The sequence below is a fragment of the Myotis yumanensis genome, unplaced genomic scaffold (genome assembly GCF_028538775.1).
Source record: "Myotis yumanensis isolate MYYU_CA2020_CCGP unplaced genomic scaffold, mMyoYum1.0.hap1 SCAF_4, whole genome shotgun sequence".
Classification (NCBI taxonomy): Eukaryota; Metazoa; Chordata; class Mammalia; order Chiroptera; family Vespertilionidae; genus Myotis; species Myotis yumanensis.
The window spans coordinates 89,439,236-90,013,242 of record NW_027223755.1 but is presented as its reverse complement, the minus strand read 5'-3'; the positions used below and the strand labels follow the sequence as shown (position 1 = coordinate 90,013,242).

The following is a 574,007-nucleotide window of genomic DNA, read 5'->3' as shown; positions in this document are numbered from 1 at the left end:
GCCTGGAAACAGGTAGTAGGGCCTCATAGAGACTGTCTTCTCTAGCCAGCCTGAAATGCTGCCTGTCTCCTTCCAGGATTTGTCCTCCTCATGGACACATGCGTGAGCAGCTGTTGGACGCCTGCCTTCTAGCTGAGAAATGTTGTCGAGGAGGTTTCCATCACACTAGCGCTATCACACAAATTCACATGGAAAAGCAACCCACTATGCATGAGATTCATTTATTCATGCCCTATACCAGCGTTTCTCAGAATCCGGTCTGAAAACCTCCTGCGTGGAAGTCCCTGGGGATAGAGACAGAGAAGCCGCCTTTTTAACAAGCTCCCCAAATAATCAGCACGCCTGCTAATACTTGCGAACAGCTACTCTCCATGTGCCTAATGCAACAGAATATATTCAGTTCTTTCTATTGTTAAGATGATGATGTCTTAAGTAGGGAGATAGTTCTTAAATGAATATCACTGATTACAAAAAGGGCTTTAGAGCAGGACAGATCTGGTGTTAAATCTTACTCTTTTCCTGAGCCTCAACTTGCTCACCTGTGAAATGGGGATTCTGTATTTACCACCCACGGCTGTTTTGAGAATCAGAGCCTGGCATGTGACAAGTGCTCAATAAATGTTAGTTATTATTGTTACTGTATAAACCTGTAGTGGTTTTTAAAAACCCTTTAAACGGGGGAAATTATAGCATCTACTATCTAGGGCAGGGGTTGGCAAACTTTTTCTGTAAAGGGCTAGGTAGTAGATATTTGAGGTTTTGTAGGCCACACGATCTATGTTGCAGCTACTACATTCTGCTGTTATAGTGCAAAAACAACCATAAATAACATGTAAATGAATGAGCATGGCCAGTGTTCCAGTCAGACTTTACCTACAAAATCATGCCAGGGACTGGATTTGGCTTATAGGTATTGTGAAGATAAATGAGATATGGTTTAGAATAAGCCTAGCACAGTGGCTGGCACAGAGCACTCATTACAAGAAAGGATTCTAATTAATTTATATCTGATTTTGAGATCTAGGCTTCACTCCATTCTCCAGGGGAAGGAAAATATCCCTGATGGAGTCTTTTCAATAGAGGCATCATCCTCATCCTCTGCCCAAAGTCAAAGCTAAATGTTCATCTCAGCACCTGGAGCCTGGCAGTGCCATCACCTCTACCCTCCCCCAAGCACGGAGGTAAAATGCCAGCCCATGGGGTGTGATTAATTCTCTTGTCACACACTTTGCTTCAGGATGTTTTGTCATTTTCAGCATCTGTCCCATGGAAATCAGGCTGCCCCATCTGAACCGTGATGTGAGAAACCCATTTATATCTGCAGGGTCATTAACCATGAGCTTTTGCATCCTCAAATACCTTTATCCCTCGCCTGGAGGCTGTATAATGTGGTTAAGAGAAAGAGAGAGAAAGAGACAGAAGGAGAGACAGACCTAGGTTTGGATTCTGTCTCTGCAATGTTCTAGTTGTGCAGTGTTGGTCAAGTCACTTTCCTTCTCTAAGCTTCAGATTCATCATTTATAAACTAGGGATTAAATGGGAAAATATATATAAAGCCTCAGCACAGTGTAACGCACAAGAGCTATTGAACTCCATTTTGCAAATAAGAAAGTGATGCTAAGTGATAAAAGAGGCTCATTCAAGGTCATATAACCAGTGATTGGCCTCGGATCAAGGATCTCCGACTGGCCCTCAGCTGGTTGTCACCATGCCCCATTCCCTGGCCACCTCCTGGGATGGGACTCCTGCTGCTTCAAGCAGGGCTGTGCTTCATGTGACTAAAGCTCTTGAAGAATGTGACATCACTCTGAGGTAGCATGTGAGCCTGTGACCATTCATCACTGCAGGGCTAAGTAGTGCTCTCCCAAAATTCATATCCACCCAGAACCTCAGACCTTATTTGTAATAGGGTGTTTGCAGAGGCAATTTAGATAAAGATTGGCCTGGCTACCGTGGCTCAGTTGGTTGAGTGTCGTCTTGTTTCTCTCTCTCTCTCTCTCCCTTCCTCTCTCTCTAAAAATTAATAAAAACATTTTTTTAAAAAAGATAAAGATCAGCCCTAGCCAGTTTGGCTCAGTGGATAGAGCGTCGGCCTGTGGACTGAAGGGTCCCGGGTTCGATTCTGGTCAAGGGCACATGCCCGGGTTGCAGGCTCGATCCCCAGTAGGGGGCGTTCAGGAGGCAGCCAATCAATGATTCTCTCTCATCATTGATGTTTCTATCTCTCTCTCCCTCTCCCTTCCTCTCTGAAATCAATAAAAGTATTAGAAAAAAAGATAAAGATCAAAACAAGATCATAGTGGACTATGGTGGGCCCTAAATCCAATGAGGTGGAAAAGGGCAGAGAAGGACACATAGAGCTACAGGGATGAAGGCCATGTGAAAACAAAGGCAGAGGTTGGAGCAATGCTGCCACAAGCCAAGGGTTGCAGGAGCCAGAAGGATCTGGAAGAGGTAAGAAAGAATCCTCCCCTAGAGCCTTTGGAGAGAGTGTGGCCCTGCAGACACCCGATTTGGGACTTTGGCATCCAGAACTGTGAAGGAAGACCTTCCCGTTGTTTTAGCCACCCAGTTTGTGGTGAATTGTTCTGGCAGCCCTAGGACTTGTAAGATGTGAATAATTAGGGTATTGGACTTAGAACACCTGTCTGGGCAAAAGACAGAGATGATGAGTCAAGGAGTGTGCATTGTGGAGACACACATGTGCTCAGCTTTGAGCTTTTGTTTCCTTAATTTGTAAAAAAGAGAACATCCCAATCCTGCTGGCTTGTGGGGAGGATAAAGAGATGGCATGGCAGAGTGGGCCCAGTGGTGATAACCAAAATGATTGTAACCATGCATTGAGCATGGCATGCCTCGGTTAATTCAGTTCTCACAACTGCCCTGGCTGGCTGGGTCTCTTAGTATCCTCATGTTACAAAGGAGGAAACTGAGTCATGAGAGGTTAATTAAGACCACACAGCTAGTGAGAAGCAGAGCTGAGACTCAAACCCAGGCCAGAACATCCCCTGCCTCCCATCCCTAAATCACCACCACCCTATATCGTCCTGTGCTCAAAGTTGGTGCTCCTTGAAGCTGGTCCTCTAGCCTAGTTGGAACCCAGGACACAGTAATGCTCAATTCATAATAATATTTTAATCTTGTTTTTTCTCCTATCCTCCTTCCTCAAGCCAGGCCTTTTGGTTGGTGGAGAGGTGGATTGAAGGGTATGGCAATTTACCAAAAATCTGACATCTAGTGAAGAACTCTGGGTCAGGAGATTCCCACAGATGACAAAGCAGTTGTGCAGGCTTTTGGGAGTGGGGCCTCTTCTGAGATCCAAGCAGGCAGGAACTAACTTAGGGAGGTCTGTAATCACAGTCCCTGGGCAGGTGTACTGGGTCAGGGCTCCAGGCTATAGAAGGGAGACAGGTAGAGAGGAGGCAGCTTTCCAAACCACAGGCTGGGATGTAAGGAAAAAGACAAATGCAGGGTAGCAGCACTGAGGGGCCAGGTGTGGAAGGAGTTAGCCGATGTAGGTGATGTGATGTTGGCCTTAGAGTGGAACAAGAACATCCCCTCCCCTGGGTCTCTTTCTCTACCTAGGAAAGGCCTTAGACTATTGCATCCTTTGCAGGATTCCCTCTGGAAATGTGGGCTAAAGGAATCTCTTAGATGCACGCAGAGATTTAGTTTTGAGAATGCTCATCACAGGCCTGTTTATAGTGGGGAAACATAGAAAACAACCTAACTTTCTGGGGGTTGGTGAAGTGATTCATGATACAGCCACAAATAGAAAACTACACAGCCTTTCACACTGCTGCTGGGGAAGAACATCTGAGGACGTGCAAAAATGCTCATGATATGTTATTAAGTAAAAAAGAGCAGGTAGGAAAATGTGAGACCCTAACTTTATACAGTATGACAAAAACCAGACCTATAAAATAGTGAATGTACCTATATATATAAAAGCCAAGCGATCAGAACGACCATAACAACCGGTCACTATGGTGCACACTGTGGCCGGCCAACCGGCCCAATCAGGGGCAGAGCCAGCCGGCCAACCTCCACAGCACGAATTCATGCACCGGGCCTCTAGTATGTATATAATCCTATATAATAAAGAGCTAATATGCTAATTAGACCAGACGACAGACCGACCTTCCAGAACCACCTTCCAGAACCACCTTCCGCAACCAGGGGGTGGGGGGCGGGGCCGCAGGGCTGTGAGGCAGCCAGGGCTGTGAAGGCCTACCCTTGCACAGATTTTGGGCATCGGGCCTCTAGTTGTATATATGTGTGTATGTGTATATATACGTATATATGTAGTGTCTTTCTCTATATAAATGATAATGTATATGTGGTAATATATATGGTTATATATGTTTTAAGTATGTTTTTAATATATAGCAATATATACACTGAGTGGCCAGATTATTATGACTGGCCAGATTATTATGACCACCCCATCAGTACTTTGTTGGGCCACCTTTTGCCTTCAATACTGCGGCGATTCTTCTTGGCATTGACTCCACGAAATGTTGAAAGGTGATGCGAGGGATCTGACACCATGCCTGATGAATAGTACTGTCCAGTTCTGTGAGATTTGATGGTTGTGGAACCAGCTGCCTGATGGCTCTTTTAACTTTGTCCCACAAATGCTCAATTGGATTGAGATCTGGTGATTGTGGGGGCCACCTAAGCAAGGTAAAGTCTCCCTCATGTTCTTGAAACCACTCCTGTACAATACGAGCACCGTGGCATGGCGCATTGTCTTGTTGGAAGAAGCCATCTCCATTGGGATACGCCATCAACATGATAGGATGAACTTGATCAGCAATGATACTTAGGTATGTTGTGCTATTCAGACGTTTATAATGGTCTGGCCCTCTAGAAACTTCAGCGTGAAATTATAGCTAATTTGCCTACAAACGTCACGTGGTCATAATAATCTGGTCACTCAATGTATAACTAACTATAAATATAAGACCAGATGACTTTCCATCAAAATGTGGATAGTGGGTCTCTCTGGGCATTGTGGTAGTGGATGACTTTTTACCTTGTTATTTTTGCCTGTCTGTATTATCTGAATTTTCTACAATAAACTTGTATTATTTTATATTACTCTTGCTTACATTACTTAGTATTCCTGTAAGGTGATAATTAATGGTATTATTATAAAATAATTATTATAAAACTTTCTTCTGTTTAAAGTTGAACTTGGTCTTGGTGGCTGGGACCTGGCAAAGTGGCCATGGTTTGGGGGAGCAGAGACTCAGGAGCCGGGAACAGCCAGGGACTGTCAAGGCCACAGACACAATTGTGAGCAGGTTTTGGTGAGCCCACCTGAGCCTCATGTGCCATCCTAACAGCGTTCCCACTGAAAAATGTGTTTTCCAGTTTCCAAAGGGCCTTCTGGAAAACACACACGCGCAGTAAAAGCTGATATCCGCGTGCCTTTGCCGTGTGTGAAGGTCGTTGGGTCGAGTCTGGTCCCCGAAATGAGGGAATCCTTGCAAACCAGTGTACACTTGGGGCCTTGACCCCTGCGTTTCATGTCTCCTACACAGGTCAGCTGGACATCATCTCCATGGCAGAGACAACCATGATGCCAGAGGAGATCGAGCTGGAAATGGCGAAAATCCAGCGTCTCCGGGAAGTTTTGGTCCGACGGGAGTCAGAGCTCAGGTTTATGTGAGTGTCTGGGGAAGCAGCCGAGAAAAAAAGGGGGGTTCAGGGGGAGGATACCTGAGAAGCTAACATTTACTGTTTGTTACTGCATGCCAGGCACTGCAATAAAGGCATTAGGTACATTACAAAAAAAAAAAAATCTCATTTGATTCTCACTACTGCCTAGAGAAGTAGGTATCATAATCTGGTGTTTTAAACAAGACCCTGAAGTTGGATTGAATTCAGGACAGTCTGACTCCAAAGCCTAAGCTCTTTCTATGTTACCATTGTGAGGAGACGTGGAAGGAGACAGACGGGGGTGGGGAGAGGAAGGGGTGGGGGTGTGGTGGGGACCAGAGGTGGTGCCCTGTGCTGGGGTTGTTAAGAGCACGCACTTTGGGTTCAGATAGGCCTGAGATTTTTAAAAACAATGCTGGGTGAGATTGGGCAGGTTATTTAGCCTCTCTTCATTTGTAAATTGGGGGGAAATAATAATACCTCTCTCCTGGGATCTTAGCAGCCTTAGAGTCACATAATTTGAAAATCTGTTGTCTATAGAGCACAGCATTCCTGAAGAATTACAGGTAGTCTTTTGAAAAAACTATAATTTTAAAAATTGAACTCTGAAGAGAAACAGTGAGAGTTTAAAAGCAAAACAAAACCAAAACAGACCGTTTAAGAGAAAAATTTCCTACACTGCCTGTCAGCTCCCAACACAAACTCCACTCAAAGAAGCAGCAACATGACACATTCCAGGCATGTGCTAAGCTCCTCTCACCCATTCTGTCACCTGTTTCTCTCAATGCCATGAGGCCGGTTATGGCTTTATCCCATTTTGTGGATGAGGAGACTGAGGCTCAGGCAAGTTAACTTGCTCGGGGCCTCCCAGCTAGTAAACGGGGGAGTTAGGATTGAGACCCAGCTCTTCCTGCTTTCAAAACCCATATTCTCACACTTACATTTTATGCCCTTCTCTCTCACCCCATGAAATGGATCACAGTATTAATAGTGGCCATTTATGTAGCTCTCTGTATGGGCCAGACCCTGTGCTAAATGCACATGCACGATTCCTTCTCCTGGGAGCCCTTAGAGCAGTGGTTCTCAACCTTCCTAATGCCACGACCCTTTAATACAGTTCCTCATGTTGTGGTGACCCCCAACCATAAAATTATTTTCGTTGCTACTTCATAACTGTAATTTTGCTACTGTTATGAATTGTAATGTAAATATCTGATATGTATTTTCATTGTTACAAATTGAACATAATTAAAGCATAGTGATCAATCACAAAAACAATATGTAATTATATATGTGTTTTCCGATGGTTTTAGGCGACCCCTGTGAAAGGGTCATTTGACCCCCAAAGGGGTTGTGACCCACAGGTTGAGAACCGCTGCCTTAGAGGAAGGTTCTAGAACATCTCCCACTTTACAGATAAGAAACATCCTCTCTTTCATCTGGTAATATGACAAACTAATACATGGGTATTTGGAAGCAATCCCTTCCTCCCCATGGTTTTTTCCTCCCTAAAAGAATTTGGAGTATTGTCTATGTGGGAGAAGTATCAACTTAGACCACACGTTCTATTAGGTCAGGTGGTTCCAACAACTGAGGTTGCCAAGATTGGGCATGATGACTTTGCAATGCCTGGGGGTTAGCAAGTGGACATGAGTGACAGGAAGTTCTGCTTCTGAGTTTGGCGTGTAGGGGAAACCACTGAACTAAAAATACAGATTAGGGGCTCACCTGGATATTGGCAGTTACTGAATTCAAGTAATAGGTACAGTCACCCTACATAAAAGACAGTGACAATCCAAGTATAGGATCTGGGGAATGCTAAAATCTCCATGCTGCTCCTCCTTATGGATGAAGTTGGGTTAGGGGGGAAAGCCAGATCTCAAAGTTTTTGTGAAAAAATGTGGAATAACTGAGAGTTCCATGGCAACAAAAAGGTTTGGGATTATCATTGTCTATAAATAATACATATCATATACCACATACCATAGAAGTGACCTATGTTAATAGTATTGGCTTTTATTAATTAATTCTGGTGGATATTTTTATGACTACTATTTCATTTATTAATATATAAACAGTCAGGATGTACTAACTCCCTCTTACAGATAATGATGACATTAGTACCTGGGTCTTGCTTTTGCGTCTGTTTTCTTTTTTTCCGTTTCCAATTTTTACTTCTTATGTTCTCAAAGAGCATAACATTTCTAAAACTATAATTAAACTACTGTTCTTATCTATAGATTGTTTCTAACATAAAAAAACACATCACTGGCATTTACAATACCCTCCCTGTGCTTTAAAAGGAAGGAAGACAGAGAACATGAATTTTGCTTTAAGGTACAGAAACCTGCAGGGGCTCAAGAGGGGCCAGAGGTTGCTTTTGCTGCTGCAAGGAACAAAGGCTGTCTCTTTGCATTCACTGACCTCTGCATCGTGTGCGTGTGTGTATGCACACGGGCGTGCATGCATTATTCCCAGCATCTGGCACATGCCTGGCACATAGCAAGTGCACAGAGACAGCCATAGGTAACCTGTAAGCTCGAGCTCTGGGCCAGCACTGCACTAAGCTCTTGACTTACGACCTCGCTGAATTTCCCCATCGTGACTCTGAGTCTAATCACTTAGGGATAAATGTCAACAGTAGACACTTGAATAAATCAAATTATCTAAAGGTTCAGGAGGATGTCAGTGTAGTCAGGATATAGAGCGTGGCTTAGACATTCTCCAGGGGAGGGGCCAGCTTCCAGGCCCCTGGAGTCTCCCTAGCAGCCTGCAGACAACAGTGGATGATAATGACAGCCCCCCACACACCCCTCAGGTCTAGCCTGGTACAGAATGTAGCCTTGCCTGGGGGTGCACTCACCTCATCAATCTCAGAGGTGCACGATGGATTCTAGGATGGCCAGGGTAGAGATCACAGCCTATTCAGACCTGGGCAAAAGCCTCATCTATCATCCTTGGCCTCCCGGGCTCACAGGCTGTGCATGGGCCATTCTTGAATTCAGTTTCCTGGCTGTTTCTCAGATCTAGGCCCTCACATTCACTGTAGGTCTAATCATGTAGATGGGTCCTATTCTTGTTTCCATTTTAGAGAAGAGGGATTAGAGGTTAAAAATTTGCCTAAGATTGCATTAGCTAATAAGTAGCCAAGCTAGGATGCAGTCTGACTCCAGAGTATTTATTAAATGAGGGAATGCAGGGTGGAAGGAAGAAAGGAGGGAGGAAAAGAGGGAGGGAGGGAGGGAGGGAAGGAGGGAGGGAGGGAGGGAGGGAGGGAGGAAGGAAGGAAGGAAGGAAGGAAGGAAGGAAGGAAGGGAGTTCTGAATATATCTACCAAGATAATTCCTTAAAGAGCATAAGCTCCATGAGGGCATGGATCTTATCCACCTTCCACATGTATATCTTCCCAGCATCTTGAACAGTACCTGGCACTTATTAAACAATTAATATTTGTTGAATGTGCAATAAATTTTTCTTTCATACTCCATTCTTACCCCAACAACTTCCCTTTACACACAGGCATGCGCGCGCGCACACACACACACACACACACACACACACATACATGACTCTTGGCTTAGAGTAAGAGGGGAAATAGAATTTCAGACCGTACTAAGCATTTACTGGCTCAAGTGAGGAAGCTCTGAGTGACAGGAATGTGACAGCCCTTGGCTAAAGCAGGCCCAGTGACTGTAGCTGTAATAACAGGGATGAATTGGCTTTGTCACACCTGCTCGGAAGTAATCAAGTTAATACCCATCACCGTATTTCATGGTTGAGAGTGTCTTCGCACTTTCATGGTCTCCTGCTTTGTCGACTCCTTTAAGAACAGATCTAATTGCCGAAACCGGTTTGGCTCAGTGGATAGAGCGTCGGCCTGTGGACTGAAAGGTCCCAGGTTCGATTCCGGTCAAGGGCATGTACCTGGGTTGCGGGCACATCCCCAGTGGGAGATGTGCAGGAGGCAGCTGATCGATGTTTCTCTCTCATCGATGTTTCTAACTCTCTATCTCTCTCCTTTCCTCTCTGTAAAAAATCAATAAAATATATTAAAAAAAAAAAAAAAAGAACAGATCTAATGGCTGCTGCCCCAACACACCCAACGTTTAACATTATTCTTCATGGGTTTCCCTTTTCTTGCCTTGCCCTTTCCCCTGGGACTCACAGCCTCTGATGGTTCTCTGTGTCCTCTCGCCAGAATTGTGGGGAAGTAGAAGAGGGGGATTTACTCATTTCCAGGGAGCTAGGGTGAACTCATGAGAAGTGGACTTAGGGGTCATCCTGGCTCTCCCACGCCCTGGGTCTGGACCTTGGGCACATGACAGAGTGCTAAGAACTGCTGTTTATCAAGGGCACTGATATACCACACACATGCTACATGCATTATGTGCGTTAGCTCACTTATTTTAGTTTATTGCATCGTCACAAGAACCTGAGGGGGTGGGGTTCTATTCCTTCTACTTTATGGATGAGGAAGCTGAGATTAGAGAGGTAAAATAGCTGGTCTGAGGAACTGGGATTTGAGTTCCAGGTATCTGTCCCAGAGGCAGAACCCTTTGCCCTAGTTTATTATCTTTATCCCCAACACAAGGACCCCTTTTCTGTTTGTCCAGCTCCCCTAGAATGCAAAAGCAAACTCCTGCTTGGGTGCCCACAATCCCACACAGTCCCACGATTTGTCGTATTCCAGCATCTGGAATTAGGTGTAGTGTAGAGGAATCTCCTGAGTCTGGCTTTGGGCTTCTCCATACCCTTTCCCTGGAGATCAATGACTTGTTTGGAGCCTAAAATGATGAGATCCAACTTGGAAAGTTACAGTTTGCTGTAGTGTCCTATTCCTATGGGATTCTTAGGGACCGCAATAGTCAACATTTATTGAGCCCTTGCTACAGGCCCAACCCTGTGCTAAGCCCTTCCCACACATTATTACATAACCTACGGAAAGTGCTTACTAATGGGAGGACGAATCAGGAGCACCTCCAGCACACCTGCTTGCCCTGGGTAAGGCCCATGAAGTCAGGTTCAGAGAAGGGTTATGCGTGACCACGGTGGGTCCATGTACCGCACACACAGTGCATCTTCTGTCATTGTCTTCCCTTCGCTTGTCCTCTGGTTTCCAAGTTGCTAAGTGGCATTTAGAAGTGTCCCTCTTGAAGTGTGGCAATTTTATGAGCTTCATTTGAACGAGTCAATAAACCCCTCAGTATCTCTGTAATAGGCACCAAATGTCCAGGAGATAAAGCTTGACGCCTGCTTTGTTCCATCCTTGACACCCCCTCGCCCCCCACGCCCACTCCTGGTCCCTCCTGCTCCTGCCCCATCTCTGTGCCTTTCACCATCCTGTCCTTTGGAGGCTGTCAACAACCTCAGACTCATTTTCTCACCCCAGTTCCAGCTCTGAATCACACCATTAGCTTTTCATCACTCCTCCTGCGGTTGCCCGCCTCAGCTCTCTGCGTCCTCTGTACCTCCTGCTCCTGCTGTTTATCTGGGATTCTGATAATTAGGTATCTTCGGCCTCTGAACGGCGGTGGGTGGCGGTTATCTTCATTTTATACCCGCTTGCCAGATTTTCATAAAAGGGAGAGTGTGCGCTGCCTCTCCGCTTGCTGTGGGCAGGGGTGGCTTTTAATCGGCGAGAGTCAGAACTGCAGCAGGCAGGGGAGACGGGCAGGCAAAGGACAGATTTCAGGAGCACAGCCCTGAGTTCCAATATCTCCAGAGCCTGGGCTGGGACCCCAGTGAATTCATTTTATTAAAAAGTACCAAGTGTGGTGAAGCGGTCAGGCCCTAGAACTGGCAGAGATTTAGGATGGGGTAGTAGAAAGTGCCTGAGTTGTAAATGGCAGCTTTTCAAATACTTGCTATGCTGATCAGCGTCCTAAGTGTCTTACATGCATTGAATCATTTAATACTCAGCCCAACCCTCTAGGCAGACTACCCACCCTCATTTTATAGATGAGGAACCCAGGGCACAGAGAAGTCAAGGAATCTGCTCAGGGCTGCACAGGTTCCATTAAATGGCAGACAGTGCTATAACCCAGATGTTCTGGATCCAGAGTCCATGACCTCAACCAGCATGCTACAGGGTCTCTCAGCTGGTTTTGAATATCAGTTTTACTTCTTACCAACTCTGTGGCCTGGAGCAAATCCTTTGCCCTGTTCCAGTCTCAGTTTTACCCCTCCATACAATGGAACAATAATGTTTCTCTGGCAGCGTCATAGCTAGGGATGAAAAGAGAGGGCACAAGAAAGTGGGTGGCCGATTCTAGGAAGTAAGCAAATCAAAATTCCCTTCCCTCTTTTAACTGTTAAAGCTGTGCTCTGAGGGAGAGTAGGGGACCAGGGAGGCTTAGTCATCTCCAGAGGAATCGCTCTTCTGCTGAGAAGCTGGGGAATGGCTCTCAACCATCAAGTCCAATTCTGCCCTGCAGCCCTGACTTTATTATTATTTAAAAAATTATATACGCCTGCTATTTTCTTTTCCCTTTAATGATCTGATAATTCTGAAGTCTGTTAGGAAAAGCTTCAAGCCAGGGGCAAAATGAAGCATGTGCGTTCATGGGACTTGACACATCTCAGCCACATTCAGGAGGTCTGCGTCACACCAGTTGTACTCTGGGTTTTAAATAGCATCTCCTAAGAACAGGTCATTGTTGCCAGAACCACTTTACTTAAGGGGGGGGCGGCAGGGGCGCGGGAAGAGATGCCTTTAATTGTAGAAAATCTAAAAGGAAATTTGTCTTGAACAAAATATACAAAAATATTTGAGGAGTTGGGGAGGAAAGGGAGGGAGGAGGCCTCTGGGAAAGAGGGAAGGGATGGAGAGACTAGAGAGAAGAGAGAGGATGGATAATGTTCCAGGTTAGACCTCTGAATGGAAGGACCCTCCTGAATTTCTTTTTTTTCCCCAATCCTCACCCAAGAGTATATTTTTTAAAATACCTTTTTTATTGATTTCAGAGAGAGGAAGGGAAAGGGAGAGGGAGATAGAAACATTGATGATGAGAGAGAACCATTAATGGCTGCCTCCTGCACGCCCCACCCTGAGGATCGAGCCCACATTCTGGGCATGTGCTCTGACTGGGAATCAAACTGTGACCTCCTGGTTTATGGGTCGAAGTTCAACCACTGAGCAAGGAGGATATGTTTTTTTAATTGATTTTAGAGAGAAAGGGAGAGAGTGGGGAGAGAAACATTGATGTGAGAGAGAAACATCGGTCAGTTGCCCTCCGTATGAACCCTCTTTAATTTCTACACATACTGGGAGGTAGGGATGAGGTGGGGGTCTGGGCTGATCAAATGGAGAAAGACATGTCTCCACTGGACAAGCTTCTGCTGTTACGAGTTGCCTTTTGAAGTCAGAACAAACTCCAGGAAAGGAAATTATTCTTTCTGGGAGCTCTGTCTTACCATAAATGTTTACATTCTCTTGGCTCCAAGGATCTCCTCTGAGACTCCTGGATTATGGTGAGCTGGGAGGGAAACCACCATATTAGCTCTATGTGATGGCTAATATTGTGTCAACTTGACTGGGTAAAGGTCAAAATATGTAAAACTAACAAATTGTGCAGGCATTCATATAGGGATGGTTAACTTTACAAATAAAAAGCATTAGCACAAATTCAGAGTAGGTCTTACCTCTGGGGGAATGAGAAAAATACAAGGGAATAGGGCATACCAGGGTTTCTAATGGGCATATACAGGTTATTACTTAAGGAGGATGATGGGAACATAACTGCTTATTGTTCCATAAACTGTATATGGAACAATACTTTATATATGTACTTTATGCACATATATATACAGTATATATACTGTATATATGTACTTTATGCACATGCTTTAAACATATACACACATACACAAATATACATATACAGGTTGGGCAAAAATAGGCTTACATGGAAAATAATACAAAAAATTAATAAAGAATAACACAAGAATAAACTGTGTTTCTTGTACTTATAACTGTAAACCTACTTTTGCCCACCCCTGTATTTTTTCCAGTGTTTTTGTTGTGGTAAAATACAGCCAACATAAAATGTAGCATCGGAACCAGTTTTAAGTGTATAGCTCATTGGTATTAAGAACATTCATAGTGTTGTGCACCCATCCAGAATAATCTGCCACCGCAAGTTCCTTCATTTAATCGCAGCTGCAAAGTCACTTTTGCATGAATACAGTAACATATTCACAGGTTCCAGGGACTAGGACACAGATAACTTTGAGAGGCGTTGTTCAACTGACCACAGTCACAGAGATGGCCACTGCAAGGCTGAGCAGCACACTGTAGAGAACACACATTGCTTCATCTTACAGTGAGTTGTCATCATTCTTTGAAATCTCCCAAAGAAAAAGTAGAGGTGGGGGGAGGAAGAAAGAAGAGAGAAGGGGAGGGAAGGGAAAGGAAGGGAAGGGAAGGGAAGGGAAGGGAAGGGAAGGGAAGGGAAGGGAAGGGAAGGGAAGGGAAGGGAAGGGAAAATCTCAATAATGCATGTACAGTGGCTTGACTGCTTATTTCTGGACAATGCTGATTTGACTGGCAGCAGAGGTTGAGAAGTGCTTGTCCATATCACTTGATGGTCTCAATTGAGGGCTCAGCTTTTTGTTCTGTGCTTAGTCCAGAATCAGATAATGCCTGGCTGGGCCTCATTTCCACATTTCTTTTCAGATAAGAACCGGCTCTGTCTTAATATTTCTGGGACAGGATGTTCAAAGAGACATGGGAGGAGGGGAAAGATATGAATAATTTAGCAGAGATGCCATGGTATTTTGGGTCTACGTAAGCATGCTGGCCCCTGACACTCATTAAGACAATATCCTGATTCACATCTTTCACTTTATTTAGTTGGCTGCTCCTCATTGAGTGATCGGTTACATAGATCTTTTCTCCTGGAATTCTGGCCCACTCTTGGTCCTCTGTCTTCAGTTCTCTAACATCCTCAGGGGTTTTGAATCTGATAAGGTCAATCTAAGACACTCCTGGTTGAGTTCCACAAAGGAAGGGCCACCTGTTTGTTCATTACTAGATGTGCTGGTCTTTGACAGGGTTGCTTTCTGATAAAAAGAGAAACCTGCATGTGCTCCAGATTAGATTACACTTACATTTGAATTCTAGCTCTGCCATTTACTAGTACAGCAGGCTGTGCAATCTCAGACAAATACCTTCACCTCTCTGAGCTTCAGTTGCCTCATCTGTCAAATGGGAAATGCATCCAATATTTCAACGGCTGGGTATGAGGAATAAAAGTGATCATGTATATTAAGCACCTGTCCAGTTCCTGCCATAATGTAAGTGTTCATTAAATGTAATTTCCTTCAGGAAGAAATTGAGTTTGGAAATTAACAAATGCATTGGTAAGAGCAGACATTGTGCCCAGGCTCTTGATTTTTGGTAGTAGGTTATTTATTTTTGAAGAGTGGGCACAAGAGAAGGGAGGAGATTGGAGGGTGGAGTAAAGATCTCTTCCATGACAAGGATGTAAGACTGGGGAGGAAAAGGTTCAAAGGGCACCTGAGAGCTCTCTTGAAACATCTAAAGGATTGTCAAGTGGAAGAAGGAGTTTGTTCTTTTTATGTGGAACTAGAACCAATACACAGATACCACAGTGAATCAGATCCCTATCTCAGCATGAGAGAGGCCTTCCCCAATACGTAGAGCTATGAAAAGTTGAAATCTTGGGATGTAATGAATTTTCATACCTGTGAATATTCAAGCATTTATTTATTCCTTCATTCATTCAACAAGCATCTATGGTAGAATTACCATAGATGTGCCAGCTCCATGGAATGTAGCAATGAACAGTACAGAGGAGGGCTCTGCCCCATTGCAGTCCAGGTGAGGAGACAAAAGCTGGATGGCTCCTGTGTGATTGATGGAAGCTTTAGATGGGTGGTGAGGCAAGAGAGCCAGGTGCTGAGATACTATGGCCAATTCCTAAGGTTATCATCATTAGTATCTAACATTTCTTGAACACTTGCATGTGCCAGGTACAATGATTAATTAAAAGAAGTTTTTATTGATTTTAGAGAGAGGAAGGGAGAGGGAGTGAGTGATAGAAATATCAGTGACGAAAGAGAATCATTGATCAGCTGCCTCCAGCACACTCCACACTGGGGATTGGGTCTGCAACCTGGGTATGTGCCCTGATGGGGAATCGAACTGGGACCTCCTGGTTCATGGGTCGATGCTCAACCACTGAGCCACACTGACTAGGTCAATGCTCATTTTTTATATGAATCTCCTGATTTCAACTTCATAGCAACCTGATGAGGCAGACACTATTGTGAGCCACATTTGACAGATGAGGAAATTGAGTTTTACAGATGAGAGTCTTGCCCAAGATTACTCAGCTAAGAACTAGTAGATCTGGGATTCTAGCTTCAGCAGCTGACCCCAGGGCCTGGCTCTGGTACGTCCATCCAGTGCCAATCATTACTTCCCTACCCACTGCCCCTCCTTAGAGGTAGGGGTTCCTACCTCTCTCATGCTCTTCCTCCAGGCCAGAGCTGATTGGTCTAGATTGGTTCAGTCTGGGCCAATCAGAGTCTGTCCTCTGGGTTATAGAGAGACTGGGCCAGTTAGGTGATGGGAGGTTTGCAAACCATGAGCGGAGAAAGCTGTCTTTGGAGGGAAGAAATAGCACAACTGCATCTGAGTATAAGATCTTCTCCAGACCCTTGGAGAGATGCCTCCCACCCTGGGGAAGGCACTGGGTGGGGAAATCCAAAATCCACCACGAAGATGTCTGTGAATTTCCACTAGGTTCATTCTCAGGTCTTCTCCGCTCCTGCGCTTGGTTTCCTGGATTCTGTACCCCACTCCATGTGGGTATGAAACTCATATGCTTCACCAGTTTCCATAACAACAGAACAAAGTAAAGCCCAATACTAGTCCCACAGGTCATTTGAGGAGTCATGGATCTAAGGATCACAGAAAGGGTTCGCATTGAGCTCTTCACAGCAAACCATTTTAAAGTCCACATTTGACATTCATGGCTAACGAGGTCCTTTTTACAACTCTGTACCAAGACAGCTCCTTTTTTCTTTGCCTTTTTCCACATACAAGGGCCAGTCTCGCCATCTTTCCTGCTTTCTCCTTTATGTCAGTCAGTTATGTTACTTCATTCCAAGTAAGACAGATTCCTCTCCCTGTCTCATGCAGAGCAGTTTCGCCCACTTCTAGGAAGCCATGGCACCAAAACATTCTTGAGCTCTCAGGAACACTCCCCCCGGTGTTTGTCAAAGTATGATTCCAAGCAAAAACCATTTCTTCCCCAAGATAAATTTGGGTACCAGCTGTTAAGGTAATAACATTTACTTCCGTGTTCTTACACCTTTACTAAACTATCTTTTCATTAAGTGAGCTTGAGTAGATTTCTCTTCCTTTTAGTTTGTGCTGGGATGTTTTATCAAAAACTTAGCTAGGCTGAGAACTCTCTTTCCCAGAATCCCTATCCCTGCCTGGTCCAGGTTAAAGGTGGGCGATCTGGGAGGCAGAAGGGAAGCAGTAGTGTTTGCTCTTTAAGGGCCCCTGGTTAGATTGGAGGTAACCAGACCAAGAGGACCTCAGAGGTTCCAGCTTGTCCCCACTCTCTTCCAGCTCCCATCCGGCTTGTCTTCCTAACCACCAGGTCTGATGACCAACAGCCACCCCATATCTTCTAGAGACGGTTGGCAGACTAGGCACAGCCTCCCGTAGACCCGTCTACCTCCTCGCCCTCTGTAGCCTCACCTCTGTAGCTGCAAGGCCTGACTTGTCAGGGCATCTGGTTGATGCCTCCTCTGCTCCTCCCACGATTGTGGAAGTCTAATTCCTTGCCCCCATAACTCATGGTTCTGCCACCTTGATAGAGAGAGCCCTGGCTGACAGCAGCCAGAAACTGGAGGCAGTGAAACATCCACTTTTCACTAGGCTGCCAGTTCCCCCAAGACCACTGGTTCTTAATTTTGACTCTCCTGGAGTCAAGCAATCACACTGAAATCACCTTCAAAAGAAAAACACTGATGCCTGGGTCTTACTCCCCGAGTCTTATTTAATTGTTCTAGGGTGTGGCCTCGCCATTGGGAGTTTTTAAAACAGTTGGGGTGATCCTCCCAACCCCCACTGCATAGACATCCCCTAACCTCTTCTCTGGGCGAAGTAGAAGAATCCTGGTGTCCATCAGCTGCTTACAAATGACTCATCTTATTTTCTTAACATTTTTTTCCTCGATGAAAATTGGCTTCAGACTAAAAGTATAAAAGCTGCCCTATGTTAGCCTGACTCCTTGCACAGCAATAGGTGCCTCTCCCTCCATTAGCTTAGGATTATGATCAGAATCAGAATGAAGTGTATGTCTGTGGTCTCCTGTGGTGCATAAGAATTCCGATGCCATCTGTTGTCTTCATGATCACATCCGTCCTCGAAATCCATTGAAAAAGCCTTTAGTTGAACCTGATGGTATATTTACCAATAAAATTATGATAAGCTTTCAGAAAGCCTATAAACAGAATTGGAATTTATTCAGCAATGATTGCTTTCAATTCACTCCATTTCAACCTCTAAAAAACAACAAACAGTCTCCTTTTTAATCTTTACTTTTTAAAGCAATCAAGTGGGGAAGCCAAGAGTTGGGAGACATGGAATTTCTGAGCTTCTTCACTGAGGGGTTTTGGGATTAGAGTGTAATAATAAAGGTGGTTTCTAGAGCAGGATGTGCATAAATGTACTCCCGGCCCTATAACTGAATGACTGTGTAAACTCTAAGTCTCAGGTCCCTCATCTGTGCAACTGCTGTACTAACAGTTTATACTTTATAGAGTTGGAGTGAAGATTAAATGAAATAACACAGGAAAATAACTTAGTATAGAGCTTAGCCCTTTATAAGTTCCCCCTACATATTAGCTGTGAGAATTCTTGGGTTCTGCAACCTATGAAAGAGTTTTGAAGCTAGAGTTTGAGCCAAGACAAAAATTGTTCATTTACGGAATGAGATCTTGATTTCACTTTGAAAGCAACACTTTAGAAAATGCCTGAATAAACTGACATTTTGGTTTGGCATGAGGTTTCTCCAAATGAAGTTTGGTGAGTTGTTCCAAATCATGAAAAGGGAACTCTGGTTGTGGGTTCGATCCCTAATCAGGGCACATACAAGAATCAATCAATGAATGCATGCATAAATGGAACAACAAGCCTTCTCTCTCTCTCTCTCTCTCTCTCTCTCTCTCTCTCTCTCTCCTCCCTCCCTCTCAAATCAATCAACCAATAAAATAAAAAAGAAAAGGGAACTCTGCACTCTCCTTCCACTTTGAACATGTGATTATCTACTAGTCCATGTCTGCAAGTGCTCACGCTGCCTCTTAGGGCCACCATAACTGTCCTTGAGCGGTTCTGGGGGGAACTCCATCTGCTCCTAGAACAGCTTAGAGTAGGTCTGCTTCAGTCCCTGCGAGCTCTGGTGATTAAATTCAGGGAGCCTTGCCCAGGGCATCATTATCTGCCTGGAGGAATCAGCCCTCTGACCATCTGTTGTCTGTCATCACTCTGTTTGCTTTTCCTTTTGGTCACAAGGGCCATCTTGAGGAACTTTCAGTTCCTCTCTGCTTGCTGCCCTGACATAGTTAACCAGAAACACTGTCGAGGGATTCATGTTTCGGTTGAAAGAGGATTAGACTTGGAGATGGGACCTGGTTGATATCTTGGCTGTGTGACCTTATGAGATTCAGTTGGTCCTGTTTTTCCTGAACTGGGGTGCACACTGGGATGATTTTAGGCAGTATTTGGGAAAACATTAATTAACTAATTTTCATGTCTTCTAAGGAAAAATACTGGTTTTCCATTTATGATGCTGTAAAAAGTTTTATATTAAAAATGTATATGAAAAGTGAGTCAATGAAAAGAAAAATAGTGAATAAGTAATAGTGGAGAGGGCATAAGATCTGGCAGATATTTCCATATGCAAATGACTAGTGATGGGGAAACACTTACTTAGCCACAATGAGCAAGGGGCAGGTGACTGTCACCTCTGGTGGGTGGTGGGAGGTAGTCAGCACAGCCAGAGGCAGCACAAACAGTGATCCAGGTTCAGGGCTTTGCCTATTTAAGAGTTGGTGTCCCGGCCAAGGTGCTTGCCAGCTGGGTGATCTTGGGCAAATTGCTTAACTTCTCTGAAACTCTTTAGTGTTTTCTGACACCACCATCAGATGACAAAACTAAAACAATGTAGTAACAAGTTTGATGTCCTTTATCCCAGGGAAAACAATCCATGGATTGGGGTAGGACAGTGTTTCACAATTAGTGGAGCACTCTTTCTCCGGGGCCTCGGGCAAGAGTGAGTTTACAGAGTGTTAGAAGAGGCAACATGGAAACAGGCCATGATAGGCTAGGAGGTTGGGGATCTCCTTCTAAGACTAGCAGATCCTATTTTCTCGGACGAACTAAGCTAGCCAAAGCTGAGTTAAGGATTGTGATTGGTGTACGTTAGGTTTTCTCGACAGGTGTTTCCTGTAAGTACAGCTGACAGGTTTAGATCCATGACGTGGGCCAGGTCACTGGGGTAGCCCCCATTTGGTGTGTTCCAATACACAAATGAACTTTATCACTCCTTCTGACACCAAACGTGGTTTTCTTCTGACACTAAATAAGTGTTGCTTTTCCACACCAATGCTCTGATTCATGACACCAACTGGATATCCAATAGTTCAATTCAGTTCTGACACTCTCTACTTGGAGTTAGGGTCTGATCTTGCAAGTTTCAGGGCTCGCTCCCACAAAACTGCCTTCAATTCAGATGCCAATTTCAAGTTCTGGGCCACCCACACTTCTGTCTAGCCAACTACAAATTCATGGGTTTCCATAATTTTAGTTTTTGTTCAGTAGAAAAGCTAGCCCTATGGTTTTATTGCCCTTGGGGCTGTTAACCAGTTTTCTAGCTAACCTGCCCTATAGATTGTAGAATTAAGTGAGATAGTACTAGGCCCAGTGCTCAAATGAATGCTTTTGTTGGTATCAGCATGGGAGAGAGAGATGGATGCGGGGGCAGGGAGGGAAGGTTTGGGAGAGGAGACATCCCACTGGCAGGAACTCAGCAGGTAGTGGAGAATGGAAGGCACAGAAGGGCCCAAATGCTGAGAGAGCTCAGAATAGAAACTGTATTGAGAGTAGCATGCCAAGCAGGTTCACTTGAATTACAATGTTTAATTGGATTTCTCTGGGGGGTGACTCACTGCCTTTGATTGATACTATTGCCCTGTGACTCACTGCCTTTGATTGATACTATTGCCCTTGTGGGGCCTCTATCATAGGATTTGAAAATTTTCCACATGCACTTGTAGTCATGAGGCCTTGTTTCAATAAAAACCCAGGACTGTGTGTACTCCTCCTTGCCCGCCTGCCAGCTTGTCTTCCGTTCTTCATCACTTGCTTACTGCCATGTGTCAGGCATGGATGACAGCTCGAACCACAGAGGGAAGAGTCAAAGTCCCTTAAAGGGTACACAGTCTATTTAGGGAGAGACACAAGTGCCTAGATGATTACCAGGAGGCTGAGCTGTGGTATGGCCCCGGGGGCTGAGGCAGCATGAAGGCAGAGGAGCTGATCCAGGCTGGGAGCAGCAGGAAGGCTCCGGAGTGGGTGCTGAGGCTGTCTTGAAAGATGCATAGGAGACAGAGATGTTCTGGGGTGGGAAAGGGAGTTGAAGGAAGCCAAGGCTTGAAGGATGCATATCAGGATTCACACAAGCATGCAGATGGGCTGCTAGCTCAAAGGTGAGGTCTGTGGCTAGAGATGAGGCCGACGAGACCAGGGCAAGGAGGGGCTTCTGTTGGGGCTGTAGTGACCCAAGACTGGCTGTGTTTGCCTCTGAGGAAAGGGTAGGAAGTAGGCTCTGTGATCCATCTCCAGCATAGTCAACTTCGAATGGAAACGGTTACTGAATTTCCCCAGGGCAAGCAGAATGTAGGGAGGAGGGAAGAGGATATAAGAACAAAGAACTGTGGGTGTGAGCCAGCATCATGGTGGAAACCCCCAAGGTGCCGGTCTCAACTAGACAGGAGGAGGTGGAGGCAACTAGAAAAGGCCTCAGCCCATTGGCCAATAGGAGACAATAAGACCTAGGTGACCTATGAGGAAACAGGTGATCCCATCGTACTCAGCCAATGAGGAACCGGAGGAGTGACGGGGTAAATAGGCTGTGCTCAGGGGCACAAATTAAAAGTCTTGTTTTCGCCATACTTCTGTCTCCGAATCTGTTATTTGAATTCGGACAGGTGGATATTTCTCACAAAAGGGGTGGCCCATGGTAATTTAAAACAAAAAACTTTAGCCCTAACTGGTTTGGCTCAGTGGATAGAGCATCAGCCTGCAGACTGAAGGGTCCCAGGTTCAATTCCGGTCAAGGGCATGTAACTTGATTGCGGACACATCCCCAGTAGGATGTGCAGGAGGCAGCTGATTGATGTTTCTCTTTCATTGATGTTTCTAACTCTCTATCCCTCTCCCTTCCTCTCAGTAAAAAAATCAATAAAATATATTAAAAACAAGACAAAAAATTTAAAAAATTATCCAGGTAATACATGCATATTATAAAAAAATTTTAAACACAGAGAGCAAATGAAGGAAATAAAAATTTCTTCACAATAATCACTGTAACATTTTGAATGGAGTCTTGCTATCTTTTTTTTCTATGTATATGTACTTTGCAAAATTGGATCAATATTTCTTAACCAGTTTTAAAAAATATCAATAACATCTCTTCTGCATATCATTTTAATGTGAAATTCCATTATGCATACATACCATAATTTATTTAAGCAATCCCCTTCTATTGTTGAACATTATGGTCGCTTCCAGCTTTTTGCTATTGCAAGCTCGGCTATATTGCACACAATCATAGCTAAATCTTTATGGTACCCTAATTATCTCCTTAGGATGAGATCCTAGAAATGGGAATCACTAAAGAGTTTAAATGTTTTCAAACCCCTCGACATATGTTTCCAAATTGTCTCCAATTTTCTACTCCCATCACTTCACTGGCCATTTTTGTTAATTCTCCTTGGGGCTTTTCATTGCTGTTTTCTCAAACCCCCACATCTCTAAAAACTCATCGACAGAGGGCTCTCCAGTGGAAATGGAGAGGAATAAGGTAGGAGATTGGCCATTATTCTAACCACTCTGGCCTGTAGACTTCCCTCCTCCCCAAGCACAAAATAGGCCTCCTGGGCTAATGCCATTTTAGAAAAGGAGGCTGATTTTTAAAGTCTGGCCTCCCTTTTGGCCTCCCTCACCTGATAGGATTGCCAGAGAAAACAAAGGACACCCAGTTAGATCTGAATTTCAGGTAAACAGTGGATCATTTTTCAGTATAAGTATGTTCCAAATATTGCATGGGGGCCTCCTTATACTAAAAATGACTTGATATTTATCTGAAATCCAAATCTAACTGGGCACCCTGTGTTATGATTTGCCAAATCTGGCGACCCTAGCACCTTAGTGTCTTACCTCACCAAGTCTGTGTTGGCTGTATTTTCTCAATTTTATGTTACTCTCAATTATATTTTCTACATTTCTCAACTATCTTTTGAGAAAATATTGAAAGTTGGGAAATTATGTATGTAACCAATGCACTTTATTGGACATTCATTTTGTTTCCCCTCCCATCCCCTCTTCTGCCTTTCTCTCCCCTCTCCCGCCCTTTCATCCCCCTCCCTGTCTTCCCCCTCTCCCTCCTCCTCTTTCACTCCCACCTTTCCCTCTTCCTTTTTCTTTCTCCCAGGGGTCCCCTCTCTCTCACCTGTTTAGAGCCTAATCTTTGCCCACATCTTTAATTCTTTTCAGGTCACTCAGCCCAGGGCCTCAGGGCTAGGATTAGGGAAACCCAGGGCCAGAACCTCTCTCTCCTTCAGAGCTTGCTGAGCCATCCAATGGGATAACTTATATGTCTCAGTGTAGGCACCATCTTGGCAAGCGATTGGGGGATAAAAGTAGAAACTAAGAAATGAAGTCACAAAATTTAATATCTCCTTCAGTGAAGCGAAGGGTATGAAGGACAAATGCTGTTGTGGAAACTCCAGATTGCATCAGCAGGTGTCTGCAGGAAATCTGTTGGCCAACTTTATATGCAGTGGGCACAGTCCAACTCCCAGCTGGAACCCAGAGAAGAAGGTGGGAGTGGGCTCTGGACCTCCGGTCAAAGCTGCAGGGCATTGAGAGCCCTGCCGTCTCGGCCATGTGGCCTTGGTAGCTGGCCTCGAATCCTGGTGTCTCTTGGAAGTGAAAATTGAGTCAGGAAGCCCGACACACATTAGGCTCTCAATAAGTGTTTTCTGGATCATTGATTTATTGGATGAGTCAGCAAATCAATGAATCAAAGATTAATATTCCCCTCTCTGGGCATTCATTTCTTCATCCTTGGAAGATGAGAGTTCTTCCACCTCTAGCAATTTCGTTAGTCTCTAATTGCTTTCCATGGTTCTCTCTGAAGGTCAGGACCCCACAAAATTTTTCTATAAAAGGCTGGCTAGTAACAAGTTTAGATTTTGCAGGCCATACGGTCTATGTCACAATTGCTCAATTCTGCTGTCGTAGCGCAAAAGCAGCCAAAGATAAAACGTAAATGAGTGGGCATGGCTGTGTTAAAAAAAAAAAACCACACCATTATTTATAGACACTGAACTTTGAATTTCATATAATTTTAATGTATCCCGAAATGTCATTTTTCTTTTAATTCCCCTACCCCAAACCACTTAAAAATGCAAAAACCAGTCTTACCTCGTGGATTGTATAACAAAGCAGGCACCAGATTTGGGCCATGGGCCATAATTTTATCAGTCCTGCTGAAAATTCATGAGCAAGCCCGTCTTCCAGGAAGTGCAGTGAGCTCTTGAAACAGAAATTCAGAATGAGGAAGCTCTTTCTTTCTCCTTGGTGCACACATAATGATCACTATGTCTGCCAAATTGGCTTTCATAGACACATGGTGTCGTGCTCTCACTCTAGAACCTAAGAGGGCTTCCATGTTAAGTTCTTCAGAACCCAGACTTGTACGTCATCAACACGTCCTATTTGGCTGGTCTCTTCTCTGTCAAACACCCGGGATACCACACCCCTTTCTACAGTTGGTGTTTGACTCAACTTCCCCCTCTACTTGAGTGTGAGGTACCCTTTTCCCTGACCATCCAGATTGTGCCCCTCCTGTAAATGGCACCCAGAGCTGAGAAGCTTTCCCCCAAATTACTCTGATTTCCATCGTCCCTGAACTCCAACTACCACGTGGGACTCATATTCCCAGTTGAGAGATCAGACTGCCAGGATTCAAGTTCCTATCACTCTGTGACCTGAGCAAGTTCCTAACACCATCTGAGGGATCTATAATGATAAAAGCATAATATGCTAATTAGACCGGATGTCCTTCTGGACGAAGCCAGGGCTGCAAGGGAAGCCCAGGTCCCAGGTGCCTGCTGGTGGCCAGAGGGAAGCCGGTGCCGGCAACTAGGGGAAGGAAGGCCTACTCTTGCACGAATTTTGTGCATCAGGCCTCTAATAATAATAATAATAATAATAATAATACCCACCTCACAGGTTTGCTTTGAGAGTTAATTGAGATGATTTGTGTAAAATGCTTGGCCCAGAGCCAGGCACTAATAGTATAAAAACAATAAATGCCAGCTATGATTATACTTCAGTATTGTTTGACTTTTTTACAGGGAGGTCATATTTATATAATCTATATTATAAAAACCCAGTGGCCCTAACGCCCATAAGACCAAAGACTGGCGCAGGTGGGCAGGGCTGCAAGTGCGGCAAGGCGTGCATGGGTGGGCGGAGCTTCGCGATTTCGTGTACTGGGCTTCTAGTAGTTATATAATTTTGAAAAGACTAAAAGTACGCTTTTAGTCTTATTTATTTTGTTAATCCTCACCTGAGGATATTTTTTCCATTGATTTTTTTAGAGAGAGTGGAAGGGAAGGGGAGAGCCAGAGAGAGAGAAATATCGATATGAGAGAGACACATCAATTGGTTTGCCTCCCGCACCTGACTGGGGCCAGGGATGGAGCCTGCAACCGAGGTATGTGCCTTTGATGGGAATCAAACCCTAGACCCTTCAGTCTGAGGGCTGATTCTCTAACCACTGATCAAAACCAGCTAGGGTCCTTTTAAGTTTAAAACAACCCTAAACAATATTTTGTTGGTAATTTTTCAGGTGAAATTGTAATTGACATGTCACATACACACAGGAAAAGGCAGAAACCCCAAGTGCTCAGCTTGATGAGTTTTTCATTGTTAGTAATTTTCTTTCTAGGATGAATCAAAACAGAGTCAGTATAGAAAACCCCTGGCGGAGAGGAATAATCTGTGCTTGAGGGAGGTGACATGCTTTGGGGAACAGTGTCACATCCAGGAATGGGGGTCTGCTTACAACCAAGGGAGAAGCCGGTTAACGCACAGACCATAATCACGCCACAGGGAGAAGCAGGCAGCATGGTCTCCAGCGACGCATCACAAAGGCGTCCCTTTCAGGGATGAGTCACCTGAGCTCAGGGTCCCCAGCATCATGCTGAGAGATGGCTGAGCTCACGGGCTCCCTGGAGCTGTCTCAACACTTACTCTCCCTCAGGAAGAGCGTTTAAGCTCATTAATCCAAGGACACTAAACAAATGTACACACTCATCATCTCAGTGCCATTAGGGTTCAGGAAATTGAAATAGCACATGAGACTAATCCTTTGACGTAGGAATGTTGGCTAATATTTTTCAGGAGTGTCTGCCAGCTGACAGCTCAGTGACTCACCTCCTTACCCAGGGCGGAGGGGTGGACAGAAGTAGCCTTTCCTATGTACCTACTATGTATGTACCAAGCTCAGGACTGCCTGCTCCCCACACATAAGCTTATGCCATTTTCATATAACCCCAAGGCAAAGGTATTATTCCTACCCACAGTGAGACCTAGAGCAGTGTAGGGCTTGCCCAAGTTGTACAGCCAATTCACGGTGGAACTGAGATCGCATTTGACTGGCTCTAAAGCATTTTAAAAATTCCTCTACCGAACAGGGCTCCAGAGATCATTGAAACCCCTCATTTTATACATGAGGAAGCAGAGGTCTGGGGAGGGGAATAGCTTGCTCAAAGTTATTGTGGTATAATAAGAAATATATTTGCTCTTTGCCCCCAGTTCCTGGCAAAAAGCTCCTGAAACTCTTGTAATTTCCTGAGTGATAAGGGCGCTCGGAACATCTTTTATTCTACTTGTTCTCTGACTCCTGCTCCTGACACAAGAGCTTCTAAGACCCTGGGAATTTCCAGAGTGGCCAGAGTGTCTTCTTGTGTGCTAATGAGATGGATGGGGCCCCAGACAGGTTCAGGATGGGGTCTGGTCACCAGAAAGACCAAGACATAATTAGAAGCTTGGAACTTCCAGCCTTATCCCCCATTCTTGGTGAGGGAAGAGGGGCTAGAGATTGAGTTAACAGTCATCATGCCTATGTGATGTAACCTCATAAAAATGCCTAAAATGCAATGTTTGGAAAGTGTCCACATTGGTGAACACGTGGATGTGTTGGGAAGGTTTTGGGAGAGGACATGGGGCCCCACACCCCATACCCCTCCCCCATACCTTGCCCTATGTTCCTTTCCATGGGGCTGTTCATCTGTATCCTTTGTAATCCTATATAATAAAAGGCTAATATGCAAATTGTCCCCACTGGCGGGAGTTTGACCGACCAGGAGTTAGACATGCGCTGACCACCAGGGGGTGGCGCAGAACATGGCGGGCGTTGGTGACATGGTGCTGGAAGTGGATGGCAGTAGAGGTGCTGCTGGCCCTGATGGGCCCCTAGGAGAGCGGGACTGTGGCAGGATGGTGGAGCAGGTGAGCGGGCAGTGCCAGGCCAAGGCGGGTGCGAAGGGAGGCCCTAGCTGGCAGCAGCAGCAGCAGACAGCCGGGGGAAGGGAGGCCCCGGCCTGCAGCCAGCAGCCAGCAACCGCTAGGGACCCTACCTACGTACAAATTTTGTGCACTGGGCCTCTAGTATCCTTTATAATAAATGAGAAGCCTAGTGCACAGATTCGTGCACCAGTGGGGTCCCTTGGCCTGGCCTGCGGGGATTGGGCCAAAACAGGCTCTCCGACATCCTCATTGCAAGGGGGCACAGGCTAGCCCGAGGGACCCCACCAGTGCATGACTGGGGCTGGGGAGGGACTGCGGGAGGGCTCCAGGCCATGTCCAGCCCGTCTCGCCCAGTCCCCATCGGCCAGACCCCAGCAGTAAGCTAACCTACCAGTCAGAGTGTCTGCCCCCTGGTGGTCAGTGCACATCATAGTGACTGGTTAAAAGATCAAATGAACAGTTGGACACTTAGCATATTAGGCCTTTATTATGTAGGATTAGTAAATGCAGGTAAATGTTTTCCTAAGTTTTGTGAGCAGTTCTAGCAAATTATAGAACCTGAAGAGGGGTTCCTGGAAACACCAGTTCATAGTGAGTTGGTCAGAAGTATTGGTGGCCTGGACTTTTGATTGGCATCTGAAGTAGGCCTGAGCCCTTAACCTGTGGGGTCTGTGCTAACTCTGGGCAGTGAGTATCAGAATTGAGTTAGATTGTAGACACCCAGTGGGTGTCTACTGAGAACTGGAGAATTGCTTGGTGTGGAAAAACTCACAATTTGGTGTCAGATGTGCAGAGTGTATAGAAAATCAGAGTTTTTCTTTTAGTCATAGAGGAGGTTTGTGGTAGGACTTGGACTCAGATCCAGGCTTCCCATCACAGACCAATGCTCCATCTCTGTGACCAGGCATTTCTTCTTCCCAGCCATCCCAAGATGTCCACCGCATCCACAAATGATAAAGGAAGGATCCAAATAAATGTTAAAAAGTCAATCCTTTCCCCTGTCAGTCTGCTTCAGCTTTTACTTCATGGTCTCTGCTGGTTTCCACTAGGCTTCCAACTAGGTCATTTTCTTTCTTTTGTTTTTTATTAATCCTCACCTGAGGATATATTTTATTCATTGTTTTTATTAGAGAGTGGAAGGAAGGGAGTGGAGGGGAGAGAGAGAGAGAGAGAGAGAAACATTAATTGGTACCTCCCATATGTGCCAGGAATTAAACCCTCAACATTTTGGTGTATGGGATGATGCCCCAACCACCCGAGCGACCTGGCCAGGGCAGGAAGTGGGGCCTTTGAGAGGTGATAAGTTACAAGGGCAAAGCCCTCGTGAATGAGATTAGTGCCCTTTTAGGAGAGACGAGCGATCTCGTTCTCCAGCATGTGAGGATATAGCAAGAAGGTGGTGATCTGCACATCAGGAAGAGAGTCCTCACCAGGAACCAAATCAACTAACACCTTTATCTTGAACTTCCCAGCCCTTCAGATCTGAGATATCAATGACTGTTGTTTAGCCACCCAACCTATGGTATTTTGTTGTAGCAGCCTGAACAGATTGAGATAACTGGCTTCCATCAAGGGATGGAGACACTGCCTCCTAAACAAGTCAGGGCTCTCGGAAGAGGAAGGTCAGTTATGTGGGCAACCAACCATGTCAGCGGCAACTCATACAGCCAAGTGGGGGGAGACACTATGGGGAAGTGATCAAGAGCACAAACTTGGGCTAAATCCCAACATCCACTTACCGGTGTGGGATTTGGGGCACATTGCTTAACTTTTATTTTATCTTCTATAAAATGGAAATAAAAAACAATACCTCTTTCACAGGACTGCCATGAAGATTTAGATGAGTTTATGCATGGAAAGTGCTGAGGACAAATGACCAGCGCATAGTACATGCTCAATAAACGTTGACTTTTTATTTCCTTTGGTGGTGAAACCCATCCCTCCATCTTCCAGAAAATGACCTGATTTTTCATTAGTGGAATGCTCTGATAGACAGCTTGGAGAGTGTGTGTGTGTGTGTGTGTGTGTGTGTGTGTGTGTGTGTGTGTGTTGGGGGGAGTGGGGGGAGGACATGCTCCTTTCCTGCGGAAATTCAGGAGCAACTAATCTTTGCTTTTGCCAACTGGAGTTTATAAGTCGAAGACCAAAGCTGACCTTCCTCAAAGCTGACTATGAGGCCTTTGGAAGAGGAAGAGAGAGAAAGAAAAGAGATGGGAAACTGGCAGCAAGAGGGAGAGTTGAGGAAAACCACAGTGCTGTCTAGCAGGGATTTTTTATGGAGTTCTCAGCATGACTCCCTGTGAGAACGCCAGAACTCCATTTCACTTGTTAATGTGTGCTGGATTTGGATGTGTTTGGGAGGATTCAAACTCATGCTGAGTGCAGTTTAGAGATGGACTAAGGCCACCCAAGGCACATGCCTGCTACACCTGGGCTACAGGCATGAAAATAATGGGTGTGAAATACACCAAAATACTTGGAGTGAACAGTGACCTCTGGGTGCACGTGGGTCAAGGTTAGGCATAATTTTAGGTTCCTTCTTCATACTTGTTTTTTTCCCCAAAAATTTCTACAGTGATCAGGGATCTGTTCTATGATCAGATAGGAATGTTATTTTAAAACTTTCATAGAGAAAAAGAATCAATCAATGTTTTGTGTGTTTTTTTTAAGGTCGAGCCTGTTAGCTCCCTTTGTCAAATAAACTGCTTGTGCAGCAGCATTTTCTCTTTTTTTCTCCCTGTTTCTTTCTTTCTAATAACTAATGATAATAACAGTTACCAAGCATTTTACTATGTATGTCCCAGGCACGTGCTCAATGCTTGATGTGCATATAATCCTAGGGAGAAGTACTATTAAAATTTCTATTTTAAATAAGAGGAAAGAAACTCAGAGACGCTAAATCACTGATACATGCCTCCCCCGCCCCCGCCCCGAGCTGTTTGGTGTCAGTACTCTTGTTGCCTCTAACCACTGCCTGTCTTTCTTTAGTTCCTTTCGCCATCTTCCCTTCTCTGATCTCTGAGAAATGATTGATCAGGACCTGTGTCAATTCCATGGTGCAACCCTAGATTTCTCAACTTCAGCATGATTAACACTTTGGCTCAGATAATTCTCTATTGAGGGGGGCTGTCCTGCCCATTGCAGGGTGCTGAGCAGCATCCTGGGACTCTACCCACTAGATGCCAGTAGCACTCCCCCCCACACACATACCCAGTTATAACAACCAAATATGTCTCCAGATATTGTCAGATGTCCCTGGGGACCAAAATTGTCCCCATTAAGAACCACTGATGTAACCTGATATGCATAGTTGCTGTGAAAAAGGGCCCGGGAGCTCCACTAGTTGCACACTCGCCAATAGGAACCAATGGGAACAGTTTGTACCCTTCTGGCAATTCCCCAAGATCATTCGAGGCAGCTGCCACCTGCCAGGACATTCCAGGAGAGGGCCTGACAAATGGTTGGAGTGCCTCTGGCAACAGGAGACACGGGCTAACGTGAGATGGTCTTGCCTCTTGTCCTGAAAGCTGGGATGCTGGGATTAAAAAGGGGAACATGGGCAATGCTTGACCAGCATAGGGCAGAGGCCCTGAGCTGGTCTGTGGATGACACTGTGGAGGCAACAGACCAGTTCTTGGCCAAGATGCTGCGGAAGGAGGCGGATCAGTGGACTCAGATTAATTTCTCCTCCTGGCCCCACCCTCATATGCTGTGTGGGCACAGTTGAGCCCTTTGAGAATATTAATACTTCGCTCTGTCTCTTCCTGGGACGGTAGGATGCTATGTCCAAACTGCCCACTCCATCCCCTCTCTTGCTTTATTCTTCATAGCATTTGTTTTTGTTTACCCACTGTCTCCTCTGCCTAAATTTCAGCTCATGAGGGCAGTAGAAACTATTGCATCCCTGGAGCCTATGACAGTGGCAGACATAGTAAATGCTCAATAAAAACTTGCAGAATAAAGGCATATACCCCCCCCACACACACACCTCCTTCAAGGGGAGGCGGTTTGATAATATGTATCAATGGCCCCAAACATGCCAAGCCTTTTGTACTCAGTCGTTCCAATTCAGAGATTCTATAGCCCCCATCACACATGCACCAAATAATCCAACCTGAAGAAGACGCCTATGTGGATCCATGTTCATCTTACAGTGACTAAAATAGCATAAATAACCGGAAAAACCCACCTAAGTAATTAAGATACAGGCATAATGAAAACAGTCCTGATAAATCTACTCGGTGAAATTCCAGGCAGCCATTACAAATATTGTTTACCATAAGATGAGTTAAGATTGTCACACACACACACACACACACACACACACACACACTACATAATGCAAATTGTCCATGCAACCTGATTACTGAGACTATGGGAGTGAACATCCTTTCAAACGGTTGGTAGACAGTTTGAAAATTGCTATTAAAATGCACATGTTCATGATATTTGACTCAGCAATTACATTTCTAGGAGTTTATTTTTTTAGGAATTTATCCTAGAAATGTATCAGGAAACCACCCAGATGTCTATGAATATGGGAAGAGTTAAATAAATCACTGTATAGCAACACAATGGAATAGTATACAGCCATTACAAGTGAGAAGATTTGCATGTACTGATGTGAAAAGATGCCCAAGACATATCATTAAATTTTAGAACATTGCAACATGTGTTTGTACGTATCAGTATGCTATATGATAGTATAAGCATAAACATTTTTTTTTAATCTGGAGGAATATATACAAAATTGTTGAAAATAGTTACCTCTAAAGGATAGAGTGAGATTTTCTCTGTCTATGCTGTGAATTTCTGTAATGTTTAAACATTTTAACAACAAGATGATAAAAGAATACACTGAACCTGCCACATGAGCTTGCTCGTACAAGCAAACAAAAGCTGGGCACATGAAGACTGAGAGGAACACTATCAAGGTGTCATTCATAGTAACTGATCATCTCTAAATAGTGAGATATCGGGCAACCTTTATTTTTCTTCTTTTGGGGGAAAACTTCTACAAAGAGCATGTGTGGCCTTTATAAAGGCCACCCCTTCCCACAAGTTCTCTTTGTTGAAATTGAGGAGGCGCCCGAGGTGTAGAATGCTTTTCAATGAAACCTGCTGACGGCGGTGTCCTGTTTCCCCAGGATGGATGACATTCAGCTGTGCAACGATATCATGGACCTGAAGCAGGAGCTGCAGAACTTGGTCGCCATCCCAGGTAACCATCTAGGACTCCAGCTGCTCAGAGTCCCTAGCCTGCCCCATCTGTACTCCCTCGGGCTGGAAGACGGTGTTCATCTGGTCTCCAACACGACCACATTCTTGCAGTGCAGTGCTCCCTGATCCTGTGATTCAAACACAACTCTGTCAGGCAGGTCCAGTTCAAGTCCTAATCCTGGCCACGGCCTTGACCTTCGGCAAGTCACTTTACCTCTCTGAGGCTCAATTTCTCCTCCTCTGAAAAAGGGGTGGTCATAGTAATAGTAGTACCTAACGCATTGGGTATAAATCTCATTGTGATACATGAAACAATGCAAGCCATGTGCTTAGCTTGATACTTGGTCCAAAGTAAGAGTCCAGTGAGTTTTAGCAATTATCACTGTTATTATCCGGCTTGGGAACAGGTAGAGTATGGTGGTTACAAGCTGACTTTGGAGTCACACCTAGATCTATCACTTATTAATGACATGACCTTGGGCAAGTTAAGTTACTTCACTAAAACTCAATTTCTTCATCTGTAAACTGGGACAGTAGTGGTATTTACCTCATAGTGTTGTGGAATTGACGAAGGAAAAAAAACATAAAGTGCTTAGCACAGTTCCCATCCTATAGTAAATGCTTAATAAATTATTGCCATTATTATTATTATTATTATTATATTAACCAAACACATTTTTTTTTTCAAACACATTTCTATCTGTCCTTCAGGTCACAACTAATTTGGCCCCTTCTCCCAAGAAAGCCTTTCCTGCCGTCCAGGATGGGCTAGGTGCCCTCCAGGGGGTTACTCTCACCAAAGTCCTTACCAAATAATTTCCTGTTGACTCATATATGTCCCCCTGTAAACTCCATACACCTTGAGGGCAGGAATCAGGGCCTGGTAGGTACTAAGAGGAAGGTTTTATTGAAGGAACAAACACAAGTCTGTCTCATGAACCTTGCCTTGGTTTTGGCAAGGACCAGCATCCCCCACTGTCGTTGACTCGAATGTTTTTGCCATTCTGTCTGTTCACGAAGTACCTATGTCTCAAGAGGCTGCATTGCTGCCAGGTGCTAGGCATGCAGTGATGAGCAATGATGTTCTACTTCAAGGAGCTCACAAGTTAGTACAAGAGGCATCCTGACATCCAGTGGATACCTATTATCGAGCTAGAAATGCAGCACAACTCACTTTAGAACAGGGCATTGCTCTAAATGCCTCAGCACGAGGGACATTTGGGGCTGGGTAAGTCTCTGCTGGGACAGCGGGCTGTCCTATGTGTTGTAGAATTTAGCAGCATCCCTGGCCTCTGCCTACTGCACATCAGTAGCATTCCCTTCCCTCCCAGTTGCGACAACCCCAAATGTTTCTAGATGTGGTATGGGAGGGAGGGAGGGTAGGAGGGTTGGGAAAATTGACCCTTGCCTAAGAACCACTACTTTAGAGTACAGTGATCTGGGTTTGAATCCAGGATTACCAGCTAGATGATCTTCATGGAGCAACTTAATTTTTCTGAGCCTTAAATTCCTTATTTGTAAAATAAGACCAATAAGGCCACCCTCACATTGTTGCTGTGACTGTGCCATGACGTAACACGGGATCACAAATGCAAAGGTAGGAGCACTCAACACACTCTTGTTCTGACGGTAGTGTCTGCAATCATAGCAGAACTTTCAGATGCCATCCTAGAATGAGCATGCGCTAGGTGCCAGGCCCTGTGCAGGCAGGCCCTGGGAACAGCGAGTGAACAGTCCTAACGGAAAGGGGGGTGACAGCTAATGAGTACGGAGGTATTTTTTGCAGGTGATTAAAATGTTCTAACATTAATTGTGATGATGGTTGCATAACTGAATAGTACTTTGAAAGGATGAATTGTATGGTATGTGACTTATATCTCAATAAAACTATCACCACAAAAAGTAAAAGGTCAAACATAAAACAGTAAAAGAATGAGGGGGGGGGATATAGCCAAATCCAGACATGACCCACTTGAAATTCCGATTCGATTCGTATGGGGCTCTAGCATTGATCATTTTTTAAATCCTTCTCATGATTGTGATAAGCAGCCAGGGTTGAGAGCTACCAGGTCAGTTCAACTTTCTCATTTTATAGCGCCCCCCCCCCCCCCGCCCCCACACAACCATCACCCACCAATAGTATGGCCGAAAGGTACAAAACCCATCCAATTGATGTAAGCACAAAACAAAAACAGGCCATTACTGGAAGGACTGTGGAGACTCCTGGAGCCCCAGGGCACTGTAGTCGGTTTCCTTGAGCTGCCCTAGCCAATTGCCACAAACTTGGTGGCTCCAAACAACAGAAATTAATTCTTTCACAGTCTGGAGGCCAGGAGTGTCGGCCTCTAGAGGAGAATCCTTCCTTGCCTCTCCCAGCTTCTGGGGCTCCTGTCAACCCTTGGGCCCCTTGGCTTGTAGATGTCTCACTCCAGTCTCTGCCTCTGTCGTCACAGTCTTCTCTTTGTATGTCTCTGTGTCATCTCTTCTTACGAGGACATCAGTCATTGGGTTAAGGGCCCACCTTAATAAGTATGACCTCATCTTAACTAAGGACATCTACAAAGATCCTATTTCCAAATTAGGGTAGACATGAAACTTGAGGTAGGGGGTAATATTGCCCATCCTCACAAGGGTTTGGAACCAGAACAGGAAAGCTGTTGGAATGTTCTTTGGATTTCATATTCATTCTCTCTCTCCCTCTCTCTCTCTCTCTCTCTCTCTCTCTCTCTCTCTCTCAGGCATGATCCATTTTTTTGCTCTACCATAAGAGCCAAGTAAGTCCACTTCATCTCTTCTCTAGGACCTTCCCACACAAGATCCCAATTCTCAGGGTCTCTGTGTCCTAAGTTTTAACTTCCCAGGAGACTCTAATGTGCCTAACATAGGTTGGCATCTCCCTCTTGGGGGAAGAATTCCCAAAGCCACTTCTGGCTCAGCAGGACATGTGGGAGCCACCAAGGCAAAGGAGACATGAGTGTGTGGCCACCCAGTCAGCCAAGGCCACCTCGGTCCATTTGGGACTGTGGCAGCCTCTAGAGCACGCGTGGAAATGGGTGGAGCAGGGGCGGTGTCTTTGGTTGGCACAGTCACTGGGATGCATGACTATCCAGGACCAGGACTGGGGTGAGCAGAACAAGGTATTCAGCTGGAGCACAAAAAGTTCAGTAATCAGGATAAATACTATTTTAATGCAATATTAAAAATATCAAAATTCATGCAAAAACTACACAGTGAAGCAAATACCAAAAGTTCAAATAAAGATGAAACCAGTACTGATACTCAGTGGGTAGAGGCCAGGGATGCTAAAACTTGCAGCCTGGGGGCAGTTCCATATGAACAATGTTCCTCCCCAAATGCCATGGACTGTCTTGCTGAGAAGCATAGGTCGCACAAGGTCATAGGGCCAGTTAATAACAGAGCCCAGGTCTCTAACGCCAGTCCCATTGATGCCCCTGGAAACTACATTGTCCCAATTGCCTTTGTGTGGAAATTCAGATACTAACGTTTTCTTACCTCTCCTGCATTTCTACTCACCTCTCTCACCTTCTCTCTGACTCCTTGTTAAGAGTCTTCTGTGTATTCCCTGGATCAGTGTCAGATTTCTAGATGGATTTAGCTGACTTTAGGGGGGAAATGATGCTTCAGGCAACACATCAATAAAAATATTAAGGAGAGAGAGCACCGAATGGCCAAGAAAATCATGTTTCACCAGCCAAGGTGAGAAAATAATGTATCAGCTCCTCAACAGGAAAAACACACACCTGGGACCTTCCCTGCCTTGAGGGTTTCTCAAGGACAAGACAAAATTGCTCCTCCCATCACCACTGCTGCCTTAGAACTGGCTGCAGAGGGCATGTCACCTTCCCCTTGGACATAGAAATAGTACCTCCCTCATCTGGTTATTGGAAAGGTTTAAACTACTGGTTCTCAACCAGGAGCAATTTTGTCCCCCCAAATTGGACAATCAGCTGACATTTTTGGTTGTCACAACTGGGGGAGGAAGTGCTTCTGGCATGAATGGGAGGAGGCCAGGGATGCTGCTGAATATCCTACAATGCACAGGACAGCCCCCATAATAAAGAATTATCCAGCACAAATATCAATAGTGTCAAGGTTGAGAAAGCTAGATTAAATGAAAACAAAGACCTCATGAGAATCCTATATAATAAAAGTCTAATATGCTAAGTGTCCAGTCGTCCAGTCATCTGTTCAACCAATCAAAGCGTAATATGTTAATGATATGGTAAGGCTGCTCAACCGCTTGCCAGTGACATGCACTGACCACCAGGGGGCAGATGCTCCTACAGGTTAGCTTGCTGCTGGAGTCTGGCCAATCAGGACTGAGTGAGATGGGCCAGACATGCCCTGGAGCCCTCCTGTGGTCCCTCCCCAGCTGGCCAACCTCCTGTGTCCCTCCTTAGCCCAATCATGCTCCAATGGAGTCCCTTGGCCTGGCCTGCGCCCTCTCTCAATCCAGGACCCCTCAGGGGATGTCTGAGAGCTGGTTTCAGCCTGATCCCATCAATGCAGGAGCTGCCCTCTGGTGGTCAGTGCGCTCCCACAGGGGGAGCTCTGCTCAGCCAGATGCCGGGCTCATGGCTGGTGAGTGCAGCAGACTCTACGGCAGTCGGACATCCCCCGAGGGCTCCTGGACTGTGAGAGGGCGCAGGCCAGGCTGAGGGACGCCCCCTTCCCGCCCCCTCCCCCACCCCCGAGTGTACGAATTTTGTGCACCAGGCCTCTAGTATAAATATAATAGCTTTCAATTATTAAGCACTTACCATTTGCACATTTATGCTGTATGATTTTCTTTTCCTTCATTAGTATTTGTTTCTTTTGTACTTGGTTCGGTAAATAGTTAACCTAGGGCATTTAATCATTTGTACCCAGAATCACACAGCTGGGAGGGGTAGGAGGTTGGGCATCAAGCCAGGACTGTCTTGTTCGACAGGGAGGGCTTACAGTTGTGATAGGAGCCACAGGCCAGGGAAACTGGCTAGGAGGCCACAGCATACATGGTCCAGGGAGAGGTGATGGTGGCCTGGGCTAACGAGGTGCTGGTGGAGATGAAATGCATGTTAGAGGGTCACATGGGTCAGCACATTGAGATGTTAAGAATCAGTTGTGCGATGCCAGCAAGCAGTGGGCAAAGTTGGTAAGCTGGTGGTTCTTATTGGCAAGTAGGTAGTTGGGTGATGTTGGCAAGAGGTCACATCACCAATCAAGTGATAGTGTCTGCAGATAAGTGGGTGGGGCCTCTGGGCAAGTAGGTGATGCCAGTGAGCAGATGGATGGGGCCTGGAGGCAGGTGCGAGGAAGCAAGTGGGTGATGCCTGCAGACAGGTGGGGGATACCGGCAGAAAAGGTATGTGTCACACAAGCAGGTGAACTGCATTGGCCAGTGGTACGGAGACTTGGATAAGTCACTGGTTTGTAAGCTGGCACAGACCACTTTGAGTAGGTGGCTTTTTCTGTGAGTTGCATGAGTGGAGGGCTGCAGCTGAGTACCTGGGAGTCTGGGGATGCCTGAACTGGAAAGAGATAGAAAACAGGGTGACTAATTTGGGGAGGGAGGTTCTCATTTCCTTGGGGACCTGCAAGTCATTACGAACCTCCTGAGAGCTGAGTGATCAGGGTACTCTGGTGAGTCTGTGGGCACTGTATGAACTTACCTGCTGAGGCTGAAAGGCACTCTGCCATGCTGACAAGCCCATAGGACCCACTATGGGAAGAGTGATGCCACCATTGTCAATGTAGCGATGACCAGGAATCCGGGGGTTGCTAGAAATTTTTCCCCCTTCCTCACTTCCCTTCTGGTTAACGGAAGAGGTTGATTTTGTCTCTTATCCAAATATTATATTTTCTTCACCTCTGATTCGGTCTCTAAACCTAGAGGAAATTGTCAATGCCAGTCCTAGGCAGGCAGACGGGTGAGCTGCCCATTTATTTTATCTTCTGAAGGGGTCTGAGCAGAGAGAGCTGATGCCCTCCTAGTTTTCTCAGTCCTCATTTCCAGTCCTGGTTCTTTTGTTTTCTCGTCAGCATTCCAGCCCTGGGTAGTTGGGATAGGACTCATGCCATCTGCATGGAATCTCACAGATTGGATGTCCTTGCTATGGAGTATTTCCCTCCCAGCACCCCACTGAGCCCTTCTCACCCTCTGCCTTCTTCAGCAGGACCCCCTTGCTGCTTCACCACTTACGGAGCGCTCACCACATCTGAGCTCTGTGCTAAGCCATTTACTAACGTCACTGCGTTTAAGCCCCACTGGTTGTATTTTACAGAGGAAGAAACTGAAGCTCAAAGGGATTAAGTTGCTTCTCCAAGTTCACCCAACTAGTGAAATGGTAGATCCAGGATTCCAACCTTGGCCCCTCAGATGCAAGTGTTTTCACCAGTTTCACTCAATTGTTTCTTTGCTGATGTTTTCTTCTTCCCAGAAAAAGAAAAAACCAAGCTGCAGAAGCAGAGAGAGGACGAGCTAATCCAGAAGATCCACCGACTGGTGCAGAAGAGAGACTTCCTGGTGGATGATGCAGAGGTCGAGCGGTTAAGGTGAGTAGGCAGCATGTCCCCAGGGACCAGCTGTTGGCGCACAGCCCTCAGCTTCCTTCCAAACCCATTGTCTGCTCCTGGGACTCACAGCCCTGCCCAACAGGCATGGCCTCGCCAAAGGGTCCCCTATCACTGGATCCAAATGAACCCCAGCCTTCTGGCTTGAGAACCCATTTCACATTCAAGAGAAACTCAAATCCAGCTCCAGCGTCTTGCAAAGGCCTGTGGGTCTTACTTAACTGAATGTCATTCAAGGAAGTGAGCAGGGAGAAATTACATCACATAACATGCAGGTGTGCTTCCTACACATTTTCTCTTCACTGACCTTTCTCTGAACTCATCAAGGCAACTTCTAGAAACTTCTGTTGGTTTCTACAGAAACTCTGCCCCTGTACTGACTTGCTTCCTTGCCTGCCCTGTCCACTTCCCAGCCTTGTTCTTTCCTTTCCCCTCATTGGTGGTTCCGATGCACCTCCTATTTGCAGATGGACCCATCACCTGGATCTGGACAACCAGGGGCCTGGAGCCACGGTGCACCTGGAAGCTCTGGAGGAGGCTGGGCTCAGGAAACATGAATGTTGATTCTTGAATATTTTTGTCCTGGAGCAAAGCCTTTGGAGCCCTTCCCAAGGAGAGGGGCTCATAGGGCCTCTTTGAACTCAGAGGGCAACTTCCTCTTTATTCTCTGTGTCCTCTTGGGTCATCCAAGGCCCCTCGGATGCGCCTTGCCTAGCTCAGCCAGGCATGGCCCACTGTCTTTGCTCCTGGTGACTGTAGGAAGAGGTGAGGTGACCTGCCATGTATCTTGTGGAAGCACAGGTGTCTAGGGTGACTTAAAGGTACAGGGTCAGGAGAGGTGTTGCCCAGCTCACTGGACTCTGGAAGGGAGACTGGGTTCTGTAATGTCCTTGCCTCTACCCTGGAGTCTCATCTATGCTTCAGGTAGGCATTTACTCCATCGTTATGTGTCTGCTTCAGAGCAGGTTCATCAAGCACAACATACAAATACCATACACACATAACACAGAAAACATATGCATACCACACATACATAACACACAACACACAACTACCACCCACACATAACACAAAACATACACATATCACCCATATATGACACACAACAATATACATGTACCACCCATCCATAACATACAACAACATACATGCATCATCCACAAAGCCCATTATATGGCCCCACACATGTAACCTCTTGCCTCATTTCCTCAGCTCCTTGATGCTTTCCTTGCTTACTCTACTTTCCTCTTGTCTTTACACATCTGTCTTCACAGGGAACAAGAAGAAGACAAAGAAATGGCTGATTTCCTGAGAATCAAGTTAAAACCTCTAGACAAAGTAACTAAATCTCCAGCCAGTGAGTGCATACATTATTTCTTCTCCTCCCATCCAAGAGGTCATGGTTCGATTCTCAGTCAGGGCACATACCCGGGTTGCAGACTCGATCCCCAGTAGGGGGTATGCAGGAGGCAACTGATTGATGCTTCTCTCTCATCATTGATATTTCTATCTCTCTCTCCCTCTCCCTTCCTCTCTGAAATCAATGAATAAATAAAGTAAAATAAAATAGAATGACAAAAAATGTAAAATCAATGAATTGAGCCACGATGAGAGGAGTCCATAGAATCAACAAAGAGAAAAGAGAATGCCTGTTCTCCCAAGAACTAGAAATAACAGACTATATAAAAGACATAATAAGTATATTTAAAATTATTAAAGAGATAAGAGAAGGACTACAACACAAATGATAGAACAAGATGCTATTAAAAAAGAAAAGGTAGATTTGCAAACACTTGGCTTTCTAAAAAAATATTGTTACAGTACTGAAGTAAAAACTCAATGGATTAGATACAGAGATACAGTTGATGGGAGGATTCATAAATTAGAAGATAGAGCTGAGAAAATTACCCAGAATGCAGCACAGAGATAAAAAGATGAAAACTATGAAAGAGAAGTAATGAAACATGGAAGATAGAATAAGAAGGCCCAACTTACATTTCATAGACGTTCCAAAAGAAGAGCTAACAGAGACTGAGTGGTAGAAGTATCTGAACAATGAAGGAAACATGAGCTCTCAGACTAGAGTGTCTTGAACAAAATTCTCATTTAGTCATTCACCGACTACTTCTTGAATGCCAGGCCCTGTGATAAGTTTGGCAGATACAATGGCAGGGAGAACTGAATAGGATAAGGTTTATAAACTGTGACCAGAAGCTGAGGACCGAAAGCCAGTGGGAATAGTCAGTATGACCATATAAAATGCATGCCAGTTCTCCACATCACCTGAGTTGAAGCAAGGTCTGGCTGGGGGTTGGGATGGGACTGGGGCTGCAGATGGTCAGGGCTCTCCTTACCTCACTTCTCTCTCTCTCCCTTCTTCCCTCTCTTTCTCTGTGCTCCTACCTTGCTGCAGGCTCCCGAGCCGAGAAGAAAGCAGAGCCCCCGCCTAGCAAGCCCACAGTGGCCAAGACCGGGCTGGCACTCATCAAGGATTGCTGTGGGGCCACCCAGTGCAATATCATGTAGCCCCCATGCGGGGTGCCCCCGGGGCCACAGGGACTCCCCCTCCTATTCACTTGTCTTCATAGCCCCCATTTCACCGGGGCCCAAGAGCTCTCAAAGGCGGAAGGGGTTGAAGGCAAGCCAGTGACTGCCGTTGGGGCTGTGGGCGCAGTGGGCGGGCCCAGCCGCCCTGTACAGAGTGTAGCAATAGGGAGTCCCTCACCGTCGCATGGCCCTCCCCAGAGCATGCCGAACCCAGGAGTCTGTCTCACTGTTTATCCAAACCACCAGGAAAGGTCCTTCCTCAAAAAAGTGTATCTCCACTTCTATCTAGCTGTACCTAACCCACCATGCAAATGACTTGGGAGAGGGGCATGATCCCCAGGTGTGTATAGTTGCAACTTTTCAACAATCTAGCACCATGTTGGACACATCCCCCACCGACCCTCCTAGCTCTGCTGTCAGGCCTGCCCCAGGGGCACAGCTCCAGTCTGTCCTTTTCCAGGGCCTGTGTCCTGGAGGGCTCCACACAGCCTACACACCTTGGAGACAGAGGGCCCATCTGTAAAAGTGAGCTTGTGTGTGGTGTCGTGGTCACGTCTCCCGCTTCCTCCCCTCCCATGCCTGGGCACGGGTCACACCAGGACACTGTCCATTCGCTCTTGGTTCTTCCTTCCCTTGCAATGGCTGCCCAGGTATGTGGAGTAGAGGGGATGGGGCCTGGGCTGGAACACACCCAGTTCTTGGAAGAGGTAACAAAACGCCAGAGGCTCCAACACCAAGGCAAGGGAGACAAGCAGGGGACCCCCAAGCAGATGCTGACCCAGGCGCTCTTCCCTACCCCAGGGGCCACAGGAAGGAGTGCCAGAGGACCCCACTCACCAGCCCAACACACAGACCTCTCTAAACTACAGTGGCAGGCGGGAGAGGCGGCCTGACCCAACCGTGTCCCATCATTTGGTGGTGTACTTTAACCAGCCTAGCAAGTCCACCTGTGTAACTTGATGTACATAAGCTACAGCCAGCTCGGCACAGCCCATGTGACCTCTGTACGTGTGTGTTGTGACCGGCCTCAGTAGTTAGCATAACTCAAGATTTGCTGATGTGCAATCATCCATTGAAGAAAATAAAAGTGGAAACCACGTACACAGCACTTTCAAAGTTTTTACTTTTTTCTTGACTATGGAAATAATCCATGTACATAGTAAGTCACTTTAAAAGTATAGAAAGTAGAAAGAATGCTTTGGGTTCCTTTTTTAGCTCCCATAATTCCTCCAACTAGAGACTACTCTGACATTTTGGGATATTTCCTTTCAGTTTTATTAATGCACTAAAAAAATGATTGGCATCCTATGTACCATTTCATAACAAGTTTTCTCTTCTCGTTTAGTATTATATCACTATCATTCTCCCACATCATTAAAAGTTCTTTGTAAGCATTAAATACTCTTCATAAAATATTTACAATGGTTTCTTAGTAATCTTCTGAATATACCATAATTTATCTAATTATTTACTCACTATTAGACATTTAGGCTATTTCTGGTTTTCAGTATTATCTACACGAATAAAAGGGAAACATGCTAATTGACCATCCCTCTGCTATGCCCACCAGCCAATCAGGGAAAGTATGCAAATTAACCCAACAAAGATGGGGGCAGCCATGGAGGTGGAGGCTTGGGTTGCCCCCGGCAATGGAGGAAGCCAAGCTTCCCGCCCACCCTGGCAGCCGCTCAAGGAGGGGCTGGGGGCCTGGGTCGGTGGAGGGCATGGCCAGCCTGAAAATGGCCCTCAGCCCCTTACCCAGGCTGGCCACGCCCCCATAGAGTAAGAGTCCCCGCTAAGGGGCCTGGCCAGCATGCAAACAGCCCTCAGCCCCTCACCCAGGCTGGCCAGGCACCCCAGCGGGACCCCCCACCATGAAGGGGCTGTGGCCAGCCTGAAAATGGCCCTCAGCCCCTTACCCAGGCTGGCCACACCCGCATGGAGTAAGAGTCCCCACTGGGGGACCTGGCCAGCCTGCAAACACCCTCAGCCCCTCACCCAGGCTAGCCAGGCACCCCAGCGGGGACCCCCACCCTGAAGGGGGTATGGCCAGCCTGAAAACAGCCATCAGCCCCTCATCCAGGCTGTCCAGGCACCCCAGTGGGAACTGCTACCCTGGAGAGGGTGTGGCCAGCTTGAAAACAGCCCTCAGACCCTCACCCAGGCTGGCCACGGCCCCCCACAGGGACCCTCACCCCATGGGGGCAAGGCCAGCCTGCAAACCACCACAGGCCCCTCGCCTAGGCTGCCCCACTCCCCAAGGGAACCCCCACCCTGATCCAGGACACCCTTCAGGGCAAACCAGCCGGCCCCCACCTGTTCACCAGGCCTCTATACTAATAAAAGGGTAATATGCTAATTAGACTGGGAGACCTTCTGGACGTTCTTCTGGACAAAGCCATGGTGGCGGGGCCGAGGTAGAGGCAGTTAGAGGCCAAGAGGGGAGGGCAGTTGTGGGTGATCAGGCCGGTGGGGGGGGGGGGGGGGCATTGGAAGTGATCAGGCTGGTGGGGGGCGGGCCAGTTGGGGGCGAGCAGGCCATCAGTGGGGGTCAGTTGGGAGTGATCAAGACTGTGGGGGGGCAGTTTGGAGTGAGCAGGCCAGCAGGGGCAGTTGGGGGAGAGCAGGCTGGCATGCAGAGTGGTTAGGGGCAATCAGGCAGGCAGGCAGATGAGCGGTTAGGAGCCAGCAGTCCCGGATTGCGAGAGGGATGTCCAACTGCCGGTTTAGGCCCAATCCCTGTAAACCGGCAGTAGGACATCCTTCCAGGGGTCCCAGATTGGAGAGGGTGCAGGATGGGCTGAGGGACACTCCCCTCGCGTGCACAAATTTCGTGCACTAGTAAATAATATTATGATAAACATTCTGGAATAAAGCTTCATCTGAATTTCTGATTTTTCCTTAAGATAATCTCCTAGAAGTGAAGTTCTTAGGCTACTAATGGATTGCATTTAAAGAAATATATTTGTAAATTAAAGGTAGATCTGAACCACTGATCCCACTGGAATTATAAGTGTTTTGCACTGAGTTAGAAAGTTCAAACTCAGCTGAAACAAAGGGACAAGACTTCTTTAGCACGTCATTAGTATCTGGGATTAGCCAGATAAACAAAATAAAACAAAACAAAAACTCCTTTCATCTATAACATGTCTTATTAGGTAAGGCAAGCTGCAGAAGAGCAAATAAAGAAACACAGCAATCAGAGATATATGAGTAACCAGTCTATTAAAGAATATTGTTGGTTTTTTTCTGAGCAAAAAAAAAAAAGTAAATCTGGCCCTAGTTGGTGTGGCTCCGTGGTTAGAGCTTCGGCCCATGCACAGAAGGGTTGTGCAGATATCTGGGTTGTAGGTTCAATCCTGACTCTGGTCAGGGTTCGAGCAGGAGGCAACCAATCGATGTGTCTCTCTCACATGGATGTTTCTCTCTTCTCTCTCTCTCTCTCTCTCTCTCTCTCTCTCTCTCTCTCTCTCTCTCTCTCTCTCTCTCGGTCTCTCTCTCTCTCACCCCCCTTCAATGGAAAAAATATCTTCGGGTGAGGATTAATAACAACAGCAACAAGGTAAATCTGAATGTCAAGTCACAGCAGCTTGGAGTTGACACAAATCTCTCTAACTGAGGAACCAGAGTCTTGGGCCGATGGCCCCACCCAGTGGGCAGCAAGCCCCTCCCACTCTGTCTTAGATGTGTTTCTGCCTCAGGTCCCAGCTCTGACGTGCACTCACTTCCTGCATCCTGAAGCTGAAGAGACACCACCACCACTAGTGTCTCCACACTGGCCCTGGGGAACACTGTCCTCCTTCACTGCCATGAAGCCAGACTTAGTGCTTCCTAGGGCTGCCATAACATGTTACCTCATCCAGGGTGTCTTTGAACAACGGAAACGTATGCTCGGTTCTGGAGGCCAGAGGTGTAAAATCAAGGTGTCAGCAGGGCCACGCTCCCTCTGAGGCTCTAGGGGAAAGTCCTTCCTGGCCTCTGCCAGCTCCTGGTGGCTCCTGGCATTCCTTGGCTTCATCACTCCAATCTCTACCTCCGTCTTCACATGGCCTTTGCCTCTGTATGTGTGTCTGTGTCCTCTCCTATTTTTATAAGGACACCAGTCATTGGGTTTAGGTCCCACCCTAAATCCAGGATTATCTCATCTTGATCCTTAATTACTTCTGCAAAGACCCTATTTCCAATAAGGTCACATTCTGAGACAGCAAGTAGACATGAATTTTAGGGGGACGCTATTCAACCTACTACACAGATGCTCCTCACTCTTGCAATAAAAACGTGGGCTGCTAAGGGCCCACCACTCTCCCTTGCCTGTGGAGAATGTGGGTCTGGAAGGCCTGACCTCAGACCAATTAAAGATAGTCACCAATTTAACAAGCCAAAGGAGATCGAAACCCTCATAAAAATCCTGCCTTGGTACATCTGCAGAACCCTGGGGTAGACCTAACTTATGTTCCTGCTATTCCTATTGATTTTTTTAAAAAAAACAAAAAAACCCCACCATTTATTTAGGCTTTTACAGAAGAGCAGAAGGAAGTAATAATTTAAGATGCTCCCAGATCACTGCCTGCAAAGCTGGGAAACCTTGCAGACCTCCGGACCCTCACACCCAGACTCACTCCTTCTGGAAGTCAAGGGATTGGGGAGGAGTGGGAAAATAATAGCAGGAGAAACATGTGTTGAGAGCTTATTGCTATGCACTGAACCATGTATCCACATTTTCTCATCTCCTCACCTTAACCCACAGGGAAGACCCTATTATTACTTCCACTTTGCAGATGAGGAAGGTATCCAAGGTCCCATTGGTAGTTAGTGGTGGGATCGCCATTCAGCATCCACCTCCTGTAACCTCAACAGTCCTTTCTTTTCCCATCAGCATTTAAACAAATCTGTTCCATTAAAAAACAAACAACCCTCCATTCCAGCATCCCTAGCAGCCACCACCTTCTCTTCTCTATATTTTCACGGCCTATTTGAGACTTGTTCATCATCTTACTCCATTTTTCTCATCTCTGCTCCCTCTTTAGCCTATTTTAATCTGGTTTCTGTCACTCTCTTGTCACTGACCCCCTTGTCATAGATGTAACCATTTGGTTATATAGAGGAGGAAAAAAATCTTTCTCCTTATCCATCTTAGGTTCTCCAGATGGGACTCTGTAAATGGAGCTGACCAAAGACAGACAAACAAGAGTTAAACAAAGAGAAATTGTTGACTCAGGCATGCACAGACACATGCGAGAAGCACCCAGCAATGTGTAACCCAAAGAACTTGGGCTTCTCTACCATCTGAGGCTAAAACAAAGGAAAGGGGGCCCTGGAGACGTAGCTCAGTGGTTGAGTGTCGAACCAGGAGGTTACAGTTCGATTTCCGGTCAGGGCATATGCCCAGGTTGGGGGCTCAATCCAGGGGCATGCAGGAGGGAGCCAATCAATGATTCTCTCTCATCATTGATGTTTCTATCTGTCTTTCCCTCTCCCTTCTTCTCTGAAATCAATTTTTAAAATATTTTAAAAATAATAATAAAGGAAAGGGTTTCTGGGGATTCTGGTGGGGAAAGATGGGGGAAGGCGGTGGGTGGGGGAGAGAGACAAGTAATGCATAGGTGACTGGGAAAAGTATGGTAGACAAGGGTTGTTTAGTAAGGTTTGTTTGTGCAGATTTAAGTCCTACCTTCTCCATTGATAAGAGTCCTCTTCCTGGTATGGGAAAGGGAGACACCTTTTACAAGTGGGAATTTAAACTTCGTTTATAAATGGAATTTTCCTTTATAAAACCCCTGTTTTTAGAGTTTCTGTGCATCAGCTGCTTCTCAATGGCCTTTAGCTCAAAACAATGCCAAACAGATACCTTTTGGGGTGACAGAATCTGGCACCCCTCATTTACATCCAGCTGACGCATGTCAGCCCTCATGCTGCCCAGCTCTCTGTGCCATGTTGCCACACACGCTCGACGTCTGAGGTGCTCACACTCTAGGTGCACCTCCCACCACTCAGAAAGACATTTATCCAGTCCTTTTTCTCTCTTCCTGATCTCAGGGCCTGGCTCTCAGCATCCTGCTCACCCCGCTCTGCTGGTCTGAGATGCCCACCTGCACTCTGACTGCTCCTGGATTCTCTCTCTGGCTTAGACCTTTCTCCTACACTCGCACCCTTGTCTCCAACTGCTCCCTGTGGATCTCCCTTTGGATCCAGAGCAGGCACCTCAAATGTGACATGTCCTAAAACATGGGTCAGCAAACCAGCCCACCACCTTTTTTTGAGAAATATTTATCAGAACATGACCAAGTGCATTTTTGTATGTATTGTCTCTAGCTGCCTTTGTGCTACAACAGCAGAGTTGAAGAGTTGTGGCAGGGACCATGTGGCTTGCAAATCCTAAAATATTTACTCTCTGGCCCTTTAAGAACAAGTTGGCCGACCCTTGTCCTAAGTTTCCCCTGTGATTTCATCTCAGGAAAATGTGCCACCCAATTGCCCAAGATTATCCTAGGACTTGTCCTTGACTCTTATAATCCTCTTCACAGCCACACAACTGCCAGATCTTTAGCGCCTACCTCCTAAATTTCTCTAGGATATGTCTACACCACCATATCCTCAGTGTAGTCTCCATCTTTTGCTTGGTCAGCGCAGTAGCTTAACTGTCAGTGATCCCTCTAAGCATTGGTCATTTTCCGCATAGCAGCCAGGTGATTTCCTGAATTATGCAAACCCATGTCATTCCCCCCTTTAAAACCATTCCCAAAGCCATTAGGATGAAATCCTTGTACTTTCATGTGGCTTAAAGGCCCTCTCGATCTGGCCCCTTCCTACATCCCTCTCCTCATCCCACCTGCTCACCTGGGTCCGCCTTTGTGCTGTGGCTCAAAGAGGATTCTTTGGATTCTTTGTTCTTCTTGCCATGTTCTCCAATGGCCTCTCTCTCTTGGACTCGTACATGTTACTTCCTGTGCCAAGAACTCAGATTCCCGGCCAGCTCTTTCTCTTCACCTGTGTGCCACTCTGAAGCCAAAATGACCTTCCTAAAGTGCAGCTCTAACCAGGTGTGTTGCTTCTCAGTTTGAAACTGTACCTTCAAGGGAACAAAATAGGTAGAGGCAGCTGGGGAGGAAGAAGAAACACTGAGCAGTGTCAAGGATGGTGTGTTCTGGAGCATCCAACTTGACCTAGAGGTCATGTGACTGTAAGAACTTTACGAAAAGGGCCCACAAGACTTTGCAGTAGGATGGGGTTGGCGAGAGCAGTTTCAGCGAGGTGCAGGCATGGGAGCTAGATGCACCAGGCAGGGGAGGGCTTCCTCACCCACAGTTCCATTGGAGAGAGGGTGGGATTATCACCCCCATTTGGCAGATAGGGAAACTGAGGCTCAGAGAGGGGAAGTGATTAGCCCAAGGTCACACAGCATGTAAGTGTTAGAGCCAGGACTTGAGTGTGAGAACAAGGTGAGAGCTAGACCCAGGGCGTTTATTTCCTATTTCTAATTCCAGCAGTATCAGCACCCCTTCCCTTTGAGCTGTACTCAATTAGAGGTGATTCATGGCCATTCCTGCAGCAGCTGAGCCCCTTATAAACCTTAACTGGCTGGACAGCCCTGAGCTGTGGGAGCTCACAGCTCAGATCCTCTGTAGCTTGAGAAGAAGCAGTTACAACCCGCCCAATCCACCAGCCACCACTTACATGCCTGTCACCAGCAGGACAGCTGGGTGGGCAGCAGAGGCTGAGGCAAAGCACTCAAGAAAGCTGGCTTGCCTGGCCAGCGTGGCTCAGTGGTTGAGTGCCGACCTATGAACCAGGAGGTCACGGTTCAATTTCCAGTCAGGGCACAAGCATCAGGTTGTGGGCTCAATCCCCAGTGGAGGGTGTGCAGGAGGCAGCCAATCAATGATTCTCCCATCATTGATGTTTCTCTCTCTCCCTCTCCCTTCCTCTCTGAAATCCATAAAAATATGTTTAAGAAAGAAAGCTGGCTTGAGGAACAAACTTCAGGTCATTTTCCCATTCATTTATGAATTAATTCCACTATAGGCATTAGGTACTTAGGGAACACAGATGAACACAGGGAACACAGGCAGACAGGGATGGTCTTGCCTTTGTGCAATTATGTTCTGGTGAGAGACAAGGACGTCAAAGTGGAGGGCAAGGGGAGGCCTCCTCACCAGTGTTCAGTCTGAACAGAGCCCACTGCCCGGCAGGATTAGTACAGGGGAAACAACTGAGAAAGGACAAGGGCTGGGGCGTGGAGTCAGTGGAACCCCTCCCTGTGTAAACCCAGACCTGTAAATTGGGGAGAACAATGGAGGATTAAAGGAGACAACGTGTGGGAAGGGTGTAGAACAAGACGTGCAGTAAAGTTGATTATTATTGGTTAAATCTAAAGGTAGGAAGCTGTGGAATCAGAAGGCTGCCTATTCGCTGAGGGCCTAGTAGGGCCTGGGGCGGGGCGGGGGACAGGAGGACAGGATGACAGGACCTTCCCAGGCCCTGCCCTCAGGCAGGTGACAGTGAGCGGGCACGTGAACATGCTGCAGTGTGACAACGTGTGATCCCCCCATTCCAAGTGCTTCCTCAAGATGTCTGCACCTTCCCACATCACACCTGACCCTGACTGCTACCAGTTCTCCACACCCCTCGCCTCTTCCCACAGCCATCCCCTCCCTCGACTCCTGCTAAGCCCCATGTGGAACTCAGCCCTCTTCTCCGTTCACCACAGAAGCCAAGCTGCACAAAGCCTTGGGACACACAGCCGCCCTTCCAGAAGGTTTATGGAGGTGGGAGGGGTTATGCCACAGCCACAGCCACACACACCAAGGCAGCTTGACTATTCAATTCCCCGTTTCCACCAGCTCTGCCAGCAGTCGCCATGTGGCTCACCCTGTCCCCAGGCCTCACTAGCAGTTTCCCTCCTGCTTTGTTGGAACGATTGGGCTCCCTCCAGTCTTTGTCCAACCTCTACTCCAGGTCCCCATCACAAGTCCAGAGAAGCCTCCGCCGTGTTGCCAGCTCAGGGCTCACCTCCACCCACAAGATTTATTTCTGCACTGACATGATAGCTGCAGTTTGTTGTTCCTCCTCCCACAGAAAGAGCAGCACTTGGGTTTTAATGAGTAAGTGTAGTAAACCCAGAGGCTGCAAGAATGTGGGAGGGGCAGTGAACGGAGTCTGGGGTTCAGGGAGATGCAGCAGGGAGAGGAGTTGGGGAAGGTGAGGCTGCGGGTGGCGTGAGGGAAGGGGCCACCCTGCCTTGAGGGGCTCTCTGTGTCCCCCACTGTCCCTCATGCAGAGCTAGAGCTCTCTGCATTAGAATTCTCTTGGTTGTAAGTGACTGAAACTCTAGCCAAACAGACAAAAAATAAGGGCATTTCCTGGCTCCTGGGTTGGGATATCTGGGATCTAGGGTATCAAACAATGTCATCTGGACTCGCTGTTTTCCCACCTTTCCATTCCACCTCCTGTGCTGGCTTCTTGAGGCAGACTCTTTGTAGGGCCCATGGCAATGGCTCCTGGCTTCTGGCCTCCCCGGCCTCCTAGAGTAACACCCCAATGAATTCAACAAAAATCCTAGCCTGGAATCTCTCGAGCCTGGCTTGGGTCATGTTAAAAGGTAAACTGAGGCATACTGAGAATGTTAAGAGTTTGAGCAGAATTCACTTCAGATCTGGCAGCATCCAATGTAGCAGACAGAAAGGAGCTCGGAAGAGCTGCGCAGAATGGAAGACTTTTATAGGCAGAAGGGAGCAGGAATGAGGAAGTTATACTCAGCAAAAAAAGTGAGCTGGTTATTGCCAGGTCACGCTCCTTATGGGGATGGCAGGGGTTATCAGGCAGATTGCCTAACTAGGGCTGATCGGTGACTCCTGATGGACTGCCTTAAGGTTCCATTTCTGGGAGAGGAGAAACTGTAGTTAAGTCTCAGTTTGGTGACATGGCGCTTAGCATAAGCGATTCCATGTTGAGCTTGTTGTCATGTTTTAAACAGTCTCATGCCCATTCGAGAATCACCTGCTGGCCCAGAGGGGTGTGGTTCTCTGCTTAGCCAAGTTGGGGTCCAAAGGCGGACCCTGGAGCCAGGGGGAAGGAGGAGAGAGGTGTCAGCCCAGTTGTGCCAGAAGAAAAGAGAATGGATGCTGGGAAGCAAAAAACAAGGGTTCACTGCCTTTTAGAGGATAAGAAACTGTGTTTTAGAGAAGGGCAGGGATTGCTAAGGTCATCAGCTCACCAAAACCAGGACAGAACTCAGACCCTGGTCTGATTGAATGCCCTGTGCCGCCTCCTTTCTCCATCATCAGGACTAGGCCCACAGGCAGCCACCATGAAGGAAACTGAGCTGGTGCTGGGACTGCCAGTCCCCTGTGGGTCTCTTGCATGGTCTTGACTTGCTTCAACCAAGAGCTGTTTGTTCAGATTCAAATAGCAACTATTTACCCACAGGAGCACAATCTGCAGATCTGAAAGGGAGAATCCTGAGGAAGCACCTCTGTGGCTATAGGTGCTGCTAGAAACGTGGCTCTGGGACAGCCAGCTCCCACCTTGACTGCCCATGTGCAGGCCTCGATCTCCAGGGAGCCCGGGAGCCTGCAGCCCACTCCCACCCTGACTGCCCACTTGCAGGCCTCGATCTTCGGGGAGCCCTGGAGCCTGCACAGCAATATAAGATGATTTTGATCTTAGACAAAGAATTCCTTTAAGTCCTTTTACTCAGATTGCTGGCATTTTGCTGCATCTACTTTCTCACTCACTGTCTTTCTCTCTGGAAGACCTCAGGTGTAGACATAATGTCGCCTTACCCTTAAATCCTCCAACGTGTATTAAAGAACACAGGTGTTCTCTGTCATGTTACAGTGACTCAGTACTACTTCCTAGTATTTACGTTTTATCAGTTTTCCCAATAATTTGCATTATGGCAACTGTCCTCCTCCTCCCCTATTGGGATCTGGTCCAGGGACAAGCATTGCTTTTCATTGCCACTTCTCTAATCTCCTTCAGTCGTTTCTGTCTTTCATGACCCTGACGATTTTGAAAAGCCCAGGCCAGTGGTTTCAGTGGATAGCCTGCATTTTAAACGTTTCCCTGGTGATGAGGCGCCCTCTGTGATTTGAGGACCATGACCCCCGAGGGGTCTTCCTGTCTGAGCCCCAGGATGGCACAGCTGGGCCCACATCTTATTCACTGGGGTCCCCACATCTGGCTCAGTGCCTGGGCTTGGGAGCTGTGTAGACCAGGGCCTCCAGCCACTCGGTGACTTGGCAATGGCTCAGCTTCTCCAGCCTCATTTTCCCCCGTCTGTAACCCAGTGTGAGGGTGGAGGGTGGAGGGTGGCGTGGTCTGGCCTGACTTTAAAGGCCCTTTCAGCTTTGAAGCTTGGTTGTGGGCCTTCCAAAGGTGTAGCTCAGGACCCCTTTCCTCCCATGCTAGAAGCTGGATGGGATGTCGGGGGCCTCCTGTCAAGGCTCAGGGATTGTCTAAGAGGTGGGGCCTGTTTCTTATTTCTAACGAGTGGAAGTTGGTGAAGATGATGGGAGGTCACTTCCTTGATCAGGTTCCATTCTATAAGGCTCCTTCTCAGCAGACTGGAGAGAGGCTCCCCTCGCTGGCTTGATGAACTAAGCTGCTACTGGAGGCAGCCCCTGTGGCAGGGAACTGTGGGTGGCCTATAGGATTGGCAGGTGGCTTCTAGCTGACAGCCAACAAAACCTGGGGCCCTCAGTCAGGAGAGAGGAGATGGGGGAGGGTCAGCAGGGGTCAGGCCCTGCATCTGGAAGGCTTTCAGGCAGAGGTGGGAGAGATGGTGTTAGCATCTTCCCTGCCAGCCTGGGTCACCCCGACCACTGCAGTGCTCCTGGCTGGCTCACTGCTGTGGCACCAGTTACTTAGCTCCCACTTGCAGCTGTTTCTTCCCCTTTCCCTCCTCTGTGCCCTAATCCCCGTTTCTAAGTCCCTCCTTCCCAGAAAATGTGACTTCTTCTCTTCATCTTGCTGAGGGAAGTTCTGGCCTCGACCTTGGACTTGAGATCTCATCCCACCTACCTGAAGAGGGAGGGGTTCTCTCTTCTGTTCCAAAATTTGCCCAATTCGTCCCAAAGGCAACTAGGTTTCTTCATATTCCAACCTAAGCTGTTACCCAGGGCTGCTGACCTCTCAAGGAAAGACTAGAACTCCCCCGGGAAAGAGACTCGACACTTGGCCCTGAAAGTATTAATTCAGACAAGCAAATTGGATCTGTCTTCTCTGCATCTCTCCCCATAGTCGAGTTAGAGGAGGTTGTTGCTGTAATCACATTAGCAACTGGGAGATGGGCCAGCTATTGTACTAGCCTGACGGAAAGCAATGTGGGCGAGTGCAAGGTCAAGCAAGGCAGTGGTGAGGACCACGCTGACTGCTGGTTTATGGGGCAGTGACTCGGGGTTCCTGCTCCTCCACCAGCCCCAGAGCCAATCTGCAGAGCAAGTGGAGGCTACAGCAGGTCACTGGTGTGGGAGGAAGCAGGGATGCTTCTGAGCCGTGACTCAGGCTTTGCCCACTGAGGCAGCCAGAAACCAGACAAGACAAATCAACGCCCGCTGCTCCTTGTGATGGAGACAGATGGGGTGGACCGCACATCTGGAGTTGGGTCCTAGAGGATCACATCTCTGCATGGACAGGTCTGCGCTCTCTCAGCCAGCCATCTTCTAAGCTACCTTCTCCACACCAGATGGGAAATGCACAAAGGTAAATGCAAGGCCCTGTTTGAAACCCTTAACTAGACCTACAAAACCTCTCTGCCCTGCTCTTTAGGGGCATGGTGGCAACTCGTTTTTCTGCAAAACTTTGCTACCGTGAGAGATGTTTTGAAAGGATTGCCAAAGGTTTTCAAGAGCTTTTTAATGCTGAACTTCTAAAAAATTCCACTTTGTCAAGAGGCAATTTACCCAAACATTCAAGTCTCTTCTAGGTCCTTTCAGATTCGTACAAGGGGGTGGTTGTCTCAGGGAAGGGCTTCACAATGGAATCTATGAAATGTGTTTTCCAAATGGGCTTATTAAAAAAGCATGTCTGGCAGGGACCAAGACCGAGGCAGCCTGCAAAATGGATTTCTTTCACAGGGAGAGTGAGTCTAGGAATTATCCATTTTATAACTGGAGCGTTCTGTGCTTATTCTATTTTCTCCACACATTATAACCTGGAACTAGATTACAAACCTCGGAGAGTCCTGACCACAAAGGGCCCATAACCCCAGTCACCTGCCAGGGCGGGGTGCCAAATTAAAAGGGCCTCCAGAGTGTCAGATCAATTTGTCTCCACCGCCGATTTTCAGAAAGTGTGGGAAGTTGGGGGAACTCAAAATAAAAAGATGACAGAACTGGACTGGTTTATACTCCCTCCCCTCAAACACTCACTTGGAACACTCACATCGGATGCTTGCTTGTAAAGTTTATTGACAACTGTTTGGTCCCAACACACAAAACAGCACTTGAACCACAAAAAGTGTTCAAACAAAATAGACAGTTAAGAAAAACATCTCTCCCCCAAGCCCAATCCAAAACAAACAGTGCAAGACGGGGAAGGGGGTTGTGGTGGTAACTTTTGTCTTTTTTTAAAGAGAAATCTAATCCGGTATATCTTTCCACCAAGAAATCAAGAATTTCATTGTCTTAATTCTTATATATCATTTTGTTACATCATTTAATTAAGCTTCTGGGCAAAAAAAATAGATAGTAATTGGACTGGCCATTGTGGAATACATTAGGAACACAATGAACTTCGCTGTATTGTCCTATCTTCACACAGCGATTGTTAGTCATACACGTGGCCCAGGCTGACTGGCGACTCCAGCAAATGGTGCGACCACACTCACATGACTGCATACGACGTCAGTCTCTTCTTTGTTGCCCAAAGAAGTTGCTCTTTGAGACTGTTCCTTGTGACTTGTAATAGTACCTTATGTTTTTTTTTAAGTCCACAGTTCTTTACATGAGAGCAAAACTAAAGTCCAAGTGTGCAAACTCAGCCTTATGAAATCTCAGGATAAGGCAACTGATGTTCTCAACACTAACTCTATCCCATTGTTTAAAAGCTTCTTTTAAAAAACTGCACATTTGCATTGTACTTCCTGTCCCACTACGTCTGTGGAGGAAAAGCCCCCAGCGGGATCGCAGGGTGCCATCACGCTCAGAGGCTTTTCCAGTGTAGTTCCATCTTGATTGGGGCTACGTCTTGAGATCTGGGAATCATTGGCTTCATAGAAAAGATTTGGGGAACAAACATCTATCTTGTAAAAATCTCTCTATAGCCCTTATTTTGTGGCATTTTATTAAAATGCTGGCTATAAAATCAGAGCCCATTTTCTGGCTTTCCAGAAATTACAAAATATAAGCATTTCCCCCAAAGGAACCATCTAACTAGTGGAAGACCTTTTGTCAACAGGTTCTTTCTGCTCTATGAATGAACCCACCTTTTGCCCAACAAATACAACCCATTGTAAATGTCAGGTTTCTCTAGGAGGGGCGAGAGGCCACCTGTCACCGGATGCCTCAGCCACCTCGGGCGAAGGTCATTCAACAGGGCAGTGCTCCCTCACAGGTTGGCTTTTCCCAAATACCAACACCAGATACTAAAAAAAACCTGCACATGCTTCCAACAGTGAGAAGTAACCGAGTTAAAGTAGACACTATTAAGACACACAAACACATACACATACACATAGAGCTTCCCGGCTACCAAAACCAGCTTTAAAAGGACAAAAACCAAGTTAAGTTGATCACCTTGGCCTTTATATGTTTAGATATAACTTCTGTGTGTTCCTGGTGGAAAGAGTATCCGTACCGCCCCAGAGGAAGCACCTCCCCCTCAGCTGGTTTGTACTTTATGCACAGCATACCCGAGAAGGAGGCACTCTTCCCAACACTGCCTCTTGACACACAATCATGTGTGGACTTCTAACACCGACTTCAAATTCACGACACCAAGACCCTCTCCTTCTCCTTTACCTAATGTATATCAAACTGGAACTTAACATAAAAGGGAAGCTTAAATCATCAACTTTCTAGAAGCTCCTAAATGGAACCCCACAGTGGAAACATTTAAAAAATTCTGTGATGAAGCCGCATTTGTCAACTACAGACATAGTTAAATAAAAAACAAGGCACTCTTACAAGTCACGTGGAAGCCAGGAACCTTCATATCCAACCTGCAAAGACATTCTTACTTCTGGCCCACCCTCCTTCAGTGTGTGAACACGCAGGCCACTGAACAGGCTTTGCTTCAAGACACATCATGCATATGATTAATACCATCTGAAAACATCAGTAAGCAAAGGCTTAGAGACTATATTATGCTACATGGAGGATGATACCACTGATGGGGCTTACTGGAAGTAAAACTACTTCCTTCTAGCCAAGCTCTTACTGCTTTCTTCTTATGGAACACCATTATATTTCATAATAATTAAGAAAAAATTGGTAAAATATATTAAGAATTCTTTAACAAATGCCAGGAATTTTGTTTTCAAATCATTGGGGCGGGGGGGGGGGGGGGGGGGGTGTAGAAAAACTTTAGCTCCCAGCTGTGTTCAATGGAAAAAAACCGAAACGTAAGGAATACAGCTAAGGATGGAGGAGGTGGCTTCTAGGGGGTTTTCATTAAAACAGCAAGGGCTGTGTCTTCCGAATCCACTCTGTGTGCAGAATCAGACAGTGTTCCCGTCCTACTTCTACGTTCAGAATGAGTCAAAGCTTGGTTACAGGTGCAAAGGAAAAGTTGGCTGCCAGTTTTACTCTATTTTTGGGCTGCTTTTTGGCTGGGCTTTCCACAGGGCCCTTGCTGAGCTGGGACTCTGGGGTGTCCGAGGGGGGGCAGGGAGGCGCCGGGACAGCGTCTGAGACACAAGAGGAGCTGGAGTCGGAGGTCAGCTTTTTGTTATTTACTGGTTCAGTGTTCTCTTCTTGGTTTAAAATCATAACTTCTGTAAACACAGAGAAGCAAACAGATTTAGTTCTAGGACCTGCAAGAAGTATTGGTTTTTAGTTTCTCTCTCATATTTTCACAAAAAATATTTAAAAAATAACCCCCCAAATGTCACACCCATGCCACCATTTACATATCAGCTGTGTGGCCAATATTATGTGTCACAGTCAAATATTTATAAACTGCACCTCAGCTATCCCCTGGATTACAAAGTTTTAGAATTCTTCACTTTTGCCTTCAAATCAATAAGCAATGATGTAAAAAACATTGTTTTCTACTTTGGCTTCTCTGCCCATTCACTCTCTCTGTCAGGGAGTTAAGGACCCAGGAGGGCCCTGGCAGAGGACTGGCCCTGACAGAGGACCTTACTCTGCAGGCCAAAGGAGGTGGGGGGGTGAGGGGTATGGCACGGAGTCATAACTGCCCTGGAAAATCCAGGAAGTCACACCCAGCAGTGCTCCTGAGATGCTGCTGTGCATACAGAGCCATGCTGCCTGGAGGAGATGCACTGGTATACCTCAACTCCCACTGCTGTGCAAGGGCTCTCACTGAAGGCACACAGAAGGTGAGAGTGACAGAGGGACGCACAGCCCAGCTCCCTTCTCGGGCTGGCTTTCACTGAGAACAGCAGACAGAACTGCTCACACCATTCAAAGTAGTTCTCTCTCTTGTAACGTGTGATGGCTGCTGCATCTAGTGGTGCACGTATGCTACAGGCACCCAGGCTACCACCCCAACAAAGAGCTTGTGTCAGTCTCCCACCAGCTCTATTCATGCTCTCCAGGGAACATGCCCTGCTTTTACCACAGGCTCGATCAGTCTCAGAAGCCGAGCGTATGGTTCCCGGATGAACAGCTCAGTTCTCTCACTGCTCTAGAATGCTGCTAGAGAAGACTAAGGGTGTGAGATCGGCCAGGTGGCCAGGAATGGTCCCTGTGGCCAGGAAAACAGCTCAGCAGCAGGGTGGAGAAGAGCTGCTCACACGGGAGGGACGACAAGACAAGGAAGTTCCTCGTTTGAGCGGAAGGGCCATCCTCTCAGGTCAGATGATGCAGCAGAAAGACAGGCGGCCTTGGGTTCAAATCCTAACTCTGCCACTTCCTAGTCAGGCAGCCTGGAGCCAGATTCATCTCCAGTCACCACACAAGCTCTACCTGCCACCTAAATGTGCTGAGTCTGTCAGCCCCAGCGCAGTGTCAGGCACGCAGGGGGAGCGGGGCAGCACGGGCTGGAGCCAGTGCGCAACCCCGTCAGCGTTCTCTTCCTTCTCAGACACCGTGCAGGGTCTGCAGTCAGGCAGATGCCCATCCCTGCCCTCTCACCCCTCAGAAAGCCCCACACCCCCTGGAGCCATCATGGTGACCCCGCCAGAGGGACGGCATGTTTGGTGATGAGCGTGCCTCCTCTGTGGCCCAGCTGTACCATCCCTCAAGTCGCACCATCACTCCCTTGCTTGCTCCCTAAGCCACCTCAGGCTTGGGAGGAACCCTGACAGGAAAAGAGGGTCCTGAATAATCAGCACAGGTATTTTGTGCCTGAAAAGATATAGTTTCTCCCACCTCCATCAAACACTTACTATATTGGCATGCGATTTTATCTTTTAAGCCCACAACACAGTATATCCTACCAGAAGGTTCTTGAGGGTGTTCCTCAAACTGAATGAGATCAGCAGACTGAAGGATGACAGGATCTGGCCTCAGCTGAGGGGACGGCAGGCAGGAGGGCACGGGCGCGCACAGTAGGTCCACGGGGGAGGCACTGGTCAGGCGGAGAAGCTCCTGCTCCGTCGGACTGGGCCCTGGACAGGAGAGGTAGGTATGGCTCATCAGGACAGTCCACACAAGTCTGCCTGAGGCTTTGTTTCAAAGCCTTAAACAGGAAAAGTGGCAGGAAGTACCCAATAACTCAAGGTTTAAAAAAAGGCCATTAACAGAAAGATGGGGGTGTGTCTTTGGTAAGTGAAGAGCCACAAGCCAAGATCTCCCCCGAGACCCCATCTGAGAAAAAGGGCCCCACAGTAAGCTCCCAGAGGAGGGAAATAAAAACCCACAGAAGGGGTGTATAGTAGTTAAAGGAGCAAAGCTCAGCATTTACAAGACTTGGGTCCAAGTACTGTCACTTCCTAGCTGAGTGATTTTGGGTAAGCTACTTCACCTCCGGGAATTTTGGTACGTAGGTAACAACTGCTGAAGGTTGTGGCAGCTGGGAGAGATGGGTTACATTAAGGTGCTTTATAAAATGTAAAGTGTTACATAACTGAGTAATAAACACAGAACACAGTAACACTTATGACTGTCAGAGTCCAATGAAGACAAAATTCTCATACATAACAATGGATTCAAAAGTCTTTCAATAAAGTTAAAATTCAATTCAAGCGAGCTGATTTACATCTACAGAGAGTTCTACGTAAAATCTAAGTGACTCAATGTTGTTTTGAGTAACATGAATGAATTACCATCAGTCTTTCCCAGGGATGTCCTGCGATGAGGACTCTCCCTGACCCAACTTGAGACTCCTCTTAGCCCTCTCCTCCGCTAGACCCTGACCTTGGCCTCCCATGTCTGTCCTGTCCTTGCTGCGTCTCAGCAAAAATCCTGGGAAGTCAGTTTACCGAGAATCCCGAGCCATGCAATCTGATCAAGTTCCTCACCCTCCACCAGCACCCACTCCACACTGCCAGGTCTAAGTCCTTGGCCTGCCTTTAGCAAGGATCCTCTTAGGTCTGTTAGGCTAGAATCCCCCTACCCCTCATGTCTCCCCTTGGTGATTTTCCATCCACCGATGCCCTTGACTACAAACCCCACTTGTCCTTGTTGTATTCAGAGTTGAGCCTGATCTTGCAGCAGAGCTGACCCTATTTGCAATGGTGAAATACTGTTTTAAAAAGAGTGTCAGAATAATTTTTTCCTTTAACACCTGAATTGGGTTGACATGTTAACATTTGGAGGGGGAGCGGGGTGCTAGCATCCCTTAAGAACATTAACCAGTGAACCATAAAATACTATCAAATGTAGGCCGTTTTTTTTCTCTGTTATTAACCAAATACTTTGAAAAATGTGTGGATATTTAACTTTAATTCATGAAAATGGCACACTGAGTCCCTCCTACCCCATCCCCACTCCAAGCCATTTCTGCTAGAATTCACCAGCTTTGCCTTGTCTGTCCTTTCTTACCATCACCACCTGCTCCAAGTTTGAGTTCCATGGCTGTGCAAGACTTGGGCACCTCCAGGATACGCTCAGTAGCCGAGGGCCAGTTTGAATTCAAATGACCTAGAGGACAAAGAGCACCTGTCAGAGGGAGAAGTCAGTGAGAGAACCGGGATTTCTGCAGGGGCAGGGATGGGCGCTTACTTACTTTTCATGTCATTTTTTAACACTACAATTCTCTTATGACCATGTCCTTTTATCCAGACCACCTGCACACAAGACATACTCCTGGTTAAGCAATGGAAAAGGAGGAGAGATAAACCCTAAACTTCAGCAAGAATGTGACCTGTGTCTGCCTTAAACATACTAGAATTTAAAACTGAATTAATGCCAAGAAAAAAATTTCTATACTCTTCTAAATCAATAGAGGCTGGCAAAAACATGTCCCTTATAAAAAGCTATGCAGTCTAAAAATTGTGAGACTCAGCTTTAAAAATATTCCTTATGGCTTTTAAAAAGATCATCTTCTAAACACCAGTTCTGGTCTATAAATGGAAGATCGTTCCCACGTGAGAGCCCTTACTATTTTTTCCAGAAACTAAACACACCCAGAAGAATTCATGGAGATCTCCCAGATCCCTCAAACTAAACTCATTATCCTAATCCTAAACAAAGCCCTCCACCTAAGGCTGCTGCTCTCTGCCTCTTTGGCCCAGCCCTGGGCTCCTGGAGCACTCCCACAGGCAGCTGTCATCTCGGCCCTGACCTCAGCTCCCACGTTCCCTAACTACGTGCTCTCTTATTTTCACTCAGGCTCAATCCCTTCACAACTCGCACCCTGACCTGGGCAATGGCCAGAGTCCTGGCCACGCTCCCTGTTCCCTCCTGTTTCTCTCAACTGTACTATGCACAGAGGTGACTGTGCTATTTTTCACATGGAAACCTGAAGGCCTCTCCTTGCTCTTGAGTGCTGCTCCTTATCCAGAGGAGCAAAGCCCCCATAACAGAGCTCGTACTTCGCTGTCAGGCATCTGCTTACGCATCCCCTCTACCTAGACTGCCCTCTCCCCTCTTTGCCACGTGGTCAACACATCCTTCACAACTTGGCTCTGGTGTCCGCCGGGCCTGCCCATGGCCCTCCACCGTGTGCCCACTGGTGGCTGCACTGATGGGGACTTATCAACTGCTGGGGTGTCCTGACTCTCCAAGACCCGACACCTTCCTGAGGGCAGGGTCTAGGACCTCCTCATCGGGCATATGGAAATTTAATAAAGCTTTACAGAATGAAGGAGAAACACTAAAAGCATTCATCTTATACAAACTGTATGTTATGCAAGGATCTGTTCAAAACGCCTGCCATTTCCTTATTCTGCTCAGGAGAGTAAGGCTGTGGCTCTCCAGGAAGACTCTCCAAGAAGCTCAGAAAACACCCACCTGTGGGATTGCTCCCAAGAGTTCCTCTACGCTACTGAAGCCGTAAGCCTTGGGTTGCACTGTTTCTCCGACATACTTGGAATAGGCCACGGAAAACTCATGAAGGAAAAGCTGCTGGTAGTGGTAAGTACGAAGTAAAGACCGCACATTCTTGGCAAACAAATACAGACTTGTGAGCTTCACACACTCCTCTGTCTTATCATTAGTGAAAACCTGGTCCAAGAGAAAGACGCAGCATTAGACACTCCAGAGAGGCTGCCCCCACCCCCAGAAGTGAGGGCCTCCAGCTGAGAGTGACATGGTGTCAAGTCAACCTAAAAATGGAGCCAAAGAGGAGGAGGGATTCATTCAAGGATCTCCTCCCAGAGAAAGCTGGAGCCTTGAGCAAACCCGAGGTCTATTTGCAAGTCCAAAAGGGCAGGGGTCTGGAGAAGCAATGTGTCAGAAAGGAAGGAAAGTGGCAAACCTGGGGTCTCAAACAAAAAGGTTGGCATGAAGGTGGAAGGCAACCCCTTAGGCAGAGAGAGCTGTATCAGGCCTGGGGGCTGAGGCCACTAAAGCTCATCTCCCAAAGTGGTGTTCCAAAGAACTCGGTGGTGCAGGATGAGGATGTCGGCATTCTTCTAAAAAACAAAACCAACAAGGGAAAAATGGCCCAAAGCTCTTCTGTTTTCAAGTAAATTAAGCAAATTTCTTTACCATAAACCTTTTCAGAATCTTCAATGTGCACTGAGATTCTGCAGGAGAAGGGACATTTGCCAACCTCAGCTAGCCATGGAAAGCCTTTTGTCTTGAACATCCATTTACATTGCCCAGAACTGGTGTTCAAATAACAGGTGATTAACAAGAGTTCAGAAAATGTTGAATTTGATTTTGTGACAGAAAGGCTGAGCTAGACAGTAGCTAAAGTGGTAGTTTTTATTCAGGCACTACTGCCATAGGGGAAGAGAAACAGCCTTAGTAGAACTGGACTCACTTCTGGATACAGCTGACGCTTAAACAACACAGGTTTGAACTGCACGGGTCCACTTACATGCAATTATTTTTCACTGTATACCTGTACTGTTTTTGATCTGTGGTTGGGAGTCCACTGATGCAGAGGGCCAAGGGGATGCACTGATCTATGCCACTTTATATAGGAGACATCTGTGGATTTGGGAATCCGAGGGAGTCTGGGAACCAATCCCCTGTGGATACCGGGGACAATGGAAGTCTTTGGGGAGTCAAACATTATACATGATGTTCGACTATGTGGGGGTGATGCCCCAGTTCTCCATGTTGTTTAAGGGTCAACTATATAAGAAAGAAAAATGGGGATTTATAGCCAAGGGAGGAGGGAGGCTGTTGGTGAATGGAAAATTCCTAACTGACATCCAAGGTTAAGGTCTAGTCTAAAACAGCAGTCACCAACTGGTGGTCCGCAGACCACTGTTAGTCCATGAGGTCCGAAAGGTTGGTGACCGCTGGTCTAGAAGGCTGCTCAGGGGAGCCTGAAGGAAGTTTGGCCAAGGAGAAATTTTCTGTCAATATCTTTAATTTTTTAATTATTGATCACATGGTTATATGAGAACAATGGTGTGTTACTTTTGGATTTTATTGGTTAATATCCTATTTAGACTCACTTTCTTTTGAGTGACCACATTAGGCTTTTGGTATTCAAGTTTGGTATTTTGGCTTCATAAAATGAAATTGGGAGCTCTGCAACAAGTGGCCTAGAATACTTTTTAAGAAGTTCATTCTTTGAGGGTTAAAACCCAATTGTTAACCCATCTGGTCCTGGTGCCTTTTTCAGTGGCAAAATTTCAATGATATTTAAAGTCTCTTTTGTGGCTAATAGTCTAATTTTTAATTTCCAGTCAATTTTGATAAATTTTTCTAGGACCTTATTCTCTAACAATTCTTCTAATCTTGGAAGTGCCATTCTTGAAAGGGTGCCTTGGGTGACCAGCCAGTCAATCTCCCTTTCTGACCTGTATCTGACTGGTAAGTCACCTGAAGTCACCATGTAATCGCTCTAATTCAGAGAGAGGTACAGTAGCAAAATCCAGCCCAGGGGTCCTCAAACTTTTTAAACAGAGGGCCAGTTCACTGTCCCTCAGACTATAGTTTAAAAAAAACTATGAACAAATTCCTATGCACATTGCACATATCTTATTTTGAAGTAAAAAAACAAATGTTTTCGGCGGGCCGCATGTGGCCCGCGGGCCATAGTTTGAGGACCCCTGATCCAGCCTAATGCAGGACAAAAGTTCCCCAGTTCAAGAATCAGGAGGCCAGGGCTTTTGGCCTGGCTTGACACTCATTTGGGTAGGTTGCCTCTGTTTGTTCAACTATAAAATGACCACTTGGTCCCTTTTCAGCTCTAAACCCTCTAATCTAGAACACTAGGTAATCCAGAAATATCCAACTCAACAGTTTCATTACAATGGCCCTAAAGAACCATTAGCACTCATACCTCAACTAAGTAAGGCAGACTTTTCAGAAGTTCGGTCAGGGTCATGAACCCATATTCGAGGGGGTTGAGAAGAGTGCTGTGAGTAGCTTCATAATGTCTCTTGAGCTCATCAACCGAAAGAAAGGTGGCTCCTTCCCAGGACATCAACAATACCAGCAGCTGGGCAGTGAGAGAGCGCAGGGACTTGCGGTTGACCAGCTGGATCTGTTTGCCAGATTCCGTATCAGTAACCTGGGGAAAACAAGAATTTAAACTTATCCAAACTCAGCTAGTTTCATTTGGCTAATGGGACCCATAAGGAAAAGTCTCTAAATCTTTCTCTTAAATTGCAGTAAAGACTGGGTTTGTTTTCAGCTTCTTTAGGACACTAGACCAACGCTTCTAGTGAAATTATTCTCTCCCTTCCTCCTTGTCCATAACCAGAAACTTCCATCAATATCACCCCCTCTTAGGACATTCTTTCTACTGCCCCCTAAGGGAAGGGGACAAGACTGGCCAGCTGGCATCCACTGGTCCAGCTTGTGAATTAAGTGTTGCTGTGCTGGGATGGAGGTGGTTAGACTGCAGGCGACACTCCACAGTGCTGCTCTGCAGACACCACTCACCCCACATATGTGTCCCAGGGGCTAGACTGGGAGGTGATAGAAGGCTTATTCGGACTACCAGGTCCACTCTAACTAAAAGGCCAGCTGCATTATTCCAGTCCATTGTTACTTGCCAAAAAGTTGGCATTTTCAGGACTGACTACATGTCTAGGTCTCCATTCTTTCAGATTCTCAAGAAGGTAAAGGATTTCAGTTTTTAAGCACATTGGGAGGGAAACCTTGCAAAAAAGACACAAATTACCATATGGGGACCAAGAAACATGTGAAGAAATAAGCATTTAGTGACTGAGAGCCACGGGTCCTGGGAAGGGGTGAACAAGTCTGTGAATTGAGTCTTCAATGAAATTAAAATAGGCAGAGCTTCAGTATACACACTGCTTAGGCATTGGCAGGCAAACCAATATTTACTACTACAGCTGTTTTCCCATTTTTTTCTGACTTTCCAGCTGATTTTTAGAGGGGGGGGGGGGGAGGGGGAGAGAAACGTTGATGTGAAAGAGACACGAGCCCCGACTGGGGCTGGGGCTGGAACCCAAAACCTAGGCATGTGCCCTTGACCAGGAATCAAACATGTGACCCTTCCGTGTGTGGGCCGACCCTCTAACCACTGAAACACACCTGCCAGGGCCTCGCTGGGGTTTGGATCCTCAGAGGCAGAGAGAGGTGGGTGGCACTTGATGAGACATCCCAATACCAGTGTGTCTATGTTTCTAATGTTCACCTTGGCCAAGGCTGGTGGGTAGACACCCCACTCCATTTATCAAGATTTTGAATTTGAGATTTACACTACACATTTCCTCTGCAGGTGTGAGGGTTAATTAATCATATCACATGACCAGGGGAGTTCAAGTAATCTCTTAGATGCCCAGACCATTACTACTACTCCAGCCTTTCAAGGGAAAAAACAAACCTGCTCCTTTGATGCTACTTAGATACATCCCTTGACTTGCAGCCCTGGCTACACATTAGAATCACCCAGGCAGCTTATAAAAAATGCCAATGCTAAGAGCACACTCGGGCTAATTACATAAGAATCTCAGAGGCAGCGGTGAAATCCGGGCATTGGCATTTCCCAGAAGCTCCCCAGGGAATTGAGTGGAGCTAGGGTAGCCTTTCCCATCTGTCCCCGCCTCCACAGCCTAGCTTCCCAGTCATTCACCTTTATTCGTCAGTCTGTGGTCACCACTGCTGTCGTCCTGGGTGACTGAGCATCCCGGGAGCCTGTCCCACACCATGGCCTTTCAGTGCCTCTAATTTCTCATCTCCAATGACATCCTTCTACTTGATTCTACTCCAGACACCCATCCCCAGGGTCACACTTGGGATACTGTCAGTGCCCACTTCCAAAGTAATTCATTCAAACCTCCCATGCATCCTACATGCAAATGGGAGCCTAGAGCAGATGCTGGGTGGGAGAAGACAAAGAGATTCTCATCCTTCTGCAACTTCACCAGCAATGACTCCTGTTTTCGCCCCTCTTTCATCCATCTTGGCATTGATGGGCCACTAGTTAGCAGTCTGTCAATACTCTAAATTCCTCTGTCCATGCCTTTCTGTTGTACCCATCTGGCAAAGTCTCACCTTGAGCCCAACTATCTGCTGTCCTGGAGCTGCACTGAGCAGCCCAGCCACAATTTTCACAGACTTCCAGGGAGTTCTCCATGCTCCCAGCACCCGTTTGATTTCCTGGTCACTCTTCCACTTACCGCCATGACAATTTCAGACCTTCTCCATGCTCTCCCCTCTCTAAGCAGTTGCCCTCACCTTCTACTTGACAGAAAAATAGCTCTTGGAAGATAACCCCCTTCTTTTCCTGGTGACAAACATCAAGTTTACCTATATCTGCATCCACCCTACCTCGCTTTCCTCTTATCAAAATAAAAATATATCTTGGCCGTCTCTCCTTCCACTGAATGACAACTCTCACAACTCCTGCCTCCTCATCCATCACCCTTTCTCGCCTTTGTCTATTTATCTTCTCTCTCAAGTAGACCCTCTCAGAAGCTCTCGAACATGCTCACTTAGCTAGGTCCGTGGGTCACATTAGCCCCTGTGTCCCTTGACCTCTCAGTAGCATGCGATGCCACAGGCCATTCCTCCTCCTTGGCCTTCAATGTTCCCTACTCCTAGCGCTCTTCCCACTCTCCCGCAGCTATGTCTGTCTTCAGGGAAGGTTTTCCCTCCTCTACCCAAGAACATAAACAGATTCCTTCCAGACCTGTGACTGGGGCTGCCACCACTTGGTGTGTTTTCCTTTCTATTTCTTCCTCCCTATAGGGAGTTTTCTTGGTTCTGGGGTGGATGCAGCTTGAAAACTAGGGCTGGGAGGCTCAGTTCAGTGCGGGGCAGGGAAGAGGAGGAAGGTACTCTCTCCAATCCAGCATTACCAACAACAAAGATAATTCTCAGATAGCTTGCTCCTACACCTAGTCCTTAAGTGAGTCAGAATTTGGAAGGAGAAGAGATTTGTGATTACAGTCTCCCCCAAACAGAGATGAAGATCTGTTTAGACTGATCCAACTTCAGGCCAGCAGTACTGAGACTGCCACAACTGGGAATAAACACCCTGCAATAAAACAGTGACCTCATCAGTTCAAGACAACATCACTTTGACAAGGCCACTTATAAACACACAAAGGCAAGTCCAAAACTCTAAACTGCCAAACCTAAGTCATCTTCTATTACCTCACAAGGTATTAATGACATACAGAGTAAGCTGTGAAGCACTAAGTAGTGCAACATGTACCTACAGAAATGCTAACGCACAGGTGAATGCCCCAAGGAAGATTATGCCACAAGTGTTATCCCATGAAAAAATCCGTTACCTTCACAACATGGCAGAGCTTCTGTGTTAAAGCTGAAACTGAGCTGACATCATAGTCTTGGAGACGAAACGTGTAACCAAAAGTCTTAGCGTATTCTGTGAGCAGATCTGACATCATAAGGCAGTTATCTTTTTGGGACCGAAGGAGTTTAACAAACTGGGCAGCTAGAGCTTTGAATCGTTCTACCTCCGTCAAAGTGAGGATTTTTTCTTCTCCACATTCCAAAACCTTGGAAAACACACAGGAGGAGGAAAGGAACACCAAAAAAGTTACGATTATTCATGGAATTAAATAGCCTGAAAATTTGTTAATAACTAAAAAGCACTTTGGTGTTCTATAATAAATATAGTTTTAGTTTTGCAAGATTAAAAAGTTCTGAAACTTGGTTGCACAACAATGTAAATATATTTAACACTAAACGTCTGGTGCATGAAATGTGTGCACTGGGTGTGTGTGTGTGTGTGTGTGTGTGTGTGTCCCTCAGCCTGGCCTGCACCCTCTCGCAGTCCCGGAGCCCTCGAGCCCTCAAGCCCTCGAGCCCTCAAGGGATGTCTGACTGATGGCTAAGGTGGCAGTCAGACATCCTTAGCGCTACCGCCACCGCTGTTGCGCTCGCCAGCCGTGACCCCAGCTTCTGGCTGAGTGGCACTCCCCCTGTGGGAGTGTACTGACCACCAGGGGGCAGCTCCTGCATTGAGCATCTGCCCCCTGGTGGTCAGTGTGCGTCATAACGACTGGTTGTTCTGCCTTTTAGTCGATTTGCATATTAGTCTTTTATTATAAAGGATAACTGAACTGTACATTTAAAAATAGTTAAGTAGTTATAGGTAATGTGTATCTTTACCACAAAATTTTTTAAAATGTAAGATGCACTTTGAGGGTCGAAAATGGTAATGTTAATAAAAGTCAACAAAAGTCTGGTTTAAGTTACCAATGACTAACCAGCTAAGCATTTGTATTGCTTTATGTACTCATCCCCATAAGAGATTTGAAAAGTCTGGAGCTAATGAAAGTATATCCAACTTAAAAATTTAAAAGTAGTTAATCCTTTTTTCACTAAGCCTAACCCTTTTTTCAATAATTACCCTAACACAAGTTTGAGGAATAATTTACTTCTATATTTAAGGAAGAACCCACAAACTAAATACTAATGAGCCAACAATATAGTTTCTCTGATAGAAATATTTCAAGTTTTGATTCTATTTTATAGCTCCCTATTTCTCTGGGGGCGGGGGCGGGGAGAACTTCTCACTTACTTGTAGAATATTGGGTATGGCTTCAAAAAGTTCAAGTAGTTTGGTAAACCCATAGTATGCGAGTTTGCACTGCCGGCCAAAGTGGTGATGGTAAGAGGGGATGAACTTATTAAAGGGCATCCGGAAATGGGGCTGGTGCCTCAGCAAATCAACCACATCCTGGGAGAACTGTTTTGTCCTTTCTATTTCATCCTGGGTACGTTCTTTAAAACAAACAAACAAACACAAGTCACAACCTTCTTCTACCCATTTGTGCTTAATATTATTAGTCCTATGCACAGATTACATTTATCTTTGCCTTCTAACACACACAACCTAAAACAGACACTCCTCTCTCTTTGCAGATGGTTTTTAAACTCATTCAAGCACAAAACACCAGGAAGTCAGGCTATTTTGTGTACAATGAAATACACATACACACAGATACACATCCATGTAGCTTCATCTTATAAACTAGAAATAATTTCTCTAGCCACCCTCCCCTGTCTCCCACCAACCCCATACTGAGCATGACACACTTGAAAAGGTAACCTAGGAAAGACTGGCATTACTTGCCATAGCTGTGAAGTGCAATGATTTCATGGATACAGTGCTGTGTAGGAGCCCAGGTTAAGAAAAACACTGATGAATAATAGTGGGAGAACATGACCATATGCAGATTTCTCTCTCTTATCTCTCAGACCTCAACAGTAAAACAAAACACTGATGTGAGTTTTCTTTCCTTTTCAAGCGTGCATAGTGAAGTAGCTCAGAGTTAAAGAGACAGGTGGATTCTAAAACACTAGCTTGCTTTTCTTCTCAACAAGTGGTCCCACCTACTCTGAAGAGCCTTGGATCCACTGCATAACCGCCGCTTTCACACAGTACTTTCCATGGAATCTTGGGAACCATGGACAAGCGGGAGAAAGATGCATCTCTTCCATGATGCCATGTTAAAACAACCATTTAGATAGATCTCTTTCTTCTAGTCAACATACCTCTTTTGGGGATACAAATCACCATTTCATTATCTTGTTGGGACAGGCAGATGGTTGTGTCTGGAATCTCCGATACGATATCAATCAACTCACAGACCCCATATTCGGTGACTTCCCAGTCCTTTGAGAAACACCTAGATTTTAACCATGGGAATAGGTAAACAATTACAAATATGGCTTGACAGAATAACTTTTATAAGTTTTCCAAAAGAATGCTTCAAAAAAGTGTTTTAAAATATTTGCTTTCATTTTTTAAAAATTCTCATCAACTCACCAATGATAAGCCTGAGAGAATTCTCTCACAACAACCTGTTTGCTGGCCTGGGATTTGAGAAGTTTTAGTAAATCCTGAGTAAAGCGCTTCACCTGGGCCCTGTGTGTAAGGGTCAACAAACGTTTGGAGCCCATTCCGAGAATCTGCAAATCAAAACCTGGATTACTTATACTTATAAAACCTTGGCAGATACTGACTTTCTTAATTCTGGCTTTTCTCCCTGTTACTGCCTCAGAGGACAACTCCCTTTATGCATGAGATCTTCATTTGGAAACACAGGTAGAGCAACAAACTGTGAACCAAAATGAACAACTGCTCCGGGCCTAGGACCTTTTCTTTGGCCCTGCACACTCTTCAAAATAGTCATGAGTACTGAAACAAAAAGCATGGTATCAGTCTGGGTGAATAATTTTGTCTCTAAAGGACAGCTAAAGCTTTTTAGGCCATTTTATTATTATAATACTATAAATGAACAGGCAAGGACTTTTTTAGGAATCAATGGTAGGCTCCAGGTAGTAACTGTCTTCAACTCATTTATAAGAAAGGTAAGCCCATGTTCATAGCAGTTCCCATGTAACAGTGAACACTTTTGGAGAGATATGTGCTAGCGGGAAGGCCAGTCCATAGAAATTAGAAGGAAAATAACCCTCAGTGCTCTAAGGACTTTAAATTGGAAGCTTGTAGCTTTCTAAAAACTTAAGCCACCCTGTGTATGTTTTCTGCACTCTAAAGAAAGCTTATACAAGATGTTTTGCTCTGGACTGACTTCTGAGGAATTAATCAGGATACCAGCTATACTGGTTCTTTGGCTGAGGTAGCCAAAGTCATGGAGGAATATCCCCATCTTTAACCAATAATCCCTTAGCATTCCTTACCTGCAACACATGAGGCACTGCTTCTAATAATTCAATCAGCTTGGAATATCCATAGTCTGACACCCGGCATTGCTTTGCAAAATGGTGGTGATAGGATGGGATGAAATTACTAATTCGCATGATACAGGATGGTTGGCTCTTCAGTAAGTCAATCACTTCTCTACTGAACTGGATCAGCTGGGGGTTACCTACAGGACTTTTAGACCGCAGAAGCCAAGGGTCTAGATAGTGGGGAGAAAAAAAGAACATACATTAAGACATGAAGCATGACTTCATCGGCTGGAAGAGGAAGGTAACTAACCTTGGATTCCCTTGCTTGAGCTCAGTCATGACCAAGCAAATGAGACCTACTAGCTGCTTGCTTTACCTCACAGTTTCTACACCCAAGTCCCAAATAATTAACAGGCTAGCCCCACTTATTTATGGGCTGGCAAAGGCTTTCCCACTACTTCTCGAAGTCAAGTTGCCAAAGCAGAGAATAGTTCACCAGTGTTAACTAAAAGCATAAGTGAAAATACAAAAGAAGTTTCCAGTTTATAAGGTGGTTGTATTTCAAAGATCCAATTGTAATTTGGTCACATGGAACATACTTTCCCACAGGAACACAGTTATAAATGGTCATCAAGCAGGTAGCCCAGAAGAGCCTAATCTATCTACACTAATAAAAGAGAAACATGGTAATTAGCGTACGACCGCTATCCTTTTCATTGGCTAATCAGTGAGTATATGCAAATTAACTGTCAGCAAAGATGGCGGCCAGCAGCCAGGCAGCTGGAAGCGAACATGAGGCTTGCTTGATGCAGACTCCAACGTTCCCCACCTCACTTGCCGGCCTCTCAGCTGCAAGTCTAAGCAACTATGTACTATGTTGCAAATAAGAAGCTAAACAAAACTCCAGAAACCAGCCGGACTGAAAGCCAGCCGGACCAAAAACATTGTATCGATGTTTTCAGCAGCGAGGCCTCAGAGCTAAAGCTGGCCCAGAATAAAAAAAAAAAACAACAAGAAAACAAGGAGCGGTTGGAAGCTTTAGTCACTCGCCAGCCGGAAAACAGCCCTCAGCCCTTCATCCAGACTGGCCAGGCACCCCAGTGGGGACCCCCACCCAGATCCAGGACACCCTTCAGGGCAAACCAGCCGGCCCCCACCCATGCACCAGACCTCTATTCTATATAGTAAAAGGGTAATATGCCTCCCGGCACTGGGATCAGCGGAGCAGTGAGGCTCCCGGCACCAGGATCAGCGTGACAGGGGGCAGCGCCCAAACCCCCTGATCGCCCTGCAGCTCTGTGTGTGACAGGGGGCGGGGCCACAACCTCCCTATCTGCCCTGCTCTGTTCGTGACAGGGGAAGGCACCCCAACCCCCTGATCAGCCCTGCTCTGTGCCTGATAGGGGGGAGCTCCCCCATCCCCTGATGGCCCTGCGGCTCTGTGTGTGACAGGGGGCGGGGCCACAACCCCCTGATCAGCCCTGCTCTGTGTGTGACAGGGTGCGGCGCCCGCCCCCCCCCCCCCCCACGGGCCCCGCTCTGTGTGTGACAGGGTAGAGCCATAACCTCTCCATCGGCCCTGCCCCGAGTGTGACAGTGGTGGCGCCCCAACCCCCTGATTGGCCCTGTTCTGTGGGTGATAGAGGGTGGCCCCCCAACCCCCCTCCACGGGCCTTGCTCTGTGTGTGACAGGGTAGAGCCATAACCTCCCCATTGGCCCTGCCCTGAATGTGACAGGGTGCAGCGCCCCAACCCCCTGATCTGCCCTGCTCTGTGTGTGACGGGGGCGGTGCCCCAGCTCCCCTATCGGCCCTACTCTGTGAGTGACAGGGGGGAGCTCCCCAACCCTGATTGACCCTGCTCTGTGTGTGACAGGGTATGGAGCCCCAACCCCCCTGATGGGCCCTGCTCTGTGAGTGACAGGGGACAGCGCCCCAACCCCCTGATTGGCCCTGCTCCGTGAGTGACAGGGGACAGCGCCCCAACCCCCTGATCGGCCCTGCTCTGTGCGCGACAGGGGGTGGCGCCGCAACCTCCCCATCGACCCTGCCTTGAGTGTGACAGGGGGCGGTGCCCCAACCCCCCAATCGGCCCTACCCTGAGCGTGACTGAGGGTGGCATCTCAACCTCCCGATCCGCCCTGCTCTGTGCATGACGGGGCAGCATCCCAACTCCCCAATCGGCCCTGCTCTGAGCCTGACCAGGGGCTGCACTTAGGGATTGGGCCTGCCCTCTGCCACCCGGGAGCAGGCCTAAGCCAGCAGGTCGTTATCTCCCGAGGGGTCCCAGACTGCAAGAGGGCACAGGCCGGGCTGGAGGACCCCCCTCCCCCTGCCCCCCGAGTGCACAGATTTTTGTGCACCGGGCCTCTAGTCTACACTAATAAAAGAGAAACATGCAAATTGGTGTCACTCCGCTACCCTTCCCATTGGCTAATAAGGGCGATATGCAAATTAACTGCCAGCCAAGATGGCAGCAGGCAGCTGAGAACAGGATGCTTGGTTGACCCAGCGATAGAGGAAACCAAGGTTCCTGCCTGTGGCTGCGGGACTCTGAGCTCCTGAAGCAACAGCTCCAAAAGATACAATGTTTCAATTATAGAAGCTAAAAGATGGCGGTTAATTTGCATACTCAGGCTCCAAGCGGTAGAGGGAAGCCAAACAGCCCTGAAGCCGCAGAGCAGAGAGGCCTCACTGCCCGGGGATCAGCAGAGCCGGGAGGCCTCCCGGGCCGGGATCAGCGGAGCCGAGAGGCCTCAGGGCCCCGGAATCAGCGGAGCCGTGAGGCCTCAGGGCCCCGGAATCAGTGGAGCTGAGAGGCCTCAGGGCCCTGGGATCAGAGGAGCCAAGAGGCCTCCCGGCCCGGGATCAGTGGAGCCGAGATGCCTCTCGGCCCCTGGATCAGCGGAGCCGAGAGGCCTCCCGGCTTGGGATCAGCGGAGCCTAATGGAAGCCCTGTGTGTTTATGCACCCTGGGGGTGCAGAGGTCCTGTCCTAGGCAGAGGCCTATGGCGAAATTTCCGGCTCTGAGAAGCAGCGTGGGGGCTGGAAGGCGGCTCCTCTGACCTCAGTGCTGGAGAAGACCATTAAGCAGAAAACTAAAGAAACTGATTTTACATCATTTCCCAGGTGGAGAACAGTTGGCATGTAAGCCCCTGACCAGTGCCCAGCCTCTCCTCTGTCAGTCTATCTCACTCTTAGGTACCATGTTCTTTGTTCTGTCTTAACTGCAACTCATTTTTAAACTAGATTGCTTTTAAAAGAAGACTAAATAAAGTTTCCCTTAAGTTATTTAGGTGGTGGTGGGGCTGCTGGGGGCCTGAGAGAAGACACAAACACGCAGCGGGGGGCCTGTACCCAGCAGCCCCAAGGCCCACCACCTTGGTGCTGGGGCTGCTGGGGCCCTGATCAAAGACCCGCAGCCCCCAGCCCCACCATCAAGGTGCTGGGGCTGCTGGGGGTATCAGAGACACAAACCCGCAGGCCCGGCACCCAGCAGACCCAAGGCCTTCGTGGCAGCACTAAGGAGCAGCAAGCCGAGCGGTAGGAAGCAGCAAGCAGGTGGGCAGTAACGAGGGAGGGGTCCCGGACTGCAAGAGGGCACATGCTGGGCCCCCACCCATCCCCAGTGCATGGATTTCATGCACCGGGCCTCTAGTATATATATAAAAGCCCAGCAACCGAACGGAGGAACGACCAAAATGACCGGTCAACCAGTCGCTATGGCGCACACTGACCACTGGGGGCAGGTGCTCAACACAGGAGCTGTCCCTGGTGGTGGGTTTGCTCCCACAGTCGGAGTGCCTCTCGGCTGACCGGGATATGCAGCGCTCCCAGAGCAGGAGCAGCCACTCAGAGGGCGGATCCACAGCTGCTCAGATGACTGGGATGAGCGGCTGCTCCCGCAATGGGCTGATCCCCACAGGCCACACCCCCCCACCAGTGCACTAATCTGTGCACCGAGCCTCTAGTTAATGCATAAAGAGGCTGAGAATATTGCCTAAGAAACCATGGAAAGCAAGAATGTAAAACTAGCATGACTGGTTTTTGCACTTATTTTGAATGTTTGTGTAATTGAGAAGTTTTAACAGTATAACATATGGAACCCAGAGTGGTCTAGGACTGAGGTGAAAGGCAGGAGGTGGGTAAGAAGCTTTGGTATAGAGCTCCCTGGTTACCCATACCTTTCTTCATAAGGGCAGGGGGAGGTCAGGGGAGAAAAGGAGGAAGTACTGAGGGCCACAGAGAAGGAAGTAGAGGTATAAAGGCAACAACTTAGTGTTCACAGGTAGCAGGATTAGACACCTGCAACTCAGGGAATGTCTAGAACTCAGGAACACACCCAAATCTAGGTCCAAATGCCCTGGTCCTTTAAAGTTAAATCTGTTTTCACATTTATCAAAGTCAGAAATGTCAAGCTAAATTAATTTCAAAGGTAAATCTGCATTCAGAGATATTTCCTTCAAATACTTGAAATTATTTTTAAAAGGACAAGTCAATTGACAAGTTGAAAAGCTTCCCCAAATTAGGTAGGTAAGTAGATTTGTTACTGTGGAATTTGGGTTTTAAATTTTTAACATAATTTATGCTGGTACTTTCAAAAAATTTAGTTCTGCCAAACCTTTGCACTTTACTAGTAGAGAGCCCTTTTATGAAAGATCAAAGGAGATACCCGGGGTCCTTTATATTTGTTTAAGATAAAAGCCAATAGTCTTCTCTCGCCACAGATGGGGCTCAGAGGACCAAACACCAGACACCTACCTGTGTTTGGAGGAGGGGGCTTGTTGTGAATCCATTTCACTACCTTGATGCCATTCTGTGCAGTGGCAATGTTTACACCTGGAACACAGGTGATGAGGTGTTCTAAGGGAACAGCCCCTCGGTTTTCTGGCAATACTTCTAGTTCACCAAACTCTGCAGCATAACAATCTGGAAAGCTGAAAAAAAGGGCCAATTAATATCATGGAAAAGTAAAGCACCCGCTAAACAGAAGACTTTATTTTAATGTATCCATTAATAATTTAAATGCCCACAATCTGGGTTTGGAGTTAAAATTAAGGTCACTGGGAGTCAATCACGGTGGAACTGACCTCTTTGATGCATTCTGATGGTAATAGAAATTCCTGAACAGTTTTCCAGCAGAGGGGGTTACAAATAAGGCAACTGGATTCCAAGTCAGTTATTCATTTGCTTTAATGTACTACAGGCCTTAAGGCAACTTAGTCCTGTGCTGACCTGTGTTGTTCACCAGATGACCAATGGTGTGGTTAAATGAACTTATGAAGAATACTTTTACCTCTCAAATTTTGAAATCTGTAACTGTTTGAGCTTAATGTGTACCCTCATAGCACTTGTGCATACTTCTATTATAGCACTTATAATCATCTCTTCTCTGTAGAAAGGAAACTGCCCTACTCATGTTTCCAAAATTCAGCACAAACATTTTCTTTTGAAATACTGAGTGAATGGACCCATTTCAGATATATTTTAACTGACTACGAGGCTAAGGACACTTTCTTGGGGAGAGGTGTGGACAGAGAGAGAGAGATTTTCTATAAAGAGAACTAAGGTATCCTGTCACAATGGTTTTGACATGTTTGTTCACCTTAATAAAGGCACAGTGCCCTCATGTGTCTGCAGAAGACTATGAACCTGGGGCCCAAACATCTTCAAAGAGAGAATCACAAAAGGAATCTGGTAACAGTCTGGATCAAATTCGTGTTCACTGCAGAAAACAAAACAGTAGCAAGGTAATTGTAAGAGATATTCCATGACCTTATACAAAAGGATTATTTCTGAAGGAAAATGGATGTTATACCTGAAATCCTTATTGGAACAATGCTGTCTGCAGACAGGCTCATGATATTCTAACTCTTCAAATATAATTGGACTGCCATTTGTTGAGGAGCCATCATGGGACTGGGAAGACCCCAAGGGACTCTGTCGAGCTTGACTGCTGGGTAAGAGACACACCAGTCTTCCATTCCCATGTTCACGGATGGCGACTGTGTCTGTTAATTTATATAAATCTGACACATTCAACTTGTGTCCAAACCTAAAAGCAAGGAAAAAGAGATGCTGGCTTAGAATGTCTTTCACTGATTATACAAAACACCTGTCCTGTTTACGTAAAGGGCTACAACCAAGAATAGTGCCTGTCTCTTCAAAAGTAAAACTGGAATAATTCTACTATAAATTCATTCCCTATTGAACCAGTGATGCTTGCACTCCTTTGAGTCATCTCAGCTCACTGCTCAGTATGATTATATCATTTGGTGGCTAGCCCCCAACCCTCATGCAGTTTCTGTAAATGCCTCACCTAATTTTCTGAAATGGAAAGCTATCTGATACGACCTCTTTCAACTTGGCTCCCCTTCACTTCAAATCCCTCTATATTACCCCTCAACATCTTTGCTCTGCTCCCCCAGAAGACGTATACGCCTTTCCAGCTACCACCTTGCCTTACCTATGCCTCAACCTAATGACTCATACTTCCTCTAAGATTGGACCCCTCAACTCCTCCCCCTGACATGTGTCTTTCATACTTGGAGCTTAAATGCACAGACTCTGAATCAGGGCAGGTAGATTTGAGCTCATATCCTGACTCAAGCTGTATGACCATAGTCAAGTTACACAACCACTCTGGACCCCCGTTTTCCCATATGTAAAATAAGTGACAATACCTACCTCACAGTATTGATATGAGGATAAAATGTGATTCTGTATGAGAGCTTGGCACATAGTAAGTGTTCATTAAATGAGAGCTGCTCCAATGGTTTCTTCCCAGTTCCCTACACAGATGCTCATATTTCTCCTCTACCAAAGCCAGTCTCGTATCTTCATCCCCTCACTCCTATTGTTCTGCTCCTGTAGAAGCACATTCTCCTGCTCTCACTCTATCTCACACGCTCTTGTCTTCCCAATAATGAAGACAGCTGGCCTCTCTGGATTTGCTTCTCTTGTTTCACCATCCAGTCTGCCAACTGTTCTCTCCAGGATTTTATCCACAGGATGCTTCAGAGATGTCTCTCACGCCACCAGTGGACTCCTTCTCTTCCCCAAACCTCACACAACTGCCTCAGTGCCCTCAATGTTGCAGGCCACCCCTACCTCCTGGTAACACTCTCACCTTTGAGCTCTCCCCCACTTCCTGTCCTTAGTGGCATTTCTCCCAGTTCTGCCCTTCTGTTTCTCCTCCCTCTTCTCTAGTTTTATATGCTCCCATGTCTTTCATGATCATCTTTAGGCAAATATTTGTCCTTTCTGGAAGACGACTTCTTTCCCAAGGGATCCTCCAAATGTGCAGAGGATGAATCGAACTCTTGACCAGATATTCCAATAGCTCCCTAAAACTTGTATGTCCAAAACCAAGATAAAAAACTTGTACCTCTTGAACATGTTTTATTTCCCTATTTCTAGTTTAACTATGCAACCATCCTCCCAGCTATCCAGTACAGAAAAGCCTCTGAATCAAATTGACCTCTACTTTTTACCTTGCCTGCTATTTAAAACTAGTTACCAAGTCCTGTCTTACTGACAATTGAAACTACTGTGCTATCTGGTTCCTTCTGTTCCAACAGCATCTGCTCAGAACAGGGACTGCTGCAGCACTCTCCCCTCTTCGTCTCCACCCCTCTCCTGTTCATTTCATCTTAGACATGACTGTCACCAGAAGAGTCTGCCTGGAGTATGGTTCCTGCCACCACACGTCTCCCCTCACCTCACTCCTCCAGTACTCCAGGGTTCCCATTATCCACATAAACGGTCAAGCTCCTGTTCTTTCCATCCTCTGTATCCTCAAAACATTTTCCTTTTAATGTCAGTTTTTTTGTTCTATGTAATAATGTGTTTTTCCTTTCCTTCCAGACATAAGCTCCTCAAGGACCAAGGCTCTGTCTACCCAGCTCAGCACTGTCCACAGAGCCTCAGCCTTTCACTCTACTGATATTTGTTGAGCATCTATTATGTGCTGGGTATCAAAGATACCTTGTTGGGTCAGATTTTGCCCTTGTCGTCCTGGAGCTTACAGTCTAGAAGATGCTCAAAATTGTTCACTCAATAAATAATAAAACTGGCCAGTTAAAAAAAAAAAAAAGAAAGTACTGTTTTGGGCAATGAGATTAAATTTGCTAAAAGTAAAAAAAATTTTAAAGATGCATGTTAAGCCCTGGTCGGGTGGCTCAACTAATTGGGGTGTCAGCCTGTATACCAAAAGGTTGTGGGTTCAATTCCCGGTCAGGGCACATACCTACGTTGCAGGTTCAACTCCCTAGTCAGGAGTGTACCAGAGGCAACCTATCAATGTTTCTCTCCTACATCTATGATGTCTGTCTCTGTTTCTCTCTTAAAAAACCCCCACAAAAACAATAAAAACATATCCTCTAGCACAGCCAGTGTGGCTCAGTGTTTGAGCATCAACCTATGAACCAGGAGGTCAGGGTTTGATTCCCAGTCAGGGCACATGCCCGGATTGTGGGCTCGATCCCCAGTGTGGGTTGTGCAGGAAGCAGCCAATCAATGATTCTCTCTCATCACTGATGTTTCTATGCCCCTCTCCCTCACCCTTCCTTTATGAAATCAATAAAAATATATTTTTAAAAAACAACAAAAGAAAACATATCCTCCAGTGAGGATAAAAAAAAAAAAGTATGCTAAAATCAAGAGAGAAGGCAGGGGAGGGTGAGTGGGAAGAGATCAACCAATGAACTTGTATGCATATATGCATAACTCATGGACATAGACAAATGGATGGTGAGGGCCTGGGGGTGGGGAGAGGATGGGAGCAGGCTGGAAGAGGTTTATGGAGGGGGGGGAAAGGAGGACCTATGTAATACTGTCAACAATAAAGATTTTTTAAAAAATCAAAATGTAAATTTGAACATCACTCTCTTTGTCTCATTTCCTCCATCAGGCTGCAAGTTCCTTAAGAGTTTTATCCCAATCACCAATCAATATTGGAATTTTGGAAGTCATGAATCAGTATGGATTAGATCAATGAAGAAATAAGCCTAACTTACTTTTTTTCATAGATATCTGTAAATTTTAAAAGAGGCAGACAACAGGCAGGAGCGTCCTGAAGAATAGACATGGTTTCTCCACTGTAAGACAAAATCTTAATCATTAGAGAATAAATGCTGTTGGAAATCAACAGATGATTTCTAAGTTGTACTTTAAAATTGATTAACATAATGTATATACAAAATAAATTTATCAGTTTCTGGTATGTCAGAGTTTATTTTCCAGAAAAATCTGAGGAAAGGACTTTAGGGACAAGGCAATTAAAAAATATTAAGTCACACTGGGATTTTCCTCTGACTCAAGCATAAAGCTTTCTACCTGTGTATCAGAAAGACCCTGACTCAGTAAGACAAGCATCTTGTTAATTCAGAGCAAAAGGCAGAATAGCTTGATCTCCTGCTACACTGTGGTTCATATGTTAGAGATATGGGAGTAGAATTCCTGTAGTTAAAGATACAATTAAATATGATATCATTTCTAATATGGTTTTAAAAAACAAAAAGGCACCAAAAATGCTCAAAGGGAAAACAAAAGCCAAACTGTTAAGAGTGAATGGCTTTGAGCCATAGGATTATGGATGACTCCCCATCCCCCGCCCCCGTCCCCCCCTTTGCTTCTTCTGTTTCTGAACTTTCCAAATTTTCTTCCATGAGTATTATTTTTATTCTTGGGAGAGAGAGGGGAAAGAGAAACAATTTACAATAATAAAATGTACATCATAGAAAAGATCTTTGAGACTCCAAACAGATATTCAGGAGTGAGTCCTGTTTTACTATACTCCAAACAGTGAGAGCCAAAGAAGAATCAAAGCTTATTCTCAATAAAACCATCACCAGATTCCTAAGATTAATATAGTAGTAATGAGAATTACAGGGCTGGGTGTCTATTTAACATTATGGATATATCTGCAGTTGAGAGCTTGTAGATCTACCCTCTACAGATTAATCCACCTTCTACTAAGATTTGAAAAATAATATTTCACTTTCCAGGCTCATAAACTTTTATTGTCAAGGTCTACTATTTTTAGAAGCTGTCTGGATATGTGGCATATCATTTCACTTTTAAGTGCCTGCCAAATTTAGGTGTGCTTCACTTTTGGTTAATGACTTGAACAAGAGTCAAATTATTCTATTTAGCTTATTTCTAATTTACCTTTTCTAATTTCTAGTTTACTTCTAACTCTATCAATTTAGAATAAGCATTACTGCATAGGTAATTACCACAACAGTTTGGGATTGCGCTAAAATCTATTTTTATTATTTATAAAATTATTTCAGGGCCAAAATGTTATTTCCTGAAATAAATGGCTTGTTTGGGTTTTTACCTCAGTAAAGAGAGTGATTTATTAGCAGCTCCTGTGGCAAGTGAGACCAGGATCTTCTTACTGCCAATTTTGTATCTGTGGAGGGTATTCACCGCACTGATTGCTTCTTGTAAGTTTTCCATTTGAACAACAGCCCTGAGCTGATAATCTGTGTGGGGGCTGAGCTCCACACTCTTCACCTACAGCAGTGAGAAAGAAAACAGATGCTATGTCTTCTAATTTAAACATCGAAGGTGAATCATTAAGGGACACATTTGTGGACTTCAGTGAAGTGAGGAAACTTGTCTATATTCTGCACTTCAGCCAACTAGAACCTAAGTGACCCAAGGTAGGTGACCTTCAGGGACGTGACACTGGTCTGACCTGCCTGTGTGCTCTGGCACGCACAGCTCTGTGATGCAAGCTCAGAGGCCAACACAAGCAGGGGGTGTTTAGGAGTCTTCTCTCGACCCTGCAAAAAACCTGGGACATAGCCATTTTAAGAACCAGGAAAGGTGTGTAATTTTAGCACACTCCACCTAAAAACTGAATTAGATACAGTAAAATATTACCAAAAAACAGCCAACATTATTTAAGAATCCTATTTCTAGATTTTAGCAGCCAGAGGCAACTAAAACCCATCAATGTTTTATTTCCTAAAGTGCCATTTTAAATCCCTGCCCATGACCACAAATGCTTCTCTGCTAGGCTTCTTGCTCTCTGGGGCTGGGTCCTAAAAACTGGATGGATGGCACCACTAAGAGCAGACCAAAGGAAGGAGCTCGAGCTCGTTCGGTAACACATATCCTGGCTATGGTTATGAGTGTTGAATTAAGTTATCTCAATTTGAAATGTCAGCAAAGGGTAAGACAAAGGCAAGAACAAGAGTGAGAGATTACCTTGCCATGCCTAGAAAATGCTTCCTGTATGAGCTGCTGTAGCTCCTTCCGGGATACTCTGTAGTCTATGTTACTGATCTGGATATCAGCACCATTTGCAAATGGGTCTGGGCAGTCGGCACCAATGCTTGAATTTGCAACACTGAAAGCAAGAGGGGACATTCTGTTTAAAAGTGTTGGAGACATACTCCTGCTTACGACAGATAGTGAGATTATTTTTTTAAGATGGCATTCTATTTAGTTTATATAATTTAGGCTTTCTTTGAAACTATATATAGACAGAGCTTGCCACAATGCAATTTGGTTTTCAAATGTGTTTTTGTCTTCCACATATATTGTCAAAAGTACTACCTGTTGACCCCATATTAATAACCAGTGAATTATTTAATATAAAATATTCTTTCATTGGATAATTCAAAGCTAAAGGCAGAAATTACAGGCAGACCTAATGAATTAATTTTCCACTTTGACCATTTATTCTTAGGAAATTAGCTTTAGCTTGTGATAACCAATATAAGTCCTTTAACCACCCCTAGCTTTGAAAAAGCTAGATATTCTTACTCATATGTTCCATTCCTTCCCCATGTAAGAAAAAGAAGTTTTGTGTACATTTTAAAATGTAATTATAGCCCTAACTGGTTTGGCTCAGTGGATAGAGCGTCAGCCTGCGGACTCAAGGGTTCCAGGTTCGATTCCGGTCAAGGGCATGTACCTTGGTTGCGGGCACATCCCCAGTGGGGAGTGTGCAGGAGGCAGCTGATCGATGTTTCTCTCTCATAGATGTTTCTAACTCTCTATCCCTCTCCCTTCCTCTCTGTAAAAAAATCAATAAAATATATTAAAATGTAATGTTACAGGTCCAACATTGCCTTTGTAGTGAGTCTTCACCAACTCAGCAGAACACCTACAATGCTAGAAGGAGTTCATGGGATGCCACATGGCCTTATGGCTCCTTCCGTCTTCCAAGCTTCCAGAATTACTCAGTGCGAGTGTTTAGAAAGCTTAGATAAGGTAAGTGTTATACAGATCCTTACAGTGGTTTACAGAGGCCCTTACTTCCTGCAATTATCCTATGAATAAGAATAACCAATATATGTCTAGTTTGGGCCTTTTCCTCAACATGATGAGGCGATAAGGAAATGGCAAGGACATCCTCACGTGTCTCCCTCCCATCGCTGGCCAGGAACTCCAGGACAAGCTTCTTTCTCTGACTTCTGCTTACTGATGCCCACGTGGAGAAGGGAAAGATGGTGAGAAGCACTGCCCCAAATGTTAGCTAAAATTACCTGGGGCAAGGGGGCTGACAGAAGAGGGATGAGACTTCTCTTTTACTTTATGTGCTTCTGTGTTGCTTGAATTCTTTTAAACAAACATATCTTCTATTGCACATAACCACTCCTTGGATCAAGAAGCTGGACTTACCGAGAAGACCAAGATGGAGATGTGAGCAGAGAACTGATTTGCCTGGATGCAATCAACTTGCTAAAAGCAGACGGGTAACTCACTTGGAACAAAGTCTCCTCTTTGTTTTTTTTCTCTACAGGAGAACTGGTAACACTTCGGGCACTGAGGTTCTCTTTTCTAATGAAGGGAAAAATCAGAGGTTATTTGTTTTCCCTCACTTTGGAGAAGCAACTATGAGAAAAGAGTAATTCAACCTACTTCGGATTGGTTTTGTAAACGGATTCTGCCAACCCGGAGTTTTTTAGTGTGGGTGCTACGACACTCGAGTTTCTGTGAGGAGGTGCCACCAGCCTCAGGTTACCCTGCTGGGATTCACTGTTTCTAGTACCAGTTTTTGACTCCAGACGGCACAGCTCCTTAAAAGAGACAAGTACAGAGGAATTAAAAATTTAAGTACCCAAGGTGTGTCAAACCCTGTACAGAAATCATGTCACTTTGAGTTATCATCAAAATGGAAATAAAAAAAGGACAGAACAAAAGCAAGCGGGCCTATAAAACACAGAGACAAAGAAACCAAACCTACTGTAAACTTCAGAAAGCAAGAGGTACTATAATTACCTGTAAACTTTTCACATTTGTGTTTTTTGCAGCAGATCCAGAATTTGCCTGCGACCCTTTTCCAGGCATGGCTTTGGCACTGGAAGATTGCTCATTTGCATCTTTGATGAGGCACAATTTTGGAATCTTAAGTTTTTTTGGAGACTTCACTTTATCAGGAATTGCATTTGAACTGTTTGTTTCACAGAGTTCTTTATTTTTGGGAGTAAATGACACGATGATCCTATTCCCAAAGACATCTTCATTTTCCATTCGCTTCTGAGCCCGTTCTGCACTATCCTGGTTTATGAAGCGGAGGATTGCACTGCAGCCCGTGATGCTCAGCACTTTCCCACCACAGTTGTCGGACAGGCGTCTGAGCCTGTTGCTGACGCTCTTGCCATCTTTATTTGCTGGTAGGTTATAAACATAGAGCAGAGTGTGGCACTGCTGACACAGAGGAGAAGTGTTACAACAGGTTAACTCAAGGGCACACATTTAATTACAAAATAAGAACAACAAATGATCTCCAACAAGCTTGAGACCTTGAAGGGGAGGTAAATAATGATTTAGATGGGAGAAGGTGAACTTATTTAGATTAAAAAACATAGAAAAAGAGAACTGTATCTGAAGCTATCACTCTAGTGAATGAGACTGACGATTCAATTTCTGAATAATGTTTTGTTTTGTTTTTTAACCCTTAGGAATAAGGATCTCTATAGTGAGCAATCTTTCACCTAAAATACATCTGACTTCAAAGTCTTCCAGATTAGAAAAGTGAGTGCAAACAGAAGCAGAAGGGTGAAAAATGGAGCTATAGCCAAATGGCTAAAAGCATAATGAATAACAACAAAAATTAATTAGGAGGGTGGCTCAAAGACTGAAGTAGGGTCAGACTCTGGTATCCCCAATTGGGTTATCCTTAGCATGTGTTTAACCTTGGCTTGTTCTGGGTGTCAGGGAATACAGGGAGACTAGCAGCTCAAGTGCTTGGATCAGGGGCCCTGGGGTCGTCTCTGCTCTTCTGTGATCAAGCTGTGTGACCTCCAATGAATTGCCTACTTTTTCTAAGTGCTGACTTTCTCCTCCCTGATTTAAGGACATTGGATGAGATCATCTCTAAGGTACTTCTGTAACTCTCAAGTTATCTAATTACATTAAAACTGCACTTAATGTATAGGATTGCCTGCTCTTCTGCTTCATCTACACCAGTGATGGCGAACCTTTTGAGCTCGGCCTGTCAGCATTTTGAAAAACCCTAACTTAACTCTTGTGCCGTGTTACATATAGAAATTTTTTGATATCTGCAACCATAGTAAAACAAAGATGTGTATTTCTGATATTTATTTTATATATTTAAATGCCATTTAACAAAGAAAAATCAACCAAAAAAATGAGTTCGCGTGTCAGAGGTGTCAAAGGTTCGCCATCACTGATCTACACTATAGCTCCTCTCCATCGTTACTATTTCTTTAAGAGTTACATAAATAATCTCCAAGCAACTTATTAATGTTGTTCAGCATTGCAGTAAACATTCCTGTCCCGAATCAAGATTATCAGAAATGCTCACCTTGCTGGAAAAAACTCACCTTCTCCTATCATGTGGCTTAACAGGCAATAGGTGTAGCAATAACCATTCCTACCTTCCTGTGCACATGCATGACATGGAGTGCAACTACAGAAAACAGGCTCAGAGGCCTGCTGAGGATTACATTTTAAATGCCTGAAAACTTTACAATTCCTCTGTTTGACTCCAAACACACCAGTTGGTACAAACCATCACCATATTCTTTACCCAAAACACTTGAAAGCAAAAGGAATAATAACTCTTATTCCATTATTTCTATCCCTCTGACACAAAGCATTGTTAGCTATGGAGACACTGGCCAGTGGCTATTGGTAAGGTAAATCTAAGTCAATTTTAAAATAAAAACAACACTCATACATATCAAGTCTCTGTATATTTGTAAGAGAAGAATTGAAGATTTCTAACCCTTATTTCAAAATCTGGCTAAACCTCCTATAATGAAGAGTTTCCTCTAGGCTTGTAGACCCCCTTGCTCAGGGCTTCTTCAACCTCCCTAATCTAGTGCTGGAATATAGCAAAGAGAAGGCAAACTCACTTACTGGCATTTTTAGTGGTGACCTGGGGGGCAAGTCGGAAATGAATTCTTCAAATCTAATCAATTCATTAGCATGATGCAGCAGTGCTTCTGAGGCCTGGTTTTTATGGATCAAAATTATGTGAAAACCATGTCTGTGTCTCAGGTCACTAAGTTCCAAGGCAAAATTGACATCAGCTGAAAGGTAAGATACAGCCCAATCCCATCCCCAAACATTAGAAACACTTGAGAAAGACAGACTCCCCCCCCTCCCTTTTTAATGTCTGCCATGAAGTAACTGCTTGAGCTAAAGCCGACCCCTCCCCCTCCCTTTTTAGAATAGGAAGACATTTGATATCAGAAGAATTAGCATGGTAAAACAATTTTACCACATACTTATACTGAATCCCAAGACACGTGTTACTTCTAGTCATAACAGGCAGCAAATATTAATATTTGGGGGAGTGTCAACTTTGGACATTACTCATCTTAGATTTTTAAGATTAGCAGCATTGGCCCAGGGTTAAAAACAACATGAGTTTTCTTTTTAAGAAAAAATTACGTTTTCTTTAATAAACTTGGCCCCACAAGAATCCTTACTCAAGTTCCAAGGAGAAAATACAGAATTCCATGTAGACCCATTTTTATTTCCCAGACAGTTCCCAGACATAAGCATAAATATGTCCTATGTACTTCAGCCTCTTTCAGACACATTTTAACATGTTCTGGCTCCTATGGTAATTCCCACATAGTGCATTTAGCTAAAATGAGCAGATGTTTCCACACTTACTCGACACAAGAACCACAGTAGCTGGAGCAGTGTGGGTATTTGCAAACCTTCGGAGACTCTGGCGGAGTTTATCATCAGCGGCATTCTTCGCAGTAGCATTGATGTGGGCAACAGTTACCTGCATTAATTTATAATAAGGACAAATGAGAAAAGGCTGAGGTGAGAAAATCACTACACATCTTAACAGACTGTCTTTGAGGAAATAAAATCTTTCATTATTATTATTATTGCAACTTGAAATGGGGAAAAATTGCAACCAGATGTCAATAATTTCAAATTTGGTTTTCCATAAGAATTGCCTGCTTCCATTATTACCCCCCCCCCCGCCCCCTCTAATCTGCTTTTGCACTTCATCCATGCCCCTATCAGAAATTAGGCAGAGAAAAGGAAGTGAAATTTGAAGTAGTTGCATGAACTCTCACGAAGAGCTTTTACCAACAATTTGGGAATAGCAGAGATTTGATATATGATTAAAATAATATTTGGGGCTGGTGTCATTTGTTTATGCTATATACACTACGCTTTCAGGATCTGGGGTCAGGTAGTGAACAGGAGAGGCATCTAGCCTGTAGGGAGCTAAACTGTGTTTATTCCTATTAAAATTATCAGGCTTGCTCTGGCTGGTGTGGCTCAGTGGCCTGCACACTGAAGGGTCAAAGGTTCAATTCCCAGTCATGGGCACGCATCTGGGTTGCAGGTTTGATTCCTCAGTCCTGGCTGGGATGCATGCGGGAGGCAACCGATCGATGTGTCCGTCACATAGATCTTTCTCTTTCTCATTCCCCTCTCTCCACTCTCTCCAGAAATCAATTGAAAAATATCCTTGGGTGAGTATTAACAACAACAAAAAATTATCAGGTCATAAATAACAGTCTTCAAAGCAAGGAAAGTTTTGAGAGGTGCCACAACTACATGCAAAACACAATAAATTAGTTTTTATAAAGAACATAAGTATATAATTTTAGACACCAATATGGGATATCAATGGAATTATTTGTCTAAGAGTCAAAAGAACTTGGTTCTAATTCCAATTTAAGAGAACAGACTTTGGGCTCAATCTGGATTTAAATCTTAGTTATCTACTTACTGGCCATGTGATCTTAAAAAAGTTGCTTAAGTCCAGCCAGTATGGCTCAGTGATTGAGCATCAACCCACAAACCAAGTGGTCACTGGTTTGACTCCCAGTCAAGGGCACATATCCGGGATGTGGGCTCAATCCCCATTAGGGGGCACACAGGAGGCAGTTGAATGATGTTTCTCTCTTATCGATGTTTCTATCTCTTTATCCTCCCTTCCTCTCTCTTGATTTTAAAATCAATTTTTTAAAAAAGTTGCTTAGCCCTAACCGGTTTGGCTCAGTGGACAGAGCGTCAGCCTGTGGACTGAAAGGTCCCAGGTTCGATTCCGGTCAAGGGCATGTACCTTGGGTGCGGGCACGAGGCGGTTGATCAATGTTTCTCATCAATGTTTCTAACTCTCTATCCCTCTCCCTTCCTCTCTGTAAAAAAATCAATAAAATATATTTAAAAAAAAAAAAAAAGTTGCTTAAGCCCTGGCCAGATGGCTCAGTTGGCTGGAGCATCATCCCCATACACCAAGGTCATGAGTTCGATCCCAGGTCGGACACATAAAAGAATCAACCAATCAAAGGTATGTACCTTGGTTGAGGGCTCGATCCCCAGTAGGGGGCGTGCAGGAGACAGCTGATCAATGTTTCTCTCATCCATTTTTTCTAACTCTGTATTCCTTTCCCTTCTCTGTAAAAATCAATAAAACTTATTTTAAAAAGAAAAAAAAAAAAAAAAAAAAGAATCAACCAATTATTGCATAAATAAGTGGAACAACAAAGTGATGCCCTAACCGGTTTGGCTCAGTGGATAGAGCGTCAGCCTGCAGACTGAGGGGTCCCGGGTTTGATTCTGGTCAAGGACAAGTACCTTGGTTGCAGGCACATCCCCAGTAGGGGCGTGCAGGAGGCAGCTGATTGATGTTTCTCTCTCATCGATGTTTCTAACTCTCTATCCCTTTCCCTTCCTCTCTGTAAAAATCAATAAAATATATTTTAAAAAAAGATGTTTCTCTTTCTCTTTCTGCCCTCCCCCGCCCTCTCCCGACTCTCTCTCAAATGAATTAAAAAAAAATTTTAAGTTGCTTAACCACTTTGGGGGTCTCAATTTCATTTGTAAATTTCAAATAATAAATCCTATGAGCCTTGTTCACAGAGCAATTATGAAAATCAAAGGAAACCATTATACAGGTATATCACTAGTCACATATGAGTAGCATTACTGAAAGATTAGACACAATTAGATGATTCCTATTACAGCAGGCCCTCAAATAACATCATTTCGTTCAATGTCATTTTGTTATAACACTGGTGAAATGCTATAGGACAGTGGTTCTCAATCTTCCTAATGCCACGACCCTTTAATACAGTTCCTCATGTTGTGGTGACCCCCAATTTCATTGTTACAAATTGAACATAATTAAAGCATAGTGATGAATCACAAAAACAATATGTAATTATATATATGTTTTCCCATGGTATTAGGCGACCCCTATGAAAGGGTCGTTCGACCCCCAAAGGGGTCGCGACCCACAGGTTGAGAACCGCTGCTATAGGAACTTAACTCTTGTTTATATCAATTAGCCTATGTGGCAAAACTGGTTTCATTATATGTCATTTCATTTGAAGTTGTAGAACCTATTGACAATGTTAAGTGAGGATTTACTGTACTTTAGAAATAATCTTTTGCTAATTTCCTTTATTTCCAAATGCATATTATTAAACCAATTTTGAATTGTAATTCTTTGAAAGAAAATCACATGTACCTATTCTTCTACCATAATAGATTAAAACTGTTTTATTTTTTTACCTGGCAATTATTCAGCTCTTGAATAACTTCTTTGTTTTCTTTACTGATGTCACAAACACAGATGAATTCTGCTTCTCTATGGCCTTTAAAAAACTTCTCACGGATTCTATGTACAACAGCAGAGGCTGAGCGGCCAGAGGGAACTGAGCAGTTTTCAATATCCCAAAAAACTCCAATGGGGGGTAAGTTTTCCAGCAGCTGTCCGGCTAGTGCAACTTCTGGTGAGCCTTAAGAAATGTTAACACTTTCAATTATACATAATGAAAAAGAAATGGCAAATTGAAATAAAATAGCTACCTATCATTCTTAGTGGCAGAAAATCGAAATAATTGATGGATATTAATTTTAAGGATACCAACTTCACTGGTTGATCTAATAAAACAAAAAAAACCCAAGCTGTCATAGTACCTCTAGCAATTATTCCTATTTTTCAGAAGAGAACAAACTAAAAAAGGTTAATTTACTTTAAGCCCACAATAATCCATCACAAAGCCTGAGCCATCCTCATGCTGACCACTTATGCATCTCTCAATACTAACACATAGGTGAATGGATGCTGCAGTCCTGGGACCTGATTTCCATGCTCTGCCCCATTGGAAAGAACAATGAAGAGGTAACAAAAGTTCTTACTGTCGATTTTAAATGATTTTTAGTGCATTAACATCTGATTTAATATTTTTTAAATGTTTTTAAAAAATAAAATATTACATTAGTTACTTTTGGGGAAAATGCTCTTAGGTTTTCAAATGTCATTTTTCACCAGTCATTACCAAACCTTTCTAAAGACTTACAGCTTCTAGAGAGTATACAATTAATAAGTGTGATTATTAACCTAAGTTGACACCATGTCCCATCCAGTACTTGTTTCTCCTAATGTACTCCCCATTTTTCTACACACAGCTTCTGATTTCAATTAGCCCCAGCCCAATATAAAGGGCAAATGAGCCCAGCTGGCATGGCTCAGTGGTTGAGCATCCTTGACCTGTAAACCAGGAGGTCACAGTTCGATTCCTGGTTAGGGCACATGCCTGGGTTGCAGGCTCAATCCCACTGTGGGGCGTGCAGGAGGCAGCTGATCAATGATTCTCTCTCAACGTTGCTGTTTCTCTCTCCCCCTATCCCTTCCTCTTTGAAATCAATAACAATATATTTTTAAAAATATAAATAAAGGGCAAATAACATACTGATCTATAAAAATAAAAATATTTTTACCAAGAGATGGAAATGGAGACTCACATACACAGTAGCTTTAGAACCACAAGGACTCTTTTACAGGCAATGCACAGTTAGGATATGATATTGAAAACTATTTAAATATGCACATTTTATACCATACTGTCATTTACCAAATTTCGAAGCAGCTTTGTCTAGACTGGTCGCCAATAACAATGTGGTCTCCTTCCCTTTGGTTCCACAGCCATTACACAGAGGAACAGTAACAGGTGCAGTTTGAGTATTTGGAGGTGGTATATTTGGCCAGACTTTAGCAGCAGCAATTATACTATTTCTTGCCGGCTGTTTTAAAAATTTTTTTTAAAAAGGTTTCAGATATATCATTTCAGAATTATATACAACAACTGAAAACACATTCCAAGTGTTTCTCCTTTCCAGATGCTAACCTCTAATAAAATACCTTTTCAAATCATCTTTCCTAGACTATTAGTTATCAATTCATAAACTCACTCAAAGAAGTGACTTGAAATGATCAGGAGAGATAGTCACATGATCAGATCTTTACATTCTGGGGCATGTGTCTGCTGCAATGGAGACCTCAGACACACTTTACATAAAGGGAATTAAAGTGTTCACTTAAACACAAGTGGGATTGAGGCCAAGTTTCAAGTTCCTCAAATTACTACAAAAGGTCAACATGCAATTACCTACATTACATGAATGGGTTCGTGTACAAGGTGTTATAAGAAATCACAATCGTGCTGTAGCCTTTAAAGACAAAATAGTACACGAGGCTTTGCTGAACTAGGTTTACATGTACGAAACAGATTTATTTCAAGAGGCCCTAACAGGGTAAACTATATAAATAATTACTCTCTACCTATCTGAATGGTCCCTCCCATTTTACCCATAGCTTTGGGACCAGCAGAAGTTATGCTCATGGGAAGAAAGCGACATCATGGAAGAATCTTCAACCCCATGCAAAATAAAGGCTTTTCAAGATATATCCACTTAAAAAATGTCATTCCTCAAACCTCAGCTGCCCCCAGCATATCAAATAAAAAGATACAAACCTTGTTTAGACAGTCTTCGCAGTAAAGGGAGCCCTTTAAACACACCGGAGGGACCACATTTAGGTGCAAAGAGCTGGTGCACAAGTGAGGTGTTAGCTCCGACTGTGAAATGTGCTCTTCCAAATGCCCTGGAGCCCCACTTGTGAAATCAGAACAGGGGAAATAGCCAGCAGAGGTGCAGCCCTGGAGAGCCGGGAACTGATGTAGCTTGTGCACGTTACCATGGCATGACTGGAAATGGAGCTTTCCACAACAGGGCAGGTGTTGGCAGGAAGAGAGGTTACTTTCTGGACACGTGCTGGGAAAGTCACTTGCAATGCCGGCCATACTGTTCCTAGCTAAGGCATTCTGGAGTGAAGGTGAAGACTGAAAAGCAAGTCCTGACCCTACCTGGCATGTGATTGTCCTGGTGCTCTGTGAGTCTAACACTGTGCCCGTGTGAATCAAGCTACCAGTACCTCCGCTACCGCCACCGCCACCGCCACCACCAAAATGCATTGGTGAAGTGGAGGGTTCATTAGTGCAATGAGCACAGCAGCTTACTTTGGGGACAGTTGGAAGCTGTATTTTAGTTTGCTGAAGAGAATGAGTATCTGGAAGTGGAACTGCTGGAAAAAGTTTAGAGCCAGTATGAAGGGGAGATGGTACATCCTTTAATTCCACAGCAACTTTCTTGTTCTCCATGTAATCTTTCTGAGAAAAAAAAAAAAAAATCAGAACACCTGTTAATTTTTTGAGGTCAGAGATTTTTGGTTACATCCTATTGCATTTAACAATGGAAACGATTCAATCCTGTTTATACCACTCAATCATGAACAAACAAAATGAAATACCAGCTAAAACCAGTGGCATTCTTCAGAGAGGCCTGCAGGAGGTGAACATGGAAAGACAACGAAAGGTAAGACTATGTTCTTCCAGAATTTTAAGAGACTAGGGGAGGGGTCTTTGGTAAGCCGGGTTAACCATCTATGTCCCAGTTACCTCCTTTTGATAACTTCCCCTTGTCTCACGGCATCTTCTGAAGACAAAATAGGTGGTATGGAAACAACACAGTCACAGCAGCATTCAATAAAGATGGCTTAAAAGCAAAGTGCTTTGCAGTAAAATCATAAGGGGTTTTAGTAAGGTTCTTCAGAGAAGATTCCAAACACTATGGATGAGCTCAGCCATCTCCCCAGGTGACCCATCTGTGGAAAAGTCTATAAACGTGCTGCTGATGACATTTAGCAAACCCTAGAATATCATGGCCTAAATCCCTAATGCCAACAATTATTCTGCAGCCAGTGAAAAAAATTAGGATAATTAGAAAACTGGGAAGAAATACAAGAGAAATAGTTTGTCACATTCCTCCAACATAGACACAGGAGGCCAGTAAATTTATAAAGGTTGTGGTATGGCATTAGTGTCAGAGGCCTTGGTTTGCATGTGATACTCAGCAGTTTTATGACCTTGAGTAAGTTACTTAAGCTCTCTACACTTCCATTTCCTCATCTTTCAATTGGGAACAACCGGATGCACTTCTGACAACTGTTAGAAGGATAAAATAAGATCATGCACATAAACCTCTCAGCAGAGTTCCTGGACCCTGAAAAGGAGATCTAACTAATCAAGAGCCTTTATAGACTGACTGCAGGCTCTACCAAGATGAAAAAGATGCCCTCGTATAGTGATTGAGACATACTCATCCCTGGGAGCATAGAAGGGTCCATCTGACTTCCATGATTTCACTCCTTTTGCTGTGATTCTATATTCATTCAGGAGAAATTTGGATTTTCAGTTAGATTTTTCCTAAAAGGGAGGTAATAGCAATGGGATGACCATCCAACAAGCACTATATTCTGCCTTTTTGGTAATTACAGTTCAGGCTGGAAATGAATACGCTGCCATTCTGATTTATACAAATTTGGCTCTTATGGCAAGGTTATTGTGAGTTGGTCCCCTTGAACACACTCAATTCTGAATGCCACTGACAAAAATCAAGTGTCTGCATCTGGCCCTAGCTAGTTTGGCTCAGTGGATAGAGCATCAGCCTGCAGACTGAAGAGTCTCGGGTTTGATTCCAGTCAAGGGCACATGCCCAGGTTTCGGGCTCAATCCCCAGTAGGGGGCATGCAGGAGGCAGCCAATCAATGATTCTCTTTCACCATTGATGTTTCTCTCTCTCCCTCTCTCGTCCTCTCTAAAATCAATTAAAAAAATATGTATTTTTAAAAAAAATTTCAGAAGGCTAAAGTAAAATAAAATCTATTTTATATTTTCTCCAATTGTATTCTACAATGTGGATTTATCTTTGAAATCCATGACTTTAATGAGAAACAAATCTTCCCAAAATGTTAACATTAAATATTTAAAGCATCTACTGTTATTTAAGAGTGGACATACAGGAGTTAAAAAATTATGCTCGTTGAGTCAGGAATTATAATAATGTTCTACAAGAAGTAATATAAGCAAGATACCAGGAAAACTCAGCACAGACCCCAGGGAGAGCAACTGCCCCAGAACAAATGGAGCTCCCATCTATTTGCATTAGGAATTTGCTATGTCCTTAGTCTTGCACATAGTTACCGTTTGGGGACTAAGTCGCAACATCTGCTCAGGACGAGAAAAGCAATTAGAGAATTTCCAAAGCCATGGCTTAGCACCATTATCTTGTTGAAGCCATCCGAGTGTTCTACTACAGGAGTTCTCAGTTCCGTTTCCTTCCATCATATAGCCACATAAAGTTGTTCAACATTCTTTCACCTTTCTTTTCTTTCATTCTTCCACCCTGTTGAGAATGAGATTTCAATGTTATTTATATGCATAAGTACAAATTTTACTATTAAAATGTGAGACTGCAACTATATTAATGGTGCAATGGCTCCCAACAAGTAAGACCTTAAGGAGCAAAAGTAGAATGGCTTTCAAAGCATATTACAGGTTACTAAAATTTGGTAAACTTGGTTGACTGTTTATGCTTAAATTCTGACTGCATCCACCCGTTTTTAAAAAAAATCAGCCTCTTCCATTTCTCATGTTCTATAATTCTTCCAATAAAAATGAACTCCAGATGAGCCCTATTTCTTTTCTATAAACAGCCATGCTTGAGAGAAGTAACCAAATCTTGGACACCTGCATATCACGAGTGAAACCTCTCCTCTTCACTTAGCTGGAGACAACCTCCTCTAGCCCTGAGTAGACGTTTTCTATAGTTTTTCTTAATTCTTCTCAACTGTCTTTCCCTAAAGGCTCTTCTTATGAGAGTCAAAAAATTAACAGCAGAGAGCATGTAATTTTTAGTAAAAGAATAACTATATGTCCTCATTACCAGTTACGTAAGATTCTGAAATTGATTTAATAACAACTTATCCCACTGGTCTTTGATATTAGTATGGAAGGTCCATATTATGTGACCTCTGTGGACTTTTGATTTTTTTTAATCCTCCCCAGAAGATATGGTGGGGTTTTTTAAAAAACTGATTTTGAGCAAAAGAGAGAGAGAGAGAGAGAACTACAGATATGAGAAACATCAATCAGTTGCCTCCTCTAAGTGCCCAGACCAGGGATCAAACCTGAAACCTAGGTATGTACCGTGACTAGGAACTGAACCAACAACCTTTTGGTATACAGGACAATTCTTCAACCAATTGAGCCATCCGACCAAGACTTTGAATTTGATTCTGCTATAAAACAAATCAAACCAATTTCTTAGTTTGTGCAACCTGGTATACCAACAAAAATCTAACAGAGAAATCTCAAGTCACAGACATGCTGTATCTACTCCAGTGCAACAACACTTAAACAGTACAATAAAAGCAGATCAAATCAATAATAGCCATTGGGCATGGAGGCAGCCAGCCAATGGTAAGGACAACTGAATCTCATTTCCAAGTCCCCACCATCATACCCCAACAATCACCTACTCTTACCTACAGTGGCCACTTTAAGGTTATTAATTTATCTTCCAGAAATTTAACCTGGGACTATAGAAAAGAATTCCTTTTAGCTATCTCTCTGATAAGATCCTCGTTTCAAGCAGTTTTAACATCAACATAGTAGGGTGAGGGGAGAGATGATGATACAAGTGCCATATTTAAGGTACAGGAGGGCTGATCACATAAAGCAGGGGTAGACAAACTATGACCTGCCAGCCAAAACCAGCCCACTGCTTTTATTTAAATGGCCTTTGAACTAAGAATGTATTTTACATTTTTAAATTCTTAGGAAAAAAATCAAAATGTTTTATGACACAAAATTTTATGAAATTCAAATTTCAGTGTCTGTAAACAGTTTTATCGAGACATGGCCACACTCATTTAAGAACTGTCTATGGCTGATTTTTGCACTATAATTGCAGAATTAAGTATTTGCAACAGAGACTATATTGCCTACAAAGCCTAAAATATTTACTATTTAGCCCTTATGTTGAAGCTACAAAACTTCATTAAATTTTGGGTTCTTCCTCGGTTCAGTGTGGCTAATTTCTTCCCTGTACACCTCACAGCACTACTGAGGGTGAAAAATATTAGATAAAGGAGCCTACCATTTGTTTTCAACACTTCATCACCTGTGTCAAGCACAGGGCTGGCTACTTAGTATATACTAAATAAATATTTTTACTTTACCTAGCTGTTTATAATTAGGAGTTAATTTGGAGACAGAGATGAAGTTAACTACCACAATATTAGTACATTATGCTACTTGTTTTTCCTCTTAAATACAGGTTTAATACCTCCCACAATCTCCTCTAAATCATAAAGAATTTGTGATATTCAGGATATACACAACTTCAATGTGTTCTCACAAACCTCTTCAAGGCCAATCCTGAAAGTGAGCTGACAGGTAGAGTACAATATAGTTTACTAAGCATTTTTATTTAACATTATTTCTTCATTCAGCAAATATGTACTTATTACCTACTCTGTAGCAGGCTTATGATTGCCACAGGGATACAATGATTAAGCCACATCTTACAGAGGAGAAAACAGAACTTCAATGAAGTTTTGTAACTTGCGCAAGATCACACTATTAGAAAGGGAGTAAACCAGGCTTGTCCACCTCTTTCTACCACACCAAGGTGCCCTCTGTATTGCTCAACACAGCAACAGAAAGTACACACATATTAGCTTGTTAGTGGCCTGCACCTGGAAATTTTCCCAAATATTCCTGGGAATGCCACTAAGTAACTTAGGTAGCCAAAGCAAAGTTTTCTTTGATTTTCATTTAAGTCTCACTTCTGCCATTACCTCTCAGAATATCTGAGCAATTCAGATAGTGTTTGAGAGCACAGGTTCTGAAGTCAGACTGTCTGCATATTAATCCCCAATTCTTTGGCTTCCTCTCTGTGTAGCTCACAATCTCTCCAAACCTCAGATCCCATCTGGAAAATGGGCTGATAATAGTGGCACTCTCATAGGGCTATTGTTTGGATTAAATGAGACAGTCGAGTAGAAAATTTAGCAGTGACCTTAACACCCAATCTAATCCTTAACCCCCCCATACACCCTCCCCAACCCCATTACTTTTTTCAATAGCTCTTCTATCTAAAATTGTCTTATTTGCTTTCTTTATTTTCTGTCTCTCCCACTTGAATATAAACTCCGTGACAGTAGGGATCATGTTTCCTTACTTATTTTTGTATCTCCTCAATCTAACACATATCCGTAATAGCTGAGTGAATGAAGAGTTCGATAAACGCCTAGGAAGACCGTTAGGTTTCAATCCTTCTGTATGCAAAAACAGAGTATTACCGCTCAGAGATGTTAGGAAGTTCAAAAGACATAAAGGTAACTGGAGAGCTCTTAGTAATACCAGCAAGGTGCTTGGGGAACTCTAAAAGGTGTTATCAAGGTGTCGCGTTACAACCAGTAGTGGGAGTGGCTCAAGCCCTAAGAAAACTCAACTACTATCCTTCAAACCAGAGGCTGCACCCTAGAGAGTGTTGAAAACTGAGGAGGATGCAAAACGCTCAGGAGGGTTGCAAAAGCACCCGTCCCATCTTCCTCTCTTAACCTTCCCACGGAGCAAACCCCTCTGGAAAGGTTGCTCTCCACACCTGGAGGGCACCATTGGGAGCAGGGAGACAGGTGCGGGCGGGGAGCCAACTCCCCCCCCCCCCCCCCCCACCGCCAAAGGGCAGCAGCGGCGCAGCAATGGCTGTCGTGAACGGACACGAAAGGGAGGCAACCCGAACCTTTAGTGGGGGCCTGAGTGGTGGGTCCCAGTCCTTCCCCTCGACTAGCCAACCTCCCGCACCTCCGCCAGTAATAGGCAGGGGAAAGGGGGTACACCGTCTTTCCTCCAGCCTGGTGGCCCCAGAGAAGTGGGCCCATCGAGGACTGGTTCCCAACGCTCCCAGCACACTCACCTCTACAGCCAGCTCCACCTTCGCTCACATTCCGACCCCGCCGCCTTCCCCCCGCCCCGCCAGGCCCTTTGTTTTGATTCCCGACTCCGCAGCTCCCGCCGCCGCCGCCAAGCGCGCCCTTCACTTCCGCTTCCGCACCGCACCGCCCCGGTCGTAAAACGACGCCCTTTTCTTCCCCCTCGCCCCGCCCCTTCCTCCACCCCTCCCCCACCGTCGTGTCCTCTCCGCGCAGGGCGTGCTGGGAATCTGGGGGGGGCGGGGCCTCGCGGCCCTGCAGCCTCGTCAGGCTCAGTCCCCTCCCGATAAACCCTTAAATAGGGACCTTCCCGGGGGGCGGCACCGGCTTTTTTTGACGAAAACCCCCAATTTAAGGAGGCCTTCCCCCTGGTCTATCGTTGCAGAGTGGAAAGAAACCGAAGAGCGGGGAATTAGGGAGCTTGTGAAGTGGAACCGGGGGAAAAAAATCAGCCAACCACAGGATTTGGTACAAGTCAGTTCTTTCGGTCTTTTGAGGAAAGGCGATTTAAATCGGATTTCGATGAAAAGCCTGAACGTTTTGGCTCACTTCTCTTTTCTCTCTCTCTCTCCCCCACCCCATCTTGTCACGTGATGATTCTGCTTTGGGAAAAAATTTAAATAACGCATATTTTCCACAGCAAGCTTAATCTAGTGCAACCTAGTGGCGAGTGAAAAAAAAACAAAAACCACCCCACAAGAACTGCCAACCGAGCTAACCGCCGGTCCTTCTGGCCGGCCGGCGTCTCGCTGGCAAGAAAACGTGTGTCCGGGACTAGCCCGGGTGTTGTCACCGACAGCGAAGAGGTCCTCGTGACTTAGGAAAACGTGGTTTTTAAAAGCCCTGGTCCGCAGCTCATTATAAACGAACACAACTTTCCCAGTAAGCAGGCTGGGCGAACAAAAAGTAGACCTCGTGGTTGCAAAAGCCTTGCGAGGCCCCTTGCGGCTTGTATGTTACGTGGATGGCTAAGTCGTGTCTGGGTTTGTTTTCTCCCCCTTCGCCTCACCATCTACTTTTACCTGAGATTTAAAAAGAAAAGTGTTGTTGTTGTTTTTTTAATTCAATAAGCACAATTGTCCTTGGCAAAGCTGCCAGCTGCTCACTATATCCTGTTGCAAATTAGAAAAACAAAGCGCATCGCTATAGCTAAATCGAGACAGAGTTTAGGATGTGCTAGCTGGAGACTATGGAAAGGTTGGGAGAGTTTATTTCTAAAGTTTGCCAAGATAACATTGACTTTGCAGAAGAATCAATAACTAGAAATGGCCGAAAGAGACCTTACACACACACACACACACACACACACACCGTCCCCCCAGAGTCTGAAGTGTGAGGCAGTTTCACTAGGCAATTCCGATAGGCGGGGTGCATTTCAGGGGCAGCAATACGTCCCTGTAGACATCCTGGTAGACGTGACTGTGGAGGGCAAGATCAAACAGGGAGCTGAAGAATCCTGTGCTTGAATTTCATTTTCCAGGAGGAAGATGACAAGTACACACGCCTCGTCAGCCTGCTTAGGTTAGATCTGCATTGTGTCTGTGTGGGGAATATTTTCCAAATGGGAGTTAGATGGGAAAGCAACTCCGTTTCTAGCGTTTGTGTGTGTGTGTGTGTGTGTGTGTGTGTGTGTGTTGTTGTTGTTGTTTTTGTTTTTGTTTTCAGAGTACCACATATGCTTCTCTTTAGGGGTGTTTTCCTTTTCAATTCTAGCTGAGTATCTCTGAACACGGACCATATTAACTAAAAATATAAAAAGGCGAACAAAGTAATGGTGGATTTTTAAAAATTCTTCTTTTTAAGAAAAGTTTTTAGCCACAAAACATAATAAAGAGCAGACACGTTTTGTTTGACTCTGACATTCTTTCAAGGCCAGAATTGTGCCTGGTCTCAACAGGTCAAGTGCAGGAAATAAAAATGAACAAAGTGGAAAGCTAATGAAAAGTCTGAATTACAAATAATTCTTAAAGAAATGCAATTTTGTTGTTTTCTGTAGAATACTAACCTATGCAGAGTACGCCAGCCCTTGGAAGCAGATCATTTTGAATCAAAATACAATTTGATATTTGTGAAAGAGTGCTTTAACATGTTCCTTAAGACATATTTTCTTAAATTTAGCCTCTGTTAGCCTTATTTCTATTCCTTTGCTGGATGAACTCTTTTTTCAGAGAGAAAAAGTAACTTTCAGTTTTTTCCTTGTCCAAATTGTATGAAACAAGGATGAAGATTGATTTTTGTGCTATTTAAGCTCCTAGATTCAGTTCAGCTCCTAGATCAGTGGTTCTCAACCTTCTTAATGCTGCTACCCTTTAATACAGTTCCTCATGTTGTGGTGACCCCCAATTACGTTGTTACAGATTGAACATAATTAAAGCATAGTGATTAATCACAAAAACAATATGTAATTATATATGTGTTTTCCGATGGTCTTAAGCGACCCCTGTGAAAGGGTCGTTTGACCCCCAAAGGAGTCGCGACCCACAGGTTGAGAACCACTGTCCTAGATTAACCTGGCTGCCACAAAAGTAGTTTCTCCTCCAGCAACTTTTCTTCTATGTTAGGTTAAGTTTAGGGTTTTGAAATAATCCTATATAATAAAAGTGTAGTATGCAAAGTGTCCCTTCAACTGAGAGTTGTCCGGGAGTTGGACCAGGGGGTGGGCCAGCTGGGGGAAGGGAGGTAGTACCCCGCAGGCAGCCGGCAGCCGCTAGGGACCCTACCAGTGCATGAATTTTGTGCACTGGACCTCTAGTAAATGATAATGGAAGGACTTCAGAGAAACTGAGTTCTCCACTCATTCATATCTAAATACTACAAGGAAAAGAAATTTAATAAAGAGAGGATATGCTTTATAGTACACCAAAATTTTCCTTTCGTTTTTAAGGTTTTACCAAGTGATATTTACCTAAACTCCTGTTCCTGAAGAGGAGTTTAATAATGATAATCATTTCAATGTCCCTCCCTTTTTTTGATGGAAAATGAAGGAAATTGAAAGCCAACTAGTTGACATTACTTGATCAGTGCCATTTAGTCAGGACTGAAATGATACTTTATCAATTTGTACTTCAGTTCATTTGTAAACTGGGGTGACTGTTCCCTGCCCAGAAACCTCACACAATGGTGAGGGGCAATAAAATTTTGGAGTGAAAGGAAGCATAAGAGCAAAAGTGTCAAAAGGATGCAAACATTTATTAGCATTTGGGACCAGAATTAAAGTTCTCCCCCTGCTCCCCTCCACCCCCCCCAAGAAATTTTGGTACTTTCCTTAACTCTGGTGATGTAGGTGGTGGTTCCCTTTTGTGTCTCTGAGCTTCTCCAGGGACTAGTGAGGAATCAAAACAAAGTAGAATTAGAGAAAGGCAAGGAGGCAGAAGGGGTTCGAAGAATGTGCTTGGAACCCTCAAAGCAATTCAGATCTCTTTGCCTCTAGCATAGTGCTGAAGAACACGAGTGTAGACCCAGCTTTAGAGCCTGACTTCTTCTTCCTTTTTTTAAAAAAAATATATTTTATTGATTTTTTACAGAGAGGAAGGGAGAGGGATAGAGAGTTAGAAACATCGATCAGCTGCCTCCTGCACACTCCCCACTGGGGATGTGCCCGCAACCAAGGCACATGTCCCCGACCGGAATCGAACCCGGGACCCTTGAGTCTGCAGGCCGACGCTCTATCCAGCTAGCCAAACCGGCCAGGGCTAGAGCCTGATTTCTTACTAATTGTGAGACCTCGGGCAACACATTTAACTTCCTGCACCTTAGTTTTCTCATCTTTAAATGAAGACAAGAAAAGTGCTTTCCTGGCCTCAGCTCCGGTGTCCTCAAATTCCTCCCCAAGGAATTTCCTCTATCACGTGACCTTGCTCTATGCTTAGCACTTCCTAGAATCTGAAATTATTTAACTTTTCCTGTTTGCTGTTTAATGTGTTTCTTTCTTAGTAGTATACACTCTTTGAGGCTAGGCATCTTGTCTGCGCTATAAGCGTGAGTGCTCAATAAACAATTACTGGCGAACAATTAGGATTGCTGTGAGAATTAAATGAGGAAACCTAAGTCAAGTTAGCATTGTACGGGACACAACCACTTTTCTAACAAATCATGATCACTTAACAAATACATAGATTGTACTTAACTACGTGTTAGGCACTGGTTTTACAAACGGCAAGTTACTCATTCCGCCTCCGCTTAATCCTCTGAGGTAGAATCCTATCATGAACATTTTATACATGAGGAATCTAAGTCACAGAGAGTAACTTGCCCAAGATCACTCAACTAGTAAGGATTCAAAACCGGGCATGAAATCAAACTCTTACGCACTACGTTGTGCTACCTTGGAAGAAGGTAGTTATGTGGACATTTTTATTTGGGGCATAAAGGAATGGGGAAAACGCAGAGCATTGCTTAGCCTAAGCTGGTCTGAATCTTTGTCTTTCCTCTGATTGGGGGAAAATGCAATCGGTGTCAAGGGGAGGGAGACGCATGTTCTTGACGTGCGTTGGCCCACAAGTCGGAGCCCGTTCTGGGGTGTCCGGGCAGCGGCCAGCATCCTCCAAGGCGGGCCAGGTCCCCGCCTGGCAGCCTGAGCCTCACAAGCCCCCTCCCGCCGCAGGGCCGCCGCCGCGTGGCCACGCCGCGCCCGGACCCTGGGAAAAAAGTTTCCAAACGCCGCTGCTCGGCGCTGATTGGCCGAGGCGGACGCGGTCTCGTGGCGCAGCAGCCAATGGATGACGCGGGCCGCGAGCGCAAGGGCGGGGGCCCGGGCCCGAGGTCCCGGCCGCACTACCCTCAGCAGCCGCCGCTGTTTCTGCCGCCTCCGCTGTTGCAGCCGCCGCCCGTCCTCGCCGCCTTAGCTCGGGTAAGTGCGGAGCTGCAGCCGCCGCCGGGGCTGAGGGCGGCTTGGGGACCGCCTCCGCCGCTGGGAAACTCTTCTGCCCCGCCCCGCCGCCAGGTGCGCTCCGGGACCCCCGGCCGCCGCGGTGCCGGGACCCTGGGGCTCCCCTCGCTTGCGCGTCGCTTCCTGGCCGCCCGGACTCTGGCGGTCCCGGGCACTGGGCTCGGAATTCCCGCTTCCCTGGAACCTCCCTTGCTAACTTTGTGCCTTCCTACTCTCGTGTCCTCTCCCCGGCTCCTCGCCTTCGCCAACTTTCTTTTTCTTGCTGCCCTCCTCTCCCCCCTTGACTTCCTTGGTCCTTCCGCGTCCCCAGCCCTCGCAGCTCTGCTCCTCGGCTCTCCTGGTCCCTCCCACCCCGAACCCCCCTCCTGGACTCCCCAGTCTCCTTTCTCGCCGTGAGTTCTGCCCCTCCTCAGTCCCCACCACCCCTTTTTTCCTTCGGCTGTCCCCCCTCACCCCTCATTTCTCCTAGCTCTCCTGCTCGCCTACTTCCCCACCCTCATCGCAGGCCCCTTTCCGAAAAACCTCCTTCCTCCACCTCCCTCCTCCCTTCGGGAACGCGTTTGGAAGCGTCTCCTTTCCTCCGCGTTTCTCAGGTCTCTGCTGCAGGACGGTTCAGATTTCCTCCGACAGCACTTTGGGGACGGATTGGATAAAGGATGAAAACGCTTCTTCCACAGCTTGAATGCGGCGGCTGGGCTTACCGACCTCTGCGAGGTCCTGGGAAACCCCGTCACCCCCGGGACACCGCTTTTTGGGGAAGCTGCTTTATCTTCTCCCGTCTTCTCAGGTTCTCTGCCTCCAGAGGGTCTGAACTTCCCTGACTTCTTTGTTCGGGGTTTGTACTAGCTTGTGCCTTTTCTACTTGCAGCCCGAGGCCCCTTTTAACTTCCTTTATGAAGAAATGGCCTTTGCAGCGTGCGCTGGGCAGATACTTGTTTTCTGTGCTGGTTTTGTGTGTGTGTTAGAGGATAGGATGGCGTTTTAGGACATGGGTAAGGTGCTTTGAAGAGGGATTGAATCCCAGTGACTCCCAGAGACACTTGGTACCTGACACCACCCAAACACACACACCGGTATTCAATCCGTTTTGAAGCTTAAATCTTTCCTCTTAGTGTATCTTTTATGTAGGGTTAGATCCAGATGATATATGTCCTTGAAGTCTCAGGGGCCTCTGGTTGGTAGATTTTATCCCATTTTGGATAAGTGTCTTCTTTTGCCTTTGAACATGCGAACCAGAGAAATCACACTACCTTTCCCTACAGTTTTCTAACATGAGCGCACCTGTGTATGGAAAGTTGGTGTCAGCTACTGGTACTGTGTTTGCATCCAGTACCGAGGTAGATGTTTTGTATCTGCCTCTCCCAGCTGCGCCTGAACACTTAGTAGGTGTTCAGAAATGTTTGAAAAGGGATGGAGGAGGGGGAACCACAGTAGGAAAAACTCTTTCCCTGGCATTTTGGTTCAGTAGAAAAAACTTATCCTGGAACAATAGCTATTCTAGTTTTTTGTTCAGGTTAAAATTTCAAAAGCAAAATATGCTTACTGTGAAAGTCAATGTATATAGTGTTATGTCAGGTGTAAGTTCTCATCTCAGTGCCTGCTTTACCCACATTGTGGTACATCCTTCTAGACCAGTGGTTCTCAACCTTCCTAATGCCGTGACCCTTTAATACAGTTCCTCAAGTTGTGGTGACCCCCAATTTCATTGTTACAAATTGAACATAATTAAAGCATAGTGGTTAATCACAAAAACAATATGTAATTATGTATGTGTTTTTCCGATGGTCTTAGGCGACCCCTGTGAAAGGGCCGTGCGACCCCTGTGAAAGGGCCGTTCGACCCCCAAAGGGGTCGCGACCCACAGGTTGAGAACCTCTGTTCTAGACCCTTTGCATACAAAGAAGAAAGGGAGATAGATTTGTAAACAAAAATGGCGTCGTTTCTTAATATGTCATGAACTTTCTTCCATTTTAGTACATACAATTCTTTTTTTTAAACAATTTTACTTTATTATTACTTTTATGTAGTTTTATTGACTTCAGAAAGGAAGGGAGAGAGAGAGAACTAGAAACATTAATGATGAGAATCATTGATTGGCTGCCTCCTGCAGGCCCCCCACCGGGGATCAAGCCTGCAACCCAGGCATGTGCCCTTGACCAGAATTGAACCCGGGACCCTTCAGTCCACTGGCCCACGCTCTATCCACTGAGCCAAACCAGCTAGGGCAGTACATGTAATTCTTAACAACTTCATAGTTTTCCAATTAGTCCTCTGTTGACAGTTACATTTCTCCAGTTTCCACATCAGTGAATTGATGGTGTACAGCCTTGCGTATTTGTCCTTGCGTGCCTATTTTTTCGGTAGATCATTATAGACATTGAAAAACAGAAGCCAGACTTGCTGACTCTTGACTGATCTTGTCCCAGTGACATCACTTCTGCGAAGTGCAAAGCCTACTTCATAACGTAGAAGCTGTTGGAGCACATGCTGGCATTTGGCAACTTCTTTCTCTCCCTTCCTTTCCCTTCAGCTCTTCCATTTGTTTTGATTGGGAAGGATTGGGGTTGGGGTGGAGAAGGGCGGTGAGTTAATTCCTGATGGTTTATAGGTGTGTATTGCTTCTGACCAGCATGCCCTGGCTTTCTTCACTCAGAGGGAAGCCAAGAGAGATTGCTTTGTTGTGTTTTTCTGGTTTTGAAATCAAAGGCATGTGTCTCAAGTGTGTTTTCAGACTTCTCTGTTAACTTTAATCATGGAAAACACACCAAAAAACTTGGTGAAACGCATTTTTGTAGGAGTGATAGTTTTAAGTTACATAAAATAGATACTTTTTGAACCACTTGTTCCAGTTTGTTCTTCTGTGCCTGCTGTAGAATATAGAGTTGAGGCGCCCATTAGATTTGTCCCTGATGGTGGGACACGATGACATGATGGTGTATTGAAAACACAAGTTAGGAGACTAAATGCCTGTAGCACAGATGAAATATAGGCATGAAGTATCCGTTTTTAAGATTGTGGGTACAAAGGTGTGTATATCATTACCAAGAGTTAACACCTGCCTGTCACAGTGCCTTTTAAAAGACCGTGTGGGCCAAATGAAAATGAGTGAATTTGACCTCTAATCAGTCTGTTTGCAATCCCAGGGAGACCTTGAACTTGAATTTAAAGACAACCCCCCCCAACCCCCCTTGGGTCTGGTTTACAATGTTTCTGCTCCAGCTTCTAAAAAACCAGTTAGATGGTAGGAGGTAAGCCTGGAGTGCCAATGATCATCTTTGTATTGCAAGAGAGGAGACAGCCTGAAAATGAAGCCAAAACATAGGAAAGCAGGACCAAGAGGTAGAGGGATTGGGTCCTGATGATATTGTTTGAGCGCCTGGATCCAGCTGTACCTGATTTACTGTTATGAGAGAAAATCAACTCCCTTTCTTGGTTGTACCAGTTAGGGTTGGATTTCTGTCACAAGAGAGTGCTACTTAATATATAAAAAAGTGATAAGTGATTGTCTTGCTTACTCCTACAGCTGAATGGCCTTAAAGTGACAAAGTTGTTTATAAATGCCCAGCACACAGCAAATAGAAGGTGATATTAAAATTCAGTAGATAATGCTGGAGGAAGGGAACCTTTGCAAGTCATCTTACCTGCTTTCTGTGGCAGAGAATAACATTAGAACTTTGATACATTTTCACATGGCAAAGAAAACATTTTTATAAGATTGCTGTTTCAGTGCTCGCTTCCTCAGCACATATACTAAAATTGGAATGATACAGAGAAGATTAACCCTGCGCAAAGATGGCACGCAAATTCGTGAAGCGTTCCATATTAAAAAAATAAAATAAAAAGATTGCTGTTTCAAAACAAAGCCTTACTTCTTCCCTCTTAGCCTGTAGTATATTTTTTTCTCTTCCCTGAGGATTGTTTTTGAAGTGCAGAGGTTTTTGGTTGAAATGCAGGCTTGTGGTTTTTGCCTTTAGTTGAAGGAATCAGAGATTTAGAGAAGGGAGTGCAAGCTGTGACCTAAGCTCAGGTCTCTGCTTAGTTTCTCCCCAGTATCTGAAGTCCAAAACCAGATCCTTCCCATCAGCATGGTTGTATGTAGAGCCCCTCTCACAGTGGAAGCGCCTCCTAAAACATCACAAATTAATTTCATCGGGATTAAGTTTAAGCCTCACTGGCTGTGATAACAGTACTTTAAGGAGCCCTTTTCTAAGCCTCGTCTGTCATAAGAGTGTAGGATGAAGGTTATTAAATTCCAATAACTATATCAGATACTCCTTATCATGTAAACCTTGAGGAGGGGGTAGTTTCAAACATGGCATCCTATCCTCCAACCCCTTCCCATCAAGGAGATGCCACTCAGGTGCTGAGGGAGAGGTGTTCCCCATCCCGATAAGCATTTTAGGGATTTACTGATATAAATGATAAACTAGCATTCAGAGGGTCTCTTGCTTCTTGCCTTTTCTTATCCTCATAATCCCCATCAGCTAGTGGCCAATCTCTATCTTCTCCTATGTATGTTCATTCCATAAGCATTTATTGAATGCCTGTAGGCATTGGGGATATAAAAGATGGAGAAGGTCCCTGTGTTCAACATCTGACATCCCAGTGAGGGGTAATAAACAAAAACAAAACTCACAAAGTGATAACACAAAGTTGGGTTAGTATGATACTGAAGGGCTGGAGGGGGTATTTGGTAGTATTCAAATAAGGTCTATCTGGGGAAGACTATTTATTTATTTATTTTTTAAAAAATATATATTTTATTGATTTTTTACAGAGGAAGGAGAGGGATAGAGAGTTAGAAACATCGATGAGAGAGAAACATCGGTCAGCTGCCTCCTGCACACCCCCTACTGGGGATGTGCCCACAACCAAGGTACATGCCCTTGGTCAGAATCGAACCTGGGACCTTTCACTCCGCAGGCCGACGCTATGTCCACTGAGCAAAACCAGTTAGGGCTGGGGAAGACATTTTAGCTGAGATCTGAATGGCAAGAAGGAAACCTGCTGAGAAAAGATCTGAAGGAAAAGCATTCCAGGCAAAGCGAACAAGTGCTAAGGCCCTGAGGTAGGGCAAGCTTGGTGTGTTCAAGCAACAGAAAGAAGGCAGTGTAGCTGGTGCATAAGCAAGAGGGGTGGACGGGTGGGAAATGCTTAGAGAACTAGGCAGGGACTAAATATGTTGAACCTTGGACATGATCCTTTTGCAAACAGCAGGAAAAGTTAGTATACATTCGTTGTTCCTAGTTCCTTACATTCTCACCCTATTTTACGCAGACTTCCTCCCATGCTTTGCACTTGTCCTTATTAAGATCATCAATGGCCACACAGTGCTCAGTTACAGTTGCATGGGCTCTGTGCTCTGGACACTATAGACATTGGTTTGGTGACTGCATATTAGCTGTGTTCTGGGTTTATTAGAGCTTATGGGTTGAGCAGGGAGCACCATACCTAGGTTCACCCTTTCCTGTTGCCATAACAGTAAATCAGGTACAGCTGGATCCAGGCGCTCAAACAATATCATCAGGACCCAATCCCTCTACTTCTTGGTCCTGCTTTCCTATGTTTTGGCCTCATTCTCAGGCTGTCTCCTCTCTTGCAATAGAAAGATGATCATTGGCACTCCGGGCTTACCTCCTACCATCTAACAAACCCTAGTGAAAAAAGAGAGTTCATTTCTCCAACACCCCACCCCCGAACTTTATGGTTATACTAGTAATTGACATATAAAATTGTGTAAGTTTAAGGTGTACCACATGATGGCTTTATGCATGTATATATTGCAAAGTGATTATCACAATAAGGTTAGTTAACACTTCCAGAGATTTTGTTTCTTGATAGCTCTGCAAAAGGTGTGGGTCTGGACACTTACTGGTTTAGCTTGAGTTAGGCCCACCCTTATTATTGGCTTAGCTTGGGTTCAGTCCAACCATGACTTATTCAGCTTGGATAAGGCTGATCCCTGTTATGGCTCAGCGTTGGGTAGGCCCCACCCCTAAGCCAGTTACTGATGCTGGAGGCATGAGTAGTTATGTGCCTTCTCCCAGGTGCAGAAGATGATGTCAAGTTCATCTGAACCACATGGAATGAGTGTAGAGTTAGTTTCTCCAAGGGAATATTGGGATGCTGTTACAGGAAGATGAAATGCTGGACTGGAAAAAATCAACAAATTAACAGCTTTCTACTCCATTTGGCCTCACTGCTTAGATCAAGTTTTCAGAGAAATTGTTCTCAGAAGGGTGTAGGTTGGAGGTCTCATGGCATACTTTCTCTGAATTAGGAAAGAAGGGAAATTAGGAGGGCAAGAAGATGTGCAGTTACTAGCAAGTATAGAGTTATCAATAAGTGCTGTGCTCACATAGAGGTATTGTTCAAATTCTGCCAGAGATCCAGGAATTGGTGATGGTAACTGTGTCAACACTGACATATTTAGCCAAATTATTTGTACTTTTAGCCCAAAATACAGCTTGTTGGTTATGCCTTGCAGAGTGAGGGGTTGCGTTCATTCCTTTGTCCCCAAGGACACACACTGCAGACTGTGAGCTCCTTTGAAGGAAGGAAGGGACCTTGGAGGCATCTAATTTGGGTTTCCAACGACCTTTTGACAAGCTCAGAGCCTTTAATAAATTCAGAAAATAAGCTCAATCAGCAGGGAGTCTATAAACTGACAACTGTTAATAGAACGTTTCCTAACCTCTGCTCTGGATATCCCAAAATCCTCAGAGCCAAAGCCGCCACCCCCCACTCCCCTCTAGCTGTGGTCTACTTTGTCTCCTTTTCTTCTCACACCCAGTTCTCCAAAACCCCATGGACTTCCTCTTCCTCACCTCCCACGGACTCCTCTATTTCTCCTCCCTCCTCCATTGTGTTGAAATATTCTTGCTCACATTACCAGTGACCAACATTTTGCTAAGTCTGTTGGATATTTTCCAATCCTTATCTTACCATCTTCTCTGTTGCATCATGGATACTGTGGAATGCACACCCCCCCTCCCACCCCCCCCATCCCCCGCCACCCCACTTCCCCTTGACAACCATCTACTCCAAGACAGCTCTCTGTTTCTCCTCTGTCTCCTCCGATTACTGTTTCTTTCCTTGCCCCCCTTTTCAAACATTGGCATTCCTCAGAGTTCCATAAATAGCCCTGATTTAGATTCTCCAGTGGTTCCGTCACAAGAAAAAGGAAAGAACCAGCTACAAACTCATAACTCTTAAATTTGTATCATTAGCCCAGAATTTATCTCCGAGTTTAAGATTCAGTGTTGCATGTAGATGTGTCGTGGGCATGTCAAACTAATAATATCCCAAACTGGGTTCATTATCCCCTGCCCTTAAGATTTTTCCTTCTGATATTCTGCGTCTGTGGTGATGGGGGTAGTGGTGGCACCCAGTTGCCTATGCGAGAACCCCAGGAGGTGTCCTCACCTCCATATTTTTCTTATTTCTCCTCTTCCCAATTTGTTAATCAGCAAATCCTGATGGTTTTATCTGTCCATGGAATGAAACCTGCAGGTGGGCTATATTTTGAGTTTAGTTTTAGTGATTTGGCAATGTTTTATCATTTAATCCATTGTAAAGTTCGGGAATCCCCCTCCCCCGCCCCCTTAATAAAGATCAGCTGTTTAACAAGGGTAATAATTTTAAAACTTTCTCTCCTAGACACCATGCCACAAGAAGAGTGACTTCTTCTTTCATTTTCACAATGGAGGACTCTGGGAAGACTTTCAGCTCTGAGGAAGAAGCAGCTAACTATTGGAAAGATCTGGCTATGACCTACAAACAAAGGTCGGTTCTCCAGAGTTCACCCTGCTTTTTCTTCCCAAAATGATGGCAGCAGTCATTTTGGGGGGCATATTATCTGATAAGCACTGTGAAGGCTTAGCATACATTATCTCAGTTACTAGTAAATCTCAAAACTACCCCATGGAAAAAAACAACAACAAACATGATCTTCCCATTTTACAGATGAGGAAACTGAGTCTTAATGAAGGCAAATAACTTGCCAGGTCGCACAGCAGAGATAGAATTTGAACTCCAAAGCCTGTGGTCCTAAGTAAACTGCTACTTCCCATCTTACTTTTCTGGCAGGGTTTTATCAATTCCTAGATGCCATATCCGGTCAGTGCTTCAGGTGGGGGGAAAGAACTCCCTGAACCTAGCAAAATGGGTTGTTGCCATTTTAAAAACCTGAAACCAGTGTTTCAGTGCCCATATCTGGGAGGTTTGTGCGTGCGTGTGTGTGTGTGTGTGTGTGTGTGTGTGTGTGTGTTACATGCCATTGAGTTGGTTCCAACTCCTGGCAACTCTGTAAATGAGTGATGTCCACAACGTCTTGTCTTCAGCAGCCCTACTCAGCTCTTGTAGACTCAAGCTTATGGCTTCTTTTATGGAGTCAATCCATCTCGTATTTGTCTTCTGTTTTTCTCAGCATTATTGTCTTTTCCAAAGAATCCTGTTTCTCATGATGTGTCCAGAGTAGCTTCAGTTTTGTCATTTTTGCCTCCAGTGATGTTTCAGGCTTAATTTGCTCTGGGACCAACTTGTTTGTCTTTCTGGTGGTCCAGAGTATTTGTAGAGTTCTTCTCCAACATATTTCATGAATCAATTTTTTTACTGTCGGTCTCCTTCACTGTAGTGTTCACATCTGTGCATAGTAATTGGGGATACGAAGGTGTGGATGAACTTAGCCTTGGTCTCTACTGACATCTTTGCTTTGGTGATCTTTCCTAAGTCTTTTGAGGCTCAGCCTTCTCTTGATTTCTTGGCTGCAGTCTCCATTTGAATTGACTAGACCAAGATAAGCAAAAATCTTTAACAAATTTGATGTCTTCATTGTCTATGTTAAAGTTGTATGTTTTCTTCTGTAGGCATGATTTTTATCTTCTTTATGGATACATTATAATGGTGTGATAAATGACATTTGTATTATGACCAATTTCCACTTATAAATAAATCTGCAGAGGATTCACAATTGAAATTATGTTTACTACGTGTTGGGCTCAAAAATATATGTTGGATGAATGAGTGAAGAGTGAATTGGTTAAGAAATGGCTTTGGCATCAGGCATGCCTGGATTCAGGTCTAAGCTCTATTTCTGGCTTCTTATGTGACCTTGAGACAAATCACTCATCTTGTCTAAACCTCATCTTTTCATCTGTAAAATGAGGAAAATGATAGTTTCTGCCTTAAAAGGTGGTTGAATAAAGAGCTGACCCATGTATAAGACTTGGCAACATGTAAGTGCTCAGTATATTATCATCTGACATCTGGGAATTCTGCTGTAGGGCAGAGAACACACAAGAGGAGCTCCGAGAATTCCAGGAGGGAAGCCGAGAATATGAAGCTGAATTGGAGACACAGCTACAACAAATTGAAACCAGGAACAGGGACCTCCTGTCAGAAAATAACCGCCTTCGCATGGAGCTAGAAACCATCAAGGTGAGGGGGTGAGAGGAAATGCTTCCTGGGTGGCGAGTGTGCCTGGGAAAGAGAGCCCTGCAGAGCAAGGGCCGTGGCCCTGGGCACACTCCCACTTCCAGGCCTGCTGAATGGATGTGGTGGTTGAACACTTTATGTTCCAGGAGCTCTGTGAGAAGCAAGTCACACACATGTCCCCAGGGCCATTCTTTGATTGTCTGTAATAATCTCATAAGGCATATGAAAAGTAGATAGTTTTAGAGTATTGAGGGTTGCTAGACTTGCTGATCATCTATAATAATAAAAGTGTAACATGCTAATTAGACCAGACAGCTGAACGACCTTCAGGATGTCATTCCAGATGTCCTTCCGGATAAAGCCGTGGTGATAGGGGCCAAGGCAGAGGCAGTTAGGGGCAATCAGGCAGGCAGGCAGGCAAGCGGTTAGGAGCCAGTGGTCCCACATTGCAAGAGGGATGTCCGACTGCCGGTTTAGGCCTGATCGGGCCTAAACCGGCAGTCGGACATCCCCTGAGGGGTCCTGGTTTGCGAGAGGGTACAGGCCGGGCTGAGGGACACCCTCCCCCCCGCCATGCACGAATTTCGTGCACCAGGCCTCTGTCTATATATATAAAAAAGTAATATGCAAAGTGTCCCCTCGGGAGTTCGACCGGGAGACCGAGAGTTCAATTGCTCGCTATGATGTGCACTGACCACCAGGGGGCGGTGGGGAATGAAGGAAGGCCCTGGCCGGCAGCCAGAAGGAAGGCCCGGATCTGCCCTGATCGCCGGCCAGGCCTAGGGACCCTACCTGTGCACAAATTTCGTGCACTGGGCCTCTAGTTGTATTATAAGGTCCAGGGTTGTGCTTTCCAGTATGGTAGCCCCTAGGCATAAGTGGCTATTGACATTTACATTAATTAAAATAAAATCAATAAAAATTTAATTCCTCAGTTACACTAGCTACATTTCAAGTGCTCAGTAGGCACATGTCTCTAGTGGGTCTGATGATTGGACAGAGGGGTTGTACAATGTTTCCATCATCACAGACTTTCTGTTTGGACAGTGCCCGTCTAGAGCAGGTTCCCAGACCTGGGCACTGTTGACCTTGGAAGCCAGATAATTCTTTGTTGTGAGGGCTAAGTTTTGCATTATAGGATGTTTATCAGAATCTGGTCTCCAACCACTAGATGCTAGTAGCACTCCCTCCACCAGGTGTGGAGGCCAAAAATATCTCCAGACCTTGCTAAGTATCTGGAGAAACACTGTTCTGAAGGGTAACGACTGCCTTCTGGACATTCTATAGGGCTTAACATGTGATCACTAAGGGATAACACTGTGCCCTGGAGACTGGTTCTCCACCCTCACTGCCAGGCAGATCACCTGGCCAGCTTGGTAAACATTAGACAGGCCCGAACCTACCCCTGCCCTGAGATTCCTGTTCTCAATAAGTCTGGGTGGGGCCCTGGCATGTCTGCTTATCTTTTTATTTATTTTTTCTTAATAAAACTCCCCATGTAAATTTTGATGAGCTGCTGTGGGAACGAGCCAAGGTCCTGCAGTGATAGGTGTGATGGAGGGAGACGTGTTACTCACCCTCTGGAAGCTTCTTGGGGAAGACAAACCTAACACCAGGAAGCACCTAAGGAAAAGATGCTTAGTTACCGTACATAGTATGAGCATGAAATCCTCCTGAGCGAGAAAGATCTGCATGGGTTGGAGATAGCTTCGTGGAGGCCACCTGGGAGGGACTTGAGCTAGTGTTTGAAGATGGTGTGTGTGTGTGTGTGTGTGTATGCGCGCGCGCACGGGCTTGGTGCCCACAGGTTGATAAAGAGTTCATCTGGCCCTAGCTGACTTGACTCAGTGGATAGAGCGTCAGCCTGCGGACTGAAGGGCCCCAGGTTTGATTCCGGTCAGGGGCACATGCCTGGGTTGCAGGCTTGATCCCCATTTGGGGGCGTGCAGGAGGCAGTTGATCAATGGTTCTCTCTCATCATTGATGTTTCTGTCCCTCCTTCTCCCTTTCTCTCTGAAATCAATAAAGAAATATATATTTTAAAAAAACAAGAGTTCATCTGGACCTGCCACAGACACAGACAAGAATTAGTGTCAAGTGGACGTTGGGAGTCCTGGCTTTATTAGTACATGGGAAAAAGTGAGACCAAAAAATGGATTGGGTCCCTGGCTAGTGTTGCTCAGTGATTAGAATGTCGGCCTGTGCACCAAAGGATTAAGAGTTCGAATTCTGGTCAAGAGTACATGCCAGGATTGCAGGTTCCATCCCCGGCACTGGTTGGGGCATATGCGGGAGGCAACCAATCCATGTGTCTCATATCCGTGTTTCTCTCTCTCCTCCTTCCTCTCTTCCTGCCTCCCCTCCCCTTTCCCTGTCTCTCTCTCTCTCCCTCTCTCTTTAAAACAATTAATGGAAAAAAATATTCTTGGTGAGGATTAACAACAATAACAAAATGAATTGGGGATTTGAGAGATGGGGAGGGACAGAGGGAAGACCCCAAAGACCTTGGAAGCTGAGCAGTGAGTTCAAGCTTTTATGCTGTAGACCACAGAGCCCAAAGTGGCCATTTGCAGATCAGTCTGGCCCATTGATGCTGTTTGTTAGCCTTTAGTGGTTTTCATTCAACATTTTATCATGAAGGTTTTGAAGCACACAGCAGGTTGAAAAAGTTTTCCAGTAAACACCTGTATATCCACCACCCAAGCTCTACCAGTAACCTTTGTCATACTTTACATATCCATCCATCAGTCTGTCTTATGTTTTGATGCATTTCAGAGTGAATTGCAAACATCTATACTATATACTTCCCTTTAAATACTTAAGCATGCTAATAGGAACAAGAATTCAGTGTTTGTTCACAGTTTATTCTTTTGATAGTAAAAGTTATATCTTTAATATCAACATTCAAAGTTATGAGGCTATAAAAACCTGGAATTCCGATTTCCTTTGAGCATTGGCAGATCTGGCTACACCAGGCCTACATTCTTTCACGCCAGCAAAAAGCCGAGTAGTGGTTGCTTAGAGCAAGCATTCTCCAGTTCACCCCAGTCCCCACTGCTGCCCCCACCACCACCTCCGACTGAGGGATAAGTGCCACTTTCTTTATTCCTACACCTGGCCCACTTCACTCATTTTATTAACAGCTTGGCCCCTGCACCGAGGAAACAGTCCTTAAATTGAAGGGGATTCTTGGAATAGAAAACTATGGAAGGAAGATCAGTGATATGGCTGATATTTTGGAGGGGGAAGGAGGCCCTCCATGGATGCTGAATAAATATCAAGTTATTACTAAGTAATTAACGGCTTCAGAGCTGAGCCCTTGTACCTGCAGACCACCAATATAAGCACACAACAGATCTGTGAGACTCAGTGTATAGAGCAGGGGAAGAAATAGAAATACCTTGGAATAAAGTGTCACCAGCCCATATTTGTCACCTAAGAGGAATGTAGTCAACTGAATCAGACTTCTTGACAACTGGCTCATTCATCACAAGTTGAATAAAAAAGCCTGTAAAGGATCAAACAGAGCATCTATTGATGCCTCCATCAGCTGACAGCTCATTATAATTAGCCCCAAATGAAAGCGCAACATTTCAGCAATAGTTTTTCATGTCCACGAGTTCAAAGGACTTCTTTTGAATCTCTGTGCTGGTGGAGAAGCTCATTAACTGCATCCTCTGAATTTGAATTTAGGTTAATAACCTAGGATCCTGCACTCTCTTATTTTATCTAGAGGTGCACCCACCGAAAGGGTGTGAGGCCATCAGAGCCACGCCTGAGAATTTGCTGTGCACAGGGTCTGGTCTGCCCCTGCTTGCCTCAGTGGAGACACTTTCTCTGCTCACGGCCAGGAAACGGAGTATCAGAGGGGACCCAGCAGGCTGAGCATGTGAAAGGCCCTCCCTGTCCTCCCCCTGTAAATAATCTGCTTGTTCTGTGGGCGTTCCTCTTCACAGAGGCTCTCCACGCCTCCTGGCCTAGGCACCATTACGTCATTCTAGCAACAGCTTTGTTTACTGGGCTGGGTGTAAAGAAAAGAAAGGAGTTGCCTATTTTTAGTGTTTGGTTTTTTTTTCTTTAACTTTCTAAGCCTTGGGCCTTTCATGTGGGAAGTGAGTGTTTTCTTTCGTGTGTGGATGAAGGAAAGGTAGCAAGAGTGTTTGGTAAAGAGGAAGGGAGGGTGGGAGAGAAAAGAAGGAAAGAAAGAGGGAGAGAGATTAATACCTGTACCACCTGAATTGAGATGGTGAGGGCAGTTTGGCATAGTTCAGTGGTTCTCAACCTTGGCTGCCCATTAGAATTACCTGGGACTCTTTTTAAAATCCTGATTTCTGGGCCTCATCCTCCGGAAATTCTGTTTCTTTGTTATGGGGTGGGGCCCAGAAATCAGGATTTTAAAAAGATTCCCAGGTGATTCTAATGGGCAGCCAAGGTTGAGAACCACTGACAGTTGTTTTAAGAGCACGGACCCAGGTGGCCAAGGTTGGATCTTGGCTCCATCATTTGTTACCAGTTGACTTTGGGCTAATTCTGTAACTGAGCCTCAGTCTCCACATCTCGGAAATGGCATTACATGAGGCAATGTAATTGGTCTACTGAGCCAGAGGCTGCCACAGAGTAAATGATAAATGTTAGCTTCTACAGTTGGGCAACAATAGATCATTGAGAAGTCATCTGGGCTATTCCTTGCCTTGGAAAGCACTAAGCTTCCTCCCATATTTCATAACAGGTTTTTTCTCCTCTCTTTGTTCCTTTCCTCCCTCCCTTCCTTCCTTCCCTGCTTTCCTTCCTTCCTTCTTTCCCTCTCCCACAGGTCCAGAAGTTTCTTCTCACTCCCCCATGCTGCAGGGGAAGTGTCCTGGATCACAAAGTCAGAATATTTGTCAAACTGAGTACATGATGTCCTGCTCTCATTGTGTGGCACATGCTACCAAAGTCATTGTGATCCCTGATGTTCTCTTTGTGATCTAGGAATCACGTGACATGGATTCATATTGTCCTTGCAGAATAGGTGTGGGAGGTTTATGTGGCTTTCTATGTCTGTGGACACTTTGAGCAAAATGATTGCTTCTTTCTTTTTTTCAAAATATTTTTATTGATTTCAGAGAGGAAGGAAGAGGGGGGAGAGAGAGAAACATCAATGATGAGAGAGAATCATTGATTGGCTGCCTCCGACACATTCCCCTACTAGGGATCGAGCCCACAACATGGGCATGTGTCCTTGACCGCAATAGAACCCAGTTCACAGGCTGACGCTCTGTCCACTGAGCCAAGCCAATTAGGGCTGATTACTTCTTGATACCCAGAGGCTGTAAGGATCAGGTTTGGGAGAGGGCAAGGTACCAGATGCTCAGGGCCTGGGAAGCAGGAAGCACTCGGGACAGGACAGCCCCCTGTTCTAGCTCTCTTCTGTCACTTGCTTAGCAATCCACATCTGGGGAAAGGGCCTATGGACTGCAGTGAGGCTTGTCCCTGGCTGTGGCGGGAGGGTGGGAGAGGAAGGCTGACGCTTCTTCAGTGAGTGTGGTGGGAGGATAGTCCCATGAAGATCCTGTAGTAATGGAGAGAGAAACCCCCTAAAGAAATCAGGGTCCTGGCAGGTTGTGGAGAGTGGGAGGAATGGATGCTCAGTGACTGAAAACATGTATCTGCCCTGCTGGTGTGGCTCAGTGGTTGAGCATCAACCTGTGAACCAGGAGGTCACTGTTTGATCTCCTATCAGGGCATATGCCTTCCCAGGTTGTGAGCTCGATCCCTGGTGTGGGACATGCAGGAGTTGACTAGTCAGTGATTCTCTCTCATCATTGATGTTTCTATCCCTGTCCCTTCCCCTCTCTGAAATCAATAAAAACATTTAAAACACACATATATATGTATGTACTACCAGTACAAGAGGAGCGCATGCATTCCAGGATTAGCCTTCAGTATTTTAAGGAGGTGACAGGGAAGGGGGAGATAAACAGAGCTTATTAGAAGTCTTAAATCATTCATTCAGTGTTGATTTTGTTATTCAGGAAAAGTTTGAGACGCAGCATTCTGAAGGCTACCGGCAGATCTCCGCCTTAGAGGATGACCTAGCCCAGACAAAGGCAATTAAAGATCAGCTGCAGAAATATATCCGAGAGCTGGAACAAGCAAATGATGACCTGGAGAGAGCGAAACGGTACGTCAGGAAGAAAACAGGTCTTGGAGTCTTTTGTCTCTGCTTTTTGCCACCAGCACCTGGGGCCCAGGCACTGCGTTGAGTATAGAGAGTTCAGCAGTGAGTGAAACCAAGCCAGCGTCCTTACGATCTTACAGTCTCCTAGGCAGATAAGCACAACTTAATTCCAGTAGTAAGTCCAGGGTGCCATGGGGCAAGTGACAGGATATCTTAATTTGGCCGTCGGTGAGATAATGTCTGGCAAGGCTTCCCAGAGGAAGTGCCATGGAGGTGAAGAATGAGGGGTGGATAGGCATCTTCCAGGGGAAGAGTGGGAGATGGGAATGTTTCAGGCAGAAGGACAAGCTTGTAAATAAATGAGGCCCTACAGCAGTGGTTCTCAACCTGTGAGTCGCGACCCCTTTGTTGGTCGAATGACCCTTTCACAGGGGTCGCCTAAGACCATCCTGCATATCAGATATTTACATTATGATTTATAACAGTAGCAACATTACAGTTATGAAGTAGCAATGAAAATAATTTTATGGTTGGGGGTCACAACATGAGGAACTGTTTTAAAGGGCCAGAAGGTTGAGAACCACTGCCCTATAGTAAGAAGGAAAGATGTTCAAAGAACAGTATTTCTTAAACCGATAGTCTATTGTTAACAGAATACTAACAGTAGTAACTAACATTAATTGAATAACTACACTGAGCCAGGTGCTATTTTTTTAAGAAAGCACTTTTTAAAAAAAATTTTAGGTAAAAATTACAGACGATGACATGCACAGATCTTAAGTGCACAGTTCCAGCAGTTTGGACAAATGCATATGTTCACGTAGCCCACCTGCTGTGAAGACACGGAGCCCTTGCATTGTCCCCACAGTTTCTTGCATTATGTTTTGGTGGTTTCTTTAGGGCTCAGGATATACATGCTTAACTTTTCAGTCTACTTAGTTGATATTGTACCACTTCAGGTAAAATGTAACAACCTCACACCTTATAATTTCATTTACCTTCCTCAAACTTTATGCTGCAATTGTATTAGCTATTGCTACATTTACAGATGCTAAGGATTCCACAACACACTATTGGAATTTTTGCTTTAAAAAACCTAGTGTATTTTAAAGACATTAAAGAGGGTAAAAAGATAGCCTTTTATATTTATCTCCATACTTACCATTTCTGGTTTATTCCTTCCTGGGTATCTGGGTTTCCCATAGTATCATTTCCCTTCAGCTTGGAGAACTTCTCTTAGGATTCTTGTAGTGCATGTCTGCTGATGATGAATTCTCCTAATTTGGGTTTATCTGAAAATATCTTTCATTTGCCTTTTTTAAAAAAAATTTAAATTCTTTTAAATGGACTTTTTTTTTTTAAGCAGTATTAGGTTTATGGCAATATTGAGAGAAAAGTACAGAGAGTTTCCGTACATCCCCTGTTCATACATGTACAACCTTCCCAACTATGGATATCCCCCACCAGAATGGTACACTTGTTACAATCAGTGAACCTACATTGACACATTATCAACCAAAGTCCATACTTTACCTTAGGGTTCCCTCTTGGTGTTGTATATTCTCTGGGTTTGGACAAATGTATTATGACATATGGCCATCATTGTGGTATTGTACTGAGTAGGTTCACTGCCCTAAAAATCCACTGTGCTCTGTTTATTCATCCCTCTCTCCTCCTAACCCCTCTTAACCACTGATCTTTTTACTGTCTCCATAGTTTTGACTTTTCCAGAATGTGATATAGTTGAAATTAAAGAGGATGTAGCCTTTTTGTATTTGCTTCTTTCATTTAGTAACATGCCTCATAGGTTCTTCCATGCCTTTTCATAGCTAATTTCTCTTTAGCACTAATAATATTCCATTGTCTAGATGTGCATCACAGTGTTTTTATCCACTCACAGATTTTCTAATTATAAACACGTAAATTAAGCAGAGGAGTGAGGTTCTAAGTAACTCTAGAGGAAGTGTACATCTTTAGCTCAAGTACACATCATTCATGTTACTCTTCATGGCTAGTCCTGCATGGCTTTGCTCCAGGTCTCTTTGCCCATTATATGTGCTCATGAATATATATATATATATATATATATATATATACACACACACACACACACACACACTTGCTTTTGTTGGAGGATTCATCCAACAAAAAATTCCAGCCCTACCTGGTTTGGCTCAGTGGATAGAGTGTCGGGTTGGACTGAAGCGTCCCCCATTCAGTTCCGGTCAAGGGCACCCCAGTAGGAGGCGTGAAGGAGGCAGTCGATCAGTGATTCTCTCATCATTGATGTTTCTATCTCTCTCTCCCTCTCCCTTTCTCTCTGAAATCAACAAAAATATATTAAAAAAAAGTTCCATCTGATAGCAGTTCCACAGGACATTTTGTGAAAGAACATAATTATACTTCAAGGTACCAGCCCTAAAATGTTACGCCATGGCTGTACAAACCCTAATTTTTCCTCAGTTATCTGCTAATTAAACACACGAAAAGAAAATGCCTTGAACTATATGCAAAGACAAAGCATTCCTATACTAATTAATCAATCATTCTTGGTTTATTGACCACTAAAGGAAACTTCAATCTGGCATATATCAGATTACTCTAATGACTGACGGTGAACAGATTAGATGATTCAAGCCTTAAAATAGATTTTAATGATTAATGCTCTTCCACATTTTCTTTCATTTTGGATCAACAATGACATGTTCATTCAGAAAATAAATCTATAAACACCAGCATAAATATAGCAAAGCAGAAGTACATTTCTTAGTGTTAATTTTATTTCAGATGTTTTAGCCTTTTAGGACACACTTATTTTTTAAAAATTTAAAATTTTCAATTACAGTCAACAATATTATATTAGTTTTGGGTGTACAGCATGGCGATTAGACATTTAGCTAATGAAGTGATCCCCCTGATAAGTCTAGTACCCATCTATCTGACACCATTACATGGTTCTTAAATATTGACTATATTCCTTATGCTGTGCTCTATATCCCTGTGACTGTTTTATAACTGGTAATTTGTATTTCTTAATCCCTTCTTTTTCACTCAACTCTCTGAATACCCCTCCCATGTGGCAACCACTGGCTCTCTTTATCTTCTTTATCCATTCATATATTTAAAAAGATATATTTTTATTGATTTCAAAGAGGGAGGGAGAGGGAGAGAGAGAGAGAGAGAAACATCAATGATGAGAGAGTATCATAGATTGACTGCCTCCTACACAACCCCTACTGGGGATCGAGTTGCAGTCCGGGCATGTGCCCTGACCAAGAATCGAACTGTGAGCTCCTGGTTCATAAGTTGATGCTCAACCACCGAGCCACACTGGCCAGGCTATCCTTTCATCTTTTGATGGACACTTAGGTTGCTTTCATATCTTGGCTATTGTAAGTAATGCCGCAGTGAACATAGGAGTGCATGTATCTTTTTGAAGTAGTGTTTTGGCTTTCTTTCTATAAATACCCACAAGTGAAATTACTGGGTTCTATGGTGGTTTTATTTTTAATTTTTTGAGGCACCGCCATATTGGTTTCCATTGTGGTTGCAACATTTTACAATCCCACCAACAGTGCAGGAGGGTTCCCTTTTCTCCACAGGCTTGCCAACACTTGTTGATTTAGTGATGATAGCCATCTGACAGGTGGCAGGTGATATTTCATTGTGGTTTTAATTTGCATTTCCCTGATGATTAGTGATGTTGAGCTTCCTTTCATGTGTCTATTAGCCATCTCTGTGTCCTCTTTGGAGAATGTCTATTCAGGTCCTCTGCCCAGTTTTTAATCAGATTGGTAGTCCCTTATCTAATATATTATTGGCCAATATCTTCTCCCTTCAGTAGGTTGTCATATTGTTTTGATTATGGTTTCCTTCGCTGTGAAAAAACTTTTTATTTTGGTGTTGTCATATTTGTTTATTTTTTCTTTTGCTTCTCTGAAGAGACAGATCCAAAAAAATATTGCTAAGACTTATGTCAAAGAGTTTGCTGTTTATATTTTCTTCTAGGAGTTTTATGGTTTTAGGTCTTAAATTTAAGTCTTTAATCCATTTTGAGTTTATCCTTGTATATGATGTAAGAAAGTGATCAAATTTCATTCTTATGCATGTATCTGTCCAGTTTTCTCAACACCATTTATTGAAGAGATTGTCTTTACTCCATTGTATTTTCTTGCCTCCTTTGTCATAAATTAATTGACCATATGGGTGTGGATTTAGTTCTATTCCATTAATCTGTGTGTCTACTTTTATGACAGTGCCATTGTGTTTTGATTACTATAGCCTTATAGTATAGTTTGAAATCAGATAGTGTGACTCCAGCTTTGTTCTTCTTTCTCAAGATTGCTTTGGCTATTCTTTGTCTTTTGTGGTTCCAACAAACTTTAGAATTATTCTAGTTCTGTGGAAAATGCAGTTGTAGTTTTGATAGGGACTATGTTGAATATGTAGATTGGTTTGGGTAGTATGGATAGTTTAACAATATTCTTCTAATCCATGAGCAAGAGATATCTTTTCATTTATTTATGTCTCATTCTATTTCTTTAATCAGTGTCTTAGAGTTTTCAGTATATAGGTTTTTCACCTCCTTAGTTAAATTTATTCTAAGGTATATTATTCTTTCTGATTAATTTGTAAATGGGATTGTAGTAATTTCTTATAATTTTTTGTATTTCTATTAGTGTAACTTTCTTTCTTTTTCTTTTCCTTTTCCTTTTCCTTTTCCTTTTCCCTTTCCCTTTCCTTTCCTTTCCTTTCCTTAATCCTCACTTGAGGTTATTTTTCCCATTGATTTTGTTTTTTTTATTTTTTAAATATTTTTATTCATTTACACTTGGATTGCGGGAAACGAGTTAAGTCGGCTCGCGTGAATTGCGCGTACTCCGCGGGAGCTGTCTTAACTCGGTTCATATAGATTTGCGGTGGAGTGCAGGAAACGTGTAAACTCGGGCCGATTGTAACTGCGTATTACCAAATATTTGTTTGTTTGCCGTTCACAAAGATACCTACCTGCGTATGCGAACCGCCATCTTATATTTTGGCGGGAAATTCACCCGACACCGTAGTGTTTATAATATCTCCTCAAATACATATACCATTGTTCTAGGATCTTGGTTTGTTTTCTATCATGCTAACAAATAATACCATAGTAAATTTCTTAGTAGATATTTCTCTTTTTTAAAAATATATTTTTATTGCCCTAGCTAGTTTGGTTCAGTGGATAGAGTGTTGGCCTGTGGACTGAAGGGTCCCGGGTTTGATTCTGGCCAAGGGCACATGCCTGGGTTGCGGGCTCAATCCCCAGTAGGGAACGTGCAGGAGGCAACCGATCAATGATTCTCTCTCATTATTGATATTTCTATCTCTCTCTCCCTCTCCCTCGCCCTCTCCTTTCCTCTCTGAAATCAATAAATATATATTTTTAAAATAAAAATAAATTTAAAAATATTTTTTATTGATTTCAGAGAGGGAGAGAGAGAGAGAAACATTGATTGGTTGTCTCTGCCTGACTGGGAATTGAACCAGCAACTCGGGTATGTACCCTGACCAGGAATTGAACTCACAATCTTTGAGTGTATAGGATGATGCTTTAACCAACTAAGCCACCTAGCCTGGTCTTCCATTGATTTTTTACAGAGAATGGAAGGGAGTGGGAGAGACAGAGAGAGAGAAACATGGATGTGAGAGAGACACATCAATGGTTGCTTCCTGCACTTACCCGGACCAAGCCAGGTACGGAGCCTGCAACTGAGGTATGTGCCCTTGACCAGAATCGAACCTGTGACCCTTCAGTCTGCAGGATGATGCTCTAATTACTGAACAAACCAGCTAGGACAGTTCTTTCATTTTTAATTTAGTTTATTTGAGAACTCTCTCTTTTTTAAAAAAATATATTTTATTGATTTTTTTATAGAGAGGAAAGGAGAGGAATAGAGAGTTAGAAACATCAATCAGCTGCCTCCTGCACACCCCTCACTAGGGATGTGCCCGCAACCAAGGTACATGCCCTTGACTGGAATCGCACCTGGGATCCTTCAGTCTGCAGGCCAATGCTCTATCCACTGAGCCAAACCGGATAGGGCGAGAACTCTGTCTTTATTTCTTGGTTAGTCTAGCTAAAGGTTTGTCAATTTTATCTCTTCAAAGGACCAGCTGTCAGTTTCATTGATTTCCTATTGCCTTTTTAGTGACTCTTGCATTTATTTTGGATCTGATCTACATTATTTCCTTTCTTCTAACTTCGGGCTTCAATTGTTCTTTTTCTAGTGCCTTTAGGTGTAAAGTTTGTTTGAACTTTTTCTTATTTCGTAAGGCTATCTTTTTTCCACTGAATTGAACTCAGCTCTGTTTAATGTTAACTTCTCATATATCCTGGGATCTAATTCGGCATTCTCTATTTTGGTCCATTGTATAATTTATGAATTACTATAGCAACACCATAATGACTTTATTACTGTGGCTTTAGAGTATGTTTTGATTTCTGCCAAGCCACTGGCATACCATTTATCCCACCCATATATCCTTGATCAAAGCAAGTCACATGGCCAAGCCATGTCAAGGGGTGGGAGGGTACAGTCCACCCACAGTGAGGCCATAGCAAGGGTGTAGAGTAGGCGCAGGGATGGTGAAGCATTGGGACCAGTAATGCAGTCTAACACAAAGAGATTATACATTCATGTGGTTCTAAAATAACATACAAAGGAGTAGAGTTTTTAATGCAAACTCAACCAAATAGAAATAGAAATTTGTATTATTTCCCTCTTTTTTCACAAAAGCATATGGTACACACTGTTGTACATCTTGGTTTTTCACATAACATAGACCTGGAGATCTTTCGTATTTGGACACTGCATTCTTTGTTCTTTTTTGTTCCCCCAGGTACATAATACTCTGTTGTATGGTTGGCATTGTATGTATAATACATAATAATTTATTCAGTCCCCTGGGATAGGTATCTGCTTCATTTTCATTCTTCTGCAGAGATAAGCATTGCTGTACTGAGTGGTAGCATTGCTTGCACATATCTGTAGAATAAGTTCCCAGAAGTGAATTTGCTGGGTCAAATACGTGCATATGTGTTTTTTAAAAAAATTATCTTTATTGTTGAAAGTAGTACAGATGTCCCTGTTTCCCCCATGGACCCCCTCCACCTGGCTCCTGATCTGCCCCCTGCATATGTGATTTTGATAATTATTGCCCAGTTCTCTGTATAGTTATACCAACAGCATGTAAGTCCCCATTTTCCAAATAGCTTCGCTAACAGAAGGTTTTCAAACTTTGGATTTCTGCCAGTATGATAGGTTTCTGAAGTGAGTGACCTTGAGCTCCTCTTCTTATATTTAAGAATTGTTTTATTTCTTTTTCTGTGAACTCTGTTTATCTTTGCCTGTTTTTAAATTGGGTTGTTGGTTGTTGTTGTTTTCATCAATTTCTAGGAGATCTTTCTATATTTGTGATACGAATTGAAAATATTTGGAGTTTGTCATTTGTCTTCCAGGTTTATCTATTGTATGTTACTGTAAAAAAAAAGTTATTTGATTTCTATGTAATCAAATTTATTAGTCATAGTTAGAAGGGCCTTTTGCATTCCAGGGTTATAGAGCAATTAACCTCAGTTTTCTTCTAGTAGTATTTTTGTTTTTCTTTCCATTAAAAAAATAGTTTTATTCATTTCAGAGAGAGGAAGGGAGATGGGGGGAGAGAGAGAGAGAGAGAGAGAGAGACAGACAGACATATACATCAGTGATGAGAGAGAATTATCGATCAGCTGCCTTCTGCATGCCCCATACTGGGGATCGGGCCTGCAACTCCGGCATGTGCCCTGACCAGGTCAATGCTCAACCACTGGGCTACACCAGCCAGGCTATTTTTCTTTTTTAATTACATACACTATTATATTAGTTTCAGATGTACTTCTGTGACTAGAGATCATGTAAGTTACTAAATAATTTCATGCCCATCTGACGCCATACATAGTTATTAGAATATTGACTATATATTCCCAGTGCTGTAGTTTGCATGTCTTTGACTATTCTTTAAATATCAGTTAATCCTTTCACCTTTTTTACCCATTCCCCAACCCCCCTCCCATCTGGTAATTGTCAAAATGCTCACTATATTTATGATAACTGGTATCTTTGAGTTCTGCTTGTTCATTTTGTTTCTTAGATTCAATTGTATATATTGCCATTTTATTTTTTATATATTTTCTTCTCTTCTTAAAGAAGACCCTTTAACATTTCGTGTGTGTGTGTGTGTGTGTGTGTGTGTGAGAGAGAGAGAGAGAGAGAGAGAGAAAGAGAGAGAGAGAAATATTGATGTGAAAGAGACACATTGATTGGTTGCTTCCTGCACCCCCAACTGGGGCCGGGGATCAAACCTGCAACTCAGGTACATGCCCTTGACCAAGAATCGAATCCGAGACCCTTTGGTGTGTGGGCTGTTACTCTAACCACTGTGCACACTGGCCAGGGCCTTGGGAAGCTTTATATGTTCTTTGATTCTCTGTGATAACTTTGCTGGGTAGAGTAATCTTGATTGTAGGTCCTTGCTTTTCATCACTTTTACTATTTCTTGCCAGTCCCTTCTGGCCTACAAAGTTTCTGTTGAGAAAAGAGCTGACAGTTTTATGGAAAGTCCCTTGTAGGTAACTAACTGTTATTTTCTTGCTGCTTTCAAGATTTTTTGTCTTTAACCTTTTGCATTTTAATTATGATGTATCTTGGTGTGGGCCTCTTTGGGTTCATCTTGTTTGGGACTCTCTGCATTTCCTGGACTTGCATGTCTGTTTCCTTTATCAGGTTAGGGAAGTTTTCGGTCATTATTTTTTCAAGTAGGTTTTCCATTTCTTGCTCTCTTTCTTCTCTTGACACCCCCATAATGTGAATGTTGGTACGCTTGAAGTTGTCCCAGAGGCTCCTTTACACTATCCTCATTTTTTGTTTGTTTCTTTCTGCTTTCCTAATTGGGTGTTTTTTGCTTCCTTATATTCCATGTTGCTGATTTGATTCTTGGATTTATCTGCTCTATGTTGATTCCCTGTAAATTATTCTTCATTTCAGCTTGTGTATCCTTGATTTCTGACTGGTTCTTTTTTATGGTTTCCATGTCCTTTGTGATGCTGTTGAAGTTCTCACTGAGTTCATTGAGCATTCTTATAACCAGTGTTTTGAACTCTTCATATAGGAGATTTTTTCCATTTTGTTTAGTTCTTTTTCTGGAGTTTTGTTCTGTTCTTTCATTTGGGACGTGTTTCTTTGTCTCCTCATTTTGGCAGCCTCCCTGTGTTTGTTTCTATGTATTAGGTAGAGCTGCTATATCTCTTAGGCTTGGTAGAGTGGCCTAATCTAGTAGGGTCCAGTGGTGCAGCCTCCCTGTTCACCTGAGCTGGGCTCTCCAGGTGTGTCCCCTCCAGACCCCACCTTGTGGGCCGTGTGCACCCTCCTGTTATAGTTGAGCCTTGATTGCTATTGGTACATCAGTGGGAGGGATTTATCCCCAGGCCAGTCAGCTGCAAGGACTAGCTGCAGCCACCATTAAGGAAAAGCTGTTCAGGGGCCCATCCCATGGAACAGGACTTACTTCAGTGGGTCTCTGGTGCCCATTGAGTCTGCTTCTTGAGTGTGTCTATTGTGGAGGTGGTTGGGTGGTGCTTTGTTGTGGTCTGAAGTTGTCCATTGGGTGCAAAGGCTCAGGCCTGACGTGCAGGCCAAAGTCAGCCACTGCCTGAGCCCTGCCTGGGGCCTCCTGGTATGAGCTACAAAGCAATCTGCAGATGGCTGCTACTTGTGGTGGGCTTGGAGATGCCCAGGAGAGGCCAAGCTGTGAAACAAGGCTGGCTGCCACTAGTGCCAGGCCTGGGATCACTTAACAAAAGGTCAGGGGCACACCGAGACCAGATAGTGCTTGTTCGAAAGATTTTAGCAAAGTCTGACGCATGAGCCAAAACAGGCAATTTGTATGGAAAAGCCACTGGAACAGATTGGGCAGATCTGAAAGTTGGGTTGGGCGAGATCTGAGGGAATCACCAGGCCAGGGCAAACAGTGATAGCCAGATTGATGGAGGCTCAGATATGGCACCACCTGCTTGCTCTGTGTGGGAGGGCTCAGCAAAGGAACTGTGGCCTCTGCCACAGCACTTGTCTGAGGGAAAGCTACCTCTTCAGCCCTCACCCAGAGAATTCAGTTTCTCCCCATATGTCCCTGGTGCCCTTTGAGCTGCTTGCCCAAGGTTAGAACTCAGAGCGGGTGAGTCCTAGTAAGTCTGTGCAGGGGCCCTTAAAAGAGGAATGCCTGGGACTCTAGCAGCCCTCCATCTCGCTCAGCCATAATCCTCGCTGGCTTTTACAGCTAGAAGTTCTCAGGACTTCTCTTCTTGGTACTGGAACCCTGGGCTGGCGGGGGTGGGGGTGGTGGGGGTGGTGTGAGGCCAGGACCTCTCTCTTCTCAGGGGCAACCTCCACAGCCAAGATATCCCTCCCAATTTTTATCCACCACACCTGGGTGTGGGACCACCTGGTTCCATGTCTCCACCCCTCCTACCTGTGTTGATGTGGCTTCTTCTATATTTTTACTTGTAGGTCTTCTGTTTAGCTAGATTTCAGGTGGTTCTGAATGATGGTTATTCTGTAGTTCAGTTGTAATTTTGATCTTTTTTTTTTTTTTCTTTTACTAAAATTGCATTGGTTCTCATTTTGGCCAAGTTGAATGTTAAATCAGATGAGGTAGAAGCCCAAATCACCATTATACAATGAATAAAGTTCTGGAACACAAAACTTTTGTTTTTAAAACCTTAAGAACATTACACTTTTATTATAAAATTTCATTAGTTATATTTGGAACATTTGACAGTCTGCTGCAGAACAGTAATCCTTTGGCACCATCAGCTGTTTGCTTGTTATGGTCCCTACACTGTACCTCTGTAAGCTAAATGCTCACATTAAACTGAGGAGGGGGATAACCTTGTGCAAGTATAACCCTGAAAGACTTAGGACCGAATTGGAAGTGACTAAAAATTAAATACATTCCTTAAAGGTTATTTTACTTAGTATACCAAAAAGATCTACAAAGATTAAAATTGATTTAATCTAATTTTACTCTTTTATGGGTTGTTATTACATAGACTTTTAAACTTTTTATTTTTTGTGCTAAAAAACCACAAAATCAAATTTACTGTCTTAGCTGTTTTTTAAAAAGATAGAGTCCAGTAGTGTTAACTGTATTACCATTATTGTGCAACAGATCTCCAGAACTTTTTCATCTTGCAGCGTTGGAACTCTAAACCTACCAACATTAATTCCCCCTTTTACCCTCCCGCCCTTCGTAATTACCTTTCTACTTTCAGTTTCTATGATTTTTGACCACCTTAGATATTCCATATGAATGGAACCATACAGTAAATGTCCTTTTGTGACTGCGTTGGTCCCTTAGCATAATGTCCTTGAGGTTCATCTATATCAGTGATGGCGAACCTTTTGAGCTCGGCATGTCAGCATTTTGAAAAACCCTAACTTAACCCTGGTGCCGTGTCACATATAGAAATTTTTTGATATTTGCAACCATAGTAAAACAAAAGATTTATATTTTTGATATTTATTTTATATATTTAAATGCCATTTAACAAAGAAAAATCAACCGGAAAAAATGAGTTCGCGTGTCAGAGGTTCGCCATCACTGATCTATATTGTGGCATGTGACAGGATTTCCTCCCTTTTTAAGGCTGCATAATATTCCATTGCATATATTTATCACATTTTCTTTATGTATTTGTCTTAATTTGCTTCCACCTCCTGGCTATTATGAATAATGCTAATATGAACATGAATATTTCTTTTGAGAGCCTGCTTTCAATTCTTTTGGATGTATACCCAGAAGTATGATGGCTGGATCATTCTATTTTTTATTTTTTAAGGAACTTCCATACTATTTTCCATAATGACTGCTCTTACATTCTAATGAACAGTGAACAAAAAATCCCAATTTTTCGGCATCCTCACCAACACTTTATTTTCTGTTTTTTTTGGGAGTGGCCATTCTGATGGGCATGAGGTAATATGTAAACGTTAAAAATATTTATTGGCCCCAAAGGGACTTGTTCTCAGTTACCTAACAGATGTATCTCTTAATATTCATATTTACTAAAACTGTATTTTCCTATTTAACTGTTTTCAAATTCTCAGTTAACTGTACACCAGATTAACTGTTTTCACAGTCCTTATGCATTGCAGCATTTTACTCCTATAAATATGCTTTTATGCATCATTTGACAGAATTTCAATGTCTAAGGCACATAAGCTATTTTCACTCAGGTTGCAACTGGGATGCTTACCTTTAGTTGAAAATAAATACTCACATAGTAATAATAAATCTACGTGCTGTGCTAATAAACCAATGATCATTGACCCACACAGGTTCAAGCATGCTAGAATTATCTCTGAAGTTGGTTTTCACTTCTCTGGCATTCCAGAAGCCAGTGGTAGATTTTAACCAAATACTGAGTTTAAATTTCTGATTCAGGTGGAATTTGTATTGGGGATACAGTATGAGGTATATAGATCCAACATTAATTTTTTCCAGGTGGCTATCCATAGGCCTCAAACCTAGAATTGAACTACCCATATTTCATCAATGATTATGATGCCATCTTTATCATAAATTCTCGTGTGTTTTTTTATCTTTGTTGTTGTTTGACATGTCAGCTTGAGGGTCATTTTAACTGATTCCAATGTTATACTCCTAAATATTGTCCCTTTGTTGTTTTCCTTCAGGCCCATTTGGCAACTTTATCTTATTTACCTTGAGGGTAGGTACTAATATGACTCAATCTGGACATAGTAGGTTATGCTGAATAAATCAGTGTCATTCCCACTTTGCTGTTGAAGGCCCAGAAACATTGGGTTATCTAAGGACACTTAGTTAGTCTTACGTGGGAGAGACAGGTGTTAACTCCTGGGTTCCACTCCTAACAGATGTTTCTCATCACCATGAGATACAATGAACAGGATGTTAAAGGTCTTCTGGAGACAAACATGGGGTCAGTAATAAAAATTGCTGACATTTATTAAGCACTTATGGTATGTGTGAAACATCTGTTGCACGCTTCCTGTATTACTCTGCTTGTCCCCGCTCCAAACCCCTGTGGAGGCACTGTCCCCGCTTTGCATACGAGGAAACTGTGCCAGTGCCTCAGAAAAGGTAACTTTCTTCACCCAGCACTTCTCAGTGCCTGTCCCACAGCGTTCCATTGGAATGTCTACACTGTCCACAGGAAGTGGTGGTTAACAGAGCAGCTGGGCCGGGCATTTTGAACTTTTAAATGTTTTATGGTACCTGAGAAATTAAAGATAGTTTCTTTTATCTGTTTAAATGCATGTGATTACATGGTGTATGCATTTTAGTCGGATATTCTGAGTACTGTTTGCGGTGATCGTCTTCAAGAGAAGATGGACCCGTTGGCATTTGATTGGTCCTCCTAAGGCCTTGGCTCACTGCTAAGTTTTGTGTGGATGTTATCTCATTTAATCCTCAGTACAATTTTGTGCACCTCATGAGCTAAGACAATTCCCATTCTGTAGGTGAAGGGCCGGGTCCCAGAAGATGAAGGCGTTGGCTTGCTCAAGTCTGTGGTATCTAGGAAATGCCAGGGCTGGGACTTACGCCCTCATGTGCCTGACCCTGCTCGTCTCCCAGGGTGTAGGCACCAGATAAATGTCGCTGATTGCGCTCTTGGACAACTTTGCTTTTTTCTTGCCCAGGGCCACGATCATGTCTCTGGAAGACTTTGAGCAGCGCTTGAATCAAGCCATTGAGAGAAATGCCTTCTTGGAGAGTGAGCTTGATGAGAAGGAGAATCTCCTAGAATCTGTTCAGCGACTGAAGGATGAAGCCAGAGGTCAGGAGGCCCGGGCTTTGTTTCCCCTGCCCTCACCAGCACTGTCCCCTCCCCCTACCTGAGAGCACTGCCTGGTGTCACCCATGCTGGAAATCTGCACCCTGCTTGGCACACAGGCTGTCTGGGACCACACTTAAAGTTCCAGTTAATTGTTTATAACATTTATAGTTTATAAAGTGTGGCCAGTAGAAGAGGGATTAAAAAGAAAAGCTCAGCCCTGGCTGGTTTGGCTCAGTGGATAGAGCATTAGACTGTGGACTGGAAGGTCCTGGGTTCGAATCCAGTCAAGGGCACATGCCCAGGTTGTTGGTGGGCATGCAGGAGGCAGCCGACCAATGATACTCTCTCATCATTGATGTTTCTATATCTCTCTCCTCTCCCTTCCTCTCTGAAATCAATAAAAATATATTCAAAAAAGAAAAGCCAAGTTTAAGAGTAGTTGTTCCTAAATGTAAGGAAGTGGTTAAATAAATTATGTAGACTTATTTTGTGCAGTGTTAACCCATGTTTAAACTAACGGTATAGTATAAATGCAATTATAGGACAATTGTTAGGACAGACCACTGAAGGGAGGAAGATAAGTCATAGACAGTAGATGTATGTTTCTATTTATGCTGACTAAAAATCATTCATATTAGATGCTTAATAGATATACACATACATACTAGGTGAGGCAAAAGTAGGTGTACCGTTCTGAGTATGCGAAACATAGTTTATTCTCGTATTACTATTATTGTGTTATTTTCCGTATGAACAACGGTAAACCTATCTTTGCCCCACCCTGTATAAATTGTTTGTTTGAAAATGCAGAGAAAAGGGATTGGAAAGATCTCCATGTTATGAGAGTTGATGAGTGAGGGAGGGGCATTTGGGGATGGGTTGGGGAAGCATATTTTTTCACTTAGAATTCTACATTGGCATTCTTTTGAAACAATAAATAAAAGCATTAGTGTATCACTGCCATAGTTAATTTTTTTTACACCTTTTGGTTTTTACTCAAAAGAAAAATCTTGTAGTTTTACAAGCCGGCTAGGCAATATCCTGTGGGTTTCATGTCATTCAGGGTTTCTAGCTTGAGTTTTTCACCCTGTTTCTTTTTCTTGATCAGTGTCTACTGCTAACCCCTCCCCCTCCCCCTTCCACATCTCCATTCTCATCACCCAGTGCTAAGGTTTAATCTGAATTCTTTCCCTCGTGCAGATTTGCGGCAGGAATTGGCTGTGCAGCAAAAGCAGGAGAAACCCAGGACTCCCATGCCCAGCTCGGTGGCAGCTGAAAGGACAGACATAGCCGTGCAGGCCACTGGCTCAGTGCCGTCTACTCCTGTGGCACATCGGGGACCCAGCTCTAGCTTCACCACACCGGGGACGTTCAGACGTGGTAAGAAGAATGGAGTCGGGAGGACTTTCTTTGCTTCACAAAGCTTTCCTGAGTGAGAGAGAAATTGGACTGGGCTAGACAGCAGGGAACAAACTGGGATGCTCACAGGGCACAGCATTGAGGCACGTGAGAAAAGCCTCTTGGGTGTGAGGCAATAGAGAGCAGTGGAGTCTGTGGTGAGCTGGAAAACGGAAGCCTCACTTGGAGGGAGCTCTGCTCCTGCCACAGGAGATTTAGGCCCAGCATTAGTAGGCATTTCCCTTCTTCACCAGAAGCCAGAATCCTGTTGTTGACTATGAACTCTTCCAGATGTAAAATTTTGGTAACCAAACAAAAAGTGTTTTGTGGGTCCAGCAATATATCCAATTAGAAATGGAGCCACTGTGACCTGTGCTGTGTTGTAGAAATGAGGAATTTGAGTTTTCGCCCCAGTCTCTCTGCTGATTAACTGTGAGATTCTAAAGGGGTACTTAATAGCCAATAATAATAATATAAAATTATTGAGTGCTCAGTATGTGCCAGTCACCCTGCTTAAAGTGCTTTGCATATATGTATATGCATATGCATACATATACATGTATATATGTATACATATAGGTATATGTGCGTGTGTGTGTATACACATACATACAGACAGACAGACAGACACATGTAACCTCACTGAATTCTCACCACAGGCCCAAAGTGCAAATAATGAAAGTGCTACCCTTGTTTGATGGCTGAGGAGACGGAGGCCTGAGTTGAGGGGCTTGCCACCCAGCTGGTGAATGGCAGAGTTGGGATTCAAGCCTAGGCAGGCTGGCTTCTGAGCTTCCACTGCTATATACCGCTTTATCCCTTAGCTCGTCCCTGGGGGTGAAGAGACTGGTGAGATTTCAGACTCCCAGTCTAGAACAGTGTTTTCCACACTTTGGCAGGCACATGTGTTGGCTGGGCATCTTGTTAAATGCACCTCGGATTCAGTAGGTCTGGCTGGGGCCTGAGATGCGTTTCTAGCAAGTGCCCAAGGGATTCTGTGCTGCTGGTGCCTGGTCTGCTTTGAGGAGGGCAGCTCTGCAGAGTAGGACCCTTACAAGTGTGGTTGGCTCAGAGGCTCTTGGTGTTAAATTGCTATGTGGAAATCCTAGGACTTCAGTGCTGTGTTGATTTAGTTGTAGAAGAGTAACATGTAAAGATAAATATTTAATACAGGTTGGTCATCAAATAGGCTCTCACTGTGTGAGACAGTTAACTAACTATTGAATGAAAAAACAAGGAAGCATCCAGAATCCAAGGCAAGAGTAGCCTCCCCCGCCTGCCCCTGGGGTTTTGCATTTAGTGATGTCAGTGCACAGACTTAAGACTGTGGGTTGGTGTTACCTGTACTTCCTTTTGCACACCCAGGTCTAGATGACTCCACAGGTGGGACCCCCCTCACTCCTGCGGCCCGGATATCAGCCCTCAACATCGTGGGAGACCTGCTGCGGAAAGTAGGGGTAAGACCGACTGGCGCCTCCCTGGGTTTGCTGTGGCTTCTTGCCTGTCCTTCAGGAAGTTGGCTAGGGATGACCTTACCACTTCCTTTCCCCTTTAACAGAGAGTTCATGAGTTCTAGGTGTAGCTCGGGGTCTGTCACAACCTTTAGAATCATGGACGCTTCTGTGGGCCCTGACTCTAAGTCATCTCTTTGATCCCTGGATAGATGTTTATTTCCCTGTACCGTTTTTTCCTTGGAATTTGGGAAGTTCAAATGGTGTGTATGATTCTTTTTCTTAATTTGAAAAAACAGAAACATTTGAAAATTGCCTTCCCTTTGTTTCTCAGGGAGTTAAGAGAAAATCTTGAAAGGCTAGGGCAGGGAACTTAATAGGTTTTATAATAATGACAGGGAAGGATTCTTTTGTGCTTAAGAAATAATATATGTATTCGTTGTAGTTTTCACTTTATTTTTTAAAATGATGCTCAGCAGGCCACATAATTTAACTCCTGTCAGTCTGTCATCAACCAGGATTTATGTATTCAGAGCTGCAACTCCTTTCTTATGTTTTTACTTTGGGCTTTGGATCATCTGATTTTCTGTTATATGAACAGTTCTCTGAATATTTTGCACAGTTAGTGTGTAGAGAAGCTTGGGGGGGGGGGGGGTGGGCGGGTCTCAGTGCCCTTTTGGTTTTTGTGGGGTCTGTTTACAGCAAAGCAAAGTCCTTCTTCAAACCTTCATATTTCCCATAGGCAGGGTTGGATAATCGGTAGTTAGTGATTTCCAGGAAGCAGCTAAATATCTTAGGCCTGCAGGTCTAAGTTGGCTGTGCATTGGATTCCTTTGGGCCCCACTTGGGAATTCCAGTGCACAACACATTGCTTTAGACTCCAGTGAGAGATACAAGTTCTTGTCTTTAACTTGAGAGATGAAAGCCTATTTCTCTCCAGGCACTAGAGTCCAAACTCGCATCCTGCCGGAACTTCGTGTATGAGCAGTCCCCAAACCGGACAGGTGGCCCCACCTCAGGGCGGGCCATCAAGAACAGAGATGGTGGTGACAGGCGGCCAAGCAGCACCAGCGTGCCTCTGGGTGATAAAGGGTCAGTATTTTTTGCTGTCACTCGAGGTGGGATCCTCTAGCTCTGACCAAAAGCCATTTAAAAAAAAAATACATATATATAATTAGAGGCCCGATGCACGAAATTTGTGCAAGAGTAGACCTTCCGGCTGCCGTTCCGGCTTCTCCGTCTGGCATCTGGGACCCGGGCTTCCCTCGCAGCCCTGGCTTTGGAAGGACATCCAGTCTAATTAGTATATTACACTTTTTTTATTATATTATGCTTTTATTATAGATATATATAATGCATACGCACACACACACACATATATGTATATATTTATTTATTTCAGAGAGTAAGAGAGATAGAAACATCAATGATGAGAGAATCATCGATCGGCTACCCCCTGCACAACCCCTATTGGGGATTGAGCCCACAGCCCCGGGCATGGGCCCTGACTGGAATTGAACCATTACTTCCTGGTTCATTGATTGATGCTCAACCACTGGGCCACACAAGTTGGGCCCGAAAGCTATTTTTTAAAAGTTGCAGGTTTATGTCAATGAACTCTACCCTGTCCCTAGAGACAGAGTTAGGAGGTGTCTTCTGTTTGGGCAAATGGCCAAGGAGAGGCTTGTGTTTTATCAGATTCTGCAGTCCCAGCTCCTGGTCACGCTGTGAGGATGTCCTGTATAAATCACTTGTCTGGGACTTGAACTTCTAATACTGCTCTGATTCCTCCAGAAGAGGATTTAAATAAAAAATTAAAAAACAAAACAAACTTTAGAACCTTCTGGAAACTGGCAATAAATTCTAGCCAGACTAGAATCCTGAAGCCAGTCACTGGATTGGAAAACAAATCTGACCTTCAATGGCTTCATGTACTTTCCTGCCTGAAGAAAATCAGTAAGCTTCCAGCATCAGTAACTTTCTAAGATGTGCCACCATCTTACTGGACCCCAAGCCACAATTCGGTGGGTCCCCGGCAGACAGGTGACAGGAAACGAAGAATTGTTTTCCATGGGAACGCACTTAACTTCCAGACCTTTAAAGAGGGTCTTCTGCACCTGGGCTTCTGGTGTGGCTTTGGAAATGTGAGCGCTAGACAGCCAGTGTCCTTTTCTTCATTTCACAGGAGAGAAAATTGAGACGCAGTGACCCTGCTCCTGACTCTTGATATTCATTCTTGTAACTGTGGGCCCCGATGCTAGTCAGTCGTAACAGCTGTAATGTCTGCTTAATTTGGTTTGCTCTGTCTGAAGGTCGGGAAAACGCCTGGAGTTTGGGAAGCCGCCTTCAAATCTGTCCTCACCGTCGCTGCCGTCAGCCCAGGGTGTAGTCAAGCTGTTGCTTTAGGAACTCCACAGAAGCAAAGCCACTGGTGTCTGTGCGGGAGTTGTTACCTTTCGTCCCCTCTTCACACTAGGTGTTTTTTTTTTGTTTGTTTGTTTTTTAAGGTAGTTTGAGAAATATGGGCAAGCAGTCACACTAGCCAATGACTGAGGCCATTGTCCGTGGCCCTGGTGGTTGACCCTGTGGAATGCGGTCTCAGTCCCAGCCTCCATGTTGGTGTGTTGCAGATGGACAGGGACAAACTGGACCTGCTGGAAAGGGCTCTGAGTGTGAGTGCTGAGGCTTCCCCATCATTGTGAGCTGACCCAAGTCCTGATTGGTCCTGAGTGTTTTTAACGTCCGGAGGGAGATGCCTTACAAGGGGATCTGAGCCCACCTCGGGCTCCCCAGTCCCATTCACCTGGAGCTGTCTTCGAGAACAAAGTCTCTCAACCCTGCATGGACAGCAAGGATCGGCACACTGAGATCACCTCTAAGAGCAGAGAGTAGACTAGGCACGTGCTGACTAAAACTGTGTAGTGTACCTCCCACACTTTTTAAGGTGGCTCATTGACTGCTTTTAGAGGTGTGCCTGAGTTTCAGAGTATATTTTGCGTGGACCAGGTCAGTGGAAAACCTTTCCTGTTTACATGTGTCCTGACCGTTACTTGTCCTGTGCCCCACCCCTGGCATGGGGGTGACCTCTGCTTCAGGACCCGCAAAGTCATGCGGGTGGAGCGGCCGTGGAAATAGAGCCTTTAAGAATAGAATTTCATTGATGGCCATAATGAAATAATCAGGGTAACCTTCAAATAAGGTTAAGCCACCAGGATTGTTGTTGACGACGCTTCTTGTCAAAGAAGAAACGCACACAGGATTTTCAACGTGGACGGGGCACGTGCTTATCTCTGCTTGCTGGGAATGCCTGTCTCACGCTCTCCATCACATGTAAAAAGAAGACATGAATTCAGGAGCATGTGTGTAGTTCAACAACCTTTTGTAACTAAGTTATTTTTCCAAAAGAACAGCAAAACTATCCTTGCTTTGAAAATAGAACTTTCCAAGTGCTACTGAAATTCAACAGGGAATTAAACTTCAGTGCCTGGTTCATTATCCTAGAAACATTCTAACCTGTAATGGGAAAAGATGTACTTTTATTTTTTTAAAAGAACAATAAAATCAAGAGAAACTAATTTTCAACTAGTGTGCGGTGGTCAGTAAATGCTGCTTCGTGTGTGCTTCTGTGTTTGCTCATATGGTGGTGAAAAGCTTGCTTCCTAACCAAGTAACTAAATATGAAAAAAACCACTTTTTAAACATTTTCCTCCGAATCAACTTCTTCAAACTGCACTCAGGATACGTTTGTGTAGTTTTCAGGGTCTATTCACATTTGGTCACTCCCGTTTCCGTATTTGCTCTCTTCTCAAATCTGTCTGAGTCCCCGGTGTTGGTGCATGGACTCCTTTGTGTGGAAGGAACCTTTGCAAGGAATCTCTGTCTGGAGCCTCTGGCTGAGGAAGGAAAGGCCCGTGGCCTGGCCTTCCATGGTCCTCACGCTAAGAATGGTTTTGATGTTTTTAAAGGGTTGTTTTAGAAAAAAAATGAATCTGTGACAGAGACCATATGTAAACTAAAATATTTACCCTCTGGCCTTTACAGAGTTTGTCAACCCCTGCTGTGCGAAGTCTTGTGTTTTAACTTTAAAAATTCAAGGAAAGTTTGTGTTCTTCACATCACAGACGTACTGGTTTTGATGGATAAAGATGTTCTTCCTGATCATGTTCCTCTCTGAGCTCGAGCTGCCCACCTCCTGGCTGGAGAAACCCCTTGCACAGACTCACTTTGCAGCTGCTCTTTTGCCAGGTGGGAACTTGGGCAATTTATTTCACCTCCCTAGGCCTCAGTTTTTCCATTTAAGAAGTAACCTTCACGTCTTAGGGTCGTGCACCCCCCCCCCCACACCCCATTCTTTCGCTCTGTAGAAAATGAACACCGACTATGTTCCAGTGATTTAATCCTTTTATTTATTTGTGAGGGTGTCCTTAAATACAGTCGGGGTGCATATAAAACAGTGTCACATTCCTGCTCTTGTCCAGTCGAGCAGCGTCTCCTTTTTAATTCAGGTGACTACGGAAGGCACTTGGTCTCGGTGAACTGTGTGCATCTGAGGTGTGGTAACCAGGACGGGGGAGAATTTTCAAACCAGGTCCTACTCACGATGTTGGAAGGGTACACAGGGCAGGGAATGACTTGGGAGTGGGAGGGGCAGTGGCACCCATTTTGGTGACTTTCTCCCCATTTTATGTAAACTAAGTTGCCAGTGATTAAGTTACTGTGGATCTATTTATCTAAAAACTCAAAACCTCTGCACAGTTCCTTGATAGAGGGAGAGTGGGTGTGTCTGTGTCTCCTGTTGGTTTTCCTCATTTGGTACACGATTCAAAACTTAAATTGATGCCCTGAGCACAGGGAGGTGTTATGTTCATTGTGAGGGGTGTTTGTGAGGTTTGGAATTTGAAAATGGATTTGGACAATGCTAAGCAGAGTCCACTGGGTGTTGTTTTTGTTTTCAGCAAGTTTGTCTATTCACTGGCTTTGGTTCCGTTGAAGTCTGCATCACGAGCATCCATTTCCTCATCTGAACCATCCGCGTTTTCAATAACTCGACGTCCTCCAGACCTTCTAGAGGGAACAAAAGAGGTCTCGTTTCCTCGCCTGTGGGTTTGAAGAAAACACACGTTTCTTTAGTACAGAAATTGTCGTAAGAGACTTTTAGAAAGGGGGAAAAAAAACTCAAATGAGACACAAATGTTGAGGTTGAAGTCAACAAATCTTGACCAGTTCCAAAGTTTGGTTACATTTGATCAGCTGGAGTCGGGGAAAGTAGGTTCTATGTCTGGCTCATTCACGGACTCCAGGGTCCTGGTCTGTGGTGACCATGTCCGCATGGGTTTATTCATACCCTGTGGAGTAGGTATGAAGGAGAAATGTTCTCATCCTGCACCTTGCCTTCAGAGCCGGGGACAAGGGAAGGGTTTTAGGTTTTCAACTGGAAGAAGGTGGAAATGATGTTAAGGCAGTGGTTCTCAACCTTCCTAATGCCGTGACCCTTTAATACAATTCCTCATGTTGTGGTGACCCCCAATTACATTGTTACAAATTGAACATAATTAACACATAGTGATTAATCACAAAAACAATATGTAATTATATATGTGTTTTCCGATGGTCTTAGGCGACCCCTGTGAAAGGGTCGTTCAACCCCCAAAGGGGTCGCGACCCACAGGTTGAGAACCGCTGTGTTAAGGGCAGCCTGAGAGGGAAGGCGGTCACTGTGCAGTTGCTCTGCTTACAGGCAACTCGGCGCCCAGCTTTGGTGGAACAGAATTCTTGGGCTGAGTTTCCCCAGGGTGGGGGTCTCATCTGTGTTTTTACTCATCATGGCAGCCACCATTCTTGGCTTATAATAGGTGCTCAATGAGTATGTGTTGGATTAACAGGTTCCACTTATTTTTCTAAGGTGTATTTTAGCTCTAGCTGGTAGGGCACCCCTTTCTGTCCTTACCGTGCCCGTCTCCTCTGTCCTACCTGATGCCCTGAGTGACCACTTGCGTTACCCTCAGGTGACCCCAGTCACCTGAAGTGAGGCTTTGCATAGGAGGGCGGGCTGGCAGGAGGAGGAAAAGTTGGCTCCACCTGCACTTAACCATCATGGTTTAGAAGGAATGTTTGCCTCCTTTTCAGTGGCCACAACCAATAATTGTGCGGGGCTCTGGCCACCTGGCCCTGTTTTGACCTGATTCAGAGGTCAGGTCTTAAATCATTCTAGGATGTCTAAGAAGAAAGCAGACTTTGTAAGAAAAACGACCCGCTTGACCACGCAAAGCCTGGACAGAAAAGCCACGAAGGTGAGCCCATCCCAGTTATTGATACTTGAGTTAAGAACAACACAGACAGATCAGATTGGAGGCATAAGCAAGGCCCACAGGATCCTGATCGCTGAGGGGGGGAATCCCAGCAGGATTGGGGTCTGAGGGTGGGAGAGACCCACCAGGTGCAGGGGATGGCACCCCCAAGGTACGGCGATCAGGAATAAATACTTAAAGTTGTAGCCACTCCCAGCTAGACTCAGGCCAACTTCTAGGCCCCCCACTCCCATCTCTCTCGAGTGGCAACCTTAAAAGTCTTTTTCTAGGAATTTGGACCAGAGGGCAGGGTCTCGGAGCCCTGGGGGAGCAGCAGTCCAGGCTCTCTCCTACTTCCACCCGGTTTGAAACTTGGTGGGTGGCCTGGGGCCAGAATCAGTGCCTCCTGTTCTTCCAGGCACCCTGCCTCCTGGAAGAGTCTGTATTTGCTAACTGATAGGCGTGCTCCTTGGTCTAAGGAGGAAACTCCCTGGGTCACTAAGTCCCCTGTCGAGGCTTCAGCCCTGTGAGCCTGTTTTGTCTGGTTCAGGTGTGTCTGCCTTGAAGGGACTGATTTAAAATCCTAGGCAAAGGTTGACACTGGCTGTAACTGTCGCAGGAAGTAAGGGACCCCTGTAAAGGTTTTCTGAAAGGGTCTGGTCCTGGAGAATGTGGGTTCTATTTGTGGGCTCAGAGAACTTACTCAAGGCGCTGCTGGCCCAGCAGGGACCAACATGAGGGTGTAAGCACCTGCTGCTTCACGACTGGGGCCCCCATTATCTGTGGGTCCCCTGCTGCAGGTGACCCTAGAGTTCATCTAATCCTATGTTCCCTATGAGCTGGCAGGAGAGCTCGGAAGCTGAGGCTAAAAGCTCCTGCCAAGACCTCATCCAGCTTTAAGTATTTGAGTAGTGACAGCAAAGCTGAGATTCTTGAAAAGGGAAGACAGACACAGCCAGGGCTTGCTCGGCCTCTCAGGAGGATGAGAGGAAAACCAGGCCCCAGGAGCCTACCTTACGTATGAAAAGGTTGTTAGACCTCCCCAGAGACGTCCAGACCTCTTAACTCTGCCTTGTGAAGGGCCCCAGACGCTTCCTAGAGTCTTGGGTACCCGTGCCCCCATCCGTGAGTGAGTACGTGCAGTGAGACTGGAAGAGGCTCTGCCAGGATTCTGCCAGCTCTGTGGTGGCTCACGTCACCCTCGCATGCTGAAAATGCAGCTCGGAGCCAGGCCTTGCTGCAGCCCCGCGCTCATGTCGCCCTCACACGCTGAAAATGCAGCTAGGAGCCAGGCCTTGCTGAAGCCCCAGCACTTGGAAGGCATCATGGCGAGCTCACTTTCCTTGTGGACCAGTTTGTGAAACCCCACCCGGGGGTGGGTGAGGGGGCAGAATTCTGGGCTGTGCTTCCGTGAACCTATGCTTTGTTAATTCTGACTAGTGAACTAGACTGAAGCCATTCTCCAGGAGTGTACCCACATCGTGGCGTTGTCATACCTGCTCCGTGCAGTGTTAGCCGGACGAGGGAGGGCGAGTGTCCCTAACAGGGTAAGAGAGGCCCTCTCACGCAGGTAAGAACAATCTAAGTGACACAGCCTCTAAGCTCTTGTCACCGAGTGGTTACAGGGACACATTCGGTGCCGTGTCATGCCAAAGCGGAAGCAGGGAAGAAGAATGGGTCAAGGCATGAGGTCATCTTGCGTTGATCTTGGTTGTGATGAAGGACAGTTTTGAACTAAGATGTCCAAGCCTTCAGATTTTGCAGGAATCTCAGAGAAATTTGCAAGGGCCAAAAAAAAAGGGGCAGGGAGGGCGCGATGGGCAGAAAGGAAATGGAAACTGAGTGAACACACGAGCCGCAGCAAAGCTGAAGGCATGATACCTGGTGAGTCACTGCGCAGTTTCCTGGGGGAGGGGGCCTCTGAAACAGAGAGAGAGAGTCCTTGGTGGTTATCATTAGGCAAACGGGAGGGAGCCCATTTAAGTACCTTTCAATCATGGAGGCGTTTGCTTTAATGAAATAATTACAGGCACTTTTAAGTCAATCTGCCAACAAAGCATCTAAACCCTGGCTGTTACACAAAAGGACAAGCTACTTCTTTAAAATCAGAATGCAAATTTCTGTCCTTGTGAGCTTCTTTTAGGAACACAGGTGGCTTCCTCCCATCATGTAGACCTGTTCAGGAAGGTAAAGCCATGTGAGTAAGCTAGTTCAAAGTTCCACCTGCAAACAGTCCCAGACTAAGCACCTGCTGCGAGGTCTCACTGTTATTACTTGGTCTTCATTGCCTTTTATGCCTGCAGCAAGCAGATAGAGGTGGACACCTTCTGCAGATGACTGGCAATGTGGCACATGATGGGGACGCTAGACAGGCCCAAGAGGGCTTGTGTCGAGACTTATCTGGCTGGTAAAACTATGAAACTTGTTTGCAGTTCCTCTGAGGAGTTGGCTAGGCTCCCAACCCCACTCAAAGCTCTATTTTGAGGAAGACCTGTGCTTGATTTTAGGTTTAGTACATCTAGAAGACTCAGAAGGCAGAAAAGTTCTGACCCGTCTTCAGCTTACATTATGTGCATGTTCATGTTAGGACTGTAAAATAATGGTTTCTTTCATACAGGCCTGGGTGGTCTAAGAAGGGTTAGTTGTCTGGGGTAGAACCCACAAGGGATGTTCGGAGTGTCCCAAGAAAAGGGAGTAGTGACAGCAAAGGGGTGAGAGAGCAGGAGTGGCTGACTACTTCCCAGGCACTGAGGAGTGTCTGGGAGTCTTTGTGGTGAGAGCAGCTCTCCCACTGACAGTCAACCCTGGGGGTTGCCCCCCTGCTGGACCTGAGAGGTTAGGCCTGGTTTCTATTCCAACAGGCCCCTCATTATGCTGGGACTGGGGCCTCATTCCTGAATCCGGTACTCTGAACCAGCTGTTCTCTTCCCTCTTCTGAAAGGGGTTTGGGCTTTCCCTTCATCTCATGTAGTGGCTCTCAAAGTCTCTAGGCTACATGCCAAGGGCTCCTGGGCATGCCATTGGGTAGAAAAAGTCTATTTGGTGCTAATGTGGTTGTCACTTGCTTTTTAACTGAGAAGTAGTCCTTAAGGTCATAGTCATCAATTTGTGGCCACAATAGCTAGAACTCACTATTGTTTTCACTGTATTTAATGTCATCGTTACCTGGTGATGCTGGTTTAACAATAGAGGGGTGGTAGTGTATGATTAACACAGTTAATGTGAAAGAAAATATCAAGTAAACAGTAGTGCAGGTAGTGAGAGGCAAAGGTGGTTGAGAACGACAGGTTAGAGAAACATCTCTGACCCAGTGATGGAAGATTTACTCTGCGCCCAGCTCTGCCCCAGACACTGAGGATGAGTCACCAGACACAACCTCTGTGCTCACAGGCTTGCAGGTGAGAGTGAGACAGATCATGAATGAGGTAAGTACAGTAAACAGCAGGTTCCATGGTGACAGGGAGGTAAGAGAGGAGAACTGTAGGGAGTGAGGTTGGAAATTTTAGAGAGTAAGAGAGATAAGTAAACCTCTGAAGGAAAGGAAGAGGGAGTCAACTGTGCAGAGAGCTGGGGGAAGAGCATTCCAGGCAGAGGGGTCAGCCAGGGCCCCGAGGCACTGTGTGGGGAGGTCAGGGAGTCATTTAGGAGGCAGTGGACAGAGATCGTGAAGGACCTAGTGGAACCAACCATTGGTTCCATTCAAACAGGATACTTCAGCTGCTGTGTTGCGAACAGACTGTAAGGGGGAGAGCATGGAAGCAGGGAGGCCTGAGGAAGCTGCGAAAGTTGTTGAGATGGGAGGAGGGTGGCAAGAAGTGGTTGGTTTCTGGGTATATGATATTTTTAAGGGAGTTGACCAGATTTTCTGACAGATTGGATGCAGGGTATGGGGGAGAGAGGAAAGTAAAGAACACAAGGTCTGTGGTCTGGGTTAATTGGTGGAAACTTTATCATCCCACTTGTTGAGCTGGGGAGGACTGGGGGAGGAGCTGGTTTGGGGTGAAGAGGTTCAATTGAGGCTTAGGTTGGGGCATGTAAGGTGTGAGCGGCCCATGAGATATTGAGTGGGAATGTCAAGCAGGGTCTGGAGTTCCAGGAAGAACCTAGGGAGTTAGGAGATGGAATTCTAAAGGCACAGGGCTGGCTGAGATCATCAAGGGAGGAGTGACAGAGGTGGATATGAATAGAGAACCAAGATGGCGCCCTGGGGCAGGCCCACGGCCAGAAAGCAGGTGAGGCTGGTGTTGGAAGCCCAGTGAAGAAAGTACAGGGGGGAGGAGGAGTGATGGGATGGTGCTGCTGAGTCAGGTCGGGACCAAGGACTGACCACGGGATTAGAGTCTGTGTGTGGTCAAGAGTAGGAGGAGCGAGCCATAGCCAGTTTGGCTCAATGGATAAAGCATCGGCCTGCAGACTGAAGGGTCCTGAGTTCGATTCCAGTCAAGGGCACATGCCCGGGTTGTGGGCTCAATCCCCAGTGGGGGGCATGCAGGAGGCAGCCAATCAGTGATTCTCCCTCTTCCTTCCTCTGAAATCAATAAAAATATTTTTTTTTAAAAAATAGAAGCGTGAGGCTAAGAGGGTTTTTCTGCTGATGCAATGACTCCGCGAGAGGGGAAACATGGCAGAGGAAGAAGGTAAGATTTTCTGGAGTAACATCCTCAAGTAAACAAGAGGGGAGTCCAACAGAGGGATTGGCCTTAGTGGGTGCTGGACAGTTCAGCCCAGAAATGGTGCAAAAAGTTGAAGAAATGAGATGTAGAGAGGTCGACTGATGGGGCAGTGGGAGCTTGTTTACTTTCTATGATAGTTTCTATTTTTCACTTAAATAGGAAGTGAGGTCATAAGCTGAGACTGGGCGGAGATAGAGATCTGCTTTTATTTTCTCCCTAAAATTACTAAGAGAGTGGGAGACTGAAGTACAGCCAGCATGGTTGCTTTTCTCACACCCTTTGGAGCTGTAGGTGGGAAGTACAACACAGCAAGAGGGCTCAGGGTATTGAGGATGTGTGAAAGGCTGATGGCAACCCCTGAGCCTGGGTTCCATGCTGGGTAAGGAGTCATTGGGGTTGTGAGAGGATGGGTTGAAGATCCCAGGAGTCAGAAGGTGGCAGCAGGCAAATGATGCGATGCCTGAAGGTCACATTAGGGTTTTGAGTTACTGGTAATGCCTGTGGAGTGGCAGGATCATGGAGAAGAGAAGGTGGAGGGGTGTGAGAGAATGTGACAGGAAGCTCAGAGCTAAATTTCAAGGAATTGGGGGTGGGGGGTGGGAGGGAGCCTGAAGGAGCAGGGTGGTGACCTACCCACCTTCAGACCCAGAAGTTACACAGGCGCAGGAGAGAGAACAGACCTCAGTGCAGTCAGGGCCAGGTTCTCAACCTTGGGTGACTGTACCCTCAGAGAACATCTGGCAACGTATCTAGACACTTTAGGTTGTCACAGCCGGTCGGAATGCTACTCTAGCTGGTGTCGGATGGCCAGGGATGCTGCTCAACATCCTACAATATACAGGCCAGGCTTACCCAGCCCCAGTAGTGCCAAGGAACCCTGAGTTTTAGAGAAAGGTGGTGAAGGAAAAGGCCAGAAGAGAAGGCTCAGGAGACAGGAAACTGCCTCTCCCTCCTCCTCCTCACCAGAAGGATGGGCAAAGATTGTTAACACGTTAAGCGCCAAGCCCGTTTGTCTTCCTTTCCGTTTAGCCCGCGATATCCGATTTCACCGATATGGTGGCAGCACCATTGACTGACTGGTCTGGACAGAAAGTATAGCGTCAGTCACCTGTGACCGACATGGCGCTTAACGTGTTAAAGAACGGAGAAGGTGAGCCCCTTAAAGGCAGGGCCCCCGTGTGCCTGGACACTGCTGCATGAATGGTGACCAGCAGGAAGAGCCGGGGAAAGAAGCGAGGGCTTCGGAAAAGGTAGCCTTTGCGTCGATACAGTCAGTGGGCATCTCAGGCCTACTTGAGCACCTGGCCCGGGAGGACACCCCTCCTGGGGCTGGGCCGCCTCACCTGAGCTTGCTCTTGAGCGCGGTCATCTCGCGGCCCATGGCCTCGTTGCTCTCCGTGGCCTCGTCCAGCTCCCGCTGCAGCTTCCTGCGGTTGGCGTTGATGCGCTGGGACTCCTCTTCCGCCTCCTCCAGCTGCCTCTTGAGTTGTTTCACCTTCACATTTCCTTTCTCTGCCTGTCAAGGAGAGGCGTGAGGGTCAGGGGGCCCCTTGGAGGTGCTGGGGGACTAATAGGGGAGAGGCCCGCGGCGGCGGTGTACCTGCTCCTTGTACTGCTCAGCCGCCTTGCGCTCATCCTCCACCTGCAGCAGGACCTCCTTCAGCTTCTTGTCCTTCTGCTTCAGTGACTTGGCAGCCGCCAGTTTCTCTCTGCGCACAAGGGGGGAGCAGTTGCTATGTAAACCAGACCGGTATCTTGCCCACTGTGGGGACTCTTCCTGAGCTCCCAGAATCCACCAGATAGAAGATTAGAATAAGTCCATAAAAAGCAGAGGCACTGACACCTGCTGTGGCAGGGGCGAACCTTGAGAACGTGTGCCCAGTGAGAAAAGCCAATCACAGAGGCCTTGTATGAGTCTGTGTCTATGAAATGTCCAGAACAGACAAGGAGACAGAAAGTAGGTCAGTGGTTGCTTAGGACTGGGGGTGGGGGTGGGGATGGGAAATAGAGGGTGATGAAAATGTTCTACAGTTGACTGTGGTGAGGGTGGACCTACCTGTGAATATACTAGAAGCCACTGAATTGTACACATTAAATGGGTGAATTGTGTGAGGGTGAGTTATCAGTAAAGCCGCTACCAAACAAAAAAGAAGGGGTCAGAATCCTTACAGTCTGATGGTCACAGATGTGCTGTGAACTTACAGCTCAGTGACCTGTCATTAAAATGAGAAGCCTTCCCATATTCGTGTACTAAATGGTTGTTGATTTGGACTTGTGTCTCGTTAACATGACCTCCTGCTAATGTGGATCAGGAAAAGCCACATGTGCTCCCGGGGGAGCTGGCTGGCGTCACTGAGGAACCAAGCTATTTACTAAGAGCAGATGACATTTCCAGGGCTTCCTCTGGGCCAGGGACAGGCACAGCCCTTTCCTACGTTCTCCCTAGTTCTCCCGGCACAGCTGCAGCTCGGGTACCGCTGGGTTTATTTCATAGCCACAACCGATGCCCGGAGAGGCTAGCCACCTCCCAGCACTCAGGAACAAGCGGGCTGTCATTGGAGCCCTGGTCCCACGGTACCTTGTCTCCTGCTCCACCTGCTCCTCTAGCTGTGCGATCTTGGCCTCCAGGGACGCGATGGTGGACTTGAACTTGGACTTGACTGCCCCCTCCATCTCCTGGAGCTTGCTCCGGAGCTCTTTGTTCTGCCGCTCTAGCTGCTGCCTTGCGCTCTCGTTCTTCTGGGCTGCGCTGCGCTCCGTGGCCAGCTCATTGTTGAGCTGCTCGGCCTGGGGAGGAGGATGAAGGTAGTGAGGTGGGGGGCATGAAAGCCTGTGGGGTGCACTGAGATGACTGACTTCTCCCGCAGTCTCCAGCCTTTTCAGCCTCTGCACTCCCTCTCCTCCTTCCTAGTCATCCTTTAACTCTCAGTTCAAGAGGCAGCTCATCCAGGCAGCGTCCCAGTGCCACCCAGGCTCCCTGCTACCCTCAGCTCATCCCAGGCCTGGCACACAGCAGCCTGTGATGCATGTCACTGAGCCAGTGCGGGGCTTTTGCTGTTCTAGTGCCCAGGCCCCCACCTGTTGTGTGGCCTTCCGGACACGGTCACTCATGGCCTCCATGTTGCCTTGTTCTTCCTCCAGCTCCTCCTCCAGCTGCGCAATCCGGGCCTCCAGGCGGCGCTTCTCATCCTGAAGCGTGTTCCTAAGGGAGATACAGCGCATCTGAGGCCTCCCGTCTTCCCTTGGCTTAGAAAACTCCCTGTCCTTGGGGGAGCAATGCCTCAGGGTTGTCCTCACTTATAACTGAGGAAACCAAGGCTCAGAGAGCCTTAGAGACTTGTCCAAAGTCACACAGCTGGGAAGTAGGGAGCCAGGACTCATACCCAGTTGGTGTCAGCAAAGCCGGGACTGGGATGAGGGCCAGCTCCTCCCTGATGCCCCCAGATGCCTCCTGTCCCCACCATGCTGTTCATTCAGAATGAATGAAACTGGCCACACTCCCAAATAGGGTGTGGAAACCCTGAGACCCCTGTTACAAGTTCAGTTGAACATTCTGTCATTTTCAGCATTAAAATGAAGGGCTAGGAGGCTCACCTATGAGTTGCCTCTCCATCATCTGGGTCTAGGATCCCCCTTCATCCCATGCTGTCTCATACCTTCCTGACACACTGCTGGCCAGCTCCTCGGCCAGTTCCTCCTTCTCCAGGTCTGCCTGTTTGCGAGCCCTCTCAGCCGCGGCTAGATCCTAGATGGTGGGTGGCAGGGAGGAAGGAAATCTGTTGTCTGCAGGGAAGGGCTGACCCTCGCCCAAGAAACCACCCTGCTCCTCATCAGGCCCCCAGCAGTCTCCATGGCCACCTTTGAAAATGGCTACACCGCCTCTGAGCTCAGAGAGGCCCTGCAGTCATGTCAAAGGAGAAAACCCTGTGTTTTTCTAGGGCCTAACTAAGAGGGTCCACCCATGTGGAAGGCTGGATTGAGGAAAGAAAGCTGTGGATGTACAACCTGGGATGCCGAGGGCTGCTGCCACGTATCCCCATCTGAGGCACTCACAGTGAGAAGGCTTTACCTCCTGTAGCTGCATGAGGTCTGCTTCTAAGCTCTTGGCTTTCTTTTCATTCTCCTTGGCCGTGGCAAAGATTTCTTCTCTGGAGGCACGGGCGTCGTCCAGCTCTCTCTGGAAGTCCTTCATCTGAGCCTGCATGAGTCAACAGGAAAGACAAGCTGCCCAAGTTCTGCTACCCAAATTACCTTTCCATGATCGCCACTAGGATTTTCTGTGATTGACCACAGGGAAGCCCCTGTTGCATGAGCATTGCCCTCAGCCCCAGGTGGCCATTTGGGGGGTGTTTTGGAGGGGCTCAGCAGACCTAAGAAAAGATGATGTGAGGTGAGGGCCTTGGCCAAAGTGCCTGATAAAAGTGTCCTGCCCAGGGCGGGAAACACTCACCGAAAGCCAAATGGTGATAGAAAACGCCAGCTGAACAGGCACAAATGGCAGCGAGAGGTCTGCACCCTCCTGCTTCTGACTGACTTCCCAGCCTGGGGGACCCCCTCCCTCCCCAGGGCCTGCACCCAGAGCTCCACCCACCTGCAGTTTGCGCAGCTGCTTGATGGCTTCCTCCCTCCCCTTGATGGCTGAGTCAGCCTGCAGCTCCAGGTCTTTCAGGTCTCCTTCCAGCTTCTTCTTGGCAGCAGCGGCCAGGGCACGTTGCTTTCGCTCGTCTTCCAGTTCCGTCTCATACTCGTGGAGCTGGGCAAGGAAGAGACGGGCACTGCTACGCTGGGCGCCTCTCAGAGGGCCTCTCCCTGCCCAGCCAGTATTCACTGAGCTCCCAGGTGTGCACAGCCCGCTGCAGGGTGGGTTTTTTTCTCATCCCCGGGTTGAGAAAATAGTCTCCATGAGGCCAGGAAGTGGTGGTGGAAGGAAGGACACAGGCCACCCCAGCTCCCTGTACCCCCACTTCCCCTGCAGGATTACCTGCCTCTGGAGCTGCCGTCTTTTCTCTTCATTCTGCTCATCCCGGGCCTGGAGATCGCGCTCAAACTGGCCCTTGAGGGCCTGCATGTTGACCTCGAGCCGCAGCTTGGCATCTTCCGTCGCCTGCAGCTCATCCTCCAGCTCTTCCAGCTGTGTCTTCATCTCCTCCATCTGGGTTTCCAGGGCTCGCTTGGACTTCTCCAGCTCATGGACCTTTTACATGAGGGTTGAATTCATGAAGATGGTCAGACAACCACAGTGACAGGCAGCTCATTAGCGCAGGGAGATGGTGTTTGCCTCCCACGGGATGCATGAGTAGGAGTCAAGACCAGAGCCTTCCTCTCGGATCCCTTGACTCAGACCCCACCCCCAACTGCTGTTCCCAACCAGGCCTGGTCTTTGCATCAGCCCAAGGGACTGCCTACAATGCCCAGGTATCACTTAACATGAAAGAGGCACAGCGCCAAGTCCCTCGCAGACGGATACACAGCACAGTGGGTGGGTTGGTGAAATGTAGACAGGCAAAGATGATAGAGAGAGACTTACGTTCTTGCCTACGTCGTCCTTGGAGCTAACCAGGTCCTCCATCTCGGCTTTGAGCATTTTGTTGGTCCTCTCGAGTTCCTCTTTGGCTTCCAAGGCCTCCTCAAGGGCCCGCGCCAGGGACAAGGCCTTGGTTTCCTTTTCCCTGGCTTCCGCCTCCGCTCTGTCCCTTTCGTCCGCATATTTGGAAGAGATGTTTTTCTCCTCGGCCAACAACTACAACACAACAGAAGACCCAGAGGTGACTGACCTCTAGACGTAACCTGAGGTTCCGCTGCATTTCATTGCAAAGCCCGTGTCCTGCAGAACTCTCCCAGGTGCAGGTGTGGTTGAGAAATCTATGGAAATCGTTTATATTAAGCTTGCTTTCTGACTTCCGGGCCAGCCTTATGCAGAGCCAGCATCTGCTGAGTCTGTGCTTTGAAACCACTAATGATGCCCATTTTGGTTAGAGCATGCTGCTACTGAGGTCAGAGTGACATTGAATTCTGCCAGAGGCCAGCTACTTTCTTCTTGTTTCGTGGCCACAATAGCTAGCTCTCAAAAACGCTCTGTGCGCCTCAGCAGGGACATGGTGAGTGTGTGAGTGGTTCTGCACACACTTGTCCCTCTGCTTGGAGAAGCAGTTCAAAGAACACTCCATACTGATGTTAGTCTTGCCTTCTGGGAAGCAGCAAAGACATGTGTAACGTCCAAAACCCAGACTTCCAGAATTCAGCAAAGACATGTAGGTAACGGGATCCCAAACAACACAGTCAACACAAAAACTCTACACTATGTGACAGGAATATAAATAAACGGGCTCTTGGGCCCTCAAACAGACAATGAGGATGAGCTGGCAGCACAGGGAAGGGATGGCTGGTGGAAACGGGAGTCAGCATGCCAACCAGGAGTCCACTATGAGTCCAGCTGGGGAGGGGCAGTGAACCCCACATCTCCTAGTACAATCCCCCACTGGTTTTTAGAATAGCCCCAAGTCACAGTTACTGAATCTGAGTAACATATTAAAAGTTAGTATTTAGTGATTTGGGGCATACTGGTATATATGCATTTATTAGAACTCAGTGAGTGTACACTTAAGATTTGTGCATGTCATTATATGTAAACTTTACTTGAAGCAAAATTACATCTATTTTAAAAACTATGCAATGCTGAGGTATTGAGGGGGAAGTACACAGATGTCTATAATTTTCTTTGAAATTTATCTGAAAGATAAAATACGAATGACAGATAGTTCATTCTGATAAATAAATACATGATAAAGTGAGTATAGTGAAATGTTGAAGATCAAATCCAGGTGGTAGGTATACAGGTGGACAGTGTTTTCAGATTGTGTGCTTGCAGTTCTTTGTAATGAAATGTTAGGGAAACGTGGTATTTAAAGGGTAGAAAATTTAAATTACTGGGAATACTCAGTAGGCACTCAATAAAAACTTGAGTGAATAAGATAAATAAATAAACCTCCTTCCTTATTGGGACTAGACACTAAGGCATGTAACTGGGTTTGCAGATGCACTGTTCCACAGTCCCTAAAGCAGGCCAACTGTGCGTCCTTCAGCAAGAGGGAGGATGCCGACACACACACAGCAGCCACCGGGATGCTTCGCAGACGCGACTCCCCCAGCCAGCATCCGTGAACAGCGGTGCGCCCTCCAGCCCCTACCTGATCAAACTTCTTCTGCTTTTTTTCCAGGTTGGACACCAGTTGCCGCTGGTTGTCCAAATCGACAACCAGGTCGTCCAGCTCCTGCTGAAGCCTGTTCTTGGTCTTTTCCAGTTTGTCATAAGCAGCTGCCTTCTCTTCGTACTGCTGGGTGAGGCCTTCGATTTCCTTCTGGAACCTCTTCTTGCCTTCTTCAAGGGCCTCCACGGTGCTGGCAAAGTCCTGCAGCTTCTTCTTTGAATCGGAGAGCTGAAATGGCAGGGTTGGAGGTGGGTGAGAGGAGGCAGTGAGTGATTCCCATCCCTGTCCCCCAGACCCTGAGAAGCAAAGACCACCTTCTTCTCACGGAAGAAATTCGACAGCAGGAGGAGCCTGCAAGCCAAGCAGAATGGCGCCAATGCTCTCCGAGAGCACATCGGAGCCCCCGAGCTACCCTTCGGCCCAGAAAAGCCAGGACACAGCCGCACCTGGATGTTCAGAGTTGAGATGTGGCGCTCCAGGTTCTGCTTGGCCTCTATCTCCTCATCCAGCTGCTCCTGCAGGCTGTTCCTCTCATCCTCCAGCTGGCGCAGCTTGGTGGACACGTTGAGCTTCTGCCGGGTTTCTTCTTGAAGCAGCTCCTGCAAAAAGGACACACGCAAGTCCCAGGAACCCACCCCCAGGCAGGTTGTACTCCAGGTCCCTCTGGATGATGGGATGGGATACCCACCTGGGTGTCCTGGAGCTGGGACCCCAGGGAGGCCACGTCCTTGGCCAGTTTGATGGCCTTCCCTTCCGCCTCGTTGAGCATCCCTGTGACACTCTCCACTTCATTCTGAGGGGGCAAGAGACTGTGGTTTAGCTGGAATCTCTAGGATAGGATCCTCTTTAAGTAAGAGGAACACTTTCTACTCAGGAGATACCACCGCCATGTGGTGTCCATTGACTGAGAAATACCCATGAGCTGTGGGGCCTGATCATGGCGGCCCCCAAGGGAAGTACGTTGCCTACAAGTTGGGATCCCTGCCCTCTTCACATTTACAATGAGGACACAAGTGACCTTAACGCCACTCCTCCAGGACAGTGCTGGTGTTAGGATAGCAAAACCCCTGCCCTCACCTGGATGTGGAAAATATATTTAATGCTTCCCTCGCTCTCTCATCCCAGACTGTAAGCACACTAAATATTTATCAAAAGTTTGACCATATCCCATGAAAGGAAAGTTGGATCAAATGTCTATTCAAAGCTAAATAAGACCAACGATAAACAGGCTGTGTCATTCTCCAGCTTAACACCCATCGGTAGCTTCCCATCACAGAGTAAAGACCAACATACATATAATAGGGCCTTGAAGGCGGGCGCTGTGTCACCCAGCCACAACCTGCCTCCCTGGTCCCATTTTGTACCACATTTCCCTTTCAACTCGGCCTTCTAGCTCTACCGGTCTCATGTGATCTAATTTCCCATGTACAACTGGGCCTTTACAGATGCTGTTCCCTTTGCCTTTTCTTTCAGATCATACATCCTTAGGGAAGCCTTTCCTGACTCCCCCTCCTGCAGGACAGGCTTCTTCTTGTTCATACTTATTACACCCCTTAAAGGGGTTAAGTGCCACCCCTTTCCAGCATCATTTTACATTCATTTTTGTGATTATCGGAGCCTCTCCCTCCACTAGGCTGGAGTTCTCCTGGGGCAGGAACAGTGTCTGTTTCCTTCCTTGCTGTTGTATCTCAGGATTCAACACAGTGCATGGCCTACAGCAGGTTCTCAGTAAATACTTATTGAATGAACGGATGAAGGTTCTCCATGATTAAACTGGAGAGGGTGACCATCTCTAGTTACATTAGGGATATAACTAGAGGAAACCGACTTGCTTTGCAGCAAGAGAGACTTCAATGAGCTGGGAAGTGCAGCATCCCTCGCAGAGCGGGTACCAGGGCTGCCCTGCGCTGTGCCTCACCTGCAGCTTGTGGACCTTGTCGTTGAGCTCGGCGCGGGCCCGCTCCCCGTCGCTGCACTTGGACTGCAGTTCCTGCAGCTGCACCTCCAGCTTCTTCTTCTTGTGCTCCACCTCCTGCTTGGCCTGGTTCAGGACCCGCAGCTCGCCCGCCAGGTCTGCGTTCTCCTTCTCCAGCGTCTGCTTGTTCTTGTCCAGGTTGGCCTTGGCCTGGCCCGAGAAGGAGAGGGGAGGGAAGGCGTTATAGCCGTGGCCAGGAGAGCATTGTAAGGTAGGAACCTCTGTCCTTTCCCTCCCCAGGGGGGTGCAGGGACGAGACACAGAATCACCAGGAAGACTTGGGGTTCTGTTTTCCTAAAGCGCAGAGGTCCCCAACCTGCATCCCACACGGGCTGCAGCCAACCTGCTGTCATGTCCCCTTTGGCCCTTCATTACTTTCTGAAAAATTAGTGCCAACATTTTAATAAACGTCACATACCACTCTGGACTCCCAGCTTCTCTATTAAATAATCTAATGTCCTATATCATGATGACTGTGGTGATGGTTACCCAAGTGCATACATTTGTCCAAGTTCACTGAGCTACACACTTAAAATCGGTGAATTTTACTGCATATACCTCACTAATTCTGACTTTCAAAAAAAAAAACAACCCCACAAAAACTAAAGATATGGAAACAGGAGTTTTGCCTTCCTCCAAGGCAGTGATCTGCTGGATCTAAGTAGCAGCTGGCCCTATAGGTGGGGCAGCCACACTTCACTCGGCCCCCGTCCCTACCACCCCTTTCGTCCATCACATTTACTATCAAATGCACGCTATTTCAGTGATAGTTAAGAGAAAGTCGCTTTATCTAACCAGCTCCTGTTGGGATGTCAACTTCCCTAAGAGAAAAGTATTTGGGGTGAAAGGAGGGTTTTTGTTTTTATGGGGCTGGAGGGTGGGAAATAAGAGAAAAGTGTGAGGGTCCCAAGGGCAGAGGAAACAACACTGAGCTTTCCCACAATCCCTAGGCAGGAGCCATGCAATGCCCAGGCAACCTCAGGGAGGCCATTCCTCTGACCCCGTCATGACTGAGCTGTCAGTACCTCCGCCAGGGACAAAGCGCCTCTTAGGGGAAACAGTGCAGGTTGATAAGCAAGGACCCCAGGGGATTTGGGCCCCCCAAAATCTTGACTCAGCTGAAGACCCCAGAACTATGACAAAACCACATGTGTAATAGGAGGCCAGGTAGGAATGATGATAAAAGTTTTCCCAACAACCTGCTGGGACCAGGGCTCCAAGTTTTTACCAAAGTCGTTACAGGTAAACTATAGGCGCTCCTCTGTTTAGTGCACCTGAGATGGGAGCAAGAGTTTGCAGCCTCCACCTGCTTCACGCAGGTCAGAAACGGATGCTGTCTGCTGGTGTCCTTAGCAGCTGAGTCGTTCCAAAGAGGCCTGGCTATGAATTGGGACTTGGCTTCCAGCCCAGCCCCCTCGGACCTGGCTTGAGAGTAGTCAAGGGGACACATTTTGGAAGGTGGGAATAGCCCATCTGGATTCAAATTATATTACAGTAAAAATAACTGGACATTAAAAAGGGAAGCCAGTCGAAAGCAGAAATGTATGTTGTTGTTACAATTAGAAAAATCTTATTTGTCTGAAATATATAAAGAATGGATGAAGTGTTGAAGATTGGTATTCAGATCCCACGTGACAAGGGGATGGGAACAGACATCCTTACTCACTGGGTGGGTGAGGGGCGCTCGGTCCTGCACTGTGCTTTTCAGAGTGTGGGCCTGGAGATCGCATTTGAGCAGAGGTCACGTGGAAAACTAAACCAGTATGTGTGAAACCTTGGAAAAGTGGCCTGTAATCAGTGCCACACAAGGGATTGCTTACATTACTGACATGAACAGAAATGAGATTCTGATAGAAGAGGGAGTGAACCAGCTCATGGAGTAAGAGTCATCTTGACTGGGACAGATGCAAACTCCTACCATTTCTGGTAAAGCTATGGCCATTTCACCTGTCTTGTGGGGTACTTAGTGCAGGGAGGTGGGGAATGTAGGACTGAGGGCGATAAAATTCAGACTTTAGGGAAGCAATGTAGCAGGAGGTCACGAGTTAAAAAACTCACCCCTGTGAATGAAACAAGGAAATTGTGGTGTGTGTTGTTGTTTTTTTAGCTGTAAAATGTGCTTAATAGCACCTCCCTCTTCGGGTGGTTGTGAAGATTAATTGCCATCCTGTACGGTACACAGTCGATAAGTGCTGGCTGCTGTCTTTATCGTTAGAATCTTGCATAGCGTGTTACTCATCTTAGTGCAGACTCTGACCTGTGGTTATTTGAAGCTGTGGCTATAGCACCCACTGACGTGTTGTCACGAAAAAGTATCACAACTCACCCTCTTGAACTGCTCGAGCTGCTCCGTGAGCTCCTCCACCGCCTGTGTGTGCTTCTGCCTCATCTCCTGGACCTGGGCCTCGTGGGATCGCGTCTCCTCGTCCAGGGCCTTCTTCAGCACCGTCACCTCCTGCTCCCTCTTGGCCCTGGACGGGAAGAATACAGTGATGGTGGTTGGGGGGAGATGGGGCTCCCCTCAGTGTTGTGCAAAGGACCCAGAGCTGACCTCTCTATCGCCACCTCTTCCTCGCTGTGTGACCTAACCTCAGGTGAGTCACCCAACCCCCCTGGACCTGGAATTTCCTCGGCTGCAAAAAGAGGCGTATGTTACCCGCTTAGAATTTTTCAGGACCAGCAAACAAATGCACAAAATACTATTGTTGAAAGAATTGCAAAATGACTGGCAAAATGTTCTGGAAATATGAGTATTAGCTCTTATTTATTGAGCACTTACTGTATGCCAAGCCCTGACCTAATTTCTTTGATACATCGCCTCATATAATCTTCAGAGTGGCCCCACAAGGCAGGCGTACTATTATTTCCATTGTACAGCTGAAGAAGTCGGCTAAGAAAGGGTAAGCAGCTTCCCCGAGTTACAGCCACTGTGTGTAGGACCAGAAATGGAGCCCAAATAGTCTGACACTGAGTCCGTGTTTCCAAGTCCTGCACCGGGCTTTTCTGTCTTGTTCGCCAGGTGGGACGGGAGCACAGGTCAGTGCTGCAGCACAAAACCGAGCGTGTGGGAGATGAATCTCGGTGTTCGCACGGCACCTGGCACAGACGCTCTCTAATTACATTTGTGTGTTTTCTGAATGAATAAATGACCTACTTTCACTAATGTTAGCATTCATTTTTCCAGCAGGTGACCTGTAGTTGTTTTGTTGTGGTCTGTTTGATTGCCTGCTGTAAATCTTAAATCAAAAACCAGCCTGATAATGCCTGGCCAGCGTGGCTCAGTGGTTTGAGCGTCGACCTATGAACCAGAAAGCCACGGTTTGATTCCTGGTCAGGGCACATGCCCAGGTTTGGGGCTCGATCCCCAGTAGGGGGCATGCAGGAGGAAGCCAATCGATGATTCTCTCTCATCATTGATGTTTTGATCTCCCTCTTCCTTCCTCTCTCTGAAAACATATATTTTTATAACAACAAAAACAAGAAATCCAGTCTGATAATGTTATTTTTAAAAATTAACACAAAACTTAAACCCACACACTTGGTGCCTGGGGCTGGGGGCGATTTACTGACACACACATATACATGAAAAGACAGGAAGGAGATACCCCAAAATGTTAACAGTGGGGGAACTAGGTGATGTTTCTGGTGTCTACTCTTCTCTAGTTTTCAAATTGTCCTCTGATTATGTCCCACTATTGTGATGTGAAGTAATAAGGTTAAAAATAATCACACTTGTGCCAGTTACAGCAAAATGCAATCAGGACAGTAAATGCAGGGCCGGCGGATCCCTGTGATTCAGGATTTGCTGGGCTCACTCCGTCCACACCAGCCACCCCATCAATGTGGTGGACAACGGTCCCCTCTCACCGGAGCTCCTGCTGGGTGGCCGTGCTGTCCAGCGTGTCCTCCAGCTCCGTCTTCAGCGCCTCCAGCTCCTCCCCCAGGTCTCGCTTCTGCTTCTCAGCCTTGTTCCTCGCGGCCCGTTCGGAGTCCAGGTCCTCCTGCAGGTCTGAGATGAGACCCTCCAGCTCCCGGATCTTCTTGAGGGCGTTATTCTTCTGAGCAATTTCATCGTCGAGCCTGCCAGGGACAGGTCGCCGGAATGAAGATCCCGGGGCCCCAGGCCTCTGCTGTCGCACACGTGGCCAAACATTGTTTTCGGGAACCAGCCACTCGTGCTCCACGGATCGCAAAACATGTTGCACCCCGTCCCCAGGACACAGCGGATCCCTCCTTGCTACACTGGACTGCTTGGACATTCACGGAGGACATGATGGGTCCCAAGGTCTGGTATAAAAAGTAGGTCATGGTTTTCTGTGTGTGTGAATGCAAAGCACCGGTCCCAGACTGGCAAGGTGCCTAATTCACAGAAGGGGCTTAATAGTTACTTTCTGGACATTGGACAATTATCCCTCCTTGGTGACTACTTGTTCTCCCTTTGCTCAAACAGTGACTGAGTGTCTGCTACATGCAAAGCCTTTGACCAGGCGCTGCTTTGGGTGATGCTAAAGCCAGGGCTCCCAGCCCGGGAGAGGCCGTGAGCCTGGGTCAAGGTGGGATGTGAGCAGCGTCGTTCGAATGGGGTGGAGTGAACCAGGCATTTCATGGAAGGGAGCTCCCTCCTGATGACTGGGGGGCGGGGGGGAATGGAAAGGAAACGGCATGAGAGAAGGCACAGTGGCAAGACTGCAGGGCAGGGTGAGGTAGGCAGGTCTATTGCACTGCACTTGTGAATGGGCAGCAGAGAGAGGAAGCAAAATGGTTGGGTTAGGGTCAGACTGCGGAGGGCAGGTGGGCGCTGAGTACCAGGGTAGGACCTGCGTTTCCTGCACAAGCCAGCAAAGCTTGAGTAGGTTTATGACCCAAAGTGATGTTTCTGGTCCATCACTCTAACAGTCATGCAGCAGGACCAGGGGCTCAGCAGAAAGCTTTGGGGCTCAAATCCCAGCTCTGCTTCTCAAAAGCGGGGTGACAGTCACACACTCCTTCACCTCCCCTGGCTCAGCTTCCTCCCCAGTGAACTGGAGAAAGCAGCGGCATACCTGGCCAGGTGTCTGCGAAGATACCGCTTAGCACACAGCGAGCAGGTGAGTCTACTGCCAGTGTGGGGCCACTAGTGTGAAGCCAGCTCAGAGTGGGAGGAGGGGCTCGTGGCAAAGGGCAGGCAGAACCTGAGGGCTGCTGTCTGCTGGCTGTGGGAGGAGCAGGGAGGGCAAAAGCTAGGGAGGGGCCTGGCATTCACAAAGAGGGAGACCTTCGAAGGAGGGCTGGAGGGAGAGGAGGGCCATTCCAGCCTCCATGTGGTGTGGGAGGGGCCAGAGAAGGGCCCCTGTGGTCAACTGGAAATGCAGGACTGGGGTGTGGACGAGGAAGGCCTGGGCGTCCAAAAGAGAGACACCATGGGAGACACAAAGAGGGATGGGTTGGAGGAAAGAGAGCAAAGTCAAGGCGTGCTTCTGGCCTTGCATTAGATGGAGGCCTGCCTGGAGGAGGAGGAAGACTGGGGCCACTGGATTGGCAGGGCCCAGGAACACACAGGCCATGGCCCCACTACCTGGCCAGGGCCGCCTGCAGCTCCTCCTCCTTCTTGGCCAGCTGCATCTTGAGCTCCGCAATCTGCGCCTGCAGGTCTGCGATCTGCTCGTGGAAATCGCTGGCCTCTCCCTCCAGCTTCCGTTTCAGCTTCTCCAGCTCCTGCCGGTTCTTCTCCTCCTTCTTCAGCCGCACTAGACAAAGCCAGGGGCCCTTCAGGAGGCGGAAGCCACCAGAAGGACTCCCGGAGGATGAGCCTTTCTGCTGAGGCCTTTCGCACGGAGGAAGGGCACGCACATGCACACACATCCCTCGCCGGTAACAGCCCCGCCCGCGCCACTATCTCAACGAAGAACTGTCAGTCCTGATGGAAAGGGCCTTTGATTATTAATGTACTAGAGCCTGATGCACAAAATTTGTGCAAGGGGCTCGGCCCTTGCAGCCCCGCCTTTGTCCAGAAAGTTGTCTGGACAGTTGTTCTGCTGTTCAGTCTAATTAGCATATTACCTCTTTATTATATAGGACAGTGATGGCGAACCTATGACACGCGTGTCAGAGGTGACACGTGAACTCATTTTTTTGGTTGATTTTTCTTTGTTAAATGGCATTTAAATATATAAAATAAACATCAAAAATATAAGTCTTTGTTTTACTATGGTTGCAAAAAATTTCAATATCAAAAAATTTCTATATGTGACATGGCACCAGAGTTAAGTTAGGGTTTTTGAAAATGCTGACACGCCGAGCTCAAAGGGTTCGCCATCACTGATAGAGGATGTTGACTAAGGGAGACTGGGGAGCCTGGAGAGGACTTGCCTCTCTTGAAATAATCTGCCATTCTGAATTTCCTCTCTGATTTCCCTAGTTTTTAAATACCGGTTCAAAGCTGCTTCGGGTAGCCGGTTTACCTTCCAGTTCTGAAATCATAGATTCGTGCTTATTTTTCAGCTTGGTGAGGTTCTTGGCCTTTTCTTCCTCTTCTGCAAGATTTGTCGTTAAGTCACTAATCCTCTCTTCAAGGAGTTTTCGCTCCTTTTTGGGGAAAGAAAAAGAAGCACCATTAGTCTTTTTTTTTTTTTCCTTCCAGGATCTATGTCTCACTTTTAGTGATTTCCAGATAAATAGTTGAAAACCCACATGATAACCAAATACAGCCTCGAGTTTGAAACGGTGAAGAGAAGTTCCTTAATTTTCAAAAGTCCACCACTTCTCATCTCACGTCACTATGCCTCTCATACGTCAATGTGCCAGCCAATGGGGCCCTCGTTCCCTTCCTATCACATGCCAGCTCTTTCCTGCCTCAGAGCCTTTGCCCAGATGGAGCCATCTGCCTGGGGTGCTCCTCCACCTCCTCTCCCTGTAACTGCACCTCAGTCTTTAGGTTTCCACTTACATGCCACTTCCTCCAGGAAGCCTTCCCTGAATAACCTCCCTCCCTTCAGAACCCTGATCACAATGGTTATTAACAGTTATGTGTGTGATGATCTATTTGCTGTAACACTAGAATATAAGCCCCACAAGGGCATGGTCCTCTCTCACCACACACGCCCTGCACCTAACGGGGCCTGGCTCATGGAGGTGCCCTGCTGACATCTGGCTGAAAGAACTAAAAGGAGCCTGCCCTCCGTGGAACTGGTTAGAAGTTACCAACGAGGGTGACCGATTCATCCTGTTTGGCACTGGGACTTTTCCGCTTTTGGTGCTGGAAGTTCCACATCCCAGAAGCCCCTCCATCCCAGGCAAATCAGGACAGCTGGTCACCCTGTCCCTAACTGGAGGGGGCCCATGAGAATGTGGGAGAGGGCCCAGGGACTCAGGCACCTTGGCCTCCTTTGCACACCTTGGGGGCTCCATTGGTCATGGTGCTGCTGAGACTTGCTCCGTGGCAGCCCTGGTGCTGGTGATCCTGCCAGGACCCAGTCCATGGCACACCTGCATCCACAGGGCGGTCACAAAGCCACCCTGTCAGAGAGAAACCTTTGCTTGGCCTTCAATACCTTTCATTTGGCGAAAACAGAAACATCATCTGAAATCCTTGTCCCGGGTGAGCCTGTCATTGGAATGCAGATGCTCGACCCCACTCACTTTTGACAGTTTGTTGTTCTGATCATCCATGACCAGGATGTCATCCTCCAGTTTCTTGATCTTGGCCTCGGCCGTGACCTTCTCAAGTTGTAGCTTCTGCCTCGCAGCTTCCTCCTCCTCCAGCTGTTCCTCCAGGTCCTTGTGGGAAAAGAATCACAGCCTTGTTTAAAAGTCACTCTCCTGGAGCCCTGGGGACTGACTGACACAGGCTGGGCCTGATGACCCCAGTGCTCTGCAGTCTCCTTTCATTGGAAATTAAGGTTTGCTTCACGGAGCCTCAGACCCCTCATCTATAAAATGGGGAGAGTAGGCACCATGGTGGTTTTAAAGTGCGTCCACCAATTATACTCTTCCTTTCCAAGATGGAGCCTAATTCCTCTCCCCTTGAGTGTGGGCAGGGCTTAGTGACTTGCTTCTAACAAATAAAATCAAGAGGAAGTGATGGAGTGTAACATCAGCAATCAGGCTATAAAAGGCACTGTGCCTTCCTCCCCTGCTCTCTCCTCTCCCGACTCACTCCTGGGGGAAGCCAGCTGCCAAGTTGTGAGGACACTCAAGCAGCCATGTGGAGAAGCTCACAAGGTGAGGAACTACAGCCACATGACTGAGTCACGTAGAAGTGGGTCCTCCAGCCCTAGTCAAGCCTTCAGATGACTGCAGCCCAGCTGACATCTTGACTGTAACTTCATGAGAGATGCTAAGCCAGACCCATCTAGCGAAGCCACTGTCAGATTCCTAACTATGTGAAATCAATGTTTATTTTGGGTGTTTTGTCTGCACCAATATAATTACCCCTCACACACAGCTGCTATTAGAAGAAAAAATAAAAGCACGCGAAAGGCAGGGCAGAGCAGAGCGGGCTTCAGGGAGACCTGTGTGCACAGATGGCTGTTCCCTCCCAAGCCTTAGTCTCTTTATCTGTGCAATGGGGACATATATCATCAGATGGGCCGCACAGGCCTGCCTGCAGGGATGGTCAGCCCCTCCAGTGCCTTACCAGCATCTGCTGGGCCATCTTCTTCCTCTCTGCCTGCAGCTGCTGGCCCCGGTCTTCCTCCTCCTCCAGGCGGGCCTCCATCTCATGCAGGATCTCCTCCAGCTCCTGCTTCTTGGCTGCCAGACGGACCCGCATCTCCTCGGCCTCAGCGTATAGCTCCGTCTCTGCCTGCAGCTGCTCCTGCAGCAGGTTCTTCTCCTCGGCCAGCTGCACACAGGGGTGGGAGGCGGCCAGTGAGTCCCCCAGGAACAGGCATCCTGCCTCCCTCGCAGCCCCCGTCACGCTCCCTGCCAAGCACCTGCGAGTGCTTCTGCTCCAGCTCCTTGAGCTCGCTCTCTGCCTTCTGCTGCCGCTCCTTGGTCTTCTGCAGCTCATCCTCCTTGGCCTGCATCTCCTCCTCCTGCCGCGTCACCTGCAGCAGGGGCTTCACCTGCACACACAGTCAGCGCAGCATTTATTTTCATGGCAAAAGGGATACAATCTTGTAATAAAAGCAGATCAGTGCTTCTCAGCCAGGGACAATTTTACCCCACCCCAAGGGGACGTGTGGCAATTTCTGGAGACAGTTTCAGCTGTCACAACTGGGGCAGGGGGTGCTCCCGGCATCTAGTGGGCAGAGGCCAGGGATGCTTCTAAACATTCTAGACTTAGGGCTATGAAGGAAATGGGTGTGGCTATGGAAGAAAGTAGGTGTGGCTAGAAAAGAAATGGGCATGGTTATCGAAGGGCACTGTGAGGGATCCTTATGGTGATGAAATTCTCCGGATCTGTGTTAAGGTCATGGCTGTAACCCAGGTGCCAAGGAGGGTGGGCCTTCATCGGATGCACCAGAGACAGGCCTGCCTGGAGCATCACCAACAGGCCAGGTTTTATCTCAAGCTCTCAGCTGCACACCCACTGACAACCATCTCCAGTCCCACATCTGGAGCATCTGGAGTGAAGAACCAGGGCTGGGGGTCCTGAGAGCTGGGTGGGGCCAGAGCACTCACCTTGGTGAAGAGCCTCCACCACTGCCAGTTGCGCAGCTTGAGGTAGGCGGCACAGTTCCTCTGAATCACCTTCATGGCCGTCAGCTGCTGCTGCCTCTTGGCAAAGGCCCTGGGGGGAGGGGCAGGGAGCCGTGAGAAGCCCTGGTCACCCGACACATGTCTCACTTTGTGGTCCCAGCATCCCACCCTGCAGCATCCTGAAAGCAAGACGCGATGGTTTTGCTTGTGATTTTGTGACCTGCATGAGGACAACGCCTCTTTTCTCCAGCTCAGGTTCTTCCAGGGGCTCTGAGCATCAGCACAGGGATACTGTCTCGGCACAGACCACTCAGATAATATGGAGACAAGAGCCTTTCCCAGCCGGCAAGGGAGACCCAAGGCTCACACAATACCCTGGAACCAGAGCTGTGATCCAAACATCGAGGAAATCGGTCCCTGCTACATCATTCCTAGGGGAACCCTTCTCACTCCCAGCTGTGCCATGTCTTCCTCAAAGCTGAGTGTCTGACAAACCTATTCCTTCCTCAGGTGTATTTTAGAAACCTCAAACCTGACCTAGAACTAGCACGCTTCCTGTTTAAGGGCTGTTAGGTTTGAGAAACCATGAACAGTGAGCACAATCCTCTTCTCTCTGCCATCTTGAACGTGGGTGAACTTGAAGAATAAAACTGCCCTCAGTAGTCTGGAGGCGGGTTGGGGGTTGGGGTGGTAACAGAATTATGAAACTTAAGCTAGGTCTGTCCCTGGACCAAGAGTTCCCTAGATCTGGCCTTGACCATCTTGGGTCCCCTTGGCACTGAATCAGCTTGACACAATCAGGGCTCTGCAGATGACAGCAGGAGCCTTCATTCATGATGACATAACCCCGGACAGAGCGGCTCCACCAGTTCCTGCCACCAGAAGGTGTAACTTTCAAGGACCCTGGCCTGCACATGGCCCCAGGCTTCCCAAAACAGAAGGGGCATCAGACCTTCCAAGACCCTGCCTGATGAACCCCATCTGGACACAAGGCTATAGATACAGCCAAAGACTCTTTCCTCGGGTACCTACTCATAGTCTCACACTTCCAAGATGATAACCAGGCACTGTTCTCAACCCTTTCCAGGAAGTATTTCCCTGACGCCTCGTAAACAATTCCACGAGGCACGAATGAATATGCTATTTTCCAGTGGAGAGACCTGAGGCTCAGAAAGGTCGAGTAACTTGCCCAAGGCCCATCAGCAAATAGGTGGGGGAGCCAGGATGAGAACTGAGGTCTAACGCTCTAGAGTCATGGTCTTAACCTTCCCGCCTGCCCTCATAACCAGTGCTTATATTAAACGGTAGCATTTCTTCCCCCCAAGAAAACACTGCCATCCAATCAGTGGCGCATCTGAAAGCAAATGGCCTATGAGAGTCAGGGAATCACAACATGTGGCCAGCCCGGCAGGTGTGGCTCAGAGGTTGAGTGTCGACCTATGAACCAGAAGGTCACGTTCAATTCCAGGTCAGGGCACATGCCTGGGTGGCAGGTTTTATCCCCAGTGTGGGGCGTGCAGGAGGCAGCCGATTAATGATTCTCTCTCATCGATGTTTCTATCTCTCTCTCTCCCCCTATCCCTTATTCTCTTAAGTCAATAAAAATATACTTTAAAAAAAAAAGAACATGAGGCCAGCAAGCTCCCTGAAAGTGTGTGTCTCCCATCTGTGTGTGTGAGGAGGTGACAGTAGGCGGGTCCTTACTTTCTGGCCAGGTAGCCTCGACACATGGCCTGGAAAGCCATGATGACGTCGGTGATCTTCAAGTCTCGCTCCTCTTCCAGGTGGGCCAGGACCCCGGTTCTGAAGAAGATTTTGCTCTGCCCGATCCTGTACAAGTTGGGGTCGAGTTCTAGGGCTTTGATCTGCAGAAGGAAGGAAGACAAGAGTTCCCATTCTCAGCTGTGCCATGTGGCCAGGGGTTAAGCACTGTGTCAGGGAGGTCACACCCAAAGCAGCTCCTGGCAGTGCCACCAGAGCCGGGGAGGGCTGCAGCTGGATTTCCGGGGCAGGGCGGGGTGGGGCGAGGCTCACCATGAGGATGCAGGCCTGCTTCCCGTCCATGAAGCCTTTGGGAATGGCATTCGCGGCCAGGATCTCGTAGCTTGAGACACAGGAGAGAAGTCACCAACCGAGCGCCTCTCCAGCATCCCTCCCTCCACCACCTGCTCACCCACTGCCCCACCGGTGCCTGCCCTGGCGGGCTCACCGTTGGCGGAACTCCTGGAAGACGATCCTGTTGGGGAAGCCCTGGCGGCAGATGCGGATGCCTTCTAGCACCCCGTTGCACCGCAGCTGCTCCAGCACCAGAAAGGCATCCAGCTTGCCGGACTGCAAAGGTGGAAAGGGGGATGGGCCACCGGGGCTGGGACTCAGGGAGCAGCAAGCCCGGAGTCTCAGGCCTGGGTGACCCCCCTCACCAGGCCACCAGGATCAACCCGGTGAGGTCTCAGCTTAGGGTTCAGGTGATCTCTCTCTTGTACTTGGTGGCACTAGCATCACCTAGCTGGACACTGGGGCTTCTTCTTTGTCACCTTCCTCTTCCTCACTTCCTGTCCATCACCAGTTCTAAAGCTCCCACCTCCCGAGTATCTCCCAATCCACCCACTTCTCTCCATTGGCCATCGTCACTGCCATCCACTCGCCACCATCTTCTCCTGCCCAGACAAAGCCCACCACAGCCTCCTACCTGGTCTTCTCACCCCCAGCCCTGCCTCTCCTATCATCCCCTCATTTGGTTTCTAAGGTGTAAACCTGATCATGACATACCCCTGCTTTTAAAGCCCCAGTGGTATCACAGAAGGAAGGCCAGGCTCTGGTCCACCCACAGGAACTCCCCGATCTAGCCCCCAATACTGTTCAGCCCCAGCTCTTCCCAATCCCTGCCTCACACCATCACACATCAACATGCAACCACCTACCTAGCGTTTTCTTGCCGAGATGCTTCATTTGTTACCTCCACATTTTTTTTTTTACAATGCTTCTTAAAATATATCTTTATTTCCTTCAATGTGACTATTTTTAATGTGTTGTGAATTCATCAAATATAACCATTTAGAACTGTTTTACTACCTCTACTAGTATGGACAGATAAATTTACAGGCATTATTTTGAATGTAGTCTACTTCAGTTAGCATAATTTAATGTAGGGAGTTATATCATTTGAACTTACATATGGTGTAGTTCATGGGACAAGCTTCTGACCCTGAAGTCTCACTTTGAGCCTGGCTCCCAGCTTACTAGCAGTTGGGCAAGCCAAGCTATCAACCCAAGACTCAACACGTCCATAAAACGAAAACATTACATTACAATCCGTCCTATCTACATCACAGGGTTCTTGTAAAAATTGACCAGGTATCAATATACATTGAATTTTTTTTCAACTATAAAGTACTATAAAATAACAATTACAGATACATCAGTGACGTTAACTATCAAAATAATTATTTCAACTTCTTGCCTATAACCAAAAGCTTTTAAATGAAACAGTTTAAATAAAGTGGTTACTGAGCAAATGAAACTGTATTACTCACACTGTGTTCCTAGACTACCCTATTGAGTCTACTTTTTGGAAAAGATTAATTCATTTTAGAGGGAAAAAATCTGAGCTAAGATATTTATTAGTGTTTATATAAACAATCTGTAACCACTCATTCAAAAATAGGGTTTTTCCCCCTTGATAAGAGTGCATTTTTTAATAGGACTGTATTTGAATAAGAATTCCACACAAATAGAATATATACCTTAATAATACAAGAAAGCAAGGAAGGAATATTTTACATCATACAGACCAGTCAGTTGGTTCATTCAAGATGAGCTATCCTTCCAACCAAATACTTATTTTTTATATTTATTACAAATGTGTAGTCAGTTCAGTATATGCCAACAATCACACACAGCTTTAACATTTAGTAGTGTGAAGCACACTTAACTATTTCCAAAGGGACATGGGATGTGGTCTTCATTTCAGAAGGAGAACTGATTGGATTACTGCCTGCTCTTTAATGCTTCAACTAACCATTCCATTGCCTCATCAAGGCCAGTGCCTTTGGTTGCTGAAGTTTTGAATATTTGCCATTTTCGGTCCTTCAAGGCAGGTAACCCAAGTGAATTTGCCATCTCTGAGGGAGTCATAGCCTGTTCCATGTCCTGCTTATTTGCAAATACCACCAAAATGGCTTTTCTCAGCTCTTCTTCCTCCAGCATGGCAACTAACTCTGATTTGGAAATGCCAATTCGATCTCGGTCACAACTGTCTACTACATAAATGACGGCATCTGTGTTTGAATAATAACATCTCCAGTATGGCCTGATACTGGTCTGTCCTCCTAAATCCCAGACTTGAAATTTAAGGTTCTTGTATGTTACCGTCTCAACATTAAATCCAATGGCTGGAAGATAAATCAGTAGTTTATGTAGACACTAATGCATTCTACCTTCAAAGTATCCAATCTAATTGAGATTTAGGAATAATAGTAACAACCTCTCCAACCTGTAATCTGTACAAAATTGTAGTTTTTCCTGCTCCATCTAATCCCAAAATTAAAATCCTCATTTCCCGGGTTCCAAATAGACTCGAAAATATACTTGAGAAAAAGCCACCCATGATGAAGCGCCTGTCCGCCCTCGTCGATCGGTAGTCACAGGCCTCGGCCTCGGCAGCGACTCTACTGGATCCCCGGTGCCGCCACCTCCGCTCGTCTCGGCCTCCGGTGGCTCGGAGGCGGTTTCCCTGGAAGCCTCGTCAGCCAGCAACTTCCACGTCGGCCACCCGGCGTGGGCGGGAGCGAGCGGCCTACCTCCACATTTTTGTTGTACTGGTCCCTCTGCCTAGGATGCCCTCCCCAGCCTCCCCTCCACTTCACCAAGTTGATGCGTCTCAACATGCACATTCTCTAGGAAGCTTCCTCTCAGCCTTGAGGAGCTGGAGAGGGAGCCCCCGCTGCTTGGAGTTCTCATAATTTAGCACATTGCACCATGGTTACCAGCTTGTGTGTCTGCCTTGCCCACGGATCTCCCGCCACCTGAGCACTACTGACACACTGGGTAGGATCCTTCTCTGTCGTGGGATGCCCTGCGCACTGTGGGATGTTTAGCACAGACCTGGCCCCTACACACTGGGTGCCTGTAGTCATCCCCTCCCAGGTATGACAACCACAAATGTCCCCAGACGGGGCCAGATGTCCCCTGGGTAGGGGCACAACTGCCCCCAGCTGAGCACCCCTGCCCTAGACTACAAGAAATCTGCAGGTGAGGACTACAACTTATCCAGCACTGTCTCCCCAGCACAGGCAGGAACTCAGGAAACATCATCTGGAATGATGAATTCGTGGTGATCTGATACCTTGTACAGCAACTCCAGGGCTGCAAGTGTCTGGACACAGTCTCCCTTCCTCCCTGTCTTCTTTGGCCTCCAGGATGGGGAATGGACCCCAAATTCAGCCAACCTTCCATCATGTCAGATGGAGCCCTTGGGGTGGGGTGGGGGGTCAGGCTTTCTTCTTGCCCCTCTACCCCTGCCTGCCTTCCCCATTCCCTGTAGACCTGGTGATGTCCCCGGGGGATGTTCTGACCACCCCACCCCACCCCTCAGCAGCAGCAGCCAGTGGGCGGCCTCACCCTCTTCTCGTGGTTGGGGATGATGCAGCGCACGAAGTTGGGCGTGGTGTTGCGCAGCGTGGTCATCAGCTTCCCCAGCTGCTCCTTGTACAGCTGCCCCACCGTGCGGAACATGCCCTTCTTGGTCTTGGAGGCGCTGGGCAGCGAGCTCTCCGTCATCTTGGCCATCTGGTCCAGCCCCACGATACGGTCCACTGGGGGGCACATTGAGGGCGGCATCAGCCTCTGGCCCACCCAGGGCCCCCATTCTTCTCTCTGCTGCCAATGCCTTCCCTCTAGCACTAGGTAAGGGGATTGCTTTCCAGCTATTATCTACTTGGGGAATCTGAGAGCTCCCAAGTGACGGAAAGTGTGTGGCAGGGGTGAGACAGGAGTTCAGTCTTTCTGATTCTGGATGGGGCACTCTTACTCATCGTGCCTCAGACGCTACTTCCTCCATCTGCCCTGATCGCAGACCTTCTCCCTGGGGCCCAGGTATGGGGTTAAGGGGCTCTGAGGTGCTTGAATGTGTCAACAAGATGTCACTAGCACCTGCCAACATGGCCCTCTCCTGCAGCCCCATGTGGCCGCCCCTCCTGGGAGCAGGTGTGGGCATTGGGGGCAGCTGGAGGAGGGGGGGACTCTGGTGCCCAGCTCTCCAGCTCCAGCAGGTGGGGCCTTACCGTCCTTCCACAGGTCGGCCACAAACTTGTCTGAAGAGGCGTTGAGGAGGGCAGTCACATTGTCATTCAGCGGGTCCATGTTCTTGGTCAGCCAGGCAGCCGCATTGTAGTCCACCTGCCAAGAGCCACCCTCCGGTCAGTTATGAACTAAGGGCAGGGCCGGAGTCCTCCCGTTTCCCTCCCAGATCGTCCAAGGTCAGCGAGGAAATGACATTAGCAGCTGCCATGGTGAGAATCCCTAACTCCAACGAAGAGACCAGCAGATCAGGACTTTAAAGGGCCCTGCGCACAGTAGGGCACCAGCCAATGGCAGCCACTGCTGGAAGGCCTTGTCTCTATTCCTTGCATTCTCCTAATAACCCTTCTCTGGCAGCCTCCAGAGCCTGGGATGATGCCGGTTGCCCTCCGAGTGGTGAAGAGCTTGGCTGATGGTAAATGTCTCCCTCACATGAACGTTCTCCCTCATCTAGAGAAGGCTCGACAACAATTCCAATTTTTAAATTAAGTTTGCGGACCTCTTCTCCTCTCTCTGATGAACATATGTTTTGTAACTGGGAGATTTTGATACATGGATGTAAATTCCCAACTCGAATACTGACCGTGGCCAAAGCCTTCACTTTATTTATTTTTCATTATTTATTTTTGTTAATCCTCACCTGAGAATATTTTTTCCATTGATTTTTTTTTTGAGAGTATAAGGGAGGGAAGGAGAGAGAGAGGGAGAGAAACATCAATGTGAGAGAAACACATCGATAGGTTACCTCCTGCATGCGCCCCGACTGGGGCCAGGGATTGAACCTGCAACCCAGGTACATGGGCCGATGCTCTAACCACTGAGAAAAACCAGCCAGGGCAAGCCTTTATTTTATGATTGTGACTATGACATGGAAGCAACTCGTAAAATATCTCTGGTGGGTTCTTATGGGATGTGGGTTGTTATGGTGATGGCCAGGCCTGATCTGAAAGAGGACTAAAAAGAAACCACCTGTGAAGTGGGGAAAAGAAAAGCATTATCTCTCTGTGCCTAAAGGAATGATGCTCTCTTGAGGACAGGGTAGGAGCTGGCAAACTTTTTTTGTAAAGGCCCAGATTTTCAGTTTTGCAGGCCATACTGTCTGTCACAGCCACTCAACTCTATCGTTATAGCATAAAGACAGCCACAGATGTTATGTAACCAAATGGGTGCCAATAAAGCTTTATTTACAAAAACAGGCTGTGGGTCAGATTTGGTGCATGGACTATAGTTTTCCAACCCCTGACTTAGGGCATTGCCTGTTCCCATGATGCAGTGGGGATTCTGGAGCATCAATAAAAATGCTCTAAGATTCTGTAAGCCAAACCAAGTTATGTCTTTCTAAATTACCCAGGAGGCACAGGGGAAGGTTCTGTACATTAACAGCCATGAAGCATGATGATGATGATGATGATGATGATGATGGAGAGAAGGAGGAGGAGGAGGAGGAAGAAGAGGAGTTGACAACGACAAGGTGACACCATCACAGATTTCTCTGGACGGAATAGGCTGCCAATGGCAAACCCAAGGCCATGATAAAGGAGATTCTTGTGAACCCAAAATTGGGTTTATTGGTCACTCCATTCTGGTTGGCTCTTCCTGCTGGGTTTACCCTGCAGCAGGAAGGATTTAGAGTCTATACAAGAAAGAACTAGCTGGCCACCATGGTTGGATTTTATATATATATATATATATTTATCTTGTTCCCTCCAGACACTTAGACAACAATCATAAATAGCCTTGCTTGGGATTTGATTTACATCAGATGCCTTTAGGTTCTGCCATTCCCAAGCTGCTCTTGCTCTGGCATCCCTCCTGAGGTCCCCGGGACAGACAGACCCCTGGCACACGCAGTGGGTACCTTCCCAGCATAGTGGATGATGGAGAACTCAGTTTTGTCCTTGAGCTGCTTGGGCTTCTGGAACTTGGGGTGGTTGCCCTGCTCTGAGCACAGCTTCTCCACGAAGGACTTGTCTGTGGCTTTGGGGAACCAGCACTCCTCGTCCAGCAGGGCGAGCACACCTGGAGGGTTGTTCTGTGGAGGACAAGCAGGGCAGATCACAGCCAGGGCTCAAGCCTCAGGCTTGCCATCCAAACACACGCACAGGCAGCTCCCTAGCTCTCATACCAAATCTGCCTACATATAAAGACGGATTTACACCCTCTTTATTTTGGTCCCCTCCCTGCGAAATATATTCCCAAATTACCATGTGTCCAATGGACCAGCATTGGGGACATGCAACATCACAAAGATTTCACACCTTTATAAATACACTAGTGTGCTGGTGCACGGATTCGTGAACATTGAAAGGGAATTAATTAGAAGAAATATTTTAATATCGCTATTCACCCTTTCTATATAGAAGCGTCAACCAAATTCACGATTGACAATGACAGATCAAAACACACCCATGCGATTGGCGCCGGCGAGAGCTTCATATGAATCACGCATGCGCCAGTGAACTTAGCCTTTTATAGATATAGAATAAACTTGCTTAATTAGACCTGCTTTCTGATTTAGCTAAACTTTTTCCAGCCCAGTGAAGCACCCCAACTTCTCTTTCAGGTAATTGTCAGCAAACACAGCAGTAAATATCAACATGAAGCAGATTATTATTGTAGATCACGCAAAGAGAACAAAGGGTAAAATATTTAACTGCAGCCGTGTTTGACTATATTCTGTGCAGTGAGAAAACCTGAAGTCATTTTCAAGTTCCACCATTTCTTACTTCTTTTCAGTTGGGTCAAGTTTCTAAACTTTCTAAATCTCCTTTTTCCTGCTAATGAAAAGAAAATAGGATTCTACTGAGTCTCCTATCTACCTACTCCAGGAATTCTGTGAGGATCAAATGAGATGAGGCATGGGAAAACGCTTCACAAACATTTGGTTAAAGTGTAAAATGTTTGCATCTGGCTATAAAGCAAATAGGGTTCCTGGGCTGAAGAAACTCCAAGGAGGCTAGTTGCTAGGGAGAGGAGGCCGGGTGTTGCTACGTGACGTCATTACCCGGCACCCACAGCGACCATTTCTGGGCTGGGCTGGGCTGTGGGCCGCATTTTGCGCCATGGGATCTTGGCAGCATTGGCTGCGATTTGGTGGGGTGTCGTTCTGGGGTGGTGGTGGGACCTGTATCCCACCTGGGGGAAGCCGAGTGTTGGTTTGTCAAGTGTTGGTTTGTCGGCGCCAGGTCCGTGGTGCCGTTTATTTTTAAATGACCAGTGTGCATCATGGCAGCTCCTGCATTAAGCGTCTGCCCCCTGGTGGTCAGTGCACGTCATAGCTACCGGTCAGACAGATGGACACTTAGCCTTTTATATATATAGATTCACCTCAGGATTCCTTTTAGTAAAGTGCTTCCCTGTGGGAGGCAGTCTAAACTAAGATGTCAAGAGCACAGCCTTATTTGCAAATGCCATTCATTCTGCTGGAATGGTCTTCACCTTTTGGACTCAGAATTAGGAAGTGCTTCCCCCTACTCTGTGCAGTCATTCTCCACTCTGGCTTTATCAGGATGGTTCACTTGCTTTGTTTGTCTGGCTCTATTGCCCGCTCCTCCAGGAGGGCAGGGACCAAGTTCATCTCATTCACGGTTACATCCCTAACCCCCAAAGACGGGCCCAGCACATAGTAGGTGCTCAGTAAATAGTCATTCAACAATTATCTATTGGGCATCTACTACATGCATGGTTCTAGGAGTTTGGGATACATCCGTGAACAAAACAAAGACTCCTGACTTTGTATATAAATGAATGGGAAAGAGGGGGAGGAAGGGAGGGGAAGGGAGGGGAAGGAAAGAGGAAGGAAGGGAGGGAGGAAAAGAGAAATAAAAAAAGAAAATACCTTTGCTTTAAAATGTGGGGTAAGGGAAAGTGTGACTGAGCCCACAAGGACTCAGTGCTGGGGGAAGCGTGCACATGCGGAGCGGGCAGGGTCCACATGCCGCCGCAGGAGGTCACACGCGCATGCGAGTGTGACGTGGGCCCTCACCGGCCGCTCGATGAGCTCGATGCAGGGCTGCAGGTCGAGCCCGAAGTCGATGAAGTTCCACTCGATGCCCTCGCGCTGGTACTCCTCCTGCTCCAGGATGAACATGGTGTGGTTGAAGAGCTGCTGCAGCTTCTCGTTGGTGTAGTTGATGCACAGCTGCTCGAAGGAGTTCACCTGAGCACAGGACAGCGAGGGGGCCCGTGAGCATCATGGATGAAGGCAGGGGGCTCAGGGCCCTGAAGAGAAGCTCCGCCCTGAAGAGAGCCTCAGGGCCTGACACCCTTTCCACCAGAGCCCGCGCTGCCATTTCAGCACCCCGAGAGGGCTTAGGCCCCAACAACGGCTGCCTACAGGTCATGGGGGGCTGGCAAAATGGACCCACTCTCCTGTCACGTGGTCTACATACACATTGCTTTCAGGATGCGTATCTCCTCCATCTGCACAATGATTTGTGGAAAGAATAACCGTGTAAGGTATTTTATCACCCCCATTTTGCAGATGTAGAAACCGAGGCTCGGAGAGGGAGTAGATAGGCTTGGGAATATCTGTCAATCTCCAGCCTTCCCCTCTCATTGAGAATGTCCCTCTAACCCATGGCTGTGAGATCCAGTAGCCATGCGGCACCACATGAACTAAGGCAAGACCCTGGAAATAGTGCTTGGCTCTAAGGTCACCAGTGGCCCAACCCCGGGGAGTCTGAGTCTATGAGACTCAATGCCAAGATTTCAGTGAGAACTGGCTGGGACTGTGGTAAACAGCTGGAACTGGCTGCAGCTGCCAAGGCTGCCGAGAGGCCGTTGAGAGCGGTGGCAGTGATCTTGCCACCAGGAGGGGAGTCTGTGTGAGAACAGGGTCCAGGTGGGAGATGGCAGGGGACCAGGTCCCACTTGTCTGACGGGGGCCTTCTCAGTTTCACAAACCAATGCATCCCCTGCTGGATTTCTGTCTCTTCCACCCTCAAGGTCAGCCTCCCACCCTACAGTAGCCATCTGCCTGCCTTTCTCCAAAATGACGCATTCTCCGAGGGGAAGCTTCACCCCGGAGAGCCACGTCCATGGCTGCTGTCATCCCACCACACTGTACCTCAAAGATCTCAAATCCAGCAATGTCCAGGATTCCCAGGAACGAAGCCCCTTGCCGGTGGGTCTTGTCCAGGGCTTTGTTCACACGGCTGAGTATCCAGCGGAAAAGGCGCTCATACGTGGCCTTGGCCAGAGCCTCCATGGCAAAGTCTGCCTGTGGGGGGAGCGAGGGAACACGGTTACGCCCATGGGCTGCGTTTTCACATGAACCCAGCTGATGGCTCAGAGTTTTATTCTTCTCCTACTTATAGTAAGTCCTTAAAAAGCCAACAAAAAAGGAAATGGTCCCATCTCTACAGAAAGCAACAGTGAGGGATAGCCAGCTCAGACCTAAGGAATGACTTGGGATAAGTAAACACTCCCTGTGAGAGGGACCTGGCACAGAGGGGCCATGCAGAGGTGGTCAGTCCTGCCTCTAGAAAGGGCACATAGGCATTTCAAAATCTCTTAGGTCAGGCCTGGTCCCTACAACTAAGAGATCAAGATGAGGTCATGGGTGAGGGACTCTGCTGTTCTTGTTCAGTGTTGTGTTTTCAAAACCTGACGGGGGACTTTGAATGTTCTAGTATTGGATAGATGAGGGACGAAGATATGGACAGAGGGAAGGGAAGATGGATGAATGGATTGATAACATATAAATGGGTGAAAACATGGATGGAAAGATAAATGAATGGATGAGTAAGTGGATAGGTGGATGGGTGAATGGATGGATAAATGATGGATGGATGGACACAATGTGAACAGATAGATGAATGCATGGATGGAGAAATGAAGGGATGAATGAGTGGATAAGTGGGTAGATGAATAGATGGATGGATGGATAAATGAATGGATGAGTGGAGAGATGAATAGATGGATGAACATATGGATAAATGCATGGCTGGGTAATGGCTGGCTGGCTGGCTGGCTGGCTGGATGTGAGATCCTGCAGGAATAAAGAGCAAGCGCATCCTTACCTGTTCTTTTGTCTGAGCTTTCTGTACCACATCACGCCCGACTTTTATACGTGGGGTGAGGACGGCTCTGGTGAAATCCGTCACATTAATTCCCATGAGGTGACAGACTTTCTGAGCAGCTGGGTGGAGAAAACAAGCATATTAAGTGCATCACAAAGAGAAGGCTTGGGGACTAAACACATCACATGGATATTTGCATAGACATTGGTGTGTTTTGGGTTGTTGTTGTTTTTCGGTGGTTGTTGTTATTGTTGTTTTGGAGAGATGGATTCCCATAACTTGCCATGTTGGGGAGTGTAACACATAAGCAGTGAACACAGCATAAAGAAGTCCTAAGAACTGCTGTGATCCGTCACCCCACCCCCAATGTATCGCTCAGAGGCTATGACAGGCTGGGATGGAGGTATGCTCCAACTGCCGAATGTTCCAGGTTCAAGCCCTCGCCCCTTCCCACGTCCTAGCCAGGTGATTATGGAAAAGGCTTTCAACTTCCTGGAGTCTTGTTTTTCTTGGCTTGTAGAAAGAGTCAGCTATTTGGTGCTCTGTGGGGTTGTAACAGGGTTAAATGAGGTAAGATATGGAAAGGGCCTGACATATAGTCAACTATTCCATGAATGCTTCCAAGAGACGTCCTTCAGCCTTGTTTGTAGTGACAAAATATTGGAAACACCTTAAATCCATTCATATGGGAGCAGACAAACATACCATGGTATTTTCATAAGATGGAACACCAAATAGCAGTTAAAGGATGATCTCTCTCTCTCTCTCTCTCTCTCTCTCTCTCTCTCTCTCTCTCCCCACCCCCCAGTGGTTCTCAACTAGGGGTGATTTTGCCCCCAGGGGATGGACATTTGGTAAAGTCTGGAAACTTTTTTGGTTGTCACTTTAGGTCTTGCCACTACTGAGAAACCCTGATCTAGACAATGGTGAATATAGAATAGGAAAAAAATCAAGTCGAAGAATGATATCTTTCGTGTGATATCATTTATACAAATAAAAACACTCACAAAGCAACTTTCTATACCGTTCTACTACGTGTGAGCGAACGTATACAGATGAGGCTGAAGGGTGTGTAGTGAGGAACAATTGTGGTTGCCAGGAGGCGCGGGGAGAGAACGCAGCTGGGAGAACAAGGGATGTCACTGTGTCTGCACATCTATGCTGCTCTGTTTCATTTCAAAGACAAAGCCGTATTAGAAAATATTCTCAAACGTCAGTTCTGGATGGTGGGCTCGTGGATTCTTGTTATATGTCTATTTCTGTATTTAAAAGCATTTTCTAAAAAAAAAAAAAAAATCCCCGTTAACATGAAGACTAGTGTTGCGTGATAGTCTGCACATGCAAGGTGGGTGATAGAATAGAGTGGTTTTGGGATGATCCCCCATCTCTTTGCAAGGGTGCTTTGGGGTTTCTCTTTCCCTGAAGGTCTCTCTCAGAGTGCGGAGTCCTATAATGCGCTGTACTGGGGAGTGTAACACAGGAAACTTCTGACAGGTCTCAGGGAGGGTAAGCTCCGGGGATTTGCAAAAGCAACACAACATGCAGCCTGCGGCTAGTGTGGGGGCCACGGTGGGAGCTGAGCTGGGAACCTACGTTATCCTTTTGGCTCAGCCACCAACAAGCATGGAGGTAGCCGGGCGGTCTTTTCAAAACATAAAATGCTGCTTATTTGTCAGATTCACACACAAAAAATACAGGATGCCCAGTTAAACTTGTATGTCAGCTAAACAACAAACACCTTTTTTCACATTGGAATTACATTACAGAATTATAATATATACAGAATATAGAAGTATATCCCCCAACATTACCTAGGACATGCTTAGAATCAGAGGTGTTTGTGGTTTATCTGACACTCAAGTTTAACGGGCATCTTCTATTTTATCTGGCAACTGTTCGCCGGGAAGCTTGGGTGAGGTCTGTCTCCCCAGCAGGACCACAGGTGCCGTAAGAAATGGCTGTCCCTGTCTTGCTTCCCTCCCTATCTCGGTGCCGGGCATACAGTTCGTGCTGGAAAGTATGTTAAACAGAACATGTGTGGGGGGGTTCGAATTGATGCTCCCTCAGGATCCTCCCTGATCTTTCCTCCCACACTCTGGTTCAAGCACTTCCCACCGTAGGACTTCCGCAGTGAGAAGTGTGAAGAAAGAGAGAAGTCAGTGAAAGTAGCTTAGCTGAGCTCTTGTGATGGCCCCAAGTCACCTTGTCCAGAGACTGAGTGTGACCCTCCCTCCCGCACCCGCGCCGTCAGCTACTGGGCAGAGGAGGCCCCACCTGTGTTGTCCGGCATGGACGCCTGGTCCGTGTTCCTCTCCTTCTTGAAGACAATATTGCCCAGCTGCAGGACGGACGACACCACCTTCAGGATGGCTGCGGGGAGGAGAGAGAGCAGACAACACACAGCCGTCAACACCACGGTGCTCTGGAGGTCTGGCGTCTAAACACCCTTGGGCAGCTGCACCTTTCTCCTAAAGAGAGTCAATTCTGAGCTTTCAGGAGAAAGCCAAATTTCCCCAACCCCCTGCTAATGAGGGGGGAAAACATTTTCAAATGACTGCTGAAAACTGTGTGCTACAATAGAATACCATACTGGGTAGCTGGGGTTGGCAAACTGCAGCCCAGGGACCACATCCAGTCCATTGCCTGCCATTTTAAATAAAGCTTTATTGAAACACAGCCACACTCGTTCACTGGCATGCTTCCATGACAGAGTTGAAAAGTTGCAACAGAGACTGTACAACTGCATGGGCTAAAATATTTACTATCTAGCCTTTATAGAACACGTCTGTCAGCCCCTGCCCCTGCTATGTAGCAAGGAGAATGAATGATTTACTACTAAGAACAACACAACAGCTGTAGCTCACAAACACAAATGCTAAAGAAAAAGACACCAAATGCAACAAGAACATACCGTATAAGGCCATTTATGAAAAGTTCAAGAACAGGCAAACTATGCTGTTAGGAATCAGATTAATTATTCTTGATTGGGGGAAGCTGCTAGAAGGAACGTAAGGGAGCGGGTGGTGTTCTCTTATTTAAAATGGGAGCTAGTTGCACAGGTGTGTTCAATCTATAAAAATTAATCGAATGTACACTTATGGCACATACAACCTCCTACATGTAAATTGTATGTTAATAAAAGCTATTTAAGAAATAAAACCAAACTCTATATTTCCCAACATATACTGGCTGGGTGTGCAAGATGCTCAAGGTAGGATGAAGAAGGGAACATTTCCCCCCACTTGTTGTCCAGGTGACTCCAGACAAAACACTGTGTTCCCAGACCCTTGAATCCTTCCGACTCCATACTCAGGCCATGTTACTGTTAAAATAGGTTCTGTGTTTGAAACCCCATAACACCATGGATTACTGGAGAGTGGGGACTGTCCTATCATCTTTGTATTCCCAAAGCCTAATCCAGGGTCCAGATACACATGGGGAGGCAGGGGAGATGGATGGATAATAGATAAGAAGATGAGTGACGGATCAATGGATGGATTGATGGATGGATAATGGACAGAGGAATCGATGGACTGGTGTATGTATGTGTGGGTGAATGAATGGAACAATGGATGGAAGGAAGATGAATGATGGATGGATGATTGGATGGATGGATGGAGGATTAATGCAAATGAGTGGCTCAGTGCAAATTGCCTAGGATTTCCAAGAAGAAATCATTGTGTTCTAGGAATAAACTCTAGAGTGCCAGCCTTCTCTGGGTCCTCGGGCCAAGCTGGGGTGACAGCCCTTCACAACAGCTGCCCTCATACCTTACAGACCCAGGTCCAGCTCAGCAAAAGGCCTGGCTGCTGGCCGATCACCCACCCGTTTTCTCCCATCACCACTGCAGAATGTGAACACTGCTGTGGACCAAGCACTGCTCAGGCAGTTTCATTTACCAATAATGTATGAAAGGGGCTTTGTAAACTGTCCAGTGCTATACTCATGGCTTGTAAACTGCGGATCTAAACTAGGGATCGCTGACAGGCCTGCAGAGCCCAGGGAAGCAGCCTAACTCAGGGTTTCTCAACTGTGGCCCTATTGCAGGGGCATCGCTGTACCATGTTTAGCCGCATCCCTGGTCTCTAACCACTAGATGTCAGTAGTGCTCCCCTTACAGAGTTATGACAACCAAAAATGTCTCCAGATTCTGGCAGACATCCCCCCAGGGGAGCCAATCCCCTTAGTTGAGAACCACTGGTCTAATGAACAAAGGGGACTGTGGGGATTCTTGGGCGCCATAACTCCGCCTGAAGGGGAACTGCTTGGCCAATCCAAGTTTGGCTATGGGCGAGGCAAGCCCAGTGCTGCCAGACTTCTGATCTTTGCAGAGATAACAAAAGGCAATTTTTAAAAATTTGTATGTGGTGGAGGCCAACCTCTCCTGTGGGTCCAGGAGCCAGCAGTTTGCACGTTCTGGTACAGATAACGTGCTCATGACAGAACGGCGGCCACTCTCCGGCCACAGGAGATGAACCAACTGAAAGAGCTGGTGGACAGGAGAGTGGCGAACTGGAGGGGCTACAGAAATGGCGAGGGTGCTGAGGGCAGGCAGCCTAGGGCGGGGGTTGAAAACAGGTCCCCGGGAGTTATGAAGTCCCTAGTGCAAACCCCGGCTCTGCCTCTCTGAGCCTCAGCTTCCCTATCTGCAAAACGGAGATGGAGACAGTAGCACCTGCTTCGTGACGTTTATGTCAGGAGAAATGATCAACAAGGGGCCTGCCCCAGTGGGTGCTAAATAATGGCAGCCACCTGTAGTGGGTTTAACAGTACCTCCCCCTCCCCGCCACCCCACCCCCCACCCGGCCCAAGATATGTCCATCCGGAATCTTTGAATGTGACCTTATATGGAAAAAAGATCTTTGCAGATTTAATTAAGTATCTTAAATGAGATCACCTTGGATTAACCTGGTGGCACTAAATCCAATGACAAGTGCCCTGAAAACACAAGAGGAAGCACAGTGGGAGGTGATATGCCAAGAGAGGCTGAGATGGGAGTGATGTGCCTACTGGCTGAGGAGCACCAGGAACCAGGAGACAGACATGGGCTGGATTCTCCCTAACGGCCTCCAGAAGAAACCAACCCTGCTGAAACCTTGATTTTGGACTTCCAGCCCCCGGAACTGAGAGAGAATAAATTCCCATTGCTTTAAGCCACCCAGTTTGTGGTGACTTGTTACAGCAGCCACAGGAAACTAATATACCACTCTTCATTACTGAGGCATAAAAAGTGGGTTTCCAACACATGGCACGTGTACTGCCAGGGGCACACAGGATAGGTGATCTTAGGTGGCATGAGAAACTTACTAAAAATTTTAATAGTTAGGTATTTATTCTAATTTATTGGAAATAATAAAACCAAGGCATACAATTAGTGATTTTACAGAAATTGTTAAGACAAAGCCCAGAGCAGATGAGCTGTAGAAATATTCTGCCAACAATACAGATGGAACCCGGAGGTAGCATCAATGACTGAAGTCTGGGAAATGGATCTAGTCTGTGCCTGGGGGTGTCTGGGGGCCAGTGGCCAGGCCTGTCCTTAGCAGCTGTGTGGCCTGAAGTTTTGCCATCTGAAGGCCCATAAAAACTCCCACCTCATGGGACTGTCATGAGGATTAAATGTGCCTAAACATGGTCAGTGCTCAATAAACATTATTGCTATTATGTCATACTAGAGGCCCAGTGCACAAATTCGTGCACGGGTGGGGTCGGCAGCCTGCCCCCATGGGAGCCAATGGGGAAGAGGGGGTGGATCGGGGGCGAGGCCGGCCAGGGGGAGGGGCCACGGGCAGTTGGGGCGGGCGATCAGCCGGATGCATCATAGTGACCGGTTGTTCCGGTTGCTTGGCTTTTATATACATAGATTATTATTCCAGTCCTACACTGTTGCTAGCTCTCTGTGACCTGGGGCGAGTATGCCTCCCCCACTGAGCTCTGGGAAACAGAGGGGCATGGTCACCTAGAGCCTTAAAGCTCTAGGGCTCGAGCCTCACCTCTTATGCCCACCTCCATTCTCCTTCAGCCTCTTTGTGAAGGGTTGGGAGCAGCTCTAAATTTATAACTGGGATTGATGTACAAATAGTCTAAGTCCATGTCCTGTGGACCTCAATCATTCCCACACCCTCATCTTAATGCTTGCTCTACCTGCATACTATCTGCTCCATTATTTCTTTAACATTTTTCTTTACATCCGCTTACTTCTCTTTCTTTAGATTTATGTTAATAGGAAACTAGCTCTATCTTAAGTGAAAAATGAGCTTTCCTTGCCATAAGTACATAGCAACTATAACAATAAAAAATGTTATCAAATTCTAGCAAGGTGCGGGGCCTGGGCTCTACTCTTGGGGTTAAAAGGAAGATTTGCAAGTACCAGAGAAGAGCTGATGACCTAGTAGGTGCCAAACTGCTACTCTCTCTTTGAAAGTCATCCGAAAAATTGAAGGGAGCAGGGAAGGGAACTATGTCTCATGGTGGGATTCTGAATCATCAATAATGATGTGAGTCTGCATTTTAGAATATACTAGGCTCCCACCGGCCCTGGGTACCAAACCATGACTCTGACAAAGAATTTTAAGAGTTTAAAGGACAAAAACCACCTTCCCACAGACAAACGCAGATCACAGCAAGTCACAAAATAGGGCTTGGGAGTCCACAAGACCCGAGGGTGAGTCCCAGCTCCACCAGTAACTCGCTGTGTGTCCTTGGGCAAGTTCCTTCACTTCTCTGTGCCCAGTTTCCTCTGCAAATCTGGGATAACAGCAGCCACTTGATAGAGTTGTTGTAATTAAATAATGCATATAAAGCACTTAGTATATTGCTTTGTCCCCTGATATCTTCACTTTAAATACAAGCATTTCCATATAAGCCAATGTTTTTCTAAAACAATTTAAATAGCCCCATCATTCTACTTAATAAGGTCAAACAATAATTTAATAAATCCTCTATCAATCAATATTTTAGTATGTTCCAGTTTTTTATTATTCAAATAAAACTGGATGTGGTACATTAAAAAGGGAGGGGCAGATTTAGCAAATGCTTGGCACATAGCAAGTACTGAATCATTAGTTGCATTTGTCTAAAGCAAAAGATTAGAAGCAAAACTGATTCATATCCCAAATAAAATGAATTATTCTTGGAGAGCCCAGGTCATTCAGAAAGGGATGTTAACCTTAGATTCTGATATGGAACCCTGGCCAAAATCCACAATCACCGTCCATTTGCCAACTGACCCATGGAACCTTCTTTTTCTGGGCCCCAATTTATCTCAAGAGGAACTGCCCCTCCCTATTGCTGCATTTCAGCAACCTTAGCGCTATTCTGGGGCTCCGAAGGGGCGTGGGAAGGAAGGGAAATTTTCCACAATCCTGCCCTGGTGTTCCCAAAAGAGAATAACCTTGAACATTGGGGCACATCTAACCCAGAAGGAAAAGTGTTTCTTGAAGTACAGTGTGGAGACCAAGAGTATCTCTTTGAGCTGCCCTATTCTCAAGGGCAAGTGTGTCTCTTGGTCGGTGGTTGATGACATCCTATATAATAAAAGCCTAATATGCAAATCAACCAAACAGTGGAACAACCGGTCACTATGACACGCACTGACCACCAGGGGGCAGACACTCAACACAGGAGCTGCCCCCTGGTGGTCAGTGTGCTCCCACGGGGGAGCACCGCTCAGCCAGAAGCTGCCCTCACGGCTGGTGAGTGCAGCGGTGGTGGTGGGAGCCTCTCGGGCCTCCACTGCAGGCGGGCGGTAAAGAGGGAGGGGTCCTAGATTGTGAGAGCCCCGGGCTGTGAGAGGGATGTCTGACTGCTGCCTTATATCCGATCCCCCTGGGGATCTGGCCTAAGCCAGCAGGCAGACATACCCCGAGGGGTCCCAGACTGCAAGAGGGCTCAGGCCAGGCTGAGGGACTCCCCCTCCTCCAGTTAATCAATATTGGTCTATCACCAGACTGGCTTACCAGGAAGAGCCCAAATAAACCCACCACCTCAATTATTCCCTGTCCCATATCCTCTGCCCACATGTTCTTGAGGAAGCCAACTACCTCTCTACCTCCAGGTCCAAGAACATAACAGAGACCTAAGCTACTCAGAGCTTTCCACAACCCTGGCTACGAGTAGCTCAGGTATAACAACATCACCCTAGGGCAACCAATAAGAGTCAATGAGACTCCACTGAGGAACTCAATCAGACAATCCACTCTGCTCTTTTCTGTTGGATGTAAATCCAGAGGATCTAAGGGCTGGAGCTGCAGCAGCCATTTTGCTGCCAAGACACTACAGCCTACTTAAAGTCAATGTTGTTGAAAGACCAGGTTCTAGAGACAACCTTTGGACCCCTAGAATTAACTGTACCTGAAACCAGTGTCCCTGAACTTTTCAGCGCTATGAGTGAATCGTTTTCCTTTTTGCTGAAGAAATTTTGGGTCACTTGTAACTGAAAGAGCCCTAATTTATGCAGCCACTTTTTAAAAACACCAACAAACCACCTACAGTAATATTCATTTTCATTCTCCTGTTTTGTTTAGGGGGAAGGGGCATTGGGGAATTCAGAGAACAGAAATGTGTCCTGACCGGAGAAGAGTCCCTAACTGATTCCCGTGGAACCAAGAGCAAGAATCCAGGTACCCTCGCCAGCCCCTGTCTCAAGGTGTGAAGACTTACACAGCTGCTCGTCTTCATTGAAGCCCATGATGCCCATGGCCTCCAGGGTTTCCTGGAACATCTCATCGTCCTGGGCAGCTGGGATGGGCACATAGCCATTGGAGAGGAACGTGTAGTTGCTGAAGCCCTCCAAAAGCAAGTCACCTGGAAGGAGGGGAAGATGGGGTGTGGTCAGGAAGGCACACAACTACTTTGCACAGGAGACTGGAATCTGGTAGATGGTCTGGACCATCACAGTTTCTGTCCCCTTCCTTCTGCATCATCCCATAGACAGTTTCTCCAGTCACCACTGGCCTCCTACAGTGGGACAGGTAATGCACTGCCCCAGGTACCCTGAAATTCAGCCTTGGCTCCACCGGCTAAGCCATGACCCCTGACATGGAATTGCACTGACCCAGAAGGAGGGACACCTTTATCTCAATTGCCCAAAGGCACCCTGCCTTCAGGAACACAGGTGTCTGGAAAGTTAGATCACTCTTTATTCGTCCATTTATTAAATTTTATAAAATACAACCATATATGCACATGAATTTTTAAAATCAATTACTACCAAAAGGTTGATAATAAAAATGCCATTCTCTGTCCCACCCCTTCTCCGACTCTCACCTTACCCCACAATAACTGCTTTTATCTCTTTTAGCTGTTTCTTCTGGTAGTTACCATGATCTCTACATATAATAAGCTTACTGTATGTAATGTGATGTTTCTATATCATATATAATAGGCTATTTCTGAATATGTCAAAATTAGATATTATCTATTGCCTTCCTACCATGGTGGATAAAGGCTGAGCTCTCTTACACCATCCTCCCTCTCCACCAACTATTTCCAGTTGAATCAGTAGATAAGGTTTATGTCAGGGGTTGGCAAATCTGGTCTGCTGGTTGTTTTTGTACATAAAGTTTTATTGGAACACAGCCACTTCTATTCCTGGTCTACTGGCTATGGCTGCTGTCCTACTACAAAGGCAGAGTTGAGTAGTTGTGACAAAACCGTATGGTCTGCAAAGCCTAAAATATTTACTACCTGACCCTTGAGCAAAAACATTTGCCAACTCCTTGCTTATATGGTTACATCTATTTAACATCGTTTTCTGTAAGGTCATGGTTACATACCTTTGTACCTCAGCCACCATCCCTTTCTCTCCCCCAATTTATAACTGCTTCTTTTTCTTGCTTTTATAACACCCTCCAAGACATCAAGTGTCCTCTTCCAGATCAACCTTTAATTAGGCTGGGAAGGGAAGTCAGTGAGATATGTACTTTTATTTTAAAACAGAGGTCTTTCTTGGGTCAAGTCACTTGGAAGCTACTTGATCAGCTCAAGGTTAAATTGACCCAAGACACCAGTTAACTCAAGCCCTTGGATTAACTGAAATGCCTGATTAAAGTCACAAGGAATTTGGGTCTCTGCCAAGACCTCATTATCCAGACTATGGATACATTTAAAATAATTTATTTTCTCTCAACACCTAACCTCTTCCAAGATCTACCATCAAGAATACACATGGTTCCTGGGAATCTTAGCTGCTAGCTTCACCCTTACCTGATTTCGGGAAGACCAGCAACAGAGCACAAAACTAGAACCCAAGTTACCAAACAACCAAACTGTTGACTTTGGTGCTAAATAGAAGAAAGGATGTAAACATTTCTCCCTGGGCCACCCCATAGTGTAACTATTAATTTACCTATTTGTGGGTGTATAGCATCCATTCAGCATGCCCTGCTTTAATCCAAAATTCCTCCAGACCAGTAGTCGGCAAACTGTGGCTCGTGAGTCACATGCGGCTTTTGGCCCCTTGAGTGTGGCCACGAAGTTTCAATCGCACTGTACGTGCGTGTCCGCACGTGGTATTTTGTGGAAGAGCCACACTCAAGGGGCCACAGTTTGCCGACCACTGCTCCAGGCCATCAAGCATCAAGAAGAAACAATGAATACTGCCCCCTCTAGTGGTGGCATATTGCAATATACCGAATTCTTAACCTAAATAACTAAAGGGGGCCACAAAAATGATGGGAAGTAAAGTTTGTATTGTTTTCCTAAAGTTTTAGTCTTAAACTTATCACTAGGATGTAGACGGTATCATGTACCTATATTTATTCGTATGTTCCTTTTTCAGCGAGGTGATTTATATATTCTTTTAAGAATTAGTAGAAAACTACAGGTCGAGAATGTATCACTTCCCAACGGCAGAAAGCATAAACTTTTTAATGGAAAACAATATTTTCCCTACAACAGAGGTCAGCACACCTCCTATTTTTGTAAATAAAGTTTTACAGGAATACAGCTGTGTTTATGTATTGCCCTTGCTGCTTTTCCATTGTGTACAATGGCAGAACCCAGTAGCTGTGACAGAAACCATGTGGCCTGCAAAAAGCCTAAACGATTTACTATTTAGTCCTTTTCAGAAAGTTTGTGAGACCCTGTGCCCTACAAAGACCACTTCAAAAGTCACTTTCAAAACATATGTAACGAAAAGTGCTTAGTCCCACCTCCCCTCCAAATTCCTTAAAACATTGTATCTTATATACTTGCAAGTTTTATGAACTGACAAATACAGCCATTGTCTCTCTCCCTTCCTGGAAGGCATAGATTGTGTCTAATTGAACTCGACGTCTCTGGGTATAATTGGACTTGATTATCTAATGCCTAATTGGACTCGATGTCTACGTCACATAGTAGGTGCTCAGTAAATGAGAACACCCGAACAAAAGCCACACTCACCCTCTGAAAGGAGATGACGAACGATGCATCTGCCACCCAAAGATACAGTTCTTTCCCTGGAAGGATCTCAGGCTGTTTTACTAGCCGATCAACGGACCCCAGATGATGATGACGGGAAGGGGTGAAACCTCCCAACACGCATCCTTGCCAGTCACTTACTTTTCATCTTCTCCTTGGCTCCAGCAATCATATAGTAAAAGATGTGGAACGTCCTCTCGTCCTTGGCTTGGCGAATCGCCCGCGACTTTTCTAGCAGATCTGGTTTGGGAGGAGTTAAGAATTCTGGGGGCACCATGGGTGTGCCCCTTGCAGGAACCCAACCTTCTTCCCCAGTCCCTGTTGCACGAGGTGCTGGAGGGAAAACCTCCAGGACCAGGGAAAGGCTCCCCAGAGGGTTCTGAAGAGCCGCACTGACGGGCCGAGTCAAGCCACCCACCCTGACTCACCCGGGCCAACCTTCTGGTTCTGGCTCAGGGATCCAAAATGAGACCACTGGGTGCAGCTTCAGTCCCCAGCCCAGAGAGAAGTGAGGGGAACAGAGGGAGAAGGAACAGCATAAAAAGACAGGAGTCCAAAGACCCAACAACCATCACCCTGGTGGGCTGAGTGACCTTGACTCAGAGAACTGGCCTTGGAAGAGAGACTGCAAACCCTGCCAGTTAATGTAAGGAGAGCTGTTCTGCTATGGCCGGGGTGGGGTTCCGGGCAGGGGTGGGCAGCTGGGCATGGAGACCATTGAGGATGGCGGGGAAGGGCAGATGCGTGGCTGGGCTGTTGTACCAGATGGAATAAAGAGATTATAAATAGCCTCTCATGGGCTCTAAGCTAAGGTTAACTAACCATAACATCACAGCCACCATGAATCAGAGGCTCACTTCGGGCCAAGCACCGTGTGAAGGGCCGTGCACATCATTTCATTCAACCACAATTCAAGTACAGCGCCACAGGTAGGTGCTGCCATCATTCCCACTTTACAGGTGGCAAAACTGAGGCTTGGAGAGGTTAAGAGACTCGCCCAAGCCCCGCAGCTCATATGGCAGAGCTGAGACCTGGACCCAGACCCATGCCATTCCAAAGCCTACCCTGTTATCCAGGGCACCAAATGCAACCACAACACTCCCCTGGGTCCTCTCAGTGCCAAACAAACGGTCCACAAGCAGCCATGAAAAGATAATACCCGTGAGCCCGCGCGCGCGGCGCCTGTAATGCTGCTACGTTGATCAGTTACTAAACCCCAGATGTGGTCCCCAAGTCCGGAAACTTCTAACTGGGCTCCGCTTCACCATCCAGATTCTCCAGAGATGCTCTGTGCGGCCGGTGCAGCATGACCGTTCCCCTGGGAAAGCTCGATTGCTGCCCGTTTCCTGTCTGTGGGCTGGAGCTGGTCACAGAGCAGCTCTCTAAGAACAAGAGGCCTGGGATTGGCCTTGGACCATGGCTTGATAAGGATGAAGTGAAGTTCACACACTAGCCAAGACTCAGCCAGCCCTTACCCTATCCCTGGCATGGTTCTGAGAGCTTTGCGTAAGTTAATTCACTTTATTCTTCCCACACCTCTATGAGGTAGGTATACCATTTCCATCCCCACTTCACTGGTGCAGCACAGAGAAGGTGAATAACTGGCCCAAGGTCACTCAGCTAGGGAGAAGCCACCCAGAGTCAAATGCCGGCTATTTGGGTTCAAACCCTGGACAGCCACACCACAATGCCTGCTACTAAGGGAGAAGGGCCCCAGGGTCTGAGGGTTTTGAGGGACGGAACCCACAAGCTTGGGGATGGAGGGGCAGCTCTGGTGCCTTTCTGGGGCCCCCTCAGACGCTGCAGGAGGTTGGCTGGGCGGGGCTCCCACGGGGCCCAGGCTCAGCAAAGGATACACGTCTCAATGTTGGCTCCCACGATGTAACCGGTGACGTCGAAGTTGATGCGGATGAATTTGCCCTGCCGAACGGGAAAGCACAGGAAATGGTCAGTTCCCCGGCCTCAGCCTCAGCCCCTCACCCATTCCTGCAGGCAAGTGGGCAGGGAGATGGCAGGGAGCATTCAGGGGACCCCACAACCTCAGAGTCTCAGAGGGAACTGGTTGGAAGGAACCACCATCTCTGAGCTGGGATGACCCAGGGCCTACGGGGCCACAGAACTTATAAAACACTTTCACAAGTCAGTTTCACTCGGCTCTAGCCATGACCTTCAGCCCGTCACAGCTACCCCCATTTGAAAGGTGGGAAAACTGAGGCCGAGAGAGCCGCCCAATGTCCTAGCACTCCTAAGGGGTAGAGCCATCGGGAGGAGGCATGTTTGGTCACTTTCAGTGGCTGGAGGGCTCCCTCCCCGCTGCCCACCCAGAAAGTGCTGGGTTCTCCACAGGGAGTCAGGCCCAAGTTCATCCAGTTGCAAAACAACCTCCTCTGGGGGGCAGGTGAGCGTGGACAGGGACTCCAGCAGCCGCCTATCCGAGCAGGCCTGGCCCTGCCCCCCGGCCCTGGGGCTCATCAACTGTCTTAACCGGGAGAACTTGCCCAACCCACCTACCTCTGCCTCAGCTGAACCCCCAAACCATCCCTCAGCCCCAGGCCTTCACCTACTTTCCAAAAGCTGACAAAGGAAGCATCCTTTCCGCCCACCACGCTGCACATGGTGGGAGGTATTCACCGGGGTGGACACAGCCCCCTAGGTTTGCTCAGGTCTTGGCAAAACCCTCACTCTCCCCATCGGGAGGTAAGACAGCAGAACGACTGGGAGGACCAAAGTCATGGCAGCTGACACGGAGAACCTGCTGGTCCTGGGGCCAGCCCCTCCCTCCCTCCCCAGAAAGCATGGGCATCGGTGAGCGGAGCACATGTTCGCCACTAACTTTGGATTTGCCCTCACTTATGTCTAGAAACGAACTTTACACTGGTTTGCGACACACAAATGCAGTGCTTCTCAGTGGAGGCAGCACATCTGCCATGAGGATTGTGGACATCTGGGGGCGTGGCTGGTTGGGGTGTCACAGGATGGTGGGGGCCCCTCCTTCCAGCAGACGGGGGCCAAGGCTACTGAGCATCCTGCAACAACCGGGAGAATCCCAGCCAGCAAGCGCTGTCCACGTCCCCTGTGACTTTCCAACGTCCCATCTGACATTCACGGAAGTGAAAAGCCTGTTTGTAATTAGCTGACCTAGAACCTGACCTTGTATCAGATAAACACACAAACATGTTCTATGTTTGTCACCGCCATAGGCCATTCTAGAGCAAACTGTTCGTTGGTTCAGAGCTTTCCCAAGCGTATTTCGGAAAATCCCGTCCCAGGCTTCAGTCCCCAGACCTCCTCCCCCGGTGGGTCTGCATTTGCAGCCTCCCGGCCCCAGGATCCTGGATGTAAATGCAGGTGTGTGACTGCCCCACTGTGTCTGCTGAGGTCAGTGGTTCTCAACCTTCTGGCCCTTTAAATACAGCTCCTCATGTTGTGGCCCAACCATAAAATTATTTTCGTTGCTACTTCATAACGGTAATGTTGCTACTGTTATGAATCGTAATGTAAATATCTGATATGCAGGATGGTCTTAGGCGAGCCCTGTGAAAGGGTCGTTCGGCCGCCAAAGGGGTCGTGACCCACAGGTTGAGAACCGCTGGCTTAGATCATCTGGCCTGAGCACTGACAGGCTGAAATGCACAGTTATGAATTGTTTTATTTCTCCTTATAGTAAAGGCATCATGCTGATTTGCTCTCATCTGATATGGTAAGAAGTTATCTGCAACTCTAATTTTGGGAAAGGAAAGGGGACATTGCAGAGTTATTTATTATATAAAGTGGGTCTTGAGGCTGACAGGGCTGGGGACCGCCGTGTGAGTGTAGAGGACACAGGGGTGCTGGGCAGAGCAGCTCCAGGGGACAGAGCAGAGGTTTCCACCAAGAGGTTTTCACAGGGTCCCCTCCCAGGCACGTGACAGCTCAGAGGGGCCCCTGCAAATCAGCAGAGGCCCCCAGTCATGTGACATCCCAATCAGCACTCCCCCAGATTTCCAAAATCCTCAATTTTTCCTTAGAATTCCCACTCTAACGTACCATTCTGATTCTCCTATGGAAGCCACTCTTTAGTTTGTGCAACAAAAGTTTTCTAGGTGTCATCAACCACCCACTTTCAGGGTTGTCCTGTCCCCTTTGCGCTCCAGTGGAAAGGAGAGGCCTTTGAAGCCTGGGAAGTGTGTGCGGGAAGGTGGTGCCTCCTGCCTTGTTGACTATTGGCTGCCCAACTAGACCACAAGCTTCATGAGGGCTGTAACCACAGCTGAATTGTTCACCATGATCCTGTGAGCCTAGTTCAGTGCCTGCTATACAGTAGGTGCTTAACAAAAATGAACTGAGCAAATAAAAAAAACAACACATTTAGCCCTAACCGGTTTGGCTCAGTGGATAGAGCGTCGGCCTGCGGACTCAAGGGTCCCAGGTTCGATTCCAGTCAAGGGCATGTACCTTGGTTGCGGGCACATCCCCAGTAGGGAGTGTGCAGGAGGCAGCTGATCGATGTTTCTCTCTCATCGATGTTTCTAACTCTCTATCCCTCTCCCTTCCTCTCTGTAAAAAATCAATAAAATATATTTTAAAAAAATTTAACAATGGTATGCATAAAAATACCTACCAGAATGATTGTATACAGTAGGTGCTTAATAAATGTTTATGAAGCATGTATGTGCCTGGTACCTAGTAGGTACTCAATTCATGTTTTGCCGCATAAATGAACGAGTATTGGATATAAGTGTCCAGCACATACTAGGTGCTCATAAATATTTATGGAATCAGTTATGAATGTCAAGTGCCTATCAGGGTGCCTTGTACACAAAAGATTCTCAACGAATATTTGTTGAATGAATACTGGATGAAGGAAGGAAGGAGTGGCAGGAGCCCTTGAGGGTTGTAAGGTCACAACAGAACTGAAAACACAGAGCAAAATGTGGCCTATGCCTCTGTACCTTCCGCCCCGGGCTCCCCTGCAAACACATACTCGGCTTTCTCGGGCAAGAGATGGCAACACAGGACCCGATCCTTTTCCCGAAACCCACACGGCTTTGCTACTTACAAATCGCGAGGAGTTGTCGTTCTTCACTGTTTTGGCGTTGCCAAAAGCCTCCAGAATTGGGTTTGCTTGCAGAAGCTGCTTTTCCAGCTCTCCCTAAAATTCATTCATATCTAGTTACTGGAGAGAGAGACCCAGGCACTGATAGCTCTACCCTAGATGGATGTTGTCCCCAAACTCAGCTCTTACCCCACAGGTCCTCTCCCTCCTATCTCCTACCCCGTCTGAGAGCCGTACACTCATGTCCACATTTACTCGAGGGTTTCGGAAGCGACGACTGGCTGAGCTGGTAGCTGGGCCCTGTTCCCTAGGAGGCCACTTTTTCCTAGTGGCCGGTTCATTGCTGCAGCATCCAAGCCAATCAGAACTTCGCACCACACAACACCGGGGATGTCATGTACATCACAGTGCAGGGCGCTCCATGGAGGTGAGCAGCCTGCTCCACTGCCCACGGCACTGCTGCTGCTGTTTATGTTTAACAAACAACCATCTTCACGCTAAACCACTCCTGATGGTTTTAGTGCGGTTTTTTGGTAAGTTGCAACGTCTCCTTTTGTGGGACGCGTTTCCGGAAGGCCCCCCGGGGAAGATACATAAGGAATGTGCAAAACCCACCGGAATGCTTCTAACCGACCGCGGAACAAAGCTTCAAAGCAGGTTCCTGAGCTCCATTCAGCAGGTTAAATGCAGCGGAGGCTGGACCAGCCCACCGGCCCTCGGAGGGGCTCTGTGCACAAGGCAGTCACGTGGTTAACCATGGCAGCAAAGGGCCAACGAGGTAAGTGATGCCGGGAAGCGAGGAGCTGCTCCTTGCCTAGCCCCAAACCGTGGCGGCAGCAGCCTGGCCCGGAGGTCTCCCTGTCCAAGCTCTTGTCCAGGTCTCGCTGGGGAGTGGTGGGTGCTGAGGGTTCTCTCCTGGTTCTGTCTGCTGATGTCCCTGTCCCCCCCCCCCCCTTTTTTTTTTTCAGGGCAGCAGGGCTGGGCTAAGAAGAAGCCGGGGAAGTTCTAAAGGGGGAAAGGGAGGGAGTGCCAGCTTCCTGCTGCTCCTCTGCACACCAGAAAGCTGTCCCTAAAGGGACATGACAGGAAGCTGCTGTTTATGTGTGTTTATCCATATGCCTCCTCCTCTGCAGCCCCCAAAGGAGGTGAAACCATGGTGTCATCTCTGTGAAACCCCAGCCACTAGTGGGACGAGTGCCCTGGAATCGGGGCTTGTGGAAATTTATGATGAAAGCGATGGGCTTTCCTTGGCTAGTGGGGAGGTCTACAGGGACCACTTTGTCAACATAAACTTGGGATCCCTATACCCACAAAAAAGTCCTTTTCTAGAATGGCAAGTCCAGCTGGTGGGGCCAAAAGATCCTTCTCAGGAGAGCCCTCCACATGGGGATCTGGTCCAAACCACTCATTTTATGGAGGAGACTGTGGCCCAGAGACGGTAAGCATCTTGGTTAAGGTCACACGGGAGCAGATCCCAACTAGAATCCCGACTCTCCTGATCCATCCGTGACACTGCGGCCCAGGGTCTAACTGAGATGGATTGAGTGTGATCCCCTGAGGGTCTCTTCCAGGCTGAACCCCACATGCCAGCCCCCCCAAGCTCTGCGTTAGACATGAGTTTACATACGCAGAGGTCCAAGCAAGACCCGGTTATATGTCGCATAGCTGGGGCCTTACCCTGCCACCAAAGCTAGTGCATCGCAACCGCTAAGACCCCCATTCTCGGGAGCCTTAGGTCAAGCAACCAGCATGCAAGGAGAGAGACACACTGCACACACATGCACAAAGACACACCAGTGCCAGGGGGCAGGGCTCGGGGAGAAATGTAGGATGATGGCAGGGAGGAGGCATGCCACAGCGGTGCCATTACTGACTGCCAGTCAAGCCAGGGAAGCTTTAGGGCCAGACAATCCTAAAGCCTTCAACCAGACGGGATCGATGTCTCTAGGGCAGTCCAGGCTGGGGTACTCGTGGTGGGCACGTTGGTCGGGAGTGTGGGGGATTCATTCTGAACCGGGGAAACCCATTACGTGTTGGAGGATGACTCTGGGGATTCCAGCGGGAGTCCTGCGGGTGGCCACCGCACCCCCACACCCCGCGCTGGCATCGGACACCCACAGGACAGTATTTGGGTGCTTTTGTTGGTTTGGGTGGTGAACCTCGGGGGCCTAGCCCATTCTACCATCAGCTACGGGGCTCAGTGGGTGCAACAGGACCATGCAGATCTAAATACACTCCGTGCCTCCCGTACACACCAGGAAAACACTCCCAGTTACTCACGTAGGCAAGAGATGGGCCTTGCTGCAGTTGAACAATACAGTATAAAACAAACGTCAGTGTTATTTCAATCACACGTACATCAGGGCTGGAGACATCTGCTTTCAGTCCCCCCGGCGGCCGGCAGTCCCCAAGATAACCAGGACAGCAGCAGCAACTCTGCGATTCTGTTTCTTTCTCTCAGGTTTGCTCACTCCCATGTCTAACATCTTATTGACCCAAACATTTCAAAGGTTTTGGTAACTGCAGCAGCCGTGGTGGGATCTTTGAGACCGTATCGGATGAGAGACTCTCTGGGCTGTGTTTACATGTGCAGAGAAAGAAGTGCCTGGCACCCAGCAGGCACTGGATAAAGATCCATTGTTATTATTAAAAGAACTAGAGGGCCAATGCACGAAAATCCGTGTACTGGGGGGGAGGGGTCCCTCCGCCTGGCCTGCACCCTCTTGCAGTCCAGGAGCCCTCGGGGGATGTTCCCATGCCACCACCACCGCTGCACTCGCAGCCGTCAGTCCGGCTTGTGGCTGAGTGGTGCTCCCCCTGTGGGAGCACACTGACCACCAGGGGGCAGCTCCTGCATTGAGTGTCTGCCCCCTGGTGGTCAGTGTGTGTAATAGCAACTGGTTGTTCCTGGTTGTTCTGCTGTTAGGGTCAATTTGCATATTACCTTTTTACTATATAGGATTATTCTTTCTTATTTGTACTGTTCTAGGGGAGAGAAAGGCAGTGGAAGCAGCAGTTAACTGGCCTGCAAACCTTGCAGCTCTCTCTCCCTATGCGGCATGCCAGGGATGGCTCAGAGCCTTGGGCATTCTGCGTTTGTTTGCAGGAGGAAGGTTCCTGAAGCTAAAACTGGTGTCCTCCCGGATCACCTAGGGCCTCCAGACTGGCTGGTCTTTGTGGCCGCTCCAGGACCACCTCTGAGTGCCAGCAGCAGGCCACCCTCAGCCTCCGTGCTGCCATCTCTCCCGCGGGAAAGTCCTTTGCGCCGCCCCACGGAGGTCCCCTCCTCTGGGACAGGTGAGGCCGGGCTCAGACAGAGAGGAGGAAGAGAAGGATGGGCCCAGGAAGGGATCACTCTAGAAACCTGCTTTTCTCCCAAGCCCTAATCCACTGGGTCACCGGGGTCATTTGTGGGAGTAGTTGATGCCTCTCTCTTTCCCCCGTGTCTGGGAGCTCAGGGACTACAATGACAGCATCTCTCCGACTCATCCCCGGAGCACGTTCTGGAACCCCATGGCACACGGCAGAGGCTGCCACTGGCACTGGACCGAAGCCCACATACTGAGTGGCACCAATATTCCCAGACCCTGGTGCCCCCATCCGAGACACGTGGAGGAATGACAGGGGGGCCACACTCTAGGGAGTTTGCAGATTCATATAAAGCAAGCATGTCAAACTCGAAGGCTAACACGGGCCAAATCAATGAGGCATGCGGCCCGCGGGCTAAGAGTTTGACATGTTTGATATAAAGCAATGGTTCCCATTTGGGGGGACTGCCTCCCAGAGGACACCTGGCAGTGTCTGGAGACAGGTTTGGGGGTCCTAACTGGGGGAGGGTCGCTACCAGCATCTGGTGGATGGAGGCCAGGGGTGCTGCTAACACCTACAGGGCATAAGATGGCCTCACAACAGAGAAATTGTCTGGTGCAGAGTGACAACTGGGCCACTATGGAGAACCCTGAAGGAAAGAAAGCAAGATGCCTTGCTGCACTGGGGAGAGGGCTCCTCTCATTTCACAAAACAGGCCCCTCAGATGATGACACTGGCTGAGGTGAGGCATGGCCCAGACCCGAACGCACCCTTCAGGTGGAACATGACCCCCGTGAGCTGTCAGGGGCAGGGGCAGGGTAACACGGACCCGGGTGCTCACACACCGAGCCCGGCCCTCTGCACAGTGCTTGCCTGTCACTCGGCCAGGCCACAGGCCCGGAGACCCGTCCGCTAAGGCACAGCACCGACCAGGCGCTGCCACTCACCGTGATGCTTGTGTCCTTCTTGCCCTTGTGGGAGGAGGCCACCACGGCCAGGTACTGGATGACTTTCTTGGTGTTCTCCGTTTTCCCGGCTCCAGACTCGCCTCTGAAAGACACGGGAGCCGTGACCCACGGCAGATAACCCTACGCAGTGCTCTGTGGGTACCTTCTGCAGCCCCGTGCTGTCTGCCAAATGGGGAAAGCGAGGCTCTCCCCGGGGAAGTGACTTGCCCAAGGCCACACGGCGGGTAGAGCACGGGCTAGGCCTCAAACCCCGGACCAACATCCCAATCTACTCCTCCTACAAAGAGGATGCACGAAGGAATTCAGATGAAGAGAGTAAAAGAGAAAACCGTAGTTTTCCTACCAGGGTCTATACTTAGGTTTATTTGGAATTTTATTTTTAAACGGACTATATTATTTAGAGCAGTTTTAGGTTCAAGGCAAAAGTGAATGAAAAGTACACAGAGTTCCCACATCCCTCCGGGTCCCCACATGCACAGCCTCCCAATTATCAACCTCCCACCAGAGTGGTCCCATTTGTCTCAGTCGATGAACCCATACTGACACATCGTTATTAGCCGAAGTCCATAGTTTTCACATTAGGGCTCGCACAGAATAGTGCCACTACAAATTACCTACTTTTAAGTATCAGTAACTTTGGTAGAGATGGAAAAATTAGGCAAGAGGCAGCTTTCCAGAAGGGACATAAGTATCTCTCAGGGTATCAGGACCTAAGGTAAAAGCTTTAGAAGCTTCCAGGAAAAAAAAGGACTGGGCAAGTGTAAGCCCCTTCGTCCTCTAAAGAACCCCACTCTGATCATCTATCAAAGGATAAACCTGGTTGAGGTAATTCATACTAAGGTGTAAATGGCTGATAGGTTTCGATCAGCAGGGTGCTGTCTTATCAAGAGTACTCCTAAAATTGGAGGATAATTTTTTTGTTTGTTTTTTTACCAAGATGGCCTTCTTGAGCCAGCTGCCTGTCTTGGCCACCAGAGATCAAAGCAGTGGGCTTGTTTCATGCAAGAGTTCCAGACCCTGCCTCTGACTCCCACCATTCCCAGTGAGAGGGAAGGACAGGGCCCCAACCCAAGCCTCCTCCTTCTCATCCTCCCCTCTCATTTTCTTGCTTGTTTTTTTGTGTTTCTTTCCTTTGTCTAGACACTCTCATTTCCTGAGCTCACTGAATATTCTGAAATGCAGGAGATAATTTTTTTTTTTTAAGTCTGGAAAAGAATGTGTCCACCCCAAGGTCGGCTCAAGGTTCTCCGTGCTGAACCCGTGCCACCAGTGCTCGCGCAGTCCCTGCTCTTCTTCCTAATTAGGAAATAAAAAATTAATTTGCTCTGCCAAGGGCCCATTAATAACTTTGCTCGTGGTTAAAAAAAAGAAGAAAGAAGAAACATGTGCCTTTAATTGCTGGACCCAATCCTATAGGCCCCACGGCCCAGAAATCAAGTGTCTAATTGCCAGGAACAAAGAAACGTCCCGTGTCAGCATTAGCACTGTCCTCTCCCTTCCCAACGGTCTTCATTCCCAGAGGCCACATTATTCCACGGGGCCTCCCATTCTGTAAAATGGGAAAGAGAGGTAAAACTCAGTCCAAACAAAGAAAAATTTTCTTAATTTTAAGGAGAGAATGGAGTTTGAAGGGGGAGTAGAAGCCCTGTGCTGTTTCACATGTATTCCCTCCTTTACCTCCACCTGCCAATCTGAAGATAGGACATATCACTTCCACGTTATTACAGAAGAGGAATGCTAGCCCAGAGTGGGTCAGCAACTTGCCCTAGGCCACCCAGCAAGGTCAGGGCTCAGTCAGATGGAAAGCCGGGGCTCTGGTTCCAACGCATTCAGGACTCTCTCTGCCACATCCTCACGAGTTATCCCATGACACAGGCCCAACCCGTTAGGAACTGGCTTTCTAGGACAAGCGAAAGGAAGGAATGGAATACAGAAAAGACAGAGCAAAGCCCTGAGCCCACTTCATCAAAGAGTTAGTCATACATTCTGGGTGTTTTCACTTGCCTTAACAGGCTCTTGGAAAATGTAACCAGGGACCAATAAATGAAGCCACTTGGTCATTTACACCTTAGTATGAATTACTTGAATCAGGCTAGTGTCAGAACACTTGATACATGTCCCCCCCACCCCGAACTGGAGGGGCCATATTCTGATCAGAGCAAGAGGAAGGAGAGACGATCTGAGTGTGGCAAACCACCTACTAAGTGGTCCTAAGCCCATTCAGATCCAAGACAAGAGTCAGGACAGCAGTGCTCAGTGTCCAGATCACTCCTGCTCGCATTCCCTTTTCCACAGTTTCATTTTCCCACCTTTGCCTTCGGCCTCTCCCACCTCCTCCCTTTTACGACAAAGACACTGGATTGACTATGACCATGGCCCGGTCTCCCACCTTGCAGGGGAGGGGAAGTGGGACACAGGCTCTGGGAACCTGCTTCTCCCCACATGGGCTCCTTGGCTCAACGGTTTCCAAGTTCTATTGATAAAAATAAATTGTCCTGGGAGGTTCTGCCAAAGAAAACACCCCAAGCTCCAGGCTCAGGGGTGTCTGAAGATGGATGTGCTCAGGGCTGCTTTAGAAACATGAATCTTTGCTTTTCTGACCCCTGAACTCTGGGGGTGAAAATACCTTCCTGGTCGGAGCACCCTAAACCTCTATCCTGTTTCATAGGAGACGTGGAGCCCAGACCCCCCCAGTCCTGGAGGAAGATCTGGATTCATGACTATACACAGCCGGTGGCCTTATAACTACCCACCTGCCAAGTCCTTTGGATCAGTCCAACCCCAGCAGCTGGAAGGAGCTACCAGGGACTGCTAGCCCCTCAGCCCTGTGCAGGGCAGCTTCATGAGTGTGCACCCTGTGCAGTCCCACGGGGACCCCCCTGAGGAGGGCCCTGTGCTTGATTTCGTGCTCTTGTTGCCATCTAGAAATTCTTAATGATTTTTTAACAAGGGGCACTGCATTTTTATACTGCATAACTTTATAAATCAGATAGCTGGTCCTGGCTACCATTTCCAAGTCCATTTCAGCTTGTGGTCTGTGCTTGGAAGTAAAGCCAAATTGTCTCTGAATCTCAGAGCTGTTCAGTCCCTGGTTCTCCTGTGATTCCCACCCTGCAGATGGCAAGGTCCTCTGGCATTTGTGCTATCCAACTCCTACATATGCTGCAAAGCCCAGTTAAGCACTGCCTCCATTCTGAATACTGCCTCCAGCTTCCCCCAGCATAAGAAATACCTCCTTCCCTTGCAGCATCAACAGGCAAAAAACAGCACAATGACCTCCAGAACCTGACTGCCTGAGTTTAAGTCTCTGCTCTGCCAGTTATCTGTGTGACCTTGGGCAAGTCATTAAACTTCTCCCATGTTCATTTTATAGATAAGGAAACTTATCTATGAAATGGGCATAATAAAAGCACTTATGATTATTTGGAGGGTTAAATGAGCGAATATGTAAAACATTAAAGAACTGCCCTAGCTGGTTTGGCTCAGTGGATAGAGTGTCAGTCTGCAGCCTGAAGGGTCCTGGGTTTGATTCCCGTGAAGGGTACATGCCTGGGTTTCAAGCTCGATCCCCAGTGGGGGGGGCATGCAGAAGGCAGCCAATCAATAATTCTCTCTCATCATTGATGTTTCTATCTCTCTCTCCCTCTCCCTTACTCTCTAAAATCAATAAAAAATATATATTTCAAAACACAAACAAAAACATTAAAGAACCAAGTCAGATACACAAAAATGTTAGCTATTATTACTTTTATAACCATTTCCCCCCAATGCTTCTATGTTCTGTTTGTATCATTACCTTCAACAATTCATTAATACTATCATTAAAATGTAAACTATATCATATTTTCCCACGATTTAAGCCAGGTGCCAGCAAAACATTTCTGTAAAGGGCCAAATACTAAATATTTTAGGCTTTGCATGTTGCACATTCTCAGTCCCAACTACTCCGCTCTGCCTTTGTAGCACAAAACTAATGGTCATGATACAAAAGTTCCAATAAAACTTTATTTACAAAAATACATACAGAGGCCAAATGTGGCCCACTGGCCAGAGTTTGCTGAATGCTGGCTGAACTCTTTCAGCTCTTTCCTGTCCATGTTAGATTAAAGCTCACCTCGTCCCTAGGACCTAGAAGACCCCACACACCTCTCTCTGGTCTCATGTGCCCCTACCCTCCTTCTCTCTTAATCCACCCCCTTGCACACACACAGTTACCCCTTGAACACACTGCTCTCACTCAACCGGGGGCCCTCCATGTACTAGTCCCTGGCCCAGGGCCTCCGGTTTGTTCACACTGGATGAATTACATGCCAGACCAAATAGAACTCATGTCTAAAAACTACATTCGCTTAACTTTCAGTTTCTTAACTACATAATCACCTACAGCAAACTGTTAGTCCCAACCTGGCTTATCTTGACCACTGATGACTTCTGAAAGCTTATACCCTGCTATCAACTTGTAGATCCTTGTCACTGCCGGGGGGGGGGGGGGGGGGGGGGGGGGGGGGGGGATGAGGGAGTGTCCCCATCCATGATGAGTGTACAATCCAGGAAGGAGACAGACAATAGCCAAGGAAATGAATACATAATCAAGATAATTTGAGGCGACTACTATCACTTTATCAGGGTAATGGGAGAGACAGAGGTGAAGGGGCAGCTGGTGATGGCATAGCCAGAGGAGGAGCTGAACCCTGAAAGATGCAGAGGAGTCCCCCGTAGGGAAGATCCGAGGGAAGGGAGCACCTGGCAGAGGGAACAGCAAGGACAAAGGCCCATAGAAGGGAATTGCTGGGCACACGTGGGGACAGAAAGGGGCCCAGTGCAGCAGGCCAGTCAGAGAGAGAAGGGTGGTAGTAAGTGATGACGGAAGAAAGGTTAGGCTGGATCAGACAAACTTCTAGGCCAAGTAAAAAATTTTGATGTTATTCTAAGAAGTACAGGAAACCATTTCATTAGGGGAATGGGGCTTGAGAACCAGTGGGGAAGAAATCAACGCTTCAGGGCAGAGAACGGGTTATAGGAAGGATAACAGGATAACAGAGTAAGCAAATCGTAATCACTGTTATAGCAGCTGATCCTTACTGGGGCTGACCATGAGGCAGTGGCATTCTTCTCAGCCTCTCACATAAATGAATGAACTTTCATCCCTACAGCACCTGCCCAGTGGAGCACCTACTGAACCCATTTTATAAATGGGGAAACTGAGGCTTGGAGAAGTTAAATGAATTATGGAGAAGTAATGGAATCTGAGGAGTGGACAGAGGTGAGAAATAGTTCAGAACCGCACTGTCCAATGCAGGAGCCACAAGGCAAAGGTGGCTACTTAAAATAACTAAGATTAAATCCTAAAACCCAGTTCCTTGGTCACAGTAGTCACATTTCAAGTGCCCAGAAGCCATCATCTCAGAAAGTCCTGTTGGACTGCACTGTTTTAGAGGCAGCAGAACCTGGTGTCCATAAACTCAGCTCAGAGGATGGAGACAGACAATAGCCCAGGAAATGAATAAATGATCAACCTGTGCAGTCACACAGCTAGGAAGCTGTCTGTAAGGCACATTCCTCCCTACCCCCTCTGCCACCGCACTAAATTCAGTCACTCAACAGATGTTGGTTGAGCAATGCCCCTTTCTAGAGATGCAGATGAGCCAATGCCATTTTTCTACCCAGGTACCTTGGCAGACGACACATGGCTCACACACGGGCCTGGCTCACAGATGCTCAAAGGGCTCTTGGATTGGCTAAATAATGTCCCCCCACACCCCAGAGATGCCCACATCCTAATCCCAGGAACATGTGAATATGTTACCTTCCATGGCAAACCGAATTTTGCAGCTGTGATTAAATTAAAGGTCCGGAGATGGGGCGATCATCTTGGATTATCCTAGTTACCCAATGTGATTACAGGGATCTTTATAAGAGGATGGTTGGAGGGCCAAAGAGAAAGAGAGAGAATGTAGGTGGCCTCTGGAAGCTGGGAAGGCTAGGAAACGCCAAGTCAGCAGGTTGTCTTAGCGTTTACATCCAGTGGTGTGCAGTGCCCCTTGTTACCTAAGTGACATTACATCATTAGTTCTGGTCGTCATGTCATAGCATCATTGCTAAGCATCAAATGTTGATTTCTCACCATGGAAGAGGAGAATTCAGCTCCCATTCAACTCTCTTCTCTTCCCCATAGAAACGATTTGGTCACATATAGTATTTCCAGTTAGATCACTACTCAGGGTTTGCATTATAAAGAGAGGAAAATGCCACACACATTTGGGCCCCTTTGTCCACTGTGATTACTCCTCTCCTGCCTGGCTTTTGGTTTTCCCTGGAATCAATAATCACCTTGTTTTATGGTTTGACAGTAATATATTTACAAATTGTCAAAAGCTTTTCTCAATGCAGTTCACTGTCTTCATAGCAACCATCCCCATCTGACATTCTGATTTATGTACCGATTGGTGCAAAATGAATTTGTATCACCTCAGTCTGTCCTTTTGACCCGGGGAACTGGCTATAAAGAACATCTGAGGAAGAAAGCTGGAAAAGCACTTTTGAAAAGCAGATAGCAGCAGGCTCCAATTTCACGTACCGCAATGAGAAAGAATGCCTTAGCACCTTGATCAGCACTTGTCACTCACAACTCTAAGCACATAGCGAAACCTGTAGCAGCAAAAGTCTAGAAATAAAGCCAGTTACTGTTAACATCTGTTAATACTGTTAATAATTCTGTTTATAACATGATTTGTTGCCTTTTTGTGAAATGCTAAAGAGCAGTTAGTGGTTAGAAGAACGTGTGTGTGTGAATGTGTGTGAGTGTGTGTGTGTGAGTGTGTGCGTGTGCGTGTGTCTATGTGTGTGTGAGTGAGTGTGAAAGTGTGTGTGTGTGTGTGCGTGTGTGTGTATGTGTGTGTGTTATCAGGTGCTGTGCTAAGTCCTTCCTGCAGGCCACAGCATGCGAATATGGCAGAGCACAGTCCAGGACTCTGTGTTTTCCTGTCCAGTATCCTGGCTGCCTCCCGAATGAAAATCTGGCCTGTCCTGGAGCTGCAATGGTCCCACACTGCCTTGCTCAGGGCCTCCAAGTATTGTTACAGCATCACTTAGGAATGAGGGGGACCCAAATGCCCCCCTCACTTTACTTCCTCAGTCAAAAGAGTCAGCTAACGTGCTGAGGACCTGGCCCAGTGGGGGCTCACTCCAGCCCAGGCTCCCCAAAAGCCAAGACCAGGAAACCTCTCGTCAGCCCCTGCAGGCACCAGGCGACCACAGGCATCTTTCTGCCACACGCCTGCACTGATGGGTCAGACACTCTCATTGCAAAACATGCATCAGAATCTCCAGGGCCCTCCAGTCCTCCCCAGCTCCTGTTCCTCATCCCTTCTGAGCTCCCAAATGGGCCCAGAGGGGCTGGGCTTCAGACCCCTCCTCTGCTGGAGGAGAGTACTCCCTGACACCCCCTCCGGAGCCCCACCAGCTGAGCCCTTCTCCACTGCAAAGCAGAGGGGTGTGCACAGCTCCGATGGGGCCGTCCCTTCAGCGTGCTCTGTGCAGATGACCCACGACAAGTGTTTCCGTCCCTGCCGGCTCAGCTGCTGGCCGAGCAGCTGCACTAATGCCCAAGACACTAGATCAAAACACAGGTTTCCCAGCTCCCACCCACACCGCTGCGTCAGGAGTCCCTGGGCCTTATCTGGGCCGTTCTTCTCCTGAGTCGGTTGCCTAGGAACTGACGTGAAGCCACATTTGGGGACAGAGGTCTAGCAGGACCCACCCCACGGGTACCTGAGATGGTTTTAGGCAGCACATGGTCAGAAAATGCACAGGATGGGGTAAAAGGAGGGTCACAGCTCATTCTTGTATTATTGTTATTAATGCTTATACTGTTTTCCATATGAACAACTGTAAGCCTATTTTTGCCCTACCCTGTTTAACCGAACAGTAAAATGACAATTTTCACAGATATCACTACCTTGGATAACACCACAGAAGGAAAATGAAGTTAAAATGCTGGCTGACACAACTGTAACCAGGTAATGAAGGTTAACATGCTAATGGTAGTTCACATCAATATCGTATGGATTGCCCTAGCTCAGTGATGGCAAATCTATGACACGCGTGTCAGAGGTGACACGCGAACTCATTTTTTTGGTTGATTTTTCTTTGTTAAATGGCATTTAAATATATAAAATAAATATCAAAACTGTAAGTCTTTGTTTTACTATGGTTGCAAATATCAAAAAATTTCTATATGTGACACAGCACCAGAGTTAAGTTAGGGTTTTTCAAAATGCTGACATGCCGAGCTCAAAAGGTTCACCATCACTGCCCTAGCTAGTTTGATTCAGTGGATAGAGCGTCGGCCTGTGGACTAAAGGGTCCCAGGTTTGATTCCGGTCAAGGGCACTTGCCCGGGTTTCAGGCTCAATCCCCAGTAGGGGGCGTGCAGGAGGCAGCCGATCAATGATTCTCTCTCATTATTGATGTTTCTATCTCTCTCTCCTCTTGTCCTCTCTAAAATTAATAAAAAAATATATTTAAAAATTTTTTAGAAGGCAACAGTAAAATAAGATCTATTTTATATTTCCTCCAATTGTAGTCTACAACGCTGGCTCTTGGGGAAAGTGACAGGGTAGCTGCAGCCTTCAACCCCCCACCCCATGTGACCTGACATCATCTCAGGTTCCAGGGATCAGGATGGGGAGACCTTTGGGGGCCATTACCCTGCCCCCGACAGGAGGCGCTTTCCTGAATGGTGAAGATTCTCTGAATGATTCTAAGTTTAGTTAATATCTTCTGACCTTGCTCCCAAGTCCTCAAAGAAACAATGACATGAAACACCAAATATGGCGGCACAGATATGGTTGCTAATTGTGAAACTGCAAAGCGAGACTTTCATATAAGCCAAGACTTCCTCGCCAACAGAGATGGCATGCAGTTAGAGGCAATTCTGCAGGTAAGATGTTTCGTTCAGGGCCTGGCACACAGTAAATGCTCAATAAATGCTAGTTTAAAATGGGGAGGCCGTGTAAAATAAGAGGACACCAGGTGTCACTGACAAGGTAGGTGAGCCTAACTGAGAACGAGAACCCTTGTTCAACAAACGTTTGGTGAGCGTCAACTCCCCAATGAGGTCTGAGGTGAGGCGCTTGGAATGGTGAACAAATCAAAGAGCCTTGCCCTCAGGGGCCTTCTTCTTTAATAGGCTGAATCTCGACTCCAGAAGAAAACGCAGCTCCACTTACGTGCATAGGATGGACTGGTCCTCTCGATCTGAGAACAGAAAGAAAAGACAGCCATGAGTTAGATGTAGCTCTGAACTGAGGGTCTGGATATGGGGCCTCCTGGGACTCCCAGTACAAGCTCTTGCACACTGGCCCCCTCTAGGGGTGACAAGGGGGCCAGCTGGGCTCATTGCCCAGGGGATGGGGGACAAGACCAAAGCCAAGAGGCCAGCAGGGCTCTTTTAGATTCTCCTCGAGACCCCAAAGTCCCAGAAAGATGCTGGATGCAGCCCCAGAAAGATGCTGGAGTCTGGCTCGTTCAAGAGACAGTGATCTTCCCAACCCTACCAGCTTTGGGGAGGGGGGAGCGGGTCCTGGGAGACCCACGTTGCCCAGATTGGGTCACAGGCGGAACACAGACTTTGAATTTAGACAGACTGGGGTCCATTTGGCCACTTCCAGCTCTGTGGCCCTGGGCAAATGTCTGTAACCTCTCCATGCCTCAGTTCCTTCATCTGGAATGTGGGGTAGCAGACACCTTTTGGTTTGAAGTCCAGCATCTACTCCCTCTTCTTCCAGGAAGACCATCCTGTGTTCCTGTCGGGGACATGTCCCCTGCCCTGCCTCTGCCATCATGTACAGTCCTGGTGAGGCTGCCCCACCAGCTCCCACAGCCAAGAAGTGAGAATGGGTCCCAGCTATGCCAGTCAGGTTCTCCGAGCTGGATCTAGGACAGGGGATCAAAGTGGGTAGACAGAGCCCTGAGGGGGCCTCACCTCCTGCCCCCAGGGCCTGAGCAGTTTCTGTCATCTCCTGAGGCTGGCTCCCTAGTCTCCCCATCCCACCTATGAGCTCCCCAATACTTCCCCGTAAATCCCTTCCCTAGATAAGATGCCAAGTCGGTCCCTGTTGCTCACCACCAGAGAATTCTGGAAGATATAGTGGGCATCGTGAGATTTGTCGTGATTAAGCAGGCATTACTAATCACCTCTTAACGTGGCCGTAGGGGATGGAGTCAGGTTCTGGAACCGATTTCCTCCCCTATGGGCACGGGGAGGGTTACCAGCACCTTTAATCACCAACCAGTTAGCCATAACTGAGAAATCAGGGCGTCATATCCACTGATGGGCAACGCCACAGCAGCAGGCATTTCTCCAGTCCATTCCCCAGCTCCAGGCCCACCGTCATGATCAGCCCCTCATGATCAAACATCTCCCTCCATCTAGGGATATCCTCCTCCAAACCTCTTCCACTTTGGATGTTTCTTGAAAATGTGAACATAAATTTACCGTACGACTCAGGAATTCCACTCCTAGGAATCTACACTAGAGCCCTGCAAATATATGTCCTTACAAGACTTCCACAGGAATGTTCACAGCAGCATTATCATAAAGGCTAAACGCGGAAACAGCCCACATGTCCATCAACTGATTCCCGGATAAACAAAATGTATAGCCATGCAACGGAATACTATTCAGCCATAAAAACAATGATGTACTGACTCATGTTACAACCTGGACGACCCTCAAAAACGGTATCTGCTAAGTAGAAGCAGTTAAGACGCGAAAGGCCACACATTGTATGATTCCATTTACATGAAATGTCCAGAATAGGCAAATCCATCGAGACAACAGATTGGTGGTTGCCAGGGGGTTGGGGTGAGGTTACTACAAATGGGCACGAAGCATCATTTTGGGGTTCTCAAGCTGGACTGTGGTGATGCTTACGCAACTGCCAATTTACTGAACATCGTTGAATTTCACACTTAAATTGGGTGAATTTTTGGTATGCAAACTTTATCTTAAATAGCTGGGGGTTTTATCGCAAATAGGATTTTTTATTTGTCACCATTAAATGTCTGATTTTTAAACAGAGTCTTGGACTAGGAGCTCATATCCGTCAGTTCATTCAACTTTAGCACCTGCCTCATCCTTAGTAGCTTTTCCAGAATCGCTACCTTCATGGTGAAGCTCCATGACTTTTCCCAATTCAAACATTCTGACTTTCCTAACAAAGGCATCATAGAGCCCTAGCTGGTTTGGCTCAGTGGATAGAGCTTCGACCTGTGGACTGAAGGGTCCCGGGTTTGATTCTGGTCAAGGGCACATGCTTGGGTTGCGGGCTCAATCCCCAGTAGGGGGCGTGCAGGAGGTAATCAATCAATGACTCTCTCTCATCACTGATGTTTCTATCTCTCTCTTTCTCTCCTATCCTCTCTGAAATATATATATAAATTTTTTTAAGGCATCATAGATTGGCAAGCCTTTTCTGTCTTTTCCAGTGCGATCTGGAATCAGTTTATTGACCACTTCTTTCAGTCATTTGTCTACACCTCTTGGGTCATGATTTCCAGCATCTTCTGGACTTGGTGGACCTGCTGATGCTAAGCATAAGAGGTCTTCTGAATCTGACTGTTGTGTTTTTTAGTAAAACCAATGCAGAATAGATGAAGCATAACCATCGCTAATCTTGACATCACCACGAGCTTCAGTCACAGTCTGCCATTTTTTTTTTTTTCACCATGGAGCACATTTTTGTTGTGGGAAAGATCCACGCTGTGGAATCAGTCAGCACTTTTTGCCCTGAACATCCTCAGTAATGAGCTTGAGTTTCCAAGGCAACTTCATCATCCTGCAGATCAGCTAAGCTCACTTCGAAAAATACAACCCAACGTCACACAGGCACTCCCATGACTGACCTGGGTTTTGGAGCATTGTGAGCCAGGGCCTAGGCTCTTTCTGCTTTGCCAAGAACAGGACAGTGCATGGGAAACAGAACATGGGCCCCAAGGGGCCCAGGCTCCAGGAGGGTTGGGGAAGGCATTGGGGGACAAGGCAGCTTGGGGAGACCAGCAGGGACCATCCAAAGGAAGGAGTGAGGCCTATTGGCCAGGCCAGGGAAGCAGCTGTGCTAACCTCTCTGGTGGGAAGAGGGAGACCAGGGCATGAAGTGGCCTCTGGGATGGAAGGATCGGCCTCCCAAGAATCAGATCTCGAGTCTGTAGACTGGTCCCAACACTAGGGCCAACCCCAGTCTAAGAACCATCACTTTTGGCCCAGATCCTCCTCCCCCATGTCCCTGCTCTGCCTGTGCAGCCTGCCATTCTCATAGGGCGGCCTTTCCTCTTGTAAATTAAAAAAAAACTGTGGTAAATGCACATGACATAAAATTTACCATTATGACCATTTTTTCAAGTGTACAATTCAGTGGCATTAAGCATATTCACACTGTTGTGCAGCCACCGCCACCATCCATCTCCAGAACTCTTTTCATCCTACAAAACCGAAACTCTATACCCATGAAACACTAACTCCCCACCCTTTCTTCCCTCAGCCCCTGGCAACCACCATTCCACTTCCAGTCTCTATGCATCTGATACTGCAGGAATCTCAGATGAGCGGAATCATACAATAATTGTCCTTTTGTGACTGGCTTATTTTACTTAGCATCCTGTCCCCAAGGTTCCTCTATGTATCAGAATGTCCTTCCTTTTTAAGGCAGAATAATATTCCATGGCATGGATCTGCCATCTTTTGCTCATCTATTCATCTGTTGATGAACACTTGGGTTGCTTCCACTTGGTGGCCATTATGAACCATGGCCATGGGGGTTCACCCCTGCTAGAATCCCTGCTTTCACTTCTGTGGGGTACATGCTCAGAACTGCGGAATCGTACCGTTTTCCTGTTTAACTTTTTGAGAAGCTGCTGCACTATTTTCTGTAGCAGCTGCACCATTTTACATTCCCACCGGCAGTGCCCCAGGGCTCCAGTTTCTCCACAACCTCATCAACACGTTACTTTCTGGTTTTTTGATCACTGCCATTCTAATGAGTGTGAGGTGGTACTGCATTGCAGTTGAAGAGTCTTCTTTTTTATTAAGTGTATTGGGTTGACATTGGTTAATGAGATCATGTAGGTTTCAAGTGTACATTTCTATGATATATGACCTATATATTGCATTGTGATCCATCATTCAAAGTCAAATCTTATTAAAACAGTTGGATGATGCCACGCCTATGCCAAAACGAGCTGATGAGTCTGATGGCCCCCGACCTCCCCACCACTGCCTATGAGGTCTGGCATGATGTGTCCCCACCTACTCACCTCATTGGCACCACTCTCTCATTCCCCTCCCCTCTGCTCAGCTCCTTCACAGCCACCTACTCCTCAGAGAGAACACACTCTCCTTCCAGGACCTTTGCCTGGAGCACTCTCTCCCCAGCTGTTGCCATGGCTGATACCTTACCATCATCTCAAGGGTTCCACTCGCAGGGAGGCCTTTCCTAATTCTCTGTCCACTGGACTGTATGCTACACCCTCTGGGCACTCAAAAATTAACCTGTTTATTTCCTCCATATCACTTAGACCCATCTGGAATGACCTAGTGTTTGCCTCTTTCTCTATTCTAGAAAGCAAGTTTTATCAGGGAAGAGTCAGCTTTACCTGTTTGGTTTAACATTGTAGCTCTGACACGGCACATAGTAGGTGCTCAATTATATTTGTTAGATGGATGGATGAAGGATGAATGGATGGGAAGATGGATGGATGGATGGATGGATGATGGATGGATAGATGGGAAGATGGGTAGATGGGAGGATGATGAATGGATGGATGGATGGATGGATAGGACTAGAGAAGGCAATGCTTGTGTTCACTGGGGATCAGAGAGCACAATAATGGCCCTGACCATATCTAGAGGCAGGGAATATACATCACACACAGGAGCTCTGGCCCACCCCAGAGCAAGATGAATGAGATGACTGGGTGAGCTCCATAGATCCTATGTCCACCTCCAACCAACTCTCTCTTTCTTCCCTCAGATTACAGATGGACAGTCTGGTGACTTGGTTGGGCTAAATCATCAGGACATAAGGCAAAAAATCCAAAAGGTGATTTAATTTCTTTCTTACTCTTACGTTTCTTACCTTGGGCCACATCTGTTTCTGGGGCCATGTTCGGGGGGGGTGGAGAGGCACAGCCCAGGTAAGTCTGCCCTCTGAGCTGAGGGCTAACAGGAGGCCCTTGCAGAGAGACGGGCCATAGGAACACACAGGGCAGAGGAGGAAATGTTCCATCACCATACAGTCCTGTCTTCCAGCCAGCTACATTGATTCCCACCAGGCCGACACCCCCTGCCTCCTGCCACAATTCCTGGGCTGCCCCACAACAGCCAGTAACAGCCACATCAGAAACACCCACATGTGTGCCCAAAGGGAGACTCAGAAGTTGGTCTCTGCAACAACATCAGCAAGAGCAAAAGACCAGAAACAAACCATTTAACCTGTCCACCACATGAAGACCAGTTAAATAGAATCTGGTATTTAAATTCTGCTAAAGCCAAAAATGGCACATGAGGCAGTCATTTTAAAAAGCTGGGCCGATTTTTATCTGATACAGAACACTCTCCAAGATATATTAAGCTAAAAAATAAAAGGCTAAGTAACATTGCATCATACTTTTTATGTTTTAAAAAGGACACGTGCGCATGTGCGCACACACACCCTCAAATACTGGTATGTGCACTGGATATATTATGAACCCATTCTTGTTACTGGCAACAGAGAGGAGAGGGTCTGAGGGACAGAATCTGGACAGGAGGGAGCCTACTTTTTCTCCATCTTCAATCCTGTGGATGTTTGTGCTGAGCCTGTATAACCATCCCTCATCCCACCAAAAATGGTCAACATAAAAATAGTCTTTATTGCTCTTGAGGAAACCATTACAACCATAAAACTTAGGAAAGAGAGGAAAAAAACAGCCTCCCGCTCACCACGCCATGGGCCTGAGCTAAGTTCCTCCTGTTCTCAGTGACCCACTGAATTCCCACAGCAGCCCATGAGCTGGGCACTGGCATCACCCCCATTTTACAGATGAGGAAAATAGAGCACAGAAGGGAGGCCACTTGCCCAAGGTCATGGCGGTGGGTGGAACTGTGGTCCCAAGAGATATGTCCACTCAGAAACTCAGAAAGTGACCTTATCTATATATATAAAAGGCTCATATGCAAAGTTGTCCCCTCAGGAGTTCGATCAATCGCTATGACATATGCTGACCACCAGGGGGCGGCGCAGAACAAAGGAAGACCTGGCCGTGGCCGGCAGCCAGCAGCCGGAAGGCCCTGATAGGCCCTGATCGCCAGCCAGGCCTAGGGACCCTACCCGTGCACGAATTTTGGCCTCTAGCTCAGTCTTACAGATGCAATGAAAGATCTCTAGATGAGATCATCCTGGACCTAAATCAATGACCACTGTCCTTATTTATAAGAGAAAGAAGAGGGAGAGACACAGGGAGATGGCACATGAAGGAGGCAGAGATGGGAGTGATGTGTCAACAAGCCAAGCAACACCAAGGATTGTCAGCAACACCAGAGGCTGGGAGACAGGCGTGGGCTGGATTCTCCCGCAGACCTTCCCGAAACAAGCAATCCTACCGACACCTTGATTTCGGACCTCTGGCCCTGGGACTGCGAGAGAACAGAGTCTTGTTGTTTTAAGGCTTAAGCTTGCAGCCATGTGCAGAGCAGCCCTAGAAAATGAAAGCGGTCACCAGCCAGTGAGTGCAGGCTGGGACTCAAGCCCCAAGCTGTCATGACCCCGGAGGCCTTGCTTTTTGTCACTTGTCACGGATGCTTTGCCTTCCTCAGATGACCCTCACTTGTGCTCTGTGGCACTTCCTTCCAAGATAAAAACAAGAAGAAGACAGTAAACCTTTCATCTCCTTGGTACACGCTACAGAAAGACAGCAGTCAGCATCACCCTTGGAGACGGGCAGTCGTGGAGGGGGGCACCATGGGTTGGCACACTACCAGCTCCTTGCCCTAGAATTGAGGGAATGTGGATGCCTGTGCCTCCAACTTCCACCCAGAGGGAGAAATCCACATGGGAACAGAGCAAAATAGGAAACCAGTTAAAAAAACCGAGTCAGGAAGGGCCAGAGGGGTAAGAGAACGGAGGAACCAAGGCCCTGATCAGCACCCAGGCAGAGCGAGAAGCTCTGGGCTGGCCCAGACAACCTCCCCTGTTTAAAGGAGCGATGCTGAGACTGACCGATGGACCAGCTATCTTTACCCACCTGCTCTGGGGAGAGAGGCAGGCTTTCCCAGCAGCCTTGGGAAGCCGTGGGTAGGGTCAGTTGTGGTCCAGAAGCCTTTCCTCACGGGTCCCCAGGAGAGGGAGCAGGCTCCAGGGCAAGGCTTGGGAGCTGCCAGGGTGGCTCTGTGCTGGGGGTGGCCCGGCGACCTCTGGCCTGGGACATTCCCATCGGAAACCCATGGCCTCCCAGCGTGGGAAGCTAACAGCTCTGGTTATGGGCAGAAAAGGGGCTCAGTGTGGGCTGCTTGCTGACCCACGTGGGGCCCAGGAAACCCTCTGGTTTCCTGGAGATTCTGATTTTTCCTGAGCCTGAGCTTGCATCTGACACAAGGCAGCAAAGTTCTCTGAATGTGCAAATCTGGGACCCCTGCCCATTTTTACACACACCATTATTTTCTCCCCAAAGTAACCCCTCCACCACTTCTCTTCCTGCCTAATCCGTTCTCTTATTTCTTTTCCCCATTAAGTTGACATTCACAAAACATAAAATGAACCACATAAAGTGAACCAGACAGTGGCATGGAGTACATTCACAATTTGTGCATCTAGTACCAAAATATTCATGTCAGCCCAGAATCAAACCCTACACCCATTAAGCAGTCACTCTCCATTCTAACTCCCCATAACCTAGCAACCAGCCCAATCTGCTCTCTGTCTTTCTGGATTTACCTATTCTAGGCATGCCGCACAAATGCAGTAACAGAATATATGGCCTTTTATGTCTGGTTTCTTTCACTGAGCATGGCTTTGTTGAGGTTCATCTCTGTTATATTGTTTCAGAACTCCTTTTTTATGGCTCAGTAATATTCCACTGATGGGCGCTTGGGTTGTTTCTATCTTTTGAGTGCTGTGAATAGTGCTGCTATGGATATTCGAGTACACGTTCTTGTCTGAGGGCCTGTTTTCAATTCTTCGGGGTACATACCCGAATCCATTCTTGAAATGTCATCTTGAGAGTCACTCCTCTATGATACTTTCTCTGACTCCATATTTCCCTAGAGCTAAGTTGGGAGCCTTTCTTCTTAAAAAAATGTTTTTAAACCCTCACCCAAGGATATGTTTTCTATTGATTTTAGAGAGGGAGAGAGGGCGGGAGGAAGGGGGAGAGAGAGAGAAGAGAGAAGAGAGAAGAGAGAGAGAAACATAAATTACTTGCCTCCTGCATGTGCCCTGGCTGGGGATCAAACCTTTAACCTGACAGGGAATGGAACCCACAACCTTTTGGTGTGTGGGACAATGTTCCAACCAACTGAGCCACCCAACCAGGGCAAATAAAGCTTTTTTTTTTTTTTTAAACTACGTTGATTTTATACCATCTATGAATCAAGAAATGTGACTCCTGAAAAAGTCACACAGATCTATTTGTTTTTCAACAGTTACAGAACTGCTTTAATGCTTCTCCTACTAGCCTGTGAACGCCTGAAGGTCAGGGCTGTGCCAGACCCCAGGTGCCAGGAACAAGACTTGATGCACAGTAGGTACTCAGTACATGCTTGGAGATTTGAACCTCTCTCTCTCTCTCTCTCTCTTTCTCTCTCTCTCTCTCTATCTATCTCTATCTCTATCTTTATCTCTCTCTCACCTGAGATAGTAGCCATGGTAAACCCTCATTCCTGTATTCACATATTCACTCAGCAAACAAGTTAGGAGGCCCTACTATGTGCCAGGAAACACAAGTTCACTGAGACCTACTTAGTCTCTGCTTCTGAGAGGCTCGTGACGCTGTATGGGCCACATGACTCAGGCATGAGCCACGCTATGATGGGTACATGCCCAAAGCGCTGCAGAAGGTAGACTTGGCTTTGATGTTCCTGAGAGACAGGAAGTCTTCCCAGCTGAGGTGACAACTGAGCTGCCTGGAGAAGGATGCTGCGTAGGAATCCCAGGAGATGCCAGGAGGCCCAGCACCCCGGGCAGAGGGCCTGGAGCAGCAGGTGAGAGGTGGAGAAATGGCAGAGCTGGGCAGGGCTGCAGCCCCTCTGTCCGGCTGAGCTCCCCAGCCCAGAGCCCTGGAGTTAGTGTCACACCCACCCCTAAGTGTGCCTCCCTCCCCTTCTCCCCGGGCTGGGGGTCTGGCCTTGGATGTGCGGAGCTCTCTGAGCCGATCAAGGGCTCTGGCCAGCCCTCCCCCACAGCAGGCCTGAGGACTCTCAAGAGAGAGAGACGCCAGCTCCCCACAGACCAGCTATTTCGGCCCAATCCCAAACACCAGCTCATGGTTTACGGCTGGGGAGCCAGAGGCCTGCAGGCTGACCATAAAAGGAGAAAACTGAACAGACCCGGCTCACTGCTTCTCTTCCCTTCTTCCCCTGCCAGGCTGCTGTGGGACCCAGTGAAAGGGAGGTGGCCAATCCATGTCCCCGTGGGTCACTGCTACCTCCAGGCCAGTGAGGAATGAAGGACGCGGCCTCCACCGAGTGCAGAGAGTGGCTCCCTACCTAACACTGCACCCGAGGGCGGACACCAGAGTTCCAGACTCAAGCTGAACGTCAGTGCTGGGCCTCAACCGTGGACCCTCGACAGATGACAGCTAACGCCTGCTGCACCTGCCCTGACCAGGCAGGGTTCCCCATGCACTGTCCAAATCAACCCTCATAACTGGGGTAAGCACCGTTACTATCCTCACAGCACAAATGAGGAAACTGAGGCACTGAGAAGTGGGCACACTGGCAGAGCTGGGATTCGAACCCAGCTCCAGAGCCCAGGCCCTAACCACTGCTTTGTGGGTCAGGGCCCTTCTCCTTCTCCAGCCTTCCCCTCCCTAGAGGAGTTAGGTGGGAAGAGATTCTAGGGGCTTATGCTGGACTCAAACAAGAACTTTCCAGACCCACACAAAGCCCTGGCATCTTTAATAGCAGAATTGGCCAGGTGAGACGGTGTAGGTACAGGAGGACCAGTATTCCTCTTGGGCCTCAGCTCCCACCTCTCACACGCTCCCTCCTGCTCTGCCCCAGCTCCAGGGCCTCGTGGCTCCCTTATTAAGCCCACATGTCACCTCCCAAGGAGGCCTCCCCTGTCCTCACAGCCTAGGCCCCAAGGGGTCCACCTCACAGCCCCCGAACCTCCCCTCCATAGCACGTGCATCTGTGTGGTGATTTGATTAACACCTGCCCCCCAACTGGACCCCCACAGTGGGTCCTCAATCAACAGAGCTAAATAAAAAGGGAACGGGGAGTCAGGTTCCCTCCAAGGCTGGGAGGACACAGTATTGGCCTGGGGAGCCAGGCCTGCAGGCCACCAAGGAGGAGGCTGGAACCCACAGACTCCATGAGGAACACATCGTCACCTACTGTCAGCCAGTGTTTCCCAAATCCACCCCCTAAAACACGTCTGCCTCTTCAACTCCATGTTTACGGCTTATTTTAAAAAATGAATTCTCCTTCGCCCTCTCCCATCTGTGTAAGACACTATGGCCAGTCCATACGGGCTCATCACATTCAGATGAACCTTTACCCCTCCTCTTTCCTGCCAAAGAACTGAGCTTGCGATAACTCCGAGCACGGCCAACTCCTCCGGTGCCTCAGCAAAGATGGGCCAGGTCGGAGCCGCCACCACCCCTCACCCCCAGCAGGTCGGTCGGAGCCCACAGCTGCTGCAAAAATCTCCAAAACGCAGAGAAAGGATGCAACTGGTCCCCTATCCGGGGTGCGTCGTGGAAACACAGTCTCTGGAGCAAAACGACTCGGAATTACTTCCTGGATCCACCTTTTGGACAAGACACGTTGCCCCTCGAAACATCAGTTTCCTTGCAAGGAAAACAGAGCTCCAAATCCATACTTTTCACTGTTATGGAAGCGATGAAATGAGACTGGATACACAAAAGACTTAAAATTACACAGTGGCACATGCAAGAGCTTAATGATCGCTATTCTCATCACCACCGCTGTTCTATCATCACCAGCACCTAAAATAGTGAGCCGGCGAGGTCGTTTCGGATGACAGCGACTCTGTCCCAGGGGGACAGAGTATTAGGCCAAGGGCAACCCTCTCTAATTAGAAGGGCTAAGCCAGTCCCTAAGCCTTTGGGGGTCTCAGTTTCCTCATCTGTTAAGTGGGGGTAACAGCACGACGCTATTCACCAGATTGCCTTGGAGAGAAGATAAAATGTTTTGAAGGGGGCCGAAGGTGATGTCTCCAGGTTTGACACTCAGCTCTGGGGCCAAGTCACCTGGTGCTCTGGGCCTCAGTATCTTCCATCTGTCAAATGGGGACGCTGTCCTGCAGGTGCCAGCAAGGGCAGAGCCATGTGGGATTGACAGAGCGGTGAGCCCAAGGCAGAGCGGTGCCCTTCTCCTCTCTGCCCAGTTTACAGAGCAGCCTCTGGGGAGTTGAGTGAGCGTGAGCCAGCTGACCATGGACAGAGGGAGCCCGCTGAGTGTGGGAACTTGTAAAGCATAGTTTGCATCCTCCCACCTCCCAAACTTCTCAGCTTGGAGAGGGTTCAGCCAAGAGCCTGAGCTGATAAAGGCCTGGGGCTGCTGTTTCTTTTTTAACCCCCTCTCCCCTCATTACACACTTCCCTGGAGTGGCCACTTGGTGCTAATGGGGTGAAGACAAAGCACTCCTGTGGCTATCTTGCACAGGTGACAAATCCTGATGGCTCCTCTCAACACATCAGAATGAAATCTTATCTGCCTTTCACAGCCCTGCCCCGCCCCTGGGGCCCATGGGCAGCAGGGATCCGTGGTGGTTCTTGTCAGGAAAGCTTTAGTGGTGCTTCACCCACATTCATCGCATTAATTTATCGCAGTTAAATAACACCAGCTCCTTGAACGCCCACCTTTCAACACCCTGAGATGGAAGACAGGCCTGCAGGAGCCAACAGCCTGCCATGTGTACCAGCTCAGCACCACCCACTAACTGGGCAAAGCTTAGGTTTCGGAGTCAGATAAATCAAGCTCAGATCTGGCTCTGACACTTATGTGACCTTCAGCAAGTTCTTCACCTCTCTGAGCCTCAGTTTACCCAGCTATAAAATGGGGCTAGTAATAGCACCTGCCTCCGGTGTTGGGTCTGACAAGTCATGGAAACACAGGCCCACATGCACACACTCCAAGGGAGGAAAAATAAAGAAACATTTTGAAAGGATCCAATATTTGCTCTTTCCTAAAAACCATCAAGGCAAATGGGAAAAAATTAGAACTTTGTTGGCCTTCCAGGTTTTATAATTTAGAATTGTTTTTATTCTGGATTACACATGCAGGCACCATAATAATTTCAGGCCTTCCTTGTTAAGGGCCTAATCTGATTGTGTCTACCTTGTAGGTTTGTGTTAAGGATCAATTGAGAATATTCTTGTAAAGCCCTGAGCATATAGGAAGCACACAGTAAAGTCCACTAGCGTCACAATCACTTCTTTGGAAAAGAAGGTGGGGGAGAATTTCCATGGGAGGATGGTGGAGTTAACACATGCGTTTAGTGCTCCTCCCTCCCCAAATCTTACTAAAATGACAGTAAAGGAATTGTTCAAAAACACACCAACCAGTTCAAACGAACTGGAGAGGAGGGAACAGCAACACAACCTCGGAAGCCAGGAAACAGGAGAAGTGATGACTGTCCCAAGAAAGGAGAAGTCTAAGCTGGCAGTGGGCACAGCTGAGAACCAACTCAAGTTCACCATAAAATTCCCTGTTCTGGCCCAAACCTCAGCAATTAGCAGCACCTGGGGCCTCTGGAAGAGGGGGCGAAGGAGGACATAAAAACGTAAGAATTGGTTGAAGGTCTGTTTGAGGAGCTACGAGCCACTCCCTGCAGCCTAGTGACTGCCCTGCCCACAGTCCACAGAGGAGGCAGATTTCGTCTCTAGAAGGGGTGAAATAAAGGGTCTCTGTCCTGGGGGGCACCAGAGACCAAACTGAAATAAGGAGGACAGCGTGCAAGTTTCATCCCACAGTTTAAAACCCGTAGCCTCTTCTTAAATAGACCTTCAAGATAGTGGTATATTTTTTTTTAAAGATTTACATTCTTTAAATATATATATATATATATATATATATATATATATATATATATATCTTTATTGATTTCAGAGCGGAAGAGAGAGAGAGAAATCATTGATCGGCTGCCTCCTGCACGCCCCGCACTGGGGATTGAGCCCACAACCCGGGCATGTGCCCTTGGCTGGAATTAAACCTGGGACCCTTCAGTCTGCAGGCCGATGCTTTATCCACTGAGCCAAACAGGCTAGGGCAGATAATGGTAGATTTTTATACTCCAGACAGAAGATTGCACAAGTCTTCTCTGAAGAATATGATCAGCCCAAGAAAAGAGTGACAGATATATCAGAAGTGCCCCAAAGGAATGGCTCAGCTCCACCATACTACAGCCAAGCTCATCGGCAGCAAGCTAACTCCTGCAAGCACAGAGCACTCATCACTTTTGTGGTGCCACGCACTAAAGCATTCCAGGTGAGGGGACAGCCAAGAATCACCAGACACCTGAAGAAGCCACTCATATGACAGACAGACATTAAAACAGAAAGAAAAATGCATCTGGAGGAAAGAGAGACTGTACACAGAGAAGTATTCTTCAAGAAAAAGAAAAAGAAGTATTCTCACACAGAAAAAGAATGCTGTCAGAAAGAAATATTCAGAAAATAAAACAGAGTTCTTAGAAATGAAAAAAGTACGACAGCATCAATTAAAAACTCAATTTAAGGGTAGTAAAATAAAGTTGAGGTAATTGCCCAGAAAAAAAATGATAAAAAAGATAAAGAGATAAAAAAGACAAGAGAATGATGAAAATGATAGGAAAATGACAGGAGTTCCATTATGGAAACAAGAAGACTTCCAGAAAAACAGAACGGAGGACACAGAGAGGAATATGTCATCAAGAAAGTAACTCACAAAAATTTCTCAGAATCTAAAGATATGAGTTGAGCTTACAGATTAAGAAGGTTCCCCTAAGTCTCTAGAACAATGGGTGAATGACAAATCCCATCATCTTAACAAGAGGAGAAAAAAAGAGTTTAAAAGCTCCCAAAAAAGAAGGGGAAAAAATCTTGTCATACACAAAGGAGTAAGAATCAGATTGGCTTTTATCTTTTCAAAATGAAACTGAAGCTGATCAGCAATGAAGTAATGCCTTTAAAATTCTGGGGGGGCAGGGGCGGGGGAACAGGGACTATTTCATGCTTAAAATTTTAGACCCAGCTAAACTATCTCTTAAATATTAGAGAAGCAGCCCTAGCCAGTTTGGCTTGGTGGATAGAGCGTCGGCCTGTGGATTAAAGGGTCCCAGGTTCAATTCTGGCCAAGGGCACATGCCCAAGTTGTGGGCTAGATACCCCCCAGTAGGGGGCATGCAGGAGGCAGCCAATCAATGATTCTTTCTCATCACTGATGTTTCTCTCTATCCCTTTACCTTCCTCTTCTGAAATCAATAAAAATATTTTTTTTAAAAAAAGAGATGCCCCACAGAGCTCTCTCAAAAAAAAAAAAAAATTAGAGAAGCAGCAAGTCTTTCAGATAAGATCTCAATTTGCTCACATCCTTTCTTGAGAAGCTACTAGAGAAGGTGATCTATTTAAACAAGAGAATAAATCAAGGAAGAGGAAGACATGGAAACTAGGAAACAAGGAATCCACCATGAGAGCACTGAAGGGAATTCCAAGGATGACAAGGAAGATCCCAGATGTCAGCTACCATTCATAGAAGGTACCCAGGGCAGGTCAGAAGGCCCCAATAGCAATCACCTTTAAGGAGAGGATATCGCCGGAACCGGTTTGGCTCAGTGGATAGAGCGTCGGCCTGCGGACTGGGGGGTCCCGGGTTCGATTCCGGTCGAGGGCATGTACCTGGGTTGCGGGCACATCCCCGGTGGGAGATGTGCAGGAGGCAGCTGGTCGATGTTTCTCTCTCATCGATGTTTCTAACTCTCTATCTCTCTCCCTTCCTCTCTGTGAAAAATCAATAAAATATATACTAAAAAAAAAAAAAAAAAAAAAAAGGAGAGGATATCAATAGGATCATCAACACATATCTGGACATAGTAAAAGAAGAGCAACACATTTAAAAGGAGAATTGGGCCTGGCCGGTGTGGCTCAGTGGTTGAGCATTGACCTATGAACCAAGAGGTCACAGTTTGATTCTTGGTCAGGGCACATGCCCGGGGCTATGGGCTGGATCCTCAGTAGGGCATGTGCAGGAGGCAGCGGATCAATGATTCTCTCTCATCATTGATGTTTCTATCTCTCTCTCCCTCTCCCTTTGTCTCTGAAAGCAATAAAAGATATATTTAAAAGAATAAAAGAATTGGAAGTAGAATTAGTGATTAAGTACATAGAAAACTAAGTTGGGAAAAAAAGACAATTACTAACACCAGGGCAAAAAAAAATTTAAAAAAAGAAAAAAGTAATCCTGAGAAAGAGCAGAGTTCAGTTGTGAACAGTATCTCCACAGGCATAATAATGTAAACTCAGAATATAGACTTCATCAAAGTTAATATAAAACTACTAGAGGCCCAGTGCACAAAATTCATGCACTGGAAGGGGGTCCCCTCAGCCAGGCCTGTCCCCTCTCACAGTTTGGAAACCCTTGGGGGATGTCCGACTGGTGGCTTAGGTCCGCTGCCATATTCCCAACTCCCCTGAAGCAGCAAAGGGTTGAGCCTGGAGCACTGAGCTCTCCACAACAACCAATAAGTCAGCATCTTCAGACAGGCTTCAGTCATCCTTGTTACACCCATTCTCACTCCACATCATCCCCACTCCCCTCTCCCATCTTAGTAAACCATCCTTCAAAACGTGTAAAGCCCCACCCCTCTCATACAACCCTCCCCACCCATCCTGACCCTGTTTGGTTCTTTTCTTTAACCAACTCTGATAGTTCTTCATTCATTCATTCATCAACAAATATTAACTGAGCAGCTACTATATGCCAGGTTCCAGTAAATAAGCTGGAGAGACAATGATGAACAGGCAGATAAGGATGCTGTTTGTAAGTCTGACAGAGTTTATGGGGCCTCAGGAACTTAAGAGTCCATGTAATACATTTTAAACACTTCATTCTATACTCAGTGAATGTCATCCACCTCTCCCCAACCTCACCTCCTCACCCCCTATCTTGTTCCACGAAGGACTGAAGGAGGAAGCCACAGCTGTTAACTTTACCTCTCCAACAAACCAGAAAGCTCAGTGTGGATCCCAGCCTTGTGACTTTATAGCCTTGTGACAGCAACATTCCACAAAGGAATCATGAAGTGGGCCTACACATTCCTTCACCAAAACCAAATTTCCACTTATAGGAAAAAAAAAATGCTTCCAAGCTTACATTTTTCTCCATGATTTTTTGGAGACTTTTTCCATTAAAGTCTGTCAGCACAAGTTTGCCAGAAAGCAACCAGGGAGTGCCAAAATGGACACATCCAGAGCAGCGGTTAATTCCCATTTAAACTAAACAAAGACCTGTGTGCTCATGGTTGTCATTTTCTCTTGAGGTTCAAAATGTGATAAGGTTTCTAAGTAATTTTTTATTTCACTACTAGAGGCCCGGTGCACGACATTCATGCACTGGAGGGGGCAGGGGGTCCCTCAGCCCGGCCTGTGCCCTCTTGCAGTCTGGGACCCCTCGGGGGATGTCCGCCTGCTGGCTTAGGCCCAATCTTCCCGGGGACTAGGCATAAGCCAGCAGTCAGACATCCCTCTCACAGTCTAGGGCTCTTGCAGTCCAGGACCCCTTGCTCCTTACCATCTGCCTGCAGTGGAGGTGGGAGAGGCTCCTGCTACCACACCTGCGCTCACCAGCCATGAGCCAGCTGAGTGGCGCTCCCCCTGTGGGAGTGCAATGACCACTAGGGGGTAGCTCCTGTGTCGAGCGTCTGCCCCCTGGTGGTCAGTGTGCATCATAGCAACCAATCGTTCTGCTATTCGGTCGATTTACATATTAGCCTTTTATTATATAGGCTATGGTTTTGTGCTAAAAGATAGACCTTAAGAGGAATGAAATGTATTAAAACGGGTCTTTGTCACCATTGCCCACAGTGGGGAGGTTGTCTAGGAAGCAAAAGTTATCACAACAAAAATATTTTTCAATGAGTCGACCACTTAGGAATCGGACCCACTAAAGCACCACTGCTCCCACTCAGGCAGTGGCTCCACCCTGCTGGCTTCTGAGTACCAACATCCACCACGACACAAACCCAGAATAAAGCGGCAACTCTGCAACGTGGCCGATTTCCCAAAGGTGAAGAGGGTCACAAAGTGAAAGAGTTTGGAAAGGCCACGACTGAGTGTCAGAGAGTCATCATGAACAACAACACGGGGGGGGGGGCTTGAGAGCCTGGAACATCAAAGAAGGAAAAAACGGTCTTGGGAAACTGGCGATGCCTCAAGTAAGTCTGTAAAAATTATGCTCTCACAGAAATCAAGCATGACATGACGAATGCTGTATGATGCTCTCACATGATTTAAAAGCAAAAAAAAAAAAAGACAAAAATATCAACCCTTAATTAACTGGATAGGATACTCAATCAAGAATTAGCATCTAATAGCAATTACAGACAAATTCCTATTGCATGTCAAAAAAGATAAATCTATGTTCATAAGTTGCAATGTCATTTTTCAAGCCCAATCAAAACCTCTCCCCCCCCCCCCCCCCCCCCCCCGCCGCCCCCGCCCCACTATTGACAGTAAAACTTTGGTCCCTGTTTTAAGTGATGTTTTTTCTGGAACTAGTTGTTTTCAGATAGTCAAAACCTCTTTTATTTCATGCCATTCAGCTCAGTTAGTGTATAAAAGGTTGCATACCAAAAGGTCAATGGTGGTGATCACTAGATGACAGAATTTTGGGTGTGGGTGTGTTCTTTTTTGCTTAAATATAAATTTTCTTGTTCTACAATGAACAATAACTATTAAAGTTTTTTAAAAGTTACATATATATTTTTAAGAGCATTGTGGTGGTGTTTACCAGTCACACCCCCTCCCTTCTCCTTTGCTAACAGAATTTTATTTCATTCTGGTTTTCAGGTTAAATGTGTTCCCTCAGCTCCAGGAAAGAACTAGGAATAGTCCAACGCAATAAAAAACATCCTGGTCTCCTTTGCCACTGATTGGTTTAGGGGTTGATATGTGACCAAGTTTTAGCTAATGGGATACAAGGGAAGGCCGGCTGAGGAGATTCTGGGACAAGTTTTCCTCCCTGATAAATAAGAGACATAGAAAAGAGCTTAACCCTCCACTTCTTTCATGTTTCAGATATTATCACATGAGGATGTGATGTCTGGAGCTATGGCTGCCAGCTGGTGACCATGAGAAAGAAGCCAAGAAAATGCCAAAGAAGTTCGTTTTTGAGCTGCTGAATTAACAAACTCTGAAATCATCAACATTCTGGCTTCTTATGTGAGATAATAAATTCCCATCACTTAAGCCACTTTAATTGGTTTTGCTATGCTTCCTGAAGCCAAAAGCACCCCAAATGATACACTGTAATTTTGTGATGTTCAGCTTCCCACAGAGGTGTGTGAACCATCATTTTATACTTTTACATAAAAGGGAGACCACAAAAGATTTTTAAAAACAAAGAGTCCTGGCCAGTTTGATTCAGTGGCTAGAGCATCGGCCTGTGGACTGAAGGGTCACAGGTTCGATTATAGTCAAGGACATAGGCCTGGTTGTGGGTTTGATCTTCAGTAGGGGATGTGCAGGAGGCAGCTGATCAATGATTCTCTCTCATTATTGATGTTTCTCTCTCTCTCACTCTTTCCATGTCCTCTCTGAAATCAATAAAAACATTTTTTTTAAGTGCCCAATGCTTTTTTAAAAAAAGTCATATGCTTAATACTTTACAACCTGAGACTGAATCTCCTCAACCCTCCTTGCCAGGTCCCATCAGCTGGTCTTTGGAGGTAATGGCAGTCTTGTGTGTGGAGTGGTCCCGCTCAGATCATACCTGTGGGGTTTGGCTAACCCTGTCAGCAAAGAGGGGCACTTCTACCCAAGCCCCTCCACCTTGGAGGGTATCTCCTAGGCACACCCAGAGCCCTGCCCTCAGGAGTTTCCAGAATGGGGTCCCTCTCAATTCCCAACTCAGAACTCAGGGTGCCAGGGGTTGGGCAATTAACACAAATAAGCTTGTCAGGCCAGCTGAGGACTGGGAACTGTAGAATTCACACCCCCACCAGAGGGGTGGCTGACATTTGGGAACACAGGCCCAGTATTGCCAGATATTCCAATGTTTTCAAAACGACCTGGAAATCTAGATTTTAGATACCATCTCCCCATTTTTAAAAGTTGGTGACTAATTCAAATATCCTTAAAACTCCATGTGGAGCAAGGCAAACTTATCCGAGGGCCGGATTCACCTACCAGCTGCCAGTTTACCATCTCTGGACTATTTGCAATGAACAATCACAAACCAATTGTACACAGCTTTAAAATTGCCATAGCCCTCTTCTGTTGCCCTTCCCAAGGGCAAGGACAGGAGAACTCCTGTATCTCAAGCCCAGAACCGTATAAAGAAAAGAAGACCCTCTCATTTGCTCCAAAGATTGATGATACCGGGATGGGTGCTGCCCTTTTGTTGTGCAACCAAGATACTTAATGAGGAAAGCCAGAACTCAATTCTGAGGGCTTTGCTGAGAAGAGACCAAGAGAGTTAAACAGGAAAAGCTCACAACTCAGAGATGCCTCAGTTTCTTTCTCTTACCTAATTGCATTGGTTAGGACTTCTAGTGCAACACTGAATAGGGGTGGTGAGAGTGGAAATCTTGTTACTCAAGGTAAGGGGGAAAGCATTGGCTTTCACTGTTAAGTATGATGTTAGATGTATTTTTTTTTTTTTTTTGCAGATGCCTTTTATTGGGTTGATAAAATGCCTTTTATCAGGTTGATAAAGGTTGAAGTTCCTTTATAGTCCTAGTTTTCTAACAGATTAATCATATTGGATATTAAATTTTCTCTGGATTAATATGGTTATGTGTTTTTTGTTCTTACACTGTTATATTGGTTGAGTTTTCAATATTGAACCAGCCTTGCATTCCTGGTGTAAGCCCCACTTGGTCATGGCCTGGGTTCCCAGACACTTTCAGAGACTCAGCTGCCTCTGCTGCAAGTTGTAACACCAACCCTGCCCCACAGAATTGTGCTGAAGATTAAATAAGAGTGAGTGTGTGTCTGTGTGCTTGATCCTAAAGTCCTATTCAGATAGAGGCTGCAAAGAAGCCCTGTGATAGCAAACTTCTACTTTTCAAGCTTTTCCCACATCAGGCACTGCATGAAGCACAATCTGTACCCTAATTCCATTGATCCTGAAGTGTGGTGAGGTGGTTTTAGGTGACACTCAGATTAATATTTCTTATTTTAATAGTTATATATTCTTTTCAATGTGTACTATATATATATATATATGTAGCTGGTGTATCCAACATCTATTTTGGTGCATAATAATGATGATGATAATAGCTTACACTTAGTGAAGGGTTTTTTTATTCCTTACTAAAGGATATGTTTATTGATTTGAGAGAAAGAGGAAGAGGGAGAGAGAGAAACATCGATCAGTTGCCTCCCATACATGCTCCAACTACAGATTAAACCCGAAACCTATGTATATGCCCTAACCGGGAATTGAACCTGGATGACACTCCAACCCACTGAGCAACACTGGCAAGGGATCACTGAGTTTTTACCAAGTACCAGGCATTGTTCTAAGCACTTTATATACAATAGTTCATTTAATCTTCCCATCAGCCCTAGCAGGTAGGTAACGGTTATTACAATCCTCTTTCATAAATAAGGAAACAGAAGCATAGGGAGGGAAACTAGTTTGCTCAAGGTCACATATCTAGTGAGTGGCAGACCTGTTCTAGAATTCATACACTTTTTAAAAATTTTGTTTATCCTCACCCAAGGGTATTTTTTCATTGATTATAAGAGAGAGTGGAAGGAATGGGAGAGACAGAGAGAGAAACATCAATGTGAGAGAGACACATAGATTGGTTGCCTCCTGCATGCGCCTTTACCAAGGCCAGGGATTGAGCCTGCAACCGAGGTATGTGCCCTTGACTGGAATCAAACCAGGGACCCTTCAGTCCTCGGGTCAATGCTCTATCCACTGAGCCAAACTGGCTAAGGCTAGAATTCATACTCTTAACTAATATACTAGTATACTGCTGTTTTTTGCTTATTCTGAAATAGGTTCTGTGGGGAGGAAGCTTATAAAAAAAAATATCCTATATAATAAAAGCCTAAAATGCTAAGTGTCCGGTCATCCATTCAACCAATCAAAGCATAATATGCTAATGATATGCTAAGGCCATTCAACCGCTTGCTATGACATGCACTGACCACCAGGGGACAGATGCTCCAACTGGTAGGTTAGCTTGCTGCCAGGTTCTGGCCCAACAGGACTGAGTGAGACCGGCTGGACACACCCTGGAGCCCTCCCTCGTCCCTCCCCGGCCCCGATCGTGCACCGGTGGGGTCCCTTGGCCTGGCCTACACCCTCTCGCAATCCGGGACCCCTTGGGGGATGTCAGAGAGCCGGTTTCAGCCCGATCCCGCAGGCCAGGCCAAGGGACCCCACTGGTGCATGAACTCATGCACCGGGCCTCTAGTTAAGTTAATAATATAAAGATGTAATTTACATGAAGTTTAAGAACAGGTAGAACTGATGGTGTCAGAAGTCAGAATGGCGGTTACTCCAGGGGTGTTGAGGGGGTCTCCCTGGGCAGCAGCATGCAGAAACTGTCTGGAAACATTTCACATCTTGGTCTGGGAGGCGATTATACAACTGTAGCCGTGTAAAAGTTAATTTTAGGCTGGATACTTTAAATGTGCGCACTTTACACACTCTACCCTTCTTTATGTTTTACCTCAGTCAAGTTTATAATACACAAACATGGAGGGAATGTGCAAAGGCCTTTAGTTTGGAAAAGCCAGCCTTAGTCTTTACAGCAAGTTTCAAGATAGATACTTTTAACAGACGAGGAAACTGAGGCTGGAGAGGAGGAAACAGTTGCTCACAATCCCATGGGGGCGGGAGGGTAGTGACAGCTGGTAGTAAATTTAGAGCTGGTTGGCTCTGCCCCAGGCCTGGTACCTCCCTCTTCCCTTCCAAGGTGAGAGCATTATAGCATTTCCAGACAGCCAGGGCCGCGGGCAGCCAGCGGGACGAGTGCTGAGGCCTGAGCGGGCGCATGTCCGTATTTGCCCAAACTCTCCCTCTCCCTCACCCTCCCGGCCGCGATCACAGATGTTCAGCTTGCCTTTTTCCCTTTTTCAGTCACGGCCCTCCTGTCCCCCAGTGCTGCCTGCCAAGCACCACATTCTTGGCGAGAACTGCAGGCAGGCAGGACAGGAGGGGCCTGGGCAGAGCAGCAGCCTCCGGAGGGGCCCTACGCCCCTCGCCCCTGCCCCTCGGTGGGCTCCTCAGAAGCAGCAGCCCTGGCCAGGCCTCCCCACGGCACCCCCCGCCCCCAGGCCTCCCCGCACCTCCCGGCCGCCTCACCTTGCAGCATGCTCCGGTAGGCCGTGTCGGCGATGGCATAGATGTGTGGCGGCATCTCGTGCCTCTTCTTGCCCTTGTACATGTCGACGATCTTCTCTGAGTAGATGGGCAGCTGCTTGTAGGGATTGATCACCACGCAGAAGAGGCCGGAGTACGTCTGCCGAACAGAGAACTCAAGCTTAGCTCGGGAACATGGCAGGGAGAGAGCTCCTACATCCAGCCCGCGGCCTCCCTGCGTTTACTGAACACCACCGTGTACATGTTCTTGCTCCATCCTCACAGGAGCGCTGTGAGACAGAGGCACGCCTGTTCATTTTAGAAAGGGGGAAACTGAGGCGCAGAGCCCTGGTGGGAACTCCTTGGCATCACTGAGATGCCAGGTGTGGGGAAGGGAAGCAAGGGGCAGGACTGGACTTCTAGGTCCCCTATGTTGTATCTGACGACTGTGTGTTTTTAATCAGTTCTGGGCTCGATCCCCGCTCTACCCTTACCCCCTGTCACTTCACTTCCCCGAGCATCACAGGCTTAAGTAACATTTAAGTAACTATTTGTGGGGCACTTACTGTGTGCTGGCCACTGAGCTAAGCACTTCATAGGCATCTTCTTGTCATTCTCACATCTACCCTGTGACAGTGGTACCAGGATTCTCCCACCGCCCATCTGACAGGTGAGAAGTGGGCTTGGTGAGGCTGTCACCAGGTCACACAGCGGGTGGGAATTCCAGAACTGGAAACCGCAACTGCTTACTCCAGAGCGCATACTCTCCGTGTGTGTGTGTGTGTGTGTGTGTGTGTGTGTGTGTGTGTGTATCTTTTTGTTAAACCTCACCTAAGGATATTTTTCCATTGAATTTGAGAGAGAGTGGAAGGGAGAGGGAGAGACAGAGGAACAGAAACATTGATGTGAGAGAGACATCAATTGGCTGCCCCCTGCACTCACCCTGATCAGGATCGCCTGCAACCAAGGTACATGCCCTTGACCTGAATCGAACCTGGGGCCCTTCAGTCCGCAGGCCGGTGCTCTATCCACTGAGCCAAACCAGCTAGGGCCAGAGCTCATACTCTTGACCATTAACAAAGCACCCCTCATCTGTAAGATGGAGATAAACATGCCTGTCTTTTAGAAGGAATGGTACTGACACTTGCTCCAACATGGATGAACTTGGAAACGTGATGCTGGATGAAAGAAGGCAGACACAAATGGCCACATATCATATGGTTCTATTTATATGAAGTGTCCAGAACGGACAAATCCTTAGAGACAGAAGACAGATCTCTGGAGAGAGAGGGGAATGGGGACTGGCTGCTAACGGGGACTGGCTTTCCTTTTGGGGTCATAAAAGGGTCCTGGAACTAGACAGTGGTGACAGTTGCACAACATGTGACTGCGCTAAATGCCACTGAATTCTACCCATGAGACTGGTTTAAAATGGTGAATTTTATGTTATGTGGATTTTACCATAATTAAATACAATAGTTGTCCTGTTCTACCAAGTACCTGGGAGCAGAAGAGGAAAGGGGTGGGAGGGCACCCCGCAAGCCCCCTTGCTGTGCACCTGTGAGGCTCCATCATCGTCATTATTGTCCCCTATCGCACACATCACCTTTCCCGTGGACTGAGGACACAGCCTAGGAGACAAGCTCCAACCTGTCCCTCGGGCACTGCTTTCCCCAAATGACAGTTAGCGCCACCCAAGGCTCTGATGCTCACGAAGCATGTCTTCCCTCCAGCACCCCAAGTGACTAAAGGAAAAGGAGTAGAAATCCCAGCTCTGCGTTACACTCAGATCAAATGCCAGAGGGTAAGCGACTTCATCAAAGTCACCAAGCAAGACCTTGGCAGCGCCAAGTCCAGCACAGCCCACTCCCAGGTGTGAGTTCTGTCCACTAGGCTGTCAGACCTACGCCTGTCCTACAGAAACAGAAACAACCAAACATTCATTCATTCATTCACTCATTTATTCATTCATTCATTCACTCTTCATTCAATCACTCACTCACTCACTCACTCACTCACTCATTCATTCAATGTGTATGTCCTAGACACCGTGCAAAGTGCTGGGGTTAAATAGAAGACAAAAAGTACAATGTCCTGCCCTCAAAGGGCTTTCAGTCACAGCTACAACTGACTGGACAGTGGGAGGGTCCCTCTAGGGCTCAATCCTCTAAGGGACAATCCTGTGATAGGCCAGGGAGGGGGTGGTGAATGGTATTCTTCTAAAGATACAGGATTGGTGGTAAAGGAGAGAGTAATCGCCCAGGTTCTTACCATTTCCCTAAACAGGGCAGGAATGAGGTCAACATACGGCCTATGTAAACATCCACCAGCTGTTTACTGAGCACCTACTGTCTACCAGGTCTATGCTAGATGCTGAAGATAAACAAATAAGCAACAGCCCCTTGGAGAGCCCACAGATCAGAAGTGGGGTGAGGGCATTTAAAACATCATAGCCCAGCCGGTGTGGCTCAATGTTTGAGCATTGGCCTATAAACCAAGAGGTCACGGTTTGATTCACGGTCAGGGCACATGCCCAAGTTTTGAGCTCATCCCCAGCAGGGGGTGTGCAGAAAGCAGCAGATTGATGTTTCTAAACTCTTTGCTGTTTCTCTCTATCCCTCTCCCTTTCTCTCTCTCTCTCTCTCAAATCAATACAAACATATAAAAAAGGGGAAAACTATAAGAGCAACAGTGGGGCCCAGAGGATTAGGGGAGCAAAGAAGAGAGGGCCCTAACTCACACTGGGGGTGCTCTGGAAAACTTCTGGGGGAACGTGCTCCCTGTGGCTGTCTTAACAGACAAGAAGGTGTTCACCTCAGGGGGCAGCAAGGCACTGAGGCATCAGGGCAGAGATGAAGAGGTTAAAATGTGGGGCGGGGTACCTGTGGTGTTACTGCTTGAAGCATGCGTTTGGGTATTGCCAGTACATAGAGGAGGAGAAAAGTGATGGTGAGAGGGTTGGGGCCCATGCGGAGGTAAGCTGGGGTGCTGGATGGATGAGTCCACTGTCTGCCTGGAGCCCTCCCACACACCCTGCAAACACCAGTCACAAGTGCCCTGAGGGCAGGGAGCCCCCTCTTCTTCCTCTTCAATCCCCACACAGACCTTGGCATCCAGTAGGTGCCTACTAAATGCTTGCTAAATGATGCCGAGAGGTAAGTCAATTACAAGTCCTCCCTGGAGCAGGGGCAGTGCTGCTACGTCTCTGTGACCTGGGGCCTTGCATTGGGCCCGCACACAGTAGGTGCTCAGTACATGATTGTTGAGCGAGTGGCAAAGTTGTTTTAGGACGAGGGCTGTGAGTCCTAGTCATGGGGCCTCCCACAGAGCAAGTGCCAACAAAGGACCGATCATTTGAACGAAGGTCAACCCAGCCTTACGTCTCCTCCAGGCCTCAATTCCACCTCTTCCCCACCCAGGACCACACCCACTGCCAACTACCGTGCCCCTTTTAGAATGAGGGTGTCATTTACAGTCCAAACCACACCGCCCCAAGTCTTTCACCTGGAGACAGTAAAGGGCAGTGATTAAAGGTATAGAATTGAGTACTGGGGACTTGGTTTGAACGCTCATTCTGCTCCTTCTAGTTGTGTTACCCTGGGCAAGTCTCTGAACCTTGGGATGGGGGGACTTAATAGCTGCTCCTTCATAAGTTTGCTATAATCTATGAAGATAGCACTCATGAAGCATTTAACACAGTGCCTGATATATATATATATATATATATATATATATATATATATATATATATATTAGGTAATCAATAAATGTTAGTTGACTACATATACTATTCTCCCTTTGTTTCATGATGACATAAACTTTGCCACCTTAGAACCTTCACATGTGCTGCTCCTCTACCTGGAATGCTTATCCCCCAGCCCCTATCTTCCCAGAGCCATTTCCATCTCCTTTTTCAAGACTCAGCCTAAACGTCACCCCCAGGACTGTGAGCTGCACACCAGTGTCCTCCAGCCCCAGCACAGGGCCAGGCACATGGCAGGCACTCAGTAAGTATTTGCTGAACAAAATGAATGAAAGAGAAAAGGAGGGAATGCATGGCCCTCCCAACTCCATCGCTGGCTCCTGAAGGAGGGCTGTCACTTTTCTCCTGTTTGCTGGGACACCTCCTGGAGCTATGCACACAGCAGGCACGTAATGCATGCTTCCAAGCAGATCTGAACCTCTGTTCAGTTCAGCAAACCTTTCCTGGGTACAAGGATCCGAGAGGAAGGAATGGGCAGACAGCAGCACGCCCCATGCAGGGTGGCTGGGCTTTGGAATCTGGAGGTTCCATCTTCCTTGTCCAGCCGTGGTTAACGTGGCCTGACCCAGGCCACCTGCAGTTGGCTGTGTGTCTGCTGCCCCGTCCCCACAAGCTCCTCTCCAGCTGGTCAAGTTCAGAGGTTTCCACATCCCCAACTCCCTTGTCCGCGCCTGCATCTCAGGGCCCAGTGCCACCAGCAGGTCCCAGCTGCAGGCCCAGGGTTTCCCTCTTGTGACCGTATTAGGAAAGGACTCCAGTTTTCCCTGACACTTTATATGGTCAGCCTTGGAGCCCTGAGAAGGCGCCCCTCCCACAGCCCCGGCAGAAACGAGAACAGTGATGGAAGGTGAATGGAACTCAGTCTTTAAGTCTTGCAGGCCTGGGTGGGACCGAAGCATTGCCCTTGTTACCTGCGTGACCTGCATTAAGTGACCAAACCCCTGAGCCAACAACTCTCCTCCATCTATAAATCAACTAGAGGCCCGATGCACGAAATTCGTGCAAGAGTAGACCTTCCTTCCCCCAGCTGCCAGCACAGGCTTCCCTCTGGAACCCGGGACCCAGGCTTCCCTCTGGCTGCCAGCAGGCACCCGGGACCCGGACTTCCCTCGCAGCCCCAGCTTCGTCCGGACAGTCATCCGGAAGGACATCCCAAAGGATGTCTGGTCTAATGAGCATATTATGCTTTTATTATTATAGATTATTATAGACTAGAGGCCCAGTGCATGAAATTCGTGCATGGGGGGGGGGGGGGCTGTCCCTCAGCCCAGCCTTTACCCTCTCCAATCTGGGACTCCTTGGGATAGGGCCTAAAGTGGCAGTCGGAATCCCCCTCATAATCCAGGACTGCTGGCTCCCAACTGCTTGCCTGCCTGTCTGATTACCCCTAACTGCTTCTGTCTGCCAGCCTGATCACCCTCTAACCACTCCCCTGCCAGCCTGATCGACACCTAACTGCTCCCCTGCCCGCCCGGTCACCCCAAATGCCCTCCCCTGCCAACCTGGTCACCCCTAACTGTCCTTCCCTGCAGGCCTGGTCACCCCCAACTGCCCTCCCCTGCCAGCCTGGTCGCCCCCAACTGCTCTCCCCTGCTGGCCTGGTCACCCCCAAATGCCTTCCCCTGCAGGCCTGGTCATCCCCAACTGCCCTCCCCTGCTGGCCTGGTAACCCCTAACTGCCCTCCCCTGCTGGCCTGATTGCCCACAACTGCCCTCCCCTGCCGGCCATCTTGTGCCCACATGGGGTGGCCATCTTGTGCGAGGGTGTGCTGGTCAATTTGCATATTACCACTTTATTATATAGGATGGATAACTAGAACTTCTTTATCAGTTGTAGTGCCATGTCACACCTTCTGAGTCTGTGTAGGGACAAACATGGTCCACCATGACCACACTTTTGTTGTAGCCTTGATTTTAACAGCAGAAAGGATGAGAAACAACCTAAATGTTCATCAGTTATGGCCTGCTGCTATTAAAAAGAATATATATACATGCACACATTTACATATGCCCATATACATATACTTGCTGTATATAAAATATAGCTGGAAAGCGGCATTTGAAACTGGCAACTATGGTTTCTCTAAGGAGGTGAACTGAAAGGGGAAGAATGGGGATGAAGGGAAAGTTCTGAACACCTTTAAATACTATTTTATTTCATAGTTGCCTATTTAAAAAATATTTAAGTCTGACTGGATGGTATGAACAGACATAGAAAGAGCCACAAGACATGGTTAGGTGAAAAAAGCAAGCTGCAAAGTATACAGAAAGTGATTTGTGGGGTTATGTTGGTTATAGGTGTACATATGCATACATGACCCTGTTAATCATATGTACCTCCAGGGAAGAGGGTTGGGGCTCATTAAAGAGGGGGGATCCCAGCCCTGGCCGGTGTGGCTCAGTTGGTTGGGCATTGTCCCATGCACTGAAAGGGACAATGGTCAGGGCATATTCCTGGGCTGTAGGCTCAATCCCTGGTAGTAGACATGCAGGAGGCAGCCCATAGATGTCTCCCTCTCACATCGATGTTTTTCTTCCCCTATCTCTCTAAAAAATCAATTAAAATATTTAAAAATAAAAAAGAGCTTGGCCAGCATGGCTCAGTGATTGAGCGTCGACCAATGAACCAGAAGGTCACCAGTTCCATTCCCGATCAGGGCACATGCCTAGGTTTCAGGTTTGATCCCCAATAGGGGGTATGCAGGAGGCAGCCGATCAATGATTCTCACTCATCATTTGATGTTGCGCTCTCTCTCCCTCTCCTTTCCTCTCTTGGCAACCCAACAAACAGGAAGGTTTGTTCCCCTTTGCTCTGGATCATATTCCAAATCCCAGGGGTCAATGCAGGGACTGTCCCACTGTCTACAGGGACCAAGCAGGTAAGATGTGAGTGAAGTGGGCCGGGTGTGAGGGGAAAAAATAGGCACAGTGCTCCATGGCCACCAGCACTCAGCCTCAGGGTAGAGGAGATGACAGGGAGTTGGGGAGGCGCACCTTGCAGAAAAATGGAGTGCACAGCCCATTTAAGTTTTTACAAAAAAAAAAAAAGTCTTCCCTAAAACATCAGGCTGGCAGAAGAGGACACGGGGAGTTCTGTTCACCTTCCATCACTGTTCTTGTTACCTGGCAACCTGGATCCAGAGGTGCAAGGTCCTCTGCTGTTTCAAGCCATGCCTGAAACCAATGTTTTCTTTTTCTTTTCTTTTCTATGTCAAGTTAACTCAACATTTTTTGTCACTCACTCTGGTTAGATTCCTTCCTTCTGTGCACTTAAAACTTGCCCAACTCAAAGCTAACAACGCCCATGGCACCATCCCCACCTGCCCCAGCCCACACACATCACATCCCATCATCACATCCTGCCCCAAGCCTCCTGTTACCTCAGGGCCCTTTACCATCCACCCTGAGGCAAACAGGCCTTATCTGAATCCCAGCTCTGTCCACTTCCAGTGAAGGAGCTGAGCACCTCTGAGCCTCAGTGGCCCGGTCTCTAAAACAGGGCAATAGCTTCTGTCTCATAGTTTCGCTGAAAGGAATAAATGAGACAGCAGCTAAAAGCGCTGGTCCACGGACCAGCCTCTTTGGGTGTAAGACCCACTGTTTAACCTTTCTAAGTCTCTGTTTCTTTATCAGCCAAAATGGGGCTCAATAATAGTGCCTCTCTCCTACATACGAAATAATAGCAGTGGCAATAATAATGTATTAGTTTAAACTCTTAACACAGTAAATCTTAAGTGAACGGCAGTTTCCATCGTTGCCCTGGGGATAACAAGGCTCCTTTGAGAGTCTAATGAAAGCGAAGCCCCCTTCGCCCCCAGGAAGAACGTAGGTATGCGTGAACTTTTCCTTAGCTCTCCGGAGACCAACAAGCTCCCTGGTGCTCATTCACTGGCACCGAGTTTAGAATCCCATGTTTTAGGGAATACCTTGTTTTTTTGTGTTTTTTTTTTGTAAAAACACTTAAACATTGGTTAGGAGGGTCGGTCTCGTGTCACACGCACATACAGGAACACTGGCTGTGGGCACAGTGCTGTACAGCAGATCCCTAAGCTTATTCAGTTGCTCAACTGGAACGTCACGCCCATTGATTAGAAACTCCCCGTGTCCCCCTCCGCCAGCCCGACAGACACCATCTGGCTCTCGGGTCCCCCGAGATTGCCTGTTTCAGATCCTGCACACACGTGGGATCGTGCAGTCTGTCTGTCCTTCTACGGCTGGCTTATGCCACTCAGCATCTCGTCCTCCAGGCTCATCCATGTTGTCCCACATGACAGGCTTTCCTTCTTTTCTAAAGCTGAGTAACATTCCATTGTGTGGATATACCACCTTTTCTTTCCTCATGCATCGTTTTAGAATCCATGTTCTACATTTGCATCTAGTGCGCCTTATCCTCCACCCCTTAATAAAAAAAAAAAAAGCAGCCTTGGGCCAGGAACAGGCCCTGTGACTCCTCGGCACCCCACAGAGACGGGTAGGAGAGGAAAGAGCACACGCACTTGACCTTGGGCCAGGCCAGAGGGCTTTCCCAGCGAGTCACACCCCTTCTCTGCCGCAGTCACTGCACGTGCAGTGTGTGTGGGACACAAGCTTTGCTCTCACCGGTGCCGTAACGGGTGACATGTCTGGGGAGGACTTGGAACAGTCTCACCTTCAGTGAGATCCTGCCACCTGAAACCTTTGTCCCATCCCCCAGCCAGGGACAGAGCTGACTGCTACATCGTTATGGAAAACTGCAGGCAAATGGAACCCAGCCAACGATCCAGCAGAAGAGCTAGGGGGCTCTGGACCGGGGATCAGAACAACATTCACACCCCACGGGCGCCATGAACCATCTGTGGCAGCTCAGGACCCTCTGGCTCCTACAGACTCTCAGATCTAGGAGGTCAAGACAACTGTCAGGACCTTCTCAAAGGTGAGCAATTTGTGTTTGCTGGGCTTTTTTAAATTTTCCAAGTCTCTGAGGTGAGCCTTGCAGAACAGAGGGGAACGTTCTCTTCATCACCAAGGGCAAAGCTGGGCACCCCCACCTGCCTTAGCACCACCTCGCCACCCACCTGTTAATCTGCTATCATGCTCTGGCAGCGTAACTTGCCCCCCCCTTCTCTTTCTTTATCTCCTTGGTCATGAAAAACGGTTTCTATTTAAGTGACTAAATAGACCAGAAAGAATCAAGACAGGAGAAGGCGCGTGGTCACCAGGCTGAAACACTTTTCATCTAATCCGTCCGGAGAAACATGGCAGGAATGTGAAGCTTTGATTCAGTGTTTAATCTGCTCTCAGAAGACATTCGGGGTCTTGATACCTTCATAAACCCCTCTTTCTTCCCCTGATTTCTATTTTGGGCTCAAACACTGTGTCAGGGGACAGCAGGTGGGATAGATACCGCCTGTCCTCGACTTCTCTGGCTAGAGATGACACTTCTTAGCTGAGAGGCCTGGTCCCGGAGGAGCCCAATTTTCCCTCCAGCTCCCTGCAGGCTGGTGTCCTTAGAAATGTTCCTAGTATACTGACAGCCCCAGGTTGATACATTTCCATACAAGGAATCCCTCAGACAGAAGGGACTTCCCTGGTTAGTTATGGAAGTAAGGATGGCCGTTAGCACTCGGAGACTCAGCTTGCTCTCTGGTAAAATGGACCAGCATCCTTACTCAGTGGAGGTTGTGTTGATTAAACGAGATCAAGTGTGGCAAAGTATAGAACCTGAGTCAGAGGAGGAATTTATGTAATTATGAGTTGCTCCCCTGTTTCCTCTGAACTATCAGAAGAATGGATCATCAATGATGGTACAGCCATGGGACAGGTTACACAGTCCTTCAAAGCGTACTGGGGCCCCAGCCAGGTGGCTCAATTGGTTGGAGCGTCATCCCATACAACAGAAAGGTTACGGGTTCGATCACTGGTCAGGGAGCTTATGGGAAGCAACCAATCGATGTTTCTCTCTCTCCCTCTCCCTTTCTCTCTCGCTAAAATCAAGCATATCCTGGGGTGAGGATTTTTTAAAAGGGCATTGAGGTGGGGGAGTTCTGACAGATGTGGGGGTGCTCCGTCCAGACTTGTACCTGGAAGAAGGAGCAGTTCACTAGCCCGTGCACAGAGGCTTTCAAATATGCAAACATGAAGCATTGTCACAGAGAAAGGCGCCACAGCACGCCAGCACCGGCACAGCTGTTCTCCGGGCGGGGCGGGGGGGGCGGGCGGTGGGGGGCTGGAGGGGAGGTGATTTGTGTTTGCTGGGCTTTTCTAAAGTTTCCAAGTCTTCTGTGGTGAATGCGTCTTATTTTCCTAATTAGGAAAAAATCTGCAGGACATTTCGAGAGATGACAAAGGGCTTTTTGTAATTTTCACAGGGCAAAATGTAAAGGGCAGGACTAGAGGGCATAACATTAGAAGTGCCTGTTCCCACAAGTTTACAAAGGAACAAGGACATCTGACTGGTAATAATAAGAATGGCCATAAAAACAAAAAAAACCACTAATAATAACAACATCAACACCTCGCGTTTTGAGCACCTACTAGGTGCCAAGTACTTTCTCTTTAGAGTAACCGCTCTGTGAGGCTGGTACTATCCTGGTGTTCATTTTGCAGAGAAGGAAAGGAAATGTCAGAGAAATTAGGTGATTTGTCCTGGGGATCCGCATACCCTCTCTCAGAGGCCAGGCAGACAAAGGCTGGTGGGGGACCCTCTGCCAACAGTCGGACATCAGGGCTACCATGTCCCTCTATGTCAGCGGTTCTCAACCTGTGGGTCGCGACCCCTTTGGGGGTCGAACAACCCTTTCACAGGGGTCGCCTAAGACCATCGGAAAACACATATTTGTAATTAGAAATAAATATTTCACAATATATAATTACATATTGTTTTTGTGATTAATCACTATGATTTAATTATGTTCAATCTGTAACAATGAAAATACATCCTGCATATCAGATATTTACATGATTCATAACCGTAGCAACATTACAGTTATGAAGTAGCAACGAAAATAATTTTATGGTTGGGGGTCACCACAACATGAGGAACTGTATCAAAGGGTCGCGGCATTAGGAAGGTTGAGAACCACTGCTCTATGTCCTGGAGACCTGGTCCGGCCCCACAGGGAAGCTGCACCCTCTGAGTCACCCAACCCCATCATCTAGTCCAGTGATGGCGAATCTATGAGACGCGTGTCAGAGGTGACACGTGAACTCATTTTTTTGGGTTGATTTTTCTTTGTTAAATGGCATTTAAATATATAAAATAAATATCAAAAATATAAGTCTTTGTTTTACTATGGTTGCAAATATCAAAAAATGTCTATATGTGACACGGCACCAGAGTTAAGTTAGGGTTTTTCAAAATGCTGACACGCCGAGCTCAAAAGGTTCGCCATCACTGCTCTAGTCCAACAGAACTTTCTGTGGTGGTGGAAGTGCTTTACCCCTGTGCTGCCACAGGTGGCTGTGGGGCCCTTGACATGTGGCCAGTACAACGGAAGACATGAATTTTCAAACACTGATATTTAATTTATATATAAGGTTAGGTAGCCACATGCGGTTGGTGGCTACCATATTGGACAGCGCAGCTCTAGCCCACTCTGGTTGGCACAGTTGACCCAGAGGAGTCCCGGTCTAATCTGGGCCTTCCCACTTGTGACAGGGAAGGCCTCCACAGGTCCTCAGGCCTCCCTCCCAGCTGGCTGCCAGATCACCAGCCTTCCCAAGGAGGTCATGAGATCTCCATCTGCCAGATGGAGAAAGAGCAGGGAACTACCTCGTTGAAATCCGTGGAGTGTTTACCACGTGCCTTGGCACTCTGCATACGTGGAATCTGTGTACCACCTTCACCTGGGAAGGGTGATTATCCCCATTCCACAGATAGAAAAACCGAGGCTTCACGTGGTAAAATAACCTGTTCAGTGCCACAGAACTAGGAAGTGCGGGACTGAGACTTGAACCCAGGCCTGAATGATTCTATCTCACCATACAGCTGCCCTCAGTGAGACCTCTGGCTACCCATCCTGCACCCTGAACACGTCTCTAAACCTCTCCCCTTCCAGGGTGCAGAAGGTCAGGAAGGAGGGACTGGCCGCCCCAAGATACTCACGTATATGAGTCCTGAGAAGTACCTCTCCCTCAGGTTGTGCAGCACAGAGGCTTCGTTGAGGCAGGTCAGCTCTGCCATGTCCTCCACCTTGGAGAACTTGGGTGGGTTCATCTTCTGGATGTCATCTTTGCCGACTGTCACCTTCTTGCCGTTCTCCACCAGCTCCACGATCACCTCATCCCCCTTCTCCTCCTTGATGCTGGCCGCCTCGAAGCCCTGCTTCTCCGAAGGGATCCAGACCAGCTTCTTGGCAGACCAGTCGGCCTGGGCCACTGGGCTGTTGATGAAGTTCTTGTCCACAAAGAGGAACTTCTCATCGTCACTGAGCTGGCCCTTCTGCGCCATGGTGCCTGGTTGGTCCCCTGTGGAGGAAGGCAACAGGGTCAGAATCGGGCCAGAGCTAAGCTCTCACCTCACCATGCCTGGGACCACCATCTGAAGACACGGTCCGCAAAGTACAAGGGTGTCCCCTGCAGTACTGTTTCTGTCGTCAGAGAATGGAAACAACCAGCCCTTCCAGAAAAGATCGGCACCACTGCCTAGTGTTCATCAACATGGCACTGGATACATAAACCATGGGGTTTTCATGCAATGGAAGACCTATCCAGGGCTTAAGAAGCAAGAAATATGTCTGCATGTGTTGACATAGGAAGATATCCAACTCTGAACATAGAGTTACCACATGGTCCAATAATTCCATTCCTAGGTATATACTCAAGGGAACTGAAAAAATACATCCATACCACAACTTGTATGGGAATGTTCATAGAAGCATTATTCATAATAGCCCCAAAGTGTAAGAGACCCAAATGTCCATCAACAGATGAATGGATGAATACAATGTGGTCTAGACATACGATGAAATATTACTCAGCCCCAAAAAAGAATGAAGTACTGATATATACTGCAAAATGGATAAAACTTGAAAATATTTTAAGTGAAGGAATCCAGTTATAAAAGGCCACATATTGTATGATTCCATTTATTTGAAATGTCAAGAGTAGGCAAATCCATAGAAATAGATTAGTGGTTGCCAAGGGCTGGGAGAGAAATAGAGGGGGACACCTAAGGGGTACAGGGTTTCTTTTGGGGCTAATGAAAATGGTCTAGAATATTGTAGCAATGGATGCACAGCTCTGGGAATATGCTAGAAGCTATTGAATGGTATAATTTAAAAGGATGAATTATATGATATGCGAATTTTTCTCAGTAAAGCTTTCAAAAATGAAATAAAAGGAGAGATGGTAAAACAGTAGGTATAATATCCCATTTTATTTTAAAACATTTAGATTCCAGCCCTGGCTGGTTTGGCTCAGTGGATAGAGTGTCGGCCTGTGGACTGGGGGGTCCTGGGTTCGATTCCGGTCAAGGGCATGTACCTTGGTTGGGGGCACTTCCCCAGTGGGGGGTATGCAGGAGGCAGCTGATCGATGTTTCTCTCTCATTGATGTTTCTCACTCTCTATCCCTCTCCCTTCCTCTCTGTGAAAAATCAATAAAATATGTTTCTAAAATAAATAAACAAAAAATATTAGATTCCATGTAGCCAAATAAGTGGAGAAATGTGCACATATCAAGTACACTGATGAGGGGATTTTTACTTTCTATTATTTTTTTTCCAATTTAATTGTGGTAAAATATATAGACATAAAATTTACTATCTTAACCATCTTTTTTAGTATGGTTCAGTGGTATTAAGTGCATTCATATTACTGTGTAGCCATCACCACCATCCATTGTTAGAACTCTTCGTTCTCTTTTCAAAACAGAAATTCTGTACCCATTAACAATAATTCCTCTTCTGCCCCTCCTTCCAGCCCCTGACAACCACCATTCTACTTTCTGTCTCTATAAATTTGATTACTCCAGGTTACCACATATAAGTGAAATCATACAGTGTTTGTCTTCTTGTGACTGGCTTATTTCACTTAGCATAATGTCCTCAAGGTTCATCCACGTTGTTGCATGTGTCACAAGTCTGTCCTTTTTAAGGCTGGATAACATTCCATTGCACGGATAGACCACATCTGTGTATCTCTCCATCTGGAAGTATCCATGCATCATTGATGGACTCTTGGGTTGCTTCTACATTTTACCTATTGTGAATAATGCTACGCTGAACACAGGTGTACTTTCTACTAAGTATCTTTGTTATATTTATAGTCTTATAACTTTATTAAATTTATAAAAACTGATATTTTAAACAGATTTTGAAATAGCCACTAGACGTAAGAAAAAGGTGTTCCGTCTCACTGGCAAATGAAGAAACCCAAGTTAAAGCAGTGAGCTGTTGCTTTTTCACCTGACAGCTCGGCTAAGGTGAAAACCATGGATAATATCCAGTGTTGTCGAGAGTGTAGGGGCTCGGCCTCTGCACACATCGCCCTCAGGATGGAAGAGCCTTAAAATCCATGCATACTCCTTGGCCTGCCGTTGCATTTCTAGAGATTTAGCCTAAGGTAACAGGTGAGCGCTCACAGATGTACAAGAACGTACACTGTAGTGCTTTTTGGGACAGCGAAACCCACAGCACTCTAAAAGGCCTTCAGTGGGCAGGTGCCTTGTTAAATTGTAGAGCATCCCGTCAACGCGAGGCTAGAACTCCACTGAAAATGCAAGACGTGGACTTCTATTTAAGCCACACAAAGATGTTTTCCTCTTTAGACATGTTTATTTTTTTTTAATGAATTTTTTATTTTTTACAGAGAGGAAGGGAGAAGATACAGAGTTAGAAACATCGATGAGAGAGAAACATCGACCAGCTGCCTCCTGCACACCTCCTAGTGGGGATGTGCCCACAACCAAGGTACATGCCCTTGAGCAGAATCGAACCCGGGACCCTTCAGTCCCCAGGCCGACGCTCTATCCACTGAGCCAAACCGGTCAGGGCTAAACATATTTATTAAAGTGTCATTTACCGGTCATGACATTCTCATTGTAAATGTACAATTCAGTGATTTTCAGTAAACGTAGGTTGTGCATCCATGATGATGATGCATTGTGGAACATTCTCATCACCCCATGAAAGGGTTCCCTCCTGGGGGTCTGCAGTCAGCCACTCCCTGTCCCCACCTCCAACCGCTGGCAACCACTGATCTATCTGTCTCCATAGATTCCCCCTTTCTGGACATTTCATATGCCTGTTGGCCATACAAACATACTGAGGATATATTTCTACGTTGAACACATATATGAATGGAACGCTCAGCAATAAAAGGAAACAAGCTACACCATAAAACAGACGCACCTCAAAAGCGTATGCTCAGTGAGAGAAGCCAGACCCCAAAGATTACCCCTCTGCTGTGTCACTGGTAGGGAGCCCAGAAAAGGCCAAACGGTGGTGACAGAGAGCAGAGCGGTAGTTGGCGGGGACAGGGAAGGAAACTGGCTGCCAAGAGTCACAAAGGAACTTCCAGGGTGATGACAATGTTCTAAATCCTGATGACCACGGCGCTTACATGACTGTATACGCTTGTCATAACTCACTGGGCTGCAGACTTAAAATCAGTGCACTTTTTAAAAAAATGGGTACGTTTTACTGCGTGTAGATCAGTGGTTCTCAACCTTGGCTGCACATTAGAATCACCTGGGAATCTTTTCAAAATCCTGATTTCTGGGTCCCACCCTCCGGAAATTCTGTTTCTTTGTTACTAATGTTGTGGCCCCACCCCATAACAAAGAAAGATGGCTACACCCCTGGGTTCAACGCAGGGCACAGAAGGTCACGGTTCGATTTCCAGGCAGGGCACATGCCCGGATTGCAGATTCTTGCAGGTCCGATCCCCAGTGTGGGGCGTGCTGGAGGCAGCTGATCAATGAGTCTCTCTCATCATTGATTCTCTCTCATTATTGATGTTTCTACCTCTCTCTCTCTCTCCCCCCCTTCCTCTCTGAAATCAATAAAAAATATTTTTTTTAAATTATTTAGAATAGACTCTTTCTTGTAACTTTATATGTATGTGTATACATTTTTAAAAGTCTAGAAAACTACATACTAAAATATTAAACCCTGGTTCTATCTGGTCAAATATAGGACAGTTGGAAAATCAGTAAGAAAAACACACAAGAGTTGAAAGGTGAATATGTTTAAATTATGAGCTCACTGTGATTTAAAAAACTCACAGGCATCCTTGTCAGATCCTGGGGAACAAGCTCATTCTTTGGAAAACTGGTTAAGAAAAGGGGGGAGGGCAACACATTGATTCTGCCTTTCTTATACTAATTGTTCAAGGTCACTACATTACTGACGAGAAGTCTGTCTTTATTTTTTTAAGTCATTAAATGTCCTTTCAACATGGGGAGCCCATTGTGACACCTTCTCCGTCCTATTTTCTAGATGTGTCCACGAGGTGGGTGCCGAGGCAACAGGCTCTTTGGAGGCCTGTCCAGCGGCCTGCTCCACACCCTCTGACCACACCAGCAGGAGCTGCGCAGTGCTGCAGACACCGGCTCTCACCCAGTTCTTCCAACCCCCCTCCCCCTCCCCCACCCAGGCTGCTGTGCTCCAAGGCAGAAGGTGAAGGCTGAGTTAGGATGCACAGTCACCAGGACGTACTGTGTGGTCAACAGCCTACTTCAGCAAAAGACAATTCACCGTTCCTTTGAATTCACCGAGATAATCCTCACGCTTGGGCCCCAAATCCCATGGAGATGGAGTAATCCCCATACCCAATGAATGGACCCTGGTGCTGGGCAGCCAGTCCTGAAATGCAGACTTTGCAAGGCAAAATCAGAGGGGCAGAAGCTCCAATACCTACTTTTCTCCCTCCGGGGTGAACATAACAAGAATAAAAACAAGAAGCTGATTTGCTCCGAGGGGTGGTTATTTCTCTTGGGAGACCAGTTCTAGAAGCTCATTTTAAAAAAAGATGGAGAAATAAGCAAATCATTCCCTAAATCTGAATAATCACTTCCGTTATTCAAAAAAGAGAAATAAAGAATAGCAGAGAACATACATTGTCCTGAGTTTAGCCATCACATTTCCTGCATTTTTTTTTTGTTAACCAATGTCACCCCAATAAATTCAATTTAAAAATTGTTTTTGAATTTCTCTTGGGACTTAATAAGCCCAACAGCTTCCTCCCCTTACTCCACTTTCACTGTTATTAAAAGTACTCCCTCTACTTGGAAGAATTCCAGCTCATAAATGCAGGTGAAACAATAAAACCAAAACATAGCAATTTTGTGACCCCCAATAAAATAATAGGCCTTGGCTATAATATCAATAGTTGCTAAAACCATTAGGCCAGTGGTCAACTTCCTCATGTCTCAGCCTCATGGGGAGGGGAGGGCTGTGAAATCATGGAGGGCCAGGCCAACCCCCAGAGCTTCTTTCTGAGTCAGTAGGTCTGGGATGAGCCCAGGGATCTGCCCTGGTCTCACAAGCTCCCAGGTGAGGCTAAGAATGCGGGTCTGGGCCCCACGCTTTCAGGCCCGCTGAGATAGATGAAAAGCAGGTGGAGAACTTGATAATGGATGGGCCAGGCTGGCACCACCCAAACCTACTAATGAACCTTAATATCACACAAAGAAAGAATCGATCAGATACAACGCGTCTCCAGATGGGATGCCGTAGGAAGTGCCACCGCCACCCATGAAATGTTCTTACAAAAAGGAAAGAACAGAAGCTGACAAAGCCTCCGATCTAACCCATTTACATAAAACACAGGGCACAGGGGACACCATGATCAATGTCCAGATTGTGGGGCTCGGCCATGTGCAACGAAGTCCAGAAGGTGGAAAAGGATAGAACAGATGACTCAGCTTCTGTAATAGACAAAGTACAAAAAAATTAAAAAAAATCAGGGGACCCTATAGATTAGAAGGGATTTCAAGACACATAAGAGAAATGGGAGGAGGGTGATGATGAAATGAAACTCGCTTCAGGTGTGATAATGATTGAACTTGAGTGACAGGTACCTGAGGTGTCACACCATTCCCTCTACCTTTGAATATGTTTGCAAGTTTCCATAATGGAAAATTCAAACAAGTACAATAAAAGATAAACACTGATAGAGGCAAAGAAAGAACGCCCCCGCACTCCAACATACAGGCCAACGCACAAATAAAGGCATATGCTGTACTTTTAAAAAACCACCCCTTAAATGGAAAGCTTTGAAGAATTAAAAGTAATTGTCGGAGGGAAAAATTTTTTTATTTAACAAGCCCTCCCAAATGAAACATTTATGAGCTAATTGGGAAAAGTTGAACATTGACTCACTGTCGTTTATATTAAGAAAATCTGTGAAATTCTTTGGTGTGAAAATGGTACTGTGATTTCATCTGTTCAGAGAGTCCTTTCCTTTTAGAGACATTTGGAAATATTGATAGAGAAAATGATAAACCGGGGTTTATCTCAAAATAATCAGGGCAGGGAGGAAATGAATGGGGGTGGAGAGGAAAGAAGATTGGCTCAGGTGTTGATAAATGCTTATGCTGTTCTGTCTACTTTTGCATATTTGGCATTTTTCCTTAAAAAAATATTGCCATATAAAATTTATAAAACTACCTCCTACTTGTAAGCATTGTCAATAGTGCACCATCTCCCATTTGGCCTGTATGTCAAAGCCAGTGAGGAGTTTTCTGAACTGGGCTAAATCCTTCACACGCAGGACCACCAAATAACATCACCACAGCCTCTGGAGTTAGGTTTTATGATAAGCTCCATCTTACAAGTATGGAAACTGAGGCTCAGAGAGGTGAAGGAATCTGCCTCAAGTCACACAGCATAAAAAGTGGCAGAGTTAGGATTTGAATCCATGCTTGATTGCATACTATGTTCTTCTGCCTCCCAGATAAGCTTGATGGGCTTGTCGGGAGCTCAGTGGAGTATTTGCAATGAGGGAATTGATCCTTTTAGGCACCTGGCACATAATAAACATTCAAAAGGGGATCCAAATCAACTGCATCCCACAATCAGAACAAATCTCACAGACACAGCTGAGAAGGCAGATGCAAGGAGGACAGACTGTGTGATTCTTGTTTATAAGAGGTTCAAAACCAGGGAAAAGTGATGGCGATACATCATGACTGGAAGGGTGGTTGGGCCAAGAGGGGGCTGCAGGCTGACGTTCGCCAGCTGCACGGGTGTGGGCACTTTGTGAAATTCCTCCGGCTGCACGCCCACAGGTGTGTGCGTCTTTTCTGGACGTAAAGTACACGTCCATGAAAAATTTTGGCTGCCTTTCCTTTCCCTTTCTATCTTTAATTGTGGTAAAATACACAGAACCTAAACTTTACCACCGTAATCATATAGTTATGCAGTTCAGTAGTACCAAGCACATCTATATTACTTCCCAGTCAATAACAAGCTTTTGAATGGTAGCTGATTGTTCTCAAGAGGGCTGGGAGAGGTGTTTTATTTATTCCTAGCAGGATGACGACTAAGTAGGCCCTTTCTTTCCTTTTTTAGGTTAAGACTCTTTTGCTGCCTTTTTTTTATTGAATTGATTGGGCTCTTTCTAATTGCAATGTTGGTGAGCTGCCTTAACAGTAAAAACAAAAAACACAACCAAAAAATAAAAGGACACAGGAATCCCCATGGCCAGGAAGCCTGTCTAATCCAGGATTTAAAAAAAACAAACACACAAACAAGATCAAGTGCAAAGAGTCGGTCTCTGTCCAAAAAAGGAGAGAGAGCATCTGGCTAGCTCCCAAGGCTTTCATGCCTGTGGCAGTTACGATGTGTGACATCTGCTTTGGTCACAGAAGAAGGAAGAGGAAAGGAAAGCCTGGCTTCGCCTTAGCAAGGCATTCTCCAGTGTGTTCTGTGGAACCCCAATCCCTTGGAATATTTGGGGTGGGGTGGGGTGCGCCGGGATTTAGGGAGGTAGAGAGACAATCTTCAAAGAAAAATAAAAAAAACTGTCTGTGGTCAAATCCATTTGAAAAGTGCTCCATGTTCCCTCCCCCTCACTGAGGGGCAGAACACTTACCAGGATGTCCGAGGTCCCGGCAGGTCCCGAAGAAAAAAACAAAACTACTTCGCTCCTTTGAACCCAGAGCTCCCCAAAACATTTGGCCACAAACCTCTTTTCCCACTAAACACTGATGAAATCCCACAGATTTGCCCTTGAGGAAATTCAGTGAGCCTCGCAGATGAATAGTGCAATATTAGTCAGCATCGCTGCTACAATTTATTGAGTGCCAGCTTTATCGCATTGAACCCCAGGAGAGATACCATTGCCTGACTTACAGATGAGGAAACAGGCACAGAAAGGTTAAGTGAGTTGCCCACCGTGGCACAGCTGGATATGGCGAAATCCAATAAAAAAAATGTATTTTTCAAAGTGATCTCTTTTGCTCTGTCCACCTTCTTGGAAACGTGCAGAAAACCCGAGGACTGAAGGAAATCCAGGCACACAGGCAACACAGCCTGGATCAGACTCGGCAACTTGAGGGCTCTGAGTCACTTGGTTTTATTGTTCTAAGGACTCGCCTCAGCACGCATGCAGAACCTTGAGTCGGGGACACCCCGGCAGAAAGGGTCAGGTCAGGCACTCGGAGGGGCCTGGGGCCATGCGGGATGGAAAGTAGCTTTGCCAAACTGCAGCAGAGATCCGAGGCTGCAGTCCTGGGGTGGAATTCTCCCATGAAGGGAAGCACTACCTGGCCTGCTGCTCCCTGCGGCGGTCTTTAATTCAGAGCGGGGTTTTCCATTTCAAGACTATGGACACTGGGGCTGGATGACGCTCTGGCGGGAATGGGAGCCGTCCTGTGCATTGCAGCATCTCTGCCCTCCACCCACTAGGGACAGCAGCATACCCTCCCCTGGTCATGACAACCACAGATGTCTCCAGATATTACCAGGTGTCCCCTGGGAGGCAAAACCGTCTCCGGTGAGAACCACTGCGCTGGAGTGAGAAGACCGGCTCTCTTGGGAAAGACAATCCAAGCTGACGACAGTCGCTACTTAGTCAACACCAGCCTGGAACGTCAGCTGCGGACGGTCACCTCCGATCAGACAGAGACAGCTGCCCAGGTGGGCAAACCTGCAGGGGGACCCCCAGCACCTCGTTTCTTCCTCTCCAAGCCCCCCTTCTCCTCGCCTCCCCTACCCACATCTTGCATCAGCCCCAAGGGGTGAAAGGACACCTCCAGGATTATGACCCAGGACTGATGAATAAGAAGTACAGCTCGTGATCAAGGGCTGCCCTTGAACGTTCCAACGAAAGCAGAGGACCCTGTCGCTGTTGGCGTTAGCAATGCCCGGCACAGCTGAGTGTGTCAGTCCCGGCTTCCTTCCCAACAGCGCCTGGCTTCACTCTGAGCACAAACAAGCTGTTCGTTAGCCTCCGCGTTACAAGTCTGCTCCATTCTCGATGGGTGACTCTGAGCAGGTCGCTCTCCCTCTCTGTGACATATTTTTCATTTGGGAGGGAGAAGGGGTGGGGGCTGGCCTAGCTCTAACATTTTATGGTATCTGTGGTTCTAGATCCGTGGTCGGCAAACTGCGGCTCTTTGGCCCCTTCAGTGTGGCTCTTCCACAAAATACCACGTGCGGACGCGCACATACAGCGCAATTGAAACTTCGTGGCCCATGCGCAGAAGTCGGTATTTTGTGGAAGAGCCGTGGTTTGCCGACCACTGTTAGATCAAAGCATTGAAATTGGACCAATTGAGAAGGGCCAACTGCTTTAGCTTGTTTTAACATCAATTTTATTTTCCCCAGGGGACCTCAGGGGTAAAGGGCTTTCCCCTTTTGCTTCTGCATTAATGAAAAGTGAATAAAATACTCCAGAGCCTAAAGAGTGTAGGATCTGCATATCATCAGGCCTGGTGGACAGCTTCCCTCAGGATTTTACTGCCAAGACACTGGTGCAAGATGCTGGACACAGATTCAAATACCTCCAGGGTCAGGTGAGCAATGCAGAGTGACCCCAGGCCAGAGCTGGCTGGGCAGAGCCCTTTCACCCTCTCCAAAGAGAGTGGCAGCTTGACTCCCACTCCTGTCACCCAGCAAGGATGTGGGCCCTGTATGCCAGACCTCCAATAGACCTGAAGTCTGAATTTAGGTTCACTATACCCATCCCTACAGTGAAATCACGGCACATTGTAAATGCCACTCAGGCAAAATAAAAGCCTCTGGGCCTGATCTAGGACACAACCCGCCAGCCGGAAGGGCCCGTGAAGTGGAGAAATTGGTTCTGCCCCAGGTGTGGGAGGAGCCAAGAGTGCAGAGGGAAGCAGGAGAGGGACTGGACTCCCGCACCCATTCTCGGGGCCCCAAACTGTCCCTGTGAGGCAGTTAGGACTCTTCTACTCATAGGGTATCCGGCAAGGCATTTTATTATATACTAGAGGCCCGATGCATGGAATTTGTGCAAGGGCCTTGGCCCCAGCCCCCGCCCGCCGCTGCCACCTCGGCCTTGGCCTCTTCCGTGGCCCCCCGCCCACTGCGGCTTTGTCCGGAAGAAAGGAGGTTCGGAAGGACGTCTGGTCTAATTAGCATATTACGCTTTTATTATTATAGATATCATCTCTCCCTGTCTCATAAGTGTCCAGCGAGGTGGGCATTATTTTTTATTCCTAAAATACCACCAAGGTCCAGAGAAGTAAACTAAAGGCCTTCGCTTGCAAAAGTTGGGGCTAGGATTTGAACCCAGATCTGTCTGAACCCAATCTCCTCTTAGCAGAAAATCTCTCCTCTGCTCCATGGCCTCACACCACAGCCCCTTCCCCACCAACCACATCCCCCATCTTCCAAGATCATCTCCCCTGTCCTGCCAAGGAAGCCTGACCTCGCCTTACAGGAAAAAGGTGAGCAGTGAACCTGCCACTTCAATGTTGCCTTATAACATCTGTCTAACTCCTTTGCATACTGTTTTTAAAGGAAGTTATTTTAATTAGTAAAGCTGAATTATTTTTTCCTCCCTACAAAGGCAGCATGTTTAGCAAGAGACATGGTAACTCCTACGGGGGATGCTTTGGTGATAGAACCCTAAAGCCCCATTGTATTTTGTGTCTGACACTCTGGCACAGCACAGCTTAGCAATCAATGTACAGTCACGCATGTGACCATCAGGAGCTTACATTTACAGAGTCCTTGGAGGCCGCTTCAGCAATCTCTATCCATTTTAAATGTGCCTGGTCTTTAACTTAGCAATTGCATTTCTGGGAATTTATCCTACAAATACACTCAGCCAATTAGACAAAAACAGATACACAGGATGTTCCCTGGAGTCCTGTTTATAAGAAATGGGGGGATGAACTGGTACGTTTCGATAAGGGGTTATTCAGTAAGATGCTATACTTCCATACAATGGAGGGTCATGCGGCCCATAAAAAGAAAATCCCTGAAATGTGCTGATATAGAGAGATGTCAAAAATATGTAATTGTATAGACCAAAGCTTAATTTATGGAATGCCGATATTTGTGTGTAAAAAGAAGATTTAACAGAGAAAAGTTTTAGAAGAAGCACAAGAATACATTAACCATGACATCTAGAGATGGCAGGTGGTGGGGAGGGGGAGGCAGGGGAAAAAGCATTCTACGTGGAGAGTGGGGAATGGCTATCATGACCCTGGTGGCCTCAGACACTGGCCCCTTCTGAGCGCCCGTGTCACTGGCCGCTGCTGCACCAGCGGAGGGGAGGAAGCCCACGCCTGCACCAGTGAGCAGGTGACGAGCCCCAGGGTCCTGTCTTGGAACTTTGATGAGGACTGTCCCTCCCAAGCTCCTGCATCGCTGACATAAGTCAGAGATACCCACCTTCCTCCCGCAGATGCAACAGGCAGCACTAGCTTCTTCCTGCATCTTCTGATCCCACAGGAAAGTTCTTTCAGATTCCTGCTTGGCCTTCTCCCAACTTGTTTCCTCCACCGTGTGACCATGGTTAAACGTACTTTAAGGTCGGGATGGAGGGAGGAGACCTCAGAGAGCAGAAGAGCCACTGGGAAAGCCAGATAGGCTCCTCCACTCAAAGGTGGAAGCTCTCAAAGGGTGCCAGGGCCACCGTCAACCAATCACGAATGGGCCAATATACCTGGAATTGTCGTGCTCCTGCCGCAGGAGGAAGTGTGGCTATACTAAAACAGAAGATTCAACCACCACCTCTGGCTCAAATAAGGATTAGGTTTATGAAGAGATTACACAAAAGGAAAATTGGGAACATTTCTTCTTTATGAATAGATCACACAACAGGCTTCCTGCTTCTGCCAAGTACCCGCTGTGCCACAGTGAGCAAGACCCTTAAAGTCTCTGGCCTTGTGTGCTATAAATAACCATCCGCTCTCGCTGGCCAGGGGCCAGGCACTGTGCTCAGCCCTTCATGGGCTTTATGCTATTTAACCCTCCCAACAGGGTAATAATCTCTTAGGCACTGGAGTTAGAAAGAGCTCCCTTTGTCAAATTCCGTCTTCCTCATTGGCTAGTTGAGTTATCTTGAACAAGGTATTCACGCTCCATGGTTATAAAACAAGCGCCCATTTTACAGATAGGAAAACTGAGGTTTGAGAAGGCCAGTGTGGAGGATTTTTAGTTTTGCTTGTGACAGTCTAGGATTCCAATGGATTTAAAATTGGACTTGGCTTTCCAGAAAAATCTAATAGATACCTGTGAGAATTACATGGTTGTGCCAAAGCTTAATATCCACCTGCTTGGATCCATCGTACTGAGGAAAGGAGATAACATCCTGCCCCCCCCCCCCCCCCCCCCACAAATAAAACTTCAAAATAAGAGAGTAGGAAAAACTGATTCCCCTTTCCTCCCAATGCCTTCTCCTCTGGGCTCCTCCACTTGGTCCCGAATGGGAAGGACAAGGGCAGAGAAATCCCCAGAGTCCCAACCAGCAAAGCTGCAATAGGAGGCTAATTTGCGAGGGGGCTGGGGATGGCCTCATGGAAAACGCTACCATAAATGGGCATGTTTGCCTCAATCTCAGCCCTCACACAGAAATGTAATGATAACAACTACCTTGTAGGGAATAACACGTCTATTTCAGACACAAAAATAAAAAAACATGGTGTATACAAGGCAGGCCCCCGAAACTTTTCGGGGAAGACCCAGCTAGTTCACGTTTTGGACTCTTGGGATGATAGCCCACGTATGGTCACCCGGCTAGTTGACTACCACGACACAAGGGGTCAAACGGCGCCTTTTATTTGAAATTCACAAAAGGTCAGTTTATGTTTTCTTCAAAGAGAAGACGGTAAACATTTGCCTTCTTGGAAACATTTGGTCCCACAAGAAACCCAACTCGGACAAAGGTTTTGTTCATGATAAAGAAAAAAAAAGATGGTGAGGTCAAGGGGATAGACCCAGGGTCATACAGACCCAGGAATGGGATCTACCACTTGCTAGCTGTGTCATACCGGGCAAGCTACCGAACCTCTCTGAGCCTCAGCTGCCTTGTATACTCATCAGGCGTCAGAATGCCTCCCTTACAAGGTGGTTGCGATAATTAAATGAGATACATCAAGTCAAACACTGTTACAGCGCCTGGCACGTAAGCGCTCCATCCGTGGCAGCGCCTTCAGTGGGAAGGCTCCAAAAGAAGACTGCTCTTCCGTCCACAGATACCCAACCCCCTGTCTTATAAATGCCATCTGATGACTTTCAAGCTCCCGCTCCTGATCAAAATTCTGCAACGGAGCTTTAAGGAAACCAAACAAACCAAGAAGACTGCACCAAACAGAACAAAACTATGCAAGGCAGTTTACTAACAGCCGGCCTGTCTCCCCTTCGCCAAACCCTGGCCAGTTTGCAATTTAGTCTATCAGTTCCTAGATAGACTAATCGCTCCCTGTCTCGGGTTTCTAAATATTTTCTTTTACTTCTTGATAAATATGGCTTTGAATGGTGCCTTTCCTCAAGCAGCAAAATCCCCACCAACTGTTCTCTGCGCAGGGAGGAAACTTAAATCAAGTAGTAGCCACACATTGCTTTCGCTGGCTTTGTGAGGCCTGAGAGTCGCTTCGCGCGGGCTGCTCTGCAGAAAGCCCCGGTGCAATCTTATTTAATGCACCTGCAGGTCATGGAGGCAAAGGCGGACTTTGGCAGCAGTCTAGGCATTTGAGGCCCCTGGGATCAACCTGGATGAATTTTTTAAAATTTGGAGGAAGGGGATCTGGAAGAAAACTGGGCTGTGATAAATGAACTGGATCATAACCAGTCTATTTTCCCAGGTTATCAACAAGCACAGCCTCTGGACTGATGATAAAATACTGCCCTCTCTGGGAGAATGTGCCCATGTGTTTTTAACTGAGTTAATGCCTCATCAGCAGAACCTAGCAGTGCTTCCAAATCCAGGTGCAGTGAACTTGGCGTGACTATGTGACAGGAATGGCCCTTCAGGAACGTCCACTGCACTCTTTTTGTGCCTAGACTAAAAGTTAGAAGCCTGGCCTCCGAGGCTGGACCTCTGAGATTTGTAAGGAAGCACATCTTCCAGATTTGCCTCAGAGCCAGAATCAGCTGGGACCCTTTTTACTTTTTAAGTTTTTCTGGAGATTCTAGTGTTACTGGAGGTGGGCGCAGGCATTGTCTGTTGTCTTTCATAAGTACCTCCAAAGTACTACTAATCATTGCCGGTTTGGGGGAAATCTAAGGTGATGGGGCAGAGAGAAATAAAAATGGTGAGCCCCACCCTCTCACCATAGTCCTGAAGAGGAGGGCAACGGATACACCTTACTGCGCCCCAGCCCCTGGAGGACCCTTAAAAGCGCAGACCCAGTTCCCCTTCCCCCCACCAGGCCACACTACTTACAGATCTCCCACTGGGGGGATAACGGAGAAGAAACTGGATGGAGCGCTCAGATCTGGCACACCTCCCAGGCAGGGGCGTCCAAATCTCCCAGCTCGCCCAAGACGCCTCTCTTTATAGACCCGGAGCTGCCCGCGGGTGGGAAGGGGGAGGCCGCCCTGGAGGGCGGGGTGGGGGAGGGTCCCGCATTGCTCCCTCCGCAGCGCCCCCTGCAGGGCCGGAGAAGCGGGCTTTTGGTCCAGGCTCTTGGGCGCACCTGGGGCGCCGGCAGAAGGGCGCACCTGGGACGGACGCGCAGGGGCCAAGGCGGAGGCTCCAAGCAAGGGCACCTGCTGAAGTGTTGGAGCAGGTGTCTCACCCCCGGATCCCCGACAGTCCCCGAGACTCCGGGTCCCTAGAGAAAGGGGTCGAGTGGCCAAGGTCTATGGGGGATGCTTAAGAATTGCTTCCCCGATTCAGTTTCAGCCTAAGGGGCTCTAACCGCTTCCCCTCCCCACCTGGGGAGGAGGGTCGAGTTGATAGGTCCCCGCCCCCACTCCCCGTTTTATTAGCCTTCCGCTGTCTGGAAAGGGAGCCGGCCGTGTTGCCTAAAGGGTAGAAAAGGGGATTTTTTTTTTTTTAACTTTGCAAAGTGCAAGGCAGGAGCCCCCGGACTGCTGGGAATTGTGCGGGAAGGGGAAGTTTTTACTTTTCCCAACTTGCCATCCCCACCTCCACCCACAAGAAAAAGAAACCCCACTGTTGTCGGTTGAGGCCCCGGGGCGCTCCATTCGCTGCCTCTGTGGCCTCAGGCAGGTCAGTTCCCTCCTCTGAGCCGTGTCCGCGGCGGAAACGTGTGTGGTCATTACGTGCTGTGATTTGCAAGGTGCACGTCAGGCTGCCAGGAGAATGCGGGCGGGGCCCCGCCCTCGCAGAGGCTCCTATCCCTCCCAAGAAGCCCTTGCAGATTCTTGCCTAAAATTTGACTCCCTGTCTCTCTCCCCCTAGTGCCTCTACCAATCCCTTCTCTCTCTATCTCTCCCCCCACCTCTCTCCATCTCCTCATTGTCGGAGACTGTCTCTCCCCATCGCCGTTTCTTTCTGCCTCCTGCCCTTTTTGTCGCTCTGTGTGTACAGCTGTCACTGTCCATCGCTGTCTTACTGCCTCTCTTATGCCTCTGGTCTCTGTGTCTCTCCTGTAGGTCTCACCCTCCCTGGTCTCTGTGTCTCTGGCTCCAGTCTCCCTCCCTCTGCCCGGCTCTCGGTCTTCCCGGGTCTCGCTCCCTCGGTCACACGCACGCACACAGGCCATAAAAGGAAGCCCAGGCGGTGGGCTGGCCCCGCGCCAGGCCGGGGACCCGCGGGCAGCCCGGTCGCCCCGCTCCCCGCTCGCTCGGCACGGACTCCGAGGTTCCCGGTCCGGCTGGTCCTCCCTCCCCGAGTGAGTGCGGCGGCGGGCGGGGGGCGCCGGGCGGGAGACAACCCAAAAAGGGCAGGCGCGGGCTCCTTCCTGCGGAATTCCCAGCGCCGCATACCAGCCCGGGGCTGCCCGCTCCCCCTGACTAAATATGGTGCCGAGCGGCCTCCGGAGCGGCGGGTCGCGCGGGAGGGGCCGCGCATGAGAGTTCTGAGAGTTCTGCCTCGCAGACCCTCTTGGTCCCGTCCCCATCCTTTCCATCAGGCTCACCTGGTACGCACCCTGCAACACACTCAAGACCTCCTGGCAGCGCTTGGCGGGGTGGGAAGGAGACCCGTCTCCTTGACGCGGAGCCCCAGTCCCACGCCGGTCCCAGCTACTTCCAGCCAGAGGGATTGGGGAGAGGGCTAAAGGAGTTGAAGACTCTTTCGAAGGCTCTGTGCTTGGCATATGCCCCGTCTTATTCCACAAACCCTCCCCAGCTAAACAGGTCAGGTAATGGGGGCGGGAGGAGCTTTATTAATACCCCCATTTTGCAGGTGAGAAAACTGAGGTCCCAGAGGAGTGGCGCAGCTCTCACTGGGACTGGAGCCCACGATTGCCATGATTCACCTCCAGAGAGATTCTAAAGGGAACTGCCCAGAAGAGTTGAGTTTGAATCTGCCAGTGCCAATTTCTAGCGGTGACTCCAGCAAGGAACTTGAACCCTGTGTCTGTTTCCCTACCTGTAAAATGGGAAGGACATCAACTATTCCTGGCTATTTGTAAACAGTCCTTGAGAAGACCAGGTAAAATGAACACATTACATTGCTTCCTGTTAGTTGCTATTATTCTCAACAAACCTGAAACCAAGTAGAGTGGCACCAGGCCTTGGGGACATAGTGAAAGCGAGCCTGTCCTGCCCCAGTGTTTGCCTACAGGCTTCCAGTCCCTCTTGGTCCCTTCCTCATCCTGCCAGCATCCAGCTCCCCTGGTCTTCACCCCCCAAAACACCCAAGCCCAGTCCCCTGCCCACAAATGGGCCTAAATCAAAGAGTCAAGACAGAGGCAGTATTCAGTTGGCTGGGGAAGTGAGGGATAAAGTTCTTCATAAAATGATGAATGGGCTGCTTCCCCACGTGCTTTTTAATGTCTAGGCTGTAAAAGGAATGGAAATTGTCCCTGCGTGAGCACAGAAATGCTGTGAGCAGAGAAGAAAGGAAGGGGGGACTAAGTTGATCACTACCCTCCCCTGTTTGCAAAGATAGTCCAGAGCAGGCTGTCAGAATCAAACTTGCTGGCCTCATGGTATGAAGTGGCATTTTTCCCAGAGGCATTTCAAAGGGATTGCATTTGATTCCTTAAAGAAATTGGTAACCAAACACTGAATTCTACTGCATTATCTCACTTAGTCTTTATAACAACCCTATCAAGTAGGTACTTTAAAAAATCCCCCACACTCCTATTTTGCTGTTGAGAACCCAGGTTTGGTGATTTAACCACCTAAGGCAGCACAGCTAGTTAGTGGTGGAGCAGGAATTCAAACCCCATCTGTCTGATGCAAAGTCTGAGGTTTTTAACTCATGATCTGCTAACCACCAGCCAGGCAACTTCAGGATGGTCAGTGAACCTCTCTGAGCCTGTTTTCTGGGAAATGCTATAGGTACTAAGGAACAGTATGTACACATAACAGTCATTCAATAAGTATCTGTCCAACGCAGCAGCTCAAACGTTTGGATTTTCAAAAGTGCATTGTTATCCCTGGCCTAACAGTTGGTTGGAGCGTCGTCCCATACAACAAAGGGTTTTGAGTTCAATTCCCGGTCAGAGCACATACCTAGGTTGCAGGTTTTACCCCCAGCTGGGGCGAGTACAGGAGGCAACTGATCAGTGTCTCTCTCACATTGATATTTCTCTCTCCCGCCTCCTCTCTAAAAATCAATGAACATATCCTCATGTGAGGATTCTTTTAAAGTGCATTTTTATAATAATAATTAAATCAGATACCTCCATTTTATTTCTCATAGCTCAAAAATCCAGTTAAGATTGAGGGAAACAAAAAAGTTATCTTTTCTAAAATGTTATTTCAGCCAAGAACTGTCAAGTACGGTTTCTTGGCGTGTCTTTTCTGTAAGGTGCCATGTCCTGGGACTTTCCATGAACTCAGGAAACAAGATGGCAGAGGAGAAATTTTTCTCCTGGAGTCTTTTTACCAAATAGCTTTGTATTTGCCACTGGCTTAAAAAAGCTTCAAAGTATCATCCCCTCTGGTTTTTAATATTTTCAAAGATTGGGTCCAAGCATGGTTTACTCCTGCACGTGCTTCACAATGTAATCATTTAAAAGTGTATCAGCCCTCAAATCATCCAGCTCAAGATCTACACACAACTCTGCCTCCCTGTGAATAAAAGGGCCTCATTCCTCCCCAAGAGAACTGTTCGGCTTCTTCTCTCTTGCACAGAAGCACTTCTGTTTCACCCATGACAGCCCCCACGCTTCTCCAGGTACAAGGCTACCTCACCCAGTAACCTTTAATGCTCTTTCCTTCCTCACCAATTTCCAATGCTGGTGTCCTAGTAACTCCAGATTCTCTACCTCTATCAGGAAGGGTCCTAAGATTCTCAATACAAGTAGTTTTACAGTTTCTTACAAAACTCAAGATAGTCTTACCATATGACCCAGCAAATTATGTTCCTTAGAATTTATCCAAACCAGTTGGAGACTTATGTCCATACTAAAACCTGCACACAGAGGTTAACAGCAGCTTTCTTGGCAATTGCCCAAACCTGGAAACAATCAAGATGTCCTTCAGTAGGTGAATGGATAAACTGTGGTATGTTCAGATGATGGAATGTCATTTGGCACTAAAAATAAATGAGCTATCAAACCATGGGAAGACATGGAGGGATCTTAAATGCATAGGATTATGTGAAAGAAGCTAGTCCGAAAAGGCTCCATATTGTATGATTTCAAACATCTGACATTCTAGAAAAGGCAAAACTATGGAGACCATAAAAAGATCAGTGGTTGTCAGGGGTTGGAGGGGAAGGAAGGATGAATAAGCAGAACGAAGAGATGTTTAGGACAATGAAATTACTCATAATGGTTGATACATGGCATTATACATTTGCTCAAACCCATAAAATGTACACCACCACGAGTGAACACTGATGTAAACTATAGACTTTGGGTAATAATGCTGTGTCAATGTAAGTTGATAATTGTAAGAAATATACCCTTCTGGTAGAGGATGTTGATGGGGGAAGCTATACATGTTGGGGGGAGGGAGGGAACCCAGGTATATGGGAAATCTTTATCTTCCTCTCAATTTTGCTGTGAATCTAAAACTGCTCTTAAAAAGTCTATTTTTTTTTTAAAAAAAGGTAGTTTTACCTCTTTCATTTTAAAAATAATTTAAAGAAGGCCATGCAATCCTTGCAGAAGTTATTACAAAAATAAAATACCAAGTGGCTGGGAAGCATTGTCCCAAATGCCTTTAAAGGCAGAGTCTCACAAATATTAATCCTTCATGTACACTTGGCTTTAGGTTAAAAGAACACATCAGATTTTACATAATCATACAGGCATGTGAGTCATATACAAATGTGTTCTTGCACATAATTATAAACCTATTAGTTTATTCTATGCAAACATATACGCTAAGCTTAATTTATCATCTTCAAAAGCCACTCGGCTCCTGCTTTGATTGCCCAAGTTTTAAATTTCCCCTTTTCCTAAATCCCTCTTTAGTCCCAATCTGCACACTATTTTTGTGTAAATCCAACGTTTCGCCTACATTTCTGGAAGATAACAGCTCCAACAATCCCACGGGAACCCCCAACAATGATGTACTAATTTAGTTTATGAATTTAGTTTGAGAACAATTTGATGGGTCCTCTGTATTTATATTTGTCTTTCCTTTATTTTTTAAATGTCTCAGCCCATTTATCTTTTTAAATTACTGGATTATAAATTAGTTGACAGTGTTAAAAATCCTGAGTACAGAAATTTCTAGAGCAGATTTTCATAGCTCAAGATCCTCCTTTGTGCATAATCATAAAAATCTCATAGTATTTTGAAAATAGGTGTTTTTTTCTTTTCCAAACATAAAAATGTAATACTAAACAAAACCATATATGGCCCCGCCATTTACTGGCTATTTTACTTATTTGTATTTATTTATTATTTTTGTACACCCCAGTGACCAGATATCACATAACAATATGTGATCATCTCAATAAATCTCATACCCATCCAACACCATGCCTAGTTATCAGAATATTGACTATATACACATTCCCTATCCTGTTCTTTACATCCCTGTGACTATTCTGTAACAACCAATATGCACTTCTTAATCCCTTCACCTTTTTTGCCCAATCCCTCTACCCCCCTTCCCATCTGGCAACCAACAAAAAGTTCTCTGTATCTATGCGTCTGTTCTGCTTGTTCATTTTGTTTGTAGATTCAACTGTTGATAGATACGTATTTATTGCCATTTTATTGTTCATATTTTAAAACTTTTCTTCTTCTTCTTAAATAAGACTCTTAACATTTCATATAATACTGGTTTATCCCCCCACCACTGCCACCTATGAAGAGGTATTGTTCCAAGGTGAGAAGGCTGGTGCCAAGTGCACGTACATCGTCAACCTTGCCCTACATCTGCTAACAACCAGGTTGCTGGAGATCCCAAGGGAAGGCCTGGAGAGCCCTCGCCAGGTTCTGGTCTACATCTCTGGTGACAGAACAGTCACACAAACACCCTTTGCACACATGTGAGTTGTTTAATTTTTTTTTTTATTAAATGATACATCGAAAGTATAAAAGTTGCCTAGGTACAAACAAGTTACAGAATAATGCATATAAATACACAATGAACTACATGTGACAATTCCATTTAGCTTCTATTTTGATAATTTTACATCAGTATCTAAAATGCTAAACTCCAGCATTTTTTCTTAATCTAGTTCTTTATGATGATTGCAATTCCTGAGATAAACTTAGTGTCTCTGCTAACATCTTTGTATGTAAACCAAATCCTCTGAGAAAAATTCAGATATTTATAGTCCCACATACATTATAATTCACAATTATAATCAGATACTACAGATTTCACTTAAAAAATGGAAATGAGCCCGGCTGGTGTGTCTCAATGGATTGAGCGTCGACCCATGAACCAGGAGGTCACACTTCCAATCAGGGCACATGCCCAGGTTGGAGGCTCAATCCCCGGTAGGGGGGTGTGCGGAAGGCAGCTGATAGATGTTTTTCTCTCATCGATGTTTCTATCTTTCTCTCTCTCTCCCTTCCCCTCTAACTAAAAATCAATAAAAATATATTTTTAAAAAATTGAAATGACCTTACAGTATTTCTATACCTATATATGTAACTTTAGGCCACCAATAGGGATTCTTAAAATCCTTTGACTTGTCTGGTTTAAGGGGATTTCTTTAATAATTTTCTGTATTCAGATAAAAATTCCTGGTTAATCTGTAAGGACTAAACACTGACTAGTACCAAATATATTATGAAGTTTCAATAATTTCCAGAGGCCAATTTTGCCAATTAAGCCCTTATCACTTTCCCTGTGGGAGATGTTTAAGCTAAATGTTGTCAGTATACAGTGACAATGCAGTTGTGCTCTGAATATATCAATGACTTTTGCCAGTCAGGTGCTGTCTACTGTAACAGATTTCAGTGAAATCAATCTGTAGATTCCACATTATAAAAATATCTTAATAAATATCAAAGCAGCATTTTAGAAATAGCACTAGGATAGCTCTTACTGTTTTTCTATCCGAAGAATAAAAATTGACATTTAATAAGACTTTCAGAGCCCAAATAATTAGGGGTTGGCCCTTTCATAGCTCGTCTTATAATTGCACAACTGAAGGCCACATGGAGGTTAGACAATGCCATCTTTTAAAAGGTACTTTCTGGTTTTCTCCTAAAGCCTGTCTCTTCATGCTGATTCCACATTCTTCATGTAATCAAATAAACTCTTTGTTTTACTTACAGCAAAATTAAAAGAATTAGTTCCCCCTCTAGATTTTAATTAAATCTTCCAGTAGAAGCCAAAATGATCTAAGGAAAGAAAAGTACATTGTTACCTAGTTTAAAAGTTCAATTTTAGATAGCAATTCTGATATTTTAATCTAATTATAAATAGATATTTGAAAAACAGCTAATCAAAAAAATCAAACTTTATAAAAATTATAGTTTTTTTCTTGATGTTAGTGCTCTTTTCTTAAAATTTTTTTTCTATAAACTCACATAATTCCAGCCTGAAGAAAATGTAATTAATGTACATGCTAAAGAGCAGATGATATGGCTATAAAGACCTGTATTTTTTTTTTTTTAGAAGAATGTATAGGGTACTAACATTCATTTCTCCCTTTCATTTCTTACATCTAAGAACCTTTAAAATATATCCTAAAAACAATACATTTTCTTTCAAGTCAAATCCAATAGCCTTGATGACAGAGTTAGCTTTTATTCACAAATACAGTAAAGCATGAAAAACTAAGTGTTTTGCAGAAACTCAAATTTCTACAAAGTACAAATATTAGTGATGCATTTTGGCAATGAGAAAATAAATAAGTGATTTAATACATACAATTTTAAGATAAAAGATGCCCCAAATGGAAATGTCATCTCTTCACGTTTTGTGAAATATGAAGGTCTTCAATATTAGTATTTTTCCCCTTCTCTTTTATTAGATGGTCATCTGAAATTAACAGAAATGAGTGTCAATGCTTACCCCAAGTTAAAATAAGCTGTAGGCAGACACAGCTACATATATTTCAGGAAGTTATATATTTAAACTTGTATGCATTCTTTGGACAGCTTAGGACAATGACAACCTTTTAAACACTATTGAAAAAAATCAGAAATGTTTTGTACTAGGAACTCTAATTATTCAAAAAAGCTTATTAACTTTTTTAAAAAGTGAATAGAATACCCCCTGGAGTAAACCCATGGTAAGTAGCTACAAACTTCTCTTATGTTATATGTAAGGAACAGAATTCACAAGAAAGGCCAGGGTGTTCAGCATTTTGAGGGATGTTAAAGCTCTTCAATCAAAAAGAAAAACCACCTTTCTTCAAATAGGCATGTCTCCCAGCAGCACCCTCTTGTGACAAGAAGAAAACTAGCACAAGTTACATTTTCCTACGCACATCAGAAAACTATCCAAGAATTTGTAGAAAAAGTTCTTCAGCCAAAACCAAAACAATAAAGTTCCATGAGAGTTCAGAGGAGCCCAGAGCCTCTATGAGCACCCACTGTGCTCCCGCCATAGTGAAGAAGAGGCCCTAGTCACTGCTCAGTTTCTTTTGTCATGGGGGGGGGGGGGGGGGGGGAGGCGGGGGCGTGGGGAAGAGGAGAGGGCAGAAGTGTTCTAGATTAAAAGAACCTAAAAAACTTAAAACCCAATCACCGTAGCCGGTTTGGCTCAGTGGATAGAGCATCCGCCTGCGGACTGAAAGGTCCTGGGTTTGATTCCGGTCAAGGGCACATGCCCAGTTGCAGGCTCAATCCCCAGTGGGAGGCGTGCAGAAGGCAGCCAATCAATGATTCTCTCCCATCATTGATGTTTCTATCTCTCTCTTCCTCCCCTTCCTCTCTGAAATCAATAAAAATATATTTTAAAAGATAAATAAATAAATAACATAAATTAAAAATTTAATACCCAATGTAGACAAAAACACAATGCACAAACGAAATCCCTAGGAAAATGTGACACCACCCCCAACAATTCATCAAATACTTTTTACAACAGAAAAAATATAACCTTTTAAAAAAGATATTCTGAAATATTTTGATTAATTCTGATCACATGAGAAAATACAAATTTAGACAAGTTGTTAGAAACATGCAATTTTAGCACCAAAAACCTATATTAGATATTCTAATTCTAAAGACAATTTGATTGTACACACAGTCTTATTAGTTAGTCCACAGCTTATCACTCTTAGAAATAATGTAAATACTACTACAGATCTGGATCACAGATAAAAAACAATCTCCTTCAATTTTAGGCAACTTTATTGGACTAAACAAAATTAATACTATCTTATGACATACGCTTTTTGGTTTTCTATAAAAGCATTATTAAAAAATGAAGTATGTTTTTCACGTACTTCTTCATAGACGTGTATAAAGCTGAGTTGATAATGACTTTACAGATTATAAAGGATCTGGTCTTTTATGTACAGCAACAACTACTACTTTGCCTCCAATATGACAAGTATTAATATCAACAGCACTATTTCAAAGGTAAGTGTGTCTATATACATCTTCTTCGTTTTTTCCAGCACTTTGAAAGCTTTGATAAAAGAAGTGCTTTCATGCTGGCATGCTTTGACTTATTTTCAAATAAAAGAGAATTTAAGTTTACTGTTTTACATTTCAACTGGATGAACTTGTATAAAGATAAGGTATTGTAATCTGAAGAATAAGTATTTTAACATCTTCATAATCTTGTCCATGTTGTAAAATAAAACATGTATCCTTTAAACAATAAGCTAGAGTTGAGAAAAGAAATGGAATGCTTAAACATGTTACTGAAACATAATGCAGTATTGTGGGTGTTCTTTTTATTAATTAATTTAAGAGAGAGAGGAAGAGAGAGCAAGAGAGAGGTGAGAAAGATTGCCCCTCCTACATGCCTGACCCGGGATCAAACCCACAACCCAGGCATGTGCCCAGGTGCATGGGATGATGCTCCAACCAACTGAGCCACACTGGCCAGGGCTACATAATGCAGTTTTGGCTGACAATTCACAAGTCATTACATAAAGAGGCTAAGAAAATTTTTTGTGATCAAGAAAAATAATTAGCAAATTCATTATTCTATTGGTTCAACAGTCATCCTCATTTCTGAGTCTTCCACAGAGCTTTCCACAGAATAGGCACCAAAGCTTCACTGACTAGAACTTGACTCTGATGTCTCTGGCACTTTATACAAAAAGGACCCCTCCCCAGCCCACCCTACCCACTGTGTATAGGCTACCAGTAGTTAATCCATGACCTTCATCTCAGGAGAACTTAGGTAAGAAATACTCTACTTCTACCTTTCTTATTAGTCATTAGCCATATTAAAAAGAATGATTATAAAAAGCTTACAAATCACAAAAGTTATTTCTCAAGAGGCTATTTTTCCTCATTGGACTGAAAATACAAATGTCATGGGTTTGCTGTGGTAACAAGTGTTAATGTGTACAATATCCACTGGTAACAATGAAACTGAGAAACTAGTATTGTTATTTATTCTTGGTGAGCATAAACTGTTAAAGCCTTTTTGGAGGAAAATTAGACAATATTGGGTTATTTTTAATGCACATATGCTTTGAACCAGCAATTCTACTTCTAGGTATCCAGATGAGAAATACCTGTGTGAAGAAAGAAATAATGCTACACTGCAATACTGTAAAAGCAAAAAATAAAAAACAGTAAAAGTACATCAGTAAAGAGTGATTAGCCACACTATGGAATACTACAAAAAGTTAAAAATAAGGAGGAAGTAGATCTACATATATTGACAAAAATGCAAATTATAGAATAATATATATAGTTAACAGTGCATATAGGGGTTGGCAAAAGTAGGTTTACATGTTCATATGGAAAAAGACATGCAGGTTATGATTATTGCATAGCTTTCTTAACTCAAAAGAATGTTATGATGACACAGTGCACTTAGGAACAATCTCGTAGGTGCTTAAATTGCCAGCCTTCATCATTTACACATTCTTGTAGTCTACTTGTTATACTCAAACACACTTTGGCACAGAGTTCTTACCTACTTTTGCCCTCTCCTGTATTTTAAAGTTTAATTATTTTTTAAATACTAATGTGGTAATGCATGGCTCAAATTTCAAAAGGAAAATAAAAGGGTTACAAATGTGAATTTCTTTACTCCTGTCTCTAACCACGTATATCTCCTCCCAGACACAAGATATCAATTCCTTGCCTATTCCTGCAGATTTTCTATCCAGTGCCTGTTTTTCTTTGATGCTGCTATTTGGAAGTTGTGTAAAATTCTCATAATATTAACTGTTAGTAACATTGTTTTTATATACAACCGAAGGAGGGAGGTTTGGAACAGAGAGAACTTGCCACTGGAATCCCAGAGCAGTCAGGGAAACTACAGAGCACAAAGGGCTTTTTAAAATAATGCCTCCCCCTTTAACCTTTATGTTATAATTAAGTGTTTAACACCCTATTCTGAAATAGAGTTGCAATTTCCTGCTTCTGTTTGCCATCTTACTCAAAATTTTGTATACTTTTATCTTTCTGTTTCATGTAGAAGAAAGAATTCCTTTCATTTCTTGTCATGCAGGTCTTGTGGTGATAAACTCCCTCAGCTTTTGTTTGTCTGGAAAAGCCTTTATTTCTCCCTCATATATATCTAAAGGATAACAAAAATATGTCATCTTTGCACAGGAGCCATGCCACTCCTCTCTGTATTGTTCCCATTTTAGTGCTTATCAGTACTTGAATACACAGAAATGAGTCCTGAAGGACACCCACCAAGTTGCTAATGGAGTTAACCTCTATAGAAGGGAGGGTAATTGGGGAGTTAGGGAGAGGCAGGAGGGAAGAGATTAAAGGGCATGTTAAGTTATATTATTTGAATGTTTAGAGATTTACTCATGTGCTTGTGTTTTGTTTTGGTTTTTAAGTACCTGTTAAAAAGCAGTTCCTTATCCAATCCCTGAAAAGGGAACTAGAAAACCCCATGTTCTTTAAATGATGAAGTGTACAGGAATGGCAATCAGAGGTGCCGATGCTGCTAAAAATGATCAGCTACAGGTATTAAATGAGTCATTCACCTCTTAGTCTTGGTTTTCTCTAATATAAATTATTAGCTGAGAATGATTTCTTTTCCAAAGTTCCATCAGCTCAGAAATCTAAGATATATAGAAAAATAAGTCCTAGTGAAGTCAGAAACAACCTCAAAAAGGCCACCAGCTTTCACATCTTAAGCTAATATTTAACACTAGAGGCCCGGTGCACAGACTCGTGCACAGGTGGGGTCCCTCAGCCTAGCCTGTGCCCTCTCCCTATCTGGGACCCCTCAGGGGATGTGGGACTGCTGGTATGAGGGATGTAGTAGTGCGCAAAGTGGCAGGCGGCTGGGGAGGAGCCCGAGCCCTGGCTGGGCGCTGTGCTGCTCCCGCTCATCCTGGCCTCGCTGTGCCTGCTGCAGCAACCATTAGCACTGTGCGAAGGCGGGAAAGGCTGTAGCCATGAGCCCAGCGTCTGGCGCCCAGCGGTCAGCTGAGCAGTGCTTCTGCTGTGGGAGTGCACTGACCAACAGGGGGCAGCTCCTGCGTTGAGCATCTGCCCCCTGGTGGTCAGTGCATGTCATAGTGACCGGGCAAATGGTCGATTGGTAGACTGGTTGCTTAGAGTTTTATATATCCTAATATATAAAAAGCCAGGGGCCGTCACGACCTAAACAACCAGACGGATGACTGAACAGCGACTAGCGTCCTGGCTGCTGCGACGAGATTGAGTCTGGGTTTCAGTCAGCGCTCGGGAGTTGGTCTGGGTCCCGGCCGGCATGGTGGGCATCAGTCTGGGTCCCAGCTACCTGCAGCACAGTGGTGGGAAGGAACTGTGGGGACAGAGCCATGTTGCCATCAGATTGGCCTTTGGGTCCCTCCCCTCCCCCACAGGCTCCGGGGAACCAGAGCCATGCTGCGATCTGGGAATCTTGGTCCCTACCCCCTGCCCCCAGGCTTTGTGGAACCAGAGCCATGCTGCCTCGGACTGGCCTCTTGGTCCCTCCCCACTCCTATAGGCTCTGGGGAACCAGAGCCATGCTGCTGTTGGACTGGCCTCTTGGTCCCTCCCGCCGCCCACAGGCTCTGGGAAGTCGGAGCCATGCTGCAATCAGACTAGACCCTACCCAAGGGCTCCCTTGGTGTGTAGGCTGGGCTGAGAGACCCTCCTGAGTGCACAAATTTTTGTGCACCGGGCCTCTAGTATATAGATAGATAGATAGATAGATAGATAGATAGAATCAATATTGCTCATAGAACTTTAGGAAAACAACAAAAGGCAATTCACATCTAAAATGTTTACTAAAAGTTTATTTCAACATTCAATATTTATATTTGTCTTGATAATCAGCTGTATGAAACCCACCTGACCTTTATTTTTTAATTTGTTTTTTAATGTTTGTATTGGTTTTAGAGAGAAGAAGGTAGAGGAAGAGAGAGATAGAAACATTAATGATGAGAGAGAATTACTGATTGGCTGCTTCCTGCATGCCCCCTACTAGGAATTGAGGGCATATGCCCTGACCAGGCATGTGCCCTGACCAGGAATAGAACTGTGACCTCCTGATTCATGAGTTAACACTCAACCACTGAGCAGCACTGGTCAGGCCCACCTGACCTTTTTAAAAACAGAAATCAACTCTCTCTCACAGTGACACAGTGCACAGTGAGCTCTAAACCATTTAGTGCAGATTATCAAATTGAGGTCCTACTGCTGATTTAATAAAAAAACAAGCTCATTTAAAGAGCGTGCATCCTGAAAGAAATATGGGCTATTCTCCTAAGATTTTATTTGTAGATACCTACCACTGTACCCCAACAAAAAGTATCCTGAAAATGCAAAGGACACATAGTAAACCTGGGACTTCTCTATCTGTATTCAACATGTTTGCCTCTTTTTAGTCTTAGGTGGGAAAACACATGATGATTCAATAGAAAGCTATTTATTCAGTATGCTAAGAACTAAGCTGCTCCAGAAAGTACAAATTTATATGAAATTCTATAGAGAAATTATACCTAAAAACTTTGTCCAGTCATCTACCCGCCTTCCCCCAAGATTCTCTTTCTAAAAAACTTTTTGGTTTTTTTTGGAGGATAAACAACATGGGTTAAAACCATATTAGATATAAGTGGAATTAAACTATGACTCAAAAGCTTGGGAAAATCTATTCCAAAGATAAAAATATATAAGAAGACAATATCCTTGCTAACAGCTAAATGATAAATCTAGAAAGCTCATACCCATTTGCTCTCTTCCACTAGGTTGTCTACCAGGATTTGCGTTTAGAGGCTGAAGTGAAGATCCTTTCAGAAATGTATGTTGGATGCCATCCTTAGTTCCATGCAAGAAGTGAGCTAAAATCCCATATAAAAGAGGTCTATAGCAGGAAGAAAACCAAAATCAATTAAATTTGCATGAATAGGAAAAGCTTAAAACATCTACGCTTTAAAAGGTAGCCTCTGACACTAAAACAGCCAAGTAATTCACTAGACTTATAAAATAAGGTTGCATGGTTATTATACAAATTGTAAACTGTTCATGCTTTTTTAAATTTAAAAGTACTATTTTACTCTAAAGATGATTTTAAAACCCAGGGAAAAAATGTTAACACCTTAAATCGCATCTAAACTGAAATACAATTTCAATCAATACACAGGAGGAATTCGGCTTGTAAACTCCAAAATCCAACATAAAATTTTTCAGTACCTAGTACTGACCAATACACAATAGGTATTCAATAAACACTTATTGCATTAATAATCCTTGCCTAGAGAAGGTCTTATGTCCCAAGAGACACACTGCCTGGTTTTAAACTGCCTTTGCCATTTGATCTCAGCAAGATTTTTTTAAAAATTGATTTCAGAGAAGGAAGAGGGAGAGAGAGAGAGATAGAAACATCAATGATGAGAGAGAATCGTCGATTGGCTGCCTCCTGCACAACCCCTACTGGGGATTGAGCTTGCAACCCGGGCATGTGCCCTGACTGGGAATCGAACTGTGACCTCCTGGTTCATAGGCTGACGCTCAACCACTAAGCCACACCAGTCAGGCAGCAAGATTCTTAATGTCCCAGCCTCATGAATGTTTCCTTCTCTGTAAGTTAGGGTAAGTGTAAACCCTACCTCATAGGGTTATTAAGGACCAAATGAGTCAATAACTGTCAAGTTTTTAGAACTGTGCCTAGCACATATTAAATGATATGTAAATGTCAGCTATGTGGGAGTTGGGTAAGAACTAATATTTAAAAAGCTACTTGAGTTTACAAAACACTTCTGCCTCTTTTCAGTTTACCCTCACCTTGTGATGTCATAATCATCATACCCAACTTATGAGAAAACCACAGCTCAAAATGAATTTTCTAGAAGTCCCTCAGCTAATAAATAAACAAACTTTATACCTGAACCCCAAGTCCCATACTCTTTTCAATATGCTGCCTGGGATTTATATTCGTGCTCTTGCACAAACAGAAGCTGCCCTGCTGACAACAGAGGTACAACAAATGTTTTCCTTCATTTCCAATCTCATAATTGAAAACAAAATTTAATGGATTGAGTTTTTTTAGACATCTATTTACTTATTAGTAGGTGTGATGGTTTAAATTATGACATTCCCAATGGACACAAGACACTGGGGGGTAGGGGAGGCCGGGGGAATGTCAAGAGGGGAAAAAAAAAAAAGGAGACATATGTAATACTCTTTGTAATACTTTAAGCAATAAAACAAAATTTTTTAAAAAAATTATGACATTCCCTTCCCTTCAAAAGGTGGTGTCTAACTGCCCTCCCCTTGAGTGTGGGCTAAACTCACTTGTAATGAATCAAGTTCATTTAAGTAACAGCACTCTGCAACTTTAGAGACTAGGTTATCACAGCATTGTGGCTTCATTGTGTGAGTCATCAGCATGGAGATATCATTAAAGACTCAAGAATACTTAGAAAAGTGGGCAGTGGGACAAGAAGAAAAGGACAAAACTTGGGGAGTGCCCACAATTTAAAGGAACCCCAAAGAAACCCAATAAAGACACTGAGAACACCATTAGGGAGGCAGGAAAATCAAGACAGTAAAGGATCACAAAAGACAAAACATTTTTTATGACAAAAAATGTTTTAAGGAAGAGTGAAATCAATATTACAAAATGCTGCAGAAACTCAAGGAGAGACTTGGTACAAACTACAGAATAAAAGTGGCATATGATCCTGGAACCATTTCTTACAAAGATTTGTGGGAAAGTTCATTTTAATTGGTATGTCATTTAAAGTATTTTTATGGTAAAACAATTACACCATGAAGTAGGATGAAAAAATTCAACAAATTTTTGGGAAGAGAAAACATAAGACTTCAGAGCAATTCCTTGCTAGGAAAAGACTGCTTTGAGCTATGTTCCAGGTGCCTATATGCATTTTTTTTCCCCATTCAGGGATCCTCTAGAAAATGTTTAATTAACACTGAAGTAGGAAAAGAACTAAGAAACTACTAGACAGTGGTTGGTCTTCTTTTTAAGAGCATAGTTTTTTGTAAATTGTGTAGGGAGATTTTAAGATGCAGGGAAGACCACAGAGTGGATAATAAAAGCAGAGGGTTGATTTTCACTAAGTTAAGTGGTAAAACGGAGATTGAGCAGTAGCTTGGGGTTGGACATTGACAGGTTTTTTTTTTTTTGGAGAGGGGAAATCTGAGTACATTACTAAATTGAAATGAAGAAAGCTATGGGGAGGATGAGTTATATCTGAGGAAGAAAATGATGGATAGAGCAAAAGCATCAGAAGAAAAAAAGGATGGATCAAGAAGCCAAGAGGAGTGCCCCTTAGGAAGGGGTAGGGCTATTCAGTCCTCTGAAATCAGGGGAATTTTAGCTCCAGAAAGCAGAGACCTCATCTGACCCATTTACTGCTGCATACCTTGGATTTGGGGCAGTGCTAGACAAACACTAGACCCAAATAAATACCTGCTGGATTAAAATGAAATAAAACCTCCCTATGAGATTGTGACTCCAATACAACAATATCTGAAAGTTTATTTTAAAAATAAGTTCTTACATTGTATTATCCTTTGATTCTTCAAATGCATTTAGTTCTCGGATGAGAAACTGCCGGTCCAGTGGAACTACAGGTTGACCAGATTCTAGGGGGAAAAAATCATAAAAACACTGAGTATCAATCTAAAAAGCAAACATAATTTTGTTAAGAAACATACTTACCAGATATACACGTTTTTCAGGTTTTTGGAAAATAATGATGGCAAATGCAACTTATGCTTTTATGACTTTCAAAATATTTTGTTAAATATATATAGGTTAATACGAGTGATTTCATCTAAACTCATTTTTAATCTAATTTTTGGTTAGGGAAATACTGTTTCTGCAATACTAGGCTTCAGCAGTCTGTTTTTGTGAATTCAACACACGACAGTACCAATATCCATTTGGTGGCAATAACTCTAAAACTAAAATTAACCTGAATATTAAATGCTGGCAAGGATATAGGGCAACTGGAAACCTCATACTTTGTTGGTAGGAGAGCAAAAATGGTACAGGCTCTAGCAAAATAGCTGAACAGTTTCTTATCCAGGTAAACATATACTTACAACACACAACCCAGCAATCCCACTCTTAGCTCTTTACCCAACAGAAAGTAAAACCTATGTTCACACAAAAAGCTTTTGTGAATGTTTATGACAGCTAGGTTCATAATTGCCAAATGTCCATCAACTGACACAATGGAATGCTATTCAGGGAAAGAAAAAAGTCAACATGGCTGAATCTCAAAAGTATTATGCTGTGAAAGGAAGCCAACTCCAAAGTCTACATCCGATATGGTTCTATTTATAGGACATTCTGGAAAAGGCAAATGATAGGCAGAGATAACAACAGGTCAGTGGTTGCTAGGGGAAAGGAGTAGGTGAAGAAGTTGACTACAAAGGGCACAGAAAATTTTGGGGGTGATGGAAATGTTCTATATTGTGACTGTGGTGGTAGTTACACAACTGTATGCACTTGGCACAATCCACAGAACTTTATACTAAAAAAAGTAAAGTATATTGTATGCTGCATATATCTCAATTTTTTTAAAAAGCCAAGGCATTTAATATGAAACTTGACTATTGTCACTATATTTCACTCTAGGGAAGCTCAAGTCCAAGACATGTAATTAATGGTATTTTCATAATGTTCTTCTTTTCTGAGTATTAATGGTATTATCCAAACATCTATAACCTAAGAAGGAAAGTGGAGATACTGATATTAAAGTTCCTGAAACCAATAAAAATTATCAGTTTTTATTAAGACGTGTTTAATATTAAATAAAAGATCTGTAATGGAAAGTTCTGGCATCACAAAGAATTCATTCTGTCTTCCAAAAACCTACTTTATGAGTTCTTTTCTTTGATGAGGACATCCTTAAGTCATGAAATAGTTTTAAAGCATAGATTAAACCTTAAGGGAATTAGCTCTGGAAATGTGGGTCAGCTGGTTGGAGCATCGTCTCCTACACCAAAAGATTGTGGGTTCGATTCCCGGTCAGGTCACATACCCAGGTTTCGGGTCTGATCCCCGATTGGGGCATGTTTGGGAGGCAACTGATCAATATCCCTTCCTCCCTCTCTAAAAAAGGCAAACAAAAATACACAAAAAACCTTAAGCCAGTGGTTCTCAACCTTCTGGCCCTTTAAATACAGTTCCTCCTGTTGTGACCCAACCATAAAATTATTTTTGTTGCTACTTCATAACTGTAATGTTGCTACTGTTATGAATCGTAATGTAAATATCTGATATGCAGGATGGTCTTAGGCGACCCCTGTGAAAGGGTCGTTCGACTGCCAAAGGGGTCAAGACCCACAGGTTGAGAACCGCTGCCTTAAGGGAATTAAAGTATGTACAGGGTGGGGCAAAAGTAGGTTTATATGTCCTAATCACTCAGATGATTTTATGTCCTAATCACTCAGATGACGCTGTTTTGTAATGGAATTAGATTTTCAGGCTACATACTTAGAATTGGTGGAAGGGAAGAAGATTTTGCCTCACATGACTAATGATACCTCTTACCTGCTATGAGAACAGACGATGTATACTTATATTTGTTGAATTCCAAATACTCCCGGATTAATTCATTAATAAGAAGGTTTTCATGAGACAATGTTGGTCGGGGTTCACTTTCATCATCTAGGGCTTTGAAAACTTCGGCTCGAATTCTCGCTTTTAAATGCCCTAAGACTCCTCTTTTTTCCAAGGTGTCCTTTAAAACTGTTAAATATAAAACATTAATGCTTCAACTATAGAATAAACTTTGTCATTCTTAGGCTTACTTTAAAGAAAATGATTTAAAAGGTAAATGGCCTAACAACAGCTTTCAATCTAAACACTGTGATGAACTGAACAATGATCAGCTTAGCTATCACAAGCCATGTTTGTAATAAAAAATAAAGTCCCCAAGTTGCAATGATGTACTATTTTAATGTATTTAAACAAATTCAAGTTTATTCTTCCTGGTTGAGGAAAAAAGGGGGAATAGAACTATAGTCAGCACACTGGGACCTAAACTTAACCTCCAGTGTCTCATATATTTTCTAGAGTATTTATCACTGCAGACAGATTCTGCATGTCCCTAAAAACCTCTGGTCCAGAAAAAAGATGATTAAAGATTATAAGTACACTCCATAAAAGGAAGGAATGTGCCCTGTCTTTTGTATAAAAACCTTTGATATCCAGAACTCTTGGGAAATGGCTCCTTCTAAATGAAAAGGTGGGTTTTATGTTAGGGCTTTTTTGTTTTGTTTGTTTTTTAAAGACAATTATGCATTAATTCCTTAAAACAAAAGGATTTTGAAATTTTAAGCCTAGTTAGAAATCTAACACAGAGTTTATCACTGCCCTCTTGAGAAATCAAGGCTATATATCCTCAATGTAACCTAACTTCTTGATGAACAAGGGTCATTATAACAAATATCAGTAGTTGTGATAATGAAATTTAGCAATAAATATTAGTATGGATAATAAAGGCATAGGGCTGAATTGGCACCATCACTTGCAGGGGTCTACAACCTTCTTTTTTTTTCCAAATTGTCCCTAATGGCTAACTAACTAAGAACTCCAGAGCACCAACACATCTCACCCACAGTGCCTAGACCAAAGTAAGAGCTCAATAAATGCTACCTAGGAGCATTATAATACAGTGCTGTATACTACTGGATGTAATAAATATAGTTTAATACTGTACTGTGCCCTGTCAAAGGCACCAAATAAGTAAACAATAATGAAAATTCATAAAGAGAGCCCAGGAACACAAGTATTTTTAAAGCTTTGATAAATAACAAAAACCTTGCCTGGCCCTAGCTGGTTTGGCTCAGTGGATAGAGCATTGGCCTGTGGACTGAAGGGTCCCAGGTTCAATTCTGACCAAGGGCACATGCCCTGGTTGCGGGCTCTATCCCCAGTAGGGGGCGTGCAAGAGGCAGCCTATCAATGATTCTCTCATGGATGTTTCTATCTCTCTCTCCCTCTCCCTTCCTCTCTGAAATCAATAAAGAAATATATTAAACAACAACAACAAAACAAAAACCTTGCCTGGTCAGCATGGCTCAGTGTTTGAGTGTTGACCTATGAACCAGGCACCGTTCGATTCCCGGGTTCGACTCCTGGCTGGCCCGGGGTTTGGGGCTCAATCCCCAATGTAGGGCATGCAGGAGGCAGCCAATTAATGATTCCCTCTCATCATTGATGTTTCTATCTTTCTCTCCCTCTCCCTTCTTCTCTGAAATCAATAAAAATATATATATTTTTTAAAACCTGGTCATATAATTAAAGAGATACAATCTAGATTAGACTTTAACCTTTCTTACCCTTATTTTAAAATCATCCTCTCAAACTTTTGTGCAGGCATGTTAAGTACATACAGTTATCACCAAATCAGACTTTGTAATAGGCCCATAAAAGGAACGTACAAACTTATCGTATTCTTGGGATCGTAACCTAACCCCTGTTCTCTAATTCCATCTTTGGAAGTTTCATAGAGATATTTTTTCCACTGGCAAGGAAGATCTTGTCCCAATTACTCTGTAGGCACACAGCACAGCCTCAAACTCAGCCGAGAAATGAATGAAGCTTGAGTTAAGAAACCTAGCATATCTCCCTACCACCTCCAGGGCTGATCGCCTCCTTGGGCCTCAGTTGCCTCTCCAACAGGATTCTGCTTCTCAGAGACAGAACCAAGTGAGGTGGGAAAATGTGAAAATGCTTAAAAAAACAACAACAGCTCATAAAACATACGTGATTGGCAAACACATTTTCACTGAGTTTCTCTCGGACACAAAGCATATTCAGAACTGGGGCATGCACAAAAAAAAACCACAAAGGGCTCCCTACCTCTGTGCGGACACCCCCAATTCCCGACTCACAGACAGAGTTCTTCTAGGGTCCTGTATCATTTTGCCTTTCCTCTGCCATCGTGCTTAAAACACTGTGCCATAACCACTTCAGAAACGGGCTCACCCTGACCGGTTTGGCTCAGTGGATAGAGCGTCAGCCTGCGGACTGAAGGGTCCCAGGTTCGATTCTGGTCAAGGGCATGTACCTTGGTTGCGGGCACATCCCCAGTGGGGGGGTGGGGGGGGGTGCAGGAGGCAGCTGATCGATGTTTCTCTCTCATTATGTTTCTGACGGTCTCTCTTCCTCTCTGTAAAAAATCAATAAAATATATTTTTTTTTTAAAAAAGAAATGGGCTCATAACCTGGTGTGTAACCCTAAGCATAATGCTTCTGAAGTTGTGTGCAATTCTGTGTGTGAGGTGCTTCCCAGGGAGAGGGTGCACCGATTTCCACGAAGCCTGTTCTTGCGGGAAAGGCATGCCCAGGGCCACAAATATACATGCATGCCCACCGCGACTGATTCCCCTCCAAGAGATGCCGCCCCTCCTGCCAAAGCTCCGGGAATCACTGACTTCAGGCCCCTGAAAACTGAAACTGGTTCCACGAGTGGGGCAGTGCCACGCCCCATCAAGACCTGAGCTCCTGCCCTGGCTGGTTTGGCTCAGTGGATAGGGCATCAGCCTGCGGACTGAAGGGTCCCAGGTTCCACTCGGGTCAAGGGCATGTACCTTGGTTGCGGGCACATCCCCAGTAGGGGGTGTGCAAGAGGCAGCTGATCGATGTTTCTCTCTCATCGATGTTTCTAACTCTCTATCCCTCTACCTTCCTCTCTGTAAAAAATCAATAAAATATATTTAAAAAAAAAAAAAAAAGACCTGAGCTCCGGTGCAGCGTTATCTGTCCTCACGCTCCGCCTCCTTCTAACTGGATCATCTCGGGCGGGCGAGCTATTTCACCTCGCAGCACCCCAACTTCCTCATCTCTGAAGTGGGCATGGGGTTGTCAGTGGGATCAAGTACGTAGCACAGGGGCCGGGCCTGGCGTATAAGGCTCAAGCGCCGGCAATTATAATCATGAATACTCCCGTCTGGACATCTGCGCCAGAACTAACGGTGCACAAACGTTATCAGCCTAAGGACTCTCGCCTTTGCGGAACTTTTCCCACAAAGACAGCAGAGTGGCCAGGCCGGGCAACCTTCTACCCCCCCGTTTTTCCCGATGGAAAACCGGGCCCCGTCTCCCAGGTTGCAAGGATGCAGAAATGGCTTAGGGTCGTGCCTACCGCCTAGAATGGTTGTGGAGACTTGTACACATGATCCTCGCGTGGATGGCCCACGCCAAGGCGGGTCCAGAAAGAGGCGCCAGAGGCCCCAGGCGCAGGACTGCAGACCTCCCAGGCACCTGCAGATTATGCGATTCCTGCTCCAGCTCGAAGCCGGTTTAAAAACTGCCCAATGCAACCCGTCCCCTCCAGGGTCCTAGCACAGCGGCCACCACAGCAGCCGGCTGCGCAGGCCATGGCGCCGCAGAGAGACCGCCCGGAAAGGCTGACTCCTCTCCGCGCGCCCTCCTTTCGACCCATCCTTTTCACGGGCTGCGGACCAGCTGCATTCCACCTGGCAAGCCCCCCACTCGCACTCACCAGCCTTCAGCTCGGTGATGGTCGCCATTTTTAACGGCCGCCAGGGGCGCGTCCCGGCGCTGCGCACGCGCAGCCCCGCCCCGCCCCGCCCCGCCATGGTCTGTAGCCAATAAACGCGCCGCTCTCGCCGCGCCCGGCCCCGCCCCTCTCAGTTGACGCGTTATGTGGGCGGTGACTGTCCAGAGACCCCAACAATCAGCGAGCGCTCTAGGCGGCGGAGGAAGGAGGGTGGAGGCAGGAGGGAAGGGGAACGCGGGCTGCGGCAGGTCGGAGGCCTTACCTGTGGGTGTTGCTGGTACCTTAGTGCTTAACTTTAGCCCGTCAGCCTTTCCTGATCTTCCCACTGCTCGTCTCTGCAGCCTCAAGTACTAATTGTTAATAGTTACCATGTATTAAGCCTGAGCTTTTAAAGCGTGAGCATGCATCAGAAGCATCTGGAAGACTTGTTATAAAACAGGTTGCCCTGGAGTAAATCCTGATTCAGTAAATCCGGGGTGAGGTCCAAGAATTGCATTTCTAACAAATTCCAGGTGACTAGCGGATGCTGCTGCTCTGGGGATCACACCTTGAGAACCACTGCATTAAATGCTTACTATGAGCCTGACACTGTGCTTAATGCTTCATTGATTTTTTTTTTTCCTATTATTACTCCCAATTTGCAGAGGAGAAAACTTGAGCATTTGATAACTGAAGAAACTTCACCAAAATCACCAGCAAATGGGGGAGGTGAGGTTCCTGGCCTCTTGCTCTTCAAAGCTTGTTCCCTGCCACTGATACATACTACTATTACGCAAATACATAAGAAGCCCAAGAGCTGTTTGTAAAAATAATTGATGAATGAATAAGCTCTAGCATCCCAAGGAAATGAAGGAAAAGGAAATGGTAATAATGTACCCAAAAACTGAGTGTGAAGTCCTATGAGTCCAGTTGTATTGCCAAGAAGGCCAATATCTATGACCTCGATCCTAGAACAGTGCTCTTTAGACTGCTGGTCTTAACCCAATAGTGGCTTTTTGAAATCTACTTATTGTGGATCCCAATGAGCATATTTTCAATGAAATGGAATAAATAGGAAACAAGTGTTGTTTTTTTGAAACTTTCGTTTGGGGTATATATGTATATTCTGGTTCCTGGTGTATTTCCTAAAGTGGGTAGCAGTCAAAAAGTTTGGAAGCGCCATAACCGGTTTGGCTCAGTGGATAGAGCGTCGGCCTGCGGGCTGAAGGGTCCTGGGTTCGATTCCGGTCAAGGGCATGTGCCTTGGTTGCAGGCACATCCCCAGTGGGGGGTGTGCAGGAGGCAACTGATCGATGTTTCTCTCTCATCGATGTTTCTGACTATCCCTCTCCCTTCCTCTCTGTGAAAAATCAATAAAATATATATATAAAAAAAGCTTGAAAGCCATTGTAACCTAGAGGAATCCATTTCTGTTCCAAACTAATTTTGACCTGGGACACAGATCTGTCCTGTTACCTTAGAAAGGTCCTTCCCTATTCTGCAAAACCCACAGTACCTGAATTCCTGGCCAGCATCTGAAGAGATGGAAAAGGTTTAACTACATTCTATAGGTAGAATGTTTGAGCTCTTCAGAGAAAAGCACTCCTGAATATACTGATGATGAACTCAGAGAGAGACAGAGGCAAACAAAAATGGAATGGATTGATTAGTAGTAATCAGACAATAATTAACAGCCATTGACACTCTGTGTGGCAGGCACTGCTCCAAGCTGTACTTTAAGTCCTCAACAACAACTCTATGAGGCAGATACACAACAATCATCTAAAGTACAATTTCATTAAAAAAAAACATACTGAAATTGAGTAATACACTGCGTTGGTGAGGAGGTGGGGAAACGTGCATTACATACCTACCTGGTAGGCGGGTGAATTGGCTCCACCTTCTCGGAAGGCTGTTTGGCCATACTTAATCAACCTTTCACACCCTTTGACCCACCAATTCTAGTTTTAAGAATGTACCTTACAGCCCTAACCGGTTTGGCTCAGTGGATAGAGCGTCGACCTGCCGACTGAAAGGTCCCGGGTTCGATTCTGGTCAAAGGCATGTACCTTGGTTGCAGGCACATCCCCAGTAGGGGGTGTGCAGGAGGCAGCTGATCGATGTTTCTCTCTCATCGATGTTTCTAGCTCTCTATCCCTCTCCCTTCCTCTCTGTAAAAAGTCAATAAAATATATTTAAAAAAAAAAAAAAAAAAAGAATGTACCTTACAGCCCTAGCTAGTATGGCTCAGTGGGAGAGCGTCGGCCCACGGATCCTTCAATTCCATCAGGGGCACGTACCTCAGTTGTGGACACAATCCTAGCCCCCGAGGCAACCAATCGATGTCTCTCTCTAATGGATGTTTCTCTCTCTGTCTCTCCCCCTCCCTTCCACATTTTCTAAAAATCAACAGAGGAAATATCCTCGGGTGAGAATTAACAACAACAACAAAAAGCATGCACCTTATGGAAACAGTCCCACCTAATTATGAAGGATGTGTGTACAGTATAAGAATATTCATGAGTATTCATTGCAGTGCTGTTTATAGTAGAAAAGTCTATTTACCTATCAGAATGGCTGAAAGAAAAACAAATGTTAATAAAAAGACCAAATACTAGGGAATATGCATATCTTGCTGGCGGTATATTCACTTCAGAAATCAGTTTGGCAACTGCTTATTAAGTCAATGCTTTTACACTACAAGAGTTGAGTACTTAAGGCCCTGGTCAGATAGCTCAGTTGGTTAGAGCATTGTCCTGATAAACCAAGGTTGTGGGCTCAATCCCTGGTTAGGGCACAAACAAGAATCAACCAATGAATGCTTACTAGTACTTAAGTAGAACAACAAATGAGAGAGAGAGAATCGATGTTCCTCTCCCTCTGTCTCTCTCTCCTTCCTTCCTCTCTCTCTAAAAACAACAAATAAAATTTAAAAATGAAGAGTTGAGTAATTAAAACAGAGACGATATGGTCCACAAGCTTAGATTATTTAAACTAAGGAAAAGTTTGCCGATTCCCGAATTCTTCTTCTATAATATTTCGAGGCAAGGGGTGTATTTTTAACACATCAACCATTGTTATATTCTGAGCAATAAACATAGCAACTAACATTTATGAAGCACGTGTTATTTTACCTCATCCTATAAACAACTGGGAGGCAGGTATTATTATCCCCATTTACAGAGAAACTGAGATGTGGAGAGTTTTAAGTAACTCTGAGTAAATGGCAGAGTCAGGACTGGACTCCAAGTCCACTGGCCACACTCAGCTATTTCATCCTGAAATAAGAAGCACTTTCTCCCTTTCCCTTCCCTCCACCACTGGGCCTCTGGCTATGCCCTTCCTTCAGCCTAGAAACTTGTTTATGTTCTCTCCTCTCACTTCCTAGTTAATTTCCACTCCTTCAGGTCTGAGTTTATACCTCATTTCTTCCTAAACCTTCCCTGGCTCTATTGGGTTCCTTTTCTTAGATCTATTTTGGGGAGGTGAGGGGCTGAGAAAGCGAATGGGTATAGATACAGGAGAGATGTACCACACCTATCCTCCCCACACCCATACCCAGGCCAAGGCCTTCTTGGGGGCAGACCATTTCAATACCTGGTCCATGTTGGGGTATAAAGGTCCAGCTTTCATACCTCAATTTGGGACAATTCTTTGGGATGCCCTGAACTTCAGAACTTCCTGAGGGGGTAGGTTGAGGCATTTGTTGAAGTTGCTTAGCCACCCAACTTCCTCATCCACTCCCCCAAATCCCCCTCCCTAGGTGTGGATCCCAACAGCCCTCCCTAATAAACTTGCTGTGCCTTGATCTCGATCAGTTGGTCCCCTCACTGTTTTACTTCCCAAGGTTCTGGAGGGTGACTCATCAGTCAGCAATTTGGAGCAAAGAGTATTCCCTGCATTGCACCTGGAGAGCAGCAGGCAGGTTAAGCATACAGTGCTCCTCAGAACTCCACAGAGCTGCCCCACCCTGCACCATCGCTATGGCAGCTGCCTATGTACACTGGACTGTGACTCGTCAGTTCATGTCTGGTGCCCACACCGGACTGCTTTGCAGGACAGAATCCTTGCTTACCTTGCTCATCTCTGGTATGACAAATATTTCCAGGATGACTGTATGAAACAAGTCCTGAAAGGTAGCTCAATTCACAGTTGAAACTGACATCCAAAGAACTAACTGGCCCAAAGCAATTAGACTACGAGGGGTGGAGCTGGCCCTTCTCCTCTGTTGTCGTGATGAGAAGTGGAACCCATGGAGATTAGAGGTCCCAACTCCTGCACTTAGGGCTAGGCTCCACAAATACAGAATAAAACACACACTAGTCCCAGCGGAAACTGAAGACTGTACAGGGAAGGGCTGCCAACCAGGACGGCAGGTTGGCATCACCTAATGGCCGCCAGCAGAGGGAAGACAGAGTGCTCTCTGTAAGAGGCTGCTCCATGAAGCATGCCATCCTGCCCTGCACATTCCGAAGCCGGGGCTCCTGGGATGCGTGTTCACAGCCTTGAGCACTAGTGCAGACATGGCTGTTGGAACTCCAGAGGCAGAAAAGGGGTCCTGCTCCTGGGGCCACGCTGCCAGGAGTATCCGGGGGCCACCCCCTTCCTTCTGTAAGACAGTGGCACCCAATGACCTCTATGGTTATTGGTTACTGGACTGTGGGCCTTGCAAGTTCTGTTGCCCAGATAGCTTGTGAGCTGGGATTTGGAGGCCCTGCATTTCAATCCCATCTCTGGCTGTGTGACTCGGATTCGTGGCTGCCTGGATCTCAGGCTCCCAATGGTTCAAAGCAGGGGTGGAAACAGGTCACCTGTCCACCGCTTCCTGCTGGGATATTCTAGGATTCTAAGCTTGCTTTTTGCTCCTAGGCCGTGCTAGTCCCACTATCACCGCTTCTCGTGGCTTCCAGACAACAAACGTGCGTTGCTTGTGCCTGATGCGGGGAGGCTGGTGTGGAGGCTCTGCTCTCAGGGCTAGGCTGGGCCTTCGGGGATGGGCTCGACTCTTTGGGGTTCACTCAGCTTTTGGGGTTCGCTCAGCTTTTGGGGTTCGCTCAGCTCTTCAGGGCGAAGCGCGGCTCTTTGAGTGGAGCCTAGCTCTCTATTCCTGTAAGTAATCAAATGAGGTAAATCTTTCCTTAACAGAGCACAAAGCTCTGCTGATCTATGCTCCCCCCTTTGGGACCGGGGTTGGCCCTTGGGGACCAGCTTCAGCTCCCCAGGGCTAGGCTCTGTGCTTCGGGACTGGGCTTAGCCATCTGGGACTAGGCTATTGGTTTTCTAAATGTCATATCTTTTTGTTCCTCAATCCCTCCATTACAGCCACTTTTGTGTTAGATAGATATTTTTTAGTGTATCATTTTGATTCCCTTCTCATCTATTTTACTTTATATTTTTCAGTTATCTTCTTAGTAGTTGCCTTGGGAATGACAAGTAACATCTTAATTCATAACAGTCCAGTTAGAATTAGTACCAACTTAGTTTCAATAGTATACAAAAATTTTATTCCTACCCAAGGCTAAGTTTCCTCACCAGGACAGTGAGGATCAGATCAGAGGAGGAGGAATGTCCAAAGTGAAGTGCTTGGTGATGAATCAACGGCTATTGATTATTGTCACTATTATGATTGGTGGCAGTAGTGTTTTACACACTCCTCAGCCTCACCTATCTAGTTGGGATATTTACATGCCTTCCTACAGGATTGTTGTGAAGATTAGATAGAGTAGGAAGGGTTTTGAATGCTGTGGGCACATAAAATGTTGGTTATTACTAGTATTTATTCTTTTCTTCATCACTCTGCTGCAAACAAAGGAACGACTTGGAACAACTTGAATACACTCCATTGCTAGAAGCCTCCATGTGTTTTTCTTTGCCGTGCCCTCTGCTTAGGGTACCACCTCCCAGTTGCCTGTGTCAAAACCCCAGATGTGTTTTTTCCAGTGTCATCTTTGCTCATCACCCCTTTGGGACTTAATTGATCTCTCTTGGGGTATTTACTTTCCACTTTGTATAGAAATTTTTATTTTTTTATTTTATTTTTTTTATGTTTAAATATATTTTTATTGATTTCAGAGAGGAAGGAAAAGAGAGAGAGAGAGAGAGAGAGTAAGGGAGGGAGAGAAACATCAATGATGAGAGGGAATCATTGATTGGCTGCCTCCAGCACCCCCCACCCCACTGGGGATCGATCCCACAACCCGGGCATGTGCCCTTGACTGGAATCGAACCTGGGACCCTTCAGTCCTCAGGCTGACGCTCTATCCACCGAGCCAAACCAGCCAGGGCCAGAGCCATTTTTAGAGGGAACTAGTTAAGGCTTGCTTGGAGTCAGGGAAAGCAAGAACCTGATCCCTTTGGTACCTCCCATCAGTGTGTTGCCAAGACTGAGAATAAATGCACTGATAGGGACCAACTCCCATAGGATAGGGAGTTGCTGATTACTAACCTATCGTCCAGGGAGGGACCTTGCCATACCAATGGCTTCATCATTGCCTAATGGAGGAGGTCCTGTGGGCCTTTATCAAGCACAAAGGGAGCCCAGGAGCCTCCTCCACACAGTTAAAGTGATGGTAACTTGTGGGCAGATTGCTACAAAGGCAGCCAGGCAAACAGGACACTCAGGAAGAGAACTTGCCCTTGACCGAGATGTTTTGACTCCTTCCAGGGAGGCAGATAAAACAGTCACCAGGGCTCAAGCCCTCCCACTCTGCATTTGCAAACTGAAATGCTTTTAGGCATCTCAGTGATAAGTGTGTTGTGAGCCTTTGTTAATTTCAGCACTAAAATGAGCAATAGCTGTTGTTCTTCTAGGGCAGCGGTTCTCAACCTGTGGGTCGCAACCCCTTTGGGGGTCGAACGGCCCTTTCACAGGGGTCGCCTAAATACATCCTGCATATCAGATATTTACATTACGATTCATAACAGTAGCAAAATTACAGTTATGTAGTAGCAATGAAAATAATTTTATGGTTGGGGGTCACCACAACATGAGGAACTGAATTAAAGGGTTGCGGCATTAGGAAGGTTGAGAACCACTGTTCTAGCACCTGCTGGATGCCAGGTCCCGGGGAAGCTGTTCTCCCTATGAATTTCCATGTGAGAAGGACAAGAAATGGTAGGTGTGGCATCAGTTTCAAGTCTTTCTTCAAGTCACCTTTTCAATAAGGCCTAACCCTACTTAAAATGGAAACATGCTTCCACTTCTACCCTACATTCTCAGGTTCTCAACACAGCCCTTACCAACTTCTAATACAGGTGGTTTACTTATTAAATATGTTTGTTTATTGTCTGACATCCCTCCCTCCCGACCCGCCCCCCCAAAGAGGACATCCACAGAGTGGGGGTCTTTGTCACTCATGCTCATTTTTGGATCCTTAGGGCCTACAACAGAGCCTGGATCACTAATACAATGCACGATGTACCTATCACATATCATCATTCATTTAACCAGTCTTCTTCTGATGGACGCTTAAGGTTGTTGCCAAACTTTTACTCTTATAACTACACTGTAGTTGAATATCCTTGGGCAACTACCTTGGCATATTTGTGCACTTATATTCTAGGATAGATTCTTCCATATAGGATTGCTAGGTCAAAAGGTATGAACAGAGTGTACCCATTTATACTCCCACCAATAATGTATGAGAGGGCTCCATTAGGACTGGTAAAATTGGGGTGGGGATGGGGAGGATCCCAACTCCTCTAAACTGTTGAACTAATATTTGCAACTATAGAATCTTAATGTTAAAGGGGCATGAAAGTTCATTTTGTTCTCGTCCAACTTTCATCCCAAGGCAGCAATCCTCTCCAATTCTTTTCTTGAGAGAGACTCAAATCCCCCATCTTTGGTTTTTAGGATAAATCACCATGACAGGGTTCTTGTTACTTCCAGTAAGCTCATTGTATCACTGGGTCAAATTCTGCTTTCCTGCAACCTCACTCCACTTATTCTAGCTCCATTCTCAGGAGCAATAGAAAAACAGGGCCAATCTGTTCTCCACATGACAGCCCCTAACATATTTGAAAACTGTATCAAATCTCTCCATCATCTTCCAGGGTAAACCTCCCGGCTCCAGCCAGATACCTTCCCCTGGAAGTAAATTGTTGACCCAGAGGCCCTTTAGCTTAGTGGCCAAGCATAAGAGCTTTAAGGTTCCCTAAGCCTGGCTTCAAGTCCCTGTTCACACACTTTCCGTTTGTCTGACCTAGGTCAAGTCACTCTCAGACTTTAGTTTCTTCCCTTGGGTGAACTGTATAACAATAGTACCCACCTCGCAGGGTTGCTGCCCTGGCCACATTTCTCCATTAAAAACAAACAAACAAATAAATAAATAAAATCTAAACTACATTTTGTGATTGTGCTGCTAAAAATTATATAATAAAGGCAGGATTATAGTTAGTTTTTCTTCTGAGTTGAAAAGAATTAGGACATTGTGATGAGGCTGTGAAAGCATCAGGGCCTTAGGCATTGGGCCTCTGTAACTGATGGCTGCCAGGGCTCTTGTTTGTTAGCAGGAGTGAAAAGTCAAAATAGGCCAAGGATATAAAGTGCTTAGTATATTACAGAGCCTGGCTCCTTGTAAGCTACTAAACGATGATCAAAAGTAAAAAACAAGCTCAGAGAGAGCAGAGTGTAACACTGGAGAGCGACTCCCCAGCGATGTCTCTCCATCAGCACTTGTGAGATGTGCGGACTCAGCTTCTTCTGAATGAGAGGAACACAGCCCCTGGGGAGTCTTGGGAGAGATTTTTATCAGAAAGATACAGGGCCTGTGGTGTTTATTTTGAGAAGAGGTGTCTTAGTCTGCTGCGGCTGCTATAACAAAATACCACCGACTGGGTACCTTAGAAACAACAGAAATTTATTTCTCAGAGTTCTGGAGGCTGGTAGAGATCAAGGCACCAGCATGGTTGTGTTCTGGTGAGGATCCTCTTCCTGGTTCATAGCCAGTGCCTTCTCCCTGTGTCCTCACGTGGAGAGGGGGCAAGGGACTACATCAAAATACAAAGCTTCTGCACAGCTAAAAAAACCATCAACAAAACGAAAAGGGAGCCCACTGTATGGGAGAACATATTTGGCAATGATATATCTGATAAAGGGTTGATATCCAAAATATATAAGGGACTCATACAACTTAACAAAAGGAAGACAATCCAATTAAAAAATGGGCAAAGAACCTAAATAGACACTTCTCCAAAGTGGACATATGGAGGGCCAAGAGACATGAAAAAATGCTCAGTCACGGATCATCAGAGAGATGCAAATTAAAATGACAATGAGGTATCACCTCACACCTGTCAGAATGGTTACCATCAACAAATGACAAGTGCAGGCGAGAATGTGGAGAAAAGGGAACCCTAGTACAGTGGGGCCTTGATTTAGGAGTTGAATTCGTTCGGAGACCGAGCTCGTTAAGGAGCTCGTTAACTCAAATTACTCTATCAACTCAATGCAAAAAATCCGGCCAAGAGACAGCTGGTATCTCAAAAAACTTGTTAGTCGGGACACTCGTAAGTCAAGGCCCCACTGTACACTGATGGTGGGAATGCAGACTGGTGCAGCCATTATGGAAAACAGTCTGGGGTCTCTTTTATAAGAACATTAATCTTATTAATCTGCTCTCATGACCTAATCACCTCTCAAAGGCTCCACCTCCTAATACCATCACATTGGGCATTAGTATTTCAACATATGAATTTGGAGGAGGTGACACAAATAACCAGACCAGGACAAAATAATACATTTCGGGCATGTGTATGAAGAATTCTGGAAGGATATACAGGACACTAATAATAACTGCTACCTGTTGGAGAGGGTGAGGATTATGTGATTGGACACAGAAGTGGGAGAAAGACTTTCCCTTGTGTATCTTCTGATAGTTTTGATGTTTGAATAATTATGATAGACTGATTTTAAGAGCTTAATTATTATTTTTTAAGATATTTTTATTGATTTCAGAGAGGAAGGGAGAAGGAGAGACAGAAACATCAATGATGAGAGAGAATCATTGATTGGCCGCCTCCTGCATGCCCCACATTGGGGACCAAGCCTGCAACCCAGGCATGTGCCCTGACCAGAAATTGAACTGTGACCTGCTGGTTCAGAGGCTGATGCTCAACCACTGAGCCACGCCAGCCCAGCAACAGTTTTTATTTCTTGATGGTCATTTCAGGGAGGTGATCGGAGGGAAAAGAAATAAAGTGTTGTGGACGAAAGGGGCCACCTGCTAACCTGACAAACTCAGGAAGGCCTGCATGGTGGTCTTGCAAACTCTGAGACCTAAAGTAACCACAAAGGATGGTCTGAAATTAAACTTTAACTAAAAGCAGTTATGGTGGTGGTTACATCTTAGACCAGTATCTTCACCAATAAGGTCAACCTATACCTTAACTGAGCCTATCTGTCTTTTTGCATTTATGATAACATATCCTTGAAATGTCTGGGTAACTTGCAACTTCCCTTTTTCTGGACCCCTTGGGGCACAACCTAATGTGCCTGGGTTCCAGGACAGATACCACAAATTCCTTCATTGTTACCATGTTAATTGTTCCTGCACCCACCTAAATATGTGTCTATCATTTTACCTTTTATCCAATCCCAGGGGTTTCCCCACTTTGCTTTCTCCTGCCTCTCTAGTCTATCACCAGTGGATTTCATGTAACCCACCTATGTCCCTTCCTTTGATTGCAATGTATAAATACAGATGTAACCCGCCATTCTCCGGAGCATTATCTCAATCCGTTGAGTTTATGCTTCCCGGCAATTGTCTATAGTTTGGCTCAAATAAACTCACAAAAATTCTTTACAGGTTTGAATGTTTTTATATTAACAGTGTGCAGACTCTGCCATGCCTGTGTTGTCCTCTTCATCAGATATAGACAAGCATCACCAATACTGGTGGCTGTGCAGTATCCCATTATAGGGATGGATTACTCCGTCCACCTCCTTCAAGGATACTTAGTAAGGTCTAGAGCAGGGGTGGGCAACCTTTTTGTGAGTGTGTGCCAAAACCAGCAAAATCTCTGACTCAAAATTCTTCTGCGTGCCAACCCTAATTTTTTGAGAACATGTTACACCTACTTGATATCTCTTAAGGTATACGTATGTGAAGAACCTTGAAGAAATAATAAATTTCATTCGAGCGACAAAAACACAGTATATGATGATGAAAAATACATTTATTTTTTAATGTATACATGTACACTGATAGTCGAACAGAAAACTTTATGACTCCGTTTGATATTATCAGTGGAACTTTTGCAGCTGCATCACTGATGACAGAGATTTTACATCAGGTTTATATTTCGTGACCTTCAGAGATACGCACGAGCTACTACTTTCGTCCGTCAGGCTACTCCTGTTATGAGACTTAACAAAATTCATCACTGAGAACAAAGATTCATAATTGTAAATGGAAGATTATAAGAGAGGGTTTCGTGTGCCAGCAAAAGTTACTGGCGTGCCATGTTTGGCACGCGTGCCAGGGGTTGCCCACCCCTGGTCTAGAGATATTTTTGGTTGTCACAACAACTGAGATGGGATGCTATTGGCATCTAGTGAGTAGAAGACAGGGATGCTGCCAAACAACCTACAGTACTCAGGACAGACCCCACCACAAAGAATTATCTGGGCCAAATGTCAACAGGGTAGAGTTTGAGAAACAGTTCTAAAGGATTCCTATCATTTTCAGAATAAATTTCAGACTCCACACCACAACCTATAAGACTGGAACCTACCTTTTCTACACTCCCCTGGCTAGCCATGTTCCAGCCACAAGCATCTTCTTTTTATTCCCAGAACACACGATGCTTGTTCCTGCCATAGGGCCTTGGCACTTGTTTCCTCAGCCTGACATTCTCTTTCCCAGATTTTTGGTTGCTGACATCCTCAGGTCTCAGCTCAAATGTCACTTCCTCTGTGAGACTTACCTTGACCAACCCATCTGCCCCCATTTCCACATACATTCACCCTCATTCAAGGAACTTTCTATTACATTTATTATGTATGCCTTATTCTAAGTGAGTCTTTTGTTGTTGTTAATTCTCACCCGAGGATATTTTTCCATTGATTTTCAGAGAGAGAGGAAGGCAGGGGGAGAGACTCAGAAAGAGAGAGAGAGAAACATCTCTCACATCAATTGTTTGCCTCCCACACGGGCCCTGACCAGGGCTGGGGACGGAGCCTGTAACCAAAGTATCTGTCCTTGACTGGGATCGAACCCTGGATCCTTCAGTATGAGTGCCGACACTCTATCCACTGAGCCAAACCAGCAAGGGCAGTGGTTCTCAACTTTCTGGCCCTTTAAATACAGTTCCTCACGTTGTGACCCCCAACCATAAAATTATTTTCGTTGCTACTTCATAACTGTAATGTTGCTATTGTTATGAATCGTAATGTAAATATCTGATATGCAGGATGGTCTTAGGCGACCCCTGTGAAAGGGTCCTTCGACCGCCAAAGGGGTCGCGACCCACAGGTTGAGAACCGCTGAGCTAGGGCTTTAAGTGAGTCTTTTAATGAGAAGAATGGGGCTGATTATTTTTTGTGTGTGTATTTTTCCAGGTTTATTTATCTGTGGATGAATATTATTTATTGCTGGGATGGGACAGAATTTAGAATAAGTACTATTCCAATTTTTTATGTTTATAGAAGCCAATACTGAGAAATGTTTTTCATATAAACAGGAGACGAGGATGGACATTCTGTTATAGCTAAGTAGTGCAAGGTCATACATGTTTGAACCCCCCCTCTAGTTTGCCACACACCGCATTCTGATCCATTATCAGAAGGGTCAACTACCCAACAGGTCCTGCAGGGCCTCCTTCAAGTTGGTTGAAAGCAAATTGGAAACCTTGTGAATTTTAATTGCAAAAGGATTTGTTATCCAGCCCTTAGGGTAATTCTCTTTCCTAGATACACATTACTATTTCACACTAAGCCTGTGCTTGGCAGCCAGGTTTTTACACCACACACGAGGTGCCTTAGGATGTTTCCAGGTGAGTGGGAAGTGTTGCCTTACTTTTGTGAAATGGAGGAAGGACAGTGGTGAAGGAGGGAATACCTCGGACCTCAGGCACTTTCTCAGGCCAATCTGTTTTAGGAGAGAGAACACCGAGGTCTGAACAGATTCTCTGCCTTTCTCTTCCATTGAGATATAATTTAATACAATACAACACAACACTCTGATGAGGTCTGATAAATGTATATGCCTGTGTAACCTCCACCACATGCAAGATATAGAAAGAAAATTTCCATCATTCCAGAAGATTCCCTCGTGTCTATTTGCGGTCAAGCCCCCTTTATCCCCGGTTCTAGGCAGCCACTGGCCTGCTTTCTGTCACTATATGTTCTTTGCATGTGGTTCCTCTCCCTTAGCATAATGGTTCTGAGTGGATGGTTCATTGCCAAGTAGTATTCATTGTATGGATATATGGCAATTTATTTCTCATCCACCTGCTGATGGCCATTTGGGCCTGTCCAGTGTGGGGCTATTATGAACAACACTGCTGTGCTCATCCAAGTAGAAGTCTCTGTGTGGAGTGTTTTCATTTCTCTTGGTTAAATGGCTCAGAGTGGGTTAGGTGGCAGGTCTATGTGGAAATAGTTCCTCTTAGCACTGTCCTTGCCAAGAGGATCTATTTCTGGAAGAATGTTTACTAACCCGTATCCAGCCAAGCCTTTAGATCTAAAGTTTACAGAAAGCACGGGCAACATAAGAACAAATTAAACGATGCCAATGAAGAAACAAAAGGAGAAATCCAGAATGTGGGATATTCTACTGCATAATTGGCTTGGTCTCTTCAACAGGACAATGTCATAAAAAAAATTAAAAGGTGAGGGGCTAATCTAGATGAAAAGCCCTTTAAGAAACTAAACAGCTAAGTGCAGTGCACGATCTCGAATTGTGAGAAAGTAAAAATTGGATCAGACTGAGAGGCTGGGATAAACACACAGGCAAAGCTGGCTGCAAGGACATTCTGCCTCTTAAAGAGCCATAGAGACCCGCTTCTCTGAGCAGCCATTGCTTTCATATTCGCTGGGAAACTTCACTCTCTCAAATCATAGATGGTGAGAAAATTTGCAGTTTAAAATCATATCAGTGCAAATGAAATATCTGTCTCTGGCCTGCAAGAGCAAGGTCACTTGGAGACCAAAAAGCTGCCTTCATTTCCAACCCAAGTACAAAGCTTCAAATAAGGGCTTTCTGAACACAACGTTCCACGTGTATTTGACTTTGTAGCTTCAGGGAAACAGCGCCCTGGTCCACTCTGCAGTCCCAGCTGGTATCAGCCCATTACCCACAGCCCTGTTGTGCTTGAAGCCTATCAAAACCCTTCCCCAAATCCTCTAATAACCTGATTTCCCCCCTTTGGTGGCCTTAACTCTCCCTCTTTATAAAGCGTGAAGAAACCTGCCTTTGTCCCAGACAGCCTCTTCTGATTGGGCTTAAAACAATCAGGTCCCTTGAAAACATCAGCTCTTAAAAAACAACGTTTTGGTGAAATTAAGGAAATCCGACTATGAACGAGACCGGTAGGGAATTTTGTTCAGTGTGACACCGGTATTGTGGGTGCTGTAAGTGAATGTCTTTATCTCCTAGAGATACTTCATGAAATATTTAGGGATCAAATGTCATGAAGCCTGATTGCTTTGGAATGGTTACCAAAAAAGCAAATTAATACATTTTACATGTGCAGAAAAAGATGGAGATGGCAAAATGGTCATTGTTGAAGCTGGGCAGTGAGCACCTGTGTGTTTAATGTACAGTTCTTCCTACTTTCCTTTATGTTTGAAAGGACTTATCATAAAAAATTAAACAAGAATAATAACAAAAACCCTATCCTCGCATATGGCCCTTGGTGAGTCTTTGGGCCGGTAGCGCCCGAAGTTGGAAAGCCGGTGGCCCTGGTGGTGGCTGCCTTTCTGGTCTTTACGGAACCTGGTCCTATCAGCGCAGTCCTGGTCTCTCTGTTTCTCCTTTGTCGAAGGCCTCTTCAACGTTCCTATGGACTCAGCAGAGAAGGGTAGTGGCTCCTGGGTTCAATATCCATGTTGCCACCCACCAGCTATGCGACCTTGACCTCTGAGGGTGTCCACCTCGCTCTGTAAAACCGGAACAATCATAGTCCCTGACTCATAGGGTCATAGTGGGCAAGAAGTGAGGCTGCGTAGTGCCTGGCATTGCATGCACACTCAATACGCACTCAATAAGGTTATTCGTTATTGTGGTGGTTGAAGGAAAGCATTGGGAACTGTGGGATGGCCTCAGAAAGAGCCTGGAGGCAAGGGCCTTAGGGTCAGCAAACTGGAAACACAACTAGGCAATCCCCAGAGGAGAACAAAGAATCAGTCCTGCCCTCTTCGCCTGGATGGGTCCGAGTTGGGCGTCCTCTAGATGACGGGTGGTCTGGATCCTGGACGTCAGGTGGCCTGGAAACAGGAACGTCCTTCTCCTAGTCCTTCAGGGGATGACCAGAGGGTTACCTGGAGGTCTGATGTATATCCAGGTATTGACGCAGGACTCCAAAGTTCAACGGGTAAGTTCCCAGGATAGTTCAAACAAGAATAGAATTGTTTCCTCAGGCCTCAACTTCTTAGTTTTAGCAATTTAGCAGCTCAGCCCTAGTGGCTCCATGGTATTTCTGCATTCTGTTCCTCAAAAGCACCTGATGGCTTGTTGTGTTGCTTCTCTGAAACTGAGTAGAGGGTTTCCTTGGGAATCCCCTAGGACCTCCACTTCAAATGATCAGGACTTCCCTTCTCATTATAGCCGGGGCCTATCGTGGAGTCTTCAGCTGCCCGCATGCTCAGGCTGAAGTGGATCTACCTGTGGTCAGTGTGGTTTGAAGGTCAGAGTGCAGGCAAGCCCTAGCCAGTTTTGCTCAGCGGTTACAGCGTCCTCCCTCGGACTGAAAGGTCGCGGGTTCGATTCTGGTCAAGGGCACATACCTCGGTTGCAGGTTTGGTCTCCACTCCCAATCAATGTGTCTTTCTCACATCAATGTTTCTCTCTCTCACTGTCTCTCCCCCTCCCTACCACTCTCTCTAAAAATCAATGGGAAAAATATCCTCAGGTGAAGATGAACAACAACAACAAAAGGAATGCAGATGCCAAGAGTCAAACATGACAGGAGGCCAGAGGGCGATTTTTCATGGCCCCGGTAGGAATGAAGCTGGAAGCAGGACCACTAACCTTCGCTCTCACCAATTTCTGCATCTCTTTTCTACTTCTGGCGGCTCTTCCCTCATCCCTTCTCAGCCCCTGGGTACCTGTTCTGCCCAGTGTCTCTCTCCTGCCATCCACACCATCTCCCCTCTACCTTCTGCACTCTCCTCCCACACTCCCTCCATTCCCTCTCTGCCATAGGTCATAGGGGAGCATTGGGAAGAACCTGCTTTTGGGTTTCCCCTCAGAGTTGAATATAGATGGCGCTCCATCTCTCTGCCCTTCCTCATTGTGCATTGGCTCATTCATTCACTCAGTAGCATGTAGGAGAGCCCAGTGAATACCTAGTGCTGCGCAGGTGCTGGGGAGACAGCAACACTTAGGGCAGGTTCTCTGTGGCTCAGGCCCGAAGCCTTAGAGTCATCCTGATGCCTTGCTTTCTCTCATACCCCATAGATGACCTGTTGATTCTGAGTTCAAAATAGATGGAGAGCCCAACCACATCTCACCACCTTCGTGCCTCACTCTGGTCCAACAACCGCTCGCACTTGGATTACTGACGAGGCTTCCTGACTGCCCTCCTCCCTGCCCGGCCCGTGGCCCACTCTCCACCCAGGAGCCAGAGTCTAAATCAAGTCACACTGCTCGCCTGCTCAGTTCCTTCCCATGGCTTCTCGCTTCACTTCAGAATAAGCCCAAGTGATTGCGGTGGACAAGGAGGCTCCATGTGATTGGCCTCATCTCCCTGCTCTCTCTGCATGTACTCCAACCCCACTGGCTTCTCTGCTGCCCCCAAACTTGACGGTCATGCCCAGGCCTTTGCATTTGCTGCTCCCTCTGCTTGCAGTGCTGCTTCCCCACATACACGCTTCCTCCTCACCTGTCCTTAAATGCCACCTCCCTGGCCAGGTCTTCCCTGATCACCCAGTCGAAAATGCACCTCCCCCCCATACTTTTTTTCTTCTTCTTAGCATTTAATTATCCTTCCAATATACTAAATACTGTACCTATTTATCTTGTAAATATGTAAGTCTCTTTCTCTTTCTTTGGTAAGTTTTGCTCACTGGTGTAGTCCGACTGCTTAGACCAGAGGTCAGAACACTTTTCTTTCTTTCTTTCTTTCTTTCTTTCTTTCTTTCTTTCTTTCTTTCTTTCTTTCTTTCTTTCTTTTTAAAATGTTTTTATTGCTTTTTAGAGAGAGAGGAAGGGAGAGGGATAGAGAGATAGAAACATCGATGAGAGAGGAACATCATCGATCAGCTGCCTCCTGCATAGCCCCTACTGGCCATCAAGTCTGCAACCAAGGTACATGCCCTTGACTGGAATTGAACCCAGGATCCTTCAGTCCACAGGCCAATGCTGTATCCACTGAACCAAACAGGCTAGGGCAGCAAACTTTTCTTAATATGTTTTTTTTATTATTATTGATTTCAGAGAGGAAGGGAGAGGGGGAGAGAGAGATAGAAACATCAATGATGAGAGAGAATCATCTATCCACTGTCTCTTGCATGTCCTCTACTGGGGATCGAGCCTGCAACCCAGGCACGTGCCCTGACCAGGAATCGAACTGTGACCTCCTGGTTCATAGGTCAATACTCAACCACTGAGCCACACTGGCTGGGCTAAACTTTGCCTATAAAGAACCAAACAGTAAACATTTTAGGCTTTACAGCCATGAGGTCTGTGCCATAACTACTCAGCTCTGGGACTGTAGCAGTGTTAACGTAAAAAAACCATTGAAACCTGTAAAGAATTTTTGTGAGTTTATTTGAGCCAAACTGTCGACAATTGCTGGGAAGCAGAACCTCAACAGATTGAGATAATGCTCCGGAGAATGGCGAGTTACATCTGTATTTATACACTGCAATCAAAGGAAGGGACATAGGTGGGTTACATGAAATCCACTGGTGATAGACTAGAGAGGCGGGAGAAAGCAAAGTGGGGAAACCCCTGGGATTGGATAAAAGGTAAAATGATAGACACATATTTAGGTGGGTGCAGGAACAATTAACATGGTAACAATGAAGGAATTTGTGGTATCTGTCCTGGAGCCCAGGCACATTAGGTTGTGCCCCAAGGGGTCCAGGAAAAGGGAAATTATAAGTTATCCAGACATTTCAAGGATATGTTATCATAAGTGCAAAAAGACAGATAGGCTCAGTTAAGGTAAAGGTTGACCTTGTCAGTGAAGATACTGGCCTAGGATGTAACTACCCACCACAACTGCTTTTAGTTAAAGTTTAATTTCAGACCATCCTTTGTGGTCACTTTAGGTCTCGGAGTTTGCAAGACCACCAATGCAGGCCTTCCTGGGCTTGTCAGGTTAGCATGTGGCCCCTTTCGTCCACAGCAGGAAAGTGGCCGTAAAAAAATACATAAATGAATGTGTGTGAACTGTGTTCCAATAAAACTTACTTATAAAAACAGGAGGCCGGTGCTAGTGTGTTCACTCCTGCCCAGGATGCTTCCTGACGCTCCATAAGCACCTGTTGATCGAATTCATGAAGGAAGTCAAGGTCATGCTCTGATTCTTAGGAGGAGAGAAAAGCCGAGTAAGACATATCAGATAGTGTTAGTTGCTGTGAAGAACAGAAAGCAGGTGATGAGAAGAGGGGGTGGTGGCTACCTGGGGGAGATCAATTAGGGGAGGCCAATCTGAGGAGATGGCATTGGAGCTGAGACACCCCCTGGCCCCCTCCGAGTGCAGCACAGGCAACTTGAAGATCTGGAGGCAGAGGGTTCCAGGCAGGTGGACCAGCGGGCGTGAAGGCTTGGGGCGGGAACCAGCTTGGTGTGCTCAAGCAACAGAAAGCCCTCAGTGTGGCTGCAGGGATGAGACTGAGAACAAAAGGGGTGTTAGAGGATGTTGGAGATGAGCAGGGTCCAGGTCACAGAGGGCCTGGTCGGTATTTTTTAAGCCCTCTATTTTGCTCTTTTTAAATTTATTGTGGTAACATATGCATAACGAAATTTGCTGTCTTGACCATTTCTACCTCTACAGTTCTATGGCATGAAATATATTCACATTGTTGTACAACCATCACCCCCAGCCATCTCCATCCAGAACATTTTCATTTCCCAAACTGAAGCTCTACACCCATTAAACACTAACTCCTCATCTCTCCCCTCCTCCCAGGCCCTGGTAACCAGCGTTCTATTTCCTGTCTCTATGAATTTGACTGCTCTAGGAACTTTAGATTAGTGGACTCAGATACGATTGTTCCTTTAATGACTGTCTTAATTCACTTAGCATAATGTCTGCAAGGTCTACCCTTGCTGTAGCATATGCCAACATTTCTTTCCTTTTTCAGGCTGAGTAATATTCCATTGTGTGGATATACCACATTTTGCGTATCCATTCATTTGTCAGTGGACACTTGGGTAACTTCCACCTCTTGGCTATTATGAATAATGCTGCTGTGAAGATGGGTGTGCAAATATCTGTTCAGGTCCCTGCTTTCACTTCTTGTGGGTATATACCCAGAAATGGAATTGCTAGATTATATCCAATAGGATTTCGTATTAAACACAATGAAAGGCCATGGAAGCCTTTATGCAGGGGTGTCACTTTCTTGCTCCTCCCCAAGAGGTCAAAGCTAAAAATCTTGTTTTATTGTTGACACTCTTACAGATGTCCCCCATCCCCTCCCTGCACTTTGCCCACCTTCACCCAGCCACCACCCCCTTGGCCCTCAGCACACTATTGTCTGTGTCCATGGGCTATGCATATACTTTCTTTGGCTAATCTCTTCACTTTCTTTTATCCAGACCCCATCCCCTCTGAGACCTGTCAGTCTGTTCCATGTATCCATGCCTCTGGCTCTATTTTGTTGATTAGATTCCACACGTAAGTGACAACTATGGTATTTGTCTTTCCCTGACTGCCTTATTTCACTTAGCATAATAATCTCCAGGTCCATCCACGCTGTTGCAAAGGGTAAGAGTTCCCTTGCTTTAATAGGACCCCTCTGGCTGCTATGATTGTTCTAATCCCAGCGGGGAGGAACAGAGACAGGAAGACCAGGAATGAAGCTGCCCAGGTGAGACAGCAGCGGCTGGAAGCTTGCAGTCTGGCTGGGGAGGCCGAGAGAGAGCAAATAAATAATTAAATGATGACAAATAGTGGTAAGTGCTGCAAAATAAATGAGCACGAGCAGCATGCTGTGGTTCCAGGGAAGAGTAAAAAGGATCTCTCTGTCATTCTCTTCTCTATGATTTTCTCAATAGTTTCCCGAGGCTGCTGATGCTTGAAATCCACATCCGGAATATTCACTTCCAATTATTTTGTTTGTTGTCATTTGGGTGGGCTTGGCCCAGGGCCCAGAGCCACTTGGTCAGAGGGTGTCCTTGTACTAGAGCCGAAGATATGGGTATGAAGGGGCTTGGAGGGCAGGGGAAGAGAGGGCCTTGGAGCCTGTGGCTGAAAGAGGAGCTCAGGGAGGGCTTGGTTAAGGGCAGGGCTAGGTCTGGTCTCTGCCACACCTCACCTGTGGGATCTTGAACGCGTTACCTCATTCCTCTAAGCCTCTGTTTCCTTTTCTGGAAAAGGGTATACTCATTTGTTTGGTCTGCTCTCTGCTTCCTTCTCAGAAGGTCAGTGATCTTTGTTTTGTCCACTGCTGTATCTATAGCACCAGAGTATCTGGCACATGGTCAGCCCCAATAAATATTTTTATTTAATTAGTTTATTTTCTATTTTAAATTCTATATAATAAAAGCCTAATATGCTAAGTGTCCAGTCATTCAGTGACTGGTCGGCTGTCCAACCAATCAAAGTGTAATATGCTAAATGATAGGCTAAGGCTGCTCAACCGCTCGCTATGATGTGCACTGACCACCAGGGGGCAGATGCTCCAACCAGTAGGTTAGGTTGCTGCTGGGGTCCAGCAGATTGGGACTGAATGAGATGGGCCAGACATGCCCTGGAGCCCTCCCGTGGTCCCTCCCCAGCCCAGATCGTACACCGGTGGGGTTCCTCGGCCTGTCCTGCACCCTCTCGCAATCCAGGTCCCCTCAGGGTATGTCAGGGAGCCAGTTTCGGCCCTATCCTGTAGGTCACTCCCATTGGGAAGGTGCCAGACGCAGGGGTCATGGCTGGCGAGTGCTGCTGTGGGGGCACGAGCCTCTCCTGATCAGGACTGATTGGATGTGAGCCCAGCAGGCACAGTGGGGCTGGGATGAGTGGGAGCAGCAGGTAGGAGCTGCAGGTGGCATTGGACTGCAGGTTTTGGCCTGATCCCCGCAGGCCACCCTGAGGGACCTCACCAGTGCTCGAATTCATGCACCAGGCTTCTAGTTTTTATAGAAGGCATAACTTTTATAAAGTACAGCAACCTTAAGCATCCAGCTCAATGAATTTTAAGTGTGTGTGTGTGTGTGTGTGTGTGTGTGTGTGTAAGAACCATGTAACTATCATCAGGTCAAGTTATAGAACATTTCCAGCTCCATAGCAGGTTCCCTTGTACCACTTCCCACAGTCACCATTATTTTGACTTTGATCAGCATCTATTAGTATTGCCTGTTCTTGAACTTCATTTAAATAGGATCATGGAAAATGTACTCTTGTGTGTGGCTTATTTGTGTGGGATGCATTCATATTGTTGCATGTGTTAATAATTTGATCCTTTAAAGAATTGCTGTGTATTAATCAATCATGTTAGTACACCACAAATTTATTCATCCTTTTGACTCTGATGGGCATTTAGGTTGTTTCTAGTTTTTGGCTCTTTGAGTAAAGCTGTTGTGAACATTTTTCGTAGATGTTGTTTGATGGTCATTAGCACACCTTTCTCTTGGAAAGGAGTGGAATTGCTGTGTCACTGTGTAGTTGGATGTTTAGCTTTGGTAGAAATTGCCAGACTGCATTCCAAAGCAGTTGAACCAATCTACACTTAGACCAACAAGAGCGTGAGAGTTTCAGTTGTTCCCCATCATGGCCAAAATTTGGCATTTCAATTCAGTTGTTCTGGTGTGTATGTAATAGTATTTCACTGAGTTCTTATTTGCCTTTCCCTGATGACGAATGATGTCGAGCACCTTTTCATATGCTTGCTCAATTAATATTATATTTGTTAAAAGAAGAATGAATTGCCTTGGCCGGGTAGCTCAGTTGGTTAGAGCATCGTCCCAATACACCAACATTGTGGGTTTGATCCCCCATCAAGACACAAACAAGAATCAACCAATGAATGTATAAATAAGTGGAGCAACAAACCTCGCTCTCACTCTCATCGATCATTACATAAAAATTAAAAAAGAATGAATGAAGAGTTTGGATAAGAATGGAAAGAAATCTGACCCTGTCCCATGCCCTGCTTAGAACCCACCAGTGGCCTCTTCATTGCTCTTAGAGCCAAGCTGAAACTCCTCCATTGGCTACAGGATCCTGCGTGCTCTGGCCTTTTCGGATCCCTTCTGATCCTGTCACCCAACTATCTTCAGGTTCCTCCCAGGATCTGCTCTGTCCTGCTTCATGATTTTTCCATAAGCTGTTTTCTTCAGCCTGGGACATAACCCAAGTCTCATGAAATCAGACTCATCACCTGTATCTTAACACAAAATTTCTTCCTCAGGAAGCCTTCCCTGACTTTCACCACCAGCAGGCGGGACTCTTTTAGGCTCTCTTCCTCCAACGTTTTCTGCCTAGCTTTTATCACAGCTATAAATACCCCTTCCTTTATGTGATTATTTGATTAACCTGTTCCCCTACCATAAAAAAGGCATTAACTCCTCCACAAGAAAACCCAACACTTTAAGCTCCTTAAGAGCAACTTTGTCTTGTTCCTAAGACCTGACATATAGTTGATATACTTCATAAGTGTTTGTTGAATGAATAAATGTTAAAGCACCAGCACATGGAATATGCTGAAATTAATTAACCCTTAAAAACTCACTCACCCTGAGGGGACTCTGGGACAATAGAAAAATCATTGAAAATAATCTTCCCTCCCACCCTCCCTCCCTCACTAGGTCCTTTGGGGGGGGCTGTCTAAAATTCAGTCACTGTTCCTGTTTTAATTGGTGCAGTTGGTGTGTGTGTCCGTGTGTGTAATGGAAACTACACATCAGTCAAGGGTTTAAGGAGGAGAGGAGGGAAGAAAGGCATTGCTGGTGTCACAGTGAAAGCCTAGACTCCTGGGCCCCAGCCCCAGCTCCTCTGTGACTGGCTGCCTCTGCATTAAATAGATCTGAGGCAACATGGCAGAATGATTGGCATTATAGATTCCTTCCTTCCTAACCAGTCTGCCTGGGTTCAAAGTCTGGTTTAGCCACTTCCTGTCTACATATCCCTGACACATGACTCTGCCTTGCTGAGCCTCAGTCTCCTCAACTACAAAGTGGGGGGTAATAAAAGTATTCACCTCATGGGGTTGTTGAGAGCATTACCCAACTCATTTCATGTTCATTAAGAACACAGCCTTAGTGACTGTGAATGCTTGTTAGTCGTTACTATGTGTGTAGGCCTCCGTTTCTTCACTTCTAAAGTGAGGATCAATAACTTGGTTATTTCCTGAGTGCTGCTCAAATAGGATCGATAAAATGCCAAAGTCTTTTGCACACATGTGGGGACAATGGCTGTTTTGGGATGGCGGTGGGAGCCCTCCCGCCATGAGTGCCCTGGAATCAGAGTGGTCATGGGTTAGAATCCCACTGTCACCACTTGGCAGCTGTGTGACCTTGGGCAAATCACCTCCCCTCTCTGAGCTTCAGCTTCTCCAACAGGTTCGTAAGTGTACCCACTTCTCATGTTTCCGTGTCCGCTCTGGAGGTAGCTGCCTTTGGCCCTAGAAAAGCCGCCCAGCCTGACTGCCCCTGGCTTCTTTCTCTCATGAAAGGTAAGTCATAATACAGAGGAGCCCATAAGGGCACGCTCCAGGCTCTCAGAGGGCTCAGTTTATTCTGTTTGTTATGATTGTTGCTGCGCTCATCGTTATTGCAGGAGGATTTGAAAACTGGTCGCCGGGTCTGGAAGCAAAGATCCCGGCAGCAGCACCGGAGGGTTGGCACACCCTCCCCGGCCCGATGGGGGTGGGATTGGGCTCCGGGGGTCAGGGGCCGGGCGGCAGACCAACGCGGTCTTCAGGCCCCGGCGCGGAGGGGCGCGGGTCCGACCTCCACGCGTGGCCCACGCTCTAAGGCTGCGAGGGGAGCCCGGCGCTGGGCGGGGCGGGGCCGCTGCATCCCCGTGACGCGCTGGCCAATCAGACGGCGTTGCGGCCCCGGCCCCCTCCCGGCCGCCTCCCGCCCTCGCCGCCGCCGCCGCTGCCGCCGCCGCCGTCAGCACCCGGGCCTGTTCGCCCGCCGCCCTGCCGCCCCGCCGCCCCACGCCCGCCGGTGCCCGCCGGTGCCCGCGCCGGCCGCATGGCGCTCGGGGGCTTCTGCAGCGCCGATGGCTCCGACCCCTTCTGGGTACGTGTTCGGCGGCCGCCCGGGCCGCGTGGGGCGGCGGGAGGGAGGGTGGCCGGCCGGCTGGGAGGCCGGCTCCGGGAGAAAGCGCCAGCCGGGCGGACGGGCCCCGCAGCCCCTGAGCACCGGCTGCCGAGCCGAGCGCCGCGTTCCCCGCTCCGCAGCCGGCCTCGGGGTCCCGCTCCCCGCTTGCCCGCGGCCGGCCCCGTCGGGAGTGCAACTAGCTGATGGGGGAAAACTTGGGTGACTCAGTTCCTGGGGAGCAGGCGTGCGGAGGGGAAGAGGGGGGAGGTTTGCATGTGCCCAGGTCTGGGGTTTGGGGGGGAAAGGTGAGGGGGCAGAGCCTGGGGGAGGGGGTCGAAAGGAGGAGTCTTTCCTGCTTTGGGGTTCCCTCTCCGATTAAAAATAACCTCCAGGGAAAGGGACGCCAGAGATAGAGGACGGGGAAGGAGGCTGGCTCCCTGCTATGAAGTTCTCCCATCTCCTTTGTGGGTTGGGGTCCCCCTTTCACAAAGAATGCCCGGTTACCAGAGGGCTGAGCTGGGGAGGGGCTTCCCAGTGATTGGTTAAGGGTTACCCCGGTTGTTTTGCATCCACGTTACTCTCAGATGGTCACACCTTTTTGTCATCTTGGACTTTCTTTGGGCTTAATTACTCTGGGGGATGTTTTGGGGAACAAGGGAAGAATTGGGGAAATTTGGGGAACAGCCAGAAAGAAGGTAGGGCTGCTCACCCCTGCCATGTCAGGCCTGACTCTTGGCTAGGTTTGGGGTGCCACTGAGGATGCCCAGGGCCCTGGTACCCGTGGGTGTGCCATCCCACTCCTGTAAAGCAGGCTCCTCTCCGTAGGACCTCCACCTGTTTTAACCTCAGCAGGTTTCCTTCTGCATGTTCAGTGCTGAGCCTGGCTGGGTTTCTGGAGTCGGCTTTCTGTGGTTTAATCCCAGCATCTCCGACTTCAGCTTCCTTCTGATGCGATTTCCTCCTTTGTTCCAGGAGGGCCCTTCTGTGTCAGGCCATCTTGATTATTTGTAAACACCATACACAGATCTGGACCGGATAGTTTTTCCACTTCTGTTTAGGAATCGGAGATAAACACCCTTGGCTCTTAGGAGCTGGCGATTAGCATCCAAAAATACCTTCTTGTTCTGTTTTGTGGTTCTCCTCTTGGAGGCTGCATTTGGAGTGTTGGAAAAGTCATGAGAAGGCTTTATTTTTTTGGGGGGGCGGGGAGAGGAGTATCATTTGGTAGAACAACCCAAACACACCTTGGCATGCCTCCCATTTCCAGGCCAATGGGAGCAGGGCTGGGAACACCTTTGCATTTGGGGTCTTGGAGTGATTGGAGAGCAGGCCATTTACAAAGTAGGACTCTATCTACCAGAGGAAAACCTGTGGAATGCTTGCTGTCTTGTGCCAGCGATGACAGCAGTAAGATGATTTCTGCAAGGATGCAGATGGGGATCTGGTCTAGTGTTGCTGTGAATTCTGGAGTATTTCCTTGTTTCTGTTTTTCTAAATGGCAGAGGGGGGAAAATAGGCAACCATCAATTAGATTCTGCATTAGGATGTAGTTGACTGATGGCTAATGAGGTTTTCCAAAGTTGAGTATGTCCTCTGTTTATTTAGTTTAAGAAGCTCATCTGGAAAACCAGTTAGGTTTTTCTCCTTGCAAGGACTTTTCGCTACAGAATTGCCAAGTGACTGGCCTTGACCTCTGCCAGGCCTTTCATCTCCCCTCTGCCTCCCCTCCCTCTGGATACCTGGACTCACTCGATGCCCCAGTTTCTGGGGGCGTTCTGGAACCAGAGTTTGGGAGCAAACAGAGGAGGCATAAGAACTTCCAGATAGCAGGAGAAACCAAGTGTAACAGAAAGCAGGTAGCTTGTGTTTTCCAGGATGGCACGCTCAAGGCCAGGAGAGGCTGGCCTCCCAGCTGTTAGATAACTGTGCAACTTTGGGCAGGCCATGTTGCTTCTCTGTGTCTCAGTTTCCTCATCTGTAAAATGGGAGCAGGGGCCAAAGGTCTCCACCTCCTAGGGTTGTGAAGAGTAAGTGAGTTCATCTACATAATGGCCCAGCCTGTGCCCTGCACAGAGTTAAACAATGGGTATTGTTTTCCAAAGATGAAGTTGTGTGTTTTGAGTTGTTTGTCCTTCCTTTGGACCCACTCTTTATTCAGGTGTGGTGATGGGATTGGGTCACCCATTCACCCATGCCTGGTTCCTCCCCTGATCAAGAACAAGTGTTTAGAAATCAAGGTGACTAGCCCAGGTGACACTCTTATCAGAGCTCTGTTCCTGGGCCAGTGCCTGCCTCTGAGCCCCAGGAAATTTCCAGAAAAGCCAGAGTTTGGAAATGGCCCATGCTGAGGGTTCCAGTGATATGCTGCCTTCACTCAGGCAAATGCTTTGGGCTGAAAAAAGAGGAACTTCATTATCTAAATGGAAAATAGGGGCCGAGTTCAGCACTTGGCTGCCTTTTTCCACTGGGGGTGTCTGGAGTGGGGTGGGACTAGTAGGAGGGAGTGTTCTTTGGTTGATGTTTGGGAAAATGGGGGACTGGGCCTTTCCTTGTGAGTTAATTAAAAAACATTTTTTAAATTTGGTTTATTACTAGGTTGCATGGCCAGTATAGAAAAATTGAAAAATGTAGAAAAGTAGAGAAAACAAATCAGTAAGCAGTGTAGGGCGGTGGCTCAGAGCGAGTACTTGAATTCCCTGGGTTCAAATCCTGACTCTGCAGCTTTAGTGAGGCGCTTCCCGCCGCCATGCCTCAGTTTCCTCATGTGGAAAATGGGAGTGATACCACAGTACCAAGCGAATAGTGGCGATTCGAAGGAATAAACGAGCTTATTCTTGACATGAACCGAGAATGTTGCTTGGTATACAGTTGGCACTCAGTACTTGTGAGCGGTCGACCCCAATTCTCTAGTTAATATCTGGTGCTAATGCTATTTGCTACAGAGATGCTCTGAGCCATTCTTCAACTCAGGAAACCCCTGAATATTTGATTTAGCTGCCAACAGGTGTGAAAAGGGGAATATCTTAGAAGCTGTTAGAAATTGCTCTTAGGGTAAGGTCTGGCCTTGAGCCAGCCTAATTCCTGCCTTAAGAGCTCCCCCTCGCTTCGTAGCAATCTATGAAAAGCCACAATTTTTTCCGTCCTCCAAATACTCTATTGGTTTTCAGGCTCATTGCTTTGCTTTCCTCTCTCTTTCTCCTTTTTGTCTCCCCCTCCTTCCAGTTTCCCCCTCTCTCCCTTATGGGTTGTTAGAGTTCAAAGGGACTCTGGAACTTATGGGGCCTCCCTCCATGATTCACGCAGGTTGAATCTGAGGCCTAGAATGGCAGTGTGACAAGGTAGCAAGGTAAATGGCTTTGGACGCAGCAACAGGGAACCTTTGAGAGGACAGTCCAGGACAAGGCCTAATTCAGGGGACCTGGTTGCCCTTGGGCCTTGCAGAAGGAAGCCACAGCTGGCCCGTTTGGCATAGACTAACGAGGGGCCTGGACCAGCTTCATTAGTGAGAGTCTTCAGGTTACCCGGTCTTTGGACCGTGGTGGTGGATGAAAAATCTCTTCCTACTCCTGGACTCGGACTCGGTTTTTAGGAACCAATATCTGCACCTGGGTATCTCCAACTTACCCTGACCCTCCCTTAGCCCCCCCATCGGAGTTAATGGCAGGGAGCCCCATCTTCTGAGGCTCAAGCCAGAAGCCTGCGTCATCCTTGACTCCTCTTTTTCCCTTCCCATCCCATATCTGATGTGTCAGCAGATCCTTCTCACAGCCTTCCCCACTACCGCTCTGGCTGGAGCCATTGGCTTTCTCCTGGATTTGAACATTTCCTCGTCACTGCTCTCCCTGCTTCTCTTCTTGACCCTTATAGTCAAGTTCCAAGCCAGCAGCCAGAGGGATCCTGTCCCCCTTCTGCTTAAAACTCTAGAGTGGTTCCAACTTCCCTCAGGGTTTACTACACCTGGCAGCATCAGGCCCATCATCTCTGACCTATTGTCTCATTCCATGCCAGGCACACAGGCTGCCTCAGGGCCTTTGCACTGGCTGTTTTCCCTGCCTGGAATGCTCCTTCACCTTTAATTCTCTGTTCAAATGTCATTCAGGCAGGCTTCCCTCTCCCCCACCCCAATAGTCCTTGCTCTCCCATCCCCCACCCATAGTACTTATTTACTAAGACACCAAATAGTTTACTTCTTTTTCTTCCCATAAGGTCAACTTCATAGGGCAAGAGTTTTTGCCTATTTGTTTAGGACCATAATCCCAGCATCTGGATCAGTGCCTGGAACATAGTAGGTGCTCAATAAACATTAATTGAATGAATGCCCTTAAGTACTGGAATGGCTTTTGAACTTGGTTGAAGCCTTTCTCCAGAGATCCCTAAGGATGAAAGTTACTCACCTGCATTGAATGGATACTCAGGTAGACCGAGCCCTCCAGCTTCCACATTTGACTGCTTGTATTTTACCTTGCAAGGGGCAGCCTGAGTCTCATCCATCTGTCTTTTCTCAGGATCCAGTGCCTCACACAAAGTAGGCTTAATTCACATTTGAATTTTAGTGGCTGAGGTACAAGTTCCAAACTGGGGGTTAGATCTAGCCCACAAGAGTGCTGGTTTGGTTTTATTTTAATTATGGATTACTATAATTGCTAATATTGATTGATGGTAAGATTTCACAGAAAAATCTGGATTTCTGATTTCTCTTGAAAAATCAGAAGACCTGATAGCACGGGGCTTGCCTTGTACATGGCGGTGGTCAGCTGGGTGGTTTCATTTGGCCGCAATCCCTACTCCTTACTGCAGCTTCAATTCTAAGGTCCAGTCTCCATCGCCTTTCTTCATTGCACTTTCTCACCTGGTTTCCTTCTCTCACCGATGGAACCCACCTGGCACCAGTAGGTATTTGAGTTGCCATCCCCTGCTGTGGAGCCCAACCTTTTGGTGAAGTGCCTGGGGCCTATCGGAATCCCTAGCTTGATGCAAACATCCTGGCTCCAGCACAGCCCGCGTTGTGGGAGGAATTTGAAACACGAGTCTAATTTGTGTGTTAGCTCCAGATTTTTGTGGCAGTATATAAGGTCTAGCTTTTCTTATTAAATCTTAGTGGTCGGTAAAACTGTAGCCCATAAATACTTGCCTGAATATTTTGCAAAAAAAAATAAATAAATAAAATTAAGAAATAAAGTGGGGGTGGATAATGGCAAGGGCTTGGTCATCCTGAGGCGAGCACTGCCCCCAGCCTGGCACGGAAACTGGGGCAGTGTGTCTCTTCTGATGGAGGTTGGAACCTGTTCTTGACTCATGGAGGCTGAGGGTTGAGGGCGGCCTTTCAGGAAGCCAGTTTGGGGGTGGGTGTTGGGTGTGGAGCACAGTTTCTCAGCCTCGGCACTCTTGACATTTGGGGCCAGATAATGCCCTGTTGTGGGAGGCTGTGCTGAGCACTGTAGCATGTCGAGTCGCATCCCTGGCCCCGACCCACTAGATGCCAGCAGCACCCCCCCCCCCCCCCCCCCCCCCGCCCCTTGCTGTGGCAACGCAGATGTCTCCAGACATTGTCAAATGTCCCCTGGATGGCGAAGTCACACAGCCATGGGTGTGGAGGAATCTAGAGGACACATTTTGGGCGAGAGTTTGGCCCTCCTCCTTCCACGTCCCTGGCCTAGGAGTTTTTAGGCCAGTAGTTTTCAACCTTGGCTGCACATTAGAATCACCTGGGAATCTTTTTAAAATCCTGATTTCTGGGCCTCACCCTCCGGAAATTCTGTTTCTTTGTTATGGGGTGAGGCCACAACATTAGTAGCAAAGAAACAGAATTTCCGGAGGGTGAGGCCCAGAAATCAGGATTTTAAAAAGATTCCCAGGTGATTCTAATGTGCAGCCAAGGTTGAGAACCACTGTTTTAGGCTGTTGGACTGCTTGTATAATTGGCTTATTGGGGTTGCCTTGGAGAAGCTTAATGAGACGTTAAGGAGGTTAAACTCCAATTAGCTGGAGAAGGAACCTGCAGCTGTTTTCATGCTGTTTGCCTCTTTTCACTGAGGGCTGTGTCCATCTCCCTAGTCCGTGCTGGTTCAGTCCCGAGGGTGAAAACTCCTGTTTTTAGAGGTCGGCTTTGAAGCTCTGCTCCCTCATCATAGGTGGACAATTAGAAGTCGAGATTCTTCTTAAGTGTCTCCTTGGTTTAATTGTGGGGTTCATCTCCTGCAGGATGTTGCCAAGTTCTGGAAAGTGGGTCTAGATGACTGGGGAGGGTGGCCCTAGGAGTCACCAAGGACCCTCAGGTAGTAATTGAGGGTTGATAGGGCTTTTCCTTTCCCTCTGTGAGTTTTTTCTCTGAGAACCTCAGTTTACTTTCTATTGGCTTCTTAGGTAAATACTTGCTTGGGGCTGCCAGAGTGTTTATCAAGTGCCGTAGTTTTCCCGGTATGGAGAACTTAAGTGTGGTCTTTTAAAGCACTGGATTTTCTTGTTCCTCCCACAGCCATTTCTGTCTCATTCATTTAAGCTTGTATTATTAACTGAGCATCTACTGTGCACTGGCACTGTTCCAGACACGGGGAATATAACATGAATGAGACAGACGAGGCCCATGTTCTCATGGAGCATACACTGGGTATGATCGAGATGAGTTTGGATGGTGGCAAGTGCCGCCAAGACATAAGCTGGCCAGGACCTGAGTTGGGTGCAAGCTATAAGAGAGGGATGTCCAGCGAAGGCCTTTCAGAGGAGGTGACATTTGGCCTATGGCCTGAATGGTGAAGCTAGCTGTGCCAGGCCTGATAGAGGGAACAGCACATATAAAGGCCCTGGGGTGGTTGGCATGGTCAAAATATCACAGCTTAACTCAAAGGAACTGCAGAGCCGGTCTCATAAAAATCTTGCCTGGAGTATTCTTCGAAAATGGATAAAGTGCCCTGGCCGGTGTGCTCATTGGTTGGAGCACCAGCCTCCACTGATGGGTCCCAGGTTCAATTCCTGGTCAAGGGCACATACCTGGGTTGCAGGTTCAATCCCTGACCCCAGGTCAGGGTGGGTGTTGGAGGCAGCCAATTGATGTGTCTCTCTCATATCCATGTTTCTCTCTCTCTCTCCCTCACCCCCTTCCCTTCCACTCTCTCTGAAAACCAGTGGAATGCCCTAGCTGGTTTGGCTCAGTGGATAGAATATCAGCTTGCAGACTGCAGGGTCCCAGATTTGATTCTGGTCAAGGGTACATGCCTGGATTGTGGGCTCGATCCCCAGTAGGGGGCATGCAGGAGGTAGCTGATCAATGGTTCTCCTCATTGATGTTTCTATCTCTCTCCCTCTCCCTTCCTCTCTGAAATCAATAAAAATATATTTTTTTTTTAAAAAGAAGAAAAAATATCTTCATTCCTTGGGTGAGGATTAAAAAAATGGATAAAGCACTAATAAAATGGCTTGTGGTAATAAAAAGGGCTGGGAAATTCCGAGAAGGAAGCTTACCTCAACTTGGCGAGGAAATGGAGCAAAATTTGCGCCCCCAACAAAAACATGGGTTTCTGATCCATGCTTGAATGAATCTCAGGGTTTTAAAATTAAATGAAGTTAAAGACATTTTTTTTTTTTTTTTGAGTCTCATCGGTTTCAGAACCTTAGCTGAAACTCTGCAGGGTCAGACCCAAGGCTTTTCATGACCTGTTAAGATGATGAGATAATCTCTCTCTCTCTCTCTCTCTCTTCCCACCCTCCTCCTCTGAAATGCTTTCTTAGGTGATTAAGGTGACTTTCTATACATAGATTGCTAGAAAACTCTTCTTTTAACATTAGCTGTTGAATTGATCTGGCTGATTGCATGAGGAAGATCTCGTATGGTAACATGGTTGATTGTGCCATTACTTTTAAAAAGGTGAAGAGTCTCTAGAAGAATATAAATGGAAAGTAAAAGCTTCGGTACTTCCCCTCCCTGCTCTTTGTTCCCAGAAGCAGCCATTGATGATAGTTTCTTGGGTGTCCTTCTAGAAAAATTTTAAGCATATGCAAATATGTATGAAGGACTGAGAGAGAGTGTGCATATCTCTTTTTCCTCCCTAAATGAGTTCATATTCTAAATCATGTTCTGTATTTTACTTCCTTCACTTAAAAACCAATGATGAGCCTGGCTGGCGTGGCTCAGTTGGTTGAGCATCATCCTGGGCAGTGAAAGGTCACCGGTTTGATTCCTAGTCAGGGCACTTACCCAGGTTGCAGGTTCAATCCCCCGCCGGGGTTCATGTAGGAGGCAGTGGATTGATGTTTCTCTCTCATATCGATGTTTCTCTTTCTCACTCTCCCTCTCCCTTGCCCTCTCTCTAAAATCAATAAAAACATGTTTTAAAAAATACCAGTGATGATTTTCTTTCCATGTTAGGTCCACGCAAATAGAAAGGAAAAGGAAATAACACTTCTTTTTCATAGAATTTATTGGGGTGACATTGGTTAATAAAATTATGTAGGTTTCAGAAGTACCATTCTATAACACATCATCTGTGTATTGTATTGTGTGTTCGCCACCCCAAGTCAAGCCTACTTCCATCACTGTTTATCCTCCCTTTACCCGCTCCTACCTCCCTCCATCTCATTTTCTCTCTGGTACTCACCATACTGTTGTCTATGAATTTTTAGCCCTTAATCCTTTCATCTTTTCACCTAGCCCCCTACCCTCTGACAGCTGTCAGTCTGTATAAGTCTGCTTCTACTTTGTTAATTTTGTTCATTAGATTCCACATATTAGTGAAATCATATATTTGTCTTTCTCTGGCTGGCGTATTTCACTTAGCATAACTTTCTCCATGTCCATCCATACTGTTGCAAAAGGTAAGATTTCCTTTTTTTTTTATGGCCAAGTAGTATTCCATTGTGCAAATGTATCACAGATTTTTTATTCACTCATCCACTGATGGGCACTTGGGCTGCTTCCAAATCTTAGCTATTGTAAATAATGCTGCAGTGAACATAGGGATGCATATATTCTTTTGAATTAGTGTTTCAGGTGTCTTTGGATATATCCCCAGAAGTGGAATTGCTGGGTCACAAAGCAGTTCCATTTTAAATTTTTTGAGGTGACTCCAAACTGCTTGCCATACTGGCTGTCCCAACCTGTATTCCCATCAACAAAGTAACACTTCTTTACAGGCCACACATTCTCCTGTTATATGACTGTGCCATATATTCATCCAACCCCCTCTTGGTCATTGTTGGGGCCAGTTCCAGATTTTTGGCATGATAAATAGTGCTGCCTGGAACATCCCTGGGCACTCACCTTTGCACATGTATGCAAATAGATGCAAATTGATGCAGAATAAATTCCCCCAAGAGAAATTGCTGGGTGCAGGGATAGATGCATACTGAAATTCGATGGTGCTAATTGCCAGGTGGCTGCCATAGTTTATACTCCCACTGATGGACCCACCAGCATTGATTAAGCAGTTGTGTTCCCGGCATTTGAGAGCATTGAGCAAGCTGGGGATAGACCAGGCTCCCCTTGCTTCCCTGGATAGTGAGAAGGGCTAAGCCTTACATTCCAAGGGGTTCAGTCCAGAGAGTGGTTGGTTTTGTTCCAATTTTAAAAAGATATCTTCTGAAACCGATGAGACAGTGTAACATAATCCCACTGTGCTAATGCAACTCTGATTTAATTTTTATACCAATTTTCCAGTTTAATTCGTTTTCTAATTATAAAATAGACAACTTATATTTATTTTAAAAATATGTTTTTATTGATTTTAGAGAGGAGGGGAGAGGGAAAGAGAGAGACACCAATGAGAGAGAAACAATGATCTGCTGCCTCCTGCACTCTCCCTACTGGGGATTGAGCCTGTGACCGGGACATGTGTCCTGACTAGGAATGGAACTGGGACCTCCTGGTGCATAGGACAATGTTCAACCAACTGAGCCACAATAGCCAGGCAACATCGAGATTTTAAAATATATATATTTTTATTGATTTCAGAGAGAAAGGAAGAGGGAGAGAGAGATAGAAACATCAATGATGAGAGAGAATCATTGATGAGCTGCCTCCTGCACATCCCCTATTGGGGATTGAGCCTACCACCTGGGCATGTGCCCTGATCAGGAATTGAACTGTGACCTCCTGGTTCATTGGTCGATGCTCAACCACTGAGTCACACCAGCTGGGCAATAGAGATATTTAAATAGTTAACAAGCTACTCTCCAGTTACCTGATAACCATTCCTCTAGTCTTTACAAAAACATTTATAAACATAAATAATACATTTAAAATATGTGGGTCCTGTTACAATTATTGCATTTTATTTTTACTTAACATACAATCCAAGTCAATGCATAGACTCACTAGTTTTTGATAGCAGTTCAACATTTCAGGTTACAGATTTGCCATAATTAATTCATCCATTTCTCTACTAATCATTGCTTGCATTCATTTCCCATTTTTTTGTTCCTGTAAACAGTGCGTCAATAAATATCATTTACACAGGCCCAACTTGTATAAATTTTTTTATATTTAATAGGTCTTGGGTGGCTATTTTCCATAAAGGTTGTAGCAGGTCCATTCCCAGAGACAGTGAATGGGAATTTGCATTTCTCTGCCTCCTTCACAGCCCTGGGCATGGCTGAATTATGTTAATTTGATGAATAGAAATTATTTTCATCCATTTCCCTTAGAAGGTAGAAGCTGAGGATCCTGCGCGTACGCCCTGATGATTTGCTGGCCCTTTTCTGTGCATGGCTCTTTGAGTCCTTTCTGTACATCTTTATGATGGTTGTCCTTTTCCTGCTGATATGCAGGACTCTTGATGTATTGGGAATCGTGCCCCTTGGTCTGTCATGTGTTGCAAATATTTTGTCATAAGCCGTTTTTGGTCTGTTGATCTTGTTAACATCCAGTTCCTGTCCAGATTTGTATGTTGTTCTGCAAGGTTGCACTAGTAGCTTGCCTGCCATTTTCTGTCTTATATTTCTCATTTCCAATTGTGAGAATTTTCCCATGTTTCTACATAACTTTCAAAATTATACCTCTAAAAGTCCAAGTGACAGTTCCTGGTATTGGTGGACTATAATTTACAAAATTACTACCTTTGGTTTGACGTTTAGTTTGCAGTACCCCCCCTCCACCCTTTTAAAGAAACATTAAAATGTTTTTTTGCATCATTAATGTAAATTTTTTTACATCATTTTTTAAACCATTAACAAATTTTTAAAAGAAAACATTGTAATGAATATCATATGGATAGTGCCTGTTGACTTATTTCTTTAGGACATATTCTCAGGAGTGGATTATCTCAGAACATTTGAAAAGGTTTTGCTCTAGCTATAGCCTAGTTGTTGTTGTTTTTTAATGTTTTTATTGAATTTTAGAGACAGAGGAAGGGAGAGTGAGAGAGAAACATTGACCGGCTGACTCCTGCATGTCACCTACTGGGAATGGAGCCCCCAGCCTGGGCCTGAGCCCTGACTGGGAGTTGAGCCTCACTGGCCAGGGGAACCTTGTTTTTAAAAAGGTTGGCTCAGTTCACCGTTCTAGCAGGGTCTAAGGATGCACATTATAATTGTTGTTTTTATTATTATTAAGAGCAGGTGATAGATGCATATAAGTGACAGTATCTTTTTCAGTCCCTCCAATCAGTCTTGCAGGGCTGGAGACCAGTGGCCCCGGGGGAAGTTGGAGCTGCTGGGTGCTGGGAAAGGTGACTTGGTAGCTACAATTGGTTAGATTATCTGGGAGCCTTTGATAAGGCTTCTTCCTAAAGGTCATTACCTCACTAACCCAGGGTTTAGGAACAAAGACTCCTGGTAGACTAGAATATCCCTGGGGTCTAGGTGGGCTCTTTCACACTTGGTGCTGGAGGCAAGGCCAGCCCACTTCCAGTATATGGCTGCGCTCAAGAGGCCAGAATCAGCCCAGCTGGCGAGGTTCATCTCGACCTATGAACCAGGAAGTCACAGTTTGATTCCTGATCAGGGCCCATGCCAGGGTTGTGGGCTGAATCCCCAGTGTGGGGTGTGCAGAAGGCAGCAGATCCATGATTCTCTCTCATCGTTGATGTTTTTTATCTCTCCTTCTCCCTTCCTCTCTGAAATTAATTATACACATATAATTTTATAAAAAGAGGCCAGATTCAGAAGCTTGGGTTAAAAATGGTTCCTGCCACTTCCCAACATGCGACCTTGGGCCACTCACTTCTGGGAGTGCCCGTTTCCTCATCGGTAAGCTGGGGATCATGGTCATGCTGCGTGTCTTACAGAGTTGTGAGGAAGAAGAGGCTTAGCCAAGCTCAGCAGGCACTTAGCTGTGGTTACCAAGGAAGGGGCTGGCCAGTAAGGGACGATTGAGGACAGCTGAGTGGGATTTCTGCTGTGGCACCTTGCTTCTAGTTTATCATCTTCATCTCCTTTCAGCCTCTGGGCCCCTGCAGGCCTAGGCAAGACTGGAATGGACCCACCCTGAGCCCAGGGGTTCAGACACTGTCCCAGCATCCGAGACAATTCAGGTGAATTCGCCCAGTTGTTATAGGGTGTTGGTAGGGTGCCCGGGTGTGGGTGAGACACCCAGGGTGTCGGCTGTCAGCTCTGAAATTGGGCTGATGTGTGGGAAATCCCTTCTGCAGACTTTCTTTGTAGTTGAGGATTAAGGAGACTTGCTTAAGTACTTACATGGATGGCATGTGAGCATGTGAGCGCAGGTGGGTAAGGACAACTGTGAGAGCTGCTGACATTTACAGACTTGGGAAGTTCGGGTTTTCTGCGACTGTAAACATGGTAGTGATTGAATTACTTAAAAGGACTTTTTCTTTCATTTGTTCTCTTCTTTGATATTATAAGGGATCCAGGATAAAATGAAATGGCCCAGAGGAAAACGTGAAAGTTCTCCGTAATTACACTCTGCCGGAGATAATCTCATTGGCAGGTTGGGATTTTAATTTTCAGTCTCTTTTCTCCACATATCCTAAATGATAGAATTTTAAAAATGAGAATGGGATCCTAGGAAAACATATTTAATTTTTGTTTTCGTTTACTAGTGCATGTTGGATATGGCCCGTCTGGAATGAACAGGTATTTACTTGAAGATGAAATGCCAACATGAGCCTAATTAAGTAATTTGCTAATAATTGTTCCCTCTGGAGGCGGTTGGTGGTAGTCTTGTTTTTTAACTTCTGTACACAGGCGGGCCTGGGGGGAAAATGAGGCTCGAGTGGGGGGCGGGGTGGGAGGGGCATGTCTTCTGCCCTCTTAGATGCCCCCTGTAGGAGATGGATTCTCTGAGGGTCAAGCTGTGCTTGTAGACAGAGCTCTCACCCATTGGCCCCATGGCCTGGCCCCATTTGGTCAACAGTGTCTGAATCCCCTGAATGTCCTTGCCCTGGGCTTGACCACCTCTAGCTATAAGGGAGGCAGGGAAAGCTAGCATTGTTTTATGATTCTTTAGTGGAAGGGAGTAGGGGAAGGGCGGCAGAGCAAGCCAGCCAAAGTGTCCGCCTCACACTTATTATGTAATACTTTCCTCTAAATCAGTTCACAAAAAAAACAAAAAATAAAAAAACCCACATAAAAATATCCTAGAGGAAGTTTCATATCACTTTAGAAAGTTTCATCTCACTTTAGAATACCTATGAAGCCATAATTTGGTCATATTTGTGTATTTACCTAATAGCCTAGATCGGTGGTTCTCAACTCCGGGCGATTTTGCTCCCATTGCTCAACATTTGGAAACATTTTTGGTTGTCACAGCAGGTACTCCTGGCATCGAGTGGAGTAGAGGCCAGGGCTGCTGCTAATATACAATGCACAGGGCAGCTTCCACCATCCCCCCCACCCCGGCTCCAGTAACAGATTTATTGGGGCCCAAATGTCAGTAGAGCTGAGGTTGAGGTACTCTCATGTGCTGGTCATACTTTCTGTTTTCTCCTGGTGACTGTAGATCAGTAACACTTCACATCTGTAGCTGCTTATTGGTCTTCAGATATATCAGATCTCCAATCAGCTTGTAAAGTAGTTAACATGTGGATGTGAATACAGGATACCGTTGCTCCTTGAACATCTTCTAGGAACTGGGGAGAAAGGAGCTTATGGACCCTGAAGCTGAAGTGATTGAAAAAATAACCCTTTTGCCAGGCAAATCCCACCCACGTGCATGTTCTGGAAAAAAGACTGCTGCAGAGAGGATCTCTTTGGGGCCAGGCGGAAACCATGGCCCCTTGGTGGTCATGTGCTTTGCAAGGTCTGTCCTTTGCCGAGGTGGAGTTTTATTGCCTGGCAAAAACACCCCGGCCTGGGAAGGAACTGTGGAGACAAGACGGCAGCTGGCAGGTGGAGGCATCAGATCAGGCTGCTGGCAGGTTGGCCTGCGCTGGCCTGGTCAGGTAGCTTGACAATTACACTCATCCCTCCATTAAAGCTAATTGGCTTGTTGTGGAGCTGGAGCAAGGAGGTGGGGCCAGAGAGGCTGTTGCCTCTCTCTGGCCTCTCTCTTAGGGCACTTTTCATTTTTGCTTCTTGATTCTGGAAGCTTAGGAAAAAAGCCTCTTTCCGTTCCTTCCTAGATTAGAAAAGAGGCCAGACTTGCTAGAGGCGCACCACATTTCCCCCGAATCCAAGAGGCTGGCATTGTGACATGCATCTCGATTTCAGAGATGCGATGCTATGAAATGGCCAGCAGAGATTGTAGGATGCACTAATTATGAGAAACAAACGGACATCAAAAGTAGTAAGATGGGAAGACACAGAGGTCTTAGAATCGATGCAGTATGATAAGGCTTCCACTTCCCCCGCTCTCTCCTTCCCGTTGCTGTAAATTCTTTCCTTGTGGTAAGTTTGATGCTAAGTGCTGGGGACATGTTTTGTGGCTCCCCCTGCTGCTGTGTTCCTCTGAACATCTTCACAACTGTGGCCTCCACGAAACAGGAAGGCCACCAGGAGGAAGCGGGGATAGATCTAGGTTGGCCGCCGAGTTAGCTCCTGGTCTTCTGGGTAATGGTCTCCTTGGCTCAAGTCAGGAAGCCTCTTCATTCTGTGCCTCAACGTCCAAATCTGTACCATGGAGAACAGTGATAGTACCTGCCTCCTCATAGGTTTGTTTTAGGGTTTAGACACGTTGGGATCTGTGCCTGGGGCTGTTTAAGGATTCGCTATGATGGTATCTAAACCTCTCCAGAGAAATAAAGACACACCCTTCCCCTGCAACCTTAAGCACCTCCTGTTTCTTTGACTTGGGCTCCCTCTCATCCCCCAACCCTTTGTCAGTGCTGCTCAGAGAGGGTGTCTTTGCTTTAGTATTTGGTCTTTCACACGAGCCCTAAGTGGCCAGTGCCTGCCCTCTGTACTGATGGCCTCCCCGCTTCGGTTCCTGACAGTGGAGTCATTTTCAGTAGAACCCCTGTCACCGTTTGCTTAGCTCTTGCGTGCCAGAGAGCTTCCCAGTTTTCCTGTGGATGACCAAGTGTGTGCACATTGCTCCTTTTCTTGTTCTTTGAGCTATTTCCTCTGGGCCTTTGCCCATCACTAGGGGTCAAAGGAGAGGGGATGGCTCTGGCTGGGTGGCTCAGTTGATTGGAATGTCATCCCGTACATTCCAAAAGGTTGCAGGTCCAATCAGGTCGCACATTTCCTTCTCACATCAGTGTTTCTCTCTTCCTCCCTTTTTCCCTTCCTCCCTCCCTCCCTCCCTCCCTTCCTTCCTCTAAAATTAATAAACATCCCAGGGGTGAAGGGAAAAAAAGGCTAGGGGATGGAGTCATGGCTTTTCTTTGCATGGTTCTGGAGTTGCTCTATTTTAGATAGATTTATTCACCCCTCCTTTCATTTGTTGAAAAGTATTAATGAACACCTACTGGATGCAGATGAATTAAGAGGATGTGGTCCTGCTTTGGGGAGATTATAGGTAGGAGGGAAAGAGAGACATTTAAACCTCAACAGGGAAGTACATAGTTGATGGTGTAGACTTCCAGAACATTTTCTGAGTGCCACAGACTGTTCTAAATTCATTGTAAGTGCTAATGACTTTGTCCCAACAATATGGGGTAGGGACTGTGATTACTCCCAACTTATGGATGAGGAAGCAGGCAGAGAATGGTGAAGTCACCCAGTTAGTAAATGGCAGAGCCAGATTCAAACCCAGGCTGTCTGGCTCCAGAGTCTGCCTTATAAACATCTGGGTGCTGAGGGAAATACACAGGTTTCAGACCTGGTGAATAATGGGGGAGAAGGGAACTTGTGACAGGTGAGGACTCTCCCCAGCTGGTGTTACAGGCGACCCTGGAAGACTGAAAAGGAGGTTGCTAGGCCAAGGGCATTCCAGGGCCAGAAGAGCTGGTTGAGGCCCTGAGGTGGGAAAAAACTGGGTATTTGAAGAACAGTGGGGGAACATTGCATCTAGAGCAGCAGGGCCTGGGGGAGAGGGTCATGGCTGATTTAATAATAACTATATATATAAAAGCCTAAGCGACTGTTATGACCGAACAACCAGAACGACTGGTTGACCAGTTGCTATGATGTGAACTGACCACCACGGGGCATACTTTCCATGCAGGAGCTGTCCCCTGGTGGTCAGTGAGCTCCCACAGCTAACCTCCCGCGGCCTGGCCGGACCCCAGATAGACCTTGATCGCTGGCCAGGCCGAGGGACTCCACCATGCACCGATTTGTGCACCAGGTCTCTAGTCTATATATATAAAACTCTAATATGCAAATAGACCGAATGGCAGAACAACCAAACAACCGGTCACTATGATGTGCGCTACCAGGGGGCGCGCGTGGAGCATGGCAGGAGTTGGTAGCAGACAGCAGAGCACAGAACATGGCAGGCATCGGCTGCAGCGGGATGGTGGAGCAGGTGAGCGGGGGCGCCAGACCAAGGCGGGGCACCGGTCACTGTCGTCGGGCGAGCCTCTGGTGGTTACTGAAAATACTTTGCTCCAGTGCGCCATGGTCCCGCCCGGCACTCACACCTGCTGCCAGTGCTGGCCCCTCTCGCACCCACTGCCAGCGCCAGCCCCGATTGCTTGGCGCCGTCAGTGGGTGCGCGCGGTGGCTGCTGGCCCTGATCGCCCCTCAGGGCTTCTTCACCTCCCCCTGCTCCTGAGGGGTGATCAGGGCTCGCAGCCGCCACTTGCACCCACTGCCGGTGCCAGCCCCTGCTTGGACCCGCTGCCAGCACCGTCAGCATGTGGGAATGATGGCGAGAGCAGGGCTGCGGTGGGAGGGGCCGGGCGGGGGTGTGGAGGATGGGCCGACACCTGCCCCTGTGCCCACCACAGCCTCCCAGCCCACAGTTCCTTTCAAAGTACACGATTTGGGAACTGGGCCCCTACGAATACAATAATAACTAAACCCATATGGTCCCAGGCACAGCACCAAACATTTTCAAAACAGCTTTGTGAAGTTGGTAGACTGTTACCTTTATTTTACAAATAGGAAGCTGAGGCCCAGAGAGGTTGTGGGACTTGCCTTAGGTCATCAGCTGATACGTAGCAGAGCTGGGGTGGAATCCCAGCTGTTTGGCCCTAAGTCTGGGCTCTCAAGCATGGCACCATCCTGCTACTGTGATAGGATTGTCTCTAGTAGCCACTGCAGTGGCTGTTACTTTTAAAATTAGCTATCGTAGATTGGTGGTTTAGTGGGAGAACTTGGGGTGGGCCAGAGAGGAGTCTTCCAACAGGCTGAGCCAAGTGACTGCTAATTACGGAGCAAGACAGAGTGAAAACTTCCTGGGGGGCCTTCAGCATCTGGCATGTGGCTTTACGTGCTGCTGTTTTCACTCAAAGAATGATGACAGCAATAATAATATGGAAGAAGGAGCAGTAGCCAGTGGCTAGCCTCTCCCCCATCATTGACTGTCAACAGTCCAATGAGAGATGAGTGGCTGACAGTCTGAGAGGCGGAGTGATTTCCTCAAGGCCACACAGTCAGGAAGTGATGGTACTGTGCTCTTGACCGCTGGCGATTGGTGGTTCCTTCTTCAATACCGCCTGCTCCTGGCCCATCTCCATTGGATGCTGCCTGACAAGGATGGGAGAACAGTGCTCTCCCATCGGAGTCGAGGCACCTTGGGGGCAGTGGTAGGCAAACTCATTAGTCAACAGAGCCAAATATCAACAGTACAACGATTGAAATTTCTTTTGAGAGCCAAATTTTTAAAACTTAAACTATATAGGTAGGTACATTGTTATTAACTTAATTAGGGTACTCCTAAGGTGTAGGAAGAGCCACACTCAAGGGGCCAAAGAGCCGCATGTGGCTCGCGAGCCGCAGTTTGCCGACCGCTGGGGTAGGGAGACAGCGAGCTGGGATGCTCCTGGGACAGAAGGCTCTGGGCAGGGCTAAGGATGCCTCTGGGGAGTGTTGGAGCATGCTGGTGGCTTTCCCAGTGTTCTGTTCTTGGCTTTCTGTTCAAACGATGGGAGTGAGAAGAGTAAGAGAAACTCCCTTTCGGCTTTTGCAGCACGTGGATGATGCAGCGTTTTCCTGGTGAGAATCCTAAGTGAAGGATCATTTTCCGTTGCTTACTCTGTTCTGGCCCTGGCCTGCCTTCTAGCTCTGGTTGTCACCCAGTTTCCTCGTGGCCCTTTGTTCCACTTCTGGATGTACTCACACACCTTGTGCAGGGACTGACTCGGATCCTGCTGTGTGCTCTCTTAGGACACCGTTCCCTCCTGTTTCCACATTGGCAAATCGTGGCCTCTTGGCCTTTCTTAGATTTACCTGCTTCAAGACGCCTTCTCTGAGCTCCCCAGTGGAAACAGCAGTAACACTAACTTCCACTAAGAGTGGCTGCTGGCTACCCATCTGTCTTCACATGCATGAATTTCCTGCGGTGGTGAGCCAGCCAGGCAGCCTTCACTGATAATCTATTTCTGTCACTCACAGGCTGTGCTATCTTGGGCAAGTTGCTATACCTCTCTGTGCCTTAGTTGCTTCCTTTGCAAAAGGGGACAATAGTGCCCACTTCAAAGGGTTGTGGTGCAGATGAAATAATTTAATGTGTGGCTGTAATCTTCACGATGACCCTGAAGAACAGGGACTATTGTCCTTGCCGTGAGGTTAGGAAATGGAGTTTTCTTCCCCTGGGCATTGCGAATGAACCCCTCTCCTCTTGTCACTTACGTGGCACATAACGCTTCAGAATTTTGTGTGATAGCCAGTTACGCACCCATCCTACCTCTTGCACAAGATTCCAGGCTTCTTGAGGGCTTCTGGAGGCCTGCTTTGTAACAAGGGTGGAACCAAAAACATCTCTTGGTTCAACTCCTGATACAAAGCAGGCCTCAGTAAATGTGTTGGGGAATGGATGGCAGGTTGATGGGGCTCTAGGGTCACTAGGTATTGGTGGCCGGGGTGGGGCAGATGAATAAACTGTTAAGGTCTCAACCAGGGTGATTGTGCCTCCCAGGGGGCATTGACAATGTCTAGAGATATTTTTGTTGTCATGACTTGTGGGGAGAATGTTACTGGCATGTAGGGGGTAGCGGGGCCAGGGATGCTGCCAGCCATCCTGCCATGCACAGAAGCGAGAATTATCAGGCCCCAAATGTCAGTAGTGCCAACAGTGAGAAACCTTGGGTGAAGGGGCCATGTATCTAGTTACAAGCAACATAGTAACGGAAAAAGACATCACATTTAAATGCTTTTTAACAAATGCAAGCATGTCCTTTCTAGATGATGTATCTCTTACTGAGTTGATGAAATGGGATCTTTGTGTATTTATTAATTTTTTTGGACGAGGTACTAAAGACAGCATATGTAAGGTGAAAATTGCACACATTCACAATGACCCTAGGTCTTATTCATCTTTTTTTTTTTTTTTTTACAGCTTTATTGAGATATATTTCACATTCCATATAATTCACCCATTTAGAGTGTACCATTTGGCAGCTTTGTCATAGTTAGAGTTGTACATCCGTCACCACAATTGATTTTGGAACATTTCCATCACCCCACTTAATCATCTGTGTGCTCTTTTTGTTTTTATATGTTATTGATTTTCTTTTAGAGAGAGAAGAAGGGAGAGGGAGAGAGATAGAAACATGGATGAGAAACACCAATTGGCTGCCTCCTGTGAGCCCCCTACTGGGGATTGAGCCTGCAACCCGGGCATGTGCCCTGACCCGGAAATGAACCAGGGACCTCTTGGTGCATGGGATGATGCTTAACCAACTGAGCCATACTTGCTGGGCCCTTTGTGTTCTTAAGATCTGGCGGGGTGTGTGCCTGGTGTGGTGACCACAGATGTTGGCTGCATCCACTTTACAGTTTGCTGAGACTCACTCTGGTCTCTCGTAGACCCCACAGGTGCTTCCTGAGTACTGCCACGTGCCAGGAGCTGCAGCGAGTGGGAAGCAAAACATGGAGGGGCAAAGCCTGGGCATTCACTGCCCTTGTGGAACTGACAGTGGGGAGAGAGCAAGATACAGAAAATATAATCCTCCTATATAATAAGAGGAATATGCTAATTAGCCATTACACCCTACAGCATAATGACCAAGCATGTCAGGACCAGATCATGGATCAGCAGGAGGTGGATCAGCAGGAGGGTGGGCCAGTGAGGTTCAAGCGGGCTTCCAAGAGCTACAGGAGGGGGCAGGGCAGCAAGCTATGAGGGGGCGGAGGGGTGTAGGGGGAGCTACAGGAGGGCGGGGCAGTGGGCAGAGAGCTATAGGAGGACGGCAGCCACCTACTAGCACACGGATTCATGCGCAGGGCTACAAGTCTATAATAATAAAAGCGTAATAATAAAAGCGTAATATGCTAATTAGACCAGACAGCCGAACAACCTTCTGGATGTCCTTCCAGATGGCCTTCTGGATGAAGCCGCGGCTGCGAGGGCCGAGTCCCATGCACGAATTTCGTACATCGAGGCTCTAGTGCAGCCGTGGGCAAACTACGGCCCGTTTGAAATGAATAAAACTAAAAAAAAAGAAGACCGTACCCTTTTATGTAATGATGTTTACTGTGAATTTATATTAGTTCACACAAACACTCCATCCATGCTTTTGTTCCGGCCCTCTGGTCCAGTTTAAGAACCCATTGTGGCCCTTGAGTCAAAAAGTTTGCCCACCCCTGGTCTAGTGTATAAAATAAATGGCATCAGATTGAGTCATATGAAATTGTTAGCACCCAAAGACTTTGGACCTGTATCTGGGGTTGGCAGACTTTTTATGTAAAGGGCCAAGTGGTAAATACTTTGAGCTTTGCAGGCCCATAGGCAACATGGAGTGACTGCCCTTGGCATTAGACAAATAATCTGTTTTACATTTTACATTCCTACTTTGGCATCTGTACAAAAGCAGGCAGAGGGCCAGGTGTGGCATATGGGCCGGAGTTGGCCAACCCTTGACCTACACAAATGGCAATTCATATGGTTTGTCCAGGCATATATATTATACATAATGTAGCGTGTACTATGTTATGTATTCCTTAACATATATAAAGTACTAAATAAGATAATATTAATGTAGAAAATATCAACAAATATCGAAAAGACATATTTAATGACAGTATGGCAAGTGCTCTGCAGGAGATGTACGTAGTCCCATGAGATTGTTAAGTGAGGAATTTGACATGTTGAGAAGGGTGTGGGGAGGTGGGGATGCCTCTGAGTTGAAGTCAGAGGAGAAGGTCTTCTGACGGGGGAACCGACTGTGCAAAGGCCCTGAGGCAGAGAGTGGTATAAGAACAGTGAGCTGGGGCTGGACCTGGAGACTGCAGTGAGGAGTTGGGGCAGAGCATGATGGGATTAGGGTTGTAGTCTGAAGCTATCCTCTTGGCTGTTGTGTGGAGGATGGACTAAAGAGGAGTCCAACAACCTGTTTGGGGACTGGGATAGTTGTCCAGGTAACTTGAATAAATATTTGTCAGGTGTGGGACAGAGTGAATCACCTGTCTTCTAGTGGTGTGTCACCTTTTTCTTCGCATTAACAGGAGGGTTTTGTGTTTAGTAAAAATTGTGGCTGTGTTGCATTGCAGCAAACCCCATGCTGCCATTATTTCCCTGATGATTTCCCTGCCTTCCAGTGGTTAGATGAGAATTGTCCAATAGAAATATAGCACCAGCCACATGTGGAGTTTTACTTATCTAGTAGCCACATTAAAAAGAAAAAAGAAAAGGGTGAAATGAACAACACTGGGGTCCAGGAACCTGAGTGTATATTATTTTTGTTTCTTCCAGCTTTATTGAGATATAATTGACAACATTGTGCCTGCCACATGTTAAATATGTAAGTCTAAGGTGTACAGTGTGATGATTTGATCCACGTATATCTGGTGAAATGATCACCACAATAAGGTTAGATAACACATCCATCACCTCACATAGTTACCATTTTTGGGTGTGTGTGGTAAGAACATTTAAGATCTACTTTCTCAGCAACTTCCAAATATATCATAAAGTATTGTTAATAGTCATCATGCTGTACTTTAGATCCCCAGAAATTATTTGTCTTTGGACTAGAAGTTTGTACCCTTTGACCAACCCCTCCCCGGAGCCACCACCATTCTACTCTGTTTCCATGAGTTCAGCTTTTTTATTTTTATTATTTTTTAAATATATTTTTATTGATTTCAGAGAGGAAGGAAGAGGGAGGGAGGGAGGGAGAGAGAGAGAGAGACCAATGATGAGAGAGAATCATTGATCAGCGCACTGCCTCCTACACTCCCCCACACTGGGGATTGAGCCTGAAACCCCGGCATGAGCCCTGAACGGGAATTGAACTGTGACCTCCTGATTCATAGGTCGACAATCACTGAGCCACACTGGCTGGGTGAGTTCAGCTTTTTTAGTTGTCACATATAAGTGCAATCATACAGTATTTGTCTTTCTCTGACTTATGTCACTTAGCATAATGCCCTCAAACTTCATCCATATTGTTGCAAAATACAGGATTTTCCTCTCTCTTACGGCTGAATAATATTCCATCATATATATGACCTTTTCTTTACCCATCCATCCATCAACAGGCAGTTTGTTTTCATGTTTTGGCTATTTTGAATAATGCTGCACTGAACATAGGGGTACATTTCAAAGATGTCTCTTAGAAATAAATGATGATTTCATTTCTTTTGGATATATTTAGTGATGTTTTAAAGACTAAATTTCCCTAGGGGTTACTGGGTCAGCACTGATGTTTATTGTTTTTATGATTCTCACTGTGTATCTCTAGGTTATCAGACTTAACCCGGCCCACATTGTTTTCCACCTGTGAGGCCTGTGAGCGATTAAATGAAGGCTTGTTGGTCTTCAGGTCAGGCTTTATCGCGCGTGTTTCTGGTTTTGTTTTGTTTTTAGCCTGAGTAATTTCTAAGGGCATTCATTGGGTCATTGTTGGGAACAGCAGAAGATTGGCAGCAACCCAAGTGGCGGGCAGTAGGGACCTGGGTAAATACAGTTCCACTCATTTAGTGGAGGAGTGGAGATGCTTTCAGAAAGAAGAAAGAAGAGAAGGCAAGGCCAGTCTCCAAAATCCAGTTTTTAAGTGAAAACATCATGGTTTAGTTGGCATAATACTTCTTGTGTAAAGAAAGGGTCAGCTAAGAGTGCATAGTTGTATTTGCTTGTATTTGTATAATAAATTCCAGAAGGATACAGGAGAAACTCACAAATGGTGTTTCCTTGTATATAGGGAGGGGGTGCATGGGACTGGGCAGAGAGCACTGGGCTCATGCGGGAGAGGGAGGCAGAGCAACACACACACACACACACACACATATTGAAATTTGAGTTGTGTACTGGTATTGCCTATTAAAGTGAAATTGGAAACTAATTTGTATTTTCCCTTGTTCCCAGCTCCTGTCCTTTAAAAGCATTTACTAAGCAGCTGCACTGCAGGGGAGGCAGGGATGTAAGCCTGCCCTGGGAGCGCAGGTGCTGCGGGCGGAGTTTGACTCGGGCAGGGCGAGGGCAGGTGAGGCAGGGCCCACACAGGGCTGTTGAGCACGAATGAGTGAGTGTCAGCTTGGTGAGGGCACAATCAGCCCTTGTTTCCTGCTGGCTCTGTCTGTAATGCGGGCTGTATGGGCCTCCTGTGGCTGCTAGAACAAATCACCACAAACTTATGGCCTAAAGCAGCATAGACTTACTTTAAGAGAGTTAACAAATTACTCTTAAAGCCTGGAGGTCAGAAGTCCAAAATGCAGTGCTGGGGTTGCTGCTGGAGGCGCTCGGGGAGAACCCATTTCCTTGCCTTTTCCAGCCGTGAGAGGTGGCCTGTATGGCGTCGACCTCTGCTTTTGTTGTCACATCTCCTTCTCTGACTCTGACCCTCTTGCCTCCCTTTCTTCCCTGATTCCAGGGATCACGCCTGGATAATCCAGGATGATCTCCCATCTCCAGATTCTTAACTGAAGCACCTCTGTAACGTCCTTTTTGCCATGTAAGGTAACATCCTCACCCATTCTGGGGATGGGGATGTGGACATCTTTGGGGGACTCTGCCCACTACTCCTGGACAGCATAGTTCCTGGCACATAGTAGGGGCTCAAAACATCTTTATTGGACGAAAGAAAGAGTCATTTGGAAATGATTCTTGGCTGGAAATGTGGAAGGGACATAGTCGGAAATGGATCTGGAAGTAATCACAGTAATGGCAGAGGCATATATTGAGCACCTAATGTGCGCTCAGGCACAGGCTTAATTAAATGCGTATTTGCATCGTCTCAGTAGTGTTCCCACTTTACAGATGTGGAAACTGAGGCTTAGTTGCTTGCCTAGAGTGACATGGTGAGGTGCTGACACCCCATCCACCTGATGGAGGCTGTGGCTGGGGAATGATACTGTGAAAATAGGGCTTCTCAGCCTCAGCATGATTAACACGTGGAGCTGAGTAATTCTGTGTTGGGGATGGGGGGTGAGGGGAGGCTGTCCTGTGCATCGTGGGTGTTTAGCAGCATCCCTGGCCTCTACGGGCAAATCCCTCTACCTCCATCCTCACCCCAGTAGTGATTCCAAAAATGTCTCCAAATATTGTCAAATGTCCCCTGGTGGTGTTGGGGAACTTGCCTTTGGTCAAGAACCACTACGTGAAAACATAAATAAGATGATGACACATCAAATCCACGGTCCCCAAGTCACTCTGAGTGAAAGGCAAAATCCCTACAATGGCTTGTGACTCTTACACTGTCTATCCCTGCCTGTCCCCTGCCTTCCTCCCTGACTTCATCTCCCATTTCTGTGGAGTCTTATTGGCTTCTCTGTTACTGTTCCAAAATGACAGACATGTTCCTACCTCAGTGTCTTTGCTCCTGCTGTTTACTCTCCGCTAAGATTCTTCCCCAGGTGGCTTACTCCCTTGTTGCCTTCAACAAATACACCTTTTCAGGGAGGACTTCTCACTTCTCTGAGCCTTTTTTTCTTCTCTCTCTCTCTCTCTCTCTCTCTCTCTCTCTCTCTCATACACACACACACTATCATCCTAATATATAAAAAGCCAGTGGCCGTCACAACCAAAGCAACCAGACGGACGACCAAACAACAGGCTGCATGGGGTGACAAGGCTGGCAGGGGGGTTAGTGAGGGATGACCAAATGACTAAACAGCGGGCTGTGTGGGGCGACCAGGATGGCGGGGGGGGGGGGCAATTAGGGGCAACCAGACTCGCAAGGGGGGGCAGTTAGGGGCAACCAGGCTGGCAGAGAGGCAACCAGGCTGGCAGAGGGGGGCAGTTAGGGGCGACCAGGCCAGCAGGAGGGGCAGTGAGGGGCAACCAGGCCAGTGGGAGGGCAGTTAGGGGTGACCAGGCTGGCAGAGGGGGGCAGTTGGGGGTGACCAGGCTGGCAGAAGGGGGCATTTGGGGGCCAGATTGGCGGGGGGGGGGGCCAGTGAGGGGTGACCAGACCAGCAAGGGGGGGGCAGTTAGGGGTGACCAGGCTAGCAGATGGGGGCAGTTGGGGGCGACCAGGCTGGTGGGGGGGGGCAGTTAGAGGCGATCAGGCCGGCAGGCAGGTGAGTGGTTAGGAGCTAGTGGTCCCGGATTGGAGAGGGTGCAGGCTGGGCTGAGAGGACCCCCCCCCCCCCCATGCATGAATTTCGTGCATCGGGCCTCTAGTATATGTGTGTGTGTGTGTGTGTGTGTGTGTGTGTGTGTGTGTATGTATGTATATATATATATATGTGTGTGTGTGTATATATATATATATATATATATATTAATATGCTAAGTAGACTGAACAGCCGAACAACCTTCCGGACAAAGCCAAGGCTTCGAGGGCTGAGGCAAGCCACTGGGGCTGCAAGGGCTGAGCCCCTTGCATGAATTTCATGCATTGGGCCTCTAGTATATATATATGTATATTACATCCATCTATCTATCTGTCTGTCTGTCTATCTATCTATCTATCTATCTTTTATCTTGTTTCCTCCTGGTCTTCTCTCCTCAGTCTGTCAGCTCCAGGGCAGGCCCTTTGTTCACTGCTGTGAACTCAGCACCTAGAAATAGTGCTCAGTAAATGGATGAATGCTGTCAGTTCTGCCTACTGCTGTGTCCCCAGACACACTCCTGTGCGTGGTGCATGCCCGACCCCTCTCAAGTCCCTGGAAAGTGACCTGATGGAGGATTTGGCGAAGCTCCAGAGTCTGATAAGAGGAGAGGAAGTGGCTAGAGATGAACACAGCAAATGGTTGGGGCTGGATAGGGAATGAAGACAAGTGTGTGCCTTGTAGGGGCCTCACAGTACCTGCTGGGAGAGTTCAGGGCAGGTCGAACCAAACTGCCCTCCGCCGACACCCAGGTACTTGTAATAGGCAGCTGTAGCCGTTTTCTTCCCGGCACTGGTGGTCCTGTTAAGACAGGTGTCTTGGTTTTTGCATGTAACTCCTGTCCCTTTCTTACAAAGGGGTTCAATTCTGCATCCTGGGCTTGAGGATCCAGTAAGGATTTGGGGCTTTTGTCTGGGCAGGGCCATGCCCTGCCTTTCTGGACACTGGGGGTAAGGTATGGATACTGCTGTCGGCGCCCCCCCCCCCCCCCCCCCAATATTTCTGGGTTTTATTCTTAGCTCTGGTGAGTCAGAGGGGAGGGAAGGTCACAGCTCAGGCCAGCAGTGGGCAGGAGACACCCCTGCCAGTGTGATACTGGCACGGGTGCCCGTCTCCCACTGTGCCACAGGCAGCTGCTTGACCTTTCAGGAGATCCCTTTCAGGGGATGGTGGTGGGCAGAGGAAGGCCCCATGCTGGCTCTCTAAACAGATTAGTGTCCAGCAGCCCAGTGTGTCCCCTGACATAATTGTGGCTTTCCAGCTTCCTTTTCTTAGCTTTCCTTGACTTCAAACCCCCCCTCCCCCTGCAGGGGATCTGGCACCTGGGTCTATTTTGACTGTGGCTTTATAGATGGTCTGTTGCCTGGCCCTGTGCCCCTCCACTGTGCCCCTCCATTGTGCCTAAGCTGGCAGGCGGACATCCCCCTAGGGGTCCTGGACTGTGAGAGGGTGCAGGCCAGGCTGAGGGACCCCCACCCCAGTGCATGAGATTCTCTAGTCATTAAGAAATCAACAATCAACACAGCAAGTGTTGGCGGGTTTGTGGAGAAAAGGGTACATCGTGCACTGTAGGTGGGGATATTGGGAGGAGCACTTTGTGAAGTGTATGATTGCCTGACCACTGTGCTGGATACCTGAAACTAATGCAAAATAATACTGAATATAAACTGTAATAAAGAAATTACTACAGAAGGATAACTACCAAAAAAGTATAAAGATTCATATTCTTAATTTGATAAAGTATAACTAATTATAATTAAATAATAAAAAAAAGAGCTCGGTGTCAGACTCTCGTGGGTTCAAATCCCAGCTCTGCCTCTTCCTGGCTCTGTGAGCCTGAGCTAGTTCTTCACCTCTCTGGGCCTCAGAGTCCTCCCCAGAAAAAGGGGGAGTTCTAACAGTCTTGACTTGTGAGGTTTAAATGGACTCATGCTTGGAAAACAGGACTGTTCCTGCCTGGCAAATACTGCTGTGATAAGCGCCCGATAAATATGTGCTTTCTCTTTGTTCCCAGCTCAGCATTAAGAAATTTCTGCCTCTTAAATTCCTGCTGGTGCTGTTTATTTACTTAAAGTGTGAACTCATTGTGTTATTGTTATTATTATTTTAGGGGGAATACATGCTGAGTAAAAAATTCAAACAGTACAAAAGATAATAAGACAAAAACTAATAGTTGCTTCCTCTTACCAGCTTCAGCCCTACCCCCTGGAGACAATCACTGTTAGCTTTTGTTTTTTCTTGTCTCCTTCTAAGAAAATTTCTCTGCCTACACCAGCATCTGAATACCCTTTAATGCTCATTTTAAATGGGAACTGTAGTACATGTATGAGATTAAAAAAATGGAACTAAAATAATAAAAGAAAAAACAACAACAACACAAAAACGTGGAACTAGTGCATTTTCTATTAAATAGAGGCATCTACACTTGGATTCAATTTCCTGGCTGTGTATGCTGCTTACAGGTTAATGACTGGGGCTCAGTATTTGTATCTGTAAAATGGGTTTAATTATAGTGCCAGTCTCCCTGAGTTGTTTGGGACGTTTAAATATGATGTAAAGCACGTAGCTCAGTCCTGGCATGTGCTACTAAGAACCTTAATCCATCCTCACTCTTCTCTTTCCATCAATGGAAGAAGGTGGCACATGTTTCTTCATTTCCTTCAGGTCTTTGCTCAAATGTCATCTTGGCCCAGAGGCTTTTTCTGTCCACCTGTGTGCCACGCCAGCACAGCCAAGGGTTTGGTGAGCCTGAGGAGGAGCAGTGAAATATTAAAGGAAAGACAGACAGAGAGAATATAGCTGGGGCTTGGTGGATCTCCTGTGCCTGGATGAGGCCACAGAGAGGGATCCAGACAGCAAGCTGAGGCTTTATTTTATAGTCAGAGAAAAGCAAGGTAGTGGTCTCCATAGTTACAATGTTCTTGTGAGTTTCACTTGTTTTGGCAGCACTTGCTGCACCTCCCACAGCCCATTAGCTATCCAGGAAGGATCTAGGGCAGGGGTGGGCAACCCCTGGCACGCGTGCCAAACATGGCACGCCAGTAACTTTTGCTGGCACGCGAAACCCTCTCTTATAATCTTCCATTTACAATTTTTTTCTTAATATAGATTTTTTTACTTTTCAGATAAATTTAGTGTAGGTGCATCTTAGATAAATAAATAATTTTACATAACAAGTTATCTTAAAGACCATAGACATGGATTGATGAGAAAGGGGAAGAGCAATTTCTATGCCTCTGCCTTAACTCTCTCTGCCTTCCTAGATCCGACCAGTGTTTTGGTTTTATCCACATACGCTTGTGAATCTTTGTTCTCAGTGATGAATTTTGTTAAGTCTCGTAATAGGAGTAGCCTGACGGATGAAAGTAGTAGCTCGTGCATATCTCTGAAGGTCACGAAATATAAACCTGATGTAAAATCTCTGTCATCAGTGATGCAGCAGCAAAAGTCCCACTGATAATATCAAACAGAGTCATAAAGTTTTCTGTTCGACTATCAGTGTACATGTATACATTAAAAAATAAATGTATTTTTCATCATCATATACTGTGTTTTTGCCGCTCAAATGAATTTTATTATTTCTTCAAGGTTCTTCACATACGTACACCTTAAGAGATATTAAGTAGGTGTAACATGTTCTAAAAAAATTAGGGTTGGCACGCAGAAGAATTTTGAGTCAGAGATTTTGCTGGTTTTGGCACGCACTCACAAAAAGGTTGCCCACCCCTGATCTAGGCGGCGGCCATAAAGTCAAGCTTAATTATGCTAAGAGGGCTCTGCCCTCTAAGCAGGGACTTGTTTGTGGCTCTGCCACAGGTCAATTCGAGGCTTAACTCTAGAGCCGCTCTCTACACACCTGATATAAAAATAGCAACCACTTCCACCATTATTCTCTGCCTCCTTTATTCTTTTCCTGGGCACTTGTTGCCATGAGACATACATATAGCTTATCTGTTTAGTATCTGCCTCTGATGATAGAATGAAACTCTGTGAGAGTGGAAACTCCATTTACCTTCAAGTGGTATTGGCACAGAGTAGTGTCCTGATTAAATAGTTGTCCACTGAGGGATAGAAACCCGACTATCGCAAGCTTTTGAGATGATTGAATTGGATAAATGGATGTTCAAACCCCAGTGGAATGCCTGGTGCATAGTAGGTTCTTGTTTCTAAATCTCGAAGGAGCAACTCTGTCTCCCAGATATTGGTGACACTGAGCAGCAGCTCAAATTCATAATCATGTCCTCTGCCTGTTGTCCACCTGCCCTCCGCTCTGCAGCATCCCCTCCTATCCTGGCTGGGTTCTCATCTGGGCTGTTTCCCTTGTCTCCCCGCAGTCCCCGACCACATGTCTCCCTGGCAGCTGTGTCAGTCAGGCTGGAGCAGCAGTGGTGGGGAAAGTACTGCAGAGGCCCCAGCTGAAGCATGACTGGGCTGAGAGAGCCGGTCAGCATCAGGGTTAGTTGGCATGAGGCCACGTCTTGGGCCTGCCCAGGGCCACTTCTTGCCTCTACCTGGCATGATTCTGGTGGCTTCTGGATCTGATCCCACTGAGAGGATCCATGGTGCCCCTGGGATGTCATAGAATGTTTAGGGTGGACCAGTGTCACACTGAGGGAGCATGGTAGGCAGAATAACGGCCCCTCCAAAGATGCCCATGACATAATCCCTGGAATCTGTGACCACGTTAGGTGACATGGCAAAGGGAGTGAAGACTGCAGATGGAATTGGGTTTGCCATTGGCTGACCTTGAGATAGGAGATTATCCTGGATTATCTGTCTGGGCCCAAGCTCACCACAAAGGCCCTTGAGGAGGGAGGCAGGAGAGTGAACCAGGGCCATGGCAGCATGAGAAGATGGCTGACACTGCTGGCTTTGAAGGTGGAAGATGGGGCCATGAGCCCAGGCATGTGGGTGACCTCTGGAAGCTGGAAAAGGCAAAGAAATGGAGTCGCCCTTCGAGTCTCCAGGAGGAACACAGCCCTGCCTGCTCACACCTTGACCTTGGCCCACGGAGACCCATTTCAGATTTCCTATATCTGGAAGGGTCTGATAAAAATTGTGTTGTTTTAAGATGCTAAGTTTATGGTAATTTGTAGCAGCAGCTACAAGTAACTGGACCTGAACGTCGTCGTCCTGGTGATTTGAGGACTCAGATCTTCCTCTTGGCCCAGATTCCCCATGGGCAAGAGCACCTGCTCCTGAAAGCCCTGTTAAAATGTATGCATTACCCGTCACCAGGAGCCAGCATGGGGGTTTGGGGACTCAATCAGGCTTCCCAGGTTTGAGCCCCAGCCTCATCACTTATTCGTTGGGTGATCTGAGGCAAGTTATTTGACTTCTCTGTTCTCAGTTTCCGGGGGATCTAAACAGCCTTCCTTGCCCTGACCGGGTGGCTCAGTTGGTTGGAGTGTTGCTCCATACACTGAAAGGTTTGGGGTTTGATTCCTGGTCAGGACACACACCTAGCTTGCAGGTTCCATCCCTGGTTGGGGTGCATATGGGAGGCAACCAATCAATGCTTCTCTCTCACATCAATGTTTTTCTCTCTCCCTTTCTAAAATTAATAAAACATGTTCTTCATGAGGATTAAAAAAACAAATCTCTCTTCTAGGTGATCATGAAGATTAAGTGAGTTATTCACATAAAATGCAAGAAACAGTGCTTGGTACATTGTGCTCAGTTAAAGCTAGCTGGTATTATTTTCAATAATAATACAAGATTATCATATTAAGGCTATAATGCTATAAACTTCTTTTATTTTTATTACTGACAGAATTAAGATTACTGTTAATAGCTCTTTATAGAGCATGACTATAGACACTGAGCTGAATCCTGTGTGTATGTAATTTCATTCTTTAGAATAGCTTTTGGAGATAGGTATGCTTAGCCTTGTCATAGTCATAGATGAGGCTCAGAGAGATTGAGTAACTTGTCTAAGGTCACTCAGTGGATAAATAGAGAAGAATGCTGGGCCCGTAAGAAAAGGGACAAGCGGATAGACACAGTCGATCAGAATTTGTATTACTAGGATACTTTGTATTGTGAGAGCAAATTCATTTTCAATTTGTGTGAACAATAAAGTAAATTTATTGGGAATTCCAGTGGGAGAGTGGGCTGCAGGTGAAGCTTGATCCATCTGCCCGCAATTACACTCAGCACCAGGTTTTTTCATCTCCATCTTTTATGACGGCAGCTTCATTCTCACACTGGCCATGGTCGTGCCTCCCTTCCTTTCCCCTCGCAGCACTCGGTGCTTCCTTGTAAATGGCTGAGACACCTGTAAACTCTGCATCTTCACCCTGAAACTTTGGCGACAAGAGAGGATGTATTCTTACTGTGGTTGGCTCTACTTGAGTCAAGTGCCCATTTTTTTAAAAAAAGTCTCACCTGAGGATATTTCCCCATTGGCTTTTAGATAGAGTGGAAGGGAGAGCTGGGGGTGGGAGCAAAGAGAAACATCCATATGAGAGAGACACATCATCGATTGGTTGACAGAGGCCAGGGAATCCAGCCTGCATCTGAGGTACATGCCTTGACCGAACTGAACCCGAGGCCCTTCAGGCCACAGGCCAATGCTCCATCCTCTGACCAAACCTGCTAGGGCTCAAATGCCCATTTTTGAACTAATCACCAGCCTGTGAGTAAAGGCCTCTGTTGATTGGCTGATGCTAATGAGGGCCTGAGTGTGTGGCTGAGAATAGAAGGTTTGTTTATGAATGAGAGCCAGGGGCTGTTGCCAGAGAAGGAGAAATGTGCATGGGGGTTGGGGTGGGGACGACATAGACCCACTGCAGCATGGCCTTTGGGAAGATGTCTTGTTTCCTGGTGCCTCAGTTTCCTCATCTGTGAGATGGGGATAACAGCAGGACTCTTCTTGTGAGAACTAAGTAGCGTCCTAGGCGTGGGAGACTTAGAGCAGTGCTCAGAACATGTTGGTTGTCATTATTCCACCCAGAGAGAGAAGGGTAGGAGAGGACACACGATAGAAGTTTCATGAACTTCCAAAGCTCGTGGGCCAAGCTGATTTGGACTTGTTCCCCAGATCCTGAATGTCAGGGCTGAGGGCAGGGGGCGTAGAAGGCGACTAAGCTGTGGAGGTGTCCTGTGAAGAGAAGCCTCTGTCCGGGGAGTCTGGGGGTGCACTTTCTCTATTGACAAGCCCTGAGCCAGCCCCCTCCCCGCCACCCACCCCCGCTCGCCCTCGGAGTGCAGTGCCTGGGCCAGCGCTGGGGACTGTTTCCTGGTCTCACATTTCCTGGGCTGAATTTCATTTCCCAGCAGCTGGAGGTGGACAAAATCAGAGCAGAGGTTCCATCAGCCTGGGGTTGGGGGTAGAGAGTGAACGGCAGACTCATCCTTCCTTAAGCCTTATAATTAGGTCTTCAGCGTTTGTTGCACCCACCCCCTGCCCCCCCTCATCCCGGAAACACCAAACAGAGGGGCCCACACTGCTTGTCTCCGGGAGTTTGGACAGTGGAAACATCCAGGTCCCAGCCGGTGGGGAACATGCAGAAGGTCCCCAACACTCTTTCTTATCTTTGCTCCTGTGACAGTTGTGGTCAGGGCCACCGTTGGCTGGGTAGGAGCAGTGACAGGCCGTGTGGGGGCTGGGGGTGGGACAGCCTGTGTTGGCTGTGTTCTGCAGCAGTGAAAGTTCATGTTCACAATCCTGTTTCCCCTTTTCATGCTCCCCCTTTCTTCCTGGCTCCATCTCCGCCCTCTGGGTCAGGGCCAGGCATCCGGCTTTGAGCAGGAAGCTGCCTTCTGAAGAGTCACTGCTTTCCTTTGCTAAGCATTTCTGTGACCCCTCCTTCCCGGGCCCGCATCCTTAGATCCCCCATTTCCTCTTGCTCACTTCTTCACTTCAGCTCTTCTTTGTCCTTTAAGCTTCCTGACTCTGGGCAGTGCTTGTGGGAGAAGTGCTGACTTACTAATTATTAGTATCTGCTACTTATAGTTAAGTGACCTGCCCAGGTTCACATAAGGTCAGGGCCTAAATTTTAATCCCTATTTACTCGACCAGAAAGCCAGGGATCAGTGCTAGGTTGTACTTGGATGTATTTTTATTTTTTAAGAAGTAAAGTAGGAAATAATGCCTGGGGGTGGGGCATGGCTTTGGCCACTTGTTTACTTAATAACCTCTGGGGCCTGCTGGGTAGCAGGACAGTAGTCACAGGTAAATACAGCATGGACCTGGCACGGAGGTCCTTGCATGGCCCTTGCAGGACAGAGGTGTTGACAGACATGTGAGAAAACCATTGCAGGGGAGGAGAGGCTATGTCATGGTTTGGGGAGTGAGGGGGAAGGCTTCTTAAAGGAGGGACCTGAGTTGGGTTTTGAAGGATGAATAGGAGTTTGTTGTGATGGAAAGACATTGCAGGGAGACCATCTAGCAAGAGATATGCCAAAGAACCACTCATTTGACTATCAGCTGGGCAGAGACCATGGCCTTCCTGAGTCTCCAGTGCCTTGAGCAGTGCCTGACATATGCCTGGCAAATGCTTATTTGAGTGAATGCCTCAGTTGACACATTGGGGAAAAGGGCAGGAGAAACTGTAGAAGGAACAGATGGAGCTTGAATGTGGAAGGCCTCATGAACCGTAGCAGGGATCAGCTCTCAGAGGCAGTAGGGAGCCATTGGAGGAGAGAGAGCAATCAGATCTGTCCCATATATTAATACACATATTAAAGTCTATGAATTTTCCGCTCAGCACCTGAGTGCTTTTATTTATTTATTTATTTATTAGATTTGTTTTTTTCAAGATCACTTCTAAAAAGTGACCTTACAAATAAGCATCTTTGTGTGTAATGTGAGGCATGTACCAGTTATTTATTCAAGGCTGCATTGTTTGTAAGAGCAGCCCAATGCCCAGTCAGCAGGAGACTAAGTAAGTAAAGTCAAGTCCTACAATGGAGTATAAATCAGCCAGCACAGAGAAGGAGGAAACTGTTCATGTACAGTGCAGGACAGTCTTTAAGACCTATTATTAAGAGAAAAAAAGCAAGATACAGAACAGTAAATGGAGTATGCTTCTTTCTATTTGATAACAGAAAATATATATTTACTAGAGTCCCGGTGCATGAAATTTGTGCACTTAGGGAGGGGGACAGGGCCCCTCAACTAGGCCTGCACCCTCTCGCAGTCCAGGAGCCGTTAGGGAGCAGGCCTAAGCCAGCAGTCGGACATCCTTAGCGTTGCTGCGGAGGCGGGAGAGGCTCCCGCCACCGCCGCTGTGCTTGCCAGCCCTGAGCCCGGCTCAGGGCTTCCGGCTGAGCGGCGCTCCCCCTATGGCAGTGCACTGACCACCAGGGGGCAGCTCCTGAGTTGAGCGTCTGTCCCCTGGTGGTCAGTGTGCGTCATAGTGACTGGTCGTTCCTCCCTTCGGTCAATTTGCATATTAGCCTTTTATTATATAGGATTTTTGTTATATATGCATAAGGTATGTTCTGGAAGGATACGTAAGAAACATAAAGTTCCTCTAGAGAGAGAGGAACTGTTTAGGGACCAGAATGGGACCTTCCTTTTCCTTTGTTCAAAAGAAATCAAAGTAAGCTATCAAGAATAAAGTGGATCTATGTTATTGGTAAAGATCAATTTCTAATATTAGTTACATGAAAAAAGTAAGGTAAATAACATGTATGTATTATTGTACCTTTTAGGGAGACAAAATAGATAAACTATTTGGAAGATAATCTAGAAGAATATATAAGGTGTTAGCAATGGTAGTTTTGCCTGTGGGGTGGAATGGGGATCTGTGAGTTCAGGGAAGAAGGCTTATTTTTCACAGTATACCATTTTGTGTAATTTGAAAAAGTCTAGTACATAAATGTATTACGTATTAAAAATAAATACAGCCGCCTGGTATGGATCAGTGGTTCAATGTTGACCTATGCAACAGGGAGTCCCTGGTTTGATTCCTGGTCAGGGCACATGCCTGGGTTGCGGGCTTGATCCCGGCAGGGGATGTGCAGGAGGCAGCCGATCAATGTTGATGGTCCTCTCTCATTGATGTTTCTATCTCTCTCTCCCTCTTCCTTCCTCTCTCTCTAAAAATCAGTAAAACATATTTTTTAAAAAAAGATAAATACAAAGAGAGAGATGTGGATGGATGTGTGTGTGTGTGTGTGTGTGTGTGTGTGTGTGATGGGTGGATGGATAAATGAATGGATGGATGTGGTGGTGCATGGCTGAGAGATGGAAGGGTAGGTAGATGGGTGGATGGATAGGCAGGTAGATGGATGGATAAGTTGGTACATGGATGGTTGGGTAGATGTATGGATGGATAGACTAGTGCAGTGGTCGGCAAACTGCGGCTCGTGAGCCACATGCGGCTCTTTGGCCCCTTGAGTGTGGCTCTTCCACAAAATACTGACTTCTGCGCATGGGCCACGAAGTTTCAATTGCACTGTACGTGTGCGCTCGCACATGGTATTTTGTGGAAGAGCCACATTCAAGGGGCCAAAGAGCCACATGTGGCTCGCGAGCCGCAGTTTGCTGACCACTGGACTAGTGCGTAGATGGATGGATGGATAGATAGATGGGTGGGTTTACAAATGAGTGGGTAGATATACCTATAAATGCATGTATGGATATATAGATGGGTAACATAACTTTAGCTGTAGTGGGGAGGACTTAGTGGGCCAGGATGGGCTGGAAAAAGGTAATGGTTAGGAAGCTAATTGAAATAGTCCAGACAAGTAATAATTATGGCAAGAATTAGGCTACTGAAATGTCTCACACACGAACAGAGCTTGTATACACAACTGTATATAGTAGGCCCCAGCAGTATTTTCTTATTAGAAGGGCAAATTCCTATGAATGAGCTTTTCCTGGCAATTGCTCAGAAACTGTTCTGTATATAATAACCAGCAACAGTTGAATCCTTTTTTTCACCATCACCTTGAGAATTACAAGTGGTGTGAAACCAGTTTAAATAAAACCAGTCTTTAATTTAAATCACTCATATGATCAAATTTCAAATGCCCAAGTTCATAGAGGCATGACCTTTGTCTTAAGGGTTTCTTTGCGTTTAGAAGTTGCCTAGCTAAATACCTTTGTGTGTGTTAATCACTTAAAGTTTACATTTCATTGATTTCTTGTTGTTGGTTCTGGAAAAAAACCCATTTATATCATAGTATCATTTATCAATTATACATCCGAAGAACCAGTCTAGGTATTTGTTTAAATACCTAGATCTCTCTCTTTTTTAAGTCAGATTCTTTATTTTTAAATTATCTTTACCATTTTTAAGTGTATGCTTCAGTTGTGTTAAGTATACTCACCTTGTTAAACGTAATTAGGTCTCTTTTTTGAAATGCTTGGAACATAATGTTTTGATCATATTGTCAAATGTTTTCTTTAAGTGAAATGATCTGGTTGTTCCCATCACATTCTCTTAACATTTGTTGATGTGCCTTTAAAATTTGGACAGAGCTGTGAGGTTTCAGGTTCCTTGGAGTTCCTTGGTGATTTTACTGTGGGAAGGCTTGGAATCAGATATCTGGAGAGAATATCATCCAGTGGTAGACAGAGAAACCTAGGAGAGATGTGTGCTGCATGGAGACTGTGGCCAACTGAAACACATAGACCCTATCCCAAGACTGGCTACTCCCCAACTCTTGCTGGTGGTTCTAAGCAGGAATATGGGCCCAGGGCTGCCATATTTTCTGATTTTTTAAGAGTAGCCAGAAATCCAAATTTTTATATGAAGTTTTCTGATTCGAAATGTTCTGCAGTTAACCTAAATTTTTTTAAAAGTATGCTTAAAACAACAATAAGAATAAAACATCTGTGGTCAAATTGGCCTGAGGGCCACCTGTTTCAGATCTCAAAGTTCATCTGATATAATCAAAGTAGAGATAGAAAATTGAGACCCCCAAATAAGGTAATAACTTTTCCCAAGGTTGTGTAACTGGTCAGTGGTCAGATGAGGATTTGAATTAAATTGTCCATTACTGAAGACTGACTGCGGATTGAAGTTTATTCTTGGGCAGATATACTTGATCTATATTTGTCTATATCTATTTATCTACCTGGTATGTCTCTTTAACAAAATATAGGTGGTTTCTTAAAAAGAAATAAAAGTACTTACAACAAACTTGTTACCAAGGATGGATAGCTTAGTCATTAACTGCAGGGGCCTAGAACCAAATTGCCTGAGTTTGAATTCTGCTGCAGATCTTACCAGCTGTGTGATACTAGACAAGTCATTGAACCTCTCTGTGTCTCAGTTTTCCTATCTGAAAAAGGAGGGATAAAGTACTTTAAGAATTAAAGGGGATAATACATATGAAGTAACTTAAAATAGGGCCTCGCACAATTTAGGTGTTATCGATGATGATGGTGATGGTGCTAATGGTGGTGATGATGATGGTGTTGATGGAGCTGATGAAAGTGATTGTAATAGTAATGATGGTAATGGTAGTAATGATAATGGTGAAGAAAATGATAATGGTGAGGGTGAGGAAGAAGTTAGAAAGTCCTCAATTCACAAGATAGTAAAGTAGGAATGATCCATATGACTAAAGGACTCCTCTGTTTACAGGGAAATACCCCCGCAAGATTCCTTTAAATGGATGTCTCTATCTTTGTACAACAATGGAATTTGCCATAGTTCCTAGGAACCTGTCTGTTATGTGCAATGAGGCATCTCTTATTCCTGATCCCTTGTTTCATAGTTTTTCTGGCTACTGAACTTTCCAGGTTGCATATTCTGCCTGAGAGGGCTTCAGGAGCAGGGGTCTTGTTTGTTTTTCTTGAACCCCATGACAGCTGGGTTTTTTTTAAAAGTATATTTTTATTGATTTTGAGAGAGAGAGAGAGAAAGGGGAGAGGGAGAGAGAGAGAGAGAGAGAAACATTGATATGAGCGAGAAATAAAACATCAATCAGCTGCCTCCTGCACACCCCACTACTGTGCACTGAGACTGCAACCTGGGCGTGTGCCCTGACTGGGAATCGAACCAGCAACCTTTCGGTGCATAGGACAACACCCAACCAACTGAGCCATACTGAGCCAGGGTGACAACTAGTTTTGAATTACACACAAGCCCCCATCACTCTTTGGCACACCCCATTGACCCTGTGCTTGTGTTTGTTTCTACAGGACTGGAACATCACGTGGTACACCAGCAATCCCGACTTCACCAAGTGCTTTCAGAACACCGTCCTTGTGTGGGTGCCTTGTTTTTACCTCTGGGTCAGCTTCCCCTTCTACTTCCTCTATCTTTCCCACCATGACCGGGGCTACATTCAGATGACACATCTCAACAAAGCCAAAACTGTAAGTCATCATGGGGAGAGGGGTGTTCCTGGGTGGGGAGTAGTGGTTGGTGAAAACTAACATGTTTCTTCTACTTCATTGGCCCTGAGTTCCTTTTTCTAGAAGACAGAACAGTGATGTGGTAGATAAGACTGGGGCCCTGCATTCAGACATGGGTTCACTTATCATCTCTGTCCCTTACTAGCTGTAGGACCTTGAGCACATTTCTTAATCTCCATGAGGCTGTGCCACTGGGCCCCACAGAACACCTACTACATTAGGCCATTCTACCAGGACTGGGATACATAGAAGATCTACCTAACACATAGAAACAAACTCAGAGAGGCAGCCAAAATGGTGAGACAAAGAAACATGTCCCAACAGAAAGAACAGGAGAAATCTTCAGAAAAAAGAACTAAATGAAACTTGAAGGCAAGCAATCAGGATACAGAGTTTAAAACAATGGTGATGTGGATGCTCAAGGAACTTAGTGAGAACCTCAACAGCATTAAAAAGGACATAGAAACCATAAAAAGAACCAGTCAGAAATGAAGACTACAATAACTGAAATGAAGAATACACTAGAAGGAGTCAACAGCAGATTTGATGAAACAGAGGATCAAATCAGTCATTTAGAAGACAAGGTAGCAGAAAACACCCAGTCAGAACATCAAAAAGAAAAAAGAATTCTGAAAAATGAGGACAGTTTAAGGGTTCTCAGGGACAACATCAAGTATTGAAAAGAGAGAGCAAGGGATTGAGATCCTATTTGAAGAAATAATGAAAATTCTTCCTTCACCTGGTGAAGGCAAAATACACACAAGTCCAGGAAGTGCAGAAAGTTCCACAAAGAGGCCCACATCAAGACACATCATAATTAAAATGGCAAAGGTTAAAGACAAAGAATCTTAAAAGCAGCAAGAGAAAAGCAGTTAGTTACCTATAAGGGAGCTCCCATAAGACTGTCAGCTGATTTCTCAACAGAAACTTGGCAGACCAGAAGGGAGTGGCACAAAATATGCAAAGTGATGAACAGCAAGGACCCAAAACCGAGATTACTCTACCCAGCAAAGCTATCATTTAGAATCAAAGGACAGATAAAGAGCTTCTCAGACACACACACACACAAAAAAGCAAAAGGAGTTCATCACCACTAAGTGAGTATTATAAGAAATGTTGAAAGGTCTTCTTTAAGAAGAAGAAAAAAAGAAAGATAAGAATATGAATAATAAATTGGCAATAAATACATACTAGTATCTATCAACAATTACTTTAAATGCAAATGGATTAAATGCTTCAATCAAAAGACATATGGTGGCTAAGTGATGAACAAAACAAAACCCTTGCATATGCTGTCTACAATAGACGCGCTTCAGATCTAAAGACAACCACAAACTGAAAGTAAAGGGATAGAAAAAGATATTTCATGAAAATGGAAAAAAAATTGCTGGAGTAGCAATACTTAATATCAGACAAAATAGACTTTAAAACAAAGGCTATAACAAGAGACAAAGAAGGACAGAGCAGTTCCACTTTGGGATATTTATCCAAAGAAACCCCAAACACTAAACCAAAAAGACATTTACATCCATATGTTCATTGCAACATTATTTACAGCTAGAGGCCCGGTGCACGGATTCATGCACCAGTGGGGTCCCTTGGTCTGGCCTGCGCCCTCTTGCAATCCGGGACCCATCAGGATGTTGGAGAGCTGGTTTCGGCACGCTCCCCACAGGCCAGGCTGAGGGACCCCACCAGTGCATGAATTTGTGCACCGGGCCTCTAGTATGCATATAAGATCTTTGGTTAATCTCTTCCCACCCTCCCCCCTCTTCCTTTCCCTCTGAGATTCATCAGTCTGTTCCATGTTTCCATGCTTGTGGTTTCTGCTCCTGCATTGAGTGTCTGCCCCCTTGTGGTCAGTGCACGTCATAGCTACTGGCCTTAGGCTTTTATATATATATAGATAGCCAATATATGGGAGCAATCTAAATGTCCATCAATACACAAATATATAAACAATATATAAATAGATATGTATAATGAAATATGATCCAGCCACAAAAAAGAATGAAATCTTGTCATCTGCAACAACATGAATGGACCCAGAGGGTATTGTGCTGAGTGAAATAAGTCACACAGAGAAAGACAAATACCATATGATTTCACTTATATGTGGAATCTAAAAAACAAAAGCAGAATAGAAACAGACTCATAGATACAAAGAACATTTTTACCTTTGCCAGATGGGAGAGGTGTTGGGGGCTGGGTCAAAAAGGTGAAGGGAGTCGAAACCGGTTTGGCTCAGTGGATAGAGCATCGGCTTGCGGACTGAAAGGTCCCAGGTTCGATTCCGGTCAAGGGCGTGTACCTGGGTTGCGGGCACATCCCCAGTAGGAGATGTGCAGGAGGCAGCTGATCGATGTTTCTCTCTCATCGATGTTTCTAGCTCTCTATCTCTCTCCCTTCCTCTCTGTAAAAAATCAATAAAATATAAAAAAAAAAAAAAAAAAAAAGGTGAAGGGATTTAGAAGTACAAATTGGGAGTTACAGAATAGTTATGGGGATGTAAAGTATAGCATAGGGAATATATTTAATAATATTGTAATAACTATGGTATCAGATAGGTACTAGATTTATTGGGGTGATTACTTGTAATCACTGAGTGATTGTGTGCTAAAATTAATATAATATTGTATATCAACTGTAATTGAAAAATAAAAAATTATTTCAAAAATTATTTTATAACTGGAGGTACAGACTCCAGTTATAAAATTAGTAGGTCATGGACTATAATGTACAGCACAGGAAATATAGTCAATAATATTGTAATAACTGTACAGTGACAGATGATTGTCAGACATACGTGGTAAGCACATCGTAAGGTTTGTAAATGTAGAATCACTATGTTGTACTCTTGAAACTAGTATAATGTATGTCCACCATGATTTAAAAAATAAAATAAGGCAAAAAAAGAAAAGTTTTTATCCTGAGATAATTTCAAACTATAGCCAAGTTGCAAGAATGATACCAAGGACTCGCCCTAGCCCTGTATCCTCGTTGCTCGTAGTCACCGATTTTTAAAATTTTGTCATATTTGTTTTATCTTTATGCATACATTATTTAATTTTTCTGAATCATTTGAGAGTAGGTAGCAGCCACCATGCCCCTTTACTGCTTAATTTTTCAAAATATCTTTTCTTGAAGGGTGGATATTCTCTTAATGTAACCACAGTATAATTACTAAATTCAGAAAATTTAACATGAACACTTAAAAGAAAAATCTGTCTATCTTCCCATTTTTCCAGTTGTCCCAATACAATTCTTTTGAGCATTTCCCCCCCAGTTCAGAATCCAGTCCAATGTCATGTATTGCATTGAATCATGTTGTCTCTTTAGTTTTCTTTAATCTGGAAGATCTCTTCTCCTTTCTGTTTTTTTTTATGGCATTGACATAATTGAAGAATGTGGGCCAGCTGTTTCATTTTCTTTTTAAATTTAATAATCTTGCCTTAGTCTTTTTTTATTATTAATTTATTTTTATTGATTTCAGAGAGGAGGTGAGAGGGAGAGATAGAAACATCAATGATGAGAGAGAATCATTGATTGGCTGCCTCCTGCATACCCCTTACTGGGGATCAAGCCTGCAACCAGGGCATGTGCCCTGACACACACACAAAGGTGATCTTCTGGTTCATAGCTTGACACTAAACCACTGAGCCACATCGGTTGGCATGGGCCAGTTATTTTATTAATTTAAATTATTTTATTTTTTTAAAATATATTTTTATTGATTTCAGAGAGGAAGAAAGAGGGAGAGAGAGAGAGAGATAGAAACATCAATGATAAGAGAGAATCATTGATCGCTGTCTCCTGCATGCCCCCTACTGGGGATTGAGCCTGCAACCTGGGAATGTGTCTTGACCGGAATCGAACCCAGGACCCTTCAGTCTGCTCTATCCACTGAGCCAAATCGGCTAGGGTGGGCAGTTATTTTAGTGCAGTGGTTCTCAACCTTGGCTGCACATTAGAATCACCTGGGAATCTTTTTAAAATCCTGATTTCTGGATCTCATCCTCCAGAAATTCTGTTTCTTTGTTATGGGGTGGGGCCACAACATTAGTAACAAAGAAACAGAATTTCCGGAGGATGGGGCCCAGAAATCAGGATTTTAAAGAGATTCCCAGGTGATTCTCATGTGCAGCCAAGGTTGAGAACCACTGTACTAGAGGGATGTCGTGTCCTCAATCTGTTATATCTAGGTCTGCATGGTAAACAGCTCGGTGATGGAGTTAATTTTGTTCATTTAGTCAAAGTGTCATCTGGTTTCTCCAGTGCACAGTTACTATTTTTCCACTTGGAAGAATAAGCTTTCGGAGGGGAAAGCTTATTTGTGTGCGTGTTTTTTTGCAAGGCCCATGCTTTACGAACACATTCTCACATGTCTGAATTTTTATTTTAATGAGTACTTAGAGAAAGAGGAAAGGAGAGGGGGAGAAAGAGAAACATCGATCGTCTGCCTCCCGCACACATCCTGACCGGGGATCGAACTGGTGACCTTTCAGTGTATGGGACGGTGCTCAACCAACTGAGCCACCCAGGCCAGGGCTCTGAATTTGATACACAAGATTATTAGTTCATTTTACAGTTTCTGAAATCAACTGTTCCAAAGGTAAATTCTGACACCATGGTTGACATAGCAAAGGAATATATCAAAACAAAGAAAAACTTCACCCAAATACTGAGATTTAAAAGACACATTTGTAAAATATGCTACTTATTAAGTATACTTGAACAAAGTATATGTGGAATGAATTCCATTCATTATGGAGTTAGTTTCTACTAAACACTTATTGACACTAGAGAAAACCCCTGGCATCTGAGCACTTGTTTTCAAGTGTTCCCAGTCTATGCTAAAAAAATGAAACATGACAAATAATTTCTGAGGCACTAATTTGAACCTCAGAAGTGGAAGGGCTAGTATGTAGGGCAAATTACCGAGGAGTCAGAAAGGCTGGCGCCTGCAACTTAGTGTGGCTTTGCCGTTGCCTGAGTATCATCAGGGATGCAGTAAAAGTTTCAAGAGGTCATTTAAATTTTATAATTATACTTCTCAGAAATATTTCAAAGCTACATTACCCAAGACTCATTTCCATAAACCCTTGGTAAACAGGAAAACTTCAATGATTTTACTGACGCTGTCTGTCCCTTTGCTTATATCGCCATTTAAACCGGTCTCATTCACACTGCAATCCAAACCTATCTCAAAATGCAGTCTGTTTACCTAACCTGAGCTAGATCTAATGCCTTCCTCTTCCTCTGGGAGCACTTTGTACTTCTCCTATTTGCCTTTAAAATGTGAGTCAGATCTTGTCCTTGCCTTGTTCAAAAACCTTCTGGTAACGCCTCCCCACAGAGAATAAGATCCAGAAGTCCTCACCGCTCCTCTTCAGCCATCTCCTGTGATGCCCATTGCTCCTTCCACCGTAGCCATAACCCACTGATCTTGTTCCCGAACCAGGCACTTGCTGTTCTCTCCGCCTGACTTGTTCATTCCCTTAATTGTTCATTTTTGGCTCTTCACTCAGATGTCACCTGATCAGAGAGGTCTTCCCTCACCTGTTTTGCTTTTCCTCAGATCACTTATTACTTTCTGGCTTTATAATATGTATTTTTCAGTTTGTTTCTTACCTGTTTCCATTCCATTAGAATCTTAGCTCCATGAAGGCAGGCACTTGTGTCTTTTTTGTTCACTTTTGGATCCTTGGCACCTTGAAAAGTATGTGGCCCATTGCAAGCCCCCAATACATTTTGATTGGATGAATGGTTATTGTGAGAGAGGCTGTATGCAAGCTGCTAGCATTGCTAATATAGATAATATTTAGACTGAGATCTTGTTTTCAAGTGCTGGGGCGAATAGTGACCAGACAGATTAAGTCATGCCAGGGGCGCAGGAGGGGATAGTATACTGGTCACAGAGCAGCATGGGAGGGCTCAGATGGTGGCTCACCCTACTTGGCACTTGCATGTGTTCCAGAGGATGTGTGCTGTGTTCAAGGACCATAGCTGATAGTGTAGGAGTTGGCTGGTCCCCTGGAGGCTGAGCTGGGACGTTCCAGTGCTGTCCGTTGTAAGACATGTTTTCTTCTCTTCCAGGCCTTGGGGTTTTTGCTGTGGATTGTCTGCTGGGCAGACCTCTTCTACTCTTTCTGGGAAAGAAATTGGGGCAACTTCCCGGCCCCAGTGTTTCTGGTCAGCCCAACCCTCTTGGGCATCACCATGGTAAGTAGGAGGTGGCTGCCCGCTAGGCAGTATGGAGATCAAAAGCAGTGGCCAGCATTTAAAAATGAGAAGATCTCACAGTAAAAATCCACAAATCTGGCTTCTCTCAAAAAACTCAAAGGTCCGGCAGCACTAGGCTAGCAGTTTTCTGCGGCAACAGTCAGCTGGAGCTGAGGGGTGACTGCAGCCTTTCAATGGGGCAAGCGTGGTCCGGTTGTCACAGTCCCCACTGCCTTTGCCCTCCCTGCGCCCGAGGCTGAGTGCAGGTGCCGTCCTGCGCTGCACCTGCTGTTCTCTCTTCTTGCACTGGCCAGCTCATCACTTAGGGTAGTTGCCTGGGACCTAAGGGTCTCTTGAGCTTTTAGGCTCTGCACAAGGAGTGGATGCCAAGCTGAACGAGAGACCACCCTGCCCCATGTGGGTCCCTCATTTAGTGGGAGATGCAAACAGGGGAACTGCTTTATCACTGAGAATTATACCTAATTCTCAGAATAACCCTGTGAGATAGGCCCTGCTGAAGGTCACACAGCTAACACATGGTCTAGCAAGGGGTGGTCACTCAGAGGTCATGCTTTTAGTCCTTGCATTCCACAGTGACATGCTCTGAGCGAAGGCCATTCCTACAAGGTGCCATGTCCCTTGGGTCCTCTGAGGAGCTGGAAAGTCCTCGGCAAGCATGGCCCTGAGTGTTGTAGAGGGAGGAGGGAGCAAGTTTGGGGCAGGATGTTTTGAGCAGAGAGAACAGTATGTCCAAGGGAGGGTTGGAGGCCAAAAGGGAGCATAAGGAGGAGGACGATGAGCCTTTCTTGAAGCAAGAAGGTCGAGTGGGGGCTCTGGGGGTAGACCAGGGGTGGGGAATGTCTGGTCCGGGGCCACATAAGACCCATGAAATCATTCGGTCTGGCCCTGCCAAGGCAACTGCACACGGGACTCAAAATTCAATGAATCTAGGAGCTATTTTCATAGCAACATACATTTATATTAAGCGAATAATATTAAGCAAATGATGTTATAAATATCCACATGGCTCTTGGCAGAAAAAAGGTTCCCCACCCCTGTGGTAGACAGTGAATGCATCAGAAGGGGGTCAAGGAAGGCAAGTCAGAGCCAAGTTGTGAAGGACCAGGAATCTTTATAGCACAGGTTAACAGTGTGTGCTCTGTACCAGGCACTACCCTAGTCCCTTTGCATAATAATTCATTTAAGTATGTTGGCTCATTAGTCCCATTTTGTAGATAAGCAAGTTGAGACACAGATAAGAGATAGAACTGGCCCAAAGTCACAACCAGTAAGCAGCAGAGCCGGCTTCACACGCAGGCTATCTGGTCCGGTGTGTTGGTGGGACTCTTTGCTAATACCTGGCACCTGTGCGGGCCTTTGCTCTCCTTTGTGCCCCCAGAGCCTGGCACTGTGCCTGACATGCAATAAGCACTCCACAAACGTATTGAGGGAATGGGGAAATGAAGGGCTTGGTTTTGCTGGCCTGGAGGTCTTGACCTCTACATTTTGGCAAAGGAGAGTCAAGGTGGACTAGTTTGGGCTGTGATAACTCATATTCCCTTAACTTTCCCTGCTCCTGGTCTTCTGATTCTTCATTCAGACCTTTGTCTGTGATACCGGGCACACAGTATGATGGGGTGAGGGTCACCGGGCTTTGTACCCCCCAGGGCTCTGAGCTGGGCTGGCCAAGAGGTGAACTGGCCTGTGAAATGCTCAGTCTCTCTCCTCAGGGCTCCAGGAGGGAAGGACCAGCCCTGCTCTTCCTGTTGCAGGAACATTCTCCCGACATGCCCGGGGACCAGAATATACAGGCACTCGTAGTATGGGATGCGAGGCAGTCAGCAAATATTTTTCATTCCTAATATGGGCCAGGAGTTGAAGATAAAACCGACACAGATCCTGTTGTCATGGAATGTACAGTCCAGCTGAGCAAACGGACATTCAACAAATGATTCCCCAAAAAGGCACAAAATATTTACCTGTGTGCAGATTGCTGTGAGAGTGAAGTTAGGTGAACTGGTTTGGTTTGGAGGGTAGGAAGGAAGGGATGATGGAGCTGAGATCTGAAGGATGAGCAGGATGTTAAAAAGTTGAAGGGGCCATGGGCAGATGAACACCATTGGCGAGAATAGCACATGCAGAAGTCCTGGGGTCGGAGGGAGAAATGGAGAGTTGGCCTGTGTGGCAGGGGTGGAGAGGTTGGGGAGGAGAGGAGGGGAGCTGAGATGGCAGAGGCCTGAGCCTGTGGGACCCTGAGCTTCAGGATAAGTGGGTTTTGTTTTTCACTCCCAACACTGGGTTCTAAACTTTTTGTGCCACGGACCCCTTTCTCCTTTGCCAGTCTACTCTCCTTCTCAGAATAATGTTCTTAAAAACAGAGGATTACAAAGGAAACCAATCACACCCATGTGTGTATATGTGAAGCTTCTGTGCTGTACATTTATATTTTTAGTTGGGGTTCATTGATAAACATACACTGTCTTGTCACTGCCACTTCCACAGTATAGACAGCAGCCCATCACCCCACATGCTCTCGTGCTGCTCCTCTGCAGTCAGCCTCGGCCTCGCCCCTTTCCCAGGAACCACTCACATGGTATCTGTCCCCGGCGCTTTGCCTCTTCTGGAATGTCACGTGAGTGGGACCATGCAGGCTGGAGCAGTGTGAGACTGAAGTCATAGCAACAGCGGTTCAACCGTGTTGAGTGTAGCCAAAGGTTTTGTGTTTTTTTTGAATTGCTGAGTGTATTGGATTGTATGGTTTCACACCCCCCCCCCGCCCCGTTTTTTAAAAATATATATTTTTATTGATTTCAGAGAGGAAGGGAGAGGGAGAGAAAGAGAGAAACATCCATGATGAGAGAGAATCATCGATTGGCTGCCTCCTGCACACCCCCTACTGGGGATCGAGCCTGCAACCCCGGTATGTGCCCTGACCGGGAATCGAACCCTGACCTCCTGGTTCATAGGTCGATGCTCAACCACAGAGCCACACCAGCCAGGCACCACCCATTTTTTATCCATTCGTCAGTTGTAGGGGATTTGGAGTGGGAAACCAATTGTATTTAAATGCAGTTCTCAAAAGATTTAAAATAATGTAAAAAAAAAATGTGTTTTTTTATTAATGTATTTCACACCAAGATCTAGCAGCAGGGGTGATGCTCCTTTACTTCCAAATACCAACAGTGGGGACCTCTTCAGCTGTATATTTTCAGATATGATGTCTGTTTGTGACAGTCCCGGGTACTGCTGTTGTGGTTTATTGCCTCCACATATTACTGGTGATGCTGATGTGGGAAGACAAAGCTGTAATTGTTCCCCATCCGAGTTCATGGACTCCCAGATTCTATCCACAGCCTGTCCTTGGAACCCAGGTTAAACCTCAGGTCTGAAAGATAGAGGTTTTCAGCAAGGATGTGATATACCTGGCTTTGCATATTTATTTACTGTTATTTTTTTTTTAATATATTTTTATTGATTTCAGAGAGGAATGGAGAGGGAGAGAGAGAGATAGAAACATCAATGATGAGAGAGAAGTATTGATCGGCTGCCTCCTACATGCCCCACACTGGCGATCGAGCTTGCAACCAAGGCATGTGCCTTGACCAGAATTGAACCTGGACCCTTCCATCTGCAGGCCCACACTCTATCCACTGAGCCAAACTGGCTAGGGCCTGGCTTTGCATATTTAAAAGCTGACTGTTGCCTCCAACTGGAGAACGGATTGTTGGGCAGGAAGCTGGGAGAGCAGTGGGGATGAGAGCGCTGGGATCACCTGGCAAGAGGGGATGGAGGCTAGGATCAGAGTGAGCAGCGGGTAAACTGAGGACTGGCCTTAGTGGCAGGGCCAGTGTGTGTTTTGATGGATTAGATGTGGGGAGTGAAGGAGATGGGGGCACTGAGGACAGGAGGACAGACCTGTTTCTGGTTCCAGCAGCTGGGTTATGAGGGGAGGTGCCTGGGTGACCTCCAGCTCCTTAGGGTGGGTGACCGAGACTGGTCTTGGGGATCTGCCTCAAGGGGGTGACTCTGCCTTCTGGGAGAGAGCCATGAGTTTCCTTTTTTTCAAGGAAAAGCAGTTTTATTTAGTTTTTCTCCCCAATCATTAAGTCACATGTAAAATGGAAGCAGTAGCGCCAGGTATCAGGAATGAAGTAAAAATCCCAGTTCCCCATCACCATGGTTCTAATGAAAATCCCTGAACATGAGATGTGTGACTGTGGACGGATGAAGTAACCTCGTTTCCTCGAATGCAAACTGAGGCTCCGGCTCTCGGGGAGGCCGGGGGGCAGCGAGTTAGTGTGTGTGAATGCTTCCTATGGGGCAAAGGTAGCAGGTGCTCATAAAGAACAGTCATCCCTGTCACCTAAAGCAGGAGTCGAACACAGGTCTTTCCGGTTCTAAATCGGGTGGGCCCGCTGCTTGCTTTTATTGGCATGCAGCCATGCCCATTCATTCATGGATCATCTAAGGCTGGTGTCGCACTGCAATAGCAATGTTGAGTAGTTCTGACAGAAATTATGGCTTTGTGAGCCCAAAATACTTACTATCTGGTCTCTTAAAAAAAGGTGCCCTTTTCTGTTCTATAGTGAACTTCCGCCTCCTAGTCCAGATCTAAACATGACCTCATTAAATTCCACAGCCATCGAGGCAGGTGCTGTTATCAACTCTGCTTTGCAGATGAGGCAGTGGAGGCTCAGAAAGGTTTGGTAACTTGCTCAGGGTCACCCAGCAGAGTCAGAGCAGAGCTGGTTCTGGAGCAAAGTCCTCCCCCAGGCTGTTCTTGTACCACTAGGCTAAGGGCAGCCTCACTTGAGGCCTAGCGTCTGCCAGGCCCTTGGACTGTGGGGGACCTTGGGGACCACAGGGGCTTTGGGGCCCTGGCCTTTTCCTGACGACTTCTGTTGTGTGCTTCTCTCCGCTAGCTGCTTGCTACCTTTTTAATTCAGCTCGAGAGAAGGAAGGGGATCCAGTCCTCAGGGATCATGCTCACATTCTGGCTTATAGCCCTACTATGTGCCCTTGTCATCTTGAGATCCAAAATCATGACCGCCTTAAAAGAGGTAAGTGTGGCCTCACTGCATCTTCCTGGGTGGCCCTTGGGAGAGATGCCTGTTCCTTTTGGATGGTGTGGAAAGCATGGGTGGCCATGGGAACCAGGAGATGGGCACCAGTGGGCCCAGCTTCTTCCCTAAGGATTTCAATACCTCCTCCAGCCTTTGTTCTAGAACCTTCTTTCCTCACGACCCAACTTGTCTGTGTAGCTCCGAGTAGCCCATGTGGGTCCTCCAGGGGCAGGAGCCTCGGCTGATGTACACCACCCTGTGAGCCTGTGTTAGCAGCAAACAGATGTCTTCAGTCTGGAAGGGAGCCGAGCAGGGAGCGGTGTTTACAGAGTGGCTGCACCCTCAGGGGGCCCCCGATTGTCCCCAGGTTACCTTGGTGTCATCAGCCGCTAGTCTGGCTGAGAAGTGGCTCACATTGGCTGCCATATGCCGCTCCGAGGATTCTGAAGACTCTGCGCTTTCAGACTCTGTCTTGTTGTTCCCTGCCATCTCTGAGCTAATCAGGAACTGGCATCAGGCAAAGGAAGGGAAAGAAACGGGGCATTTATTGAGCACCTGCAGTGTACAGTACCCTGTCTTTAACAGTGATGGCAGCTGACATTTATTGAGTTTTTATGTTGGCAAAGTGCCAGGCGGAGGGCGGAGTTCTTTCCATGAATAATCTTACTGACTTCTCACAATTACTCGGCCAGGGTTTCTCAGCCTCAGCACTAGTTGACAGGTGGGCCAGACACGTCTTTGTTGTGGGAGGCTGCCCCGTACTCTGTCGGATGTTAGGGGCATCCCTGGCTTCCTCTCACTGGGTGCCAGCTGCACCTCCCAAGTGTGACAGACAGAAATGTCTCCACACACTGCCGAGTGTGCCCTGGGAGGTCTGTTTATAGATGGGGAAACGGAGGCACAGAGAGGTTTAGGTAAGCTGACAAAGTCCCAGAGCCAGTGTGAGCAGAGATCGGACCTGAATGTGGGTCTGCTTCACTCCCGAGCCTGGGCCCCCTCCTACCACGGGGGTCGCCCTCCCCGGGTGGTACAGGCCACACTCTGATGGAACGGCCTCCCTTGTGTTAACGTGCAGGGGAGGGGGCGTGGGGTGGGCAAGCTACTTCCAGAAAGTGATTTTCTCCCTCCTCCTTCCCTCACGTTTAGGATGCCAACGTCGATGTGTTTCGTGATGTCACTTTCTACATTTACTTCTCCCTCGTGCTGATTCAGCTCGTGCTGTCCTGTTTCTCAGACCGCTCGCCCCTGTTCTCAGAAACCATCAACGACCCTGTAAGTGCGATCACGAATGTGTTCGAGAAACATTGTACAGGTGGCTAATGTTGATTGGACACTTGTTCTGAACCAGGATCACCCACCTGGGATCTCATTCCATCTGTCCCACATGCCTGGAGATGGGTTATATTGTCCTCCCACTTGACAGAGCAAAGCGGAGCCATGGGCTGGTATGGGAGAGCCTGAGGAGGGAATCTGGTTCTTAGTTGTAAATTGCTGTGGCTTGCAGGCCTGTAGGTTTCCTCATTTGGTTGGCATAGTGATTTTAGGACATGTGAGCAAACATTTAAAAATAGGGAAGTTTCACATAAATTCTAAGTGTCCAAGCTTTCTACAAAATATGAGACGTTCAGGCAGCGTCAGGGCCATTAGTGCACATGGCAGCAGCAGTTGGCCAGAGCTGAGGGGGGTTGCCTTAGTTTACCGCAGTCCACACCACTCCCTATTGCATTGTACAGTCTTGCTTCTTTCATCTAGGTACGTGCCTGGCCACTGAGGGATTTGAGTTTGAGAACCTTGGTCTGACCTGTCAGTTTGAGGGAAATCCTATATGTGCAGAAAAATCTTTGGGCAGGTGGAGATGGCCACTCTTCCTGCTGGGGGAATACAGGAACATAGTAATTTGTCACTCTTGCCTCTCTTCTTTCTTCCTCCCCTCTTTCCCTCCTCCTCCTTGTCTTTCTTGTCCCCCCGACCTCCCTCCTCCTTCCCTTCCCTTTCTTCCTTCCACCGTTCCAGCCATTGCTGAGTGCCAGGCTCTGATCTGGGCACAGGGCTGTAGCAGTGAATAAAGCAGAGATCTTGTCCACGTGAGGCTTAGCTTGTCATGGATGGGGACAAACAGTAACCCAGGACCCACGTGTCTGTCTGGTGGTGGTAAATGCTAAGTAGAAGGCAGGGAAAGGAAATGGAGATGATGGTTGGGAGCCAGGTGCAGTTTTTGGTGAGCGATCACGGAAGGTCTCCCCCAGGAAATCACACTGGAGCAGAGACCTAAAGAAGCGAAGGAGCCAACCTAGCAAACACTCGGAGAAAGAGCCTTCCAGGCAGAGTGGTGGCAAGTGCAAAGGCCCTGGGGCAGGAGCTGCTGTGGAATGTTGAGGGAACAGCAGGCGAGGCCAGCATGGCTGGAGCAGCAGAGGCAGGCAAGGGCTGAGGGTGGCATTTGAGAGGTAGGCCAGATGAGCTGTGTGGATTTTATTCTGAGAGGGACAGGAAGCCTTTGGAGCTTTTATTTGATGCTTTGTTCGTGGCTAGTCAGCTGTTAACCAGTGAAATTGCAGCAGGAGCAGTTTTCAGCTGCTGTACTAGTAGTTCTGTTGGGTGGGGCCTAAACCTCAGCAAAAGGCTGAGGCTGCCTTTGTCAGCAATGAAGGGACTTGTGGGGCAGTGGCATGAGGAGGAGGCTGAAACCTGTGTCCTGAAAGGCCCCATTCTTGGATTTCCCTGCTCAAGGAGGAACTGAGTTGGAGAAATTAACAGATTCTGTGTGTATGCAAATGTGTTTGTGTGCATGTATGTGTTCGTATATGTGTATGTATGTGTGTCCATGTTTACATGCGTGTATATTTGTGTTTTATGTTCATGTTTTGTATGTAGATGTATGTTGGAGTGTTTGTATGCATGTGTTAGTATGTTCTTGTACATGTGTGTTTGCATGTGTGCAAGGTTCACAAAGGTAGCAACCATGCCTGTAGCACCCATTGGATCCTGGCCCACGCCTGGCACAAAGGAGGGCTCAGATGTCTGTGGCGATTGTGTCTGCTGGTCCTCAGAGTTTGTATGTGTGTGTGTGGATGTATGGCAGTGCAGTGTCCCCATCTGGAAACATTTATTAATTGTCAGGCTGCTCTGTGGAGCTGAGTGAGAATCGCACCAAATGAGCAACACTCCCTAGGTGGCTGCAGACCTTGGGTTCCTCCAAGGGACTGAGTCCAGGTTTTCCTGGGCATGTGCAGGGAGGTGGCTCGTAGAGCTGATGTCCTCCTCCCATTGTGTTCTGTGTTCCCAGGGGACTGGGCCTGGGGCCTGACCTGCCACCCTGGGCCCACTTGCATGTTCAGCTCCAGCAGCTGGAGGCTGGGCTGTGGGGCGCTGGGATACCCCGACTCTTCTCCCCAGTCATTGTTTATCTGTGTTAGGAATCGGAGTTCAGAGAAGTGGGCTGTTCGACCTAACTTATCCCTAAATCTGATGGCCGAGGCGGCCTGTGTTGGGCAGACCCTGGGCTGTCATCCCACCTGGGTCCCTTCGTCTCTTGCACAGACATTTTTAGGCATGTGCTGTATATGTGCTTAGTTCGGGGCCACAGCAGTGTGTGAAATAGATGTGGCTCATGCCCTGCTGGTTACCTGTTATTCCATCACACCCAACCTGTCTTTAGTTTATTGTGTCTCACAGTCGTGGGTGTTAGCCGGGCTTGGCTTAGCGGGTCTTACTTGGGGACTCTCCAAGTTGGATGGAGGTAGGGGCTCGAGTTTGACTTCCTCTCTCACTTGTCTGGTGGTGAACTCGGCTCCTGGCTGGAGCCCCGGCCGGGCGTGGCTGCTCCATGTGGCCTCCCAAGCGGCCAGGGTCCTCACAGCGTGGTAGCCGCGTGTGTTCCAAGAGAGGGAGCCAGGCAGAAGCTGCGTCACCTTTTATGGTCCAGTCCCAGAGTCACACAGTGTCACGCCTGCCCTCCTCTCTCTTTCTTTTAATTTATCTTTATCGTTGAAAGTATTACAGGTGTCCTCCTCCCCTTCCCCCATTGACCCCTGCTCCCCCCTCCCGTCCTCTCCCCAGGCCTTCACCCCTCTGTCCAATCACAGAAGTCTGCCTGGCAGCAAGGTGGGGGAACACAGACCCACCCCTAGACGGGGGAGTGGCCAGATCTCACTGTGCGATCACGTGGGATGGCAGGCCCTCTCTGGCCATCTTTGGAAAAGAGCATCCGCCGCATGCCTGAGGAAGTTTCTGGTCTCTTGGGGAGACGGGAGAGAAATGACCATGGAAACAATTGAGATGAAGGCGGAGAAGCAGGTCACGTGACTTTAGATTGGGAACTTTTCTATTTGGGGCTGTTGCCCCTCCTTGCAGGACCTCAGTGTCCTCATCTTGAAAAGGGGTTGAGGCTCCACCTGATACTCGCCTCACCCTCCTCCCTGCCCCGGATGCGAGAAGTGGGGACACAGTTAGGTACCTTCTGTGCCTGTCTCCCTCAGAGCTGGTGCCAGCAGAGCCTGAAAGTGGGGAGAGGCCAACCCCTGCCTCTCTCCTGTGCTTCTAGCAGCAGTTCCTGTCGCCTGTCCTCAGAGAGGGCAGTCAGCCAAGCCCTGAGGCGGCCAGGGCCAGATGAGGCCTGGGTAGGAGCCGGCAGCATTTGGCTTCCCTGGTCGTCTTTGCTGAGTCATCCCGCCGGCCAGCCCCTTGCGTGACTCAGACGTCTATTCTGGCCCTGGTCTCCCGCCAGGGCTGCTCCTGTCCTCCAGGCGGCTGAGCATGGCTGACCAGGTTCCTGCCTGTCCCCGGCCTCTGTTCCTTTTATCTTGCTGGTTCCTTTTCTGAGGCTGCTGCTTAGGGTTGGGGGAGGGGTTTCCATTTGCAGTTGGGGACATCGTGGTCAGACGTGGTCATGTGGCAGACCCTCACTTCTCAGCGTGGCATCCTCGGACCAGGGGTATTGGCATCCCAGGTGCTCATTGGAAACGCAGGTCTCAGGCCTCCTGAGCCCGGCTGACTCAGCCTCATTTAGCAAGATCCCGGGGGCACGGTTGAATGCACTGGTGCACCTCAGCTAAGAGCCTCTCAGCTCATTTTACTATGAACATTTCACACGAACAGTGGAGTTGAAAGACTCGCACGGGGAGAACTCATCTGACCACCAACTAGAATCCACAGTTCACATTTTGCTAAACTTGTTTCATCACATAGATATCCAACCAGCCAGTCAACCCATTAATTTTTTTTTGATATCTGAAACTTCCTTTGAAATACATTAGTATTCTTCACCCAGACACTTCACCGTGCAAGTCACTAGCTAGAGCTCACTATCTGTGTATAGCTTTTTTCCCTGAAAGTAAAATTTACATACAGTGACATTGCTGAGTCTTATTACCAGTCAGTGAGTTCTTGATAAATGAATAACTGAAGCCTCTCTTAAGGTATAAACATGACCTGGAATCCAGAAAGTTCCCTCCTGCCCCTCCACGGTTTGTCTCTACCACTCACATCCCAGAGGCAACTGCTGAGTTCAGACTGTTTATAAGCGCATCGTAAACACCATTTTAAATTCCTTTCTCCGTTACACTTCTGGCCATTTAGTAATTCAGCACTGTGCCAGGGGCTGAGCTGGCTCTGAGTCCCCAGAGATGAGCAAACGTTGACTGCTGCTCTTGAGGAGAGGTGGAGGCAGGCAGCCGGCTAATAAGCCAGCAGCTGCAGGATGGACGGGGGCTCCGAGGCCAGCCAGCATCCAGGGGAGCGGATGCCTGAGTCAGAGAAAGGAGAGGCCTTGCCAGGCCAGCGACGTTGAAGGCTGGAGGCTGCACAGGAAAGCGCTCCCGGTAGAGGAGCCCGCATGTGCAAAGGACCGGCAACATGATGGAACGTGGGAGTGAGCGGGAACTGCATAAGTTCTGCTTGGTCGGGTAGGACGGGCCAGGAAGCCGAGCACTAAAGATCAGGGTGGAACAGTGTGTCACCATAAGGCCTTGGAATCCTGACCTGCTGGGAGATTTTTCAGTGGGGGAGTGACACACTGGGTGGGGGCGTTCAGAGGATCCCTCCCACTGAAGACTTAGGAAGCCACTGTCGGAACCCAGGCAGGTAGGGCGGAGGGTTGACTGGACGGTGACCCTGCGTGCCCTAGAGCATCAAATCTAGGAAGTAACGGCTGAGGTCATGGGGAAAGGGCCTTGTGTATGTGGTGGGTGTTACGGAAGAAGAAACTGGTCCTGAGCAGGGAGGTGATTAGCACAGCTCTAAGCAAGAGAGGCAACAAAAATCAGCAGTGTTACAAGACATAGCAGCACATCTCTTTTATTGTTGGACAGTTAAATCGTCCCAGCCAGTAATAATGATAGCAGCCCGGTGTGCTGTCTTTATTTATTAGTTTATTAATCCTGGAAGCAGCTCAATGAGGCGGAATTATGAATCTCCCCCTGTTTTTGTTTGTTGTTAATCCACGTCCTAGGATATTTTTCCATTGTGTTTTTTGTTTGTTTTTTTAAGAAAGTGTGGAAGGGAGAGGAGAGACAGAGAGAGAAACATCGATGTGAAAGAGACACAGCGATTGGTTGCCTCCCAGGGCCGGGATTTGAGCCTACAACTGAGGTATATGCCCTTGACCAGAATTGAACCCGGACCCTTCAGTCCATGGGCTGACGCTCGATCCATTGAGTCAAGCCAGCTAGGGCTCCCCCTGTTTCACAGCTGGGACATGGAGGACCAGAGTGGTGAAGTGTCTTGCCTCAGCCACGAGGCTGGATCCGGAGCCCTCCCTCTGGGTTCCAACGCCTGAGCAGGCGTGGCATCACCTGGAGGGCTTGTTAAAACACAGATCTCTGGGCCCCACACCCAGAACTTCTGAGTCAGTAGATCTGGATGGGGCCCCAATAGTCAAATTTATTTTTTTAAATATGTTTTTATTGATTTTAGAGAGGAAGAGAGATGAAATGATGAGAATCATCCATTGACTGTCTCCTGCACGCCCCCTACCGGGGATCGAGCCTGCGAACCCAGGCATGTGCTCTGACTGGGAATCAACCACTGAGCCACACCGACCGGGCAGTATTTGCATTTCTTTTTTTTTTTTTTTTTTTTTTTTTTTTTTTTTTTTTTTTTTTTTTTAAATTAAATCTTTATTGTTCAGATTATTACATTTGTTCCTCTTTTTTCCCCCCATAACTCCCCTCCTTCCAGCTCCCACCCCACCCTCCACCCTCACTCCCCACCCACTGTGTTCATCCATAGGTGCATGATTTTTGTCCAGTCACTTCCCGCATCTCCCACACCCCTTTTTCCCCCAAGAATAGTCAGTCTATTCCCTTTCTATGTCCCTGATTCTATTATAATCACCAGTTCATTCTGTACATCAGGTTATTTATTCACTTGATTCTTAGATTCATTTGTTGATAGATGCATGTTTGTTGTTCATAATTTGTATCTTTACCTTTTTCTTCTTCTTTCTCTTCTTAAAGGATACCTTTCAGCATTTCATATAATACTGGTTTGGCGGTGATGAACTCCTTTAGCTTTTCCTTATCTGTGAAGCTCTTTATCTGACCTTCAATTCTGAATGATAGCTTTGCTGGATAAAGTAATCTTGGTTGTAGGTTCTTGGTATTCAGCACTTTGAATATTTCTTGCCATTCCCTTCTGGCCTGCAAAGTTTCTGTTGAGAAATCAGCTGACAGTCGTATGGGTATTCCCTTGTAGGTAATTGAGCCTCTTTCTCTTGCTGCTTTTAAGATTTTCTCTTTGTCTTTTGCTCTTGGCATTTTAATGATGATGTGTCTTGGTGTGGTCCTCTTTGGATTCCTTTTGTTTGAGGTTCTCTGCGCTTCTTGGACCTGTAAGTCCATTTCTTTCACCAGGTGGGGGAAGTTTTCTGCCATTATTTCTTGAAATAGGTTTTCAATATCTTGCTGTCTCTCATCTTCTGGCACTCCAATGACTCTGATATTAGACCGCTTAAAGCTGTCCCAGAGGCTCCTTACCCTATCTTCACACTTTCGGATTCTTTTTTCATTTTGCTTTTCCAATTGGGTGTTTTTTGTCGAATCTTTGGTTTGATTATTGTACTCCTCTGGTCTGCTATTGGGTATAATATTCTTTATTTCAGTCCGTGTATGCTTACTTTCTAATTTCTTTATCGTAGCATCGAGGGTCTCATTAGTTTTCGTGAGGCTCTGCACAAATTTATGGCAAGCCCTCAAAATTGCGATTCTTAGCTCCATATCCTCCATTTCTGTCATGTTTTTTTGTCTCTGCATCTTTTATGCTTTCTTGGTGCACCCCCTTGTGGTCTCTGTGCGCAGTCTTGTTCTAGCCAAGCCTTAATTGTTGTAGTTAACACTAGAGGGATTTGACCCCCAGGCCGACTGGCTATAGGAATCAGCTGTATGGAAAACGTCTGCCTTCTGGGGAGGCGCTAATCCAGCCTTTGCCTGAGGCGATCGGCAAATGGCTGTGCGCAGGGTTTGGGCGGGGCGGGACCAACAGGGCGGGCGGAGGGAGCAGTTATGGCCACGCTCAGTCCCGTTCCCAGAGGCTCTGCTTCTCAGAACCCCGGCAGCCACTGCAAACCTCGGAGAGAAAGCTGCCCTCAGGTTCCAACTGATGCTGGATAATCCCGCTTCTCCCGTTTGAGTCTGGGTCCCTAGAGACTCGCCCGGATCTGGAGCCCAGAGTCTGAGACTCACTCCCGACAGAAAACGACAACCGCGCCCTCAGCCACCAGCCCGCTTTGCGCACGCACCTCGGTACCTTTGTATTTTCCACACTGCGCCGCCTCTGAGCCTCGATTTGCTGTTCTCTTTCCTTCTAGTTGTAGAGTCTCTCTTCAGCCAGCCTTCCTGTGGTTCTGGGTGATGTCCGTTCAGTCTTTTAGTTGTATTTTTGAAATGGTTGTTTGCGGCAGCGGTCTCCGGTGTTTACCTACGCCGCCATCTTGGTCTCCCCTCCAGTATTTGCATTTCTAACAAATTCCCTGGCACTGTGGATGCTGGTGACGGGGCCACATTTCAAAAACTCCTTCTCTCAGCTATCCTCCTGTCTTACTCGTCCCTTACTCCTGGGCATTTAGGAAATGCAGAGTGGGAGTCACCGGCAGACAAGCAAACTAAAGGCAGATTCTAAACCAGAAAAGGTGTGTGGGGACCTGGGCAAGGTCCCCAAACTGCACTGTGTGAGAGGTAATGGATGTGAGTAATTCTCAAAGAACCAGTGCCCGGGGCTCTTGTATCAAATGGGTTGAATCCCCATGGTTTCTGGCCAAATCACCCAGAGCCAGATGTCGATGCCAGAGAACGCAGCTCTGTTTGCATACATCAGGCTCTCTCCGCCTGCCTCTGCCAGGGCTTGTGTGAATTACTCTCGTTTCTAAATGAATGGGGCACCCATTCACAAGCCTCCGTCCTGGGTCAGGAGTCAGTCCACTTCGGTGTCAGAGGCCAGAAACCCCAAGCTGGCAGCTCTGCTTTTAATGAATTACACCGGAACATTCTGCTTGGTTTCGGTGGAATGGTCTGTTGTCTGCATCCTCATCCATGAGCCCCTTTCTTCTTCTTCTTTTTAAATTATTATCAGTTCTTGGCTACTGAAGCACTCCAGTTGTCTGTTTTCAGAGAGGGACTTCCAGAAAGTGGTTCCCAGTCGATACAGATTTGCTTCTCTGTGCTGGTGATGGGGACCTTGTGTCAGACCACCGTGACTTGCGGTAATCTGAAAATCTGTGTTTGGATCCCTTGGAGGGAGGAGGGCTGGGGAGACGAATCTGACAAAGCTCTCGGAGTGTACACATTAGAAACTGGAATGTTCGTGGTAATAACCCGGCCTCATGGAATTTGCAGGGCGAATTTTCTCACAGGAGTTGGGCTTTTTAGGAGCTGGAGGGAGGATTAGTGTTTTCCCTCTGGGCCATCATTCTTACGGTCTCATCTGTACAAGGTTGTTCAGGCCACAGGCTGCTTCGTGTTTGACCCACAGCTGGAGTTGCCTGAGTTTGAAAGAAGGCCAGCCGTTGTGAGGGCCCTGTGGGTATATGCCTAACACCCTTGCGTCTGTGCAAATTAGAAAAGGATGACTCATCTCCCCTGGGTGGGTGACTTTGAGACAGGCCCTGCTTCTTTTAAGCTGATGGAGCTCCTCCCTGGCACGGGACCTGACAGTCTTGTCGAACTGGCACGGGATGCATTTCAGTCCCCACCTGCCCCGTTGGCCAGGCCTCTTTGAGCAAGGTTTAACTTGAACACCTGTACGCTGATGCCAAGACTGAAGGAAGACTGGGTTTGGAGGCAGAAGGCTGTCATTTGAGCTCTCGTTTCCCCTTTAATAATCATTGTGTCCTACGGTGTTATGAGGTCTGGTGTGAGCAGGGGTCAGCCGACATGTCCAGATAGTAACTATCGAGGCTTTGTAGACCACATGGTCTCTGTCAAAACTGCTAAACTTTGTCCTTGTAGCAGCCACAGACATTTGTACATGAATGGGCATCACCGTGTCCCAGTACAACTTTATCTCCCAGTGGCCACCCATGGGCCTTCGTTCGCTGACCGGATATAAAGCATCTGGTCCAGGGCTCCATGTGTGACGGGCCTGCGGGAAATGGAAGGTGATGTTACTGTTTTCACTATTGTTACTTATACTAATACTACTGATACCATTTCTTGAGTTTTACTCTGTGCCAGGTACTGTTCTAAGTACTTAACATGCTTTATCTCATTCAATCTCAGCACCACCAAGTACCGTGTCCTAGTTCCCATGGCTACTGAGTGGCAGAGCTGGATTCGTACCCTCTAACTACCTAGCTCTGTGTTGCCTTACACATCAGCCATCCTGTCTGCCACCCGTTCTCTCTCTGACATCCCGTTTTTTCCTTTGTTTCAGCTCTCATTGTTTACCCTATATAATAAAAGGGTAATATGCAAATTGACTGAACGGTGGAACCACCGGTAGCTATGATGCACACTGATCACCAGGGGGCAGACGCTTAATGCCAGAAGCCGGGCTGACGGCTGGCTACCACAGCCATGGTGACAGGAGCCTCTCCCGCCTCGGCAGCAGCGCTAAGGATGTCCAACTGCCGGATGTCCCCCGAGGGCTCCTGGACTGCGAAAGGGCGCAGGCCAGGCTGAGGGATCCATGAATGTCGTGCACCGGGCCTCTAGTAGTTACATATTTACTTAGGTCTTGGTTTGCTTCCTGCCCATTTTCCCCTCAGTTGGGACTTTTTATGTGGTGTTCTCTCTTTCCTAGCTCTGCCCCCTCCCCTTAGCTGCCTCCTGGCATATAGGCAGGTCCTCCCTCAATATTTGCTCAAGAAATATGAGTCATTGCCAGCTCTGCCCCACCGCTTCTCTGCCAGCACTGCTTAACTTTTCACAATGGGTAGGAATTGGGCCACACTTGAAGTGCCTTGGTGATTCCCTAATCCACCCACTTCCGGAAAAAAAAAAAAGCAGCCTACAGAGCAAATACCACCACCTCCTCCACGAATAATATTGCTGCCTTAGGTTGGAAGAATTTAGCTTATAACAGAGTCCCATGAGCCTCATTTGACTTGTTCCTCCTTGTAGTCCTGTGAGGTAGGCTGAGCAGTAGGACAAACTGCTCCCATTTCCCAGATGCAAAAACTGAGGCTTTGAGGTGACAGGACTTGCCCTAGGTCATTCAGCTAGAAAATGGCAGGTCTGGGATTTGAACCTAGGTCTGTTTGGCTCCACAGTGTGAACTTACTCTGCTTCAGGTTGGTCTGGAATGTAGGTCCATGGCCAGCTGCATCTGACTGATTTCATTAAAAATATACTGGTGCAAGGACCCCACCCTTGGTCTGGGTTGGGACCCTGGGCAGCTGGGTGAATCTGTGGCTGCCAGGGCTGGGAACTTCCCTAGGCCTTGTGGCCCCAGAGTGGAGTCTGGTGGTTCTCAGCCCAGGATGTGTGTTTGAATCACTGGGGAAGTTTGTCTTGATGGAAATTTTCACGTGTACAGAAGCGGATAGCATAGTAAAATGAACTGCCCTGGACTCTACCCTGCATCGCACGTGTAAAGATTTCAGTATGTATCTCTGAAAGATAAGGAATTTTAAAAAATTGTTTTTAATCCTCACCCGAGGATATATTTTTTAAAAATTTTTATTAATTTTTAGAGAGAGAGAGAAACATCAATGTGAGAAACACCCATGTGAGATAGAAACATTGATGTGAGAGAGAAACATTGATCGGCCACCTCCCACATGCATCCTGACTGGGGATTGAGCCTACAACCCGGGCATGTGCACTGGCGGGAATTGAACCAGTGACCTTTCAGTGCATGGGATGATATTCAACCAACTGAGCCACACCGGGCAGGACAGGGATTTTAAATGTTTAATAACTTTTTATTTTGAAGTAACTTGACTCACAAAAACTTGCAAAAATTGTAGAGTTCCTGTGTACCCTTTACCCAACTTGCCCCAATGATAGTATCTAAAAGAATATGATTTAAACACTACGACTATTATCTTTAATGTCATCAAATATTTCCATATTCTATGTGGTTGCAACCTGGTGCACTTTCTTACATCATATCATTCCTTCTCTTATGAGCTGGACTCTTTCTATGCAAAGACACTTCCCCTCATCTCTTTGGTCCCCCTCTGGTGTAGGTTAGTTAGCAAAGGCGGGGGAAATGCTTGTTTCCTACCCGTTTTCTGTGTTCAGAACGACGTGGTTCACCAGCATCTTTTATCCGTGACATCAAGAAGTGGTTTTGTGTGTGTGTTTTTCAGTGTCGGTATGAACTTGTGTATTTAAACATGGGATGTGTTTCAGTTCATTCTGTTTACTGTCCTTCTGGCAGCTCAGACTGTCCCTTTGTGGGCCAGTGGGAGCCACGCCTGATTGCTCCCGAGGCCTTTTAGCAATCCTACTCAGCTTTAGTTTCCTTGGTGTTGGGCGTTACAAGGTGTTATAGGCTTATCTTGTTCATTTCCTGCCCAGCCACTTTGCCAAGGAGCCTGTGGGAGCAAAAAACAGACTCGGATGCCCCGGTCCCACCCCAAACCAGCTTAATCAGAATCTAGGGCGGGTGGGGCCCAGGTATGGTGTTTTCTAAAAGTGCACCCAGCCCCGATGGAAAACTACTGGGTCCAGGGGGTCTCTCAGTGCCTCATCTTGGAAAAATGCTGGAACCTTGAGCACCATCCTCAGCCGAAGAGCTCATCGCTGCACGGTGACCCCCTTCACTAAAGCTGGTTGTTCAGAATTTGGACCTGAATGTTTCAGCAGTGAAAGCCGGCCCGTGTGTAATCCCAGAGGCTCCATGCTGCTGTCCCTTCCCTTGTCTGCGTGTTGTTGAACTGGAGCTCATCTCTGTGCCTTTGGGATAGAGGTTCTTTGAGAGCCTCCTGAGAATCTGTCCGTTCCCATAGCCTTTCGGATGAAGACCCAGATTCCGTACGTGGCCTCCAGCGCAGACTGCCCACCCCTCTCTTAGTCCCTGGAGGAGGTTATGCGGTCATATACCACCAGGCCTTTGCACATACTGTTCTCACTGCGGAACCGCCTTGCCGCTCCCCTTTACTTCATTGTCCTGCACTCGATCTTCAGACCTCACCTTGCACATCTTCCTCAGGAGCCCTTTCCCTGACCTCCTTATGGGGTCAGGCCCCAGCCCCTGTCGGCTCTCTTAGTTATTGTGAGCCCAGGAGGATACCAGTGATCCCATTGACATACCTTTAGGCTGTGATCCCCATCGCAGTTGCAGTTTGTATTTGTTCACGGGATCATTTATTAATGTCTCTCTCTAGGGCAGTGGTGGTGAACCTACGACACGCGTGTCAGAGGTGACACGCGAACTCATTTTTTTGGTTGATTTTTCTTTGTTAAATGGCATTTAAATATATAAAATAAATATCAAAAATATAAGTCTTTGTTTTACTATGGTTGCAAATATCAAAAAATTTCTATATGTGACATGGCACCAGAGTTAAGTTAGGGTTTTTCAAAATGCTGACACGCCGAGCTCAAAAGGTTCGCTATCACTGCTCTAGGGCCTGACTGGAGCTCACATCCTGTTTCTGCCACTTCCCACTGGGGACCCTGGGCCAGTCATTTCACCCCTGGCTCCTCAGTTTCTTCTACAGTGGGGCCTTGACTTACGAGTGTCCCGACTAACGAGTTTTTCGAGATACGAGCCGTCTCTCGGCTGATTTTTTGCTTTGAGTTGCGAGCTAAAATTCGGGTTACGAGCCAGCTTCAGATACCCCACCACTAGTTGGCGCAGCGAACGTTACAGTGAACGCCACAACATCAGCCCAGCATCCCGTGTCTCACTCGTTCACTTTTGATTTGACATACGAGTAATTTGAGTTACGAGCCCCGTCACGGAACGAATTAAACTCATAAGTCAAGGCCCCACTGTATTATAAAATGAGGTTGATGCTTTTACCTACTTCATTAGGAGGTTATGACGATTGATTGAGATAATTTGTGTAAAGAGCTCAGAATAGAGCTATAGCTAGTAGAGAATGCTAGCAGGTGATGTTATTCTCATTACTACTATCACCGTGGTGTATCGGGGCTTATGTCTGTTGAGATTTGTGTACTTGGTGCTAGGCACACAGTAGATGCTCAGAAAATACTTGTTGAATGAATGAACGAATGAAAGGACCCATGGAGTGAAGTGGGGACAGCAGTAGCACCACGCTCATTGGGTTGCTGTGGGGATACAAGATAAGGCACTGTCCTATCTTTGCGCTTAGTGGACACTCAGAAATATTTGCTGGGTGAAACTGGGAGAGCTGCCATGGGTTTATTTAAGGCTCAGGAGGGGCATCCTTTCAGGGTGCAAATTAGTGGCGTGAGAGTGGCTGCTGGTCCTCTGGGAGGAAGTGTGAGCTTCCAAGTGCTATCATACATGAGACATGGAATCATTCGTCCTCCCCACCCTGTGTTTCTCTCCTCTAGAACCCTTGCCCGGAATCTGGCGCATCCTTCCTTTCCAGGATCACCTTCTGGTGGATCACGGGGTAAGGCCTGGCCCTCCTGCCCAGGGTGGGGGTAAGAGAGGAGTTGGCGGAGGGCGGGGGCGGGGGAGTGTGTGGCATAGCTGTGCCCTGAGTGTGCCTGCCCCGGACATGGCTCTCAGAGACACTGACCTTGTCCCCACAGTCACTTGAACCCTTGTGGACGGCTTGGCCTGGGACAGTTAGAAGCTGCATGCTTTTGTCTTAGCTTTGAGTTTGAGTATTTTTAACATTAGGAATAATTACTATTATTGCCATTGTTTCAAACCCTTCACCATCAGGAACATAATATACATGCAACATAGGAAATGTGGGTAAGAGAAACATGCATAAATCAACAACAGAAAGCACCAGAAGGCAACCACAGTCAACAGTCTGATAAGTTCTCTTCTGCTTTTTTTGGTGTGTGTGTTTGGGTTTGTTTTTTGTTTGTTTGTTTTTTTTTTTTGCACATTCCTCCCCCTCCCCCACATTGTCAGCATCTTCCCGGGGATTTTTTGAACCTTTGTTCCCCCTGATCAGCATTGTTCCTTGTCTTTATAAAGTTTTTACAAAATTTTTTTAAATTAAATATTTTTCAGACCTAATTATTTTTCAAATTATTGTTAAAGAGCACCATTGGGACAGTTAGTATAATTTTAAATTTTTAATACGTTTTTATCGATTTTTAGAGAGAGAGGAGGGGAGAGAGAGAGAAACATCAATGAGAGAGAAACATCACCAATCAGCTGCCTCCTGCATGCCCCCTTACTGGGGATTGAGTCCGCAACCAGGCATGTGCCCTGACTGGGAATCGAACTGCTGACCTCTTGGTTCCTAGGTCGATGCTCAACCACTGAACCACACTAGTCGGGCAAGGTACAGTTAGTATAATTTAAATATGGACTGTGGGCTATGCCATCCATGCTGGTATTTCTGAGTTTGATGATTGTTGTCTGGTTATATAAGAACATGTCCTTTTTGTTAGGGGGATGGATGATATTTAGGCGTAAAGTGTTTAGAGTCTGCAACCTACTTTGAGACGGTTCAGAAAAGAACGTGTTCGCACAAGTGTGTTTATAGAGACAGAAATGATATAGCAAACTGGGGAATGAGGTGAAGGGCAGATAGGAATTCTTTGTACAATTCATGTGGTTTTTCTGAAAGTTTGAAATTCTTTCAAAATAGCAAGTTAAAACTGTTAGGTTTACTTTTTATTATGAAAGTGTTCACACATGTAAAAAGACTAGTTCAGTAAACCTCACTAAACTCACCACCCAGATTTAACAGTTCTTAATGCTTTGCCATCTTAGCCTTAACATTTTTTTAAGTACATTGGAGCCATCCTGGTATTTCCCTCCTAAATTTTCTGTATGTATCTCTAAACAATGAGGCCATTTTTCCTGGGTGACCTGACAGAATTTAGCAATAATTATTCGAATGTACCCACATGGCTGTCCACATTCAGATTGTCCCAGTCGCTCAGCTGCCTTTGGTGCGGGGGCTGCTGTGAGGTGGCGGTGGCGGGCGTGTGCAGTGAGGGCCATTGTCCACTTCTCCTCGACTCTCATCGCCTCCTCCTTGTGTTCCTGCCCAGGTTGATGGTCCGGGGCTACCGGCAGCCCCTGGAGAGCGCTGACCTCTGGTCCCTGAATAAGGAGGACACGTCGGAACAAGTTGTGCCCGTTTTGGTCAAGAACTGGAAGAAGGAATGTGCCAAATCCAGAAAGTAAGTGCGAGTCCTCTTGCCACGGGGGCAGCCAGACCCACTCTGGGACCAGCGCTCACCCCTTCCTCCACCGGGAGGAGATGAAGCAGGAGAAGTGTTTGCAGGGTCTCCGGGCTGCGGGAGGGAGTTAGGGTCTGGCACCACGTGCGGGAGAAGGAAGAGGTTTCAGGTAGGGCAGTGACACTCGGTGAATTCTGCTCTATAACCACCCTGGGGCCGCCCTGGGGAAGGGGGATCATGGGGAGACCCTGGAGGGAGAGACCCTGGGGCCTCAGAGTTGCCTGAGTCCCTTTTTTTGCTCTGGAGCCTTTGTTTCCTAGGCAGAGGGCTTTCTGATAATTCAGCGAGATAAACATCACTCGATAAGTTGTCTGTCATTGGATAAGCCCTGTGAAGACCCTGGCAGGTACTATTGTGAGGCTGTGTTCATTCATCTTGCTCGCCAGGCTGGGCGCTTGCATCCTCCCTGGGAGAACATGCTGAGAACTGGCTCATTGGGCTCAACTGTGGGCCACCCGCAGGGTGCTGGCTCCATCAGCACCTTGGCCTTTAGGGGGTCTCAGCTTGGGAGTTCGCTGCCTCGATTGGTACACTGGCATGTAGGTCACTTGCTCTGTTCCCAAAGGCGTGAGCCAGATCTAGCACTTGTAACCCCTGTGGATGGATGGACAGATGGACGGACGGACGGACGTAGTGGGGGTGAGAGGAGAGTCCTGTTCTAGGAATTTCGGGGTGTGGCCTCTTGCAGTGAGGCCTCTTTAGTTAACTGGAGACCAGTGTAGCCTGTGCCGGCTCGGCTGCTGGGTGTCCAGAGCCTTTTGGGGAGCAGGCAGTGGCAGCCAGGCATGGGGTCTGGCTTGGCTTCGTGGCCTCTGGTCTCGACATCCCAGCCCCTCTCGCTCCTCTCTTTAGCCTTGGGTGACTCCTCTCAAAAGTCAGGTCTGAGCTGCTTCCTCCCCTCTCCCCCACCCCATCCCCACCTTTTAAAATGCAGTGCTTCATTGGTTTCTATCAAATAGTTTTGAGTTTAACAAAATGGAGTGGAAATTTCTCTTGGCCTCCTGGCCTCCTGTAGGTGAAGGCCCTGGTGGACTGTGGTTCCTGCTGGCATAACTATAAAAACTTCAGTGACTCTGGAAAAGAGTTTGGCTGTTTTTTAAAAAGTTAACAATTATTATACCACCAGCCATTCTCCTTCTAGGTGTGTAACCCAAGATAACTGGAGACGTGTTCATAAAAGACTTGTAGAGCAGCTTTGTGTGCGAGGGCCAAAGCTGGAAGCCACCCAAACATCCACTGACAAGGGAACAGACATACAAAACATGCTGTAGCCATAAAAGAATGCATCTGAACAATACAAAGGAATTATCTCTTGATACACTTGACAACACGGAAATATCTCAAAATAATTATGCCGAGTGAATAGAGTCAGAGAAGAATGCATACTGGGTGATTCCATTGTATGTAATTGTAGAAAATGGAACCCATTGTAGAGTAGAAATGAGATCAGTGGTTGCCAGGATGGGGGAGAGGAAGAGAGGTGGTGGATGGGACCTTTGGGGATGATGGATGTGTTCTTTATCTTTCTTTCCCTGGTGGATTCACAGGTGTATACATGTGTCAAAGCACATCACATTGTACACTTTATTTTTTATTTATTTATTTTTTAAATATATTTTATTGATTTTTACAGAGAGGAAGGGAGAGGGATAGAGAGTTAGAAACATTGATGAGAGAGAAACATCGATCAGCTGCCTCCTGCACACTCCCCACCGGGGATGTGCCCACAACCAAGGTACATGCCCTTGACCAGAATCGAACCTAGGATCCTTGAGTCTGCAGGTCGACGCTCTTATCTCCTGAGCCAAACCAGTGTAAGGGCACATTGTACACTTTAAATATGTGCAGTTGGTTGTATATCAGTGACACCCCAATAAAGCTGTATGTTAAAAGGTCGTGTTTAAAGAAAGGGTGACCGTTTTACTTAATTGTCTCTGGTTCACAAAGGAATGCAAATAGCAAATAACAAATAAAAAGCAAAAGAAAACAAAGCTCTCCCGAATATGCATGTTAATGCAGCGGTTCTCAACCCTTCAGACTCGTCGTCCCCTTGAAGACAAAGCTTTTGTCACAGCTCCTTTACTGGATTTGTCAAATGAACTCAAAAAGAGTCTGGAGGCTTTGGCTAGAAATAAATGATAAAGGTTTATTTAAGGGTTTTAGGATCGGCAAACCAGGAGCACAGCTAGGCAATACCCAAGAGTGTGTTACCGGGACCCCAATGTTTCTGAGTCCGTCGGCCTGCACACACTGGTCCAAAGAAATGCATGAGCAGGAGTTCTCAGTATAGAAAGAAAAATAGTTTAATACTGAATTGGCCAGATGGGAAGCTAATGCTTGAGACCAGACTGCCGAAGGCCTGTAGGTTCAGATTATATAGGGCAGAATCACAAGACATCGCAGGTTAGGGGTGTGGGGTCCTGCTGGGGGCTGATCGCTCCAAGGGGAGGTAAGGATAACAGATCATTCCTTCAGGTCTTAAGGACAGTTCTGAGGTCTGCTCCAGAGTGCCTCGGTCTGGTCTGCCGGGAAAGATGCCAGGGGAGCTGAAACATAGCTGAGGCCAAGCAGGATGTTATCTGGAGCCTGCCAGAGGGTCGGGCCTTGTGATCATTAGTCAGGTCTGGGCTACTGTCTTCTGCTGTGTCAGGGGTTGCTGATTATGGGGGAGGGAGGCTAGGTCTCGGAGGGGTACAGAGAAGAAAGAGATAGGATTTCTAGTGCTAGGGTTTAAAACTAAATTTTTTCCAAGTCATAAGGACCCTCGGTTTCAAGAAGAAAGAAAAGCTAAGAGTCCTGATAGTAAACGGTACATTCTTGAGAAGTGTCAGTCCTGCCCTCTTAGCCTCTGGATTGGTCCGAGATGGGAATCCTCTAGAGCAGTGGTCGCCAACCTTTCGGACCTCACGGACCACCGGTTGTGACTGCTGCTCTAGATGACGGCTGGTCTGGATCCTGGACGTCAGCTGGTTTGGATATGTGCACGTTCTTCCTTAGTCCTTCAGGGGTGATGAGAGGGTTACCTGGAGGTCTGATGTATATCCAGGTATTGACACGGGGGGTCAGACCGGACCTGGGGTTCAGCAGCCTCGGTTCTTGAGGTCAGGTCAAGAAAGAATTCAGAGTCAAGACTCAAACTATCAGAGAATATTTATTTGGAAAATCATAGAAGTAGAAGAATTGAGTGTAGAAAACAAGTTATAGAGGTAAAGGAGGGGCCCTTGGAGCTTAGAAGTGAGGAAGGTAAAGGTGACACACCTGGGGGGAAGAGGAGGGAGAGGGGGCGGAGAAAGGCACGGCATGCTGCTGGTGCTCTCCTAAGGGTTTTGAGGGTGGAGATTTTAGGAGAGGTCCCAGGGTTTTCCAGGTGTGTCCTTTCAGGGTCAGGGTCTCCACTGATTGATTACTTGGTGACAGGTCAGGGGTCAGTCAATATTCAGTGCAGCTGGTCCTGAGGTTGGCCAGGGCAGGGGTCATTATTCAGTGCAGCTGGTTCTGAGGTCAGCTATGGCATAGCTTGTCTGCTTTTGCTTTTCTGGGCCTGGAGCTGAAATATAACTGAGGCCTAGATGTTATCTCGAGGGAGGAAAGGTCAAGGGGTCCAAACCTCATGACACATGATGGCGATATGTTCCATGAGGTAAGGTCACCCGGGGCAAGGTCCCATCTTACAATTGTCCTTTGTTCGGCATCCTTGGCTTTCCACCCTGGTGACCTTCTGTACCTGGCCCATCGTCCTTGCTCTGCTCATGTCTGACTGCCTCAATCGATAAGTTCCCAGGATAGTTCAAACAGGAATGGAATTGTTTCCTCTGGCCTCAACTTGCTTGTTTTTAGGAATTTAGCCGTTCAACTCTAGTGACTCCATTTTATTTCTTCACTCTATTCCTCAGCTTTAAGGAAAAATATAGATAAAAACCACGCGCCACATATCCAATTTAAAAAATCAACATAATGCTAATGCTCTCACTAGACCTTAAGGGAACACTAAAAGGTGAGGGACTTATAATAAACGACACGTGTTTCAGTGTGTAAATGCTCAGGCGTGCAGTAGAATATAACCAAGGAGTCGCTGCTGGCTCCTAAGGGGAGACTTGTCTGCAACAGCTCAGCTGACTGGTGTGTGGTCTGGAGACCTCATCCACCAGCGCCTCACAGACCAGGAGTTTGCTACGTGGTCACCAACGCTTGGCCAACTTCCTAACCAAATAGAGTCTTTCCCTAATTTGCACAGTCATTGCATTTCTAAAAAAAAAAAAAGAAAAATTTGAGGCATATTTAAACTTGCAAAAAAGAAAATGCGCACACTGTATGGATTTATGTCGGAAGATGGCATTGGATTCTAGACGTAGGTAATTCTAGGCCTTCCACCTGCATGGATGTCCACCGGGTTCTTCCTTTGGGACTGTTCTGTACCTCACAGAAGGTCTGGTCTCTGGCTCAGTCAGTAGGACCATCAGAGAATGCAAATTTGCAAAACACAGGCTTCGAAGCCTGTGTTTTTTTGAGGAAGGAAAAGCACACACACACACACACACACACACACAAGATAATATAGAAAGAAAGAATATCTTGAATCATTTGCCCTTGTGACATGTAAATCCTGCAGGGCTGTGCTTTCACAGGAGGGGCTCATTGAGAGGTGGTGGTGGTGGAAACGTGCCTCAAGTTGGTAAGATCCTTTCTCCGTGATTGCAGATCAAGTCTGCCCTTCTGTGTTATATTGGGTATTATGGGTCCAAGATCACACTCAGAGTATATCCAGAAATGTGGAATTTTAATCAGGCTAAGACCATTTTAAGTGTGAGATTTCACCTTTGCCAAAAGATGGAAGACCTTATTTACCAACGACAGACGAAGCCATCCATAGCTCCTCAATGCTGCTTGGTGGGTCCATGGCCCTTCCGCCTGCTCTCCCACCCGCCCTGGCTATCTCGAGGCTCTGTGCTTCCTGGAAGAGGTGTCCCAGCTCTTTCCAAAAACCCTAGTCCCAGGCCTTGATCACCCTGTTCCCTGTGCCGGAGCCCCCTTCGCCTCCCTTCGCCTCCCTTCGCCTCCCTTCGCCTCCCCAGCTGGGCCTGTTCCCTTAGCCTGCAGGTGCTGCTCCCACAGGCTGTGAAGACCCATTTCCCTCACGAGCTCCTTGATGGTGGGGCCCTCCCAACGTTTGGCCCAGGGAATGTATTCAGTCCATTCATAGATGAGTGACGTCAAAATCCTGTCGAGTCTGCAAGTCCCTTTTTCTTCCCAGTTTCCAGCTCCCTCACCTGTCTCTGTTCCCCTGTTCCAGGCAGTTTTCTCCCGATTCAGACCTTCCCCTTTAACTTTCCGTTCCCCTCCTGCTCACTTCCTCCTTCCCTGAGTACCTTCCTCACAGGGCCCTTGTCACTGTGTATTCTTTTTTTCCTGACCAGACCTTAGCTGATCCTTTCCACTGTTCTTGACCTCTTCCCCCAGGCCTGAGCTGTCCTCCTTTCTGCCTGCCCAAAACCTCCTCCTATTCCTTTGGCAGCCCGTCTCCCAGCCACAGAAAACAGCCCTGGGTTAGCCAGGCCACGCAGGCGCAGGGCCAGGACCCAGCTCGGGGAGTGGCGCAGAGAATGAATGGGGGAGGGCTGAGCCACTCCCTTCCTCTCTACTGGCTGCCTTCTCCTTGCCAAGAAGGCATGTGTGCCGAAAGAAATACCAAACCCAGCCAGAAACCTGGGAAAGTCAGCAAAGTGGGCAAGGGAGGACCTTACGTGGTCACACGGACAACGCGGAGCACAAATCCTCTGTGGCCCGTGGAATAATGTTCCTCTTCCCCAAAGATGTCCACATTCTGATCCCCAGAACCTGTGACTATGTCACCTCCCATCGCACAGGGACTGGGCGGGTGGGATTGAGTGGAGGATTTTGAAATGGGGAGACACGTGGGCCAAATAATCACCTGTCCTTATAAGAGGGACACAGGAGGTCGGGGGCGGGGGGGGGGGGGGGGGGGGATGCTATGCTGCTGGTTTTGAAGGCAGAGGAAGGGGCTTCGAGCTGGGACTGTAGGTGGTTTCTAGAAGCTGGACAGGCAGGGAAGCTGGTTCTCCCCAGAGCCTCCAGAGCAATGTAGCTCTGGGTGCCCACTTAGGTCTCCGACCTCCAGGAGTACGAGATGATAAATCTGTGCTGTGTAAGCCACCGTGTCGGTGGTAGCTTGTTACAGCAGCCATAGGAAGTTGTGCAGCTTCACACAGAGTTCACTTTTACTCTGGGTGCAGCGGGAAATTGTCGGTGGGGTCGGAGGAGGAGAATGATGAGTTTTTAGGATGGTCCCACTGGCTGCTGTACAGGGAGTTGGTTGTCAGGGAACAAGAACGGGAGGAAATGGGGAGTGGCGAGGCGGCCCTGGCAGTGGTCACTTGCTCGGGCTGTGGAGATGGAAAGAGTGGACAGATGACTACATACATCCCAGATGTGGAAGGGACAGGACACAGGCCTGCTCAGATCTAGGAGACTGAGGGCGGTGGGGTCCGGGATGAGTCCCATGTTTCGGGTCCTTTCCTGGGGCAGGGAGCACCGAGGAGAAAGACCAGGACTTGACAGAGCCTAGACTAGGGCCCACAGTTCGGAGTGGGACCTGGCCAAGGCAGGTGGGAAGGCTGTGGTCTCCAGGGGGCAGTTTCTCATGGTCCAGATGGGCAGATGTGGCATAGAAGTGACAAGCAAGAGTCCCCTGAAATGAAGAGATCAACCAAAGAACTTGTATGCATATATGCATAATCCATGGATACTGACAATAGGGTGGTGAAGGCCTGGGGCAGGAGGTGGGGTCAGACTAGAAGGGGTCAATGGGAGGGGAAAAAAGGACATACTTAATACTTTCAACAATAAAGACTAAAAAAAATAAAATATAGCAACAAAAGCAAACAAAATGTTCTGGGGGGAAAAGGATCAATTCAGAAAAAAAAAAAAAAGAGTCCCCTGAAATCAAATGCTATTCAGCGAACTCATGCTGTGGAAGAAGTTTGTAAGTTGTAAATGTTAGGGTTGGGTGGGGATGAAGCTTGGAGTCCAGGCTTAGCCAGTTGAGGATGTTGTTTTCACTGCATTTTGGTGGATGGGAGCTGGGGGGTGTATCTGCTGCTGCATAGCAAATTACCCCCAAACCCAGCAGCTGAAAAGAACAGTGTCCATTCACTATCTGAGTCAGGGATCCAGGAGCGGCCTAGCTGGGTGATTCTGGCTCAGGGTCTCTCATGAGGTTGCAGTCAGCAACCAGGGCCGCAGGATCTGCTCCAGGTTGCCCATGGTTGGCAGGTTAGTGCTGGCTGCTGGCGAGGTCTCACCATGGGGGCCTTTCCAGAGGCTCATTGAGTGCCCTCGCAACATGGCAGTTGGCTTTGCCCAGAGTGAATGGCCTAAGAGATGACAAGGTGAAAGCCACAGCGTGTCCTGGGGCCTAATCTTGCACATGATGCTCCACCATTTCTGCAGTGTCCTCTTCTGAATGAGAGAGGACTCCACAGGGGCATGTGTGAAGGTTCTGATTTTTGCACATCCTTGCAAACACTGTTTTATCTGACTTTCTCATGATAGCCATCCTCCTGGCTGTGAAGTAATACCTCACAGTGGTTTGGGGTTGCATTTCCCTGATGACTAATGATGTGAAGCAACATTTCGTATGCTCACTGGCAATTTGCATATGCTCTTTGCCCCTTTTTTAAAAATTGGGTTGTCTTTTTCTTAGTGAGTTGGAAGAATTCGTTATGTGCTGTAGTTACAAGTCCTTTATCAGACGTTTAAAAAAATCCTCACCCGAGGATATTTTTCCCATTGATTTTCAGATTGAGTGGAAGGGAGGAAGGAAGGGGGAAGAGAGAGAAACATCAACATGAAAGAGACACATGGATTGGTTGCCTTCCACATGCACCCCTACTGGGTCTGGGAAACCTGCAACCAAGGTACGTGCCTTTGACCAGAATCAAATCTGTGACCCTTCGGTCTGCACATGCCTATGTTCTAATCACTGAGCAAAACTGGCCAGGGCCTTTATCAGATTTTTGATTTGCAAATATTTTCTCCCATTCCATGGGTTGTCTTGTCACTTCGCCCCTCCCTAATGAAATCTACTTCTCAAGGACTGTGTGAGGATTCAGTTTCTTGATGGTGTCTTTTGAAGTACTATTTTTTATTTTGATGAAGTTCAGTTTATTTTTTCTTTTGTTGCTTGTGCTTTTGGTGTTATATCTAAGAATCCATTGCTAATCCAAAGTCATGAAAATTGACCCCTATGTTACCTTCTAAGATTTCTATAGTGTTAGCTCTGTGTTTAGGTCTCTAACCCATTTCAAGTTAATTTTTTATATGATGTGAAATAAGCGATCAGCTTCATTCTTTTGTCTGTAATAACTGGTTTTACAGCACCATTTATTGAAAAGACTATTCTTTTCCCATCGAATGGTCTTGCAACCCTTGTCAAAAGTCATTCGGGTTTATTTCTGGATTTCACTTCTGTTCCATTGACCTATGTATGATTATCCTTAGGTCTGCCTTAATTATGGTTGTTCTATAGTCAGTTTTGAAATCGGGAAGTTTGAATCCTCTGACTTTTTCAAGATTGTTTTGGCTATTCTTGGTCCCTTGAGATTCCATATACATGTTAGTATTAGCTTGTCAGTTTCTACAAAGAAGCCGGCTGGGATTCTGATAGCGATTGCATTGAATCTGGGGCTGGCACTTTGCTGTGCCCTTCACGCATATTAACTCATTTCATTTTCACAGCAGCCCTCGGAGATAGGTCCTCCTTTAATCTGCATTTTACAGACGAGGAAACTAAGGATTTGCCTGAGCCACACAGCTGGCCAGTGGCCGAGCCAGGATCCTGAGTCCATGTTCACAGCCACCGTGCTAATAAGCTGCCTTTGCAATAACTGGGGCTCTCTGGCCGAGCCTCCCAAAGGGTGGGGTTCTCTGGCCTCCCTGCCGTTGGTGGGCGCAGCCTCTGGCAGACCCCACATGGCTCCACACTCCTTGTGTTCCAGGCAGCCGGTGAAGATCGTGTACTCCTCCAAGGATCCCGCCAAGCCCAAAGGGGGCTCCAAGGTGGATGTGAACGAGGAGGCCGAGGCTCTGATTGTCAGGGCCCCCCAGAAGGTGCGGGAGCCGTCCCTGTTCAAGGTGCTGTACAAGACCTTCGGGCCCTACTTCCTCATGAGCTTCCTCTACAAGGCCCTGCACGACCTTATGATGTTTACCGGCCCGGAGATCTTGAAGTAAGACCCCTTCCTTCCCAGCTGGGCGACTTTGCATCCTTCTAATGCTCCCTTAGGCTCGGGGGGCTGCTCCAGGGGACTCTTACAGCCCAGTCTCTCCATCTACCTGCTTTGCTTGGCGCTTGTCTTTAATAGCATCTTAATTAAGGCCACTTTGATCGCAAGTAACAGAAACTACTTACTAGGTTCCCCTGAAGCCAAAATGGGGGAAGAGAGAGGACTGTCTTGGGCAGTGAAGAGCACCAGATCCCATGAAAACTGCAACTCAAACCAGAAAGTCAGAAAGGAGGTCACCTCTCTCTGCTCTGTGTTTACTACCTCCTCCTCCTCCTCCTCCTCCTCCTCCTCCTCCTCCTTCTTCTTCTTCTTCTTCTTCTCTCTCTCTCTCTCTCTCTCTCTCTCTCTCTCTCTCTCTCTCTGTCTCTGTCTCTTTGGGGCCACACATTTGTTCTCTAGCCCTCCCTGCTCTGTTCCCTTATGCTCTCTATTTGGTCACCTGTGGGTGACTCACGGGTGCTGAGCTGGAGCAGTCAGTGCAGGAAGCCTGAGGCACCCTGTCATACATGAGCTGCTGTCCAGTTAGATCACCACCGGGGATTTGGTTTTCAACCTATAAAATTGAAGTACTGCCCTAACTGGTTTGACTCAGTGGATGGAGTGTCAGCCTGAGGACTGAAGGGTCCCAGGTTCGATTCCGGTCCAGGGCATGTACCTTGGTTGCGGGCACATCCCCAGTGGGGGGTGTGCAGGAGGCAGCTGATTGATGTTTCTCTCTCATCGATGTTTCTAGCTCTCTATCCCTCTCCCTTCCTCTCTGTAAAAAATCAATAAAATATATATTTTTTAAAAAATTGAAGTACTAATGCTCTCCTCTCCCGGCTTGGGGGAAAATAAAAATGCTGAAGCTGAAGGACTTTTTCCCCGCACGTGCGCATCATTCTGGGCTCTGTCCTTGCGCCTTCACAGGTTGCTCATCAACTTTGTGAATGACAAGAAGGCCCCGGACTGGCAGGGCTACTTCTACACCGCGGTCCTGTTCCTCAGTGCCTGCTTCCAAACCCTCATGCTGCACCAGTACTTCCACATCTGCTTCGTCAGCGGCATGAGGATCAAGACCGCTGTCATCGGTGCCGTCTACCGGAAGGTGGGTGAGGCCAGGTTGTGAGCACGTGGGCTGACTTTGACATCTGCTGCGGCCCCAGAACCTGTAGGGACTTGGCTGGGTCCTCTGGGACCACCACGGGGATTGCAAGCCCAGCTCCTGGAGCAGTGGCTCCGGGGTGGCCTCAGTGACTGCGGAAAGCACGGGTTGGCGGTTCTGCATTAGGCCTCAGCAAAGCAGGTTTCGGGGGTGAGCCTGGAGGAGTCCTTGAGCCCCCATGGCAGCCATGGGAGACGGAATTTCTCAGGTGGTACTTGATTTGGGGAAATCCAAGTTCAAATCCTAGCTCTGCTATTCATAGTCTTGTTTGAGCTTGTTCTAACTCTCCATTTGAACTGAGCAGAGGGCCCCTCCCCTGGGTGATAGGGTACTTAGCAGGCTTTAAAGGAGCTGCATTACCTTCTTGGTCACTCTCTCCTTAGCCGCCGGGGCAAGGACACTGCTTGGGCCCCTGGGCTGGGAAGAGACTGTCTAGCACAGGGGTGGGCAACCTTTTTGTGAGTGCGTGCCAAAACCAGCAAAATCTCTGGCTCAAAATTCTTCTGCGTGCCAACCCTAATTTTTTGAGAACATGTTACGCCTACTTGATATCTCTTAAGGTGTACGTATGTGAAGAACCTTGAAGAAATAATAAAATTAATTCGAGTGACAAAAACACAGTATATGATGATGAAAAATACATTTATTTCTTAATGTATACATACATGTACACTGATAGTCCGACAGAAAACTTTATGACTCCGTTTGATATTATCAGTGGGACTTTTGCTGCTGCATCACTGATGACATTTTACACAGGTTTATATTTCGTGACCTTCAGAGATATGCACGAGCTACTACTTTCATCCATCAGGCTACTCCTATTACGAGACTTAACAAAATTCATCACTGAGAACAAAGATTCACAATTGTAAATGGAAAATTATAAGAGAAGGTTTCACGTGCCACCAAAAGTTACTGGCGTGCCATGTTTGGCACGCGTGCCAGGGGTTGCCCACCCCTGGTCTAGCAGATAGGAAGAACGGCCTAGATTATTGGTTCCCAGCCCTGTCTGCAAGTCAGACTCACTTAGCGAGCTTCACACATTCCTGATGCCAGGGCTGTTGCACCCCAAGAAACCAAATCAGGATCTCTTAGGTGGGACCCAGGCATCATTATTCCTCAAAGTCCCAGATCACAGTGTGAAGCCATGTCTGAAAACCAGGGTGTTTTGTCCGTCCAGGTGATGTTTGTCCATGTCAGGAGATGTTTTTGGTCGTCAGACCTGAGGGTGCGGGCATCTAGTGGGGAGTGGCCAAGGATGCTGCTAAACATCCTGTATTGCACAGGACAGCCCCACCAAGCACGACCCAGCCTCGAATGTCTGGAGTGCCAACATGAGAAACCCTGGCCTAGACCTTGGTCCCTCAGTGTGTTTGGGGATGAGCAGAGCCATCTGGGAGCCTATTAGAAATGCAGTCTCAGGTCCTAGCCAGTCCTGAATCAGAGCCTACATGGTAATAAACTTCCCGGATAAGGCATGTGTACACGAAAAAGGATGCAAAGTCCAGGTTTAGGCAACTTCCGAGGTCCCTTCCACTCCTCAGATAGGAAGGCAGTGAGTGCATCGATATGAGTGGGGGCTTCATGCTGAGACAGATGAGTTGGGAAGGCAGGTAAGTCAGCAGGGGAGGAGGAAAGAGCACTCTTGAGCAGCCTCCTTCTTTCACCAGGGCCTGGAGGCAGAGTACAGGCTCCTCCTCATCTGCCACACTCACCCTCCCCTCTCCTTTGTCCCACAGGCCCTGGTGATCACCAATTCTGCCAGAAAGTCCTCCACGGTCGGGGAGATCGTCAACCTCATGTCTGTAGACGCCCAGAGGTTCATGGACCTGACCACATACATTAACATGATCTGGTCGGCCCCTCTGCAAGTCTTCCTTGCGCTCTACCTTCTGTGGCTGGTGTGTGTCCGATGTGGGTGCCTGTCATGTGGGAGGGACCTCCGTGTGTGGGCGGTGGGGCGAGGGAGTGGATGTTGGCGACAAGAACCTCTATAGCTCACTGGTAGTTCTTGCTGTCATTTACATTTTCTTTTCTGACCATCAGCCAATTCCTGGATATTTTATTACTTTCCTCAGTTGTTGGGTTATGTTCTCTTTGGTGGCATAGTATTCGCATTCATCTTTTCTTGAAAATACATGTAATTAACAACCTTAGAACATACGCACCATATTTCTGCCACTGTATTCTCCCAAACACTAACCTAACTCATTTATTCACTAGCCCTGAATTATGTTGGTCATAATCTCTTGGTCGCAAGGGGTAGAAATATACCAGATGGAGTCAGCGAAGGATGCTGAACTCCCCTCTCCCATGAGCAAACCCAAATACACGAGTATGCTGACAGTGAGCAGTTCCTGACTAACAAGGTAAAGAGACGAGTAGAGATGGCCGGGAAGCCAGGGAAGCCCTGCGGGGACTCTCTGAGCTGGAGCGGGTGTTTACATTCCCCTCCACTTCCTTGTGGCTGGTGGAGCTCTGATCTGGCCTTGGCCTATCTGCAAGATCACCCCAGCAGTTAACAGCTACATCACCCAGAGCCACTGCCTCTGAGCAAGGGAGCAAATGAGAACAACAGGTGTCACCACTGGCACCTGGCAGGAAGGCCAGGAACCACTCCAGCCACACCAGCCAGCGCCCTAGGAGCCAAGTGCCTGCCTGGATCCAGCTGGATTCCCCAAACTACCCAGCAGAGGAGCCTGCAAAGAGGTCACTTCTACACAAGATCACTTTCTGCATAACAAAAAGAGAGAGACATACAGAGAAGGTGGGACAGCTGCGAGGGCTCTCCGGGGCCTGCAGGTCATTGTTTATGTTCCCCTCTGTCTCCAAAGGGTGGGTGGGGGCTCTATCCAGGTGCCCTGGCCTACCTGCAAGATCGCTGAGTGTGCTTCTGGACACACTGCCTGAGCCCATTTCTGCCGAGAACAAAGAGAGCAACCAGAAGAGAATCAACAGGGCGTTGCTGCACAAGGTGGCCTCCCCGCTTGGAACCACTCGAGCTCAGTAGGCCAGCAGTTTGGACACCTTAGGCACCTGTTCAGCTCCTACCGGCCTGCCAAAACCACCTGGCAGCCTACAGAGACTGCTTCTCCATTAGGCCACTTTTTCAAGACTGGGGGAGAGAGCTATTTTGTCTAATTTATATAAACAAACATAGAAAATCAAACAAAATGAAAAGAGCAGAATTTTTAAGTTAAGGGAATGAATAAGAAAAATTCCCAGAAAAAAACCCCTAAGGAAATGGAGGTAAGTAATTTGTCTGATTAAGAATGAAAAGAAATAGTCATAAGGATGCTCACCAAACTTGCGAGTGCAATAGAGGAACTTTGGGAGAACAACAAAGAGACAGGAGAAGAACGAACAGAGCAGACCCAAAGAAGACAATAACTGCAATGAAAAATACGTTAGAAGGAATCAACAGTAGATTGGCTAACACAGAAGAATGGATCAGTGACATGGAAGGTAGACTAATAAAATCAACCAATCAGAACAGCAAAAGAATTTTTAAAAATGAGGACAATCTTAGGGACATCTGGGATAACATCATGCACACTAGCATTCATATCATAGGGGTTCTCAGAAGGAGAAGAGAAAGGTACAGAAAACCTATTTGAAGACATAATGGCTGAAAACTTTCCGAATCTGAGAAGGGAAACAGACATTCAGGTCCAGAAAGTACAGAGGGTTCCAAATAAGATGAACCCAAAGACACCCACACCAAGATATATTACAAATTAAAGATGAGGATACGATCTTGAAGGCAGCAAGAGGAAAATGAGTTATGTATAAAGGAAACTCCATGATGCTATCAGCAAATTTACAGGTCAGAAAGGAGTGGTAGGACATCTTAAAAGTGTTGAAAAAAAGGAACTTACAACCTAGAATAATTTCCCCAGAGAGATTATCATTCAGAATTGAAAAGAGAAAGAGTTTCCCAGACAAGCAAAAACTAAAGGAGTTCATCACCATTAAGCTAGCTTTGCAAGAAATGTTAAAGAGTCTTCTTTAAGCAGAAAAGAAAAGGCCATAACCAGAAATAAGAAAATATGAGAACAGAACAAAAAAGTCACAGTTAAAGCCAAATATTTAGTAAATGTAGCTAATCAGACATTTGAAAAGCTACAATGAAGGTCAAAAGAAAAAAGTACCAGATTTCAACACAATACATAGTAGCAGATACAGATTACAAAAAGATCTAAAATATGACATCAGTAACATAAGTATGGAGGGGGATTGAACGTAGTCCTTATACATTCAAACGTAAGTGTCTTAAAAAAGACTGCTATAGATAAAGAATGACATACAGGGTGGGGTAAAAGTAGCTTTACAATTGTGCATATGGAAAATATCACAAATAATAAGTGAGAATAAACTGTGTTTTGCATACTCATAAACCTACTTTTGTTCCATGCTGTACATAAGACTCATGGTAACCACAAACCAAAAATCTACAAAAGCTATACGAGGAACAAAGAGAAAGGAACACTTAAGAACAACAGTAAACCCCAAGGGAAGAGATCAAGAGAAGAAGAAAGGAATAGAAGACAGCTATAAAACAACCTAAGAACAATGAACAAAACGGCAATAAACATACTTATTAAGAACCACTTTAAATACAAATGGATTAAGTGCTCCAATGAAAAGACAGGGTGGCTGAGGGGATTAAAAAACATGCCCCATGTATATGCTGCCTATAAGAGATTCACTTCAGATCGAAAGATACATACAGACTGAATATGATGGAATGCAAAAAGGTATTTCATGCAAATAGAAATGAAAAGAAAGCAATATCTTTTTGGATGTGTCTCCTCAGGCAAGGGCAACAAAAGAAAAATAAATAGATAAATGGAACTATATCAAGCAAAAATGGTTTTGCACAATGAAGCAAATCGAAACAAAAAGACAACCAACCTACTGAATGGGAGAAGATATTTGCAAATGATACATCCAATAAGGGGTTAATATCCCAACTATATGGGGAAACTTCTACAACTTAGCACCAAAAAGAACAATCCAATTGAGAAATGGGCAAAGGACCTGAATAGGTATTTCTCCAAAGAGGACATATAAATAGCCAACAGACCTGTTAAAAGATCCTCAACATCACTAATCACCATGGAAATGCAGATTAAAACCACAATGAGCTATTCCCTCACACCTATTAGAATGTCAATCGTTAATAAATGGACAGATAACAAGTGTTTGGCGAGGATGTGGAGAGGGAACCCTGGTGCACTGTTGGTGGGATTGTAACTAGCTGCAGCCACCAAGGAAAACAGAATGGGAATTCCAGGAAATTAAAAATAGAACCACTGTATGAATCAGCAATTCCACTTCTGGGTATTTATCCAAAGAAAACAAAAATACTAATTTGAAAGGTGTATGCACCCCTGTGTTCATTGTAGCATTACTAGTAATCAAGATATAGAAGCAACCTAAATGTCTATCCATACATGAATGGTCACACAATGAAATATTATTCAGCAATAAAAGCGAATGAAATCTTGCCATCTGCGACTTAATGGATAGACGTAGAGGGTATTGTGCTAACGGAAATAAGTCAGACAGAGAAGGCAAATATTATGATTTCACTTATATGTGGGATTTAAAATAGCAGACCAAATGAATAAACAAAACAAAACAGAAACAGACCCATAGATACAGTGAACAAGCTGACAATTGCCGAAGGGGAGGGGTATGGAGAGATGGGAATAAAAGGGGAAAAAAAGAAATGATGAAAAAAAATTAATGAGAAAAGTGGCAGGGAAAAGAAAGAAGGCACTACCTTCAAAGTATTTGCACTAGAGTCCACTACCAGTGTCTGCTGAGTAATAAAGTGGTCGGAGAGGCCCCTGTTTAGCCAGCAATGCTTTTCGCCCTCAGGTTTCTTAGAGATCTCGTGATGCAATTTGGTGTTTGAGGTGGATAGGATCACAGCAGGCATAATTGCAACATCTGGGTATATGTTCCTAAAAAGAAAATAAATCAGTTTTAAAATAGCATAGGCAAATTAAGGGAATTTTGTGGGTGCATGCATGTAACTGAAAAGTCCAGGGACTTCAGGCATGGATGGATCCAGGAGTTCAAGGAATACTGTAAGGACTCAGTTTTACTCTTTAGTCATTTTTTGGCCCTCTTTTCCTCTGAGTTGACTTTATTCTCAATGGGGTTTCCAGCTAAATGGCTTTTATACTTTGGGCTTGTATCATTTTACAGATAGTGGTGTCAGAGAAAAGAACATTCCTCTTTGCCTTAGCTAGAGTCCCAGGGAGCACTCTGATTGGCCTGGCACAGTGCTCTTCACATCCCTGAACCAATCACTGTGAGGCTGGAGGCAAAGTATTCTGATTGGCCAGCTAGATCACAAGCTCTCTCTCATTGTGAAAGGGGTGGAAGTATGATTGACAGCCCTTTTATGAGGCAAGGAACAGTTCCCCAAATCAAAAGATGAGGAGTGAAGATGCCCATATTCTAACACGTGACTTATTCTTTCTCCCTTCTGAGCCTTTCCTTCCAATAAAAATACCCTTCCATCTTTCCTCCCTAAGGATGAAATCCCACCCATCCCTCAAGGCTGTGACAAATGCCACTGATTTTTTTCCTTCTCAATTAGATGGACTTATTCCTTTATTGAACCCCAATAGCTTTAGTATAGAAACTCGTCTGATTTTACCTTATAGAATAGTTTTTAGCACTCAGTGTGCCACCCCTTCCTCTCTTAGGGGCATGTTAGCTATTCATGGACTCACAGGGTCTTGTTTTCATATCCTTGGGTATAGTCCCAACATGTGCATAATAGATGCTCAAAATTATCTGTTGGTTTGGTTGTATTTTACACTTTTGGTGTATTTATAGATCAGACAGCAAATGATTATAAATTGTTTCTGTTAATGAAACTTAGGAAATAAATACCACTATTTAGATGTTAAAATTAATGTCTTTTCCAACATCCAGTTTCCCAGAAAGTGTTGGGATATCCACTTCCCCAGCAGGTGCTGCTGTGGGTAAAATATCTTTTTTAATATTTTTAGACTTACTTTTTGGGTTGGTTTATGAACTATGAAGAAAATTGCTTTGTTTTCAATGAGGGATGCTGAATGTGTTATTGGCATTTGGGGCCAGATAATTCTCTATTGTGGAGGTTGCGTTCTTCGTTGTAGGATGTTTTAACAGCATCCCTGGCTTCTACCCACTGGACACCAATAACACAGCTCTCCTGTCAGTCCCCAGTAAGGACAACCTAAATGTCTCTACCAGGGGTCCTCAAACGACGGCCTGCGGGCCACATGCAAATACAAATATTGTATTTGTTCCCGTTTTGTTTTTTTACTTCAAAATAAGATATGTGCAGTGTGCATAGGAATTTGTTCATAGTTTTTTTTTTTTTTAAACTATAGTCCGGCCCTCCAACGGTCTGAGGGACAGTGAACTGGCCCCCTGTTTAAAAAGTTTGAGGACCCCTGCTAGACTCTAGACCAGTGGTTCCCAAACTTATTTGGCCTACCGCCCCCTTTCCAGAAAAAATATTACTCAGCGCCCCCGGAAATTAATTTTTTAAAAAATTTAATAGCAATTAAACAGAAAGATATATGTATTAATGTTTCTACCTTTTTCGTAAAATATAGTAAAGAAAGGTGTAAATTGGAAACATTGAAGTTTGAAATTATGAAACTATTTATTGAACTCAGAATAGAAAGGTAATACAAAAAAAGTTAAATGCACCTGTGGCCATCACCGCCCCCCTGGACCGCTGCAGCGCCCACCAGGGGGCGGTAGCGCCCACTTTGGGAATCACTGCTCTAGACATGCCAGATGTACGCTGGGGGTGGGGGGGGGGGGGGGGAGGGAGTCATATTTGGTTGGGGATCACTGACTTAGACCAAAAATAGGATTTCTCTGTTTGACCATCAAAAACAGTGCAAGCTCTGGAATCAGACTGCCTGGGTTCAAATCCTGCCCCTTCCATTACTAGCTCTGTGTCTTAGTCACTTAGTGTCTCTAAGCCTCAGTGTCCCCTTCTGTAACTTGTGATAACGGTACCTCTCATCGTAGGGGTGTTGGGACAATTTAATGAATTAATGCAGGTCATGCTTGTGGAACAGTGCGTGGACACAGATGTTCTCAGTCTCTTTTAGTTACTGGCAGAGTTCTGAATGCCTTTGATTGTTGGTAGGAATCACCTTTGTTCTCACAGGTAGATTAACCTTCACTTGGATCAGCAGTAGTATTTTTTTTGGAACTAGGCCCAGGGCCCTTGCAGGTGACTTCTTGGAAGGGACTAACGCTCCTGTTTTTCTGAATGCCTAAGGTGGGGGAACCACATGACCCTAGAGTTCCAGCTGCATGTTTCAGCTGAGAAAAATGCACCCTGGGCTAACTTCTCAGGCTGTCTCCTGTGCCTGTGGCAGTTGGAAGATACCGATCTATATGGCCGGCCCTTCTTGACCTCTCTGAGACAGTAGTTTCCTTGTTTGCAATGGGACAAGAGAAAAAAAATCTACAATCTCTTATCTACAGATCCCAGCCAAACAGTCTGAAATCCCGAAGTTTTCCTTAACTCATTTGGTGGCAAAACCTGACCTGAACTGACTGCGAACTCCTTGTGACCTTGATTATGTCTCTCATTGTGGATATTCCTGTTTTGCTGCTGAAGAATCAGTGCCTTTGCTTATGGAGTGCTGTGCCGGGTCTGGTGGGGTGGATGCACAGAAGGGCACATACACCTGTGTTGGGGTCCCCCAGAGCACGTCAGGTTGATGACTTACTAGGAGGAATCGGGGCTAGAATCTATTACAGCAGGCTGAGTGAAGGGGTGGAAGTTTTGGGGGGAAACCAGACACAGGCTTCCAGGAATCCTTTCAGTGGTGACACACAGGATGCCCTGGATTCCCCAGCAACCAGGTGTGACACGTGGGGGGAACGTGGCCAGCCAGGGAAGCTCATAGAGACCTGGAGCTCAGGATTTCTATTGGGGGATCTGGTCACATAGCCTCTACCTGGCACTTACCAAACTTCCAGACTCCCAGCAGGAAGAGGGGTGTTCAGCACACACCGTATTGTTTGTATAAACAGTTCAGGCGCAGGGAGCCGCTCGCATCAGTTCTGAAAATGATGGGAGCTCTCCCCAAACCCGAGCTCCCAGATGCCAGCCAAGGGCCAGATTGGTAGCAGACCTTCAAATGTAATAACCTCGGGCTGGCTGTGGTAATTGTGTTCTGCTCAACACCTTATTACATCTGGTCCCAAGGGTTCCAATAAAGGATCATGAACCTGCATGTTCTTTTTAATATATATTTTTATTCATTTTAGAGAGGAAGGGAGAGGGAGGGAGAGAAACATCATAGATGAGAGGGAATTATTGATCAGCTCCCTCCTGCACGCCCCCTACTGGGGATTGAGCCTGCAACCCTGGCATGTGCCCTTGACTGGAATCAAACCCAGGACTCTGCAGTCCACAGGCCGGTGCTCTATCCACTGAGCCAAACTGGCTAGGGGCAACCTGCATGTTCTTAAAGGGGCTGAGGTGCTCAGGAATAAATCTGAAAATTGGGTGAAAGAGTGGAAGTGCCTCGAACCTGCTGGGCGGAGTCGGAGTGGTGGCTCAGCCCAGGAAGCCTGTGTGAACCTCTGTCTTCTTTCTTCCTTAGAACCTGGGCCCCTCCGTCCTGGCCGGGGTGGCTGTGATGATCCTCATGGTCCCCCTGAACGCTGTGATGGCCATGAAGACCAAGACCTACCAGGTAGGTATCTGTCTCCACCAGACTCCAACCTGGGCCCTGGCCTGGGGTCTCTCTACTTGGGTTTTGGCGGAGTTTCTTCTGCTCAGGTTGTGGGGTTCTCAGCCTTGCCTACCTGTTGGGATCCCCGGAGGAGCCTTAACAAATGCTGATGTCTGGGCCCCCATCCAGGGATTCTGATTCACCTGATATGGGTGGGGCTGGGCATCACAAGTCTTTAAAGCTTCCTGGGTGATCACAATGGGCAGCCCAGGTTGTGAGCACCCGAAATCATTAGACCAGCGGGCCAGTGACAGAAAACATGTCTGGGAGCCTCCGAGAAATCCTTATTTCCCCGGAATTTATTTGTGTGTGCATTTTTAAGAGTTAAGTAAAAATGACCCCTACGCCCTCTCCCCCCTTTACTTTATGCTAGATACAGTGATCAACTCTTTAGTTTCTGAGATACTTTGTATTCTAAGTTCTTAAATACCCAGGTAGCAGAGTGAATGCTTACTCATTATAAAAAAATGTTCAAGTAATACTAAGGTGCATAGATTAAAAGGGGATGTCCCCTCTCCCCCCCTCTCGCCCACAGTGAACACGGGCCTTTCTGTGCATGCATAAAGAGATCTGATCATATAGTTAGGTGTGGTGTGTATATGTATGTTTTTGTGCTATTGTGACCACATGTATTTTTACACGGAAGGGCCTGTTTGGTGGCCTGATGTCATCATTTGACACCGTGCCTCGGGGATTTTTCTGTGGCGTGAGTCTGACTTCATCCTCTTGAACTGGTGCCTGATGGTCCATAACAGAGCCGGGCCAGAGTTTACTTCCCTGTCCCTGCCGATGGCTATTTATGATGTGCCTGTGGAGTTTCAAAGGAGAGGGCCCGGCCCCGCTCATGGTGCCTGAGGAGAGATGACTCCCAGGATTGTGGGGATGAGGCCCCAGCAAGCGGGGGCGGGTCGGCAGGAGAGGAGAGGAAGGGGATGTGGCCCTGTTGCCTTTCATGCCTGCAACACGTGGGCTTCCCTGAGAGCCACTTCTGAAACAGCTCCAGTCACGGCTCCCACTCCTGGTGCTCGGTGTCCTCATCGGGGGCTCAGGCATGACCGTGGCACACATGATGGGGTTCTTGTGAGCATTAAATGCCCAAATGCATGTACAAGGCTCAGAAAAGTGCCTGGCACATGGGAAGAGCAAGATTGCTCTTACCAATATTTAACAGCTGCATGGTATGGCCACCCAGGGGTCAGAACCAGTGCCAGCTGTTAAAGAAACCTTTCAGTATCTTACCAGTATTATGGCTGAAAATTCATAAAGAAAATAACGAAACAGAGGGAAGGACCCAACGTCATCTCTCTTGTATTTGAATCTGCAGTGTAGGAATCATGTTCCCTTTTTTTCCCCTGGGTACCTGAAGGATTTTTCTCGCCTCTATTCCTCAATCTTACAGGTTTCTTTGTGTCTAATTTAACATGATTCAAAGCAGGGTTTTGTTTTTTCCCCACTGATAGAAGAGTCCCTTGGAGTGCTCTCAGGGTCAGGAGTAGGGTTCATGGCAGTTGCAGGGTTGGCTCAGTTTTCACACCCTCAGGAAGGCCCGTTTGAATAGGTTGGGGGGATGAGTGATGGATGGTGTGATGCCAAGGCCAGAAGTGAGCAGGCCAGCCCCCAGATGTGGGCTGATTGCTCTTCTCTTTGAAGGTGGCCCACATGAAGAGCAAAGACAGTCGGATTAAGCTGATGAATGAAATTCTCAACGGGATCAAAGTGCTAAAGCTTTACGCCTGGGAGCTGGCATTCAAAGACAAGGTGCTGGCCATCCGGCAGGAGGAGCTGAAGGTGCTGAAAAAGTCTGCTTACCTGGCCGCCGTGGGGACCTTCACCTGGGTCTGCACACCTTTCCTGGTGAGTGAAGCCAAGTTTATCTTGGCCACATCATTTTATATTGCTTTATTATCATACCTAAGTATTTTTAAATTTTAACAAGGCCTTCTCCTATCACTCCCTTTAAAAAGTGCCCTGCAGCCCTAGCTGGTTTGGCTCAATGGGTAGAGCGTCAGCCTGTGGACTGAAGGGTCCCAGGTTCGATTCTGGTCAAGGACACATGCCCGGGTTGCAGGCTCGGTCCCCAGTAGGGGGCATGCAGGAGGCAGCTGATCAATGATTCTCTCTCATCATTGATGTTTCTATCTCTCTTTCCTTCTCCCTTCCTCTCTGAAATCAATAAAAATATATTTTAAAAAATAAAATAAAATTTAAAAAATAAAAAGTGCCCCACATCCACCTTTATTTTATTTGTAACGCTTAGCAGCTTCCAGCCCATGGTCCTCAAAGTAGCCAGTTCAGCAACTGTTTGTTACGTGTTCCCCATGAAATAAGGAGTTTGGACCAGAATGTCCACCAGCATCCTCTGCTTCCTTCATCGAGAAGGTCTTGCCAAGAATAAAAATGTCAGCTGAGTTAAACCGGGTGCTCAGTGCCGTAGTTGAGCTACATTACGGTGCCGGGTCCTTACCTACTGCTGACCGGTCACAGACTTGTGTTGGCAGTGACCTGTGCACCACACTTCGAGTGGCAATGCCAAACACACTAGAAAATTTCCTTATCCTTTCACTTATTGTGTCTCTCTCTACTGGAATGTCAATTCCAGGAAGGCAGGGATTTTGTCTTTTCTATTCAGTTGTAGTAGAAATAAACAATACAATAATTAAGAAAGAATAATACAAGAATAAACTCTGCTTTGTGTACTCACAACTGTAAACCTACTTTTGCCTAATCCAGTATATTCTTACGGGAATTCTATGAACTAAAAGCACGCATTTTCATAAATTGTCTAATTTCCTATTAGACTAACGTCTGTCTCGTCACAGCTGAGTTGCAGGTGGAATGTTTAAGGAAACTCCTGTCTTTTCAGTGTTTGTTGAGGTGTATTTGTTCTAAGCTCAGGGGCCAGACGTAGACACATGTGGACCACAGGCCGTAGGATGCTGACCCGGCTTAGAGGAATGGAATGTTCTTCTGAGAGTCAGGACGTCTGCTGATTCTGCTGCCAGCTCAGGGTGTGACCTCCTCCTCTGGTTTTCACATATTAAACACGAAGGGGTTAGGCCCCAGGGATGTCACATATGGGGCCCTGCCGTCCCCCTCCTCCCTTGCCCATTCCAGACATCCTCAGTCAGTCATGGTTGTTCCCACCCACCGAGTTAGGTTTGAGCAATGCCCCAGGTGACCACTGTCAGCTACTGGAGTTGGCACAGGGAGTGACTTGCCATCTCCTAGCTGTTCTGGGACTCTGTTTCCAAGAAGCCTTCCAGCTCAGACACAGTGGCATGCCGGGCTAGAAGGTTCTACCGTCTTATTCTTTCACCCTCCAATCTCCCTGATTTTCCGCAGGGATTCAACAACCACCTTTGATTTTTAAAAGTAAAAACAATGTAAGACTGGATGGTAGTTATAGAGGGTGTTCATTTAATTATTTTTCTTTAAGTTGTTAAATAGTCTCTACATGTTTATAACTGTACTAGAGGCCTGGTGCACCACATTTGTGCACTGAGGGGGGGGGTGCTCCCTCAGCCTGGCCTGCACCCTCTCGCAAGTTGGGAACCCTTGGGGGTCCTTCACACTGCTGTGGAGGCAGGAGAGGCTCCCGCCACTGCCTTTGCACTCACCAGTCGTGATCCCGGCTTTTGGCTTAGCGGTGCTCCCCCTGTGGGAGCACACTGCATTGAGCATCTGCCCCCTGGTGGTCAGTGCGCGTCTTAGCAACCGGTCCTTCTGCCGTTCAGTTGTTTTGCATATTAGCCTTTTATTATATAGGATTCTATTTTGTATATGTGATACGTTTTATTTTAAAAACAGAAATGTATTGCTGTGGTAAAAATCGTTAAAGCTGTTTTGAAGGATCTACAACAGGGCTTGCCACCTCAGCGCTGTTGACATTTGGGACCCCGATAATTCCTTGTCTCTTTGTTGTAGGGGCTGTTCTGTACATTGTAAGGTGTTTAGCAACATTCCTGACCTCTATCCTCAAGATGCTAAGTGGTGCCTCTCCCTCCAGTGTGACAATCACAAAAGTCTCCAGACATTGCCAAATGGCCCCCCAGTTGAGAACTGCTGGTCTGCAGTGAAAAGCATAGCTCTTTTCCTCCCAGCTTCTTTTGTGTATTTCTAGAGAGAGCCTATATATCAGCATAACAGTGACTATGCATAACAAATGTCATTAAACTTATATGTCCCTTTTAGTTACTTTATTTTTACACAAGTGATAGCAAATCATATAGAAATCCAAGGCATTTTGTTTTTGTTGTTTTTTTAAAAATGTATTTTTATTGATTTCAGAGGGATAGAGAGATAGAAACATCAGTGATGAGAGAGAATCATTGATCTGCTGCCTCCTTCATGCCCCACATTGGGGATTGAGCCCACAGCCCAGGCATGTGCCCTGACTGGGATCCAAACCGTGACCTCCTGGTTCATAGGTTGACACTCAACCACTGAGCTATTCCAGCCGAGTGAAGGCATTTTGAATTGCGCCCCCCCCCCCCTTTTTTTTTTTAATAGGAAAAGATCTGCAGCCAGAGGGAGCAACGATAGGGTTTAATCCATGGGTTGTGTTACACTTAGGATGGGGGACTTTTTTCCCATCACCCTTTGCTCTGCACATTAAATCCTCTGATCAAACAGAGTTTCCAGCTTGTCACCTGAACATGTTAGCCCTTCACTTACTGTCTCTTGCCCTGGTCTCTATTAGGAAGCCATGGCAAGAGATGCCGTGGTTCGGACTGGCTTTTCTTGATCTTGAATTTGCCACTCAGTTTTGGGGTGGGTGATGGGCTTCCCGAGATGGAATTTGTTGAGCTGGGTGTCAGTCAGGACCTTGGCCCTGGCTGAGGCACCAAAGCCTCTGACTACATTAGGATAAAATATGTGGCCCTCGGTTCCCCTGGACGGTGTTTGCTGTTCATTTCCCTGGTGAATTCCTGAGCTTCAAAGATGATGAGGTGTTTACCCGCTGGTAGGTGTGATGGAAGACAGAGGCCGCGGGAGGTCAGACAGGAATGGGGGTGCCATATGGTGGGGTTGATGGGACTGTTTTTCTAGGTTACAGAGCCTGGCATTTATCATGTCCACTTAATGCACTTTCCTAAAACAGCATCCCCAGGCAGCCGGCAATATTTAGCATTTTCCATCTTGGAAGATTTGTGAGCTTGCCTCCTGCTTTACCTTGTATCTCCTTTCATTAGATAGTTACCATTCCAGGTGTCATACGTGGACCTTGGGGTTTTTTGCTTGTATCCTAGAACATAGGGGACTTGGCAAATGGTGCACACTCAGCAAGTGTATGTAGAGAAATGAATGAATGAGATATTTGAGTAAACTATTTGTCTTGCAAATAGTCAGGAACTGTTTGTCTTGCAATAGTCAGGAACTGTTTGTAAGACACAGAAACTTAGATCTGACTAGAGTAAAAAAAAAAAAAGAACGAGGGATTTTTGAGTCACAAGACTGAAAAGTCTAGGAAAGTGCTGGTTTTAAGCATGACTAGGGTCTCAGGCATGGCTAGGTCTAAGTGCACCAAAGATCTCTATCCATCATTTAGCTCTACTTTATCCTTCCTGGTTTTTTGTTTTGTTTTGTTTTTTGTCAGATGTGCTCACCGAGCAGTTACAGTTCATCCTGTTATCTCAGTGAGGAGACAGCCCCCCCTTTCCCTGTTAGCTCCTGCAGAGCTGTGGGATTGAGTCTCATTGATGGCAGTTGGCTACATGCTTATCCTGAATCACTACAGCCAGGGAGATGGTATGCTTAGATTAACCAGGCCTGGGTCATGAGCGTGGGATGGGATGTGGGCGATTCCTCTTTGGCGGAAGCTTCTAGACCAGCGGTTGTCAACCTGTGGGTCGTGACCCTGTTGGGGGGGTCGAAGGACCCTTTCACAGGGGTCGCCTAAGACCATTGGAAAACACATATATAATTACATATTGTTTTTGTGATTAATCACTATGCTTTAATTATGTTCAATTTGTAACAATGAAATTGGGAGTTACCACAACATGAGGAACTGTATTAAAGGGTCGCGGCATTAGGAAGGTTGAGAACCACTGTTCTAGACTGAGGCTGGGCGAGGTTCAGTTCCCCAAAGGGAAGTTGAGATGTTGTTACCAGCACCTGGGCAGTGGATGCTGGGCCGGCAGTAAGAACAGATGTCAGGCTGTTTAGGGGTGGGGCTGGCGTGGAGGGTTCAGTCATTTGCCACATTTCTCCGTGGAGGCACTGTTAGCACTTAGAGTGGGACGGGTGTTCTTCGTTGTTGGGGAAGGATTTCTCCCATTGTTTACCCTCACCCATGACAAGGCGGTAGCAAACCCCAGCTCCCCACCCCCTACCACCCCAGTCACCTTCACACACTTCCACACACCCCCTGACAGAGAGAACCAGGTTAGACCTATTTCCTACTGGACTGAGCCTCAGTGAAACAGGCAGGCTACTTCCCGGCCCAGCTGGCAGGAAGCCAGGGACCCATTAATTGCCCCAATGCTTTCTTTTCTCCTAACAGCCCATTGGCAGCTAGACTGAAGGTCACTGCTTTCTGCGAGTTTTGCTTGGATGGGCTTAAATGTGGTTCCTTTCACTCACGAGTGCATGCTAGCAAGATAGGCTGTCCTTTCGTGACCTTCCCTCATTTAATTAGCTAGAAAACACACCCCTGGGTGGAGATTTAATATGCTGATGAGATATGTGACGCTTGAAGAAGCATGTAGTTACACACACAAGCGCCAAAGAGTCCCTGCCTCTACATGTTTAGATGTCACACTTAGACGTCATCTTTCCCGCCTCAACTTCTTTCAAACCGTTCCCTGGCTTTTGTTTGGGGAGCAACATTTCTCTTTCTCCCTTAATTGTTTCCCTCAGTGCACCAGCTACATATGATAAACCTGTTGCCTGAGCACTACTGTTGGGGTCCAACCCCAGCAGGTCCAGGGGTCCCCAAAGGTGTGGACGGAGTCAGCGATGAAGGAATGACACGGAGACAGCATTCAGTTGATCAGCAGCCTAGCCAGGATCTCTAGCCAGGATCTCCAGCCAAGTTCTGTGTTGAATCTCCAGCCAGGTTCTGTCTCTAGGTTCTTCAGCCAAGTTCTGTAGCCATGTTCTCTCGCTAGGTTCTCCAGCCAGGTTCTCTATCCAGGTTCTATCCAGGTTCTCCTGCCATGTTCTCTCTAGGTTCTCCAGCCAAGCTCTGTAGCAAGGTTCTGTCCAGGATCTTTTGCCATGTTCTCTTGCTAGGTTCTATCTTCTGTTATCTTGTTACATCTGTATTTATACCAGTTGATTTTAATCCTATCAATTTCTATTCCAAAGGTTAGGGCATTTCTTATCTCCATTCCAGGGAGTAAAGATTATGTAGCTTAAGGGTGATTGTTCGTAGTTAAAGTGATTAACTACCTGCATGGCATTTAGTTAAGAGGTTTTATTCCCTCCCTAACTTCAGGGAAAAATTCCTACCTGGGGAAACAACCTTTCTCGGAGAAGTGACCTTGGTTAAAACACATAGTGCCAAGAAGGGGAGCAAACATATTAAGAACAGTATGCCATATACGCCAGGCCCCTTGAAACATATGCTGTGCAGATGTTTCTTCTCTGCAGCGACTGTGTCAAGCAGCAAGGATGGACCGGCTCCCGGCACACTACTTTCTGGGGAACTCACATGATTTCTATCTCGGACGTTCCCAAGAACCCAGTGGGTTCAATGGTAGGATTCTCACCTGCCTCCCAGGTTCAATTCCTGGCCAATGCACCAGGCTCTATATTGGTTTCTGGTGATCTGTTCTGATTTCTATCCAGGGTGCCGGTAATGTCAGGATCTCCATGCTTGCCTCACCTCTGAGCACACAGTGCCTCGCACATAGTAGGTGCCCAGTTAGTAATAGGTGGATGGATGAATGAATGACCGCTGCTTCCTGGAGAAGCCAAAGCTGTGGGTCTGACAGGGGCCATATGATGTTGCTCCCTCTCTACTCACGCCCTGTGCCGCCGGCAGCCACCCCATCACTTGGGCTGAGGGAGCTGGGATGTTCTGGTGGTGAGATCTTTGACGCCTGGTGTTCTCCGCTGCTGAAGAGACACACCTGAGTGTATGCTCTCCTGCCGTCAGGAAATCCACCCAGCTACCCACCCACCCACCTATCTATTCGTCCATCCATCCGCCCACCCACAAACATTACCTGAGTACCTACCTTGATTTAGGTGCTGTCATGGGCACCGATAAAGAGCAGTGAATACCATGAACACAATTTCCCGCCCTCATGGAGTGTTCATTCATCCTAATTGGGAGAGACAGTAGGCATAACAAACACATCATATAGTGTGCTACAGGGTCGTAAGTGCTATGGGGAAAAAAGACTCGGGCTAGAGCCATAGGGAAGGCTTGCAGTTTTAAATAGGATGATGGAAGACCCTATGGAGAAGGGGACACTTGAGTCTTTACTTGTTGGAGGTGAGCGGCCCCACCAAGGAGAAGAAAGAGTGAGTGGAAGGGCCCTGAGACTGGACCTGGCCAGCCCCAGAGAAAAAGTAACCATGGAGGCCGGTGGGGCTGGAACCGAGGGGCGAGGGGAAGAATGGTAGGAGCAGAGGCCAGACAAGCTACAGACAGGGGACGTTTACAAATCAGGTGGGCCCTGGGGCCCGAGTCAAAACTTTAGCTTCTATCACAGCGGTTCTCAACCTGTGGGTCGCGACCCCTTTGGCGGTCGAACAACCCTTTCACAGGGGCCGCCTAAGACCATCCTGCATATCAGACATTTACATTACGATTCATAACAGTAGCAACATTACAGTTATGAAGTAGCAATGAAAATAATTTTATGGTTGGGCCACAACATGAGGAACTGTATTTAAAGGGCCAGAAGGTTGAGAACCACTGTTCTATCATAAGCAAAAAGGACTGGTTTGGAGAATTGAGCTTTTAAAAATGATTTGATATTTTTATTGAGATATAATTCACCACTTTTAAGTGTAAAATTCCATGGTGTTTAGTATATTCACAAGGTTGTGCAACTATCACCACTATCTAATCCCAGAATATTTTCTTCATCCCCCAAAGAAACCCTCATTGGCAGTCACTCCCCATTCGCCGTGCTCCCCCAGCCCTAGGCACCCACCCACCTACTTTCTGTCTCTGTGGATTGGCCCCTTCTGGATATTTCCTGTAAATGGGATCCTGTTACTCTGTGGCCTTTTGTGTCTGTCTTCTTTCACTTGGCATCAGGTTTTCAGGTTCATTCAGATGTAGCCGGTGTCGGTGCTTCATTCCTCTTTGTGGCCGAGTACTGTTCCTCTGTGCGAAAGTATTTGGGGAGTTTGGAGTGAGGAGTGCCTTTGGTTATATAAGAGGCCACTGCCTGGGGGAGGGAGCCAGTGTGTGCAGCACGAGCACCTCGCCTCCGCCTTGGCCGCGGAGCTGGAAAATGTGTGGGCCGTGCCGCAGGGGCACCCAGCTTGTTAATGTCAGAGCCAGGGCAGAACCAGCTTCGCTTCCCAGTGCCTTGCTCTCAGAACCAGTTTATAGATTCTTTGGAAGAATAATCCGAGGAGCTGGGACTGAGTTTTGTAACAAGAAATAAAAACAGCTGCCATATATTGCATTTTTCTGTGTCTGTGCTAAGTGCTCCGCCTGAGCCCCGGGCCTCCTGCTGCAGCAGCCCAGCAAAGGTGTGTCAGGATCCCCATTTTGTAGATGGAAAATAGAGGCCCCCTTGGAGAAAGGAGGTGGCACACCCACCTGGTGTGTGGCCGAACTTACGCTTTTAATTTTTAAGCTTTACGACCTTCTAAAAGGTAACACAGAAATGAGGCAGCTGAGACCCTGAAAATACTCTGAACCACAGCCATACCAGAGGCTTAGACTGGAACACAGACAGGCAGGGCCCCGGCAGTTTATTACCGCCCCCCTACCCCCACCCCCAGTGATTCTAGGAGTCTGGGGCTGGCAGGGGGCTGGGAACTTCTGTTCATCTGCCGGGTCCAAGGTTTTCCAGACCAGACCGCCCCTGCTTGCATGTAGCAGATGATCTCTTGGGATGCCTGTTGTTAGCCTGCCCGGCGCTGCTCTGTCCCGGTGGTGAGGGAGGGGTGCAGACACTCACCCATTGATCTTTTCCCTGCTCCCTAAGCCAAGCAGCCTGGCCCTGGATTACTCAGGGGTCCCTCATTTCTCCTGTTTACGTGCTGTCATCTCTAACAGCTGAACCCAAATTCTAGCCGCCTGAGTAGTAAAATCCCAGGAACTTAAAGCCAAGTAGTAAAACCACAAGGCTTAAGGCAAGTCTGACTTTGTGGGGGAGGAAGTGGCTGTTGGTTTTCTTTTTTCTTTTTAAAATAAGTCTTCCTGTCCTGGGGGTATAAAACCATGTAAAGGTTTATGAGCTGGAAGGAACTTTGAAAGTGGCATTAATTCTCCACCTTCACCCCCATTTCACAGATGAGACAGCTGAGGCATGGGGAGAGGAGGTGACTTGCCCAAGGTCTTATTCAGGGTTCCTGGGTCCCAGGGACTGTTCCAGGCACCAAGGACCAGTCATGTGCCTTTGTGGTGTTTACATTTTAGTGCAGGAGCCAGACAGAACATTCATATGTTACCACACTAGATGGTGATAGGTGCCGTGAAGAAAAATAAACCAGGTGGGAGGGTGGGTAAGACGGAGTAATCCAGCCCCCATTTGGATGGGAAGGTTGTTTGGGCAAAGGGAACGGCAAAGGCAGAGGCCCAGAGGTGCGATCATGCTGTGTTGTTGGGGAATTCCGGTGTGCCCCAGAGGAAGTGGGTGGTAATTTGGGCTCCTGGTCATTTATTTATCCGTTTATTTTCTGAGTGTTATCTTGGGCGTCTTCTGCTGCCTCCAGTGGCCAGTGTAGGTGGTTGCAGCTCACGAGGGGAGGGCCTGAACACCTGGCTGGGGGAGTGGGGAGGGTACCTGCTCCCAGACTGTGACTGACGCAGGGACACAAGTCAGTGACGGCGTTCTGCTTGCAGGTGGCCCTGTGTACTTTTGCCGTCTACGTGACCATCGACGAGAAAAACATCCTGGATGCCCAGAAAGCCTTTGTGTCCTTGGCCTTGTTCAACATCCTTCGTTTTCCCCTGAATATTCTCCCCATGGTCATCAGCAGCATCGTGCAGGTATGGGCGAGGCTGGGGGCTGCAGGGAGGGCTCTCCTGGGGACAGAACAAAAGGGCTTAGCTGTCCCCCTGCAGGTAGTTCCCTCCACATCGGTCATCCCGCTGCGCCCGGCCCCGTGGCTTTCATGCTTTTTGGTCGTACCCCAAAGAAAGAAATACATTTTAGTTCTTGACAAGGAACTCATACACTTAGGATTAATGCAGCCAGGCTTTCCCATGCTCAGTAAGATGCTTTCTGAAGTATTTATTCCAGTCCGCTGTGTTCCACCCTCCCCTACCCCCTAGTCTGTCTTTAAAAAAATGCTTCTCTTAACCCATTAAATTGATTTCACCAGCCACTAATAGGCCTTGACCCACCGTTCCAAAAACCCCAACCTAGACCACCCCCCAGAAGCCCTAAAATTCATGCCGTGACTCTAAGGAGAGGGAACTGCTCTCTCCACTTTAACACCATTTGAAACTCCCACCACTTGCCTGCCGATCGTGTTTTTCACACTCTTCTGCCCCGCGTTGCACATATTCAGGTTGAAAACCCCGTTTTCAGCCACACAGAGGAATCAGTCTTAAGATTTGGTTGTACAACTCTGGTTGTAGGCTTTATTTAAAAAAAAAAAAAAAGCAGATAAGACCCCTTTTTATTATGAAACATTTCAAACGTATACAGAAGTAGAGACTAGGATAATGATGAACTTTGTGTACCCGTCACCCAGATTCAACATTATGTCACACTTGTTTATCAGATCCTTTTTCTATCCCTCCACCCCCCTCCTTCCTCCCGCCCTTCATTTCTTTTTTTTTCTTTGCTGAAAATTTTTAAAGCAAATCCAAGACCTCTTAGCCATTCACCCAAAAATACTTCTGCATGCCTTTCTTCTTGCATAGCCGGAACACCATTATCGTGCCTAACAAAACTAACAGTCCTTTCTTAAAGTAATACTCAGCCCATCTGAAAACTTCCCAGCTTTGCTGGCAGCGGCAGGGACAGCATCAGTGTTAGACCCGTGGGGTCAGACTGGACCTGGGTTCAGCGGCCTCGGTACTTGCGTTCTGGCTAGGGAAGAATTCAGAGCCAGGACTCAAACCATAAGAGAACATTTATTTGGAAAATCTCAGAGGTTGAAGAAGGAACTCGTAGAAAAGATGGGCTTAGGAAACAAGTTATAGAGGTAAAAGGAAGGACCCTTGGAGCTTAGGAGTGAGGAAGGTAAAGGTGAAGTGCCTGGGGGAGGGGACGGTTAAGGGGGCTGGGGAAAGGCACAGGCCTGCTCCCAGGAGGGAGAACTGCTGGGTCCTCTTGTCTCAAGGGTTTTAAGGGCGGAGTTAGGGGAGGTCCCAGGAGAAGATCTCAGTAGAATATTCAGCAGCTTTCGAGTTGTGTCCTTTCAGGGTCAATGCAGCTGGTCCTGAGGTCAGCAGTGGTGTCACTTGTCTGGTTTTGCTGCTTTTTGGGGCCTGGAGCTGAAATACAACTTGAGGCTTAGATGTTATCTCTAGGGAGGGAAGGTCAGGGGTCCAAATCCCGTGCCCAGCAATATGAAAAGGTCAGGGGATCCAACCTGCATGCCCAGCGATATGCTAGGGGAGGAAAGGTCACCTGGCAGTGAGGTCCTGCCCTACAGTTGTCCTTTGCGAGGCACTCGAGGCTTTCCGCCCTGCGACCTGCTGTATCTGGCTCATCGCCTTTGCTCTGCTCATGTCTAACTGCCTAACACAGATCGTCTCATTAATGTCTTTATAGACGGGCTGTTTGAATAAGAACCGTTATGTGTGTGTGTGTTTAAATTTATTTTTATTGGGATATATTTGACCTATAACTGTGTACGTTTAATACATTGATATATTGCAGTACGATTGCCACCATAGTGTCAGGCAGCACCTCTGTCACGTCACAGTTATCATTTCCTTTTTTGTGATGGGAACAGTTAAGATCTAGTCTCTTAGCAACTATGCTGTACATTCAGTCCCAGGGCTTACTCATCTCCTGGCTGCTCATTTGTGCCCTTAAACGGGACCATTGCCTTTGGTTATTATGTTTAAGTCCCTTTGCATCTAGGAAAGTCCTTTTTAATACCGGTTGTGGGGTTTTAAAGGAAAACATATTAGAACTGTTTTACTTGTTATTCTAAGGTGAATGCTGGCTTGGGGAAACGCAGAGCCTTCAGAAATGAGGGAGGGTGTGGGCCCTCTGCATCCAGGGCAAACCCACTGAATGTTAGCCTGGGGTCTGTTTTGCAAAAATCCTTTCAAAAATAACCATGCCTTGTGTATGGTTGCTTCCTGTGTAGGCGAGTGTCTCCCTCAAACGCCTCAGGATCTTTCTGTCCCACGAGGAGCTGGATCCCGACAGCATCGAGCGACTGCCCATCAAAGACGGTGTGTGCGTTTGGTCCCTCTGTGCAGGATGCTGCCCTCAACTCAGCTGTCCTCCGTTTGGCTTTGCCCAGCAGCTTGTCTGTGAGGCCGCAGGGAGCAGGATCTCTGCAGAGTGGGTGGACTCTAGGGTCTTGTCTTGCAACTCCCAGGGGGGTGAACTTGCACTTCTGCTTTCTTGCTGAGAGGCACCCGTGGGTGAGGCCTCTCCCTGAAGGTCAGCTTCCGGAGTACCTGGACTTTGATTCTGTTCTGGGCAGATGCACAGACAGAACTAGGCTGTTGGAGACTGGCCAGTTGTGTGCACTTGGGCAGGTCCCTTCACTGCTCTGAGACTCAGATTCCTCATCTGGATAATGGGAATGAAGGTACTTTTCTGTGGCAGAGGGTTATATGGGTTTTTATTGGTAAGTTCGTTTATTTTGTAGCTTATTAATGCATCCTTTCCCAGCCAAGGCCCCTGACCAGGGATCTGATCCATGGCTGTGTCTCCAGGCACTTAATCATCGGCTTTAATAGCACTCACAGCAGCGGCCACTTTCATGTCAGTGACATTCCCGCAGCGGCCACTTTCATGTCAGTGACATTCCCGCCATGGTGCTCTGTTCTAAGGACATCGATGTAATATCCCATCTGCTGCTCCTTGTGGCGCAGAGAGGGGGGCTGTGGAAACCCCCATTTTACAGATGAGGAAACTGGCCTCAGTAACTTGCCCAGATCTCCCAGCGAGTACAAACTGGAATCAGGATGCACACGGCAGCCTGTGCTCGTAGCCACTGAGTGGATTTGTTGTAGGCGGTGGGAGCAGCACCAGGTGTCTGACGGGTGGGGTCAGACCAAATCTGGGTTCAGCAACCTCGACAGTTAGGTTCTGGCTAGGAAAGAATTCAGAGCCAAGACCCAAACTATAAGAGAACATTTATTGGGTAAATCACAGAGGTACAAGTAATTCCTACAAGAAATGGGCTTAGGAAACAAGTTATAGGAGTAAAGGAAGGGCCCCTTTGGGAGTGAGGAAGCATAGGGCAGGGAGAAGGGGAGGGGGAGGGGGAGAGAGAAAGGCACAGGCACAGGCGTGCTCCCAGGAGGGAGAGCAGCTGGGTCCTCACCCTAAGGGTGTTTTGAGTGGAGACTTTAGGGGAGGTCCCAGGGGAAGATCTAAATGGACTGTTCAGCAGTGTTCCAGGTGTGTCCTTGCAGTGTTGTGGTCTCCACTGATTGATTGGCCGGCACCAGGGCAGGGGGTCATTCAATGCCGCTGGTCCTGAGGTTGGTTTTGTTGCTTATCTGGGCCTGGAGCTAAAATACAAGTTGAGGCCTAGATGTTATCTCTAGGGAGGAAAGGTCAGGGGGTCCTGCTCCAAACGCCTGGCCGGAGATAAGCTAGGGGAGAAAAGTCACCCTGAGGGCGAGGTCCCACCTTACAAATGTCTGTTGCTAGGCACCTGGGGCTTCCCACCCTGATCTTCTGTACCTGGCCCATCATCATCATCCTTGCTCTGTTCATGTCTGTCTGCCTACCACATTTGAGTACCTACTATGTGCCAAGCACTGTTCTAAGGACTCTCTGTGTATTGCCTCCTTTACTCCTCATCACAGCCCTCCCTGTGGAGTCCATCCCATTATTCTCAATTCTATTTTACAGATGAGGAAGTTAGGCACAGAGAAGTTAAGTAACTTGCCCAGAGCTATCCAGCTAGGAAGTGGCAGTGTAGGGATTTGAGCCTACACAGTGTTGGCTCCAGCGCCCCATGAATGTGTGTATATATTGGTTATAATGTGTGCACATTACCTGGCACCTCATAGGTTTTCAGGTGTCTTCAGTGGTGTGTAAACACCCAGCACAGTGCCTGCTAGCCCAGGAATGGTGGTTGTTACTTCCCTAGTGCGATTGAGAAGATCTGCAGCATGTTCAGCTCAGGCTTGGCACTACTGACGTTCCAGCAGATCGTTCTTTGCTCTGGGGTGGTTATAGGATGATGAGCAGCATCCCTGGCCTCTACCCACTAGATGCCAGTAGCCCACATCCCTATTTTTAAAAAAATGTTTTTATTGATTTTTAGAGAGAGAAGGGAGAGGGAGAGATAGTAACATTGATGAGAGAGAAGCATTGATTGGTTGCCTTCCGCACGCCCCCTACTGGGGATTGAGCCCGGAAACCCGGAATGTGCCCTGACTGGGAATGGAGCTGGTGACGTGACCTCTTGGTTCATGGGTCAGTGCTCAACCACTGAGCCACGCCGGCCTGACCGCACCCCAGTTTTGACAGCCAAAAATGTCTTGCTCTCCATTCTGTCCCTTGGGGAGCAGAGTCACCCCTACTTGAGCACTAGTACTCACTGGATGCTGGAATCTTCCTCCTGACTTCCCTGGCCTCTGGTCATCCAGTCCCTGCTGTCCTGAGGACCTTCGTCCCCTCCCCACCAGAGGACACAGGGAGCAACAGCATCCACGCCAGGGTTAAATGTCTCTGCACAGCCCAGGGCCTAAATTCGGGGCAGCCAGTGGAGGTTTGAGCTGCTGTAGTTCACAGCTCACTGCAGGTGTCATGTTGCAAAGCCCCACCCCAGCCTCCTGGAGCTCTGCAGACCTCAGCCCCTCCCTTCCTGCCCTGGTGGCAACCTGCGAGGCATTTTGACCTTCTGAGATGTTTATCCACACCTCCAGGTGCCAGACCTGGCAGCTTTCCGCCACTTCTCCTGGTCCATTAGCTTGTCAGTCTCAAGTGGCTTTTTAAAATTTTTTTTCCAGTTTCCTCCTGGTTCTCCATTTTCAGAGGGGATGGGGGGAGGGAGGGAGAAGATTAAGTTAGATTAACCAGTAACTTCCTCTCACCACAACTTTTTGTTTTTGATATGTGGGAGAATTTATTTCTTCATTTGGTAACTGCAGAATACCCCCATCTTATCTCTAGGTGGTTTTAAGATGGCTCATAATTAGAGTCAAATTTGTGTGTTTTTAAGTGAGGGACATGGAGTGAAAGGAAAATAAGAGGAGGGAAAGTGAATGAGGACAGGAGCCCTGCATGTATGCAGGCTTTGTCTTACCACCCTCCCCCTGCCATGCCCACAGCCTGCTTGTCACAGCGGGTGTGACTGCTGTTTAGAAGGGCCTACTGTGATGAGAGGATGAGTTAGGGGGCAGCCCTGAAATCCAGGAGTTGGGGGCGCAGGGCTGCTTTGAACATAAAGGAAGAGGCCCTGGGGCGTGGTGAGGGCCAAGGGCCAGCCCACGCGGCTGGAGAGAAGCTCAGTGCAGGAGGGTGCTCCCTGTTGCCGTTGACCTTGGCTTCTGCCCAGCCCTCCCGGCCAGAGCTGGCTGGCAGAACCTCCCAAGACAGGGCGAGGGAAGTCTCTGGCTCCCTGTGCTCCCCGTGGGTCCCCCCACCTCTGCGAGATGGGCGTCCGGATGGCGCAACCTCCTGCCTTTCAGGGCGGAGCCCTCTTGCGGTTTCCTTTTGCTTTCTGGGTCTGAGGCCACCTCCAAAATTGCTGGTTGGGTTCTTCTTTAGAAACTGAGACAGATGTAACCAGATGATGCCTAGCGGAACTGTCTAGCCTCTGGGGTTGAACCACACTTGATTAGAAAAAAAGTCAGAGCCTGCTGCTCACTCTCGGTCCCGTGACTTCATTGTGCCTGACGCGCTGTGTCTGCTGCTTTTCAGGCGGGGGCTCGCACAGCATCACCGTGAGGAATGCCACCTTCACGTGGGCCAGGAGCGACCCTCCCACCCTGAATGGGTAAGCCAGGATGTGGACAGAAGCACAGGGCTCTGGGCAAACGTGGGTTCAGTGCCAGCCACGCTCCAGCTCTGTGACCTTGAAGAGGTCACCTGCCTTCCTGAGCCGCTCTTTACTCATCTGGGGAATAGATGCAGTCACACCTGGTGAGAGTGTGCCTGGCACAGAGGGTCCCTTTTATTGTAAGTGACGGAAACCTTGCACAGATAGGCTTAGACAACAAAGGGAGATTTTTGCTGTGAGTAACTGAAAAGGGCCACTTTCAGGTACAGTGTGATCCAGGGACTCAGTGCCATTAGGATTCTCTGCATCTTGTCTTTGTTCTGCTTCTCTCTCAGACGGCCTCTCCCTTCATGATGGCAAATGGTCCCTATTCACTCCAGGTGTGGATTAGGACAGCGGTCACCAACCCTTCGGACTTGACAGATCACTGGATTAGGAGACCTGCCTGCCTCTGATTGGCTCAATTTGGGTCATGTGCCCCTCCCTGAGCCAATTACTGTGCCCGGAGAGACCCAGCACACTGATTGGCCAAGTAGGGTCCCATGCTGTGATGCTGATGGTGGTGGCAGGCAGGCTTGAGTCTGTCCCAAGGAATTCTTGTCTGCTGGGATTTGCTCTCAGGAAGGAATTGTTCTCTGTCCTTCCGGGGATCTCCAGCTGCCTGGCTCAGCCTTTCTCACCCACGCCTTCCCTGGTACCTTGCCCACAAGGCACACAGTGTCCAGGGAATTGACCTGGATTCCCGGGCAACTTGTTAAGTGCCTCTTATTTCCTCTGACTGGAGGCCTTGCTCAGAGGTTTCTAGGCCTCCTTAAGGAGTCCCCAAAACACAGGGCCAGAAGGGGCCAAATGTATCCCCCATGCCCCTGAGCAAAAACCCCCTTCCTGGGAGCCAAATTACAGAGAAAGGGGTCTGTATCACATCTCCCTGAAAATTCATGGTGGGGTTGCATGTTTAGGAAGTTCTTCCTTGTGTCTGACTCTACTCCTGCCTGCTTCAATTTTAGCTTTTCTCTCATTCTACTCCACAAGTAAATACTCTATGTCTGTGCTCTCATCTTTTCTTCTGTTCTTCCAGAATCAAAGGCTGTCCTGTTCCTCTCCCACCTCGATTCCCCAAATCTTTATTCATCCAAACTCTCTTTCTCCTCAGCCTGTAAAGTTATTCCCGTCTCACCTGGATGATTGCAAGAGCTGCTTCCCTGAGCCCCCTAACCCACCCCCCTCACTGCACAGGAACAAAAGAATAGTCAGTGCGACCGTGCAGCAGGTCCCCAAGAATCAGACAGTGGGTGACAGCGAAATCTAGCAGCATTTCCACGAATAGGTTGAAAATCCTAATAGCAGCCGTGGAAAAGCACAGCCAGTGTGAGCAACCCAGCAGTGCCCTGGACGTGCCCCCCTTCTGGTGGAGGAAATCCTGGCTCTGACATGCCATGTGACAGGCAGTCACTGCCAGAGCCTGAGCTTATTTTCTTGTATCTGTCACAGGGCAATTTCAGTGGAGGCCACCACCCACCTTCAGGATGGGCCTACCCTCCCTGCCTCATCTGTGTCATTGACATGTCAATCCCTGACCGTACAGGCTACTCAAGCCTTGGCCTTTTCTTAAGCTGGTCTAGGTTTCTGTGTCTGACACACCCTTACTCTTCCTTCAGAGTTCATTTTGAGGTGCCCTCTGCCCCCAGGGCACCTGTGCTGTGCCCCGGGGCAAAGTGAATAGCCCTGCATTTGGCCGATCGCTCAGGTCTCCGTTTTCTCAGATGTGCTGGCATCTCAGCACCTGGCCTGTGCCTCACACAGGAAAGGCCTGAGACTGTTCACTGAGCCAAGCACAGCAGTAGAAACACGGGAGAAATGTCCAGATCGTAGAGGCGCTCGACCGCCCTGCCTTCCGCTTCTCTCTCTACTCAGGGTAAACCCAGCTCTGTGGCCCAGAGCACCGGCCCCTGTCGACCTCATTCAGGTGAGAGCATGACTAAGGCACTGTGTGTTGTGTCTTTTCAGCATCACCTTCTCCGTTCCAGAAGGTTCCTTGGTGGCCGTGGTGGGCCAGGTGGGCTGTGGAAAGTCATCTCTACTCTCAGCGCTCTTGGCCGAGATGGACAAGGTGGAGGGGCACGTGGCTATCAAGGTAGGAGGACGGGGTGAGCGGGAGCCGTGGGGGGCTGATGGGTGAGAGGAAGGTCAGGTGTGATGCTGGCTTCTCTTTCATGTGGTCCCCGTGCATGAGGCAGGAGCAGCAGGGTCTCTCTCTCTTGTTCTTTCTCTCACATTCTTTCTGCCCTTCTCTGTGCCATCCGGGAGAAGTGTCACTTATTCCTGCTGTGTCCGAGCACCTAGCATAGTGCCAGGTCTGGAGTGGGCACTCGGTACATATTTAGGAAGCACACAAATGTTCCCTGGTCTGCTCACTGTCTCTCGTTCCCTCCCCATCTCTGCTCCTCAGTGTACATCTCGTGACCTCTTTGTCCATGAGTCTTTCTGGCTTGTTCTCTCTCTACGGAGCTTCTCTGTGTGTTTTGTGTGTGTGTGTGTGTGTGTGTGTGTGTGTGTGTTTGTAAAAGTAACTAAACTTAAGATTTCTGATTTATGTCATTGGAATGTGATCTTAGAGAATTCTTTTTAAGGGAACTGTTTAAAATCTGAGTGTGTATTGAGTTCTTAATACGGGGCTAAAACAGACTGTGGTTTTATTGCATTTAAATACACAGAGTACCGTGAACTAAGCTGTTATCTTCCTCAAGAGAGAGTCTGAGAGGCTGCTTCAGTGAATAAATGAGTCCTTTAGAAATTAAGAGTCTTGTTTTGCATTTAGCTCATTCCCCATGAAAGCCTTCTCCTGGGGTAGGAAAACCTCCCTCAAAGTTTTGTTGGCACCAGCGGTACCTGCAGTGGGGTCTGTAGCAAACCCACCTTGTGGGATGTTTTGGGAAATACTGCACACTCTGGTTCCCTCCCTCTTGGACACATAGAATAAACATTAATAAAGTAAAGGCTCTAAGAAATCCTGCAGGGAGAAAGAAACCTATTTAACTGTGGTTAACCCAGCATGGTCCAGCCATATTTGCCCAAACCATTGTCTATGCGGAAACTAGTTACAGCCCAGAATTACTGTCTCTTGGAATCTGCTTTTGGGATGCTGGTTTATGCCATTGTCTCTATTTCAGTGCACAATCTTTGTTGATTAAATAATGTCCTTTAGCCTAATATGCATTAGTAGAAAGTATACATTACAGTAGTTGGGTCCAAACTAATATTGTCTAGCTGTTGTTTTACGAAATGTCCTGTCATTGCTTTCAAATACATGTTATGAAGTAGGATCAATGGTCCATGTGAACTGGGTTAATGGAAGAAAATTACAAATCATGTAGGGACCCACGTCGCGTTCCGTTTCATTAACCCTGGATTTCCCAACCACAGCCCTGTTGACGTGTTGGGCTGGATAATTCTCTGTTGTGGGGCTGTGCTGTGCCTTGTAGGGTGGTTAGCTGCATCACTGGCCTCTATCCCGGGGCCCCCGTAGCAGCCTCCAGCTTTGACAACCAAAAGTGTCTCTCGACATTGTCAGATGTCCCCTGGAGGGCAAAATCACTCCATGTTGAGAACCACAGCTTTAAAGGAGAAAGCTTTTAAATAAAAAAGTGATGGATTTGGAATTGGAGGGTGCACTGAGTATTGGGTTTGATAAGGTTAAAGGTTTATTTGTGATGGTTATTTTGCCTGGGAAGGGAGTGCCTAGCCCTCTTCTCATGGCCTTCTTGATACCTTACATTATGTGGGAAGAAAGACACAACAGCTTTTGAAATGGACGGTTTTGGCACAGAAGTCCTTGCTTAAATTTCATCAAGGAAGTTTCCTCAAGACATGCTTTCCTGCTGTTCCTAACTAGGTCTTTCTTTTTAAAGGACTGTTTAAAGGTCTCATATGTTTTTCTCTCAGCATTTACCACAACCATAATCAGTAATTTTTGTAATGGATAATTTCCCATTCTTGGGAGGCATTTTAGTCCACTGATGGAGGCATTCAGTGAATTTTTACTAAATGCATAACTATAATCTCACCAATGAGGATTTTGATTCTTGAACTCCCGATGTTGGTCAGTGTGGGTTCTGATCTCAGCTCTGGCATCCGTTGTCCTTTGTGACTCAGTTTACCTCTTGTTGAAACAATGGGTGTGATGCAGTCGCTTGTGAAGTAGGGCCTTTCTGGCATGTGGTGAGCTGGCTGCTATCTTGTTAACCAAGTACGCCTCCCTGTCTCTTGCTTTCTTCTCCGCTTGCCATGTAGGGCTCAGTGGCCTTCGTCCCCCAGCAGGCCTGGATTCAGAATGATTCTCTCCGAGAAAACATCCTTTTTGGACGCCAGTTACAGGAAAGTTACTATAAGTCTGTGATAGAAGCCTGTGCCCTCCTCCCGGATCTGGAAATCCTGCCCAGCGGGGACCGGACGGAGATTGGTGAGAAGGTCAGTATGTCTTCAGCACGGACCCTGTAACAGTCAGTTATTGTTGTGTAACAATCACAGAAAAATCTCAGTGACTTATGATGTTAAACACTTATTCCCATACTTGTGGGTGTGTGAGTTGACTGTGATTGGCTGACCCAGACCGGGCTCAGCTGGGCAACTCTGCTCCATGTTGCAGGCCAGCTGAGCTTGGCTCCAGACTGGGTTTGGCCCAGGACTGCCCCACATGGCTTCTTTCTGGGGCCTAGGCTGAGGGGACAGCCGCAACCCAGGGGTAAGTTCTTCTCACGGTGAGAGCAGAAGCCCAAGAGAACAAAAAGTAGTGTGATGTCCCTTAAAGCACACTGTTCTTTCCACCACAAAGTGGGTAGGTCACTTGGTTGAGGCCAGAGACTAGGGACCAGGAAGTGTGCTCTACATTTGTAGTCATGTGACTGCAAAGTCCCATGACAAAGGGCACTATACAGGGAGGAGGGGTGTAAGTAATTCAGATGTTCACAGTCTCTTTAAAAACAGTTATAATAAAATAGCTAACACTTTGAGCATTTACTATGGAGTAGGCACTAGTACATACTGTGCTACACATTTTTAAAAAAAAATATTTTATTGGTTTTTTACAGAGAGGAAGGGAAAGGGATAAAGAGTTAGAAACATCAATGAGAGAGAAACATTGATCAGCTGCCTCCTGCATACCCCCTTCTGGGAATATACCCGCAACCAAGGTACATGCCCTTGACCGGAATCGAACCTGGGACCCTTCAGTTCACAGGCTGACGCTCTATACCCTGAGCCAAACTGGTTAGGGCCAGTGCTACACATTTTATACATATTTTGTCTTCACACAAGCCTGCGAGATGGGATTTACTGTTTTCCCCCGTTACTGGTTGAGGAAAAGGAGGTAGGGAGAGGCTAAGTGACTTGCCTGAACCCCTTCCCACCTCCGGGCCTTTGCACATGCTTTACTGACTGGCCAGCTTGTCTTAGCGCCCCCTGGTGGTCACATGGGGTGCACCAGGCAAATGCAAATGTTCCACAGCAGCATCACAGAGCTTTCTTGTCCATTTTCAGTTACAAGACAGTAGCTCAATCAGCTTTCTTAGTTGATGAATAATTTATTTCATTAGAGGGAAATCTGCCAATCAGCTTTTTGAAATTATTATTCTTACTTTTTCTTTTTCTTTTTTTAAGTGCCTGTATGTGCCACTTGGTGACTCCTAACTCTCCTTGTTTGGGTCCTAGCACCAGAATCTGGAGGAAGAGAATATGATTGGCTTAGTTCAGGAATATCTGCCCCTGGACCAGAAAGCTGTGGCCAGAGGGAACAAGCAGAAAAACCTGGCTGCCAGGACACCATCTTGGTGCATGAGGATGGAGGGCATCTCTCAGGGAGGCTGGCAGCTAACCCACTTGGTGTCCACTTTGATTCCCAGCCAGATATGGAAATGACAATGAGTTATCTGTCATGGGAGGGACAGGGCTGCTGCTGTATGGCCCATGTGGTGCTCTTGTGCGAGTTAGAAAATGGTACCTTTCCGGCTAGTGAGTGGGGCTGGATCCCAGTACCCCCAGGATGCAGCCCACCTGGACTGTCTGAGGCTTCACCAGTGAGTGCTAGATCCAGAGTGAGCTCTCAAAAACCATTAGTTGTTAATAATAACAACAACAGTAGCCCTAGCCGGTTTGCTTCAATGGATAGAGCATCAGCCTGCGGACTGAAGGGTCCTGGGTTTAGTTCTGGTCAAGGACACGTACCTCAGTTGCAGGCTCAATCCCCAGCCCTGATTGGGGAGGCAACCAGTAGATGTCTCTCTCACATCAATTTTTCTCTCTCTCTCTCTGTCTCTCCCCCTCCCTTCCACTCTCTAAAAATCAATGGAAAATTGAAAATCCTCAGACAAGGATTAATAAAAGCAAAATAAAATAACAGTAATAGCAGTAATGATATCGTTGCCACATCTTCTGGTGCCTTCCATCACACTCAAAGATCAGGAGCCTTTCCCGTAGCCAACAATGTTCAGTGTCACCATCCACCCTTTGCTAAACACCCGCTCTGTCCTGGGTCTCCACTCAGCAGCTCCCTGGAGGCTCAGGTCTTCTCTTCTACCTGCTTTCCAGGTGAGGCTAATCCTGTGCTGGGACGCAGACCCGCAGTGGTGCCGGTGCACCCTCCTGCCTCAGCTCTGCACAGCCACAGGGGGTGCAGCCCTGCGGGGTCTCCGGCCGGGTGTGCTGAATCCCACGCAGGTTGCCCTCCCTGCATGTCTGGAGGTTTCCCAGCAAACTCACTTTCTGCCATGTGACTCCCCAGGGCGTGAACCTGTCCGGGGGCCAGAAGCAGCGGGTGAGCCTGGCCCGGGCCGTGTACTGTGACTCCGACGTCTACCTCTTCGATGACCCGCTGTCGGCGGTGGATGCCCACGTGGGAAAACACATATTTGAACATGTGATCGGTCCCAAGGGGATGCTGAAGAACAAGGTACCTGCGGAAGGGGCAGGGGCAGGGCTCGAGGCCTGGTTCTTTTGTGCTGTGGTTGTCGGAATGTGTCTCCTTTAGGACTCCTTCACTTCCCGGCTTCTTTTTTTTTTTTTTAATTGGACTTAAGAACACTTTTCTAATGCTTCCCTTGGAACCCTTCCCAGGATGGGGGAAGTCCTTGGCCCTGACTTGAAGTCATTGCCTCCACTTGGCCAGAAAAGGCCCCCCTCTTCCTGATTTAACAGTGATGATGCCTTCAGAGAAAGAAATCCCACCCCAAGGGCCCCTGTGACCGAGCAGGCAGCTCTCCCTTCCTTCCCAAGGTGACCACAGGAGGAGGGACGGAGGTTTAGGGAGAAAAACTGCCACAACCCAATAGGGAATGGCTCTGATCCTCTTTTACTATTTTATTTTTTAGAGGGAATTTGGGGGTGGGAGTACTGGTTCTTTCTTTTCTTTTTTTTCCTGATTAAAAAAGTAACATGCCCATGGGAAGAGTATAGGGGATTCAGAAAAACATGAAAAAGGACAAAGCAATTAGGCATCATCGCACCGCTTAGGGGTTTTTGTAATTTCTTTCACATCCTCTTGCTGTGTGTATGAACGCTTTGATGGGGTTATCATGTTGCACACGTATGTCGTGAGCATTTTGCCACTTGCCTGTTGAAGCATTCCCAGACACACCACAACAAATTCTGTACAGACATAATTTTTGAACATTAAAAAAATTGTTATTGAAGTCATATAGAATTAAAGAGTACAAAGAGTGTGTGTAGAATTTTAAAAAATGGTCCTCCTGTGTTCTGCACCCAGCTCCGCTCTCAAGGGCGGGGCCAGCCACTGGCCTGCTCTGTTTCAGTCCAGCCCTTTACATTTTTAAGTTGTTGGGAAACATCTGAAGAAAGATAATAATTTGGTGACATGTGGAAAAGGCATTGAGTTTAAATATCAGTGTCTGTGAATAAAGCCGGTTGGGAGCACAGCCAGCCCCTCTGGTTATGCCTGTGCATGGCTGCCATCATGCTACCGCTTCAGAGCCACTCGTTGCCACAGTGGCCGGAGGGTCCATAGAACTGAAAATGTTTACCATCTGGCCCTTTAAGGAAAAGTTTGTCAACTCAGGTAAATAGTTTGATGAGTGTCTTCCCAAACATTCAGATCATTAGATAAAAGATAGACACATTTACAAATTTTATAGTTGGGGTGCGGAGGGTGGCGTGGGAGTGGGTGGTTACTTAAAAAAATGAAGCCATTGCATGCAAATTGTTTTGCATCAGTCTTTTTTGTTGGTAATCCTCACTCAAGGATATTTTCCCATTGATTTTTAGAGTGGAAGGGAAGTAGGGAGGGGAGGAGAGAGAGAGAGAGAGAGAGAGAGAGAGAGAGAGAGAGAGAGAGGAACGTCTATGTAAGAGACACATCCATTGGTTGCCTTTCGCACTCACCCTGACCAGGGCCAGGACTGAACCTGCAACCCAGGTACATGCCTTTGACTGGAAATTGAACCCGCAAGCCTTTGGTGCACAGGCAAAGCTCTAACCACTGCTCAGGGCCAGAGTCCTTTGTTTATTTGTCTACATGTGCCTGGTTCCCTCCCTCCCTTCCATCCATCAGATTTTTCTTTAAAAATAGCCTTTCCCATCACCTTACTAAAAGTGCAACACTCATCCCACATCGGTGCCCCAATCCCCTGTGTGCCGTGTCACTGTCCAGCATGTAGAGTTTTAGTCAAGTCATTCGTTTCTCCCCGACCCTGGAATCCGGGGCAGGATCTTTGAGTCCTTCCCTGTTACCACCACCCTCCTCCCTCAGGTGCTGGCACATGTGCTGAATGGGAGCACTCACAGTTGTCCCAGGCGCGGGGGGATTCCCGGTCGCACACGTGTGCCGACCCACCCGGTCTCCACTTTGCCCGCAGACTCGGCTCCTGGTCACGCATGGGATCAGCTACCTGCCACAGGTGGATGTCATCATCGTCATGAGTGGTGGCAAGATCTCCGAGATGGGCTCCTACCAGGAGCTGCTGGCCCGGGACGGGGCCTTCGCAGAGTTCCTGCGCACCTACTCCAGCGCCGAACAGGAGCAGACGGAGCAGGACGAAGGTAGGGTGTTGTGCTGCCTCCAGCGTGGAGGGGTGGGTGGGTGGGAGGGGCCGGGGGCGCCTTGCAGGGCCCCAGTTGTCCCCTGCAGATCTCCATCAGCCACTGGGCTGCTCATCAGGCATCAGGCAGGGGCGGGGCCAGGCCCCCTCAGGAACCACCTGGAAGGACCCTTTAGGCCACTGGTTCTCAACCTTGGCTGCACATTAGAATCACCTGGGAATCTTTTTAAAAGCCTGATTTCTGGGCCTCATCCTCCGGAAATTCTGTTTCTTTGTTACTAATGTTGTGGCCCCGCCCCATAACAAAGAAACAGAATTTCCGGAGGATGAGGCCCAGAAATCAGGATTTTAAAAAGATTCCCAGGTGATTCTAATGTGCAGCCAAGGTTGAGAACCACTGCTTTAGGCTGAGTTGAGAAGGGGTTCCAGTGCTAATGGCCTGGTCAGCAGACCCGGGCGCTAGTCCCGATACTTCTCTGTGATGTGGCTGTGGGCCTCCTGAGCTTCAGGATCTCTGTGACAAAAATAGGGACAGCGATAACTACAGTCCTCCTAGCTCCCACGAGGCTGTGAGAAGTCGGGGGCATGTGGCTTAACCCAGATGAGGCAAGGTGGTAGAGCGTGCAGGCGTGCAGTTGGCAGGACCTGGTTTGAATCCCAGCTGCTGCTCTCACCAGTTGTGTGACCTCAAACCCCTTCTGAACCTCCGTTTCCCCGTTGATAAGCAGGGTAACAGCAGAACCAGCCTGCTAGCACCAGAGGCCGATTTAATGTGCCACGTTACGTGAAGCCTCTGGCACCAAGTCGTCAGCAAATGGCAGCTGCTGCCTCTCTTTTACCCCCACGCCCTGGGCACCTGCCAGGTCGAGACAGACCTGCCTCCTTCCCAGCCGCTGCTCCCCGTCTCCCCTCCCGGGCCAGGCCTCAGAGCAGGGACAGCCTCGGAGGCACCTTTTGAATTCTGGGCTGGGACCTCACCCGTCCTTACTGGAAGCAGACAGGGAAGACTTCTAAGAGTCCTGTTCTCCCTTATGTGGTGCAAAGCCAGGGATTTGGTTTGCAGCCTTTGCCGGTTGCCCTGTGTTCGTGGGTCAGACTGGCAGCTCAGCCGAGCCTCTGCTCACCTTGGCTCCGAGCTCCGGCCTTGTGAGCACGGAGCAGTCATCTGATGCCTTTCGGCTTTGGTTTCAGCTGTTGCTAAAAAGAGTGGAACTACACAGAGGTCAACTGCCCTGTCTCCCTCTTCCAGGAGCTGATTACAGACTTCCTAAGCCTGTGCAGTGTGTTTGCTATCCACTTGGTCCCCAAACAGGTCTCCGATAGACGGTGTTCAGGGGCAGGGTCACGGGTATGCCGCGCAGGCTCCCCAGGCAGAGTTGTCACTGAAGTGTCTGTGATGTGGAGTGCTCCCTGGCTTCTGTTACAGAAGTCATCTTGCTGAATCCTCCTAGCAGCTCATGAGGGAGGTGGAATTACTACTCCCAGGTCTCTGGTGAGGAAGCTGGGGCTTAAAGAAGCTCGTCGCTTCTATGCCAGGCTTTGTGAAAGGGGCTGATCACTAAGGAAACTACTTACTGTTCATTGACTTAGTCATGCCATAGGTATGAATTGAGCACCTACTGTGTGTCAAGTACTCGTATTATCTTCGTAGGGCTGCTATACCAAAGTACCACAAACAGTAGCTTCAACAACAGAAATGTACTATCTCACAGCTCTGGCGGCTGGAAGTCTGAGGTGAAGCTGTCGGCAGGGTAGGCTCTGTCTGAGGCCGTGAGGGAATATCTGTTCCATGCTTCTCTCCAGCTTCTGGGGTTTTCGCAAAACTCGGGCATTCCTTGGCTTGTAGAAGCATCCCTATTTGCCTTCATCTTCACATGGTAGTCACCCTGTGTGTCTGTCTCTAAATTTACCCTTTTTTATTTTATTTTTTAAAATATATTTTTACTAGAGGCCCGATGCACAAAATTCGTGCAAGGGGCTCGGCCCAGGGCTTCATCCGGAAGAACATCAGGAAGATCGTCTGGCTGTCTGGTCTAATTAGCATATTACACTTTTATTATTATAGACTGGTTTCAGGGAGGAAGGAAGAGGGAAAGAGTGATAGAAACATCAATGATGACAGAATCATTGATCGGCTGCCTCCTGCACACCCCACTCTGGGGATGGAGCCCCCAACTAGGGCATGTGCCCTGACCAGGAATTGAACCGTGACCTCCTCCTTCATAGGTTGATGCTCAACCACTGAGCCACATTGGCCGGACATAAATTTACCCCTTTTTATAAGGACACCAGTTATATAGGATCAGGGCCCACCCTAATGACCTCATCTTAACTAGTGATATCTACAAAGACCTTATCTCCAAACATAGACACATTTTGAGGTACTTCAGCATATGGATTTGCAGGGGTGGAGTGGGGGGGGGCGGCATGGGGGAGAGACATAATTGAGCCCATAACAACACTGTCCTAGGTTTTGGAGAAACAGAAGTGAGCAACGTATAGACAAATCCCTGTCCTCATAGAGCTTAGTATCTAGTGGGAGAGAAAGGCAATAAACAGATCAACAAACATAGATGGTTTCATACAGCATTAGGTGCTATGAATTTTTTTTAAAATGCAGAATAATGTGCTGGGGTGTGACAGGGTGGCACAGCAGCAACTCAGGCAGGGTGGTCAGAGAAGCCCTCTGAGGAAGTGACACTGGCATGGAAAGGAGCCAGCAAGGAGATGTGAGGAACAGTGTTCTGACACAAGGAACAGCAAGTGCAAAGGCCTCAAGCATTTGTTTGCTCAGTTTGTTTAAGGATCAAAAAAGGAGGCCAGTGTGTCCAGACCATGGTGGGCAAGGAGTGGGGGTGGGAGGTGAGACTGGTGAGGGAGTCACCCTCCAGGGCTTCTGGGTAAGGAGTTTGGGTTTGGTGTAAATGCAGTGGAAAGCCACTGACTGTCAGAGAGGAAGCAGCTTGTCTGAGGACACCCAGTGGCTGCAGGTGGGGGTGGGATCTCAGGTCTGGTCTCCAAGTTTCCAGTCCTCTGCTCCTTCAGTGGCCTCCAGGTCTGCCTGGGGTAGAAGCTCATTCATCCAGCTGACTTAGAGTTTGCCAGAGAGGTCCTAGTGGTTCTTAATTAGTGCTTTATTGAGATATGATTCACATACCATGCAATTCACCCAGTGAAAGTGTACAATCCAATAATTTATATGCTCAGAGTTATGCAGCCCTTACTTACCCAGAGTCAATTTCAGAACATTTTCATCAGCCCTCAAAGAAAACCTCGAATCCATTAGCAGTCACTCCATGGATCTACTTGCCGTCTCTATGGATTTGTCTCCTCTGGATGTTTCATATGAGTGGGATTCTGTAATGTGGAGTTTGGGGACTGACTTTCTTCACTTAGCATGATGTTTTCAAGGTTTATCTGTGTGGTAGCATGTATCAGACTTCGTTTCTTTCTTTTTTTTTTTTTAATCCTCACCCAAGGATGTTTTCATTGATTTTTGGAGGGAGGGAGAGAGAGAAAAAAAGAGAGAGAAACATTGGTGTGAGACACATCAACTGATTGCCACGACCGGGGATCAAACCTGCAACCTTTCTGGTGTACGGAAACTGAGCCACCTGGCCAACTGAGCCACCAGACTTTACTTTTTTGCTTGTTGAAGAATATTCCATTGTGTGAGCACACCGCATCATTTTATTTATCTATTAGTTGAACATTTTTTAGTTGGTTCTACTCTTTGGCTATTATGTATAGTGCCACTATGCACCCTAGTTTTAAAAGTGTGTGTGTTTTTTTGCCAGCATGAGATAGCGAACCCTCCCTTCAGCTTTTAAACTCCCTGGTTGGAATGAGTTTCTACATGTTCATGCTCCTGTGGTTGGAAAGTTCTGCCTTAAGTCTAGCCTGTTTTCTTCTTGCTGCAAAGTCTCCTACCTCTGAGCCCGAGTCAAGCCAAAGTTACATGATGGGTGGGGGCTACTTTGAGACCACTTTGTTTCACCAAGCTGCTTGGTGGCTACAGTTAGGCAAAAATAACCCTCTGTGCTTTCCAAAGCAACACGCGTTGGTTAAACTGAGTCTTTCCCCAGAATGAGGTCCCTCTCCACCTTCTATCCAGGTGAGCAGGGAACGTCTTTACACTCTGTTGGCCACAGATGGCATTTTTTCCATTCCTCCCCAGCTGCAGGCATATCCAAAGCAGTTTTTGCAGAACATGGAACGCTGCCAATTTCTGTTTCTCTCTCTCTCTCTCTCTCTCTCTCTCTCTCTCTCTCTCTCTCCCTCTCTCCCTCTCTCCCTCTCCCTCTCCCTCTCCCTCTCCCTCTCCCTCTCCCTCTCCCTCTCCCTCTCCCTCTCCCTCTCCCTCTCCCTCCCTCTCCCTCTCCCTCTCCCTCTCCCTCTCCCTCTCCCTCTCCCTCTCCCTCTCTGGTGCACGTCAGCTACTATCCACCACCCTAGCACCACTGTGGGCTCACTTCCCCAATTCAGCCACCCAGCCTCCTGCCGGGTGAGACACAGAAGTCCTCCGTCCCTGTGTCTGAAATCAAACTGAGCGGCCCCCCTCTCTTTCTCCCTCCCTGGAAGGCCCAGTGATAAGGGTCTGGTCTCGCTTAGCCAGCTCCAAGCGCCAGTGACCTTGGATTTGTTTGAACCGCATTCTTGGCTCCGCCTAAAGGGAAATTTTCCCCCTGGTTGGCTTAACCGGGTCTTTTTTAGAACGCCCAGGCTGGGGGGTGAGGGAGGGGGGTGTGGTTTGGGGGTTCTTTTTCTTCGGGATAGGGAAGGGGGAGGTGTAACAGGAGCCAGGCTTGGGGCGGGGAGATGTTCCTCCCCAGGGAAGTTCATTATGCTGATTTCTAGGATACTTTTTTTTTTTTTTGGTGGCAAAGAGATTTACAAATTGGCTCAAAACCTTTGTACCTGGAAGGTGAAGAACATTTTTATTTGCTCTGGTTTCTTTATTAGGAACCTAAAACCGGAGCAGTGGTTTTCACCAGGGAACATTGGTGCCGTTCAGGGAAACTTGGCAATGTCCACAGACACATCTGGTTGTCACAACCGGGATTGGGGGGTGGGTACTCCCGGGATCTAGTGGGCAGAGACCAGAGACGCTGTTAAACACCCTGCAGTGCACAGCACACCTCCTCCGCCCACACCCGGCCCACGGGCGGTGAGAAACCCGCTCTGCTCCGAGGACAGGCCGCCCAGGCCCTCCCCCGGTTTTCTTGGGAGAAAGACCTTGGTTCCAACAACGTGTCCACTTTTCAGAACCTTGTTGGAAGTTTCTTTTTTCCCTGTTGCAAATGTTTGCTGCTTTTCTTTGTACTGATTATAAGATCACTACGGGCTGATCGTAGACAACAGCAAACTGCAGAGACGCAAAGAGCCTCCTCCTCCCACTCTCCCACCACCAGGGAGGGAGGGGCTGTGCTGGCCTGGGCCTCTTTCCCACTGGCTCTCTTTTCATCAGTTCTCCTGCCCCTCTTCTTCTTACATATTTTTTCTTTAACATCAGATCATAAGCGCCTCCCCCTATTACAGAAATCTATTGTAAAGGCCAACAGGCGCTGGAGAGTCCGAGCACATTCCTCCCTGCTGCCCTCACGGGCCTGTTTCTTCCTCTCTGGAGTGTGAAGGACCTTCAGGGCCCAGTGGAGGGGTTGGTTCGGGGATGCAGCCAGTCACTTCCCTATTTGGTCAAAAGTGAGGCGTTGATTGTAGAGCAGCAACTGGGATCCTTCCCTTGAGGGAGGCTGGCCCGCTGGCCCTTGCGCAAGCGGAGTTCCAGAACCTTCTTGAGTAAAGGCAGTGTTGCTGGGATAAACAGTGAGCCTGAGAGGTGCCCGCCCTGAGGGCCAGCAGCTGGCTGAGCACACAGCCCAGGCAGTGCACCAGTGGTTCCAGGGCAGGGACGCCGCCGGGCAACCTGGTGCTTAGGCACACACACTCAAGGAGCAGTCACTGAATTACACATTTCTTGTCTTTGCTTAAAAACAAAACAAAACCAGAATCGCTATTTCATGGCATCTTTGGTTTTCCCCCTACCCTGCTTTGTCTTATTTTCTTTTTTGTGGTATTTTCTTTGTAGTAAATTCTGAATCTGCTCGTTTATTGTCTCTCTCTGTCCCTTAGCATTTAAGTTCCTCTGGACGGGAAACAATGACATGGTAGACACTCAATAAATGTGCTAAGTGAGTGAATGAACTTCCCCTTGATGGCTGAGGTCATGCCCTCTGTAAGTCCGTATAAGGTCTCTGGGCTTTGGACATTAGCTCAGCTGCATAAATAGCCCAGATTTGAAAGCAAGATGAGCTGATTTTACCATTTCTCTCAGGGCTGGTTTAGAAGCCGGCTTTGGGGGTCCGGGCTCTGGGATGGCACCACTGTGGCCGATGTGGTGCCCCTTCTGGCACTGGAAGGATAGCCATTCACTTGCCCATCTGTCACCTGCTCATCCAGTGTGCACAGCGTGCCTGTGGCTTGCCTGGCACTTGAGCCACTGTGTGGCATGGTGCCCCTTGAATTGTGCAGGGCACCTCCTGTATAAGCTCACACGCCATTGGATGTTCCGGTGCTGGGATAAAGCAGTGGGTAAACCCAGTCCAGCCCACAGTTCGATGGGGAGACACACACTAAGTAATCAAGGACATCGTGGTGTTGGAGGCGAGCATGGGAGGCTGTGAGGACCCCAGAAGGGTCCCCATCCTAGCCTGGGAGGGTCCGAGATGATTCCTGAGCCAAGTTACCTTCTCCTCCCCACTTCTCAGCTCCATGTGCAGCTGGCTCAGAGGAAGGTTTTTTGTTGTTGTTGTTGTTGCTGTTTTTAATATATATTGATTTCAGGCGGGGAGAGGGAGAAAGAGATAGAAACATCAATGATGAGAGAGAAACACTTATTGGCTGCCTCCTGCACGCCCCCTACTGGGCATCGAGCCTGTAACCTAGGCATGTGCCCTTGACTGGAATCAAACCCCAGAACCCTTCAGTCCACAGGCCAATGCTCTATCCTCTGAGCCAAACCGACTAGGACTCAGAGGGAGGTTCTTGAGTCCTCTCGGAACTAAAGGCTGTGAGCTGGAGCTGCGGCCTCTGCTGCCTCCTGGCTGCCAGGCCTGCCCTGCCCTGCCCTGCCCTGTCCGCTGTAATACTTTTCTTCCCTCTGCTGCCATGAAACAGCTGTGAAGATGGAAGGTTGTCTGCCCGCTTTTAGAGAAAGGGGCTGGCCTCGTGCAGTGTGCTTGTCAGCCCCCCCCCCCCCCCCCCGAACATGTGGGGCAGGGAAACTGAGGCACAAATGCAGCAGGTTCCCTCAGCCATCCTTGCCCCTCACCCTTAAGGGAACACATCCATCCATCCATCCCCTCTGGGCATTTAAATGGGGGCTTAGGGAGGGTGTTTTGCCTCGGTTCTTAACACTTTCTTGGATCTTGTGAATTCCCAGGCAGCAAAGTGGTGGACGAGGAGGAGGAAGGTCAGTGGTGCGTGGGGTAGAATTTCCTGTGCTTGCAGCACGAGGCTGTGGACGGACTTGCCCTGCTGCTGCATGCCTGCGCGGGGCCCTGGGGCGGCTGCTCTCCCACCCCTTCCCTTGTTCATCCAACAAACAGTTATTGGGCACCTACTCTGTTCCGGGCTTTCCGGCGGGCACCTGGGGATACAGTTAGAACCTCCAGCTCTCCTGCTCGTCGGCTGGGAGACCATGGCTGAGCATCACTGTCTCATCAGTTAGGGGACCGTGAGTGACCAGCACACCTTGCAGGAGATCCTGGTTGTGACATGCTGGCACACCGTAGATGGACCATGAATGTCAGCAGTTTGATTAGGGCTGATTATTTAATTATTATGCCACTCATACCTTCTGGGCCGGGTCAAGCCCTTGGAGGCCACCACAGTGCAGGTGATGAGCACCGACGAAGTGGTGCAGGTGGCTGTGGGCGCCCAGCGGAGGGATGTCCTCTACTGATTTCAGCCAGCAAGGCTGCCCTCCCCCTGGAGATGTAAAGGCCTGACTGGCCGCTGGAGCAGACCCATGCCTCCTGCCTTCTATGACCAGCGGTGTGTGGCTGCAGGTCAGACAGAGGGCCAGCCACTTCACACCTGGAAGGACCCCAGGTAGCTCAGAAACCAAAGGCAAGCCGGACGCAGGAGATGGGAATGCTGGGGACGAGATTTCTTTGGGACAATCAGTTGGGTCTTTCTTTGGTCCTTGGGGGGCCAGTGATGATTCAGGGTCCTGGGAGAGGGGTTCTGATGGGCTGGCCTTAGGCAGCCTCCCCTCCTTGGCTGGGGACGCCAGGGGCACCCTGATGGATGAGCCCAACGAGACCACAGGAAGAGGGGGAGGGCTAATCCCCTGGGAGAAGGCAGATGGGACAGTGGGTCCACACATACACATCCTGTGGGCTAATTGGGCTGAGAAGGGGAGGCAGTCACACGGGGCCACGGTGGGGGCTCCCGCCTAGTCTTGGGGCTGGTGCTGAGTGAGGAGCAGGAGGAGAAGAGGAGGTTTCGGCTTACAGAGGGCGGAGGGCAGCCTGGGAAGCCAGGTAGCACAGCCAGGCTCTCTGCAGCACCCGCCCACAGGACTGGTGTCTCAGCATGAAACTCCCCCTCACCCCAGGAATGAGGTGTTTCAGCATCCCCGCCCCTGCCCAGAGGCAGACGACCAAGACCGGCCTGGGCCCGATGCTGTGCAGGCACAGGCGCACTGGCTGCACGCGGCCGCACGGACCTCCTGCCTGTGACCACGCTTCCTGTTTGTTTGTTTAGTTTCTTTTTTTAATTAAAAACAAAGGCACTGACAGCAAAGAAAATGTTTGAAGCAGCGATTCTCAGTCCTGGCTGGGTCCCGGCCTCTGTAGAGTGCGTTTAAAGTGCAGGTGACGAGCACACGGTGGCACCTTGGACTTACCTTCCTGCTTGTGCGGGGAGGAGCTGTCCTTACTCCCACGTACAGCTCTAGTAGGTGAGGCTGAGAGTTCACTTCCTTGGGACACACAACCAGGAAGTGAGAGAGCACTCCCCACCTGGCTGTGCTCTGACCCGGCACAGGATGGGACCACGTCTCCCTGCAGAGTCAGTGCAGGCCCCTGCCCTGGGCACCCCGGGGGTGGGTTCAGAGCCAGGATTGAGAATCGGCATGGAACTCCCCCTCACCCCAAGCTTTGTCTTCCTTGTCTTCCCGTGGCTGTCACCCCAGAGCTGGCCTTTCTGGATCCTGCTTCTGCGCATGTCTCATCAGCATGTCTCAGGGTCACCCTGGCTGCATATTGATCCCCTGTTGTGACTTCTCTCCTGCATCCCTCCCCTCCTCCTCTGGGGTCATCCCTGTAGGGCCCTACCATCGTGCTTGTCTCTCCCCCCAGCATGAGAGGGAGGACATCACAGAGGAGTTGGGGTGATCGGTGTCTTGCTGAGTAGTTGGGAGGGTTAAAGGGGATGATGTATTTCGGCACAGCACAGCCGCCGCCACCCCACTGATAAATGTTAGCGTCACTGTCAAGGTTACAGTGATTAGAGTGATGGGTGGGTACCTCCTGGGATTGGGTGGACATCCGGCTGGTGTCCATGGTGGCTGTATCGGTTATTAAAATACTTCCTTACAGTTGGGAAAGCCACCGCCCCAGGTACCCCCTACCCCGGACCTTCTGGACCACCTCATGATTAGGCAGCCAAAGGGTTAACTCCCGGCACGACAAGGTACCCCTGGGACCTGATTGGCTGGTGCAGGGTTGCTATTTATTTTGAGTATCATTCCTGCTTGGGGACCAGAGGGCTGTGCCCCATCCCCACCCCTCCCCACCCCTCGTTCCCTCACATCCTGGCCCCATTGGCCAACCTCCATGCAGCAGGGCACTGCCAGTTGAACTGGGTTGTACCCATTGCTGCTGGCACAGGGCACCTGCTCAGGCCCAACACCCTCAGCTAATGGGGCCCTCGCAAAGCATCGCCCCTGCTCCGAGGGAACTAGTAGTTAGCTCCTGCGTCCACCCCCTTGGGCGCCTGTTGGTGGCCCCACGGGCAGGTCTTGCTTTTTGAGCTCCCTGGGGGCTAGGTTTTTCTGCCGTCTCCCTCCCAAGCGACAGGTTTTCCTCATCTTTGCTTGTGGCATTAGCACTTGAAACCATGATTCCCCCTTCTCTGTCTTCTGCCAGGATTAGCAGGCGTGAGCCGTCCAGGGAAAGAGACGAAGCAGATGGAGAATGGCATGGTGGTGACGGATGCTGCCAGGAAGCAACCACAGAGGTAAGCGAAGCGAGGGAGGCACCGCATTTCTGCCCCGCCTGTGGGGAGCGCCTGTGGGGAGCGGGGAGGTACAGGGTGCCAGTAGCTTGGCTCCACCTACCAAAAAAGGCCTTCAACTCTCCAGGGTCGTGCAAGTGGAGGCTTTCTGCCTCCCCCTCTCCCCCCAAATCCTCCGGGAACCTCATTTTCCTGAGCACAGAGGCCTGAAGGGGGAGCCTGGCACTGTTCTTCCAGGTGGCACGATCTACACAGGCCTTGTGATTGAACCATCAGTCTGCACTTCTGACACCCAAGCTCCCTACATGGTGTGGATTTTTGCTCAATTTGCTCTGAGGGGCCTGGAGGGTTGAGGCGTTAAGAACCAGCATTCAATTAAAATTAGTCACAGTAATAGTAACTGCTGAGTTTGATGCACCATTAGGACCCAGGCACAGTGCCATTAGGAGCTGCCCCCCCGCCCCCCACTCCTGGTTCCTCGAATCCTGGCCCCATTAGCCAAGCTCCATGCAGTAGGGCACTATTAAACAGTCCATTGAACCTGGAGGTTGTTACTGTCATCTTCCCATTTTACAGATGAGCAAACTGAGAGCTCCCCACAGGTTATACAGCTAGAGAGAAGCTGAACTAGGATTTGAGCCCAAGTCCAGCCTCTGAGCCCCTGCCCCTAACTTCTACACTTTGCTGCTTTAAAGGAGGTTGCATTTGGTGAGATCATTGGGTATTTAGAGGAGCCTCATTCCATGGACTTTGTTGCTTAACCTCTCTGTGTCTGTTTCCTCAGCTGTCACATGGGGTCTGTGGTGTACTTGCTACATAGGATTGTAGTAAGGCTTACCTGATACGGTGCCTGTGAAGCACCGGGGACAGTGCCCTGTGCCCCCAGCACTCAGTCATTCCTGGACGATTGGGGCTGCCGGGACTTACTTCTTCTGGGGGTGGGGGTGGGGCATTTCACAGAAATGGGGCTGGAAGGAGATGGGCATGAGCAGCTCTGCCCTCAGAACACTGGGCACAGCACCCTCCTGGACTCAGGTTTCTATCTCACGGACAGGTGGGAGGATTTCCTTCTTTGTCGGTGCACCTGTTGAGGTGGGGAGCTGGACGTATGTGTGTAAAGCACTTAGAGCCATGCCCAGAGTCACACAGGGGGCCTGGGGGTGCTGCCAGGTTCAGGAGGGCGGCCAGCATCACTAGTCACGGTGGCTGAAGCAGCCGAGAGGAGGTAGTGCCTGCAGGTGGTCCTGGGAACAGGGGCAGGTGATGGTGGTATGCAGACTGGAGAGAGCCTGGGCAGACTGAGCAGAAACATGCAGGACACTGGGGCATTCATTTTCTGTTGCTACATAGCACATTACCACACACTTCGTGGTTTGTCATCTCATGGTTTCTGTGTCTTGGGGGGTCCGGATGTGGCTCAGCTAGTTCCTCTGCTCAGCGTCTATCACAGGCTGTCGCTGAGGTGTCGGCCAGGATGCGGTCTTATCTGAAGGCTCAGCTGGGATCGATCTGCTTCCTGCAGCTGTTGGCAAGACTCACTTGCTCATTTCCTAACTGACCGCGGGCTGGAGGCCACCTTAGCTCCCTGCTCCCAGCACCTCCAGCCCCCGTGCTTGCTTCATCAAGGCAGGCAAACCAAGAAGGCAGGAGAGTCGGTGACCGGGGTGGGTTTTACTCCATCACCTTTGCCCGTGTGGGTCTGAGCTGTGGCTGAGAGAGGCGGTGTGCCTGTGTTCTCATGTACATGTGTGTGCACGCGCGCGCACACACACGCAATGTCATTCCCCAATGCTGTAAGTCCCTGGGGGCAGGACTGCCTCAAGGGGGAAAGAGTCCTGGGTCACCTGATCTGTGATGATCTGTGATGGTCTTCAAAAGCTGATGACCACTGGTGGCATGACAAGGCTGTTTGCAGAATGCCTGCATAAAGGAACGCTTCTTTCATGGGGCCCCTACCCTCCTGGGTTCATCTGTAAAATCTGAAGCTTGAACTGGGTCAGTACTTTGTTGGGACTGCCGTCCCTGCCCAAGGCTTCCATTGGCTGACACCATGTGCCTTGCTTTCCCCAGACAGCTCAGCAACTCCTCCTCCTACAGCGGGGACGCCAGCCGGCACCACGGCAGCACTGCCGAGCTGCAGAAGGCCGGGGCCAAGGAGGACACCTGGAAGATGATGGAGGCCGACAAGGCTCAGACAGGGCAGGTGAGGCTGGCTCCCTAGATGAGGACGCTGGTGGGTGTATGCAGCTCGCCAGGGTGTGCTGGTCCCCGTGCAGAGGACTTTGTGTTAACAGCTGTCTTCCTCACAGGAGCTTGTAAAAGTATTGTCTTAAATGCTGGAAACCGAGGCCTAAGAGCCTAGGTGACTCACCCGGGGTCACAGCTGAGGGGCAGAGCTGGGATTTGAACCCTGGCAGTCGACTCCAGGGTTGTCATGTATGGTCTCTGCTGTCCTTGCTGCCGCCTCCTTTGAGCTGCTGGGGGCCTCTCATTAGGGGTAGGCAACCTGGTCGCTCTAAGTCAGGGCTTCCCGTCATGCAGGGTTCCATTATGTGAGGTGATTGCAGACACGGTGCTGAAGAATATTAAGGAAAAAAAGTTTTCACTTCTCTTCCTGCCCTTAGTACACCAGTGAGAAAGTTACCTAGCTCATCTTGAATACCTGTCTTAGTCCGTTTGGGCTGCTATAACAGGATAGATTAGGTGGCTTTGAAAGGCTTTGAAACAATACACACTTATTATTCACACCTCTGGCAGCTGGCAAGTCCAAGATCAAGACACCGGCAGATTTGGTATCTGGTGAGGACCCACTTCCTTGTGCATTCCTGGTTCATAGAGGGCCATCTTCTTCCCATGCCCTCACGTGGCAGAAGGGGCTGGGAGCTCGCTGAGGCCTCCTTCCGTAAGAGCACTAATCCCATTCACCTTCATGAAGCTAATCACCTCTCAAAGGCCCGACTCCTAGTGCCATCACATAGGCATTCTGGGGACACACAAACATTCCGTCTCTAGCACTAACAATTGCTAACTTTTCTTTGTAATAAGCGTGGGTTTAAAGCTCTCTCTCTCTCTCTCTCTCTCTCTCTCTCTCTCTCTATATATATATATATATATATATATATATATATATTACAATCATCTATATTGTCCAAGGGTCACTAATCAGTAATTTTTCACTTGTGGCAGTGATCAGAGTTTTGTTTAAATCCTCACCTAAGGATGTATTTTTCATTGATTCTAGAGAGAGGAAGGGAGAAGGGGAGAGAAACATAAATTGGTTGCCTCACCCATGCATTCTGACTGGGGATCAAACCTGAAACCTGGGTATGTACCCTGACCGGGAATCAAACCTGAGACCCTTCAGTACACGGGACAACACTCCAACCACTGTGCCACACCAGCCAGGGCCAGAATTTATTTTTAAATATAAATGTGGTTATATGTTTTTTTTTAAAAAAAATGGGGAATAGAGTTTCTAAAATAAGTACACAAAGAAAAATAACCAACCTCCGAAAGGTGGTAGGGTACCATGTGAGGGCGGGGCACTCAGACCGGCCTGGACATATCAAAATCTCCTGGGGCCCTCTGTTCCCAGCCTGTCCCCTCACCTGCCCTCACACCTGTGGCCAACGCCTGAGGTGGCTGTTGTGTGTCCTCCCCCCTTGCTCTCACTGACCCTCCAGGGAGCCAGAGAAATGACCCTGAATTGAGCACTTGAGAAAGAAGGGCCAGAGATGCCAGGCCCATTGAATCCCCATTGAATCCCACACCCCAGAGGAGATGGTCTCAGCATCACCTGCATTTATATTTATACACAGGGAGAACGGAGACGGGGAGGGAGTGTCAGTTGCCAAAGTGGAGCTGGGTCCAGCCCACCCGGCCACTTCTGCCTCCCACGCTGCCTTGTCCCACTTCTCGTGAGGAGGGTCCCCGAGCCCCTCGGGGTCATGCAGGGACAGCAGGCAGCGCAGCTGTAAGGAACCAAGGGGTGCAACATGCTCTTTATTCTGACACCCTCTGCCCATTCTTTGAGTTCGAAGAGCAGAAACTTGGAACAGAAAAAAGGAAACACTCAGTTATACCCCAGAGCTCTGACCCCTCACTGCTACCTTTCAACCAGCCTGTGATTCAGACATGACCTTGATGACCCAAAATTCAGCCTTAAAGGCTTGACAAGACAGCGAGGCCACGCACGAGGAAAGAGGCTGGAGCCTGTTGAAACCAAGCCCTGCGGGGCAAGGACCTGGACTTGGTCTGCTGCTGACTTTCTTTGTCAATTAACGGTGGGCGGGGGGCGGGGGGGGAGGGCGGGGGGTGTGCATGTCAAGGATATGAGCCCAGGTGGAGGCCTGACGGCAGGTGCTGACCCTGGTGGGTGTGGTGCATTGTGTAAAACGCCTCCTTTCCCCGGCTCCAGGTCAAGCTCTCCGTGTACTGGGACTACATGAAGGCCATTGGACTTTTCATCTCCTTTCTGAGCATCTTCCTTTTCTTGTGTAACCACGTTGCCGCCCTGTCCTCCAACTATTGGCTCAGTCTCTGGACTGATGACCCCATCGTCAACGGGACCCAGAAGCACACTAAAGTCCGGCTGAGCGTCTATGGAGCCCTGGGCATCTCTCAAGGTAGGAGCCGCCCCTCTGCACCCTCCCCCATCCCACCTGATTTTGGCACTTGGAACCACTTTTCTGTCTTGTTAGAGAACTGGTCCCTACTTGTCAGGGTTTTATAGACCCCCCCTCCCCAAGACAAACCCAGAAGAACAGTACCTGACACACAGTAAACATTCAGATATTTTGAATGCTGTGTTTCACATGGCCCTAGGAGATAGAGGAGAGCGTCAGTGTGCCCATTTTATAGATGAGGAAAGTTGAGGAAGAGAGTCCACCTGGAGCATTAATGGTGCGTCTATACAGTTTCATTTGTGGGCTTTTCCCTGCTGTCTGAAGGTGGGGATTCTTAGCATATGTAGTGTTGGCCCCTCCGGGACATGTGGCAATGTCTGGAGATCCGTGTGGTTGTTACAACTTCTGAGGGTGCTACTGGGTCTAGAGACCAGGGATGTTGCTAAGCATCCTGCACTGCACAGCACAGATCCCACAACGGAATTATCCAGCACCACATGTCAACAGTGAGAGGTTGAGAAACCCTGCTGTATGCCCTTCTTGTGGTCCCATGAGAGTTCCCAAACAACAGCATTAATACTAACAGCTAGTGTTTACTGAGCACTTACCTGGTGCCTGGTTCTGTTCTAAACACCTTTACGTGTTTTGACTTGTTTTACACTTGCAGCAATCTCACGAGGTAGGAGCTAATATTTTCCCCATTTTAGAGATGCAGAAACTGAGATCCAGAGGGATTAAGTAAGTTGCCCTAAGTCACATGCTAATAGGTGGCAGAGCTGGCATTGAATGAGGTAGTCTGGCTCGGAGCCCGTGCTCTTAACCACTACGCTACATGCTACACAGTACCTTAGGTATGTGTTTATGTGCTCATCAAAACTGTTTATATATACACACGTGTACATTCAATGCCTAGGCACATAGTGTGTACAGTAGATATACACATATTTGACATTCTTGAGCACTTTTTGTGCACCAAGCACATAGCTGGGTAGGCCCCTTGCATTTGACATTGCTATAAATAGTGTCCCATGTTACAGATGGGGAAGCTGAGGTGCAAAGAGGTTAAGTGACTTGCAGAAGGCCCCACACCTGGTAGGTGACAGAGACAAGATCTGACAGTGTTGGCTTCAGAGCCTGTCATTTTAGTCCCGCTTCTTGCAATCGCCTCTCTGCAAGGAACGGGTGCCCTTCGTGGCTTGTTTGGAGGAGCCACAGTTGCCTCTTGAACTCCAGGAGATGGCTTTGGGAAACCCAGAAGAGCAAACATGGATTTCTTAAGTTTCTCAGTCCCTGCAACGCCCTCCTAGGGCAAAGGACTATGGACTCCAAATTATAATTGAGGGGAGGTGGTGCACAGTGTGATGTTTATCTGGGCCCACACAGCAGCAGTGTCTAGTCCAGCTGTGCTGTCCTGTAGTGGTCGTCTTTGGCCATGGGTAACTATTGAATTTCAATTCATTAAATTGAAATAAAAGTAAGCATTCGGTCGTTCCCTGCACTAGCCACATTTCAGGTGCTCAGCAGCTACATGTGGTTCATGGCTACTCCATTGGACAGTACAGATGTAGAATGTTTCCGTCATCACAGAAAGTTCCATTGGATGGGGCTGGTCTAGAGTTTGGCCGACAGCTTGAGAGCATGAGCGGGAGCAGGCTGCCAGGACTAAACCCCATCTCTGCTTCTAATTGGCTGAGAATATTGAAGGTGGAGGAATTCACCTGAGTTTCAGTTTCCTCATCTGTGAAATGGGTAGTTACCTGATTTATACAGAGTTGTCATAAGGATTAGATACCTGTAAAACTTCAGTATGGTGCTTAGCACATAGTAAGTGCTCAATAAATAATAGCCATTATCATTATTATTATTATAGCTGGGGACCCCGCCCTGCTTCGTCCACATGGTCGCATGGCCACTCGTCCCAACCCCCAGCTTGGCCCCTCTCCCATTGTGGAGTCTAATGCGGGAATGTTTGCAGGGCTTGCGGTCTTTGGCTACTCCATGGCGCTGTCCATCGGGGGCATCTTTGCCTCCCGCCGCCTGCACCTGGACCTGCTGCATAATGTCCTGTGGTCGCCCATGAGCTTCTTCGAGCGGACACCCAGTGGGAACCTGGTGAACCGCTTCTCCAAGGAGATGGACACGGTGGACTCCATGATCCCACAGGTCATCAAGATGTTCATGGGCTCCCTGTTCAATGTCATTGGCGCCTGCATCATCATCCTGCTGGCCACGCCCATCGCCGCTGTCATCATCCCGCCCCTGGGCCTCATCTACTTCTTCGTCCAGGTGAGAGGTGGGCTGTTGGTGTCTGGAAGAAGCCCTACCGTGTGTCGGGCTCCCATGAGCACAGGGCTCGGCCCTCGCACCGGTTCCCTCTGGAGCTGCGGAGGGTTTGCTGGGGGCGCGGTGGGTATGGTGTCAAGCGCCTCAGCTGATTCTTTTTAGCTTGTGATAACCAAATGCACTTTTTAGTAAGGGTTATTTTTGTAGCTGTAAGTTATAAAAGAAAAAATAGTGATAGCTATAAAGATACTTTTATTATTGAAATTTCCTTAAGAATGCTATGAAATTCTCTAGTTCTTAAGCCCCCTTGAGGTAATGGAGATGCGAATACGAGCAGCTTAAACAAGATAGGTGTGTGTCTTTCTCTCTTGTAATCGAAATATAGAGGCGGGTTACTCAGGGCTGGTGTGGCAGAGCCATGAGTTTGTTGATATCCAGTCCTGTTCCCGTCTGTATTGCAGAAAACAAGCCTGAGGAGGTAACAGGGCAAGGTGCGTGTGGTAGCCGGGTAGCATCCTGGTTTCTTAGGCAGCTGCAGTGGGGACTGAGTTTCCGGTTGACAGATGAGCTTGTTGGGGCTCTAATGGCAGAATCGGCGGCGGTGGGAACTCACGTCTGTCTGAGTCCAAAGCATGTGCTGGTGACCGCAGGGCAGCCTGTCCCTTCTTGCCCAGAAAGGTTAGCGGTGGCACAGCTGCTGGGGGTGAGGGTGGAGGTTTAGATGGGAGCTTAGCAACTGCAACCCAAAATGAGGGTAGGAAATTGTGAAGGGCTCCGTCCTCAAACCGCACTGGAGCTGCTCCTGTGGGGTCCCCGAGGGAGGCCAGCCCCGGACCCCGCCACGCTGTGGCCAGTGATGGGTGAGCGTGAACAAGGGAGGCATCAGGAAGGACCCTCACTGCGTTCTCTTCAACTTGGTGCCAACTCTGGGCAATCACCTGGCTGCAGTCACCAAAAATAGCATCCATGGTCAGACCCTGGCTGGAAATGTTCTGGAAAGACCCAATTTAAAGGACAGAACAGACCAAATGTAGCATTTGAAGCAGCTCCAATACCTGCCAGTAGCAGGGCCTTGAGCACTCGACGGAGCGTTTCCATGGCAGAATCTCATGCACCCTTGACGGGAGGATTAGGAAGGCTCTGTTGCACCACGAGTTTTATGTCTGAGCAACAGGAAGTGAATTAGGCAGAGGACCGTGTTGTGTGCACACGGTCATTTTAACTAAACCCCACCCGTGTGATGTGTATCGGGAGCACATTACTAATACTAGATTGAACCATGTGAAATTTAACTAAGATGAAATGCATAATGTGTGTGGGCAGGACTGGAAAAGGAGGCAAAAAGTGTTGCCTGCCTGAGGGTTGGGATTATGGAAGAGGTGGGTTTTTTTTAATATATATTTTTAGTTAAATATACACTTATCTAGAACCTAGCAATCTCACTCTTGAGTACATATGCAAAGGAAATGAGCGCACTGGCCGGGTGGCTCAATTGGTTGGGGCGTCGTCCTCCACACCAAAAAGGTTGTGGGTTTGATCCCCAGTCAGGGCATGTATGAGAGGCAACCAATCAATGTTTCTCCCTCACATTGATGTTTCTCTCTCTCTCCTCCTCTCCCTTCTTCTCTTTAAAAACCAATAAAGAAACCTATCTTTGGGTGAGGATTAGAAAAAGGAAATGAGAGAATGTATCCCGCAGGTCCATTAAACCCCAGCAGTCAGTGGCTCAGAGAGGCTGTACATGACAGAGGCTGGCACTCTGAAGCCAAGGGTCTGGGTTCGAATCCTAGCCAGCCACATGATCTTAGGGACGAGGTGAGCTTAGTTCTTTGTGCCTTAGTTTCCTGATGGTGAGAAAGGAATGAGCACCTCAGAGGTCTTGGGTGAGGATTCAGTGAGTTGGTATATGTGAAAGTAGTTCAAACAGTGCCACAGAGGGTGGGCTCTGCTTAAGTGTTAGCTATTCTATTGGTCATCGCTGCCATCGTTGTTGGCTCTCTGCCAGCAGTTCACCAGGTGAGTGGAGTCACCTGCTAAGAGCAGCCCAGCTCCAGCATTCGCCTCCTGGTGTCATCATTTATGTCCACACTTACTCCAGCACAGCCCCGGGAGGCTGGGATGAGGACAGCTCCACTCACTTCCCTGTCCGTTCTGTGCCCCCAGAGGTTCTACGTGGCCTCCTCCCGGCAGCTGAAGCGCCTCGAATCCGTTAGCCGCTCCCCGGTTTACTCCCACTTCAACGAGACCTTGCTGGGGGTCAGTGTCATCCGGGCCTTTGCGGAACAGGAGCGCTTCATCTGCCAGAGTGACCTGAAGGTGGACGAAAACCAGAAGGCCTATTACCCCAGCATCGTGGCCAACAGGTGGGCGCACCGGGCCCACCAGAGGGGGCGTGGGAAGCCGCCGTAGTTCCTGGAGGATGGTGTGAAGCCAAACTCAGACCCTCCCAGAGGGAATGGTTTGATTTGGTGAGGACAGCATAACTGCGAAAAGCAGACAGGGACACTGTGAGCACCAGCACTCCGGGGCACTGAAGGACAGGGACAGAGAGTTCTTCTGGAGCCAGAAAATCATACAGAACCTGCCCTTTAGCTGTCATCCTGGGGGCACAGGAGCACAAGGGGTGGGCAGACTCAGCTGTTGGGTATTTTCCTACCGTAATTTCAAGCTGAAGGGCAACCACCCCCAACCCCACCCCCCTGATGTGTATCAGGAGCAAATCACGAATATTAAGTCAAACCATGTGAAATTGTCATTTAGGGTATGAAGAATGGTTGAATTGCATTAATAAAAAAAAAAGAAAAAGATTAATGAACAAGAATAGATCAAGAGACAAATGGCAGGGAAGGGGGTGGTTAGAGAGCAACCAAAGGACTTGTATGCATGCATATTAGCATAACCAATGGACACAGACACTGGGGCGGTGGAGGCTTGCCCGGGGTAGGAATGACGGGCGAGGGCGGATGGTCAATCGGGAAAAGGAGGCATATGTAAAACTTTAGACAGTAAATAAAGAAGTTAGTAAGTAAGTAAATAAATAAATAATTCTACTGAAAAAAAGAAGTTTGCTAATTTATTATATATATATTTTTTGCTTTTTAGAGGTAGAAGAGGGAGAGAGGGGGAGAGAGAGAGAGAGAGAGAGAGAGAGAGAGAGAGAGAGAGAGAGAGAGATCATCGGCTGCCTTCTGTACGCCCCCTACCTGGGCACGTGCCCTGACCTAGACTCGAACCAGCAACTTTTTGGTGCACAGGACAATGCCCAACCAACTGAGCCACACTGGCCAGGGCTAAGTTTGCTAATTATGGACTGAATTTAGAAAAGTGTCCGCTTATCTCTAAAATGTCCTCCTCACTCGGTTGCATCCTGATACAGTTTTTGAGATGAGGGGTAAGAAAACGCTGGGGCAAGGGTAGCAGCATCCTGGAAGTGACCCATCAAAACCAACCGCCAGCCCACCATGTACAGTACGATCCTACAGGGTAAGGCTGGGTGGGAGACTGGGAGTCATTGGAGACCCCGTCTTCCCTTGCAGAACTTTCAGGGTGTTTGTCACTATGCCTGCCTGTCTGTGGGAGTGGCTCACCCCCAAGAAGACCAGTCACGTGGGTCTAAGAGCTGTAGTGGGAAAAAGGCTAACCCATCTCCCTAGAATGCTTTACATTTTGAAACATTAAAATAATATTCCTAATGCTGTGTGATATCTTACAAAAGTTACCTTTAAATCATTAAAATATCTGTTTATATCTTAAAAGGTAAAATACATTTTAATGTTTCTAAGATGAGGATGATCTGCATCTGGGAACCCTTCCACTACATTGAAAATAGTGTGTTTTTTCTTACCACCCTTTTCCCTGCCAAGAGAAGGTTATTTTATTTAAAAAAATATTTTTATTGCCGTAACCGGTTTGGCTCAGTGGATAGAGCATCGGCCTGTGGACTGAAGGGTCCCGGGTTCGATTCCGGTCAAGGGCATGTACCTTGGTTGCAGGCACATCCCCAGTAGGGGATGGGCAGGAGGCAGCTGATTGATGTTTCTCTCTCATCGATGTTTCTAACTCTATCCCTCTCCCTTCCTCTCTGAAATATATATATATATATATATATATATATATATATATATATATTTAATATATTTTATTGATTTTTTTACAGAGAGGAAGGGAGAGGGATAGAGAAATAGAACATCAATGATGAGAGAGAGTCATTGATTGGCTGCTCCTGCACACCCCCTACTAGGAATCATGCCCGCAACCTGGGCATGTGCTCTGGGAATCGAACCATGACCTCCTGCTTCATAGGTTGATGCCCACCCACTGAGCTACAGCCGGTCAAGAGAAGGTTATTTTAAATCAGTGGTGCCTCTTACAGTCGATGACTTAGTCTTTATTAATTTTTCAGGACATCTTTTTTCAAAAATGCACACATGGCTGTTTTGAAAGGTTTCAATGAGAAAAAGTTGGTTCTTAAAAAAGCAAACTTCCATTTCCTGGGAAGATTGCTTCCAGAGAACTGCCTTAATCCCTGGGGTTGCCGGATGAGTGAGGAGTTACTGAAATTGTGTCCCTTTGGTCCTCCTTCCCCCTGAGTCCTAGGAGTGGGGCAAAGGAGGCCTCTCTCCGAACTCTCAGGGATTATTTTAGTTAGTGAAGTTCCACTCCCAACCCCACGCCCAGAACCAGAAACCACGTCTCTGAAAAAGCTGACTCTGTGCGTGTGTCTGTCCTTTCGTCTGCCTGTGTCTCATGCAGGTGGCTGGCTGTGCGGCTGGAGTGTGTGGGTAACTGCATTGTCCTGTTTGCAACCCTGTTTGCAGTGATCTCCCGGAACAGCCTCAGCGCCGGCTTGGTGGGCCTCTCAATATCTTACTCGTTACAGGTGAGAGGGGGTGCTCTTGCTGAATTTCCCATCTCTCTGAACGGGATAGCCAGTTGTCTTTGTTTTGGGTCCCTGTGGGAGTGCAGGAGAGCAAAGGGGCTGAATGGAATTTGAGGAGCAGGCCTACGGCCCTGTGACTGACTGGAGCAGGAGAGAAATTAGATACATGGCCTGGATACCTCCAACTGCAAGAAAAATGCTTATAACACTACTAGAGGCCCGGTGCCTGAAATTTGTGCACTGGGTGGGTGTGTGGGGGTCCCTCAGCCTGGCCTGCGCCCTCTCGCAGTCCTGGAGTTTTTGGAGGGATGTCCGACTGCCGACTTAGCTCTGCCACAGTGGCCACCACCGTTGCGCTCACCAGTCATGAACCCGGCTCAGGGCTTCTGGCTGAGCAGCACTCCCCCTGCGGGAGCGCACTGACCACCAGGGAGCAGCTCCTGCATTGAGCATCTGCCTCCTGGTGGTCAGTGCATGTCAAACAGGTCATTCCACCGTTTGGTCGATTTGCATATTAGCCTTTTATTATATAGGATAAATTTCCCTTGAAGCCCTGCTTTAGCTGCATTTCCCATATTTTAATATATTGTATTTTCCTATTACCTATTTCAAAATATTTTCTCATTTCCTTTCTGATTACAGGGTGGCTCATGGGTGATTTTGAAATGTGCTTGCTTAAGAGATGCAGTGGAGCAAGTCTGTGTGAAGGCTGTGTGTGGGGTGCTGTTTTCTGTACCTTTCTTTTCTGAACTATTTCACAACTCATAATTACTTCATTAAAATAAAGCAACTCAAGCTCACTCTAAAAGCTCCATGTGACTCTTCCACTCGCAGGTCACCACCTACCTGAACTGGCTTGTTCGGATGTCGTCGGAGATGGAGACCAACATTGTGGCCGTGGAGAGACTCAAGGAGTATTCAGAAACTGAGAAGGAGGTAGAGCAAGCCCCTGCCCTGACCTTTTGAACTTGATCTTCAGTGTGGCTTTAAAGAACCTCTAAGCCAAACCATGTGTGCCTGCAACAGGCATCCTCTATCTGACAAACTGTTATGTATTTTTATGGGGGACTTCTTTTATGGGAAAAGAGATTAGTTTCTTTTTGCTCCTGAAAAATGACTAAATACTAAGTCATCAACTGTTAGAGGCACCATTGATTTAAATAAGTTTTAAAATTAAATACAAATGAGTTGATTAAAAGTATTCAAACACAATAACAAGAATGAGTACATGGATATTGTAAAGGATAAATACTGGTAAGGAATTGACCCAACTTTGGAAAATCTTGCAGTTACTGCTTTAGATGGAGAAAGGGTAGCCTAGGGGAGATGTTGGCTGATTCAGGGTCATACGTGATAGATAGGACCCAAGTCTCTAGACTTCAGTGCCACGTCACCCTGAAAAGTGCCTTATTCTGTCTACACACCACTAGCAATGGTAGTGGTGATAATAATGCCAGTAACAGTAATGCTTGGTGATGCCACTCCATTACCACCCACAATAACAACAGGGACATAGATTATGCCCTCGTGGAGGTGTCAGGCCCTGTCCTAACATTTCACACAGAGTAATTTATTCACTATACAACCGTACAACTCACATTCTATTATTACTTCCATTTTACAGGTGAGAAAACTGAGACACAGAGAGGTTAAGTTACTTGCCTAAGACACATGACTGGTAAATCGCAGACCTAGGATTTGGGTCTTTGTCATTGTGCCACACTGCCTCCCAAGAAAATGCCCCTTGGGAACGAGACCAAGGCTGCCCCAGTTAAAATCTATGTTAGAGGATTTGCAAAGGTGACCTATGACCTCAGTCTTTTAATGCTCTGAAATGGTGAACTCCAGGTTCCATTTCATCAGAGGCATCAGCCAGAATGGTGTGAGTGACCCCTGTGGAAATAAGAGTGCATTACACCAGGACTTTCCCAGCCAACACTGAACTTATTTATTTATGTAATCATCCCCCAGAATATCTTTGTTTGTTTGTTTGTTTTTAGACAGAGAGGAAGAGGGAGAGAGAGAAACATTGATGTGAGAAGGAAATATCGATCCGTTGTCTCCTGCACAGGGATCCAACCTGTAGCCTGGGTATGCTCTAACTAACTGAGCCACCAGCCAGCGCTGAAGTAATTAATTAGCTTATTAATTAATTAATTTATTCATTCATTTACTTATATTTTTATTGGTTTTTAGAGAGAGGGGGAAGGAGAGGGAGAGAGAGATATAAATATCCCGTCATTAATTGGCTGCCTCCTGCACACCCCCTGCTGGGGCTTGAGCCTGCAACCTGGGCATGTGCCCTGACCTCGAATCGAACTAGTGACCTCTTGGTGCATGGGTCGATGCTCAACCACTGAGTCACACCAGGCAGGCTGAGTTTATTTTTTTATAACAGCTTTAAGAGATAATTCACACTCCATAAAATTCATCCACTTAAAGTGTGAAATTTTTTTTATTTTACAAAAATATTTTACTACTTTTATTCTATATTTTTAGAATAAGAACATATTTGAAAAATACAAGAAGTCGTCAAGATCACTTAGAGTCCCACTATTATGATATATATGTTTATTTATTGTGTATATATTATGTATAAATATAAACAATACATTATAAACAATATATTATATATTCATGTTAGAAAGTTCCCACTTCTCTTCAGTCGCTCCTATGTTTTTATAGCATGTCCTTTTTATTTATATACTTAAATTATAAAAGGGAATTTTTTTTTGTTGTAAAAAAAATAATATGAGAAGTTTGTGGGGAAGAAAGGCTGAAAGTTTTCTTTTATTGTCCTCCCTGCTCCTCTCTTCCCCTAAAGGTAGCCCCGAGGCTGGCCTGGGGCGTATCCAGTTGTAAGTCTCAGGAAATGCCGAACTGGACTAAGAAACTTTTCAGAAATAGGGGCTGTGTGACATGGGCAACGTGCTCCCCTGTCCGTGTCTCAGTTTCCTTGTGTGTAAACGGGACGATGAAAGGACCCCATGTATGGGGCTGCAGTGAGGATTAAATGAGAGAATGTGACAGTGTTGTTTCAGTGGTCGCTGCCGCTTTTATTGCTGCAGCCCAGACCTAGAAGGCAGTCAGCCTTGTGTCTGTTCAGAGAAGACCACTTTGATGCAGTCCATATGTATTTATTGAGCACCTACCATGTGCTCTGGGCCCTGGGATAGAACAGTGAACGAACAGTACAAGAACCTGTCCTCATAGAGTGGATATTCCAGTAGGCATGGGTGACACAATGGTAAGTGCTCAGAAGGAGAATGAAGCAGGGGAGAGAACAGTGGGGTGCAGGGCCAGGAAGGTGGTCTGGCTTGCTCTAAGATCTGCAGGATGTGGGGGAGCAGGCTGAGTAGGTAGCTTGGGGAAGAGCATTTCAGGCAGAGAAACCTGCAAATGCAAAGGCCTGGAGAAATCACCCTGAAGTCAGTGTGGGGAGCGGAGTGAACATGAGAGAGGGAGGTGAGGTCAGAGAGGTTGTAGAGGCCGCGCACAGAGAGCCTTGGGGCCTGAGATGGACCTCAGATTCCTTATTTGCCTCCCTCCTCCCCCACCCATTACAGGCTCCCTGGCGGATCCAGGAGATGACTCCGGCCAGCACCTGGCCCCAGGTGGGCCGAGTGGAGTTCCGGGACTACAGCCTGCGTTACCGAGAGGACCTGGACTTGGTTCTCAAGCACATCAACATCACTATCGAAGGAGGAGAAAAGGTGGGTGCACGCTGTTCTCCCACCCATGCACAGTCGGCACAGCTTGTGATCAGGCACATGAAACCGGCTGTCATTTCCGCAGTCCATCCCAGCCCACACCCTGGGGTGGCTATTCAGACAGTGTTCCCCAGGGCTGCACACTGGTAGCCGGTGGACCAAATGAGGTCCACAGAGAGGTTTTGAAAAAAATCTGAATAAGTTGCAAATACTGAAAAATCTGGAACTTTTTCCATAAAATCCATTTCCTGCTTTTCTCGAAAGATCACAGCATCTAGCAACACTGGGCTCGTACTCCCCACCCGGCTCTTGGGAGGCAAGATGCGAGCCTCCCTGTTCACTCGGTCCCTCCCCACCCCATTCAGGTGCCTCCATGGACCCTGTAGGCATTGTTTGGGATCTCCAAGATAGAAGGATGCCACCCTCACTGCTGGGGAAGGCTCAGGGGGCATGTGAAATTGTCAGAATTTTGGAACAGAGCCTTGGTCCCCAGCTGTTCCTGGAAGATGTCCTTCCCCTCAGACCCCCAGATTCTCAGAATCAGACCATGGCCTTCCTGGCCATTTTCCAGGGAACAGTGCTTCTTTCATCTCTGAACATACGGACTTGTTACACTGTCCGTTCCGCCAGGCTCAGAACGCTCTGTTCCCATGAGATAAGTTCTCTAATTTACAACGAGGAAAGAACAGAGTGGGCCATGTTCTCGCCAGGCTTTCTGTGTTGTATCATGAGAGACTGCCCTGTGACATCGCTGTGGGCGGCAGAGGAAACCCACCTCTCGGGAGCCCAGGTGAAGGGGGTGTGTTTGGATGTCAGGGGCCGTCATCACTGGCCATTGCATGGGAGCCCAGTTCCCTCAAGAGAGGACAGTGGAGACCAGGCCACATCCGTAACCTCGTTTTGCTCGCACAGCTGGGATGGAGAGGAGAGGTGTGCAGGGGGTGTCCTTGAATATTTGAGCTGTTTCAACAGCTTGGTTGGGAAATTACCATCTCAAGAACTGGGAAAAACAGTGTCAGGGACCCTAGCTGGTATTGTCCAGTGGTTAGAGTGCCGGCCCCTGGACTGAAGGGTCGTGGGTTCAATTCCAGTCAAGGGCACATACTTGGTTGCAGGTTGATCCCCGGCCCCAATTGGGGCATGTGCAGGAGACAGCCAATCGGTGTGTGTGTCTCTCTCACATTGATATCTATCTCTCTATCTCTCTCTCTCTCTCTCTCTCTCTTCTCTCTTTCTCTCCCCCCCCCCCCACCCCCCCGCCCCCACTCTCTCTCAAAATCAATGGAAAAAATATCCTGGGGTGAGGATTAACAACAACAACAAAAGAAAAAAGAACAGTGTGAGGGAAATAACCTGATTATTACTTAATATCATCATGAGTTGAAAATAATAGGGCCTGTTTAAAATCCCTCCCTGTCTGATGCCTGGGTCTTTGGAGGTCTAGTAGCTTATAAAAAGAGCTAATTATAATTTTAACATATAAAGAGCCGACAGCCCCTAAAGGAATGCCTCTAGGAAGCTGGAGCGAGAGGACTGTGGTGGGAGTTGGTTGACCAGATGACTGAGCTGCCCTGGGGCAGATGTCTGACATGAGGGTGTTCTGAGACAGGAGGTATCCCCCAGATAGCAGCATTCCCACCTCACGCTGGTCCTTCCTGTCCCACAGGTTGGCATCGTGGGGCGGACGGGAGCCGGGAAGTCATCCCTGACCCTGGGCTTGTTTCGGATCAAGGAGTCTTCAGAAGGAGAGATCATTATTGACAACGTCAACATCGCCAAAATCGGCCTGCACGACCTCCGCTTCAAGATCACCATCATCCCCCAGGTGGGGTCTGTGTGAGGCCACCAGGAGCGCTGGGTCCCACTGAGAGCAATGCGTGTCTTTTTTCAGTATACAGATATAAATGTGTTCCTACTTTATTATTCTTATTAAAATTATGCTATGTCACTTCTCCACTGAATCTCCTCTGGTGTAGCAATGGGAATTAACCAGGTGTCGTCCCTGCACTTTGCCACCCAGAGCATCTAACGGGATGCGTAGGCACTGGCTTTCTGCTGGCTGTCAGTCAGGACAAAACTCTCTTGCCCTTCCAAGAGCTAAGTGAGAAGAATTTTCTAGCCCTGCTGGCATGCCTCAGTGGTTGAGCGTCAACCTATGAACCAAGAGGTCCTGGTTGATTCCCAGTCAGGGCACATGCCCAGGTTGCAGGCTCGATCCCCAGTTGGGGGTGTGCAGGAGGCAGCCAATCAATGATTCTTTCTCATCATTGATGTTTCTCTTTCTTCCTTCCTCTCTGAAATCAGTAAAAACATATGTTAAAAAAATACTACAGATGTGATTTTTAAAAAAAAGAATTTTCTAGACTGATTCCTGAAGGTGCTGTTTCCCTAATATGTTGCTTTTTAATGTTATTTTTCCTGAAATTTCTTCTAAGATTCTGTTTTGGAGGCAGGGGATTGGGAGGAATCCACAGTACTTGACGATTAGGAATTAACCATGTCACATCTTTCTGGAAGATGTGCATATTGAAGACTCCAGGAAGTCTTCTCAAAAAATTAATCTATTCTATTTCACCTAACACAGAGATTTCCAGGTTCTCCCCCCCGCCCCCCCCCCCGCCCCCCCCCCCCCCATTATTAAGATCTCTAGAAATAGCGATTCTGAGGAACTCTCATGCCCAATTGTGAACATTTCTGGCCAGAACTCTCTGTGTCCCACCTCTGTCCCATCCATGGCCAGCTGACGTTGAGCCTCACATACTGACGGCTGTCTTCTCTCTGAATAGGACCCCATTTTGTTCTCGGGTTCTCTCCGCATGAACCTGGACCCGTTCAGCCAGTACTCGGATGAAGAGGTCTGGACGTCACTGGAGCTGGCTCACCTGAAGAACTTTGTGTCGGCCCTTCCTGACAAGCTGAACCACGAGTGCACGGAAGGCGGGGAGAACCTGAGGTGGGCTCCCCCTCGGTCAGGGCTCTTGATGATTCTGTCCTTTTGCATCTGTGTCTGATCCAAGTTTGAGTCCCAGCTCTGCCACACATAAGCCTATTATTTCTTGGAGCCTCAGTTTCCGTATCTATAAAATGGGTTCAGCCAGGTTTCATCATGACTGGGCTCGTTCATATGACTGGGGGTCCGCTGCAATTGGCTGATCTGATTGGCCTCCCTTGGGGCAGTTCATGTCCCTCATCCTCCAGCAGACCAGCCCAGGCGTGTTGTCATGGTGATGGCAGAGGTGCAAACCCTGGCATACATTCCCATGTTAAGCTTCTGCCAGCCTTATGTTGGCCAGCACCCCATTGGCCAAAACAAGGCACGTGGTTGAATACAGAGTCAGTTGTGAGGGCCTGGATACGGGGCCCCTTTTGCTGCGTGTCACACTACCCATGCTGACCATGTCAAATGTTTGCGTATTCCTCTGAGCCCTGGGCTGAGAATGATCCCGAGCTCACTTCTAGCTCAACAGGAAGAACGTTGTGATGGATTAGTGATGTCTGCCATCAGCACGGGTGTGGGAGTGGACCCTCTCCTGCTCCGAGCAACACCAAGTCTCTTCTCCCTCCTCCCAGCTCAGGCCAGGGCTCAGGGTCAGGGGTGGTTTTGACTCTCTGTCTCCTGGTCTTTTTCTGTGGTCAAGTGTTGGGCAGCGCCAGCTCGTTTGCCTGGCCCGGGCCTTGCTGAGGAAGACGAAGATCCTTGTGTTGGATGAGGCCACGGCGGCCGTGGACCTGGAAACGGATGACCTCATTCAGTCCACCATCCGGACACAGTTCGACGATTGTACTGTCCTCACCATCGCTCACCGTCTCAACACCATCATGGACTACACCAGGTGAAGCATCTGGCACAGAAGGCCTCTAGGCCTTGGTGCCCACCTCACTCATTCACTCATTCATTCATTCAACACTGTCCTATGCATGGGGACAGCCCCAGTTGGTGGGACCTCGCTTTATCCGGGTGGTACCAGGTATTTTTGACATCACTCAGTCATCACGTATGCAGTGCCTGCCACAAAGCCGGCCCTGTTCCAGGTCCTGGGGACTCAGCAGGAAGCCTGGCTGAGGGACCTTATAGATTAGCTGGGGGCTGGGTGCAGAGACGGATAATAAACACGGCAATAAATAAAACCAAATTGTGCTGGGAAGGAGACAGAGTAGGTGATAGTGAGTGTCGTGTGTAGCATCACAGGACTTTGACATTGACTAGGAATAGGGCTTGAGAAGGGGTAACCAGTTGGAAGGCTACTGCAGCAGTCCTAACAGACAGAGGTGAGGGGCCTGACCCAAAGCCAGGATTTGCCCAGCTGGGCTCTTGCGGGCATGAGGTGCCAACCCCTCCTACCACTCATGTCTGCGTGCCCTCCGCTTGCAGGGTGATCGTCCTGGACAAAGGAGAGATCCGGGAGTGCGGCGCCCCCTCTGACCTCCTGCAGCAAAGAGGCCTGTTCTACAGCATGGCCAAAGATGCCGGCTTGGTGTAAGCCCGGCGCTGGTGCGTCTGGTTTGACCTGCAAGGTCCACATGCCTTGTCCCAGGATGACTCAGCAGCCTCTTTGGGAACCCAAGCCTCCCATACACTGAAACCAAAAAAGGAAATAAAACCAAACCCAATAAAACAAAACCACAAAGCAGCCACCCTCTGGTCCGCTGCCTGGAATTGGCTGTGAAGAAACAGGAGGGACAGAGACGCAGCCCACCAAAGACACGCACAGCACACCCTTGCCTGTTACCCCGCAGGACGCACCGGCGTCGCACAACCTGGGAGGGCCTGCTCGTGCTCTTGGTGCTCTGCAGGGAAGTTTGGCAGCCAGACTTCTCGAGAAATTGGTTGCGTAAAACATGCTAGTGACCAAATCCAGCCAACTGCCTCAAATCTCTTTAGCCAAAGTCTGAAATTCCAAGTCTTCGGCCTCGGCTGCTGTCCTGGCACCTCTAACATCTGGGCTCCACCCAGAATGCTTCGTCTCCTTGGGGCTGCTGTTTGGAGGTGAGGGGCCTGGTGAAGATCATCCTCACCCTCAGGCGGTGTCCTGGGGGCCGTGGACACTCCTCTTACCAAACATCCCGTCGCCTGGGCGCTCAGACACGGAGCCAGCGTCCCAGCACTGCCTGCACCGAGACTTGCTTCACAGGCCAGAGGCAGCCTCATCACCTGCGGGCTTCTCGTTGGCAGGACGGGCTGGCCTTACCGGGGACCTGGACCTGGAACTCCAGGGCTGGGGGATCCTCTCTCAGTACCAGTTTCCCACATTGGCTGCTCACCTCCTTAGCCACGCCGGTCTTTTCTCTGCCTTTCCTCCTGCCTCCTTTTGCCAGTTGCTAGAATGGATTACCTTGAGGCACCTGGAAGAGGTTTGCTCGTGGTTGTGAAGGGTTCAAAGCCAGGAGCACTGGGCACCGCCACGGATGACCAGCGGGCACTGAATCGAGCTCTGTTGAGACTTCTCCTCGTTTTTTAGATTTCAGTTCCTCACCCTTGGCCTCCGGGTAGCTGTCAGAGGCGGCAGTGTGGAGAACCGGACGTGTAGTAACTGAGTGTGTTCCAGGACAAGAAAAGAACCCATTCACGAATATCAGTGATTGTTTTTCTTTTTCTTTTTCTTTTTTAAAGTACTGCTCCCGGGAGAAACACTCTCTCAACTTGAATTTCTTGGGCGGAAGTGTTGGGCCGGGAGCAGCTCTCCCAGGGAAAGCCAAGGTGGCCAGCATCTGACAGCGGGTCTGCGGGTTCCTGAAGAAAAAGCGAGTGGAGACCTCCAGGGCCCGTCCTTTAGGTCTCGCAACCAGAGACCCAGGGGAGACCCACAAAGCAGAGGGGCCACTGCTGCCCCGAGATTCCCTTGCTGACTTCAAATCCAGAAAAGCATCTTCCTTTAGGTGGAAATATATATTTATTTTTTGTAAGTTATACCATTCTTTCACATTAGATAAACCAAGTTTTTCTTGGGAATCATTTTGTAATGACTTACACTGGAAACGAGAACATTGACAAGCAATTTGCAGTAAAAAAAAAAAAAAAGATTTTATTTCTTTCTAATAACGATTCCATTTTCTTTGGGGTTTCAGCCATCTCCTCTGGGAGTCAGCGGCTCCCCTCTTGTCTGCTCTCCTTCTTTCCTGTTGGCAAACATGCCGTCTCTAGTGGGAGCCCCTGTCGGAAATGGGAGCCTAGAGGTTAAGAGCCGTGTCGGGTAGAGTGGGGAGTCAGCGTGGCCCGGTGGACAGAGCCTGGGCTCTGGGGTCAGACAGACCTGGGCCTGAGTCCTGCCCTTGTCATTTGCTGGCTGTGTGACCCTGGGCAAGTCACTTAGTCTCTGTTGCCTCATCTGTCAAGTGGAGCTGATCACACCTGCACGGAGGGAATGTTGTGAAGATGAGCAGTGATGTGTGTGTGGCCCAGGTCAGGTTCTAAGGCAAAAATCACGTGGCCCTTGAAAATCCCTTTGTGTTAATACAGTCAGGATAGGTTGGGCCGTGCTGTAGCCGCAAACTCATGGGAAATGAGCACAGGGTTCTATTTCTTGCTCATACACGTCCCGATGAGGGTCAGGCGCCCCTGCAGGATCACTCCCTTCCAAGCAGCCACTGCGAGAGCCAGGCTATTCTCGCCTTTTGACCTTGCCTCTCAGGAGCTGGCTTCCAGGTCACCATAGAAGGGAGAGTGTGGACGACTCACACCCACTCATAGGTGTCTCAAATGAAGTAAATGACCATGCAGATACGATCAGCTCCATGTGTGGCTTCCCTGGATGTGTGTGTTCCCCGCCAGCCAGGCTGTGCTGGCAGGAGCCACAGCGGGGGGATTAGTGGCCTGTGTGGCATGCAGGCTGGTCTCCAAGGGTGTGGGCCAGCAGCAGCCTTGTCAGCAGGCTCGTGGGCGCTGGCTCCTGTGGCCCACACACTGCGCCCTGGCAGACCATCTCCTTCCGGGAAAGTAGGCATTTGTGGCCCTGGAATGATCCCAAGTGAGTTTGCCAAACACGCAGCTGCTGCCGCCTTTGCCTGTGGCCGCTCTGCCGGGCCGTCCGGTGGCTGAGCTCCCGGCAGAGCAACGAGAAGCGCTATGTCGGGTCCCTTTCCGTGCTCCCAAGTTGGAAAGACAACCCCCACGTGATGACTTGGGCTTTGGTGTGAGATGGCCCCAGGGGCAGATCCCCTCTCTGCCACTTACTAACTGGGTGACCTCGGCAGGTCATGGCAACTGTCTGAGCCTCCGTTTCCTCATCTGCGAAATGGAGCTCGTAATTGCCAGTAATGGTGGGGCCAGCACTTCGTAGGCGCAACAGGGGAGAGGCAAGAGGTGCAGGCGCCCTACCCCAATCTGAAGTCATCAAAATGTGCTGCTCGCCACATCTCGGCCGAGGGAGGTAGAAGCTGCAATTAAATGTGGATCACTCTGGGCTGGAAACCTGTGTCGGGATGTCCCATTAGGAAGTCCCTGTGACCTGACGAGGCAGAGCAGGCTGTGTCCTGTCAGGCAGCTGGGTGTCCACAGGCGCCTGCTGGCGCACCAGCACAGCCACTGCCCTGGTCTCAGGAGATTATTGATGGCAATGGGCCGGGTTAGCCCGGTGACTGGACTGGGTGGTTCTGATTCCCTCCGGGACATCTGGCAACATCTAGAGACATTTTTGTCACAACTGGAGGCGGGGGGACTACTGGCATCTAGTGGGTGGAGGCCGGGGATGCTGCTACACATCCTACAGTGCCCAGGACAACCCCACGTGGCAGAGAAATACCTACCCCACGTGTCGGTAGTGACCAGAATAAAAGTCCTGGTGTGTGGACCCTTCTCGCTGCCCACAGAGGCCCTCAGATACAACAGGGATCATCGTGAACGTTTATTGGGCACGTTTCCGTGTATTAGCTTCCTCTATCCCTGCAGCAATGCCATGAGTCGGTGAGGAGCCTGGGTTGCCTCATTGCTCACGCTGCGCTACAGGTAGCTGTGTCTGGGGAACCTCTGTTTTGGCTACTTGAGAATCGAGCCCCCTTTCCTGGTGCCTGAAGGCAGTCGTAAGAGCCCTGCACTAAGATTCCGACTGACCACTGTCAGAAACAGGCCTGAGCACGTGCGCTGCGCACCGCCCTTCAGGAAGGCAGGGGCTGCCCGTCACCACCCTGACCTCTGACCCCAGCAGCATTTCCCACACGGCCCCCTCGGGGGAGGAAGTATGAACAGAAATGCCCGGGATGTTCTGACTGCTTCTGGGGCTCCCCCAAGAAGCTGGGATTTGGTCTGTAACAAACAGATGTATGACATGTGCCAGGTCCGGAGCGATTCCCCTCAGGACTTCTCCTGAAGAAGTCCCGGCCCCTCCCCTCTGGCCTTCGGAGCTGAACTGCGTGCCAGTGTGTCCTCATGCTTGTGCCTGGAGGGCCCCATCGTGGTGTGGGTCGTGGCTCATGTGTCCAATTCAGACAAGGTGCTTCTTGGAGCCCGTGTACAAGGGTGGGAGGAGCAGCAGGGGCCATGGCGTTCAGTCCTGGTGCATGTTGGGATCATACGGGGAGCTTTAAAAATATACCGTGTGCCAGAATGGAGAGCATGTTGGGGGTCGCGGGGGCAGGAGGGAAGGGTGTGGTCACAGAACGGCAGCCCCAGGGGTCGTCGTGGTGATGGAAGTGGTGGTGGATGCCACCTATACGTGTGATACAATTGTGTAGAAGTCACACACACACACACACATACACGCACGCGCGCACACATACTAGTACAGGGAAATCTGAGCAGGATCTGTGTATGGTACCAATGTCAATATCCTGGTTATGATACCACGCTAGTGTTTTTCAAGGTGTTCCTTTGGGGGGAAATGGAAAAGGGTGCACAGGCATTCTGTGGATTATTTCTTAAAACTGCTGGTCAATCTACACTCATGTCAAAATAAAAGGGTTAATCTGGGAAAGTACACACACCATTGCCCTGCCACAGGGTTAATGACTTCATTGGTCTGTGGTGGAGCCTGGGTGTGGGCAGGTCTTGAGGTTCCCACATGGGTCCAATGGGCAGCCAGGGCTGAGAACCACTGTCCACTTTGGGTCCAGGATGGACAAGGCTGGACGGGCTCTGGTCAGGCCGACCTTGGGGGTTGCTGCATCCTCCTGGGTCTGCGATGATTGTCCACTTTCCCTGCCATTTGCCACCCAATCCTGGAGAGCAGAGGGGTCTAGACTCCGCTGATGACCCCAGGTCACTGGTATCTCCAGGGCATGGCACGTCTTTCCAGGTTGGCGTGGCGTGAGGGTTGAGGGGTCTGGTTCAGACCAGGCCTGACTCCTGTGCCAGCCTATAGAACAGGCCCTTCCGGTCCAGCAGCTGAGCAGGGCTGCCGCTCTCCGCCACCTGCCCTTTGTCCATGACCAGCACCCTGCGGGGGAGAGGGAGATAGGCAGCTCCTTGGACACCAGCCTGGTCCCTGGGCCGCTCGGAGAGCCCAGCGTGCCTGCTCTGAGGTTTGCTCCCCAGAAGTCTGGCCTTCTGTGTGGTTTCCTGGTTGTAAGCATCTACTGGGCATATGTCCTTGGGCTCATCTCTTCCCCTTTGGGCATCAGTCTTCCCACCTGTACAATGGGCACCTGATAATCCATTCCATCACCTTTCCAGCTCTAAATGCGGATGCCTTCCTTCACCACTGCAGGGTCCCTGAGGCCAGCGCCTTGCGGGGACTTACCTGGCGCAGTCCATCACGGAGCGCAGGCGGTGGGCGATGAGCAGCACCGTGCAGTGGGCAAACCAGCTCTCAAGGGCGGCCTGCATCTGCAGCTCAGTCCCCGGGTCCACGGCGGCCGTGGCCTCGTCCAGGATGAGGATCTGGGTTTTCCGGAGAAGGGCACGTGCCAGACACAGCAGCTGCTTCTGGCCCAGGCTAGGAGGGAGTGGGACAATCGGGCCAGATGTTTGTGTGTCTACACGTCAGGGTTTGCAGGGCGTGCCCACAAATGCATCTCCACAACAGCCACAGAAGTGGTGGGCCCCAGTCCACAGAGCTGGTAGAAATCCCCATCCTGCCATTTTTTGATCAGGTGACTTTAGGCAAGTCATTCGAACCCGCCGTGCCTCAGTTTCCCTGGGAGGACGGGGAAATAGGGAATTGTTTAAAGAGTTTTTGAGTTTCAGTTTTGCAAGATGAAAAAGTTCTGAAGTTGGGTAGCACAGTGATGTAAATGTGCTCAATGCTACTGAAGTATACACTTAAAAATGGGTAAGATGGTCAATTTTATGGTGTATTTTTTACTACATTTTAAAAAATGTTTTCAAAGGCATACTTGGTACCTTCAGTGGGCATGGGTCCAGCACCCAATATCACACACGTTATTTCTATAGCAAAATAAGTGTTGAGTGGGATAAAGGCTCTGTGTAGTCTTGTGTCAGTAGAGGTTGGGTTTTGCCACTAACTAAATTGGGAAACCGAATTTAGGAAAAAGAGATGTGATATTCAGAGATGGTGTTGGAGTTTGGAACTGCTGACAAGGGACGGGGCTCCTACCGTGATTATTAATAGGATGGGGTTGATGATCTATGGGGAGGGCACACTTCCAGGGCAGACTGCCCCTGGGGAGAGCCGTGGCCACACGTGCCTCTCCCTTCAGCTCCCCTGAGGTCCAGGCTGTGGTGGGGCAACCCTACCTGAGGTCATCGCCTTGGTCGGCACACTCGTACTGCAGCTGGCCGGGCAGGCTGGCCACCAGGGCTCGGAGCTGCACCGTCTCCAGGGCCTGCCAGATGGCTTCGTCCGTGTGCTCCTGTAGCATGTCAAGGTTCCTCCTCAGAGAGCCGGGGAACAGGATGGGGTCCTGGCCAGGACAGGCAATGGGTCAGGGCTGGCCCAGCCACGATCCCACCTCTGCCCACCCTGTCCCGAGGCCTCACCTGGAGGATGATGGTGATCCTAGACCGCAGCGTGTGCAGCCCCACATGGCTGATGGGGACCCCGTCGATCCAGACCTCACCCTCAGCTGCCTCCAGGAGCCGCAGCAGGCCCCCGGCCAGGGTGGACTTCCCGGCCCCCGTCCTGCCAACGATGCCCACCTGCCAGGGGATGAGAGGGCAAGGCCACTGTGACTAGGCCGGGCCAGAAGAAGGCGGGCACAGCCTAGGTTTCCTGGGCATCTCTTTGGGAGATGTTTCCCCTGCACCCAAGATCCACCCGCCCACTACCTACCCATCATCCTTTGAGCATCCATCCTTCCATCTACCCAACTTGCCCTATATCCATCGTCGATCCACCCAACCTTCTGTCTGTATTCTTCTCTATCTTTCCCTTATCCCAACATGTCTCTCCTACCTTCCCAACTATTCCCACAACCTTCCTTCAATATCCGTACCCTCCTCTGTTCCTCCATTTCCCCCATCCTTCCGTCCACAGCCCTCCATCACCCCTCCTTCTTCCTTCCAGCCCCATGTCATTTTATTCATGTCCCATCCATCTGTCCCCATCCTTCCATCTGTCCCCATCCTTCCATCTGTCCCCATCCTTCCATCTGTCCCTCATCCTTCCATCTGTCCCCATCCTTCCATCTGTCCCTCATGCTTCCATCTGTCCCCATCCTTCCATCTGTCCCTCATCCTTCCATCTGTCCCCATCCTTCCACCTGTCCCCATCCTTCCATCTGTCCCTCATCCTTCCATCTGTCCCCATCCTGCCATCTGTCCCCATCCTTCCATCTGTCCCCATCCTTTCTTCCATCCATCTCTCATCCTTTCTCCCACGACCTCCTGTCCAGCCATCTAACCATCATCCTTCCTTCCATCCATCCCCATCCCAGCCATCCATCCCCCATCCTTCCATTTATCTCTCCATCCTTTGATCTGTCCCCCATCTATCCTTTCATTCTTATCTTTCTTGCTGACTGTTGCATGCTCAGTGTCTGACATATGGTGGGGGGTCGACACTATTTGTTTAATAAATGAATGAAATGTGTCACCCCACTGTATGACAGCCACCCTCTTAGACACCAGCATAAAAATAAAGAGTCCTTGCGCCAAAGGACTGTGTGCTCTCGAAAGGAGGGCGACTGAGTAAACTTAATTTTAATAAAGTGTGATGATCACTCTCTACCATCAAGCTCCAGACCTGTAGCAATGGAGGTAAGCCAGGAGGTGCTGTTCCTACTCCCTTGGATAGGGGTTGATGAGGTAATCAGAGAAGGCTTCATGGAGGAGGGGTACTTGAGTGGGATATTGAAAGGCAACAGGAGTTCAGAGACGGGGGGAGATTCCAGGTAAACCACAGTGTTAGATTGAAAGCTCCCTGAGCTCCCAGAGGCAGCTGCTCCACAAATGTGGACTCAGCCCTGGCAGGGCACTGAATGCAGCAGAGAGCTGGGCAGGACCTTGACTGTCAAGCTCAGGAGTTTGGGCTTTGCCCTGAAGGAAGCCTGGAGCAGGTGGAAGGTCTTGAGCCGGGGAAAGACATGCTCAAATAAAGGCCACAGGCGAACAGATATAGGCTGAGGGCTCAGATGGGGGCCTGGGGCCATCAGGGGGAGGGCAAGGAGGGCTTCAGGGAGGAAGTGTTGCAGGGTGGGAAGGGAGAAGAGGGATTCAGTGAAGGAGCCTAACGGGATAGATGGGAAAATACTAGCGCCTTCCTCATAGGGCTGTTGTCAGAGTGAAAATGTAAATGCTAATGAATGAAAGCACCGGTAAACATTTCTGAGGCATGTGCTCTGTTCCAGGCACTGTTCCAGGCAGTTAAACTTCAAAACACTGCTATGTGACGTTGACATTGGCATTCCCATTTACGGGTGGGAAAAGTGACTCATGAAGTAACTTGCGCAAGGTGAGCCTTGGCAGAGCCAGGATCTGAGCCCATGAAACTGGGTGAAGTATATGGAGCATTTAGCACTTTGCCCGATAGTTCAACTGATGTTCAAGAAAGAAGAAAAGGAAAGCTGGGGAGATGGTATCAAGGTGGGTGAGTGGGTTTCCCCTGGTGGAGTCAGGTTTGGTGAGATAAGTTCAACTTAGGGGGTGGTGGGCCTGAAGATGAGGTATCCCGGGGTGGGGATGTGGAACAGGAAGGTGCTCAGGGCCTGAGCCCTGGGGAGATGCCCGGCCTGGCCATGGCCCCGAGTCCTCTCCAGCTGCCCTGTGGCCTGGCTTCCATGAGGAAGAAGGTCTGGAAGCGCTGCTCACCTTCTCTCCTGCGTGGATCTTGAACGACACACCCCGCACGGCCAGCGGGAGCTCGGGTCGGTGTCTCAGCCCCAAGTCCCGGAACTCGATCTGGCCCCCACAAGGCCAGGGGGGCTGGGTTTCACAGGTGGGCAGTGTCCAGGGCGCCTGGGGCAGAAGGGGACACTGAGTCAGAGGAGCCCTTCTCCCAGGCTTCTCACAAAAGGTCTACCTCTTTGTGCCTCAGTTTCCTTGTCTGTAAAATGGGCATGTTTACTGCTATTTTATAGGGACGTGGAACATAGCAAAGCTAAAAACAAATATCTGGTAGCGTAAAAATGATGGCGTTGGCTATTGTTTATCTTTTTAAATTATTATTAGCCCCTGTTAATTGTCAAATAATATTCTTTCTTCCTCTAGTAGGGTAGGTCCTCTTTTTTGCCTTTGTGAAGAGGGCAGGTCTGTGCGACAGGGAGTCCAATGCTGCCATTGGTATCCCTGTGACCTTGAACAGGTCACTCCACCCTCTTAAGTCTCAGTTTCCCCACCTGTGAAATGGGGCTAATGAGAGCAGTGGGCGGGTATTGCTTGTTTATGTTGCGCCAGACCCTGCACTAAGTAAGCCCTTTATTGTGGGATCTCACTTGACCCTCCCAGTGTACCCAGCATTGTTAGTGGCTCGTGGCTCTTCTGTCCCTGTAATGTCGCTATCATGTGCCGTTACCTGGCGGCGGCATTCCTGTTCCTCCTGTCCCCTGTCACTCAGAAGAAGGACCTGCTTGCCCAGTCAAGGGAGCAAAGGACCCAGGATCTGACTTGGCTCCAGACCCCATGCTCTTAACCATTACCGGGGCCCTGGCTGGGACTCCGGCCTACACTGGTGGGGGCTCCAAAGCCCACGGCAGACGTCCACCTGGTCCACTGCCCTCTGCTGTAAGTCCCAGGTGGGGCAGACCCTCCACCCCCACTGCCCCCCACCTCCTTGGGTGTCCGAGTGTAGTCCTGCATCCGCTCCACCGACACGATGCTGCTCTCCAGGTCTGTCCAGCTGCGAACAGCCCACTGCAGCGTCTGGGTCACCTGGAGGGAGAAGACACCTCAGACTGGCTTGAGTAAAACCACCCCACAGGTTTGCATCAGCTCCCCGGAGGCAGGGACTGGGAGGCGGGCCTCGGGCAGATAAGGGGACTGGACTTGACTGTAGCCTCCAGGACTCCCCTCTCCTTTCGGTAGAACCAGAGCATGCAGAGCAGAAAGGAGCCCTCAGACCTCAGCTTGTCCACCTTGTCTTGATACAGGTGGTGGGGAGACAGGACCAGAGAGGGTGCATGGCCCTCCCAGGGACACCCAGCAGGCCCCAGGCCCTGCTGACTTCTGTTCTGAGAGGTTTTCCTCCCCCGATTGCTCATCACACTTGGAACCATGGGCAGCTTCTCACCAGGGCCCACCCTCCTCTCTCCAAACTCATTTCCCTCCAATCTCACCCTCGCCCACACTCTCCGTCCATACCACCTGCTTGCTGTTCCTCTAGCACACCAGTCACGCCCCCCGCCCCCCTCCATCCCAGGGCCTTTCCTCCTCCTGGTCCCTTCCCCAAGAAAGCTCCCTCCCTCCCTCCCTCCCTCCCTCCCTTCCTTCCTCTGGGCCACAGCTCACAAGTCCCCTCCACAGAGAGGCCTTCTGGGCCAAGCAGTAGAGGAATACCCACCCACCAAGCTTTGACCTCTCACCTTGCTTTAGGCTTATGCTTAGTTGCCTCAGCTGTAAAATGGGGATAATAATAGTACCCCTGATGGGGTTGGGGGCAGGATTAAATGAGTTAATGTTTATAAAGCTCTTAGAACAATGCCTCATTCATAATGAATGTTACTTACAAGTACATTTTTCCCTTCACAGATGTCATGACCGGGACATCAAATATTGTTGTTATTAATAGATAACGAAAAGTTAATGCACTGGGAATGCACTCTATATCCTTTATCTCAACTAGTGGAGGGATGGATTAATACCCCATTTTTCAGATGAGCTCACTGAGGCTCGGAGACGGAAGACTCTTGCTCAAGGTCCAGCAAGGTCACCTCAGCTAAGCTCTTGTAAGAGCCTTGTTTTCCTCACTGCTTGGTAGTTTGGACTCGGGTCCTTGAAGGTCCCCCTTACATGGATCTGTCTGTCTCTGTTCTGCCTGCTCCTTGGAAATCAGGTTGGGGTGTCAGGCGTACCTGGAGCGCGGCGGAGACGGAGAAGCCCACGAGGCCAGCGCTGAGATGGGCCTTGCTCAGCACAGCGCATGTGGCAGCGGCAAACACCAGCCCGTTTCCCAGGAGCTCCAGGTTGGCAGCGAGCCACCTGAAAGGGGGTGCAGGTGCAAGCAGGGTCAGCGGGGGCCCTCTCTGTGGGACCTGCTCCTCTGGGCACAAGGTCTGATCATGGTGCCGGCTCGAGTGCCCATGGGGGTCCTGACCACGGCCTCCTCCACACCCAGGCCCCACCCAAGCTCAGTGGCTGGGGAATTGACGCTGTCTCACCTGTGCCCAGCCCAGGGCTCGGCGCACAGTAGGTGCTTTAGTTAAGCTTTGCCATGCTGCCAATATTCTGTGCTTGGGATATGCCAAGTCATATACCCTTGTGTTTTCCAGACTAAACCCAGTCTCCATGTTCACGTGGCCACCATCTTATGTTCATGCACAGGTCAGCTTGAACATCACCTCCTCAGAGAGCCTTCCAGGACTGCTCCTCCTTTTCTCTCCAACATAGCACTGATAACTTCCTTCATGACAGTCGTCATTCTTCATAATTCAACTACTTAATCAGTCCCTGACTCTCAGTCTCCACCAGGAGATCGGGAACTCTGGGAAGGCAGTGGCTTGGTCTCCTTCATGCTCTGTCCCCAGTACCTAGCATAGGACCCAACCCAGAGTAGGTGCTCGACAGATATATGCTGAATGGATGAATAAATGCACACCCCCTTTTATTGAATTCCTACTCTACCATTCATTCATTCATTCATTAGCAGATGTGTATTGAGCACCTACTGTGTGCTACGCATATTGGAGGTGCTGGGGATACAACCATGAACCAAACAAATAAAAATCCCTGTCTTTAGGGTACTCTGGACTTTCTACATATAACACCAAGTCCTCCCAACAACCCCACAAAGGGGTGGTTGTTTTCCCCATTTGACAGCTGAGGACGCTGAGGCTCAGAAGGGTAGGTACTTGCTTAAGTCCAGACACATAACAAACATCAGGATTTGAGGCCACATCTGTCTGAATGATGCCAGAAAGCACATACCCTTTCCAACAGGTCATTTTTCTCAATGAACCAACTAACAAATGAATGAACAAAGACCCACCTAGGGTCTCCCACTCCCTAGACCTTGGGGAAACCCTTCACTTCTTTGAACCTCGGTTTACCCATCTATGGAGTGAAGTAACATCTGATTCATTACAGTTGAGAGGTTTCAGTGAGATGTGCTATATATAGCATGGAAATCACTGAGGCTTGCACATGGTAGGTGCTTTCTAAATGTTCATAAGGTCCCTAGGCCAGGACTCCAGGAAGGGGCAAGGCAGGTTACCCAAAAGGCATATGGCATTGAGACACTGCTCACAGCTACAGGGCCTGATTGCCCCAGCTGACTAGGGAGCTGGCAAAAGGGGGAAAAGAATTCACATTTATTGAGCACCTAATCAATAAATTGTGTGCTTCACTCTCTATATTCTGGTACCAGACTCCTTGGGTTCAAATCCTGGTTCTACCACATATTCACTGTGTGGCCGTGGGCAGTTCCTAAATCTCTCTCTGCCTAAGATTCACCATGTATAAAACAGTCTCTGCCTCACTGGGTTACTAATAGGATTAAATTAATTGAGCCATGTAGAGTGCTCAGTACTGAGCACATAATAATCATGTTACAGGTATTAGCTATGAGTGTATTTATTTAATCCGCATCGCCACTCTATGAGTGCAATCCCACTTGGACAAACGAGGCTCAGAGAAGTTATATAATGTGCCCAAGAACACCCAGCTCGTAAGCTGCAGAGCTGGGATTTGAACCTGTGTCTGTCTGTGCTCAAAGCTTGTGTTCTTATTCTTGCTTAGTACTGAGAAGAGGCCGAGGATGCTTATGTTGCTGCCTTGTCACCAAGGCAACAGAGGCGTCTTCCCTTTTGCTGACATCTGTGCCTCCTTGCCCACCTGCTATTGGGAACCCCTCAGGCTAGCTTCCATCCACTCACAGTGTACACCCATGGGACCTAGCCTCAGCTTCATCCCCAGCGCGCTGTGTGACCTTGGGCAGGCTACTTTACCTCTCTGGCCACCCAATATGATACGCTCTGGGGACACAGATGGATTGCAAGGTCTTCTCTGCTCCCTTCCTACCTGTCAGCCACCAGCCGTGGGAAACTGACTCGCTGGCTTTCATCCATGTAGGCATTGTTCTGAGCCACGAAGGGGCCCTGGGCCCGGAAGGCCCTGACCACTGCGCCGCCCTGGAACGTCTCCGCCACGTGGGAACACACGAAGGAGTGCCTGGCTGACTCCATGCGTCTGAGCTGGCACGAAGTGGCCACATACAGGCTCTGAAGGGGGGAGGGGGGGGGAGTGGGAAGGGGAGAAGTCACAGACACAGAGAGGTGGTTTGAGAAGCTCAGGGAATCCCAAGTACTGTTACTAGTTTGCTGTGTGACCTTGGGCCAGTTGCTTTTCCTCTCTGGACTCCAATTTCCTTGCAAAATCAGAGTTCCATAGTTCTTTTTAAAATCACGGGGGATGATTCAAAGACCTCCAGTGCCCCAACCCAGACCTGTTCAATCAGATCTCTGGTGGTGTCACCCAGGCTTTGGTATGTTTAAAACTCCTTCCTGGTAATTCTACTGTACAACCAGGATTGAAACCCACTAATCTGGTGTAAATGTCTCATTCCCAGCTCTAAGGCCAACTGCTTTACTTAGGGCCAGTTACCGTGGGAACAAAACTCATAAAGGGCAAGGAAGGCAGTCGGCCAAGTGGAACTCATTTCTTTAATTCTAGGGTTACCATACATGCCAGGTGCTGGGAACATAATGATGCACAGATAGTAGGTGCTGTTCATTGGTTTGAGGTTGCAAGTATGTACAGCTGGCACGGGGGAACGTGCATTTGCTGAACACCTGGGCTGCAGTCCAGGCTCTTTACAAACAGTATTCAGTAATCGTGAGGTGGGCATTAGTGGCATTCACAGTTTACAGGTGAGCACACCTGAGGCTCAGAGAAATTGGTCTGAACCTCTATATCCAGCACGTGGCCGGGCCTGAATTCAAACCCACCTCTGTCTGACTCCCAAGCTCTCGATGGAAAAGTGGTCCCTCCCCAAGTCAAGAGGACGTAGAGAAGACCTGGGATCATTGTGGAAGACAGTGGTGGCCATGGTTTTTGTCTGACTATCATGGTTGTTTCTACTCTACTTCTGATTTTTTGTTGTTGTTTTTTTTGAGGGAAGTGGCTGTCAGTTGTGGGACCTGATTGTAGAGGTGGTCACATGATACAACCCAACCAGTCAGACTAAACTATCCCTTTGGTCACAGTGATTAGTTCAGGGATAAACACATGCTCCATAAATGGCCAATCAGAACCTTCCCTGGGATTGATATACAAACACTGAACTGGAGTGAAGGTTTTTTTGTGTTGGGGTTGCTAAGGTGGGATGCTATGAGTATAAGGTTGCAAGGGACCATCAAATCTGACCCCTGGAAAGAGAGTGTGTGCAAAATTGGGCCAAGCAGAGCTAAGTCAGTGGTTCTTAAACATCTGAATGTATCAGAATTACCTGGAGAGTTTATTAAAACCCAGATTTCTGGGCCCAACTCCCATAGAGTCAGTAGGTTGTGGGTAGGGCCTGAGAATGTACATTTCTAACCGGCTCTCAGGCAATTCTCTGCTGGCCCAGGGCCACACTTTGAGAACCATAGAGCCTCCGGAAGAGCAGGAGCCTCCAGAAGAGCATTCCAGATGCCGGGATCCCCCCTAGGAGCACTGTAAGCCGTGAAGGCAAGCAGCCCTATAGCTGCAGAAAGAGAGGGTGTCAGAGCATGAGGGCTGGGGACCCTCACCCCCACCTATGGTGGCCAGCTCATGACTTGGCCACAGAGAGTGACTGCATCCTGGTAGCAGCTGGCCACCGCAACTACTGCACGTAAGCCATTAAATTCTGTTCTTCTGTTTAAACTCATTTAAGTTGGTCTCTGGCAACTGAAAGAGGCTAGTCTAATGCAGTCTTTGAGACCTTGCAATGCCTTTTTGGTTTCCAAATATTTGGAGAGGAGGAAGCTCATTTCAGCAGCAGCAGGACAAAATGTTAGCTATGAAGCACTTCGATGTGAACATTTGGGATACAGAGGTAAGAACAAGTGTTAGAAACAGGCTGGTGTCCCTGCCTCTGGGAAGTCTTCAGTGGTGGCCCCAACTGCCCAGCTGGGCAGAACCTGTTACACGGACTCCTGCCCAGGGACAGGGGCCTGGCTGGGGTGACCTCAGCTGGCCACAGGAGCCTGCCCAGCCTCTCCCTACCTGAAACCAAGTGTAGAGGAGCAGCAATGGCAGGATGGCCACAGCAGCCAGCGGGGTGGCCACCGTTACCACCAGGGTGACCTCCAGGAGTCCGAAGGTGTAAATCAGCAAGGACCGGAGTTTGTCTGGGATGTCCACGTCTATGGTGTCTGTCTCCTTGGAGAAGCGGTTCAGCAGGTTCCCCATGGGCGTCCGCTCGAAGAAACCAATGGGAGACCGTGCCACGTCCCACAGGAGCCTTCGGAAGAGCCGGCTGGATGCCCGGATGCCCCCTAGGAGCACTGTGGTCGTGGAGGCAAGCAGCCCTATAGCTGCGGAAAGAGAGGGTGTCAGAGCATGAGGGCCACCCATGGTGGCCAGCTCATGACTTGGCCACCCTGATGATCCCTTGACGGAATCACCCTCCACCAGGCACCTCGGAGTGTGATCTTATTTGGATCTTTGCAGATGTTATTAGTGAAAGATCTTGAGATAAAATCATTCCGGGTTTAGGGTGGGTTCTAAATCCAATGACTAGTGTCCCTTTAAGAAGATGAGCACCGCCCACCTGGCTCAGTGGTTGAGTGTCAACCTATGAATCAGGAGGTCAGGGTTTGATTCCCCATCAGGGCACATGTCTGGGTTGTGGGCTTGATCCCCAGTGTGGGGTGTGCAGGAGGCAGCCGGTCAATGATTCTCTCTCATCATTGATGTTTTTAGCTCTCTCTCCCTCTCCCTTCCTCTCTGAGATCAATAAAAATATATTTTAAAAAAGAAGAAGAAGAGAAGCCACACAGAGACACAGATGGTGATATGAAGACAGAGGCAGAGACTGGGGTGACATGCTACAAGCTAAGGAACGCCAGGACTGCCAGTGACCAGCAGAAACTAAGAGAGAGGCACAGGATGGATCCTCCTTCAGAGTCTCCAAGAGGAACCAATCCTGCCGACTCCTTGATTTTGGACCTCTGGACTCAGGACTGTGAGACAATTTCTGTTCTTCTAAGCTACCAAGGTTGTGATCATTTGTTTTATGGTAGCCCTCGGATACATATACTCCCTTCCTCCCATGCCAAGCTATGGGCTTGGAATGGGGCTAACTTCACTCCCGGTTTCTGGGTGGGGCAAATTTCATTCCTGGCCAACCCAAACCACTGCAGTAGGTTCAGAGATGAACACGTGACCCAACACGGGCCAATGAGAGTGAGACCTGGGACTTTGCTAGGGCTTTTGGGAAAGAGGTGCTTGCTTTTTTGAGGTGGCCAAGTTGGAGCTGTGGCATACCATCTCATCACTAGGGGGAGAAGCCTGCCTGGACAGGAAGCTATCACAGAGGAAGAAAATGAAGTCATTCCTACAGCCTCATTGGAGCCCTGGATTCAGCCATACCTGAAGCTACTTATCTATGGATTCCAGTCCTATACCAGGTAAGGCAATACATTTTCTTGTTGCTTAAACTAGATATATATTCATATAGTTAGCATACAGGGTGTCCCCAAAAATGTATACACACTTTGAATAATGAATAATTCCGATAGGTGCAATCTGAAAAGAAACATCAATGGAGCAACCAGCTGTTAAGTGTGTATATTTTTGGGGGGGACACCCTCTATTATAGCTATATAGTTAGTATTGTTATTATTTTCAAATGGAGAATACCTCAAACTAAGGAAAGTTATCCGGGAAAAAGAGGGGCATTACATAATGATAATGGGTCAATTCTCCAAGATGACAACAGTTCTTAACGTGTTTGTCCCTAACAACAGAGCATCAAAAAACACGAAGCTCATCTGAAGGGGTGGGGGTGGGGGTGCTGACAGTCCCCAGCAGTCAGACCTTGGGCTTTCCCTCTGTGCTGGGGTGGGGGGAGAGGCGGAGCCAGCTGAATTGTTGTGTCTGGCCCCACCTAAGTGCTCAGCTGCCCCAACATCTGGAGGTCGACAGTCTGCATTTGCCAGTGAGTCTGGTAGAGACTCTGAGGGTTCCAGAAAGGGAGGGATGTGCCGTGTCCCCCGCCTCCCATCTTAAGGATGCGGGTCTGGGCTTGGACCTAGGATATTTGCACAGATCTTCAGGAAGAACAGTGATCCAGGGATGGGAGGACCAGGGAGCCCTGAGCACCCAGATGGGGATGAGGATGGAGGGTGAGGAAGGCCAGTGAGGGGTACCTTGGAGGCATCCCAGGAGCCCGAAGACCCAGCCTCGCAGGGCCGCCTGTGTCTGCCGCCCATCCACGGTGGGGTCGTCCACCCACAGGCTGAGCCAGTAGCCGCGGCAGAAGGAGGCCACTTGCTGGCAGAAGAAGAGGAACAGTGCGTAGAGGCAGAGTGGGGTGTCCACGGCCCGTATGTAGCTCAGGTACAGGGCAGCCTTCACCTGTAGCACACGTAGGAAAGATGGGGGCAGAGAGAGGGCCCAGGGGAGGGGAGAGGGGAAAAGCAGGTGAGGCTCCCAAAACACGCCACTAGGGCAGATGGAACCACCGTGCAGACCTCACAGGTCCTCTCTCAGTACCTCCCACATGGAGCACCATCTCCCCAGCAGGCCCCACCCAGCCTCAGGGCCCCCTTCCTCTACAGAACGCCAGAGGGCCAGTGGAGCCTTCAGAGTGACAGGCTGTGGCACTGCCTGGCTTTGGAGTGATTTATTGAACACGTACTATGGGACAGGCATGTGTCTCTATCCTCATCTGACAGATAAGGAAAGTGAGGCACAGATAGGTTAAGCCACTTGGTTAAAGCCCACCCCCTACCAACCTGAAGTTCTCCACACAGCTGCAGCCGGAGTGAACTTTTGAAAATATCAGCCTGACCCGATCTTGCTGTTGCTGACCGGCACATGGTTTTCTCTTGCTCTCAGAAGAAATTGCAGACTTCCTGTACCCCTCTCTGACTTTACCCCCCACTCACTATCTGCTGATTTCTTGGGATCCCTTTCTTTGCTCCTTCCCACCTCAGAGCCTTTGTACCTTCTGTTCCCTCTGCCCAGAATGCTGTTCCCTCTGCTCCTTCCAGGGCTTGTTCCTTTGCATCCCTCAGGGTTCAGCTCAAATGCTACTCTGGGAGCGTCCTATCCAAGCGGGCCCCTGTTGGTTGGTTGCCATCTTATTGCCCTTCTGTGTTGTCTTGTAGCATCTATCATTATCTGATATTGCCTTACTTGTTAGCTTAATTAGTTGCTGACTCTCTCCCCCCACTAGCAAGCCATCTCCGCCTGGGCAGAGACTTTACCTGGCACATAATGGAGGCTCTGGAATTTTTGCTGGGTGGACGAGTGTGTGGATGGTTGGGTGGGATAGTGGGTGGTTGGGCGAATGGGTAAATGAATGGATATATGAGTTGATGGATGAATAAATGAGTGGGTCTGTAGCTGGGTGGGGATGGATGGATGGAAGGGTGGATGGATGAGAGGATAGATAAATGGGTGGATGGATCGGTGGGTAGATGGAAGATAGGTAAGTGGATGGGTGGGTGAATGGATGAATAGATAGGTGGTTGGAAGGCTGGATGTAATGAATAGATGAGTGAGTAGATGGGTAGATGGATGGGTGAATAGGACAGATGGGGTAGGTGGATGGGTGAATGAGTGGAAAGGTGGACAGGTGGATGAATGAATGAGTAGGTATGTGAGTGGACAGGTGGAGAACCAGCAGAGAAGGAATAGTACAAGCTCCAGATTAGGAATGACCTAGATTTGAGTCCAAGTTGGTCACTTGCTAGCTACGAGAACACAGAGGAGCCTCCCAACTCTTTAAAACCTCAGTTCCTTCACCTCTAAAATGGAGTCATCACCATCTAATTTTATTTATTTTTTAAAAAAAAATATTTTTATTGATTTTAGGGAGAGGAAGGGAGAGGGAGGGAGAGATGGAAACGTCAATGATGAGAGAGAATCATCGATTGGCTGCCTCCTGCATGCCCCCTACTGGGGATCAAGCCGGCAACCCAAGCATGTGCCCTCAACCAGAATCGAACCCGGGACCCTTCAGTCCACAGGCTGACGCTCTATCCATTGACCCAAACCGGATAGGACATCTCCATCTAATTTTAGAGTGCTTGTGAACATTAAGAAATAGGAAGTGTCTAGAATCTTACTTGGCACATAGTAGATGTTCAATAAAGGTGACTGCCTCCCCCCGCCCAGGGCTCTATCTGGTGGCAGGTCTTGAGCCCCGGAGGGCAGCAGTAGCACTGGAAGTGGAGGGCAGGGAGCAGCTGATGCTTACCTTGCCATACTGCACGCTGTCCCCTCCTGCTGGCAGTCCTGCCTTCTCAGGGTCATCTAGGGGAACCTTTGTCTGGGCCTCCAAAGTGGTGCTGTCCTCAGGGATTGACTTCATGGACCTGTTACTTAGAGGAAATGCAGACAAATTAGTCTCTCTTCCTGGGGTGTGTGTGTGCCCAACTGTCATGGCCACTGATAGAACACTGAGCTCCGGGGTACACTCTTCATTCATTCATTCATTCACTCATTCATACATTCATTCAATCAACACACTGAGTACCAAGTAGGTGCCATGCTGTGCCCTCCCTTTGTAGTGCCCAACTAAATGCCATCTATTACCCCAGAGTCGAACAAGCCCATTGTTTCAAGGCCCTTTCACTGAATGAACTTATTTGCCCAACCTCAGAACTTGGTTTTCAGAGGGTTTGTTTTTTTTTGGCCTAAGCTTTGCTGCAATCATTTTTCCCCTGCTGTTTACCCTCAGATTTGTCATTCTAGGTTGGCAGAATGTCAATTCTGCACAATTCACTTGTTGAAGATTTCTTTATGTTCCTTCCTTCTATGAATGAGTGGGCTGGCTTAACCTTAAATGTGAATTGCCACCTGCTAACTGTGAAACCATGGGCAGCTGACTTAACCTCTCTGTGACTCAGTTTCCTCAGCTGTAAAATGGGGATAATCTATCTATCTGTCTTTCATCTACCAACCAATCTGTTATCTATCTATCCATCTACAAATTATCTATCTTTTTATCATACATCAACCAATCTATCATTGATCCATCTATCATTTATCAATCTATCTGATCATTTGTCTATCTATATCTATCATCTGTCTACATATTCATCTATTTACATCTAGACATCTATCTCTATATCTATTCATCCATATATACTGTCAAATCAATCTATCTCCTATCAATCTACCATCTATCCATCCTTTATCTATCTATCTATCTATCTATCTATCTATCTATCTATCTTTCTATCTATCATCTATATACACTGAGTGGCCAGATTATTATGACCGGCCAGATTATTATGACCACCCCATCAGTACTTCATTGACACTTCCAAAAATACTGAATATTGAAAATCTCCTAAGCAAATACTCTCAAGGTTTTATTATTATTATTATTTGCATAACTAATTCACTTCATTGTACTGATGGGGTGGTCATAATAATCTGGCCACGCACTGTATTTGCACTTGAAGGCAAATTGGTCATTCTGTGAACTGGGCATTTGGGGACTTAATCATTTTAGCCATTTGTTTGTCAAACACTTTTTGGTGAGTTATCCCACAGCTGAGCACCATGGTGGGTGTTCAGCAGGTGTTCACTCCAGAATAGTTTTGGCTGCCCCCCCCCCCCCCCCCCCCGCCCTGCCTGAGCCGCAGGTGGTCTTCAGCCTCCGCCTGTGCTCTCCCTGTGCTCAGGACCACAATGAACTCACCTCTCTGGTCCACCCATGGGCCTCCCGCCTCCAGCAGAGCCTCCGGGGTCCTCAATGCTGGTCGCGAGTTCTGTTTCTGCAAGGTCAAGGGAGTCCTGTCACACAGTGGGGTCAAGACCCTGGAGTCCGGATGCTGACACCCACTGGCTGTATGGCCTTAACTTGTCTGAGCACCCATGTCCTCTGCTCTGGCTCCTGCAACCTCTGGCAGTCCTCCCAGAGTTCTCAGGAACGTTATCCATCCGCTCACTCACTCCTTCATTTACTCAGTAAATATAATCGAGCCCCTGCTATGGCCTTGGGGCTGGAAACCATCAGTAAACATGGCCATGACCACACTACTCCGCGTTTCCCCGACACCCTTGCACAAGCAGTTCACTGTGGCTGGAATGTTCTTTTCCAACTTTTACCCAAGCTTAGGTGTCATCTTCCCCAGGGAGGGCCCTGGTCCCCCCGCCACCCCCCCTGGCCTGGGCAGGGTCCATCCTCAGCTCCAGGACAGTGACACTGTGAATCACCACCAGCGCTCAACAGATATTTTCAGAGGAGACAGAGCCTGGGGCTGGGGCACCTGGGTGCGAGTCTCGCTTTGTCATGGAGGGGCCGTATACAGCCGAGGGGCGAAACACCACATGCTCTCGGTTAAGTTGCTTGGGTTCAAATCCCAGTACCGCCACGTCTAAGCCATGTTACCTCGGGCCAGTTCCTTATTCTGGGCCTTAGTCTCCTCATCTGTAAAATGGAGGTAATTAAGGTGCTGACCTAACAGAGGCATAGAGATGAGTAAATGAGTCAGTGGAGGTGAGGTGCCGGGGGCTGTTCCCCATCACTCACTCTGGGTGAGCTTGGGTTGGTGACTTCGCTTCCAGAACATCATCATTTTCCCAGCAGGCATTGTGTTCTCTGGATCATGAGAAGCCCTAGCTAGCGTGGCTTGGGTCACCTGGCCTCTAGGCACCAAGTGAACTTGCTCAGTTTCTGTAGCAGTTATGGGCATAAACTCAAATTCTAATCTTGTGACCTTGGGCAAATTATTTAATTCTCTTTGTCTCAATTTGTTCACCTGTGCAATGGCAGCAAGAATTGCATGTGCCTCAAAGGAGTATTGTGAAGATCAAATTAAATACTGTATGTTTATTTATTTTTTTAAATTTATTGATTTCTGAGAGGAAGGGGGAGAGAGAGAGAGAGAGAGAGAGAGAGAGAGAGAGAGAAACATCAACGATGAGAGAGAATCATTGATTGGCTGCCTCCTGCACGCCCCACACTGAGGATCAAGCCCACAACCCAGGTATGTGCCCTGACCGGGAATTGAACCATGACCTCCTGGTTCATAGGTCGTTGCTCAACCACTGAGCCACACTGTCTGGGCTAAATACTGTATATTTAAAGATGCACTTAACACAGCCCCTGCCTCAGGCCAGGACTTGCAGGGAGGGTGCGGCCAGAGCAATCCACTCATGCCAGTGGGATCCTTGATAGGAGCCAGGCACAGAGAACCAGCAAAGCCCAGTCAGTACCTCCTTCTCCTCTACCTCCGGGCTGTCTGGCTCGATCCAGAAGGCTCACCAGGGCCCCCTTCCTGTTCAGAAGCTCCTGGTAGGAACCCATCTCTGCAATGGCCCCCTCTTCCAGCACCACGATCCAATCAGCCTGGGGCAGGACTTGGAGTGTGTGGGTCACGAGAATCCGTGTCTGGGCGGGGAAGGGGTGGGAGTTACACTTGGTGCTTGACCAGTCTTCCAAAGCCTGGGGCTCAGAGTGGGGGCAAGTTCCCCCTTCCCGAGCTCCTGCCCTTTATCTCTCAAACAGCAATGTCACAATACAGATATGCAGGGGCTCCTTCAACCTATGTCTCAAAACAAGCAGTTCACCTGAACCCAGTGACCTGAGGGAGGGAGGCAGAGCTGCAGCAGTTTAACCACACACCCATAAGCCAAAAGTCACTGCTGTTGTAAGCCACTGAGGCTCGGGGGTTGTTTGTTATGTAGCATTGTCAAGAAAAAGCTGACCATTACAAAGAGGAAAATTGGACTCAAGGAGGGTGGTGGTGAGATAGACTTGGGTTATGCTTTCTCTGCCTTTGCCCTGTGCCCTCTGATACATTTCCCCAAACTTACCGTTCCCTGGAGCAGCCCGTTGGGCCCGATGACCTGATTGAAGATGTGCTGGCCGACATGAGCATCCAGGGATGCCAGGGGGTCATCCAGCAGGTATACAGCAGCCTTCCTATACACGGCCCGGGCCAGGCTCACCCGCTGCTTCTGGCCCCCAGAGAGATTCATGCCCTGTGGCCACAAGAGAGGGATGAGGCTGGGTGAAGCTGTTACGACGGGGCCACATCTGCTTATCAGAATGGGGGACAGCTCACTGTGCCTGTCCTCCAGGGCCACCTCCCAGCTGTCACACTTGCATTCAAACCAATACTCCACCACCTCCGGGCTTTACCCGGCCTCCCTTCTCCCGCTTCCAGTCAAGCTTTCCGGAGGAGTTGTCTGCACCCTCCACTGCTTTCTCTCCTCCCGCTCGCTTCCTCCTCCACTTGAATCTGCCTTCTATTCCCATTTTCTCCACCAATACTGCCTTCCTCAACGACACCAGTCATCATTTGCCTGTTGCCTAATCCAGTGGCAGCTTTTCAGTCCTTATTTTCATTCATTCATTCATTCATTCATTCACTCATTCCACTCACATGTACTGTAAGGCTACGTTATACCAGCAGTGTTCTAGGCTTTGGGACACAGCAATGAACAAAGCCCAGCCCCTGCTCCCATGGATCTTTCATTCTAATGAGGGTGGGGGTGGGAGACAGATATTCAATAAGCAGATGAGTAAAATATATCACCTATCAGATGGTGTCATGTGCTATGAAGAATAATAAAGCAGGGGAAGGGCCTAGGGTGTACAGTGTGAGCAGGGTTGCTGTGCGGGGTTAGGTGGAAACATGAAGAAAACATGTAAATCGAGGCCTGGTAAAAGTGAGAGATGGAGCATGTGGACTCCTGAGAAAGAGCTATACAAGCAGAGAGAACAGCAGGTGCAAAGGCCCTAATGCAGCGGTTCTCAACCTGTGGGTCGCGACCCCTTTGGCGGTCGAACGACCCTTTCACAGGGGTCGTCTAAGACCATCCTGCATATCAGATATTTCCATGACGATTCATAACAGTAGCAACATTACAGTTATGAAGTAGCAACGAAAATAATTTTATGGTTGGGTCACCACAGGAGGAACTGTGTTTAAAGGGCCAGAAGGTTGAGAACCACTGCAATGTGAGCATGTGCTTTGGGTGTTCAAGGAACACCGCGGAGAACCATGTGGCTGGAGTGGAGCATGATGGGAGATGGGGCCAGAGAGATGACTGGGGCCGGACTGAGGGGGAGCCTTGTCAGTGATGGTCAGAGCTTCCACTTTGACTCTGAGTGGAGATACCCTGGAGGATCCGAAGCTGAGACGGGGCATGATCTGACCTACGTTTAGCTGCTGGGATTTGAGGACAGAAACAAGGAGGGCAGCCAGGGGGTGCTGCAGCAACGTGAGGGAGAGCTGATGGTAGATGGGACCAGAACGTTCTGGGTCTGCCTCGATGGTGGACCCAACAAGACTAGCCGATGGATTAGATGAGGGTGTAAGAAAAAGAGGGGTATCAAGGGTAACACAGAGATTTGGGATCTGAGCTCTGGAAGGACGGGACTTCCGTGCCCTGGGACGGGCGTCCCATCAGAAAGGATGGGACACAGCTGGACAGACACAGAGGCCAGCAAGCACCCCTTGCTTCTGAAACGCCTTTCGCTTGGCCTCGAAGCACCTCGTCCTCCTCTCTGGATGCTCCTCTCACACAGGGGACCCTCTGCTGCACCCTCTCCCCTTCTTTCCAGAAAATCCCACCCATTTCCTTAACTTGAACTCCTACTTTTCCACTCTCAATTCCCTAATCCAGGGGTCAGCAGCCTTTTGCTGTAAAAGGCCTGATAGTAACCATTTTAAGCTTTGCTGGGGGGCAGGGGGGGCAGTATCTGTCACAATTGCTCATCTCTGCCCTTGCTGTACAAAAGCAGCCATGGCCCACTGGTACATAGATAGGCATGGCTGTGTCCCAATAAAACTTTATTTACAAAAACAGATGGTGGGCCGGATTTGACCTGTGGTCATAGTTTGCCAACCCTGCCCAATCCATAGCTCTGGATGCATCTATCCTGTTTATTGGCTACCTCTGCCCAGGCCTTTTACTGAGGTCCAGGGACCGAAGCAATTTGACCAATGTCGCCCAAAAATGTAGGGCAGGAGAGGTGCCCAGGTCTCCCCACTCCCAGTTGGAGAGCCGGTCACCGCCAATCCCTGCCGTGCCTTTCTGGCTCTCCCTAACCTCTGTTTTCTATCATTCATTCATTAATAACAATTCGTTGAGCACCTATTATGTGCGTGACCCTAAGCTGAGCCCTTTTTCTCCCCCACTTCCCTGCCCTCCTTGTCTCCCCTTTGTCCCTCTCACCACAGTACCCCCAGCTGAGAGAGAGAAGCAAATGACCCCAGACAGAGTGCCTCCCTGTCCCAAGAAGGCCGGAGCCCTCACCTGCTCCCCAATTTGGGTGTGGACGCCTGCAGGAAAGCTGCCCACGTCTGGCCGCAGGGCGCAGGCCTCCAGCACCCTCTCCAGCCACGATGGGTCCAGCTCCTGCCTGAAGCACACGTTCTCCACCACGGACGAGTTCTGGACCCAGGCCTCCTGGGGCATGTAGGCCACGGGACCCTAAAACACAGCTCACTTTGGCAATGAGGCCACTGGGGATGGAGGCAGGAGCGATTATGGAGGCATAGCCGGCGCCAGGCTATTGCTGGTGGTGGAAGGTGGAGAGAGAAAAAGGAGAGGAGGGGGAGGGGCATGGAGGTGTAGGGAGGACTCTAGGAAGGGGGGACATTCTAGCAGAAAGGCAGGGGGTGTGGCCTCACCTTGATATTCACGGTCCCCTCCACCTTTGACAGCTCCCCGAGGAGTGCGGAGAGCAGAGAGGACTTCCCTGCCCCCACGGGACCAACCACAGCCAGCAGGCAGCCCTGTGGCACGCTGAGGTTTATCCTGCAGGGGAGACGCATCCTGGGTAGGCCCAGCCTGAGTCTGCGGAATTGGTGAACCCCAGACGCAGCTAGGCTTTCCCACTGGTGCTCCATCCAGGAGGTTGCTAAGAGGGCGTTCAGGGGCAGTCCTTCCTTCTCCTAATCCTTGCCTGGCTACGCAAGCAGCCATTATACCCCATGTATGTGCATGGGAACACATGCATGCACATCCACACACATAACACCACAATGTATGCGCACATGCACACACACAAGTGCATGCATATCTAAATAAATGTATGTTCACACGTGCATGCATGTGCGCGCATCTAACACCACACTGTGCACAAATGCATATACACGTACACACACACGATGCATGAGCACAGCCAGACACACGCAAATGCCTGCACATGTAAACAAACATGCTCGCACACATGCACACATATGCATGCACATGCGTACACACACAGAGTTTATTGTGGCAGGAGGATTTAACCAGCATCGTGTCTTGATTCAGTCATTGCAATAGACTCCTTACTGCTCCTCCTGCTTCTGCCCTTGGCCCCTGCCCCTGTTCATTCTCCATCCAAGGGCCAAAGAGACTGGAGTTAAAACCCGAGTTAGATCATGACAATCCCCTGCTGAAGCCCTCCACCAGTTCCCATGTCATGCAGGGCTCTGACAGTCTTGAAAGATGCACAGCCTCCTGCTGCTCTGCGTCAGCCACACTGACCTCCTGTTTCTCAGACACAACCGGGGGAAATTGTGCCCCCCAAGGTGTCATTAGGTGATGCCTAAAGATATTTTGAGTTATCACAACTGAGGGGAGGGTTGCTGCTAGTATTTAGAGGGTGAATAACGGGGGTCCTGTTAAACATCCCACAATACACAGGACAGCCCCCTCACAGGGTTATCCAACCCCAAAGGCTAATATGATGAGGTGAAGGCACCTGGGTCTAGGCATACTCCTGCCCCAGGACCTTTGTACATGCTGTTTCCACTGTTTAGGAAGCTCTTCTCTCAGGCGTGTGCAAGCCTCATTTCTTCCCTTCATTATGATCTCAGTTTAAATGCCAGGCCTTCTCTCACTACGCAGGACCCTGTCAACACCACATTCTGTCACCTCCCGCTGGTTTCTCATTGGCGTGCCCCCCTCATCAGAATGTCAGCCCCAAGGGTGCAGGGTCCTTTCTGGTTGGTTCACTTTATCCCTAGTGCCTAAAACAGGGTCTGACACATAGTAAGTGCTCAGTAAACACTATGAAGTGAGCAAATGACAATTGACAGATCCTGGCCAGGGCATTTTGGTTCCCTTCATAGGGACTTTTGGGGCTGACTGGGGTCTTCTGCTCCAAAGACCTAGCCAAAGAGTTGAAGGCTAGAGGTGACGATGATGTAGGGACTGACACGGGAGGGAGCGAAGCAGGCATGGCTGACCGGGCCAGGGCTCTTCTTGGCCAGGACTCTCGTGTCATCTTGTCCAGACTGGGGAGCAGAGGCTGCCTCCTCCCTGACAGGAAGGCATGGATGCCCCGTCCCCCCATCTGCAGGAGCTCTTGTTTTCTGAGACTCTCTGACAGGGCTGCTCCTGGGAGTTCCCTGGCAGCACACCAGCCCAGGCTCACCCACCCTCCAGCCCCAGGCTGCAAACCCGCACCATCTCTCACGTAGGAAGTGCGTTTTCTCCCTGTCAGCGGAAGGTAGCTACCGGGGAAGCCCCTCTGTACCTGTGTAGGCAGGGCGGGCTCTCCTGGGACCAAGCAAAGGTACCTTCTCGCACACTGATGCAATCCTCCCTGGCAGCTGCAGGCATAAAAGGCCCGTTACACCAGAGGCTCCGGGCTGGCCTCCTTGTCCCAGAGAGCCCCCCAGGCCCCGCCCCCCAGAGGCAGCCCGAAACCTCTCCCGCTGAACAAACTGCCCTGCTCCTCACTGGCTTGAGTGTGACCCTGGCATCCTGCTGAGACCCTCATCCCTCCCACGCCCCTCCTGCTGAACCCAGCACTCACGGCCTCTGGAGGGACTCCAAACCACAGCCTCAGGGTCAACTTCTTCCAGGCAGAGGAAGGCGGCTAGGCGGTCGAAGGACACCCGGGACTGGGGAAAACAAAGCTGGGGTCACCCGTGCCGAAGGGAGGAAAAAGAACTGAGGCTGCCACTGGTCGGTGCGGTGCAGCGGCTAGAGCATCGGCCCACGCACCAAAGGGCAGCAGGCTCCTGGTCAAGGGCACGTACCTGGGTTGCAGGTTCCCTCCCCTCCCTGGTGGGTAGGGGCACATGCGGGAGGCAACCAATCTATGTGTCTCTCTCACATCGATGTTTCTCTCTCTCTCTCTCTCTTTCTCTCTCTCTCTGTCTTTCTCTCCCTCCCTTCCATTTTCTCTAAAAATCAATGGAAAAAATATCCTCAGGTAAGAATTAACAAAAAATAGAAAACACAAAAATAAAAGAACTCAGGCTCTGGGTGTTGGGTGTCTCAGGAGGGTGGGGAAAGCTTCCTGTCTGCAGGCTTTGCTCACTTGCACGGCATTAGTACAAAGATTAGCACAAAGCTTTTTTTTGTGTTTTTTTTTAATCCTCACCCCAGGATATTTTTCCATTGATTTTTTTTCAGAGAGTGGAAGAGAGAGGGAAAGACAGAGAAACAACAATGTGAGAGAAACACACCAATTGGTTGCCTTCTGCATGTGCCCTGACCAGGGCCCAGCCCGGGAGGCGCCTGTAACCGAGGTATGTGCCCTTGAGCAGAATTGAACCCGGAACCATTCAGTCCCCAGGCTGATGCTCTATCCACTGAGCCAAACCAGCTAGGGCCAAAGCTTTTTAGGTGACAAAAATGATGTTCATGAGGGTGGTGGCAGTGATGGTGGTGGTGCCCTCCCCGCTCCTTGCTCCTAATGAGCATAATTGGTAGAAGGAGCTGCCATTCTGCAGGCTACACCCTGGAAGACAGCATCAGCAGGTCATGTCAGGAACAATTCTAAGCCTTGTCCAACTGGGGGTGCCCTCTGCTCCCAACCCCAAACCCTTCCTTGGTAAGGTCAAAGCCATTTAAAGAGGGATGGCCCAAGCCGGTTTGGTTCAGTGGATAGAGCATCAACCTGCGGACCAAAGGGTCCCAGGTTCGATTCTGGTCAAGGGCACGTACCTCGGTTGAAAGCTCCTCCCCAGCCCAGGCCCTGGTCGGCACTTGTGCAGGAGACAACCAATCAATGTGTCTCATTTTCATCACCCCCAAGGAGGCACAACATGAGTAGAGTCCGTAAAGAAGAGAAATAAGATAAACTTGCTTTGTGTAAAAAGGGAACCGAAATGAATCCATGCATGTGAGATTGCTGGATTGGTGAGGCTGTGTATTTTGAGGATGTTTGCTGACACCTTCTGCCGTACCCTCTGCCCCTTCCCTCCCCGTTTGCTGCTGTGATTCATCCCCTTTCCCACTCCCTCTCCTCCTCCTCCTCCTCCTCCTCCTCCTCCTCCTCCTCCTCCACGGATGGCGGGTGCATGGAAACTGGGCACACCCCTGCAAGGCTCTTCCAAGCCGCCTCCCTCCCCCTGCCTCACCTGGACAACGGAGTGGATGGAAAAGGGCAGGAAAGCCTGGGCCTTGTTGAGGATGTTGAGAACCGTGAGGGTCACGAAGGCTTTCTCGGCGTCCATGGCATTCTCCTCGGTCACCAGAGTATGGACAGTAAACACCACCAGTGCCACCTGGGTGAGACACAGGGGGTGGCATGAGCTTCCATGAGTGTGGCCAGGGACACCTATGCCAGCTGTGGCCTCTCCAGGGGTCCGTATGGCCCCTAAACGCGGATCTCCCCCCAAATTCTGCTACTGGTGAAGGGAGTGCGTACACGGCCCCATTGCCAGTAGGTATCAGAAACTCTGGATTCCAGGCATTGGGAGATACCACCATTCTCCATCGTGTAGAAGTTTGTGGTTCCAGATGTGGGTGGGACTTGATTCGAGAAACCCTTGGAAAATAGCAAGTCTGTGAAAGTAGCAAGTATTGGCAGCACTTGAGGGCTCTAGGTATCGGCATTTGTGGTTCTAGAAGTCACTTGGTGTGACGGTTCAGTTCTAGATGCTGGTGATGTGTTGGCTCTAGAATTCACTTGGTGTGATGATTCAGTTTTAGATGCTGGTGATGTGTTGGCTCTAGAAGTCACTTGGTGTGACGGTTCAGTTCTAGATGCTGGTGATGTGTTGGCTTTAGAAGTCACTTGGTGTGACGGTTCAGTTCTAGATGCTGGTGATGTGTTGGCTTTAGAAGTCACTTGGTGTGACAGTTCAGTTCTAGAGCCTGGAGAAGTGTTGGTTCTAGAAGTCACTTGGTGTGACGGTTCAGTTCTAGATGCTGGTGATGTGTTGGCTTTAGAAGTCACTTGGTGTGATGGTTCAGTTCTAGAGGCTGGCGATGTGTTGGTTCTAGAAGTCACTTGGTTGATGGTCACTCTATGTGATGCTTAGTCAGTGCTGATCACTTTGACGGTCACTTGTTGTGATGGTGACTCAGTGATCCTTTTGGGGACCCCTCGTGGTTCTAAGTGATGGCACTTGCAGTTCTGAGTGTTGATTGTGTTGATGACATCTGGTGTCCTGGCAAATGGCCCCTGGGATTCTAGATCCTTCTGGACACAGTGGTTAAGGCCCACTTGTCACCAGCCTTGAATGTTTTATGGTTTGAATTTTATTCTGGACACAGCACTGAGTCATTGCGGGTTTGACTGCAATGGCGTGACTGCAGTCAAAGCCATGCTTCAGAAGGCTAATCTGGCAGGAATTTGTGAAATCAACTGGAAAACAACAGGACAGGCACTGTACCCAGTGTGTGTGTGGGGGGGGGGGGGGCGGGGGGCAGCAGGGTAAACTTGGGGTTCCATCTCTGCAGCTGCCTGCACCTGTCACCAATTCCCCACAGCAGTATAAGCAGCAGTTTCAGAAGACTCGAACTTTCAGGAGAACGACAGGCCTTCCCAGACACTGCCGCATTCGGGGAATGATCTGACTGATTCGCTAATCAGCAGGGACCCCTGAGCGAGAGCAGGATCCAGGAAGGGCAGTCTGCAAAAAGGCTCCAGGATTCGGGGGCTCCACCTACCTCATCCCCCTCCCCCAACACCCCTCCCCCAGCCCACACTCTGCAGGGAGACCAGGGTGACGTCACCAGAAACGTGGACAGTTGGAAGGACACCAGAGACACAGAGAAGAGGAGTCCGGAGGTCCTCAGGGCGCCCAGCTCCTGGCCCCGGATGCGCAGGACTCTCTCCAGAAAGGCCCCCTCCCAGCCGTGGCACTTGACCGCCCTCATGTTTCGGAGGAGGCAGCTGGTGAGCCGTGCCCGGGAGTCCTTCTGCCTCATTTGCTCTTCCTGGGACCAGAGGGGAGAGAGGGGAGAGCACAGGGACAAGTCTAGAGCTTTCCTTCCCGGCAGCCACACCACCCCGTCAGCAAATCCTGCTGATTCAAACCAGGCCCCAAGCTGTCTGCCTCTCAGCATCTGCGTCCCCACAGTCCTGGCCCAAGCCCCGTCATCTTCTCTGGACCACGTCATCTCCCTTTGTCCCCCTGCTTCTGCCTTCATCACAGGGGATGCTGCACCATAACCAAGGAGGCTCCCGATGCGCTGGAAACAGAGGCGGGGACCTGAACCGGCTGACACGGTGCCATCGGGAAGGCTTCCTGGAGGTGGGGGTGACAGATGAGCTACGGTGGGTGGGGTGGGCAGGGGAAGATGGAGGGGACAGCATGACTTGGAGGACATCCCGTGGGTCAGAGGAGGGTGTGTGTGTGGCAGGGGGGACTAAGAAGGAGTGGTGGCCTGGATCATGCTGGGACTTGGAGGTCAGGCAGTGGAAGTGGGGCCACTGGGTTTCACCTTTGAGGGGCATCGTTAGAGGGGCAGCTGTGGGGACAATGTCTTAGAGGAGGCCAGACAGAAGATTGGAGAAACAGTCTATCCAACACCCTCCCTCCCTCCCTTCCTTTTTTTCCTCCTTCTTCCTCCCTCCCTCCCTTCTTTCTTCCTTCCTCCCTCCCCCCTTGCTTCCAAGAATGTATTTTTTTAAATATATTTTTATTGATTTCAGAGAGGAAGGGAGAGGGACAGAGAGAAACATCAATGATGAGAGAGAAAATCATCAATTGGCTGCCTCCTGCACGTCCCCTACTAGGGATCGAGCCCGCAACCCCTGGCCATGTGCCCTGGACCAGAATCAAACCCGGGACCCTTCAGTTCGCAGGCTGATGCTCTATCCACTGAGCCAAACCAGCTAGTGCTCCAAGAATGTATTGAACACCTATGACAAGCGTATTCTAAAAGCTGAGACTGCATCAATGAGCATTCCCTGCTCCTGGGAAACTTACATTAGGACAACAGATAGACAATAAATGGAAGAACTAGGTGTGTCCTATGGCAGGTTAGGTGATGAGAGCTATGGAATGAAACAGCACAGGCCAAGGAGCTGAGCTGCAGGAGGGGGAGGGGCTGCCCAGACTTCAGGGAGGGGAGGGAGGAGACCTGACCCCTGGGATGAGGGTGTTCAGGCACAGGGCATAGCCCTGTGGCAGGAGCTGGGCAGGTTTGAGGATCCCAGGGAGGGCATGAGCAAGGGGCAGGAGATGATGAGGCTACCTCACAGGGGGCAGAGGGCCACGGCAGGGTCTTGGCTTTGACTCTGAGGGAAATGGGAGGGAGGCACCCCTGGCTGGTGTGTGAAGAGGCCTAGGTGGGGGTGAGGCCGGAAGTGGGGACTCCACCAGGGGGTCCCTGCAGTGACCTAGGTGAGAGACAGTGGGATTGGAGAGCCTGGGTATAGAGGAGGAACATTCTGGATGCAATTTCAACCAAAGGAGCCGACTCCTGGGATGTGAGTGAAAGAGAGGCGTCAACACCAGCCCGGAGTTATTTGTGGCCTGGATGCTGGAGGGACAGAGCTGCCATCCACCGAGATGGGGGCAGTGGGGACACGGGTCCGAGTGGCTGAAAGGCTCAGGCCATGGCCGGCAGTGCCAGGCCCGCACCCCCTCCCCCACTCCCCTGCTGGCCCTCCTCCCATTTCCCTGTCAATGACCAGACCTGATAGTGGTTCCTCTTCTTGGTGATGAAGAAATTCAGAGGGAGGAGGCTCAGGAAGACAGTGACGGCGGTGAGGGCAGAGGGTCCTAGAAGCTGGAGACAGAGGGAGGAGGTCACGAGATTCCTGCAGGAGCCCAGCTGTAGACTTGGAGGGACCTGGTCAGCACCAGCGGCTGGGGTTGGAGGCTCACACTTGGTTCTGAAGGCAAGGGGGTGGCAGGGGGTCTGGTGAGGGCAGCTAGCGGGTCATGGAGCCCAGGATCATGGGACAGACACCTAGAAGGAGACACCTTGTACATGAGGGGGCAGAAAAGACATACTGCACACAACGGGGGGTGCGCCTGGTCAGGATGGCGAAGTCAGACCTCTGGGATCAGGATTTGGGTTCAAATCCTGACTCTGACACTCACCAGTGTGGCCTTGGGCACGTGACTTACCCTCCTTAAGAAGCAGTTTCCTCATCTGTGAAATGGAAATAGAGCTGTGCCCACATGTAAGCCAAGTGCTCGAGTCATACAATCCATTATCACCCGAGTCTTCATTTCACAAGGGTTGCCAGACTTAGCAAATAAACATAGAGGACACCTGCCCGGTTAAATGAGGATTTCAGATACATAGTGAATATGTTTTTAGTATAAGGTGGTCCCATGGAATATTTGGGGACATCCTTATCCTAAGAAATTATTCAGTGTATCTAAAATGTATATTTAACTGGACACCTGTGTTTTGTCTGGCCGTCCCCACCCCCACCCCCAGCTCTGTGACTTTGGGACAGTTTCATTCCCCTTCAGCTCTGGTTTCTCCACAGGGAAAATGTGTGTGTGTAGGGAGGGGGGGGGGGGGGGGGCGCGGGGGGGGGGGGGTAGAAGGAATGATTTATAAGTGGCTGTGACTTTTTTGAGATTCCTTCTGAGGTCATTTGGGCCCATCCTCTAGACAAGCCTCACCCTCCCTCCAGCCTGGGGGCCTTGGTTTCTCCTATTAGCCAATAACAGTTTTGGAAATTTCCCTGACAACCAAACCAGTCAGTTTGTTTCATTTATGTAGCAATAGTGCCACCCAGTGGCTAAATAGACAAGTGCCAGAAGGCAAATGCCAGTCATCAGAGCCAGAGTTGGGAAAATACTAAAATGTTGATAGAAGGTCAAACACTCTCTGATAAAATGGTATCAATTGGCAAAAATGCTACACATGCTAACTATTGCCACCCCGATGCCTACCCCTCCTTAACTAGGATCTCAGGGTGATCCTCTGAGTAGGCCAGGAAGTGATGGGTGTGTTGTCTGTAGGTTCACTTGGGTCATGGGTCGGCCTACTCAATTGCCTTGTATTTCCCTGTGTCCTCCTCCCCCTCCCCATATTCCTATCATAACAGCTAACATCTATGTACTGCACATCAGGAACTGTTTGAAGTGCCCTATGTGTACTTGATAAGGGCCTACTGTGTGCTAGGCCTGGAATACCAGGTACCAAGTCAGAAAGGTTCTGGCCCCTGCCCTACAGTTCTGTGGAAACAGAAGTAGGGGACCAGTAATGATGATAGCACACAGTAGGTGGCATTTGGGACTATTCCACACTCACTCACAACCAATATGCCACTGGAACACCCACACAGGGTCCTGCCAACTATGGCACATGGCCCAGGGCCCTCCACTTGCTTTCGTATAGCCTGTGAGCTGTACAAAAAAAAAAAAAAAATGTAATGGTTTTTACATTTTTAAGTGGTTGAAAAAAATGAAAAGAAAAAGAATATTTAGGGATGTGTGAAAATTACGCAAAATTCAAATTTCAGTGTTCCTAATCAGGCCCCCTGGAGCTCCGCCTTGTCTCCCTGCTTAGTGTTGTCTGTGGCCTCTTTGGCATTCGAAGGGCAGAGTTGAAGAGTTTTGAGAGTAACCACATGGAACCCAGCGTCTAAAATAGTTCCGATTTGGTCCTTTACAGAAAAGAGTGTGAACCTTGCACCTGGAGCCGAGCTGGAGGAAGATCTTCAGATGAACTGCCCCACCTCCACCTCCAGGCATAATTAATAATATGAGCCGATGCCTGCAGAATACAGCTGTGTGCCAGGCCCTGCCTAAGTGCGCACAGGCGTCAGCTCAGTTCAGACTCAACATCAAGGCCAGGGGCACTGTTGTTTACTACGATTCTCACCTTACAGACGAGGGAATGGGGCACCGACGGGCTGTTCCTTGTGCAAGGTTTATAATTGGCAAGTAGTAAACGCAGGCTTTGAACCCAGGCAGTCCCACTCCAAGGTCTGTGATTTTAATTGAAAGAAAGAAAGAGAGAGAGAGAGAGAGAGAGAGAGAGAGAGAGAGAGAGAGAGAGAGAAAGGAAGTAAAGAAGGAAGGGAAAGAAAAAAGAAAGAGAGAAAGAAAGAAAGAAAAGGAAGAAAGAGAGAAAGAAAATCCTATACCACAAACTAGATGAAAGGAAGTTCGAGAAACTGATTTAAAAAAATTTTTGCCACGGGGTCACTTTATGGTTTTTGAAAACCAGGTGGCAAATTCTTTCCCCTAAGATGTTTTGTCTTTTTTGCTGCTGGTGCTGGTGCCCCAGTGTTACTGGTAACTTCAAGCAGGCTTAATCTGTCTCCTCGCTACCCCGGTACCCCGATAGCGTACCCAAGAGGTGTCAGTATTTTACAGATGAGGAAACCGAGGCCCAGAGAGGATGAGCATCCTGCCCAAGGTCAAGGAAAGGCCATCCTTGTCTAAGACTTTGCTCATTTTAGCCCACAGTGTGCAGATGGAGACAGGAATAAGGGAAGAGGAGGAAGAGAAAGAGGAGGAGGAGGAGGAGGAGGAGGAGGAGGAGGAGGAGGAGGAGGTAGGATTCAGCTCAGATCCCAGCGCCCTCTGCCCAGCACACCTGCCAGAGATAAACAAAGCAGACGATGATCCAAACCAGCGGCAGCCACAGCCCATTGACGTAGACGACGCTCTCCGTCAGCCGCTGCACGTCCACAGACACCAGGTTGACTACGTCCCCAACTGCGCTGGTCTTTCTGGAGCCGCTGGACAGAGCCAGGACCTGGGTAGGGCAGGAGGAAGGAGACCTGAATCTGAGGGAAAGTCCGGCGATGGGGGTAGGGGGAAGGCAGGGAGGCCCCAGGCGCAGGGAGGGGGGTGGGGTCTGGGTCTAAGACTGATCCTGGCTAATTGAGGCAGATTTCTTTAGCACCTGAGCCTCCGTTCACTCATCTCTAATGTGAACTAATAAAAATCCCTAAGCCAACCTCCTAGGTCAGTGATGGCGAACCTTTTGAGCTCCGCGTGTCAGCATTTTGAAAAACCCTAACTTAACTCTGGTGCCGTGCCACATATAGAAATTTTTTGATATTTGCAACCATAGTAAAACAAAGACTTATATTTTTGATATTTATTTTATATATTTAAATGCCATTTAACAAAGAAAATTCAACCAAAAAAATGAGTTCGCGTGTCACCTCTGACACGCGTATCATAGGTTCGCCATCACTGCCCTAGGGCCTTTGTGAGAATGCAGGGAGATGACAAAGAAGAAAATACTCTGAAATCCCTAAAGCGTTGGAGCCATGATAGTCCATCACAAAATACATGAAAACCTTGGATTTGTGATGGCCATTGAATTTGTGGTGGCCATTCGCTGAGTGCTAACCATGTCGCAGGCAATGTGTTCAATACAGTGTCACCATTTTCTGTGATGAACACATCACACAACTGCATGGGGCAGGTACTGCCGTATTTCAGTTTCAAATGCCATGAATAAAACCCTCTCTATTTGTGTATCATTAAGCAAAAAAAATCAATGCCAATTAAATTAAGACATAAGGCATCTTGATTTCAGAAGTATTTTTAAAAAGTGAGACTAGAATCAAAGACATACAGAATTTACAAACCCCATTTTACAGCTTAGGAAACTGAGGCACAGAGAAATTGACCAACTTGCCCAAAGTCGGAGAGCTTGTAAGTGACTAGGCTAGGAATTGAATCCAGGATGAGCAAGGTATGACTCGGGCTCAACGGGCATGTAACGTGCCTCTCAAATACCAACCTGGTTCGCTGGCAGCGGGGAAATTCGCCCTAACCCTGGGGCCACAGCAGACCCCTTCCTGCCTGTTGAATGCTCAGTGTTATGTATGAGGAAAGAAGTGAGGGGGTGAAGGAATAAACTGGGAATGACTGAGGGTAGAAATTCTCCCCAAAGTCTTTGAACCGTTATTGAGCACCTACTCCGTGCCTCACACTGAGCCGAGTACTGAGAATGTAGTTGTGGACAACGGAGGGAATGGGGCTGGCTCCCCTGGGAGTGGAGTTTGAGCTGGGGAACAAGATTAAGTCCAGACTTCCATAGCTCTTTCCTTCATGGCAGTTATGACAAGTGCCAGGAAGAAGTGTTGTAAATCCAGGTTTTATTATTCAGGGAAGTCAAGGCCCACACATCAGGAGACGACTGTCATTGACAAGATAGTTTTGATACTCCTAGATCTCAAGAGGAGAGGGTGCGCCATCCTGGGAGGGGCCACTAAGGGAAGCACCAGGTTGGGTGGAGGGAGGCGGGCAGAAGCCTGTACGGTGGTTTTCACAGGAAGGAAGGCCAGGGAGGGCAAGCAGGCTGAGGGCTGGCTTCCTTTAACAATCCCAGCAGGCTCTGGGGGGCGTGGGAGCCCTGCCTAGTTGTCTGGTCCTGGAGTGAATGGGGCAGGGTGTGTGTGTGTGTGGAGACAGTGTCCCAGAAAGTGAGAGCCCCATCCATACGGGTTGGGGGATGGGCTCTGGGTTCAGTGGTTTGCATATTAAATGTGTGCTATCAGGTGAGTCATTGACTTTCTCTAGGAATTGGCAGTCCCTCCAGGATCAATAAAGCCCCAGATGTCAAAACACTAGATGTAGCCCTGGCAGGTAGGAGTGCGGTTAGAACATCAGCCTTGCATCTAAGTCAGTGGTTCTCAGCCTTCTGGCCCTTTAAATACAGTTCCTCCTGTTGTGACCCGACCATAAAATTATTTTCGTTGCTACTTCATAACGGTAATGTTGCTACTGTTATGAATCGTAATGTCAATATCTGATATGCAGGATGGTCTTAGGCAACTCCTGTGAAAGGGTCGTTTGACTGCCAAAGGGGTCGCGACCCACAGGTTGAGAACCGATGATCTAAGGGTTCCATTCCAGTCAAGGGCAGGTCGATCCCTGATCCCGGTCGGGGCGGGGCGAGTGCAGGAGGCAACCAATTGATGTGTCTCTCTCATATCTATGTTTCTCTCTCACTCTCTCTCTCTCTCTCTCTTTCTCCCCTTCCTCCCTCCCTTCCACTCTCTCTAAAAATCAATGGGGAAAATGTCCTTAAGTGAGAAGTAACAAAAAAAAGACAAAACAAAACGCCAGCTATGGAAAATAAGATGACACTGTTCCTAGAGCAGCCCAGAGAGGAGGGTGAGGGGTCTGGCCTCGCCCTGAGATGAAGGAGGCCTTCCTTGCTCCGGGTGGGGAGTGGGACGGGCAATGCCCTTGGTCGTTTTCCAATCCACCTCACTCAACACGTGGACTCACAGGACCGGCCCGGCCCCACGTGCGCAGCTCCCGTGTGCTCAGGGGACATGTGTCTGAAACACAGCAGCAGGGCAGCATCAAAGCCACCCTCATGGCCACCAAGGACCTGTTCCCTTTACCCGCCTCCTTCCTCAGGCGGCAGCTCAGGCATGAGAAGGAGACTCACAGGGGGCAGCATCACCCTGGCTCAGACGCTCCAGACCCCACAGGAGCCAGTGTTTCTTACAGCATCAATCTTGTGGGGTTCCTTCCAGGGTCCCCCAAAGGGACAAGAGTCACTGCACAGAGAGAAGCCCAGAGCTATGGCTTCCCACCAGGTGCTCATAGTTCCCTAACGGAACTTCTAGGTCAGATGCAATGTACCAATGGGTCAGGGCTCATTTTTTACCATAAGCCGTGCTGCCTGGTAACGTAACTGACAGTCAGTCCACTATTACCTAGTTTCTGCACTGACCACAGGTTAGTCCTTTATCCTCATGAGGGAGTTGATTGCATAACGGTTTGTCCAGGCAGTGGTAACAGCAAGTGCAAAGGCCCTGGGGTGGGAGGGTGCTTGCTGTGTTTGTGGCTGGAGCGGGTGAGCAAGAGACGAAGAGGCATATGATGTGATGTGATGTGATGTGATGTGATGTGATGTGATGTGATGAGGTCACAAAGGTCCTAGGGTCAGATCATGCAGGGCCTTAGAGAAATAACCAAGGAGGTGAGAGTGCAGTGTAAGCAACTATTAACGAAGGAATGAATATGTTTTCAGGCACCGATGATATCAACAGTTCAGTGACGTGACCCCTCCTGCTTTCCTGGCTGGAGCATCTGCCTGTAGGTCAGGACAGGAGGAGGAGAAGGGAAAGGCCCGCGCCTCTCCCCACGGCTCACCTTTCTGTACACCAGGCCAGTGACGGCTGTCCGCAGCCTTATCTGCAGCACCTTGAGTCTGTACATGTGCTGCTGCTCGAACAGCGTTTGCAGGCAGGCGGCCAGGAACATCAGCACCGCGATCAGATAGCCCTTCCAGGCCGGGGCTGCGGCATCACCAATGAACTCCAGGAAAAGGCTTGTGGGAGAAGGAGGGAGGAGGCAGAGCTGGTGAGAGAAGGCACCCGTGGGTGTTGCCTGTGCCCAAGCCTGGCCAGGTCTTGGAGGACCAGATGGTGTGGCAGATTTTATTTTCAGAAAGGACTGTAATTATTTTCCCCACTCTATATGCTAATGTGCAAAGCGAGCTGCGGCAGCTCCACTCAAGAGCAGGGACATTTTTATCCCCACCTGTGGTGGGCTGAGTTATACCCACACAATTCCTGTGTTGAAGTCCAAACCCCTAGCACCTCAGAATGCAACTGCATAAGTTAAAGTGAGTCTGCCCTGGTAAGCCTTCATTCAGTATGATTGGTATCCTTATAAAAGGAAATTTGAACAGACTTGGGGTGCACGTGCACTAACTGAATTGCTCACCACATTATCGTAAGTAAATAAGTGGTTTAAAGCCCTTCACTTTTGGGGTGTTTTGTTATGCAGCAAAAGCTAACTGATACAGTCAGGTTAGCGGTCACTCACTGTCTCTCCCCAAGATCAGTCACCTTCTCATGTGCTTTGGTCCTTCTCAGTGTCCTTTCGCCCACCCTCCACTTCCCTGAGCAGAGGTCTAGGTAGAGGCAGGAGAGCTAAAGCCCCCCGGCCCCAAGGACCACCAACCGTAGCAAGGCACCCAAGGCTTGAACTCACCTAAGGAGCTTGGGGACAGTGAACCTGAAGACGTCACTGATGACAAGGCTGAGGGTCCCCAGGAGGAAGGTGGAGCGGAAGACCTGCCAGAGGGCCCTCAGCAGCGGGCCCCTCACACTCCCTCTTGGCTGCAGGAAGGCCTCGGCCTCTGCGGGCTCCCCACCACGGCGGAGGCTCCCTTTCCTCTTAAACACGGCTGCCGCAGTTTGCCTTAGGGGAGGAGGGACATGGCGCTGGGTCCTTGAGTGGATTGAGTATGTTTCCTCAGGTTTATATGTTGGAATCCTAACCCCCAATGCAATGGTATTAGGGGATGGGGCCTTTGGGAGGTGGCTAAATCCTGAGGGTGGAGCCTTCATGAATGGGATTAGTGACCTTATCAAAGATCCCAGAGAACGGCCTTGCCCCTTCTGCCCTCTGAGGACACACAGAGAGGACAGTGTCTCTGAATGAGGAAGTGGCCCTTGCCAGACACTGAATTTGCTGGTGCCTTGATGTTGGACTCCCAGCCTCCAGAACTGTGAGAGACAGCTTTGTTGTTTATAAGCCACCCAGTCTATGCGACTAGTACTTTGCTAGCAGCCCCAATGGATGAAGACAGTCCTTTTCCATATTCTCAGGGGTGGCAGCTGAGCTGTCAGCAGCAGGACCCAGCATTACAGGATTCATTCTCAACCAGGGGGTGGGTGAGCACAGATCCGGCCTCCCCTCCTCCCCTGTTCTTCCTTATCCCCCAGATCACCCGCTTCCTTATCCCCCAGATCACCCACTTCCTTATCCTCCAGACCACCCCCTTCCTTATCCCCAGATCACCCACTTCCTTATCCCCCAGATCACCCCCTGCTTAATCCCCCAGATCATCCATTTCCTTATCCCCAGATCACCCACTTCCTTATCCCCCAGACCACCCCTTCCTTATCCTCCAGATCACCCACTTCCTTATCCTCCAGATCACCCACTTCCTTATCCCCCAGATCACCCCTTTCCTTATCCCCCAGATCACCCCCTTCCTTATCCCCCAGATCACCCCCTTCCTTATCCCCCAGATCACCCACTTCCTTATCCCCCAGGTCACCCCCTTCCTAATCCCCCAGATCACCCCCTTCCTTATCCTCCAGTTCACCCACTTCTTTATCCTCCAGATCACCCACTTATGAGACAAATAGGCAGTTAGGGGTGGAGTGGGCAGGAAGGCAGTCCCAAGATCTCATGGATGGTGATGGGACTGCACATGCTTTGAGCACCTACTCTATGCACCAGGCACTTCCTAGTCCTTCTAAGACCCTGGCAAGCCAGGTGTTAAGCCCATTTCACAGATGTGCAAACTAAGGCTCAGAGGGTGAACCTGTCCGAGGGCACATAGCTGAGAAGTAAAAGAACTGGGATTTGATCCCAACTCTGCCTTCAGGCCCTCTTTGATCCAATATGCAGCCCTCCCTTCTTCCACAACAGCCCTTTGGTGGTTTAGACTGGTTTAGAATCCTGCTGATGTCCATGGGCCTGGCACTCCTTGTCTGTATGACACCACATATAGAAGATCAGGAGCCCTGAAGCAAAATGAGCCCGGCCTTGGTCATAACCAGGGGCCACAGGGAGAGCTAGGGTGGCGGAGGGGGAGGCGGAGAAGTCAGAGGACCCCTCCTGAGGCAGGCAGTCCTCAGTCATAGGGAGAGGCTGGTCGGTGGTGATGCAGCTGCTGACAGCCCAGCTGCTGTGTGACTTTGGGCAGACCGCTCCCCTCTCTGTGCTTCTGTGTCCTTGTGTGTGATGGAGCTAGTCTCTCTCTCTGCGTCCCCTCCAATTCTGACAAACTATGGGCTTATCATTAATATCAATGCCCACGTACAGAGCTTGAACGCAGGACCAGGCACTGGGATCTGTCCTGTACATGCCCGATTGCACCAACTCCTCTCAACTTCCCTGCCTGCCGGCTATCACAGGCTCCCCACTTTACTTAAGAGAAGACTGAGGCTCAGAGAGGTGGTGACAGCTGCCCGAGCTCACACAGCAAGGATAGAGCAGGGATCTGAGCCCAGATCTCCACCCATGGTTTACACCGTGCCTCTTTATGGTCCTTACCACCCAGCAAAAAGAAAAAAAAAGAAAAAGACTGTGGCGAGCATTGGTTGCCAGGCTTTCGCTGACCAGGTCAAGGCCTTGTCCCCCATGCCTGGCCTCGCTTGTTGTTTGGTTTGGCATCTCAGAGGGTTGTGGCTTGGCCTTTGTCACTGAGCTGTGCATGACCTGCCACGTGCATTTTGGTATTTGGGCCTCGAATAACAAAAGGATGTCACCTCCTTGCGGAGGCCTTTCCCAACCACCTTTCCCCATCTGATTCCATCCTTTCATGACTGGCCTTCACCGCCATGCTCACTCTCTCCAACTCTCTCCTTTACTTATTGGTCTTGTTAGAGCTCAAGATGGGGAGACTTTTTGCTTTTCCCCCCAGCACCTAGTTCAGCTCCGGAATGTAGTAGGCACTGAGTTAACACTTGCCAAATGAATGGGGGGAAAAATAGATTAGCTGTGATGTGTGCAAAAGGGCCTAACAGAAGTGCCTGGTGCATAAGGTTATAAAGATTTGTGGAAGGAAAAAAGGAAGGAAGCAGGCAACTTGGTTTGGTGGACTGAACTTGGCCTTGGAGCCAGGGGACTGAGGTCAAATGTTAGCTCTGTCCCCTGCCCTCTGAGCCTCGGTGTTTCTGAGAGGGCGAAAGATGACTATGAAGGCTTCCTCCGGCTGGGTGTACTGCTCGTCCTGTTCTAGCTGCTTGCCCCAGAGCTCCGAGTCATTGTGGTCAGCCTGCAGGCTGTAGCCAACTTCCTCTGCTCCAGGGGGCTTCACTGTTCTTCCAGGAAAGCCTCTAGACTGGTGTGTAGCCTTTGGTCTCTTGGACCAAAGGTCTCTTTGTGCAGGACTTGCATACGATCACAAGGTGAGGCAAGGGTGTGAGTGAGTGGCCAGGTTTGAGTCGGGGGAGACAAAAGGGCGTGGTGGAGACTGTGGCAAGCTGAAGAGCACCTGCCCTCTCTAAGGGGGCAGCCCCCACCCAGATCCACTCTCCTATTGCCATGCGGGCCTGTGACCCAGCACCGCCCGTCTACTTTAAGAGAGATCAGAATTCCAGATTCTTAGGCGACATCTCTCGTGTTTTAAATGTTGGCAACTTATTAAAAACAAAACAAAACAAAACCCCAAAGAACAAGAACAACATTCCACCATGTGGGCCAAGTATACCTTGGAAACCTGGCTTGGCCAGTAGGTAGCACCTGCTAACCTCTCAGGATGACATCCTCTTCCTCCAAAAGTTGCAACATATTTCAGACCTAAAACCAAAGTTCCCTCTGTGTGTCATCAGTCAGCTCGGAACATGACTGAGCTGGGTCCTTGTATAACCATGCCTTCCTCCTTTCTTTCTGCCCACTGTGTATGGGTCCTCAGCCTGCCCTGGGGAATGTTTCCATCCACCAGCTCCAGTGTTCCCGCGTTCTCATGCTGGCAAGGGAAGCCAGAGCAGGGAGAGAGCGGGTGAGACACCAGGGCTTTTGTGAATGAATTCTGCCCCTCAAAGGTAATTTAAGAGTGGAGGGGAAGTTCAGCAAGTACTATGCCTGGTGTGTGAGAGAGAGCTGCTGCTTCCATTTGCTCATATACTCACCCCTTTTTGAGCAACCCACCCCCTTCCTTTGGGGAGCAGTTCCTCCTCTCCCTTCCCCTCTTTGGGTGACTCTCAAGGAACCACCAATAATAGGGTCCACCCTCCAGCCATGGGAGTGGCCCCACATGAGCCAGCCAATCCCAATTTCCTGGGGATTTCCTATAGGAAAGCTAGGAGAGATGGCATTATGAAGAGCCGACTACATAGAAACAGCTGAGAGGAGAGCTGGAGGGAATTTGGACACCATGTAAGCCCCTGGATTCAGCCAGACATGAAGCCAGACCCACCTTCTCAGCTTTGTGAGCCAACAGTTTCTCACTCTCTCTCTCTCCTGCTAATTCGTGGGACTTAGCACCTACAGCCACCACCACAAAATCCTAGAGTACATGAGGGAAATGTAGCTTTCCCCACAGAACTAAGTTACTTTCATCTGTCCCCCGAAACACCAAGATCCAGTGAGGTCAAGCGACTTGTCCAAACCTCAGGTTTCATTAGTGTTGTCAGCTCATTTCTCTAGAACAACGAACGGTTCCCAAACTGGTTCTTCAGACTCCAGGCCCCCACGGAAGTTTCCAGAGATGCCACGGAGGGCAGGAGTGGGGCACAGAGGACAGGACTAGAGAGAGCTTTGAACTCCTCTGGGGAACTGGTATTGCTTGTGCTTTTACCGTTTTTGAAGAATTCGCTCAGTTCTTTTCTAAAATCATTTTCTTTTCGTCTCCCACAAGTTATGAGTTAGGGGAGAGGGGATGGCATGCCCACTGCACAGATAAGAAAGCCGAGGCCCAGGAGGACATAAGTGAATAGTTGCCTGCATTTCTGATCCACCACCCAACTCTCCACCCCCAGTCTTAAAACATCCCTTCTGTTTCCTGCCTGCCATCCCAGCATTCGGGCTTCCTTCTGGAGACCTTGTGGAGCTCCCACTTTGTCCCTCTCGTTTGGGAACCTGCGAAGCACTCGGGGCAGGGGCGGGGAGTGGGGAGGCGGAATGTCCCTTTCTCCTGACTTGTTAATGCTTAGTGACATCCACCAGCAGGAAGGGGACTGTGGAGGTGGAGTCAGAGGATGGTTGGCGGTTGTATTTGGGGCCAAATGAGAGGAGCTTTGCTAACCAACCTTGCAGCTGAGCTCTCTCTCTGCTTCCACACACTCACCGCTGGGCCGCTCTGCGGCTCCTTGTCCATTCCCTTTCCAGCTGGGAAACAAGTTCTTCTGAGGAGTTCTCTCTCCGAACGGACCAGAGGTCTTTTGGTCCCAGTGGCCTCCTGTAGCCCCTCCAGACCAGCCTGTCAAAAAAAAAAGAGGGTCACCAAGGCAGGCTCCTCGTGTCTTCTGCCCCATCAAAGTCCTGGCCTGGTAGCTGTGTGACCCTGGGTAAGTCCCTTTCCCTCTCTGCACCTCTGCTGGCCCCTCCGTAAAGTGAAAGCAATGAACTTAACTGCACCTAATATTGGCTGGCACTTTCCAGTTTATAAAGATCATGTCATTTAATGCTCACATGAGCCCATCTGAGAGGTTTTTATTGACCCATTTTACAGAGGAGGAAGCAAACAGAGGCTCAGAGAGATTTAATCAAGAGACGGCCTGTGGGGCAGGGGAAATACACCTCCCTAGGAGTCAGAAGTCCGGAATGGAACACTATCACTGTGGAGAAAACCTGAACTCTTCCTTCGGTGTTCCATGTTCCCCCTCTCCTCCTCGCTCACCCTCCAGCCATCCAGCCTCAGGACCTTTGCACATGCATGTTGCTCCGCTCAAAACTCCTGTCTTGCATTCCTCACCCGGTCACTTCTGACTTGTCCTTCACCTCAGCTCAGATGGGATTTCCCTAGAAGCCCACATGATGACCTCCACTGTCCAGATCCCCCCATTAAACGATCCCATAGTTTCTTGAGCCTTTTCATTTATAACTAGAGGCCCGGTGCACAAAATCCATGCATGGGAGGGGGTCCCTCAGCCCGGCCTGCACCCTCTCCAAATCCGGGACCCTTTGGGGGATGTCTGACTACCTCTTGCAATCTGGGACCACTGGCTCCTAACCGCTTGCCTGCCTGCCTGATCGCCCCTAACTGCTCCCCTGCTGGCCTGATCACCCCTTACCACCTCTGCCTCACCCCACACCCAGGACCCAGGATTCCCTCCTCCGGCTGGCTGGTCACAGGCACCCAGGACCTGGGCTTCCCTCCCTCTGGCCAGCCGCAGGCACCCAGGACCCAGGCCGGCTTTGCCCGGGCCACAGCTGAAGGCACCCAGGACTGCGGGGCGGGTGGCTTGTCCCTCTCCAGGGCCACAGCCTGGCTGGTCCCCATTCCTCTCTTGTGAGCTCATTTGTGCCTGGGTGGTCCCCATTCCTCTCTCTCTTGAGCTCATTTGTGCCTGGCTAGTCCCCATTCCTCTCTCTCAAGCTCATTTGTGCCTGGCTGGTTCCCACTCCTCTCTCCCCAGTGTTGAGTGTCTGAGCCATTATGGTGTGACAGCGTGAGGGCATGGTGACCATTTGCATATTAGCTCTTTATTATATAGGATGCTGTTGCAATTATGATCATTTACTTTTTAGTCTGATCATTTATTTAGTGTCTTTATCCTCCATAGGGACGAAGACAACGCTTGCCTTTATCCTCATCCCCTGGCCCAAGATTTGTCACATGAAGCCACTTATCAACTCCGTGACATGGTCATGTCACTTTTCATCAATAGACCTCAATTTTTTCACCTTAAAATTACAGTGTTTCCCCACACATGGGGCTGGTGTGTGAGATGACTGTTGGTGGCCCATTGCTGGAAGAGGTCATTGAGAGGATGGGGCCACTGGTTGACCCCACAGCTGGACCCCATAGCTGGACCTGGTCAATTGAAGGCCTCTCACCCTCCCCTGTCCTTGGAATGTGCACACTGCCCACTCTTCCTGCACTAGGAGCCCTTCCAAGGATGTAGCCTTGAGAGAGAAAGATGTTGTTGAGACCATCTGGAAGGTCCATGTGACTGAACCCCATTAAGGCCTCTGTATAAACGGTTAAGATTCTGACCAGTGAGTGTGGAGATCTTGTCTTGCAGCCCAAGATGAGGCTTGTAGGGGAGTCCCCTTGCTTGTGAAAACCGCCACCTACCATTCTGGAGCCTGTCTCTTCCATCTCTCTTTGCCCTCTGGGTACAGGGCCAATTTGCAAACCAGCACGCACACACAGAAATTAAGTGTTATTTTCTTTTTAGGTCTCTCTAATCTTTCCAATGATGTCAAGGAGAAGGTCTTATTTGGTGCTGGTCTTGTGCTCCTCTCTGAGACTTTTCAAGTTCCCTGCCCTAACTCAGAGCAAACTCAGGCGAGCAACAGTTCTGATCTAGAAATTATTAACATTGCTTACTTTTCACTGAAATTATGTTTGGAGTTCTACATGGCAAGTGATTCCATAGAATTTCTCCAATTTGGCAATGATAGAAAGTTTCCTTTTTTTAAAAAAAGGCTATTAAAGTAGAAAAGTAAGTTGATTTAAAGAAAAAAATGTTAAGTAAATAGTGTATGAATAACACTCTAATAAGGCAAAAAGCTTGAAGAATGGTCCATAAATATCTATGTTTGGGAAATACAGGGGTAGGTCTGTTTTCTTCTAGCACTTCTATGCTCTTTCCACTAGCTCCACACTCCCAGAGCATCCCATTCTGCATGCATTTGGCAGCTGATTTATATAACACTCATTGTAGGCCAGACCCTGTTCTCAGTTCTTCATAAACTGTATTCCATTTAATTCTCACAACCCTATGAGGTAGATGCTATTATCTTCATTTTATAGGTGCAGAGACTGGGGCACAGAGAGGCTAAGTAGCTTGCCCAAGGTCACACAGCCAGGAAGCGGTGGGGCTAGGATTCCAATTTAGGTACTATGAAGTCTAACCACAGTGTGCTCAGGAAGGGGCCTGGTGGGTGGGGACACCCTCAGTGCCCAATATGCTGACCCTGGAGAAACATCTGTCTTCTCTGCCAGCCTGGGAGCCTCCAGGGGGTAAAGATTTGGTCTTTCCCTGGTGCTTAGCACATAGTAAGTGCTTATTAAATGTTGATGGAATGACTGACGCTGAGTAAGAGACGATTTTATCGAGCACCTGCTATGTACAAGCACTAACCACTTCACATTCAATGAAAGTAGAGTTGTTCCCATTTTAAAGAGGGGAAAACTAAGACTCCATATTTGTGATATGGCCGGCTAAGAGAGAGATCCAGGGTTCAAGCCCAAATCTCACTCCAGTGAGTGAGGAGGAGTGGGATGTGGCGGATGGGCACTTTGAGAGGGACGCACTGAGGCCGGAGCAGAGAAAGCCAGCTGACCTTGGAACCTCATGGGGGACGAATGGTGGTAGCAAATCAGGGCAGCAAATGGAGGTGAGGAAGGCACCACCTCAGCCCTTCCTAGCTACTGTACTTACCCAGAAACCCACCAGAACATGGCCTTGGAGGGGAAGGAGGCCCCAGCCTCCGGACAGGGATTCTGTAAAGACAAAAGATGGGGCAAAAGGAGAACGCAGCCTCACATTCCAAGGCCACTCTGTGGCCAGGGAGCCAAGGGCAGGAAGATGGGGGGAAATGACCATCAGCTTAGTCTCCAAGTGCACAGCGGTGTGCCTGGCCTACTTGTTGGAGGTAGACACCTAGTAGGCAAGGCAACAAGGGACAGGGCCACAGGACTGACAGCATCCAAAGGGAAGAACTAACAGTTTCCCCGAAGAACAACTATTATTAATACGGAAACCAGGCAGTTCTCCAAGCAAGGACCATGCATGACATAGCAACATTCTGAGCCGCATCCCTCAGTGACTGTGGTGAGGAAGCAGACAGGGCTCTGCCCTGAGATTTTGCCAGCGGCTCCAGGAAAATTGCACATATCTATGTTCTTCGCCAAAAGGGCACGAGAGTGCTCATCTCAGCACATCTTTGCCATCACAGCTTGTTATCAGTTTTTAAATTTTTTTTCTGCCATTATCATGGAAAAAATAATTGACTGTAGTTTAGCTTGGTTATTTAAGCAGTTGAGCTTCGTTTTAGATGACCTCAGATCAACTGTCTCTTCCTCAGAGAATTCTCTCCTGAGTTCACATTACCTGTTGTAAGCTCTCAGGGACCGCGAGGTTCTCCTGCAGAGCATTTTCCCCAGTGGTAATTTTCCCCACATTTGTATAATTACGTGACTAATGTTTGGTTCTATTACTTGGCTGTTAGCTTCATGAAGATAGGCATATCTGCTTATTCAGTATAACCCTCAGTACCTCGCTGGGCACAGAGCAAAGGCAGGCAAACTGCAGCCCTGGGGGCCAAACCCGGCCCACTGCTTGTCTCTGCAAATAAAGTTTTATTGGGACACATTCCCTTTGTTGACATATTGTCTGTGCTACAGCAGTAGAGTTGAGTAGTTGCCACAGAGACCAGATGGCCCACAAAACCTAAAATAAGTCTCTATCTTGCTCTGGACAGAAAAAGTTGGCCAACCCATGGCATAGAGTAGACGTGCCATACACGTTTTGCTGAATGACGGAATGAATAAAAAAAGAAAAAGCCTGTGCTCTAGTTTACCCCCTTTGGTTACACGGGGAGATGGAGACCAGAAGTAGAACGGGGACAAGGGAGGCACCGGATTGGCAACTTACAGACTGCTGGGGCTCTTTAGGGAAGAAGGGGGGTCGATCGGCCAGGCAGGACAGCAGAAACTGCGCCACCATCAGAGACAAGCACAGGTAGGTGGACAGGTGGCGGAAGGGGTCACTCTGGAAGCCCTGCGGGAGAGAAGGCAGAAGTCCCACTGAGTCCAGGCAGGCAGATTGATAAGCCAACTGTGGGAATCCCCCGTCTGATGCATTAGTGGGTGGCCTGTGGAATTTTCCCATTAGTTACACAGGTTACTTTGTAAAAATCTGTCCTTAAGGACAGAAGGGTGGTTCTCTGTCCTCTCCTTTTAACCATCTGGCTCAACAGGTCTTGGGTGGGTGCCACCTGTGCAAGTGGTTGTCAACTGGGGTGACTTTGCCCCCAGGGGACATTTGACCACGTTGACAGACATTTGGGGTTACCCAGATGAGGGTTAGTGCTACAGGCATCTAGCGGGTGGAGACCAGGCATGCTACTCAACATCCTACAACGCACAGGACAGCTTCCCCACCCAAAAGAGAATTATGCCACGAGTGCTGAGAAACCCTGTCTAGGCTATATATTTTTCTCTGCAGATAAAATGATCCATCATGCCCCTAACATGGAAATGCTGCTGTCCAGTTTGGGAAACGGAAATATGAGTGGGTGTGCAAAATGAGCACGGAAATACAGATGCATGAGAGCACAGGCGAGGGTGGGAGCAGGTGAGCATGAAGGGAAACCTGCATGCATGAGGAAGAGTGTGTGCAGGTGTGTGTCGGGGGAGGTCATGGAGAGGACGTGACTGCGGGATGACCTACAAGCTGGACCTGGGCCATCAGAGACTCCACACCCTCCCCTGTTCAATGAGGCAGCTTTGAGAGAGCAAGGTGTCTGGATGGCTCACGTGACTGAACCCCATTAAGGCTGCTGTATAAACTTTAAGATTCTGGTGGGTGGATGTGGAGATCTCCTTGTCTTGTGGTGACCAAGTTCCCTTGCTTGTTAAACCACCACATTCCAGTCTAAAGTGGCCTGCCTTTTGCCCTCTGTGTATAGGACCAGTTTGGAATTTCACGTGGGAGCTCCAAGCTTGCCAACCCACAGTGTGTCTGTGCCCGGGCTCGGTGGGAGTGCTGTGTGAATGTGTGTGTGGTGTGGGAACTTGAAGGCACAGCCACAACTGGGTGGCAGCAGTTGTGAACGCACATATGCAGGTGTGTAGGGGAGGTTTCGGAGCCTGTGGTTGTGTGACCCAGTGTGTCTGCTGTGCAAGTTAAGTGTGTGCTGTGAGTGTGTACGACCACGAGGATTTGTGCCGACAAAGACATGGGGATGATGGGTACTTCGATGGGAGGGAGTGGGTTTGTGAGCCGCTAGAGCTTAAGCACTTGTGGTGTTTGTGTCTATGTAGAGAACAGGTTGTGTGTGGAAAGGGGAGGAGGAAGGATGGGACCCGAGGCCTGAAACTGTCACTGTGGTTTCCCCAGGTGGCCCAGGCCCCCACTTACCCCTTGTGAGGCCTGCTGGGCGGTGCTGATGGCTGGCAAGAGACAGCAGAGCAGCCAGTACCCAAACAGCACCCCAGATGCCTGGACCCCCTTCTTCCTCTCCATGTGGATCAGGAACACTGCCAAGATCTGCACAGAGAGTCAGGAGACACCTCTTAAGGTGGGGCCGGGGGCGGGACGCAGGGGGAAGCCCCACTCTGCCCCCCACCCTTCACTGAGGCAGGAAAGGCAGTAAGCCAGCAGCAAGCCTGGGATGTCCTTACCATCGTGGTGAGCCAAACGGTGGGGTGAATGAGGAATTCGGGGGCCTGGGGAATCCCCTGCTGGATTCTCCAAAGAGTGACAGACACGCTGGAGGTGTACAAGATTATGAGGGTGAACCCAAGCACCTGAGGAGACAGGCTTCGATGAGGCTCGTGGGTGAAAAGAAAGGCGGTGGCAAACTGCACCGTGACCCCACGTCACTATGGCTCTGGATGGGGCACTGCACGTACCAATGTCATAATTTAACAGTGCCCGATGGAGGGGAAATTTGCGTAAGAAAAAGCAGTGAGGGGTGTTGCAAACCGATCTTGACCTGTAACTGTCAAATAAGAATGAAACATAAGGGTTGGAGTCAACCCCGTGTTTTCCAAAATGCTGGCGGTGCTCCAGGCGTGCACAGGAGAGAGCTCAGGTACAAAGGAACAGAGTGGGATGAAATAGACTCATCGGTGAAAAAGTTACACTTCCTTCAAGTCTCTTTCCATCCCTACTGTTAAACCAAGGGGAAACCCTCCGTTGGGACCCGTATGTCTCCAGGCCCTCTCTTGAAGGCTTCGATCTCTCTTGAATAAGAGAGAGCAAGAAAGTGGGAGTGCCTACATGTGGGAGAGAAGGCCAGACCGAGGCACACCAGGGAAACTATTGAAAGTACCTCAGTTAGTCAAAGCAGGGGTCACGCTGCCACCCGCAGGCAGAGTTTGGCACACGGCCTGTTTCTGTATGGCCTGTGAGCTAAGAATGGCTTTCGACATTTGCCAATCATTGAACAAAAGTAAGAAGAGTAAATATGTCACGCTGCGTGAAAGTTACATGAAATTCAAATTTCAGCGACTGTAAATATTTGTTGAAACACAGTCGTGCCTATTTGTTTACTGTGGTCTGTGGCTGCTTTCTTGCTGCAATGACAGAACTCAGTAGTTAGGACAGAGACCACATGACCCCCACAGCCTCAAATATGTACTATCTGGCCCTTTAAGGGAGAGTGTGTCAACCATAGAGAGATGGTTAGCAATAGGACAAAAATTAACTAGGTGGTATGGGAATGAATGCACATTGAAGGGCATTCTTGTAGAAGTCTGGAGGAGAATGGGATAGATAGTTGAGCAGAAAGGCTCACCCTTACAATGCCAGTGTTTTTGTAACTCACTAAAATAGATACCCAACAATATTGTTTTTATTGATTTTCAGAGAGAGAGAGAGAGAGAGAGAGAGAGAGAGATATGAGAGCAAAACATCCTGCATGCCACCCTACCTAGGCTCAAACCTACAACCTTTTGGTGCATGGGACGACGCCCAGCCAACTGAGCCACACCGGCCGGGGCGATACCTAACAATTTGGGCTGGGGCGATACCTAACAATTTGAAGAACTGTTCTTTAGTACTGAGAACTGGGAAACATAAAAATCAATGCATAACTGTTCAACATGTAAACTGTTAAAGGTTTATCCTAGTGTGATCCTAAAATTACCTTGTGTATGCCCTGCTTTGCGGAATGTCAGGTTATGGTGGCCAGAAACTATCCAGGAACGCATGAGAGAGAGAGAGAAAGAGAGAGAGAGAGAGAGAGAGAGAGAGAGAGTGTGTGTGTGTTTTCATTATTACCAATCTGTTTGAGTGAACCTTGTTCCACTGAGTTTACCTCTGTATCCTGTGGAGTGTTGCTCTGTTTGGTTAAGTTCCCTTCTTGTCCCCACCCCATGTGCTTCTTGATGGGAGGAGTGTCCGCTTCGGGGTCTCTGCCAGGTTCCAGCCTGCTCCTCCCCCGCCCCCCCAACCATTGTCTGGTTCCAGGCTCCCAGAGGCAGTAGCTACCATTTTGGTCTTGAACAGGGAGGACATGCGGAGGTAGCCCTTGCCATGGCGGTGGATATAGAGGAGGTAGATGGGGCCAAGGGCCCAGAGGTACATGGGGGGCACCCAGGCCCCTGCCGTTTTCAGGAAGCAAAGGCTCAGTAGGCGATCAGCAGCGGGCTCAGGCTCCGTCTGGTTCCAGACCTGAGGGAACACCAGGGCGACTTTTATGATGGTATAGCACAGGGGTCCTAAATTCACCTGCTGAGGAGCCAGGCGACTTTTTGGAGCCCTGACATTTATATGAAAACATGCCAAGCACTCTTTGGAATACCTTATAATTCTCAACTCCTTTAACCCTAGCAGCAACCCTATCAGGTAGATGCAATGATCACACTGATTTTGCACATGAGGAAGCGGAGGCCCAGGGAGGTTGAGTAACTTGGTTGATGTCACCGAGCTGGAAAGTGGTGGTGCTAGGATTTGAACCCACGTGGTTGGGTCCGGGAGTCTAGGAGACCTGGGCTCCCTGAAAAGTGCTGGGTACGGACTGTCACTTAACCTTTATCACAACCCCAGGATGTAGGTGTCACTGCCCCCATTTCACAGACCTGGAAATTGAGGCACTGAGAGGGAACAGGCCTCTTTGGACTCAGACAAACAAGGAGCGACAGAGCTGACGCCAGCCATTGACCCCAAACTTTGTTCTCAGTTTGTGATTCTTATCCTGGCCCCTGGCCTTCTCTCACGCTAGAAGAAGTTTGAATATGAAGTTTACAGAACATGGCCTCTTCAGTTTTCTCCCTGCTGTATTAACGGCCCCCAACTCCCTCCCTTCTGGTAATCTTGACTCCTCCGGGATTCACCACTCACCAGCTCTGTAAACTGCAACCTCCCTGTGCCTCAGTTTCCTTCCCTGCAAAGGGGGGATGACAAGAGAATCAATCTCTCAGATGCTGGGCACAAAGTAGGTTCTCATTTAAACATCAGCTGTTATTTTTGCCTTACCTACCAGGCCCCTGAAATCGTGAGATTTTGTGACCTTTACTGCCCTCCCATGAACTCCACTCCACATGGGGGTTCTGAAGCTTTATGCAAATAGGGGTCAAAGTGCCTGGAGTTCTGGAGGCCCCTTTAACCGTGCTAGGCTCTTCTGGGCATGGGCTTGGTTAAAGGGGTCGCCCTCCCCTGCTGTTCATCCAGCCTAGTAATTTGCGGGTATCTCCCCTCCCCAGAACTATACCTCCTGAGAGGTCTACCAAACCGGGAAAAGGGGCGTGGGGCGGTCGGGGGACACTCACTCCTGGTCCCACGCTGGGCTCTCCCTGCGCGGCCATCAGCACAGTCTTTCCCTCTGTCTGTCCGTAGGTCTGTAGGTCAGTCCCTGGCAGCCCCCTCGGCCGGGCTCCTAGACCGGGAAGGGGCGGAGCCCGGCAGGCCTGGCCTGGATTCCAGCCCCGGATTGCGAAGCACCGGGCAAGGTCCAGCCTCATGGTGGGGGTGGAGCAAGAAGGGATGAAAAGAGGCTGAGAGAGGCCCCAACGGGCTCCTGGGGAGGGGATCCCCCAGCTCCAGAAAGTGCAGTGGCACCTCCAGATAACCCTCCAGGCCCGCGCAAAAAGTGTCACCCCGAACTTCCTGAATACTGTGGAACTGCAATTCCAGGAATTGATCCCAATGAAAGAACCTAACAGGTGTGCACATGCTAAGAGTCCAACAACTGAGGTGTGTGGGGGAGCCATCTGATTCAACTGCCGTCTTCTCATCCGTAGGGATGGACTTCCAGGGTAGTGGGGAGATTCTAAGAAGATGACTAGTAAAGAGTTCAGCACTGTGCCAGGCACACAAAGATGCTCAGCAAGTTAGCTACTATTAGCATTAGTATTATTATTTCACTCATAGGTTATTACGTAGTGGTTTAAAGAGCCGTTGCAGAAATATATTAATTTGGAAAGATGGTTGCAAAATGCTAAGTGAAAAAGAGATCATAGTCTAGAATAGGCTCTGATCGTGAAAAGAAAAAGTATATGCTGAAGTTGGAGAAAGTGGGAAAGTCATGTCATTTACCTTCTGCGTCTTAAAGCAAGGTGTGTCCTCAGCCACGAGTTCTTTTTGGAAATGGTTCTATGTGGCCTATATGCATAAATAAAGAGATGGAAGTGCACTAAAGCAGCATTATAGGAATCCCAATTTTCTTTCTTTCTTTCCTTTCTTTTTCTATTTCCTTTCTTCCTGCAATGAGCATGCATTCTTTTCAGGATAGGACGAAAATGCTCAGCTTTTTCAGACAGATAAGCACAGATGCTCCGTTTGGGTGCAGGATGAAAATCCTCTGCTCTCTCCACGCTGCCTTGCTACTTCTCAGGCTCTTGACCTCATCTTCTCTCCTGCTTCCTGCAGGACCTCAATCACATGGGTTCCCCTGGCCTTCTCCCCCACCCCCCACCCCCTTTCTTTTTTTGTTTTGCCTTCAGCCATCCTCCTGTCTGGGTCTTCTGGGAGAGCAGGGACACAAAGAACCCAAGGATCTGTCTTGGAGTGCCGGGGTCCAGCCCCAGCAGTCCAGGGGTTCCCAAAGGTGTGGACGGAGTTGGCAAAGAATGAGGGACACAGAGACAGCGTTCAGATGATCAGCATAGCCAGGTTCTCTCTTTATTCTCCTGTTACATCTGTATTTATACCATTTGATCCTATAAGCATGCTTCTATAATCACATCATGGTATGTTTTGGGTCCTCCCTTGACCTTCTACAGTTCCTTGTTTCCTGTCCATAGTTTCTTATCTGACCTTTGCCAAAAATCCCATCTCCATCTAGTTCTGTTGAGTTTAATCCTATCCATTCTATTCCAAAGGTGTTATCTCCATTCCAAGGTCACTACTCTACTGTTCTGGTAAGCTACAAGGAAGTAACTGAAGGAGATTATCCTAAGTAAAGATTATGTAGTTTAAGCGTGATTGTTCGTAGTTAAGGTGATTAACCACCTGCCTGGCACTTAGTTAAGGGGTTTTATTGATTTATTCCCTTCCTTAGTCCTGTTAATCCCTAACTCCAGGGGAAAATCCCCACCTGGGGAAACAACCTTTCTCGGGGAGGTAGCCCTCATAGCACTAAGAAGGGGAGCAAACATATTAAGAACAGTATGCCAGGTCCCTTGAAACATATGCTGTGCAGATGTTTCTTCCCTGTAGCGACTGTGTCAAGCAACAAGGATGGACCGGCCTCCGGCATTGGAGCTGAGTGTGGCAGGTCTGCGGTTTACACTTACACTACGCCTGTTTATGTGCGGTGGTTTTGGTGGAGGCTGTTGGAAATTTGGGGGAGGCTTGAGCTCCCTCTGCCTGCAACCCCCTCTCTAATTGGCATTGCCACAGCCCTAGTCCTTTATTTCTGTGTATATATTTGAAGATGAATTTGAGGAGAATGGTGGACATTCGAGGGGGAATGGTCAGGAAGGCAGGATGAACATAGAGAATATCTATGAGCCAGGGAAAGAACTTGGGCACCTCCAAACCTGCTTTCCAGCACTCTGAACATCACATGGCTGCCTGCAGAGAGCCCTAAACAAGTCCCTTTCCCTCTCTGAGCCTCAGTTTTTCATTCTGTAAGACGAGAAGGTTCCATAGGCCAGTATTTTCTAATTGGTGGTTTTTCAACCCCTGGTGATTTGCCAAGACAGACCAGGGATGCATGTTAGAAAGGGTAAAGGGCATATATTTCAATTGTAGTTATATACAACAAACCTCAAGCAATAAAACAATTATTTAAACCTTTTCTCTCTGTAACCAAACAGTTGAGAGTCTCACTGTATTTCAAATGAGAATTCAGACTGAGAAACTGAAGTCAGATGCTCTCATTATTGAGATCCCCAGTGGATGTATTGTAGCCAGTCTGAGGGTTTTGACCTTTGGGTAGTTCAAGATCATTGTGATTTATAGTTTTTATGAATCTCAAAGTCTTAGCCACAATGGCAAATTCCAGTGGGAAATTTTATTTTACCTCATGATTTAGAAACAAAATATAAAAAACTATCAAAATAAAGCACTTGATTTTTTTTAGGAGCAAAATGGAAGATTTCCAAAAGTGTCAGGTCAGAAAAAGCAATTTTTGTCTATTTCTATGTGGTGACCTGCAGTTAAATTCAATCTATGTTATAGTATCTATTCAATCTTGGGACAAAATACAACGTTCTGAATCTAAATTACTTTTCAGACAAATCACGTTTCATCTTACAGAGGTAATTCAAAGTAAACTGCTTATGGGAAAAAACCCTCAAAATTTGTTTCTATGCAAATATTATTAGAGCTTGGATTAAAATAATATATATATATATATTTTCAGTGTTATGTTGAACTTAAATGACCTTGTTTTGCTTTAAAAAAACTTATTGGTCATTTATCATGGAAAAATGCACCAACTTATACAAATTTCTAACTTGGTTTTTGACATATATATATATATATATATATATATATATATATATATATATATAACCTGCGAAATATTTGGGAAAATTGTTGAACACTACTTCGATTAATAGTCTCTGGTCCTTTCCAGTTTCAGGGATACTGAATTCCAAAGTAGAATTCTTTGGAGTTTGTGCCTATATTCACACGCCTTGCAACTGCACCTGTCAGACGGTGTGCGGAGTCCTCCAGGTCTCCAGGGGGCACACATGACCTCTTTTTGGTGTTGAGCATGCGCGGGAGTCATCTTGCCTGGGGGCGTGGGCCGGGGTCGGAGCGCGCACGCGCGGTGGCGGCGGGGCGGGGCTTGGGCTGTCAGCCACCGGCCGAGGAGGAAGCAGCGGGCAGCGTGCGGTGTGAGGAGCTGGACGGAGACCTCTGCGGAGGGTCGGGCGGCGGAGGCCGGGCAATGCGGGTGTGCCGGGGCGTGGGGCCGCCGGGGCCCGCGGTGGTGGCTGCCACCGTGGTGCTGCTGCTGAGCGGCGTGGGACCGGCGCGCGGCTCCGAGGACATCGTGGTGGGCTGCGGGGGCTTCGTCAAGTCGGACGTGGAGATCAACTACTCGCTCATCGAGGTGAGCGCTCGCCCCGCGGCCCGGCCGGAGCTCGCTGTGTGACCCTGGGCCGGTTACTCAACCTCTCTGGGCCGCGGTGGTCTCTCCTCTGACACCGAACGGTTGCCACCAGCCCCTCGTCCCCAGAGTCCTTTCCCCTTTAAAGGCGCCACTTGCCGCGGGGCCCTCCGCCTTCCGGGACGCGCTGGAGTGGAGGTTCCTCCCGAGGGACCGGCTCTGCAGGCGGGATGGGGGCCAGAACCCGCGTGCGCAGGGGTGTGAGGGACATTTCTGGTGATGGTGGTGCATAACTTGGACCAGATCACTCAAAACCAAGGGTCCTCCAAACCAAGGCCCCCAGATTCTTGAAAGCCCAAACTCCAGCTCCCCAGCATGCAGAGTCAAGGTAATCCAGAACCCAGACTGTCCCCAACATCCAGGCCCAGATCTCCCAACACCCAGTCTCAGCAGGACCCAGGTCCTCAAAACTCGGACCCCCTGAAACTCAGATTTCCCAGAAGCCATATTCCAGAACCTAGAGACCACAAGTCTTACCCCCAAACTCCACAACTCAGTGCCCCCAAAAGTTCTGTTCCACTACCCCCCCCCCCGCCCCCCCCCCCCCCCCCCCCACTCACTGGGATGCTTTTAAAGAGCAGCAGTTTCCATCCCAGAGATCCTGATCCAGAAGATCTCTGTTGGCATCTCTGGAGCTGGGAATCTGTATATTTAATCCCTGGCCCCCTTTGCTTACCCCCTTGGGACTCTGTGCTATCCTGATTGCCATACTGGGTAGTTATTGGAATTACACTAGAGATTGGTGCAGAAATCTTTTTATTAAGTTGCAAAACCCTAGGCAGTTAGATGATGATCAGTCCAGTGGAATTATGGCCCAGAAAGCTTTGTGATGAGGAAGTAGGGATAGAAGGTCACTTGTCAGGGTGAGTGGGCAGGGACCCAAGGAGGTTACTGATGATGGGGCAGAAGGTGAGGATTCAAAAGAGAGAGAGAGAAAAAAAAAAGAACCCAAAAGATGCCAAAAAAGAAGGGACTGAGGACTGAGACTCCAAAGGCTGCCCGAAAGCACATTGGAGCCTCCCCGGGGCTGGCAGCTGCAGGGCTGTGGTGAAGGGTAAGCTGGTTTTCTGCAAAGGTTGCTGAGGATTGGGGCAGGGGGAGGAAGCCGTTGCCATGCCCCACTTGCTCTTTGACCTGGCCTTGCCCCAAGTGCCAATTTATTCCTGTAGATGGTGTGAGAGAAGCAGCAGGACCTGGTGCCATATATTTCCTAAAGAAGATAATCAATTATCACCTTTCAGGCCCCTCAGTCTGTGGCTTCTCCACCATTTTTGATCTTAAGAAGTTGGGTGTTTAATCAAAAGCTCTACCCACTGGCAGGGGCAGGGCTCCGAGGGTCAGCTGGGTACCGATGCCACCTCCTGGATTGCCTCCAGTGTGTGGGCATGGGGCATTTCAGAATCTGCCTGGATAGGCTTTTTTGTAGCTTGTAGTTTCCTGGGACTCTGGGAGGAAAGTGAAGGCAGTTAGGGGCACTCCCCCCCCAAACACGATAGTGACCTTGAGAGCCGGGCAGGTATTGTGACCTAGTATTAACTGTGCTCCGTGAGCCCAAGGCTGCCTGTCCAGATGGTCTGACACATTTGTTCTTTCATAATTTCTGATTATGAAATCAGACATTTCATATGTGTAATGTATATTGTCACCCTGTGTCCTGATCTGTACTTAATGAAAGACGATGCAAATAATCAAGATGTTTCGCAATAATTTCTTGATTGTATTTTCTGTCTCCTAATAAAACTACTTTTACTCTTTCCTAGCCTTCTTCCCTTCTGTGTGTTTTTCCATCATAAGCATTCAGTCAGTAACTATGGCGTGAGCCCCTGCTTGTACTGAAACTGTCCAGGGTGGGGATATAGCAGTATAGTAAACACAACAGACAAAAATCCCTACAAAAGAAAAATAATATTGGTTGCTGATACTCTGACAATCAGGAGATTTCATTTTAAAAACTGGATTCCTGATTTCTCTGGAAAACCAGCTGATCTTTGGGTTGCAAACCTTGGTTTGGGTTGAGTAGTGATCTGTCTCCCTTTACATGCATGCCCTTGCCATTGCTTCCCTGGCCCCTCTGGGCAGGTGGTTTTTCAACCCCTGCTTTAAGTTTGTGCATCTGATTTTCTTCATGGCCTGTAAACAGACTCACTGAGTATTTATTGAGTACCTACACTAAAGACATCGTCCCAGGCGCTGTGGAGTGTAAGCTGTGGTCACACCCGTCCGGCACTTACAAGTCCAAGTGTAAATTAACTCTGTTCCTTTCCCAAGTGTACATGTTGTGAGTTCGCTGCTTTTTACGTCTTAGCTGGTATGACACAATTGTTACTTCCATATCATGGTCACAGCATTAACATTTTGGAGGTGAGATCCAACTGCTTCCTGTTACAAGATGTAGAAACTGAGGCTCAGAGTGGTTGATCCATGCAGGTAGGTTTAGGAAATCTTTTTTGAATCCAGCCTCTGCCCTGCTAATGACACACTACATTGCTTTTTTTCTTCTGAGAGATGTTAGTAATACAACATAGTAATATAGTAAAATAGTAACAGAAACAGTAATGCAGGCTACTTTTTTTTTTTAAGTCCATACTCTGTGCCAGGTGCTTACTATGCAGAGCTGTGAATCTGAGCAGCCACCATGAGGGAACAAAGGATTTCAGGAGGGGAAATGAGTTGCCCAAGGTCACACAGCATGTGGGAGACTCAGGTGTTACTTGAGCATCTAAATGGGTTAACAGTGTGTGTCTGGGAAGCTCAGGATGCAAGAGTTTTAGTGAGTCCTGAGGAGAGGATATATATTAAATGTCTTTTGATATGTTTTTGTCCTGAGAATGAAAATAAAATTAAAAATTTCTAGATGAGTGTTACTACAAGTATTGGGAATCGTTTGGGGTTAATAATATAGATTCCCTGGCCTGACCCCTCAAACCTAGTTTAGGAACACAAGTGGGGCTCAGGAATTGCTTTTTAAAAAAAATTTTTTATTATTGATTTCAGAAATGAAGGAGAGGGGGAGAGAAGTAGAAACATCAATGATGAGAGAGAATCATTGATTGGCTGCCTCCTGTGCACCTCCTACCGGGGATCAACCCAGGCATGTGCCCTGATCAGGAATCGAACTGTGACCTCCTGGTTCAGAGGTCGATGCTCAACTACTGAGCCATTCTGGTTGGGCAGGAATTGCTTTTAACAAGCACCTTACTAACAGCAAGTTTGGACATTTTCGACATAGAAAGCAACATAGAAACAGTCATTAAAATTAAAAAAGCATTGGAAAATAGAACTTTTGTGTTAGACTTCAGATGGTTTCTAACCTAAAAAGTATGGAATCACATTATTTTGGGGGTACTTATTTCTCTCCTGCATGCCCAGTGCTCACAGCAGCATACAGTAGGTCCTCAGCAAATGCATTGACTGAATGCATTCAGGCATAATGTACTAGTACATGGCTAATTCTCAAAGGTGATTTTGTGACTTCTCTTTCCTTTCTTTCAGATAAAGTTGTACACCAAGCATGGGACTTTGAAATACCAGACAGACTGTGCCCCTAACAATGGTTACTTTATGATCCCCTTGTATGATAAGGTAAGAGGGCAGAGCAATTTAGTCTTTTATAATGGGAAGTGGTGTGGCCCGCAGGGCTGTGCTAACCAGGAGAATGGCCTTTCCCACAAAAGCGCATGCTCAGCTGTTTCGTGAATTATAAGTGGAATGTGACACTTCCGGCCAAATTCTGGAGGAGAGAGCTTCTGGATGGTTTGATTGAATGTCGTGTTTCTCAAAGTCTTCAGAGACAGTTGGCAATGTATAGAGACATGTTTGGTGGTTACAACTGTAGGGGCGGGGGAGTGCTACAGTTCTCTAGTGAGTAGAGGCCTGGAAGGAAGCGAAACGTCCCATCATGCTGCACAGGACAGACAAATGTCAGCAGTATTAAGGCCGAGAAACCCTGGTTTAATAGAACCCTTTATTTGCAAGCAGCTTAAAATGTTGCTTTAAGAAAATTAGGTAAGTAATATGCAAACTTCACGAGCTCTGTGAAAAAAAAAAATCAAGGTCTTTGAAATGCTTGAAGTAAATTTTATATTTTATCCCCCAGATTGTGTAGTGGTAACCTTTGAAAAAAGTTTTGGTGTGTATCCTAATATAATAGGCTGCTTTTTCTTGATTTTGATTTTTTTAAAAAAGACAAATGAAATTGAACCGTAGGAATCACTATGTGATTTGATTGTTTTTCCTATGGTAATATCTTGGTTCCTTTCAACATTAGCATGTATAGATCTAGTGCCTTATTTTTTTTACACTCCTTTTTTACAATTTCATTTTATTGTTGACAATATTACAGATATCTCCCATTTTCTCCATTTTTGCCTTCCTCCACCTAACCCCTGCCTCACCCCAGCCCTTCCTCATGCTGTTGTCTGTGTCCATGGGTTATGCATATATGCATATATGTTCTTTAGTTAATCTCTTCCTGTCCCCTCCCCCAACTCCACCCCCAACCTCCAATGCAGTCTGTAGAAAATAATACAATAATTAATAAATAAGACAAGAATAAGCTCTGTGTTTCTCAGATTCGCAACTGTAAACCCACTTTTGCCCCACCTTGTCCATAAAATTGATTGCTAGAGGTGGATTAGCTGGGTCTTAATCTTTTAAAATTTATTTTATTTTATCTTTTTAAACTATTAAAACAATCTCAAGAAACCAAGGTGTATGAGTAAAATATAGTGTTAAGAAATGACTTTAGTTCTTGTGCTGACCCTGGCATATGTGGGGTTAATAGATTCATTAATAGTATGTTTGGTATCTAAAAACAAGGAGTGGCAGAATATGGTATCTTTAGGATTCTCCCTGGGGCTTTAACATGGTGTCTGATTAGTTGGATGGGAACTTCTGGTGATTGGCTTCAGTTTATGCTTGGAATTTCATTTTCTGTGTAAAAATTCTAGATTAAGTGGTAGCACTAAACTAAGTTAAACTAGTTGAAGGGTCATCAATTCTCAATCCTTTACTTTTTCCCCCCTCTCTTAGGGAGATTTTATTCTGAAGATTGAGCCTCCCCTAGGGTGGAGTTTTGGTAAGTTAATTGAATAACCTGATAATACTCTGCAAATGATTAGATTATATGTTGACTATTAATTTAAGTTGCTAGAGTGCATCGATTGCTACAATACTGAGGATTCATTTCTAGTGTAGAAGCGGGTCCCTTGCCTTTTCACTTTAGGATAGATTGGTACCTTAGATCTACCTGGAGGTTTTTTGTCATCTTTCTTAGAATAGACATTTTTTCTAGTACCTTTCTCAGGAAACTCTACTGTAGCCGTTTCATTCATTAAGTGGCAGTAGGATTATATATAGAAGTCAGAAGCGGGGACTTTGTTTTTGTCCCAGGATGGCTTCTTTCTTAGCTCCCTCAGTGTTACTATTCTTTCTTTTTTTTGGACATAAAAGTCTAGTTCTACTTCTCTTAAGAGATCAGAAGATCTGGCAGCCTTGGGCCTTGCCAGCTCTGTGATGACCTTGGACAAGTTACTTCCCCTGTTTCCGTGTCCACCTCCTCTCTAACGGGCCAGGAGAGTAAAAACACCTGCCTCACAGGCGACCTGGAGGATTAATTGGCCTATATATTTATGTGTTCAGAATGGTTGGCACATCATTAGCAGGTAATTAGGCGATACTTAAAAACGGACCTTCAGAATAGAGGGTTCTGCTTGGAGCTGGCTGATGATTTGGAGAAGAGACACTGTTGACTTTTCGCTATGGCAGATGTGCGTGATCCCAGTTCTATAGCTTAGGGATAGGAGTGGGGGCCGTGGTTGTTTCCGCCTGGCTGCCTTGTGAGTTCCATAAGGAAGAATTGCGTCCCTACCATCATAACACGTGAAGGGAAGCTCAGGTAGCTAATTTGGCTCTGTGGGAAAGTTCTTTTCCATTTCAAACTCGGGGCCACCTGGCTGGTGCATACTAGAATCTGGGGAGTCAGGGGGAATCAAACCCAACTGATGGCTAAAGCAGAGGTCACAGATTTGCAGCCAGTTGGAGTTGGCACCCCCTCCCTACCTGTCAATGCTTTTTCTTTTTGATAAGCTTTTAAATTTTTTTATTGGATTATAACATACTTTCAGGAATTTTCACAAACTGAACTCCATGTAACTGCCACCCAGACAATAAGATGAACTTTATCAGTCCCCACAGGTCAGTACCCACAGGCACTCTTTAACTGCTCCACCCCATCCCTCCCCCCAGGTGGACCACCACCCTGACCTCAGATTACTAGTATAGATTGTTTTGAACTTGATAAAAATGGAACCACACATTTTTTTGTATCTGGTTTCTTTCAACATAGTTCATGAAATTTATTTGTATTATGTATAGCTTTTCATTCTATTATTATATGAATGTGAAGTGATTTATCCCTTCTACTTTTGATGGACATTTGGTTTGCTTCCCGATTTGGGCCATAAGAATAGTATTCCTGCAAACATCTTTGTACATATCTTTTGATACATGTGTGTTTGCATTTCTATTGAGTATATACCAGAAATGAAATTACTGGGCGATAGAATTTTTACGTGCTCAGCTCTAGTAGATATGGCGAAACATGGAAAGTAGATATAGCGATTTCTCCTCTCCCAACAGTGTGTAAGGGTCCCAGTTGCTCCACGTTCTCACCAGAGCGTGGCACAGTCCGTCTGTTTCATTTTGGCCATTCTGGTGGGGATGTGGTGGTATCCATTGTGATTTTGATTTGATTGTCCTCAATGGTCAATGAGGTTAACACTTTTAAAATATATATTGATTTCAGAAAGACAGGGAGAGGGAGAGAGAGAGATAGAAACATCAATGATGAGAGAGAATCATTGATTGGCTCCCTCCTGCACGCCCCCTACTGGAGATTGAGCCTACAATCTGGGCATGTGCCCTTGACTGGAATTGAACCCGGGACCCTTCAGTCCGCAGGTCAATGCTCTGTCCACTGAACCAAACCAGCTAGGGCGAGGTTGAACACTTTTTATGTTTATTGGCCATTTGGATATTCTCTTTTGTGAGGTACCTGTTCAAAGCTTCTGTCCATTTTTTATTGGCATCTTCACCTGTGTGTTTGTGTGTAATTTTTTGTTCTAAATTATTTTTTTAAATATATTTTTCTTGATTTCAGAAAGAGGAAGGGAGAGGGAAAGAGAGAGAAAAACATCAATGATGAGAGAGAATCATCGATTGGCTGCCTCCTGCACACCCCCTATTGGGGATCGAGCCATTCACATAGTCCCCACTTGGCCTGCCTGCTTACTACTTACCCATTTGCTCTCTGGGGGCATTGGAGCTTATGGCCCTGGTTTAATATGGTTGAACCCATGTACTTGGTCAGGGAACAGAACTGAAACCAGATTTTTGTGGCTTGAATTGGGGTCCTGTAACTCACAAGTGCTGTGACTTTGAGAGATCCATTAACCTTCCCATGCCTCCGTTTACCCCTCAATCAATTGTAAATGTTACTATCTACCTCTTACAGTAGTTTTGAGAATTAAATGCCTTTAGCTCAGTGCCTGGCCTGTGGTAAACATTCAGTGACTAAAGCTGGTTGGTGCTCACTGAATTTTCCATGGGACTCTGAGATACAACTCGGCTGAAAGACTGTTACAAGAATATATTATCCTCTAAACACTGGTTCCCTCAGGGGCAGGAAACTGAGCGTCCAGGGAAGAAGGGTGGGAGAGAGACTTTCCCTGCCTGCCTTTTATACCTTTGGATTTTGAACCATGCGACTATATTAAGTGCTCAAGAATAAATAAAGTGAAAGTTAACCAGTAAATTGCATTTTATCTAGACAGTTTCCCAGAGCTAAACTTCTTCATGTCTTGTACCCCATTCCCATCTTCATCCCTCAGAACCAACGAGCGTGGAACTCTATGTGGATGGCGTCAATGACATCTGCACGAAGGGCGGGGACATCAACTTTGTGTTCACGGGCTTCTCTGTGAATGGAAAGGTTTGGTTTCAGAACTGCCTTACTTTTAACGTTTGCTCTGTAGTATCCACTGGGTCTTCTCTTACCTTTAGAAAAATAGCACTTTTTAACCTGGGGACTTTGATCACACAAGGGACCCACAGGTAAGCTTCGAGAGGATCTGGGAACTGGATAAATCGAGTATGAAATGTAGTGGGTGTTTTTAGGGGTCCGATCTAGGTTGTTGCTCTTACCCTGTAAGAGTAGAGGCTGTTAGCGTGTAAGTGCCAGGAGTGGCCTTTTATAGGGACAGATTCCCGGGAGAATTTTTTTTCTTCCCTCCATCCAGCATCAAGGTTGAGATGTGCACATTTGCCTGCTATTTTTTTCTGCATGTCAGGTCTACTTCTTTACTTTTACACTGAGAGGGAGGCCCTTTTGTTCCCTCTTTATGTGTGGGTTTCCTGTTAGAGATGAGGATCATCTCTATACTCCAAACTTTCTAAAATAATTGTACATTTTTAACTGACGGTGTCTTAGAGTCAATGAAACACAGTATTACCATACTGTTACTGTTCCCTCTCACAGTCCCTCAAACCTCTCTGAGAAGGGTATCCATGATCTCCATCACCTTTTCAAAGGAATTTTCACCCAAAAAAGGTTATCAGCCCCCTGTGGGGAGTAGGAGCAGGATCTCTTGAGAGGAGCACTTTGCTCTTAGGTCAAGTTCAACCTCCTTCTCCACGACAGGTTCTCAGCAAAGGGCAGCCCCTGGGTCCTGCTGGAGTTCAGGTGTCTCTGAGAAGCACAGGGACCGAAGCGAAGATCCAGTCCACAGTTACACAGCCTGGTGGAAAGTGAGTTGTGCTTGTGTCATCCTGCCTTGTCGCTAGAGCGGGGCTCTGATGTAGGTGGGAGAGCTTTGGATTTAGGGAGACCTCAGTTCAAATCCTAATTTGGCCTCTTAACTTTGGACAAATTCATGCCCGTCAGGGCCTCAAGTTCCTCATCTGTATAATGGAAGTCATTTGACCCATTGCATGTAGCATTGGCGGGGTTACTGAATATGAGATAACACCTATCAAGCACCTACTGCAGGACCTGGCATGTAGTCGGTCTTTATTTAATGGTTTGCACTGCCTCTGGAGCCCAAGAGCCTGGGTTTGAATCCTGGTTTTCCCATTTACTAGCTGTTTAACCAGGAGCAAGTTACTTAAGGTCTCTTGGCCTCCATTTCCTCATTCAAAAATGATAATAATTATGGAATTTTCCATCCTAAAGTTATTGAGCAGATTAAATTACCTAGTGTTAGTATTTCAAGCTTTTTGGCATGACATATGTGCTTAATAACTTACCTCAAATATAGGTTAGCTCAATTATTTTTACAAATCATTTTATCCCTGTTACACCAAAATTGTTTTGTAGTTCAAATGATGACTACTTAATTAACCTTGTTAAGTCAAATTTAAAGCATTTATTTAATGGATTTATATCACTGAGTTGTAAATGTTAACAGATGTGCCAAGATTAATAGCAGAATAGTTCCAACTGATAATTTTGAGAGCATTCAGATCATTACTACTTTAATATGCAGAATTGACTAAGCTGCAAAATTGAAGTTTATAATGAATCTGTCAGTAAGTCATTCGATTTTTAAATGATTGTTGAAATTATTTTTGAAATAACACTTGATTGATGCCTCACCAGCCCTGGTCTATAGAAGGAATGTGGAGTTCTCATTTTCTCTAGGCTAGTAGTTTGCTGTTGACCTTGCTGGGATAAATGACTTGATCTTTCTGAATCTCTTTATCTGCACTAACTAAATGAAGATACTAACTTATAGACCAGGGATATCATGGACATGAAGTGTAGGCTACATCTTACTAAGACCAAAATCCAGTGGCAGTTTCAATTTTATTGTAGCAAAGTGATTGCCAAGCCCTATCCAGTTATTACAGGCAACATCCTATCTAATAAAAGCCTAATATGCTAAGTGTCTGGTCAGCCATTCGGCCATTCAACCAATCAAAGCATAATATGCTAATGATATGCTAAGGCTGTTCAACCACTCACTATGACATGCACTGACCACTGGGGGCAGATGCTCCAACCGGTAGGTTAGCTTGCTGCTGGGCTCTGGCTGATAGGGACTGAGTGAGACGGGCCGGACATGCCTGGAGCCCTCCTGCGGTCCCTCCCTGGCTGGCCAACCTCCTGCATCCCTCCCCGGCCCCAATCATGCACCTGTGGGGTCGTTGGCCTGGCCTGCGCCCTCTTGCAATCGGGCTGAGGGGAATCTCCCATCCCCCAGTGCACGAATTCGTGCACCGGACCTCTAGTTTGATATAATAAAATACCACTACAGAAGAAGAAATTGAATGCTTTTTGTAGTTCATTTTATTAGAACTAGCCCTCTCATTGTCTGGTGCTTTGCAGATCGAAAGGGTTAAATGTGTCAGAATCCTTCCATTTCCAACCTCAGCTCATTTCACTATGGTCTTGGTTAGTCAGTAGCTACCTGAGAGATCTTCACTGGCTTCTGCTTTCATTGCTGTTGCTTTGCATACAAGCCCATAATGTCATATTTGTTTCTGATAACAGGCCCACTCGGGCTCTGATATCAGCCCCCTGATACTAGGTGAGGTTTTATAATAGCTGTGGAAAAACGCTCTTGCATAGGATTCAGAGGTTGTTATCATTTTTCCTCCCATATCATTAGTGTCTGCCTAGCCTTATCAGATCTGTTCTCTGTCCTTACATGTGACTCCTTTTCACTTCTGTACCTTTGACACATCACTCCCTTCTTGCCTATTCATGCCTGTCACCTCTGTCAAAACTCACTTGCCTATTCTATGACTGACGCCTGCTAAACCACAGTGATTGGTTTCTAGGCCAGAATTCCTGGGGGTTAAGGAAAACATAAACCCTCTTTCCTGTCGGCACACAGGATACCTATCCTTGCACACAGTAAGTGCTCAGTAAGTGCTGTCTGATGTGGCTTTGCGCAGTGAAGGATGAAATTTTGTTTATGCTCACTAACCAGCTAACGGCAAGTTTGTGATAATTCAAACACCATTTTCTGTGCTTTCCAATATTGGTCATAAAATGAGAACTACTCGGGTTATTGGGAGTGAGTTAAGTGGTATTTTGTATCCTTAGGTTTGCATTTTTTAAAGTCCTTCCTGGAGATTATGAAATCCTTGCAACTCATCCAACCTGGGCATTGAAAGAGGTAAGCATTTCCGTTATGTCTTTAGTTTGGCAACAACGTGCTGGTTTGGGGACAGCAGGGGTTTCGGTTCAGGATGTGAAATGAGTTTATGGTTTTCTAGAAGTAGATGCAAAAACAGTGGTGCTGCTGATGAGCTTGATGGAATTTATAAGGTGAAACTCCTTCACTGTAGCAGATGTTACTTATGTTGGTTTCAGTTTTAGGTAAAAATATCGTCTTCCTGCTGTGAAATGGGTTTGTTATTAACTACAGCTATCTTAAGCCAAATCAACCCGAAAGAACCTGAGGAGATTTTTTGTTGTGCTTTTTTCAGTCAAGAACAACATTCTATAAATAAGCTTAACATCCTAGAAACTGTTGTATATGTGCCCAAGGAGAACGGATAAGAATGTTTATTGCAACTTTGTTTGCAATAGCAAAATATTGCACACAACCTAAATGCTCATTAAGAGGAGGGTGGATTGTGGTTTTTATCACACAATCGAATTCTGCACATCAGCCATAATGAATGCGCCAGAGCCACATACATCAATACGACTATATTTAAAAACCTACCGTGAAGGAAAAAGGCAAGTTGCCGAAGGATAAGGAAATATGATGCCATTTATATTTTAACTAAAAACACTCCTGATCATACCAGTTAGGGATGTATTCATATATGGAAAAATTGCACAGATGTAGGTAGGAGTGGCAAACACATGCTAATTAGGATACTGACATCTCTAGAGGGAGGAGGAAGGGGAGATGTAAGGGTCTTAAATTGTATTTTTACTCATTTCTTTAGCTGGTTAGAGCGTGTATAGGTGTTCTGTAGAGTATTTCTTATATTGTTTGAAATAGTTTATAATAAAAGATAAAAAAAAGAAGAAATATACTAGGTGAGGTTTTATAATAGCTGTGGAAAAACAAATTGAAATAAGAAAGACTTAAGGGACATTTCAACATGTTAGCTTTTACGTTAATTTTGAGGCTGTGTCTCATTCTTGCTCAAGAAGCATCAGAATAAGTGTTTCAGTTTTTACCCTATAGTTTTTATGCAGTTAAAATTGATGGTATGGTTTCAGCCTAGGTTTAAAAATGTTTTATTTAAAACTCAGTGGCTTACATATTACGAATAGAATACATGTTAAGGCTTACATTGTTAATTGTATACATAAAGGAATTTAGTTTATTAATATAAAGTTGTGTTTCAAAGTAAAGTGTGCTGTTAAAAGTCAGGATGCTGGCTGCCCGTGAAGGGGGGCCGTGACTGGAAATGAGCCCGAGTGGGGCTGTGGGGCTCGTTCTGTTCTGTTTTTGGCACTGTTTGCATGGTGTGCTCAGTTTGTGAAAATCACTGCCCTGGACACTTAGAATATGTGTACTTTTCTCCACATAAATCGTACTGTAGTTTAAAAAATATATGCTTTATATACCATTAAACATAGGGAAAAAGTAAGGCATGCTCACTTTTAAAAATTGAAACATAAAGAATCAAGGAGTGGAAACAAAAAATTTGGAAGGGGGAAAATGTGTAAAAGAAGTAAAATGTGCCGAAACCGGTTTGGCTCAGTGGATAGAGCGTTGGCCTGCGGACTGAAGGGTCCCAGGTGCGATTCCGGTCAAGGGCATGTACCTTGGTTGCGGGCGCATCCCCAGTGGGGGGTGTGCAGGAGGCAGCTGATCGATGTTTCTCTCTCATCGATGTTTCTAGCTCTCTATCTCTCTCCCTTCCTCTCTGTAAAAAATCAATAAAATATATTAAAAAAAAAAAGAAGTAAAATGTCATCATACAGATGAAATTGCCATTATCTACATTTGCCATATTTCCTTTTACTTCATTTTGTGCATGAAAAAATAGTGATTATACTACATATGCAATTTTATGTTCCTTTTTCATGTCCCCATGTTCTTAAACACTTTGCAAGTGTTTCTCTATTTCTTCCCTCCTTCCTCCCTCCCTCCCTCCCTTCCTTCCTTCTTTCCTTCCTTCCTTCCTTCCTTCCTCCCTCCCTCCCTCCTTTTCCCTCCCTCCCTTTCCCTCCCTCCCTTCCTTCCTTTCCTGATTGATTGATCGACTGACTTTAGAGAGAGAGAAGGGGGAGAAGAGAGAAAAAAAAATCGATGTAAGAGAGAAACATCAATTTGCCACCCCCTATATGTGCTTTTTAAATTTATATACACTATTTCCCTTTTTTGGAAGTTAAAATCTTCTTTTGTAGGCAAGCACCACTGTGCGAGTGACCAACTCCAATGCTAACGCCGCCAGTCCCCTGATTGTGGCTGGATACAACGTGTCTGGCTCTGTCCGCAGTGATGGGGAGCCCATGAAAGGGGTGAAGTTTCTTCTCTTTTCTTCTTCAGTAACCAAAGAGGTAAGCAAAGGAAAGTGAAGAAAGGAGACACTGAGACTATACTATTTAAAATGCAGTGAAGGTTGATTTATAATCTCAACGTTTCAGAACATTGTTGACTTATAAGAAACTGAATGTCTATCCTGGGAGATGGTGGAGTTTGGTGTAAAGTGCACAGGTTTCGAAATCAATCAGATCCATTTCTGACAAATCCCAGCTCTGTCTCTTACTGGCTGTGCGAATTTGGGCCAGTCTCTTCACCTTCCTGAGCTCCTTTTTCTTTCTTTTCTTTTCTTTTAAAAATTTATCTTTATTGTTGTAAGTATTACAGGTGTCCCCTCTCCCCTGCATTGACCCCCTCCTCCCCGATCCCTTCCTCTCTCTAGGCCAGCGGTTCTCAACCTGTGGGTCGCGACCCCGTTGGGGGTCGAACGACCCTTTCACAGGGGTCACCTAAGATCATCGGAAAACACATATATAATTACATGTTGTTTTTATGATTAATCAATATGCTTTAATTATGTTCAGTTTGTAACAATGAAAATACATCCTGCATATCAGATATTTACATTACGATTCATAACAGTAGCAAAATTACATTATGAAATAGCAATGAAAATAATTTTATGGTTGGGGGTCGCCACAACATGAGGAACTGTATTAAAGGGTCATGGCATTAGGAAGGTTGAGAACCACTGCTCTAGGCCCTCCCCGCGCTATTGTCTGTCCATCTGAGCTCTGTTTTCTTATCTGGAGAATGGTGACCCATTGTAGGGATGGGCAATCATGTCTTTTTTCCAAGAAAAGTGTGCCATTTTAAACTTGAATGTAAATATTTTTGTTCCTTTTACCTCTACTATGCCTTAGATTTCCGAAAGACATATTTTGTGACATAAAACTTATGAAAGTTTTCCTGTAGTGTGGCTATTTGATGATAGTCTGAACATGTAAGTGGATAAGGAAGTCATGTTCTGTTTTTCCTGGCCTAGGATGTGCTGGGTTGCACCATCTCACCAGTGCCCGGCTTCCAGCCCCAAGACAAGAGTCTGGTATATTTGTGCCACGCAGTCTCCAAAGAAGATGGCACCTTCTCCTTCTCTTCCTTGCCAAGTGGGGGCTACACTGTGGTGAGTGAGGCAGTTTCCGTTCTGTTTGTGTTTGGGACTCTTAGGGTGTAGTCAGAGTCGATGCCATTTGGGTGATAAGGACTAACTGGTTGGCCCGCGGTTTTGTGAACATTTTATTTAGCAGTTATTTAGGATAAGGCTCTGGCCCCTCTGTAATAGCTGCAGAAATGCAGGCCTTTCTCTTAAAATCAGCAACAGAATGATAGTTCCTCTTGGCCTGCCTTGTACCCCTTGTCATTCGTGGGCTGCCGGATCGATTACTAATATTGATGGCTGAATCTTGTTATTGGCTCATAGCAAGTAACAGACTCTTCCTTCCAGATTCCATTCTACAGAGGGGAGAGGATTACCTTTGACGTTGCTCCTTCCAGGCTTGACTTTACAGTGGAACACGACAGCCTGAAAATTGAGGTAGGAACTCCCCATCTTCTAGAGGGACAGCTGTTCGAGTTCCCATCCCTGGGCACAGGTGTTGCAAACAAGTTTAAGAAAATAATCAGTAATTTATCAAGATGGGCTGTTGGAAACACCAGAATCTTGTACTCTTCTCGTTTAGCTTGGAATTCACTAGACACCTCAGCCCTCTTACTACATGTCTTTATCTTAGAGACTTGGAGCCCTAGTTATAGCTGCTTCATTCAGGGAAATAAGTTTATTGAGTGCCAGTGACATCGTTTCTGGTACTGTTCTAGGGGTGGGCTTACAGCAGGGACAAAGCAAAATTCCTGTTCTGTGGAATTCATGTTCTAATGTCAGAAAAGGAATATACTTATAAATGAACGTATATTAGAAAGTGATTAGTGTTCTCTAGAGCAATAAAGCAAGAAAGAAGATTACACATTTTCAGGATTGAGATGGGTGGCTGTCTTACAGGGTGTTCTCGGGAAATCTCGCTGTGAAGGTGACATTTGAGCCACACCCTGAAGGGGAAGAGACAGTGAACCATACTTCTGTGGGAAGGGTGTTTTAAGACAGAGGGAATAGAAGATGCTAAGGTTCTGAGGCTTAGAGAGTTTGGGGGACCCAGGAGGCCAGGGTGGCTGGAATGGAAGGAGTGAGGAAGGGAGGAAGAGGACAGAAGGACAGAGAGATGATGGGACAGATTGTACCGGGCCTGGTGGGCCACTCTGGGTGACAATTAGCCCCACTCTGGGTGAGGTTCTGAGCAGAGGAGAGGTGTGGTGCCTTTGGCTACAATGTTGAGAAGAGTTCCCAGGGGGCAAGGTGGAAGCAAGGGACCAGTTGAGGCTGTGGCAGTCAACCAGTGAGAGCTGACAGAGCTTGGACCGTGGTGATAGGAATGGCAGCCTGATAAACTCCTTAGGCCCTAAAATAGAGGGTAAATGTGTTTTTCATCACACATCTTTAATTACAGAATTTGAAAATGGTTACTGTAGCAAATTAGCTAGATAGAGCAAATCCCAAAAGAAAATAACAGTCTTTCCTAAACGGACCACCCCGTGTTACAGTTATTGAAAATATTAGATTTCAATTGTTTTCTTGTAATGTTACGTTTGAAAGTGCTGCACTAAGGGAGCTTGCACTGGTAGGCGTTGGCATTCAGGTGGCATGCTCCATGGGGTCCTGACTCTGCTTTGTGAGGTTCAGGAAAGCACTTGACAGTTGTGCTGTGCCCTGGAGCGGGTGAGAAGGGTGAGAAGATGAAGTTCTTGCATGCTTCAGGGGCCTGTGGAGAAGAGCAGGAGCAGTTGAGTGAGGAAAGACACGTTTTTAAACAGAGATGTGAAGGGAATTTCAGGTATGAGAGGGCCTGTAAGCTGCCTGAGGTCAGCCTTACTCTTCACTGTATTCCTAACATGTGACTTAGTGCCTGGCACATTATAGGTACCTAAAGTGTTTGTTGACTGGATATATGGATTAATAAGTGGATAAACCACATCTTTTTAGAAGGTTCAAGAAAGACTACCTGAATAAAAAGGAAGCCATTTTATTTTTTTTCAAGCTCTCTCAAATGCTGTGGCATATATGCATTCATTCATTCATTCATTTATTCATGAGTTATTTATTGAGTGCCTACTATGTGCCAGTGACTAAGATGGAAAAAGTCTTCATCTCTATGGATCTTACATTTCTAATGGGAGGTAAACAACTATAATAAATCAAACAAGGACATTTCAGATATCTGTCATTTTTTGATGAAGCTAATAGATTAGTATGATGGACAGTGACTGGCTGGGGTGGGAGACAGGGACTACTGAGATAGGATAGTCAGGGAAAGCTTCTCGGAGATGGTGACAGTTTGAACTGAAACCTGATTGATGAAAATGAATGGCTTCCTGCCAGATCTTGTCTAGGTGTGGGAGAAGATCCAGGCTGAGGAAGCAGCTGGTGTGGAAGCCCCTGTGAGGGATGCATGTGGTGCACCCATGTGGCCAGCTTGAGGAACCAAGCATCGGGGTGGCTGGAACATAGAGGCTGCAGAGAGAACAAAGCCATGGCCCTCAGGAGTGGGATGGGCAGACACAGATAACCCAACTGCAAAACGCTGTGGGCAGTGTAGCAGCTGGGATGGAGTCGTTAAGGACTTGAATTCAGGGTGTGGTAGGAAGAGGCAGGAGAAGAGTTTGGGAGACCTTGCTGAGGTGAAATCCACAGAACAGACTGATGTTAAAGTGATGCTGGGTTTAAGCTTGGGGGGCTGGAGAACTCCAAAATGGGACGTCTGGAGGGAGGAGGAAGGAAAGGAGAATGGGTAAGGAGGCTCTCACCAATCTGACTTGGTGATCTTTAGCTGGGGAAGTAAATCTATAGATCTGTTTTATTGAATTATTTGACATACATCAATATGTCAGCTGTTGAGAATACAAGAAAGGAGACAGACTCAGGGAATGTGCCGCCGGTGGGGGAGCCACTCGTGTAGGTGAGCTGAGAAGGAGCGTGGCTGGCATACGGGACTGGGAGAAGCCAGTGTGGGAGATGTGCTGAGCAATGGTGTGAGTGGTGGCATGAGTGGCATAAGGGAGACGTTTGCAGCTCATGCACGAGAACCTTCTTCCTGTTCTTCATCTTCCAGCCCGTGTTCCACGTCATGGGATTCTCTGTCACTGGGCGGGTCCTGAATGGGCCCAAAGGAGAAGGTGTTCCGGAGGCAGTCGTCACTCTGAATAACCAAATCAAAGGTGGGCAGACGTGTTGGCCCCTGGGGCTAGTGTTTGATCACAGACCAATGGAAAGGAAACCGAATCCTAATGACTCTGTGAAAATATGTCAGCTTTCTGTCTCACGCATTCCTGTGAATATGGAGGGCTACGCAGTTCTTTTTTGGCTCATCTTTTGTTGGCGTGTTTTGTTTTACAGTCAAAACAAAAGCTGATGGCTCGTTCCGTCTGGAGAACATAACCACTGGCACATACACCATCCATGCGCAGAAAGAGCACCTCTACTTTGAAACTGTCACAATCAAAATTGCACCTAACACTCCTCAGCTGGCTGACATCATTGCCACGGGGTAAGGTTATCATGTTTGGGTCTGGGAGCACTAGTGCTTATGTCAGCAGCCAGCAGAGAACAAAGTCACCTTTGATCTGACTGTTTCTGCCAAGGATCCACATGCAGTCTCAGACTCCTATTGAGAAATTCAGGCTGAAAGATTATTGCTAAGTCTTATCAACTGAAGGTACTTACATGCTGGATTCTTAAAGAAAAGGATCTTTCGTGTCGGACTTCACATCTGTGGGGACTTCCATGGCCTAATTCTTGAGGACTTCGGAATATGTTATAGTTGGTTGAGGAGGTTTGTTGTAAGATGCTCTGAGCTGTTGTCATAGTTCTCCCTGTTTTGTTGTATTTACTGCATTTGAGGGGACATCCTGTGGTTGAATTTGTGTAGTTTTATCAGATAGTGGTAACGTGTGATGCAGTGAACCCTGACCTTGGAGTCACATCTCAGATCTTCCTCGCACTTGTGTTACCTGTAGAGTGGGGATGCTGCCGTCTTTCTTGAGAGTAATAGGTGCTCAATAACTTAAACGGAGAGGGACAGCGTCTGCTTGGAGAGAGGCAGCATGAACAGGTGCATAGTTTCTGAGCAGCAGGTGTGATGGTGGTGTAAAGCTTGGTGTTGCTGGCGCATGAAGTGCTGGGCAGGCAGAGGAGGGGCAGACCTCCTCACACCCCATTGGAAGTTGAGGGCTTTCTCCACTGGGGGCCCAGGGGCCAGTGGACAGTGTGAGCATGGAGGGAACATGGGTAGACTTTTGTGTTTAGTGAGGCACTCAGGTGGCATGGTGGAGGATGGCTTTGAAGGGGTCAAGACTTAGAGACAAGAGGCCTGAAAAGAGAGTTGGTGAGGGCTTGCCTTATAGGGAAGGGAAGGACAGATGGGGTTTCCGTTTTGAGGGGCAGGATGACTGTGGTGCCACCGGCTGTGAGTAGGGAGAGCCAGTTAGATGATGGGGGTTCAGTTTTGGAGTCTGTAGGGCCACTAGGTGGAGCTCTCCAATAGATGCTTGAATGGAAGGTAAATCCTAAAGATTTGGCTGCAGGTGGCAGCCAGAAGTAGAATTGGGAAATCAGTACACCAGTAATGAAATGCCAGTGTTTGAAGGGTGGGCTTTAGGTATGAAGTAGTGCCTGATGGGCAGGGAGATCCAGGAAGCTGAGCCATGAAAACACAGTCCATTTGCCTGGTCAAGGTTGGGATTCAATGTCAAATGGGAAATCAGGAAGTACATCAACTGTGGAACCTGGTACCATGTCTGTCATGGAGCTCAGGACACAATTCTTGGACTTACGTCCTCCCTCTTCCCCTTGATAAACATTTTGAACAGCTACTCTGGGTGAAGCACTGTTAGAAATGCCAGGTATATAACAGTAAAAAGAAACCTAACACCCCAAAGCCAGGGCTTTCATCTTACCGGGGAGACAGACTCAAGACGAGTAAACTTGTGATTGTAAATGAAAGTAGGTGTTGTGCTGGGCAGAGACCGGGTGCTCTGAGAGGACTTGATTTAAATGGGGAGCTATGGGAGGCCTCTCTGGGTCACTGGGACCCTCTGGAGGACTACAAGTTAGCTAAGTGAAGAACTTCCTAGGTAGAGGGAACAGCATGGGTGCAGGCCTGGAGGGGGAGAAGGGCGCTCTCTGGAAGACAGCCAGCGTGGCTGGAGGCAGTGGTGAGGCGGGAGAGCTATGTGACTTGCAGCCATCTTGTGGAGATGGGCTTATCCCCAAATGCAATGGAAAGCTGTTGAAGAGTTTTCAGCAAGCAAGTGATATGGATCAGGTCATTTTAGAAAGGTTTTTTATTTTTTGGCTGCTGTGTGGAGTATGGATCAGAAGGAAGCCAGAGTACCTAATGGAGAGACTAGAAAGGAGGTGGTGACAGTTGTCTGGAGGAGATACGGTGGTGCTGGGACCAGGTGCTGGCAGGGGAGGGAGTGAGAAGTAGAGATTTGACAGGTAGTATGGAGAGAGAATCAATGGGTCTTGTGCTGTCAGAGTCCCAGGTTGCTTATTCAAACAATGGGGTGGATGGAGGAAGTGCAGTTCATGGAGAGGGGAAAATACATTTATATTTATTTTCTTTAAAATGAAATATAGGTGTCAAAGAAAGAAAACACCTTTGGGGAAATTCATCATTTTCCTTTTGGGCCAACATGGCACATTTGCCTTTTAATTTATTGTTTGTTACTTAAAAAAAAAATCTCAATTTATTAGAAAAACAAACTCTTTGACTTCTGTCCAAATGACTATGAGGATATAGTTATTCTGCAATACACCAAAATTAACAGTTTTTATTCATAAATTATTAAGCCCTGATGAAAGAATTTATTGACACAAATCAATTTTTAAGGCCTTCAATATAACAAATACTCTCCTACCAGTTTGTTTTTTTTTTTAGTTTATTTTTCTAAACTAAACCAATATACATTTGAGGTTTAGGGTAACTGGACACTTCTCTCTTTTTTTTTAATTAATTTTTTTATTATAGTTGAAATATAATATGGACACTTCTCTTTAATTGGGAATATGAGCTAAAACAGATCTTATGCTTAAAATATTTAAAACTTAGGAGAGATTCAGCTTGAAGTAAATTAGGTGACATTTGCCCTGACATGGACATGAATTAGGAGACCATGAAAGGTCCTTAAGAATAATTTATCAATATTCTCTTGTCCTTTTATTCCGAAAGTGTGCAGTAGAGGAATATGAGAACCAAAGTGCATACCTTTTCATCTACATCAGGGGCTAGCACACTTTTTCGGTAAAGGATCAGAGAATAAATATTTGTTGCTTCTTGGGTCTTAATGGTCTCTATGATGAACGTGCCATAGATAATTCCTAAATGAATAAGTGTGGCTGTGTTCCAATAAAGCTTTATTTAGGACACTGAATTTTGAATTTCATATCATTTTTATGTATCATGTAATATTCTTTTGATTTTATTTTTCCTTTAACCTTTTAAAAGTTAAAAGAAAATGAAAATATGAAAACCATCCTCAGCTCAGGTCCGTACAAAACAAGGTGGCTGGCGGGCTGGCGGGCTGGACTTGGCCACGGGGCTGTAGTTTTTGGCCCCCACACCGAAGCTCATTCGGCTGGGTCAGGCACTGAGAAATGACGGCTCTTTATTATTCCCAGATTTCACACACACAATATTCCACCACTTTGTTGTGCCTTCTGTCGTTCCTTTATTTGCTGCAGAGTGGGTGTTCCATTATCCAGTTCACCCATGGTTACCCAAGGTTGAATCCAGCACTTTGTTATCTTTCTGTCAGAATTGACAACTGATTTTTATCTAAAATGATTCTTTAAGATTAGAAAATTTAACCTTTAGTCCGTTGAGGAAGTCGTCGTGGCCTTCAGCTGTGGTACCTTACTGTACTTGGACACATCAGCTGACGGGAAAGTGAAGAGCATCACTGAGGATGGTCTTCGTTGGTCTTCCTCAGGGTGTGGACGTGCATTTCAGGGGCCTCTCCAGACACACATTGGAGCCCTTTACACACTGCTCATGCAGCCGGGTCGGAATCATTACCTTAATAGGGCTTGTCAATTACAAGTTGCTTTTCTTGGCTCCTTGCTCCTAAGGAGTTTAGCTTTAGCTTTGCATTTTTCTAACTTAATTACCTTTTATGTTCAGATCTCCCAGATTGCTCCTCTTATCCACACATTATATGTAATCACAGGCGAGGAAGTTGTCTTTGATAACTGCCTTGTTTTATGGCCTTGGTAATACCACACTTTCTTAGGCAGCTTACCGCTCTTGCTTTTAAGGACTGGCCCATATTCTCAGTCCAAGGCTGCTCCATTGCCAAAGATTCAATTACCTGAAACATTTTTTTATCACCTACAGATTTTCTAAAAGTCACTTCCACCGTGGGGGGCTGTCAGATGTCACCCAGAACACACACACAGCCCTGTATTGGGCCCCCACTCTGCCTTTTACCTTATTAGAAAGAGGTCCGATCTTTCCAAAGGTTGCCTTTAAAACTGGAACCATTTGGGCTGCATTCCTGTCTTTTAAGATGAATCTAGTCTCAGGGACAAGGGCTGGAAGATGGACATGTAATTTTGGTTGATAAGCACCTTTCCTGTTATAATTGAGTTCTCATGCTGGAATGAATGGTCCCTTTGTTGCAGGTTCAGTGTCTGCGGCCAGATATCAATCATTCGTTTCCCTGACACTGTCAAGCAGATGAGTAAATACAAAGTTGTCCTGTCTTCTCAAGACAAGGACAAGTCTTTGGTCACCGTGGAGACGGATGCTCATGGATCATTTTGTTTTAAAGCAAAACCAGGGACCTACAAAGTACAGGTATGATGAGTTTTATTCTAGTTAAGATATTTGAAAAAGAGCATTGATTTTTCAAAGGGTTATTATTAGCCAGAATGCGTTAGGGAAGGAGCATTTCCATTCCCAACTTCTTATGTTGACATCTTTACATTCCTGCATGTCACTGTGAGTGGAGCAGACAGGCAATCAGTTTAAAAATGATGGGACAGGCCTTTCTCTTTTCCAGTGTGATGTTTATTAGGGCTTAGTATCCGGCTGCCAATCACACCTCCACCTTCGCAGGCTTTTGGCTGCTGCAGAATATCCATGAGTCCCAAAGGAAATTAAAATGAACTCTTTATTAATGGCAGCTCAGTAACTTCCACAGTGCATGGCTTCTGGAACTTGAGGCCTTTCCCCGCCTTGCCCTGAATGGGAGATACTGGGCAGGCACCACTGGTTTCTCCATCTGGGCAAGCAGAGAGGCTGGGAGACTTCGGCCCTTGGTCTCACTGCACGGTGAGCACAGATGAGGCCAGCAGGCAGGAGACACAACAGGACCAGAGGTCAGCCCACTGTGCCTTTCAGCGCAGAGGCCCTGCCCACGGGGAAAGGCCGTGTCTCAGTGGATTTCACACCCTCACCCATCAAGTCAGCTGCTGCTCCTCCTCCCTGAGAAAGAGCAAGTGAGGGAATGGAGCGGGCTGGGAAGGTTCCTTTTATGACTTGCTCTCCTCTAGGGCAAGTAGGATCCCTCCCTCTGAGAAAGGTGTGGGAGAACAGTGTCTCCCTGCTTCCATCGCACAGGGTGGTGTGTGGACTGACAGCTCCTTTACTAGACAGCAGCTTCTTGCAAAGCTGGCCATACTGACAAGCCTTTGGAAGCCCTTTCAGAGCAGGGACTTATCCAAGGAAGGGCAGTTCCGAAATGTAATCTTTACTAGGGATGAAAAACGTGACCATTGCCTTCTTTCCCAGTCCCTCTCGTTAGCCTGAGAAAGGCCCATAGAAGAAAAGGAAGAAGAAAATGGCGTAATTTCACTATTGGGCACCCAAGCAGCATCGGCAAGTTCATAGCTTATGTCATGTGTGACCTCAAGCCAGGAAAAGGTTCTGGGATTAAGTGTGGTTTCCACCCCGTGTTCAGGTGATGGACCACAGCTCGGGTGTCTCTGGAGAGTTATGCCCAATGGGCTTTTGTTTGCACCAAGGCACTGCTGGGGATGGGTTTTTTGTCTGATTAGAAATGTGTTGTCTTCACACTGGCTACTTGCATATTTGTTGTGAGTGTAAAACTCGGCCTAGAAATGAACCTTTGTCCTTGGAAATGTTTGACCTTGGGCCCAGATGAATGTTCTGGTGCCCTGTAGGCCAGGGGAGCAGCAACCCTGATATAGCTGATGGTGCCCTGTGTTCCCACAGGTGGTGGTTCCTGAGGCAGAGACCCGAGCGGGGCTGACATTGAAACCCCAGACGTTCCCTCTCACTGTGAAGGACAGGCCTGTGATGGATGTGGCCTTTGTGCAGTTTTTGGCATCAGTTTCTGGGAAAGTCTCGTGTTTGGGTAAGATGTCCATGGCAAGCAGGAACAGATGGTTTCACAGAAGCACGCCTGTGGGGGCGGGGGTGAGCTTCCCCTCACGGGGCAGCGTTAAAGATGAAGGCAGAAGCTGCTCCTGGGCAGTGGTTTGGAGGGTCATATTGCATCTAGTTCTTTTTGAAAAATTGCCACAGTGCGTCATAGAAACATTTCTGTGGGAGTCGTTCTGCGTTGGCTCCTGAAAGAACATGTGGGTCTCTTTTTCTCCCTCTGGCTCTGAAAGGAAGGTGGAATTAGGCCCCGGTTTCAGTCCCAGCTCTGTCACTCTCCAGGTAGGAGACTCGGCATTTACTTTCCCAGCTTCTGCTTTCCTTCTGACAAATGGCAATACTGCTGCTGTCAGAGGGTTTTAATGAAGGTTAAATGTGGTCATCAGAAGACAGTGTAGCACAGTGACTGCATAGACTCTGAAACCGGACCACATGGGCTTGAACCTTTGCTGTGTGACCTGGGGCAAATTACTTAACTCTCTGTGCTTTGAGTCCTTTATCTAGAATATGGAGATGATAATAGTACCTGCCTCATAGGCTTGTTGTGACAGTCAAGTGAGTTAGTGTATGTACATACAGCCTTTAGAAGTACTTGGGACACAGCAAGAGCTATTTAAATCTTTGCTATTATTAGTAACCCTATATAATAAGAGAGGAATATGCTAATTATCCGTTATGCTGTAACAAATCTACACGTGGTGGAGAGCTACAGGAGGGCGGGGCAGCAAGCTATGAGTGGCGGGAGAGCTACAGGAGGGCGGGGCAGTGGGCAGAGAGCTACAGGAGGGCGGGGAAGTGGGCGGAGAGCTATGAGCAGCAGAGAGCTACCATTGGTGGTGGATGGGTGGCCAGCTGAGGCAAGTGGCAGCAAGCTACGCACGGATTCGTGCGTAGGGCTACTAGTATTAAGATGATGATGATGATGATGATGATGATAAGAGGCCCAGTTCTATGCCTAGTATAAAGTGGGTATTAAGTAAGTTTTCATCACCTTTCTCTTTTTCTCTGTCTCTTCTTGGTGCTCCATAAGTACTACTTTCCCCATTTCAATAAATGGTGGCACTGCTTTCCCCAGTGGTGGTTTCCTTGCTTGGTACTGATGTCCAACATGGGAGGCTTTTTAGAATCGAGCAGCTACATGTTAGCTTTAAAGGAACCCTGGCACTGGCCTTCAGGAGATAAAAGATAGCAAGCAGCACACAGAGGTCGAACGTGTGCTCTGGTTCATGAGGGCAGTCAAATGAGGCCCTCCCGTCTTTTCTCTGCAGACACCTGCGGCGACCTGCTGGTGACCCTGCAGTCCCTGAGCCGCCAGGGCGAGAAGCGGAGCCTCCAGCTCTCCGGCAAGGTCAACTCGATGACTTTCACGTTTGACAATGTGCTCCCTGGAAAATACAAAAGTAAGACACTAAGACAGCCTCTCATGGCCCTCACACGCCCTCATGGCCTTCTTTCTAAGCGTTCTAAAACCCAGCTCCCAAATTGCATCCCAAATGTATACTCTTACTTGTTTAGCTCTTCTCTGACCTGTGACCTTGAATGTGCTTTATTTAACTGAGGCTCTAAGAACCAGCTGCCACCATATCAGGATAACCCACACTCTTTTCTTTTGGGAGGGTGCCCTCATTCATGCCATTTGATTTCTAAATGCTGAAAAAGCGAGTGTGGAATGATAGCACAGTGTGCTGCCATTAGCAGCTGTGTGACCTTGGCCATCCCTGAGACTCAGTTTTCTCATCTGTATAAGAGGAGTGATAGACTTTCTGCAGGAGGTAAGACTAAATGAAACATAGGTGTAAAGCTCTTGCACCGTGCCTGGTAAAGCAGTGGGTGCTGGCAAACACTGGTTCTCTTTTCCCTGAGTTTCTCAAGAAGTACTCATTGCCATATTGTATTTCTGCTTTTTCAAAGTTCAGCTTGGAGCTGCTGGCAGAGAATAGCTTGTAAAATCTACTCCTTTTTCTGGGGAATTACATTTTCCATTATATCAGGTGTTGGCAAACTACAGCCTCAGGGCCAACAGCCTGTTTTTATAAATTAAGTCTTATGTGAACACAGCTATGCCCATTTGTTTACATATTGTTTATGGCTGGTTGTATACTGTAAACCAGGTGTCCTCAAGCTATGGCCCGCGGGCCACATGCAAATACAAATATTGTATTTGTTCCCGTTTTGTTTTTTCACTTCAAAATAAGATATGTGCAGTGTGCATAGGAATTTGTTTATAGTTTTTTTTTAAACTATAGTCTGGCCCTCCAACGGTCTGAGGGACAGTGAACTGGCCCCCTGTTTAAAAAGTTTGAGGACCCCTGCTGTAAACAGTTGAATAGTTGGGACCATGTGGCCTACAAAGTTGACAATATTTGCTCTGTGGCTCATGACAGAAAAAGTTTGGTGATTTCTGAATATCTTACTAGTAGCCTGATGTTTAAACACAATTGAATTTCTGTCTTGGTGATTTTAATGGCCATTGGTTTCAATTTTTCTTTAGTAGTTACTTCTAAGCATTGCTATTTGTGTGTGTGTATTATGTTTGTTGATATGTATGTATATACATATGTATGTATGCATATTTAAAGTGTGTATATGTATACACACATTTTTAAATAATTAGTGAATTCATTATAATTTTTTCCAGTGGTATTCCAGGAGTGCTGTGCTCTATGCCCATGTGTCTCTTTGTGTTGTGTGCTTTTCCAGTAAGCATCATGCATGAAGATTGGTGCTGGAAGAACAAGAGTCTGGAGGTGGAGGTTCTGGAAGACGATGTGTCAGCGATTGAGTTTAGGCAGACGGGCTATATGCTGAGATGTTCCCTTTCTCATGCCATCACTCTGGTATGCGTGGCTTCTGAGGATCCTCTTATCTGGAAGGGCACGTGCCTTTGGAGAGCAAGAGGGATTAGTATGCCAAGAAGATTATAACCATAAGTCTAGTCAGATTTCCTTTTCTGCCCCTCCACTCAGCCACCTAATATAGAAAGCTTCATCGGAAGCATTTAAAATACCTCAGTGGAAGATGCCTTTATTTGGGTCACTTCCTGGCCTCACATTAAATTCTAACTGATGATTTGGGGGAGTCATTGATGTAGTGCAAAGCACAGTGGTTGTGTAGCCTTGGGCAACTTCATTTAATGTTTCTGAGCCTCATTTTTCTCTTCTAAAACTGAGATCATAATATCCACTTCTCAGGGTTATAGGGAGGTTTAAGTAAAGCTTTAATGCATTTAAAATTTCCTTGGTATATACCGCTATTATTAACAGGTGCAGCTGACTGAGTTTCTCTGGTATATTTATTTTGGTTCAGAGGACAGAACTGTTAGACAGGATCTTATTCTCTTGTTGATGTGGTCTCCCTGGCCTGATAGGTAGTATACCAGATGGATTTCTGGAAAGGAAACATTGTGCAGACCTATAGAGGTCCATTTATGAATTTTATATAATTTTTTGACTTGAAGCATTGGTAAATGTCATTGTCAGGTGCCAGTAGAGAAACCGAGGCAAATAGCAATTAAGTGACTACTATGTTAGATGCTGAGGAATTGAAAATGGTGAATAAGTGATAGACATTTAGGAAACCAGTTAAGAATAAGTGATAGACATTTGGAAGCCATTTCTTCCCTTAAATCCTCCATTGCATTTCTGTTTCCCTTAGAATAAGATCCACATTCCTTAATGATGGCCAACAAGGCCCACCCCCAACTCCCATCTTACCTCCTACCACTTTCTACCTTGCTCACTCATCCTCAGCACTCGGGTCTTCTCCCAACCCACAGTAAGCTCACTCCCTTCTCTGGGCCTTTACACATGCTCTTCCCTCTGCTTGGAATGCTATGTCTTCTCCAGAAATGTTTGCACTTCCTTATTCTCATCACTCGGGCTGCAGCCGCAATGTTTCCTACTCAGGAGAGGCCTGCCCTGAGACCAACAAGCTAAAGACACCGACGGGGATCACTCTATATTCAGATCCCTGTTGATTTTCCTTATAGCTCTATTACTTACTGACTGAAGTCCTCTAATTCCTTTGTTGACCACATTGATTTTCTGTCTACCTATGTTAGAATGTAAACCACTTGAGAACAGGAGCCTTGTCAACAACCAAAGCCCAGCTCTGGGTCTGTTACAAAGCAGGTGCTCAATAAATGTTAGTCGACCAAATGAAAAAGAGCACGTTTTTTGTTGGAAGTTTTTGAAGGTTTTTAATTTTCCTGTGGCACCCAACTGCTCAAATGATTAATGGGCAAAACAGATGACTGGTTCTGAAACAGAAATATTATTAATCATCTTGTGTCTCCATCTCCCCCGGTAAGTCATTGTATTGGCTTTGGTCCCTTAGGAGTTTTATCAGGATGGAAATGGACCTGAGAATGTGGGGATTTATAACCTCTCCAAAGGAGTCAACCGCTTCTGCCTGTCCAAGCCTGGTGAGTCTGGGAGGATTGATGTGCTACGTGCTAGGGAAACAGAGAGGCACCAGAGGATGGTTTTAAAGGCATTTCTTCCCACCTCAGTTCTATTTGCATCAAGCTATCAATTTTGGCTGTGGTCAGTGCACTCTTGTTTTTCTATCTCTTTCCTCTGCAAGGAGTAGTGTTTTTACCCAAAGAATTAGAGCTGGGGCCTGGCAAGTCTCTTGAGCTTCAGTTGAGTAGACCGCTGGGCCCTTTCACTTTTTTTTTAAATTTACTTTTCAATTACAGTAGATATGTAATATTATTGTTATTATTATTTTAAATATATTTCTATTGATTTCAGAGAGGAAGGGGGAGGGAGAGAGAGATGGAAGCATCGATGATGAGAGAGAATCATTGCCTCCTGCACATCCCACACTGGGGATTGAGCCCACAACCCGCGCATGTGCCCTGACTGAGAATTGAACCGTGACCTCCTGATTCATAATTTGATGCTCAACCACTGAGCCACGCCAGCCAGACGACATGTAATATTAGATTAGTTTCAGGTGTATAACAAAGTGATTAGACCCTTTCAACTATAAAAATATACTATTGGCCAATAAAAATTGGATCATCTCCCACCGTGCTTAAAATACTTTGGTGGTTTCTCTCTCTTTTAACAACTTTGAGATGCAATTTGCAGACCATAAAATTCACCCATTTAAAACATACAATATAACCATTTTTAGCAATTTTACCAAGTTGAACAACCATCACTATAACCCACTGTAGAACATTTTCATCACCTCGTAATATCCTTCATACATGTTTATAGTGAATTTCCTCTCCAGGCATTAATCAATTTTTTGTCTTTATGGATTTGCCTTTTTTTTGGACAGTTCATATAATTGAGAATCATACAATTTTGTCTGGCTCCTTTCACTTAGCATAATGTTTTTGAAGTTCATTGTAATGTTTTGGATTCCATATTGTAGCAGGTACTTATCGTTTATTCCTTTTTATTGTTAAACTAGAGGTCCGGTGCACGAAATTTGTACATGGGAGGGAGGAGTCCCTCAGCCCACCCTGCACCCTCTCCAATCCAGGACTTCTCTTGCAATTCGGGATGCTGGCTTCTAGCCACTCACCTGCCTGCCAGCCTGATCCCCCTAACTGCTCTCCCCTGCCGGCCTGATCGCCCTAACTGCTCTCCCCTGCTGGCCTGATCACCCCTAACCAACTCTGCCTCGGCCCCGCCACCATGGCTTTGTCCAGAAGGACGTCCGGAAGGTCGTCCAGAAGATGTCTGGTCTAATAAGCATATTACCCTTATATTAGTATAGATAGTATTCCATTGTGCAGGATACAATTTCACATTTTGTGTATCCATTCACTACTTGGTAGATACCTAAGTTGGTGAATATTTCCAGTTTGGGGCTATTATGAATAATGTTGCTATGAATATTTGTGTACCTTTGTGTGAACATCTGTTTACATTTTGGGATGATAAATGCTTAGGAATAGAATTGCTGGATCATATGGTAAATTTATGTTTAATTTTTTAAAGAAATTACCAAATTGTTTTCCAAAGAGGCTGTATGTACCATTAGATATTCCCGCCAGCAATGCATGAGGGTTCCTGTTTTTTCACATCTACACCAATATTACTTACTATCTGTCTTTTTGACTATAGCCATCCTGCTAGGTATAAAGTAGTATCTCGTGGTTTTATTTTGCATTTTTCTAAAGAATGATTCAGTGACTTCTCTTGGTTCTCAAGGTGAAATACAAAGTCCTTAACCAGACCTTGAGCTCCCGTATAATCCAGCCAGCCTGCCTGCCCTTCTCTCTGCTCCAGGCACTCTGTCCTTATGTGTTTCAGTTAGGATGCCTTTGGCTGCAAGTAACAGAATCTGTACAATAGTGCCATCAAGATGTGGGGCTTAATTTGGCTTGATAACAAAGTCTAGCAGCTGTGGCTACAAGCATGGGTTTGGTGGCTGGTAGAGCTTAGGGTTGGTGTCTTTATGATTCTTTTAGCCTTTTCCCTTGTGTTTTCAAGATGGCTGCCATCTTGTTATGGTTAAGGCAGAGAGACCAGGAGAGGGACAGGCAAACATTTTCCATGCCTCCTCCTCCAGTAAACTTCCTTTATGTCTTATTAGCCAGAACCGTGTCACATGGTCACTTATAGCTGCAAGGGAGGCTGGGACAGTTGGCTATGTTGCTGAGGCTGGACACATTGCCACTGTAAACATAACCCAGGTCTGGTGTCAAGGAAGGAAGGACAGCTGTTGGGGAAGCACCTAGCAAGCCCTTGATTTAGATGTTCTTGCTTAAGTGCTCTCCCTGTCCTCACATTCCACTCTTCAACCAGCTGTGCCTTCCCACTGTCACTTCTTGGTTCAGGTATTACTTTCCAGGGGTGGGAGGGCTCTCGGTGTCGTTTATATCTCGCTGTCATGCTGCTGCTCACAGCATTCAGTTCTTTCCTTTACTGCACTTAGCTCATAACTGGTCTGCAATAGATGTCAGATGCCTCCCTCTGTAGACGGTAAGCCCCTGATGGCAGGGGCCTTATCTGTTTCCTGCTATGTTCCAGTACCTAGCACAATACCTGGCTTGTAGTAGGTGCTGGTGCATTAATATTTGTCAAATGAAAGAGCAAATAAAATGAACAGAGAAACCTAATTTCTTTCTACTAGGTGCTGCACTGGGGCTTACACTGTGTGATGCACACAGCAGAGGTGGTTTGAACTAATGTCAGTTTTTGTAGGAAATATTGCAAAAATGTGGGTTAATGACCATTCAGTGGGAATACATTGTTAGACTTTTCTCCTTTCTGAAATTGACTGTATTTCTCTGGCAAATGATGCCATATGCCTCTATTTGAGTGGTACACTCATAAACTTCTGGCATGAGAGTGTTTTCTGTGATTGGTTCATAATTTTCTGGGCCTTCCCCTGCCCCATGCCCTGTTTAGGAATATTTATGGGAAGGAGCTCAGGCTATGGTTATCTTTTGAATTTTTAACAGAATCTGTTAAGTAGAAAATTCTCCGTCTTAGTTGTTGTGGTAATGCCTTTCCTGTTCTTTCTTGTGCACATATCTGTTAGCTGGGTCTGTGTGGATTAAACTACTGTGCATTGTTAAGTTATAGAAAGGAACATCCTGAGCTTGTCAGTAGGCCATTAACTGGCTTGGGTCATGGGTAAGATGCCATCGTATATTGTGGGTCTTCAACTGAGGTGGTGCCTTTGGATTTCAAATGTTGGAATTGCTTAGCATAGTAGATGCCCTTCTCTGAAAATGCTTTTTGCTTTCCTGGTTGCAGGTGTGTACAAGGTGACCCCACGCTCCTGCCACCGGTTTGAGCAAGCGTTCTATACCTATGACACGTAAGCTGGGGCTTCTCTGCTCTGTGTGTTTGTGTGACTTCCATAGAGAATGAGTGTGTCTCTTCTTTAGTCATTTCTGAGAACAAAAGGAATTTTTTGTAGTTTTTCTGGAAGAGGTTAAGGTTAGGCATTAAAAAGTTTCTAGATAAGGATTTTAAGATGCTTGGGGAAATTAATATTTTCTTTTTTTTAAGTTAAAGCATTTTTATTTTCCAATTACAGTTGACATTCAATATTATTAGTTTCAGGTGTACAGCATAGTAGTTAGACATTTATATAATTTATGAAGTGATTCCCCCAGTAAGTCTTGTACCCACCTGGTACTATATATAATTATTACTATATATTTTTTAAAATATATTTTTATTGATTTCAGAGAGGAAGGGAGAGGGAGAAAGAGAAACATCAATGATGAGAAAGAATCATTGATTGGCTGCCTCCTGCACGCCCCACACTGGGGATCGAGCCCACAACCCAGGCATGTGTCCTGACTGGGAACCCAACTGTGACCTCCTGGTTCATAGGTCGACACTCTACCACTGAGCCACGCCGACAGGCTAATTATTACAGTATTATTGACTATATTCTCTATGCTGTAATTTTTGTATCTATTGTAACTGCCAATTTGTACTTCTGAATTCCTTCCTCCTTTTTTCACCCAATTCCCCACCCCCCTTTCCCTCTCACTACCCTCAGTTTGATCTCTGTATTTATGAGTCTATTCCTGTTTGGTTTTCGTTTATTTTGTTTTTTAGATTCCACATATAGGTGAACTCATATGGTGTTTGTCTTTCTCTATCTGATGTATTTCACTTAGCATAATACTTGGGTAAATTATTGAGAAAGTGGAGATAGGAACTCTTTCCCAAGAATTCTGTAAACCAAAGATGGAAGGCTGTGGTTTCGAAATGGATTAAAGATAATCTTTGTTAACTCTTCCTCCAGCCCTCACTGATAGGAATTTCTCAAGCTCTAGCCCACCATTTCTCCACTTTTACAAAGGCTTGTGGGTGTCACTGGGGATTCGAGTGTGAAGTTTTGGAGTGGAGAAATCATTTATTCTTTAAAACCCCGATATATGTATTTCAGAAGTTATTTTGGCCTAAACTAAGAGCAATTTCATGTAGTCTATTTCAGGGTCAGGAAGGTGGCCCATAAAGGGTGTTGTTTGTGATCCCTTGAGAATGACTAGGTGATATTGCCTGTGTTTTATTTCCACTTCTGTGATTTATAGGTCTTCACCCAGTATCTTGACGTTGACAGCCATTCGCCACCATGTCCTTGGAACTATCACCACTGACAAAGTGATGGATGTCACTGTGACTATCAAGTAAGACTAGTGTTTTGTGGTGGGCTGAGCAAGGGAGGCTGGTGGGTGAGGCCTGGGGGCTTCTCTAATAGACTCTCTGAAAACTATTTTTGATTTCTTATCTCTAGGTGTATATACAAATGGCCTTCTCTCTCATACTGATGTGACATAGCCATAAATTAGCAGCAGCCTTGATCCTTTCCTTTTATGATTCACGAATTAACTTGGGATGAGGAAGAGCCTTCTGACAGCTCGTTTTAGTGCCTTAAATTTCTGTTTGAACTCTTTATACTTCCTTTCTTTGCTAGGGGGAAAAAAGTCTCTGGTTTATTCATTGTATTTCAAGTGTTTTAGCAAATTCAAAAATATTGCCTATTTTTCTTAGACCTTCTCTCAAGAGGTTGGAAAATAGAGATAGTACCTTGTGTAGGAAAGGTCATGAGAGAGAAAGAACATGAAAGGCCGTGCCCCCCTGAGGGTCAGGTTCATGTGAATGTGACCTTTGAGAGAAATTTTTGCATGTGGTGAGGTGACACCCCAGTTTTCTTGAGAAATGAAAGTTTTGGCAACGGAAATCTGAGTACCTTTCTCTGTCCTTACGTTAGTTGAAGTTGCCTTTCCAGCTATATCTCAATCTTTTTGTCCACCGCCTTTTCACCCATCCATCCTTTCCGAAAGTATTTCTTGAGAGTCTTCGGTGTGACTGGTCGTAGGCCACAGCTCCTGCCCTAGACTCAAGGGGGAGGCAGATAGTCCAAGAACCAGACACAGAGCTGAAAGATTACAAGTGCCATAAGCACTTTGAATTTGAACTTGTTGGCGTTGGGGACATTCAGGAGAGTTAAGCTGGTAGGGGCCAGGCCATGTTAAGCCAGAGTGATCCTTTAATACCAGAGATCATATGATTCCTCTACTTCAAACTCCAGGGGTTTTTCCATTCCACTCAGAATGAAATCGAAGGTCTGTGAAGCCTCAGTCCCCGCAGGGCTCTCCCCCTCCCCCGACCCAAGGACTCTTCCCTGGGGCCCTTTCCCCAGGTTACCTTGGTCTCCTTGCTATCCCTTGAGCTCCCCATCCAAGACTCCCAGGACTTTGCACTTGTCCTCTCCTTGCTTGAGACACTCCTCACCCAGAGAGCCACTTGGCCCACTTTCTCCCTTCCTTCAGGATTATTTGATCCGAAAGGCCTTGGCTCACTCCCTAAAAATAGCACCCCCATGCTCCCAGCACTGTCTCCTTCCACACTGCTTTATTTTTTTCATTGTACTTGTCATGTGACATCATTTTTCCTTTTCCTGCCTCTTCCCACTAGAATGAGGATTCGCCAGGATTAGGGAATATGTCTTGTTGAATGACTGTATCCAGTGCCTGGTTCTCTGGCAGAGGATGTTCTTAATATGGGTTGAATGAAAGGCAGAGGGTGGCAGCCTGGGTAGAACTCATGTCCTTGGAAAATCTGCCATGGTTTCATCCAGCCATCAAGTTAATGGTATCTCATTCCAGCCCAGATCTACCAAATACTACTACCATCACACAGAAATTCAGCCTTTTCTTATTTTTAATATGTTTTTATTGATTTTTAGAGAGCGGAAGGGAGAGGAATAGAGAGAGAGAAGCATCTAGGAGAGAGAAACATCGATCAGCTTTCTCCTGCACGCCCCCTACTGGGAATCAAGCCCATAACCTCTTGGTTCATGGGTCAATGCTCAACCACTGAGCCACATTGTCTAGGCCAGTCTTTATTTAAAAAAAAAACTATTAATATATTCAAATCAGGAGAATATTGTGCCATGTGTGGTTTTATCAGGTGTTTAGTTTTGTTACCTATGGGCTGCTCCTTCCTTTCCTCCAGGTCTTCCATTGACAGTGAACCCGCCTTAGTCTTAGGCCCCCTGAAGTCTGTGCAGGAGCTGCGGAGGGAGCAGCAGTTGGCTGAGATTGAGAGCCGCAGGCAGGAGCGGGAGAAGAAGGGCAATGAAGAAGGTGGAGAAGGAAGCACCAAGCCCCCTGTCCAAGAGATGGTGGATGAGTTGCAAGGCCCCTTCTCCTACGACTTCTCATACTGGGCCCGGTAAGCTCTCTTGGGCTTTCTCTGCAGTGTCCTCTGTTCTGATAGTCTTCCTAATGGAGGGACAGAGCCAGCCAAATTGAAGTCTTTTTATTATTTCAGGTCTGGAGAGAAAATCACTGTCACACCCTCGTCTAAAGAGCTGCTCTTTTATCCCCCTTCCATGGAAGCCACCGTCAGTGGAGGTAGATGTCACCTCAGTGAGCCAGTGACACACCTTTGCAGTCGTTTCTTTGCTGCATTGAAACATTTATTCTGTGTTGTTGTTACAGAGAGAGCATCTTTGTAAGGCACATAGAAGTTACTATTTGATGAAGGAATGAGTGAATGAATGAAATCAGTAAGAGTAACTTTTGCTATCAGAAAGGGGAGATCTTTTTTGGAACAGGACTTGTTTTTTCTTGACATTACCAGGTTGACAGCAGAGGTCCGTGAAAAGCAAAATCATCAGTTGTGGAACATTAGTTAATCCTGTGTCTGAACTATTCATGCTGTTTAGGGCCCTTCTTTATTGGTAACTAGAGGCCCAGTGCATGTCATTTGTGCACTGGGTGGGTGGAGGGGGCCCCTCAGCCTGGCCTGCACCCTCTCGCAGTCCGGGACCCTGTGGGGAGTGGGCCTAAGCTGGCAGTTGGACATCTCCCAAGGTGTATTAGCACTGCTGACTGCTGCGCTCACCAGCTGGGAGCCCAGCTTCTGGCTGAGCATCTGCCCCCTGGTGGTCAATGCGGGTTATAGCGACTGGTCATTCCACCGTTCGATCAATTTGCATGTTAGCCTTTTATTATATAGGATTAGAAGTAATTGCTTACTGAGTATTTGCCTTTTGGCTACTGATAGTTTTTTCTAGCATCATGGGTTCATTCAATACTGGGCATTTATGTGGCTTGTGTTTGGAAGTAGAGTTTGAAGAGCCCACCTTTCCACGGGCAACCTGTCTGGGGTGGCCTTCCGTGTTGGGTCCTCTGAGATCGAGCAGCACAACTCTTATCTGCTGTGAAGGCATCTCTCCCTGGTGGGCTGGTGAGAACCGAGAGAGAGGAGTTGTGAAACTTCGGCCTGCGTTAGGTTTACCTGTTAATGTTGTTGGCAGTTAAATAAGGCCTTTCCAGGATGGAGAGAGGCTTGGGCCACTTTTCCTTATTGAAGTTTCTGGAACATTAAACAACCTCATTTGGAGGTTAGCTTCAGATACCTCAGTTTTAGGCCCTTCTTATTGGGAAGTTCCCCACCAGAAGACTCCCGACCTCTGCAGCTCGGTTGTATTCTTCTGTTCACCTCTTTCCTTTCAGAAAGCTGCCCAGGGAAGCTGATTGAGATCCACGGGAAAGCAGGCTTATTCCTGGAAGGCCAGATCCACCCAGAGTTGGAAGGAGTCGAGATTGTCATCAGTGAAAAGGGGGCAAGTTCACCCCTCATCACAGTCTTTACCGATGACAAAGGTGCCTACAGGTAAGCTGGGATTAGGAAACATTTGCTTGGGGCCAGCTGGGGAGCTGGGATTTCCTGTGGTGAGGCGAGGCCGTCTCTGCATTGCTCTCTTTCTTCAGTGTCGGGCCCCTGCACAGTGACCTGGAGTACACCGTGTCCTCACAGAAGGAGGGCTACGTCCTGACTGCGGTGGAAGGAACCATAGGAGATTTTAAAGCGTATGCCTTGGCAGGCGTAAGCTTTGAGGTAACACTGTATGTTTTTAAAAAGCAGTTTTATTGAGGTATAATTTGACATACAATGTACTGCACATAAAGTGTATAATATGATATATCGCCAACATAGTCTCGACATAAGAACACACCCATGAAAACACCACCAAACACCCCCCAGTTTCCTTGTACCACTTGGTAATCCATCCCTCCCATCCCACCCCACTGGTCTGATCTGCTTTCTATCACTGTGAATTAGTTTGCAGCTTCTAGAGTTTTATACAAATGGAATCATACAGGGTGGCCTCTTTGTCTGGCTTTTTTCATTCAGCATAATTTGGAGATCTGTGACTTAAACTTGTTTGGGAAGTGTTCCAAGCTTTCCCCCTCCGCGGTTCTGTGTCAGAGGACGCAGGGGGCTCCTGCAGTGGTGTTTGATGTCTTTCTCTCTTCCCTCTGTCCTTCTTGGGAGGGAGATGCTGTGAGATGCCCGAGTAGGAATATTTTCAACATGGAGGACAAAGGAAAAGAACGGCAGATCATCTCACATAAAAAATGAAAATTCTGTATTGCAGATTACATCTTAAACTAAATTGAAAGATATTCAAACTGGGAAGAAATATTTATACCATAAATAATATCCCCAGTTTACAAGGAACTTCTTAAATTGATAAGAAAAAACTCGATAGAGAAAACAAAGGATACGAAAAGGCAATTCACAGAAGTAATACAAGTGAATAATAAACATAGAAGAAATGCTCAATTTTGGGAGTGACTGAGGAAATGCAAAGGAAGTTACCATTGAAGCACTGGGTTTTGGGTTAGATTTGCAATAATTAGAACCATATCCATGTTTTGGAGAGCGTGTATTTTTCCATGCATGGATGATTTATGGAGCATGCATGGCTATAGCCACTTGAGAGTTCAATTTGGTGGTATCTTTCTGAATTTAAAGTACACATACCCAACAATTCTACTCCTAGGATTGGATTATTCAGGAAAAGAGAAAAACCTAAGTGCACAAAGATAAGCATGTTCAGGGATCTTTAGATTGTCTCTCCTTTTCCACCACAAGACAGTTTACTGGCCTCTGCATCTGAATGCTATTCCACTGTTAAGCAGTGAGGCAGATCTCTGGGCTGATAGAAGAGGAAAGGCAGGGTCTGAGGTTGAGGGCAGAAAGCATGTGTAGTGTGTAAGCATGCCATTTTTCTTTTAATCCTCACCTGAGGATATTTTTTCCATTGATTTCTAGAGAAAATGGAAGGGAGGGAGAGAGAGATGGAAGGGAGGAAGCATGGGGGGAGAGAGAGAAACATCGATATGAGAGAGACGCATTGATTGGTTGCCTCCCACACACCCTCCCCCCTCCCCACATTCCCTTCCCCCCTCCCCACCACCGGGCTGGAGAACCTGCAACCGAGGTATCGAACCCACAACCCTTCATTCTATTGGCTGATGCTGTAATAACCACTGAGCAAAAACCGGCCAGGGCAAGCATGGTATTTTTGTCTCAAACCCCCTCCCCCAGTAAACTTGCCCGTCCGTCAACAATAGCCATAATGTTTATAAGCTTGGTGTGGGCATTGAAATAGTTCCTGAGGAGTACACACCAAGCTATTAACATCAGTTACCCCTGGGGACGAGGAACAGACATTCTGTTCCCCCAACAAATAACAACGAAAGAAAAACAACCCATAAGAATTGCCTCTTGACTTGTGAACTCTTGTCTGCATGGTTACTATGGGTTCACCTTGCTGTGGTTCCTTTCTCGCCCCCAGATAAAAGCTGAAGACGACCAGCCCCTCCCTGGGGTACTCCTGTCCCTCAGTGGAGGAGTGTTTCGTTCCAACCTCTTGACTCAGGACAATGGCATCCTGACTTTCTCAAACCTGGTAAGACGTCCTGTAACTTAGCTCCTGCCTGTCTTCCCCACGAGGAAGCAGGGATGCAGTGTGTGACTTACATACCGCTGGACAACGTGAGAACAACACCAGCGTGGAGTGTTTGAAGTTTCTCAGGGGAGCAAATGTAATTAGAGTATCGCTCTTATTAGAGTTTAATGCGGCTGATTCATGTTCCCTTCTGCGCACACTTCTTGTTTTCTGGTCACCCAGCTGTCACAAGGACAGTGTAATTAATGACCCTGGCCACAGCGATTCCTGTCTTAGGCAGCCCTTTGTTTTACCAAGGACCCCGTTGTTTATAATGCCGATCTTATTCAGCAGTTAGCTTGTGTTTCTTCTGCAAAGTGCACTCCCCATGCTGTGAAGATAGCACCAATTTTTCATTCCAGATGTAGCCTGAGCCCTTGGCTGGTGGGGACTTAGGAAGTATGCGTGAATTGGCCATCTTGTCAGTCCTGGGAATAAAGTGATTGTTACAGGGGTGTCACAAGCAGTCAGTGAGGTGTATCCAAAAGGTCATACGCTGTGTGGTGATGCATACCCGGGTGCAAATCTTCCCTCTGCTCCTTACTTGCTGTGTCATCTTGGGCAGATTACTTGACCTCTGAGCCCCAGTTTCTTCATTCCTAAAATGCAAAGGACTGCTACCTCCACAGTTACTGAAGGCACGTGGTAATGACAGCTGCTGTTGTTAGAACTGTAATTGCCGTTACCATAGCTGTTTATGGTAGAGTTACTGGTACCATTTCTGTCTGTCCAGGAAGCCCTGGGCTCTTGTGGCATAGTTCTGGTCCATCATGACTTAGTCGCCCCCTTTTAAGCCCGGCCCAGAGGCTCAGTTGTGGTTGTCTTTTGGCAGAGCCCTGGCCAGTATTACTTCAAGCCCATGATGAAAGAATTCCGGTTTGAGCCATCCTCCCAAATGATTGAGGTGCAGGAAGGGCAGAACTTAAAGATCACCATCACCGGGTACCGCACGGCCTACAGGTGAGCAACCCCTGCCCACTTCCCTCTCATCCAGGCCTGGCTGTGGGATCACCCTCAAACTGCCATCATCTGGACGCTCATTCCAGCCATCACATGGACTAAATTTGGGAGCCAAGGGACATGGGATATGGGTCCAAGACTTTTGATTGCCGCCCTTTCCTTCTAATATTTCAAACTAGTGGTTCAGCCACAAAGTTCCTATTTTGAAATTGGCCTGTGAGAGCCTATCTGGTTGCTTTAAAATTTTTAAAGGAAGAATGCATTCACTTGAGTAAAACATCAAAATGTTGAAAAGAGTACACAATGTAAAATTTTCCTTCTACTCTTGTCTCCCAGCTACCTCAGTTTTCCGGTGTTTTTAAATACTTCCAGTGATGGTTTTTTGCAAATACGTGTGTGTGTGTGAATGTGTGTGTGTGTATTTACACACACACACATTCACACACACACACAGGTATTTATATACACTTTAAAAAGCACTTGAACATTGATTAATCAGAAACAGTGGGTTCAGAAAAATGGGGTCATTTTCAACAATGAAATAAAAGAGAAAATGATTTATTTTCCTTTCATTGAATACTTTGCTATTTAGAATAAATCCTAATAAAAATAAAATAAAATAAAATAAAATAAAATGGAATAAAATAAAGCTTAGCCTTTTTAGCTTACAATTTTCTGGAGTGTCCCTTAGGATGTATGAGAAGAGATACTGATGGTATCCTGGCTGGATTGGCAGGTGACACAGTGAGATCGAAGGGCCTGTGGCCTTAGAGCACAGTTCTCCATTGAGCTGTTTGCACTGTAAATTGTTGGTAAATGCAGGACACTTTGAGTTTCTTAGTGTGCTTCAGAAAATCACAAAAGTATCACGTTCCTTGTCTTCTCTTGTCACTCTAGTTGCTATGGCACAGTTTCTTCTTTAAACGGAGAGCCGGAGCAGGGGGTTGCCGTGGAGGCGGTGGGACAGAACGACTGTAGTATTTATGGGGAGGACACTGTGACGGATGAAGAGGGGAAGTTCAGATTACGTGGATTGCTGGTGAGACTTTGAGCATGTTTTATTAGGGGATTTTTCATACAGTGTTTGGAGGTATCTTGTAGAACCTCCAAAATTGATAGGATTGGGCCAGGCCAGAGGGCTGGGGAGGTGGGTATGGCTCTGGAACCCTCTCAAGTTTTTTCTTAACTGACACTTCTTGCCTTTTAACTAGCTGACATATTGGTTTGGGGTTTTGTATCGAAGTAAACTTGGAAACACATGGGTTTGGTATAGAATTGGGGGTTTTGCCTAGAATTGGGTGGTTATGGCTTAGGTCAGGGCTCTCAAATCAAAGGCCTGTGGGGCCCATAGAGAGGTGCAAATGGCTGAAGGAGGCTGGGTGTAGAGTCGGGAGTGAAGAGGACTGGGAAACTGGAGAGGGCATGGCCCATGTAAAGGGAGAAGCTACATCCCAGCTCTAGCTCATTATGGCCATGTGGAAGACAGACTGAGGGCAGCCACAGAGTTTGAATTTTTAAAAGAGAAGTCAGAAATTTAGATTTCCATGTGAACATTCCTGACTTCTCTATGTAAACAATTAATTAAAAAAACAACACACCCATAACTTCTTTGTGTGAGCCGGACAACCATCTTATTGTCCTTTTGGCTGCTAAGTAGCAACATTTGGTTTAGGATTTGTGGCACTTTTTTTCTCAGTTTTTATTTGTTCATTCATTCCCATGCTCATTCAGCAGACGCTGAGTGTAAACTGTAGGAGTCACAGTGTGTGGGTTAGACGGCACCCACTGGACTGGGCCGCTTGGATTTGGAGTTGGGTCCCCAGCCTTTCAGACTCACAAACTATATTCTTAACCCCAGAGGTGGCCTCACGTATCTCAGCAACAAACTAATGTTAGCCCAAATCACGTGAGCTGAGATGCAAATCACTTCGCCAGTTTACTTAGATACATTGAAGCAATGCTGTTCTTCCCCAAAGACAGGAATACTCATGTCCAATGTCCAGGGCACCCCCATTCTCAGATATTGGGGTACCTGGAAGTCAGGTCGGAAGCCAGGGGAAAGATACCTACCTTTTTTTTAAATAAGTGTGTAAGGAAAAAGTGACTCAGAATTTTTTTGACAATGGGTTCATTTGTGCTATGAAAGCCTTGCTTTTAAGCTGAATTTATCTAGTTTGCAGCCTTCCTAGAAATTCTCCTTTGAACTCATATCTCTCTTCATCAGAGTTGCCACTAACCCATGCAGCAGTGTCAAAAATAAACATAAAATGTCATTTAATCAAGGCCATTTACTTCCATCTATTGGAAAATTGCCATCATGTGCTGGCTTTCTTCGACCAAATTATTGCTATCTGACAAAATTTTCTGAGTAAGTGTATACACATCTTTCATGTGATCAGTGTCCAAAAAAAGGTGGTTTTTTTTCTTAGAATGATGACTTTTTGGTAAACATGCTATATGCCTATAAATGTAAGTAATAGAATAAAAAGTATAAAGAAGAAATTTTTTTTAAAAGGGAAAAACCTGAAATTCCACTTCCCAGAAATGATATCCACAGTAAGCATTTGGGAATGTCATTCCAGGTATCACTCGATGTACTATACAAGCAGAGGGGAGGGGCGGACAGCAGGGAAGAAGAACTTTGTCAGACTGGGAGTGCATTATATTTGCAGTTTTGAAATAAGAAACCACATTTAAGTTTCCTTGGGTAAAAGAAACTGAATGGGGATTGAGGAATTGCAGAATGTCAGGTAAATGTTTCTTCATCAGGATGTTGTTGTTTTTAAAAATCTTTATTGTTGAGAGTATTACAGATGTTCCCCGTTTTCCCCTATTGTCCCCCTCCACCCGGTTCCCACCCCACCCCAGGCCTTCGCCACACTATTAGGTTGACAGGTGCAGACTGGGAGCTGAAATGAGTGAGGCAGGAGAGCTGTGGTCCTGGTGCGGACCTGCAGTCAGAGCAGGCTCAGATCAGGTTGCATGTGACGAGCCTGTTTCTAGAGAAGTGACGGCCTGGGTTTGTTTGCAGCCGGGATGTGTGTATCACGTGCAGCTCAAGGCAGAAGGCAATGATCACATTGAACGGGCCCTCCCCCACCACCGGGTAATTACGGTAAGCATGAAGTTCTTCAGCAGAATTCAGTGGTGTGATTGCTTCCTGATCAAAAACCTGTTAGCACTCCTCTGGCTGTCTGCCTATCATCTTACTGCGATGGTGGGGGTGGGGGGTGGGGGGTGCAGGGGGAGCTTCAAATCCTAATTAAGGGTCCTCTTGGATTAGTGTCATCTTCCCAAGCAGCATCTTGTGGGGTTTTTAATGAACAGCGTGGCTGTCACTCATCCAGAGAAGAAATTTGAACTGTTGTTTCCCCACTTCCCTGCAAGCTCTGATCATTATTCTGCAAGTTGAGGATCTTAAAGCACAAGGAGCTTTCTAATCAAGGGCATGTGATAAGGGAACATGGGCCTAATTGGTAGCCGTGCCACCCAGATTCCTTACAATCAGATAACCTGTTCTTCCATTTGGTGGGCAGTCTTTTTGATATTCCAGACAATGACTTCTTAGCTAATTGACGCCTAACAAGGCAGCCCTCCAGGAAGTAGCCAGGGAATCATTTGAAATGAAGCTTTTCTCCCACAAAATTTGCTAGACTAGAGGGCCTTAGTGGGACAAGAGGGACTGCCTTGTGGTGGCTTTAGGCATGAAGTTTGTGAGGGGTTAGAGAGAGAGGTGGCAGGCCATTTAGGACTGTTTGGCCTGGAGAGTGGATTTTGTTGATGTCTTCATGGCAGCTGGCATTTTAAATGGCCGTACTTTCCAGTTCTATATATTTCCTTGCCGTCGTGACTTAGGCCAGGATCACCAGCAGCCGTGTGGCCTGTGAGCTGGCAGATATGAACAAGTGATGAATTGAGAGCACACACCCACCCAGAGGGGCTGCTGTGGCGTGGTGCTTGCTGATTGCTGCCAGGCAAGAACGTCTTCTTTTTCAAGAGAGACTAAAAAATCTGGCTTTTTTGTACATGACATTTTTAAAAATATTGGCTAGTAATTAAAACTTAGGAAACAAAGGCTGCATTTGTCAAACAAAATGTGTCTGTGAGCCAGGGGTAGCCCATCTACTTACTATCAGATTGTGACCTGGGACTTAGGATGCTTCTGTGGCCTTTAATATAGGAAGTGAAGTTTGTCATGAAATAGCCCCTGAGACGTCACACAGCTAGAGTAGAAGTTCCTCTTCCAGCTTCCTCAAGACCAGCATTCCTTATTTCTTTCCAGGTTGGCAATAACGACATCGACGATATAAACATCATTGTTTTCCGGCAGATTAATCAGTTCGATTTAAGTGGAAATGTGATCACTTCCTCCGAGTATCTTTCTACATTATGGGTAAGGCCAGCTTTTTAAGGTGAAAATACCGTCTTCTTTTCCGCTTTGAGACAAGTAGGAACCGGATGCCTGGGCCTCTCTGGTGCTGGCTTTAGCGTGCTAAAGGTGGAGATGCTGAGTGTTGAGGTTGAGATTTAAGAAACTTCGATCCAAGCATATATCTGGGGGAATGATTGCTGGTAGCTGGAGAGAGATGTGTTCCAGTTTCAGATAACCGTTTTACTAGCAGTATATATCTCTGTAAGTATTGTAGTAGGAGCCTAATGAATGATCAATATGATCTAAAGTCTGAAACAAATACAATTTTAAGGCAAAGTGCTTCGTAACTATTTAAATTCTGTCCAGGGTGGAGATGGTGGGCAATGAACTAGATCTCAGCCTGTCTGGGCTGCCTCCTGTCATGGGTGGTTACTTCCCTTGTCAGCTTGGGCAGCCACTTCATTCCCATGGACCTTGGTTTTCTCCTCTGTAAAGCCAGGGAGTTAGACTCACTGACCTCTTAAGGTCTGTCCAAGTTCTAACAAAATGTGCTCTCTGGAATTAAGGAAGAGGTGTTTATACAGTGCCCTGTGATCCCTTGAAAGATGTCAATGAATCGCCTCGGGAGTGTATTTTTCAGAGGCCCCAGGAAGGGGTGCTCTGGAGTTCTCCTGCCGTAGGTGCTGGGAGGAGCCCCATAGCCTTTAGCGTCAGCCAGGACTGTACCTCCCTCTTCCCAGGCCCCATCACATATGGTGTGACAGGCAGCACACCTGGGCTGGAGAGAGAGGCCAGAAGCAAAGCCGTGCATTGCTGGAAGCAGACCAGAGTACCAAATGCAAAATGGGAATGTGTTTCAGGTTCAAGGTTACAGCATATGGAGAGCAGTCCCAGGGGGAGGGAGAGAGGGGCGTGAGACCTCAGTGATGTGGGGGAGTCCCAGGCCCCAGCATGTATAGATTATGTGACCTTAAGTGATGCAGGCTCCCCAAGTCTCCTTAGGGATAATAACGATGCCTGTTTAGTAGCCAGGCTGGGTGACAATACATATAAGGCGCCTGTTGCATACCTGGTATATTATAGCTATGTTAGAAGTGATTCTTTTTAAATATTATACTATTATAACCATATTGAGTGTTCACACAAGTCGTCAGAATCTGCTGTAAGCCTTACATGTCTTTGCACGCCATGTAACTGGAATCTCAGATGACTGAGGAATGCGTTACGTATGGCCTGTCAGGGGAGGACGGATTCTCTTTCAAGTACCCATGTTTCCAAAGACCCTTTCCTCCCAGGAGATAAGCTCTCCTGAGGATGTCTGAAAGGGAAGGTTTATCGTGTCTCAGTTCAAAAGCCCGTCCGCTTTGTTACCGCTCTCCAGGTCAAGCTGTACAAAAGTGAAAACCTCGACAACCCGATTCAGACGGTTTCTCTTGGCCAGTCCCTCTTCTTCCACTTCCCGCCACTGCTCAGAGATGGCCAGGTAATGGCACAGCACCATTCTCGGTTCCCTCTTCGTTTTAATAATCCCACTTTTCAGTTTAAGGAAGCACGGTTCTCTCATTTTCTCTCTAAATACACTCCACAGAAATGGTTGATGTTTTCCTCTCTGAATCAAAGGAGATTGGGCTCTGTAGTGATTATGTTTCTTAATTAGTGTTTTTCTGTTTACAAAAATAACACTTGTTCATGACAGGAGAGTTTGGGAGGGGGTGGGGGTTGTTATCAGACATAACACCCTCATCCAGAAATAACCACTGTTAACGTGTTGCTAAGTATCCTTTTGGTCTTTTTTCAATGTGTGTGCACATGTGTGTATAAGTTTAAATCTACAGATAAATTTATTTTAATAATTCAGAGCTGGGATTCTTATATATCACTTTGTAATCTGTGCTTTTCAGTGAAGAATATGTCCCAAATCTTTCCCATCATAAATCAGTTATAACATGATTTTGAGTGGTTGTACAGTAATTCATAGTACAAGAAATATCATAATTGATTTAACCAAGGCACTAATGTTGGACATTCATTTATTGAATATAGAATGTTTATTATCAATTCTAACTGGACAGAGAAAACTTTTGTAGTTGGTGTGGTGGGAGCAACCTTTGCAGAGAATTTGGTTCCTTTCTGGGGACTTAGCTTCAGGGTATCAGTAGTGAGCCTGTGGCGTGACATTTCCTCTCCTGGCTTTTCACCACCTGCACAGGGTGATACACTGGCCTTTCTCAGCGTGGAATGACTATAAAGCAATGACATAGGTTGAGATGGAGTTTGGGGGTTCCCCTTCATTTTCCCGATGCCCTCTGGGATGGATACTTTAGGCAGCACAGCAGTGTGAGCAGTGCTGGGTTCCAAGGCTGCTTGGCACTGTACTAGCTGAGTGACCCTGGGCAAGTCACTGTTCAGTCCTTCAGGCCTTGCTATCCCCATCTGTACAGTGGGGGTCATCGTGCCGATCTTGTCAGTGTTTGCGAGCAGAGCAGGCTTTGATCTGGCGCACGGGGCTCAGCACGCAGGGCTGTGACCGTCATGGTGCCTTTCCTGAGATGCTGTGTTCTTAACACATGCCAGCTAATGAGCCACCAAAGTGCTGTCCCTGAGAGTCAGCCTCATTTTGGAGTGCAAACAGTCTTCCCCAGTTTGACCACGTCCTTCCCTTATTAAAATGGGCTCATAAGAAAGCCTTGTGTATCATAAAGTCATATCCTCAGAGGGCCATAATTGTGGCTAAATGCGCTCATAAAAAGTGCCACGGCCTTCGAAATCTTTACAGAAGGCACATCTCAGAGACACGTGGCTGCCACTGCTGGGGTAACCCACTGAGGTTACCACTCTGAAGTTAGCGACATTTGTGTTTGGATGTATAAACTTGGGGATTTCCTTAAAAACATCACATCCATACGTTAGGTTTTCGTTTTCATCTGCTTTGCCCAAACTTCTTTATAAAATAACTTCTCACTTGTGCACAGAACTACGTTGTGCTCCTGGACTCCACGCTCCCCAGGTCCCAGTACGACTACGCCTTGCCGCAGGTTTCGTTCACCGCAGTGGGCTACCACAAGCACATCACCTTGGTTTTTAACCCCACGGTAAGGGGGAGGGGCAGTTCTGTGAAACCATGGAGCTGGCGGGAGAAGGAAAATTCACACACCCTGCGCCCCAGGTATTGGATGGAGGCAGGAATGCTGTGTAAAGGGCCCTCGGCCTGGGGCCCCTCGAGCATCCTGGATTTCGCACTCTGGACTCCCCAGGTGCGTTTCTGCTTTTACGAGCGCTGATGCCGGAGTCCCTTTCGAGGTGGAAACTGGCAGTGAGGGGTGGAATCGTTTAGGTCAATGGCTCAGCTGTGACTTTTGGGAAAGAAGGTCACCACTGTGCCACGGCGTCATGATGGGTGGCATTGAGGTCCTCCAGGAGGCTCAATATACCTGACACACCCAAACTTCTAGAGCCAGCTGCCAGCTTACAGGACATGTATAGAGGTCACCAGAGCATGTGACAAACACAGCCAGATGTAGGATGTGGGGCACTGCAGGATGACAACCTGGAACCTGACTTATTTGTCAAATTGCAAGAAAAATAAGATAACAACAACATATGGATGGGGTACCTGTAGATTAAAAGAAATTACTCAGTTTATCCGTCAGTTGCCATGTATGGATCTTATTGGATCTGTATCAAACAGGCTGTAAAAGAGGATGGGCATGGTCTATATTCTGATTGGCCCGATGACATTGAGGTTCTGTTTAGAAAGGGCGAATGGCTACTGGGATAGAAGTAGCAGCTGCTTCGTCTCCTCACTGGTACAATCTCTGGGACTAGCTTCTTCATTGCTGTGTGTCCAGCTTAGAGCAGTGGGTTCTCCCTACTTCCTGTAGGAAAAGGCCCCTGTGTGTGGCTGGGACTCAGCCACACACAGGGATGCCTGCTCTCATGGCCTTTGCTTCCTCTGTGGACAGTGGAAGTTCAGGGGTGAGGAATACCTTGTGATGGACGCTTTGTTCCTGAGCTCCAGAGAGCAAGTTATGAGTTTGGATTGTGGAGGGCGCATCTGAAAATGTATGCGAGTTGCCTCTGTTTCTTACTTTGGATAGTGGGAGTTTGGATCATGTGGGGTACCTGGGTGTCTGGGGGCACCCCATTCAGAAGGCTGGTGGGTCACGGCTGCGTAATAGCGGATGGCGGGTAAGTGGCAGTACTCTTGGTGTTTGCAGAGGAAGCTGCCTGAGCAAGACATCGCCCAAGGTTCCTTCATCGCCCTGCCTCTGACGCTGCTCGTCCTGTTGGCTGGCTACAACCATGACAAGGTAGGAAATCCAGAGACCTCAGGAGAAAGCGGATATATCAGTGAGCGGGGTCCCTCCCAGCTGTGAAGGGACAGAGAAGAATGTCCAGTGTTATAGAAATGACAACATTTTAGGGTGAGAAGGGACCATAAAAGCCTCAAATCCAGCCCCCCAGTCCTCCTTTCAAGGCCATACACATCTGTAACATCTCCCTCAATCCTTAAACCTGGACAGCTTTGGGGCACGTGTTGCTCAGAGCGGGCCAGCTGTCTCTGCTGACCTCTGGGTGCACAAGCTTGCCTTATTTTGAACTAAGGCTTCCCTCAGCATTAGCACCTAGCGGATGGTGACGACCTGGAAAAGGAGCTGTGCTCACGCAGGGTTTCAGTGCCCATCTGGACAGGAGTCTCCTGGCACCTCCTCACTCTCTCCCTCTCTTTTTAGCTCGTTCCCTTGCTGTTGCAGTTGACGACTCGACTGCAGGGCGTCCGGGCTCTTGGCCAGACAGCCTCTGACAGTAGTGGCCCAGAAGATGCCAAGAGACAAGCCAAGAAACAGAAGACAAGGTGGACGTGAAGAGGAGGAGGAGGAGCAGTGAAGTCTCACTCGGGACAGGCCACAGCCAGGGGACACCACCCGCCATTGGCATGAAAGCATGCGTTTGACTAACTTCAGAGAGCGTGTCCTTGGCCCCGTGTACCTGTCAGCGTAGCTGCCTGTACCTGTCCTCCCCGTCCGGCCCCGCGGTGCAATGCAATGAATGGACCCTCCTGTCACTCTGCTGAGCACAATTTATTTTCTGAGTTGAAGATAATTTATTATTATTATTTTTGTCAAAGGTATTTAAGCTGTGCTGGTGGTGTGAGAATGTAATTCTTAATCTTCAGCATCATTTGCAAGAAGAATTCCAGGAAACATGGTTTTGGCCCCCTCATGAAGTCCTGTTGGAGTTACCTTTCCCTTTAATGTCCCTGTGCACCAAGATCCCTGCTGGAAACTGCACAACGTGTGTCTCCTTCTAGGAGGGTATGTTTAGGAGGTAGAATCAATAAAATTGCCCGTTCATTGTGTCGTAGCTCGTCTCGGAGGTATTTCTTGGATGACATTGGCATAATCTATGGCCACGGTCATAGATTAAGATGCCTAGAGGGGCATGTGGGTCCGAAGTGAAGGGCTGGGGCAAGAAAATCCCCAGCAAAGGCAAGATGGTCCACAGCAGCTGTCGTTTGGCTTCTGTGGAAGGGAAGTAGGGGAAGGTGGCGCTTGTGGCAAAGTGCAGCACATGTGCCCTGTCTGAAGGAGCTGGCTTCCCTAGCTCACGGGGACTGCAGGAATGTGTGCTCATGTTTCTAGGGAAGCCAGAAAGAGCATTTTATGCGAAATCTTCCAAGTTTTAAATATTAGCAACAAAGTAAAATTTTAAAAAGATCACATACTTTTGTCCAATCAAAATGCATATGGAGGATGGGTGAGGACTGAAGGCTGCTGTTTGCATAAAGGATCCACAGGAATTCATAGCATTTGAACAACATTAATTCAGTGTTTATAGGAATTGAATTAAACTAAGTTATATTGAAGGAGGGGACGCATCTGTTTAACATTTGTTGAGTACCACATATGAGAGGCACTGGGGATATAAAGATGAGTAGAGTAGATGGCACTATGAATGGAGTTGGAAGAGCAGGAGATCAAGTCTGCTTAGTTCCTTACAGCCCCAGTGCTCAGCAGGTAGTGAGCATTCAAAGGAGAGGGAATGCATGGGTGAATGAACGATAGGTGGGGAGATGGTGTCTGTCTTCATAGACCCATCATTGGGTAGAAGATCAGCCAGTAAGTGGGCAAGGGCAGTGCAGGGAGCTGAGGGCCTCTCTGTGGCCATGGGGGCACCGAGCAGAGGTCTGATCCTGCCTGAAGACTTGGGGAAGCTTCCGAGATGTGATGTTTGGCCAAGTCTGGAAGGTACAGAAAGGAGACAGGAAATCCTGGGCAGAAGGTCTTGTTGGGTATAACTACCAAAACAGAAGGTCAGTGCAAGGCTTTCTTGGCTCCTGGCCCCCTGAGGAGTTGCTGTGTTTCCAACTACTGTAGTGGCCCTTGGACTGACTGGTTTGCTTTTTGAGCCCAGAGGGAAGTAACCTCTTGGAGGTTTGGGGCAGACGAGATACATAATCCATTTCTTGGAGTGTTTTCTTACTGTTATTCCGAGTGGACACCCTGTAACATCCCTTTTAAATGTTAATGGGGCTTTTTATTGACACCGAGTAAAGGTTAAGAGCTTGTGAAAGATACAACTAAATGTCAATATATTCCTTCCAGTTCCCGAGGCTGCCATTAAGTGGCAGTCTTCGCCCACCGCTGGCTGCAGGCCACCTCTGGTGTCCGTGGGACTTCCAAAGGGCTCTCTGTTCCTGGAAGAAGCTGATGTATTTCTCAGTCCTTTTGGAAGTCGTCTGTAATTTTCTTCACTTCCTGATCCCCCTGCGAGGTGTAAGTGCTAATGTTGTTACAGGGTTTTGAATGGGGCAGAAGTTCTATGAGACAGATTTTTTTCCCCCCTGAGAAATGTTTTAAAATGTCTAAAATGGTAAGCTCTTGGAGAACTCCATTGCTTGCATATTTTTGCTTATTAAAATGTTCCTGAAACCTCAGTGAGGACACTCCAAAGACCTTTAGGGAAGTGTCATTCTAAGGTGCTGCCTTCACAGTATTTCTCTCTTGTTTTGGATTTTCTCAACCAAACAGCAAGGATTATTGGAAGTGGGGGCATGGGAAGGGCTGAAAGCGGGTAAGAGGTTGTGCGTGTGCCTGTGTGTGTGTATGAGTGTGTGTGTAGATGGGGAGGGGCTGGCGGTTGCAAAAGAAGGGCAGAGGGAAGAGGCAGTGCTTGTGCTTTAAGTCTAATTGTGAGGAGAGAAGATTCATGAAATCAGGCGAAAGTGACTGCCCTCCTGAGGTCAGAGCACCCTCAGGAACGTCCCTGAATGGTTGCCATGTGCCAGGCACATGCTGAGCCCATTCATGCCTCTCTGTTGGATCTTCATGACTTTATGACGTGCATGTCCTTTCAGTCCCATTGTATAGAAGAGGAAACAGACTGGAAGCTCTTGCAGCTACTAAGTGGCAGAGCTGGGACTTGAACCCAGATCCAAGAGTTTAACCACCAGGCCCGACTGCCCCTGCGGTACAAATGAGACAGTGCAGTTACATGCCAGGTTTCTGGGGATAATGCAGGGGTTTAGAAAATTAATGTCGTGTGCAAGAGATTGGGCAGGAGCTGTAATAAAGTTACTAAAGGCCCAGGGACGTGTAGCCATGTGTGTGATGGAGGCTTCGGTCGTGGGGAAAGATGAGATGCCAGACAACCTTTTCATTTTTCCGTCAGCATTGTCTCTGGAACCAAAGAGCTAGGTGACTGAACACTTAAATCCGGTTCCTTAATAGGCAGGATTCCCTTTCCTTAGCAGCTGGGGCAACCTGAAGAGCAGAGCTGGGAAGGATTTGGGAGACAGTTTGCGTGGTTGCATTCGTCTTAGTGTAGGTGAGTGTCCACTAGGGGTGAGAGCTGTGTCTGAGTCATCTATGTTTCCAGTCCCTGGTTGGAGCTTGGGACAGGGGCCAGCCTCCAGACAGTCTCCAGTGATCCACAGTGTGTGCGGTCCCCTCCCACAATGAAGCAGGGCTGGCCCTCTGTGACCCAGGGACTATGGCAGAAGCGAGTGATGGTGTGTGAGAGCAGACCCAGAGTCCTGTGGAGAGGAGTTGAGGCCTGTGGCCAACAGCCAGTCTAGCCTGCAGGCCACATGCGTGAGGCCCCTTGGAAGTGGACCCTCCAGCTCTGGTCAAGCTGTCGGTGACTGCAGCCCCTGCTACCATCAGACACCACCAATTGAGAGACCCCGAGCAAGTACTGCCCAGCTGAGCTCTTCCCAAATCCCTAACCTGAGGAATTTGTGAATGTGATATGTGATTGTGTTAGGCCTCTAGGTTTGGGGTGACTTGTTACACAGTGTTAGGTAACTGGAATGGTACTCCATAAATGTCTGTTACATGAGTGGACAGGGACTGAGATTCCCCGAAAAGCGGTGCCTTTCTACTTGCGTATTAGCCAAGGACTTTGGGTTTCAAGTAATAGAAACCCAACCCCAACCAGCGTAAGCACAATGGGGCATGTCTCTGACCACGTGATTGGGAGACGCAGGACTGACCGCCTGGCTGTGTGCAGGGCTGGATCCAGAGTCTCCTGGTTTCCCGGCTCTGCTTCCCTTTGCGTGTTGACCTTGTTCTTTCCTCCCTCCAGGCTCTGTGCCAGCTCTCAGGGATCAGGCCCCTTTGCTAGAAACTGACAAGCATTTTAAGCAGGTCCAGGGCTGTTTGCTCAGTCACTGGTCTGCCTGAGGCAGGGGCAGGGCAGGGCAGGGGCAGATGCTGGGCACACATTCACAGACATGGAGATGTGTTCTGCTTCTGTGGACGATGTCACCCAGCAGCTTTGGGCTGTGTATCATCTCAGTTTGCAGGCTCAACAGAAAGAGAACTTCCATCTCGTAGCACCGTGTCAATCCTGGGGCAGGTGATGAGCAAGCTGCAGAGTCACTGGGGCCTGGCTAGACCTGAGCCACACCTACGTCCGTGCCATGGGTAGCTCCTGCGACCAGGACGGTGCGTTACCCAGAGGAACAAGTGGCCCTGGGTGTGCAAAACCAACAGAAGTCATCTACTTCCTACCAAGTTGACAAGGCCTGGTCCAAGTCACCTTTCCATTAGCAAAATGACCATGATCTTAATGACATGCCTAGAGGAGCGGGGAGACCAATGTTCCTGTGGGCCTACTGTGTACAAGGACCAGAGGCTGTCTCCTGGCGCTGGCCCTTGGTGGAGTGAAGATCAGTGTGACATGACCTTCGTCTTACCCCTTTCTCAGTGGGAGTGGGTGTTTATGTTTTATGATACAATGGTGGGGTCGTGGTTGGATCAGGAATATTACAACTACACCCTTCACCTGGGGTTGTTCGAGATGCCACCGTTTTCCACATCCTTTCGGATGAGTGAATTTTTTCAGTGTCCCACCAGGTGGATGAAACAGCAGCCCATCTTGCAGTTGCTCTTTGGAATTTTAAGATTCTGTAAAATAGGTGAACGCATTGGAACAAGTGGTCCCAAATCTGTGTGGAATCCATGCCCCCAGAGACTGACGGCAGCCCCTCCCTGTCTGGTCTCTGCAGGGGAGGCGTGAGGCTGCTGAGGCTGCTGAGGCTGGTGAGGGGACGGGAGCCGACAGCTGCTGCATTTTCATTCTGTGACTGCTCCCCAAGCCGAGAGGAGAGGTGGCCGACACCACTGAGTGATCACACTCGGGGCAGGCCTCTCGCTTCGTTTCCTGGGCTGGGGTAGGCAGGAACATGTAGGAAGAACACTTTGCTGCCAACTAAGAATGCTTCTTTCCTCGCAGTTTCAAGGCTGCCTCACCTGAGATGATTGCTATTCCGTTATGATGGCAAAGAACTGTTCATGTAGGAAGATGGGGTCCAAGACTTACCTTGGTTGAGGACAGGGGTTAGCAAACTGTGGCCCTCGGGCCACACCTGGCCTGCCGCCTGTGTTTGTGAGTGAAGTGTCATGTGAACCCAGCCATTAATTACAGGCTGTCCAAGCCTGTTTTCGCCCAGCAGTGGCAGAGGTGGGGAGCTGTGGCGAAGGCTGTGTGGCCTGCAAGCCGACAGTATTTACCTCTGGCCCTTTCTAGAAAAGGTTTGCTGACCACGAATCTCGTGGATACTTTGTAAGGTTTGATCTTTTGGGAGGGAGTCGTTATTCATGCAACAGCTATTAATCAAGCATCTAGCTTGTGCCAGGCGCTGCTCTGGGTACTGGGGGTTCGGTGGTGAGAACATGCGAGCAGACCTCAGCTCTCCTAAGGTGTGATGCTGATGGAGGAGAGGGGCAGCGAGCAAGTCAATGGATAAGTGTTACCAAACAAAAACCAGAGCTGGTCCATGTGGTGGAGGGTGATTGGCATCAGGGAAGGCCACCCTGAGGAGGTGACATTTGAGCTGAGACCTGAAGAAGAGGAGGGGCCAATTGTGCAAAGATCTGGAAGGAGAGCAGCCCGCTGGAGGGGACAGTGGTTGCAGCGGCCCTGAGGAAGAAATGCACTTTGTGTCTGAGGAACAGCAAAGAGGCCAAGTCCTGGGGCAGCTCAATCTTCAGAGGACAGGGGGGAGGAGGGCCTGCCAAAGAGACCACAAGGGCGTGGCCTGTGAGGTGGGGAGATGCAGGCATAAGTTGAGTAGTTGCAACAGAGATTGTAGAGCCCACAAAGTGTTCACTATCTATCTGGCCCTTGTAAGAAAAAGTTTGCCAACCCCTGGATAGGGAACACAAATTCTGTCATTATCCTTAGCGGAAGGGCTAGGAATCCCATCTTGGGATAAGTCCATCTTTTGATAACAGAGCACACAGCTCACTTCTTGGGGTCTGAAATGGATCATTATTTTATTTTATTTTATTTTATTGATTTGATTTGATTTGAGAGAGGGGAAGAGGGAGAGAGAAAGAAACATCAATTTGTTGTTCCTCTCGTTCATGCATTCATCGGTTGATTGTGGTATGTGCCCTGACAGGGAATCAAACCCACAACCTTGGTACCAGGACGATGCTCTCACTAACTGAGCTGCCAGCCAGGGCTGGATTATTAATTTTTTTAGAAAATGAATCTTGACTGTTTTTTTTTAAATATTTTAAAATTGATTTTTAGAGAGAGAGGAAGAAACAGGGAGAGAGAGAGAAACATGGATGTGAGAATGAAACATCGATCTGCTGCCTCCAGCACCTCTCCTCAACTGGGGATAAGCCCACAACCGGGCATGTGCCCGGACCAGGAATCAAACCAGCCACCTTTCGGTCCACAGGACGATGCCCAACCAACTGAGCCACACGATCAGAGTGGCCTCATTAATTTTGAATGTTGACGACCTCCTGGCTTCAGATGATCCCCTTTAATTTCTACGGCCTCTTGTATAGAGGGTAGGGACTACAGGTCTCCCCTGGCTCTCCAAGGCTTCAGAGCACATTGATTCTGCGAAATGTACATTTCTCTGAAAAGAATGTCTCCGACATGACAGGAGATCACACCTCGCCTGCTTCCTGTCCCTTTCATCCCCCTCTGGACATGATACAATCGTGATCCCAGCGTCACGAGGGACTCTCGTGTCTCTTGGAAGCGGGGCTCTTTAGCTTGCTTACTTTTTAAATCTCTTCCAAGCCCGCGAGGCAGCATGGGAAATTTGTATTGGCTTTGGAGACAGACAGGTCTGAGTGCAAGTCCTGCCCCTGTTATTGACTCTGGGGAGCTGCCTGATGTCCCTGAGCCCCAGGCGGTTCTGCATTGAAGTGGGGGTGGCTGTGGCCTTGCAGGCGGTTGTGAGGGTCCTGTGAGGTGATTGATGGTCCTGCTGCAACAGCTGCAGGGTGTGAGTGATGGTACAATCCCCTGGCAGAGGTGGGGTTGGCATTCAGCGGGTACTCACTAGTGTGGCTCTGCCCGTGTTTTACAGCCAGTTGCGGGGCTGGTCACAGTGTCGCCGATGGGTCAGGGCCATGCCGTGACAGATGTTCAGTAATTTGAAAGCCATCCCTGGGTAGACATGAATTCTCGCTTCCTTTCAGGGCCTCTGACTATTACAGTGGTTTACCCTGGTGCAGACGCGGTTGGCATCCTACCTAGATCTCTTGTACCTGGCCGTGCACCTGCTGGCTGCTGTGAGTGCCGGCTGCTGAGAGCTCACAGCTGTCCCTTCTCTGGAGACGCGCCCTCTCCAGATGGGAGCCGCCTCCCCCAGGAGGGGATGCTGTGGCCCGATGACTAACTGATTCGCAGTAGGAATTGCTGCCCCTGCCTTGTGGTGCTGCATTACATGCTACAGAGCTACCAGGGGATCAGGCTGAGGCTAGACATCAGAGACCACGTTCTCCTCCGCTCTTTCCCCTTCTGCTTCCCGTGGCCCTCATGCCCTTGCTCCTGGAAGCCGTCCCTTAAAAACCCACAGGCACCCAAGTCCCTGGCTCTGACTCTGCTTCTTGCCATCCGTGTCCTGCTGTTTCAGGTCCAGGTCTGTCTTCGATCACCACAACAGTGTTCAATCCTTGGGGACCCAGTGAGGAAGGGTCAGGGGGCCATCCTCACAGAGCTGCAGGCAGGGATCCTGTGAGAGATGCAACTCAAGAGTCTTGTCAAATATCTTTATCCCCTGACACATGCAAAATAATGTGGGATCGAACTACGGTTTCATCCAAGCCACACTGTGGCCCTGTGGTCTGTTGTGTATCAGCAGGGATTGGGTTTGGAAGGAGTGATTGTGCATGTGTGATGTATGACAACTCTGTGCATGCAGTGTGTGTGTGTTTGTGTGTGTGTGTGTGTGTGTGTGTGTGTGTTTGTGTGTCAGAGATTGAGCCTGTGAGCCCTCCTTCTGGCTCAGTGCCCCTGCCTGGATGGCCCTGCTCACCTGCTGCTCTGGGCCCCGTGTGTGGTGGCCAGATGGCTGAGGAGGAGGACACTGGGCTGCCTTGTTTACCAGGACTCTGGACCATCCCCACCATATTGGGCCTCTTGGCCTCTTGGGCATGACTTAGCCTCTGCTGGCATTGCAGGCCTGCCAGAGATGCCATCTGGCCTGGGAACTGTTCTCAGCCTAGGCACAGCCCACTAATGACTGCCTGCTCTTCTGTCCAGGAAAATAGCCCAGGCTGACGTGAGCGGGCACCAGGGGTGGGGCCATGTCTTGGGAAAGGCTGCCTTGGGGTTTTCCTGGTTTGGGGGCCTGGTCCTGCCACTTAGGTACAGAGAACTTTGGGTTAGTTACTGCCCACTGGCTCTATCTTAAGCTGGTCTAGTGAGTGCCGGCTGGCTTCTCCTTGGGTTTGCCCTGGCTGGACCCCCTCTGCCTGGGTGATGGGTTGGGACAAAGACATTAATGTTTGGAGGGTGTGGTATTAGTCAACACTCTTGTTTGCAAGAGTTAGAAACCCAGCTTGTGAGCTAGCTTAGGCAGACGTCTCCAGAATCCAGGGAAGGGCAGGATGCAACTGGCTTCAGGAACACGTGGAACCATGGACCAAGCTCTGTCTTCATCTTAGGTACAACACTGAGGACTTTATAGTAATTTTCTCACTTGATTCTCAAAATAAACTGATGAGGAAACTGAGGCTCAGAGCAGTGAGTACCAAGGTCAAGCAGTAAGTGATGTTGCTGGGATTTGAACTTGTCTTTCTGACTCTAAAGTCTAAACTCTTAACCACCAGGCATTACATCAGGGTATTAGTTAGGGTCAGCTGAACTGCTGTAACAAATAGGCCCGGACCGAATGGTGCACACACAACAGAAGTTTATGACTCATGTTACAGTTAAGGGTGGTTCTAGGTCAGTGATGGCAAACCTTTTGAGCTCGGCGTGTCAGCATTTTGAAAAACCCTAACTTAACTCTGGTGCCGTGTCACATATAGAAATTTTTTGATATTTGCAACCATAGTAAAACAAAGACATATTTTTGATATTTATTTTATATATTTAAATGCCATTTAACGAAGAAAAATCAACCAAAAAAATGAGTATGCATGTCATCTCTGACACATGTATCATAGGTTCGCCATCACTGGTCTAGGTGAATGGGGAGAGAGAGGTCTATATTATGCCCAGCTGTTTGGTGCACAGGCTCACAGAGTCTCTGCCATCTCCAACATGTGGCTTCTAAGGTCCCCTCAGAGACATAGCATGGTGAAGCATGCATGGTAGGATTTTATGGGCCAGAACAGGGAGTGGCACATCACTTCCATTCCCCTTCCACCCACTTGGATTCAGGCATGTGGCCCTCCCAGGTGTCAGGAATCTGGGCAATCTGGTTAGCTGTGTGTCCAGGAGGAAGGAAGGACCACATCTGATGGACAGCTAGCAGTCTCCACCACATATAATAGGTATTTCCATTATTTGTCGCTCTCTTCTAGTCCTTGTTCATAAGCACTTTTCCTACTCGGAGCCATAATATGTATTCTCATTTTTATCAGATTTCATTCATTTATCACAATCTTTTTTCTGTGTGGCTCCTCTGAGTTTTCATAACGGTCGTGGCTATAGGCTGTCTACACCAGTTGTTGGACAGTGACATTGTTCCATTTTTTTTTTCCAGATAATAAAACAGTAAATGCCTTTATGCCAAAAACCTTTGATCCTGTTGAATTATTCCTTTAACTTCTCAGGAGTGGGAATACCAAGTCTGACACAGGGACATTTTTACAGCTTTTGACACATACTACCTTACTGCTTTCCAAGGGTTTGTAGCTGTCTACAGTGAGACAATGTGCCAATTCAGCTGTTGGAAAGTGGTTCCTTAGTTTATTATGATAGCCCTTTCCAGGTCTCAACTCTTTGGGGAGGGGAGTATTTGTGTGTGTGTGTGTGTATCTGGTCCAAGTCATACCTACTGTAATTTTAGTCTCTTCTTTTGTCTTTGGAGCTGACAAAATCATTTATTCACTCAACAAAAATTTAGAGAGTTTCTGTTATGTGTCAGGCAGTGGTCTAGGCCCTGGTATATAGTGAGTCAGAAAAAGACCAAGTCCTAGCTCTCAGGGAACTTTATATTCTAGCAGGAAGACATACGTTGGCCAAGTAAACACAGGATGCATGGGATCATTTTTGTTAGTGATAAGTGCCAAGAGGGCAGGTCTAGGTTCAAGGGTGTTCAGGGCAGTTCATTCTGAGAAGGTGTCATGGAAACGCGAGACCCTCTGCGGTAAGGAGGAACCAGCTATCTGAAGAGCTGAGGGGAGAGTATTCGAGACTGAGGGGACAGCACAGGCAGAGGCCCCAGGGAAGGAATAAGAATGGAGGGTGGGGTCAAGGGTCAAGAAGAAGTAACAGGACGGTTTGGTGGGAGCACGGAGCGAGGGATGGTGGTAGGAGAGAAGACCAGTGAAATACTCAGGCGTGAGGTCACATAGGACTTTGCCAGATAGGATACAGAATTGCAATGTTTTCTAGTGTCCCCTGGAAGACACCGGAGGGCTTTAAGCAGGGGAGGAAAATGATCTGATTGCCGTTTCAGAAAGATGACTGTGGATGCCGTGGGGAGAAAGGACTGCAGAGCTGAGATTGGAAAACTTCTCCCAAAAGGCCAGACAGCAAATACTTAAGGCATCGTGCACCACATACAATCTCTATGGCGACTACTCAGCTCTGCCATTGTGGTGGGAAAACAGCCTAGATGGTACATACATGAATGGACATGGCTTTGTTCCAATAAAACTTTATTGACAAAAAAAACCCAAAATAGGTGGCTGGCTGGATTTGGCCTGAGGGCCATCATTTGCTGATCTCTGCTGTAGGGAGTAAGAGCCCAAATGGGGTGACCAGCTGGGAGGTCACTGGATTAATCCAAAGGAGGCAGGATGGTGGATTGGACTGCAAGTCCAGAGAAGCAGATGGATGTGGGATGTGCTTCAGTGGTTGAATCAACATGAACTGCTCCACCCTGGGAACTCTTCTGTCTTTCAAAGGTGACTCTTGGAGGGGTACTGAATGTCTTCACTTTACAGACTTCTAGGGGCTCGATCTGAGTGGAGCCTGCTGGTCAGGTGCTTGGAATGTGGTCACTCCAACCCTGGAGACCAAGTAACTTATCCAAGCCACAACGCTAAGAGGTGACAAGGTCAGGATTTGACCTTAGGCAGTCTGGTCCTGGTGACCCCCATCACAGTCATGATGCTACACCACCTTTCAGCTCCGACGAGGACTCGAACTCAGTCCAGCCTGCATCTGATGCTCTGAGTTCTTCCCAGGATGCCCGCCAGGTGGGATATGTGTGTGCAGAGCGTCTGCAGGAATGGTCCCAGCAAGGGGGCTCTCCAAGTCTCCCCTTCTTTCTTGAGATAACTTTGGGTGTTAAACTGTATAGATTAAGAGTTACGAGTGTGCATTTTGGGGCCAGGCAGCCTGAGCCCCTCCACTTACTGGCGGTGTAAACTTGGGCATGTAGCTCTGAGCCTCAGCTTGCTCAACCATAAACCAGGGTCAGAGAGTCCCTTCCCTGGGGTTGCTGGGGGCTGGTCCACAAAATTCCCGGTGGCTCTGGGTACTAAAAAGTCTCCTGCTGCTTTCTTCACACCTTCATAGCTTACAGCTCCATTTTGCTAATTTGTACTTCTACTGGTAAAGGACGTTTTGTGTGACCTCTGAACATTTCTGTTTTGATCAATTAGGTGTCTTTTTTTTTTTTAAATTGTTAACTTGGTTCAGCGTTACTTCCCAGTTTTCTGTGGGGGTGGGGGAGTCTTTCTCTCTCAGGAAGGTTGGAGCTGGTCCAGAGTGGAGCCTGGTCTTTAGTTAAATATGACATGTACGCGCCCCCCCCCCCCCCCCCCCGCCCCACCCCCCAGCATGCTGCCAAGCACCTACTGGCTGAATGAATGAAGTGTAAGAGCCTCCATTCACTGTGAACTCCCATGGCAGCCCTTGTAAGCAATGTGACCATTGTACTCCGTCCCTCCCCAGGACCTCGTCTGGTGCCCGGCACACAGTAGGTGCTCAGTAAATGTAAGCTGAACTATTCGAACCACATTCACATTTCCACTTAGGAGAAGCTAGTCTGTTTGTGATCTTTCCTTAATTCAATGTGGCTTAAGTTTGGTTTGGGGACCAGCTACCAGGACTGGCTGCATCATTTGCGGGGCTCAGGGCAGAATGGAAATGCAGGGTCCCTTGCTAAAAAATTGTTAAGAACTTAAAGATGATAACAGCAGAATATTAAAGCAAGCCTGGGTTGTTTGGGGTTTTTTTTTTTTTTTTTGAGCCCCGGGGGCTATGCCATTGCACAGTTTGTACCCCCATCAGGCTGCTAACATCAGCACCCCTGAGAAATGCAGACCCTCAGGCCCCGCCCTGAGTGGGTATCTCTGGGGGTGGGACCCAGGAAGCTTCCCAGTGATTCTCATGCACAGAAAAGTTTGGGCCTGTCTTAATCTTACAGCCGGGGGGAAATCACGGAGCCCTGATGGAGACAGAACCCTGCACGCGATGCTTCACTGGTCTGACCCAGGCCAGCATTTATCATGTAATAGTCTCCCTTTTGGTGAGTGGCTTTGACAAAAGGAGCCACTGCTTAAGTTGGTCTGGGACCAGGCACTTCATCTGCTCCATGTGTCCGATCCAGCGGCGTGCTCATTCTTCAAGTGCCTTCCTCCGGCTTCGAGTCCATCCATTGCCTGGGATGCAGTGAAATGACTTCTCCGTAACAGGCGGTTGGCTGTTTGAATCCTCTCAGGGTCTGGTGATGTGGGACTCTGCAGAGGCTGATGGGCTGTTGGAGAAGTGGTGAGCTCCCTGTCACGGGAGCTGTGCAAGGAGAGGCTGGATGATCACTGGCCAGGGATGCTATCAGGAGGAGCCCAGCATTCAATGTGGGGTCCGAATGGATGATGTTGAAGCTCCCTCTCAATATTAATAGCTCTGTCCCTCTCTTTTTTAGCACCAGCTTCCTTTCTCTTCCCCAGTGCCTGTTTGTCACCACAGTCTTTGCACAGCCCCTGGGCTGAGAAAGAGTAAGGACGAATGATACCCACCATGGTAGAATGCACGGGCCATACCTACCACATTGAGCTACCCGAAGGGTCCTGTCCATGATCGGGGTAGATGCTTTTGCTGCCCTGCCCACATCCCTCTGGTTAGTGGTGTGCTGGATCAGCTAGTACCAGCTCGCAAGAGCCAGCTGTTATTTTCAGGAATTTTGCAAAATTTTTTCAGGAAATTTGCAAGCCAGTTGACATCATGTTGATAGCTTGCTATTGTTCATAGTGGCAGTATTTACACCATGCAATCAGCAAACATTACAAATCAAGGCCCCTCCCTCCTTCTCTCCCTCTCTCCCCGCTCCCTCCCTTTCTTTTCTTTTTCCCCAATCTGGAAAGCCAGTTGTTAAACATTTCCCACCACACCACTGCTTTGGCCCAACAGTATCAACAAGTGTTGGCCAAATTCCCGATGCTGGTATGTCTCCCGCTCTTTGTCGGAAGGATTTCGTCAGTGTGTGCAATTCTACTCCACCCTTGCAGAGGACAGGCTGGAAGCGTCTGGGAATTAATGCTCCTGAGCGCATCCCTCTGCAATGACGCAGGCGTGTAAGTGCTCTGGCCCCCTGGCCCCTTAGCTGGGATGAGGCTGACGTGCAGTTTCCCCGCAGGAACACTCCAGCGGCCCACAGCCAGAGCTGCCTGGAGAACACAGTCTTCAGGGCTGCTTTCTCTTTCCTATCCCACATCCCCACTTTCCTACAGGTAGTTTCTGTGTCTCCCAAATCAACTCCTTGTATTTGAATTCTTGCCTCATGTCTGCTTCTGGGGAACCCAAACTAAGATTGCATATGACTTAACCCAGTGGTCGACAAACTGTGGCTCGGCAAACCGCGGCTCGCGAGCCACATGCCGCTCTTTGGCCCCTTGAGTGTGGCTCTTCCACAAAATACCGACTTCTGCGCGTGGGCCACGAAGTTTCAATCGCACTGTACGTGCGTGCCCGCACGTGGTATTTTGTGGAAGAGCCACACTCAAGGGGCCAAAGAGCGGCATGTGGCTCGAGAGCTTCGGTTTGCCGACCACGGGCTTAATCTCTCTGGGCCTCAGTTTCCGAATTTAGAAATGGGGTATTAATCATTGACTCACAGGCAGGTTAACGAAGCACAGTGGAAGTGAAGCTGACCCTGAGCAGAAATGGATGTATTTGAAGTGCCTAGAACAGTGCCCCGGACATGCTCAGAAAACATGATCGACAGTGCCTGGTACATACTAAGCACTCGGCAAGGGACCCATCAGCAGCTCTCTGGCTAATCCGATAGGTCGCGCCCCTTCAGTTACAAGTGATCACAGCCCACCTCAAACACACTGAGGCAAAACTGGAACTTAGTGGCTTATGGAAAGGAAGGAGTCGCTGCATGGACCTGGGACTAGGGACTCAGTGACTCCAAGATGCTTTACACATCTCTCCACCTATTACCTTTGCTGGTGTTAGCATCTCTTGGTGACGTGGCCTTATTTTGTCCTACCGTGGAAGAGATCCTCTCATGTAGCAGGAAACATGAATGGCGCTAAGCTCCTGATACTTGGAGTTTTATTCCACACTGCAGCACAGTCACTGTATCCTGACTAATACAGGACTCTGCCCCCATTATTAAAATCCTCTTAACTACCTTACTAGGAAGGTACTCATGTCTCCACTTATCAGGTGGGGAAACTGAGTTCAGGCAGGTCAAATAGCTTTCCCTAGATTGCCCAGCGGGTCAGCAGCACCTCCAAGATTCAAACACAGTTTTGACATGTTGGCGAGCCTGCTTTCTTGCCCACCACCCAGGGTCCTGAGATATAAATCAGGATTGGGCGGAGGAAGAAGAAGACGACAGTGGAACTGACAAATAGGAGGATGTGAAAATGAATGTCAGTTGTCAAGTTAGCCCACCTCCTGCCAAAACTGCAACTGTGAGACTTAACAGATTACAGAGTCCTGCGCGTGGGCTATTTTCAGAAGAGCTGTTGTGGAGCATTTGCTAAATACTCTCAATGTGTCTTCAAAGACCCCTTCATATTTCATGCAGGCAGGCAGAGCAGGATGATAATGAATGCTAATGCCTCTTCGTGGGAGTCCCAGAGGACTGTTCTCTTTAGTCCCTCATTAAAGCTCCATGTGCACTTTTGAATGAATGATGTCTGGCATCTGGACCAGATGTCAGAAGGGCCCCAGCTGCAAGGGCCCTCAGTCCTCCGCCAAGAAGCTTCTTCACAGTGAGGCTTTTTGGCAAACTTCCCTTGTCTCAGGATGAAGTCAATGCGAGTGTCCCCAGCATGTCTCCTTTCTCATGACAATGGCTTTTACTCCCTTTCTCATCCCTGCCACTTTGACCCCCTAGTGGGGTCCTGCCTCCACCTGCTATTGATTGACTTGAAACCAAAGCCTGAAACTATAGTACTGTGGCCCCCTGGCCACACATGATTGGTCCAGAAGTTGACACATGACCTAAACTTGGCCAATCAGAGCCCTCTTCTGGGATTTTTTTAACTTGGAAGCAGAGAAAGTGTCAGTCAGTCCTTCTGAATGCTGGAGGCTGTGAGGCTGTGGGCTGTAGGGAGCCTCATCTCCTGCCACAGGAGGGAAGCTCCTCTGCTGTGAGAAGGGGAAAGTTGACAGAGGCAGAGATGGAGAGCAATGAATTCAAGTGCTTGGTTTCAGTTATACCTGAACACTTCTGCTCCTCTGGTTACTCTTTCTTTGATTATAGTTTAACAGTGATGAGTGTAGCCTTCTGGAGCCAGACGAGCTAGGTTCAAATCCCAGCTCACGGCCTACTCGTGTGACAGCAGTTTTTTTTGCCTTTTGTAAAATGGGATAAATGAGAATACCTACCTCAGAGGGTGGTTATAAGGAATAAAAGAGATACATGCAAAGTGCTTGAAATAGTACCTGAGAGATAGTAAATGCTTCAGAAGTGTTTCTTCTCCTTCCTCCTCTTCCCCATCCTAATAATAATAATAATAATGATAATAATAATGGCACCAGTGTTATTAATTATCTACTACTATGACTACTATGATATAATATTATTTTCCCAGCTTTATTTAGATATAACGGACATATAACACTAAGTTTAAAGTGTGTAACTTGTTTATTTGATACACTTATCCATTGCAAATTGATTACCACCACTTCCGTCACATCACATACTTATCTATTTTGTGGTGAGAACATTTAAGATCTACTCTCTTAGCAGCTTTCACGTATATAATATAGTATTATTAACTATAATCATCATGCTGTACGTTAGATCCTCTGAATAAATTCATCTTATAACTAGAAATTTGTATCCTTTGACCAACATCTTCTCATTTTCCCCACCTCTCAGCCCTGGTAACAAATATAATATTATTATATTCTAATAATAACTATAATATGTTATATCCAATAATAATTACCTATCTAATAATATACTACTACTAAAACTATCATTATTATATCTAATAATAATATTATATCTAATAGTAACAGTAATAATTACAAATTCTTCAGCATTCTTCTAATAAGTTGGGCTTCTATCATTTACAACAAAAATCACTGAGACTTGCGAGATGAAAGAGCCCTTCAGAAGTGGAGACCAGCATCAACTTGATCAGTCATTGGGTGCAGGGCCTGACAATCAAATACGCTCCACCAATGACCCAGCGTTCCTTCCGACAGAAAGACCACTCGGTGGTAGGACCCGGGAAACAGGAAGAGGCGGGGCTTCTGCTTCAGCTGTGGGCGGGAGAGAAGGTGGCTTCGCAGGTTGAAAAGGTGAGGTGGGAGCTCGGGTTCGCAAGCTTGCCGTTCCTGGCCCCCTACCCGGAGGGCAAAGAGAGCTGGGAAAGACAGGCTGCAGATTGGTAGGTGGCGGCTTGTACACGCGAGGCTTGTAACTGCAAGGCTCGTCTTCGGCGCAGCGCCGGCGTTTATACGGCGGCCTGCAAGGGGTTCAGTCACGTGCACGTTAGCCGGTCTCATGACACCTTGCTCCCTCCGGGCTGTGCCCTTGGGCAGGCTCCTGGTGCAGGAAGAGTGGCGGGAACGTGCCTTCCGAGGGCAGGGCTGGAGTGAGGAGTCTCCCGTTGCCCTGTTCCCGTGTCTGCCCGCCGTAGCGTCCTCTCTGTGACCTCCAACCAGCTGGAACCCGAGGGTGAGAAACAGCCTCCTGCAGGGCCAAGCTGGCCAAGTGAAGCGAAAAGGGGGCTGAAGACTGAACTGGAGTCTTCCCTCAGACGGCTCCGTAGAACGGAAGTCCTGACTGCTTTTTACTCTGGCTGGAGGCCTCTACTTGGCTCTTAACAATGGAGTCACCAAAAGCCCCCACAGGGCACCGCCATGGAGGAGCCCAGAGTCAAGAGACGGAGAGGATGATTCCACCGTGTTGTCCGGGCTTCTGAATCCTACTGTGTCTGGACCCCGGCCTCCTCATGTATGTGGACCAATAAACGCACTGTTTGCTTAACTGGTTCCAGTTGCTTCTCTGTTGCTTTGCAATGGAAAGAGACCTGGCAGTTACCACCTCCAAAGTAAGACAGGTGCCAGCCATATTAGACAGCTGGGAGAACTGGCTGCAGACTCTGAGCGCA

General features: G+C 47.2%; 9 protein-coding genes, 1 long non-coding RNA gene, 1 other non-coding gene and 1 pseudogene across 21 annotated transcripts in view; 5 read left to right on the top strand and 7 right to left on the bottom strand.

Annotated features, from left to right (window-relative positions):
• The window catches only part of BMERB1 (bMERB domain containing 1), a 94,073-nt gene extending 50,774 nt beyond the window's left edge, over positions 1-43,299 (top strand). Inside the window, exons 2-6 of the mRNA XM_070412932.1 lie at positions 5,550-5,673; positions 32,680-32,753; positions 39,193-39,307; positions 40,600-40,682; positions 41,739-43,299. Coding sequence (XP_070269033.1) covers positions 5,550-5,673; positions 32,680-32,753; positions 39,193-39,307; positions 40,600-40,682; positions 41,739-41,851 — 509 coding nt within the window. The 3' untranslated portion in view covers positions 41,852-43,299. The remainder of the gene's footprint in view (positions 1-5,549; positions 5,674-32,679; positions 32,754-39,192; positions 39,308-40,599; positions 40,683-41,738) is intronic.
• An 11,957-nt stretch (positions 43,300-55,256) lies between these two features.
• Positions 55,257-99,330, bottom strand: MARF1 (meiosis regulator and mRNA stability factor 1). 4 transcript variants are annotated; one of them, XM_070412928.1, is made up of 27 exons: positions 99,231-99,330; positions 95,450-95,651; positions 92,885-93,577; positions 91,985-92,153; positions 90,639-90,865; positions 87,762-87,879; positions 86,997-87,169; positions 84,891-85,319; positions 84,531-84,688; positions 84,291-84,449; positions 82,869-83,010; positions 81,991-82,169; positions 80,666-80,746; positions 77,467-77,703; positions 77,254-77,373; positions 76,410-76,585; positions 71,659-71,879; positions 70,784-70,926; positions 70,510-70,643; positions 69,533-69,735; positions 68,277-68,504; positions 64,847-65,077; positions 62,392-62,604; positions 61,166-61,226; positions 60,982-61,080; positions 59,436-59,606; positions 55,257-57,806 (listed from the first exon to the last, which is right to left on the bottom strand). In XM_070412928.1, the coding sequence occupies exons 2-27, from the start codon at positions 95,591-95,593 to the stop codon at positions 57,571-57,573; spliced, it is 5,145 nt and encodes a 1,714-aa protein (XP_070269029.1). In that variant the 5' UTR covers positions 95,594-95,651; positions 99,231-99,330; the 3' UTR covers positions 55,257-57,570. The 4 variants fall into 4 exon arrangements, with proteins under 4 accessions (XP_070269029.1, XP_070269030.1, XP_070269031.1 ...); XM_070412929.1 differs by having other exon boundaries at positions 84,891-85,316; XM_070412930.1 differs by having other exon boundaries at positions 93,428-93,577.
• Positions 99,331-104,013: 4,683 nt separating this feature from the next.
• On the top strand, positions 104,014-140,041 carry NDE1 (nudE neurodevelopment protein 1). Of its 3 annotated transcripts, none has more exons than XM_070412926.1 (9): positions 104,014-104,095; positions 111,794-111,919; positions 113,419-113,572; positions 119,584-119,732; positions 133,481-133,617; positions 134,818-134,997; positions 136,381-136,472; positions 137,407-137,558; positions 139,097-140,041. In XM_070412926.1, exons 2-9 carry the CDS (start codon positions 111,837-111,839, stop codon positions 139,134-139,136), a joined length of 987 nt encoding a protein of 328 aa, XP_070269027.1. In that variant the 5' UTR covers positions 104,014-104,095; positions 111,794-111,836; the 3' UTR covers positions 139,137-140,041. The 3 variants fall into 3 exon arrangements, with proteins under 3 accessions (XP_070269027.1, XP_070269026.1, XP_070269028.1); XM_070412925.1 differs by having other exon boundaries at positions 138,779-140,041; XM_070412927.1 differs by lacking the exon at positions 139,097-140,041 and adding an exon at positions 138,652-138,761.
• Positions 107,861-107,961, top strand: LOC139009601 (U6 spliceosomal RNA; annotated as a pseudogene).
• An 808-nt stretch (positions 140,042-140,849) lies between the features above and the next one.
• On the bottom strand, positions 140,850-257,653 carry MYH11 (myosin heavy chain 11). 4 transcript variants are annotated; one of them, XM_070412921.1, is made up of 43 exons: positions 257,554-257,653; positions 242,850-243,211; positions 231,007-231,163; positions 208,496-208,523; positions 199,245-199,347; positions 197,269-197,289; positions 194,992-195,084; positions 191,810-191,873; positions 190,095-190,193; positions 187,212-187,355; positions 180,825-180,920; positions 178,551-178,669; positions 177,596-177,748; positions 176,513-176,686; positions 174,386-174,559; positions 172,512-172,626; positions 171,850-172,043; positions 168,440-168,561; positions 168,265-168,334; positions 167,935-168,095; positions 166,213-166,321; positions 165,522-165,653; positions 165,224-165,430; positions 164,227-164,364; positions 163,050-163,173; positions 162,164-162,335; positions 160,477-160,689; positions 158,936-159,080; positions 156,553-156,759; positions 155,323-155,427; positions 155,081-155,233; positions 154,614-154,862; positions 152,954-153,166; positions 152,408-152,620; positions 152,018-152,179; positions 151,496-151,624; positions 151,083-151,171; positions 150,505-150,628; positions 150,005-150,213; positions 149,027-149,135; positions 148,770-148,942; positions 144,635-144,673; positions 141,477-141,563 (listed from the first exon to the last, which is right to left on the bottom strand). In XM_070412921.1, the coding sequence occupies exons 2-42, from the start codon at positions 243,192-243,194 to the stop codon at positions 144,643-144,645; spliced, it is 5,838 nt and encodes a 1,945-aa protein (XP_070269022.1). In that variant the 5' UTR covers positions 243,195-243,211; positions 257,554-257,653; the 3' UTR covers positions 141,477-141,563; positions 144,635-144,642. The 4 variants fall into 4 exon arrangements, with proteins under 4 accessions (XP_070269020.1, XP_070269021.1, XP_070269022.1 ...); XM_070412919.1 differs by lacking the exon at positions 144,635-144,673 and having other exon boundaries at positions 140,850-141,563; XM_070412922.1 differs by lacking the exon at positions 197,269-197,289.
• LOC139009029 (ADP-ribosylation factor-like protein 1) lies at positions 168,600-171,734 on the bottom strand. Its single transcript, XM_070412924.1, has 2 exons — positions 170,695-171,734; positions 168,600-170,621 (listed from the first exon to the last, which is right to left on the bottom strand). The coding sequence occupies exons 1-2, from the start codon at positions 170,834-170,836 to the stop codon at positions 170,218-170,220; spliced, it is 546 nt and encodes a 181-aa protein (XP_070269025.1). The 5' UTR covers positions 170,837-171,734; the 3' UTR covers positions 168,600-170,217.
• A 6,092-nt stretch (positions 257,654-263,745) lies between the features above and the next one.
• CEP20 (centrosomal protein 20) lies at positions 263,746-280,755 on the bottom strand. Of its 2 annotated transcripts, XM_070411552.1 has the most exons (6): positions 280,717-280,755; positions 276,756-276,953; positions 274,753-274,837; positions 271,957-272,093; positions 265,545-265,655; positions 263,746-265,012 (listed from the first exon to the last, which is right to left on the bottom strand). In XM_070411552.1, the coding sequence occupies exons 1-5, from the start codon at positions 280,742-280,744 to the stop codon at positions 265,579-265,581; spliced, it is 525 nt and encodes a 174-aa protein (XP_070267653.1). In that variant the 5' UTR covers positions 280,745-280,755; the 3' UTR covers positions 263,746-265,012; positions 265,545-265,578. The 2 variants fall into 2 exon arrangements, with proteins under 2 accessions (XP_070267653.1, XP_070267654.1); XM_070411553.1 differs by lacking the exon at positions 263,746-265,012 and having other exon boundaries at positions 265,273-265,655.
• Positions 269,329-269,436, bottom strand: LOC139009620 (U6 spliceosomal RNA). Its single transcript, XR_011471350.1, has one exon. It is a non-coding gene; the product is annotated as a U6 spliceosomal RNA (small nuclear RNA).
• Positions 280,756-305,179: 24,424 nt separating the features above from the next.
• On the top strand, positions 305,180-450,857 carry ABCC1 (ATP binding cassette subfamily C member 1 (ABCC1 blood group)). 2 transcript variants are annotated; one of them, XM_070412917.1, is made up of 32 exons: positions 305,180-305,288; positions 344,344-344,520; positions 350,656-350,781; positions 355,704-355,841; positions 356,991-357,116; positions 370,769-370,830; positions 372,404-372,535; positions 381,610-381,840; positions 382,807-382,984; positions 384,784-384,945; positions 392,695-392,787; positions 394,477-394,680; positions 403,811-403,957; positions 406,243-406,330; positions 409,992-410,067; positions 412,078-412,204; positions 414,361-414,537; positions 416,846-417,013; positions 418,932-419,115; positions 426,553-426,582; positions 429,266-429,356; positions 431,424-431,556; positions 433,771-433,978; positions 435,954-436,264; positions 438,425-438,624; positions 441,014-441,140; positions 441,975-442,076; positions 444,707-444,853; positions 446,517-446,675; positions 447,637-447,803; positions 448,489-448,683; positions 449,223-450,857. In XM_070412917.1, the coding sequence occupies exons 1-32, from the start codon at positions 305,241-305,243 to the stop codon at positions 449,329-449,331; spliced, it is 4,623 nt and encodes a 1,540-aa protein (XP_070269018.1). In that variant the 5' UTR covers positions 305,180-305,240; the 3' UTR covers positions 449,332-450,857. The 2 variants fall into 2 exon arrangements, with proteins under 2 accessions (XP_070269018.1, XP_070269019.1); XM_070412918.1 differs by lacking the exon at positions 426,553-426,582.
• LOC139009026 (uncharacterized) lies at positions 407,234-408,792 on the bottom strand. Its single transcript, XR_011471246.1, has 3 exons — positions 408,668-408,792; positions 408,120-408,287; positions 407,234-407,626 (listed from the first exon to the last, which is right to left on the bottom strand). It is a non-coding gene; the product is annotated as an uncharacterized lncRNA (long non-coding RNA).
• Positions 450,858-453,575: 2,718 nt separating the features above from the next.
• ABCC6 (ATP binding cassette subfamily C member 6) lies at positions 453,576-503,738 on the bottom strand. Its single transcript, XM_070411551.1, has 31 exons — positions 503,703-503,738; positions 502,423-502,605; positions 500,610-500,735; positions 500,347-500,475; positions 498,859-498,984; positions 497,644-497,705; positions 494,379-494,510; positions 489,563-489,772; positions 488,717-488,894; positions 485,181-485,342; positions 482,307-482,399; positions 480,396-480,599; positions 478,793-478,939; positions 477,238-477,325; positions 476,956-477,031; positions 475,121-475,247; positions 474,744-474,920; positions 472,293-472,460; positions 471,693-471,867; positions 470,173-470,248; positions 468,721-468,838; positions 466,664-466,871; positions 464,517-464,827; positions 462,351-462,550; positions 460,187-460,313; positions 458,946-459,047; positions 457,989-458,135; positions 455,721-455,879; positions 455,478-455,644; positions 454,522-454,716; positions 453,576-454,218 (listed from the first exon to the last, which is right to left on the bottom strand). Exons 1-31 carry the CDS (start codon positions 503,736-503,738, stop codon positions 454,110-454,112), a joined length of 4,518 nt encoding a protein of 1,505 aa, XP_070267652.1. The 3' UTR covers positions 453,576-454,109.
• Positions 503,739-507,188: 3,450 nt separating this feature from the next.
• Positions 507,189-556,905, top strand: LOC139009024 (BOS complex subunit NOMO1). Its single transcript, XM_070412916.1, has 31 exons — positions 507,189-507,439; positions 510,989-511,078; positions 512,528-512,573; positions 515,386-515,486; positions 516,195-516,301; positions 518,604-518,676; positions 520,878-521,030; positions 521,999-522,136; positions 522,458-522,547; positions 525,171-525,276; positions 525,455-525,605; positions 529,742-529,916; positions 531,297-531,438; positions 532,733-532,864; positions 534,165-534,301; positions 535,800-535,887; positions 539,192-539,255; positions 540,490-540,585; positions 542,417-542,635; positions 542,735-542,817; positions 543,925-544,084; positions 544,183-544,309; positions 546,057-546,170; positions 547,042-547,169; positions 548,067-548,208; positions 550,201-550,284; positions 551,452-551,562; positions 552,923-553,024; positions 554,514-554,633; positions 555,759-555,851; positions 556,275-556,905. The coding sequence occupies exons 1-31, from the start codon at positions 507,275-507,277 to the stop codon at positions 556,404-556,406; spliced, it is 3,669 nt and encodes a 1,222-aa protein (XP_070269017.1). The 5' UTR covers positions 507,189-507,274; the 3' UTR covers positions 556,407-556,905.
• The last annotated feature ends 17,102 nt before the right edge of the window (positions 556,906-574,007 follow it).

Coding starts and splice junctions, on each gene's coding strand:
- MARF1 (XM_070412928.1), bottom strand. CDS start 95,593: ATGATGGAAGGAAACGGAACTGAGAACTCCTGTAGTAGAACACTCGGA. Junction 80,747..81,990: donor AAATCACTCTCTTTACTGAG/GTAAAAACCCAA, acceptor TTTGTCTTACAG/TGGAGAAACCATGTCTATTC. Junction 68,505..69,532: donor CCATACCCAATATTCTACAA/GTAAGTGAGAAG, acceptor GTGTTTTCCAAG/GTTTTGGAATGTGGAGAAGA.
- MYH11 (XM_070412919.1), bottom strand. CDS start 243,194: ATGGCGCAGAAGGGCCAGCTCAGTGACGATGAGAAGTTCCTCTTTGTG. Junction 231,164..242,849: donor ACTTCTCAGGACTCATATAC/GTGAGTATCTTG, acceptor TCTGTTCGGCAG/ACGTACTCCGGCCTCTTCTG. Junction 168,096..168,264: donor AGCAGGCCTGCATCCTCATG/GTGAGCCTCGCC, acceptor TTCCTTCTGCAG/ATCAAAGCCCTAGAACTCGA.
- ABCC1 (XM_070412917.1), top strand. CDS start 305,241: ATGGCGCTCGGGGGCTTCTGCAGCGCCGATGGCTCCGACCCCTTCTGG. Junction 382,985..384,783: donor TCGGTGCCGTCTACCGGAAG/GTGGGTGAGGCC, acceptor TTTGTCCCACAG/GCCCTGGTGATCACCAATTC. Junction 438,625..441,013: donor CCCAGCATCGTGGCCAACAG/GTGGGCGCACCG, acceptor TGTCTCATGCAG/GTGGCTGGCTGTGCGGCTGG.
- LOC139009024 (XM_070412916.1), top strand. CDS start 507,275: ATGCGGGTGTGCCGGGGCGTGGGGCCGCCGGGGCCCGCGGTGGTGGCT. Junction 515,487..516,194: donor GCTTCTCTGTGAATGGAAAG/GTTTGGTTTCAG, acceptor TCTCCACGACAG/GTTCTCAGCAAAGGGCAGCC. Junction 542,818..543,924: donor GGAAGCCACCGTCAGTGGAG/GTAGATGTCACC, acceptor CTTTCCTTTCAG/AAAGCTGCCCAGGGAAGCTG.
- LOC139009029 (XM_070412924.1), bottom strand. CDS start 170,836: ATGGGTGGCTTTTTCTCAAGTATATTTTCGAGTCTATTTGGAACCCGG. Junction 170,622..170,694: donor GGTTGTTACTATTATTCCTA/AATCTCAATTAG, acceptor TTTATCTTCCAG/CCATTGGATTTAATGTTGAG.
- NDE1 (XM_070412925.1), top strand. CDS start 111,837: ATGGAGGACTCTGGGAAGACTTTCAGCTCTGAGGAAGAAGCAGCTAAC. Junction 133,618..134,817: donor ACTGAAGGATGAAGCCAGAG/GTCAGGAGGCCC, acceptor TCCCTCGTGCAG/ATTTGCGGCAGGAATTGGCT. Junction 134,998..136,380: donor ACCGGGGACGTTCAGACGTG/GTAAGAAGAATG, acceptor TTGCACACCCAG/GTCTAGATGACTCCACAGGT.
- CEP20 (XM_070411552.1), bottom strand. CDS start 280,744: ATGGCGACCATCACCGAGCTGAAGGCTG. Junction 276,954..280,716: donor CATCACCGAGCTGAAGGCTG/GTGAGTGCGAGT, acceptor TATATTTAACAG/TTTTAAAGGACACCTTGGAA. Junction 272,094..274,752: donor GAATCAAAGGATAATACAAT/GTAAGAACTTAT, acceptor TTCCTGCTATAG/ACCTCTTTTATATGGGATTT.
- ABCC6 (XM_070411551.1), bottom strand. CDS start 503,738: ATGGCCGCGCAGGGAGAGCCCAGCGTGGGACCAGGA. Junction 494,511..497,643: donor ATGTTCTGGTGGGTTTCTGG/GTAAGTACAGTA, acceptor TTTTTTTGACAG/GCTGGTCTGGAGGGGCTACA. Junction 455,880..457,988: donor AGATCCACGCAGGAGAGAAG/GTGAGCAGCGCT, acceptor ATCCCCTGGCAG/GTGGGCATCGTTGGCAGGAC.